This window comes from Protomyctophum parallelum, assembly GCF_964188405.1.
Source record: "Protomyctophum parallelum genome assembly, chromosome: 3".
Taxonomy (NCBI): Eukaryota; Metazoa; Chordata; class Actinopteri; order Myctophiformes; family Myctophidae; genus Protomyctophum; species Protomyctophum parallelum.
Window position 1 is genome coordinate 34,373,804 of NC_139698.1, and position 576,716 is coordinate 34,950,519.

A 576,716-nucleotide genomic window follows, 5' to 3' on the forward strand; every position below is an offset into this window, starting at 1 on the left:
AGGTGCAGGTTTAAACCGCCGATATGTCGTCTCCGCCTACAGGAAATACGTTGTCTGCGACCATGAGACCCGCTTCTGAATCGGTCTATGTTATAATCTGATCGCCCATGGCTGTGTACTTGTATGTGAGTACACAGTGTACTTGATATGTATTATGTACTGCCTGAACTGTAGCATACTTTTAGTTAGGCTACGAGAGACATCTCAGACAGCAAGGTCAGCCTTGCTGCAGTTAGCGGTTATTATGTCTCAAGTGTTGTTGTCACGTCATTGGGATCCAGCTCTATATATGTTCCTGTATGTACACTATGTGTAATAAACTTTGTGAACCTTTAGCGTGATACTACGGATTGTCACACACCACCCAGCCGGCACACACTACCTGTCTGTCAAACCAGACGAGGGTCCAGTACTTAGAGTTTACAACAGTCTATAGGAAGTGAAGCACACACAAGGAGTCCCAGTACATTCCCGCCGAAACACGTGAATAGAGGTCAAGGTATAGACCGATTCACAGAGGGTTTCCTGGGTGCGGCCATTACTGAGGTGTACCATTAAGTGCAGCAGCACTGATTAGCTACACCTGGTCTACAGAGCACCTGCTCCATGTATTACACCTCAGTAATGGCCGCGCCCAGGGCACCCCTCTGTGAATCGGTCTATATATATATTCGGCTTGTCATTATGTGAAGCATTCACTCCATGTTTATATAGAACATTATTTGCTTTTGCCACTGTTTTATAATACAATTTTGCAAATATCCCAATAGGTTTCAGTTACATTCTGTTATTGCAACTCTAGGTGAGTGCATGCCTTTAAACTTAAAAAACATATGAAATAAATAATAATTTAAACTCCCTCTGTAAAGCACCGTCAAGGTCATACAGTACCACAAGCAAAATGAAACATACTTTGTTGATTTCTTCACTTTTCCCAGGTCTCTTAGGGTCTGCCTGCTGACAAATACAAAGGATTAATTTATGATTCAAGGGTTTATTTTGCTGCAGGCGTTTCTTTATTTTTCTCCTATCCAACCAGCCTTGGACCACTATATCTCCTCTTCATTGTTTATCTCCCTCTGTCGCATGCTGTATAATCAGTGCCGGATTTATAGGAGTTGAGGCCCATAGGCTAAAATAATTTTAAGCTCCCTCGGGCCCTTACGACCAGGACCATGCAGCTGTAATAGGCATTGCTGTGCAGCAATGGTATTCAAATGGCGGCCCGGCCTGCGGAGCGCCCTCTTGTGGCCCCTGGAAGAAGAATAGTGTGTGTGTGTGTGTGTGTGTGTGTGTGTGTGTGTGTGTGTGTGTGTGTGTGTGTGTGTGTGTGTGTGTGTGTGTGTGTGTGTGTGTGTGTGTGTGTGTGTGTGTGTGTGTGTGTGCGCGTGTGTGTGCATGCGTGCGTGCGTGCGTGCGTGCGCGTGCGTGTGTCCAGCTGGTGCTCGTTGACAGTCATTATTGTCAAGGCAATTATGTTCATGCACTGTCAAATAGGTCTACATCTATTAAGGTGTCAAATAGGTCTACATCTATTAAGGTGTCAAATAGGTCTACAATTAAGGTGTCAAATAGGTCTACATCTAAGGTAGCATATACATGTATAGACATAATATGTCTATACATATCATTACTGTGCATAAATATTCATAAATCTTCGTGTTTGAGCACAAAATGCATTTTGAGAACCCACAAATTTGGCCCCCCACACACAATCATTCTACAGTTGTGGGCCCCGGCCTAATCTAGTTGAATACCCCTGCAGTACAGTATTTAGGGACATGTCCTTCCTTTTTTTCATAAACATACTTTAGGTAAACATAAAGAACAAATGTAAGTTTGCACCTAATCTAAAATCTTTTCCACAAAGCTACAGGGGTTCAATAGCCACACGATAGTCTCTACTTAAATTGAATATGGTTATCACATGACCAGGGCTCTCTCGTCATTGGCTTGTGGTGGACATTTTTGTCAACATTCCATTTTTGCCACAGACCTACAAAATGAGAGGACAATAATATTACCAGAAACACATAAATAGATAGCCCTGAATGACCACAATAGGTCTGTAACTCTCAGTGTTCAAATGGAACCATTTGGTTCTATTTGAACACTCAAGAGTTAAGGGGGTCTATTCAAAAGAAATATTTGAGACCACTACACTAGTATTAGTGGACTGCTAATGTGCCATAGTGTCATAATAGTGTCATACATATTCTGAAGAAAACCTGGAGACTTGACATTCAGTAGTGGGTGTTATGATCAAACTGACAACATTATAATGGTGTGTAAAACAGAAAATCTACAATTTGCCACAGACAAGACCAAGTCTTTGCCACGGACACATTTTGTCTGTGTACGGACCCCTGCACATGACTCAAAGTCTGATAATGTGTACCAATTTGTGTGAGCTTTGGATTAAATCTGTATACAGTACTAAAAGTACTAGCAAAATGTGTTTTTTGAAGAAAATGCTAAATGGATTAGAATGTCAGGATTAGAGTTAAAGCATGGGCAGTGGGTCCAGGGAATTAATTGATTGTACGACTTATGGTTCAAGAGTTATAGGCCAAAATGTGAAGTCGCATGAGACTGAAAACATTGGGGCGGATGTCCTTCCTTGGCCTACTGGTAGTGTGCATGCATGTTTCATGCTGTTCGGTAATGGTGTCCAAGATTACCTGAGCGACATTCCTTTTTAGTAACCATTGTCTTATACAATCTGAAATAGCGTATATTGTCCACCCATGGTCAAAACATCTGATATTCCTGCAGTAAGTGATATTATTTTGTTGTTAAAAATATGTGTTTGCTCAATATTCTGATAGTATAATCTTTGCTATAGTGTTTTTGTTTAGTAACAGGGTTACAGGGGTCTTTCTGTCTCTCCAAAATGCATTTCCGGGTTTGGTTAAAAAAAATTATCCAATCAGGAAGTCTGGAAGAACACAATGTGCAGACAAAATTGGAACTTGAACACTATAAAACGGAAGCTGATAAATGAGTACTCTTAACTATGAAATTGGCAACCCACGAAAATGTATTTTCTATTCATTAAAGAGCTGGAGAGACAGGGAGACCCCTAGCAATGATTACTTATAGAGTTTTAACTCTATAAGTAAATTTTAACTTTACTTAAAAAGAAAAAGATACAGTACCTTAAATTGTATACATAATAAGTGTTTCAATTTAATCTAGACATCACCAGGCTGCTTTTCTATTTTATGTGTGCTGTGTGCTAAACATTACAGCAGTCAAGTAAAAGTGTAAAACCCTTGTACCAATTAAATGCTGATGCCATAATGCTGCCCTGCAGTCTCCTGCAGATGCAGATTTAATTTAATTTATATTTAATGTTAGCAGTAGTCATGCAATGCAATAAAATAAAATGTATGCAGAACAGCAGGGGTCATTCAAAGATATTTTGTGTCCACTGAGCACAATTGAACACAACCCCAGATGTCTGGGCTAAGCCCCAGCCCTTAACTCATAGAATACCCCTGGTAGTAAACAACACAATCTTTGACTAGACTAGAAATACGGTAAGCACAGACATTTTTGGCCCGGACAAATTTCATGAATGTGCCTTTTTACTGGATGGCTGACACATGAAACATGGAACATTAACTTTACAAATAGTAGCACAAGATGTGAATTCTTCCAGTAGACTAACGAGTACAGACACTATAGCAATCAGCCCATAGAGAGGCAGCTCTCAATGAACATATAGTCAAGTTTTTTGGTTTGCATTTTTCTGTTGTAAAAAGAAAATCACTTGCTAGAAGAACCAGCTAGTGTCTGGCATGACAATGGATCAGATGCAACACACGACTATACAAACATTACTCAAAACTGCCTTTTAAAAATACAATATTTTTGAAAAAGCTGTGACAACAACAGTTGTTCTATTGTAATTGGCTAAGTTGGCTATGATTTGTTGCACATAAATATCTGTGTGTGTGTGTGTGTGTGTGTGTGTATGTGTGTGTGTGTGTGTGTGTGTGTGTGTGTGTGTGTGTGCGTGTACGGATGTAATGCACGTAACTCGAGAACCGTTTGACCCACCGACTTCAAATTCGGCACACAGGGAGTGCAGTACCCAGTATCGAGTCGGTCGGACCCACGCTTCTCCAGAACCACCACAAAAGGCTCTGCTCAGGCTCTGCCAGTGGGCCTAATGAGGCCAACTCCTTTCACCTGGGCCAGTCTCTGCCAGTGGGCCTAATGAGGCCAACTCCTTTCACCTGGGCCAGTCTCTGCCAGTGGGCCTAATGAGGCCAACTCCTTTCACCTGTGCAATTTCCAGCCTCTGCCTCAGCCAATTGAGGCTCAACCAATGAGGCTCTGCCAGTGGGCCCAATTGATTGCCAAGTACACTTTTCAGTTTGTAGTCTTCAGACACATGGGCACACAGGCACATACACAGATCTCCATGTGGGACACCGTCTGACAGTTAAAACGGGTGCTATGTCAATGTATATCTTTAGGTTCCCAAGTTGCATCGTTCCCAAGTAGGCCGGTGGCCGACTGCGACGAGTAAGTACAGGTCTAGTCTACTATATAATGCGGCACGTCTCTGTGTGCGTACGTGTGTGCGTGCGTACATGTGTGTACGGTTGTACCTCCCCTCCCCAACACACACACACACACACACACACACACACACACACACACACACACACACACACACACACACACACACACGCACACAAACGCACACACAGAGAGACCTCACAAGTGCAAATTTCATCTGAACCCCCCCCCCTCCCACGTCAATATATTTTTATAGTGTACAGACAGTAGTCTAAGTAGGCCTAGAGTTTTTATTTCAATGTATTGTTATATTTTATGACTTTTCTTTTTGTACAAAATTAATTCAAATTACTTTTATTATTATTATTTATTTATTTCCTGCTCCTATCATGTATCATATATCATGCTTTTTAATCATGATACCGTGTAGAGCTTTGATCACTACCAGACACCAGCAGCATCAGGCCTGATTTGCTCACTCAACCACAGCAACTCATTAGCATATTTTTGCTTTAAAGAGCTGCCACCTGCAATCAAACGGCTCTGGGTTAACAACTCCTTTAGATTTTTTTGATTTGGTTTTGCAAATATATTCAAGATTTGTAAGGTGGTGTTGTAAACTCAGTAGCAGCTTACTGCCATCAGAGTGCTGGCGTAGCACTACCAAACTTGGTGACTTAACGTCATTTGACTTTTTGTAATTTGCCACTTGCCACAAAATGCATGCCAATTCACCACGTTGTACAACAAATAGCAAAAATACTGGTTTACAAGCTCACAAAGCATTGCATCGCAATGATATTTCTTTATTATTTTTATTTACTTTACCTTTTTTTTTTACCATTTCTGCCTGCAATAACATGTCCCAAATAGGGCGCCAGGTTGAAAGACGTTCTTTGTTTAAGGGTATAGTGGTGCATACAGTGGCTTACTGTAACTCCTACTACTATAAGAGTTTGCTTACATTGGAAGTGGCCTGGTAATGATACTCTGTAATAAGTATATCAACAATTTCTGAAAAATGTATAGAGCGAGCTCATTGCTAGGTCATCCAACACTCCCCCCAGTTGATTTCTTGTTTTTTGGGGAATGCACATTACATAACTTATAGCTTTATAGCTTATTTTTATGGCTGTGGGTGTTCTGGTCTTCATTGTATACTGGATATATTTCCCCCACTTGTTTTTCTTAACACCATAAAGTTGTGCATAGTTCTAGGAAAGCTATTTTCTTTTTTTTCCTTTTTTCTTTTTTTTAGCAGGCAAGGTTCCAGGAGCCACTGAACCATATACATTGGTAAGACCACCATAATGCTGATTTCTGTCACAAAAGTGAATTTGTGTAAACACTTGAAATAGATCATCAGATGGCCTTCTTATTCAAGCGTTTGAATAAGCAGGCTAGGTCTAGGGTGATGCCAAGCGAGTCTTTAGAAGTGACCCATTTGTGTGACAGTCAAATATTAACTATTATCATGCTTGTGTCCACCAGTCTGTCAAAGTCAATTGACACTTTGATGGCCTGATGCTATAATATTCAACGTGCTTTAGGAAATAACTAAATCGATGCTGGCTTGAGTTTAGTTACATGATTTACTTCAGCTATGACACTGCTGTTGGACCATCATGTTCTCTCTGAGAAGAATACAAAATATTTATGTTTACAGTTGAGGACAGTGCTGAATCATGCAATTATAGTTTGGATGGGATGGGAAAAGTCAATATCTCTTCAGTACTCATTCCCTGCTGAGATGTGCAGAGATGTCTAAGGTCATACCTGTAATCATGTGTGAGAAGTGCAGTCTATTGACACAATGATGAGTTTTCACAGTTGGTCGCTTGAGATCAAGATAGTGGTTGACTGTTCTTTATTGGAAGATGGGCTTGGAATGTCATGACTGGTCCTGTCACACACAGATTGAGATGCTCTGCTGGTCACACATGTGTTCAGATCAAGATGCCTCCTCCTGGTTGGGGTTGCCCCTCCCACATTGATATCTGTAGGGCATAATGCACAGTGAGTCAAGATTGTATAGTGGGTAAGCTATAGCCTATTGCCTTTCGCAATGACAAGTAATGCTACATTGGATATCAATGTGCAACAACATGGTGGGTTAACAGAAAACATGTTGCCAAATCCTTTGTTGTTTAATCCTTTCTTTTATGCATTTCAACTGTTTTCAACAACTTTTCTGATGCACTACACAGGAAAGACAACATGAATGAATAATATAAGTTTTAAAGTAATGTGGGATAAGAGCTTTTTTTGTTTGCCTGCCTGAGTTAAAATGACATTTTTAAAGGTTGTCTTGGTGCACTGGTGAATTCTTTGATAAACAATTGCACATACAATGTGTGCAGCTATGTGAGAGTTGAGACTGAGAGCATTTCTGATTATATATTATTCTTCATTACAGTATAAGTTGGTTCTCTTTTCCTATTTAATTGCGGTTAAGTTGAGGCTGCTTGCTCTGCCTCAAACACAAACACAGCACTTTTAAAGTATGTATTTTATTTTATCCACAAGCAGGGAATGTTCCCTTTTTTAATCAATCAAGGGTGCTGCACTGCCGATGTTGCGTTGCATTGCGCTGCGTCCAACATCACAATTTAGAATTTAAAATGACAGTGTGATGCGCTTCGGTAGGCTGAATTCTTGTTGTTCAGTAGAAGAATGCTTATTCAATGCGTAATGGCTACTCAGTGCACTGTATATGGGTGTCCAGACTGTGCTCACCGAAAATAGACAAACTAAAAGCTCACACAAGCAATAACTTGTTATTTTTTATAAACAGTCAGAAAGTCTGTCTGTCTGTCTGTCTGTCTGTCCGGCGCAGGACTGATAGGGAGAAGACCGCAAAATAATGCCTCTGACACGGACCATTGGGTGTCCAGGAGAGAGACCTCTCCTTCAGCCATGAGCGGCGCCGCACCTCTGCCCCTCGTTGCCTGGAGGCCTTGAACCTTGATTTGAAATTTAGAAAACGGACCGTTTTCGTAATTTCAGTTATCAAAATGAAATTCAAATTTAAATGGATGAAAACTACACGGACCCAGATGACTTCTTGCAGAGAGAAAGATAATAATTTGCCCAAATATATGTCTTTACATGAATAAATTATCTAGAACTAGAATGCAACTTTAACAAGCTGACATTTGTACACAGACAACATGCCAGTGCAGCACGTAGTCAGAATAATTATTAGCCCTCCAAGCAGAACCCAATGGTACTGAAGTTTCTGAATTTTTTTAGACCCAGACCATGGGGTCCTGTTCCAGCAGTACCCTGCCACCTGGTATGCGGACATAAATAAAACATAAACACTGTGGATAACGCCTGTCTGCGCTCTTTGACGACTTTTTTTCCTTTGAGGGCTTCTGAATCTGTGAACTATAAGTACCTATACATGCCGCTGCGAATATCTCCTGTAGCGCAGAAGCCGTTAAGTATTTTTAATCTTTGTTCCACCGATTTGGTCGCTTTGATTCTTCTCTTCCTTCCTTGTTTATTGACACCTCATTGTACCACCTATCTGGCTAGCTAGTGGCGCTATAGCTATGACAGAGCAGATCAGAGGCAGGGACATAGCCGCACAAGCCAACCGCACACTGGGAGGTGGTACAATAAACGGTAAACAAACAAGAAGAAATAAAGCGACCAAAACGGTCAAACAAAGATTAAAAATACTTAACGGCTTCCGCGCCACAGGAGATATTCGCAGCGGTATGTATAGGTACTTATAGTTCACAAATTCAGAATAACTCAAACATAAAAAGGCCGTCAAACGCCGCAGATACGATGTTACGGAGCATATTTATGTCCGCGTTCCAAATTCCCATACGAAAATATAAATATGGACAGGGACCCTACACAAAGCGACATCCACATTTCAGAAAAGCTTTATGGAGGGTTCCGAGAGGGGCTAAATAATTATGTGATATGCACACTCCCTGACAGTTGACATTTTCCAAGTGGGAAATAATACATAAATGTTGTCCACCCCGACGGCATCGCAGGAAGGATTTCTGTTTGTCGTCAGGACAGAGTCTCAAGCCTTGGGGCACTGTGATAACATAGTATAGATCCCATAAGCTGATGGGGCCTGATAGTAGCTAGCTAGTAGCTAGTTCTGGTCCATATGACACTTAAAACATTTTAAAGAGTGAATGGGCCCAGGCGGTGGCGTAACCGTCTGGGCACCCGACTGGTAATCCAGTCGCAGTGTGCGCGGGTTCGACTCCCGAGCCCGACACGGCCTTTACTGAATGTCTTCCCCCATCTCTCTCCCGTTTCCTGTCAGCCTACTGTCTGTCCCTTCAAAAAACCAATAAAAGGCGTAAGCCGCAAAAAATATCTTAAAAAATAAAAATAAAAGGAAATGGAAAATGAGCAGTAAACTATGGCTTGTTTAATATTGTTTTGATACCTGTATCAAAACAAAATGAATTGAAGTCAAAATGAATCAGTATCAGCATCAGTAATGCTGATATGACCATTTTCATTTGGCTTCTTTTCCTTCTGCGAGAGTTATACAGAAATCATATCTACTAGATTGATGCATGTCTGCAGTGCACCAGCTGCACCTTGGAGCCACGCTTCACACATGAGTGATGTGGCAGGTCTGACCAGTTAACATTGAAAAAGCGAGACACTGATCCACAACGCACGTGTCGTGTGCTACAGGCATGTACAGTACAGTGTCTTCCGGCCCTAGGCAGGACAACAAAATGCCATGGGTTTGGGTGAGTTGCCTTTAGTTGTTTATTTTTAGAGCTTGGCAGCTGTCAATAAACAGACCCTGCAACCAGTCATTATACTTTCTCTCCTTTCTCCCTAATTGAGCCAAATCAGCCAATGGGGGATCACCAATGGGCAATGGCTTCACATAATATACTGTATGAAGCCATTGGTGATTATACTCTGGACCAAGCCCCCTGAACCGCAGTAGAACAGTGAAGCTGGCGGCAACTGTTGGTCAAATCTGGCATTGCAAGACTTTGGTAGCCAAGCTGTAAATTACATTTCATATCAGTCTTGTTTATTCATTACTTGAAAAAGTGTTGTGAGATTGAAAGAAAATAAATTGGTTGGCTATTAGTTGTTTTACAAAAACCCTTAAAACAACAATCGTAGATGATTAAGTAAATCTAAACTAGAACATGGCCTACCATTATTCAGTACCTTATACTTGCAAATCTTCTAATTCAGGCTATGTTGCAAACAAGCAATAATGGAAGAGGTTGAGAAATCTGTACACTAAAAATGTTTTCAACAAAGGGCAGGCATTAGCTTAAAAAGATCTTCTGTGGACACCCACTACTTTGATGATTTTGCACCTGCAGTGCCCCGGGGGCCGGGTATTCCTTGACCTAATCTCTCCTCATCCGTTGTTGTACACACAACTGCAAGAAATGAGGAGAGGAAGCTGCCCCCCCCCCCCCTCCCCCATGTCTATTTGCTAGGGGGTTGTTTTAGCCCCCCATGTCTATTTGCTAGGGGGTTGTTTTAGCCCCCCTATGCCCCCCTCCCCACAAGCTAAAGTGACTGACTTCTATGTAAACCAAAATGAATTAGCCCCCACCCCCATATAGTCCCCCCGGTCACATTTTTCTGGATGTTGTCATCTCGGACAAGACGTATCTTTTATCTGTGCATCATGTGCATCTGATTGACCAGTGGCAATGGTCATGACTCACGTCCATTGAAATTAGTTCTGGAGGGGTCTGGTGATAGAACATAAGCTTGATGGGCAAAAGCGGTTTTCTGGTATACCGTGACGACAAAAAAAAGCTGAAAGCCAATGAAATACAATGTGTAAGGCCACCACATCAATCCCGCTTCTCCCACCCCAGTCTTGTATACATAGTTTGAAGCAGAATATTCTCATGAGTGATGTTGTGGAGCTGTTCAGAAAAGTCTTAGAATTGATTTAATCATTTATATGTGTGTATTTGGGAAGAAAACCATCAGTGATAGGTAGTTGGAGACTTGGAGAGAGTATCACTTCCCCGCTGTGTTCAAGTTGAGTGAGTAGGAGTTTTATGTGTGCATTGCCACAATTAAAAGAGTGTTTCTATCGACATCGTAAGCAGTTGTCCTTCCTTATTGAATCCACGGTTCATTACACAGTATTACTTTGCTAGTACCAAGCACAAATGGGATATAAACCTATTGTTCAACCAATTATGTTGTGCTGAAATAATTAACCAGACAGTCGATGTTGCTAAAGTGAAAGAACTCACACTGCCTGTCAATAATGATCGGAGGCAAGACATTTCGATGACAATGTGAAAAAAGTGTACTTTCAGTACCGTTGAAGAAACTTTTTGGACAGTAACATTTCAGCAGTACTAGATTGAATTTGACTGGGAAAAGACAGGTATAAGATGACTCGATCATCCTTGAAGCAGGACGTATGTGTGATGTGAATGAGTGACAGTGATGCAAGGTGAATGAGGAGGAATGTGCATACTGTATGTGTGCATTGTAGCCTGGCCTAGCGCTAACTAGATACTGTATTGCTTGGAGAATTTGGCTCATGTCTGTTTGATGACCCAGTATTAACCTTTACTCTAAAGAAGGTTAGGAGTTCTGGTCAGATAAAGGTGACTTCAGACCAAACAAACTTGTTCAGACTAGTCAAAGACTACTTAAAACTGTCAGATTGCAACAGACTAGCATTTTTTAATCAGCACAAACGATGTCGGCCGACGCCACATTATTTCTCCCCATGCAAATTGCAAAAAGCAGCCTGCAGCGCTGGTTTGCAGTGTTGCCAGTTCTGCTTATTATAAGCGACTTTGGGCTAGTTTTCCTGTAACATAGCTTAATATAAATAATGATAGCCTGAAGGGGGAGGTGACAGGCAGGTGGGAGTGGACAGAGGCAGAGAGACAGATGAAACAGGATAGACAGGAAAAAGAGACAGCTATACAGATTGTAATTAATGGTAGGCGAAACACTAAGTCATTACTTGATTTGAATGTAAAACAGATAAACTCTAAAAGACTCGGTATACAAAATGTGTGAAAAATACTGGCTGTGGGATAGTACTGCATTTATTACCCAGTTCAGTTTTTCGGAAAGCAGAAGGAGGAAATTGGACAGAAGACAGACATTGCTAGCTGTTTGCACGTCGGCCACGTTATCTCAATGGGCTGCAGCCCAGGGGGGCCCTGGATAAGTAGGAATGTAATCAAGAAAAAACAAATTGCATTTCATATGTGTTGACCTTTGTACTTGCCACACATTGATGCAATTCCCTTGTGATATCATAATCCAACCAAGAACGACTGTAACATTTTCTTTACATCCTGTGTTTTGTGATATGAAGCCAAAGATGTTACAAGTTTACTCGTAAATACGAGTGCTGCTCGTAGTACTGAAAGAGCGACAGCTTCAGAGTGTTTCCTATAATGTTGACATTGCACTCAGAATATAGCTCTTTACCCATTTCAAATACCATCCAGGATGCCTTTTTTCAACCTGGCAATATACAAATGTGATTGAGGACTTTGATGCTGAAAACAAACCATCCAAAGCTTCATGTAAACTCTGTTATATAAGGGTGATGCATGCTGAAAATAACTGATCTACAACTGATTGTAGATTAGTTATTTTCGGCAAGCAACACTGTTGTACAAGAGAGTATAAATTAGGCATAACTTTGATGTCCATTAATATGACCTGTCGAAGCATGAGTTCAAGTCCATTGCTCTCCCTAGGTTGGCGGAGGGTGTGTAGAGCCCAGGATCACATTAGATAATTGACACAGGGGTGAAAAGTGGGTTACAAAATTGTGGGATAAAAATGATAAGGATTAATAAATATGACCTGTTGGGTCACTTCAAATTTTGCGACCTTATTAACTTTGCCTTCAAAAAGCAGGAGAACGCCCTCCTGATTTCAACAATGGTATATCAAATATATAACCGTCATAATTCACATTATGCATGTACTTCGGCCTGCATGTATGCAAATGCATGCATGCAAATTCAGGGGGTGCGCCATTTTCATTGTGATGAGTCCCTACTGTTGTAAACTCTAAGTACTGGACCCTCGTCTGGTTTGACAGACAGGTAGTGTGTGCAGGCTGGTTGGTGTGTGATAAACTGGTTGAAGTATTCCTTCGGTACGGCGACTGCGGCGGTGGGCGGTGGGCCCGGGAGAACAATAACGCGACACGAGACAGTATCACGCTAAAGGTTCACAAAGTTTATTACACAAACAGGAACATAATGACATAATAACGTGCCTACTGCAGCAAGGCTGACCTTGCTGTCGCTGATGGATTTAACATACAATGACCACTGCAACACACACACACACACACACACACACACACACACACACACACACACACACACACACACACACACACACACACACACACACACACACACACACACACACACACACACACACACACACACAGGTCTGATTTTTACAGCTTAAAGTGATGGTTGAAAGTACCTCCAGTGTAATAATGGGGCTCAACTGTAACATATTTGTTGGTTTGTGAGGTTGAGCTTAGCAGCTGGCAGTAAACTGGATGACTTTTTTGCACTTTTCAAATTTCTAAGTAAGTAAGCAAGCAAGCAACTACTAAAAACAAAAAAAAATTGCATTCAGTAAAATTACAGCAGGCTTGTTTGTGTCCCTGTGTCCCAAAACAGCTGTGTCTGTCTTCATTCAACCTTGTCTCTCTATCCTGCTAAACTAATTTGAGCAAATAGTGTACTGAGCTTAACAGCCTCAGACTAACGAGCATGCTTTAGGTTCGGTTCTTCATAGAGGACAGTCCTCCTTTGATCTGAGCCATAATCTTTCTCTCAGAGTCGCGGAGCTATTTCCAGATGAGATTTATCTCACAGATTCTCTGCAATTTCTCTTGCCAGAAAGCTCAGGTAGAGCAGGCCAGACAACAGTTCACTGCATATATGGTGCAAGAAAGTCCCTCACACATGTAGAGGCTATGTTGAAAATATCTATAAATAGTCTGCTGATGTTTTCAGCTGCGAGAGTGTGGTCTAGCCAACATCAACTCGGGATTCTTGGATCGCTGCCCTCCACACTTTCCTATCTAACATCAGGTTCTTCTCTCTGCAGTGTTGTTAGCTAAGCTGTTGCGCCGGAGTACGTCTTTGTAGGTGGTTCTTTCCCCTTCTGGCTTTGCCCTGAGTTGGCTCCCATAATATAATATAATATAATATAATATAATATAATATAATATAATATAATATAATATAATATAATATAATATAATATAATATATAGAGTCAATTTACTTGCCTCAAGTTCTGAGTGCCTGACGCAGTGCCCTGCCAGCCTCATCCTTCTCTCTCTGATTTTGTTTGTGACCCGTGGTATAGGTCCCCATAGAGGTCCACATTTCTGATGCGGTCCATCCATGTGACACCTATGCCATTCGTAGAATTATAGACTCCATCCAGGGCTCTTTCCTGTTGAACTGTGAGGGTCCATGTCGCAGCCCCATATAGTAGTACTGACTCCACAGTAGCTATGAACAGCCGCCTCTTAAGGTCTTCTCACATGTCTGATTTCCACACACTCCTCATTCCAGGCAAGTGCTCTCCGAACCTTCAGGTCCTGTTCAGTTGAGGCTGTCCAGCACCCGAGGTACCGGTATTTGAAGACCTGGACTGGCTCACACACCGCCCCGTCTGCAGTGGCAATGGTTTTGTCCTCTGTGTTGGCAGTCATTACCTTAATTCTCTTGGCATTGAGCTTGAGGCCGATCTTCCTGCACTCCTTTTTTAAGAGGGAGGAACTTAGTCCATTTATGAACTGTCAGTTCAGCTGTGTTAAAAATACCATGGGAGAACATTTTAGTGCATTATCTAATGTTCACATGACTGTATATTTCTTCTCCGTAGCCCTACTGAGATAGTAAAGTGTAATTAAACACCATAGAAAGTGAGTGAACGAATAGAATTCTTGTCATCACTTTTTTATCTCTGAGCTCTGAAGTGAATTACAGCAGCCCATAGGGCACTGTGTAGAAGGCCTTGAGAGATTTCCATCATGAGGGGCAGTTGAGGTCAAGGTGTTAGCCTACTGTACTGCAGCACTGCAAGGTGTTATCCTACTGTACCGCAGCACTGCAAGAAAGACCTGAGATTCTCCCACAAGCTCACTGCCCCATTTTCTCTCGCTCTGTCTAATTTTCCTCATGCAGGCACACACGCACTTACACACTAATGCAAATATGCATGCACGCACGCACGCACGCACAAACACATTTAAACACATGCACGCACATTTATATTACTATAAATGTGAGGACATCAATGTTTTATAAAGGCCATTTTAACCCTAAATCTAAAGCCTGAATTGTACATTGTTGCATGCCGGTGCTGTACAAAAGAAATAGCTGATCTACAAGCTCACAATTTGTAAAGTTGCATAATTCCAACCTCTAAATACCTAATAGGAACCCTAACCTCGACCCGAATCTTTTCCTAATTGTATTATTGTCTCCACCAGGCCGAAGGCATGGGGAGAGAGTATATGTTTTGCACTCCGTCCATGTGTGTGTGTGTGTGTGTGTGTGTGTGTGTGTGTGTGTGTGTGTGTGTGTGTGTGTGTGTGTGTGTGTGTGTGCGCGTGTCCATCCGTCTGTCCGTCCGTCCGTCCGTCCGTCCGTCCGTCCGTCCGTCCGTCCGTCCGTCCGTCCGTCCGTCCGTCCGTCCGTCCGTCCTTCCTTCCTTCCTTCCATCCGTTACCAGCTAATCTCCGGCACCGTTGGCCCGATCCATGCCAAACTTTGTACACACACTCCCTGGATGCCAACGACGAACCTCTGGCCCAAATATTCCTCAACGACCTGTTATAGCGCCACCATCATTTTGCCCATTTTGTACAACATTCTGAAAAGTCCTTCTCATCCAGAATTCTATCCTCAGAGATGCTATGAGTGATCTGGATCTGCATTTCCTCAACAAAATGAAGACAATTGTTGCAAAAAAGAAAAACGTGTTTATATTACTCCTAAACATTTGCCAAACATCACACACACTCCTATCCTCCTGGTGGAGACCTGTGCCCAGGCCAGAAGGGCACTTTTTCTAGTTTGTATTGCAATTGTAATATTTTTTAACCATAAACCAATTTCTCTTGTGAGAAGCAGGCAAATCGGCTATAATTGTGGGGACAGTCACATAATAGTAATACAACAGTAAGGCTACACACACACACGCACTGTCGCATTTGCAGGCATGAGCCGCACGCACACACACACACACACACACACACACACACACACACACACACACACACACACACACACACACACACACACACACACACACACACACACACACACACACACACACACACACACACACACACACATACACTGCACATACACGCACACACAATTCAGGCCACACAGGCATCCAGGATTCCTCTATGCCTGCGCTGCTCCTGTTCCTGCTTTCTCTGATCTTACTGAGACAATGGGTATCCATATACAAATGTATTATGTATGCAGATCATGACTTGACTAATTCATCCATCACATTAAAGGACCACTTCACCACTTTTCAACCTATCTTCATATAATAGGTCCTCACTAATAATCATGGTGCAATCTTTTTCTACTCGGTCTGTGTCTCATATAGGAGGGCTGTGGGCAGTTCAGAAACCGTCTTCCAGTGACATCATCGATGGGGAATACAAGATAATAGAAACTGCAGGCTTTCTAGTCCTGAAAAGTTGCAATGCGAAAATGGAAGCCATCGTTCTCACGATAATGAAAACATTTTTGTAATTTTTTGTTTAAAAAATGCCTAATGATGATGTCACTGGAAGACTGTTTCTAAACTGCCCACAGCCCTCCTATGAGACACAGACTGAGTAGAAAAAATTCGTGCCATTTTATCATGATTATTAGTGAGGACCTATTATACGAAGATAGGTTGAAAAGTGGTGAAGTGGTCCTTTAAGCTTTCTGTTATTTTTTGTATTTATTTCGTTATTCATTTTGCAGAGTTTATTCTTTCCTCATGACACAAGTTACAAAAAATACAGTATACAGTATAACGAAAGGTGAAATAATGTTAAGACTGCAGGTATTTAATTAGTGTCTTTCCGATTTATAGGCCGCTTTGACAAAGATTAACCGAAAAAGGCTGTAAAAGGTACCACAAGTAATGAGCCTGTAATAGTCTGTACAGGCTTGGAAATATGTATAGTATGTATATTATTCTCTATTCAAGAGCATTTGCACAAAGAATAGTTTATTTCTTGTATATGCTATTGCTTTACACTGAAAGATGTTTTGTGTTAATCATTGCTGAAAAGTTGATAAAGTTATATCCTTGCTTTTACAGCTAATTTGTGTTGCAATGTATTAGCTTGTTACAGTATGTGAAGGAATTTTAATTAGTTTTGCTATGAGAATAGTGCATAATAAAACCTCAATGTTAAAGGACCACTTCACCACTTTTCAACCTTCATATAATTGCTCCTCGCTAATGTTCATGATAAAATGCCACAATTGTTTTCTACTCAGTCTCGCCATAATAAAAATCTAAACATTTTTTTTAAACAATCTCGTTTACAAAAATGTGCCTAACGTTGATGTCACTGGTGGACGGCTTTCTGAACTGCCCACAGCCCTCCTATGAGACACAGAAGATATAGGTTGAAAAGTGAAGTGGTCCTTTAATTTACCCATTTGTATCTCAGCGATAAAAATTGATTTGTAACTGTCACTGGGCAGCCCGTGCCCTACACATACACTGATGGAGAACATGCTCATATCCTAAATTACACAGTTGCATCCCTAACTTTGCCGGCCGGCTTGGAAGACGGTGTTAATGGACATGAGTGCACATTTTTATTATTGTAGCTCACAGTGAATTGTAAAAGAGAACAAGTACTTTGCAAATATTGTCACAGCATATGTTTAATTATGATTGTGTGGCACCTGGCTCTCCTGCAGTACTGGTGATCCTCTTGACTGAGTGGAGGAAGGTACCAAGTGCTATAGAGCAGGAGGGGTGTCTGTCTGTGTTACAAGAGCTCTTGTGTTATGTTTTCTATTTATCTTGATGTTGGGTAATGTATCTAAAAGGTATTTGAATTGGTTTAGTTAAACTAAGTAATTGTCTAAGTTAACTCATGGGCCATAGTTTGCCTTATTTGAGATAAGTGGTTACCAATTAGTTATGTGTCTTGGTATGGTCTCACCCAGTATAAAAGGGAGGCTGCAGGATGCTGACGTTCAGTAGTGGCTTGGGCAACAAGGTAACATCCAGGGAGAGCTGCTAGGGGTCCCTTTTTGGAAGGGTTTATAGCCTGATAGAGTTTCTCAATTTCGGCCACTATGTCCATTTCGCCTCAGGGTTTCCTCCGGGTGCCATCTCTATTAATATATACTCTAAGCTTATATGCCTTGGCTTAGAATGTGTTCTGAGGGCAGCATTCAATTTCATTGGCCCTCGCGTGCGTCCAATCAGCAAGAGTGGGAGCCGGGGCTAATAGTGGGAGGGGGCGGGGCTAAATGTGGGAGTTCAATGGAATTTTGAATTTTGGAGCGGCAGCCATATTGCATCACTCTGCTCCAGCTTCCAAACCTGCTCTCTGCTCCTGCTGAATTTCCACCAATTCCTGAAACTACTGCTCTCATAAGGTACAACTTTTAAACATTGTCACATCTGCGTCTCGTGTTCTCTGTTGAAACTGCTGCCCCTTGACCCGACTCTGGATAAGCCGCTGTTGAAGATTGATAGACGGATGATTTTACTGGTATAGTGCAAGAACAGCATGCTGTTATATGAACAAATGCCTTTAAATCGCCATTGAAGTCCCTTTATCAGCCTTTTAGACTATGCAAAGGAGGGATGGAAGTAAGGAAAGAAAGAAAGCTTGGTTGAAGTGCCATAAGATTGTTTTGATGACTTCATCAGGTTATTTTATTGCGTCTTTAAATATTTATGGTGTCATTTGCATACAGGTTAGAGCAGTTGAAATTAATATATGTATTATTGATAATACAAATAAAATAATCCATAATGATAAAAAGTATTAATAATTTAAAACGGATGCCACTTCTTTCATTACTCAATTAATAATCTGCATTGTGGGACTGCATGCATTTTAGTATGGTTTATTATGGTGAGAAATGTTTAATGCCGACCAGAGTCTATTTAGCCATCTTCAAATGAATGAATACTATGTGAGTGCCATTGACATGACATACTAAAGGAGGGCCTGGGAGTTCTTTTAGTGGAGCAAAAGCTCAGTGGTTTGAGTATGCAATTACCCCTCCCAGGTTTAGAGATTCAAGCACCACTATAGTCAACCATTTTAAAGATGTACAGTGCTCATGACATATTAGATAAAAGCATCTACTGAGTGGAAGTGGTACGAAAAAGATGCCATTATTTTGTTCATTCTTTCAAATTGTCAAACCTTGTATGTAAGCCCATATTTCCAGGTTAGATCCCTCACGAGGGATTGAACTATACTAGGATATTCATCATGGAAGTCCTACTTTGTTACTTTGTTTGTCCTAATACAGTACGGTATGTTTGCTCACTGCTGCTGAACTATAGCTTCTACTGATAGACGGTCACGGTACTGTATATGGCAGTGTATAGGCATTGAAGACAGGAATGGATTTGTCACAGGCATGCAGGTGTCTGTCAATCAACAGGCCTATCTCTACCTCTCACAACTCTCCACTTTGAACTAAAGACAAACATTAAACCTGTGTATAGGAGGGGCTAGCGCCCCTCAAAAATACTAATATGGCTGGCCATAACAGAAGCCCTTAGGAAAAAATGGCCCAAGGATATACTTACATAGTTAAAATGCCTTACTGTCCAGTAGGGATGTACTGTAATGTAACAAAATTAAAACTTTTAAAAAGCCATAGGACACCGACCAGTTTTGACCTGCGTGGGTCTTCAACAGACTCAGAGCGTGGCTAAAACCCAGTGTGCTTCGTGCTTGGTTGCATATCTATAATGCAGAATTTGTTCAGTTTTAGTGAGGACTGTACTTTTTAAGTGGCTTATCATCTTCCCTCACTTTTTCCTGGTAGGATGCATTACATTTTGTAGTATGGGGATGTTGTGTGCCTTGCATCTTCCCTCAAATGATTTGCTTCACACAGGCAGATAGTGTTGGGACAAATTCAAATCACAGGTTATTAATAACTGCCAATTGCTGGAATAAGATCTGGTAATCATTCCCCCATTTGCCCCCACTACTTAATTCAAAGTGAACCCCACAGAACTATGAGAAAGTAGATCTGTTTAATTGGCTTTTGCACCCTGTTCATGCTGTGCATCAACACAACGCTATTACATTCAATTGCCATCACAATAATTGTTACACAGTAGATAGTAATATAATAATGGAAGAAGAATAGGAGGATGTTTAGGTAATTATCAGACAGTGGGTCACCTCATTTGCCCAGAGGAGGAGACAAGGGGAATTACCAGAGAGAGAGAGAGAGAGAGAGAGAGAGAGAGAAATCAGCAGTGAGGAATAAAATGAGGATAAGGGACGGCACTGAGGAAATGTAAGACTGCATTCAGAGAGGGAAAAGAGAATAAATTAATAATTGTGTGTGTGTGTTGTTATGGAAATCAATATACTGCCATCCGGGTGAATGTATATCTTAGAAGTTTATTCAGAAGAACAGCAACAAACAAACAACATCTCTCAGTCTAGCAGGCATAGCCTGTATCCCTCAACCTTCTCTCTCAGTTCCATCTCTCTCTTCTGGTCTCCCTCCCACCAGTCCCTTGAGCTTCCTCCTAGGTCCTCTCTTATACCCTAATAGCAGGTCCACAGATTTACATGACCATTACAAAGGTACAATACAATGGCTGTCTTGGCTGTCGCCCCCCCTCCTGAGACAAGAACTACCTAGTGATACCTATTCAGGCCCAGCAGGGTCTCATAACAAACAATAGGTGTGACATTGCCTTTTACATACAACTTGATTCGATTGAGACAGGCTTTCAGGCCAAGGTGTCGTTGCTCACAGACACGACCAGACAGACTAGCATGGAACCATATACTATAAAGATTTGAGTCTTCATATTTCCCACAACATTCCCCCATTTCGACAATCTTGTCGATATAGAAATATATTTTGACAATTTTGTCGACATTACAGAAATATGAAATAAAACGAGTTGCATACAGGCATTAAGATTACATACAAACAAATACATGCCTAAAATCAGAATTCAAAATTAATTTCACGAGAATACATAATTGAATATGGACAAAATAAAACATAAATTAACATTCATTTTCTAAAGGGAACATATCAAATACTGGCCACATATTTGACTGTCGAAAACCCTGAAATCAATGCAGGTCATAATAATAATAATAATACAACAGTCCAACAATTTGGACTATGATAAGAAGCACAAAAATAAAACATTAATTCATTCATTCTTATTCTCATAATACAGTTATGGAAAGATTCACCTGAAAAACATAATTACTCTATTAAATGTACCTTTACATTTTATCACCTATGTGAATACATACAACATTAGCGTCTGACCATGCAAGTAGAACATGTAACATATATGACAGGCATCCCCGCAGGTTTATTTTTGTATTGGTATATGCCATATATACCTAATCACAAAGATAACAGACACTGATTCCAAATCTTAAAACGGCTTGAAAGTCCACAATTCCATACACCTCTATTAGATGTCTAATATTTTAACCAAGCCAGGCTGCAAAAGTCCACAATTCCATACACCTCTATAGGTTATATTTTTAAAGCAGCCATTTCCCATGTCTATGCATGTCTATGCATTGCATCTATACACTGTCCTTTTACTGCGACTCCAAGTTACCTCTTATGTTCCCATTTCTAAATAGACAATGGCCATATACTGTATATTCACAAAACATGGATCCTTTGACATAAATCAACCCATAAGTTCATATAATATATGTCAACCAAAAGGATCAAATCAACACCACGTAATAGAATACATGTCAAGTCAAATCAGTATCACTTAACATAACAATCATCCAATAGGCTACTCTATTAAATATTCAAAATGCTAAATAGAATCAATTCCCTTCAAAAAGTCAAAAGCCTACAGTATGTGCACAAGAAAGGGTTCTAGACATGATAAATGAACATCTGCAGTTTGTTCATTCAACATGGTCCAGAAAATCCACTCATGTGAAACACAAATTATTTATTATCAACTTTACTATTTTTATTCTCTTTTCCCCCCACTCTCACTTACATACACAAGTGTCTGTGAGTGAGAGTATATTTCCAACATAGCAAAAATAGCAGATCATATATTGAAATTGTAATTTAGCTTACTATTAACTAGTACCTACATTTGAAAACTGGGACTGGTGTCACATGGATTGGTGGAGTGACAATGGTCTTACCCTACACTACAGGCCCAGTCCTTTGAAATACAGCCTGGTCAAAAGACCATGGCTGCCGGTTGATTAGACATAGGCCTAAGCCACAGGTGAGACCCCCCTCAAGGTGCAGTATTTACTTTTGTTTTTGTTTCTTTCATAAACTTGACTTGCCTATATTTAAACATAAAATTTTTTTTTTTTTTTTTTTTACTTTGTAAGCTATTTCCTCCTAATGTGACATAATCAATTATAGCCTGAAAATACAGATTAACATGAATCCAACATATTATGCTAGTGCTGTGAAACATATATGAAGCTAGCAGTACTGCGTCGTCACTTGGAAACAAGTTACTTAAAACAAAACACTTGTAGAATACTTCCACGCTAGTCTCAAATGTCTTAATGATCAATAACATTAATCAGCTTAATTATGGTGAGCTAGTTTTGAAAGGCTCTTGTCAAGTTGCATGCACCGTTTAAAACACAGAAGATCCCTGCAATAAGTCATAAAGACAAAACAATTAAAAAAATAAAATAAACCAAAAGGATCCATTTGATTGCCTTTGTACTATTTAACACTAACATTAACAGTTTTTTCATTTTTAAGGAACGCTCGATAAACTATATGCCTACAAAAAATATTTTGAATGCTTTAGCTTCACAAGAAAGATTTTGACAATGCTTAATAAAGGCTTGAATCCGTGGCACACACATCCTTTTGTCAAAATGTCATCTCAGGATGTTTTAAATGTGATTGAGTCAATGTGTTCTTGCATATTGGCACTAAATAAATGTATACAAACAATTTGTGTTATTCGTCTCAGAGTCCAGCTAAATAACTTTAGAAACAGAGGTTGACTCAGCAGGATCTCATTGTCCCCTGACCCTTACTAAACAAATGCAGCAGGGCTATCATTTCTGGACATTTTGAATAAAGTCACTTGTCATCAAACTTGCTAGAAGTGAGGGCGCTAGACAGGTTCACATGTACTGGTCTGGTATTGTTGTTGCATTAGAATGGAAAACAACAAAGCTGTTGGCATTTACCTCCCTTGGGTTTATTTCCTGACTGCTCGTGTGGGCAGTTGTGACGGATATGATCCCCACTACCACAATTGTAGCAAAGGTTCCACCGTCTTCTCTCTTGGTCTCGCTTCTGCCTTTGATGAAATCGCCATCCATTTTGCGTTCCGTGATTCCTGCACTGTTGTTGTTGCTGGAAATGCATCTGTCGTGCTGGAACCTGCTTTTGTGGAACCAGCTCCTTGTAGACTAGCATCTGTGGTGTTGTCATAGCGTGCCCCTCATAATACATCAGTTGTGCTGTTTCCAGCTTCTTCTTCCGCGTGTCTTCCTGTGTGATTTCACACCTTTCTGCATGTTCCGCATGTGACCAGACAGGGTCGAACTCCATACTCTCCCAGCCTATGCATGATGTCATGACTCTATCATGAATTGATGGCAACAATCCATGTACCAAAACACTTTTTAATAGGTGGTTGTATGCTGCAGTACCATGGGTCAGGCCAGCATGCCTGTTGAAACATTGCTCCATCCTTGTTCTGTAGATGTCACAGCTTTCATTATGTTTCTGCTTAATGGAAAGGATCTTTTTCCAATCTGTACGGACTGGGTAGGCCTCCCTTACTCTGGAAAAGAGGCCATGTGCATTCTGTAACTGTCCTGTGACAATTTCCTTCCTTGGTCCATTTACATCAAAATCGCCTTTCAGGTGTGGCCATTTCAGTTTGAAAACTTTGCGAAACACTGTTTCCAACTCTGTTGCGGATGGCTGATACATCAATATTAAATCCAACACGGATGTACACCAGTGTTCTACATTTTCAGTCGGACATGGGAGATCTTTCACAATTCCACTTAATTCTTCTGGGGTCCATGAGTTGTGTCGGACCTGGACTGTTTCAGAGTAAGCATCACAGATTTCCTCTGCAGCTTCAGCAGGAGGTTGTGGATTTGTAGGATATGACATTAATGGAAATGTCTGATGTGGCCCAGCTTGGCTGTGTGTGTTGATCGTGTGTGGGGGGTTGGTTGTCTTACTCTCCTTCTCCTCCTCCATTGGCGTGGTGCTGGTCACATCAGTCCCTGCCTCCTCCATTGGCGTGGTGCTGGTCGCCTCCGTCACTGCGTCCTCCATCGGCGTGGTGCTGGTCACCTCGGTCACTGCCTTCTCACTGCTTTCATCTTTTGCTCCCTCTTCCATTGGTTCCTCTGCCTGGGGGTTGGTTTGATGAGAAAACTCTTCCAGCTCTATTTCCCTCCAGCTCATAAGCCACTCATGTGCACAAGGATTGGCAGTGTGTACATCTCCGTCTTCCAGTCTGGAGCCATCACAACTGACGGTTCTTGCAATTGTGTGGTTGTCTAACTTTTGTAGGGCTGTGACAAGCTTCCCCAGGGTTCTACTCAACTTATCCTGTAGATAAAGTACTGTGGCTTCAATCTGTTTCCTTGTCCTTTGTTCCTCTTCAAACTGTCCCTTTCTCTTATAACTCAACTTGCCTCCCATTGTCCTCTTAAGTATAGTTGCAAAAACATCTACTTCACCTTCATGTCTTTATTTCAGTCCTTGTGGTTGTGTCGCCGCAGTATGGTTAGTTTCCCTTTTGCTTGATTTGTCTTCCATCTTCTCGAACTGTTCCTCCAAAAATCGTCGGAAAGATTTGTTAGGCCTGAGGTTCACTTGAATGGAGTTATCCGCTTCAGCAGAGTAATCCAGTCCCATCTGGGGTGCCAAATTGTTATGGAAATCAATATACTGCCATCCGGGTGAATGTATATCTTAGAAGTTTATTCAGAAGAACAGCAACAAACAAACAACATCTCTCAGTCTAGCAGGCATAGCCTGTATCCCTCAACCTTCTCTCTCAGTTCCATCTCTCTCTTCTGGTCTCCCTCCCACCAGTCCCTTGAGCTTCCTCCTAGGTCCTCTCTTATACCCTAATAGCAGGTCCACAGATTTACATGACCATTACAAAGGTACAATACAATGGCTGTCTTGGCTGTCGCCCCCCCTCCTGAGACAAGAACTACCTAGTGATACCTATTCAGGCCCAGCAGGGTCTCATAACAAACAATAGGTGTGACATTGCCTTTTACATACAACTTGATTCGATTGAGACAGGCTTTCAGGCCAAGGTGTCGTTGCTCACAGACACGACCAGACAGACTAGCATGGAACCATATACTATAAAGATTTGAGTCTTCATATTTCCCACAACAGTGTGTGTGTGTGTGTGTGTGTGTGTGTGTGTGTGTGTGTGTGTGTGTGTGTGTGTGTGTGTGTGTGTGTGTGTGTGTGTGTGTGTGTGTGTGTGTGTGTGTGTGTGTGTGTGTGTGTGTGTGTGTGTGTGTGTGTGTGTGTGTGTGTGTGTGTGTGTGTGTGTCGCAGTCATGCCTGAGTGAAAGTGTATGTTTTCAAGCCTTTAAAGAGCCCCATGCTATTATAAGTCTTAAAACCTGCTGTCAACTAGACTTGTCAAAGTAACTGCTAACTCCTGCTCTCCAACATCAACTAAGTGGAGTTCAGGGCAGGCCCTTGTCAATACAAGACTACCACAGCTGCTTGTCTTTGTCCAAAACAAACATTGAAGTTAAGGGAGTTGATATTACGGCTATATCGGCCCATTTCACTGCCACGCTTGCTTTTAGCGTAATCTAAAAAAGATTATGCTATCTTGGACAGGGTTCTTCAAAAAAGAGATCTTGTTATCTCAAAAGGATTTCATAGATAAATAAAGGTCTAATCCAAAATAAAAAAGCCTGTAGTAAACAATTGATGCTTCACCAAGGCTGTGCACCCTATCGGATCAAACGATCCACCTCTCCTTAGATCCTGTTCCGCTAACTTGTCTCAGTTAAATAATCTTTCCAGACAAGATTGGTGTCTGTTGTCTTTAAACAACAGCTGTGATCCCATTCCTGGAGGAAATAATACACCAAGAGATAGCTTTGCAAACTACAAATCCATCTTCATCCTACCGTTCTTGTTTAAACACTTTGAACACATCACTCCTTGCTTCACCACACCACTTGCTTGAAACCTTTAAGCCAGGATTCATTTCCGCTTACCACAACTGGCAAAAGTAGATTTGTGTTGCTTTCTCTTGAAGAATAAATAACTCCTACAGCAAGACTGACCTGGAGTGAATCCATGTCTTGAGACGAAGAAGAGTTGATTAAACATAGAGTGACAATGCTAGACTATTTCGTAGATTAAAAGAAACATGTGTGAAGCTGACACAAACGCATAAATACATGCATGGTAGAAAGATCATAGTAAGCAGAAGACAAGTTTAATTAGCACACAGAAGGCCCCAGTTACGACATTGTGTGGTCAGAAATCAGATACAGGTGTCATGGAGGTTGTTTTTTTTGCTCATTCCAGTAATTGGATGAAACTAATTGGAATGAATGGCTGTAGTTCCTCCGTCTGTCCGTGTGTGTGTGTCCATCTTGTACACACTATCTCTATAGTCATGTGATCAACACAGATCTGTCCGATTTACCATTATTTCTTCCTGATTAGATTGCCTTTCAAAGTTTGCAGGATTGGTCTGTTTTCAACAAAATGCCTCAAATCATGAATGCAGCGTTCCCACAAGGCAGAGGGTGAAATGCCACTTGAACATTTTCATATAAGCCTCATGGTGGCGCTTTTTGCATTTTGACCTATAACTGCACCGATCTGTGTGAAACTTTGCATGCACACTCCCTAGAGGCCAAGTAAAACCTTTGACCTTTGCATTTTTCACACCTGCCTTTTATAGCACCACCAGGAGGCCAACTTTTGTAAAACACATCGTCACGTAGATCATTTCATATTAGGATTGGCCTGTTTTTTAAACAAAATGCCTCAAATCATGAACGCAGTGTGCAATTTTAGGCAAGCACCAGCAGGTGGACTTTTGCTAAATACATTTTTGAAACAAAATTCCTCAAATCTTGACTTGAGAATGTCAAATTGTTATCAAAGGCGTAAGAAGAAATGACATTGGCCTATTAGCGCCACCAGGAGGCCACAATAACCCACATGGTCTTTGCTCCGAGGAGCACTTTTTTTAGTTTTCTGTGTTACTGACAACAGTTAATGCTTTTAATATACCGCATATGAACCAAGAAAGCGCCTCAGGTCCACTAGGGAGAACACAATAAAATCTGTAGTGTTAATTTAACTCTGAGAGTGTACACATGGAATCAAATGGATCTGAAGGTTTTACTGTACGTGTAGCCCCTTAATGGTTCCAATTAAAGTGCAAGCAGGATACAAACTTTGGGTAATCAGTGTGAATCTTTGATTTTACTACTCGGGAACAATGTATAAGTTGGGAATGCATCCCATGTCCAGTTATGGGTAAGGGCGGGCATGCAACAATACTTGTTGTCGGAGTACACTGTGTACAGTATCAGACCGATGTCATCAGTATATTGGCTGGATTGGTGGTTCTTGGCAGCTCTCCATAATAATACTAGGGGCATATTGGTTGGCCCTGCCTCAAATCCTCGCTGATGCCTTCCTGGGTTTTTAAGTCGGTCTGTCCCAGCTAGAGGTGGAGCTCTCGAAAGGTTACTTTCCTCAACAACAGTTTCATTGAAACCTGACAGTTTCAGTGAGGAATTTGATATACAGTACCCTTTCCTATAGGTTACTTAGTTTACTCGTATTCCCTCAGGGACATAGATTTACTCTGGATTAGCCCTCTGTGGTTAGCCTCTGTGGTCTTGTAGTTGGTCTACCTGTTTACCCCATGCAGAAGATTTCTGGTTTCAATGTGATTAACCAAAGATCCTTTCATATGGATGGATCTATATGTTGTGTATGATATTTTATCTTCTATGACATCTTCTATGACTTTTAAATGCCCAGCTTTGTGTGTCTGTGTGTACCCCATAGCGATGATTTGATTGGCTGAGCAACCCATACCGATGGTTTTATTGGCTGAGCACCCCGTATCGATGATTTGATTGCCTGAGCAATGTACGTATTGAGGACAGAAAAGTGAGGACGCCAATTGTGATTGGCCGGAATGTGATGATGTAGGATGATGTATAATATAAGACCACCCCTCACTTCACACAAGTGTGATTTTTGAGCGGGCGTCCAGCTTTGAGGGTTTGTGTAAACACAAACATTGTGTTAACACAAACATGACATTTCTCCTTTATTGGTTAAACATGGACATTTGATGTAGCCATTATTTTCTCTTGTGGAGTGAATCAGTGCTTTGGAATCATGACGTTTTCATCATGACATCAGATACCTCATTCCATTTCAAGTGTCTTTGACCACATACCACAACCACAATCCGTTTAGTTCTTCATTCATGTTTTTCTATGACTTTACAAAATATAGATTTTGAGTTTAAATTGTTCATTGTAGTGTGTTCACTCTTTTTAATTGACTTACCTACACTGGCAATGTGTGTACTGTGTACGCACGCACATGCAGACAGACAGACAGACAGACAGACAGACAGGCATAATGTATTCAATGTGTGCAAAACAGCGCCACTGAAAGCTATAGCACTATTATGTCAAACGGCTGGCTACTTATAGTAAAAAACTATAATTTATTGTGCACAGTGAGCTTGTCACCGAATGTGCCAAACACATCTCTCACAAATACTAGGGCTACTTAGGTTCTCAGACTCATCTTTTACTTTAAGGAATTGTGTACATTATAACCCATCTCAAAAGTACTCTCCCCAAGATGATATACAATTGCCCCAACCTTCCTGCCACTTGCAAAAGATTTTATTGCTGAAATAGTTCAGCTGTAAAGTGATTCAGTTACTTTTATATTATAATGGGTGGCTTGAATGTCATCATATCTTCTCACTTTCAGCTTCATTTGATTTTTGCGAACAGAAATTGGTTGAGATCAGGTGAATATTATGGAAGCCCCCCCCTCTCTCTCTCTCTCTCTCTCTCTCTCTCTCTCTCTCTCTCTTTTTTCTGTCCAGGATCTATTACCTCAGAGGCTAAAGAATTTGGGAATGTTTAATGTCAGTATTGTGTGAACACAGTGAACTTTTAGCCCCACTAACTAGGGACCTGGTGAACTTATGTAAATATGAATCCTTTTAATAGTTGTGTTGGAGGGGCTAGGGAAGAGAAGACAGCTTTCTCTGTCTCTGTCTGAGACAGAGAAAGCATTGCAAGTAAATGAGGTAAGTGAGGACAGGGACAGAGAGAGTAGACTAGAGAGAGAAAGATAATTCATCCGTGGTCGATCATGTGGTATTTCTCATGGGTGGGGAATGGAAAGGCAAACACTGTGATTGTTGGTCTTTGAAGCTTGTATGCTTTTATTTGAGCAAAACTAACAAATTACTTTGATGTTTCTGATGCTATTTTCTATCCATGAATAGGAGAAGATAAGCATTTGCCATGGCTGATATAGCTTGCACTAATACTCTGGATGAAGAGCTGGTACTGTCAAGCATATCTGTAAAATTGAAAATGCATATTTTATTGTCACACCACTCTAAGGTGCCATTGGATAACATACTGTAGACATCATGTCACATGTAAACATGATATGACATACTGTAATTTACACAGCATGAGTCATGTTATGTGCTAGCTATTTCGTCTTTCTCTCTACCCCCTATTGTCATGTTGTCTCTCTATTTCAGTGTGCCTTGCACAGCAGACTGTCACCCACAAACAGTAGACTGGACTCCGAGTCCACATTATCCAGAGAGTTTTATTGCGACAATAGTAAAATAGATTGCATCCAGCAATTGATTAAAGAAAGAGGCAAGGCCAAAAATGTAGACAATAAAACACAAAAGGGAAGGCAAACCAGGATAACAAAAGTGAAACACGACAACACTGATGTCTAGGAACTGACAGTGAGTGAGAAAAATCCAGTCCAGTCCAGTTTTATTGACAGCAAGTTGATTAGTGAAGTGGCCACAGGTGAGTAATGGTCAGGGGCTGATGAGGGAGTTGGAGACAGGTGTGCAACTGCGACTGAGTTGAGATTGACACATGCAGGTAAATTATATCTGTTACCGCATACATGTACACACAGAAGCCCCCCCCTCATAGCGTGCGTGCGCGAGCACACACACACACACACACACACACACACACACACACACACACACACACACACACACACACACACACACACACACACACACACACACACACACACATCTTTACACATCTTTAAAATCACAGCAACCCCCTTACAGGCAGACAGGAGACCTTGGGCTCCATTTTCGCCTAAACCCCTTATCCCTAAACTTCTTTGCCTTTTTTTTTTTTACTATTTTGCAAAAACAAATTGAATAGTTAAAATGGCCAGTCTTACAAGCTCACAACGTGTCAATGTAGAGTTGAACTAGCCAATGTTTTTCAAAATAGTTAAAAAAAAAGGCAAAGAAGTTTAGGGATAAGGGGTTTAGCGGTGACAAAAATGGAGCCCCTTGTGTCCCAGGAACATTTGCAGGCATCGGTCCTTACACATGTCTACTGATAATCAAAACATGCTGTTGAGATTCACATGTCCAATAGTCTGTGCCCTAAGGCGAGAAAATAGTCAATGTGCTCATTGATGCTGGCTGACTGGTTGTTCGGCTGGCTGACTGGTTAATCAGTCGGCAGGATAGCTGGTTAGCCGTCTCTCTGGCTGACCTGCTGCTGACTGTCACGTATCCCATCTGTTTTGCTGGAGGCAGTGAATAATCTCACACACACACACCGGTATACTCAACAAATGTTTCATAATGTACATACATTCAACACATCACCTCTCGCACAGGGTGAAGCACATGTAGATGAAGTGTTTCTATGACACCCCCCCCCCCCCCCCCACACACACACACTCAAGCCAGCGAGGGGTGTAGAAAAGCATCAATAAAACTGAAGCCCACTCTCCTGGGGCCACCTGTCGATTACAGTGGTAAAGACAAGCTGCCTAGTGCCTCCACCTCCATCCATTCCCAGCATGCAGCGTCCACTGGGCCTGTACACACACGCGTCACGCAGCCCCAGGCGAACGCACATGCGTGCACACGCACGCACGCACTCGCACACACACCTTTTCTGATGCTAGGGAATAAGGGATCTTCCTGTTTACACTATGGGGCATTGTAGGTTAATGCAGCTGCATGAACAGTTGAGATAAAGAATTCTATAGAGAAATGGTTATTATGATACAAATACGGTAGTTATTAATCCTGCCTCGACAGTAGGCCTATTATGTTGCTCACGCAGGAACATAATGGATTTCACGCATATTTGGATATTCATCCTGTAAGGCAGTGATTCTCAGATATTTCCCGGTCAAGGACCCCAATTGATATGTATTGCCCTTTTTGAAAATATTTTGTTCCAGCCAGGGACAAAATTAAGCTTCAAGCTCACACCCACTGCATTGCAGCACATTGTGAGCTTGCTGATAGATTTCGAAATAGCCACATTATATAATAAGGTTAAAGTGGTTGATTTTAATCCCCCTGGAACCCCTAAAGTACCCCTGGGGGTCCTCTGACCCCACTTTGAGAACAACTGCTGTAAGGGCAAATAAAAGTAGTTCACTATAGGCATACATGTAAACGTTGTATATAGGCTAAACCTGCAGAACCATACCCTGGCCTACAATAATAAAGAAATATATAGGCTTATAAATAAACATGTAACATTTAACATCACATAAATAGGCCTATAGATTTGGAATGGATTATAGCTGATTCATTTTATGCCACACTACAACATCCCTATTGTATTGCCATCTACTGGTCTGTAATTAGATGAAATTATGGATATACCTGTAGATCCCACTGTTTATCTCTCGTTTATTTATTTTTAAAAGCGAATGTACCAGCTGTGGGAACGTCGCACATAAATTCACAGTAATTAGGAGGGAGAATTGACTCAACTGAAGATGTGTAGAGGGTTGCACGGGAAAAAGCTAAACAATATTTGAATGACCCATGATAAACACTTGTTTGATAACGTTGTAACGATAAATAAGCATTTTTCATGGTAGCGAAAACGAAGCATAAGAATTGAATCCGCTGCACTGACGACAAAGACTGTATAACTTCAGCACCACGGACAGCTCTTGTATGCCACTACTGCATGACAAAGACTGTATAACTTCAGCACCGTGGACAGCTCTTGTATGCCACTACTGCATGACAAAGACTGTATAACTTCAGCACCGTGGACAGCTCTTGTATGCCACTACTGCATGACAGACTATAACTTCAGCACCACGGACAGCTCTTGTATGCCACTACTGCATGACAAAGACTGTATAATTTCAGCACCACGGACAGCTCTTGTATGCCACATGTACTGCATGAGAGGCACATTCAGCTCCATTCCATCCGCAAGTTAGCACTTTTACCGTTTTATCGACTTCATGCAATACATGATCAACACTGAGTAACATTAACAAAACACACATTTTTCACTATTAATCCCGGTTGAAGCACACATTAATGTGATCACCGGACACTGACAGTGTTTATTCTATATGACTGTGCAATATCGGCCGCATTCTCTCCCTTCTCTGCTCCCTCTTTCAGTTTCAGGGTTTCTCCTGTAGCTAGGTGGCAGAAGAGGCCCACTGCAGTTGAGCTTTAGCCTACTTTATACCACCGTCACCATCCCATCTTTGCATTGCAAATGCCGAACCCTATCACTCCCAATAAAGTCTCCGTTCGATCTCCAAAATGAAAATCAGAGTTATGGTGAGATTGCCTACCAGGCGAATTTCTTTCATCAGCTTTCCGGAAAAGATGCTGCCTGGCCAAGTCTGACGACCCCCTTCAATATTCTATCATTAACATACCTAGTTCATTTATTGCTTTGATTTACATTGCTGCCATAAATCATGTATAGGTCCTGGGGTGAAGGCATGCTCACTATATTTGACCCCCCCCCGCACGCACGCGCGCACACACACACACACACACACACACACACACACACACACACACACACACACACACACACACACACACACACACACACACACACACACACACACACACACTTCATGATTTGTTGCCCACACAAATCAGTCACATATGAGCAGGAGGATGACCTCTCCCTCCCTCTCTCTTAACACACACACACACGCATGCACTCACACACTCCGTCTCTCTCTCTCTCTCTCTCTCTCTCTCTCTCTCATTCAACGGCCAATCGATAAATGAATGCAGTATTCAAATGCATGTCTCTTTCTCCCCCTTTCTCCTAGCAGAAACAGAGGGATTTATAAGGCGGGGTGCAGTCAGTAATGTGGCGCCGGACAGGAGCACACACCGCTAGCTCTTCTTTTATACTTGATGTCCCTCTCAGTAGAGATGGTTGAGTCCTCGTCAAGGTTGCTGTGGTCCTATCCTAAAATTCACTACTGCTCACTTCTCTCCAGCGACGCACTCAAATCGCGCTACCAGCTGACATAGCGCGGCGGGCGGCTTTGCTGTCTCTGTGACAAGAGAAGGAATATACTTCAAAACCACAGAGACATATATAGGGTACATGTATTTAGTTTGAGAACATGAAGGGGATCTACAGAGACGGATACTACGACGGATCTATTGAACTATCAGGCGTCTTCAACAGGAGATGTGTTAAATGTGGCCGCGGGGACTTTGTTCAATCTAAAACGATGAGGATTAGAACGGGAATTGTTTTTTGGAATCTCATGTTTTCAATGATGTTCACTTGTGTTAAAGGTACGTCGCTGCAGTAAATGTATTTTTATATGTGCGAAGTCAGTCATCAATAGCATTACAGACCAGGCATAGACGATGTCGGCGGCCAGGCTTTGGAGTTTGGGGGATGCATTTCTTCGGCTTAGCAGTCTCAATGCAGGCTTTGAGTGGCTCGCTCAATAGATATTCTTGCAGTAGCCTACGCTTCTTCAAATAGCCTACGTGAGCTGTTTTGCTTAGTAGACTAACTACAGAATTATTGGGCTTTCAAGTGCACGCACTGCAGATTTCCTATGAAATATATTATATCCTACTGCTGTATTTCACATCCCAGTGTCATGTTTTCAATAGCCATTAATTATTCGGGATCGAATCCGATCAGTTTTCACAAGAAACGATAGGCTATAATATAGCCTACAATTTAAAGGCCCCTCACAATTAGCGCGTTGACACCAATAAATTGTCGAGCGCGGTGTTCATCGGACTTGTCAATCCACGCAGGTGTAAGGTGGGCTTGTTAGTATTCTAGCGGGTCTTTCGGAGGGTCTGCTGATTTGATATACGCTCTATAGCCGGTTTGCCCGGTTAGGTAACATGTATAGTTGCATTTCCCCTCTCATCATTGCATAGCTGCATTATTTTTGAACGAAATGAAAAATCCAACACCATCCAGAATGATCTTGTCCTGCATGCTGCAATATCATTTTTTGTTGGCTCTTTTATTTATTAAGTGCATCGACGAAATTGAGGCTTTTACTACCAGACACTGTTTTATTAAGATCTAGTTTCTAGTAATTCTTTATAGTATAAAATAAGTAAAACTAATTGTTGCACATTTCCCATCCAGCGACGATTTGACTGCATGTGTAGTGCAACAGCTTAAAGAGATCATGTCATGTCTGTCAACGAGCCTCCACTCTGGATCACATTTTCACATTAATACATCTTCAGAATGTTGTTCCAGTTACCAATTATATTTAATCTCTCTCTCTCTCTCTCTCTCTCTCTCTCTCTCTCTCTCTCTCTCCCCCCGTGTGTGTGTGTGCGTGCGTGTGTGTGTGAGACAGAGAGACAGAGAAAGAGTCACTAGTGTTTGACACTTATTTAAACCTACAGTCACCTTCAATCTCATTCCCTGACACCTTTTAGGCCATTGACATTTTTCCGAAGTGTATACATTTAACTTTTATATCTACCTTGTATCTGTGTAAGATAACCTGATCAAGGACCTTTCTTGATCACCAGAGGGAAGTGTGTGTGTGTGTGTGTGTGTGTGTGTGTGTGTGTGAATTTACACAGCGTTGAAGACATGCATTCCAAAGTACACTACAACACAGATTGCCAAACCCATTTACAATAAAACAGAGTTATATCAAATGGAGTTAAAAGCTCTAATCCACACCCAAATTACACTGTGATCCCATTTCGAGTGCATGCATGACACAGTAAAAGCCTCAGTGTTTTTTCCATTTGTAACTCTGTACAAATGGAACCAAATCCATTTCTACACTCTTAGAGCTTTTACAGTGCATACTTTTGAATGTAAGCTTGTGCCTCTGTGCGCCTTGTGTACAGCCACTTCCCATGCAGATATCAATTTGCATGCAGATTGTTCACCCTGTGAGTAATTCTCATGTCTGTCTAATGGGGGTGGATGAAATGTGCATCATGCAGAGCAGTAGCGCCCACCAAGAATGAGCCAAGACGATTTGAGCGCAGAGTCTCAGGCACAGCGCTGTTTCATCACCACCCACATTGTGGCAATGTCAAACCACAGGGCCACCGCCAATCCCCCTAGTTCTGCTCCTTATTAGAGAGGGGGGGGGGGTTGTTCTCTTAGAAAGGAGCTTGGAAAAACTGGGGAGAGAAAGCGGAGGGAGGGAGAGAGAAAGAGAAAGGAGCAAAGGGCGAGAGGGATGGTCTGGGTGTTCTCTTGGAAAGGAGAGAGAGAGAGAGAGAGAGAGAGACACTCCTCTACTGTGACAGTTGACAATGTTGGCAGAATTAGAAATGGCCCCTACTAGACCTTGCCTAATGGCTCAACTCTCCTGCCATGATAATGACATTTCTAAAGCCTGTTCTGCAAAGCACAAGTATGCATATCAGTCGTTTGCTAAAGGTGCTATGTGACTTACTGTGAATTACTGCATTTGGAGCTGTGACCCAAGGCCAACCCCGTGGTACACAGCTCTGGTTCTCAGTTCACAAAGTTTCCCCAGTCGCCTGTCTGGAATTTGGCACTCTGTGGTTTGGCATGAAATGAAATTAGTGACATTTTTATGACAGATCACCAGGCACACGGAAGGTCAAACCCCCAAATCCCACAATGCTTCATATGTCTTTGGGGGATATGTGAACAGGTATTATGGTGTTTGACAAAAAGACAGAAGAACGGGGGCTGTGTTTTATGACAGAACCCCACTCCCAAACAACTGAAACATCCAACTGTGTCATGTAATCCTCTGAGACCTTATAAAACTGCAGGGCCTGTCACTTATGAAACTATAGAGATAACATTTCTTTTTATCTGAAAATGGGTCAGTTGCATGTATGAATTTAATTCCTTGACATTATAAGCATGACTTGTTTTGTTCATTGCCCAGAATGCAAGGTGGCCATGAGGGGTGTGCCCCCCCCCCCTCATTTTTTGTCTCACTGTCTCTATCATCCCAACCAATATAATTAAAATCCAGAATTGTCATTGAATTACACATGTGTACAATTACTCGATGTGTACAATATTTGTGTAAATGCGGATTACAATGATGTAGCCTAATGATTGTAAATGCCATGATCAAGTGAGTTAGACTTTCTTCAGATTTCAGTTAGTGAATATCTGTACAGCACATATATTGCGAGTCTCAGCTTGGAGTAGCTGGCTAGCGAGCTTCCCAAATCTGTTCTTCATGTTACCAGTTACTGTACTTTCTGTTATGTAGATAAAAAGCTAGACACTAGATTTGTATTTTTTATTGAATACATTTGCGATAATAATTTATTTGGCTCAAGTATGCAGAGCATCTACTGGGACCGCCTATTCAATTTCTCATCGTCTCTCAGCTGGTCCTGTGGGGGACTTCTTCCTTGAAGAAAAAGGCAGGATGTTATTGTCATGGGAAGTCAGCGTACTGTACTTCACATGATTAGTTGGGAACTGGAGGATATGTAGAGATGTGTTTCCATAGTTCTTTTTTTTTTTACGCTGAATCAAAGAGATTGAACAGACTGTTAAAAATGAATATCATTGTACATCTGCTGTCCCGCAAGATCACTCTCTCGGGAGAATAATGCGTTCCTCGTGGCATGCTCATTTCAACACACAAAATGGAGGCTTCCGTGACTGAGTACCAGGCACTCACTAATTGCTGTTAATCAGGTGGGCTGTGCACAGACAGTAATCTGACCACAGAGTCCTTGATGAAGACTTTCTCTCAATGTGATTATGTAGGCCTACTGTATACAGACTGGGAAGGCTACTGGGGCTAATCAGGATTACAATTTGTCTGTGTAATTATACACTATCTGGAGGGAATATGCAGGGTGTTATCCCCTGCCCCCCATACTGTATAGGTTCTCCAAGTCACTAGCCCAATAACATAGCTCTATATAGTGGTGGCTAGTTTCTTGGAGGACTCAGTGGGGTCCAACCGAAACCCAAATTAATAATGTGTGCTGTGCTGGAATCCAATCGCCATGAGAGAGAAAAAACATTGCCATTGTACATTTCTGCAAATGGAGCATATACTCAACATTTCAACCGCTTAAACCTATGCAAGCATTTGGTTCCCTCCTTTTTTTCCCATTACACCAAAATTCTCTTTGACAATAATAGCTGAATAGATTAATTTTGTATTATTGATGTAGATTTTAGTTTGGGGGGGTAAGTCATTATAGAATGCTTATTATTATATAATTGTTATAATTGTTGTAAAAGCTGACTTGTTGCAGCTGACTTGCAGCCAACAGCACAATAAATACATTACATTTAACAATTAGCACGCATAAACACAATTAACTGCAAACGCACATTAACTATGGCTTAATTTATGCTCAATTATACGAAGGTGTCATGCCAAAAATAGCTGGTCACAATGCCTGGTGCATATGACTGTGATGATTGTGAGGTTGTAGCTCAGCAGTTTTCCATGTATTGTCAGTTTTGACAATATATTAACGAGGCTTAAAACACGAAACACTCACTTAAAATTAATGATTTGGTCCTTGTGAAATATTCAAAGTGAATGTTTAAGCCATTCCATCACTTCACTATTCAGTAGGACATTTGGGGCTCTGGTTGTTGTCCAGATCCGCCGATCCGACTGATATCTATAAATGCCCCAGTCTCATGTGTGTACGTACGTATGTAATCCACGTAACTCGAGAACCGTTCGCCCCACTTACAACAATACACCGTTCAGCATAAAGGCCTCTTCCCGGGCCCTGGACCTGATCACACCTATATCTCCATATATGGAGCTGGCCTGTTCTGACATCAATCTGACATCTGTATAGACTCCATATTTGGGCATTCCTGACAAAGAAGTCCATATAGGGGCATAAAAGGGACACAGACATAATAACTGGGTGGGGCATACATTTCCAACTTGCATCGTTCCAAGTAGGCCAGTGAACAACTGGCACCGCTCTAGTTAATGCACATATATGGTAATGCGCATAAATGAGACTGACGACTTCAAACATGGTGCGCACACCAGTGAGGACTTGAGGGAGTGTGCCCTGTGTCGAGTCGTGTCTGGGTATTGCATAACCAGGTGGGGCATGCATTCCCAATCTGCATTGTTCCAGAGTAGACTGCAGGTGCCAGTCTAGTTGACATGAATGACTGGCTTAGTCATTAACAAGTCCATTAACAAGAAATGCCAATTTAATAACCACAGCAGTTCATGCAAAGGCTCTGGCCCTGAACTCTTGGGCCCCTGCTGCTGAGGCTCAATCCAGTTCATTAATCCACCCCACCCCTGCATGTTGTGTGGAGAAATGTTCAACGCCAATGCAGGCTGTTATGTGGGATACAGCAACGTATGCTTCAGGAGCAATAAGTTGTCCTGTGTCCCTTGATGTTCCTTTTTAGTAGTGATGTCTAATTGGATTATCCAAAGTGCTTCTCAAGTGACCGAGTGGCCTCCGGCTCATGGGTTTAGGCCTGGGCTGGGCTGTTAAATGCAGCTGATAGTTCCCTTGGATGATAGCTAGTTTGCTGAATATGATTTGGTCAGTTCTTCTCATACAGTATACTAGGTGTTAATATAAGCAAGCAGAGGAGGTTTGACGATATTCTTGCTGTCAGGCACAAGAAATATCATAGCTTACCGTTCCTTGACATAAAATGAAATAGGCTGATGAAGGGTTGCTTTAGAGTCAAAGCTGGAGATTCAAGGTGGGCCACTGACTGTTTGCTGCACCTCAGGTGCAGTTTTCAGAAGGGATTAAATTCTGTCAGCTGTGTGGAGGCATATATCCTGATACAATCTATATAGCTAGATATATCTAGCTGCTGTGGTTAAACCTCCGGCTAGCTTGATGACTTTCTAGAGTTTTGAGATAAGCCCACCCAATGGTAATGGGATAGAGAAGATAATATGAACTTCGAGTAATTTGCAATCTTATTGTAATAGGGTTATTTATGCAGTTACCATATTCGCTAACCAGGGTTTTGAAGGAAATCAAAGAAAGAAAGGCAATTATCTTAAGTGAGATGCAGCAAACAAAACAGCCACTACAGTACCATACCATACTCCAGTATGCATTTCCTGATTGCCAATTTAATGTAACACACAAGTTATATGTTTTAATGGTTATGGTTTCTTTATTCTTGTTTCTAATGATGATTACGGTATTCGTCATTTCTCATTTCTCATCGTCATTATTTCTCATGAACTCTATGTGCAGACTAGTATACATCTTTCCAAGGGTAATTAGGTTGTGCCTACTGCCTATAATTAGTGATTCATACTGTATAGAAATCTGTGTAAAATGTATTCACTCACTTCCTTAATCCACTCACTTCAACTACTGTGACTGTGTCTGCCATGTAGGAGTCGGACCCCCAAAATGATTAGGCATGAATGTACTAGGCATTTGTCCTGGGGATTAGGCATTTTGTCCCGGGGACCCCCATAAGATAAGATGTTTTGTTCTAAATTAGATTTAGTGTTTAGTACAACTGTTTGCTGGTTGGGAAGATAACAGCGGAGAGAGTGAAACCTGTCTAGTCATTCTTAATTGGGCTGTCTTCTATATCCCATGATTGCGGTGAAATAATTTTAAAATTCAACACTTTGCTGGGGACCCTCTGGTGCCATGGGGGTCCACAGACCCCACTTTGAGAACCACTGCATGGCCTAGGTGTCTACTTGCCTATGATTCAATTCATAAATAGAGACCAGGCAATCCACAGGGGCAAAGTGGTATCTGTGAAACAAATGAGATCCCATGATAAAAAGGTAATTGAGGAGATGGTACACTGCTGAGTAGAGGTAGTATCCCTCCCATCCTATTTCAGTAGTAATTAAACTGATAGGTGAGAGTGCTCTGAATACCCAGTGGGACAGTTGAATACACTCTGTGTACCTGTGTATAGATTGATAGATACTTTATTTGTCCCTGTGGGGAGATTGGTTTCCAGCACAATCCTTGTGGCCTCAGTACACCACACACAGGTGGGATCACATCACAAACAAAACTGTGGCTGGGAAATACATTGCCTCTACTTTTTGGAAACATTATCTGGAAATTTGAGTAGTGCCTTATTATCTCAAATGACACCGTTTACACAAAATACTGTGATTGCTTTAGGAAGTTATTAACTTTCTAACACAGCACGTCTCTGAGATGAGAATACCAAAAATGGATCAATCCTACGGTGATACTAGTTTTTATTGTTCTTTCTTTTTCTTAGCTGACAAAACACATTTTCAGAATGTTTTATGTATACTGCACACACACACACACACACACACACACACACACACACACACACACACACACACACACACACACACACACACACACACACACGTGTTTGTGTGTGCATGTGTTTGTGCATATGAACGTATAAAGCTATTACTTGTTCAGTGTGGCAGTCTATTTGATTTGTGCATTTTTCACCTCACTGGTTGTCAATTTAAAACCACCAGAGCCCTTTTCCAAATTGCAGTACCACTCTCATGAGGTAATTGTCATCCACTAGAAAGCCTCTCTTCTGTTTCTGTTGTGTGCACCACCACAATTCCCCTTTAACATGCATGCATGCAGGCAAGCATAGAGTCACAGACTATGTGCCTCTGTCCCTCTTTATGCTTCACATAGGGGAGTTTGTACACTTTGGGAGGAATACTACTTAAGCTTAATGTACATTCTATGTGTTAGTATAGTATAGGCTAAGGCTATATAGTGTGACCTCATAATACTATGTGCTTCTATGCCTACAGAACAGTCTCTTGTACATTCAATATAGGCCTACACTTCTCGTGAAGACAGAATACATGGATAGGAACTAAAGAACCAGGCAGAAAAACGCAATAAGGGGAAAATACAAAGAAGAAGACGCAACAGATAGATTTGTAGAGGAAAGACAAAATAGTACTTACATTAAATAAATAGGTAAATGGGTCTCCCTTCAGATATGTACTATTTACGCTTTAAGGCCAACCTTGCTATGAGTAGAGCCTGTAACCATCAGTTATGCTAAGTGTGCGACGTCACCATATTACTGTGGCTGCCAACTGTCCCTTTAAATTAGGAATCGTCCTTTACTAGAATCTCGTGCCTAACGCCACGTGGTCTGTGCTGTTGTTGTGTGTCGCTGTCGCAGTGCGATCCGGGTGATTATCTTTGGCCGTGTGTTTTCCATGCTGGACAGCTTGTGTTGTTGTTGTTCCATGTTGTTGTGGTCCGTGTTACCGTGTATATTCTCGGGCCATCACATCACGGAGCTGGGGGAAAGACCCTCTGTGAATGGCCAGTAGTCAAACAGCCACAGTGGATGGATGTCATTGATACTCCATGACAAATTTCAGACTACCATGTCTATTTATGTATTTTAGTGAATTAATATTTTCCTTTACACAATTTCACCAGAGCCATATACCAAAAAGGGGGTTTTGAGGTAGATGGGACACTTTGACAACTTTTTATCATAGCTCATCATTTTCAGCACATTTTGTCCAATAAGAAAACTCTGATTAGAAGTATATTTCCGGGGGGTGCATGATACCCCCCTCTTCCCACTCTACTACAGAGCTTGGTTGAAAGACAGTGATGTATCACGGCGACAAAGGCGTGAATGGCACTTCCACCTACTCCGGATACGTCACGGTGTATGACCTGGCCATCTGAACTGGCGCACAAAGTTGTGTGCTCCATGGGCACAAAATTGTGAGCGTGGAATTCTCCCAAATGCAATAATAGATTTGTAAAGACACACTTTGTTCTAACAGCTCATATACTACCGTATAATACAGGTTGTTAACCACTTTAACCTTCTAGACTTAGTAAAGTGGAAGTTGTCTCTGTACTTGGACCACTTTTTTGCACCAAATCTCTTTGAATTTGGAGAATGGTTCAAGTGGTTAATATAATCTACAAAACTGTAACTGGGGGAAGCTTTTAACCTCACATCATCAGGATTTTCAACTGACTAGTGTGATCCGGTCTACTGTAGAAATGGCGTCCGGTTAGGTATCCGGTTGGCGCTGCTTTGTTTGAATTCCCCTAATCTCGCAAGAACAGAAAATGCAAATGCAGAAAATGCAAAGGAAACAAACATCAGAGGGCACTGTTTTCCTTTTTTTGGCGATTGGGTTCCCAGATTGGTTTTCCCCCACGAGTCAGTCAAAGTAAGTCAAATCGAGTAGTCTAGTCTCGCTGAAGAGCGACTTGCAAGAAGCTTGAGAGAGGGAGAGAGGGCATGATGGATGCTTTCTGATATGAACGGTCCATCTATATAGCGCCAGGCTGTCGTCCTCCCATAGTCCGAAATTCACACCATGTGAACGGCACTGTCCTAAAACGAAGTATAAATTAAAGGACCACTACACAACTTTTCAACCTATCTTCATATTATTCGTCCTTGGGAATCGAAGCTAATAGAATCGTCAGGCTTTCTATTCCTGAAAAGTTGCAATGAGAAAATGGAAGCCATGGTTCTCACGATAATAAAAATCTAAATATATATATTTTAAAATCTTGTTTAAAACAATCTGCCTAACGATGATGTCACTGGTGGACAGGTTTCTGAACTGCCCACAGCAAGTAGAAATAAATGGTGGTATTTTATCATGAACATTATTGAGGACCAATTATATGGTTGAAAAGTGGTGAAGTGGTTCCTTAAAAGCATTACTAGAAAAGATTACAGACTTTACACTGTCACTCCATGCCGTTGAAGTGGTGGGGAATAAAACAAGGGGTTTCCAAACAATATGTTTATACAAGTTATTCAAAAGTCTGGACTGTGTGCGAGCAACTCAACAAAGTGAACTGCTATTAGCTCCTGGGAACAAACAATAGCCCAGAGCTCTACTCGTACTGCCACCATTTTGTGAAAACGCCATAAAACCACAATTGCACTTATAGTGGAATCAGACTTAACTGCCTACTTTAAAAGGAATGAGATGGTTCTTTGGCAAATGAATTACTGTAGAACTGTTCAAACTTGAACAATGGACCATTTTCACAGAAGATGGTTCGACAGGTAAATGCTTTGAAGGAAATAATGGCTGCGCTTCGTTTAGATGTGTCTGTTTGCCACATGGCATTATGAAGTTAACTTTTCAGAAACTGTCCCTGCATGCTTGCACAGTAACACCTAAAGGAAAAACACCCACAATGAATGTGTAAAACAGTATATCAAATTAAAATGTGAGTACAATGTCACTGTGCTCAAAATCTCTCTGTGGCTGTTCATGTGAGGATATGCAGCAACTCTTCTGTTAAAAGTTCTATTAAGAATTGGGATATTTGAACCAATTGCTAACAGGGGAGAAGACCATTAAACAAGGAACGACAGAGTTGGTCCTCGGGGCTGCATCACACTGAGAACATAAAACACTGCATGTTTTTACTTTTTATAATATAATGATACTCAGCCTTAACAGCTGTCAGCACTGTATTCCTGGTGGTGCTGATGTGAAATTATCTTCTCTTTGTTGAGCCATAGTAAAGCCTGGCATAGATCCGAGTGAAAATAGTTTGAAACTCTATACAAACAAAATGACTGATAAGTGCAGCAGTGCCAGTGATTGATTAAAAACTGAGGCAATTGAGATTCACAGTTTGCTTGCAACAAAACTTATTTTTTCATCTCGTTAGTTGATACAGTTTTTAAGTAACACACACACACACACACACACACACACACACACACACACACACACACACACACACACACACACACACACACACACACACACACACACACACAAACTGTATATATGATGACTTCGGGTGGTACAGTTCAGTACAGTACAGTACAGGGACCCCGGACCCCCACATGGTAACTCTGTCATTTCTCAACCGTTTCGGACGCGGGGCGGCTCGCCGGAACCGCCCCGGCCCCCTGGGCACGTTCCTGGGGGTCTGGATGTTCCGGGGACCCCTCTGCGACCCCCACTCGGTAACTCTGTCCTTTCTCGACCGTTTCGGACGCGGGGCGGCTCGCCGGAACCGGGCCTGCACCCTGGGCAGTGGGTGTGTTCCTGTGGGTCTGGAAGTTTCGGGGACCCCCCAGGGACGCCCACACAGAGTTGCACCACTTACTTCACACAGGTGTGATTTTAGTTTTTGTTACGCATAAAACTGCATATGAAACCAATTTCACATTGTCACACTTATGTCTCCTCTTAAAACTTGACTTCCACAAATCAATACTTTGCAACACAAGGGAGCAGCTATATAAAACTTGTTTCTTTTTCTGTTGTTCTGTAAGAGAACGCTAGTGAAATAGAGCACAGTAACGCAGAAATACTGCAGCAAATAAAGCCCATCGCTGTGTTCGTTGACCTTTGTTTTGCTTGGTAAGGACTCTGTCTGTTCGCTCTGAGCTTGGTAACCAGGCTTCACTGATGGATATCTCTTTGTCGGCTGACTCACCTTTAAGGTCGGGTGCAAATCAATACAAGTTTTTCTTTTGACACACTCTCACTTTGATTGTTGTAAGCAGTGGAATCATGTCTCCCTCTACTACGTGATTGGCCATCATCATGAACATGATGAAATATCCAAAGGGACAGTTGTCCTCGACTAAACACTACTGCAGTTAATCTTTGGGAAAACGGCATATTAAGCTGGAAGACCACTGTAAATATTACCTGCCAAAAAGAGTTAGTGAAGAAGAGCTTAGCAGTGAACAAAAGTTGGCTTTTGGATATTGGGCTTTGCGTATGTTTGTATGTTCAGAAACAAAAAAACTATGTATAATTAGCTTCAATTGGTGTTCCAAGTGCTTTGCTCTATTTTCCTGCAACAGAATAAAAGAGAAAACATACGGTAGTTTCTGCAACAGAACAAAAGACACTACATGTACAAGCTCACAACGTGTTGTGATGTTACACACTGTGATCTTGTAGCTGTGTTATTTTTTGCTGTTTATGAACATTTGTGGTGGGAAAACAAACGAACAAACAAATAAAACATATACCCTATAATGACCTGGGTATAAAATATATAAAAATAAATATAAAATAGGGATATCAAGTTGAAAGGTGTTACAATATTTAGAGTATAGCACTGAATCTGTATTGGGAAATTGAGTGTGCAAAAAGTTCAGATAATATGTGGTAGTCTCAAAATCCTAAGGCTCAACTTCATGTCTCACGACACGCCTTGGTACACTGTTTGGGGACTACTGATGTAGAGAGAGAGAGGAGAGGCATGCCTGAGAAGACAGGAGTCTGAATCACAAGGAGGAGCATGCAGTCCAGTTATCTTATACCTCTTCTCGCTCTTTCTCACCTAGACCATAATAGGTTTGTGGCCCACTGTGACCGTTATTTATGCTTTAAGCTAACTGTACAGTATGTGTACAGTATGTCTTGTGTATTTGTACTGTATGTTATGCTGCACTAATGTGTTTTTGTACTGTGTGTACTTGCACTGTATGTATATGTTTGTAACTTTGTAATGTGTGTGTGTGTATAGGACCCCCTCTAAAACGATATCTCAAGGGGCTATCCTCCCAATAAAATTTGGACTAATTCCGACGGTAATGTGCTTATGTTATAGAGGATGTTCCTACTGTAGGCTTGTAAGTGTTTTTCAGTGGTTTTCATTTTAACTGCAGTGATTCAACAGCAGTTATGAGCGGTGTTACAAATTTAAAAAGATCTAGTATACATTTATTTAAAAATCACACTCGTGTGAAAGTGAAGGGTGCTCTTATCACCATGCATCATCATACATCACATTCCGTTCTCAGCCAATCAAAATCACAAAAGTAATTCCGGACACTTTTGGCGTCTTCAATTTTCTGCCCTCACTTTTATCGTCAATATGTACTTTGCTCAGCCAATCAAGTCAATGGGGTGATCAGCCATCACAAGCCAATGTTTGGTTTCACACAGACCCACAAAGCTGGAGGGGCCACAAAAATAAATAAAAGCTTACATAGCTGAGCAGTATTATCCAATCCTTTTTCATAAAATACAGATGAGAGAGAGAGAGAGAGAGAGACACAAAGAGCCTTGGGTCGAATTCAAACCTGTGCCAACTCTCTATCATACACACAAGCTAAACTGCTGTTAATGGTCTTGTCTGTTACTAATTCATTTAGGCATTGAAAATAATAGCATGAACTATGGTGCATAATGCATTTTGTAGTTGAAAAAAATCAATCTCTGTGCCAACAAGAGAGGGGCCACTAAATAATGCTTAATTAACAGGATTATTCTGCCCAAAGTCTCTATGTAAGACAGAGAATTCTGTCAGACACAGCCTGTGGGTTGCAGCACACATATTGACACACGCATGTGTGCACACGCACACACACACACACACACACACACACACACACACACACACACACACACACACACACACACACACACACAGATTGACAGACGGTGACAGCCATGCACCCAGAGCTCATCAGTATGGGAGATGACCGCCATTTTGCTCGCTTTGTTTGCAGCGCAAATCTAATAATCAGTTATGAGCATGAAAGGTGCGGTGCGTGGTTTGTGTATGTGTGTCTGTCTAAAGGCCAGGGGTAAATCTAACGATTTGAGTAACAGCTGGGACCAATCTCGGTCTGTCTGTCAGCCTGCCTGCTGAGGCCCCTGTTTCTGCCAGATTTATGTGTTATGATACTGACTCATATTTCTAAACCCCATTTTCCCTACTGTGCAATCACAGCGTGTTGTTAATGTGGTTCCTCATCACAATTTATGGTTGTGTTGTGGCATAGAGCTAGTATTGTCTCTTTGGTAAGTTGTAACCCTGGGGGAATGTAAGATACAATGGAGGTAGCAGGCAACTTGGTGACGTCAGATAAATACAAGCGACCGTGTTCGCCCTGTGCGTTAAATGGATTTAATGCATGTCCTTTCTCCTGTGTGAAGAAGCCAATGTTGATGCTTTTTTCCCTTTGAAGTCTTAGCAACATGATGAATGTTTACAGTTTTCTTTTTATAGATACAGCTTTTATGGAGATGTTGGTGCTTAACATATTACAAGCTTGTTTAATTCACTGGGTAGAAAAGAGAGGGACCCTGAATCAGATTCGAAACCATAAAGGATACACCGTAAAATCCTCAATGTTCATTTATTTATTTTAAATTGACACTCAGGATTTTGCTGCGTAGTTTACAGACAGGAAAAATGGGGGATAGAAATAGGGATGTGAGATTAGATTTAGATGGGACATGGAGGATGAGAAAGACTGCTATTAACCGTTGAGAGATGCAGAAACAAGAAATGGACAGTGAGATGAGCTTAATGAAAGGTGCACAAGGAAGGGTTGGTTGATGGTAGGGTGATGAAGGGAGAAAGGCGGAAATACTTGCAAAGTAAGGGAGGGAAAGGAAGTTCATAGAATCATAGATGACGAATGCAGGAGATGATGATATTGGGGAGGGGAAAGGTTGAGAGCGAGAGCTTAGAGCGAGAGTTAGTTAGAGAGACAAACATCTGTCCCATGGTCCTCCCGGACATAAGGAAAATCAACACTGAGTACGGTTCAGTTCAGAGCAGCATTATTCATCTAATTCTTGACAAGCTCTGTGCTATAATTCAGAGACTAATAAAGCTCTAAAGTTGCTAGACCAAAATTACCAAAATTCTAAAATCAGGGTGGTGGAAGAGAGCATGTATACAATTTGTGTAGCAAAGCCTAATTGGGGCTAAATCTGATCAGTAATGCCAATTGGCTTTTGAGCTCAGCCTGTATGTTCATTGCTGTCCAACTGCATTCTGCTTATATTCTCAGAAAAGAGTGGATTAAACCGAAACTACTAGCCAATCACAGCTATTAAAAGGATTTGATTAAATCATGTCGATGTACTGTTATTTTCTTTTTAATTTGTGCAAGGACCGACCAACTAACCAAACTTTTTCAGGGGAACCAAGCAGAGGATATTCAGGTCATATAATTCACACCACTCGTACGCTTCGTTTTGCAGGTGTGGGCTCAATCGAATCCTAGAGCCTTCACACCTGCGCACCGAAGAACCGCATTTTACACCGCCAAAAAACGAGGGTTTCACTTCGCTTCAAAAAGCAGCAGAGTGCGGATCACTGCAGGTGTGAATGCAATCCATTAAAGGTATATTCAGTGATTTCACTTAATTCAAATATCACTTATTTTTTTGTTTTGTTGTGATAATCCTCCCTACTATAGAGTGTGCTGGCCATATAAGGAGTTCCTCCCTGTCCCTAGTTAACCCCTGGGGGTCAAAAAACCTTAGGTTTCGTTTTTGACTCTCTATCCTGATTGGACGAAAGGCTGGGTCCCACAGCCAAAAACGAAACCTAAGGTTTTTTGAGTGAAATCACTGAATATACCTTTAAACATAGGGAGTGAATGTACAATTGTGGGATGAAGAAGTGGGATTATTATTTGGCACACGAGAAGGAAGGAGAAGGCATTATTACTCGACGCATAAGGATGTCACAGTCACACCGTCACACGTGGTCTAATGAAGAGATAGAAGGCAAGCCCTTATTGCAATATGGCCAGACCACCATAGGCTTATGCTGAAGGTTAAACACACGAACAATGCAGTGTACAGGATATATAGCAAGCGAATGGAGGCGATTGGAAGTGTTTGCGCTTGTAGTACAGACCTGGACCGGGAATCCTGATGGGCGGCCCAGCTGATCTGGAGTCAGATAAAAGTGGTATTTGTGTTTGTGTAGACAGTAGCTTAATTAGGCTACCACTATTAACCTACCAGGTTTATTTAATGTACGGCTTTAGTAGGCTATCCGCTACTTTATAATAAAACAAGTTGGTAAAGTTGTAGACATCTGTACACGCGCGCACACACACATACGCACGTCCAGTCCCGATACGATACAACACTCACTGCAACCACGTTACCATCACTTTACGTCCTAAAGTCCTAACTATTATTCAAAGACAAAGTGTATATATATATTTTTAACATAACTGTGTAGCCTACCTCAGGTCTGACTCACACGTAGAACTGGGCTGGCACAATCAGTACGTGCAGCTGCAGGGGATATTGGTATCAGCACATGTGCATTATGCTGTTCCTAATCAGTATCTGTTCTTTCACATGAGACTAGTACTATAGGCCTACTTATTCAGAACCAGGCCGGGACTGTCTGGCCACTTGACACACCGGGCTGACCAATTAATTTGGTGGTCAACATTTTTTAATTTGCAATGCAAACTAATATTTTCGCAACCCAATTAGCCCTTTGCTACATCCCACCCCAAAAAGCAACTGTCCAATGCCAATCCAAATAGTTTAGCAACTGTTGCTATGCAGTCAAGCGTTTGCCACCTTTGCATAGCTGTGTTGTTGAACATACTAGACCAGTACGTGCCCGTCGGCCACCGGCCTACTTGAGAACAATGCAATTTGGGAACCTAATAATACCTGTTGTCAACTTGTCAGAGCACCCGTTTTAACTGTATGTCTGTGTCCCACATGGAGATCTCTATCTGCCTGTGTCTGAAGAGTTCAAACTTACTGACTGTGAAAAGTGGACTGGTTAAGTAATCAATTGTCAGGTGTGGGGTTACCATGGCAATCAATTGGCTGAGGCAGAGGCTGGAAATTGCACAGGGGATTTAGGCTGATTAGGCCCACTGGCAGAGCCTGACCAGAGCTTTTTGTGGTGGTTCTGGAGAACCGTGGGTCCGACCGACTCGATACCGGGCACTGCACTCCCTGTGGAGGTGTAGAACGCGTGTGGCGAATTTGAAGTCGGTGGGGCAAACTGTACTCGAGTTACGTGCATTTCAACCGCACACACACACACACACACAGAGACGTGGCGCATTTATAGTTAGATACACAGCTTAACATCGGGAAAGTTACACGACTGACCCACCCAGTTGATGGCAATAATACAAGTAATGACCGTAGTCTTAGGCAACAGGAAAATTCCTGTCGGGTGGTCGTTAAAAGTTTATTTCTCCCTGTTATTTCCTCGTATTTCTTAATATTAAATATTGTCATGCAGATTTGTCCAGTGCATAGCCTACTGCAGGCCTGGTTGACTAGATTTAGAAGACATTTTGATGCTCTTTCCACTGAAATGATCGATTATTTAAATGGAGAAATCCCGTCATTTAACATGCAGAAGGACAGCTTGCCCTGTCTCCTCACTGCTAACGTGCCTATTGGACAAGGACGGGTTGGGGAGGTACTTAGCGAAGGGCTATAATTGAAACCTCCCGTGATCCACCTGTGGGTCGTGACCATAGAGACTGATCTGGCGCGATTTGTGTTTTTGGGCACCAAATTTTGGTGCCCAAATGCGGAAGTGCAACCGAGCGCTCAATGTTAAAGCCCAGCTGCACGGGGTTTCCTCGTCATGAATCCACGGGTCCGCCTGCAGTCCTTCCTCTTACCACTAGGGCCCAGTGCTTCAACGTTGGAGCGCCTCACTGGCCCCTTGGTCGCGACCCAGTCTTTGGGAAATAGTGGTGTCCCTTCCATCAGAGTGCCTCTCCTAAAACAGGATAAGATTGTTCTTTCTCACCACCTTCAATATACACACACTTTCACATGATTACCACTTTAACAGATATATTCTTTTACAGCCTAGGTTAAGAATTTTGTGATTTGTTTGTGTAGGCTCTACACAAACAAATCACAAAATTCTTAACCTAGTAATTTACCTCCCCCATACTTCGTCTTCTCCATTGACATTATATCACTGATGTTTTACAGTGCTCCAAATTGAAGAAAGTATTAATAAAGATGTGTGCACGTTCTAGACCAGGGGTTCTCAACGTTTTTGGCTGGGGACCCCCGAAAATGCTTTGGCCATGTCTCTCAGGGAAGCCGATGCTTACAATTTCCCAAACACATTGAGAATTTCTGCTTCTTTCTCATTCCCGAGGGCCGACAAAAAACGTTCAGGTACATCCGAATCGCCATTCGGCTCTGCTAAACTCTGGTTTATATGAGAGACATATGAACGGTCAAATGGATGCTGTCTGCGTTAAGCCAGGGATACAGTGCATTGCAGTGCAGACAGACCGACAGACACTGATTCCGTAAATTAGATAGTCATGTGTTTGTTTTTACCAGGTTGGCATGTGGCAACTAATCAAACATTTACATTTTACAATATTTTGATATCCTACAGATTTTCCACAGTATATCTACAGGTATAGTCATGTGATAAAGATATATTCCATCCTGATTGGCGACTTGCGAACATTGCTGGCCCGCAATAACCTACCTTACCTAGGGACTGGGAGAGACCTGTGCTCAGAGGATAACTTTTGTGATTTGCCTCTTCTCTATACTGCAAAGGATGTGTTGAACCAAAACCATGCAACAACTTAATGTATTGTGTGAAAAGCTACTACACTATGACAGGAGTGTGGGGATGAGCCATATGCATCTTAATTAAGCTTGTGTTTTCATTAGACACTGTACTGCGTGTGTCTATGTGTGCAATGCTCCTGTGTGCTACAGTAGTTGAACCCATTATGTTTAAGTTTAAGGGTATTGATTTTCATCAAGACTGCAGACTGGGTACAACTTACAAGCTGTATCTTGACTGGGCTAGCAAACAGTGTGCCATAAGCATTGTGCCACCAATTTACAGGGCCTTGCTTGGTGTTTTGTCTCCTGGGCATTATAATGCTGCAGAGACTGTACAACATCACCTGTATGACTGATTGAGTGTGTCATTGATCACCCATTGTACAACATTGCCAGTTCTCAGATATGAAATCAGAGAAGGCATGTAAAACAAATTTATTTTAGCAATCTACTGTCCATGTAAATCCTTGCATCTGCCAACTCAGAATATTGTCATTTTCCAATTTATTTTCCAAACAGGCTGTTTTTACGGTGTAATTTCCATTCATTCAAATGTGCCATGCTAGATTTATAAAGCTAAATTCATTATTTCCACCTTTTAGGCAGATTTCTGCACTTCTCCATTTATACAGGTTGATAACAACAAAAAACAGTTTGTACACATTTGTCTTTGATGTAAAAATTAATGATTATTCTCTTTCTTTTCAGGTTTCATCCATACTTGCGGAGGCACTTTAAAAGGGAGGAATGGGACAATAGAGAGTCCAGGGTTTCCATATGGATATCCAAATGGAGCGAACTGTACCTGGGTGATTGTAGCTGAAGAGAGGAACAGGATTCATATAGTTTTTCAATCTTTTGCTGTGGAGGAGGAATATGACTTTTTATCTTTGTATGATGGGCACCCACATCCAGCCAACTTCAGGACAAGGTAAGGAAGAGCACTGCTTCTATGCACTTTGAAGGCTTTCATTGAATGCTGGAAGGCAGTGAGAGAGGGATCTGAAAGTTCATATCTTTTATGTACATGCACAACAATGAATGCTTATTCCTGTCAGTGAATTGTCAGGCAGTCAGCAGTAGTATGGATGTGATGTAGTATACGTATATATGAGATTTTTCTGCATGAAATCATGAATAATGAAAGGAGAGAGGTGTGTGTGTGTGTGTGTGTGTGTGTGTGTGTGTGTGTGTGTGTGTGTGTGTGTGTGTGTGTGTGTGTGTGTGTGTGTGTGTGTGTGTGTGTGTGTGTGTGTGTGTGTGTGTGTGTGTGTGTGTGTGTGTGTGTGTGTGTGTGTGTGTGTGTGTGTGTGTGTGTGTGTGTGTGTGTGTGTGTGTGTGTGTGTGTGTGTGTGTGTGTGTGTGTGTGTGTGTGTGTGTGTGTGTGTGTGGACGTCCACCACCATGTCTTATTCTAGCTTTAGGTTTCACATCAAAGAAATGCACCTGGACTATTATTAGCAAAAAGAGTAGGAATGATATATCTAAGATGACACACTTTCAAAAAATGTTTTCCAGCAATGTATGCAACAGCAATGCTATTTTACACACTGAGACTGTACTGTAACTTCAGGTTACTTTAGTAACCTCAGTTAATTGAGTGATTTGAGAAGGAGTCACTAAGGGGTCCAGCCACCAGGTGACTGCAGTCACACAGAACATTACATACACTCACAAACATTTTTTTTGGTGAGTCATTCAAGTACACATTCCACTTTTATCTGACTCCAGATCAGCGGAGCCGCCCACCAGGTTTCCCGGTCCAGGTCATTCAACGTGAGGTCACTGACCCTTCCCACCAGGTATATAACAGGGTCCCACCTTGTGACGTTATTCCTATCAACCAGCTTTCTGCGTCTTGTTAAGCAAAACGGTAGTGGGAGTGACTCTCCTTCTCGAGTCACTCAATTAACTGAGGTTACTAAAGTAACCCAAAGTTAATGAGGAGCATACAGCATACAACTCCCCTATAACTACTGCCAGCTGATAGGACCCGATCCGAGGTCTCCCTCTGTAGGGGACACACACACACACGCACGTAGCATGTACACAGTACGCACGTCACCCTGGAAAGGCGACAAGCATGAGGGCTAACCAGGCCATCGCCTTGATAGCTAAGAAACCCGAACTAGCTGGCATCCTTACCTTCAAAATGGATTTCCCTTTCCACTGGGAACCCCATGCGCCAAACAGCTGATCTCCTTGTCTGAAGGGAGCAGTCCTGTCCTTGTACAGTCTCAAAGCCCTGACTGGGCAGAGACAGTTTAAACTCCTGTCCCCCACCGAGGAGAACGGAGGTGGGTGGAACGCTGCCAAATCCACAGAGTGCAACCCGGAAGGAAAGGTCTTAGGCAGGAACGAGAGGTTATGTCTAAGCGTTACTCTAGTTAGCGGTAAGCTAAGCGGTATAAGCAAGCAACTGCTGGGGCTAAGCTAGTGGAGAGTGAAGGACAAACTCAAGAGGCCTGACAGCTTCATATAGTTTTATCGTCCTGTTTAAGAAAGATTTACAATCAATTGTTCGTGAGCAAGAACCAAGTTGAAAACCCGTCCGTTCCAACAGCCGCGGTGATTTTTAACAAGGTAGTATGTGTATCTACAGCAGAAAGATGGAGGAATAACGTCACAAGGTGGGACCACCTGTTACATACCTGGGGGGCAGGGTCAGTGACCTCACATTGAATGACAAAGTCATGATCGAATAAGATTGTTCGTGTATGTAATGTTCTGTGTGTCTGCACCACCTGGTGGCTGGACCCCATAGTGACTCTCCTTGGAGAGGAGCTCTGATTTACTGTTCACTGCATGGGCGTGTTTTTTCCCACTTGCTATATCTTTTCTAAGCTGTTGGAAACAGCAATGTGTATAAGTGATATCCTAATTACTCTACAATTTGATTCTACACTAAGATCACCACCAGTTTGCACATAATTGGATGCTCAACAGTTTGTGAAACACACTGCAGCCCTGAGCTAGAGACTAAAGCATTGTTTTAATAATTATAATATATAATTTATTATAAATAAATAATTTACATTATTATCTTGGTTAGAGTCCATGATTCTGCAACAGAAGCTGTTAGGTCAAAATTGTATACCGGCATTAGTATGATGTTCAGTCTAATATCATCCAAATTACATTAATGATCCTGGTTTGTTCAGTTATATTATTATATATGGGTTCATCGAGTGTTCATTCATTATTTATTCAAGATCATTGGCACATTGGTTTGTTTTTAAATTATAAAGCCAATGTTAGATGTGTTTTATCACGGGCACAATTTTGCCCCCTTTTTTGTCATTAAGCGTCTCTCTGTAATGCGCAAGTAGAGCATAACCTCTGAGAGTGGGGCTTTTAGTGTCGTACTCTTGTTATAAGGGGTCCCTTGCCAGAGCTGACAGGACATGAGGACACACACATTGCTTTTTAAACCTGTAAAAGGCATTGTAAAATTGCATTTAAGTGTTGGATTACCCACTTGCATTCAAAAGTATTCTCCTGGAGATTTAGCACACATTTCTTTGTGACACACTCCATAAGACATGGCCAAAGTGAGTTCTTCTGGTTTATGTGAACAATTCCGCCTCTGTGAGACGGGTTTGAGGTCATATGATGATACAATGGAGGCTTTACTTTGCAGACTTAGAGGGAGTCATTTAAGAGCTGACACATTGTTGATTTCAACAGCTGAATCCCTGTAGATAACTTCCAGTAATGTTGTTTTCAAGGCTGTACTGTACAAAGCGTTTCACACTCCACATCACTTCCTGGTAACCATTGATACGCTTCAAATTATTATTTTTTTAAAGCGAAATTCTCACAGTCTGTGATAAGCTCCATGCAGAGTCCAGGCTCTTTTTTTTTTATGTTAGAAAACAATAGTATTGCAATCACACTTGAAAAGTCTGTTTGAATATCTGTGATTTGGGGCCTTTGCTTCAGTTAGCATGCCAGTCCAATACATCTTGAACAAGAAACCCTAAAGGCTGACACTCAAGGTGCAGCCCATGCATGTACACTAAGAGCTGTGAGCATGTAAATAACATTAACTTGACTTTAAAGGGGTATGAAACCCTTGGCTGAATTTGAAGTTTGTTTTCCAGTTCAGGTTAAAACCTACAGTAAGGTTAACACCTGGCAGGCTGCAAAATAGCCGGACTGCCAATGCATCTGAAACTCAATTTGATGCGTCAGACGTTTCCATTTCACATGTCCAGCGGGTGGTGGGCAGTGCTGGCACGAGAGTCGATTTTCTGGTGTGTAGTTGGTTTGTGTGTATTGTTTGAGTTACATCCGTCTGTCGTGCAGTCATTCCTTCAGATTCAGATTGGAGCTACTTTGGCTTAATTGTTTTCCTTGACCACAATGTTAAGAATGTAATTTAGATATTTAAACAGATATGTTCAATGTTTACCTGTATCCTCCGATACTGTCAATGTACAGATAATTTATTTGATAGTAGGCTATATTGTTAGACTGCTGCTAGGTTATTGTTTTACCTGTGATCCTCTGCTCTTTTTACCCTCTACACCAAAAATAGCAGATCTACTATTCAAGTTCGCTTCTCTGCCTTGTGATTTTGATTTGCTATTTTTGTTCCCCCTGAATAGGCATGCTAGGTTAATGCTAGTGGTTAATATAAAATATATTTAAAGAAAGTTCCTATCACACACATATTTGGCAGCTCCCTTGCAGTACGTCTGTGCGGACCCCATGTTGAAGGCCTGTGTCTTAGCCATGTATACTTGTTAAGAAGTATTTTTTTCATTCCAAAACCACACATCTGTCAGGGAAAGCTACAGTAGCTCCCAGGAACTAACAATTATTTTGTTAGTTCCTGTAATTATTTTGAATACAGGCCTTTTACTTCTATATTGTGGTATATTATAGCTACTTTTACTTGAGTAAAACAAAATCACAATTGTGTGAAGTGAGGGGCACTCTTATCATCATACATTCATCATTCATCACATTCCGTGCTAGGCCAATCAAATCATCACAAATGTCATTCCGGCCAATCACTTTTGGTGTCTTCACTTTTCTGCCCTCACTTTTTATCCTCAATATTTACTTTGCTCAGTCAATCAAATCATGGGGTGATCAGCCAATCAAATCATCGTGTTTGTGTTCACACAAACAGACAAAGCTGGGCATAGGAGGGGCTAACGCCCCTCAAAATCCTAGTATCTTCTGAGTACTTCTTCCACCACTGGATATAATCTAGTGATGTGCAGGTTATTTGTTAACTGCGGGTACGAGCGGTTGGCATGAGGTAAAATGTATACATCTCCGCTGGGGAGGGTTAAAGGCTATGAAGTAATAATACTATAATTTTCGTTGAAGACAACTGAGAGAATAAAAAGAAGTTCAGAGAGTGGGAGGATGAAGGGTTAAAGGCTAAAGACGATCGGAACTACATCAAAACCCTGTTTGTATGGTAGGGGGCTGACCATAGATACTAGTTCAAGAGCTCAGTTTTGCTGGTGAAATGGAGAATAGAGAGAAAGAGAGAGCAAATGAAATGACATTCTCAGTGAGAGTGAAAAACAGAATGGTTTTGAAAATTGATGTGCAGAAGTGAGTAAGGTTGGTGTAGGCCTAGTTAAAATGATGATTACTATTATTACTTGCGCAAGCAGACCGCACAAGTACTGTAATCAGCTGCGTATGTCCGTGTGGTACGTCGGCCAATCAGGGATTGGCTGATGACGTACCTAAGGTACGTTTGGTGATCGGCTGGGTATTATATGTCGGGGTAAGAATGGTGGCCCCTTATTGGCTGTTGATGGTGACGTAACTATGGTATGTTTCAAGGTTGATATAAGGTCAATAATTTATACTTATTATAAATTATTACCCTTATTATTATTAATATTATGTCAGGCTGAAGGCAAGATGGGAAGATCATGTTTTTGCCCCTGTCTTTGTGTTTGTCTGTGTTTCCATTGGATCGTTCAGTGCCAGTTTTTTGTGCAAGCTGCCAGGAGGCAGCATTTACAAAGGAAGTAAATGCTATACTATATATCAGAGGTGCACCGATGTATCGGCCGACAATCGTTAGGGGCCGATGTTTGCCTTGTTAACTGCCATCGGCGCATATCGGTAAAAAACTTGACTTTTGCCGATGGTTTGCTCAGGCAAATCCGGTAATACACCCTTGTACGGAGATGTATAGAGCGGCTGCGTGTCGCTCAAGTGCAGTAATATCCCCCCCCCTCACAGGCTCACACACAGGCAACGGGCACCGTTTCAACTCAAGACAGGAGTCATTAGTCAAGTTTAGTTGTCCTGTCACAGGACAACCACAGGTGTGATGCAGGGTCTATAGCTGTCCTTCCACTGTTCTACGCTAGGTTTTCTTTGGTTTGCCTCTTTTACCGTTACCATCTCGTGTCCAGTGAAGGGCAGTTTGTGTGATGTACCTGCTCTCTACAGATTACATGCCCAATCCAATCCAAATGCCCAGGCCTTCTCATAAGGATGGTAGCCATGTTGTCCTGTTTACACAGGTTTAGTAGATTAGCTTGGATTTGGTTTGGGGCCAGAATATTCTCTGTATTTTCCATAGGCTTGTTTTTGTGTGAAAGGCTGGCAATGTGTGTAGGCCATTCTCCAACATTCTGAACCTTATGGGTAGACAGGACGTATCAGCTCTTGTATAGTCTCAGCTTGGTGTTGGTGCCGACTTCCAGGCGTTGTTAAGTCTCTGTAAGGTGTTTCTTGGTTTGTGATGTCAGTGCTGTCTGCACCACCATTGTGGCTAACAACGTTGCCTAGGTAAGTGAAATGATCAGTTGTGGATAGGTTTATCCTGTCTATTTTGTTTGGTGAGTGGGTTGGGATGTTGATTGATTGAAATATGTTTGCAGAATTACAGTACATTTCAAGCACAACTCAATACAAAGACTGTTAACGACCCCATAAAGCATTACACTTGTTTACAAGAGGGTCCACCTTGTTCAATACATCAAAACATTTAGAGACGTACAAATAGACACTTCTATATAGCCAGAGAACAGAACATGAATTCATCATGATGGAGGTAAAAAGGGAAAAGAAACATACAGTGAGGGGAAAAATGGTGGGGGGGGGAGAATTAAGATTTTACGGGGGCCAATTTCGAATTGCAGCCGTCCGTAGGTGCCCTTTGAGAGCGGTTTTGAAGGAGTCAAGGGATTCGCATGTCTTAATGACTGTTGGTAGGGCGTTCCACATTTTGGTGGCATAGGAGCGAAAATTATTTAGTCCCTTGTTTGTGCCGAATCTGTGTTGTACATGGTTTGTTGCACTCCCTCTGGTGTTGTGGGTGTGGACTTCGTTAACATTAAGGAAGTATATATATATTTTTTTAAGATATTTCTTTGCGGCTTACGCCTTTTATTTGTTTTTTGAAGGGACAGACAGTAGGCTGACAGGAAACGGGAGAGAGATGGGGGGATGACATGCAGTAAAGGCCGTGTCGGGCTCGGGAGTCGAACCCGCGGCACACTGCGACTGGATTACCAGTCTGGTGCCCAGACGGTTACGCCACCGCCTGGGCCATTAAGGAAGTATTTAGACAGGTACATGGGTATCTTGGTGGTGTATCGAATCTTGTGGACCAGACCCATTGCAAGATGTTGTACTCTGTCGTCGACCCTAAGCCATTCCAGCCTGTCAAAGTGGGAAGGGGTGAGGTGGGTTCGGGGGTGAGGCCAAGTAGGATCCTGACCAGTTTGTTTTGGGAGGTCTGGAGCATTGTTTTAAGGACCTTTTGAGGTGCTGTGGTACCAAGAGGTGCATGCATATTCGAATAAAACCTTGTACGAGGGCTCCTGTTAGGGTCTTCAAGGTGTTTTTGTTGACCAGTGAGGAGATCCTGTAAAGGAATCTTGTTCTTTGATTGACTTTTTTTATTACGTTAGTGGCCATTTTATCACCGGAAAGATTGGCCTCCAGGATGGAACCTAGGTAGGTAATTCCATCTTTACGTGTGATAATATTGTCACCCACTCTAACCAAGAAGCCATCTGCCTTGCTGAGATTACAGTTCAGCATATTTATCTTCAGACCTACTTGCTTGCTTTTTCAGACAGGTTTTCTCTTGTATACGGTATGTTGGTGTGAGAGACCAAAGCAAGTCGTCTGCAAACTCGCAATCTTACAATGTGCCCCTTTTTTGTCTTCGGTGGTTCTTCTCATCACACAGTCTATAACTAAGTAAAGACAAAGAGTAGTGCAGACATATATAACACAACCTTCCTTCTCCCCTGTTTTAACTGCAAAACTGTGTTGACTGCTTACAATTTGGCATTTGAAGGTGGTATAGAAACTCTTGATGATATGGACAATTTGTTTGGAATGAGCGTAGTGTTGTCCACAAGCTGTCTCTGTGAATACTGTCGAAAGCCTTCTTAAAATCCACAAAGTCTGCCACTCTGTACACTGCTCTATGATGTTACGTAGGGTAACTAACTGAATATGGTCAACACTCCTCTCAACTTTTTGGAACCGTGCTTATTCTTCTCTGAGTTGTTTGTCTATCGCATCTGATATTCTTCACTGTAGATAGTGGTGGCATAGTACTGGATGATGGTGGTATTGATGTGTTTTCCTCTCATATCCTAACTTTCATAAGCCTGCTATTGACAGGTTTCCACTCCATTGGGCATTTCTCTGTTCCTTTTTTCAATATATTGAAATAGCTTCTCCTTCGTGGTGTTGGTGGTTGGTTGTCCCTTCTCGAATAGAGTATTGTCTCCCACATTTACGGCTACATCTTTTCCTTTGTTGCCCAGAATAGCCACAATAGAGTTAAAGTGGTTCATTCATTCAAATCCGTACATATTACACTACTATTGTTTGACCGACGGAGGCATGGCTTTCACCCCATTATCTCAGTTGGGGCAAATGCGCTCACCACAACCGTTGCGGTCTATGATGAGGATTTCAGTGTAATATGTACGGATTTGGGGATTTTCTAGTAGTCTATGTATGGAATTTCCAATTTCCGTGTCATTTCACAGTGTTTGGGTGAGATCAGGTTTCATGATTATATATATTCTTTCTTTTGGCTGGGCTTTGAGTAGGAACACACCACCTTTCAAATTCCGAAAGTTACAATTTTAATTTATAGAAAACTAAAACATTTCAAATAATTATATATATATATATATATATATATATATATATATATATATATATATATAAAATACGATAAGGGTATCGCAACAGGCCCACCTTTGCAGGTACTCGCTCCTGCGCCATCTGTGGGTCAGTAGCATCGCTCTCTCCGTCTCTCCTTCCCTCAAGGCACCGACGGGACTCTGCATGGCAGGGGCGTCCTCCTCCCTGAGCCAAGGCTAGGCTTGACCGCATACCTCAAATAGACAGGAGTTGGGTGGCTTCAGCAGGTTATCAAATGGGCACCCCCCTTCACTGGTGTTTCGTTGATTTAAGCCAGGGTTCCCCAATTAATTTTCCTCAAGGGCCATATTTTGACTAGCGTACCAGGCTGGGGGCCGAGTCTGCACACGCGAGGTCGAGGTCTTGCCCTGAAAATTCATTTTCAGGGCAAGACCCCATTTGAAAAGGATGCCCAGTTTGACATGCATAGGCTACTGACCCCCATTTAATGCCATTTATATCTGGGACCCTTAAAAAAAAATATATATATATAACATTTTTTTTTTTTTTTTTTTTTTGAAATTCTTTCATGGGCCACAAGGGGGCGCTCTGTGGGCCGCAAATGGCCCGCGGGCCGCCTATTGGGGTACCCTGATTTAAGCCCATGACACCTCGGAGCGGCTCAACGGCAGATCCAGCGTCCTGGCTCTACCTATATATATTACAGGTGTATGCAAAGGCTAAACAGATTATTGTAAATCTAAGAGTGTCTTCTAAATGCGTAAATTGTAAATGTACTGTACTAGACCTGTGCCTGTCAGCCACCAGCCTACTTGGGAACAGTGCAAGTTGGGAACCTAGTATGTAATATCTGATGCTTTAGCACCTGTTTTAACTGTGGCTGTGAAAACTGGACTGGTTAAGTAATCAAATGGCAGGTGTGTGTGTGTGTGTGTATATATTTTTTCCCCGTTCAATCCACTAATTGCTCCCTGCTCAAACCAAGAGGTTTATGACAGGGTGTTATTAAAAGGCCATTGACAAGGTTTTCAGGCATAAAAAAAGATTGCCTATGCAACAATGCAGAATGGTGTGACAATGCCTGAAAACATCGGTGGTGCTTGCAACTCAAGTTAAAAAGCAGTCAAAACGCAATTAGTGAGACCCTATATTAAGCAATTTACCTGCAGATCCAGCCATTAATGCTCACTGTGTGATTCACCTGGCAGAAACACAAGCACATAGCAATCTCAATGTGACAGACTATGAAACGAATTGTGACATGAGTCACAATGAATACTGATTTGAGATTGAATACTGCAACACACCGAGAAACACTGAACACAGACAACAGAGATATGTCAAAGCTAAACAATCCATCATTTCAAATTAAATGCTGTCCAGCATTTACACAATCCAGCCATACAGTATACTAGTTTTTGAAATAATAATTAATTATGGTACTTGTGGTTTAAACTGTATTCTTGCGTTCATTTAGTATTCCAGTATGTATGTATGCTTTTTAGAGTTATAAAGGATAGAGAGGGAGGACCGGAGCGACAGCCCCGACCCCACGCTATTCATTTCAATAGAAGTTGCTCAGTGGCGTTTTGAAGCGCCGGAAAGACTGCCGGAAGTTTATAAATTATAACTCAATGGCTCGAGCAAGCGGAAGTTAAGCCCAGAACTCAAATTTGAGGTCCGGGATGACGCACGTTACGCACAGTTACGTCAGTCTTACCCAATACCCAATCTTTCTGTTTTAGGAAGACAAGGCTGCTGTACTTTATACTCATACTAAGCATTAAAGTATGAGGTATAAAGTACAGCAGCCATGTGTTCTTATAACAGAAAGATTGGGTAAGACTGACCTTATGTATCTTTCAGGAACTTTCACTGCTGTCTCAACCATTACTCAATGGCTCTGGTCTCAGCCACTGCAGTAGGTATTTTGACATTCCGTTTTTTTTTTTTTTTTAATGTTGCCACTACTGTTGGAGCAGCCATAAACTACACAGGTTCATCCCGATGTTCTTGGCATCTTTGTAATGTTAGTGTTAGTAAAAAGCAGGTAAAAGAGTAACGTTTGAAGCAGACTAACATCAGTCACTTTTCCATTCACTGTAGTAGAAGCTTTGTGCGGGGAAACCGCAGATGTGTCGTCTCCACTCTCCACCTACAGGAAATTCGTAGGCTGCGACCATGAGACCCGCTACGGAATCGGTCTATATCCCCACCTCTATGGTATATCCACAGAGAACATACTGAACAAACAAAAACACCAAACAAGCCTGTCACGGACAGAGGTTGCTGTAGCACTTTGAGATTCCCACGAATATAAAGTGCGTTTTAAATAAAATCCATTATTATTATTATTAGAGGAGTGCTTATTTCATATCACTCAATGTCCCTGTATACCTCCTCGTTGACCAATGCATACAAATGCATTGCATGCATTTAGTGAGGCTCTGGTTTTCGTTCAGCATGCGATGCCATGCAACTGGATTCAGTGACTGCTGGTCTGAATTGTAATGCAATTAAAGACTGAAACCGCCTGCTGGTAGTTGCAATATTTATCTCTAGTCTGGGCATGTGTGACGTTTTTTTTGATAGACAGATTTCTGTCAGAAAGTCAAAATGTCAGAATTAGACTAAACAAAAGCAAAAGTCTCACAATGCGTCGCATTTAATCAAAACCAGCTGTGTTGGAGGACAATGAAGCAATGGGAATCAAACTGGTGAGCTTCATTCTTATTGGCTTTTATTGATGTGGGCCTCGACACGTCATCACGCAGCACGTTTTCGTTTTCAGGAAGTAATTAAAAATATATTTTTATGGATTTTGATATAAAAATAGTTATACACAAAAATGAGAATTTTTTTGTATGCCCATATGATGACCACAGATATGGTCTAAAAGTGTGAAAAACATATTTTTTCATTTCACTACACCTTTAATGAATACAAATAGATACATAACATGATTACATTTACTGATCTTTGTTGTCTATCGGTATTGCCTACTTTATTTATACTTTTATATTATTGATCTAAGCATAATGCAGCAAAGATGGATTCTGAGCCTGAGTGATGCTATCTATACTATAGGAGACATTGTTATCTCACTTGATATTCTAAGGGGGCCTGGCTGTTTTAAGCAGTGTCAAGGATAGGATTAAGGTTAAACATTTGCATAGGCCTACAGTACGAATCAGCCAGAGATGGCATTTTGCTGCTACTTTCACATTTTGAATGGAACTAATCTAGCTATTCCAAGACAATTCTTGCTGAGAGACAATAGAAAACAGCTCAACTTTTGATGGATTTTTCCTGATCCAGACACAGTCTCTAAATAGCAACATTGTTCTTTATATTTTAGTCACACTTTATTTTTAGTGGAGGATTTCATAATGCTGGAGTACAGGACTAGTGTTGCATAGCGCCAGGAAATGATAATTCCATGACAGAATCCTTGCTATGCCTCTAGGGCCGGAAACATAAGCTAGCCTATATGAGCTGTAGCCTAATTATGAAAAAATAGAACGCCAAGTTCACCATTCTTTCCGTGCACCTATTTGTGAAATACCGTATATGCCTACCATATGATCTGTCTTCAGTTCAGTTGCAGTTATCCTATGTTAATGGTTACCGAGTGACCATACTGTAATACATAAATGCAACTATAGCTGCAAGTAACGATAAGGCGGGACCAAGCAGAAAGGCAATAAGAACAATATGCACAATAAGCCATAGAGACATGGAAGACAGAACTTGAACCCATGGTATTGTGGTCCAAAGGCAAGAGCTCTACCGACTGAGCTACGTATACTGACACAATCTGTTGTTTTATTGTAAACGCAAAATCATTCAGTCAATTATGTGTCCTGATTTTGGAGATGTCCTATCCATTACTACAGTCTGTTCGCTGTTAATTATTTCACGTACAGACTTCTCTTCAACTGGGATTTCAGATAATGGTCCAGAGATTGTGTGTAGAACATTTCACGCAAATTGCTAAAAAGAAGTCCTGGCAGAAAATCCGGTATAAGCGTTTTTAAAACTTCTCAAAATGGTGAAGGCTCTGAAGTGACAGATGTGTTCCCCATGAGTCAAGGAACAACAAGTGCCATGACTTTTGGCCAAACGAGGCATGAGTTATGCCTGTTCAAACGTTTCATTTTCAAAAAATTGCTATAGCACCTCCCTTTGGCCAATTGGAATACGACTGGTTTTAGTGCTATTTGGCATGACCCTCTACCATACTGTAAAGTTTCATAGTTGCGAGAGTGAGGTCTAGCCAACACCAACTTGGGATTCCTGGATCGCTGCCCTCCACAATTTACTATCCAACATCAGGTTCTTGAGCTCTGCAGTGTTGTCAGCCAAGCTGTCACGCCACAGCACGTTTACATAGGTGGTACGCTTCTTTCCCCTCCTGGCTTTGCCCTGGGTTGGCTCCCATAGTGCCCTGCCAGCCTCATCCTCTCTCTGACTTTGTCCGTGACCCGTGGTAGGTCCCCATAGAGGTCCACATTTCTGATGCGGTCCGTCCATGTGACACCTAGTGCCATTCGTAGCATTCGTGTGTAGACTCCATTCAGGGCAGCATGTGATGCTGCATGCAAGAATTTCCACAAAACAGCAATTTTCATTGGCTCATAAAAACTTATTTTTTTCACTATTTATTTTGTCCGTATAGGTCCAAAGTTCACATGTAAAAATGTTTGTGCATTTTGATCAAATATCCTGTGAGGAGATAGATTTGAACTGTTTTTTATATAATTCAAAATGGCGTGCTATAGCGCCACCCTTTCGCCAATGGTCGTGGGCTTCACATCCTCATCGTTTGGCATGGCCCTCTTACCATATTGCCAAGTTCCACGAAAACCGATTAGGTTCAGCCAGAACTGCAATTTTTGGCGGAAGGAGAAGAAACTAGAAAAAGTGCCCTTCTGGGCACAGGTCTCCACCAGGAGGATAGGAGTGTGTGCGTGATGTTTGGCAAAATGTTTAGGAGTAATGGAAACATTTTGTTTAGTTTTTTGCAACAATTTTCTTCATTTTGTTGAGGAAATGCAGAGCCAGATCACTCATAGCATCTCATGCCCAAAATCTATATAGCCACCATTAACAGCCTATATATATATATAAGGTAAAAACAAATCTATAATAAGTTATAAGTTCCTAAGTTAATTCCTAAGAGAATTCTGAATGAAAACCAGAGCCTCACTAAATGCATGCAATGCATTTGTATGCATTGGTCAACTAGGAGGTATACATTGAGTGATATAAAATAAGCACTCCTTTGTCCGTGACAGGCTTGTTTGGTGTTCAGTATGTTCTCTGTGGATATACCATAGAGGTGGGGATATACCAAGCCCCCAGTAAGGCTATCCAACGTTGAAGCTGCCACTACCTACTGGCGAAAAGTGGAACTGCAGCACGTTCATGGAGGTGGACGGACGTTCAGTGACGTCATGTGCGTTACGTGCGTCATCCCGGACAGTTCAGATTCATGAAACTTTCTGATGTAGGCAGAATTGTTCGTAAGCATGTTCTTATGATGATGAATCCAAATCCGTAACTTGAAGGGGTGTGCCAGTTCATTCAAATTATCATAGCTAGACACCCCACCTATCCTAATTAGCAACCTAATTACCATAGGGAACCCCCTCACCAATCCCATATAAGGCATTGAGAATTCACTTTCATACCTGTGTTTTACCCATGTGGGTGTAGTTTTGCATGACTCCATGGCCTTGCCTGCAGTCACACGTGTGTGATTGCAGCACACATAAATCACAGGGCCTCACACACAGAAATAAAGTTGAATGAATGAAATCAAGAATACCTAAACTAAAGTCTAATGGTGGAACACCAGACTCCAAACTAGTAGTACTGTGTGGAGGTACTTCTGAAGTGAACAGCACGTTTAATCCATGAATGTATTTTATTATTTATCTCACATTAGTCAACGTATCACCACTAGACATCAATGATGATGATGATGGCGGGTGGGGTAGGGGTTATGGGGTGTGCATGGTGCTTGGCTTCAACACAACTGGTCTGTTTGGGTTGGATTGTAATTTCCAGGCCAGTTGAAAACTCTAAAGCAGTGGTTCTCAAACATTTTCATGTCAAGGACCCCCAAATTGACCTTCTGCAGACCCCCATATGAAAGAATAATCTGCTAGGGAAATGGGCAGTAATGGGACGCGTTGTGAACTTGTGAGCTTGTAGATTGGCTATTTTATAAAATGGGATTAAAGTAGTAAAAAATGTCCATATTTTGCTGTGGACTGCATGGAACTTCCTCAAGGACCCCTTGAGGTCCCCAGACCAAACTTTGAGCATCATGCAGAGGGCGCTGTTTTTCCATTTTGTTTTCAGATTGCATTTAAGAACAAAAAAGGCACCCTGAGGCCTCATTCACACGTACCAAACACCAATCAAGCATGTTTGGTGGTTTTTTTGGGCCACCACAATGCTTTTCCAATGGGAGTCACATGGTTTGATCAAACATTTGTGTTTGATTGCTGATTGCTGGTGGTGTTCTGCCCCTCCCCCCTCATCAAACACAAATGTTTGATCAAACCATGTGACTCCCATTGGAAAAGCATTGTGGTGGCCCAAAAAAACAAAAAAACTACCAAACATTTGCTTGATTGGTTGTTTTGTACGTGTGAACTAGGCCTAAGAGTGCCCCACAGTGTGATGTAGATTCTGTTCTTACCTATGAACAAATCACAGCTAAGAAAACATTGAGGGATCCCAAAACCTTCTTAAAAACGTCCTAAGTGAGTCTAAGAAGCGGTTGGCGCATCAGGCCCAATCTTCTCTGTGAACTGTTCCTATAAGATTATTCACAGCTATACATTATCAGATGTATGTGGTTGTGGAATTTCAGCAGTGAAAGGGTACAACATAAATGTCTGACCACCATTGTTAACCAGTGTTTACCACAAGGGGGAGACCTCCGTGTTTAATTCTGTGCCCAGGCAGACAGCAGAGGGATGTTCCAATGCCTACATCTTCTATATTGGAGATAAGGTATTCCAATGTCCCCCCCCCCCCCCCCTCCTTCTCATTTTTCATTTCCCAACAGCTGTGTTTAATTTGCAAGTCAACCATATAGCATAATGCTTCTGATCGAGTTGTACTTTTATAGGGGAAAATAATACATTTTCATAGGTCAAAACTGGAATAAAACTTTACCGCAAATCATCACCCCCAATTTATGCTAATATATTCCAGGTTATCAGGATATTATGAAACATTTATTTTAAATACAGCCTTCATACACGTGGGCCTCATGCGTCAACCGTTCTTAAGAAGTTCTTAAGAAGTTCTTCAGAAGTTCTTAAGAGGAAATTCCCTAGCAGAGTGCATTGAGAACCACTGCTTTAGAGTTTTCAACAGGTCTGAAAATTACAATCAAACCCAAACAGACCAGTTGAGTAGAAGCCAAGAACCATACGCACTTCATAACCCCCACGCCACCCACCATCAACGCATGACATATGAATAATATGCTAATTTACATTGATGTCTAGTGGTGATAAGTTGACTAATGTGAGATAAATAATAAAATACATTCATGGGGGATTGGTGGGGTAATTAGGATGCTAATTAGGATAGCTGGGGCGTCTACCTATGATAATTTGGATGAAATGGCACACCCTTCAAGTTAGGATTTGGATTCATCATCATAAGAACTTGCTATAAAGAACGTTTCATGAATCTGACTCGACTTTTTTCTCGTAGGAATTCACTTAGGAAGAAATGAGGAAAAGTTAGGAACTTATTGGCACATGAGGCCCACTGTCTGCAACTTGTTTTCAGTTTAGGTAGGCTACTGTAGGAGAGCTGAGATTGTGTAGCAGTTGAAGATGCAGCAGTCATACAAGTTGTATACGATATTCGGTCCGGGACCACTAGGGGGTCCTCAGAGTTACTACAGGGAGGCCACCAAATCTTTGTTTTATCATTTTTTGATACCCCAGCATCCCAATTTTGAGGAGAATTTTAGCCAAAAATATTTGATCTACACGCTCACAAGCTTGTAGATTGGCTATTTTTAGGGTTTAAGTGGTTAAAGGTCTGAAAATACACATTGACATCAAGATCAATCCATCCATTAGTCAGTGACTGATATCAATTAACCTGTTTGACAGTGCTGTCGAACAGGTCTATGAACTTAAGCTATCTATGAAAAAGTTGAATCTATAACACAATTTTGTACAATATGTTGTGGGGTCCTGCTTCATCTCTTTGGCCTGACAAACATTGAAGACTCCTGCCATACAGTAAAACCACACAGTCAGTTTGTGAGCAGTCAACCAACCTTAATCAAACTGAAAAGTGAGGGTTAACCGTTTTGTTGGTGCACCTCTTCTATTACAGTCTTGAGAATTACTTACAGATGTAAGTTATGAAAGGAATATTTAATAGATTCTCACAGCGAGAGGATATTAAGTTGTTTGACCAGCCGCCAGACTTTGTACATATTGTATTCCTCTCTCACAAATTGAGAAATGACTTTTTTCACTCTCAACTCATGTCTTGGACAGAGAATGAATAAGGAAGAATGAATGAATTGATAGGACAGTTTGACCTTTAATACTGCAGTTATTAAAATGAAATGTCAGTGTCTGGGGCTTTAGTAATGAGTCAGGACACGTCAGCGTAAAATAAGTCTATTAATCATTCCCTGGTGTTTTTTTCTTTGTTTAGAAGAGCCAGCTATAGCAGGAAGGCTATTCATCACCTTACTGGATAATGAGCTTTGTTTCAGCCTGTTTCTAACAACAAGTAAGAGGCAAGTGGTTCACTTAAAGTTCTCAACCCACCAAGCAGAAATAGTTACTTACCATTTAAAAATCAGTCAGAACATTTGGGCTCTCTTAACCTCCCTGCCTATTCAATTTCCTACCCCACTCCCTCCTCAACGAGAAACAAGACGTTGAGAGAGAGAGGAGGCACTCAGACAAAGAAAGAAGATGGATAGATACAAAGAGGTAAATCCACAGAAACAGTGAGTGAGAGAGACAGGCAAAGCAGTAGTGACTATGAGGGAGAGAGGGTGTGAATTAACGGAGAAAAAGGGGAGACATTTTGTGACAGAGAGAGGCTTGTGTGTCAGACAAAAAGAGTGCAACACGAAGAGAGAAAGACAGATTTGAGTCAGACAGATATAGGAACATCATCCCCATCTCTCTCTTTCTTTCTCTGTGGCTCGACACCACCGTGACTCACTAATCAGATGGGGGGTGGATATGTGACAGCTACCTTCAGGGTTGATGCAGTGTGTTCAGGTGCGAGGAGAGGCTGCATCCGTCTAGACAATCAGGAGTGTGCCCTGCCCAGGCCCGATAGTGATCCAGCTACAGCTGTTATTCTGCTGGCCCATAAACAGCAGATGCCATAACGGCTTAGGCCATGTGGTTCTCAAAGACTTTCATGGCAAGGACCCCTTATTGATAGGTATTAGGCGGCAGACCCCAAGATGTTCCAGTGACCCCCATAAGAGAATATTCTTGGTGTTAGGTTAGATTTAGTATAGAATTCTACAACTGCCTATACTGTAAGTGGAGAGATAACAGTGGAGAGGGTGAAACCTATGATCTGAATAATCTTTGTTCAATATTCTTCTAAATTCCCCACTTTCTCGAATAAAGATAGTGGAGAAATGGCTATGCATGCCTCAAGCGAGGAATGATTGCTGTACGCCCTGCGAATGAGCTTTGATCGAATCCACCAAATACCCTGTCTTGGTCGTGCCTGAAGCAGCACATAATTGCTGCAAACTTGGGCATGGCATGCTGAAGTATTTTTAAGTGAGGATTGCTTTCATCACATTCACAATAGTTGCACTCAAATTATTTTATTCAGGTGATTGTTGGCCTAAGCTGTGCCCAGTTGTATTTTCTTTGAAATTACTCTTGGCAAGTTTGCATGCATTTCAATCCAAACAGGACTATTGTGTTCCATTAACAGTATATGGTCGAACTGGCATAACTTAATTGGGAGAAAATAGAAAACTAAAAGGAAATAGATAAAGTGCCCCTCGGGGCACAGGTCTCCAACAGGGCAGGTCAGGTTGGGGCCTCCTGGTGGCGCTATAATAGGCCAATGTGAAAAGGGTGGGATATATTCCTCAGCCTAGTAGGAAAGTCTGTGAAAGATTTCACATAAATTGCACGCTGCGAGGCTTTTTGTTCAAAACGGGCCAATCCTGCAAACTTTAAAAGCCAATGTTAGCCAATTAGGATGTAATTTGAAATATCGGACAGATCCGTCTTGAACACATGACTATAGAGATAGTGTGTAATGATTTGCATGATTTTTGGACAGAATCTGGAGGAGTAATTTAAATAATATATTGTGTTTTTCAAAAGCCGGCCTCCTCCTTTCGTTCAGAAAAAAATAGGGCAGAGGTTCATCGTTGGCATCCAGGTAGTGTGCTTGCAAAATTTGGCACAGACCGGGTTAACGGTGCCGGAGATTAGCTGGTAACAGACGGACGGATGGACACACACACACACACACACACACCCTCACACCCTCACACACACACACACACACACACACACACACACACACAGTACACCCTCACACTGTTTGCACACTGACGGAGTGCAAACATAGGTCACATTCTGGGCGGAGAAGTTGGAATTCTTCCATAATTTAATTTGCTGCTGTTTGCCTTCACATTGGCTGTGTCAAGCGCAGCAAGGAAACGCACCAGGGAATTTTATCAATGTGTTCAATTAATAAAATACACAGTGAAAGCAAAGTGTAAAGTGTAAAGTCAAGGTAACTGATGCAGTGTCTCGTTGGGGACTGTGTGTGTGTGTGTGTGTGTGTGTGTGTGTGTGTGTGTGTGTGTGTGTGTGTGTGTGTGTGTGTGTGTGTGTGTGTGTGTGTGTGTGTGTGTGTGTGTGTGTGTGTGTGTGTGTGTGTGTGTGTGTGTGTGTGTGTGTGTGTGTGTGTGTGTGTGTGTGTGTGCGCGCCAGCCACTGTTCTTTTGGGCACATGAACGAGGCACAGCGGAGATGGGAGCGCAAAATTATCCGAAGTTTACAATAGTATAGCCTACTCCCAGAGTCCGATTGATGATCCGATCACCATATAGCCTACAATGATTATGCATATGCCTTGTTAGCTATACAGTTTATAGATCATGCTGAGCTAAACAGCATGATCTATAAATACTTAATTTTTAAGTATATATATTTAAACAAGATGAAGAAAGTCCCCACACACAGTGACAGCCCTCCATGTTTACGCACGACAGACAGAATATTCTGTAGACTGCAGTGTTTTTTATGTGTTTCCTTAAGCAATAGATTAATGTGCTCGTCCTCATTTCGAAGAGGGCTTAATTCGGTCTCCTTATTTGACCACGTCACATGGTAACCTAACGGGACATATGCATATCTTTGCACTGCGTAAAATGAATATCCCTTTTCCGTCTCCAACTGTGTTTATAGCTCCTTATCCGCCACATGATAGTTTGCTTAATTTCCTTTATTTGCTACGGATTGCATTCCCACCTGCACCGAATCGTAATGTTTATTTTTCTTTTCTTGTGTCACTGTGGAAGCAGTTTTTGAGTGGTGCAACCACTCCCTTACGGAGCTAGCTGTGTGGGTGGGTGGGTGGCTGGCTGGGTGTCTGGGTATGAGCACGAAAACAGCATGGTTGTTTTTCACCACCTGTGCACAACCTAACACACACACAAACACACATGCACATATTAACTATGATGATTTTGGGTGTGCCAGTATAGTACAGTGACCGTACAGTAGTAGAGGGTACAGTAGAGGGACCCCCACATAGTTTAAAAAAAACAACGAAAACAAAACCGTTTCGGATGTGGGGTGGCTCGCAGGAATCTGCCCGGCCCCCTGGGCACGTTCCTGGGGGTCTGGATGTTCCGGGGACCCCCCCAGGGACTCCTATATGGTAACTCTAATTTCTCTACCGTTTCGGACGTGGGGCGGCTCCGGCTCGCCGGAACCCTGGCTGTGGCCCCCACACGGAGTTGCACCACTCACTTCACACGGGTGTGATTTATTTTGTGTGTAAAGGCACATTCCTAGTTGTTGTTTTTCGAATCCACTGAATTGTTAGCCATCAAAATGGCTAATGGCTGATGCAAAAAAAAGTTCCGAATTTAGATATTTGATATTAATTTGATCAGACATGCCCCCCTTCCTACAGTATACAAACCCATTGTAACTTAATTTTACTCACTTCATTTTCAACATGATAGATTCATCAAAAACACTCGTCCTTGGTTCTCGTGACTCACACTGCACTGAGTCATAATACGTGACATGAGGGGGCTGTTTTCTCATTCTTTTAAGATATTCATTGGGGGCCTTTATTTATAGAGTTCAGTGTAGATCGAAAGGAAACAGGGGGAGAGAGACAGAGACAGGGACTCAGGGAGCGACACCATAGAGTATATATGAATAGAGAAGGCACCCAGAGGAAACCCTGAGGCGAAATGGACATAATGGCCGAATTTGGTATTGCAGCTTGAGCCAGCGCTGGTCCGTTGACTATCATTGCACACGTTCATGTGATTGGGGCCATGACACGTGAACGAATGTTTCATACGTGAGCGCGCACAAACGGCACAATGATAGTCAACGGCAGCGCGTTCATGTGTTTGGGGCAAATCCATCCCAGAATGCACTCTGTTCCTACCAGGAAGGAGGAGTGAAATCGCCTCATGCGCTTTTGAGCAACTTAATGCAAGTGGATGGGAGGAGAACTCGGGTGTCTTCTCTATTCATATATACTCTAAGAGCGACACGCAGCAAAGTTCGTCGGGAATGGAACTCGATCCCGCAATGCACTGCCAGCTAGACTGCTTATGTGCCTTGGTGCCTGGACCGCTGGGCCACGGCCAGTGTTGTTTTCGTCAGGACTGACGATAACGTAAATGACGACGTCAACGCCCCTTTTTCCAGGACTAAGACGGACTAAAACGAACGACCCTAAAATATTTCGGGACAAGACTGACGCTGACGAGCTAAATACCGTAGCTCTGTTTGATGACGATGACGAGACGTGTGTGTGTTATTGTTGACAAGACGAGGCTACACGAAAATGTTAGTGGATTTTGACGAACAAAGTTTTAAATGCATGAAAATGTTCCGCCAATAATGTCACTGAACTCGCCGCTATCCTCCTCTCCAGTCTCCTTTCCTAGTTGGTCACGCCCATCTGCATGCATGCACACACACACACACACACACACACACACACACACACACACACACACACACCGTCCCATTTCGACTCCCTGTGTGTGTGCGACTGTGCGTGTCCTCTTCAGACCACCACCAGACTCGGGGAAGCCGGCACCGCTATGATCACTTTGCTTGTCCCCGTGGATTGGAAATAGGATTTAAAAGGCTATCCGATGATAGCGTGGATTACAGCACAGTTGTGTGCAATTATTCAATAAAGAATTCACATATCACCGCACCTCGTCAAGCCTCCAGTGTCGGCTCAATGCGAAACATGTTGCACCGAGCCTAGCCTGGAAGCTAACGTCAATCAACAACAACTCTGGTCCATAGTGTAGTTAGGACTCATGAGTTCTATGGTACTTAATTTGATCCTTTCCCCTCACTCACACCCGCGGAAGCTGTGCAGGCAGCCCCTCGTTTTTAACATAAAAAAGATGTGAAAGCCTACTTTCCTCCTAACACTATGGATCAGAGCTAACGTTATTCCAACTCCCAGTAGCAGTTCAAGTACCCGACCAGATGACATGGTTTCTAACTAAACGGTTATGGCCAAATAAAATGTAAAATCTACTATGGCTGTTACTGTATGCCCACGGAAGAAACACAGAGGTGTTTTCTTATGGTCATGTCACATATTTGCTGCACCAATTGAAGCCCCCCCCCCAAACCCTGTAGGATGCATTCCCCAAAACTCAGAGACATGCCCCCACCATCCAAAGCTTCAATATTACTTTCCCCAGCTATTTATTTTTATTTACTTAGTGTTTTTCCTTTAATAAAGTTGTTTTTGATTCATGTCCCCCTTGTAAAGCATTTTTGGGTACTCAGAAAAGCTGTATATAAATTATTAATTTTGAGATATTATTACTACAAAAACAATGTTTATTGCTTAAACTTCACTATTCATTGATTCACTAGTATACCCAAATCCATTAAAAAAATGGCTCTCTCACAGTTCTTGGGTCAAATAATGATATGCGATTAAAATGTGATTAATCGAAATTAACTACAAAGCCTCTGATTCATTAGATTTTTTTTTTAATCGAGTCCCAGCTCTAATTAATAATATTAATTAATTTTAATAATATAGACATTTTATTTAAAGATTTTTTTTATTTTTTGACAAACTGGACTAAAACCTTTTACTAAAATGACTAAAACTGACTAAAACCCTTAGGAGTTTCCGTCGACTAAAACTATCAAGGATAGAAATGACTAAGACTGACTAAGACTAATTAAGCATTTTTCCAAATGACTAAGACTGACTAAGACTAATTAAGCATTTTTCCAAAAGACTAAGACTGACTAAATCTAAAAAATGCCTGCCAAAAACAACACTGGCCACGGCCCAGGCAAGTGCAGACTGTGTGCATTTTTCTAAATACTTTATTTGGAAAATGAAAAAAAGACAAACAATGAAAAACTATAAATATTTTTTTTTATAAACAAAGTAAAACTAAAAAACATTACAATTTTAAAACATGGCCCTCACGTATTATGAGCCACCAGAACCAAGGACGGGTGTTTTCGATGAATCTATCATGGTTAAAATGGAGTTTGAAGTTTCAATAGGTTTGTATAAGAAGGGGGTGTGATTAAATGAATATCAATTCTGAATCAAGCCATTTAAAAACTGTCTGGGTTCTCACAAAAGCCTGAGTAGACGATGAAATTACCCAATTTTCTTGTAAGTAAAATATCCATTTAGTTTATCAGGTTTCATAAAATGCTTGAATCATTTGATTGTGGAAATGCATTTTCAGATAGCAGTCTGCCCTCTTTCTCGGCTTTCTATTCTCTGACTTTCCTGTGTCCTGCTGCTGCATGCCCTACAATTAACTTAGCCTTTACAGTTTAGTGGACAAAATTCATTCTATGGTGTCCAATCGAAGCCCTATGCGGCCCACTTTGTATACTGCAGCCATCGCATCACAGTGCTATTTGGCATCATAGTGTGCGATCTTGGTGGGTCACATCGACCTCCTCTCTCTGCGTGGCTGCCACTGACTCTTCTGTTCTTTTCGGTTCTGCTTGGCCAATAATTAGTTCCCCGTGGATCCCCCGCACCCTCCAACTTGAGGTATGGAGGGCAGTTCTAAAGACAACACAGCGTGACATCAAACTATAATTCATTGAAAATGTATAAGTCCCACGTGGAGACAGCTCTTTGTAGCCCCCTATCCCTTTGCCTGTTAGAACAGTGCTGGGAGATAGGCTGCATTGTTAAAGAAAACGAGATGGTCTTGCTGTTCGCTGTTGCAAGCAACCACAAAAGAGAGAGACAAGAGATGGAGGGCTAAAGGTGAAAACGCATGGGAACAAAATTATATATAGGGAAATGAGTAGCAGTGCTTGGATTCACTAGATGTGCTCCTCATCTAAAGACTGCTCCAAGATTCTGATGATAAATCTAGACTTCCTGAATGAGTAAGTCTACAACAGTTGACTCTCGGGAATTTATCAATACCAACATCTTTGTGTGCATGCACTGCCGGTGTGAAATACCCCAAACACTGTCAAAGTCCTTTTTCCAAAAATACATCTAGGAATTGACTTCTGGTTGTATCTTGGCATACTGTGCAATACCTGCAACAGAGAATAATTATTTACTGCTTGGGGCAGCACAGTTGACTGTGCTGTAATTGGAAACTCTATTGAAGTTGTAAATACAGCACCCTCTTGCTTTGCTGTCACAGAGGGAGTTTATTTATTTTACATGAGGCGTGCTATAGACATCATTCACGTGGCTTATTGTCAAGCAGAGATGTAGTCGCAACAAGACAAACGAGGACAAAACGGGCAATAGAAAACAAGAAGGCAATTGAGAACAAGACATTTTATCCCATGTGCAAGTTTTGCTATCCCTAACTGTTACAGTTCCCGGTTTGTGGGTCTCGAAAGGTCGATAGAACATCGGCAACCGCAGCTGAAGAATGGTCCGCAACACATCTTGTTTACGACGTCGTGAAAGCAAATGGATTTGTTTGGATCCGCACCTAATTTGAAAGGGAGCAATGAAGCAGTCTGTTACAATGCAGCTGCCAAACATCAACAACCCTCCAACAATAGGAAAGGTGCTGACGTGGATGTTGATTGTAGAGTATTGAGTATGTTATTGGTGGACAAATTGCATCACAATTCTTAGAGCAATTCTTGGATTTAATGCAGTGCTGCCTGCGGTGTACCAATTAAACACTTTCCAAAAACGATTCCATTTCACTGTAGGCCTAGGTTACATTACATTATTGTCTTTTTCGTATATATTTCTGCAGCCGTTTAACAATGCTCAACTACAGAAAATGGCTGCTCTTATGATCAGTAGTCTGCATTAAGTTTGAAAATGTAGTATGAATTACTATGGCTATGACTAACAAATTTAAACCAGGCTATACTGTATGACATACAGTATAGCGTATAGACATGTACAGTATAGTGTTCCCAAACACTGGGTCCGGACGCATTTGTGGGTGGCGGACACATTTTTATGGGTTATTTTTTGTTTTTAATTATTATCATTTCAAAACATTTTCAAAGGACGTTCCCAAAAAAGCAATATTTGAAAGAAGAAATATTTAGCAGTGAAATTACCCGGTCTACAAACTCACAACGCGGCGCGAAGCAACGTGTTTTGAGCTTCTAGATCTGCTATTTTAACTAGTTTGGGTCCCGGGGAGACATCAAATTTCTCGTAAAATGTTTAGGAACCACTGCTGTATATTGTATGCTGTATATTTTTTGTCTCCACTGTGCATAATGTTTTTTTTTTGCAAAAAGGGCGCTGTTTTTCCTTTTTTGCCAAAGGGTTCCCAGATTGATAGCATCTATAAACATTTGAACACATCGCCTTGATTGTAACAGTAAATATTGATTGCTTGGGGTGCGAGGAGCGAGGACAACCCAAGAGATGTACTCTTACTGTGTTGAAAAGTGCAAGTGTTTTATGAAATTTAATTTGTCTTTGCAATACAGTAATTCACTGTATTGCAGCTAAGTGTTTGTCCAGCCTGTGAGATTATGATGGGAAAAGAGGGGTGTGGGTGAGGGGCTGTTAAAACACATACCGGTATTCATGACCTTCATTTTTTTCCTTGACAGGTTAACTGGATTTACAATTCCACCGCCTGTTACCAGTTCTGGCCCGATCTTTTCACTGAGGCTTACCAGTGACTTTGCAGTAAGCGCTCATGGATTTAAGATAGCATATGAAGGTAAGGAAAACATACTCATCTTTTCTGTGTTACCCTATGTGTTCTTTTGTCCTTTTAATCACACAGTGAATGGAATGTGCAATTCAATCTGGTGATTAACATGAGAGCAGTACATGAACTCTCTTGATTCAGTAGACAGATCCACCAGCTGTGAAAATATGTACAATCCGTCTATTCTTCAGAGAGGAAGGTGTTAATCACACCTACCCCTTATGATTTCCTGCAAGACTTCCACAGTTGAGTTATGAAAACATTAGGTGCCTCAATTAAGCAAATTAATCTCATATTTTCCAAATCAACATTACCTTTTCTGCAACTCCAGGGGTGCATTTGACATCTCGGCAGATGGAGAAGGGAATTACTTGAACTAATGGATGAGTGGAGGTATCTGTGTTGAAGCAGAGCTGAGTGCAGCAGGGAGTTATCTAAATTATCTATACTTATGTGATGTCTCTCTCTCTCTCTCTCTCTCTCTCTCTCTGGCTGCCAATCTGTCCTTCCTTTTTACTTTTTGAGTGGCGCATGACCATGTTTGTCTATATCAGCACGAGTGTGTCTGTATATCCACAGACATCCATCACAACCCATTGACCTGCAGCTGAGTTGCGGTCGCATTCGGGTCAAACGCACGCACGCACGCACGCACGCACGCACGCACGCACGCACGCACGCATGCACGCACGCACGCACGCACGCACGCAAACACACACACACACACACAGACACACAGACACACACACACAGACACACACACACACACACACAGACAGGCCAGGAAGGTGGGGTCATTACCCCTGTGCTTAAGTCAACAACTGTGCTTGACTCCAAGCCGCTGCTCACTTCACATTTGGGTGTGATTGATTTAATCTACTGGCTTGTCTGCTGTATTACAGTAGCTCTCTTCTCCAATCCACTCATCTCATCATCATCATCTCTGTTTATATCTCCCTCTCCTCGCCCTCAGTGGTCCTTTCTGTCACTCTACTTTCTTACTCCATCCTCTAAGACCCTAAACCAACTCCTCCTCCTCCTCCAACACCTCCTCCTCTTCTTCATTCTCTCACTCTATCTCACATCCACTTCATTCACCTCTACCCCCTCCTTTGACACCATACCCTATCTCTAAGGTCTTATGAGTCTCCCCTATCCATCTGCCCATCTGCTCTCTCTCTCTCTTGATCTCTCTCGCTCACACGAACGCACGCAGTACAGTACTCCCTCCCTCCCTCTGTCTCTGCAGGGTGTCTACTATTGGTATCTTGTTCCTCTGGCTCTCATCTTTCGCCGGCGTAATGTTCAGTGGAATTTCATGCTGATTTGGATGTTAATCACATTCTTACTCACACGAGGTCTATACATATCTCTAGTTACACACTACTGAAGGCTAGTAATGAGGAGGATATAAGAGGAGACTTATGGGAATATATACATGTTTTCCAGGGTTTAATGTACAGTATATCAGCTAAATCCATGCAGGTGTGAGTCTCTGGGAAAGCTTTATTGTACACAAGGAAGGGGAGAGTATGAATTGTTAAACAGGTGCCTAGTACTACTAGGGTGTATGCTTATAGTATAGAAATAAAATAATGCTCCATTATTTTGTTAGCTATGCCTTATTCAATGTAGCATACCATTCTGTAGATGGCATCATTCTAAAACCATTATTAAGATGACCATTTCAGTGGTTGACCCATAAAATTGACACATATAGTACACCAGAACTAGTGTACCTGTATGCCATGTAGAAGACCATATTAACACATTTAAATCATCCCACATCTGACTTGCTTGTTATGTTTGCATACCTTGCTATAGCATCCTCATGAATATGTAGTTAGTGCTCACGCTTGTGACTCTAGATGTGTGACGCTTGTAGCGGCTTGGAGATGATTGAATCACGACTGCAGCTAAGTGGATTTGAATCTGCATGCATATGAAGGAGACAGAGAAGGACACGGCCGGATGGAATCTCATTTCCAGCTGGCCTGTCAATCTTTCATCAAGCACGAGGGATTGCAAACCACTTTGGACTTGCTTTAGGTTTTGCCTCCCAACTATTACCTCTCTTCCTGTCCATAGTAGTCCATCTTTCTCCTGTCAGTATGATGCTATAAAACCTTGACCTGTTCTCTGCGTGAACGGGTCAAACTGCATTGTCTTCTTAGTAGACTAGTAGGAATAGTGATTTTGTGTGTTTCTAAGAGATAATAGGGGAAAATAGCCTTGAAACTTTACAGGGGACACTGCCTGAGATATGATAATTATGCTTTCAGCTAAAGGGAATTCTATCTGGTTGCCCTTCATTGAAGAATGTGTACCTTGCAATAGAAACATTGTAAACCCTGTCTAAACCTGCTTGCATCCATTATCTTATCATTGAACAATTACAATGATCCATAAACCCTGTTCTTCCCTCACTTGTCTTCCTGAATACTTTGCCATGTTCTCCCCTGCAGTTTAGCCACTCGGTTGAAAGATTTGTGTCTGCATCTTGCCGATATATGTGTGATTGTATTTTTTTTACTTTTTTGCCTTGTGATCCAATATAAGTCGATGGTCTTTTCCCCGCGTATGATGAGCCAGCCAGTCGGCTGAGCAGCCAAACAGCCTCTAAGCTAAAACGTCTGGGTTTCCGAGGCTACCTCTAAGCCAGCTAGGCAGGCATTTTAACCAGTTATGCCACATGGATCCAGTGGGACAGCATGCAGCTTACTGTATGTGTGCACAAACACTAGTGACACTCTCTCAAACTTCCATCTTCTTCAAAGAGCTACAGTCATTAGGGAGCACTGTAGCTCAGCCTCACAGACATCTCCCACCCGATTAGCCTGCCCTGGGATCCCTCTGCTTTGTAGTTTGCAGTCTACAGAGAATCAGTGAATATGGAAACGGTATTATGCTGGTTACGCCGTTGATTCTGTCCATTCGTTTGCATTTCACATGTGCCAGACGCACACACAAACGGGCAAAAACACAATCTCCGCCTCACAGCCTTCAGTTCTGGCTAAGATAATTAGGAAATTAATGTATTTCTCGTGTGAAATCCAAATGGGGAAAAAAAATAAGTAATTCAACGTCACTAGGTGGAAGTGCATCATTGAATTCTAATGACCATTACATACTGGTGTTTTTTAGGGAAGGTACTTTATTTTCCCCTAAAGTTATGCTTGGATATACAGCCACTGTTACAAAATACTGCATAAATGCTTTATTTAGAGAAATAAAGAACCTTAAGCACTTCTGGAAGTAGGAGGATTAGCGACTGCTGTGTTTTCGCAAATGTTTTTAAATAAAATCTACATCGACACGTTGTGAGCATGTACATAGATCGGCTATTTGAACTACTTTAAAGGTTTTTCAAAATAGTAAAAAATGGCAAATAAGTTTTGGGATAAGGGGTAAGGGGTGGCGCAAGATATATCTGTAAAGCTACATGGATTGTAGCTTTATCTCTCTCCTCCCTGGAATCATGTGAATTGTTTGCTGCTGTGTGGTTTAGTATGAACTGTTGGTTCAACATTAGTTTATTGAGGGTTAAAGATGTTACAAAAGGTTAAGAGCCACCACCCAGCATGAATTAACATTGTTTGCTTCTCCCTGCTATTAAGTTTGTTTTGCTAGTGTCGTGAAGTTTAGCATCAGCCCCCTTGGTACTAGGCAGCAGTTTTCTCAAGGTTGAGTTATATCAACAATTTACTCAAGGTCCAGCAGACAGGCATACAGCTCTGGGCTAATGCTGTATATAAAATCCTTGATTTCTTTAGAGGATTCTTTAGACTCATAAAAGTTGAAAACCCAATTCATTGTTCGTTCAGAGGCTCTTATTCAAAGGCCCCCACTCCCCTATATAGAAGAGTAACTAGCTGTAGTGAGCTCAGGTTTATGAGTATACAGATGGCTGTATCTGAAGGAACGGCTTCAGATTATTTGCAATATGTACTTTTAATTAATTCAAAGGTCTTCCTCTGACTCATTAGGTATGGCTTTCCATACGCCAAAGGGCATTGAATCAGTGCTGGTATAATTACAGCTGGGATGCATCCATTACTTTTTAATTAGTGACCTGGGGTGAGTTTCTCAAAACGTTGGGTTGTCAAAGCTGCTCTTTGTTTCCTTGCAGCTCCCTCATGCATAGCCAGAAGTCATTGATGATTATAACATGAATGTCTGATAATTCCTCTTTCTATGTGATGAAATGACATTGCTGAAAGGCAACGCTGAAATTCTAGGTTGGGATTTTTAAAGGAAAAGAAAAACATAAAAGAACTGTGAACAACCATCAAAATTCAGACATACAGTAGATGGTTCAATCATTTTTGTATGTAGGCCTACATGGGTAAATCTTAGTAGTTGTCAATCCTGAAAGACTAATCTCAGTTATTGAGTATCTATATAACGAGTTCTCATTATATAGATAAATGTATTGGCATGTATTGGGCAAAATAGTGAAAATACAGTGCCCATAATTGCACGTTAACTTATTTTTAACCTCTTTTCACGCAGCAGGTCTACGAGCTCACAATGTATTGCGATCCCGGTCAATTAACCATATAGGGTTTATGTGGTTAAATAGATCCAGCATGCTTTCCCTTTATTATTCTCCAATCACCATCAACATCTTTTCAAGGTAGACAAATATAAATCTGATTTTAATGGCTTGTGGTGAAAGGTTTTTTTCTTTTCAAAAGGTTTTTTTCAGTCACAGAGACTTGTCTATGGCCTCTGATTAAATGTGACGTTCGACCATGACCATTTGATGATCTGTCTGGTGAAGATTTTCTTGATGCGAATGTTTTCATCTCGGCAGTGCAGTGTGCTGCTGAATACTAAGTAAGGGTTCTCCTCAACATTGTAAAGGGGCCACGGTGTCTGGGTTTGTAGATATTTAGATAGTCTTTGATATGTTAAATGAAGTCACATCTCGCTGAACTCCACCAATTCGGTTTCTCAAACAAATGTATGTGAATTACAGAGGCCCCCCGATAATTCCCAACTGCGAGATGTTTGTTTTATGTTGCCAGAGAGCATGCTGTGCCAACGCTTCCTGGGGGTGCATGGACAGGGAATCTGACTACACAAGTCAGTTAATATATTAAAATAAAAACATCATGAATATATAGGATTGCATATATACGGTGATCTGAGGTACTGTTGCACTGCCTGTTCTTCTTGTCCTCCTTTGTTCCTCCCTCCATCGTCTGTCACTATTTAATATTGCCTGTAAATACTGTATAAACAGTCACCGGTTGATGACAGGGGATTAATATTGCATTTGCCTGGAATAAGGCATATGGATCGGATCCGTATAAGCATTATGGAGGATCTGCATATGAGCATCTGCACTGTAAAGTGGATTAGTAATTGAATTAGTAAATGATTCCTGGAAATGAACATTTGAAAAAAATGACCTCACAGCTGTGTCGGTCAACAAAATCAACTTTGATCAGATTCAACTCTTAAATGTGTTAGTCTATGTGCACACACAGGCTAGCCGCCAGTCTCTCGCACGCACGCACACACACGCACACACACAGTCATGGATTTGTCCAAGAACATTTTGTACTTTTTGTCCTTATGGTCCATTTAATTTAGCTGATGCCCAGATGGCAAAATAATAATTACACTTGACTGAATGATCAGTATCAAGCTGGTGGACAGAAGTTTTATATTCCTGTTAAAAGAACATCAACATCGTTTGAGACTAATTAGATTGTATTGATAGTCAGCTGCCAAATTCAACTCTCCAGGCCTCATTATCTTGATGAAAAAATCTAGAATTTCTTTAAAACATTACACAACATAAAGAACATAATATTGAGAACATTTAAGAAATTAGCTGTTGTGTTGACAAGACACTTGCACCAATCTGACTACACATGCATGGTATTTTAGTGCTGAAATTCAAATTCACAAAACAGGTCCTTAATCCTTAAGGACCTTAATCATCTCAGGCAGATACACTTAAGCCCCATTTACACTGGTAGCCAAATCCAGTCTGAATCAGATCCGTGCCACATCCAGATTGGAATCTGATTTGTTTAAAGGTTTCATGAAATTAATTTTCATAATTTTTTATGTTTTATGACCTCAATTACACCCATACAACATGAACTTTGAACATTCAGTGGATTTTCTGTGGTCTGGGGTTTTCTCTGTGACCCTTTTTCCACCGGTTGGTTCCCAATGGGAACCGGTTCAGTTATTTTTGGTTCTTCTTAGTCCATGAGCCAGAGCTCCAAAATTGTAATGTTAATTGTGAATTGATTGGGAAAAACTATACAGTACCTACAGTACATTAAATTGTTTATAGGATCTAATATAAGTAAATAAATATATAACCCTGCCACAGTAGTAGCTTTTTTCATATATATATATATATATATATATATATATATATATATATATATATATATATATATATATATATGCATTCATTCACAACAGTGATGAGATACTGTACCTCAAAAACATGAAAACTATTTACAGGTGTAAGTACCACAAAATCTAAATCCAAATAAATCAGGGGGGTATAGGGAGGTTGGGCAGTCATCTTCTCTCCTTTTGATCCACTGACATTGATAGGTGATTTTTCAGACCGGTTTTAAAGGAAGCCAGTGATTGGTTTGTTTTGAGGGAAGGGGGCAGGGCATTCCACACCTGAGTGGCAGTGCTATGGAAAGTGAATTTACCCATATTTGTTCTATATGTGGGTGGCACCAGATCATTATTTATACTCCCTCTAGTGTTGTGGCTGTGAGAGTTGCTCACCTTTGTGAGGTAATCGGTTAAAAAGTAAATGGGGACTGAGGGCACAGAGGGCAGGGCTGAATTTACAATTTTGAAAGTCAGCCCCATTTTCAACTGCTTGACTCTGACTTCTACCCGGAGCCATCCTATGCCATCAAAATGTGTTGCATAAAGGTGGGTCATGGGCTCTAGGCCTAGGAGGAGTCGGATTAGTTTGTTCTGGGAGGTTTGAAGTTAAATTCTTTGTGACCTTGAGATGTTCGAGAACCAGGAGGTACAGGCGTAGTCAAATATTGGCTGAATAAGAGCTCCAGCTAATGTCCTGAGAGCCCTCTTATTTACAAAGGACGAGATTCTCCCCAAGAATCTTGTCCTTTGATTTACTTTTTTGATCGCCCTTGTTGCCATGCCTTCACCTGTCAGCTTGTTGTACAGGATACAGCCCAGATATGTAATCTCTACTTTACTAGCAATTATAATGTCGTCAATTCTGACAATGAAATCATTTACTCTACTAAGGGAGTGGTTAGACCCAAAGAGAATAGATTCTGTTTTACCAAGATGTAATGAGAGTTTGTTATCAGTAAGCCAAAGTAGCTCTAACGGTTTCTGAGAGAAAAATACTTGAATGTGAGTTTTCGCATTTTCCCATATAAGTCGATAGGACATTTTAATTCACTAATAAATTAATTAACAGCGTTCAATTTGTTAAATTGTAAAAAGGTTAAAACCTCCATAATATAATGGTCAATGCATGTGTGAAAATTCAGAGCGATTGGTGCAGCCAGTGAGGAGCAGCGGCATTGTTTCAGACATTCATTCATTCAGACAGACAAACATTCCGTAATTATATGTTATATACTTGACTGACCCAGTGGCCAATTTGAGTCTCCTCCCACCGAATGGTTAAGAAACTATTGGACGACCAAAAACACTAGCGGGGGTTCCGGTGTTGCGTTACATTGAAAATCGGTGAATACGGTTTTGACGGAAGCAACAGCTGTACCCATTTTAAATAGTCTTGCACAGGGCACTGCAGGCTGAGGGCCGTGGCGCTTAAGTGCCACTAAGTTCCATTGTTAATCCGGGCCTGGTCTTGGGCAGTTGGCGCAATAGACCAATTATTTGTTTACAAACATTGGGGCGCATGCGGGTGACTGTTTCATGTAATCAATTCCCAACAGATCTCCAAACCTGTGGGGAGCGCTGGTTTCAGTTCATTCAACCTCCTCTTGTGAGTTGGCTAGTGAGATGCACCCTATAGGAGACATTTATACTTCAAAGCCCAACAGTATTGCACACAGAGAACAGCTGACATACAAGCTCACATCGCATCGCAGATGCGACTGTTGTGAGCGTAGAGGTCTGCGTGCGCGACACCATCGTGGGACGAAGACATAAATTATACTTGTTGGGCTGCAGGTGCGCGTGCAGCCGTGCACAAATAGGCTCTGTTACCGTGAGCGCACCTCCCGTTCTTATGACAGCGACTGGCAGCGTCTATACATTATGGGTAATATGATACTGACAGTTCAGGAGCCAATTTCTGTTAAAAACCTTGCTTGTAAATTTTTTGGCAAAATATGGAAATAGGCCTATTAGCTGACCTTTGACAGTAAAAGTCAAGTTTATTTAAGCAAAAATAAATTGTGTACTCTACATAGCCAATGTGTACAAACACAATTGAGGGGAAATGTGAGCGTTAACAAGCATGTTAAAAACGTTATCAAAACGTATTTTACATTCTTAGTTGTTGATTATTAAAATATATTTTAGCTGCTTAATTTGTTATTCTGATTAATGTGATGCCAGGAAGGCCAAGAGTTATGGGTTCAGTTCCCCAGGCAAATCTGATCTCTCACTGATTTAAATATACATGAGTGCTTAAAGGCATTTCGAGATAATATGCTATAGTTTATAGGGGTCTAGGCAGTGAAGCTCTAGGAAGCCTATTGTTTTTGTTCAATGTTCACATAATTATTTTTCTCAGCTTAAAGGGATAGTTCACCCCAAAATGACTTCATTTCTTTCTATCAATTACCCCATGGAGACTTGAATTATCGAGGATTCTCAATATTTCCAATAGATACAGTATGAGGCAAAAACAGTTAGGTCTAATCAAAAAGGTGTAATTGAAGATAATACAAAAATGAGAATAAGTCAAAGAGATAAAGTAGATAAAGTACAAAGTAAAGTACAGCGATGAATCCAAATAGAAAAGTACAAGTGTCGAAAAAGGATAGCTGTGCAAGCAGCCGATGAACCGTACAGAAGTAGAGTCGCACTTGTTCCTCTGGGTTTAGTCTGGCATATTAGCTGACTTCTCCCAACTTTCATCTAGGTTATATAGTAGGAATTTCTGTGGTTCAGAGTGAGACAACGTGTCCCACAAAGAGCAATAACACACAGTACAGGGTCAACGTGAATACACTCGGTCAGAGGGTCAATTAAAGCATACATGGATCAAAAGGTTAATAGAGTATACACCCCTGTATATAGAATAATCCCCCCCTACAGTATAAGTATGATTCTTGAACAGAATTCATGGATACGTTTGTGTATGGAGACACGAAGAGTCTCCTTTTAGTGTCATAAAATTCAAGTCTCCATGGGGTGAGTAATTCATAGAAAAAGTCATTTTGGGGGTGAACTATCCCTTTAAAGTCTTCATGCAGCAAAAAACGTCCCAAATTGGCAGGTGGCTTAACACACTTATTGACTTCACGTGGTGCTGAAATGATGATGATCTCAAACAGCTTGTTCAAGTCCGAATAATTCCATGAATTCAGTTTCTCAAGTCTTGTGCATTTTTGCTACACTGGTCTTATGCTAACAACAGTAACGTTTTTCAACTTTCTATTATAGGCAAAAGCTTTAAAGGAGAGTTCCTCACGGGCTGTTTTTTTTTACCATAAGTTGTAGACCCGTATCCATTCTTCACTGAGCTTGTGGCCCGGCGAATGCGCTGGGCAGGGTGGACAATAAATTGTCCAGGGCGCCAACCACTGGGGGGCGCCAACTATACAGACGGATGGATGGTTTGTCCGTCTGTCATGTTTACGTTTACGGTGACAGTTGACGCGGCCTCTCTCTCATGCTGTTAAGTTACAACTTACACCTATTTCCTTTTAATAACCTGGGTAAAATGTGCAGCATTGGGACTTGGGAGGCAAAGGTAAGGCACTTATTATTGTGAAGGGGCAGCTGCAGGTGCTGTTGCGCAAGATACCCATGTACCTGTCTAAATACTTCCTTAATGTAAACGAAGTCCACACCCACAACACCAGAGGGAGTGCAACAAACCATGTACAACCCAGATTCGGCACAAACAAGGGACTAAATTCTTTTCGCTCCTATGCCACCAAAATGTGGAACGCCCTACCAACAGTCATTAAGACATGTGAATCCCTTGACTCCTTCAAAACCGCTCTCAAAGGGCACCTACGGATGGCTGCAATTCGAAACTGGCCTCTGTAAAATCTGAATCCCCCCCACCCCCCCACCCCATTTTCCCTCACTGTATATAGTATCTTTTCCCTTTTTTGCTTCCCATATGATGAATTCCTGTTCTGTTCTTTACCTACAGAGAAATGTCTATTTGTATGTCTCTAAATGTTTGTATGTCTTTAAATGTTTTGATGAATTGAACAATGTGGACCCTGTTGTAAACAAGTGTAATGCTTAATTGGGTCGTCCACTCACAGTTGACAGTCTTTGTATTGAGTTTGTGCTTAAAATGTACTGTAAATTCTACAAACTGTTAATAAAGATTTCAATCAATCAATCAAACGTGTCGAGACTTGGAGTAATGCCTGCCGCATGGATTTAAGCTGTCAAAACTATTTTGTTAAAGTTAAATATGCCACAGACACTTTCCTGAACTGTGCAGCTGATACACAGATACAGCATTGTCATATTTAAAAGCGCTGTGTAGCTTCTCTCAGCTCAAAGCTTGTATAAACAGAATATGAATAAGAAGATAAATGAACAGCTGACGTCGGTGGGAGAGGAGGAGATATCCTCTCCCACCGACGTCAGGTGGTCATTTATCTTCGGCCGTACTCCATTTGACACTTTTCACCTCCTTTATGATACATTACACCACCAAGCTGTCTGTTCCTACTGTAATATAGAATGTGTAAAGGCACAACAAGTTTTTGTGTGTTCACATCTTTCAGCCAGTCTGAAAGTGCTGGCTTTGAAGTCTAATAATACACACTGACACACTGCACATAATTCTTGCAGGCCAGGTAATAAATAAATACATAATTGCCCAGGGCGCCAGTTGGCCCAGCCCCAGCCTGGCTTGTAGATCAGCTATTTTACAGGTGTGCTTTGAAATTTTGGACTAGAGGTCCAAGGTGTGTGTGAGTCCTCCTATTTCTGCCCATCGTTTGTGAACTCTTGTGGTTAACAATGTCACATTGCCACATCCTATTACTACTACTACTACTACTACTACTACTACTACTACTACTACTACTACCAGTAAGACGCCTTAAAGGCGAGAAGCGACCACAGGTGGCGGGGAAACAACAGACTTAAAAAAATGGTCAGTGTAAATCTGGCAATGTACACATACACAGAGACTAGGGCTGTCTTTGACTCAGGATGTATGTAGCAAGTGGAAGTGGGGTGGGGGGTTGTCAACATAAATAAATTACATACAGTGGAGGAAATAAGTATTTGATCCCCTGCTTTTTTTTGTACATTTTGTAAATTTGCCCTAATACAAAGAAATGAGCGGTCTATAATTGTTATGGTACTTTTCTGTTAGCAGATAGAGACAAGATATCAACAAAAAAGTCCAGAAAAAAACATTATATAAAGGTTATAAATTAAACTCAATTTGATCAGGTGAAATAAGTATTTGATCCCCAAGCACATCATGACTTAATACTTGTTGGCTAGCACAGAAGTCAGACGTTTCTTGTAGTTGGTCACCAGGTTTGCACACACCTCAGGAGGAATTTTGGTCCACTCCTTTTTACAGATCCTCTCCAAATCCTGAAGGTTTCGAGGCTGTCGCTTGGCAACTCGAAGCTTCAGCTCCCTCCACAGATTTTCTATGGGATTAAGGTCTGGAGACTGGCTAGGCTACTCCATGACCTTAATGTGCTTCTTCTTGAGCCACTCCTTTGTTGACTTGGCCGTATGTTTTGGGTCGTTGTCATGCTGGAAGACCCATCCACGACCCATCTTCAGTGCCCTGGTTGAGGGAAAGAGTTTCTTGTCCAAAATCTTACCGTACATGGCCCCGTCCATCAACCCCACAACGCGGTGAAGTTGTCCTGTACCCTTAGCAGAGAAACACTCCCAAAGCATAATATTCTCACCTCCATGCTTGACGGTAGGGATGGTGTTCTGGGGTTTGTATTCAGCATTCCTCTCCCTCCAAACACGACGAGTCAAGTTGATGCCAAAGAGTTCAATTTTGGTCTCATCTGACCACATCACCTTCTCCCAAGCCTTCTCAGAATCATTTAGGTGTTCATTGGCAAACTTCAGACGGGCCTGTACATGTGTCTTCTTGAGCACGGGACCTTGCGGTCACTTCAGGATTTCAATTCATTACGGCGCAATGTGTTTCCAATGGTTTTCATCCCCACCGTCAAGCATGGAGGTGGGAATATTATGCTTTGGGGGTGTTTCTCTGCTAAGGGTACAGGACAACTTCACCGCGTTGTGGGGTTGATGGACGGGGCCATGTACGGTAAGATTTTGGACAAGAACCTCCTTCCCTCAACCAGAGCACTGAAGATGGGTCGTGGATGGGTCTTCCAGCATGACAACGACCCAAAACATACGGCCAAGGCAACAAAGGAGTGGCTCAAGAAGAAGCACATTAAGGTCATGGAGTAGCCTAGCCAGTCTCCAGACCTTAATCCCATAGAACATCTGTGGGGGGAGCTGAAGCTTCGAGTTGCCAAGCGACAGCCTCGAAAGGATTTGGAGAGGATCTGTAAAAAGGAGTGGACCAAAATTCCTCCTGAGGTGTGTGCAAACCTGGTGACCAACTACAAGAAACGTCTGACTTCTGTGCTTGCCAACAAGGGTTTCTCACCAAGTATTAAGTCATGATGTGCTTGGGGATCAAATACTTATTTCACCTGATCAAATGGTGTTTAATTTATAACCTTTATATAATGTTTTTTTCTGGACTTTTTTGTTGATATTCTGTCTCTATCTGTTAACATAAAAGTACCATAAAGAATATAGACCGCTCATTTCTTTGTATTAGGGCAAAAATTTACAAAAAAAAAAATTACAAAAAAAAGCAGGGGATCAAATACTTATTTCCTCCACTGTAAATGACGATAAAGTTTGCGCGCAGTTGAGCATAATTGAGAATCATGGAGCAGAAAGAACAGAGACGAGAATAATGAGACACTCTACCAAACTGATCAGAGGTTCAGGTGTGTGGGTGTGTGTGTGTGGAGGGGGATCAATTGAGTTGGTGTGTGTGTGTCTGTGTAAGCAAGAGAGTAACAGAAAGCGTTAACAGAAAGTGCGAGACAGCTTCCTGCTGGTTTTCACAGTAACTGCGACTTGCAGTCGCAACTACTAGCCTACTACTACTACTACTACTACTCACAATTTCCAAATTCAAATTTGTCTTCTCCCATGACAAATCTCAACTATTCGTATGTTTAAAACACTACAAAAAAGTAAACAACTTTATTCATTGTAATTCATCCTGTCAAAACATCCAGTGCATATCCCTGGGTGTTTTTCTGATTTGCTCAGTATTTGAGAGGTACTGTAAGGTGTTTGAACGAAATAAATATGCAATACACATCTTCTCATGTGAAGCATGTCTTCACTGAAGGTCATAAGCTACATTAAAATGATGTATGAGGTGTATATAAGATTTATATACCTCAACAGCACATACAGTAGGGATAATCATGATGAATTATTTTAAAGAAACAAACTAAATCATTACAGCTTTTCCATCTGCCTTTCCTCATCTTTTCCTGTGAAAATATAAATAAAGAACATTGTCAGCCCTCATCCATTGTTCCTCGGTGTGTTGACTAATCAATCTGTTGTTGGCTGACCACTGGCATAGAGGAAACATGTTTTTGTCTCCACCAGGCCGAAGGCATGTGGGGAGAGTATGTTTTGCACTCCGTCCGTCCGCGTGTCCGTCCGTCCGTCCGTCCGTGTGTCCGTGAACAGCTAATCTCGGCCACCGTTAACCCGGTCGATGCCATATTTTGCACACACACTCCCTGGATGCCAACCATGAACCTCTGCCCCAAACTTTCCAGAACGGCCTGTTATAGCGCCACCAGGAGGCCGCTTTGTGCAAAACAAGTTTTTGCACAGTACACCTACAGATTTTGTCCAAACATCACGCAAATTGGTACACAGTCTCTCTAGAGCCATTCAACGAAACGGGTCTTTCAGATTTATCAGACTCCATCCTGATTGGTTAAGATTGGCTTCCAAAGTTCACAGGAGTGCTCAGTTTCAAACAAAATGCTGCAAATCATGAACACATCGCGTGATTTCCGTGAAATTGTGCACCCACATTCCCACTAGGCCGAGGACGAAATGCCACATGAACAATTTCAACTCAGCCTCAAGGTGGCGCTATAACTGGCCGAAAAGTGTTTTTACCTCTAACTGCACGGATCTGTGGATAACCTGGTGGAGACCTGTGCCCGGAAGGGCACTTTTTCTAGTTTCTTCTCACTTTTACCAAAGTTATGCTGTTTATTTTCATTTTTGGGGATCTGTAGTCCCATAGCCTGGACGGACATCCATGCTTTATAGGTTGCTGGTTGTTTTGGTTGTCAGGGTTACTGTGATAATAGGTAGGGATGTTTGATTTGGTCTAGAACTCTAGAATTGTTGATCGACGGGTGTTTACAATAGTAAATTGTGCTCACCTCTCTTTTTTGTAGCATTCTGGGTCTGGGCATGCACACGCGCACACACATACCTTTACACATGTGTGGATGTTTGTCTTTCTTAGTCAAGTGTACCAGAAATAGTGTATACTCAAAACGTTTTATAGACAAATGTTCCCATGGACAGGTCAGTGTAGACAAAGGTGGACATATGGACAGTCGATGCATATTCTACTGTACCTCTGTTCCAGAGGTACAGTAACATAAGAGTATACTAATGGTGGGCTTGCATTATAACAAGAATCGGTAATTCTAACTACTATACTCTTCTCCTTTTCAGAGTTGCGAAGCAGCTCGTGTGGAAATCCTGGTATTCCACCCAAAGGTATTCTGAATGGAACACAGTTCAACGTAGGGGACAAGATCCGCTACCGATGTGTCACCGGGTATGTCCTGGACGGACACTCCCTTCTTACTTGCGTCACCAACTCAGCCGGCGTGTCCGTGTGGGACTTCCCTGTCCCCATTTGCAGAGGTGAGCACGTTTTTTCTCTCTCACGGGCTCTCCTTTAATATATAACAGTATGAGATAATGTTTTATAAATGTAGGGCCGGAAATAGCAATTATTTTCCAACTGATTATTCTATCGATGACTTTCGATTAAAGGATCCAGCTACTTTCCTGCCCCTCCCCAGATCTGCAGAGGTCAGGATGTTTTTTCCAGTTATAATTCTTGATACCATCGACCTGTACAAGACCAGTTGATTTTCTGCACTCTTCCCGCACAGAACCAAGCAGGAGGTTCAATACTTTTACACGTGTCAGCATTTATAATGCTTAAGGAATGATGTAAAACTTGGCACCTCAGCTACAGTGGTATGCCGACCAATGATGCATCACGCCTGAACCCTTCTGACGAAAAGGGCTTAGAAAGCTGTAGAGTCTGCAGTTTTGAAAAATCCTGGACATAGTATACTACATCGGACCATATTGACCACTTTCCGGGGTTACAGTCCACATTATTGGAAAACATCAGATAGTGTCAAACGAAGGTAGAACATCCAGGCGTCAACATATTTTCTACATTTTCCAAATATCAGTTATTATTGAACCTCAAAATGTGCTGCACATTGTGTTCAAACCTAATCTGGTATGAAATATACGAGTCATGAGCCCTTGTAGTGAGTAGGTGATGTTTCCTGGCAAGCATTTAGGTACAACCCTCCAGAGCCCACAAAATAATTAGATTTTATATTGTTGCTGTCAGGCAGAAACCTTTTCATAAATGAACGCTCTATTGTATACTGTGCTGAATGAGTGTAAAGAAAAAGTAGACAAACTACAAGCTCACAGTACGTCACGATGTGATGTGTTGTGAGCTTATATAGGCCTATAGATCAACTATTTAAACATTTTCATCTATAATGACATGCCCAAATTAGGGACGCCAGGTTGAAAGGGATGAAGTCTGTCCATGGGTTTTAGAAATATTTTACCAATCAAACGGATAAACCTGTTATTAAGAGCTCATGATTACATTGGATCCATTGAAACACAGGTTATTTTTCCCCCCTATTTCCTGAAAAGTAACCGTTTTGGACATACAAGGTTTCCACCCGACAGCAACCGCATGATGAATGGCTGATTGGCTGACTGGCTCTCCTTCTGTGACCTGATGTTTTTTCTTTTCCTCCTGCACTCTGTGTTGATAGGATCTGACATGGCAGTCATGTGAATAATCCACTCTTAACGTTTACATTTATAGCAATAGATATTTCCCATGTGAGATTTCCATCAGTGAGCTTTTGTGACAAAAGCCGCCAAGCATTATATCCTTGATGTGTGTGGAGGACATTGCACGTCTTTGACTCAAACTAACCTGAACATGCTGTGTGATTGCCATTTGTTCGTTTGACTGGTGTTGCTTTATCGGGGTTAGTAGATTTAGGTTGGATGGATGGAGAGTGAGGTGTTTTAAAAGACAGTTTCTAATCTCTTACTACATATTGGAGAAATGGGCTGAGGTTAGTCAGAAGTTTTTATAGACGAATCCGCCAAGCGGCAAATCATAACTGTGGCGTCAATAAGCGGCACCGCTTGAATACAACGACACCGTAGCTACAGGGCATTCGTCTATCGAGAAGAGCTAAAAGACATTCCTATATCTAGGCTACTCCTTTTTCCTCCACTGGAGATTTTTCTTAGTGTCTTGAGCATTACTTTGAGGTTGTGCCCTCAGTCTCGCAATGTTGATGTTACAATAGGCACGCCCCAAAAAATCATTGCTATACGACATTGAACGTTTCATTGATCATACATTGTCAGTCTTTGATTTTGTTATGGCTGTACTTTATACTGCTGAATTCGCTGTATAGCAAACTGCTTTTGGGTTGCTGCTTTATGCAGGTTAGCATAACACATGCAAAATATAGTTATGTAGGCTACTGTAAGTATTATTTAGTTTTGTTTATTGTCTCCACCAGGCCGAAGGCATGTGGGGAGAGTATGTTTTGCACTCCGTCCGTCCGCGTGTCCGTCCGTCCGTCCGTCCGTGTGTGTGTCCGTCCGTGTGTCCGTGAACAGCTAATCTCGGCCACCGTTAACCCGGTCGATGCCATATTTTGCACACACACTCCCTGGATGCCAACGATGAACCTCTGCCCCAAACTTTCCAGAACGGCCTGTTATAGCGCCACCAGGAGGCCGCTTTGTGCAAAACAAGTTTTTGCACAGTACACCTACAGATTTTGTCCAAACATCACGCAAATTGGTACACAGTCTCTCTAGAGCCATTCAACGAAACGGGTCTTTCAGATTTATCAGACTCCATCCTGATTGGTTAAGATTGGCTTCCAAAGTTCACAGGAGTGCTCAGTTTCAAACAAAATGCTGCAAATCATGAACACATCGCGTGATTTCTGTGAAATTGTGCACCCACATTCCCACTAGGCCGAGGACGAAATGCCACATGAACAATTTCAACTCAGCCTCAAGGTGGCGCTATAACTGGCCCAAAAGTGTTTTTACCTCTAACTGCACGGATCTGTGGATAACCTGGTGGAGACCTGTGCCCGGAAGGGCACTTTTTCTAGTTTAGTTTTGTACAGCATTAGTACGGATGTTTATTTTTTATGTTGTGGACTCCAGTAAGAGTAAGTGGTGCCATGTTTCATTTTTATGTTGAGGACTCCAGTAAGAGTAAGTGCTCGCATGTGTGGCAGCTAATGGGGATCTTGATAAGCAATAAACAATAAATAATGTCCAAGTGCTTTGCTCAGCATGTCGACAGTGACTGAGACTTAATGAGCAGCCCTCCTGCACACTGTAACATCAGGCACCGTTGAATCATACAGTATGTTATTTCTCAAGTGAAGTTAAGCAGGTTAATCTGTATTTTGATCTTGATCTTTCAGCCTCTTTGCAGAGGCAAACGCAACCAAATAGAGTAATACTGTAATCATGCACGCACGCACACGCACACACCCTTTCAGTAGTAAAAGTCAGACTGTTAGTGTTCATGCCAACGCCACAGAATATTGTGGGGTAACATTTTTCAGAAATCGTTTTCAGCATTTGATGAATGGTCTGCGACAGAAAGCTGCCGATGGAAGATTCTGTTCCGTCTCAGTGTGAGCCTCTGTTGCCGCAAGCTAGAAGACAGCCCTCCTTTTCAGTTCCAGGCCCTACTTGAGCCACACTCTCCCCTCTGGATGATCGGGCCAGACTCCTCTATGTGGGCAGATGGTCCTTTGATCTCTTTTCCTCAGAGAACCTGCCCATTCTCTTGGTGGCTGAATGTTTCCAGCACCATACACAATACCAAACCTTTCTCAAATCTCCCATCACCCCCTACCTTCTCCCTACACTTCTGCCCCTCATCTATCCCTCCCCCGCTCCTGGTTTCCTATCTCACCTCCTTTCACCACTTCTCCGTTGCATGTAGCCCCAGTACAGTACAGTACAGACTGTACTACTTGACTAGTTTCATTTTCCACTGCAGATAGGACCACCTCATATAGCTGGTCATCAAAGTGACATCCATCTGCATAGGACAGTGCTAAACAATGCTAATGCTGGCATTATTGTCTTCAAAATTTCACAACAAAATGTATCAGCCAAAATAGTGCTGCAACATTTTCGTGATTTCCTGGTAGGGGGGGGGGGTCCAATTAGGTACTGACCGTACCTAATTAGACCGTACCTAATTAGTGCAACCACATTGGCTGACCTGCAGTGAATCCTGGTGGGAAATTGGAATGGCAATGAGCATGAGGAGGTGCTGTGACTGTGAGGCTGAGTCTTATCAGTACTGTGGCTGTGTATGGTTCTTATACCCACTGCTGTGGCTGTGCATGGTTCTTATGCCAACTACTGTGGCTGTGCATGGTTCTTATACCCACTGCTGTGGCTGTGCATGGTTCTTATACCCACTGCTGTGGCTGTCCATGGTTTTTATACCAACTTCTGTGGCTGAGACAGTGTGTATGGTTCTTATACCCACTGCTGTGGCTGAGACAGTGTGTATGGTTCTTATACCCACTGCTGTGGCTGAGACAGTGTGTATGGTTCTTATACCCACTGCTGTGGCTGAGACAGTGTGTATGGTTCTTATACCCACTGCTGTGGCTGAGACAGTGTGTATGGTTCTTATACCCACTGCTGTGGCTGTGCATGGTTCTTATACCAACTACTGTGGCTGAGACAGTGTGTATCGTTCCACTACCAGTGCTTTGGCTGTGTATGGTTCTTACAACCACTCCTGGCCCTTCTTACCGTTTTGTATAATGAATAAAGAATCACATTTGTCCTGTTTATTCCTGGGGAGGCTTGCCTATTCCACAGAGAAAATGGGAGGGAGAGATGGATGACAATGGATGACAATAAAGAATGAAAGATTGACAGAGTGAAATAAACAGAGCAGAGGGGAGGTAGACTGAGAATGAATGGGTATTCTAATCATGAACAGTTACTGTCCGTCCCCGGAGCCTATTTAAATTCCAGATTGTCGGTGGACATTCATTAAGCCAGGCAGCCAGCAGTGGTAACATGAGAATATGGCATATTGATACACTGTCATTCCTGCTTCTGGTCTTATCCAGCAGCACCATACAATTAGCTCTGTTCTTCCTTTACACCAGCACTTCCATGTCTGCTAACATGACTGGACTATAAACAGTGTTATTTCTGACTGCTCTGCCTTTCTGTCTAGTGAGAACGAGAAGTCCCTGTCAACATGAGCAGTGGGGGAAATGTTATTATGCTACTACTTGCTTTGTGGCTGACAAGCTTGTGCAAATATATCCTCCCAATTAAAATGAGAGTTAATTGGAAACGTGTGCCCATCCTTGAGCTAGGCAGCATTTCTGTGCATAATACAGTAATGGGGAGTCATTCTTTTGTTAAAACATTTGATAAAAACTAAAACGGAACTAAAAACATGATGAACATGAAGCACTTATAGTGTTAAATATTGTCTATTATGATGTGATTAACACAGGTTTGTCATAATTGTCTCCATCAGGACGGGAGAGAGTATGTTTTGCACCCGGTTAGTCCGTCCCTGTGTCCGTCCGTCCGCCCCCATTTTCACATGGACCTGTTATAGAGCCACCAGGAGGCCGGTTTTTATGAAACAAATTTTTCGACCCCTGCAAAGCTTTCGCTGAGGACTCACGGTGGTTTCCTGGCGAACTCCCCGTCTCTATAAATAAGTTGCATTATTATTAGGATTCATACAAAGGAAAAACCTGAGGTAGCATAGAAAATGTTACATGGGTTCCTTCCTGTCTATCCTGGGGGGTGAATATTTCCTCAGCTGAGAGACAAGTGTGGTATATCTGATCAAAGTCAAGGGAAGAGCGGCTTAATCCCTCCTCAAGTAGCATTATATTGCTGATGCTGAGGATGTAAATGAGCTCCACTAAAGCAGTTCTAATCCTCACCACTGTCTTCTCTTTTTTTTCTCCTGTGCCATCATTTTATGAAGAAAATGATCCTTCCTCTTTAAATCCATAGGCCATAGCGTGCTCTAATGATTCGCTAAGAAATGCATTCCCTGGCATTCAGTGCCTCCTTTATGCCGCTAAACCTTGTTGGCAGGTCATACCTCAAATATTGTAATGTGTCCCAATAGAGCGCAAGATAGCAGTTTACCGCAGGCATACAGTATGAAAGCTATCATGCATTATACAGTTGCAGCCATTTAAGCCATTGCATGCCCAAGCTGTGATGTATTTTCCTGTACCTGAGACTGTGCTGATTGATAATTCATCCTTCATGGATGCAGCTCTCAACAAAGTGTGTCCAAAGACTGTATCTACTTCATTGTCTTCCATATTTTAAATTGGCTGCTGCTTTTGAGAAATGAATGAGTTATAAGTGGTTTATTATCGGCAACCATGGTTCAGGAGATCTCCCTGTGCCCAAATGATGATGGTTTATAAATGAGAGAATAGAAGCTTTTCTCATTTGTTCTTCATTTTGGTCAAAACCAGCCACTCCTGCACACTTTAGATGTCAATCTTGGCCAATCAGGATGGAATATACAAAATCTAACAGATCTGCCTGATCACATAATAGTCTATAGACTATAGAGAACAGCTGAAAGGTTTGGGAACCTCTGTGTTTTTGTGTAATCCGTGAAGAATTCTGCAACACAACAATGCTTTGTGTTTAATGTAAAATTTACTTTTAGACACTGGAATCTTTCTCAGAAAACCAACCAAATGTTTTCCTTGTTTGTGTAAGCCTATGCACTTAATACATTTCATATCAAAGGGACCTATTATGCTTTTCCTTATGGACTGTCATAAATTGCAAGCAGAAAATTTTGCCCGGCATTGCCAAGGTTATTGCGCCGCTGCTGCTGCTGATGATGACATGTCACTTTGTGACTCGTCAATCAGTGTGTTCTCAATCAATCAGTGTGGTTTTGGTGCCCAGCTGGCTGGGTTATTGCGTTGGTGAAATAGGCTCTCCCCCTCCCTCCTCCCTACTTATTCTTCCCTCCCTCCATTCCTCCCTATCCCGCAATCCCTCCGTCTCTTTCAGGACTTTGGGGGATTTGATTTTTCTTTTTTGCATTGTACAGTATGCCTGCCAGAAAGTCCTATTTTTGTTGAGAAACAAAAGTTACATTTGTTTGCTTTTCACCAGACATCATCGGATATAGATTCTGTTTTCACGCTACAACAGACACATACCCCACCGTATTTGTTATTGTTTGTTCTCGTCGCTCGGCTAGGCTGCTGCTAAAAGACAGGACTGTGAGGACTCAGGAGTGCAAGCTGAAAGTATCATTCTATCACTCACACTTTAACAATCACGCTAGAAGCAATCCAGCTAACTGTACATTTTCTGACAGGGAACAATGGGGGGTACTTCTGGCTTCTGGAAAACAAGCCAAGTCAGAAAAAGGTGCAGTTTAGAGAGGAGGGCCTTAAAGAAACGGGAGTTAATGGCTTGTTTCAGAAAGAAGCTGAAAGGGGTGTCCAAAAACAGCCTGTATAAGTAAATATCCAGGTTTTTGTTTGGTTTTATAACTGTGAATCATGAAATCTACTATAGTGGAGAACAGAAATACAAATAGCTGGAAATGAGCATAATAGGCCCACTTTAAATTATATGTTATAAATAACACAGTTCTCCACCAATGTTGTAGTTTGTGTAGGTGTTGCAGTGTTGTTGCTGTGCTTCTGGCACCATCTTCCTTGTATAACAGCAGTTTGGCCCAGGACCAACCTTTCTACCATGTTTTGTGCAAACAAATCCATGCTGAACTGCTAAAGATATTCTGATAACAGATGCACAAAGAGATCAGGCAAAATAATGTTCTTCGTGGTGGTAATAGACGGATAACTATTTAATAGCTCTATTGCAACATGTTGATACTTTATTGATTCTGTTATGATGCCATATTCCCCTGGGGGCAGAGTCATTTGCAGGTACTGGGTAACTGACTGTGTTGTAAAAAAAAATCCTCTCACATTTAAGCAATATGGAGGATTTTCTTTGAATATCCACTTCAGTAGTACTGTAGTACTCATCAGGACATAATATCCGATCCAATTTACGAACAAGGACATCTTTTAACACCCAGAGTACTAGTGAAGGGATTCTCTGGACTCTGTTCATTTCCAATTATAAACTTGAATATCATTTCATATGTTTTGCTTCTAACAATTAAGATTTCTGCTAAAAAAATGTCCCTGGCATCAGTGTGAAGGTTTTACTACTGTATCTTTGTTGCATGGCTATGGCAGTGGCATACACTGCAAATTACTTAATCTCTGAGAGTATAATTAATTCAGGATTTCCTGAAGACACTAATTACTGCTCTGCTAGCCATGTGTTTGGTGGCTGTATCAACCAAATGTCAAATTGAACAGGCATATATATTACAAATACTGTACTGTGCGTGTTGTGTGCGAGCAAAAATAACTTTGTATGGAGCTCTCTGGTGGAGCTGGTATTAATCCCACGACCTGACTACAGATAAGCACGGTTCCAGATATGGGCATAAAAGTGGCACAGGCAGACAGATGCAGAAATCCCCATATATGGGCATGAATGGGGCACAACCAGTCAGGCGCGTACATCAGGTACTCTGTATATAGGTATAACGGGTACAACCCTAAACCCGGCAGCGCATCTCATTGCCGTTGCCGGATAATGCACTCGCTGCTTCTGCTTTCCGTCTGGTGCTGTAGTCTGGTGCTGTGCCCAATGGGTACTAGTGCTGCCGGAATTGTCCAAAAATTACATTCGGATATTCGTTTTAAAAACCCACGTGGATTCGAGCAATTCGACCCATTCGGATTTCGGATTTCAATTCGAGCCATTCGAATTTATTAATAATTATATTTACACCAATACAACCTGAGACATAACATTTAAGATTGCATTGCTGGCGCAACTCTCTCTCTCCGCGCATTGGTGCTGCTGAAAACCGAGTTGGAACACAACGCATGCATTCTCCCTTCTCCAGTAAAACTTTCTTTTCCTTAAATGAGCAATCCTACCACACAGCCTTATCAAAACGAGGCACGGAGGCAGTATTAATTCACAGAACAGAACACTGCATTGCTGCTGCTGCCTTTTTATAATTTCCTGAAGGATAAAGTCGCTTCATGATTGAAGATTGATGAGTGATAGATCTGTGTGTTGTCTAAAACACGGAAGATTTCACCCTTCTGAGCAGCGTACACCCACTGCGCAAAGAACGTAAAAGGCTCCCACGGCCCCGCCCGCCCTGTGCTCACTACGCAGGCTGCGCTGCGTACGGTAGTCTGCGTTTAGGAAGAGTATGAGGCAGCTGATTTATTCTTTAATGTATGCCGGTGTCGGCGTGTCGTGTGGCAAATATAACTAATCTACAAGCTCACAAGTCATAACGCGTCGCTTACCCATGGCACCGTCTCGCGAAAACTAATAATAATAATAAATAAATAAATACTTTTTATTATTATTTTCGGTTATTCATTATTTTTTTTGATTCGAAAATATATTCGGATATAGAATATTCGTTGGCAGCACTAATGGGTACAATGATAATATTATTAATAGTGAATAAAACCTTTTTATTTTAACCAACCAAGATGGCTGTCAAGATTTATATTTAGTGGTCATTTGAAATTCCAGTTGCCAAATGCCAATAGCTGGTAAATGCTGGCCAACGGAAACCCTGATTTCTAATCTGCCGCTCTCTCTCTCTCTCTCTCTCTCTCTCTCTCTCTCTCTCTCTCTCTCTCTCTTGATTATTTTGTAACATTTCTCCTTCACTCCGTCAGTCTCTCTAATTGTCTCCACCAGGCCGAAGGCATGTGGGGAGAGTATGTTTTGCACTCCGTCCGTCCGCGTGTGTGTCCGCGTGTGTGTCCGTGTGTGTGTCCGTGAACAGCTAATCTCGGCCACCGTTAACCCGGTCGATGCCATATTTTGCACACACACTCCCTGGATGCCAACCATGAACCTCTGCCCCAAACTTTCCAGAACGGCCTGTTATAGCGCCACCAGGAGGCCGCTTTGTGCAAAACAAGTTTTTCGATGCCATATTTTGCACACACACTCCCTGGATGCCAACCATGAACCTCTGCCCCAAACTTTCCAGAACGGCCTGTTATAGCGCCACCAGGAGGCCGCTTTGTGCAAAACAAGTTTTTGCACAGTACACCTACAGATTTTGTCCAAACATCACGCAAATTGGTACACAGTCTCTCTAGAGCCATTCAACGAAACGGGTCTTTCAGATTTATCAGACTCCATCCTGATTGGTTAAGATTGGCTTCCAAAGTTCACAGGAGTGCTCAGTTTCAAACAAAATGCTGCAAATCATGAACACATCGCGTGATTTCCGTGAAATTGTGCACCCACATTCCCACTAGGCAGAGGACGAAATGCCACATGAACAATTTCAACTCAGCCTCAAGGTGGCGCTATAACTGGCCGAAAAGTGTTTTTACCTCTAACTGCACGGATCTGTGGATAACCTGGTGGAGACCTGTGCCCGGAAGGGCACTTTTTCTAGTTCCTCCTGTTCTCTTCTGTTAGTCTTTGTCTTTGTCTTTTTGTTCTGTCTTTTTGAGGGACCCTAGACCCTCCTATATTCAGCTATAGTGTAGATTTTTGTCCTAACACAAACATTAAAGGCCATTGACAATGAATGGAGAATTTACGTCATATGTGTCTGAGAAAATCTGTATTTTTGTTAAATTCCCATTGACAATGATTGAATAATTTACATCATATGTTTCTGAGCAAATCGACATGATGATGTACAATGGTAAGAGCGCCCCTCACTTCACATGGGTGTGATCTTTCTATTCACACAGTGTTGCTAAAATAAATGATATTAAGCTGTCAGGTGCTCTAAGCGCTCTCCCAAGATCCTTTGCCTATACTTTAAGACTGACATTACCTGGACTTAACTCAATGATCCTGCCAGCATAATGTCCATTGCATGTCCAATCCTACTGAGCCTTGCAGTATTGCATTCATACAGTACATACAGCCCATGTTTAAAGTCAGGAAAACCATAATATAGTGAATGTCTGAAAGTGACTCATGTCTGTGTGACTGTACTCTGTTGCTGTTTTTACATTTATGTCAAATAAACTATTCAATCAATCAATGTGTACCTTTATTTGTCTTTCTCCCTGGGCATTTTGTGACTCTGACTTCTTCTTGACTTAAGCTTTTTTCTCGTACCAGTTTTTCTTCCTTATTTTGTTTCTCTCACTCTTTCTCCTCTCCATTGCTGTCTTTCTGACATTAGCCTATTGTCTACTTATCTCCAATCCTTCTACATCCTTTTATTTATTCTCACAGATTCATACATGCTTTTTGACCTTGCTCTTTTCTCATGGCTTTATGAAATAAAATTCTCAATTCCCTTTTCACTGTTATACTTTCTGTTGCTTCCACCCCCCCCCCCCCGCCCCCACCCTTCTCCATGTGTCCTCCGCGTTGGCCATGAAGCTTGAACCTTCCAAGACTTTGAAGTGCTGTGATTTCCAGGCAGATTCTTCAGTGCTCCTTTTAATTAGAGAATATAGCCACAATTCTCCACTCAGCCTTCGTTGGCATGTCATGTGAAAAGTAAACAATGGAATACTAATTCATAGTGCCGTATACTGCCAGTGTTTGTTTGACGGTCTTTTGGTTTTGTCAGGATCTAGACTTTCATAGGGGATTCACACTATGGTCCCGGGTGCGCACTCGGGACCACTTGGCAGATGTTGTGGTAGTGTGAATGATGCGTACCGTTCCCGGGAGCGGATTGCCCAACCGTCCCCGGGACCGCATGGGGGGCGGTTCTCTGGACCGTTGAAGTGTATTCAGATACGGATCGTTCCAATGTGAATGCATGCGTACCTAAAGAAGGAAGTGGACTGTTTTTTTTAAGAACGTGACATAATCTCTAGTCGACAAGCCAAGCGTCAACAAAAACAAAACACACAGCCGCTGCAGTGCTGCACAACGCGTAACACCAGCTCATTTCTCAACGCCGCCCGTCTCCTGTTGAATCTGCGTATACGCGCAGCACCGCAGTACGCGCTGATCTTATTACACATGGCTCTTGGGCTTTGCTTGGCATAGTTTCCAAAGTAAAACAAAATAATAATAATAATAATGCTAAAGTAGAAATGGAATCCATAGCAAACTAATATCAAACACGACACTGGAGCACAGAACTGACTGACACAGTGAATAGCAGGCAGGCTGACAGACAGTAGTATAACGGCAATGAAACGGATTCAGTCCGTCTCAGTGTGAATCCCCTATCAAATCAGTTTGTGAAGTCTCACTAAAAGATCCTTATCCGATAACATGATTGTCAGCAGCTGTTCTTGCACTGTACCTTGCATATAGAAATTCCCACAAGCCACAATTGGTTGGCAGAGATGTCCGATGATTTGGCAAAGCAAGAATAGACAGAACTAGATAAAGTGCCCCTCAGGCACAGGTCTCCACCAGGGCTGTTCAGGTTGTGGTCTCCTGGTGGCGCTCTAATAGGCCAATGTGAAAAGGGTGCCATTTCTTCTCACGCCTTGGAATGCAATTGGATGATTTGAGGCATTTTGTTCCAAAAATGTGTTTTGCAAAAATCCACCTGTTGGTGGGCGCTATAACAGGCCAATGTGAAAAGGGTGGGATATATTCCTCAGCCTAGTAGGAAAGTGCGTGAAAGATTTCACGTAAATTGCATGCTGCGTTCATGATTTGAGGCTTTTTGTTAAAAACGGGCCAATCCTGCAAACTAAACAAGCTAATGTTAGCCAATTAGGATGGAATATGAAATATCGGACAGATCCGTCTTGAACACATAGATAGTGTGTAATGATTTGCGGGATTATTGGACAGAATCTCGAGGAGTAATATTTAAAAAAATCTGGAAAATTTGGGGCAGAGGTTCATCGTTGGCATCCAGGGAGTGTGAGTGCAAAATTTGGCATCGACCGGGTTAACGGTGCCGGAGATTAGCTGTACACAGACGGACGGACGGACACAAGGACAGTCGGACACACACGGACGGAGTGCAAAACATACACTCTCCCCATGCCTTCGGTCTGGTGGAGACAATTATTAAAGATGCAGTTTGTGCAACCAGTGAAAAATCAAATATAATGAGGCTTTTCATTCATTTGTACAACCTATGTTCATGCATTTCCAATTAGCCCCACTTGCAGGCGATAAAACGTCTGCCCTTGGCATATACAAAGACTACAAAGGAAAACGCTTGTTATGACGCAAGTATGTGCACTTTGTGCACTTTGTGCAGACATCATAGCTGTCTCAATTGAGTTGGCAACCCCACGACTCCCTTCAATAGCAATCTTCCTGTTAATGTATATGTGACTCAAAGGACATGGATCAAGCCAACTAACGGCCCCTGCAGTGGCTTCTTCTTCTTCTTCTTCTTTTGAAATTTGCACATCCATTTACTTGTCCCTTGACCAATCGTGTAATGCAGCATAGGAGAATGTTCCAAGGCTTTCCATGGCTGTGCCTGGCAGCTCTGACAGCCCCTGAGCGGAAATCCAAGGCATCAAAGGTTTCAGCTGGCACAGCTGAGAGTCACATATTACTCTTAAATGATGTGAAAACTGTGAAAGCCCTGCCATCATTAGAATTCTTTAAAAAAATAGTGTGGAAAAAAATAAAGAAAACTTGGGAAAGGGGAAAGAGGGGGAGGGTGAAGATGAGTAATTGTGGAAAGATATGAGAGGGATCTGGACAGAGAGGAAAGATGAGAGATGAAGGGAGGGCGAGAGCCGCGAGAGAGGTGGATGGGGAGGGGACGTGGCTGGGGAGAGAGGGTGAGTGGAGAAGGGAAGAGAGATGGAGTGAGAGAGAGTGAGCCACTATTATGGGAGAGTGCATTAACATTCAGCTGACATGCCATGCTCCCCACATTGAAAAAAGGAAAAAAATAAAATACAATTTCACAGCATTATAAGTCCTGTTTATCACCATTTGTTTGTTTCCCGAAACATGAGGCAGCTTGGAGGACACAATGATGAATTACAGGCTCTCAGAGAGAGAGAGAGAGAGAGAGAGAGCGAGAGAGAGCTTCTAGCACAAAATAAAAACAAAAATGTAAATGTCGGCAGAATTAATTATTAATTGGTTATGAACAGATCTTCTCATTTGTCATTTGATATGAATATTTCATGCGTCCAGCCAGTGTGTTGAAAACACAAGCAACCATTTAATAAATTGTATGTTTCATATACTGTACAGTGTTATTACTAGAATTAGTCTCACTGAATGAAATAGTTACTTCCATATCTATAGCTTGAGAATACACAAAAGCATAACTACCATTTTGCTCTAACACCAGCCCCCTACAGTGTACCTTCAACAATGGCCTTTTTTTTATAAGTGGCTTTATCTGAGAGGACAGGGACATGTGTTATGTGGGCTACCACATCCTCTCCTGTGTTGACCTTGAGGAAGTGCTCAGAAAACAGTCTTGTGTGTCTGTTCTCACGCTGTTCTCCCCCTGGTCTTTGGTGATTGACAGCGGAGGACACGTGCGGCGGCACCCTGAGGGGTTCTAGTGGGCTCATCTCCAGCCCTGATTTCCCCAACGGAGACTCTCCTGGAGCTGGCGGTGGAAGCCCTGGCAGCGGGGAGTGCAAGTGGACCGTCCTGGCCGATCCAGGAGACACCATCTCCCTGGTGTTCACCGACTTCCAGATGGACGACAAGTCTGATTACCTGGAAGTGGAGGGGTCCGAACCTCCCACCATCTGGTGAGTTGAGTTGTTGATGCTTGTTTGTTTGCTATGTGTGTTTGAGGTTGATGAAGCTTATACAATGTCAAACCCGGTGTGTTATTTTAATCTGAGTGAATATGGAAAATTAACACAGATAATTCTAACCTCCATCTAGGTACATTTGTACACTCTCAGAGATACAAATGGATCAAATTAACAGAATTAATAGATGAAAATGGATTAAATTGACCCTTACAGGTCCACTTTTTAATGAAGACTGATTTTACTGTGTGACAGATCCACTTCAAGTGGTGTTGTCAACGTGTAATATGTTTAAAATACATTATTTTAAATGTAATCATTTAAAATAAATGGAAATTAATGTCATGAAACCTTTAATAACTGACACAAATGTAAGCCTACAGTAGATGTAGATTTAATTCAATAAGATACCATTGCTTTGAGATTCTGATGGCAGCTATTTAATCCATGAGGTGCGCTACTTCTCAATGTCACAAATTTCAGTTTATTGCTTTTCATTGATGGAGAAGTCGCTCCACCTGAAACGGGGGATTTAAGTGCTTTTGACCCTGCAACCTTGAGACATGAGGGTTATCCATCTCTTCTTTGCCGAGTGTGAATGGCATCATCTAGCAAGTTTATGTGATCCTACCAGGCATTAAATATAATTGGCTGAAGAAGCTCTCATCAATTACTGAGAGAGAGAGAGAGGTTGGTCGGTCGTTCGTTTACAGTTTACAGAAATTACATCATGAGTATGCACAATTTGTCAAGATCCACAAATATGTCCAGGAGTACAACATGAGTGAGAACTAGAAAAAGTGCCCCTCGGGGCACAGGTCTCCACCAGGGCAAGTCAGGTTGTGGCCTCCGGGATTTTTGGACAAAATCTGGATGAGTAATATAAAAAAGGGTTTTTCAAAAGTTTGCCTCCTGGTGGCGCTTTAACAGGCCGTTCTGGAAAATGTGGGGCAGAGGTTCATCGTTGGCATCCAGGGAGTGTGTGTGCAAATTGTGGCATCGACCGGGTTAGCGGTGCCGGAGATTAGCTGGTAACAGACGGATGGATGGACAGACGGACGGACGGACGGACGTGCAAAATATACTCTTCCCCCCCATGCCTTCGGCGTGGTGGAGACAATTAATATCTCCTGATTTTGTTGATGGATACTATCCACAAAATTATGTGTAATTGAACGTTCCCTAACAAAGTGAAATGGCCCATTTCAAGACATTAATACAAATTAAAAGACTTTGTACAAAATAATGTGGTGTTTAATGTGAGTATACTGTGCCGTCATTCAGTATTCTCCAATCTTCCCGTAAACACCCACGTATTAAATGTTATCAATCAATACCTCCAATGTTTTTTAACCAATCAAGCTGTTAACAGCTGGCCACAATTTGTCAATCCAACGCTCTACTGCAGTATATAGCCAGCTTATTTAACACGATTAGCCAATAACGGTAGTACATTTATCAATGTGTTTACAGCAGCACAGGTTAACATTTGGCAAAATGTCAATGTTGACTGTGGAAAAAACTGAAACCAGACAGAAAAACATCAAAGCGGAGTGGACAGATAAATCCATGTTTCTGGAAATAAAGGTTAATTAAGAGGCTGATGTGTTGCTTTAGTAGGGCTACGTTATTTGACCATTGAGTGACATCTCCATGTACTTAATAGGCTTTATTTGGGAGTACATGGAAATTATAAAACCGCTATTGAATCTGTTTGCTTTTCACTGCTGATTTGAGTATTAGCTTATTTTCCAAACACTGCACAACTAATTTATATTCCGTCATCATCCATACAAATCAATGCCATGATGTCATAATTTTAGATAAACTAAAAGCACATTTTGCAGCAAGATTTGATTACTCGAATCTCTCACAAAAGTCTTCTTTCTGAGGGACCTGCTTTCTGCTCTACTGATGTGCGGTCAGATTTCAGACTTGGTTTATACTTACCGGTAGTTGCGCACCAGTGTGGCAAAATCAAGTATGAATCAGGCTTAAAAGTAAACAGGTGCAGGCCTGTTAAAAGTAGGCCGGTGGCCGACTGTGACGGGCACATACAGTACAGGTCTAGTCCTACTATAAATGTGCCACGTCTCTGCGTGTGTGCGTGTGTGTGTGTGTGTGTGTGTGTGCGGTTGTAATGCACGTAACTCGAGAACCGTTTGCCCCACTTCATATTCAACACACACGTTCCACACCCCCGCAGGGAGTGCAGTGCCCGGACTCGAGTCGGTCGGACCCACGGTTCTCCAGAACCACCACAAAAGGCTCTGCTCAGGCTCTGCCAGTGGGCCTACTCAGCCTAAATCCACTCACCTGTGCAATTTCCAGCCTCTGCCTCAGCCATTTGATTGCCATGGCAACCCCACACCTGGCAATTGATTAGCCTACTTAACCACTCCACTTTTCACAGTCAGTCAGTTTGCCCTCCTCACAGGCAGATACAGAGATCTCCATGTGGGACACAGACAGACAGTTAAAACGGGTGCTATGACAAGTTGACAACGGGTATTATTAGGTTCCCTAGTTGCATTGTTCTCAAGTAGGCCAGTAGCCAACGGGCACGTACAGGTCTAGTAAATCTCAAATGACGCAATGATGAACTCATACATGTAACTACACTGATGGATATCAAACGAACAGATTACACATGCTTAACGGTGTGCAATAAAACATCCAAGCCTTAAACATCCAAGCCTTACATCCAAGCCTTAAGCAGTCCAGGAACTACTGTTCCTGGACTGCTCATTAAATTAATTTCAACCATACTGTGGAAGTGTCTTATACTTATGACACTTTCACAGTATGGTTAAAATGTAAGTATGTTGATATTTTTCACACTACAGTGTGCTGAACAGTGGCCACTCAACATTGTGCTGTATGCATATACAATGCAGTGCTCTGAGGAGTAAACCGTACAAATATTCATTCACAGTCGGTGGCCACAGACTGTGAAAGCGGGAGATTCAGAGAGAGAGAAAAATGGCAGCTTGTCATGGGGATTGTGAAAAAGACACAGAGTCAAAAGAGGAGAAACATGGGGGAGGATGGCGATGACTGCTAAGTACTGTATATTGACACTGTTAGGGAAAGACTGACAGGAAGCTGATGCTGGATGACGTTGAGGTGTTTTGACAGGTCCGTAAGGTAACGCTCCTCTTCCACTCTTAGTTATGAAAACTCCAGAATTAACTCTTTCTCTCAGTGTGAATGTTTCTCAGCCAGATGGCAGATAACTCTGTTGGTGTGTGGGAGAGGTGAAACATTTAGTACAGTACCTGCGCATCCTGTTGAGTAATGTGTTCGTTTACTGCATTAAATTAAATATTTCAAAAATTATTCAGAAGAGAATGTGTTCTTTACTTTTATCTTGTCAAAGAGCCATGCCATGCAGCTTACCTTGACTCAGAGTTGAGCACATTTTAGTTAAGAATCTTTAGCATTGCATTAGCCGAGCCTTAGTTGTGGACACCTTGTATCTTTGAGAAAACAGCTTTTCGGGACTTGAGATATACTTGAGGGATTTCCAGTACTCATCCATTGAACACAAGGAAATCAATATCAATATCAAATCAATCAATATCATTCAGGAGATAGTAGATACAGTACTACTAGACCTGAGGTAGGAAGCACACAATGACGGCAGCAACTAGATCTAGCAGGGTCAAGTAAGTTATTGTACCAACTATCATTCATTTGTGATTGGTTCCCATGGGAGTATTGGACTAAACTGATTGGCGGATTGCATAATATGCAATAACATGGAGCATCAAAAGCATGAATTTGTGTATGAAATCCTACACACTCCGCCCTGGCGCCCTCCTACTACACTGCTGAATATGTATTTGTTATCCATTTCCCAGAGAGAGTTTCAAAAGACAATATTTATTTATAGAGGTGAAAGAGGTATGACGAGCACTGGGGATGTAGTATGTTTTGATTGTGTTGAAGGGTCATCATGGATCAGCTTCATTGAATGCCTCAAAACACCAGGATGATGCTACTGTGCGTCCCCAAACACCATATGCTGTCAGATAGAGGTCTTTTCAGATTCTGGTGGGCCATGTGGGAACCAGTGAGCTGTGTTGGTTACAGCCAGAATTCCAGAGAAAGGGCTTAGGTTAGGCCAGGCACACGAACAGATACAGATAAACAAAAGCTGCTGCTCTACTTGAAGATGCCATGTACCGTACTGACACTGTACATTTTTATTTATTTATTTGACAGGGACAAAGCTCATTAACAGTTTCCGTGCCGCGAATGGATTACTCCAGGTTAATGTCGCTGCCGTATCGGACATACCCGCCTTTTGTTTTATGTGTTTAATCCGCCGTAATGTAATGAATCAAAAGAAAATCCGTCTTCGTCGCGGAGTATGAGACTGGATGGCTTCGCTGTGATGACGAAACCGGAAATCGTCACATGCTGTGGGCTGCTAGGGCTTCTGGGAAATTGAGGCCAATGGAAATGCATTGGTTGCAACGCCTCATTGAAACCAATCTTGTGTGCGTCTTCCGGGTGCACCAAGATGGTGGATGCTACACACAGATCATAACAAACCACGGGAGCTTTTTTTGATGGATTTTCGCGGATTAAAAGCCCAAATAATTCAGCGTATGCTCTAAAGGTAATACAACAATCTCGGCAGTGAAGGGGGGTTGATTAAAATGCGGGTTAATCGTAAAAAACAGTCAAACTGTTAATCAACATGTCAGTTTTCACATCAATGTAAATGGGCCAGAGTTAGCCGAAGCTAAATTTCATCTGTAGTCCCTGGGCAGGCTCTTAAAAAATGAATGATAAAAGAAAGGCAAAGTGTAGTGTGCCTGCACACAACACCATGCGTTGATGCCATGTGTGCATACTGTATGTGCAAGCACCCAACACTATGTCCATACAAAAACACAATACAATACAGTACAATACAGGAACAGATCAACATGGTACAGGGGACAGAACAATGGCAAGTGAAGTGAGAAATGACACCGGTGATAAATACTAAATAGTGCTGAGAGTTACTCATGATTACAGATTTTAGTTGTTTTTAGTCACCTTTTCAGGTTGAATTTGAAGGTCAGATAGTTGGAGGTCTCTCTTAATTCTGTAGTGTAGTGTAGTGTTTCTCCTTCTTTAGCAGTGTTTCAGTGTATTTGTTGTAAACCCAATGCACAGCTACTTTTGCTATTGCATATCTTTGCATTTATATTAAAGCAAGATTATCAATTTGCCCTTGAGTTTTAGAGAAGCATAATTATAACTGACAGTGAACATTAAAATGTATTATACCCAGTTATTGAGATCCGGGTAGCTTAGTCAGTAGAGCACTCACCTTTGGACCGCAAGGTCATGGGTTTGATCCCCAACTCAGTGGCACAACTTGGGTGTGGCAAGTCGAAAAATAGGACGACTTTTTAGGAAAAATAGGACGACTTTTTAGGAAAAATAGAACGACTTTTAGGAAAAAATAGGACGACTTTTAAAACTGATATTCTTTTAAAACTGATACTCTTTCCCTGCCTTCAGCAGGTGGAGATAATCATTCAGCGTATGTAAAAGCAAGGCCTAAGATGCCCACCAGACGAATTCCGTGCTTTAGCTGAATTGCCATGAGAGATACATTGAATTACTTTTTTCTGGTATTGATTAATCCTACCTGGCTGAAAAGAACCAATCAAAATGTCCCAATCTACCACTCCAGGCAGTTTAAAGTAAATGCAAAATACCCTTGCAGATATGTTGATAATTGACCTTGGTTTGCCACCAGACTAGTTAAGCCAAGACATGTTGTATGCTGTGAGCAGCACATTGTGTTGAAGTTAATCCCCTGATTTTGTACAGAAGGCAGGCAATAAAGGCATGTTGCCTAGTTAAGAGGGCTGCTGGGCAGTGGCTTCTCCCTTGTTACACATACCGTACACTATATTCTTAAAGCCACATGTCTTGTTATAGGTTTTGTGGGGGAACAAGACAGAAAGAAAAAAATAAAGAAATATGGTGAAGGGGGAAAGAATACGCACATCACTTCATGGAGGTGCTGGGCTCAAAAAGTAACGTTTCGAGCCAAGGCTCTTCATCTGGTCAAACTAAGTCTTTGATATGACATTTCTGAGAAGCAGTTCACAGACCAGGCCATCCAAGAGTGTAAGGTTTAGGTGTCTTGCACAAGGGCATTATAAAGATGGATAGCCTACCTTGCTTGTATACTGAGAATTGAATGTCAGGCCCAAGCTAACCCTGCTACCTGACAGTTATACTCTAGACCCTTATTTAAACGCTTTCTATGAAGCCTTTATCTATAATGCAATATAGACATTAGACACCAAGAGTGAGAGTTCTTAATTGGCTGATACTTACAATATTATTCACTTATAGACACCTTCATAACACCTTATAAAGCAGCTGTAATGATGGTGTGAGAGTTTCTGTAAGCCATAATGCTAGAGATGCTCCGATCAGGTTTTTTGGGGCCGATCACCGATCACCGATCACTGGAAACAGTATAGGCCGATACCGATATTGCCGATACCGATCACAGCGTCGTGAAATCCATATTTTTTTCCATTGTGTAGCATATATACTTACTGTATTTTCTACTGTACTCTTCTTACACATCATTGACATTGTAAGTATAAAAATTAGGAGATGAGAAAGTTTTTTTGCAAGCTGAGGCAACGTGCAATATTTCACTCTAGACCAGGGGTCCCCAAACTTTTTCCTGTGAGGGCCACATAACTTTTCCCTTCTCTGATGGGGGCCGGGGTCAGTTTGTAAACGAAAAAGTGTGACGATCGCAGGGGGTGCCTAAACGTAAACATTTTTTTTTCCAGAAAGCCACACATAACCAAATATTAATAACCAGTGCACGTACTGTACATGCAGCACTACAGGGCTGCATAGTGCATGTACTGTACATGCAGCAGTGCCAGGGTTTCCTGCACAATGTTGTTGGCATGGCGCTGCGCCATGCTTGAAATAAATCGCGCCATGCCAAGCTGTTTTTTCTTTTTTGAGGGGCCTAGTGAATCATGGTGTGTGTGATATGAAATGTCCAGTACCTCCCCAGTGCCTCCCCAGTGCCTCCCCAAGTGCCACCCCAGTGTCTGCCCTGCAGTGTCTGCCAAGTGTCTGCAAAGTGCCTCCCCAGTGTCCCCCTGAGTGCCTCCCCAATGTCTCCCAGTGCCTCCCCAGTGTCTCCCCAGTGTCCCCCCAGTGTCTCCCCAGTGCCTCCCCAGTGTCTCCCCAGTGCCTCCCAGTGTCCCCCTGAGTGCCTCCCCAGTGCCTCCCCAGTGTCCCCCCAGTGCCTCCCCAGTGTCCCCCCAGTGCCTCCCCAGTGTCTCCCCAGTGTCTCCCCAGTGCCTCCCCAGTGTCTCCCTGAGTGCCTCCCCAGTGCCTCCCTGAGTGCCTCCCCAGTGTCTCCCTGAGTGCCTCCCCAGTGTCTCCCCAGTGCCTCCCCAGTGCCTCCCTGAGTGCCTCCCCAGTGCCTCCCTGAGTGCCTCCCCAGTGCCTCCCTGAGTGCCTCCCCAGTGTCTCCCTGAGTGCCTCCCCAGTGTCTCCCCAGTGCCTCCCCAGTGTCCACCTGAGTGTCTCCCCAGTGCCTCCCCAGTGCCTCCCCAGTGTCCCCCTGAATGCCTCCCCAGTGCCTCCCCAGTGCCTCCCAGTGTCCCCCTGAGTGTCTCCCCAGTGTCTCCCCAGTCCCCAGTGCCTCCCCAGTGTCCCCTCAGTGCCTCCCCAGTGTCCCCCTGAGTGCCTCCCCAGTGTCTCCCCAGTGCCTCCCCAGTGTCCCCCAGTGCCTCCCCAGTGTCTCCAATAGCAATACAAGAGCAATAATACAAATTAAACTTAATTTATTAATCTAATTATTTGCTCTCATCCAGCTCTCATCCAGTGCTAATGAAAAAATAAAATAAAATCCTATATTTTGGCTATTAAAAAAAAAAAAAAAAAAAAAAAAAAGTTTTTTTTTTTTTTTTTTTTTTTTTTTTTTGGAGGGCCACATAAAATGACATGGCGGGCCGTATACGGCCCGCGGGCCGTAGTTTGGGGACCCCTGCTCTAGACTCTCTTAGAGACAACTTGGAGGTTACAGAGTAAACTGTAGAGACTAAAAATGCAGTGGTTCCCAAAGTGGGGTCCGTGGACCCCCAGGGGTCCTTGAGGGAGTTCCAGGGGGTCCCCAGCTAAAAGGATAGTTTGGAACCAAATGGACCCGTTTGGGTTAACACTTAACATTGATTTTACAATATAAATTGGGGTCTCAGAGATAGGAGTGGCATTAAATGGGGGTTCGTAGTCAAACTGGGGGTCCTTGAAATTAAACTGGTGGAGAAATTTGAGAATCACTGCTACAATCTTCTTATGGGGGTCCCTGGCATATCTTTTCAAATGGGGGTCCGTGGGCTGCAGTGTCAATTTGGGGGTCCTTGACGTGAAAAGGTTTGGGAACCACTGTCTTAGAGACAACTTGGAGAGTAAACTGTAGCTTTCTTCTTTCATCAAATACAAAAATATAATAATAATAGCATACCGTACATGTTCAGTGCACGGACACAGACAACTGAACATTTCACTGTACAGACTAAAATAAAAAGCAGGCTGTGAACGAACCCCGACACCAGCGCTGCAAAAATAGACAGGCAGGACGCGATGCCTTGAGAGCCTGTGTGGATCAGCAGCAGCATGGAGCCGGCACTCCCAGCCTCCAACGGCGCGGGGAGGCAAGACTTCTCCGGGGAGGAGGAGACTTGGCCACTGGGCAGGCTGCATGTTGCTGTGGCTAAAAACATCACCAGCCAGTGGTTGTGATGTTAGCTTCAAGCTAACAAGCCAAGCTAATAGCTTGGCTTGCATCTGCTTGTCCGTTCCAACTTCACTTCATCTCCACCTGTAACTTATGAGTGCAGTACTTTCATCCGACGGAGCATTGGTCCGAACGACAACCTACCTCCTCCCTCACCCTAACCCTAACCTCCCCCGGGGCAGACACCTAAACCTAACCGCAACCCTCTCCCGACCCGCAGCGCACCTCGGAGCATTGCTCCGTCGGATGATAGTATGCCTCCCGTAACTTATTTCTTATTTTTTCCCTGGCTGCGGAGCTGCGCTGCAAACAGACAGATCTACAAGCTCTCAACAGCGACCGGAGCTGCAAAAACAGGCGCCCCCTTAAAGGAGACTTGCCACTGTCCCACTGTCTGTTTTGATCGGGCATTTTGATCGGCAATTTTGATTTATTTTGAGAATCCGATCCGATCCGATACAGGCATGATCGGCCGATCATGATCGGTGGCCGATCGATCGGCGCATCTCTACATAATGCCTTGTCCCATATGACATAGGCCCTATTTAGACTATCTATAGTGCAAGGTGGCGCATGGTCTACTCTAGTGCATGGCTGCAAATGCCTTGGGGCAAGTTGGGGGTGTGTCCAACTTCAATTTTTCTTTGATTGATGATTTCTTCCTAGGAAAATGTATGAAAGTATAATCAGTAGCTGTGTTAAAATTCACTGTTAGTCCTTGAAAAGTCCAAATCGATACTGTGTGGGAAGCATAATGTGCAGCATAAAAACACTACACGCTTGCCAAGAAGTAATCTCAGAGAAGCCATATTGCATATCTACTGTATGAAGGAAAGAATAGACAGCCAAAGTGACTGCAGAGATAGAATAGCTTTGAATTATGCGAGTAGTCAATTTTTCCAATTGGACTTCCTCATTCTTTGTCACTCAGTATGCACTGGGAGAGATACAAAAAGTAAGCAGTAGACAGCATTACAGCACCAAATACATACATATATACATACATACATATACATACATATACATACGGTCTAGCTTAACTTGGACTCAGGGGGGTGGACGCCTCTGCCTTGCATAGTCCCCAGTGAATAGGCAGTTTGCCCTTCACTGGTAACCCTATTTTGGACTTATTTTTAAATATATGAAGGTTTTGCGGGCAGGGATTTTTACAAAAAAGCCCCCCTTTTAAAATACATACACACATATACAGTACTTACATACGTTTTAGAAGTTGAAGCAGTTTTAAGGACCCACTTTCAGGCCAGTGCAAGCTTTTGCCTTTTTAAAACCCTACCCATTTTTTTTTTTAATACTGTTTTTATTAGGCATTTTTTGTATATGACAACTTATATGACAATCTTTGACAATAATAATGAGTTATTCAGTTACACATACAATACATAATAAAAAAGATATATAAATGTGATAAAAACGAAAAAACAAAAGAAACAGTTAAACAACGACAAATGTGAACAGACAAACAAAACAAAGACCACAGGACAGACACTCTTGCTCTCAAAACTTTCCCAACACGTTGTAAATTAACTGAATTACAGACATTTCTTTTTAAATGAGAATAAATAAAATAAAATAAAATACTCAGTTCCTTTTTTTTTCTTTACTTTTCTTTCCAATTTTATAATATGTTATCTATTGTGTAGGAGGGGTTAGCGTGCACCTATTGAAATGGTCAATGAAGGGTTGCCATGTCTGGTAAAATCTATCTTCACTCCCTCTCAATTCAAACTTAATCTTTTCCAATTGCAAGTAGTGCATAACATCTTTCATAAGTGTAGTGTGAGTGGGAACCTGTGCTTGTTTCCAATTCAACAGTATCAGTCTGCGAGCCAGTAGAGTCACATATTTTACCATGTTATATTGGAAAGTAGACAGTTTGACCCCGGGCCCCCCGACCCCCAGAACTGCTGTCAGTGGATCCGGGTCAAAAGGTCTTCCAACAATGTCTGACAATGATTTAAATATACTTTGCCAAAATGATGTTAGTTTAGTGCAGTGCCAGAACATATGAGCTAGGGTGGCCGGCGACTGGCCACATCTGTCGCAGGCTGGATTCACATTTGGAAACATTCTGTTGAGTTTTTCCTTTGACAAATGTAACCTGTGTAATATTTTAAACTGTATAAGACCGTGCCTGGCACATACTGAAGAAGAGTGCACAAACTTTTGAGATGTAGACCATTGCTCGTCAGTGATAGATATTCCTAAGTCGTTTTCCCAAGCAGTTTTTAAATACTCCAATGAGGCATTATTATCTAAACATGAGAGAGAATTATAAATAATAGAAACACCTCCTTTGAGCAATGGGTCAGGTAGAAATATAGATTCCATTGATGAGTTGGGAGGTATGTTTGGAAATGAATCAGTGTGTTGTGTTAAAAAATGTCGTATCTGTAGAAATCTAAAGAAATGTGATTGGGGTAACTTGAATTTGCGTCGTATTTGTTCAAAGGTCGGAAATAACCCATCAATATAAAGATCTTTGAAGGAGTGAATACCATTTCTATGCCACACTTTAAACAATGCGTCAGAAAGGGACGGTAAAAAAGCATGGTTAGCGACCAGAGGTGCGCGCACAGAACCCGGGTGCCAACCGAAATGCCTTCGTATTGAGAGCCAAATTTTGAGAGAATGCCAGACTATGGAATTCTTTGGCAACTTAGTATATCTTGAGGCCACTGGGGAAAAGATTAAAGCTGACAACGATGTTGGGGGACAACATTGACCTTCAATAAATGCCCATGTAGGCAATTGATCTTGGAGCCAAAATGAGAGCGCACGTAAATTACACGCCCAGTAATAGAGTTTGAAGTTAGGTAATCCCATTCCGCCATCTGATTTAGGCCTCTGCAAAAAATCCTTCCTTATTCGGGGGTGTTTCTTATCCCAAATGAACTTGGAGATAATTTTATCCAGATTCTTAAAAAAAGTGTTGTTAACAAAAATTGGAATACATTGGAATAGAAACAGATATTTAGGGAGGACATTCATTTTAATTATATTAATTCGGCCGGCAAGTGAGATAGGAAGGTTCGACCATTTCGTTAAGTCTTGTTCAGTACGTTCAAAAAGTTTTGTATGGTTTTGCTTGAACAAGTCATTAAGTGCTTTGGTTACTATGATTCCTAAATATCGAAAGCTGGTTATAACATTAAATGGGTGAGAGCCAAAAGTTTGATTGCCTTGTGTATTGATAGGAAATAAAACGCTTTTGGAAACATTGACTTTATACCCCGAAACCCTGCCAAAACTTTCTAAGGTGGACATGATACTAGGAATAGATGTGGAAGGTTTGGATATGTATAATAATAAATCGTCAGCGTAAAGTGAAACTTTATGCTCTCTATCTCCTCTGAAGATACCAGTGTAGGTGTCTGAAGCACGCAACGCAATTGCAAGCGGCTCAATAGATAAGGCAAAGAGCAGTGGTGAGAGAGGGCAGCCTTGTCTGGTCGAGCGATTCAAAGGGGAGTTTTCAGACCTGTATCCGTTTGTATGTACAGAAGCTAATGGAGAAGCATAAAGTAGTTTAACCCATGAAGTGAAGGTTGGACCAAACCCAAATTTTGACAGGGTCGAGAGGAGGAAGTCCCACTCGACCCTATCAAAGGCTTTCTCCGCGTCAAGAGATAACAGTATTTCCGTATCTTGGGGGGTACTACTGGGAGAATATATAATGTCGAATAGGCGTCTAAGATTAAAAAATAGATGTCTATCTTTTATAAACCCCGTTTGATCAGTATGTATCACAGTTGGGAGCACTTTTTCCAAGCGTGTAGCCACAATTTTTGCTAAAATTTTAGTATCAACATTCAAAAGACTCAGAGGCCTGTATGAACCTGGATTAAGTGGGTCTTTATCTTTTTTAAGTAGAACAGAGATGCTAGCTTGGTAGAAAGTTGGTGGGAGGTGGCCAGCGTTGAGAGATTCATTAAACACTTTAAGTAAAAGGGGAGATATGAGTTCAGTAAATGACTTGTAAAATTCAGAGGTATAGCCATCGGGTCCTGGGGCTTTTGAGCACTGCATTTGTGAGATTGCCTGATGTATTTCATCTAAGGTAATAGCTCTTTCAAGTTGAACCTTATGTTCTTGACTAATGGAAGGTATGTTTAAATTTTCTGAAAAAGTATCAATCAAATTAGAATCTCCTAGTGATTCCGAAGTATACAAATCTGAATAAAAGCGCTTAAATACATCATTAATTTCCTGCTGATTAATAGTAGTTTGACCAGTGTTTGTATTGATCTCCGTAATTAATCTAGAAGCAGCTGATTCCCTAATTTGAAGTGCAAGTATTTTGCCCGCCTTATCCCCGTGTTCATAAAACCTATGGCGTGACCGAGTCATCAAATTAGTTGTTTCATTTGTGGATAGGAGATTGAATTCAGCTTGAGTCGAAACCCTTTCTCTGTATAATTCAGGAGAAGGAGATTCTGCATACTGTAGGTCTACTTCAAGTAATCGATCAGTCAGAGCTTTGCCTTGTACATTACGTAGACGGGAGATTAAAGCCTGTCGCGAAATAATCTGCCCCCGTATATATGCTTTAAGTGCTTCCCATAGTGTACTTCTTGATACATCGGGTGTGTCATTTGTAGAGAGATAGAACTGTATTTGGGATTTAATATCATCCACACACGCTTGCCTAGTTATTAGAGTGTTATCGAATCTCCAAGTCCTGGCCATATGTCTGTTCTGAAATGCTAATTTGAGGACTAGGGGACTATGATCGGATATTACAATTGCTTCATACTCACAGTGTCTTATTGAGGGAAGAAGTTTTGAATCTATCAGGAAGTAATCTAATCTTGTGAAAGTGTGATGTACAGAAGAAAAAAACGAATATTTACGTTGAGCTGGATTTAAGAATCTCCATAGATCTGATAATTTAAATGTGTCCATGAATGTATTCACCATTTTAGCTGATTTAGTCAGAGTATAGGGTCTATGTGAAGATCTATCAAGCGTAGGATGAAGAATAAAATTCAGATCTCCACCTAAGATCAACTGGTGAGTGTCAAGGTCAGGCAAAGTAGCCAAAAAAGAAGATATGAATCGTTCATCGTCATGGTTAGGGGCGTAGATATTAGCCAGAACAATAGGACAATTATAAAGCTTTCCAGTAACTATAATATATCTGCCGTGTAGGTCTTGGATAGTTTTATTTAGTATAAAAGGAATGTTCTTGTTTATAAGTATTGCTGTGCCCCTGGATTTGAAATTGAAATGGGAGTGAAATATTTGGCCTACCCAATTTCTTCGTAGGCGGTTATGATCCTGATTCCGTAAGTGAGTCTCCTGTAAAAAAGCAATATCTGTCCCCAGCTTCTTCAAATGAGCCAATACATTGCCACGTTTCACCGCTCCATTCAGACCTCTACAGTTCCAAGTAGTGTATTGAACCAAGCTTTCCCCTCTTACAATATTAGAATTTGGAATAGAATTAGCCATTGTATAAATCAGGAATTAATATAAAAAAAGGACTGAGTGTAAATGCTGACATCAATCTGAATTCGGAATAGGAGTGCAAGAGAACAAAAACAAAAACAGAGAAACACAAAAACACATTAAAACAACAAACGGGAGAAACCCCAAAACGCTCCATGCCTGCCCTCAAATAGCAGTCACAGAAGAAAAAGCCTAAGCTAACCAGCTTCTATGTCTAAGACACAAGCAGCTATAGAGAAAATAGAGAAACAAAGAAAAAACTACAATGGGAAGACCTTAGCTAACCGTCCATTGTTATGTATTAAATAAAATAAAAAGATACAATCTTATTTTGAACCAAAACAACCAGATGATCTATACATAAAGAGACATACAAACACACACACACACACACACACACACACACACACACACACACACACACACACACACACACACACACACACACACACACACACACACACACACACACTAATATATGTATTAATATATAAATATAATTAAACGTTCAAATAAAGAGGGGTATTCAAACAAAGACAGACAGTCCCAATCTCACAAAAAACACACATTCAAATAGACAGACACAAACCACAGTCGGTGCAACTTAGTTCTCAAAAACCAAGGAAAAAACAAACCAATTTGTATATATGCATACACACATCCGCATGAACACATACTTTCATAAGAAAATAATAAAAAATGAAAAATCCCTCACCCTAATTATAAAGTAACAACTTTTCCCACTTTTGTTTGCTCAAAAGTATTTTTTTGTAAATTATTCAATCTTTTAAAACCATAATGTTGGCAATAAAACTGATCTAAAGAGGAATTTAAAGAACTTAAGGCAACCTCCTCATATCCAAAACAGCAGAAGTGGAGGCGAATCTCAGTCATATAACCATGGTTACGTTCGTAAACTAACGTCTCTCCCCCCTCCCTCACTACATTACAAGCGACGACCTTTTTGTCCCTCGAGGCGCACCGTAGGTTGCTAGCGTCATAGTACCCAAAATGGATGCCTCCATGGAGGCTACATGACAACAATAGCAATAGCAAGAATGCTACTGCAATAGCACTTGTACTAAACACGATTACAAATGCACCGCAGGTCGCGAACGCGGTGCTACAGTGGACAAAAATAAATAAAAATAGAAATGGCGGCCTCCATGGTGATTCCATAATAGCATCATTAGCAAAGCTGCTATACACACACTAGTAATGTAAACTATAACCCCGTCTTTTAGACTGATATCAACGATCAAATACAATAACCATAATAAAAATAAAAATAAATAAATTCAATAGATAAACAAAGTAGAATTATTACGGTGTTTCCGTGCATTCCAAGCATTAAAGGGAGAAAGTTCGTCTTAGTAGTAGCTTTCGCCAGATATTTTTCACACAAATATTACCTCTTTTTTTTTAAGTGAGCGTGGATTTGTCATCGTATCCATGTAGTAATGATAGTGGAGGGTGCGCAGACAGAGAAATGTCCACGGGGAGAAAGCAAGTCTGTGATCATTGTTCAAGGTGTATGTCCCGGGCCAGCTAGTCTTCTACATGTTCCTCATCGGGTGTAACAGCCGGTGTTGCCGCGGATGCTATTTTCTTTTTATAGAATTCTTCGGCCGCTTCAGGAGAGTTGAGAGAGTACCGGATCCCATCCAATGTTATTGTGAATCTGGCCGGGTGATATAGACTGTAATCTAGGCTCGGGAGACGGCGTTTCGCTTCGCGCAACTTGGTTTTAATCGGGCCATACGTTGCGCGAAGCTTTGCAATCTCTTGGGGCACGTCTGGGTGAATAAACACTGGAGAGCCATTGTAGCGTAGGCTGCCTTGTTTTCTGGACAGCTCGAGGATCTTCTCCTTGTCAGAGAAATAGTGCAGACGTAGTATCATGATGCGAGGTCTATCCTTCTTATCATTTGACTTTGCCCCTATTCTGTGACAGCGGTCAACAACGATGGGGTTCTGGAAGTTCTCAGCACCGAGCACCGTAGGGAAGAAGGTGGCTGCGAACCCAACCGGGTCACCAGCTTCAGAATTTTCTGCTAGATTGAATAATTTTAAATTCTGTCTACGGCTTCTGCATTCTAAATCTAAACATTTCTCCTGTAAGACTTTGTTCTCCTTTGCGATCGAGCCCAGTGAATGTTCCAGTACAGCAACACGGTCCATAGTATCACTCAGAGATCTCCCCATGTCTGATTGCTCCGAAGCTAACTCTGTGTGTTTGGAAGACAGCGAGGTGAGGTCTTGTGCTATTTCCGAGCGAATGGAGGCATATTCAGCTTTTGCCTCTTCACGGAGTGCTGCGATATCCTTTTTGATTTCTTGCCGTATGGTTGCTATTTCAGCTTTTATCTCACAGAGCCCTGCCTCCCGCGACGACTGCAGCTCCGCTCTCAGCATGGCGAGGGAGAGAGGTTGTTTGTCGGGGTCCATTGCGCCGGGAGGGTTGGTATCGGGTGTAGTTTTAGGAAGCTGTGATTTAGTTGACCTCAGTTCCATAAACTTATTTGTACTTTAACTAGTTGCACGTGTAGTTTGAAATAAAAGTGGCAGTTTTGGCCAAAACAAACTTGAATAAATGATAAAACTTAGACGGAGCACTTAACCATGCGGCTACTCCATCTGGGCGGAAGCGGAAGTCCTCAACCCTACCCATTTTAACCAAATACATACTGTACATACATACTGTGGGAGGTCGGGTGGGAAACAGGACTCAGAGTACAGTATCAGGGGTTAGACGCACAGTGGCGCCCCTGGTTTTATTTCAGTTCAGGTCAAACAATAGTCAGTTTTACATCAGAAATCATCAGACAACATTCTTTCTTGAAGTCCGGTCTCCTAGGAGGGTTACGACACTGCAGAGGATGAGAGGGGTGGTTAGCAATGGTCAGAGCACAAGGTAAGTACAGGGTTGGGGCCTGAGACTCCGGTCTAGGCAATCTACCAACTAGACTTTTCTATAGCTTTCCTCTTCTTCTTTTCCAGGGTCCAGAGGGTGCCAGGAGGCTCCCCCGGAGGTACGTAGGTACGGGGTTAGGTAGCTTTCTCTATCCACAGGGTACAGAAGAGTACTTTTGAGTAGCAGTACTCGGATACATCTGGGCGAGTAATCAGAGTAAAAGTACTTGGTTCGGGACCGGGTGAGTATGTAACCTAGGGCCCCTTAGGCTCGGCCAACAGGTAGGTACACAAGCATTTATACTCTGATTTCTCTCTATATACTGGGGTTGCCGTAGCTGTATGTTACAAGCAGCCAGTGTGTTAACAGAAAACAGCACTATACTTCTAATCACACTCTCGGTCTTCTTTCACCGGAGGAAGGCAGGGTTCTCGCCACTTAAAGTCTTTTAAGGGTCAAACTAAACACAAACGGCCTGTCTTCGTTCACAGGGTTAAGGTGACACTTTAACTAGGATATGTACTTTGTGATAAACATCATCAATTTCCTCTTTGTTCACATTCTTCAGGTTTAGCGTGACACAGGTAACTATACGTCTTCTCTTCAGTTAACGTCAACAAGGTACTCTTCATTCACAATTCTTCTTATTATCCTTAGCTTCTCAAGCGTCTGTAAGTGCCTCTTCTTAGCCAACATGTGATAGTGAAAGGACGTTTGTCTTACTGCGACCTTAACGTGCGGTGGTCTGCCGGCGGATACGAGGGTCCCGTCTTCTGCTACTCGTCGCCGAACCGAGTCAGGAGGGTCTCCAGGTATGCGCGGTTTTCCAAGTGACACTTGTCTATGGGGGGCACACACTCCCGTGTGCGCTTTCAGCCCCACTCCTACAAGCCTGATGAAGTGGAATACAAGACAGAGTTGAGTTGCGGAACAAACAATCAAACAGAGCATTTAGATATCGTCGAGGGATCTGGTACCGAGAGGAGTGTGAACTTACCATCCAGCGCCAAGCTGCCGACATACACTGTCCGAGCGTTCTTGGGTGAACCAGCCAGTGTCAGGGCTAAGTTCCACTGGCGTTTATAAAGGGCGCGGCTGACAGGTTGCGGCTGTCGCTGATTGCCAATCGGGCGGCGGCCGCATCAGCCGCAGCTGATGTAGGATCGCACTGGGATAGTAGATGGCGTCTATGACGCGTCCGTGGGCGGAGCGCGTCGGCGAGGCCGGCGTTTGTCTGGTTGTCATAGTAACGCGCCCATTATTCTGGTGGTATTGTAGCGAGACCCCCCCCCGCAGCTGATGTAGGATCGCACTGGGATAGTAGATGGCGTCTATGACGCGTCCGTGGGCGGAGCGCGTCGGCGAGGCCGGCGTTTGTCTGGGTGTCATAGTAACGCGCCCATTATTCTGGTGGTATTGTAGCGAGACCCCCCCCCCCCCTATTCCCCCACTGCTGAGTAGCTCGGCCGGCAGGGCCCCCCCCCTTGGCACGGCCGGGGGGGTCCCGGAATACAGAGATATTCATGTTTAAATAATGACTGGTTATTATTCAACAGTGGTGGAAAGTAGCTGTATATATAGTATTGTACTAAAATACATTTCGGCCTTTATTGTACTTTTTTAAACCAATAATATGAACATATTTTTATATGCCACATACAGCTGCCACACACAGCTGTCACATATATTTCCTATACATAATACATATACTGTATATGCACATACTGTAGTTTATATGAACATGGATATATGCAGCATACATTATATATACGTAGGCTATATTTGCCGTTATGGATTTCCTTTCCATGTGGGGAGTGGGACAACAGTAAAACACCCGTTTTAAATGCATTAGACCAGTTGTTCTCCAACCTTTACCTGTCTACAATATTTTGCTTAAACTGCAAGAGAAAAATATATCTCATATAGGCTATAGCTCATATGATGATAAATGATAACCCACCTTTTGAATATAGCATTTAACATTGTGTGGGTTGCAATTATAGTGCCTCTTGAGCAGATTGAGCAAATTGTGCCATAACATCCAGTCCAGTTGTAATGTCAATATCAAGAAATGTGCAAATACAAATCATTTAACCGTTGTGCTAGTTGAATTTAATTCTTCCAATGTGTAGTATTGTGTACAGCACATTTCTAGTAATGATATGCCTAATGCCTTGCCCTGAAAAAGAAAGAAAATTCTGTTCTGGCAATTTAGAATAGATCATATGGCGCTCTCGCGTGCGAGCACACGCACACGCACGCAAACACATACACACACACACGCACGCAAACACACACACACACACACACACACACACACACACACACACACACACACACACACACACACACGCACACGCACACGCACACACACCCCTATCTGCAGTTAGCCTAGCTGTTAGCTGTAGTGTAGAACAACAACTGCAAGCAAACAACTCGTCGCGACAGCTTTATGGCTCTCTCTCTCCCTCCCTCACGCACACACAAGCTCTGTCTCTCCCTCTCTCGTGGCCATAGTGTTTCTGTGTGCTTTTCCAGGTTATTTTTCTGTGTGTCCGCTGTCGCTGTGTGCGCTTCTCCTCGCTCCGGTCTCCTCAGTGCTCAGAGTTCTGTCACCTCAGCTCGACCAATCGAGAGCAGCAGCGCTGCTGGCCCCGCCCATAGGTTCCCAGAACTCAGTGTTAGTACTACCTCAAAAGCAGGGCCGAAAAAAGGTTCTGAGAACCTGGTCTGAAACCGTGCTGTACCGTGCTGTGCGCTGTGGAAACAAACCCAGAACTAAAAAAATAGGTTCAGGTTCTGTAAAGTTCTGGTTCCACCTTGCTAGTGCAAAAGGGGCCTTAGTTTCACACACACACACACACACACACACACACACACACACACACACACACACACACACACACACACACACACACACACACTGTACAGTGTCTATTTTTTGTTATTGTCCCCATCCATCTTGTAATAGCTGTCCTGTTTGAATTATATTCAGTTGCAGGTGTTCATTCTACATTGAAGACATAAGAAACATTATGGTGGCACGCAAGCATGCACGCACGCACGCACGCATGCACAAGCAGCTGGCACTGCTTAAAAATTACTTTCTTTCCTCCTACCTGTAATTCCAATGCTGTCAAAATATTAAATTTTAAAAACTTTTTATTTTTTCCAGAAATCATGATGTGGTCACTCAAGATATTCCACAGACTTGGTTATGAAAGGATTTAGTGAGAACTATTTTCTACCGAAGTATACCCGCCAACTGTCTATCTCGTAGAATGTGTGCCAGTCATGGATGTAGCTGCCAGCACTTATGTGTGACGTAATAGACAGTAACGTGATAGACAGTAACTGTGTTATGAGTTCTGAGACATTGCTGTTGAGTTTTCCAAATATAACCTCTTGACGCTTTGAGCAGCACAAACCAAATGCAGTGAGCATTGACTTATTGACATATCCAAACCTCTGCAAATAATACCAAAACTATCTAGATGGATAGATAGCACTATAGAAATAAAATGTCATGTATTTCGGGTCACCTGCCTCTTTAACAACAGTTCTGTTAACCTCTAGTATTGTTTTAGCCCCGCTAGCAGCTTAGTTCGGTTGGTTAGTTGCATAGCCTGTCACTGTCTATGCAACGCTTTGGACAGGCATTCTGGCTTGTTTGCACTTTGCAATGGAATTTACTTAATTGATTGATCAGACTTTATTGCTATATCACAGTTATACGGTAAAAGTGGGTGGAATTCTTGTTGTGTGTGTGTGTGTGTGTGTGTGTGTGTGTGTGTGTGTGTGTGTGTGTGTGTGTGTGTGTGTGTGTGTGTGTGTGTGTGTGTGTGTGTGTGTCAGCCCAATTGAGGTTCTCGGAGATGTGTATTCCAAGGAATTTGAAATCACTGACCCATTCCACTGTGGCGCCATCTATGTGAATAGGAGCGTGTTCTCTAACAACTCGCCTCCTGACATCCATGTTCAGCTCCTTGGTCTTGTTGACAATGTGAGTGAGGTTGTTCTCCTGGCAGTGCCTGGCACCATAGGGCCAGTGTTCTGACATCATTATCGATCAGGCCCAGCACCATCGTGCCGTCAGCATTCTTGATGCTGAGCTCTGCGTGGCCACACAGTCGTGTATGTGCAGGGAGTAGAGTAGAGGAGAGGACTTGCCACGGCCGTGCAGCCCTGATGGGTTCCTGCGTTGAGGGGTGAGGGTCTGACGTGATGTTAACCATTCAGCCCTGATGGGTTCCTGCATTGAGGGGTGAGGGTCTGACGTGATGTTAACCATTCTCAGCCCTGATGGGTTCCTGCGTTGAGGGGTGAGGGTCTGACGTGATGTTAACCATTCTCGGCGGCCCGATAGGAAGTGCAGTATCCAGCTGTGTAGGCGCATATCCTCAGGTCCAGTCTTGGGAACAAAATTATAATGTTGAATGCTGTGCTGTAGTCCACATGTCAAACAGCATTCACATGCATTTGTTCAAAGTCAAAGTCATACGATTTGTCACACACATTACCGCAGTGGAATTTGTTCTCCGCATTTGACCCATCTCTTGGAGCGGTGAGCCACAGCCAAGGAGCGGTGAGCTGCAGCCGTGCCGCGCTCGGGAATTATTTATTGTTCTTCCTCTTAGAGTGAGGGCAGTGTTTAGATCTGGAGACATATATTTTTTTGTCAAATATGTTTTTATTGAACAGATTATAAATGATTACAAACATTATGATATGAAATATATTTTTTTTTATGAAACAAAATGAAAGAAAAAATAAACAAGACAAAAAAGAGAAAGAAAACCCTTAACCCTCCCACCCATACTGCTCAGTGACACTGCATACTATATAATAAGATGATAGAAAGCTCATGGAAAACATCTGAAAAGAAAATGGCGTACAGTCAACCATATCAATGGTATCCTGTCTATTAATTGTTTCTACTCAGGTAATGGACAAGGGGCAGCCAAACCTTATCAAACTGTCTCGCCCTGTTTCTCAGGAAATACCTTATTCTCTCAAGATGAAGTGTACTAGTCATTTCATTTAACCAGTGCTTAAATGCAGGAGCCTCCTCCTTCTTCCAGTGTGTCAGAATTAGTTTATTCGCTGTAATCAGACCATATGAGAAGAGTTGTTTCTGTGCTCTCGTCAACATAGGCATGGAGTCTGACAAACCCAGAATTATTAGTACAGGATCGGGGTCAATATGAATACTCAAAATATCAGAGAGCGTCTCAAATATCTTAATCCAATATCTTTGTATCCGAGGGCAAAGGGCAAGGCTATGAAGAAGATTTGCATCTATTGTATTACATTTGTCACATTGCGAAGAAATATCTGGGTATATGTTATGTAATTTTAATTTGGAATAATGGAGTCTATGTATGACTCGAAACTGGATAAGGCAATGTCTGGAATTGATAGAGCACGCATTCATTTCTTCAAGGCTGTCTTCCCAGAGCTCGTCTGAAATTGAAGTCCCCAGCTCATTTTCCCATGCCAGCTTAATAGCTGATGTAGTAGGTAGGTTTGCCACTTGAGATATTTTGACAAAATGCCATCAATCAAGCTTTATACATGAATGGCCATCAATTGCCATTGATGTATAATAAAACAAATCTGCTATCCCTAGCCTAGGCTATTCTCCCTTGAAGCTCATGCACGCACACATGCACACACACATTTGTATTTTTCAGAAATGTTAACCATTTAATTGCTATTTACTTATTGTACGGTGAATAGTGAAAATTGCTTATCTACTGTACAAGCTCACAACGTGTCGTGACGTTGGGAAACCTTTTGAAAACACTCATGTGCACGCACGCACGCACACACACACACACACACACACACACACACACACACACACACACACACACACACACACACACACACACACCTATTATTGTCCCCATCCATCTTGTAATAGCTGTACAGTATGCCACCGGATATGTGGACATTATTTGATGGAACATATGAATATCCCAGTTAAATAAAAGGCTGCTATTAGATTTTCACTGCTGTATATCATTCTGTCATTAGCATTCTTTTCAATGTGCCATGTGAGAGAAAGGTCAGCTTTTGTGTGAAATCAATTAGCTTTAACTCCCCTCAGGGGCAGCTGTCATCTCCTTCTCATAGATATTTTGGGATTTTAATTTGTATTCAAAAATCACATTCGGGTCGTTGATTGAGGAGACGTGTAGGGCAAGACCTTGTAATCCCCACCTGACAGATATCTTTCTTTTGAATTTTCTCAGGTCATAAATTGTTCACTTGTGAAATCGAAATTCCAGGCACCAGTGGTGTTATTGAAATGACAAGTCTAGTGTCAAATAGGGTAAAGGATTTTTTTCTCTCTACTTAATGACAGTATTTGCATCATAGAACCAACTATTCCTGAACTCAAGTTACTCCACCAGACATCTTAAAGGACCATACCGGTGAGCAAGAGAGAAAGCAAGCGAGTGTGTTGTTAATTTGGTATACACTATAATAGACTATGTGTAATCTACTGTAGGCCTACAGGTTGTGTTAAAGGACCATACTGGTGTTCATTACAATTTCATTTACAGACACTCTTACCCAGAGCAACTTAAAAGTGTAAGATTGGAATAAGCAGAATAAGCATGAACTCTAAGCACAAATACCTGTAGGCACTACATGGCCGAGTGCAGAGAGAACAATGTAGTGCCTCAAAGAACAATTAGCAGGTAAACGATGAACGTAGCATCTGTCAATGAAACTGTCTGCTGTTGTCTACGATTCATGGTATACAGTACTTGGCTTTTCTACTGTGGAGCATTTTCCAAAGCATGCATAGTTTGCTTTTCACCGATGCCGTCAAAGGAATAATATTGTGTCCAATATATATTATCAACCAAAACGATGGTTCTCACTATGGTTGTTTCTTGGACTGTCTGATAGGCATTTTGTACTATTGGCTGCAGTAAGTCCAGTTGGGTACATGGATTTTGAGGCATTAGATAAAAGCCTTGGCTGGTTAAACAGATAAATGAGGAGGGCCCTGGCCCTGCATGGTACCAGCCTTGAATCCCCATGATTATAGACCGTTGCAAATGTGATGGTCATGCACTGGATAATACTTGAAGTGATATTGAACTCTAAATTGCACAGGCAGATGGGTAGCCACATACTGAGAGAGACGGATGGACAAACGCAAGGACAGACAAAAATATCTTTGCTGTCGAGAAGGAATCACCAACTCCTACATGTTAAGCAATACTGCTTCATCAAAAATAAAAAGAGAGGATCCGGGCAAACTGCTTCATCAAAGTTGGTGTTGTGACTTTATATATTGTCATTTACTTCCATGAGATGGGGAGAGGTGGTGTAGTTAGTTTACTTTAATAGCAGACAGTTTGAGGGTGGAGTTAAGAGGTTATGTTCAAAGCACTTTTTATTACTTTTCTTTGGATCAATTATGTTCGAAACAACACCCAGACAATAGCACTGGTTTATGAAGACAAAAAAAAAAAAGAAACCTAAATAATTGAGTTATGTGGTTTCCTCCCGACAGCAACGATGTGCAAACACGCACACGCACACGCACGCAATGAGAGTAAGGAGGAGTTGTTTCTGGGTTTCAGGGACAAGCTGCAATTTTTTCATCTATAAATCACAACCTAGAGATTAATTTGTGTCAACTTCTTGATTTAATTCAGTCATGTTTTATTTAAAAAAAAATTACCCCTGGATCTTTGAGACACATTCCGTTTTATCGTTATAAATTCTGGAGCGACAATGGCTAGGGAGCTAGTTGCAGTACGATTAAAGAGGATGTCATATCTCTGCTTTCTCCTCTGCTTCTTCACACCCAGGCTATCTGGATTGAATATCCCTGCACCCATCATCAGCAACAAAAATTGGCTACGGCTGCATTATGTGATGGAGAGCAACCACCGCCACAAAGGCTTCAGGTCTCAGTATCAAGGTAAGAGATGATTACTTCATTTGCAAATCATAATAGAGGTCCTGCTATTCGAGCAAAAAAGCAACTGGGAAAAAAACATTGTAATTGTGAATTGTGTTTTTGATCTTTGTCAACTGAATATCATGAATGTGATGAAGGGTACATGATGGTTCTTTCTGCTGCAAACCCCTGACATCAAAAGTCCTTAATAAAATATTTAAGAGATACTGTACACAGTTTTCCTGCTTATAAAAACATATAGCTTGGGTGGCTCGATAACCCATTACCCTGGCGGTGTCTTCTGGTAGGACTTTCAACATGGTACTCACTGTATATAATGTACTTAAGATAGTCCAGTAGGACAGCCCCAAATCAAACATGAAAGTGTGCCCTGTCACCATAAAAGGCTTTATAAAGAGTTTTCTTTCCGGTAGCATGCATGTGTAGCAGCCCATTGTAGACGTAAAATCAATTGCATGAAAACTCTCCTTCAGGAGTGTTGTGCTATACTCAAACAATTTTCCCCTGTGTGTTAGTCATTCATGGTATCAATAGGACACACTTTTTGTAACATGCTGTAGGGATGCTGTAAGCAACTAGAGTTAATCACTTATTTCAAAGTGACAGTCCAGAGGAAGGGGGATCGTCCCAATGCTTGCAAATCCAAATCACCTTGTTTTTGCTTCACTCATCCCTCATTGCTTTTGGCTATTTCTTTGTCCACCTATGGTTATGACAGTCGCTTGCATCACCTGGCTTTTGTGTGAAGTCTGTTCCATGTTGTGTTGAATTATACATTCGTAGACATTCAGTGTTGTAGTCGGCTGCTCTTTGATTCTTTCTGTATATCATGTATTACCCCGTACAGTATATATAACAAAAAATTGCTTAAATCAATTTTGATTCGTTGTTTAACATACAGTATCTACTTTTGGAAACGAACAAGCTAGTTTGGAAATTGCATGGCTGCATTTCCTATGAAAAAGGAGGCACACCAATAGCAATTATTCTATTAATTCTAATAATGACCAAGTTTTATTCAAAGAAAGAAACACTTGTACTGTATCTTCTCACATCTAATACTGTAACTTCTTTTATCTAATGGATTCTTTTTATTGCTCTCAACCAGTGAAAAGCTCTGGAGAGCTTAAATCCAGAGGGGTAAAATTATTACCGGGAAAGGACAACACTAACAAACTCTCTTTGAGTAAGTCTTTTATTTTTCTTATGCAAATGTCATTGTTTGGACTTTTTTTGTTTATTCAGGGCTTGTGTTCTGGGTCTTTCTTTCGTTCTCGTCTCTTTCGTTGCTGCATCATTTGGTGAAGGCATTACGCTACAGTACTAGATTTTGCAGAAGTGCAGTCTTTTGTCTTTCTGACAACCTATTTCCCCCCAAATCTCTGGACTCCATGTCCTTACAGAAATATGTTCAGCTAGATGAGACCCAGGACTAGACTGTATGTTGCAGCAAAAATCATAATTTAAATATCTTGTGACCTCTAAAAGTCCCCTCTTTCTGTCTCAGTCATTCATTCACTGTGTTTCACTCTGTCCAGCCTAAGCAATACATCACATTATGGCATACTCCGTAAGATCCTCTGTGTTAATTTTACTCTGAGAGTTAAACTAACACTCAGGATTTCACAGTATGAGCAGTATGATCTGCATTCACATATCTGTACACACACGCACACACACTGCAGTAGTGACCACTTATTTGGAAGATGAATTGTGTACACTTCAGAACCGAGGTGAATGCATTCTAATAGTTGCTGAGCTTTTCCATTAACATAAGCTTTTCAGGAAACTCAAAACCTTATGAGAAACGACTTCCACAATGTGCTAAACACTTTAGTGACAACAAGTTGTAATCTTTATTACCTTGTGTGTCACAGACGTGACTTCAGAGACATGAATAATGCAAAGGTTTATCATCTGTTCTCCTTCTCTGTTCTTCTCCTGTGTATGTCTAAAAAGGGACTAGGAGGTGGCACATATGCCATGTGTGACATATGCCATTTTCACGCTGTATAATTGAACCCATAACACTATTATTACTAGCTCGCCCTCAATTAACCACAAATCTAATGAACTTCCTAAATGAAAAAAGAATGAATGCCTCCGGATCTGCTTGGTTGCTGCATGTGTGTGATGTCTTACTGCAAAGTTATGATAGCACATTTTTCATGAATTTCATTTGCAGCGCATGATTTATTTGATTCTCAGAATATACTGTATGAGAAAGATAGGGCTCTTTAATGTCCATACACGCATACACGCACGCACGCACACGTGCACAGTTGCACACACACACGCACACGCGCACGCGCGCGCACACACACACACACACACACACACACACACACACACACACACACACACACACACACACACACACACACAGCACTCATACTTATGCAGCCAACTTTTATTCCACTTCCAAGTCTTGGCTTATGCAGTGTAGTGAAGGCTGTATATTTCACCCTATACCCAAAGCTTAATCGAGGGTACTTAAACCATTAGTATGTATGGGGAGTCACTGAGTGATTATTGTGGCTCCTGTAATGTAGTTGAAGGTTATTTAATCCTCTTAGTCCCTGTTGGACTCAGATAGATTCTTTCCATTTTGTCTAGCTCAGGGAAGAGAGAAGTCGAGTGTTGCATTCAGTTTGATAACACTCAACGAGAGTGTGCATTCACAACACCACAACTGGCAATACAAGACCTCTGACTTTGATACATGGGGTCAATTTGTCTATCTACATAATTACTGCAACCATATGTTTCTTACCAGGCATTAGCGTTTTGAATGGTCTTCCAGGAAGTATTTAAGCACCCATTCAACAGTTTTAATTTGCTGGCTGTGTCGGTCTTTGGCGATGAAGGTTATTCTCACTTACAACATTTTCAATTATTGTCTTTCACAGTGAATGAGGGAGGTATCAAACAGGTGTCCAATTACTGCCCAGACCCAGGGGAGCCTGAGAATGGAAAACGGACCGGTTCAGACTTCAGGTGAGTTGGCACACATCACAGAACTGAGTAAAGGGCTTCAGACAGAGTTGATGGTCCGTACAAATATTTTCACAAATGGAACATTCAGTTTTATAAACAAAACAAAAGTCCAGCATACAGTTAAAACTGTATGCTGGACTTAGACCTTTTCATTTTAGCACCAATGAATCTCGCTACACTGTAAAGGTCCTTACACACTGGCGAATTGGCGACGCGATTTATTCGTGCGAATAATTCGCATTTTATTAAAACCAATTGAAGTCAATGCAAGCTTCCACATCAGTGGCGAATTTGCGAATGTGCGAAAATGCGACAGTTTTCGCTCTTTATTTGTTCGCTCTGGTGTCGAATTTTGCAGACATTCGCAGGCGAACTGCAGCACCTCTGACCAATCAGAATGCAGCCCAAACTTGTTGCTGTGTATAAACAGCGGCGTTCCGTACAGTAGCTGTCAACAGAGCAGCCGTCGGTCCGGCTACGCAGGTCGGGATAGCACAGCGGCACACACTGTTGCACACCTCCCCTCCTACAACTCGTTGGGTGTGTGTGCGCTCGCGTGTGCGTGCGTGCGTGCGTGCCGTGGACATGGCACATGGGACGGGTGTGCATTTGTGCAACGTCAACAGAGCAGCAGTCGGTCCGGCTACGCAGGTCGGGATAGCGCAGCAGCACACACTGTTGCACACGGTCACACCTCCCCTCCTACAACTAGTTGGGTGTGTGTGCGCTCGCGTGTGCATGCGCGCGTGCGTGCGTGGTGCGTGGACATGGCACATGTGTGTGCATGTGCTAACAGCACGCAACGGCAACAGCGAGTAACGGGCTCCGCCAGACTTTGGTCTGTAGTATGTAGGGTGGTCTCAGGTAAAGTGGGCCATCACTAAGGTAAAATGAGCCAAGGTCTCTGCCTCCTAGACCTTTGAGTTTTAACAGCCAATGCTGCACATCATGTGCACACAGCACATATGTCTTGACACAGCTGTGCTTGACAAAACAATTGATTTGATTGGTCTATTTTTTATTTATTTTTATCATGGCAGCATTTTTCAAAATGGCCACCAGCAACAACTGTTTTCTTATGAATGATGGATATAATATGATATTTCAGACTCATTTACCATATAGTACTTGGTAAGTGTCTTTTGCATGATTGAAAATTGTCATTGAATATTCAAGATGGCCACCATCACTTGTATGATTGTCTGATATGGGTGATCTCGGTGTCAAATCAGTATTTCTTTATGATCCAGAATTCAATCTTTGGAATTGGCCAGAAGCTTCCTTCTACCTCACAAATGAATATCAACAGGGCATGTGTATAAGCTCAGAAGCCCATACAGCCCACGCAGTCTTTTTCCCGTGGCCAACATGCTTGTCACAGTGTCACAACCCGTCAATGCATGGAACACTGGTATAGTTTGTGTGCTTTCTCCTGCCATATCCCTGCTGCAATTTAATGGGCTGCTATAAGTATCGGAAATTTCTTATGGTGCCGACTATGTTCATGACTTTTATTGACACACCCAATAATAAAAATAGGTATTCCATTGAGTATCTCATGGTCAGAAACCATGAAATAGATACCAAGTTTGCGTTTCTAGCTCATCTGGTTCAGAAGTTCAAGCCAAACATATTTTCTGCGTGCTAATATTGTGGCGGCCATATTGGATTTCATGGAAACTTTCAATGCAAAAAATGTTCGTATTCATATTATTGATCAACCTGTGAAGTTTCGTGGAAATATCTCTGTTAAAAAAATTGCCCTATTCACCCCCCAGTATAACTAATAGGGGCTAATATTGGGGCGGCCATATTGGACTTTCGCCCAACAATTGACCAGGTTGTCCATATAGGTTGTGATCCTACTGGGTCATAGATATTATTTCTGGTGGACAACTTTGTATGTTATGACAAATGCAGGTCAACCCCCTTTGCCCCCTGGGTAAGTTATTAGTGCAGCCACACCCGGCAGCCAGCAAAAACTAAAGTCCTCAATGGGCCCAAAAGGTAAGGGCCGGCCCTACCTGGGCCCTCATCACACCATGTACACTCAAGACACTGCCCCCGCTGCCACCCATAGATCTCCATATATGGAGCTGACCTGTTCTGACATTCCATATGTTGATCTGACCTCATCTGTACACTCAAGAAAGACACGCTCCATTTATGGCCAGTACAGAATTCATTCCATATGTTGATCTGATCCCCCCATGCCAAAGTGCCAGCGCTCACCCAACAGTCTGCTGTCACCCAGGCGGATACATGCATGCTCGCTTCTTGCCCTCAGGGTGTCTTACTGGTTTTATTAATACAATGTAGGGCTAATGACATTATTGTGGGAATGTGGGTATAGCCCCTCCTATATTCAGCTATAGTGTCGATTTTTGTCCTAACAAAAACATGAAATGCCATTCACAATGAATGGAGAATTTACGTCATGTGTCTGAGCAAATCGCCGATTTTTGTCCTACACAGACTAAATTCCCATTGACAATGAATGGATAATGTACGATGAAAAGAGCACCCCTCACTTCACACGGATGTGATTTCTTTTAAATCAGAAATGACTGTTTTTCTTTGCAGCTTGAGTGGCCCATTTTAGCTGAAAATAAAAAAAATAAGTCGGCTAAGCAGTATACGTGATCACCTTATCATTGACAACTGAGATTGCTTTCACCCATGGCATTTACCCTGAGTAGTCATATATGACTGATATTATTTCATCTGTTGCATTGCATCTCCCGCCATAACAACCATAGACTGTTTTATGTCAAGTACACTTGTAGCGAGAATCATGTGCATCCATTGGCTGTTCAACTTTAAAAAGCAAGGCTAAAGAAAACGGTGGCCCATCTTAGCTGATCAGGTGGCTTATTTTACATGAAAATGCTACATCTTAAAAATATGTGACAGCTTGTTTCAGTCAGAGGCTGTAGGGACTAAACTATTATTTGTTATTAAATACATTTAACTTAAACATGATATTAAACAGTCAATAATAATCATATAACCCCAATTTAGTGTCATGCATTGCTTTATCTCAGTTTAATTACCAAATTGCCAAAAAGTGGCCCAAATTAGCTGACATCCCCCTATTCATAATTTTATTTTATCGACGGCACGGGTGAGCAGCCGACCGGCCGTCGATCCCAAATGACTCTGGACTCCACTTCACGGTAGTGAAGAAGACAAGAAGTGGTGGAAAGGATAGTAGGATATACCAATACAAACAAAAGAGGTATTAGCGCACGCTGCACACCAATTTATTGAGGATCGAGGTGCATGCTGACCACGGGACGGGAGACAAACTTGTAAAGGATCGGTTGCACAGCTCGTAGTCACGAATCACGATACAGAACACTTCTATTAAAGACCAACGTTTCGGCACATGAGTGCCTTCTCTTTAGGGTATGAAAGAAATTAAGGATACCAATAATGACATAACGCAGGAGAAGAGTAGTGGAGTGGAGGAGGAGGAGTTGTTCAAGTTAAATTGATGCGTTGACGTTATTATGGTATTTACCATAGGCAATATGCCAATATTGAAAAAAGTTAAAATAACCAGTGAACAGGCTCATCAAAAAGGTAAGATTTGCACTAGGCTATTTCTGCTGTGCAGACCCGTTTTTGACCCGAAAATAAAGACTTTATAACCGGAATATATGCCCACATGCACGGGCGCGGCCGGTACCAGTTGTACCATATGTGGGCCGGTACCAATTGGACCCCTCCATCTGTGAAGTACTGGATACGGGGGTATTAAAGAAAGGATACCAAAGCGGGAGGGGGAGGAGAGGAGAGGAGGAGGGAGAGGAGAGGAGCTATAATCGCACAATACGCGTCGCATATAGATGTGTACACTGCATAGGCAAACGCGAATAAATTCGCCGGGCAAATATTTCACATTTTCAGATCGCTTATTCGCATCGCGTCGCTAATTCGCCAGTGTGTAATGACCTTAACTCTTGAGTCTTGAGCATTCAATCCAAATTGACCTGTACAGTACGTGTCCATTTGGGTACATTTGTACACTCTCAGAGTTATAAATGGATAAAGGCCAGTGGCCCCTTTTGGATAGAGACCCTTGGTTTAAGAAACACTGCCTTAAGCACTAACCACACCAAAGGGTCAAGGCGGTTTTAGCGTTGTCCCTGCGGTGTGATATGTCTTGTTGCACGTTGACCCACGTTGACCCTAGTGATTGAACGCATGGAATTCAATGGCCCAAACCACACAAAAGGGTCAAGACGGTTTTGCATGGTGACCCTTTGGTGTGGTTAGGGCTTAAGAAATACATAGAAATATAAAACATTCTCCAAAGTAGCCTTCAAAGTGGCAAGTACTTAATAGCACTTGTGTCCTCACTGATCAGTATTCAGAGCAAGAGGAGCCTGAGGGTTGGTTATATCTTACCAGCTTCCACATGAGTGCTGGAATGGAGCAGGCAGGCAGGCAGGGGCCTGAGATTTAGTTAGCTGCTGCAATTAAGTCCAATCTCCTGTCCCTACCGTACTGGAAACCTGGCGTTTGCGTTCCCTTCCCCTTTTCATGCACAGATACCGCATTCGCTCTCATGAGCATCCCTATTGTGCTGCACGCAAAAGGGCTCCGGTACTGTTGTAATCTACACTGTGCACTTGGCACTCAAGTATGGACACATTTAATCCTTGCTAGGTTTTCTCAGTTGCCATTACGAGGAGTATAGGTTGCTCTGTCTGAACCAGCAGTAGTAGTGCATAATATACGCACTACATTCATGGGATGGATTCAGTTAGTATATTGAGATGTAATCCCAGATAAATGTAACGGAGAAATAAATGGGATTTGCCTCAGGGCTTTTCTTTGGAACCGATTGCTTCTCTGACTGTAATATTTGGTATCTCTCCAGCATCGGAGCAACTGCTCAGTTCACCTGTGACGAAGACCATGTGCTGCAGGGCTCCAAAACGATTACCTGCCAACGCGTGGCAGAGGTCTTTGCTGCTTGGAGCGACCACAGGCCTGTCTGCAAGGGTGAGGGGAGGTTCCTGGAGAGCTAATAAAGCTGTTTGATTAACTGCCACTGGATGTAGGCTCTATGCAGATAGAGGAAAGTTCACTTCTGTTAATTATGTATGAAAGGCTCTGCAGCAGCACTCCACTTTTTCATGACAACGAAGGCTTTGGTTGTGCTTTGAAACATTCCATAATAGAGCATCGCAGTCCCGCCCCCTACCAGGGCCCAGGAAATGATTCTCCGTTCATTTTCTTCATAGACATTTTAAAAAGTATTTATTTAAAGACGTTTACGCCGCGGACAAAGCTAACTCTTATTGTGACAAATCATGACAACAAACACAATTGTTTTGGGCCGAACAAATAATTAGAAAGAAGAAAAAAACTGCAGGTTACAACACATTCTTTCTTTTTCTTTTTTTTGTCATCAAAGTTTTTTTAATGATTTTAAATAAAGCAGGGATGTCAAACTCAAATACACAGTGGGCCAAAATAAAGAAATTGGTACAAGTCGAGGGCCGGACTCAACACACGGGCCATTTTTGGGGAGAGGGGTAGCTGAAAGTTGACCACAAAGTGATATACTTTCACTGCTGATCAATAGTGAAGAGAAGACGCATGCTTGCGCTTGCGGGCCCTCGATACGTGACAATGCACTCGCAGTGCATTGTAGGACTTGTAGTATTATGGTGGTCCGTGCAATATACCAGAGGGCCAGTTCTAATACTAATTAAATATCATCCCGCGGGCCAAAGATAATTCATTCACGGGCCTGATTTGGCCCCCGGGCCTTGAGTTTGACATATATGAAATAAAGCATACACAACACTTTTTTGTTGTTTTTCTTCTTTGTAATTATTTGTTTGGTCCAAAATATTGTGTTTGTTGTCATGAGTTGTCACGACTCGAGTTGGCTTTGTCCGCGGCGTAACCGTCTTTAAATAAATACGTTTTGAAATGTCTATGGGAAAAATGCATTGGGAAACATTTACTGGGCCTGGCGTCGTCATGAAAGACTGTGACGCTCTATACCCAGAGCACCTTTCTGGATGTGATTCATAGAAACACTGCTAATAGACCATGCCCTAGATCTTGCCACCCCTTACCCCTTACCCCTAAACTTATATGCCATTTTTTACTATTTTAAAACATTTTAAAATGGTACAAATAGCCGATCTACAAGCTAACAACGTGTCGATAGATTGGCTAGTTGAAATATTTTTAAATGTTTTAAAAATGGTAAAAAATGGCAAATAAGTTTAGGGATAAGGGGTAAGGGGTGGTACAAGATAAGATAAGGGGTGGTACTCTCTGCACACATTCTTGCTGACAACACATAGGCTGCCTATCGCAACTCAGTCAGTACCTGTGTAATTACGTGGCACCTTTTTGATCAAGGTGTATTACGAGTTTGAGGAGTTAACACTCCCCACCTACAGAGATAAAAACACGTTTCAACGCATTGTGAGCTGTATGCTGTTTTCGCTATTTTTTTTAAACATTGGAAAGTGCAAGTGGTTAAGCCTGGTCTGTGGGTTTTTGAAATATTGAACCATTATTTGACTTCAGATCGATTTGAACCATCTTTTCAAGAGATTAAACATTTTGTCTGTCTCTGAGGTAAATTCTTTACAGATATTTATGACTATCAAAATCTTCCAAATGGTCTTTTCTTTTAATTCAAATATTCATTCATATGCCACACGTCAATCCAAGGATTGCACATACCTTATTGTCGTACTTCCCTTTTTGTTTGTATATATATATAATATAATTTAATGTGTAAGTAAGTAGCCTTGCCGAGCCATGAGGCCCATAGGGCAGGAGCCCATCTCCTGTTTCTGTAGCGTGAGGCAGCTTGATGTACAAGTACACCCAATTTAATGTGTGTACTATATATAAACTATACATGTATATATATATTATTTTTTTCTTCAAATTAGGGGAAGTTCTCAATAAGACTTTTGGCTTTTAACTTCTCCTGCACAATATTAATATGTACAGTATGATCCCCCCCCCCCCCCCCCCCTTTTTTTAACCTTTTTTTTCTTTTCATTGGAACACAGGTTATTTTTTCCATTTCCCGAAAAGTAACGGTTTTGGACATATGGACACACTCGACTTCTCTCTTCCCCGAGCTAGACAAAATGGAAAGAATCTATCTGAGTCCAACAGGGACTAAGAGGATTAAATAACCTTCAACTACATTACAGGAGCCACAATAATCACTCAGTGACTCCCCATACATACTTTCCTCCAAACAGCAATGATATGTTCTGTCTTCCAAAGTGTAATATTTGTCTTTTAATTGTTGCAGTGAAAACATGCGGGTCAAATCTCCATGGGCCCTCAGGGACGTTCACGTCCCCTAATTTCCCCATCCAATATGAGAGCAACTCCCAGTGTGTGTGGATCATCTCTGCCAGTGATCCAAACAAGGTAATGCTGTAGAACAGTGATCCCTAACCTTTTTCTTTTGAAGGACGGTAAGGACCCCAGTTTGATATGCATTTGGTCCCTGCCTGAGCCCCAATTTAGTACTATTTTAGTTTTACCTCTGGAGCCCTAATCAACGCTTTAACATTATCTACATGTAAATCTGCAAGGTCTACAAACCCCACGTTGAGGACCAGTGCTGCAGAGAACAGAGTACTGCAGTGCCTTCTGGGGACCCCCAGAAACGAGATCTGTGAATTGCATTATATCCTGGCCCAAAATAGAGAGAATAGAAATAGATTGTGGCTCGCATGGCACCATGTTTTCCAGCTCTACTTTAGTTACTGGATTTTTTTATAAACGATGTGGTTGTACGCTGGAGGCAGTATACAGTAGGCCTAAATTAATCTACAGTTATCTCAACAACTGACAACTAAACTCAGTGGTTAATGAAATAGTTTGGATATTGGATCCATGTGGATACAGATTCAATCATTGGACCGATTTTGAAACTCATTCAAGATTTATTCTTTTTTATATTTTTATTATCGTGAGAATGATAGCTTCCATTATTGCATTGGAACTTTTCAAGAATAGAAAGCCTGCAGTTTCTATTAGCTTGGATTCCCCGTCGATGATGTCACTGGTGGACGGGTTTCTGAACTGCCCACAGCCCTCCTATGAGACACAGACTGAGTAGGGGGAAAATGGCGGGATTGTATCATGAACATTAGGGAGGACCAATTATATGAAGATAGGTTGAAAAGTGGTGAAGTGATGGTCCTTAACATAATTCTACCTATAAACTAAAGTGATGTCCTTGGAGGAGCTTAAATAAGAAAGGTCAAGTGAGCTATGCATGCTCGTACAAACAAGGGTAGTATAGTCCCTCATTAGTTAGCATGGATGTACCGTACAGTAATTGTACTGTTTCCCTCGTCTCTAAACACTTGAACCCTAACCTTTGAACATTAGAGTAGAGTGTAGACTCCCTCTGTGGAGCAAATTTATCCAAGCTTCTTGTGTATTTATTAATACATATATCTACAGTATTTCATGAGGTTTTCCCAGGATGAATAATGGTTAACTCTAATATACAGTATGTGTGGATGGCTTAGTTTCACACGTCATTCGTTATTTACATACATCGGTGCTAGGGTTGTCCTCACGTGATCGGAAATCGGGGCAGGTCACGTCATTTTCAAATGATCGGATCGGGAGCAAAATAAACGTGATTGGGACATCCCTAGTATCAATATTATATTCATATCACGATAGACTGGATATTGTACTATTTTAATATGGCATAAGTGTTCTATAAAAATATAAATATCGGATTGGGAAAAAACGGTATCAGCAGATACTCAAAATCAAATGATCGGGACCGGATCGGGAGAAAAAGATACTTGATCGGGACATCACTCAGTACATAAAAGTGATGTACTTAACCTGACTGCAGTTATTGGCAGTTCTACAATATTCTCTGTTTGACTGTTTCTAAGGTTACAGAAACGGAGAGAAATAACCACTGCATGTTATTAGCTCATCCGCAAAGCAGAGAGATCAAAGTTGAGCTTGTAATAGCCTTTGATTATGCACTCCATTACTCTTGTACTCTGACTGAGTCCGTACCATATAGACACTATAGTCACTGTGACATCAATAAAGAGCAGTCATGCTAATAAAGAGTACACATCCGACGAATGTTCATTCTGAAATCACAAGACCAGGCAAGTGCCGTAGTCGACCACTGATGGGCCTCCTAGACAAACAAGTCATTGACTTGGCAGTGAATCTGTCCATTAGTGTTATGATGGTAATTATGCTTAGGTGTAGATTGTAATGAGGTTGTTATACATGCATATTCTGTGGGTATTGTCCTCCCCATGGCCGGGGATTGTGGGATGCCAAAGATTAGGAGCAGGCGATCATCGTTCGCCTTTGCTGGCAACAACACATGCAGATCAACAGATGTCTTTACAGCACCTCTGTTTATGTTCATAGCACTTCCATATCACCAAAGAATAGTGTGAGTTTCATTCTTCTTAGCACAATTTAGCACTGCATTTGTTTTATTTGATGTACATTTGACTCTTAATAAAGCTATTATATTTCATCAGTAGTAATGCTGAAATTGTATCCCACCCTGACTGCATCTCCATCTTTGATTTGTGCAAGTGAATGTGAAGTCATGCCAGTGGTGGTTATTCCTCTCTGGGGGTTGCTTGTGTCCTTTGTATGCGGGTGTAGTAGAGGATTGATGTAGAGTACAGTGCTGAATTAGAAAAACGGATGCAGTATGGGTGGATTTGTGCTCAATGTTTGGCTCCCATTCCTCTATCTATTCCACTCACGATTTGAGATACATGGATAGGTTTCATGTAAAATGCAGCCATTTGGATTATGAGATGAAGGAAATAAAGGTGGAATGGGTTTTGTGTTATTGTCGGTGTTCCCGATGCTGCCTGCTTGAAATATGTATAAGGCATTACACATTCTATCTACACAGACTTACTTCCCTCACAGTTAAGCCGTCGCCAAAAAACCCTGTCTCTAAGGGCAGTTTATGAACATAAGCAGCTGTTTGTGTGGAAGGAATTTAATGTGTGTATTGACTATTGACTAACTTGACTATTGAGTTTTTACCCTATAATTTAGTAAAGGGGAGTAAAAGAACCCCCGACATATGATGCATAGACTGTATTTCAATATAATTAAAATATTCTATTGACATCTATGAGATAATTGTACACTCAGACACATATCGTAGACATATTATGTAACACATTAGGTCAACATCCTGCCGTGTACTTTCATAGTCAAGTGTTTTTTAATAGTGGCCTATATATTTCATGACAGGTTATCCAGATTAACTTTGAGGAGTTTGACTTGGAGATTGGCTATGACTCCCTAACGATCGGAGATGGAGCGGAAGTAGGTGACTCAAGAACGATAATTCAAGTGTAAGTATTTTGTCTACTGAGATGTACAATAATTAACTGAGTAAACCATACAATGAAAAACAAAACACTTTATATAACACTACAGTATGTTGTAGCCCTTTCTGATTAAATTAAATGACAGAAATTCAGTTTCATTTAATCTGGCCATTTGGTATTTATATGGCGTCTTTAGATTTCCGTTTATTTCCAGTCAATGTAATTTAACGTGTAATCTTCATTAAAAGATGACTGCAGTCTATTGAGTTGATGTTTGATTAGTGACTTCTGCTGTGTATAGGCTTGAAGTTTGATGGGGGCCTTTTGACACCTGTATGTCTTTGCTTTGGCCCTTATCTGCAGACTGACAGGGAGTTTTGTCCCCGACCTGATTGTCAGCATGTCCCATCAGATGTGGCTTCATCTTCAGTCTGATGAGAGCGTGGGCTCAATCGGCTTCAAGATCAATTATAAAGGTACATTGACTTAGGCTGCAGCACTGTCTCGCTTTGTGTCTGCGTCAAAGTCTGAGGACTGTATGTCACAGCCACAGCAATAAGATGTGTCTGTATGTCTGTCTGTCTGTCTGTCTGTCTGTCTGTCTGTCTGTCTGTCTGTCTGTCTGTCTGTCTGTCTGTCTGTCTGTCTGTCTGTCTGTCTGTCTGTCTGTCTGTCTGTCTGTCTGTCTGTCTGTCTGTCTGTCTGTCTGTCTCTGTCTCTGTCTCTGTCTCTGTCTCTGTCTCTGTCTCTGTCTCTCTCTGTCTCTCTCTCTCTGCATCCACAGACATACTCTTTGCCTGTAGTTTTATAGATAATGATAATTTAATTTACTCAATCCTTAACTTACCCCTATTTCCCCTCCTTTCCTTCTCCTTATACCTCCATCACCCATGCTCTCTTCCACCCATCTCTTACTCACAGAAATTGACAAAGAGAGTTGTGGTGACCCCGGAACACCTCTGTATGGCTACCAAGACGGCAGTGGCTTTTTAAACGGTGATGTACTGCGCTTTGAATGCCAGTTTGGATTTGAGCTGATCGGGGAGAGAATGATAACGTGCCAGAACAACAATCAGTGGTCTGCTAATATCCCCATGTGCATATGTGAGTTGAAAGCATTGTTCCCTGAGCCAAGAAATGAAACGATTACTAAAGTTCACTATAACACTAGAACACTAGAGATTATTGTGTTGGTGAAAGGGCTTTAAAATACATTGTGTTTAAACAAACATCAATCCGATAAACAGGAATATGATAACATACTGTATGGTTGTTGCATTATGTTTGGGTTCATTTGAGAGAGAGAGAGAGAGAGAGAGAGAGAGAGAAAGAGAGAGAGAGAGAGGGGGAGAGGGAGAGAGAGAGAGAGGGGGAGGGTTCCATCTTGTACACTTAAAATTCCATCTGTGAAATATACCTGTAGAATAAAAATAAAAAAAATCTTATTTCCATTTTCATAACAGATATCTACAGTTGTATTTCTGTAACATAGCAGTGCCCTTGGGGGACGGTGTATGGCTTTGCTGTGTGGACATATTTCTGTATTTCATTTACACCACCTACCGATCCACTCATTGCCATCTCATGAATCTCCAACAACTCAGCAGCACCACCCAGGAGAACACTGTTGTCTCGTAATTACAGAGCTAGTTACTAAATGCTGAGTTTGTGCTCCACTGATTTTGTTAATGTATAATCTACAATATAGATTGTAATGTGACAAGGTGAGAGTTGTTGCAAAATGAATTCCCTGATTGCACTATTAAATATTAAATATTGAATCTAATCTACTTCTGCCTCTCTCGGTCAGTCCCATGTTTCTCCAACTTTACGGCACCCATGGGGACGGTGTTGTCTCCCGACTACCCAGAAGGCTACGGCAACAATCTCAACTGTGTGTGGCTGATCATCTCCGAGCCCGGCTCCAGAATCCACCTGGCCTTCAATGACTTTGACCTCGAGCCACCGTATGACTTTCTTACCATCAAAGACGGTGACCAGTCAGGAGCCATGATGCTAGGCCGCTTCTCAGGGGCCGAGGTTCCTTCTCACATGACGTCCAATAGCAACGTTCTGCAGTTGGAATTCCAGGCTGATCATTCCATGTCTGGGCGAGGGTTCAACATCACCTACAGCAGTGAGTAGTTTGGAAAACAAAAACAAAACAAAAGGTTAATTCAATGCTTATTAGTGTGGTTGGCCACACGGCAACTAGACTATTGTTGTTGTCAGTTTATTTTATGCATGCCGATGCCATAATAATCTATGGGGTTTATCATTATTCCATTATTATGACATGACATAGTGATACAGAGTCAGCTACAATGACATGCACAGGTAGGAAGTGGGAAGCCCCTGTAGGTCCAACCAGCGTGATGAGAGTGACGACACTAGCGTTGACTCCCATTGTAACAATGGATTGCGGAAGTGCTCATTCTATCTCAATGAGATATAACAATAGCACCCCGCTTTGCGGCGAGATCAAAGCGTGTCGCGACTCTTCTTCTACGACTCTGGGTCCAACATGGTCTACATGTATGTGGACTAACTGGCAGAACATGGAAGAGTATCACATCACTCCTCTCTATATAACATTACTTGTTATAGTCTTACTTGTTACTTGTTAGTCCTGCCGTCATTGTAGTTACCATTGTATCGAGTAGTATAGTAATCAAGTAGTATTTAGCTACTAATTAGAAGACAGGCATTGCGTATAGCTTTTTTCTTTATTACTTTATTACTTTTACGGCTTGACCCCGTCTTATCGCTGCTTGCAGCTATATTTATTATTATTATTAGGGATCAAGCCTGGGGGCCGAAGACCCCTTATTGTTTTTGTACCTGTGTTTTCTGATTATGCCATTGTTCGCCATTTTGGCAGTTCTGTGCTGTCATTTCCACGAAATTCGGCAATATGGTAAACGGTCAAGAAAGAACTGTCATTCGTCAGTCATTCGTCAAAGGACCTCTGAGCTTCAGATCTCCCAATGAATGAATTACTGTATATGATCCGCTCTGCCTCTATCTACTCCTGACGTTCAAAATAGCGCCTTAGCCTGGAGCCGTCGTTTGGAGATAAATGGATGGATGGATTTAAAATGTTGGACTCATGCCCCCCTTTGGTCTTTGGTGACCCCTGGACCCCAGGTTGGGAAACACTGTTATAGACTAGATGATCATGTGCTTCCAAGTTTGTGGCATCAGTTTGCGGGTGCCAGAAAGGCTGTTTACCCCCCACACATTACCACACAGAAATGGTTTATTGAGATGACTGAGGAAAAACTTTACTAGCGTTCACAAAGCTCCGACCTTAACCCTATCAAACACCTTTGGGATTAATTTGAGCACCAAATGATTAATTTGAGCACCAAATGCGAGCCAGGCCTAATCTCCCAACATCAGTGTCTGACCTCATTAATGGCTGTCTTGGCTGAATGAAAAACAAATTGCAGCAGCAATGTTTTAAGTATAGTGAAAAGCCATCTCAGATTTGTGGAGAATATTATAGTAGCAAAGGGGGGACTAACTGATATCAGTGCCCGTAATTAGCTTCCCTTTATCCACAAGAGCTAATGAGCTCAGACACTGATGATGGGTGATTAGGCCTGGCTCACATTTGGCGTTCCGATTCATTCCGGATTCATTGTTTGATAGAGTTAAGGTCATAGCTCTGTTTCGGCCATCTCAACAAACCATTTCTGTATGGGGGAGCAGATTGGCGGCATGAGGGGATTGCCTTGTGCAAACTCTTGCCACACATTTGATTGATGGGATTGATTTTGGGATTCACTCTTTTGCAAAAATGGGTCTTTGAAGATTTAAGTTAACATTCATTAGCAGCTTGAGCAATGCAATACATTTATGTTTGGAGGTATGGTTCTGTGCAGAAGCCCCCCTTTTTATCATCTGTCAGCTGATGTGTTTACTTGTCATACAGAGATATGAGCTTGAATAAGTGGCCTGCCTGAACTAATGGCGTGATCAATTTGATCTAAATGGGGACATGGCGAGGTAATTTATCCTACTATCCTATCATACTTTTAAAAAAATTAAGAAAGCTCTGTTTGCATGTCGGTCCGTCATTCTGTCCTCATCCATTCAATCTGAAATTTCACATGGGAATTGGCTATTGGCAAATTGGCATACTCAGGGACTGTGATATTTTCCTATATTGTTTGCCTATACTGTACTGTATATGGAGATCCCTGATGTCATCAGTATATGCTCATGCATGCGGGCACTGGGCATATCGGCCGTCCTGGACAACCAGATTTCCATTATATATGGGCATATCGGTTTGATCGGACTCAACTCCCTCCGGTCGTCGGTGATGTGCGTGTCGAGTTTTATGTTGATCAGTCGGACAGTTCTCGAGATTCGTGAACTACAGAGACACACGCAAAGACGGTGGCACATTTATAGTAGGATATGTACACAGTTTTGTACCTTTGTGCCTTTTCTTGCGTTTTCCAATTATATTTTCATGAACAGAAGGTTTATCAGGACACTGTTTGGCTTGATTCTATAGGCTTAAAGGGTCACTTCACCCCTTTTGCCCCTTTTTTAATGATGTTAAATAAATAATAAATAATGTTGGGAAGTGTCCATGGACTCCATGATGTCATGGACATTGGGCGCACTTCCTTCCTGGACTACAATTCTCATAATGCTTTGGTCCACTGCTCCTCCTTGTGGATAGGGGGTGGGCTGTCTTACTGAGACAACATGTTGTAGTCCAGGAAGTAAGTGAGCCCAGTGTCCATGACATCATGGAGTCCATGGACACTTTGAAATACTGAAATATCTAAAAACACATATTACCCACATAAAAACCCCCAGGAAAGTGTTTCTTGTCTCCCAAACAACATTAAAATAAGATCTGGTTACAAAAGGGGTGAAGTGTCCCTTTAAAGAGATATTTCACTTTCAAACATGTTTGGGGTCATTTTAACATCTACTCTGGCTTTTGTGAGCACCGCAGACATTCTTTAAGTTGCATTTTATCTGACACTTCCACCACCTTCCTATACAAACCCATTGTAACTTCAAACTCAATTTTAGCCATGACATATTCAGTGAAAACCCCTGTCCTTGCTTCTGGTAGTGCATTCAATTACTTTTTTCATTTATTTAAAAAAATAATCTATACACTATATATACAAACACAATGCTAGAGAGAATGCCAGCAGAGATGGCTCAACAGTGCAAAGTTATATAGGACTTTGATTTAAACACAAGCAGCAGACCCAGCCAGGCTGGATATAGTCAATGAAGCGCACACGCGTATTACACAACGGTCTCACCAATCGTGCCGGCAAGAACACCCACAGTATAGCACTCGGTGTGCTACAGTGACCTAATAACTAATTGGCAGATAGGAACTTTTATAGTTCCAGGATGTGGTCATTCTCAAAACATATGCTCAGAAAAGTCATCAGATAAGTATGTTATGTATGTTACATAAGTATATGTTTAATCATATTCTCCACAAATTAGTGAAATATGGAAGGTAAAATGGAAGAGCAGAGAAATAAAGGTTTTTGCTCAGCCTCCAGATCTTACGGTGGTGCATGTATGACTTATCGAGTCATATAATTTCAACCACCGTTTGTGGTCGCCAGAGCTATAGTAGTTGGAGATGGAGACATAACGTGTTTCTCAATAATAAACACAAGACAGATTATCTGTGGGCATGAAGTATTCCTACGTATGTGGAAATTAGTGTATTCTCGGGGGAGGAGAATGGTGGAGATGGCTCTAATGAATGTACAAAATGAGAGCAGTGAGAGGTCTTATACGGCTGCTCCCATGCATATGTATAGTAATCTAACATAATTGCTCCTGTATGTGATATGAAACGGTTTCATTTATTCTGCAACAAAGAGCAGTTCTGGATGGCAGACATAATATATTTCGCATTTAACAATGTTTCTTAATGTTCTTCTATACAGCATGATAAAGTACCAGGAGGAAGATCCAAATAATGATACAGTACACTGTATGTTAGTTAGTTTCATTTATTGTCCACGTGTGGAAATCTCAACAGTAAAAAACAAACAGTTACAACAACAGCAACAACACTTAACACAATTATTTTCTCATGGCAAAAAAGTGCAGGACAACAGTGGCAAATACATTGGAAAAACAAACAAATCTAGTGAGACATGGTATCATTTAGTGCCTTAATGGCATTTGGTATGAAGGAATTAAAAAAAATGTTACGGTTAACTTTTGGTACTTTGTACCATCTACCAGAGGGAAGTATTGGATGTGGATGAGTGGATGAGAGGGGTCGTTTGCTATCTTGATAGCTTTTTTACGAAGTACCTCCTTGTAGATACAGCCTAATTGTTGCTGTCTCTTCCCAATGATGTTTGAGGCTAGGTTTACTATTCGCTGCAGCTAATAATTAATATAATCTGTGTAATCTGTATAATCTGTGTCTCTAGCTCATTGTCACTTGATTCCAGATGATGTACTGTACCTAATTTGGTGAAACCTTGCACACAAAACCTTGTCACTCTATGGATTGAAGTGAAATGACCTCAAATTCAGTTGGCCAATTTCTTGGGCACGGCCTACAGCAAATTATGGGGAAACTGCATCATGAACCAATGGGAATCGAGGGCATTTACTTCCTTGGCCTACTGGCAGCGTACACAATGATTTTGATGATTTTTATTTCCTTCTTGTTGAATGCTAGATTAGCTCTGGATACCCAGACGGGGTGAAAACATCATACCTGGCTCAGATACCAAGTCTGACAAATTCAGTCAAAACATAGAAAGCAATAACAGTAAATCAGTAAGCAGCACTAGACACAGGTTAGTGGCTGGAACTCTCATTTGCTTACATTGCAGAAGAGTTGACCCTTTCTACAGATGACACCAGCATCTTACCTGAACTTCTGAAGTATTTTTTGTTTCATTCTTCATTTTTATTAAAAGTCTGATGATGGCTCTATAGATTGTTTATTTAGTCTGTCAACAGGTGTGTGCAGAATGAAAGAAGTGGCATCAGTTGTTAACTGGCAGCAGCCTTTGGGGGAAAGTGTCTTAGAGTAGCTGGTGGAGGTTTATTTTTTCCTTTTCTAAGTAGGCTATATCCATTTTCCCTGCATGCTAATCTAAGACCCCATTTAGTTATTCACAAAAAGTTACTCATTTATTCACTAGATCTTGTTCTCTTTCTTCTCATTACAAGCATTCGGGCACAACGAGTGCCCTGACCCTGGTGTCCCATTGAATGGACAGCGCTTTGGGGACAGCTTTCAGCTGGGAAGCTCCATCTCTGTGGTATGCGAGGAAGGCTTCATTAAGACGCAGGGGGCTGACACCATCACGTGCCAGTTGGAAGAGGGCAAGGTGATGTGGAGCGGACTTATACCCAAGTGTGAAGGTACTGGTCTTGAATAATTAATGCATTGTCTGATGGGCCAATGAATGAACAGATTGCTAAGTGGGGAAGGGAGGGATGGACGGAACTACTCTACCCTCCTCTCCTTTTTTCTAATCCTCCCCCAACCTTCCACCCATCTGTTATTCACCAAATCCTGTCATACTATATCCATTCTTGTTCCTCTCTGTCTTATCATCCTAACCTCACTTTCACTCACCTCCTGCTTCCTCTTTTTGCCTCACTCATTCTTTTATTCTTTAACTTCTTAAACTTCCTTCAACCCAACCTATTTCATTCCTTTTGCCTTCTTCCTCTTTTCTCCTTGCATCTATTTTCACACCCTTCCATCACTCCACCATCTATACTCTCCCTCCCCATCTAACTTTGCCTTCAACTCCGCCCCACGCTTTCAACCTTTATCCTCCTTTATCCTCTTCATTCCTCCATTTTCTGCTCCTACACCTTTGCCCCATGCAGCTCCCTGTGGGGGCCACTACTCTGGGCCCTCCGGTGTCATCCTGTCCCCTGGGTGGCCTGGTTACTACAAAGACTCCCTGAGCTGTGAGTGGGTCATTGAGGCCGAGGCGGGACGTTCCGTCAAGATCAGCTTTGACAGGTCTGTATGACACTGCTACAGTGACACATCCATGGAGGGGAAATATGTGCATGCGTGCACCCACTCACACACACGCACGCACGCACGCACGCACGCACGCACGCACGCACGCACGCACGCACGCACGCACGCACGCACGCACGCACGCACACACACACACACACACAGTATACGCAACAACATCTTTTCTGTAAAAAAATGGTGGCTGTTCAACTGGAAATACAGCATTAAAGGAGATGGAATGGAGCTTAGTGTCTGCTTTATACAAATAAATGCTGAAAGTAATTTTGAGAGTAATTCAATTCTGTCCCTTATGCAATAACTAATAACGGGAAGGGGGGAAATGGTCATGTTTCAAAGCATTTATATCTTCATATAAAATCAGATGTTCATTTTTATTATCCTTGCAACCTCACTGCTGTGATCTGCAGTCTTGTAAAAAGAGTCAAGACAAAACTGCTTTTGTTGTGAATGTATTTTCCCTCAAGCTACGTATAGTCTGGATGTGTCGAGGTTCTCTGTCATTGTGCAGAGCCTACAGGTGATTTCTTTGCATTGATAACAGAGAAAGATAGTTTTTGTATTTTTTTAACAATGTCTCAAGGTTCTTGGTTACTCATCATTATTGACGGGCACTTCCGAGCTCTGAGTGCTTAGTCTTCTCTGTGCTCAACATCATCACTCACCCACAAGACTGAAACGTTTTCTAAAAGATATTGAATTTGGACACAGATAATATCTGCTCTACAGTTCTCTCCCTCTCTGGCTCTCCCTCACTCTTTCTATCTCTCTGTCCCTCCCTCTTTCATCGCCTCTCCTTTTCTTCATTATACGTCAGGTTTCAGACAGAGCTCAGTTATGACTTCCTGGAGGTGCATGATGGCCCCAACCTGCTCTCTCCTCTGATTGGCTCATTCAACGGAACCCAGGTGCCACAGTTCCTGTTTAGCAGCAGTAACTTCCTGTACCTGCTCTTCACCACTGACAACAGCCGATCCAACAGTGGCTTCAAAATTTACTATGAAGGTCAGAGCAGAGTGTTGATAATACTAGCCTACTTACAGGTGTATTAAACATTAATGTCTTGTTAATGTAAAACTGTGTAACCGTTAATGTAAATTGTGTCCGGGTAGCTCAGTCGGTAGAGGTCTCGCCTTTGGGTTCGATCCCGGGCCCCACCAAATCAGCGAATGAGTAGCACAGCTTGGTGCAGAAAGTCATGCGGGAAGTACTTGGAGCTGATGGTAGGTGTGGCGCTCCACCTCAGCAATCCATCTCCCAGGGGCTAGTCTAGCGCATTGTAACGGGGACAGACTCCTGCGTGTTACCGGCTGATACCGACAATAAGCCACTCCTGACCTACTTCTAATGTAAAACGTGTTCTTGTTATAATAATCTATCATGATATTTAGGTTTCGTAACTTTTCATGTAAAGCCAGTCTTTCTCACTTGTCTCTCACATTGTCCAAGCTCTTCTATTTACACAGCAGATACTGTATCCTATACAAATATCTTTATAGAACAGTGTCTCAAAGGGTAAAGACTATTGTGAGAACATACACAGAACTAAACTAGGTCCAGTCTGAACAGATGATTTTAGCAGCCTTTTAGGTGTCATCATTGTCCAAGGGGAGAGAGTTCAACATTTTAGGAGCCCCTCTTTCAAGGACTCAATCATCTTTAGTAGTTAGTCTTGACGGTGGCGTGTGATAGCCAGTAAATCTGGTGAAAATACCCTGTAAGGGTTCTGGGTTCTGCTAAGGAAACACAAATGGTATTTTTTCTATCATGTATATAGAGAAGGAAATGGGGGTCTTGTTTCTGGTGGGTGACATGTCACGAGAACTAATCTAATGATTTTAAGTGCCTGGGTTCCCAGGGTTAGACAAAATTAATTTAAGCTCACAGCTGAACATTATATTATTTTTCTTATTTTTAACAACTCTAGATTTTCACCACAGACATATGTATTTTTTCAAAGTCAAGCCAATGTAAGTAGTTCTGGCATGAAGCTTGGCTGACCACAGGGTTAATTTATAATATGAATTAATGACTTACTGTGCGCATGGAGTTGGCTTCAATATATACTGTTAAAAGAGAGTAAAATTCTGCCCTAACTGTACCCTCATTTAGAATTCTTTAGGATCTATTACAGTAATATGCTCTAACTATAACTATGCCATGCCTGTTTGCACGCATGCATGCACCAGTGTTTCCTGCAGGAAAAATCTTTGGCATGGTGCTGGGCTAAGTAAGATTAATTTGTATTATTGCTCTTGTATTGCTATTGGAGACACTGGGGGGACACTGGGCAGGCACTGGGGAGGCACTGGGAAGACACTGAGGAGGCACTGGGGAGGCACTGGGGAGGCACTCAGGGGCAAACTGGGGAGGCACTCAGGGGGACACTGTGGGTAGGCACTGGGGAGGTACTGAGGGGACACTGGGGAGGCACTGAGGGGACACTGGGGAGGCACTGTGGAGGCACTGAGGGGACACTGGGGGGACACTGTGGGGAGGCACTGGGTAGGCACTGAGGGGACACTGGGGAGGCACTGAGGGGACACTGGGGAGGCACTGGGGAGGCACTGAGGGGACACTGGGGGGACACTGTGGGGAGGCACTGGGTAGGCACTGAGGGGACACTGCAGGCACTGGGGAGACACTGGGGAGGCACTGAGGAGACACTGCAGGCACTGGGGAGACACTGGGGAGACACTGGGGAGACACTGGGGAGGCACTGGGGAGACACTGGGGAGGCACTGGGGAGGCACTGTGGAGACACTGGGGAGGCACTGGGGAGACACTGCAGGCACTGGGGAGACACTGGGGAGGCACACAGAGAGGCACTGGGGAGGCACTCAGGGAGGCACTGGGGAGACACTGGGGAGGCACTCAGGGAGGCACTGGGGAGACACTGGGGAGGCACTGGGGAGACACTGGGGAGGCACTGGGGAGACACTGGGGAGGCACTGGGGAGGCACTGGGGAGACACTGGGGAGGCACTGGGGAGGCACTGGGGAGACACTGGGGAGGCACTCAGGGAGACACTGGGGAGACACTGGGGAGGCACTCAGGGGGACACTGGGAGGCACTGGGCAGACACTAGACAGACACTGCAGGGCAGACACTGGGGTGGCACTTGGGGAGGTACTGGACATTTCATATGACACACACAACCTTAATTCACTAGCCCCCCCTTTTTTTTGGAAGCTTGGCATGGCGCAATTTATTTCAAGCATGGCGCAGCGCCATGCCAACAACATTGTGCAGGAAACCCTGATGCAGACAGCGAGCTGGCGTTATATTGTTATACAACTAGATAGCTTGGCAGACTCTAGTTATATTCAATTATACGCAGTGATCTGCCAACTACATTCTTTCACATGCTTTTGTTTACTTCATGGGTTACTTCCTAGTATAGTAGATTTGAAAACAGCTGAATGGAGAAGAATCTGACTCAAAATGAACCGATTCAGTACTTTCCAGAGGAAGACCTTATAGAATAAAATAACACTATGAATAGTGGATTTTGTCAACAAAGGGTTGATCTGGTCAAGTTTTTAGGGAAAGGTATGCATTTACGGAATCGATAACAAATTCCCTGTAGGTCCTTTTCTGAAACATGGACCTGCTCAAAATGTCTTGTCAGTATTCTCAGTGCCCAGGCCATATGTTCTATGCACCTTGAATCACTTCTTACTGCAGTCGGTAGCAGTAACCTGAAGGTTAGAGAAACAAGAGGCAGAAGGGTGGTTTCAAATGTGCAGACTGGCAGGGAAAATCTGAGAATATCTCTCGCAGTGGTTCTCAAACATATTAATTTCAAGGACCCCAAGTTTGGCATGTATTAGGCCACGGACCTCCATAACTCCTGAGAGTGTACAAATGGAACCAAATGGAACCGCAAGGTTTGATTTTTGTGCACACTCAGAGTTACAGACCTGTAAGGGTCTTATTATGTTTCCTAACTATCAATCATTTAGCTGGGGAAACCCTGTCACCCCCTTAAGGACCCCATGGGCCATCTACAGTACCTGACCCAGTTAGAGGTTTTGTATAAGCTTCTCTTTTTATGGAAAGGCAGGGGACAAGCTGTCCAGAACAGTTTTCCTTACAGTGTTTATGCATTTTTCTGTGCACGGTATATGTTCCCTCAAAAGTACACCAATCGATATACAGTACATCCATATAGGCACAGTTTGAGTGCGTTCAGGGAGTTCACTGAACCATTTAGTGCTAACAGATTTAGAGATTATATTGATTATTTTGAAGTATTTCACACTGTGGAAAGGCTATTGTATTGTTGCACTGATTCTTGTCCCATGTGACTCTACTTGGTATTATGTAGACATTCAGCTGTCAATGACATTGGTAAAACATTGCAACAAGAGAATGCGTGAGATGGTCATGCAAGTACCACTGTCCTTGGTTTTGAATGCTTTTCTCTACTAATTGTGCTGGTGAGTTTGGATAATGATGAATGGTAGATGGACTCTATATAGTCTACATTATGTGCGTGTTCGTTCGACTGAGGGACAGAGAAAGGTGGATGGGGGGAGAGAGAGAGAGAGAGAGGGAGGGAAAGGGAGTGAGAGGGAGATTGTTGCATTCAATTGTCATTAAACATCATACTCCACATGAGCCTTTCACTCCTGATTATGTATTCACATTAATATTCCGATAATGTTCAGGATACCATAATCAGCATTTCCATTCTGGTTACATACAGTATGCACCATGATATTCCGATAGTGTTCACGTTTCCATAGTTTCGGCCAGCCCTATTTCATTCCATTTCATTCCATTACATCTACTAGAGATCTAGAGATCGGCCATAATATGCTGACTGATTTGTTAGGGCCTGATGCCATGACACATTGAAGTGGGACAACAGCTCATTTCATTAGCTTGTTTAGTCCGTGACATTGTGCGTAATGCAATGGGGTTGAACCACAGACAGGGTAAATATATATCAACATTTTTGTTATGTCTACAATGTCTGCGACAGTTACTGTACACAACACGCACGCACATACATACTGTACACATACACACACATGCACCATGTATTTGTACAGTTGTACCCCCCCAACTGTCATTTTTGAGTTGTAGTATGACTATGAGCAGAGATGAGGAGACTATTAAGGTAACATAAGGCAAGGGGGATGTGCGAGATGGGCACACGCATGTACAGTACACATACTGTACACATACAGTGCCCGCACGCACGCACGCGCACGCACGTAACGTGTGTGCACGCACGCGCGCACGCACACACACACACACACACACACACACACACACACACACACACACACACACACACACACACACACACACAAACACACAGAAACCATCAGTGATAAATTATACATTTGTATGTGTTATTGGCCAGAGCCCAGATCCTACCTTGTGCCAGACTGCCAGTCACAGTAGTGTAGTTATATCACCAGGCGATCAAAGGATACGATTTGAAACACAAGTGAGTGGTTTTTAGCTGAATGAACCACACTCGCTGCGAGTCCCCCTCTGGGACTCTTCACACCCGTGTGACCTTAAGTGACGGGCGCTAATATATTAAAGTATAACTCATGATATGCTATGATTGTTATGATTAGGTGATATAAAACAAACACGGACAAAACAAACATTAAACTCTCTTTATTGTTAAGGCATTTAATGTTTGTGTTAGGGACAAGATGACGTACATTTCCCTTCATTTCCCTTCATTGTCAATCGGCAATTCTGCATTCTTCTTTTGAATATCCAACTCATTCTAAATTAATTAGAAACTAGAAAAAGTGCCCCTCTGGGCACAGGTCTCCACCAGGGCAGGTCAGGTTGTGGCCTATAATAGGCCAATGTGAAAATGTTCTTCTCACGCCTTGGATGGCAATAGGATGATTTGAGGCATTTTGTTAAAAAAATAGTTTTGCACAAATCCACCTGTTGGTGGCACTATAACAGGCCAATGTGAAAAGGGTGGGATATATTTCTCGGCTTAGTAGGAAAGTCTGTGAAAGATTTCACGTAAATTGCACGCTCCGTTCTGGCATTTTGTTCCAAAAATGTGTTTTGCTAAAATCCACCTGTTGGTGGCGCTATAACAGGCCAATGTGAAAAGGGTGGGATATATTCCTCAGCCTAGTAGGAAAGTCTGTGAAAGATTTCACATAAATTGCACGCTCTGTTCATGATTTGAGGCTTTTTGTTCAAAACGGGCCAATCCTGCAAAGTGTGTAACGATTTGCGCTTGGACAGAATCTGGAGGAGTAATATAAAAACTTTTTTTCCCTCCAAAAGTCGGCCTCCTGGTGGCGTTATAACAGGCCGTTCTGGAAAATATGGGGCAGAGGTTCATCGTTGGCATCCAGGGAGTGTGTGTGCAAAATTTGGCATCTACCGGGTTAACGGTGCCGGAGATTAGCTGTACACAGACAGACAGACAGACGGACGGACGGACGGACGGACACAAGCACACACACACACACACACACACACACACACACACACACACACACACACACACACACACACACACACACACACACACACACACACACACACTCTCACTCTCACTCTCACTCTCACTCTCACTCTCACTCTCTCTCTCTCTCTCTCTCTCTCTCTCTCTCTCTCTCTCTCTCTCTCTCTCTCTCTCTCTCTCTCTCTCTCTCTCTCTCTCTCACACACACACACACACACACACACACACACACGGACGGAGTGCAAAGCGTACTCTCCCCATGCCTTCGGCCTGGTGGAGACAATAAATAACAGCAAAGCTCTTTGCTGAGAGATTATACTTGCAGTGCTCAGCTCAGCACTTGATAAATACAGTAAGTAATTTCTTGGGAGCCAATCTCATCATCCACACATGAACGTGTAATGGTGTAAAAGCAGGAAATGTCAGCATGAAGTTATTGTAGTTGAGCAGGGTGTAAAAACAAACTGCAAAACCAGAAGTTCATTTTCTCTTGGACAGTGGTACTAACTAGACCCTCCAAATATGGAGGTTTTTATGTGATTTTATGTGGTGAAATTGCAGGAAGTTGTGAAATATGCGGTGAAATATGTGGGAGTTGCTAAATAAGTTGCGCGATTATGCACCCTTTTGGAAATAAATGTACCCCTGCATAATCTGCGGCGTTTGGCTTATTATGCAAATACAGTAAATACATTTTTCTGGAGGGTCTAATATCAACTAGACAATTTCAGCAGAGTCTACTGCTAAAGTGGTTGCCTCCGTGCAAAGTCGCTTGCATTTTGTTTGTAGGATGAGGTGAGACAGAATTATGTGCGTGACCCACTTGCTCATAGAATTTCTCTGACCTTTAAGAAGCTAAGGTATCTTTGCCTTTGGGAACTATAATGTGTCTGCATGTTTAACATTAACAAGCAAACTTCCATATCTTGTGGAGTATTCGGTCACTGCCTTTCATTTCCAGTGCTTCACAACACAAATAGGACAGGCACTTCCGTCAATGCCTAGTTGAAACGGGCAGCAAGCAATTGACTGATGCAACGCTGAAAAGGAAAATATTTTATATCCTGATGTCAAGCATGCTGTTTGAATATACTGTATGACAGATGCTGTAGAATCTAGAATCCAGATCATTATACCCCATCCATCTACAGTGTAGATGGATGGGGTATAATGATCTGGATGATCTGAATGTAATCAGGCCTAAAATAGCCATCCCTACAAAAAAAAGTATAGCAGTAATCTTCAAAGAAAGTGAGGCTGCCAGCCTGCCACTCAGTTGTTATTCATAACCATTATTAAATCTGTATTATTGACTTAAAGCAGACCACTAGGCTAGTGCCTGGTTTTCATTTTGTTTTACTCTCAAGTGCATTCATCTTTTGTTGATGAGTATACCGAAAAGCAATAACGGTAAGATCTTATTATTCTCTTCCATTAGGTTTAGCACATATGAGATCATATTATGATATTATTGTTGAAAGACTTCAGGACGAATCCAGCCCAGTTAATTTGTAAAACTGGTGTTACAAAGCAGTGCTATTGTGAATTATATGAACTGCAGTAGAGAAGCACTTTGTTGCTTAATTTCGTATGTATAATAATGTAAAAGTTACACGAGTCATATGTCTTGGAGTTGATGTACTCCAATAATCCAATAATATGTGCCAAAACAATTTAACTACTGCAGTTTGGCTGCATATCTCAGATTTTATTTAATTTCTTTGTAGGGGCACTAGCTGCTCCTATGCCCAGCTTTGTCTGTTTGTGTGAACACAAACGCGATGATTTGATTTGATTGGCTGATCATCCCATAGCGATGATTTGATTGGCTGAGCAAAGTACATGATTTAAATATTTTGCTTTTGTTGACTAGTTTTTAAATTTTGGCATGGTGTTACTGTTACATAATGGTATAAGGTTTTCAAAAAGCTCTGTAAACGCGTTGGGCGCGCCCCCTAGTGGTCTGTTTGCACAGACTCAAATATTCGATCCTATAGGTAAAATGCCTATAAACTGGGATTTTATGTTAAAAATCATATTAATTATGCACTTGGTAAGTACTTTTTGAATTTTGCCATGGTGTTAGGTATGGACATAAGGTTTTCAAAAATCATCACAAACTAATTTGGCTCATTATTCAATTCAATTCAATTTTATTTAAGTGTCAAATCACAACAAGTTGTCTCAAGACACTTTACAAACCAACAAAAATCCACCCAGAGCAAGCAATATTGCGACAGTGTAAAAGGAACTGGATGTTGATTTTGAGGAAGTTATCATTGAAGTGAAATCAGAGAGCTCGATTGGGGAGAAACGGTCCATATATTTATGGTGTGCGGCCATCTCTGAGACAACCATATTTGAGGGCAGTCCAGTGGGGTCCGAGAGTAGTAGGTTATCAATTTGATCTCTGATAGTTTCTATTTTGCCATTAAAGAAACTCATGAAATCACTACTATTGAGAGTTGTGGGGATACGTGGATCTGTGGAGTGTCAAAAAGGAACTTTGTTTTTCTCTATTAGGGATGAATAATAGGTGGCTCTGGCATTGTCGAGGGCCTTTTTGTATATTTTAAGGCTATCCTGCCAGACTATACAGGATTCTTTCTGTTTGGTTGAGCGCCATATTTTTTCAAGTTTGCGTGACGTTCGCTTGAGATTTCTAGTTTCCGAGTTATACCAAGGGGCTAGCCTTTGTTGCTTTATTACCTTCCTTTTCAGGGGAGCGACAGAGTCAAGTGTCATTTGAAATGAGCATGTGACACTATCAACAAGGTGATCAATTTGAGAAAGAAAGAACATATACGAAATTCCTATGAAAAACTATGGCATCGTTTTCAAGATGGCGTCCATGATGACTGCCGGGAGCTTAAAATCATAGATAGAAAGCTAGATGGCTCACCCGCGCTCTGGCCAATGGAGAGCGACGTTGCTACGTGGTGGCCATCTTACCTCGGGGCAGCATAACATTGTGTCTATGGAGCATGTACTTTTAAATAACCATAACTTGCAAAAATTTCAACCGATTTTCAAACGGTTTGGTTTGTTATGAACGTCAGAGATGTCTGCATACGTACTTATATGCTTTTATACGACGTTCATATCAAAAACTAAATGAAGCAAACCTTATGCTGAAACTGTACCTAACACCATACCAAAATTCAAAAAGTAGTTACCAAGTGCATGAAACAATCTCTTTTATAAATTATTTAGATTTTCAACCATACCTATAGTTATTTATTTAAGTCTGTGCAAATGGACCACTAGGGGGCGTGCCCAACTCGTTTGCACAGCTTTTTGAAAACCATAGTAGTACATTTGCAAATATCCATCCCAACTACAGTATTAAGAGCAGTGGCTGTCATTAATGAAACACCCGGGGAGCAGTTGTTAAGTGACTTGCTCAAGGACACCTCAACACATAGATTGGGCTGGAGGGAGGAGGAAGGAGGCAACCCGGCGACCTCCCATGAAATGCGTTTGAAAGTGTGAAATGAGTTTGAAAACCAAAGCCAATATACTGCCAAGGCTTGGCAGTAAAACAGCACAGGTGAACAACCATCCATGCTAGGCTCACAGTCACTGATGCCAGACTGACAACCCACAATGGACTGTTTGCTGACAAGTCCGAAAGCCTTTGCCTTTGCCTAAAACTACTCCCCCAACGCTTCCTAGTTACTGGACTGGAGACGGAGTTACAATATGTTTTTTGGACTTTAGCACCACATGAAGGAAACCTCAACTGATGGCCAACTGCCTCATATACTTTGAAATACAATTTAATTGGGTTATAAAAAATGCTTTGTGTGACTGAGACCATGCTAATATCAGCCCCTGGACTGATCACAGTTTCACCCTTCTATCTTTTTCTTATTCCAATTGCTACTTTTCTTCTACAATTTTTAATGACGTTTAAACGTGGAAGTATTGCAATCTCAGATTTTACCACCAGGTGACGGCAACTTCACTGTTCTGGGGGCTTGGTTCAGAGCATGGAAAGCCATTGGCGAGTGACGACCCATTGGCTGGCCTTTAGCCAATAGGGAGAAAGTAACGAGAAAGTGACGACTAGTTGCAGGCTTGCAGCATCTGTTTATTGACAGCTTTGCCAAACAGTTTTAGGTACGTCTCTAGAGGGTTTATGTAAACGTCATAATCATAAGACTTATTTGCTTTGTCTTATACAGTAGTATGTTATCTTGGCCTAAAGGCTTCCCAACAGCTCTGTTTCCTTTTCATTACGCCAGCCAGGGATGGCCAATCCAGATGACCTGATAACTGCTTACACCACTGTTGTCAGTGCATGCCTCGCACGAGTGCATCAGAAAAAGAACAAGCAGTCCTGGTTGGATGACGTCCAAAGATCAGTCATGGAAATCACCGGGAGAAATGGGGGCATCTCCCGGTGATGACATAGCTTGCATCACTGAGGTGGAAGCAGGCCAGAGGCGGGCTTGCTGCCTGGCTGTTGCTGATTTATGGAAAGAAAGGAACATTGGTACAGGGAGACATCATTGGGGGTATACATGTGCAGAAAGTGACAGTGCATTTATTTAAGTCAAGCAGAGGTTACACCCACATGTCTGGGTCCCTGTGACAATATCCCTCTTCTGCATGCATCTAGTCCTGTTTCGGTTTTAATTCATTATTCACTTCTCGGAGCTTCCCGCTGCAAGGGTTTATACTTAAACCTTGTGAAGCTTTTGTGTTTTTATTATTCACCAACATTGTTGTGTTTTAAAAACTACACAGCCATAACAGTTTGTATAACCGTTGGCAAAGAGAGTCTACTTCATCCCAAATTACAAATAGTCTGCATGTATGATTAATATGTTATGTCTCTACTAGATCAATTTGTTTTATACATTGTAGTTGATTTCCGTTCATATTCAAAAGGAAATCAGGCAATAATGCCTATGAAACTGGTGGAGGATCATAAAAATCATTTTGTTCTGAGGGCATTGGATGTCGGTTATCTGGTAATTTATTGGCTTCACACTTGGTTCAACATGAACATAATACTTATAGTGCAAAATAAAGTCAGCCCGGCCAGCCATGCTGGGAACATTGCCTGCCCTGCAGATTTCGGTTCAGATGGTGGTTGCACTTTTGTGTGGCCACTCAGTCCCAGCACTCTACAAAATAGAGACAAACCTTGTCAGTCACAAACACAAACACCTGCCATTCAATAAACCCTCGCACGCCCAGGCCGTAGCGTAACGGTCTGGGCACCGGACTGGTAATCCAGTCGCAGTGTGCCGCGGGTTCGACTCCCGGACCCGACACGGCCTTTACTGCATGTCATCCCCCCATCTCTCTCCCGTTTCCTGTCAGCCTACTGTCTGTCCCTTCAAAAATCAATAAAAGGCGTAAGCCGCAAAAAAAAATATCTTAAAAAAAAAATAAACCCTCGCACTCCAATCCACTCCACAACAGAGCCCAAATCACACAAAACTACATTTTGGCCTAATTTGGCGGCCCTATAGGAGAAAGTTTTAACATTTCATAATCCATATTCAACACATACAATTTGTTTTATCTCTTTCCAGTTGTCACGTTGGACACCTACTCCTGTATGGATCCGGGTATCCCAGTCAACGGGGTGCGATTCGGCCATGACCTTTCTATTGGCTCTACAGTGTCCTTCCAGTGTGACCCAGGGTACCGACTGAGCCACGATGAAGCACTTGTCTGTGAGAAAAACCATTTCTGGAGCCATCCACTGCCAACCTGCGATGGTATGTATGCTCTATGTTAACTTAGTTGAATTTTCTCCTGCCCACCTTTTATGAATATGTACTTAAAGATGGAGTGCCACAATTTTTCCAGTTTTTCATGTGTCTGAGGTGACAGTACTTCATTAGACACCCTGGAGTCGTTTTTATGTGCAATGGTATTAACTTTGTATTTAGGGTTTCTTCCTAGAGGCTGAACCCTTGACAGTCAAACGGGCCAATGAAATAAACAGTAATATAGTGACACCACACTATCAGCCCCTCCCCTAACCCCTCCCCCTTTATCCTACAACTACAGCTGTGGGTGCGGCTTCAGTTCAGGTGGATCACCATTCACCACCCACCAGGCAAACCAGGCATACTTAATGAACTGGTGGGCGTGCCCACATGAAAACAACAATTTAACAAATACTGTTTATAATACATGTTTTAGGGTGGAAAGAAATCATGGCACTCCATCTTTAATAAATCATATTATGCTCTGTATTATAAGTAGCGGTTTGCTATTAAAACCGCCAAACTTAGAACATCGTCTATAGCTGCCATTTTCACTAACCTTTGAAAAATCATAGAATATTATTCTTCACAATAATCCAACCACCGATCGCCTTGAAAGACGCAGTAGTCTTGTAGAATCGGGGGGGAAACTGCCCTTGCGATGCTTCGTTCCACAGCTATCGGCAGTTGAATGGGGCTCATTTTCAAGGAAAAAAAACATTTTTATAAAATCCTTTAGCATTATGCTAAAACAGCTGAAAAATGCCGTGATCACATGATATCTGGGTGTAGTACTCTTCTTCGTTGATCCTAGGATCATTCACAGGCTGTGGAAAAGTGTGAGCCTTGGATGATTGCACTTATGCTTACAAATTATTGGTCATTGATTGAAGTACAGTACATCCAACATTTACTTAGTCCTCTGCCTACAAAAGTCTGTAATATTCTATTGTGATTTAATGTGCACAGTAGTAGCCTACTGCAGTACGTGTGAAGTCTTCCTTAATTATAACGTAATGTAAAAAACCCAAAAAACTAATGTAACTGGTAAGGATTAATCAATCAAAAGTGCTGGGAACACTTTTTAATTACATTTTTTAATTCATTTACATGAATAAAAACATTGCAAGTTGAGGTGATAATCAACATACACTTTGATTGGGTTATCTACCGCTTTAATTTTCAATTTAAACCTTTTTAATTGATATTTGGTTTAATGTGTTCATAGTGATTTTTGTCATTATCTCGAATTGTTTAATTAATGCAGAAAATTGCCATGCTAACCATTAATCCTATTAAATAGCTTGACGAGGCATATGGGCACTTCAGCCCAGAAATGGGTCCAATAAAATGAATTGAAATAGGTCATCACTCATGTACAGTATAACCCATGCTGGCAGCCATCTCATTTTAAAATGACCATAAATGCTGGCAATATTTCCATTCTTTTTCATGTTGGTTTCTGTGTTCTTTGGAACATTTTCAATAGGGTGAACATTTTAAAAGAATCTGATCGATTTCCAGATATTAAACATTTTCAGAAATGTCGATCTACAAGCTCACAACGTGTTGCATTGCAACTTGTTGTGAGCTTGTAGATTATCTATTTATGCTAAACTGATGATACTGCATATTAAAGACACACAAATTGGTGCCACATTATGAACATATCTGATGATACTGTACTACTTGTTTAATTATTACGTTTTATATACTGTATAGTAGCACTGTACTTTTGGTTATCATGATTTCAAGATCACTAAGGAATTCATTTTCTTGCTATATCCTTTTCATGTGAAGGTGGTAAATGACAGTACTTTAGGCCCAAACACTTTTGGAAAGCAGCCAGTAATCATTGACAAGAAGTTTCTAAAGATGTATGACTTTGGCAAGATGTAGAAGCCCTGCAGCAGCTGTTGGCATGGCACAGATAGTAGGCTACCTACTGAAAGCCTTACTTATTTTGAAAAGGAAAGTGGAAACAATATTGTTGAGCTCAGCACACAACAGGTCTAAAATAGCACGGCAGGCTGTGTTTTAATTAACAATTTTGACCGAATCGGCTCTGCATGATTCATTTAGAGATAACATTATAATGACCTTCGTAGCATGTCGATCCATGTCCCAGATCGAAGCGACATCTCTTATAATGCCTGCACATGCCACATGCACATACTGGGCAGGTACCAAGAGTGGTTGTGGTAATTACAGTACTTCAGTGCTGTAAACACAGAACATGTCCTCTGGTCACACACCACTCAATAACACCACTCGATAACGAGAACATAACAGACAGGCGCGCAAAGGCTGGCGGAGAGTGTAAGGACTTAATTTGTGCTTTTTAAGTGGTGAAACCACTTCTACATCCAGCATGCAATGTCCGTGTACCTGTTTGTGATGTGTGTACCTGTGTGAGCACGAGTGGTGTGCGCATGCGTGAAATTGGAACGAGAGAAGTATGTGACATGGCTGCCACCTGCTGGACGCAAACGATACAGAGAAGAAATTGGAACGATACAGAGAAGAAATTGGAATGATACAAATTGGAACGATACAGATAACCAATAGACGGGAGTTGCACCACTTGGTTCACACTGGTGTGATTTTTATATAACATTGGTATCATACAGCATGGCTTCTTCTCAGAGATTGCCCTGTAAATTTCAGGTCAGATCTTAATGCATCTTCAGCCCAGGTTTGTGGCAGTTAGACGGGCAAGTGCCTTGGCCCTCTGCCTGTTCAGTCTCCAAAGTACAGTATGTCCTTTGCCAAGAGTGCTCATCCACTTTTAATGACTTTAAATTTTGGCTCATTAATAAAATATCTTGCTACAGTATAATGTTGTTGCTGGATAAGGATCCATCCATGCAGGCTTGAATTGTTGTGTGCAATCATGGGCAGGTCCCGGAGCTCAAGACAAGATAAAGGGGAGGAGGTCAACAGCTGTGTAGCCTCGGGCATCACAGTGATCCTCTGAAACATTGCCTGGTATTCATTACTTTGAAAGTATAGCATACTCATAGTTTAATTTCTTTATATTTTCTTTCTTCTTGTGAGACGTTTCCAGGAAGGCTTCCAGCATTTGGATTATTGTAATGCCACCCTGGCCTTAGGCCAGCCACAGCCAAGACAATGCACAAGAACACGCTCACAAAATAACAAAAGCATGGTGACACATTTTATCAATGCTGTATTTACAAAGTGGTGCCCTTTATGTGAGATGACCTTTCAGAGGAAACACAGTGGGGGAAACATGGCAATGGTAAATGTTGACAGTTTTGAACAATACCCAATTACACCAGTTAACCCTCTGAAGGATTTGGCATTAACCTCTGGCCCCCAGCAGCCAATGAGAGAAGAGCTTTACCTCATTACAACTTCTTGTGTTGAGATAAGACGCTTCCTCTGAGTAATTTATGTCAACATGTGGATAATCTTATTGATGTAATGTAATTAAAGTAAAAATGGGCTGGGGTGCACCAGCTGATCATAACTTTAGTCCTAAATTAGGTATAAAGTCATCTTACAGTAGTTTGTAACTAGTGCGCTACTATTATGTTGGACCACGAGTCCACAGCTATTTTTTGCATAACTTAGCTAGTAGTGCGTAGACTGCTGGTAAAGTAATGTACTGTATAGACACATAAAATGACAGGACTATACCAGTGACTTTTGTTAGTTGAACTGAGAAGAATAGCGTGTTCCTCCACATGTGCTCTATCCTCCTGGTGAAACTCCTTATTGTCAGGTAAAACGTAGTGGATTGACGGCATCATGTGTAAGTGTCAGATGACACGTTTGCCTACTTAACAACTCAGCAGCGACAAGGCACTACATTACAAGGGACTATCAGCAATTGCTATAAAAAGGGGGGAAATAGAAACATATTGCTAAAGGAAAATTACATAAATTACAAAATGATATGTTCATCCGAGAGGAGTAAACCGAGATACAGACTTTAACTCGCAACAACCGTACTGTTCCCGTTGTCTTCAAAAGCAGTGGTATGCACCATTAACTGCTATGTTGTATGATAAAACGATTACACTAACGTTGTATCCCACAGAATTGACTATGTTGAATTATTTCCTTGAATATTTAGCTGTAAATGTCAACATTATAACTATCCAATAGATGTAATCTATCTAGCAGTGTGTTAACAAGGATGGGGTCGTTTATTATATTGAATTATTTCATTGATTATTTCAAGGTAGTCTTCCGTTGTAAGTAGATGTTAGTGCTGCCTAATAGCTTGCATAACTATTTATTTGTAACTTAAAACTACGTTATAACATTTTTTTGCGGCGCAACAGATTTAAATGTGGTGTAGGTGATATTGTTTTAAAACAATGTTTTAAGGTTAAAGCAGATATAGATATTCGTATAGTAATCATTGCTAGTATAGAGTGTTTCTACAGTAACTAAGCTTTCCCCGTCTCTGCAGCGCTTTAGTAAACATATTTATTTAGTAAACAACAATATATTTTCAGTATGGAAATATACATTTTGTACAATCTGGAGAAAGAACTCCATACATACAATATCAGCTTCAATTGTAGTGTTCCTGTTCCAAATTTTGTTTTCTTTCATAACTTCAAATTTCACTTGTTTGTTATGTATCGAGGAGGAGTTCTCTCCTAATTGGATACATTGATATACCAACCTGAATATGAATTTTAGTAAGAACTGGAGAGATGAAAAGACCCCTGTTTCTGATAGCTATCAGAGAGTGAGAGCTATTTAAAATGTAATTTTACATAACTATTTCACTTACACCACCTTTAGAGTTGGTGGTCATTGACCTACCTATACCTGTCACATAGTCACTGTCTCTTTGAAGTTTCAGTAAAATTTCGGCCTCATGCCTTAATCATCTTGGTGTATTGGGATAAAAGTAAATCATTAATCATGAATTTATAGATTATATATTCATAGCACAGAGGTGTGGGTTAATGCATATAAAACATTTATGAATGCATAAATGTATGTATGAATGACTGGTTGACTGATTACAACATTTTCTAGATTTGTTTCCATACACTATGGCTCGGTTTCAGATACGGTTCTCAGCTCTGGTCCATAGCTCCAAGGCCTTCATTAGAGCTATGGAACTGTTCTCTTCCAACGATCGTATAAATGCAGACCAGCCTCTAGTCTGTAGCGTAAATATAAATAAAATAAAACATTTTACCTACTCACCAAAACAAAGGCGGCTTGTGTAATTAGAAAGCCTACTAAAAAATGCACTTTTTGGCCAGAAAGGGATTTTAGTAACTAAAAGTATTTATTTTCCGGTGGAAAAACAATCCCTTTCTGGCCAAAAGAAAGAATCTTAATTGAATACATACAGTAGGACCATAATGGAAACGAGCTATAAGGGCTTTTTGTGTTTTTAGCATTATTGTATACCGGTAATTGTACCTCTGTATATTTACTGTCAATAAAGTATTCAATCAGTCAATCAATCAATTGTTTATATTTTACTTTCTCTTCAAATTAATAAGTTATCCATGTTTTAGCTGCAGTTAACATTTTTGCCATGTTCCCTTTGGGCTCAGCGTCATGTGGTGGGGACATCAGAGGACCTGGAGGAATTATCCTTTCACCAGGCTACCCAGAGCTGTACCCCAGCTCCCTGAACTGTACCTGGACTGTAGAAGTCAGCCACGGCAAAGGTAGGAGTCAATGCATTAACCACATGAAGTGTGACCTTTTAGATCCGCTATTTTCGACAACAAGATTTAGTGTAGAGGGGAAAAAAGGTGGTGACCCGTTATAGACTACTGGGGGACCCCCATCAACAAAGTATATAGCTTGAGGAAGAATCGAGGCCAATGTGAATCATGGCCAGCGGGGACCAGGCAACTATTCAGGAACAGTTCGAATCAATCAGACTCAGTGTGAATCTCCCCTAAGACTTTTCAGCAATGCTATTGCATTTAGTATGGCGATGTGGCTCTGCTCATGTGATATCCCAGATTATCTGTGCACCGAGCAGGGTGCTGATGATTTGCTGACGATTTGGTTAACCTACTCGCATATTATTTGTGCTGCACCGAGACACAGCTGATATCATATCACATTTGATATCTCAGATTATCTGTACAGCTCTGATATCAACAACAAACCCCAGAGCAGAGCATAACATAAAGACATTACATGAACAACAAAACTTTCAATGCATTCCATATACCACATAGATGCATATCACATGATCATAATACAATCCATAAAAGTGAGAACACATTATAATCACAGATACCCATAACGGAACTAGATACCACATATAGTAGTGTACTATATGTGGTATCTAGTTCTGTTATGGGTATCTGTGATTATAATGTAATTTATGGATTGTAATACAATCCATAAATCACATTATAATCACAGAATCACCCATTACAGAACTAAATGCCACAGGGAGGAGGCCGGGGATGTGGAGGGAATTTGTAAACTGACGTACAATTTACAATTTCGGCATTTAGCAGACGCTCTTAATCCAGAGCGATTTACATTCAGAAAAGAATATGTAAATATGGCAATACATCATATGCATATGTGATTTTCTTGTATATGATGTATATACATTTAAAAAAATCACACCCATGTGAACTGAGTGGTGCAACTCCCCCCCCCATCCTCTCTCTCTCTCTCTCTCTCTCTCTCATTAGCAGGCAACAGTACAGCACTATCTCTCTCTCTGTTTCTGGCACAACAGCGCGCCTACTGGTACTAATAGTCATACTCGTGCTCATTAACGTCACATACATAGGTGAACAACACGGACATTGCTGTTCCTTGGAGTGGTTGCACCACTCAAAAACATCTGAACAACCACTGAGTCAGCTTGGCATGTAGAGTGAACACAGAGTAGGGACTACTTAAAAGGACAACCTGATTGAATTGTGGGCGTGAGTGAGTTAGCTGGCAGCGAATGAGTGAAGGGAGTTGACGTGGAGAGAGACATCTGATTTGATGGAGCAGAATTAATTACTGTTAGAGAATGAATGAATGAAGGCGGTCCAGGGCATTACATTATAAACCTTCTGACTTCCATGTCTAAATTAACTATCGCTGCACTGGATTGGTGGGGCGTCTTGTAGTCGTTCTCTTTCTATATACAATAGGATTCAGAACCAGTTTTTGTTGTTTTGTTTTTGTCTCATGAAATGTAGACGACCTAGTCATAGTCACCACCTAGTCATACTGAATGCCTAGTCCTGATTGGCTGTCACACACGCTGTCTAAGCCAATGGGAGTGTAGATTGCCTGCCTCCTAAGCAATGCCACACGCACCACACAGGGGCTGATTTGATTTCCGCGTCACAGCGAGCAAGCTTTACCACCGCAGCCTCGAAGCGAAAACAGCTGCTAATGTTATGAGCTGGACAGCAGCTGGAAAGCCACAACAAAACAGTCATTGAACCACGCACAGAACGTCGGAAACGAACGCAAACAACGGCCGTGAAGTGTTGTTTGCGTAGTTTCCTCAAACATACGTTACTAAATAATAAGTAAGACACGCGAACGCAGCTCGTAAATTGCAACAATTACTTTTTTTTCTTTTTTTCGTATTATTATTAAAAAATAAATAAATATATATATTGTTAAGTCTACCAGCCAGGTAGCCTGTGTGCCTGTGTGTGTGTGTGTGTGTGTGTGTGTGTGTGTGTGTGTGTGTATGGCGCTCCATCCGTGCCAGCCTAAACGCAAGACGCGTCACGTGACCGCGTTAGATTTGCGCTGCGCTGCACTGCTCCGTCTGAACGTGTTAATTATCTCCCCATTCATTTTCAATGGGAACGCGCAACGCGCAACGCGGGCATGCGTAACGCATCAATCAACGCACGCATCAAGCAACACGTGCCTTTATGCGTTTATGCGTTTTTCTCAAATATCGCGTCAATATTTTTTCAGTCAGTCGCACGCGATGCGGTCATGGGTGTGCAGAGCTGCAGTGCTTAGTATGCGTGCACACGTGGCGCGTGACGATTGGTGTTTGTTTTTTTTGTCATGCGTCATGCGATGCGGTCATGGGTGTGCAGAGCTGCAGTGCTTAGTATGTGTAGCGTCACGCGCCACACGTGGCGCGTGACGATTGGTGTTTCACAGCACACACGCATGTGTGACCGTGTGCCCGTTATGTTGCTCAGCACGTACGTGTGCGTGAGCGTGTGTGCGTGCGTAATAAATAAATAATAATAATAATAATAATAATGCCATATATACATATAATATAGATATCTGTATATTTTTTCTAATATTCCGAAGCATGGAATGCAGATTTAATAGTTTGTTAAATGAATTTAATTAATAGTTTTTAAATTAAATTAATTTCAGTCCCATTCAGTACCATTCACTCCCATTCAGTGTCAAATGTCTTTGTGCTCTGATATTATTTTAAAGACTCTGTGGCTGACCCTAAACCATGGTCTATTAAAAATAATAGGAATAAAACATTTTGCCTAAGTCACTTATTGCAGAAGTCATTTGGCCTAAATAACGTTTATAATTGCCTAAGTTAAAATGACATGTTCAGATATTGGCCTAAGTCATTTGATTCAGATATTGGCATAAGTCATTTGATCCTTACATGTTACATGATTGACATACATCTTTATTTGTATGTCAATAGTCATATTTTTACACATTTTTTGGAATTTAAATAATTAAGAAATATAATATATTCTACATTTGGCACAGTTTTTTTTCCGCTGTTCCAACACCGCAATGCCGTGCGCGCGTGCACAGACAGACAGACAGACAGACAATGTAACATTTTCATTTTACAATATGGACTGAGGTGGAATCAAACCGCAAACTTTTATTCGCCGGGGCCAACAGTGGTGTCTGCAATGAAATTAAAACGAAGGTGTGGACTCGCATCACCAGCCAGGTGAACAGCGTCTCCCAAGTCGAGAGAACAAGAGCAGAGGTTTGTTTGACATGCTTCAATATACGGTACTTGAATATAGATTTGAATAATAAATATATATGTGATAACCTAGCTTTGGAAAAGCGCTAGTTTATACCGTTCATTAGGTCAAGAAGAAGTGGTCGGATATCAAAATGTGTACGGAAAAAAAGCGTCCCAGCTCCGCCAGGCTCAGCTGCTGACTGGTGGTGGCCAGGTATGTTTTAAACTAAACTAGGTAGCCTGCATGCCTATATCATATACCAGTAACCAAAACCTATTATTGGACCATATAATTAGTACAATATTCACACATTCAAATACGGGTTGAAATATTTATTTATTATAGGCCAATCCAATGTCATTTCAGAGAAGGCTATAGCAGCGGTGAGCCGCGCCAGCTCACAGCAGCGGTGCGGGATCCTGCATGCAGCGCCCCTCTGCTCCTGCAGGACGGTCCCCCACGCCAGGCTCAGGAACGAGCCCGGTGCTCAACGACGCGGTCCTGGCCGGGCAGCGTGACATTGTCCAGGCCCTGAGGGACATAAATACAACATCCATAGTCAATCTCACGGCGAGTGTGGATAGAGTCGGCAGGCAACTGCAGAATAAATACAACATTTTTTGGGAGTAAACATTGTGCAAAGAGTATTTATTAAACGAGGGTCTTTTTTTGCTATATGCCTTGATTTTACATCGAGCTTTATAGGTGCATGCCCATATTTCAATTCGTTGCCTTTGCTGTTATATGCCAATGTTTTTAAACCATCTTTGAATGAAGTGAGAAAAAAGTGCATTTTAACATGTGTAACGTATCTGGGCCAATTCCAAACTGTAGTAGGCTATACTTTACTTACTTTTTTAGAACCGCCTTATGAGGTCCTCTCTCCTCTGTCTATAACCCTCGGGTAGGGGTTTTCCGGTGGGTGGTCAATGGGCATCGGCTCATCTGGTGGGAGCTGAAGGTCTGAAGGTCCAGGGGCACGCCATTGACCGGCAATATTGTGCAACACCGCACAGGACAATATGATGTTGCATGCCTTCACTGGCTTGTACAATATAGCGTGCCCCCATTGCTGCTCAAGCAAATCCACCTGCCTTTGATACAAATTAATGCATGAAACGTAAATATACAAATAATAAATGATGTCAGAAAATAAAGAGCTAGGCTACTACACATGTGACCAAAAGCATCTCACCCTTTAACAGGCCAATGCAGCGCTCTACTGTACCACGGGTTTTAATATGCGCAGCTTGGAACTGCATGCGCTCCTGGGCAGTCGCTGGATCCTGCAATGGCGTTACTAAATAGTCAGCCATTGCTATAGCCTTTGTCACCTACTTTTCCCACCGAAAATTTGGTAAATATAATACATTACAATACATTCGATTTAACACAGCCTATATACTCACCCACAAGGTCGCTCCTGCCGCCCAATGCACCTAACCTGACGCTGCCAGATGAGGGCGGTATCGGCCTGGCAGCGTCAGGTTACAATGCACCAGCCTCGAGTTGGATTCCTATATTCCGTTGCGGAATATATAGAAGTCATGAGACTCTCATGACTCCTTTCATGCCTCTCATGAGTTCTATATATTCCACAACGGAAATATAGGACTAGTTATATATTAAGGACTAACTAGTCCTTAATATCTACGGAAAACCCACCAATAAGCCCTTATCCGTTTTTCTCAAGCAATGACAATTTCACTGGAGCGCAGCGCTATATGCACGCAGACAGCACATGATACAGGCCTACATCCCGTCCCAAACACTGAGGACAGTGAGGAGGTAAAGTAAACTTGATTATAATGTGGCAAGAAAAATATATTCCAATTACTTTTCGGTGCGCACTCACCATGAATCCAAGCAGAGGTCCTCACAAGTATAGGTAAAACACCGCCGCCACAGTCCCAATGGCCCGTCGCGCAAAAAGTTGATATTTAACATTGGCTATAATCTGCCAAATCTCAACCGATTGGTATAATTCCAAATGGTATACACTCAATGAATTTTATATTTTCCATTTTTCATGGGCGTATAAGTCATAGAGCCAGAGAAAGGAGAGATATGGTATAGGGAAGCACTAAGCCCTGTTAGCCATGCAGCCTATTATGTTTCATGAGCTGTGGTGGCTTCACTGATATACAACCTTTATTCAAATAGTTGCAAATGTATTAATAAAAAAATTGAGCATGTATGTTTGATATAAGGCCAAACCTCATTTGAAAGAATATATTCAGAGTATACTCTTCATTAGCAAACTGTAAATAAAGTACCAAACGAAGGAAAAAACCCCGCGGGAATAACTGACGTTATAAGAAGATAACGCCCCTGCATGACACCCCCCTGGCCACCGTATAGCGCATTGACAGGTCTGTCTGTCTGTCTGTCGTAGCATGCAGATAGACAGATAGGGGGGGGGGGGGGCAGTTTGACAACAGCGGCTGACACATGTTCATTGATGATGATTAATAGGCCTTATATGCTACTGTGCTGCTGGATCGTCGATAAATGGACTATAGGCCTACTGGACTTTGATGTTATACTGCACGGATATAAGCGAACCAGTTTATCAATGTTGGATAGTTGGATACCTGCATGCGCTCTTTGCATGTGCACGGCAGATGGAGAGAGAGAGAGAGAGAGAGAGAAAGAGAGAGAGAGAGAGAAATGAGCTCCGTTCATTGGCTTTATAGGCAAGTGCAGAAGGTTTATAACGACAGGTGCCCACCTTAGAGTAGCCTATATATATTAACTTATTATTATTGGCTTATTATTTTGCCAGCGGGTGCTTTGGCTCTTGCGCGGAGTTGACGCCGTTGTCTATAGGCCTACGTGCCAGGATGATTTTAAATACATATGTCTCTGTCTCTGCGTCTCTAGAGCTATAAAATATATAGCACACATCATGTGTGACACATGTGTGCACATACACACACACACACACACACGAGATTCTGACAGAATGCAGCGGCGCATTCTTAAAATAAACAGATATACAAGCTTATAGTGTACCATAGCGTACATACCAGCATACTTACCGTTCAATAATAATTAGCATGTATTATTATTAACGAAAAACAAACAGTTTTTTCAAACAGTTGTTTGAAACAAAATGGTTGCTGCTTCTGATTAGTTACTAACTTTACTAGACCAATTTAAAATAGTATTAGATGTTTTTCGTTAATAATAACTTATGCTAATTATTACTGAACCATTTTAGATGTTTATATTTCACCAACAGGCATGATATGAATTTATAGGAATAATAGGCCATCAGTGGCCACCGGTCGACTCCATTTTGCGCATTACGGCGCCTAGATTGAAATGACCACATTAATCAACAATAGACCATACTGTTCATTGAAAATAGCTGCAAAATCACTATAGTTGTGATGGGATAAAGTAGACCTTTTAAGTATAGTTACCAAGTAGGCCTACCATTAACCCCGCGATGCTGAGCGTGTGTTCCAGCTAAACCTAAGGGTAGGTCTATAGATTTTTAGGGTTAATTATTAGGACCCGATTTTTAATTTCATTCAGAGGGAGAGTCAAGGTATATATTTTATATATAGTGAAACATACATTTCATCGATATCCTTCATCGTCTTCATTTCTTTCATAGTTAAAGCAATTGCTAAGTGGTCTATTGTCTAAAAAAAACACACACAAGCATGAACAGTAGACATCTATTCATCATTATTTATTTCAAATCAAAATACAAACCACTGTCACCAACTCGTCTCGAAGTTCGCGCACACACACACACACACACACACACACACACACACACACACACACACGTTATTACAATAAAAATAGCAATTCTGTTATTTGTGTAATGTGTAGGCTATATAGCCTACAAGTATGTATTTATTATGAAGAGGGCTGCGCTATGGCGATTCACTTGTGTGAGTGGAGGCGGGGGGCTTGGAATGGATTATGACTGTGCAGGCAGAGAGAAGTGAACGGTGTGGTCACGGTACCGCTGGCTGGCCTCTGTTTTGCGGCGCACCAAATGAGCTTCTGCTTCAGTTCATAATGCTAAATGTTTTATAAATCAATCGGATTATCAAACGATAGACTGCAACATGACAAAAACAGTTGCACTGAGACTGAGCCATCTCGTTAAACCCAGCATGGCTGCGATGAATAACCTAATCATTAGACCTAATCAACGTCATATAGTCACCAACCGATCCATATAATTCTGTAGTGTATGATCTGACCACGCAATGTTACAGTCCACTGCAGGCTATTTGATTTACAAAATGATTAGTATTATAACCGCCGTCCCTCAGTGCGGCAGCGGCGCTCCTCGTTATATGTGTCAGATTTAAAATAACAGAGCTGTCTCTAAGCTCTAAGCTCGAGACACGCCATGAGCGGGTGCATGGATATATATGTAGGCTATGTTTGTTCTTTTGGACACCGAACGGGGACGATACTTGGGGTCTTGGACATAGCTTCACTTCAGAGGAAACGGGGAGCTACTCACCAGTCACCACCACTGGAAATGGAATCCATTAGAATGATATGGAAATGGTAGGCTACATTAACAGTCTAAAGTGAGCTACAAAAAACCTTTATTTCGGCGATAAGTCCATTGAACTCCGTTCTCACTCTCACACAGACACACACTGAAAGAAAAAAAAAGAGATACAGGGGTAGAGAGAGAGGGGGGGGGGAGAAGTGAGACGGGTTGCTGTTCGGTGTGGAGTGAGTGATTGATTGATTGATTGATTGCGCGGTTATTATTATTATTATTTTTATTAATTTAAATAATATTATTATTAGTTATTAATATTTATTATTATTATTTATTAGAATTTTTATTATTATATAATTTTTATTATTATTATATATGTATATATATATTTATTTATTCATTTTTTAAATATTTTTTATTATAATAATAATTAATAATTCATATTAATATTTTTTAAATATTTTTAAATATTTTTTAAATATTTGTTAGGCTACACGACGCGACAACACGACGCGATGCAGTACAGTACACAGAACGCGAACGCGAACGCGTTCTGCAACGCGGTGCAGAGCTGCAAGCCACAAAGCATGCGTCAAAGCATGCGTCAAAGCAGCGGTGCCATACTGCGCGAAACGGACATATGCACGCACGCACGCGTGATTAAAAAAACTCAACGCGGCCATGCGCAGTGCAAATGCTATATGGTTTTTGTGGCACTTGCGCAGAACGCACGCACGCACGCATTAAAAAAATCTAACGCGGTCACGTGACGCGTCTTGCGTTTAGGCTGGCACGGATGGAGCGCCATAGTGTGTGTGTGTGTGTGTGTGTGTGTGTGTGTGTGTGTGTGTCTCACAAGTCAAACTCTATTTCCACTCCAAAGACATTAAGGAAACAACTCCAAGATTTCCAACTCATTCAACTTTTATTTTCCAACTTTTTCATGCTGTGCACAGTTGGCTTCATTTGTTGATTTGGTTGGTTTATCGGTTAAGTTGAAAACCTTTGAAAACAGAGAGACAAAGATTAACAACAACGCCAAACAACAAATGATAATTCTTTTTAAACACTTTTCCAATCAATAAGTTATTTTTAACCAGTCTTGTTTTTAAGCAATAAAGTATCTTAAACAATTAAATGTACTTTAAGCAATCCAATGCCTTATTTAAAGGACTTGTAAACTAATTTAGCAAAGTCATTTTAAGAACAATTTTAATTAAATATTTCAAATTAACCATTTAAACACTTGGAATAAAGAAATTAGATAATTAGCTGATCCTTGAGCTTGTAGCTCAGCTCTTTTCCAACTAAGCATTTTAAACCTTTAACACGGTGAAACATGAACTGTTCACATTTGTTCGTATTTTAAATTCTTAAAGTAAATCATTTCTAACTTAGTCTTATTTTGTAAAGTTATACTTTTGAAATCAAATAAAAGCTTCCAATCATAACATGAAATACAGCAATGTGGTCCTTCTCCAATCCAAACTGTAGCAGTTACTAAATACATTAGCCCATTAAAGCCAGATTCTAAACACATTAAGCAGTATTTACAAACATCACTGATTAAGACAAAATATTATCACCAACCATTGGCGTCTTTGGACTAGGAACATGCCGAGTAGATCTTGCTTCTTGTTTCTGGTGTATAGTTTGTTTGAATGCTCCCTCCAGCCTTTTCAGGTGTTCCAGCTCAGCCAAACGAGCAGCCATCTTGCTGGTGCACTCTGGGATATGTAGTTACCAGAGTGTGATGTTGGAAGATGCCTAGCAAACTCTCCACATCTGAGTTTCGACAAAACACCTCCCACTTGAGCTCCTGGTTTTCCAAACCAGCGAGGTCACACAAGTCCTTCCCTCCTGGTTGCTCTTCAAATTCTTTAATGATTGATGCCAATTAGGCCAATTCGGGGTTTTGACAGCACACCTCCCACTTGAGCTCCTGGTTGCTGAACCCAAGGAGGTCACCTCATTCTGAGACAGTTTCCTTTCCTCCAAGTTGCTCCTCTTGAGTCCGCTTCTTCTCCTGAGTCTTTCCCTTTTCATCAGCCTGGCTCTCTTCTTCAGCCTGGCTCTCTTCTTCAGCCTCGCTCTCTTTAGTCTTGCTCTTTTCTTTAGCCTGCGAGGAAGAGGTGCACCAGTATGTTCTACGCCAGTCAACTCAGGTCCCTTGGGTAATGGGGCCTCCCACAATGACTGGTCTGAGGCCGTCCACTTCTTTGGGGCCTCCCACTTTGAGGCCTCCCACTTTTTTAGGGCCTCCCACTTTGACTGGTTTGAGGCCTCCCACTTTGGGGCCTCCAACTTCTTTTTCTTTGGGGCCTCCCACTTTGACTGGTTTGGGGTCTCCCGCTTTGACCGTTTTGGGGCCTCCAACTTATTTTTCTTTGGGGCCTCCCACTTTGACCGGTTTGGGGCCTCCAACTTATTTTTCTTTGGGGCCTCCCACTTTGACCGGTTTGGGGCCAGGCACTTCCTCCTCAGCCTCTGCTTGGAAGCTCGACCCCAGGCAGTGCCTCTCACCGGTGTGAACAGGCTTCTCATTTCCACCAGCTCCTCGACCCAGCCAGTGGGATTCCTTCTTGGGAATCTTCCCTTTTGTGGTTCTTGGGCCTCCAACTTCTCTGGGGCCTCCCACTTTGACTCTGTAGGCACCTCCCACTTTGTCTGGTCTGAGGCCTCCAACTTATTTGGGGGCTCCCACTTTGACTGTGTAGGCACCTCCCACTTCGTCTGTTCCAGTGTGGCCAGTCCCTGACTCTCCCTGGGATGGGCTTCAACCTCTTCAGGCGATTTAGTAGGCCACTCCTCCATTGGTGACTCCAGGACCACTGGTTCATCTTGCCATGTGGAATGGTCCTTCAGATCTTCAGGAGTGTCTCCTCTTATGATGTCAGTCGTTTTATTTGTTTGGGCCACCTCCTCTTTCTGAGGCCATGCTTCCTCGGACGTTGGACTTCTCATTTCAATTTGATCGCTTTCCATCCTCCGTGCAGTGACAAATTCTGATTTTCTTGCTTTAAGACTGTTGTTGGATGTTCTTAGGTCCTCAATTCTTGCAACCAAGTTGTCCTTCGATTCCCCAGGGATCCATGTCTCCCACGTGGACATAGCTTCGATGGCCTCTTTTATGAACTTGTCCAAGATGGTGAGGTGCACTTTGTAGCCTTCTAACCAAACACTTTTCACGGGCACATTTACTGCCGCCTCATCTGCTGCCTCTGCTCCAATGATGGCCATTTCGAGTTCATCTCTTCCATACCTCGACCATAGGTTTGTCTGGACGATGCATTTTATTTCCGCCAGCTTAGTTCCAGCTTCTTTTACAATGTTCTTGATGTTGGCCTCTTGCTGCTCATCAATATCTGCTTCTCTATCAGTCTCCAGTCCAATTCTGTAGTCCTCATTTGACTCGAGCACTGTTCTGAAGCAGTCTGTAAGTTTCATGAACTCCTCCTTTAACTCCAATTTAAGCATGCCATCTGCTCTTCTTGAAATATAATTTCCTTGCCTGGTGAAGCGGCTCTTCGCCATGGTCCTCTCACTTTTGAGTCGTTTGACCTTCTTCTCCAGCACATCTGCCATCTTGAGCTTTTCTCTGGGACCGAAGCCGTTTATCCTCGGTCCAGGCTGCTCGCAGTTGTTCTTTAACTGCTAAGTTGTCCTCTGCGTCAACAGCTTGTATCTGGTCAGAAGCCGTTCATCTTCTTCCTGGCTGCTCGCAGTTGGTTTTCAACTGTCAAGTCAAACTCTATTTCCACTCCAAAGGACATTAAGGAAACAACTCCAAGATTTCCAACTCATTCAACTTTTATTTTCCAACTTTTTCATGCTGTGCACAGTTGGCTTCATTTGTTGATTTGGTTGGTTTATCGGTTAGGTTGAAAACCTTTGAAAACAGAGAGACAAAGATTAACAACAACGCCAAACAACAAATGATAATTCTTTTTAAACACTTTTCCAATCAATAAGTAATTTTTAACCAGTCTTGTTTTTAAGCAATAAAGTATTGAGGTATATTGAAATCACAATTAATGTTAAACTAGACAGACTACATTGTTTCACCAGGTTTAAACTAAAGTGGATTTTTGTTCTCTCATGAGTGAGTTAACAAACATGCCTGGACAGCAACAGGGGGTCCTGTATGCTAAGTGGATCTATAGCTGGCTGTTAGCAGCTGGCTGCAGGCAAACATCTATTTTGGACATGCACGGACCACTTTAGACTACAGTGGGGGTTAGGGGACCACCTTTTGGTCATGTCTCTTTGATCTCTTTGTCTTGACTTGTATTTAAACCTATTGAAATATATCTACGGTGTGTTAGGCCAGAAGCCGTCAGGCTGGCTGGGTCCATGGGGCTGGGGCTCCAGCCTCATGGTTGTGATCTGCTGTACTCTACTCAATCTGAAATAAAATGGACTTGGAAACTTTCATTTGCCTGTCGGTCGTCGGACTCATTCTCCGTATCTCTGTCTGAGTATTTAGTCAAGTCTACGTATGTTCATGGGCTATATAGTAGTAATACTTTTAGCTCATTTACTTCAAAGTGGTGCCGATACCGGTCGCTTTTTTGGTGTTTTTTTTTGCGCCAGGCAAGAGAACCAGCAAGGGAATTTTTCAGTCTAACAGTATTTCGGTCGGCAATTTTTGGATGGAGGATGACGGCGCGGTGCTGCGTGCTGCAGTCGACCCAGCGGTGTTTCAACATGGTGGCGACGGCGCGGCCCGGCGCGGCCCGGCGACGGCGCGGCCCGGCGCGGCGGGGAGGAGCGGCGATGAACGGCGGCGGCTCTCATCGATCGGGACCAGAGGATGCACGGCGACTGGGCGGCGGGGTAAGGGTGCGCAGCGTGGCATGTGCCCCGGCCGGCCCGTGGGCGTTCTTCGGCGGTCAGCGATCCAAGGGAGGCGGTGGCGCGCTTCTTCACTCTTCTCGGCGGGCGCCTCTGCGTAGTTCGACGGCGACCGTGGGCGACGGCATGCAAGGCGGCTGATCTACAAGCTCGCGACGTGGCGCGCAACACGCTGATTTCACTTTCTGTTTGTTCAGTCATGTCGTGACTGAAAAGGGAGGAGGTGGAAAGTGAATTCAGATCAGAATTCAGAATGAACGTTTTCGGACAATGGGCAGCTCTTCATAACAGAGCGGCCTACGCCATGCGGTGCGTATTTGTACTGCAACACAACTTCGTTTGGCCTGTGTGCCCTGGCTGATGAATGGACACTCGAGAAGGTGGGACAAAGAAGGAAGAGAAACGTTACAGAAGCAATGATTTTGTTTTGAGTTATGTAAAGGTTAAAAGTGAAATTGATTACAGTACAGAGGAGTTATCGAGGTGTAAAGGAGATTTTTCTGTGGTTTTTAAGCTAAAATGTAGTTCTTTATATGTTGTTTCCGTGGCGGTGAATCACAGAGATGTGGTCAGGTGCGCATGATGGTCTTCATATGTTGTTTCCGTGGCGGTGAATCACAGAGATGTGGTCAGGTGCGCATGATGGTCGGGGCCATGCCTGAGTGACATGTAGTTAATGTTGTTAGTGTTTATTTTTTACGTTTTAGCCTAAGATTAGAGTAACACAGGGGGTCTTATGAGCACACCGATGATAATACTGTAATGTAATGAAGAACACTGGTAACGAGTTATGTGATTTGAATGCCAATTTTGTATTCTGCTGTAATGTTTGATTTGATTATTTGTGTCATGTTCTGATGTTCAAGCCAGTCAGGGCAAAAGGGAGGACCATGGTAAATTGTGTTCAATATTCGTTTTATGAGGCAAGGTTGCCTCAAAGGGAGGCTATGAGGTATATTGAAATCACAATTAATGTTAAACTAGACAGACTACATTGTTTCACCAGGTTTAAACTAAAGTGGATTTTTGTTCTCTCATGAGTGAGTTAACAAACATGCCTGGACAGCAACAGGGGGTCCTGTATGCTAAGTGGATCTATAGCTGGCTGTTAGCAGCTGGCTGCAGGCAAACATCTATTTTGGACATGCACGGACCACTTTAGACTACAGTGGGGGTTAGGGGACCACCTTTTGGTCATGTCTCTTTGATCTCTTTGTCTTGACTTGTATTTAAACCTATTGAAATATATCTACGGTGTGTTAGGCCAGAAGCCGTCAGGCTGGCTGGGTCCATGGGGCTGGGGCTCCAGCCTCATGGTTGTGATCTGCTGTACTCTACTCAATCTGAAATAAAATGGACTTGGAAACTTTCATTTGCCTGTCGGTCGTCGGACTCATTCTCCGTATCTCTGTCTGAGTATTTAGTCAAGTCTACGTATGTTCATGGGCTATATAGTAGTAATACTTTTAGCTCATTTACTTCAGTATCTTAAACAATTAAATGTACTTTAAGCAATCCAATGCCTTATTTAAAGGACTTGTAAACTAATTTAGCAAAGTCATTTTAAGAACAATTTTAATTAAATATTTCAAATTAACCATTTAAACACTTGGAATAAAGAAATTAGATAATTAGCTGATCCTTGAGCTTGTAGCTCAGCTCTTTTCCAACTAAGCATTTTAAACCTTTAACACGGTGAAACATGAACTGTTCACATTTGTTCGTATTTTAAATTCTTAAAGTAAATCATTTCTAACTTAGTCTTATTTTGTAAAGTTATACTTTTGAAACACAAATAAAAGCTTCCAATCATAACATGAAATACAGCAATGTGGTCCTTCTCCAATCCAAACTGTAGCAGTTACTAAATACATTAGCCCATTAAAGCCAGATTCTAAACACATTAAGCAGTATTTACAAATATCACTGATTAAGACAAAATATTATCACCAACCATTGGCGTCTTTGGACTAGGAACATGCCGAGTAGATCTTGTTTCTGGTGTATAGTTTGTTTGAATGCTCCCTCCAGCCTTTTCAGGTGTTCCAGCTCAGCCAAACGAGCAGCCATCTTGCTGGTGCACTCTGGGATATGTAGTTACCAGAGTGTGATGTTGGAAGATGCCTAGCAAACTCTCCACTTCTGAGTTTCGACAAAACAGTGTGTGTGTGTGTGTGTGTGTGTGTGTGTGTGTGTGTGTGTGTGTGTGTGTGTGTGTGTGTGTGTGCGTTTATTTTTTGTGTGTGATACAGCTGCGCCCTCTGGTGGCGGGTGGGTGGTGTCACAGTGTGACAGACAGACAGACAGACAGACTTAGTTAGTTTTGCCTAGCTTCCATAAGCTGCTCAATGAATTCGCAATAATCATACTAATATGGGGGGAGAACACAACGGAGACAAGAACACAATGGAGACACTGCTTTTTTCACCTGACAAATATCACAATGTGATCATTTCTTGTTTTCAAAGATTAGCCAATTATGTTTACCCCTTTAATTAAGTTGTTTAAGACATTTACTTTTTCATTTGGACCTATTCCAATTTTGCAATTATCCATGTGTCAAATAATAAAGACTGATAAATCATAGGGTGAAACAGGAGTGTGCCATCTCAGCTATTGATTAGGCTTTAGAGCATGTCTCTAGATTATTGGCTTTGCTTGACATGAAACAATCCATTTGGCTTCCTGTTGACTCGTTTTAAAATGACAAATCTGCACTCTGAGCACTGATTCATGTGGAACTCTTGTCTGATGCAGTGTGCTCACTGTGGTTCATCTGGTTCAGAGATAGGTGTGGGTTTGTTTTGCGTGGGTTTGTTTTGACAAAATTCGAATGTAAGAGTTTTCATCAGCTACATTTAAGGAACATCCGTGACATTGTCTATTGCTCACTCATTAAGCATCCCACAGTATCAGAGTTTTATTAGTAGGCCTATAATATTATTTTATTTCCTTATCACAGTCTCCTACAGCAATTTAAAATGATCTGTTCTCTGAGAAGGACCACCAGGTCCACTTTCCAATCTCCTCGTTACCATCTGAAAAGCAAATTGCAGTGCCCCAACGTGCCCTTGTCTTATCTTCCCTCTCTACAAGCCCTGTTTCTCCCCTTATTTTACTTCTCCAAAGTGCCAACTAAAACACTGCCATCTAATCATCACAGTAAATTTCCTAACACCTCTGTTTCCTCACCCACGGCGACCTACAGTGAGATTGAAGATAAGATGGTTTTTACAGCTCTTGATGTCCAATACAGTTGTATTCTCTCCTACAGATCTATCAGTGAATAGAATATATCAGTATCACTCTCACTCTGAAATGCGGCATCTGATGCCTGAAGAAGGTCTATGTGACCAAAACGTTGCTTCCTATTGTGCAGATGCTGTGAGGGTCAATTTATTTTATTTCTTAATTGAAAAAAAGTAGCAAGTAGTGTTAGTTGACAAAACCCTTTTTGGAATATAGAACAACCACACAATTTTCTTGTAGGTTTGAAATGATCACATTTTAAATTAAATTCAGTTAATCCTTTTTTTAATTACCCTCGTTATCTTTATATAACAGATCACAAACCTGTAATTTATTTATCACAGAAAAGCCAGCATTGACATTTTCATGTGGCTCCTGCATCCCCTTGTGCTATTTAATTATTTTTCTCCTGTTAAAGGCGTCCAGTTCACATTCCACTCCTTCCACCTGGAGGATCACCATGACTACCTTCTGATCACAGAGAATGGAAGCTTCGCCCAGCCCCTTGCACGGCTCACCGGTCTGGAGCGCCCGGCACCGGTTAATGCAGGCCTATATGGGAATTTCAAGGCCCAGCTGCGCTTCATTTCTGACTTCTCCATATCGCTACAAGGATTCAACATTTCCTTCTCAGGTGGAAAAAAACCTACACAACAAAACGCTGAGAGAGTGGCGGCATGGTGGGGATGTAGATTTATGGGAGGAGAGAGGGCTGGGCAGGGGGGCATGCAGGAAAAGGGAGAGAGAGAGCGAGAGCGCATTGGATTATAAGTGTTCTAAGCCCTAGTAAAGTGCACATAAAGCAACATGCAAGTCTGAATGGTACTGGGTCAAGGTACTGTAACAACTGGGCCTCAAGCTGTGCCAATCAGAGAAAGGATATTGATGAGACAAAGAGGCCAGCGAGGTGGTGGAAGCTGCCTGCCTTTGATGCAAATGGACATCAAAGGACAACCACAACTCAACACCATAGACGGGGAAAGATCTGGGGAAGGAAGGAAGTTGGAGGAGAGAGAGGGAGGGAGCTACAGAAGTAAATGGTGGAATATATACAAAGAGAGGAAAAGAAAGGTGGAGATGAGAGACAGAAGGAGGGAGGTACTGAAAGATGAGACAGATGGCAATGGGGGGTGATGATGGTTAATGGTGGGGGGGATACTGACAGAACGAGGGAGTGTGTGAAAGGAGGTTTCCTTTATGACCAGTCTGCCTAAATGTTTTCCTGCTGTTCGCTGAAGTGAAGCATAACTTGTGCATTCATGAATATTAATTAAATAATCTTGTGTGTGTGTGTGTGTGTGTGTGTGTGTGTGTGTGTGTGTGTGTGTGTGTGTGTGTGCGCGTGCGCGGAGTGTGTGCATGGGCACGTGCCCCTGTGTGTTTTGCTATTGGCATCTATAGATTGCCTCATTAGAATGCAGGTCCTAACCTTCTATGACCTTTAGTTGACCATGTTTATAATATGCTCATATTAAATGGGCAAAAGTCAATAATTGCTACTTGCTGCAACTGTATATTATTACTGTTGGTTTCTGTATTCATAGAGTATGACCTTGAACCTTGCGATGACCCTGGAAGTCCCCAGTTTGGTGGGCATACGGGTTCAAAGTTTGGAATTGGCGATTCACTGGCCTTCGACTGCAACACAGGCTATCGCCTGCAGGGGACTCGGGAGATTGTGTGCTTGGGTGGTGGCCGCCGTATGTGGAGTGCACCTCTGCCAAGGTGTGTGGGTACGTGGTCAGCTGCTTTCATTCTGTTTCCTTTGGTCCTTGTGTACTGTATGTATAGCAGGGCTAGCAGGATTTACATTGGCAGGTAATCTGCTGCAAATCTGAATTTGTTTTTAATGACTGTCTAGACATTGAGGAACGTGATGTAATCAGACTTCTCACTGGTATACTGCAATTCAAGGTTAGGATGGTGTTAGATGATTATTAGGGCTAAATTTGGCTCAGCTGCTCTCATTTCTATATGAAAGAGCCGTATACCAGGGGTGGCCAGGGAGTGTTCATGTCGTATGCCCTCCCCATCAGAAACTAAATTTGATCACTTACACATTTATGACTTGAGTACAGAGATAATTTGATAGTCTATAGGCATCCTGTGATATAAACTAATAATATTATTACCAGAGCCCCAGATGTACTGTAGCGTTTGTATATAACCCTTGGCTTTGCCATATCCATTTTGATCCCATAGCAGAAAAGTACTACTGTGATCATGGCATGAATATTACAAGACAATAGAGCTTGGAAAGAAAACAATAAAACCTATTTATGTTGGGCATTCACTTGCATGGTCAATGAGTTTTACATAAAGCATGCAAGGAATCTAAGAGTGCAGTACTGTTATAGTCTCTTTTTTTTTAAGCCCAACATTTTCTTTTGGCTTGTTGCTTCAGTGCAGTTCATCTTAGAAAGTCATCCTCTCCGGTTTTGCCCTATCATTGTGCAAGATAACCCGCAGGGTAGTATAGCCTTGCCGAGCTATGAGGCACATTGGGCCTGAGCAGTAATGTGTTCAAAATGTTGGGGTGCAGCAATGCGAGATTATTATGATAATAAAGAGAGCAACAGGTGCATTAGTCATTCTGATTCTCTGTGTAATGAATTTAATTCGTCATTATCTCTGATGAAACTTTTCTCTCAAGACTTTAGCAACATACGTAAAGTCTATTCGTGGTTCTGAACCCAGTCAAGGCTGTTTTTACAGTATTTTGCTAGCAACAGTGTTGATGTGTAACTAATACTGCCGTCTCTCTGTGTATTCATTATTTTTGTTTGTTTGTTTTTTTGCAGCTGAGTGCGGGTCAACCGTTTCCAACAATGAGGGAGTTCTTTTGTCGCCTAATTATCCGATGAACTATGACAACAGCCATGAATGTGTCTACAGTATCAAGGTCCAGACAGGCAAAGGCATCAACATCACTGCTGCTACCTTCCAACTTGCACAAGGAGATATTCTCAAGGTAATTCTTTGTGAATTGGTAATTTGTTTCATCTTGTATTTCATCAGGAAAGTCAAGACGTTATTCTACTGATATTACTTCCAAGGGTGAAAAAGTAGACTTTCCTTATACTGTTCGTGTTGCACTGTTAAGTTTTAGGAATTAAATAAGCTTTCATAAACCATTTAGACCTGAACCTGTTCGTGTTAAGGCAGAGAGGTATTTCATTATGTAATACACATAATAACAAGTTTAACTTGGAACACAGTGAACTCACAGTAACAGAGATACATGGCAGTGTTTAATTCCTACCAGTTTCTCTGTCGTATAAAATAAATGACATTCAAACTGTAACCATAATTATGTCCATATGCACATAATATCCTATTATGAGCCTCACAATTTGACAAGGAATATTCACGCAGTGCTGCCAACAACTTGTCCTAAATGGATTTTGCAGTTGAATACACTATTGCATTCTGATGATCCACAGGAGAGGGGAATAGAGTAAAAACAAACAGACCTCCATAGTCAGTGTTTGGCAATATATGTTTGTGTGCCCCACCATTTGTCTTGTTGATCCAGCTGTACTTATACAAGATACCAAATCAATAAGAAGTATTATTTACAATCAAATCTCATTTTGCTTTGCAGTGGAGAAGCTATATATAAAACACATGCAATACAAGACACAGCATACTGCTCATGCTATTCATCATATTGTTGTTATATAAATTGTCAGTGGGATTGCGTTGCCACGGAACAACTTGGGTTAAAGTGTATTGTCAGTTACTGATATTACTGTTCTGCAACAAGAAATAAACTTGGACCCATTCAGAATTAAATGTTGGGACACCTCGAACATAGTGCTGTATATTATTATATTATTTAGCATTGTTTTAAAATAGTGTAACATTCACCAAAAGCATTCTTTCTTTGTTATTTGTTCAGGCTGAACAATGTGGAAAACATTGGTTTAGAAAAAGAGCTTAGCATTGGAATGAAAACCATGCAGGTGCATGACTCCCTTGACAACATACTGTACTTCAAAAGGCTTCTTGTCCATCCCTCACCAGGTGTATGACGGCAAGGATAGTGTGGCCAGTGTCCTAGGCACGTACACGGGGACATCCATGCAGGGCCTCTGCCTTACCAGCACTTCCAACCATCTGTGGCTTGAGTTCCAATCTGACCAGGAGGCAACTGGAGAGGGGTTCAGGCTCATCTACTATAGTAAGTTAGACTTTTTTTCCAGAAGCCCAAAGGACAGAATCTGGAGGAGTAATAACACAAAATGTGTTTTACAAAAGTCGACCTCCTGGTGGCGCTATAACAGGCTGTTCTGGAAAATTTGGGCCAGAGGTTTATTGTTGGCATCCAGGGAGATTAGCTGTACATAGACGGACGGACGCACGCACACAACGGACGGACGGAGTGCAAAACATATTCTCTCCCCATGCCTTCGGCCTGGTGGAAACAATTACTCTGAATATAATCTGTCTTGATTTTGGCAGATGGTCATCACTGCCCAACTCTCTCCAAGCTCGAGTATCAATCATAAAGATGAAGGGTTAATTTTGTATGTTCTATGCTCCCATTGCCATCACCATCACAGTATTAGACTAAGTATTCTGTCTCCTCCGTGTGTGGCTCCACGGAGTAACAGATAGCTAAACAGAACTTGTATTAGGCATTGAAAGACTTGACGAGACGTGGATGTAGAATTGTTGGTTGTTTACTTCACCCTTCTTCATAATCTTTACAATGCTTTACCAGCAATTTGTGAAACTAAAAACAAATGACAAACAAGTAATATCAAAAGGCATGGTAGACAATTGACCATAAATCTCACAAATGTAAGATAGAACAGCAAAATATGCATCATTACTTCATCTCAAAGATGAAACATATAACATAAACTCACAGACAAAGCTTCTCCAAGGCTCAAAACAGGTGGATGGCAAGAGATGCAATAATTCTGTCACATCTGTAGAACATACTGCTGACCAGGAAGTAAAGGCTTGTGACATGTGATCACAGCTACCAATAACAACACAGGGAAACTAGAACACATTAGCTGACAGCAGTCTTCAAAGCAACCACTAGATGATGCTAAATACTCTTTTCCGTCGAGAGGCATGACACTCCCCGTCTGGTATTAAAGAGAATACCACTATCAATGTCTAACAGACTGTAAAGATAAGGCAAGGAATTGTCCAGGGTAGATGCTAGTGAGAGTGGCGGCCATTTTCCAGAACATTGGTCCGGTATGTGCTGACGCCATTTGGCTTGTGAGCAGCGCCCACACAGACGTCTCCAATGACAACCCAGCCAAGGTCTAGTCGTTGGGCATAAGGAGCGTTGTCTGGCCCATTCCGGTGGTCTCTTACTTTGTGGACTTGTAAGATGTCCCGGCCAAGGAGGAGGAGAATCTGTGCATTAGGGTCGAGTTTGGGTATGAGATGAGCTATAGGCCTAATGTTACGAAGGAACGTAGTGCCTCTCTGACATCACAACCAGGACGTCAGGAGTGACATCACTATCGACGTCCCGAAACTATAAATATATGCCTACCGCAGGACCTAACTGGAAGATATCATTATAGCATCAGCAGTAGACTTAGACACCACACCTAACTCTGCCAATCCTGCGGCTCAAGAAGATAAGCAAACCAGCCTTATCTCCTCGGCATCTCTCCCCGAGAATCTAGATCATACCAGATACTAGATCTCGGCCACACCTAAGGTGAGAGTGGCGTTTGGCGGCCTCAGGTGTAGGTATTTGTGACCTATCATCTGGGATATGGTCGCACTCTACGAGTGTGGGAAGCAGCACGTCGGATCTTCCATCTAATGTCTGAGCTACAAAGCCAGCTCCTCTTCTGCCAGACATCTGTGTCACTCCAGCACATGTGCGCAGTGTGTAGGGAGAATCTGCTCCATGAGAGTCAAACAGATCGAAGAACTCAGGGCGAGCGAGAGACCTGTTACTCTGGTCATCAAGTACAGCATAGACTTTTACAGATCTGTGTGGTTGTCCTGCTGGACACACCTTTATGAGACAGATTTTAGAGGTATTGGTTCCGCCATGTACTTCTGTACATTTGGAGACTATTTCGGCAGGAGCATCTTCTCTCTGCTCCCCGCCATGCTCTGTGTCAGAGTCTATGGCGGTCCATGGGGCTGGTCCTGGATGAAGAGCTGTGACATGTTCGTTGCTGTCACACTCGTTGCACTGAATGGTCGTTCTGCAGTTTTTAGCCACATGATGAGTTGAGGAGCAGCATCTGAAACAAACCCCACTTTCAGAAATGTTTTGCGTTCCTCCAGTGTCTTAGCTCTGAAGCCTCTGCATCGCATTAGTGGATGGGGTTTATTGTGAATTGGACACTGCCTGTTAATGTCCAAGTTACTGCTGGCAGTCTTTGTAAACTTGTTTAATGGCTCTGGCATGATTTCTGTTTTGTGGGATGACACTTGATCTCTAGAGTGTGTGTAACTTTTGACATAGCTGTCTGGTTTTACTGCCATGCCAGATGAACTGAGTGTGAAACTCGGATCATTACGAATATGGGCCTCTCTGCAAACAAAATCAGTGAAGAATGAAAACGGTGGAAATTGAACTTCATTCTTCAGCTTGTACAAACTACCTTGTGTCATCCATTTCTCTTGGAGCCCGTATGGCAGTTTCTCCACTATAGGGTTGACACCCCGAGGTGTATCCAAGTAAGCGAGTCCAGTCAAATAGCCCTCTAATTTAGCTGACTCCAACTCCCTTAACAGGTCGCTAAGATCTCTCAATTTTAGGGGCTCTTTGTTGTTAATCTTGGGGAACCTCTCAAGCTTGTCTAAAAGAGCCTTCTCAACAATCTCGGGACACCCATATGTCCCATCAAGGCGCGTCCACGCCATCCTGAGCCCAGCAGCAGGGTCACTAACATGAACGGCTCTGATTCTCCTGACCTGCTCTGATGACTGGGAGCCCAACCACCTTGTTAGAAGGTCAAGCTCTTCCCTGCAGGTGATTTTCAGTCCTTTTATGAAATTCACAAAGGTTGACTTCCAGCTCCAATAATTGTCTGGACGATCGTCGAAGATGGTCATCCCAGAGGTCACAATCTCGCGACGAGCCATGTAGATAGCAAAGTCATTTATGCCTGTGTTGTCAGGAACAGATGACTGTGATGTCATATTGTGTACTCTGGAGGAGTGTTTGGCATAAGCCGAAGCGGAACCCATTCTATCATTAGTTACATGACTATGAATTTGCTTAATGTCTTGTGGTGGAGGGGTGTGAGGGATATTATGTGGCCGATCGGGTGCAGTGTGACACTCAGATTGGGGCGGTGACAACTCAATAGACTCAAGTCTGGAATGGCATTCAACATAGTCACTTGTTCTTTTCTCTCTAGACTCGTGGTGGATTGATGCAATGTTCAGTGAGTTGGGTTTTGCTTGAGATCCCAGTTCTAGAGCGGCTGATTCAAGAAACTCAGCCTCAGCCACGGCAGCTGCACACTCTTGCTCTTGCTTCAGTGTGAGTAGAGCAGCCTCGAACTGGGCTTTTTGGACCATGAGCTCAGTTTCTTTTTTAACAAAGGTGGTGCGAGCACATACTGCTTCGGCTCTGACACGTGCTTTAACTGCTGCTAGGCTTGCTGATGATTTACCTGAGCTAGAGTTGGTAGAACAACTAGCGTGAGATCTTGTTTCGTACGATGTTTCAGATGAACTTGGAGGTCGAACTTTCTGTTCATTGCCTGTGTTTGCCTCGTTGTCCATCTTGCATATGCTGTACTCCAGTTATTGCATGAAGGGGGGTCTGAAGTAGGGTCAGGGCAGTTGATGAAGAGCAGCTGTCCTGTTGTCCAGAATGACTGTAATGGCCTCGCTGTGATGCTGTCTTTTCACTATTCTGTCTCCTCCGTGTGTGGCTCCACGGAGTAACAGATAGCTAAACAGAACTTGTATTAGGCATTGAAAGACTTGACGAGACGTGGATGTAGAATTGTTGGTTGTTTACTTCACCCTTCTTCATAATCTTTACAATGCTTTACCAGCAATTTGTGAAACTAAAAACAAATGACAAACAAGTAATATCAAAAGGCATGGTAGACAATTGACCATAAATCTCACAAATGTAAGATAGAACAGCAAAATATGCATCATTACTTCATCTCAAAGATGAAACATATAACATAAACTCACAGACAAAGCTTCTCCAAGGCTCAAAACAGGTGGATGGCAAGAGATGCAATAATTCTGTCACATCTGTAGAACATACTACTGACCAGGAAGTAAAGGCTTGTGACATGTGATCACAGCTACCAATAACAACACAGGGAAACTAGAACACATTAGCTGACAGCAGTCTTCAAAGCAACCACTAGATGATGCTAAATACTCTTTTCCGTCGAGAGGCATGACACTAAGCTTAACTCTGCTTTATCTAAATTTGTGTGGAACGGGAAACATTCACGCCTCAAACTTTCCCTGAGCTAGAGCTGATGGCGGCCTTTCGTTGCCCAACTTCTAATTTTACTATTGGGCCTTCACCCTCTTTTAAGATGGTTTGACTCAACGAAGGTTTCTTGGCGAGAGCTTGAGGAGAGTTTGGTACATCCTATCGAATTGAGTGATCTTATTTATTCAAACTATTCATAATAATCAATGCAAAATTCGTTTTGGGCCAGTAGTGGTAGTGTGGAGAGCAGCTGAAAAAATGTGCAAGATTGATTTGAAATGGAATCTGTTTTCCCCAATATTCAATAATCAAGAAGGTCTGTTGTTGGAGGAACGTCCTATTCATTTTTCTAGATGGAGTTCCAAGGGGATTCATACATGGGGTGATTTATTTGAAAATGGCCCCAGGTGGAGGCACTGTCCTTGGTGCTGAACTCTGTACGGCACTGGCTTGCCTCGCTGTAGTGCTTACCTGTTTGGCGGCCCAGCGAGACTCCACGGCACACATTGTAGATTGGATCAGGCAAATGGCTCTGTGATTATATATAATTTGTATTAAAAAAAAAAAAAAATCCAGTCAAACATTATTTTATTTTTAATATTCAGAATTTAAATGCAACCTCATTCAGTGCAAATTATGGATTAATTACTTGCGCGAGCAGAGCGCGCAAGCACTGTAATCGGCTGTGTATGTCGGTGGCATCGCTCAGCCAAGCAGGGATTGTGTATTTTTGGTGGTGTCGCTTGGCCAATTAGGGATTGTGTATTTTTGGTGGCGTCGCTTGGCTGATGACGTAACTATTAAAATTGTTGTAAGAAAATACATTTGTTTTCTATTGGTGTAAGTTTTATTTTAAATGTTTGTTTATGGCTTAAGTCGTTATTTCTTATATTTTAAATTGGGGCGGACAGTAAGTTGACAGGAGTCAGCAGTAGGTTGCCCCATTCATGGCCTACTTGTGTGCAAAGCGCAATTTGGCAGCTTGACAGAGTGCATTTCTAGTTACAAATTGCATTCACAATTATTAGAACCCAATTGCTCCTAATTATGTATTACATAATTACATTTCATCTTCAGTTTGACCTTTCCAACAACTGCACAAGGTAAATAGCTCCTTCTCTCTGCTTCAGTATTACTGGGTCTTTCAAACCAGAATAAATTGCCATTTTTTTGCCCGAGAGGTTTGACTGAAAAGCAAGTAGGGCAGGCGGGGAGCACTATGGGCAACTTAAATCTTGTCTGAACATGAAATCTGATCATGTTTTCATGACTCTTCTACCAAATGTGCTGAGGTAATTTTCTAAATGTGAGCAGTAACCATCAGAGATTTATACTGGGCATGACACTTGTAATACTGCCATAACATCTGGCATGGGCAAGGGACTCGCCGCGAGAGGGGAGCATAAATCACAGCTGCCGGGTTTTTATGCGGTGGGTGTTGCCGCATAGCAGAACTCTCTTACATTTACTGCCTGAACGATACAAAGGCCACCACGGTCAAGATCAACCACGCCGAGTTAAAGAGTTATAGGAACATTTTCTCGTTTCTGTGTGTATATTTTATTTTATTTTGTTCTGCCTCGCACGAAACCACTATGAATGGCTGCACTATTTCTCACCCCTGGTAAATGTCTACACTCAATTGAACACTTAATTGTGGAGGCCTAATTGTTCTCTCTATCCAGAAAGAGTATTTTATTACCAAGTAATATAATGGGACTTTACGTCCAGTCCTCATCTGTGTTCAACCGGAAATTAATTGTCATTACTCAATCAATAAGTCTTCACAATACAGATAAAAAAGGGGATTATGGAGGCTCCCCAGTGTAAATTCCGGTTTTAAATGCTGGCAAATGGTTCGATGTGTGTATTATGTGTCTGTACTCTCTTGGAATGTAAAAAGATATGGGGCTCTATTTTCATCCATGCTAAAGCCCCTTCCTTAAACTACTTTTCTACAAGCTCACAACGTGTCAATGTACTGTAGAGTGGTTAATTTTTCAAAATAATAAATAAGGCAAAGTAGTATAGAGATAAGGGGTTTAGCATGTACGAAAATACAGCCTATGGACTGTTCTTTGACACCACCGCCCACCACCATTCCCATCGCTGCATTCTTCTTCTTCTTTCCCATTTCTTTATTTATCCAGGTTTTGAGCTTTCCCACTGTGACGAACCTGGCGTTCCACAGTTTGGCTTCAAAGTCAGTGACCAGGGTCACTTTGCAGGCAGTGCCATCACGTACGCTTGTGACCAAGGTTACACCCTGCACGGCAGTGGCATACTCAAGTGCATGACAGGAGACAGAAGAGCATGGGACAACCATCTCCCCTCATGCATAGGTAATCCTGTCTCTTTATCTCTTCGTCTGTCTGTCTGTCTGTCTGTCTGTCTGTCTGTCTGTCTGTCTGTCTGTCTGTCTGTCTGTCTGTCTGTCTGTCTGTCTGTCTGTCTGTCTGTCCTTCCTCTCTGCCTATGTCACCCTCTCTGTCACTGTCTCCCAGTCTCTTTGGCAGCTGATATTATTATTCAGTCCAGGTACCCCGTCAACATTGCTATGCTCAGTGTTATCCTAAGGATTTGGTCCTACATGATTTCCTCTTAATTGGGCTGTGTTGAGAGAAACTGCATGCCTTGTCATTTTTGTCAGAGAATACAAATGCCTCTGATGTTTTATTGTGAATAATTGATCTCTGTTAATATTCTGGAATTCTGCATCCAAAGCTAGATAATTAGATTAAATAAGAACGCTGTGTTGGAATGATTTGGAAGCACTCTTTATATGACCTTTATTTTGACCTTTTAATTGAGTTTTCAGTAATTTAAACATAACATGGCATTGATCAATCATGATCCAGAAGCATAACAAAGTGCACAGGTAGTAATTTATTTAAAGTTGGTAGCACAAGGAGGAGTGGCCATACTGTATCATATGTACAGTGCAGTAGCGCTTTTATATTCAGAGGCTGCTGTGAGAAAGAGGGGGAAAAAAAAGATGAAGCTATTACCTGCATGTTGCTCGATTCTGGAAGGTGTTGTGAGGCAGTGACTGTATACCGATGTCTAGCAGTGATGGATTAGGGTAAAAATGATTTACAAATTCCGGACATGTGCAGAATTGCACTTTAAATGCCACTGTGTCCTTCTGCCTTTTCCAATGATGAGACACTGGTTTCCTCCTCAAAGGGAAAGAATTAGCTTTGGTTTGGCACCGCAGTAGTGTATGTTCGATATGATCACAAATGCTGATCACAAAAAAGGTGCTCTGTCACTCTATTGATTAACTGTTCAACAGAGCTGGATTATTGATTGGTCAATATTAATAGTCAGCCTGGTCTCTGTGAGTTGAATGAGAAGTGGAGCGTCCATATCTTTCGCCAAGGCCACATCTCTAGGCTCCTGTCTAACATTTGGCTGCTTCTCTAAAGCTGATTAGCGCCATCTAATGCAATTTTCCCATTAATTAAGTGCTGTTTGTTCTGTAATATAGATAGTCAAATGATAACCAGGGGAAATACACCATAGATTAGAGGATATGATATTACTTCCATCATTGACATTTTAGCGGCGCCCACAGTTGAAGGCCCGGACGGTATAGTTTGTTTACACTGACTGTATAGTTAATTAATGGCATCATTAGCAGGGCATACTTGGAGGCAAAACATGTTTTGCATTCCTAAGTGTCTCCGGTCAGGCAAGAAGTCTTTGTCGCAGTTCCTGCAATTACCTGGTTGTAGAAAAGAAAGAGAGAACTATGGTCAGATGCAGCAGCCATGGACGTGTGTCATTGTCTTCCTCCCTCCCACTTTCTCATGCATTCATTGTCAACCTCTCTCCGTCTTTCTCTCTGTCAGCACTGGGCATAAATAATATTACATTTTTTAAAGTGTGTGTGTGTGTGTGTGTGTGTGTGTGTGTGTGTGTGTGTGTGTGTGTGTGTGTGTGTGTGTGTGTGTGTGTGTGTGTGTGTGTGTGTGTGTGTGTGTGTGTGTGTGTGTGTGTGTGTGTGTGTGTGTGTGTGTGTGTGTTGTGAGTACAGCAGAGTGTGGTGGAGGTTTCAAGGGTGAGTCTACAGGTCGTATCCTGTCCCCTGGGTATCCATTCCCTTATGATAACAACCTGAGGTGCACCTGGACCATTGAGGTCAACTCTGGCAACATCGTCAGGTATGACCGTATACCTACACAGCATGTACATGCTACATACACAGCTAAATATGTTCATTCAGCAATGAGAGTGTAAATATTGAACTACAATTTGGTTAAATATTTACTACCTCGTTTACACTCTCGTATGGGAACATTCATAAAGGTTAAAGTTAAATTAACCCATTTAGATCTGAGGCCGATTCTAAAAACGCCTCCTAAAACCTAACCTAAGCTTTTCTGAAAACCTTAGGTTACGTATCGGTCATGAATGGAGTCCCAGTGGGCGTATTTTTTATTTATTCATTTTCTTTCAATAAAAGCCTTTCATAACGCATGCCTGTGATCTAAAAGATTTCTGTTAAGTATCCTCAAAATGTCTGTCATCAAGAGAAACCGCCTGCAGCTATTATCAGTGAATGGGGACAGTGACTTTGTAGACACTGACAGCACCCAAGGGGATGTTCCAGTTATGTGAGAGCATTTTGTGGTGCAGAACTGTTAGCACGACAGTGAATTAAAACCCATTTGGTCATAAATGTTGAAGCAAACAAGTATGATTGTATAAATTCAATCTTACATCTTACAAGAAGCTCTAGCTATCTCTTGATGGCTTGTTTCACTTTCACAGACATTGATTGATGTTCCCTAATCTACACTGAACTTCAACTGGACTGAACTCTTATGTTGACTTTGCATCAGGCATTTCACTTTTGTTGAGGAGTTGGTTTGAATCAATAAGGAGCTGCAGAACTGTGAAAGAGAGCAGCATAATAAAAATAAATGAAACAACCAGCCAAAGCCAGATTGATTGACTGATTTGACCCTGGGCCACGGCTCACTCTGACCAACCAATACCAAACTAATCAATACCAAATCAAAGATAATCTATTTTCTTCACTTCATCCAGTCTCCAGTTCCTGGCCTTTGACACAGAGGCATCCCATGACATCTTAAAGGTGTGGGATGGCCCTCCTGATAATGAGATGTCTCTGAAGGAGGTGAGTGGTTCATTGCTGCCGGAGGGGATCCACTCCACCCTCAACTTGGTCACCATTCAGTTTGAGACTGACTTCTACATCACCAAATCCGGCTTTGCCATCGACTTCTCCAGTGAGTATTACTGTACTACCACCATTGACTATTATTATTATTATTATTATTATTATTATTATTATTATTATTATTATTATTATTATTATTATTATAGGACAACATGGAGAGTAAAATGAGTCTAAATATAATGCATGCATGTAGTCAATAGAACACATACTGTACAGCCTGCGTCTGTGCACTAGTAATTATATTTTCCCCTAATCTTATGATCTGTCATTATTTATCTCCATGTTATATCAAGTTATCAAGTTGAAGTATAGTGGTTTTTAATTCCAATCTCGTTATCTCACTCTGATCTGTCAGTATTTGCCTTAATCTTTGTTATGGTTGAACGGTTGTGAAGCTATCACAAATCCCTGGCATTTCACAGTCCACTGCTGTGGATGGTCTCCAGTGTGCTGTGTCCACATGTTTTGCTGATGGGTAACTTCTAACCCATGCACCCACGCACAGCCAGTTCTATTATACCTCATTGATCATTCAGCCGTGAAGTTTGTGTAGAGATCATTTATTTTTGAATGGATACGAGATGTATTGCACCTGCAATTGTGTTGTGATTGGAGATCTTAGTGCTAGGTCTCAATGCTGCATTTGACACGGTCGACCACAATACAGACTGAACAATTGGGTGGGACTTTCTGGCACAGTACTAAACTGGTTTGAATCATATCTGATAAATTACAAAAGATACATGCAAGGATCCATTCGACGGCCTCTATTGTCTACAATATCTACATGCTCCGACTAGGCGACTACCTCAGATTATGGAAAACAACAAAATAAGATACACAAATCTACATAACCGTATGACCAGAGGACTATATGGTCCAATACAAACACTGACTAAATGCATTAAACAAATCAAGAATTGGATGTGGCATTATACTTTCTTCAATTAAACAAATAAAAACTGAAGTAATCGTTTTTGGAGCCAAGAAAGACAGATTAAAAGTCGAGCACCCAGATCCAATCGGTAATGTTAAGATTAGAAGTTAGAACCTCTAGTCAAGTCAAAGACCTTGGTGTAGTCATGGACCTGAATTTAGACACCCACCTTAAACAATCACAAAGTCAGCCTCACCTAAAACATATAGCACAGGTTAAAAGACTTATGTCTCAGCAGGACCTAGACAAACTTTTCCATGCTGCTGCTTATGTTCTTCTAATTCCAAGACATTGGATGATATCACTCAAGTTATTAAATCCTTACACTGGCCCCCTGTGTATTAAATAATTGATTTCAAAATACTAATGTTGGTCTAAAGCTTTAGGGCTACATTATCGCAGAGATATCTGGGAAAGGTTATTTTCTTCATTTTCATTGCACCACCCATCTGGAACCAATTTCCAGAAAACGACAGGGCTGCTGTCACTCTGTATTTATTTTAAAACACAGCTAAAGACCTTTCTGTTTGATTTTACTTTGATTAAGTTATATTTATTTTTTATTATGTCCTGTTTCATGTAAAAAAACAAAATACTTTTGTTTTATCCATCCACATGACATTTTATAATTTTGTTTCTTTTGCTTGATGTTCTGTGTAAAACACATTGTATTGCCTTGTTGTTTTTTTCTTGTGACCACCTCTCTGACTTGTGCATTACCCTTTCAAATCAACATTGTAAGAAAGGTGATGGGTCGCACACACCAAGACTGCATTTTAGTTTTTATTCTTTATAAGTTTATAACATCGAATGACAGACGTTTCGGCAATCCAGCCTTCATCAGTGTGGAGAGTTTGTGAACGTCAGTCTCTTTTAAGGGAGTGGTGACAATGGTGATTATGTGCACCTGCACACTTTCACCACTCCCTTAAAAGAGACTGACATACATACAGGTACTTTCATACTATCAATAAAGGCAGAAAAAAAGAGACTGACATTCACAAACTCTCCACACTGATGAAGGCTGGATAGCCGAAACGTCTGTCATTCGATGCACTAAAATGCAGTCTTGGTGTGTGCGACCCATTGCCTTGTTGTCGAAATGTGCAATGCAAATAAAATGACCTTGCCTTGGATTAGTTTTCAGTGGCTACAGTAAATAGAGCCAGGTCTTCACATGCTAAAATGTGATTTTCATAAAAGAATGAGGGTTTCTTTCTGTGTTATTTCTTTCAACTACAGTTGAAAGAAATAATATGAAAATATATTTTTGAGTTCAAATAATACAGTATACCATTCAACTAGTCTAAACCTGCACCCACAGGGATGACCTAGGAATTGATATGATTTGTACTACTCATTTGGATTTGTTGCTTTGAGAGCATCACAGGCATTCACTTGCAGAGATCAGTCAATACTATGCTGTTTTCTCTAACTGTGTTTGAGCAAGAGTTAGAGCTTGACAGCTGTCTGCTGCATGGTATGTAATAATCCCTTTTGTACGTTTGTGTGTGCATCATGTGTGTTTTAGTGTGTAGGCTCTTGCGTCTGTGGGTGTTGTGTATATTATATGTGTGTGTGTGTGTGTGTGTGTGTGTGTGTGTGTGTGTGTGTGTGTGTGTGTGTGTGTGTGTGTGTGTGTGTGTGTGTGCGTGTGCGTGTGTGTGCGCGCGTGCGTGCGTGCGTGCATGTCCGTCCTTCAGGCTCGCTCGCGACAGCCTGCAGGGACCCAGGTATGCCAATGAATGGCAGTCGCAATGGAGAAGGGCGGGAGCCTGGCGATTCAGTGACCTTCTCCTGTGATCCAGGATACGAATTACAGGGGGAGAGCAGAATCACCTGCATCCAAGTGGAAAATAGATACTACTGGCAACCCAGTCCACCAAGCTGCATCGGTGAGAGGGAGAAAGAAAAATAATGACGAGAGAGGGGGGGAGGAGATGGAAAGAGAGAGGGAGCGGTGGAGAGGGAGATGTGGGAAAGTACATGGGGGCAGAAGTGAAGGAGCAGTGTATAGGGATTAGGAGTAAAAAATGATACATGTGAGAGATGGAGAGCACTTTCTATAACTTATTATATCAGAGAATGTATTTCTTATCAAACCCGTAAAAGATATACAGGTATTATGTAGGATAACAGAAAGCACTCGAGACACATCTTGAGCTGTTGCCAAGTGTTATCCTCGCTGTGGCTAATCAAGGGCTGAGGTCAGCCAATATGTTGTTTCATCACAGCTTAACTGTTAGTTAATTAATTTAACAATTATCAATGTAATTAATTCTGGCCAGGGAAGAACTGAGCACTGGGCATGGGACATTATTTTATGTACATGTTTATCTTATATTAGCTTACTTATTGATGGGATCATTGGTGTTGAGTTCCAGTCTGTTTAATGGATGTGGATAAAAATAATAAAAACAATAGTTTGGGAGATTGGCAAGCTTTTTATTAATTATTATTAATGTGTAATGAATATTAACTTTCTATTAGGGAAGATAGTTTAAAATCCCTAATCTTGTCAGTGCTTTTGAATTGCATTGAGGATTTTCTTTTCATCTTAAAATATTGACTGTATATTTCCATTTCCCCAACACCAGGCAGTGGGAAAAAATGTATTCAAGCTGTAGAAAACTACATTAAGTAGTCAAATATGTATTTATAACTAGCTACTTATCTTTTCATTGCTCTTACCCTATCATTACATTAGAAGACACATTAGCGTAACCACATGGGCTGGAAACTGCAGTTTTTCCCCTCAATAATTACTACTGGAAATTATGTATAATTATGTCATTTTGTTAAAATCTACTTCATTTTCCTTTCAAGCTCCTTGTGGAGGGAATGTGACAGGATCTTCTGGGTTCATTCTTTCTCCAAACTACCCCCATCCCTACCCGCACAGCAAAGATTGTGACTGGCTCATTGCTGTCCACTCTGACTATGTCATCTCATTAGCTTTCATCAGGTAAGCGGTGGTGCTATGATACGGTAGTTCTTTTCTTTAGTCCAATTCACTAATTAGATGTTCTTGGTGTAATCATTGATGTTCGAACAGTTAATCGTAATAAATGTATTATTAGGATGTTACTGGTGTACAGGCATTTAGAGTCATGAAAAATGTCACACACGTCGATGATTAAAACAAGGACTTTGTGGAGGACACTGAGCCATGGCATCAGATTAAATGCACTGGAGCAGTAGGTCAGCATTATGGTCCAGTAGTTTTGTGTTTCCAGATAATATGAGATCTGCCTTCTGAACAATTTGTCTGAGGACTCTATAAAATACAATGTAGTAACAAAACTACACTGACTACTTTCAAAACCAATCATGCCTCCACCTCAATATCAAGTGCCGCACTAAAGACTTGGATTGCTTCTGTAAAGTTTTTTTTTCTTCCGCCTGGTTTTAGCAACGAAAGCTGGAAGATTTCGTTGCTAGAATCTCCTGTTGAGCTTTTAGAGACTGAATTATGAGTTTAATGGTCCAATAGTTCCAGGGGGACCAAGTAAATAAATAATTGTATAGCGATATACCAATAGTATACCAATAGGAAGCAAATGGACAAATAAGGATCCATTTAGTTTTATACACTGTGGGCTTCGATTTCGTCGCCGCCGTTACCCGCGACACGGCCCGCAAGTCAGCCGCTGCCTGAAGATTACGAGTATAGGAGCTTGCTCTGTCCCTAAATGGTATTTTGGTCCAGCGTCACCCGCTATCTATTATGCCGACACCGGTATTTGCGCCTAGAGGTGTGGTCATAGGCGTGTTGGCACGCTATTTTGGTCACACACATTTGGGAAGGCGCATAGTGGAGTTTAAAAGCACCAGTAAGCTGTATGGTGCGCACCTCGCGCCTGCAATGGAGATGTCCAGAGTCGGGCTGCTTCATCTGATCATCTCTCCTTATTCTCCTATATGCATCTCTTTGTAATTTTCCTATAATCAGCAGAAGTGAGTGCCTATCACTTCCTTGTGCTGTCCATTGTATTTATGTCTAGTCAAAGAAGTTATTTGACTTAAGTTGTGCCAGCCATTGTGCGCGATTCCATTTGCTCATTCAGTTTCATCACCACATAGCGCAGCAAATGGCGTTTAGATGGCGTAGAGACATATCAAATGAAATCTTGAATTTTGATGATCACACAGCACTTTGAAATGTAAAAAATGAGCGAGATTTGAGAGAGTTCTGACTCAATGAAAAGGGGGGATTACAGCAGTGAGACTTCAAGGCAAGCAACACATCACTCTTCCATACATTGACACGATCGTAGACAGGAACACCCACAAACGTCACATCCGGTTTTAGCCCGGGGTAAACAAAATGGTCTTCCCCATAGAGTTATAATAGCATACGATCCTTTGGATCACTTTCACGTTATGTAGACAGCACTATAATTGCATTGTATGTAGTCATACAGTAGCACGTCATAGTACATGTATAGCATAGTAGTATATATGTATAGTTTATATGTATAGTTTCATTATATAGATATTCCACTGTTACTTTCTTAGCATGTTTCATGATAAATGTTTTTATGTGATGTATTCCCATGCTGTTTTGTTCGTGCTTAATGTAAATCGCTCTGGGTTAAGAGCGTCTGCTAAATGCCTAAATTGTAAAGCGATTTGTTGGATGATAGAAATATTGACAGCCAAGAAAAATCCACCAGAAGGACATCTGGAACACTCGCCCTCGGAAAGTTGACTTATTATTACGTATACGAGACAATTTAGCCATGGTTCACATGGCACTCGTCTGTCATGGCGGAACTTCAACCTGTTTTATGCACTTTTCCAATTTAGAACGTTAACGTGGTTAAAGGAGAATTCCATGCTAGAATGCTTTCTTATCTTTCTTACCTTTCTTTGTAGTCGTTACGTCCCCACCAAAGAGGTCCAGGTGTTTTTTTGTGCAAAAACGTATTGGCTATTTTCCCTACCATAAGCCCTCAATGAATTGCATTGGATTGAATGGGAATTGAATGGGGCTATGGGGTGTTATGCTAGTTCACTTATTTCCATCGAAAGCAGTAGTAAAGTGTGCCGCTTGGGATATTATTTACATTATGAAGAGAGGATGTATACAAAGAAATTATAATTTTGAGCGATGGAAATAAGCGAATTAGCACAACACCCCATAGCCCCATTCAATTCCCATTCAATTCAATGCAATTCATTGAGGGCTTATGGTAGGGGAAATAGCCAATCAGGAGCTTTTGCACAAAAAAACACCTGGACCTCTTTGGTGGGGACATAACAACTACAAAGAAAGGTAAGAAAGCCTTTTAGTATGGAATTCTACTTTAAAAGTACCCGTATCGGTGGACATTTTATCAGAGTTATAATGCACCAACCGATAGGGGCGCATAGTTGAAAGCGCATGGCCAGAAACTGATTAAACATTGCTTTCTATTGAACAATAATATTGTTCAAGTACAGGTATCTTCCATAATATTATTATGGAAGATACCTGTACTTATTCCCACCCTAGCAGAATTGTAACATTCATGGCCCTGGGGTGAGCACTTTATATTTGTAATCTGAACATTAAGGCGTAAGCCGCTGTAAGGACTGTAAATGGAGAATGTGCGTAAAACACTTCAGTCCAGGCCAGGGCTATGACCTCACAGTGCGTCTATATATATGTGCTTTCTGTGTTGTTCTGTGTTGGTAATGGCTTAACTACAAACCTACTGCCTCTGGAGACTGAGAGTCAGGTGGCAGCTCTGCATGCTGCTTTGCTCTCTTGGGTGTTTTATTTCCACATATAAAAGAGAATGGTGCTGGGTCACAGCACACATGGCCTGTCGCTGTCCATCGGCGGTTGTTCTGAACCATTCACCAATCGATACTGTCCTTGGTTTGTCCATGGCATGACAGACAACCTATTTTCTTTTTTATGTCCTTCAGAACGAGCTTGTCTTGTGGCTTGCTTGGCTCAATAAGTGACAATTTCTGTTCATGATAGGATATAGGAACGGTACCACCCCCACCCCCGTGTTGCTGCGTGGTCCTTGAATAAAAAATGTAATTCAAGTTTGAGAATCATGACTATGACACTGGCAACATGACCTCAGATGACATGCTCTGAGTATGTTGTTGTATACTTAAAAGTAATGTATGATTCAGTAGTGTTCCTCAAACCAAGCTTAAGTACACCTCTCAGTACATGTGCACAACTTTTGCTTGGGTCACAGAATCGTCCGACTTCTGTGGTGGAACCGGCTATAAACTCTTAAGTATTTAGTAGAGCTGGCCAAATGCAGAGGGCCAGAATTACAGTAGTGTCCAGGTGTGTGCTGTGATAGAGGAAAAGGCAGCATTGCTCATGACCATTGGGTCAAGAGATAGCCTTCCTTCAACTTCCACTGAGATGTGGAGGGAAAAAAATAATTGTGTAAGAGCCCACACGATGTCCTATGCTGAATGATACTAATTTGCTTTACATTATTAAATCTGAATGCTCAGCACCATGGCTGCCACTCTGCCAGTGCTGGCACACAGACAGGCCTGAGTGCACCTTTTATAGGCTGCCCTCCCTATGAGTGACTTTTGAAGAACATAAAATTCATGGTCAACTCTTTTTGGGTTGTGTGGAAAGGGCGCAGTTGTGTTAACTGCACACCCTTCTCTTGCTCCTTCTTCTTGATGTGATGAAGAGAAATGCAGCATGTATCTTTTCAGACGTTGTCCTTCAAATCGCTGAGGCTCTGGTCACACATAAGAGAGTGTCTTCTCTGTGTCTCCTGTCTCCTCTGTGTGTCGGACTCGGACAGCTCGCAATTAATTTTCAATGGGAGTCACGTGGTTTTGACGAGACAACCCTGTCCCTGTCCCCCCCCCCATCCAACAATGTTGTCTCGTAAATACTGTACCACGGAACTCCCATTGCAAATGAATTGTGAGCTGTCTGACACAGAGGAGACAGGAGACACAGAGAAGACACCCCTGTCTCTTATGTGTGAGCGCAGCCTAGCCTAATAGAGTTAGCACAACACTGCTTTCTCTCATGGGAGTGCAAAATGAAAGGATATAGTTATGATAGTAAATTGGAGTTGCCTTGATTCAACTCAAATGCAATTATCTCCAAGCTATTTACATTTCTGTCATAAACCAAGCTCATTATTTTGAAAACAAATGCTCTCTCTCTCTCTCTCTCTCTCTCTCTCTCTCTCTCTCTCTCTCTCTCTGTCACTGCAGTATGTGATTTGATATACAGCACTACAATATGAAACGATCTTTTCACACTGCATAGCCATTGCCTTCTGGGAAGATTTTGTGCTACTGCGGTGTCACAACAATTTAATCTCTTTATACCTCTTGGGAGAGATACTTTTTTTGTTATGTTCTTTATCTTTGTCTGGAGGGGAAAAGCAAATCGCCTGGCATGACTCACTGCTATAGCACTGTGGTGCATGCTATGCAAAAAAGAAAATCCTATTATAATAATAATATCCTATTAGTGGTATTGGTTACTCACCAAAATTATTAGGTTTTTAGATTACACTTTATTACTTGAGTAATATTATATTTTTGCCTTTTACTCCCTGTTCTCCCCAATTTTAGTAGTAAAGTAATACATAGTAGTAAAGTAATAGTTTTTTTTTTTTTTTTTTTAGATATTTTTTTTGCGGCTTACGCCTTTATTGATTTTTTAAGGGATAGAAAGTAGGCTGACAGGAAACGGGAGAGAGATGGGGGGATGACATGCGGTAAAGGCCGTGTCGGGTCCGGGAGTCGAACCCGCGGCACACCGCGACTGGATCACCAGTCCGGTGCCCAGACCGTTACGCTACGGCCTGGGCCTAAAGTAATAGTTTTAGTGAATACATTTCTCCCCACACACATTGTCACTGCTATATCCTACTCGCTCACCTCCCACCCAACACTCCCTGCTCACAGGTACAGCCCCAGTACGGAGTACGGTGACAAATATCATCCTCCCAGCCTGGCTTCCCTCAAAGCCGGATGCACTGCAGTGGATTCAAACCCCCAGACTCTGCGGTGGTGGGCAGGCACTTTACCACTGCGCCACCCGAGCGTCCCTTTATTACTTTATAATATACAATCTTGGAATCCATCTGCAAAAAAGTAAATTTTAAAATGCCTCTGCCTCATTATTATTATTATTCAAACCAGCACCATTCACCACCTAATCAAAACAAAGAATTCAGCTGCTCTGTTTTCCCAGAGCGCTAGCAAACTCGGTTAGCTAGTTTCTAACTAGCTAGCTAGTTTCCTGGGACATTTGTGGTCTGTCATAAAAAATTAAAAAAGCGATTTTCTTAGTTTTAAGGGTAACTTCAGTGATGCTTGCGGAACTCGACTTTGTCTCGTTCCTTACCGCATCACTGTCGTGGCAATAATCACGTTAAACCACACCCTCGAGTGTAATATTGCTTACGTAATGCATGGGTTGCACATTCTGGAGTCTGCCTCACCAACATTTCACTGCTCAGGCATACGTGACAAATACTGTAGTCTCAGGCATACTGTACATGACAAATACTGTAGTCTTTGAATCTTACAATCTAAACATCTTGCACAATCTGAGAAGACTGAGCACAATAACTTGTTTGTTCATTTTGTTTTGTTTACCACAGCTTTAGCATTGAGCCCAACTATGACTTCCTGTACATCTACGATGGGTCAGACAGCAACAGTCATCTAATTGGTAGCTTTCAAGACAGCAAACTTCCAGAGAAGATTGAGAGCACTTCCAACTTTATGCACTTGGCGTTCCGTAGTGATGGCTCAGTGAGCTACACTGGCTTTCACTTGGAATACAAAGGTAGTTGTGGGGTCTGTCTCTCAAGTGGGATTCTGCCATGCATTATAATGCAAAAGATTATGTGTATGGATGACTGAAATCGGTTCTGATGTTGCAGTGGGATTTAGTTGGATGTGTGTTGTATATGTATGCGAGAATTTGCAATTGGAAGGATGTTATGCAACTAATGTCTCCTCCTGCCTGCATCTGGGATCTCTCAAGCAGAAACGATGAACCAGAAGCAGCGGGACAACAATCTGATATCTCCATAATAATTTGTAGTCTTGTTAGGTTGTGTTTACATTTATGCTGTGGTACAGCTTCAATATGTCATCAGTCTCACGTTGATCCCGCCTCTAGCGGCCGCATACGGCTGCATATCGCTCCAGGTCTGATTTGGTCCGGAGTACATCGTCTCTGCTCGAGAGACACCAGACTCCCTTCTGGCAGAATGCAAATGTTGTCCAGCAGGGGGAGTGGTTTTACCAGGCTAGCTCAATTTTGTTACACTTTTCTTTTTCATCCTTGAAATTAGAAGGCCACTCTTCTTGGATCATTGGAGGTCCTAAACTCTTTGTTCTTTCCTTTGGCAGCGAAACTGCGGGAAGCATGTTTTGATCCAGGGAACGTGATGAATGGCACTAGAATCGGGGCAGACTACAAACTGGGGTCCATGGTGACATTCCACTGTGAGCCTGGCTACCTGCTGGAGGGGCACTCCACTCTGACATGCATCATGGGCAACAGCAAGAGACCTGAGTGGGACAGGACCAAACCCAGCTGTCAAGGTGAGGGACAACACTGTCACTTTGCTAACACTTTTCTCTTAAAGCTTGAGTTGTACTTGGTTGCGTCGCACACCGAAAACAGCCAATCTTGCTTGTAGATCTGCTATTTTTGGTGCAATGCACTGCCAGCTATTAAGTATAAATCAGGTTTCAATAGCTAATTTAAACCAACAGCAATACATCATGAATTGGTACATTCTGACCTGCATTAGTATAGTAGCTAGTTGGGGGGGGGGGGGGGGGGAGAGATACTGTAATGTTCCATGTTTCAAGATACAAGATTTCACACAATGCAACACAAAAAGAGATTTCAAGGTGGTTATTTCTTACAAAAATGTTGTAATTATAATTAGCAAAATCGGAGTAAATTGCAAAAAGGGGAATTTGTGTGGCAGATAGAATGTATGCTCTCATTTAATCTGTGGTTGTAAGCAGGTGAACACAACGTATCTAAATGCGCAATCCGTCTTCCATGCATAACCCAATTTCCTGCCTTAAAGACGTCATAATTAGTTTTTGTTTTCCTCTGGAATGGGAGGCGTGTTGTGCCTTAACCAATTGCAGTCTTTTTCTGACCTGTTTGCTCATGTCTGCGTTGAACTCGACATGCAGCCCTGCTAGACCAAGAAAGTTTACATTATTTGGTTCATGTAGGGTGGAATTATGGCCATTGGCCAATGAACGCAAGGTTTCATTCCACAGGAGGACAAACGCATTTTATTCAGTTTCTATGAAGATTTGCACTGCGCTGTCAATGGCATTGACGAGCACGTTATCCATGGTGTGCATTTGACTCAAGTCTGTGGGTACATGAGCCATTTACTTCACATGATAGACTGTTTCTTATTAGAATATGATAATACGTCTGCACTTCTGTCTGTTATATATACTGTACAGTATATGGGCAAAGATGAATCTACGTTGAACACATCAAAACACGTCTATCTATGACTGATATATTCTGTTGATAAGTAATGAGTTATGTGAATGAATACGATTTAAGTCTGGCAGCTTTTCACTGTCTATTTGGCAGCTTTCTGTGAGTGACAACATGCACTGTGAGGGCGGGGCCCGGTTCAATTGAAACGGGTGAAACTTAGCTGAGGTCGCCTATGCCCTAGGGTTTTATGCCCTAGGGTTTTATGCCCTAGGGTTTTATGCCCTAGGGTTTTATGCCCTAGGGTTTTTGGACCGGTGGGATCTACACACACAGCCTGTAGCACAGCTGTTTGTGTCTCGTCATGCAGAGCGAGGCAGTGAGAGAGAGGCAGTGATGAGACACTTTTGTTACTGCATTGCTTATTTCTCGCCTCAATGTTTTCAGATACATATTTAAATGTACCATTTAAGTTTAAATGTACCGTCTGCAAGTGTGTGTGCGTGCGTGCGTGCGTGTGATTGCGTATGCATAGGTATAACTACAGTTACTGAGTTATGCTGGGAGATAATTGGTTAATCCAAACTAAAAGACATACTGTGTAGTGAACAAATAATGCAAGTTATACTGTACATGTCTGGATCATGCATTCTAACTTTACGTGTGAGATTCTTCTGTGTGGACTGGCTGCATTGATATATGAATTTTTTTCCATATAATTTAGCCATAATGTATCCAATTGATAATCACCTTTATAGAATTGGTTTATTTTAATTCACAGTGGAAAATGAATGTGTACATTAAACAAATGTTAAGAACTGTAGTAGAACGCATCATACTGTAGGAGAACGCATCATACTGTAGGAGAACGCATCATACTGTAGGAGAACACATCATACTGTAGGAGAACGCATCATACTGTAGGAGAACACATCATACTGTAGGAGAACGCATCATACTGTAGGAGAACGCATCATACTGTAGGAGAACACATCATACTGTAGGAGAACGCATCATACTGTAGGAGAACGCATCATACTGTAGGAGAAGACATCATACTGTAGGAGAACGCATCATACTGTAGGAGAACACATCATACTGTAGGAGAACACATCATACTGTAGGAGAACACATCATACTGTAGGAGAACGCATCATACTGTAGGAGAACACATCATACTGTAGTAGAACGCATCATACTGTAGGAGAACACATCATACTGTAGTAGAACGCATCATACTGTAGGAGAACGCATCATACTGTAGTAGAACGCATCATACTGTAGGAGAACGCATCATACTGTAGGAGAACGCATCATACTGTAGGAGAACGCATCATACTGTAGGAGAACGCATCATACTGTAGGAGAACACATCATACTGTAGGAGAACGCATCATACTGTAGGAGAACGCATCATACTGTAGTAGAACGCATCATACTGTAGGAGAACGCATCATACTGTAGGAGAACGCATCATACTGTAGTAGAACGCATCATACTGTAGGAGAACGCATCATACTGTAGGAGAACGCATCATACTGTAGGAGAACGCATCATACTGTAGGAGAACGCATCATACTGTAGGAGAACGCATCATACTGTAGGAGAACGCATCATACTGTAGGAGAACACATCATACTGTAGGAGAACGCATCATACTGTAGGAGAACGCATCATACTGTAGTAGAACGCATCATACTGTAGGAGAACGCATCATACTGTAGGAGAACGCATCATACTGTAGTAGAACGCATCATACTGTAGGAGAACACATCATACTGTAGGAGAACGCATCATACTGTAGGAGAACGCATCATACTGTAGTAGAACGCATCATACTGTAGGAGAACACATCATACTGTAGTAGAACGCATCATACTGTAGGAGAACACATCATACTGTAGTAGAACGCATCATACTGTAGGAGAACGCATCATACTGTAGGAGAACACATCATACTGTAGGAGAACGCATCATACTGTAGGAGAACGCATCATACTGTAGGAGAACACATCATACTGTAGGAGAACGCATCATACTGTAGGAGAACACATCATACTGTAGTAGAACGCATCATACTGTAGTAGAACGCATCATACTGTAGGAGAACACATCATACTGTAGTAGAACGCATCATACTGTAGGAGAACGCATCATACTGTAGGAGAACGCATCATACTGTAGGAGAACGCATCATACTGTAGGAGAACGCATCATACTGTAGGAGAACGCATCATACTGTAGTAGAACGCATCATACTGTAGTAGAACGCATCATACTGTAGTAGAACGCATCATACTGTAGGAGAACACATCATACTGTAGTAGAACACATCATACTGTAGTAGAACACATCATACTGTAGTAGAACACATCATACTGTAGGAGAACGCATCATACTGTAGGAGAACACATCATACTGTAGGAGAACACATCATACTGTAGGAGAACGCATCATACTGTAGTAGAACGCATCATACTGTAGGAGAACGCATCATACTGTAGGAGAACGCATCATACTGTAGGAGAACGCATCATACTGTAGGAGAACGCATCATACTGTAGTAGAACGCATCATACTGTAGGAGAACGCATCATACTGTAGGAGAACGCATTATACTGTAGGAGAACGCATCATACTGTAGGAGAACGCATCATACTGTAGGAGAACGCATCATACTGTAGTAGAACGCATCATACTGTAGTAGAACGCATCATACTGTAGGAGAACGCATCATACTGTAGGAGAACGCATCATACTGTAGGAGAACGCATCATACTGTAGGAGAACGCATCATACTGTAGTAGAACGCATCATACTGTAGGAGAACGCATCATACTGTAGGAGAACGCATCATACTGTAGTAGAACGCATCATACTGTAGGAGAACGCATCATACTGTAGGAGAACGCATCATACTGTAGGAGAACGCATCATACTGTAGGAGAACGCATCATACTGTAGGAGAACGCATCATACTGTAGTAGAACGCATCATACTGTAGTAGAACGCATCATACTGTAGGAGAACGCATCATACTGTAGGAGAACGCATCATACTGTAGGAGAACGCATCATACTGTAGGAGAACGCATCATACTGTAGGAGAACGCATCATACTGTAGGAGAACGCATCATACTGTAGGAGAACACATCATACTGTAGTAGAACGCATCATACTGTAGGAGAACGCATCATACTGTAGTAGAACGCATCATACTGTAGGAGAACGCATCATACTGTAGGAGAACGCATCATACTGTAGGAGAACGCATCATACTGTAGGAGAACGCATCATACTGTAGTAGAACGCATCATACTGTAGGAGAACGCATCATACTGTAGTAGAACGCATCATACTGTAGGAGAACGCATCATACTGTAGTAGAACGCATCATACTGTAGGAGAACGCATCATACTGTAGTAGAACACATCATACTGTAGGAGAACGCATCATACTGTAGGAGAACGCATCATACTGTAGGAGAACACATCATACTGTAGGAGAACACATCATACTGTAGGAGAACGCATCATACTGTAGGAGAACGCATCATACTGTAGGAGAACGCATCATACTGTAGGAGAACGCATCATACTGTAGGAGAACACATCATACTGTAGGAGAACGCATCATACTGTAGGAGAACACATCATACTGTAGGAGAACGCATCATACTGTAGGAGAACACATCATACTGTAGGAGAACGCATCATACTGTAGGAGAACGCATCATACTGTAGGAGAACGCATCATACTGTAGGAGAACGCATCATACTGTAGGAGAACGCATCATACTGTAGGAGAACGCATCATACTGTAGGAGAACACATCATACTGTAGTAGAACGCATCATACTGTAGGAGAACGCATCATACTGTAGGAGAACGCATCATACTATAGGAGAACGCATCATACTGTAGGAGAACGCATCATACTGTAGGAGAACGCATCATACTGTAGGAGAACGCATCATACTGTAGGAGAACGCATCATACTGTAGGAGAACGCATCATACTGTAGTAGAACGCATCATACTGTAGGAGAACGCATCATACTGTAGTAGAACGCATCATACTGTAGGAGAACACATCATACTGTAGGAGAACGCATCATACTGTAGGAGAACACATCATACTGTAGGAGAACACATCATACTGTAGGAGAACGCATCATACTGTAGTAGAACGCATCATACTGTAGTAGAACGCATCATACTGTAGTAGAACGCATCATACTGTAGGAGAACGCATCATACTGTAGTAGAACGCATCATACTGTAGGAGAACGCATCATACTGTAGTAGAACACATCATACTGTAGTAGAACGCATCATACTGTAGGAGAACGCATCATACTGTAGTAGAACGCATCATACTGTAGTAGAACGCATCATACTGTAGGAGAACGCATCATACTGTAGGAGAACGCATCATACTGTAGGAGAACACATCATACTGTAGGAGAACGCATCATACTGTAGGAGAACACATCATACTGTAGTAGAACGCATCATACTGTAGGAGAACACATCATACTGTAGTAGAACGCATCATACTGTAGGAGAACGCATCATACTGTAGTAGAACACATCATACTGTAGGAGAACGCATCATACTGTAGTAGAACACATCATACTGTAGTAGAACGCATCATACTGTAGGAGAACGCATCATACTGTAGTAGAACGCATCATACTGTAGGAGAACACATCATACTGTAGTAGAACACATCATACTGTAGGAGAACACATCATACTGTAGTAGAACACATCATACTGTAGTAGAACACATCATACTGTAGTAGAACGCATCATACTGTAGTAGAACGCATCATACTGTAGTAGAACGCATCATACTGTAGTAGAACGCATCATACTGTAGTAGAACGCATCATACTGTAGGAGAACGCATCATACTGTAGGAGAACGCATCATACTGTAGTAGAACGCATCATACTGTAGGAGAACGCATCATACTGTAGTAGAACGCATCATACTGTAGGAGAACGCATCATACTGTAGGAGAACGCATCATACTGTAGTAGAACGCATCATACTGTAGGAGAACGCATCATACTGTAGGAGAACACATCATACTGTAGTAGAACGCATCATACTGTAGGAGAACGCATCATACTGTAGGAGAACGCATCATACTGTAGGAGAACGCATCATACTGTAGGAGAACGCATCATACTGTAGTAGAACGCATCATACTGTAGTAGAACGCATCATACTGTAGGAGAACGCATCATACTGTAGGAGAACACATCATACTGTAGTAGAACACATCATACTGTAGGAGAACGCATCATACTGTAGGAGAACGCATCATACTGTAGGAGAACGCATCATACTGTAGGAGAACGCATCATACTGTAGGAGAACGCATCATACTGTAGTAGAACGCATCATACTGTAGGAGAACACATCATACTGTAGGAGAACGCATCATACTGTAGGAGAACGCATCATACTGTAGGAGAACGCATCATACTGTAGGAGAACGCATCATACTGTAGGAGAACACATCATACTGTAGTAGAACGCATCATACTGTAGGAGAACGCATCATACTGTAGGAGAACACATCATACTGTAGGAGAACGCATCATACTGTAGGAGAACGCATCATACTGTAGGAGAACGCATCATACTGTAGGAGAACACATCATACTGTAGGAGAACGCATCATACTGTAGTAGAACACATCATACTGTAGTAGAACACATCATACTGTAGGAGAACACATCATACTGTAGTAGAACACATCATACTGTAGGAGAACGCATCATACTGTAGGAGAACGCATCATACTGTAGTAGAACGCATCATACTGTAGGAGAACACATCATACTGTAGGAGAACGCATCATACTGTAGTAGAACACATCATACTGTAGGAGAACACATCATACTGTAGTAGAACGCATCATACTGTAGTAGAACACATCATACTGTAGGAGAACACATCATACTGTAGGAGAACGCATCATACTGTAGGAGAACGCATCATACTGTAGGAGAACGCATCATACTGTAGGAGAACACATCATACTGTAGGAGAACGCATCATACTGTAGGAGAACACATCATACTGTAGGAGAACGCATCATACTGTAGGAGAACACATCATACTGTAGGAGAACGCATCATACTGTAGGAGAACACATCATACTGTAGGAGAACGCATCATACTGTAGTAGAACGCATCATACTGTAGGAGAACACATCATACTGTAGTAGAACACATCATACTGTAGGAGAACGCATCATACTGTAGGAGAACACATCATACTGTAGGAGAACGCATCATACTGTAGGAGAACACATCATACTGTAGGAGAACGCATCATACTGTAGTAGAACACATCATACTGTAGTAGAACGCATCATACTGTAGTAGAACACATCATACTGTAGTAGAACGCATCATACTGTAGGAGAACACATCATACTGTAGTAGAACGCATCATACTGTAGTAGAACGCATCATACTGTAGTAGAACGCATCATACTGTAGTAGAACGCATCATACTGTAGGAGAACACATCATACTGTAGGAGAACGCATCATACTGTAGGAGAACGCATCATACTGTAGGAGAACGTATCATACTGTAGGAGAACACATCATACTGTAGGAGAACGCATCATACTGTAGTAGAACACATCATACTGTAGGAGAACGCATCATACTGTAGGAGAACGCATCATACTGTAGGAGAACGCATCATACTGTAGTAGAACACATCATACTGTAGTAGAACACATCATACTGTAGTAGAACGCATCATACTGTAGTAGAACGTATCATACTGTAGTAGAACACATCATACTGTAGTAGAACGCATCATACTGTAGTAGAACACATCATACTGTAGGAGAACACATCATACTGTAGGAGAACACATCATACTGTAGGAGAACACATCATACTGTAGGAGAACACATCATACTGTAGTAGAACACATCATACTGTAGGAGAACACATCATACTGTAGGAGAACACATCATACTGTAGGAGAACACATCATACTGTAGGAGAACGCATCATACTGTAGGAGAACACATCATACTGTAGGAGAACACATCATACTGTAGGAGAACGCATCATACTGTAGGAGAACGCATCATACTGTAGGAGAACACATCATACTGTAGGAGAACGCATCATACTGTAGGAGAACACATCATACTGTAGGAGAACACATCATACTGTAGGAGAACACATCATACTGTAGGAGAACGCATCATACTGTAGGAGAACACATCATACTGTAGGAGAACACATCATACTGTAGGAGAACGCATCATACTGTAGGAGAACGCATCATACTGTAGGAGAACGCATCATACTGTAGGAGAACGCATCATACTGTAGGAGAACGCATCATACTGTAGTAGAACACATCATACTGTAGGAGAACGCATCATACTGTAGGAGAACGCATCATACTGTAGGAGAACGCATCATACTGTAGGAGAACGCATCATACTGTAGTAGAACACATCATACTGTAGTAGAACGCATCATACTGTAGTAGAACGTATCATACTGTTTTAGAACACATCATACTGTAGTAGAACGCATCATACTGTAGTAGAACACATCATACTGTAGTAGAACGCATCATACTGTAGTAGAACGCATCATACTGTAGTAGAACACATCATACTGTAGTAGAACACATCATACTGTAGTAGAACACATCATACTGTAGTAGAACACATCATACTGTAGTAGAACGTATCATACTGTAGTAGAACACATCATACTGTAGGAGAACGCATCATACTGTAGTAGAACGCATCATACTGTAGTAGAACACATCATACTGTAGTAGAACGCATCATACTGTAGTAGAACACATCATACTGTAGGAGAACGCATCATACTGTAGTAGAACACATCATACTGTAGGAGAACGCATCATACTGTAGGAGAACGCATCATACTGTAGTAGAACGCATCATACTGTAGTAGAACGCATCATACTGTAGTAGAACGCATCATACTGTAGGAGAACGCATCATACTGTAGGAGAACGCATCATACTGTAGGAGAACGCATCATACTGTAGTAGAACGCATCATACTGTAGGAGAACGCATCATACTGTAGTAGAACGCATCATACTGTAGGAGAACGCATCATACTGTAGTAGAACGCATCATACTGTAGGAGAACGCATCATACTGTAGGAGAACGCATCATACTGTAGTAGAACGCATCATACTGTAGGAGAACGCATCATACTGTAGTAGAACGCATCATACTGTAGTAGAACACATCATACTGTAGGAGAACACATCATACTGTAGGAGAACACATCATACTGTAGTAGAACGCATCATACTGTAGGAGAACACATCATACTGTAGGAGAACGCATCATACTGTAGGAGAACGCATCATACTGTAGGAGAACACATCATACTGTAGGAGAACGCATCATACTGTAGGAGAACGCATCATACTGTAGTAGAACACATCATACTGTAGGAGAACGCATCATACTGTAGTAGAACGCATCATACTGTAGGAGAACACATCATACTGTAGGAGAACGCATCATACTGTAGGAGAACGCATCATACTGTAGGAGAACACATCATACTGTAGGAGAACGCATCATACTGTAGGAGAACGCATCATACTGTAGTAGAACGCATCATACTGTAGGAGAACGCATCATACTGTAGTAGAACGCATCATACTGTAGGAGAACGCATCATACTGTAGTAGAACGCATCATACTGTAGGAGAACGCATCATACTGTAGTAGAACGCATCATACTGTAGGAGAACGCATCATACTGTAGGAGAACGCATCATACTGTAGGAGAACACATCATACTGTAGGAGAACGCATCATACTGTAGGAGAACGCATCATACTGTAGGAGAACGCATCATACTGTAGGAGAACACATCATACTGTAGGAGAACGCATCATACTGTAGGAGAACACATCATACTGTAGGAGAACGCATCATACTGTAGGAGAACACATCATACTGTAGGAGAACACATCATACTGTAGGAGAACACATCATACTGTAGTAGAACACATCATACTGTAGGAGAACACATCATACTGTAGGAGAACGCATCATACTGTAGGAGAACACATCATACTGTAGGAGAACACATCATACTGTAGGAGAACACATCATACTGTAGGAGAACACATCATACTGTAGGAGAACGCATCATACTGTAGGAGAACACATCATACTGTAGGAGAACACATCATACTGTAGGAGAACACATCATACTGTAGGAGAACGCATCATACTGTAGTAGAACGCATCATACTGTAGGAGAACGCATCATACTGTAGGAGAACACATCATACTGTAGGAGAACGCATCATACTGTAGGAGAACGCATCATACTGTAGGAGAACGCATCATACTGTAGGAGAACGCATCATACTGTAGGAGAACGCATCATACTGTAGTAGAACGCATCATACTGTAGGAGAACGCATCATACTGTAGTAGAACGCATCATACTGTAGGAGAACGCATCATACTGTAGGAGAACGCATCATACTGTAGTAGAACACATCATACTGTAGTAGAACACATCATACTGTAGGAGAACGCATCATACTGTAGGAGAACGCATCATACTGTAGTAGAACACATCACACTGTAGTAGAACGCATCATACTGTAGGAGAACACATCATACTGTAGTAGAACGCATCATACTGTAGGAGAACGCATCATACTGTAGGAGAACGCATCATACTGTAGTAGAACGCATCATACTGTAGGAGAACGCATCATACTGTAGTAGAACACATCATACTGTAGGAGAACGCATCATACTGTAGTAGAACACATCATACTGTAGGAGAACGCATCATACTGTAGTAGAACGCATCATACTGTAGGAGAACACATCATACTGTAGGAGAACGCATCATACTGTAGTAGAACGCATCATACTGTAGGAGAACGCATCATACTGTAGTAGAACGCATCATACTGTAGGAGAACGCATCATACTGTAGTAGAACGCATCATACTGTAGTAGAACGCATCATACTGTAGGAGAACGCATCATACTGTAGGAGAACGCATCATACTGTAGTAGAACACATCATACTGTAGTAGAACACATCATACTGTAGTAGAACGCATCATACTGTAGTAGAACGCATCATACTGTAGTAGAACGCATCATACTGTAGTAGAACGCATCATACTGTAGGAGAACGCATCATACTGTAGGAGAACGCATCATACTGTAGGAGAACGCATCATACTGTAGTAGAACGCATCATACTGTAGTAGAACGCATCATACTGTAGTAGAACGCATCATACTGTAGTAGAACGCATCATACTGTAGGAGAACACATCATACTGTAGTAGAACACATCATACTGTAGTAGAACACATCATACTGTAGTAGAACGCATCATACTGTAGTAGAACGCATCATACTGTAGTAGAACGCATCATACTGTAGTAGAACGCATCATACTGTAGTAGAACGCATCATACTGTAGGAGAACGCATCATACTGTAGTAGAACACATCATACTGTAGTAGAACACATCATACTGTAGTAGAACACATCATACTGTAGTAGAACGCATCATACTGTAGTAGAACGCATCATACTGTAGTAGAACACATCATACTGTAGGAGAACACATCATACTGTAGGAGAACACATCATACTGTAGGAGAACGCATCATACTGTAGGAGAACGCATCATACTGTAGGAGAACGCATCATACTGTAGGAGAACGCATCATACTGTAGGAGAACGCATCATACTGTAGTAGAACGCATCATACTGTAGGAGAACGCATCATACTGTAGGAGAACGCATCATACTGTAGTAGAACGCATCATACTGTAGTAGAACGCATCATACTGTAGTAGAACACATCATACTGTAGTAGAACGCATCATACTGTAGTAGAACGCATCATACTGTAGTAGAACGCATCATACTGTAGGAGAACGCATCATACTGTAGTAGAACGCATCATAATGTAGGAGAACGCATCATACTGTAGGAGAACGCATCATACTGTAGTAGAACGCATCATACTGTAGTAGAACGCATCATACTGTAGTAGAACGCATCATACTGTAGGAGAACACATCATACTGTAGTAGAACACATCATACTGTAGGAGAACGCATCATACTGTAGGAGAACGCATCATACTGTAGGAGAACGCATCATACTGTAGGAGAACGCATCATACTGTAGGAGAACGCATCATACTGTAGGAGAACGCATCATACTGTAGTAGAACGCATCATACTGTAGTAGAACGCATCATACTGTAGTAGAACGCATCATACTGTAGGAGAACGCATCATACTGTAGGAGAACGCATCATACTGTAGTAGAACACATCATACTGTAGTAGAACACATCATACTGTAGTAGAACGCATCATACTGTAGGAGAACGCATCATACTGTAGTAGAACGCATCATACTGTAGGAGAACGCATCATACTGTAGTAGAACGCATCATACTGTAGTAGAACGCATCATACTGTAGTAGAACGCATCATACTGTAGGAGAACGCATCATACTGTAGTAGAACGCATCATACTGTAGGAGAACGCATCATACTGTAGTAGAACGCATCATACTGTAGTAGAACGCATCATACTGTAGGAGAACGCATCATACTGTAGTAGAACGCATCATACTGTAGTAGAACGCATCATACTGTAGTAGAACGCATCATACTGTAGTAGAACGCATCATACTGTAGTAGAACGCATCATACTGTAGGAGAACGCATCATACTGTAGTAGAACGCATCATACTGTAGTAGAACGCATCATACTGTAGGAGAACACATCATACTGTAGGAGAACGCATCATACTGTAGTAGAACGCATCATACTGTAGGAGAACGCATCATACTGTAGTAGAACGCATCATACTGTAGGAGAACGCATCATACTGTAGGAGAACACATCATACTGTAGTAGAACGCATCATACTGTAGGAGAACGCATCATACTGTAGGAGAACGCATCATACTGTAGTAGAACACATCATACTGTAGGAGAACGCATCATACTGTAGGAGAACGCATCATACTGTAGTAGAACGCATCATACTGTAGTAGAACGCATCATACTGTAGTAGAACGCATCATACTGTAGTAGAACACATCATACTGTAGGAGAACGCATCATACTGTAGGAGAACGCATCATACTGTAGTAGAACGCATCATACTGTAGGAGAACGCATCATACTGTAGGAGAACGCATCATACTGTAGGAGAACGCATCATACTGTAGGAGAACGCATCATACTGTAGGAGAACGCATCATACTGTAGTAGAACGCATCATACTGTAGGAGAACGCATCATACTGTAGTAGAACGCATCATACTGTAGTAGAACACATCATACTGTAGGAGAACACATCATACTGTAGTAGAACGCATCATACTGTAGGAGAACGCATCATACTGTAGGAGAACGCATCATACTGTAGGAGAACGCATCATACTGTAGTAGAACGCATCATACTGTAGTAGAACGCATCATACTGTAGGAGAACACATCATACTGTAGGAGAACGCATCATACTGTAGGAGAACGCATCATACTGTAGTAGAACACATCATACTGTAGTAGAACGCATCATACTGTAGGAGAACGCATCATACTGTAGTAGAACACATCATACTGTAGGAGAACACATCATACTGTAGGAGAACACATCATACTGTAGGAGAACGCATCATACTGTAGGAGAACGCATCATACTGTAGTAGAACGCATCATACTGTAGGAGAACGCATCATACTGTAGGAGAACGCATCATACTGTAGGAGAACGCATCATACTGTAGGAGAACACATCATACTGTAGGAGAACACATCATACTGTAGGAGAACGCATCATACTGTAGGAGAACGCATCATACTGTAGTAGAACGCATCATACTGTAGGAGAACGCATCATACTGTAGGAGAACACATCATACTGTAGGAGAACACATCATACTGTAGGAGAACGCATCATACTGTAGGAGAACGCATCATACTGTAGGAGAACGCATCATACTGTAGGAGAACGCATCATACTGTAGGAGAACACATCATACTGTAGGAGAACGCATCATACTGTAGGAGAACGCATCATACTGTAGGAGAACGCATCATACTGTAGGAGAACGCATCATACTGTAGTAGAACGCATCATACTGTAGGAGAACGCATCATACTGTAGGAGAACACATCATACTGTAGGAGAACGCATCATACTGTAGGAGAACGCATCATACTGTAGTAGAACGCATCATACTGTAGTAGAACGCATCATACTGTAGTAGAACGCATCATACTGTAGGAGAACGCATCATACTGTAGGAGAACGCATCATACTGTAGGAGAACGCATCATACTGTAGGAGAACACATCATACTGTAGGAGAACGCATCATACTGTAGGAGAACACATCATACTGTAGGAGAACACATCATACTGTAGGAGAACGCATCATACTGTAGGAGAACGCATCATACGCAATATCGTCCCTGAATTGTATCGTAGCCCATCTATCTAGATACGTATGGGATTGCCTTGTAATAGAAAGATGCACACCACTTATTATCATCGCATGTACACCATGATTAATAGTATTCTGGAGCCGTAGTCTGAGAGGGATATTTGACTGCTGTACACTTACCATCTCCAATAACCCATATTCAATTATTGGCTGATTAAAACTTTGTTTGGTATGAAAGCAATTAGTCAATAGCATAATTAATAGCACATTTTTGACAACTCATTCACGACACCACTTGCACCAGTTAGTCATTTAAATCCGTTTTGGTATGATAATCATCAGTCATACTACAAGTTGCACAAATTAACACTCTGATTAATACAAGCTGAGAAAGTGAGATCACACTGTGACACTGCTGCCAATATTATAAATGTGTTAATAATAATTACATTAACACCTACAAACTCAAAACATACAGGTTGAATGAATGATGTAGAAGAAGAGGAAGTCCAGCTCCAGTGTTTTATTTAGTTTTCACTAGTAAGAGACCACACCTCTACTTAAGTTTAACAGTTTATTGAAACATAATGAGATGAATGTGGAACGGAGTGAGGAACCCATGGTAGGGCGAGACTCAGGGTGGGGGCGTAGTCTCTGGATTGGACAGCCATCTTTGCTCTACTCGGAATGAGCGGTTGGTCATCCCCGCTCCGTCACTGCCCCCTGGATTCTTAGAGAATCGAGGCGGAAGGAGGAGGTTGGGGTGGAGGAGGATAGCAAAAATGGCCGATCTACAAGCGCAGTACTCACAGTCACAACCCAAACGGGTTGTGACTGTGAGTGGTTGTGGTGATTGCACCAGGATTGGCTGTGGTGAGAGGAGGCAGGTGTAGTGGATACGGGTGATTGTGAATGGGGAGTGGCCAGTTGAGTGAAGGCGGGAGGTGATGGAGAACAGAGTGGCAGTGTTAAGCAGAGGGTGGTCTCCACTGAAACTACGTTGTATAAATACAACTACCATAAAACACTGACATACAATAATGACGACAATAATGAACGTTTCGGCCTACATGAATGAATGAAACAGATAAACAGAGACAGATCTGTTGTTTCAGACAGACTGAAACAACATCAGTCAAACAGTACATGTCCATGACAAATCTATAATCTGCATAACAACACAGCACCCACACCACAGCAAGCCCGTCAAATAAACGCTCCACCAGACCTGACGTATAGGCTACTCTATCAGGGATGGATTTCAATTCTGGACAAATTGAAATAATGGACTCCATACCTTCCTAAACTTATTGGAGGAGCCACTTGAGAACCTAATCTTTTCTAGATTTAGACAGTACAAGATATCTCTTATCCAGTGAGTGTGATAGGTAAGTAGGGGATTTCCAATTCATCAAAATTAATCTCCTAGCAGTGACCAAAGCTAAAACATCCTTTTTCCAATTTAGAGAGCGAGGGCAGTGAGGAGAAAACCCCAAACAGAGCACCCAGGCTCCACTCTTTGCCCCACTATCTCCGATATGGAATGAAACTAAGAAAGATCTCAGTCCAATAGTTGTGTATAGAGGGGCAAAGCCAGAACATATGAATGCTGCCGGAGATTGTTGACATCTTATAACAATCAGGAGATATATTATCATGTGTGGAATTATAAGGTATAGGCCTACCATGTTTTTCCACACATGTTATGGCCTCCTGGTGAAACCTAGTTTCAGGTGAAAAGGAGCGGCTGGCGACTGCATGTGTAGTGGAGGAGACGTGGTTGTCTATACACCAGACAACAGATATTGACTGTTTGTATTGAAAGGGACTATATAAATGGGAGTATTAGCAATGACTAAATTGGGGGTAATATGGAAAAATATCAAAAGAGAGCATGCATTGCATTTACTTGAGCACAAATTTATCATGACCTACAGTGTGATATGGACAGTGCATTGTAATGGCATACAAATCAAACAAAGTTAAGCTAGGCCAGATAACATGAAAGGCTAGTTCAGATTTTATATGGATTTAAAGGAGCTTGGAAGGATTCATGATCACACTGTTGAGGAGAAAAGATATTGAACAGGTGAACTACAGTCTTTACATGACAATGGTGGTTCTACAGTACATCATGTTTGTGCTCTGAAGAATTTAATCTAAGCCATGTTGATTAAGAACCCAGTGCTCATTTGCAACTGCATGGGGACTTGCAGGAGCCCACACACATCTGGGAGTATGTGTGCTATTGTTATTGCAACCTCATTGCATTCTGGTCCCAAACACTATACCTGAAAAACCTCTCTGGATTGCCACGGATGTTGTTGATCACATTCGTGTTCCCCAAAGGATGAATCCTACTGATATACAGTACAGTAGGTACATATTTACTATGTTTGCACTACAGGAGTGCTGCTGTGGCTATAAATGATCATGTCTCTTCCTCTGCACAGTTAAAACATGGCGTGCCCCAAGGTTAAATTCTTGGTCCCATTTTATTTTCTTTATACATGCTTCCACTTGGTGTTTTAATCAGTCATTTTAATCATGTGTCTTACCACTGTTATGCTGATGACACCCAGCTGTATTTTTCTTTTAAACCCTCTGATCATAGCAAATTGTCTATTTAAAAAAAATGTCTGTCTTCCATTAAAGACTGGATGGCAGAAAGCTTTCTCCAATTAAACCCGGACAAAACTGAAGTCCTTATCATAGGCCCAGATACTATAGGCCTATGCAATGACATAAAGCAGTCCCTGGGTCCTTCATCAGCACACTTCACAAAAGTTAAAAAAAACCTAGGAGTGTTATTTGACCAGCAAATGAATTTCGAGCCACATATTAAAAAAATGGTTCAAACCTGTTTCTTTCAGCTAAGAAACATTTCCAAAATCAAGTCGCTTTTAACCCCTCGAGATCTGGAACAACTCATTCATGCTTTTATTTCTTCCCGGCTGGACTTTGTAACTCATTATTCACTACCCTCAGTCGCTCTTCAATACATCGCCTCCAGTTGGTGCAGAATACAGCTGCCAGACTTTTAACGAACACTTTTAGAAGGTCTCATATCACCCCTGTGCTTGCTGCTTTACACTGGCTTCCAATTGACTGCAGAATTGTTTTTAATTTTTTATTAATCACTTTTAAAGCTCTCCATGGGCTGTCTCCCATGTACATAAGTGAACTATTGTTCCCCATATCAAATGTGAGAACACTGAGATCTTCAGGTAAAGACCTGCTCAAAGTTCCTAATACAAGACTAAGAACAAAAGGCTATAGAGCTTTTGAAGTTGTAGCCCCTTCCCTATGGAATGAATTACCCCTTTCCCTAAGGAGGGCAGAATCTGTCGAGACGTTTAAAAAGCTGCTAAAAACCCATTTGTTTCAAAAGCACTTTGGTCTGTAATATTGTCTATATGGTACTGCATGTTTATATATATATTTCTTTTTTTGTATTATTACTCTGTCATTGTGTTTTTTTGAGTGGTGCAACCACTCCTACATCCAGCTTGCAATGTCCGTGTACCTGTGTACCTGTGTACCCCTGTGTAACCATGAGCATGAGTGGTGGAAATTGGAACGATACAGAGAAGAAATTGGAACGATACAGAGAAGAAATTGGAACGATACAAATTGGAACGATACAGAGAACCAATAGACGGGAGTTGCACCACTCGGTTCACACTGGTGTGATTTTTATTTTATTGTTGATCTATGTGTTGCTCTTCATTTCATTTTATTTATTGTACAGCACCTTGTGACATTTGTTTTGAAATGCGCTTTATAAATAAAAAAATACCTTACCTTACCTAATAATCTTGGGGCTCTAAAGATGTTCTTTTAAACATTTGGGTTATACTCTCAGCCTTGATTTGGTGACGTGGCAAGCTAAAGGTTTAAGACAGGCTTGTGCTGCTGCCCCATTGAAAGGGCATGCTGTGTTGGGGGGTTTAACAGTTCCATTCACCCAAATGTCAGTTGAAAACACAGTAATGTAAATATCACGCCAAAGTCACCATTGTACATCTCAGGTTCTGAGAAATTGAATCCAGTGTTTGTTTGCAGTACCAAAAATGAAGAGAATTCCATCATGTACTGTACCAGTACCTCTGATAAGTTGGATATGTCCAACGTATTCCATTAACTTATTAGTATAGACCAGTGGTTCCCAAACTGTGGTGCGTGCACCCCTTGTGGTGCGCCAGCGTCTTCTAGGAGGTGTGGCTAATGGTGGTGCTATAGTTTTATTATAAATATAATATAGCCTATGCTGCATACAGTATATATGCCATATTCAGGTTCATATATGTACATATGTGTTATATAGGAAATATATAGCTTATGCCAATTTTATTTCCATGTAGGGGGGTGCGTCAGCTAGGTCAGGAGGTAACAGGGGGAACACGGCCAAAAAGGTTTGGTAATTAATATGAAAACCCGTGATTTTGTCGATCCGTCAGTCACGCCACCATATATGGCCATCAGTCCCTCACGCCTCATGACACGTCACGCCAATATACTGTATATGGCCGTCATGGAGAAGACTGGATCATCACCTAGATCTGCATATATGGAGCCGGCAACTCAACATCTGACCTCAAACCCTTAGATCTCCATATATGGAGCTGACCTGTTCTGACATTCCATATGTTGACAATGGCACAACAATGGCAAACAAAGGGTCCATCTACAAGCTCATAGCACATTACAACGTGTTGTGAGCTTGTAGACTGACTTTTTTTAGATGAGACACCATTGTACAACAAAGTATAAAATAAGGCTTTGAAGTTTTTATAGCTGGCAGGTTGATGATCTCATGGTGTGCAGTGTGCACCTTTCTCACACAGCACTACGTCACGGAAGGTTTGACAGATCAGTCTGGATTGAATTCCTGCTTGCCTGTCACCACAGATGTTTGATTACATGCCTTGTGCGGCTCCAACAACCAAACTTAGATTAATTGTTTATCAATCTCAACATTACAGCCTCTGCTCGCCTCTGTGCCTCCTCCCCCGCCACTCGGTGGAATGGTGTGACATGTGCATTGTGTTAGCCACATGGGGTTCGGAGCAGCTGGTGACAGCTTCACTCCAACAAATGAGAGTGTGTTTGTTTACAGTCGAGACTCCCCCACCTGCTGGCTCGGTCCGTGAGGTCTGAGGCGACTGCATTAAGAGGCTCTGCAAATTAGCGACATCATTAGCGGCTTAAGATACTGTAATGCGCCTGGATATGATGCAGCTGTAGGATGGACCACGGATGACTGAATGAATCAGTGCTGATGCAAGCGTGCGTGAGGGCACAGAGGAAGGTTTTTGAGATGCATGACAGAGGAACAGAAGATATCCCCACGCACGAACAGACCACACACACACACACACACACACACACACAGTCCCCATTGAACACTGAGACTTAATCAACACATACTTCTGCAGTGCACACAACATTGCAAGACGTTGTGCATATTTTGCCACGAATGCACAGCCTTCACTATTATTATTTTAAACATCAATTCCTTAGTTTGAGCAATTCAGATGATAATGGGGTCCCCTGCTGATTGTAAGACCTTTTCATTTGAAGTTGTCAACAGTTGGAAAGCACACTGCTGCTTGTTATTATTGTTATTTCATTGGCAGGCCTGTGGAATGTTCAAGATTGCTTCCTTTTGTATGTTTTGTTGATTAATAGTGTTTTTTACTTTGTCTGAAGGCCAAAATAACCTTTCAGTTTCTGTAGTATCACTAATAGCGTATTAGGTGACATTCATTTCACACCAGAAAGCTTTATTCATTAAAATGAATCCTGCTGCGTATTGTCGGAAAGTGCGCTTCGTTTGGCAGGTGTGAAGCCTCATTCGAATCCTAATGCGCATTCTACTTCGACCAAAAACGGGGGTTTTGCTTCGCTTCCAATCGCACTTGATTATGATTCGGTGCAGGTGGGAATGCAATCCGCAGCAAATAAAGGAAATTAAGCAAACAATGTGGCGGGTGAGGAGCTTAACACAGTTGGAGACGGAGAAGGCATATTTTACGCAGCGCAAAGATGTCCCGTTACCGTGGATAGATAGATGTGGTCGAATGAGGAGATCGAAGCCCTGGTCGAAATGAGGTACATTAATACCTTAATAATACATTAATCAATTGCTTAAGGAAACGCATAAAAACACTGCAGTGTAGCCTACAGAATATTCTGTCTGTCTGTTTGTGCGTGCCGTAAACATGGAGTGCTGTCACTGTGTGGGGACTTTTTCTGTCTGTGCTCAGTGCGCTGAGCGCGCTGTGCCAAAGGAACAGTGCGTGTGGAGAGTGAGAGAGAGACGTCCAGTCCCAGACGGCACGAAACATGCACGTTATGAGTATAATTTTAATACCATAGATTTCACTGTGTATAGGCTATAGTTTATGAATTGAACACATTGATAAAATTCCCTGCTGCGTTAACTTGCTGCGCTTGACACAGCCAATGTGAAGGCAAACCGCAGCAAATTAAATATGCAAGAATCCCAACTTCTCCGCCCATTCGCATCGAGTCTACTGAAGAATTAGGTGAGAATGTGACCTTAGTCAGGGTGCCTAGAGCCTCTGGATCGAATCTGACCCCCGTGTTATACTGTGTTTCAGGTATCTTCTCCGCTTGGTTTCCTGTCTCTCTACTACACTGACCTATCTGAAATAAAGCATACACATGCCAAAAGTGAATCTTATGAAATCATATTAGTCAGCAGTTATGTTCAAGAATGACAGATTTCCGTTTCACCTTTATTTATTTATTTTCTTCCTTTCCTAGTATTGCTTACCTGTGCAGTTGTGCCACTTAGAATGGAGTTGTCTACTTTATTGCATTCTTTCCCCATGTATTTTAATAATGTGTGTCTGTTTCTCTCCCACTCCCTCAGCTCCTTGCGGAGGTCACTCCACAGGATCAGAGGGCACAGTGTTGTCCCCAAACTACCCACATAATTACACCAGTGGCCAGAGCTGCGTCTATGACATTTTTGTCCCCGGAGACTTTGGTAAGCATTTCATTTTCAATCACTGTCTTCACTATGTTGCAGAAAATGTACCTGGATATGGATTTGCTCAGCTGTGCTATAACTTACAGCTTTACAATGTTTGGCCATTGCTGGGAGATAGTATGACTACAACAACCAAGCATTGAGAGTGTGAAGAAGGTTATTGTTTGTGTCTGTTTTGAGTTGAGTCTTACCACATGAACACATACAGTAGTATCACTATTCTAGTCATATCATAATAGGAAAAAAAGTGGCGGCCCCTGGGGACTCCGGTCAGAAAAGTATGTAGAGTTTAAGTGATTTTAATGAGGAGAAAAGCCTAGGTTTCTACAGTAAAAATTGAAGCTTACCAGTATACAAAGCACATCATGACTTGACTGACAGTATATTGCAAAACAGAAAACATTCTAACATGCATAATACATTTCCCTGTCGAACTTAATTTCCATTGCATGGAAGTCTAAGACTTGTTCTTTTTTGTCCTACATATTGGATTTAGTATCTGTCAAGGTTACAGTCACAGTGGCTCAGGTTAAAATGTTTATCTTCTGCTGCATTAGTATTCAGCCCTTGTATGCTGCCTCTGACAATTGAACAGGCCAAGAATCGTGCCAGCAGCAATACAATAAGTTCCTTGGCCATGGTCAATGAAGGTCATTTCCGTTGCTTGCGGGGCAGTTTTTTCAATAAAACTGCGTTTCAACTATGCATAATATGCTAGGGGAATGCTGTGGGGAATAGACAGCGCAGGAAAACTCATGTGTGCAGAGTTTATCCATACACCTATTTATGTTCATAATTCAGTAGTTCTTCAGAACATGATGCATTTCTGCTCAATATTCCATGTTAGTCGTAAAGAGATTTTCAAATTGCAGGCAGGGATTTTTATCCCGTGAAGCCCCATACATCCAAAAACAATGTTTGATGATCCAGCACGGCAATTTAGATCCCCATCTGCCATTTGCCACTTCTCTACGAGTCCAGGGACACGCACATTTTTTCTTATTTTTTTTATTTTATAAATCTGCATGTGAATATGGCCTTAATGCTTAAACTGCCTGCAAAAATGCTTAATGGAGTGTGGAAGTCACTGAGCAAAACCTGCACCTGGCTACATTTTATTCCATTGAGACTCATGAAGTACATTTACAGCGCATATTGAGAACTTGAAGTCACGCTGATGACATACAAGATTTCTACCATGGCTTGAGGGAGTATTCTTTAGTCTAATATTTATGCATAATATTAAGGCAACTGGAATCCACAACATGGATACAGTAAATCTGTGTTTATCTTCAAGAATGGTACAAGGACCTGGAGATAACACCAGTAAGACGCCCTGAGGGCGAGAAGTGACCTCGCATCCTGGGTGATGGCAGACTGCTGGCCAAGCGCTGGCGCTTTGGCATGAGGGGTCAAATCAACATATGGAATGAATTCTGTATGGCCATATATGGAGTGTGTCTGAGTGTACAGGGTTTGATGAGGTCAGATCAACATATGGAATGTCAGAACAGGTCAGCTCCATATGGAGATCTAAGGGTGGCAGCGGGGGCAGTGTCTTGAGTGTACAGGGTTTGATGAGGTCTGGCCATATACAGTATGAAGTGTGTCTTGAGTGTAAAGGGTTTGATGAGGTCAGATCAACATATGGAATGTCAGAACAGGTCAGCTCCATGGAGATCTAAGGGTGGCAGCGGGGGCAGTGTCTTGAGTGTACAGGGTTTGATGAGGGCCCAGGTAGGGCCGGGCCTTAATTGTCTGGCCTGTTTTCACCGATTACAGGGCGCAGCTGCACTAATGACTTTGGGGCGGGCCCGTCTATAGAGTTTGAATAGACAGGTTATCAGTCAAAAGGGAGACATCGAAGAGGAAGGACGGGTAACGTCTGTCCCAACAGCCAGGAACCTTGGTGTTGTCCTGGACAGTCAGCTCTTGTTCAAAACACACATCACAGCTGTCACTCGATCCTGTAGGTTTACACTAGTCTATACAAGTAAGACGCGCAAACGCGGGAAGCGAACGCAGCTCGTGTGTGTGTGGTTGTGTGTGTGTGTGTGTGTGTGTGTGTGTGTGTGCTACAGCTGCGCCCTGTGTGTGTGTGTGTGCTACAGCTGCGCCCTCTGGTGGCGGGCGGGTGGTGTAACAGCGTGACACACACACACACACACAGACATTCAGCCCTTGCTGTCATAGTAAGTGGCTCACTGCGTTCGCAAACATACGACGAATCAGACCGTTCCTCACCTAGGAGTGGAGCTCCTAATCCAGACAACAGTCTTGTCAAAACTTGACTATTGTAACTCCCTCCTTACTGGTCTACCGGCATGTGCACTTAAGCCTCTCCAAAATGCTGCAGCTCGCTTGGTATTCAACCAGCCAAAATTCTCACACGTCTCCCCCCTTCTCCGCTCCCTCCATTGGCTCCCAGTCGCTGCCCGCACAGAATACAAAACTCTGAGGCTGGCATTCAAAGCAACCAAAGGTATGGCTCCCCCATATCTTGCAAGTATGATCGAACCCTACAAACCCTCCCGCGCACTCAGATCAGCCAACGCAGGGAAGCTCGAAGTACCTTCACAAAAAAGGCCGGGACAACGCTCCACACGTCCCAAACTCTTCTCCCTTCTGGCTCCAAAACTATGGAATGCACTTCCCATTACAATCAGAACTGCAGCCTCACTCCCAATCTTCCGCCGTAGTCTGAAAACCCACCCTTTCAGGCTCCACCATGGCCCGTAGCACTTGCCCTAGCACCTTAGATAGCACTTTATGTAGACTTAGATAGCATTTTATACAGACTTATAGCATGTTACGTAGACAGCACTAGAATTGCATTTCATGTCATAGCACTTTATAGTACTCTTTCTCCAACTTTCTACTTTTTCGTGTTTTCGTTCTCTCTGTCTCTCTATCGCTCTCTCTTTTGTAATTTGAAGTGAACCAACCGACTATGCGCAAATTTCTTGTTGCTAAAGCTAAAGCTAGCACTAGCAGCGAAGCTAGACTCCTGGAGTGCCCCTTCCCCCCTAATATTCTACCTGCCCACCCTAGTGGTGCTGGCTAAATCCGGCCCTGCTTGGATTCCTCATGCATTGAATCAGGCAAATAGATCCTCTGAGTTATACTCTTGTAAGAACTTTCCAATAATATTGCAGTAAGATAAAAACAAAACAGTATCAATAATAGTTGAGACATTCTAGTGTCAAAATAAATTCGTTAATAGAACTTGAAATCCAGAGCTGGCACACAATACATGACATGAGATTGTATGTGTTCAGCAAGGATGAGCTCTATTGATTTTGGTGATCCCATGACCTCTAGATCGCCTCATGTGCCAAAATGCGCCTCATTATGCCAAAATGTACACTTGCACACACGATATCTCAAAATATAATGTTCAGATTGCCATGAAACTTTCTCAACACTTTCATGCTCCGTGGAAGATGATCCCCATGTGTGACCCCATGACCTTTCCTCTAATGCCAGCCAAAATATGAACTTTTAATGCAAAGATACCTCTTCCAGGATAAACTCTATTGATTGTGGTTACCCTGTGGCTTTTCCTCTTGCACTACCCTCTGGCCAAGAGTGTAAGGAGCAGCACATACTGTAGTATATGCTGCGTTCACACGGGCAGATGCAAAGATACAGTCTAACATTCATTTTAAATGGAAGCCAGCGACGTGAAGCAGATATCAGATATTTGTAGCTGCAACGAAAGATACAAAGATTCAAAGCTACAAATAATTCCTAGGTCCAAAAGGGCGTGCAGTTGAGTCGCCATGCTGGATTGTTGTTGTTTTTTTCTCCCCCGCCGGCCGTCACGCCGACACGTCACTACGGACGCACGATTGATGACATCAATGACCCTGTTGAGCAACACAGATACAAACGACAAAGCGACAAATTTGAACTGTGAATCTTTATATTTTTGCATCTGCCCATCTGAACGCAGTACGAGGCCCCATTTTTGGCAACGCAAGGCGCAGACCGCAAGTTGCAACTTGCATTGTGGATGCAATTTTACTAGTTAGGTGACACATTATTTGAGCGCGGAAATTACAGCAGTCTTTGGTGTGTTACATTAAACCAATCCGAGTGACAGTGTCTAAAACTTTATTCCCATTCTCTTTAAGAGAAGCTGTGCTTCAGCTATGTACGATTGGTATTTACATTACGAATTGGAGGAGAAGACAACTAATTTCTGCTGTGGAAAAGTCAAATAATAATGGACGATATACGTTGACATTGGACAATATACGGTGATCTGTGGTACACTCAGTATGTGATGCTCAGCCACAATTTGCGTCCTCACGTTTCTGTCTTCACTTTTCTGTCTTCAGTTTTTATACCCACTACTACACACAATTATTAGACAGATTTAGGTATTAGTTTAGATAGATTGTAGATAGAACTGTCCATTGAGCAGAGACAGATAAAGAAAGCCAGGACACAATGGCTCACGCCATAGGATGAGTGATATCATGTAGTCTAGTGTAGAACAAATGCATTCTACACTTTGTATAGATGTGCAGTAATGTATCTATTCTACCGGCATCTTAATCCAAATGTGCGCCTTGCTTAAATACTACGGGCATATTTGCGTTCTGCATCAAAACCAGCTTTTAGCTGATCTGATTGCAGAGTGCAAATTGCATGTAGCTCTGGGCATAAAATAGCAGCAGTGGTTGCGCCAGACTACACCTCTTTTTAGGTCCAACACACCCCTCTGCATTAAATAGGCGCCATGCATGGCGCCATGCAAGGCGCCATGCATATTTAGACAATTGGGGAACAAAGCGTATACCATTCAGAAGATAGGATTAACACGTGTGCTTTTGCTAGTGCCACATTACCCCAGGCGGAAGTTAGGGCCCTTAGGCTTGTTACACTCACAGACATCCTAAATACATATGCATATTATGAATAGATTAACTGCATAATACCCAAGCTCTTACTGTTTTCTGAATAATTATCTAATACAGGCACACAGCAATGCAGGTATACTAACAATAACGGTATATGCATTGTGGAAGCTCAACTGCAGTAGCCTGGTTAATAAACCAGACCGAATCTGCCGTTGGCAAAAAAACAATTGCCTGCCGGCGGATTACGGTCTGGAGAGGCTCAATTGTACGCCCATTTCCTACACCAGAGAAATGGGGCGGCCAATCGGGACACGGTATGCAATATGGACGGGCTTTGGTACAGTGACTTTCAATGCTTGAGACCTTTGACTGACAGTAGCTCTGACCAATTGCGTCAAAGAGAAAATGTTTCAACCCGCCCCCCTGGAAATGAAATCCAAGCTGAGCCTCCCCTGACTAATATCCCGCGGTCCGTGTGATATTAGTCTGGTTTATTAACCAGGCTACAACTGCAGGCCAGTTTATCTCTGCCTGAATCCCTACATCTAGCATACAAAAATTGATTTCTGTCTTTCTGCACAATATTTATGTGATCATATATTCACATTGCAGCTGCTTGGCTGTTTTGTTACCCATTTGGACAGTAAGTGCATACAGTATGTGCAGTGCAGTATGATGTGCATTTGTTTTCATAAATCACAAATTGTTAATCATAGCAAAGACAAAATGGAATAATAAGCTCAGTGAATAAATAGCTCCACATTCATTTATGACCCATCATTTTATGACCATGCTCATATGTATGCTCTTTGCGTTGCTAATTTTACTCTGCAGGCCAAAGAGTAGACCTTCCCTATGTCACTGATCACGTAGCCTGACCTAAGCAGAGACATTTCTGGCCTAGATGGGAGGGCCGCGCCTCAGAAAAACGCGCACCCTGATTGGATCTCATCGATCTGTCTGTCACCCCCGGCCCCTCCTCTCCCCCCTAGTGCAGCGCTACGTCACATCATTTAGAGCGACGCCTACGCGGAAGGGTTGACTCCCACTTTTAGACTGGTTCAGCCCACGGCTTTTTCCAGGCTTTCATCTTTCGCGCAGACGAAATGAAAGCCTGGGTATCGAGGCTACTGATCACGTGACCCCAAGTTCTAGACCTCCAGTTCTAGGCTAAACAGATTTAAGAACTCTAAGGTATATTAGGTAGGCTATATATTAGGTATATTAATGACTGATGATTATGATTAAATGTTGAAAATGAGTGGTATTCCCCTTTAAGATACAGTGTGTATCTTGCTTGTTTTTTAATGTTTTGTTATTCTATCACATACAGTATAATGGTTGTAGTCATATTTCAAAGAATAGCTCCACTTTTTGTATATATTTTTTGTTTTTAGATTAAATATCTGTTACAGTCAACCTTTGCCTTGGGCACTGTTTGTAAACACAGGAATGCACTGCTCCAGATGATTGCACTAAGTATTGGGATATTACTTTTTATTTGTTCTGTTGTTCCTAAAAGGTAAAAGGGTTTGGCAAAGCAAACTCTCTCTCTCGCTATCGCTCTCACTCTCGCTCTCGCTCTCTCTCTCTCTCTCTCTCTCTCTCTCTCTCTCTCTCCCCCCCCCCCCATTGGAGGAACCAGCCATGATATTTCCCATGCAAGATTAGATTTGGACGTATAACAACAATGTTTACAAAGGCCTTTACATAAATAAAATGGGGAGTTCCAGGGAAGTGCTGTAAAGGATGGCAGCATATCGCTCCTTCTAGTCGAGGGCAAAAGTTCCCCCCAAACCAAATTCAATAAGAAGACAACTCTGAATGAGAGGAAAATGGCAGTGCGGCCATGGAATGATTTTATTTTAAAGGGCAATTTGCTTTAGGATGTAATTCCATCATCCTCTCTCTCTCCCTCTGCCTTACATAGAGAAGTAATAGATAGAAGAGAACTGAAGCTCTGACCTTATTTTCTCCAAACTCATGGCGTTCTAGTCTAATTTAGCAAAGTCAATGCGTTGAAATAGGTATGCGTTGTGCTGATGGCTTGTCACCAAAGTATCTCAAGTGGCATTCCGTAAAAATAATTATTCACCAAGCTCATGAACAACCTCACTTTCTCTGCATTGGGCTGGCCAAGACATCCTACCGCCAGTGGTGCAATGCAATTAAGTACATTTACTTAATGACATTTTCTTAATGAAATTGTACTTAGTATTTGTTTACTGGAGTATTTCCAATTTCTATATTTTTACTTTGACTTTATTTAGGCCTATTTGAAAACTTTAGTTGCTAGTTACTTTGTAGATTTTGATTATTATTTCAAAACATACATTCATTAACCACTTCAGCCCTATATACTGTACATTTCTTCCATTTGCAGATCTACTATTTTCAAAAGATATACATTTGAAAACTTTAAATATATATATATTTTATTTATATATACTATATTGCAGTATTGATACGTTTTCTTAAGTAAAACATTTTTGTAGTTTTTCCACCACTGCTGCGAGAAACTTTGAAATTGAACATCCCCATCGCACACCCCAACACTCGGCACAGGACAGCAATCCATCCCCATCGCACACCCCAACACTCTGCACAGGACAGCAATCCATCCCCATCGCACACCCCAATACTCGGCACAGGACAGCAATCCATCCCCATCGCACACCCCAAAACTCGGCACAGGACAGCAATCCATCCCCATCGCACACCCCAATACTCGGCACAGGACAGCAATCCATCCCCATCGCACACCCCAATACTCGGCACAGGACAGCAATCCATCCCCATCGCACACCCCAATACTCGGCACAGGACAGCAATCCATCCCCATCGCACACCCCAAAACTCTGCACAGGAACTCCGGGCACAAACACAAACAGAGCCACGAGATAGAAAACCCATTGGACTAAACCAAATTATAAAACAGCAAAAGGAAAACTATCTGACACACTGGAAAGTGGCAACACAAAAGCAGAGTAAACTAGAATGCTATCTGGCCCTAAACAGAGAATACACAGTGGCAGAATACCTGAGCACTGTGACCGACCCAAAACAAAGAAAAATCTTAACTAGGTACAGACTCAGTGAGCACAGTCTCGCGATCGAGAAAGGCCGTCATAGGCAGACCTGTATCCCGAGAGAAGACAGACTATGCACCCACTGCACACTAAATGAAGTAGAAACCGAGCTACACTTCCTAAACATCTGTCCATTGTACCAAGACATCAGAGACACATACTTCCCACAGATTACAACCACACACGGAGATTTTGAAAACATGACCAATGACAAAAAACTCCCATATCTGCTGGGCGAAGTACAACAATGTGCAAACACAGCAGCAAGATTTGTGAGTTGCTGTGATAGGAGAAGGATATCAAATGGAACACAACCACCGTAAAGACTAATCATTGTGTATATGCCTGCACTATACCTGCATCGAGTGATCTTGGTACATAGAAGTTGATCTATTGAAGAATCTGACAAAGTACATAATTTTTGTTTTTGTTTTGATTGTATTTCTGTATTGTTGTACTGTTCTTTCTGCTTTGGCAATGTAAACGTATGTTTTCTCATGCCAATAAAGCCCTTTGAATTGAATTGAATTGAATTGACAGCAATCCATCCCCATCGCACACCCCAACACAGGGCAGAAATCCCCATGCCATTGTAATTCATCAAACCATGGAATACGTATATGGTGTACATGGTGTGTACAGTATATGACAGGGAACTCCAGATAAACGTAACTCCTCTTTTCACTCAGTGTCAACTCTGTTTCTTCAACATCGTAAAGCTTATTGATGGAAGGGGACTTTTTTTACCTTTTAAATACCTCAAAAAAGTTCTTCGAAATGTCGAAATGACATTGGATGAGTGCTCCAGCTAGTGTCCTCAGTGTGTTCCTGCTTGTTTCACTAGAGGTTGTCCTCTAAGGTCCAACCCAGGTAGGTAATTTCATTGAGGAGTTTCCTTGAGATTATACACCTGGTGCACGTGTCAGGCTCTCTGCAAAAGCTTATTACTGACAGAAACTTATAATGAATAACTGTATATCGGAGAGGAATTTGGAGGGCAATGGCATTGGTAACAATGGTATGGTTGGGGTTGGTAGAGCATGATATTAATCACATATTACGATTCATCATTGGGTGGGAAAAAAACAATATCTAAAACAATGACATCAGAGATTTGTAATCTTGAAAGGGAAGGATTGGATATTCTATTCTAACCACCAGTGTGGTTTTAAATGCCATGAGAAGTGTCATGATCCGTGACCTGTTCTGTCACCCTGATGTGTTTCCCTATGTTCCTTGTTTTGGGTTTTACTTTTGTGTACTTTTACCTTTTATTTTGTAGTATCTAGTGTCTCTTGGTTTCCTGTGTTGCCCATGTTTACCTGCCTTGTCTAACCCTGTGATTAGTGTAGTGTTCCCCACCTGTGTCCTGTTACTCTCCCAGCCAATCCCCGTGTTGATTTGTCTGTTGTATTTCACCTGTGTCTAGTTAGTCCATGTCTATTTATATGCCCTTGTGTTTTCAGTTCTCTGTTGGTTTGTTGCCTGTGAGTATTTTTGTAGCCTTGATGCCTTGCTTGTTTGATCCCCTAGTTTTCCCAGTATAGTTTTCCCCTTGCCATCCTTGTGTTCCTAGTTTTGTTCCAACTACCTCTAGTGTTTTTGACTTGCTGTACCTGGACTCCTGTTTGGACTTTCCCTGCCTCTGCCTCACATTCTGCGTTTGGGTCCTATCCTCAACTTGACTCACACCGTGACAACAAGAAGTTATTTTATTGTGAGCAATTGATATGATAAGAGTCAGAGTGGCAAATTGTTGGCCTGGCAGATCGAGATCAGAATGGAATATAGCTCAAGATGTCAGTGATAGTGAAGCTTAAAGAGGGTGTTACTGCTCTTCTTAACATAATAATGATCGAGGCAGCCACTTTGTGACTTTTTGTCAGACTGAAAACCTGTTGGGGCAATAACAGACATGGGAGACGTGACAGTCTGGGAGCTGAGTTCACTGAACAGGAAGTTGTATATGCAATAGTGAAACTCAGTTTATAACACATATTGTATGCAACATTAGTGTGTATGCAAGTGGGGCCAATACTTAGTCTTATAATGAAGTCTGCATGCAGTTATATGGAATATAGTTACCTGAGCTTTTTATAGCTTCACAGCATTATGTAATCATTTCCCTTAAAAGGAGACGGTACCCGTTATATAATTTTAGTTACTAGTCCATACCCATTCGGGATGACAATCCCAATCCTACCTCTCTCTCGGCTCCCTCTCTCATCGATGCGATGCTCAGCCAATCACAGCGCAGAATGACACACCTTCCAGCCAATCACAGCATGCAATATCGGCGGGCGCATTCCGCCCTCAAATTTCGTCCTCATATTTTGAGTGCGTGCGTGCGGATAGTTCTCAGTTTGAAGCTCAGAGAAAGAATAACTTGGAGTTAGATAATGAGTCAGAGTGCAGCGGTATACGGAGTGCAAGAACAGGAGCAAGGACGAGACAGGGTGCCGCTGAGAGTGATTATGAAAAAGCTGACCCCGGGGGCTGATTGTTGGCTCGTCAGTGATGATGTTCAGTGGAGAGTAAGATTGTGCCTCAGGCCACACTGGTGCATGACTTCCTGCATCCCACGCAATAGCCATTCTCCTGCCTGTCTGCCTGAGTGCTTCACGGCGCTACAGCCAATGCTGGCAACCTAATAAGATCCATGAACTCTGCTCTGGACCCTTACTGGCACGGAATGAGTTTTCATCACAGGGATGCAGAGGTATTTCCAAAGTTGTGTCTTTATAAACATTGGTCTGATTTGAGTGAATGGTAAACATAAATTCACCCAGTCCATCAGACATATCCCTGTCTATGTCTAGAGAGAGAGAGAGAGAGAGAGAGAGAGAGAAAGAAAGAGATTTGACTGAAGTATGAATTGAGTTGGTGGATATTTATATATTGTATTGCTGCTAAAATATTAATTCAGGTAAATGTTTTTAATATTAACTATTAGCAATCAGATTTCTTGTATCCTCTCCTCTATCTTTCAGCTTTCTCCTCTAGTCTTCTCAGTCTTTACAATACCCACTTCCCTTCCTTCTTCCCTCTTATATCCTGGGGAGTGTTTCTCCCCAGCAATATAGTGAACTGTATGTGCCTTTTGCCAAGGTACTGTACAGCCATGCTCCCTGCCAAAGGGCTGATGCAATTTCACCGTGATAACGGATCATTAAAAATATATGTGACTTTGCTGTCGTCACACGATCCCCCTGGTCTGTAAATGAGTGTTGTGTACGCTGAAGGTCTGTGCTGCCACAAAGCAGGGTTGACAGGTCGCTCTTACATAATTCATAGCCAGAAGGACAAACATGTGTTGCAATTTATTCATACCTTTAGCCACTGCTTTTGTTATGAGAGGCTTAGTTTAACACCTTTCTAGATGGACCTTTGTGTGCATATTTTGCCTTAAGTCACAGCTACATTACCTATAATACTTAGGCTCATGGTAGAAATGGGAATTCATTGTCCAACACTCAAACCTCTGTAAATCTCAAATATTTGTCTGTGTGGTTTTTGCCTACAATCTACAATAGAATAACCACCTGTGTAATTTCTTCAACCATGGATTTGAAATACATTAGATCAGTATTATTTTAGTATACACATCAAGGTCGCTGAGTAAGCAATGACATGTATTAGAAATGATTAATCTGCACCCTCGGGTGGCGGAGTTGTAAAGTACCTGCCCACCACCCACTTTGAATGTTATCAACCAATAATCACCAGTAGGTTTCTTATTAAGACGATCTTATCGACCTAGGAAGTTCGATAAGATCAGAGGGTGGAATAATAATATGTATTACTACTCCTACAGGCTTTTTTAAATGAAAGAAAAAGCTTATTCCAAAGTTAAAAAATAATCAAGTATATTGATGTTCTTTTTCCTTTTCTTTGTTAGCTTATTTGGAACTTTGCTCTTCTAAAACAATTCACAGATGATCATATTTAGTAAATATGTCAATATTATTCTGGATTACACCCAAACACACATGTACTGTACATCATCCTAATATTATGTCTCTGCTGTGGAGAGAGTCAATATACAAGAGAAGTCAAGGATCAGTGATTAGCCTCCACTGTACATCATTTGACCCCCCAGTATTAGGATGTTGATATTCATTCATCAGCCAACAGTCCCCACTCACAGGTAGTACCCCCCCCCCCTTCCCCAGAGAGGACGTATAGGGCCTTAGTCCTACTCCTCATCCCAGCCAACACTCCCCACTGACAGGTAGTTACCCCCCCCTTTTGATTTACATCAAAAGGGCATGTGTTTATTTCAAACAAAGTGTTTTTTTGACTGGGGGGTCATATTTTGACAGCAGGAATTGCCTGTCATGTGTCCACAGATTTATCTATATTCTTTTTCCATGTATGGTTGAATGGATTGAATAAAAAAGAAACGTGCAGAGCTTTTTCAAAGCACACAGAGGCTTGCTGTCTATTACTTAGTCATTCTTTGGTTGTAAAATTAAATCAATGAGCGGTATACCACTTGGATGAGCTCTCAAAGATTTGAACTATTTACTACTCGAGGTGCCCAGGGCACTCTGCCAAAAGAAGAAAATGCTAGCCTTCAAGAACGCTGAAATGTCAGACACCACGCTGGGAAGAGGAGCATTCCTAGCATCTATTTACCGCATAAAAGTATGACAGGAAAGACACTGACACCTCACAAAACACTTGCTGTAGACACAGCCACTTAAAGAGCCATTTGGTGTGGTGATGCCAGCATTATTGGGTCTTGTTATCATCACAACGCGTGTTTGGCAGCATATGTCCTTGTTTATGTCAGGAAGAGGGACACTGTCAGTAAAGCCATGGCGATGATGAAGAAGCCAGACCAAAAATATTTAAAATGTATTATTATACATATCTATCTAAAATAATAATAATCATGGCTGAAAACATACACTAATTAGAAAAAGTGCCCCTCGGGGCACAGGTCTCCACCAGGCCATCAGGTCAGGTTATTGTGGCCTATAATAGGCCAATGTGAAAAGGGTGCCATTGCTTATTTGATGGCAATTGGATGATTTGAGGGATTTTGATCCAAAAATATGTCTTGCAAATATCCACCTGTTGGTGATGCTATAAGGCCAATGTGAAAAGGGTGGGATATATTCGTCGGCCTGCATTCATAATTTGTGGCATTTTGTGCAACAAAAAGCCAATCAGAAAGAAATTTGTAAAAGCTTTTTACGATTTCTTTCCAAAATAGCAGACCTACAAGTGAGCTTGTAGATCTGCTATTTTTCAATAGCTAAAGTATAACATAATGCTTAGTTAATCGATCATTATGACTATATGTACATTTGTCGAACGAGTACTTTTGTGGGCTATGGAATCTTATATGATTGCATTAAAACAGTTCCCTGAATCCATTCAATATCAGAAACCACCGGAGACCACAGAAGCCACCACAAGTCTCATTGCATTCTTCAAAACATATCTATGGTTTCAGATGAAAAGAAAATGAGATTGCCATCATATGTGATTATGATCAACCAGTAATTGTTTGCCTTCGCATTTTCAATTCCCATTGAGCTATGGGATAAGCAATAATATCATGATCACATGCACAAAGCAAACATGGAAATTAGATTGGTGAGGCCAGATCCCTCTGGCAGAATTCAAGGTGAAGCATACAGTATAAAGTACATGTATATAGTATGCATAAATACAGACACAACATGTGACACCCTCTGTCATTCGAAAGTATGTAGCATTATTCTACCACTTCTACTGCCAGAGGACAAAGGATTCATCATAGTCTTGCATAAATTAGGTTACAAGTTTACGATGATTTATTGACTTAATAGCTGGACGTGATTACAACAGAGGAGCAGATTGGAGTCATGCTCGGATAGTTTTGGATTAGAGAGAGAAATGAGCCACTCTCGTGTGTGTGTGTGTGTGTGTGTGTGTGTGTGTGCGCGCTATGAAGTACAACCTATTCTACATAACAGAGTCCCTGCTTAGTTGGTATACTAAGCAGTGAGCCCTCCCTTGGGGGAGAAGCATCTCATATTCAGGCATTGAATTTTCCATATGCAGCTACCATATTATCAACAGAAACAGAGAAAAGCTGTGAATAGATCAACCTGCTTGCCTTTGTGTGCATGAGTTGTCCGCGCGCGCGCACACACACACACACACTGTTGGTTTTGTTTTGTCAAAGTTTCCTGGCTGTCATTTCCCTTTGACTTCTGTTGGTGTTCGATCTATTTCATGTCACACTGAACAAGTAGTGAGTCACCTTTATTATGAAACTTGTTACATTCCCATTCCACACTCTCCATTTCTCCTTTTTTTCCTCTGTGCCTTTCATATTCTACCTACCTCACATCTCTTTGAAAGTTCCATAGCTGGTCTATTGGGAATATATTAACCAGGGAGATTCTAAACTGCCACAGAGTGAGGATGACAGGTAGCTCTTACATAATTCATAGCCAGCAGGACAAACATATGTTGCCATTTTGTGTTTGTGTTACCAATGTCTTAAACACCTCTTCAAATGGGCCTCCTGTGTATTTTGCCTCAAGGTGCCTGTAGCGAATGCAGTGGCTGCAGGCAAAACCTGTTTTCAGGTCCATTAGGAGTGTGCTGACTGCCGAATGGTGTCCACTCTTCACAGCATGCCCTATTACGAGTTCCCCTAAGTTGCTGTTCACCAGTTGGAGTTGAATATTTATTTATTTTTTAGCTTTTCTTTTTTAAAGGTTCTTTCATCGTGCTCCTGATACTGAACCCAACCAGGATGTGTTTTCCATGTTCTAGCTTGAAAGAAAACTGTGAATTATTTGTATAAATCTGACGGTGACAATGGTAAACCACAAAATCCTCTGTGTTAATTCAACTTTGAGAATGCATGTAGGCCTAATGTATGGACCCGTAATAGAACACAAACCACTCCATGTTATTATGTGTGACATGTAATAACATAATAAGATACAACTTCAAGATTCCTTTACCATCATCTATTCTAGACGAATTTGGTCACGTTTGCTACTATATAGATAGTGGTTAAAGAACACTTCATGAAACATTACTCTGTAATGTTTCATGAAGAAGTGCCTACTGTAGAGTTCCGCTGTTAAGCAAGGATATTTTTCACAGATTAAACCCACTTGTCAGCATGGGGAGTAGTGGTACTATCTCATACTAATATCCTCTCTGTGCCATGCATACATCTTCATCAGGTGAGAGTGGAGAGAATACTGAGATGAAGGGACATACAGCAAAGAGCAAAGAGGAATGTTTAGCTCCTATACCTATACAATGCCTGTGCACTCAGAGGGTGAGATCGAGGCTGGAATCTGCTTCAAAAGAGCGCACACACACACGCACGCACGCACGCACGCATGCGCACACACACACACACACACACGCGCGCACACACACCACAGACCCGGTGATGCAATCGGTCATGTCCGTTCATTTGGTAGCATAAAGATCAGATTACATTCAAGGGCATGTATACCCCGATATAATCAGGAGAAGTTAATTGGAAATATTCATGTGGGACCTTTTTTTTATTTTTATAATTTACGTTCATTGTCATAGTTTCTTAATCTTGTAGATTTAATTATTATTCTCGTGATAAACAAAACCGTTCATTTTACATGAATGGTCTTAATAATTGAATTAAAAGTTGGAGCCTTTAAGAGATATGGAGAGATGTATGGAGCTGAGTGGCTCAGGGGCCACTCGGCAAAATACCAAAAGTCCAAGGGCCGCAAGCCCAAATAATGGTGGTCCTATATTGGATTATTTTCGTCCGTGATTTTCGAACACATTATGAGTAGACTAAAAATGTAGGAAACACACAGAAAACGGACTACATTTGCATCTAGGAAAGGTCAAACCTCATTTTACTAAATTATTGTCACTAGCCATTACCCGTTGTGACCCGGTGCGTTTTTAATTCACTAATAAATTCATTTTTTTTTTTTTTTTTTTTAGATATTTTTTTGCGGCTTACGCCTTTTATTGATTTTTGAAGGGACAGACAGTAGGCTGACAGGAAACGGGAGAGAGATGGGGGGATGACATGCAGTAAAGGCCGTGTCGGGTCCGGGAGTCGAACCCGCGGCACACTGCGACTGGATTACCAGTCCGGTGCCCAGACCGTTACGCTACGGCCTGGGCCATAAATTCATTATTAATAATTAATGTGTCAAATCGAAAAAAGGGCTCCGTTAAGACCTCCATATTCATATGGTCAATGCCTGTGTGAAAAGAGGGAGCGATTGGTGCAGGCAATGAGGAGATACAGTAAGTGTTTGTTTCTGACAGACAGACAGACAGACAGAATTATAGTATGATGACATGGAATGATTAATGATGAAAGTTAGAAAATTTTTCACAAAATTTGATGAACATGAACATTGTAAATAAATCAAATATCAGAGATAACCAAGAGGCCAATACTACTGAAATGAATAAGCCATATCACAGTCTCATGGACTGGTACAAATAATAACTTAACAGGGGCATTCATAACATGTGTACATTGGGGATTAGTGGAATGAAAACATAAGTGCCCCGCCGGAAGAGGAGTGCTGATGCCGGACCAAACGGGCCACCATCCTGTTATCCACATTCTATTAGGCGGCGCCCCCAGAGGCAAATTCAATTCCCAGACTGTAGTGCTCCTAACAAGGCTGACAATAGCCATGGTCAGAATGAACACATTTTAGTAGTTGAACCACCTGAAGGATGATGTTTATGACTGTGTAACACGGTTTAGGATGCTTCTGAAATGGAGGAAGATTATAGCTACAGTATATGTATAGGCCTGATACAAGCTTTATCAGTCTGTGTACTACTGCCCAAAGGTCAAAGGCACGTACAGCAGATTTATTCTGTTTTGACTATTTAAGTGCCAAAATTCTGAAAGATCTTACAGATGTTTTGATTCTCCCCCGTACAGAAAGCCAATTATATTACTCTTCATTGGCAACATATCAAATTAGATAGTGCACCTAATTTGATCTTTTGACCATTTCTCTGTTTCTATATTTCCCCAGTGCTGTTTGGTCAGTTTGTGGTGTTCCAAACGCTGACCAGTGATGTGGTTGACATCTTCGATGGGCCCTCCACAGAGTCCCCTCTCCTTTCTTCCATATATGGATCCCACTCAGGTAAGACCAAAATGCTACACTTGAAACACTTGAATCCCTATGTCTTTCGCTCTGACCTTTCACTTAAATGAATACCAGCTCATCGGGAAGACCGGCGTTTTTATTTTTCAGCTCAGATGAATCTGAGCTGATCACAGCTGTTTGCAGCTGCAGTGTTTCATTCCCCGTTTGGATATAATGCATAAATAGATTTTCCCTGGGGAAACTAAAATCCAAACAATGCTTTATGCTGTCAAGACATGTTTTTCCCCTGTCCTCTAATCATGATTTAATGGAGTATAATAACGATACCTAATGGGTTATGATTGCAAATTAATAAATTCCTCGAAGATGCCAATTAAAACAACTGAAGCAAAACAAGTGTAATTTTTTTGTCACACCCTACGTATAACATAGGTCTTGGCAGTTTCTAATCTAAATTATTTGCATTCCAGCTATAGCAGTACAGTATTAAAGATTACAAAGATAATTGAGTAGATCAAATGTATTGCTAAAACAAGCTTTATCTCCTGTGATATTATCACTTGTTTTGCTTGAATGATGCTGTACAGTATTACTTGTTCCAGAAACAGTGCATTCTGTACTGTATATACACACCATGATTTTTAACCTAAATCTTTTCTTCTGAAGTACGCCCATGATGTCAAACTCATTGCTTTGCGTCATCAGGTGTAGGTCGTATGACAAGAAACAACTTGATGCTCAGGGGTACACATACATTTTGCAGGAGAAGACACTCCCCACATCACGTGTGATTTAGGTTCAGAATCAGCAACATGTCTCTTAATCAGCAGTTGCAAGCTTGGTAACATGTTAAGTGTTAAGTATTTTATGCATCATTCAATGACATTTGAGAACTAGAAAGATTCAATCATGTAGAATTGCAAGTGTGGTTGCCTATCTGTAAAGGAATATTGTTCAGTTAGAATAGTTGAGTTGGGTATGTCACCGTATGCATATACTGTCCAATCAGATGAGGTCAAAGCACACAAATGCCTTGGGAAGAGTTCCGAAATCGCTGGCCAATCCGAAGGAAGAATAGAAAGTTATTGCACGATATACAAGTTTTTAAACGATTGAAGTGCTGGAGTGCAATATCAATAGTTTATTTGCTTATAGGCAAATACACTAATAATGATATCCAAAACTACAGTAATTGTAATTCTCTTGTGTGTTCTCCAATTAGGCGAGACTCTCCCGTTGAGTTCTGGAAACAAGATCACACTTAACTTTACCACCATAGGACCAGAAACAGCCAAAGGATATCACTTTGTTTATCAAGGTAACTTATTTTTTATTTTCTTGAATATATGTATATATATATATATATATATATATATATATATATATATATATATATATATATATATATCAAAAAGAGAAAAAACCTTCCAAGGAAGGGACTGCACACTCCAGGGAACAGAGACGGACAACTTACTGCATCAACTTATTTATTAGCATGACACGTTTCGCCGTGAGCTTCGCCAGGTAGCACCTGACGAAGCTCACGGCAAAACGCGAAACGTCTCTGTTCCCTGGAGTGTGCAGTCCCTGCACACTCCAGGTTTTTCTCTTTTTGATGTCTATGCCTGCACCTCCCACGGGTCTTTTTGGATGTGCAGGAGTCCCTTTTTTGTCTCATCTATATATACTGTATATATATTGCACTGGGGACAGTCCATCCCAGTTGACAGTGCGTTGGGGGCGGGGGGCCCCGTGCCCGGCCGCAGCCGGGCAAGGCGCAGAGATACACGATTCCACGGCCTATATATATATATATATATATTTACACACATACATGCATGCATGCATACATATCATGTACACACATACAGCACACACACACACACACACACACACACACACACACAGTATATTTTAAAAATCACACCCGTGTGAAGTGAGGGGCGGTAATATATTAAAGTCTAACTCATGTTGATTAGGTGATGTAATGGTGACCAACGGTGCCAACATAAACATTAAACGCCATTAACAATAAAGAGACAATATGACGTAATGAGGCACATTATGACGTACATTTTCCCCTTCATTGTCAATGGCGTTTACAAAACAAACATTGAACTAAAGACAAACATTAAAGCTGTATACAGTATACTGTAGGAGGGACTAGCGCCCCTTGGAAAAAGCCTTGGCTCATAAAAGGCTGTTCAGTGGTGTGCTATACTGCTATTGACTGTGGTTGAGGATGGCTGAGCAGAACAGGGCAGAGCAGAGGGAAGGAGACTATCCTGCCACAGCTGACCGGATTGACTGATAACCTGCAAGGAGATTCAGAGGGGCTTAACCATTTCTCTCTGCCTCCTTCCTCTCCCTATATCTATGCCTTTCTCTCTGCCTGCCTGCCTGCCTGTTAATTTCTCTCTCTCTGTCTCCCTCCCCCTGACTTCGTCCATCTTCAGCCGTGCCCAGGACTAGTGCCTCTCAGTGCAACTCAGTACCTGAGCCTCGGTTTGGCAAACGGCTAGGGAACGACTTTAGCATTGGCACGGTGGTGGTGTTTGAATGCAATCCAGGCTACACGCTGCATGGTTCCAGTGCCATCAGGTGCGAGGCCGTGCCCAACACCTTGGCCCAGTGGAACGGCACTGTGCCTACATGTGTCGGTGAGTGACCTGATTGGTATCCTGAGCCGCACGCACGCACGCACGCACGCACGCACGCACGCACACACACACACACACACACACACGCACGCACGCACGCACGCACGCACGCACGCACGCACGCACGCACGCACACAGATAACATGCATTAAACCTGATATTTATTCAATGAGCTGTCAAGATCAGTCATCTTGTCTTTTGGCAAGCATTCATTTCAACTGACAGGAGTGCACATGCATAAATGTACTTGTATATTGTACATGCAAGCAGATTCACAAGAGGATTCACCCAGTCATGCACCTGCACCTGCACACAATACACATACATTATTAAACATGAGGACCAGCATATACTTGTACGCACGCACGCACACATGCATGGAGTTGACTTTTCGCCTGGTTCTTTTGTTCTGTTGAGTATCAACACACAGTATGAATGTGATTGTGAATATAAACAACATGCATTAAAATTGCAATAATTATTCAAAAAGCTGGTCTCTTGCCATCTCTTGCTGGTCTATGTAGTCTTTTGGCAAACATTCATATAAAGTGACAGGAATGCAAATACTGTAAATATGCTCATGTACATGCAAACAGTTTCACATGAGGATTCACTCGGGCCACGCAACTAGTGTATATCATGCTCACATCATTAAACGTGAGGACCAGAAGGCACGCACACACACGCGCGCACACACACACACACACACACACACACACACACACACACACACACACACACACACACACACACACACACACACACACACACACACACACACACACACACACACACACACACACACACACACACACACACACACACACACACACACACACACACACACACACACACACGTGGAAGGGGAATAGCAGTGGCACGTGTGGTTTAATTTCCAAACAGTGATTTTTATCAGGAGATACTGTCTGAAACATCTCTCATAGCGGCAGTACTCACCCAGAATAATGGATATAGTTTCATGGCAACTTCAACGGAAAAAACCCACTATGCTCAATTACTCAGAGCTTCTTTATTGGAGATGATGTCAGCAGACGGCTGTGTTCCAGTACCTGTGTTTAGAACTTACTTTCCTCGGCTCCTTGCCCAGGTATGATTGACCTGGCTTGCTCTTGTTCTGTTTTCTATGCTTAAATCAGGAGCTGTTGGATCACAACGCGTCATGATTTAATTAGCCTCATCTGAATGAACACATCATATTTGGTTGGTGCCCATCAAGTTTATGCGGAGGAAAAGATGCTAATAAGTAGTGGTCTGTTTTGGTTGTGTTGCCAGATGACTATATGAAAGTGTTCAGTTCACATGAATATGGTCAAAATCAATTGGCATTGAATGGTATTTTCATGTAATTTCATGTAATTACTTTTACAAAATAGGTATTTGTATTAATATAACGAACACAATGTCCCTGCAAATCGGACAACATGGAAATATTCATGAATTTGTCCTTGGGTGAGCCTGTAGTATATTTATTGATTATTTTCCTGTCCAACTGAGACTCAGCTGAATGCTTTCAGATTCCTGTACTACCATGATTCATTATGATACAGCACAGACAACCCACACAAAATACTTGTGTTGTAGTACCCGGAGGTATAACAATGTGCTTTGGTTTGCTGTTCTGAGAACTCAAAGTCTCTTTACAAAACAGAACACAAATAAAAACAACTTTATTTGAAAAAAAGTTCCAGTAGAAATAAAAGACAAGTCATGTTTTATTTGGTTCTGCTCGGGTGTTGCGTTCTGAAAATAGCAGATCTACAAACTCACAACATGTTGCTCTGCAACACGTGAGCTTGTAGGTCTGCTATTTTCAGCGTGCAACCAAGTGTAAAATCTGCCATTATGTCATGATGCTATCAAGGCCTACAAAAAATATTTTTGTTGACAAACTGTATATTTAGTCGACTAAAATTCAACTAAAACTCTCTAATCGGGCTGATGCCTTACCCACATTTGGAGTTATATACTGTACGCCATGGATATGTCATATTGACGACTGACGTCACTCACAGGCTGGTCACATAAATTCTGAGATCCATGTTGGAGCCACGTGATAAATGATCCACATTGAATGTTTGTAAAGGTCAATAACTGCAAGGTCAATAAGTCAATGAGTAATCATCTTTATAAATGGCGATCTCAATATTGACCATAATAGCCGTGATTATGGGTTTTGCCATAATCGAGCAGCCGGAGCGGACAACACACCACAAGTTAAAACAAAGTAAACCACACACACTCACTATAATTATCTTCCTCCATATGAACAGTTTAGAAATGACTTAGCACCCGTTTTAACCGTCTGTTTTTGTCCCATAAGGAGATCTCTATTATGTCTTGTCTGCCTGTGTCTGAAGAGTGCAAACTAACTGCGAAAAGTGGACTGGCTAAGTAATCAAATGACAGGTGTGGTGTTACCATGGCAATCAATTGGCTGAGGCAGAGACTGGGAATTCTACAGGTGAGGGGACTTAGGCTCATTAGGTCCACTGGCAGAGCCTGACCAGAGCCTTTTGTGGTGTTTCTGGACAACGGTGTATTCTGTATTTAAGTCCGACGTTATTTTGTAGTGCTACGTTACGTCCGGGTCCAAGTGGCACCAGCTCCCGTCCGCATCTCATTGTAAATAGATTTTTTTACAATGACGTTATTTTTCAGAAAGGAAGCAATTGAGGGTTAAAATGGGTCTTAATGCTTCCAAATCGAGTAGAATTATTACTGTTTTGTACAAGTGTCCATGACAAAGAAAATATATGATGTGGAGATAATAAAGACCATTATTATCATTATTATTGAAGGTGGTAACAGTCCATTTGCTCAGTACAATATTTCGGGGGCATATTTAGAATGTGTGCAGGCTTGAGTATGTTGAATCTAGTTTCCATTAATGAGGATTTAGTTGACACAATGGAATAAAATGGCGATAGTATCCAGTGTGGGGCAGACGGCCTGTCACAGCCAGACTTGGGAGAGCAGCAGCTTTGTTGAGGTTGCGTGCACGCGACCTCACCCTCAGGCGTCTTGCTGGTAGTAGGATATACAGTAGCCTATAATTATTGCAAAAATGTTGCCATATTTGCAACTAGTATGTGAGTTTACATTATTGAAACAAATCAGAAGTCACTCAGAGTACAATTTCCGATGGATCCATTTGTACATCTGTTAAACGATGACTCTATGTTACCTCTTACGGTAAAGACCCGGTGATGTAGTGTGTGTGTGTGTGTGTGTGTGTGTGTGTGTGTGTGTGTGTGTGTGTGTGTGTGTGTGTGTGTGTGTGTGTGTGTGTGTGTGTGTGTGTGTGTGTGTGTGTGTGTGTGTGTGTGTGTGTGTGTGTGTGTGTGTGTGTGTGTGTGTGTGTGTGTGTTCAATTTTGTATGCTTTGAAATTATTATATTTTGTGTTTTAAAGTTTATTTTAAAGTATCAATGCTTTTACTTTACCGCTTGTTTGGAAATTGTTATGGTCGACATGAAGGGTTAGGCAACATTCACAATATTTTATACCATTTTATACTTGATGGGTGATGGGTTGGAATTACATTCTGCCTATGTTATAAATTTGAACATGTTGCTTTTAAATTGATTCACATTAAGATATGCCCACTCTGTCCAATTAGACCCTCCTACACAGTTATTATGCAGTAGTGTTTGAGTCTCTTGCTGTAGCAATTTTCTCACTTTTCTCTTTGCGACCTTGAAAAGTTGGAAAATGCAAAGCTTTGTTGTTTAATTGGTGACAAATGGGAGATAATGGAGCCCATGTGTTCTTTAATTATTACAGTTTATTACAGTGATTCTCATGTTATCAACAGAACAGACTTTGTTATTTTCACATTATTGACTGAAAAATCTCAGTTATATCCTCTTCTCGATGTAGCCAGGGGAAAACAAGATGTGGAAAAGAGTAAACAGTGCTTCCTAGTGCGTTTTCAGTTTTGCTGTGAAAACATATTGAATGCACATTGTGTATTTTATTTAAAAAGTTGACATCTCGATCAAATGGTCTTTGATGCTTTGACTGGCCTGTATAGTGTCAGTCACTTCCCTTTGGAGTGTTCCGGTGCATGCACTCGCCATGCCTGGCTACTTGCCGTAAATATGATATATGAGCCTGGCAAAGATTGAGATGACTGGGTAGCATCCATCCTTTTATGACTGTCATGGTCTCTAATCATGCTCAACCAACTTAACTTTTAGCTCATGGGTATCAAAGGAGCTGTTAGCAGAGCAATTTCCCTCAGAATATTTTTGATCCTTGCAGTAAAGTAAAGCCAGTGGTATTCATTCAGAAGAGTCTACACAGGGAACTTGCATCTAGTTTCTTAAGAATGTGTTAAAGACTAAAGCCTGATTTATAATTGTGCACCTGAGTCGCATGCAGAAATGTACGGAGCCCCTTAGGGGACATTGCTAGGTAGATTATTTAAGAGCTGGTGGTTTATGTTTTCTGGTATGGAAAAACATTTTAGATGTTGGCAGAAAAAAAACAAGGCTATAACATTTTTCTTTTAGGAGATGAAAATGTTTTGAAAGTGGAAAGATATTTTTTTTTGGAGGGGATGACATTCTTTTTTTAGGAGATGAAAATGTTTTTTAATGGGGAAAGATATTTTTTTTGGAGGGGATGACAAATTTTTTTTTAGGAGATGAAAATGTTTTTAAAGGGGAAAGATATTTTTTTTTGAGGGGATGACAATTTTTTTCTAGGAGATGAAAATGTTTTTAACACATCGATTGCGCAAAACGCTCTAAAGCGCTTTATTAATATCGAACGCCGTCTGCGCATAACGCTCTAAAGCGTTTTATTGGGTTTTTTTATGATTAATGTGCTTCATATTTATACGCGCCCGGACAACATAGAAAGTAACACCGATGTCTCTAGGAAGGTCCGTTATGTGATCCGGGAGTTAAAAGCCCCCCCCTCCTGAAAAGAGGTCTGGTCTATGCGGCATGCCGTATCCATTACGACGTACTGGAGGCGGCCTCGCCGGCATGCACGGCATAGACCAACGCAGATGTCAAGGGGATCTAAAATGGAGGTACCCATGCTAGTGTGTGTGTGAATACACTTGATTCCCCTCCCCTCCTGTTTCTACATGGTTTTTCCCGAGGCAGCAATGTAGGCCCCCCCCTCTTCGTTTCGGATCGTCGCATTTCAGTTTCAGTCCCCCCCCCACTCACTTACCCACTGTGGCTGTGCCTCGAACTGCCTTTCACCGCTGCTTCGTCCTCTCATTCTCGGAAAGAAATAGCCCTCTGCCCGACGTTACTAGGAGAGATCACCGCCGTGGAACCCCCCCCAGGCCCGCGTTGTGATCGCTTTGCATCTCTCTCATTCTCGGAAAAAGGATATAACGCCTCCAACTGCAACCGCCGCTTCGTCCTCTCATTCACTCGGAAAAATAGCCCTCTGCCCGACGTTACTAGGAGAGATCACCGCCGTGGAACCCCCCCAGGCCCGCGTTGCGATCGCTTTCCACCTCGTCCTCTCATTCTCGAAAAAAGAGAGCCCTCTGCCCGTATATAAGAATAATCTGCAACGGTCGCCATGTCATAATGATACGCGAAACGAATGACGTATTATGAGAGAGATGATCAACTGGCCGCTTTATATGTCTTGACCACCCATGTTTGGGCAAATAAGCCCGTATAGCGATTCTCGACTCGACACCGTGGATCACCATTAGCCATAGAGCCTTCGCCAGGCAACACTATCCGTACTCCGTAGTGTGGTTGTAACCGACTTTTTATTCATTATAATTGCAGTGATAAGACCGCAATGAAGGCGTCTGCGACGTAATCGACCCGTTTGTAATGTACAGTATAACGAATACACATTGATTAGAGTCTCTCTCTCTCCTCCTTTCCACTGCTTATCTCTCCTGAGGTTCTTTGCCCCAGAACATGTCCAGACATGTCTGTCAACAACGACTAACGTGTCTCACCGTTACACAATACACTATCGTTCTGAAACGATCGGAAGGTAGACTGCCTGGTACACTGATCAAGACATGTGTTGCCCCCCCTGTTACTGAGACAATTTCAGATATGTCTATAGTATGTACATGTCGCTATATGCCTTGTCTAAAATACTATTTTTCAGAGAGGATTTCAGAGAATGAAGGACCTGAAGAACTATTATTCACAAAATAAGGCCTATAGCGACATGTACATAATATATACCGTATGAAACAGAAGACTCTCTGCTTTCATAAGAAAAAAACTAATACTGTAATAATAATAAAAATCACACCCCTGTGAAGTGAGCAGTGCAATGTTGCACAACATTGCACTGCTCACTTCACAGGGGTGTGATTTTCATTATCAATACTAATACTGTAATAATAATAAAAATCACACCCATGTGAAGTGAGCAGTGCAATGTTGTGCAACATTGCACTGCTCACTTCACAGGGGTGTGATTTGTATTATTATTACAGTAGAAGTATTTTTCTTATGAAAGCAGAGAGTCTTCTGTTTCATACGGTATATCATATGTACATGTCGCTATAGGCCTTATTTTGTGAATAATGGTTCTTCAGGTCCATGCATTTTCTGAAATCCTCTCTGGTGGGCGCAAGCTGCATTCAACAGCCAATTACTGACAAACTATACATGGGACCATGTGTATTTGTTTTCCTCCTAAAAGTAGACATTCAGGGCTTTCATTCAGTGTGTAGTATGTATATGATATTATTTGTGTTCATTTTTATATCTGTCTGTCAATGTCTGTCAACTTCAACCTTCCATATCTCTGCTGTTTTTTCAAAAGAGCAGCGTGCAGCGAAAAGCAGGTTTTAGAAAAAGGTCAATATCTCCAGAATGGAAGATGGTAGAATCATATTTTTTTTTTTAAATTGAAGTGGACTAGTTTGGCGTTCTTTTGATTTATGCGATGTGCGATGTGCTATAAGAGGCCCCTCGCTGTGGGCCCCTAAAAAGTTAAAAAGTCCAATGTTAATCGTGTAGCACAAGCAATCCTGAGTAGAATTTCAAGCGTTAGCAATCAATGTGTTAAAGTGGAAAGATTTTTTTTTTTGAGGGGATGACAATTCTTTTTTTTCACTTCCAAGTTTTCTTGAGACCCCCAAAGACGCCCCCAGGGGGGCGACACAATTCAAATGAGCCCACCCCCGTCCAAAACGGTAGAGAAATGACAGAGTTAGCATTTGGGGGTCCCTGGGGGTCCCCGAACCTTGAGACCCCCAAAGACGCCCCCAGGGGGGCGACACGATTCAAATGAGCCCACCCCCGTCCAAAACGGTAGAGGAATGACAGTTACCATTTGGGGGTCCCTGGGGGTCCCCTAAACCTTGAGACCCCCAAAGACGCCCCCAGAGGGGCGACACGATTCAAATGAGCCCACCCCCGTCCAAAACGGTAGAGGAATGACAGAGTTACCATTTGGGGTTCCCTGGGGGTCCCCGAACCTTGAGACCCCCAAAGACGCCCCCAGGGGGGCGACACGATTCAAATGAGCCCACCCCCGTCCAAAACGGTAGAGAAATGACAGAGTTACCATTTGGGGGTCCCTGGGGGTCCCCGAACCTTGAGACCCCCAAAGACGCCCCCAGGGGGGCGACACGATTCAAATGAGCCCACCCCCGTCCAAAACGGTAGAGAAATGACAGAGTTAGCATTTGGGGGTCCCTGGGGGTCCCCGAACCTTGAGACCCCCAAAGACGCCCCCAGGGGGGCGACACGATTCAAATGAGCCCACCCCCGTCCAAAACGGTAGAGGAATGACAGTTACCATTTGGGGGTCCCTGGGGGTCCCTGAACCTTGAGACCCCCAAAGACGCCCCCAGAGGGGCGACACGATTCAAATGAGCCCACACCCGTCCAAAACGGTAGAGGAATGACAGAGTTACCATTTGGGGGTCCCTGGTCCCTAAGTAGCCATGTGCTTGTTTGGTTACGCATGACAAGTAGCCATGTGCTTTGGAGTTGTGCACAAAAGAGGTGGGTTTTTTTAGGAGATGAAATTTTATTTTGAGATGATTATTTTTTTTGTTTCTGCACAAAGTTTTTTTTTCCTTCAAAGTTTGAAAAGAAAACTTGGAAGTGAAAAAAAAAAAAAAAAAAAAATTGTCATCCCCTCAAAAGAAAATATATTTCCCCTTTAAAAACATTTTCATCTCCTAAAAGAATTTGTCATCCCCTCCAAAAAAAATATCTTTCCCCTTTAAAAACATTTTCATCTCCTGAAAAAAATTGTCATCCCCTCCAAAAAAAATATCTTTCCACTTTAAAAACATTTTCATCTCCTAAAAAAAAGTCACAGCCTTGATTTATTTTTGTCACCCCCTCCAAAAAAAATTCCCCTTTCAAAACATTTTCATCTCCTAAAAGAAAAATGTTATAGCCTTGTTTTTTTTCTGCCAACATCTAAAATGTTTTTCCATACCAGAAAACATAAACCACCAGCTCTTAAATAATCTACCTAGCAATGTCCCCTAAGGGGCTCCGTAGAAATGTGTAGATCTACAAGCTAACAACGCATTGTGAGTTTGTAGATTGTCTATTTTGGGTGCGCAACACAATGTGCAACCATGAATATAAGTATAAATCAGGTGTAATGGTCAAGCAGCATTCATTAGGGAATGTGATCACATTTGCCGCCTTGCTATTATCGCAATCATCGTATCCCATTTCTCACAATAATAACATTGTTGTGATAACATTAACAACATTAATAACATGGTTCGTTCTTGTCCGTCCTCGTGCAGGGGCTAATCGATTTCGTATTGAACACACTACATGCGAAATGAGTCGGTTGAAGATGACTTCACCGTGGAAGTGATTATACGAGAGCGTGATTACTCCATTATGTGATTGCTGCGAGGTATATAGGGCTCATTTTCTCTAATGCTTCGCTTGGAAGGAGGGGAATGAACAAGTCATTTTGGCGTGACTCTCAGCATGCGTGGGGGGGTGGATATCACCTGTAAAATATTGATGAGTTTGAAATTGCGTTGAACTAGATGACGTGAAGGAATTATATATTTCTTCTTCTCTTTGGAAAGTGAAATCTTTTGTAGTCGCTCTCACTCTCTTTCTCTCTAGGCTCCTCTCTCTCTCTCAATTTCATTGCTTTGAGATGCTGGGGTGCTTCTCTGCATCCTCCAGCGGTTGGTGGTTGTTGGAAAATGCAGTTATTGTATTGACCAGTACGTGCTAACATCCTTGAGAGATACAATATGTCCAACATCTCAAGGATGACCTCTTTTTTGATCGACAGCCTTTTCATGCTCCTGCTGTACAGATGATATTTTTGTATACAGCTAAGCTAAGTAACCTTGAACATCAGATATCAGTTTTACCAATTAAGCACTCGTTGATGTCTCTCGGAACAGACAGCAGTTGCTTTTAAAAGTATTCAAAAGTACATTATTTTTTTTAAGTAGCCTATTCAAAGGTAAAACATTTTGTTGTGCATTGCCATTGCTGTAAAAAAAACACGATGCAACACATGTATTAGTTTTTTGTTTTCAATAGGGCTCAAGTGGTTATTTCATAATGTACTTTTTCCCCTCCTAGAAATGTATAGTGGAGTCAAAAGTACAATATTTGTCTTTGAAATGTGGTGGACTGAAAGTCAAGTAACCAAAAATGCAAATACTCGAGTAAATTACAAATACAAAAAAAAAAAGCAGAGTAAATGTATAGTATGTCAGTACTTAGTTACTGTCCACCACTGACTGGCAGTTACATCCCTAAAACATTGAGGGGACAGTTGTTCCTGTATCTGGAGTCTAAGGAGAGGGAGTGAAGAGTCCTGTAAGTGGGTTTCAAAGTCAGTGGGCTCTATTGTAGAACTTTCCATCACTGCACTTCTTAGCATATCTGTCATGTAACGAATGTTAAAATACGCTTGCTGGCTTAACAGATGTTCAACAAAACACACACCATATGGTGACAGAATAACAATGGACCTCAACAGAGCAGAGAGAGCATGAAGGAAGAAAATACATTTCAACACTGCACTTTTCTCCGCCAAAAGTGTTGGAAACGGCTTGATGCCCACAATAGCAGTCCACAAATCTCTGCTCAATCGAATAATCTGGTGAAAAATGTGAAAATAGCCAATTTCCAAGCTGGTTTACAAGTGGAAATCTTTGGAAATGTTGGAAAAAGGACAAGTGAAGTGTAATGTTATTCAAATACAAATTTTAAATGCTGATATTATCACACCTATATCTGACAGATACAGGTCCAGGTGCCATTACAACCTTGTGTGAAACTCAACGTTAAATTGGCATCCTTTTTCTAAAATGTAAAGAAATTAAGAATAAATGTATGCTTTGGAAAATGTTCAGAAATCATGTAAAGTAATGATTTTAACATGCCCAGTACATCACATAAATTAATTAAAATAATGGTGCCCAGTGTTCTCAGGGGCCCCACTGTTACTCTCTGCCGGTCTACATTTCCCAAAAGGAAATGCATGTAATTAATTCAGCCTGCCCAGATGGAAGGATAAAACATATCCCCCCATAAAAATGAACGACCAGCATAGCGAACCCGGTTAGGTTAATACTTAATCTACATTTCCTTGCTAAGAGAAGGCTTTCAACTGTGATTTGTATTTATTTAAATATCTAAGCCTAAAGGTCTATACTACGAGTTCACTGTATATTATATCGGAACACATGACAATGTGAATATTACACAGCAATTTTTGTAATATATATATATTTGAAACAAGCTAGATTTGTGATTAAAATACACCTTCATGAATTAGGCATCACCAAATTACTGTAGTACCATTAATGTGTGGCTGTCTGATTGGTGCTCAGGTGAATGGATAAAAGGAAGTGTTTATATTGTTTTGAACTTTTTCTTCATTAGACCCATATATTACTGTATCACTGTGTTCTATGTTGGTTGAAATGAAAGACAGTATGAGGCAGGAAAATAAAGAACATAAGGCATAGGATGAGAGGAGCTTCAGCCACAAGGACTGTTCAGCTGACTTGTGTTTCAATAATTGGAATTCTGGCTAAATGTGACATCTACATATTGACATATGTGAAAGTCATCAGTATGTAAGGGAAAACATTGTTAGGTGATTGAGAATTCCAATGCAGGACACAATCAGACTGTAAGAGAGAACACTCCATTGACAACTCTGTATGCAGATACGATATATGTTATAGTAGCGTTGAAGTGCATAAATGAACACACACCCAAAAACCTAGGTCTACAGAGATGTGGAAAAAGTGATATGGTCGGATCTCATATGTCGTCTATCACCATATTCTCAACCAGTGTGCCGTACACCAAGTGCATGCTTGACCTCTTCAGCAAAGAGGTGCTGCGGCTTTGTTATGCTGTGATAGCCATTTTCCTGGTGGTTTTCATTATTTTTGCAATTGCCCTCTTAGAGCAGGGGTCCGCAAGTAAGTTTGGCCTCCGGCCATTTATTTTCTAAACCATGAGATGGTGTGCCAGAACATAATCAATGGTTAAGAACTGGAACTTGGACCAGATTGCCTCAACTGCATTTATATAGCACTTTTTCTAGTGTTTTCAGTCCCTCAAATGTTCTCTACAGGATATTCCCAATTCATACACGACGCAATGTTGTTGGCACACAGTTACGTGTTATGTGATACACATTCACACAACTGTGGAGGCTACCATGCAAAGCACCAACCTGCTTATCGGGAGCAGTTAGGGTTCAATGTCTCAAGGATATCTTTCTTCTCCCAGACAGCCGCTCTACTGTACCTCCTGAGCCACTGCCGCCCTCTGTATGTAATTTTCTACAGACTGTTCTTGCTGACACAGTGTGATCACGTTCTGCATGAACTTCTCAGTCACACGAGGAAGAGATGCTATTTTGTTTTTCCTTACATAAGACACAGGGGGAAAGGGACTGGGAGATGTGGAGAATGGATAAAAATAACTCAAGATATAAAAGAGGACAGGGGAAGGCCCATTAATGGCCCACTTGAGTTATGAAGGCTGGGTTTTATTTCCCCATATCCCAAAAGTATAATAAGATTCTTGGGTCGGGGTTGATTCTCTATTTGGACATTATAGATTATGTGCATGGGACTGTCTGATTTATAAAATACATTTTCAGACCAGATACTATGGCTGATATGCCACTTCTGGCCCACATGCCACCTGTTGCCTGCCACTGCCTAGGGTCACTGCAAATCGATACAAGGTTATCCTCCTGATATCATCTTTATCCTTTACTGTCTGGCTCAATTCCAATGTCCACCCTAAGCCCTCAAGACCTGTACCTTCACTGACTTAAGTGACGTCAGTTGGTAAGTGCTTGAGGGTGAGAGGCTGCAAGGGCTCCAAATGGCATAAAAGGAATGGGACAGAACTTTGAAGATGAGTCCTTCATTCATGACACTTTACATCACTTTAAAAATTCTTCCTGTCCTTCTTTACAATAGTTTCTTTAAAGCCTCTTATTGTTAAATAATAATATAATAATATACTTTTACTAAATATATTATTTTCCATTCCGTCTCCCTTTGAGAATGGTGAGAAAGCACACTGTTTGTTGACATTCTAATTATTGTAATTCTATTCTATTCTATTATTCATTCTATTATTGCAATTCATATAGTAATTTGCATACTTAACTGATTGATGTTTGGAGGATTCCCCTGAACTGTGGGCAATTCCCTTAGACAAAGTCTGCATCGATGCTGACTTATTGAAACGGTGCATAGAGGGCTCTGCTGAGCCCTCATTGACGTACCCATTTCAAATGGGACAGCCCTCGAGCCTCGAGCAGAGATGTACATGATTTCCTAGTTTTTCTGCCCGAGATTAGTAGAAATCAAGTTTTGGTGTGGAAACTATTTTTGAATTCATAGCATCTGTATTGCTCCCCTCTCATCCCAGCTACTGTAGGTTCTGTCTATGCCTGCATGGAAAACTCTCACTTCAAATCCCCACTGGTGAACTTTGATGTTAGTATTCAGCTGCGGAATGACGCATCAACATGATAGAACTCTCTGCTGCATAACTTTACCGTCTTAGACAGGCATGCATGATTGATGAAACCATTTCTCTCTTTTGCGCTGTATAGTAGGAATAACACACACACACACACACACACACACACACACACACACACACACACACACACACACACACACACACATACACATACACACACGCGCACACACCTTTTAAACACTAAGGAAAACAAATGTTCATGCCTATACATTGGAAATGTGCTTTTTGTTATTGGTACATTGTAAGGAGGGCTTATTTATATTGGGATGTTTACAATGTTCTGATTACTGCAGACATCCACTGAGTATGGACTCATCTCTCTCTCGCTCTCTCTCTCTGTTTCTCTCGTATGTATTTGTGTGTAGTCCCATGTGGTGGAGTTCTGACGGCACGCAAGGGGACCATCCTCTCTCCTGGATACCCTGACCCGTACGCCAACTATCTGAACTGTGCCTGGAAGATCTCTGTTCCCGAGGGAGCTGGCATACAAGTGAGAGGCCATAATCAGAGGCCTATATATTGTTTGATATGTTTTAGGGGGTGGCGTGTCAGATCTGGATGTGTGTATAATCATGATATTTGTGTAAATAATCAAATTATATAATATGGTAGTCATTTTGTTCCACTCCAAAGTGTTTATATATATTTTTTAGTTTGAAGTTTTCATCCACAAAGTGTTCTTTTAGGACTATCTCTCTCCATCTTCATTTGTATATCTAAGTGTCTTTTGTTTTACAGATTCAAGTTGTGACCTTTGCCACCGAACACAACTGGGATTCATTGGATTTTTTCGATGGAATTGATGGCAATGCTCCCAGACTTGGCAGCTACTCAGGTAAAACTGACACAACTGAATTTTCTTGTCAGCTCCCGCCTGAATTTCAATCAAACGTCACCAGACCCCAGGCTCCACAGTGATGGATGTGGTGGCATTTAGCATAGCCTTTCATAGTGCTTTTTATGAAACCTAGGAAGCTTTTAGTGAAAGGAATGAAATACGCCAGTTACTGTACATTAGTTTGTAGGAGGTCTTTACTCTCCACGACCTGAGACTGTGTAGATATCTGTAAGTCTTATACATTACTGATGATATATCTTATAACGATTGTTATGCCGGGGATTGCCAGTATTTTTTTTATACTGGAACAATACTACTATACTACTAGGAGCAAGCATGGTTATATAGCTGCTTTATTGAGAGCATAACGCCGATGTGATCATTTGACAAGTGAGTGAGTGAGTGAGTGAATAAATAATGACAAAGTAAAATGATAAAAAGGAAACTAAAACTTTTAAATAAGTAAATGTTGCGACTTCTATACAGCAGTGCAGCACCCGTGGAAAGAAAAGCACCTGTGGATAGTCTGCTGAAATATCACACTGATGATCTTTGTAATCTTAATAAATAAGCATAAAACAAACTGCTTCACAAAAACAATGTTGGTGTAACTAAGATATTCACTGACTGTCATGTACAGAAATTAACAACTAAACAAAAGAAAACATGGTTGAGCATTTCCTGGTTTTAATGTGGAGCAGGGAAAAGATGACAGACAGGGAGAATATATTGTTTTCTGTGCCCCTCGGGGCACAGGTCTCCACCAGGCCAGGTCAGGTTGTGGCCTCCTGGTGGCGCTATTACAGGCTAATGTGAAAAGGGTGCAATTTCTTCTTACGCCTTTGATGGCAATTGGATGAATTGAAGCATTTTGTTCCAAAATTCCAAAAGTTGGTGGTGGTTTGGTGGAAACTATCCGAAAAAAAAAACAGAAATATTTTGCTAGCTTACCTTGCTCTCGATTCTATTAGATCGCTAAAAGCTCCAAAGCGTTCATATTTTGAATGAGAGGCAGACGAGGAGCAGAAATTAAGCGCGTAGTATATCCATCAGATCAAAACCATGGAGAGCGCCCAGAGATGAGCAGAGGCATTCTTTCTGCTGCGCTAGTGAATGGGAAGCTAATATGACTGAAGAGCGAAGCGTACGGTGGCCTTAGAGGCTCACTCAAAAATAAAAAAATGAAAGAAATCTGAATATTATTCTCTGGCCTGATATCATTGAGGATGCGCTAGGAGGATGTGTACACACGTCCTATGCATCCGTCGATTGGATTTCCTATGATGTGTTTCCTTTAGCCTACACTCTTTGAACAACGGAAACTCAGATACATAGATTCCCTTTTACCTTTGTACTGGTAAATCTTGAACTGACTATTTTATTGCTGGCGAACACATTAGGCCTACTACTGTAGGTGTTCTGGTAGTGCCATGGTTTTCTCGTTTCCAGACTCAAAATGAACATCAAGAACCATTTAAACCCTATATACTTTCTTGACTGGGGCCCCAGGTCTATATGGTCCCCTCCTTATTTCCCTGTGCACCAAATCTCTTCTCTAAAATCTCTGATCTACAAGCTCATATGTGTTTATGGGGTTATACTGTACTATAGAGATGCGTGTGGAGAGACATTTCAGGCCACCTACGTGCATGGCTAGAGTTGTTACTCAACATCTTTTGCACATGCATGTGTAGCAGGGCTGATCGTCATCATCAGCCCTGCAGGCAACGTATGCTCACACGTCACTGTGTGCACCTGTTCGGTCTGCAAGTTGCAGGCGTTGTCATCATGACAATATGCTGCATGCACTCTAATTGTCAACCTAGAAGTTTCTCTGTAGCCATTGGCCCAGCTGGCTCAGCATTGCATGCATAATTATAGCTGCTTAATATCGCCAACTTGACATTGGGTAGGCAGATTTCTAGACATATACAAGTTACTAAATATATACATTGTGCAATGCATTTGGGACAAGAAATTAAAATGTGGAAAAATCCTATGAAGACTTTTCATAACGGTTATAGTAGAACCGGCCCCTTGATTTATACTCTGTCCGTACAGTATATAGTCGGTATATCTACTGTACAATGCCTTGCATCTGTGGACAGGTTTTAGTTCAGCTCTTTTGGCACACGTCACGGTTGTACGACAGAGCATATATTAATTAGCCATTATGCACGTTACAGTAGTGAAAAAGTACTGATACTTCAGTATATTGTGCAACACTATTGTGAAGTAGAACATGTTTTATAAATGTTTTCTTCTTTTTTTTTTTTTTTTTTTTTAAGATATTTTTTTGCGGCTTACGCCTTTTATTGATTTTTGAAGGGACAGACAGTAGGCTGACAGGAAACGGGAGAGAGATGGGGGGATGACATGCAGTAAAGGCCGTGTCGGGTCCGGGAGTCGAACCCGCGGCACACTGCGACTGGATTACCAGTCCGGTGCCCAGACCGTTACGCTACGGCCTGGGCCGTTTTCTTCTTTTTACAGTAAAGCAGACATTACATGCCTGCAAATATTAACTGTACATATATATATATATAAAATAAAAACTGTGTCTAGGTCACGGGTGTCAAACAGGCAGCCCATTCCATATGTTGATCCTTCCACACCCGTCCTTCCTGTTCTGACGTTCCATAATTATGTTGATCTGACTTCATCAAACCCTGTACACTCAAAACACGCTCCATATATGGCCAGTACATAATTCATTCCATATGTTGATCTGACCCCCCATGCCAAAGCACCAGCGCTCGCCCAGCACTGGCCAGCAGCCCAGCACTGGCCACTGGCCCAGAACTGGCCACTGGCCCAGCCGACCTTGCGACCTTGAGGTCGCTTCTCGCCCCCCAGGGCGTCTTACTGGTACTGTACATGAAGAAACAAGACCATAGTTTGATGTGGCGTCCTATCCTATGCAGGTCCCATGTTACTCTATAGATTTATTTTCATTTCAGTACAAGCGCCCAAGCCCTCAGCAATCTCTTTTAATACTTGTGTAGTATATGGGCAAAGGCCACTCATCTACATAAGGACCTGACGTGAGTGTGAAAGCCAATGTGCAATAGAAGCACTTTGGGACCATAATATAGCATTAGTTTTGAATATGCAATATCTCTTGTATATGTTGCATACTGTAAACCAATCAACCTTGCTTATAACCCTTCTCATGAATGTAGAAAATAATAGTAGGGAGTTGAAAATATCTCTGAAACTGAACATTATTAATTTGTTGTATAGCTGTCATTACTGTCATTGCTCATCAAGAGTTGTGGTGCAAACAAATAGTATTTTTCTTCTTAAGGAGGTTCCTACCCAAAGTATCTACAGTAAGTGACAGCCATGCTAAGAGCTGGTTGAATGAATTCTAAGGAAAGGTGCTTCATTGCTTCCTTTGAGTTTGAGTTTATTTAGGATCCCTATATTAGCTGTTACACATGCCAACAGCAATTTTTTCCTGGGGCCCTGGAGTTTTCTACCTTACTTTATTACATAGCTTACTGAATGCTTAATTCTGATTGGTCAATCGCTGAATTCAGCGGTGTGTTATTTCTTGATAACAGACCGCTCTGCTCTATAACAGACTGCAGCCTAATCAAACCCTCTGAGCACCTGCTGGGCCCTGCTGATTTACTGCTGTTTCTAACATATTTCCAACGGGATATAATTCACCTTCAGGGTGATTAACCACCTCGGCTTCGCCTCAGTGGTTAAACTCCCTGTCTATGAATTATCTCTCGACAATGACCACCTACTGTAGCCATATATTATCCCGCTTAGCCTATTACATGGCTACCTAACATAAATTAATAAATTGACCACCCGATATTATTATTATCCCTTACATAGGGTACACTGCAGAGTAATCCTTTATAGTTAAAATGTGTGGGAAATCTCCAAGGAAAATGCTTACCTTTCTTTGCAAAATAATGTGTTCATAAAGGTGTCTACTATCACCTCTCAATTTGAAAAACAGCCATAGCCGTCATCACAAATGCAGGTCAGCACATGTGTGCTATGGCTGAATTTAGCTCAAGGAGGGTTTTTCATGCAAAACTAATGCTTGCAATGGATTCAGAATGATGAAACACCCTAGTTTGACATGTCACAAGTCTCTGTCTGTCTGTACGTCTGTCTGTGTGTAATCCACGTAACTCAAGAACCGTTCACCCCACCGACTTCAAATTCGACACACGCGTGCCACACCCCCGCAGGGGGGGCAGTGCCCCGGTCGGACCCATGGTTGTCCAGAACTGCCCAAAAAAGGCCTCTGCCAGGCCTCTGGACTGTGTGGGGCATGCATTTCCAGCTTGCATCGTTCCAAGTAGGCAAGGCCCAACGGACAACGCTGTAGAGGCCCCATGGGCACCGCTCTAGTGCTACTTAAAGCATAATGAAAATGTTATATTTTTTGCCATATATCGAATCTGTGCCAGAACGAGATAATCTCGTGAATAGCTTTTTTTTGTACTCGCATGGTAGAAACACTTGCATCTCGATGCGACGCACACGCGTCCGTGCGCACGCTTAATAGTCCTTTTTTCCCTCAAAATGAGACAAACTACAATCTTTAGGCCCTTATAAAACCCTAATCTTTGATCACGCTAAGAAAGTGAATCCAACGCGCACCTAGAATGAGGATGTGGCTCAAATATGGAGGGATATCACTTCTGGGTCAGGTGGAAGTGGTCTCTTCTTCTGCGTTTTTTACGCTGGCACTGGCACTGGCCTCACAATCCCGCCTATAGTAACGGGAGGGAATGTGTTAAAGAAATTGGAACAAATTGATAGGTGATATTAGACACCTTTTATGAACACATTTGTGAAGAAAGCCAGTGGTATAGATCTATTTGTTTTTTGCAGATTTTACACACATTTTGCTAAATTTTTAGAAAGATTTGCTACACCATAATTTCTTGCACTAACAATATGAAAAATAAATGTCCTAAATCAAACCCCAAGGTACGTTTTGATTGTATGGACAATCATCCTGGCAGTAGAGTAGTAGGTCTGGTGTATTGCAAATATGTATATATCAAACTATGCATGTAATTTATGAATAATACATCTCAGGATTCACATCAATAGGAAATAATAACCTCATGCTCATTTTCCTCTTCTCATTTTCTTCTCTGCATGTCTGTATTTCCCGAACTAATCTCACAAACTGCTGGACCGATCAGCATCACATTTCTTGTTTATACTGCAAATAGGAAGGTTTTTCCCACATATGTTGCACACCTTTTTCAATTATTTAACTTTACTTTTATAATAACAGTCAATGTGAGAACACTGTGTGATTTTTTTTTTCTCCCATTAGAAAAGGCAAACACCTTGTGTTGCATCGATAATCTTTTATTATATCACGATGACCAGCACCTCTGGGCATGCACATGCATAATATTATCCTTTTTAAATTCCTGGAAGGAATGCCAAAAGCCTATATTGTGTCAAAGTGTCAAATTAGGCCTAATGGTGGTGCTGCTAGAGAACAATCCATGGGATCGCCATTCTCCACATCAACCAGGGAGCATTTCATAGCAATCTAGTCAGTAGTCATTGCCAGTAAAGTGTCGTACGGAAGGACAAACAGATTGAACAACATACTTTAGCCATCCTTGGAGCCCCAGTGCCTGTAGTCTAGCCAAAGGGCTCGTCGTGATGAAAGCACACTTATCTTGCCACATGGTACTGTACCAGATTATAAACTGGTCTGCAATGCATTCTATATTCCATATCCTAGTTTAAGAACCACATGTACAGTATAATGATGGTTAATTTCACTTCTATCAGAATTAGCTGAAGCTATCTCTAATGGTGGATATATTATTTTGGAACTAGAAAAAGTGCCCTTCCGGGCACAGGTCTCCACCAGGTTATCCACAGATCCGTGCAGTTAGAGGTAAAAACACTTTTCGGCCAGTTATAGCGCCACCTTGAGGCTGAGTTGAAATTGTTCATGTGGCATTTCGTCCTCGGCCTAGTGGGAATGTGGGTGCACAATTTCACGGAAATCACGCGATGTGTTCATGATTTGCAGCATTTTGTTTGAAACTGAGCACTCCTGTGAACTTTGGAAGCCAATCTTAACCAATCAGGATGGAGTCTGATAAATCTGAAAGACCCGTTTCGTTGAATGGCTCTAGAGAGACTGTGTACCAATTTGCGTGATGTTTGGACAAAATCTGTAGGTGTACTGTGCAAAAACTTGTTTTGCACAAAGCGGCCTCCTGGTGGCGCTATAACAGGCCGTTCTGGAAAGTTTGGGGCAGAGGTTCATGGTTGGCATCCAGGGAGTGTGTGTGCAAAATATGGCATCGACCGGGTTAACGGTGGCCGAGATTAGCTGTTCACGGACACACGGACACACGGACGGACGGACGGAGTGCAAAACATACTCTCCCCACATGCCTTCGGCCTGGTGGAGACAATGAAAGTAGTTATCTTGTGCTGGTTTGAATGTGTAGCTCTCTCACAGGGCTGCACTGTGGTATGAAAGGCTTGAAATGGATGGCAATCAATTTTATCCTCAGGGAAACTTTGACCATATTTAACAGTCTGCATGCAAAATATGTCAAGGCGTATAATGGAATACAATACACCTTAATGCTTGAAGACAAATGGAATATTCTTAACAGTGAATGTCCCTGGATTCTAATTTAAATTCTGTGGTGCATGCTCCTACTTGTGGGCTTTTCTCTTATTACCCTCCAATGAATGGTGAGACAGAACCCAAAGAAGGCATCATGGTCTGTAGAGATTCTGAACTTCTGTGACAGACAGAGGTCGTTAGAGATTTTAGTTTAGAGATATAAAGTTCATGCCAATAACGTCTGGGACGTGAGAGCTTTCCAAAGGTGCTTCCGGCACTGCAGATGCTAGTCAGGTGTGACTTATCAGTGTACCCATAATCACAGTGAAGAATGCCCTCAAGATGTTCATGATGTCGATACAGTTTTAAAAATTGGCTAATACAATAGTGAATGTGTGTGGACTGACAGCAAGACTATACGGTTTCTTCAAAGGATAGTTAAAGGAGTCATATTTTATAATATTTGATGATGATGATGATGATGATAATAACAATAATACATCAGACTTACATAGTGCTTTTCTTGATACTCGGATAGATGAGCTGCTCTTTTCCAAAATATGTCCAAATGGAAGATGGGGTTACACTTGTTCTTTGAGCGTAGCAACAGTTTGGTGTGTGTGTGTGTGGGGCCTGGGCTGCAGTTTAGCTAGACATGTAAAGCTTTATTTGCTTCCTGACACCCAAGAACAGCACAATTTCCATGGAAATGCTCCCAACAGACGCCTCTGTCTGTTGGGGGTGTATAACAACAATGTTGCCAACACACACCTGCATAGTTGAGCTTTAATAATGTTTTTATTTTACTCTACTGTACTATATGTCATATTTGTGGATGTACCATTATGTCTGGATGCAGAACGACATTCTGTTGTTTTCAGGTACAACTATACCCCAGCTGCTGAACAGCACCTCCAACAACCTGTACCTGACGTTTCAGTCCGACATCAGTGTGTCAGCCATCGGCTTCCACCTGGAGTACACAGGTATGAGAGAGAGAGTCTTGTATATGTGGGGGACTTCTCTCTGTGCAAAGTATGGGAGGTGAAAGACATCTTGTCTAGCTGGCACAAGTTGATGGAGAGAGAGAGAGAGATAGATAACGAGAGAACGAGAGAAAGGGAGAGATAGAACGAGAAAATGAGAGAACGAGAGAAAGGGAGGGAGAGCGAGAGTGTGAATGCGGTGAGTAAATGTCTGTCAGCCTCTCTGCACGCCTGTCTGTATGTCACCTAACCTCTATTCATTCCTAATTTGATGCCTTCATTGCTGCATTCAGCACATCTCTGCCTAGCTGCCTGTCTCAGCTTGCTGGCCTCTCTATGATGAACCTCCTACTGTTTCCTCCACGACACTTCCTGCTTCTAGATACTGGTTTCTCAGGCCTCATCCTGGACTCCACTCATTCGTCTTTTGTCTCTCATATTCCCTAAGTGACCAAACTCCCACCTCCCCTCTGGATTTTATATATTATTCCTTGTTCAAGCAGAACAAATTATCTCTAGGCTATTCTACTATGCACCTGTCTGTCAGTGTTCCTCCCTCTCCCAGGGATGAACCTCACGGATGTCTCTCTTTATGCGAGTTTGACTCTCCTACACCCTACAGCTACAGTACTTTAACGTCTCACTCACGCTACAAGAAATAATATTTGGACCGCTGAAGCAAGGATGGTGGAGAAAGCGCCCGCCACAGGAACGGAGACAAGTTGACGTGGATCTAATTTGGGTCCACTATTGCGAGTGTCGCTGCAACGGAACGTCAGTCAATAATAATAGCTCAACTACCACAAGCATGCAGGTGTGGGATTACTTAACCTGCATGGCCAAGCAGAGTGGCCCCTTTTCAGTTAAATCAATTCTGGCTTAAATGAATGATCAATGGTGCAGATAAAATGAGTAGTGAGTCAGCAAGTCAATCTCTGTCACCTGTGAAGCCATTTTCCTGAAAATTACTACGCTGTGTCTCACAATCAGCTCACCCTGATGAGCCCCTTTCCTTTTTTTTTTCCTTTTTTTTTATTTTATAAAATTTCCACAAAATTACAAGTCATCACATTACATATATCAAAACCCTCGGCTTGGAACTGCTCCAATAGTCCAGTCCGTCTCAATAGGCTTGTCTCCCTCTGACAACTGACCCTTACTGCTGAGAATGTCTTCAGACTTGTCTCACAGTAGGAGCGTTACTCCAGGCTCTGTGTCACAGTTGGCCATTGATATCTATTGACTTCCCCTGCTACTGCCTGTGAAGCAGCATCTGCCTTTCTGCTCATGAGCACACGCATAGTTTAGTATGTGTGTGCACTGTGTGCATGCTACCCAAAGGTTTGTGTTTGTGGGTGATATATTATATAAGTGATATATTAAGCTCCTCCGTAGAATCTTTTAATTCTTAAAAAATCTCTGGGGTAATCCTAACCCAGTCATTTTTCAATGCTTCAGAGTGGATTTCACTCTGGCGAAATCTTATTTGAAAGGACCATCATCAATATTGGGATTTGTAAGGACTGGAGGTATTTCTTCCTCAGCTTCCTCCGCTGTCAGGTGTGTGCCTTCATGCCTTGGAGATTCCGCCAGTGAGTGAACCAGCTGCAGGAGGTCGCTCTGACTCCCAGTATGACCTTTGTCTTAAACTCCCTTTAATTTTAGGATTGCTTTTAAAGTTTTTTCACTGTGGCTGAAACCGTGGCCGAATTTGGAGACATACATCGATTGATGAATTGAATACATAGGACGATGATGGAAACAATGTTATCCTAGCTGTAATGCCTTACTGTACCATGTGCTGTTTACATTTCTGACTAATACAGTATTCAATCAATCAATCAATCAATCACTCATAGACGACTGATGTCACAAACTCGCCACATGAAGATCCACATGATGGGAGCAGCTTTTATTACACCCTATCTTGATTTGATTCACCATCATATTTGATATTGTTTGAAAAGCACTTATACATAATGTTATATTATTATAAGTGCAGTTGTTGTAATTGACTGCCTCCTTCCCAGTATGCTAGACATTTTGTTTTGTGTGATTGACATGCCTTACTTCATTTTCAAAGATTTTGTGATGGAAAATCACATTTGGTAGGCCTACTGTAATTCCTTTGAGTACCCCCTTGCCTCATACTTGCTTGGTCAATCACATACTGTAGATGCCAGGTTGTTAAGAGCCTAGTTGTTAAGAGCCACCAAATGGCCTATTGAATGAGACTGCATTGCTTCAGGGAACATTTTTTGCTGGTGTCACAGCCTGCTGACTCAGCTAAAGCTCTTTGTTTCTTGGGCCACATGATTACTCCAGTCTATTTTTTTTGGCATGTATTTATTTATTTATTTAGATAAATAAAAGCCTGGGTACCGAGGCTAGATAACTTATGGTTTGCTACATTACAAAACTTGATATGTAAACTTGTATGGCTTGTATGGCAGACAATGCTTCACACAAACTATAGTGTACTGCAGGGGTTCTCAACGTTTTTGGCTGGGGACGTTTTTGGCCATGTCTTGCGACTGCAACGAGTCTCTTCTGCTGCTCTCAACTTTCAACTTAGGTGGTTAATATGGCCAAAGCCCTCAACATCTATTTCCTTTACCCCTTCGGCTGTTCTTTATTTTATGTACAACATCCCACTACTCAAATCTCTTACAACCACTCAGCTATTTTTATGGCATGGCATGGAGACAAATTAGTCTTTCTGTCTAATCTTGCAAAACATTGGACCGATCATCGCCCAAGTTCCTGTGCTTCCAGTAGGCCAAAGAAATACCTCCATGTATTTATTTCACATATCAGAATCAGTTTTCGACTCTTTTTTATGTGTCACATCACAGGTTTACAGGTGTAAAGAAGTGGGTGAGTGAGGACAGAGGTAGATTGAGAGCAAAGGGAAACAGATACAGATAGGTAGCAAACAGGTTGAATAGAACAAATACTGTATACCGTACATACTATATATGTAGATATCTTGAAAGCATTTAGGTCAACAGGTACACATCCACAAATTGCAACGGGTGCAGGATCCAACAAAAGACTGAGAAAGGAGAGAGGATTTATTGACAACAGAGTGAACAAAAAAATACAAAGTTTCAGCCTCATAGGCCTTCGTCAGGTATAACCTTCGTCAGGTATAACCTTCGTCAGGTATAACCTTCGTCAGGTGTAACCTGACATTGACCACATGAAGTCCAGAAGATTCAGAAGGTTACCTGGTCTGTGTGTTGAAGTTAACCTGACTCCGCCAGATGGGGCAGCAGAGAGTACACTGGGTTCCCCCCCTCCTGTTCCCATCTGGGAACTCTCAGGCAGACTTGATGCTCCGGCCACCAAACGGCCTGGCCAATCAGCGGCAGCTAGAGGTGGGATCAAGGCAGGACTGTTTATGCCTCTAGCTGCCGCTGATTGGCCAGGACAACTTAAATCATCATGACCGTCTGAGCAGCCATCAGCTGGCTGCAGCTGAAACTGTATTTTTAACAGCGCCCTTCCCTTCCCTTCCCTTCCCTTCCCTTCCCTTCCCTTCCCTTCCCTTCCCTTCCCTTCCCTTCCCTTCCCTTCCCTTCCCTTCCCTTCCCTTCCCTTCCCTTCCCTTCCCTTCCCTTCCCTTCCCTTCCCTTCCCTTCCCTTCCCTTCCCTTCCCTTCCCTTCCCTTCCCTTCCCTTAAGCTCTGGCTCATGCGAGACATTGTGAGCTTGTACATCTTTGGAGAATGTTAGCCTATTTTTGTTCAAATATTTACCTATGATTTGCCCAGAATAGGGTTGCTAGAGTGTATATGGTTAATACGGAACCTGGGGGGGACAGTAAGGAGTTAAGTATCTTGCCCAGAGACAATTTAACACATAGACTGGGTGAGCTTGATCAGATTCCCAGACGGCCGCTGTATATCCACTCAGCTAAATCCGCCATTGTTCAACCATCCTCCTATATATTGTATTTCTACCTGCTTTCTCTCTCTCTCTCTCTACTGGTCTCTCTGAGCGTGTTTCTTTATGTGTTGTGAGTATGTGTGCGCGTGTGTGCTCGCATATATGAGAGCGAGAGAGAGGGGGGGAGAGAGGATAGAGGATAGAGTGTGCATGCATTTTTATGTTTCCACCTTCTCAATATTTTCCTCTGCATGGTTATAAATACATGGTGTATGATTCGAGAATACTTCCTGAGTCTGCTCACTAGTCACTAATTATGTGTACTGCGGTAGCAGAGGCACATGGAAATGTCTTTTTGTATTTTACAGATGCACCAATCATCTGGCACAGCAGTCTTTTTTGTGTCTGTCTCTCTCTCAATTTCATAGAACAAAGTAGTCATAAGATATTTAATTGATGCATTGCCTATATTTTCTGCACCTTCTGGCAGAAGAAAAGAGTACAAAATTAGAATGCACCAAACGGTGGTTTTCAGTGAGTTTAATGTGGGACACCAGTAATGACCCAGACTGAATTGTAAATGAGGACTTTTATCTGACTGTCACTCTCCCATGCATACAAAGTTCTTGCAATTGAAACTTTTACAGCGAGTGGTAGCTCCAAAATGAACAATGATGTATTTGTGTTTCTCAACTACTAGATATTGGAGTGATCTTACGACGGATTTATGCCGGTGTTGCATGCAAGAACACATAAATCAAGCCTTATGGTGTAACCATTACTGCCTTAAGATGTTAAAATATATTCTGCAATAATTTTTGTTCCAACAGAACTAAGGGCCTCTGTCAAGTAATACGTAAGGGATTGCTTTGCAATTTCACAGCGATTGCTTCAAATCATAATCTACAACCACTATTAGAATAGCCTAGTAACTTGTCCCAGTTTCCCAGTGTTATGATACGAACAGGAAGCCTCCCCCAACTCAATCAGTATGCAATTACAAGCACATTAAAATGAAGTAGTGTGTAATTAAACGTTAACATATGTGTCCTTCATTTAATTATCCGCCTTTCTCTATAGGAACAGGGTAATTAAACACCTTTTGAATGCCAATGTTAATTTCAATACTGTTGAGTATACCGTGAGCTACTGCTCTATATGATATCAGTGGTTATTGTTCTGTACTGTGGCCATTCTGTGAGCTACTGTTCTATATGATATCAGTGGTTATTATTCTGTACTGTGGCCATTCTGTGTTCTATATGATATCAGTGGTTATTGTTCTGTACTGTGGCCATTCTGTGCAGAAGAATGATTGCTGTCTACACTTGTGTGTTGTGACTCTGCCCTAAGCAATAGGTTTGGATTCGTGCCCGGAGCCTCAGGCCCCCAGTAACGGGCAGAAAGTGGGTGATCGCTACACCGTGGGCGACATGGTTTCCTTCGTCTGTGACCAGGGCTTCTCATTGCAGGTAAGGGAAGTACTGTGTTGAGGCATACGATCTAGCCCCGCTATTGTAAAAAAAAAAAAAGCAGGTAATTGAATCATATCTCCTTTTGCCTGCCCTGGAGTGACAGCGTGAAGGGAATACCCCAAAGGATGAGCTAGTCAGTATAAGAATAGAATATGATTTGTATGTTACTGGAAGTGTGCGTGCGTACAGTGTGCGTGTGCACGTGCGCGTGTGTGTGCGTGCGTGCGTTAGGGCATTAACGAGTTGAGATTTTTCCAAGTCGACACACGCACACATAGAGCAAAACATATGATATGGGGAAAACAATTGAAAATATATTTATTTATTTCTTTCTTTTTTTTCCGACTTTCGACTTATCCTAATTTGAATCGACTTGTGTTAATGAAATCGATGCATTGATTTTTTTAATGAATGTCCTATCGTGTGTGCGTGCGTGCACGTGTGCGTGTCTGCGTTTGTGTGCGTGTGCATGTGGTCATGTGGTGTTTGTGTGTAGGAAAACGACTTTAACTTCTCAATCCATTCCTCCCGGAGTAGATAGCTGTGACGCTGTTGAACTGTAGAACCTTCTAGGGCTGTGGGCGATGGATGGATGGATGGTGTTAACAGTCGCCTCTCTAATCCCAACATTGACTTTTTCACTGGCTAGAGCATTCACTCTACTACAGAGCCTCCATGGACAAACCACCGACTTCTGCACATCCTCAGGCTCACAAACATTGAACACCAGTAATTCACCACCATAAAACAACAACAACAACGGCAGCGGTGCGTGCGTGCGTGCGTGTACACGATACATCTTTTTTTTAGATGTATCGTGTACAATTACAAGCTCGGTTGGATGAAAACAAAATAATGCTTTTTCTTCTTTTTTTACACCCCTTTTGGTGTATAAGCCTTTTCTTGTAAACCTGAACGGACAAGAATAAGAATATTAACACCATCTCCAAGTTTAAACTTGTATCCTCTATAAAAATAGTTTCAAGTCTGCTATACAGTACATATCATATACAGTAGCATGGGGAGCAGGGAGCCTGGAATGGGTTTTGTTGTTTTGCTTTCTTCTTACATTCTCCCAGGCTAATGTTACTCTGTAGACTCTGTCAGACCTTGAGTAATGTTCTGCCTCTACAGGACCCTCCTACCCCACCCCATCCGGGCTTAACACCATCAACTATTTTCACACACCAAACCTTCAGAATGGATTTGGAAAAATCCCCCAAAATATGAGTGAACACTAATTTTCACAAATCCGTTGGTTAGATCCATCGCTCTTGCGATGTGAATTTACATAGAAGCCACTTTTTTCTCTCTCTCTCTCTCTCTCAAATTCTTTGGCATTAGGGCTTATAAGCTTAAAGTTGAGCCCAGCGATTCTCATTTGATCTCCGGAGTCTCCGGGTTTGAAATGTTTATTTCTATTTGTATTTATTTTGTAGTTGTTGCTTGTTTTCTTTTCGGGTATAAGATGTTGGAGCCGTGGAGTGCTGGCTGAGATTGTCGTTGCTGTTTGTTCCCCTACAGGGTAACACATACATTACCTGCATGCCTGGTCCAGTCCGGAGGTGGAACTACCCTGTACCACTGTGTTTAGGTAACGTGTTCAGCCTGCCGACACACATGCATGCACTCTCTCACTCTTTCCATCTCTTTCTCATTCTGTCTCCTATCATCTGCCTTTCTCCACTCATGTACTATGGATACACACACACACACACGCACGCACGCACGCCATCTTATTATTCTATGCAGGAAAGCAGCAAAGCATGAAACTTACATTATTGTAAACGTATGGGAGTAGGGGGTCATATGATTATTTTCTCCCCTTCAAGTTAAAAATCGATACGTGTTTGTTCATTCTCTGTGTGTTGTTTGATTTCTGATACCACTGATTGGAGTCTCCAGCCTCCCACGACAGCTCTGATGTTGACACTGATAGATTTCAGACATTACAAAGGATGCACCCCACTTTCTCTATGACCAGGTTCTTCACTGTTACGCTACCCTCAATTACACACACACATTTGAAATGTTTATTTATGTCCACATAATGAGAAGTACAGGAATACCTTGTACAAAGGACATAAACACTGCCAGTGCAGTTTGACAGTGGGAGAGTGATGAGTATAGACAGGCATGTGCATGCAAAAATACAAACACGTCACATACGCACACATACAAGCATGGCCACTTTCACAAAAGCACAGTACACACACAGAGACACGCATGAACAAAGACACCAGTGAACGCGCACACACGCTGCGCTCATCATGTAAATGCTCTCTCCCTGCGGCTTTCACTGTTCATCACCGACATAAATCCCAGCTTTGCCAGTGACAACCCAGCTCCTGGACATAGTATGTGTTTCACATTCTCACTCGTTAGCCCAACTCCTCAGAGTTTAGCACCCCCCCTTTGCTTTCCTTCTTCCCTGGCCGCATTCTCTTTGTTACACAAGGACTGACGTCAAAGCTGTTTTCTGCCCTCGCAAAACAGCGAGGGCTTCATCCACACCCCCGTATCTCCTCTCTGCTCCTCTCTTCTCATATTGCATACTGACAGGTCAAAAGCCCACCCCTCCCACCCATGAGCGCCAATTAAATCCCAAGACGGTGTTTCACTTATTTCCGGGAAGCAGGCTGGTGGTCCCTTAAGATGCGTTGGCAATACCCCATTCGCGTTTCCAACCACTTAGCACATAAATAGGCCTGTCAAGGGTGGAGAGAGAGAGGGATGATTCAGAGAGGAGTTTACATTCATGCCTCTGGTGGCAATAATTGCATTACACACGGGAGTTTACGTAAGAGAAAGGTTTGTATATATGACGGGAGAAAGGGACAAGTTTAACATTCACTACAGTGAGGCCAGGTATTGTGAGGAGGTGTGTGTGTGTGTGTGTGTGTGTGTGTGAGGAGGTGTGTGTGGTGTGGGGGGTAAATTGATAAGCATCATGTTCGTGCAAAATGGCAAGATGGCGTATTGCATATCGATGGCCTCATTTATTTAAATTCTAGCATTGCGAAAACAGCAAATGTTCCCGAGTCTGTCGTCTATTCACAAACACCCACTTAGTTGGTATTCAGCACGCACGCACGCACGCACGCACGCACGCACGCACGCACGCACAATGCAAATATGTACACGGACAAATAAGCTCCAATATGCAGACACGTGTGCACTGTGCACACTACACACATGCAGAAATGTGCACGTCTCCAAAAAGCAGACATACAAATAAGCTCAAGTGGAACACAGAATGGAGGAAAACAAACCGATTCGAATTCAGCCCACACACATCAGCCACAGACACACACGTACACCCACGTACACATACGCGTGCACGCGCACACACACACACACACACACACGCACGCACGCACAAACGCACACACACACACACACACACACACACACACACACACACACACACACACACACACACACACACACACACTACTCATTTCTGACACTCATCATAACCTCTCTTTCACCTCTGCAGTTATTTTTTCTCTCTCCTTTCCTCTCTCTTCGTGTGACATGTTCTCTCTCCTTGGCTGGTCTCTCACAGCTCAGTGTGGCGGCTCCATGACAGACTTCAGCGGCGTCATCCTCAGCCCTGGGTTCCCAGGGAACTACCAGAGCAGCCTGGACTGCAGCTGGAGGGTTCAACTCCCTGTTGGCTTTGGTCTGTCCTTCTCTTCTCTTCTCTTCTCTTCTCTTCTCTTCTCTTCTCTTCTCTTCTCTTCTCTTCTCTTCTCTTCTCTCTCTCTCTATATATATATATATATATATATATATATATATTAGAGAGAGAGAGAGAGAGAGAGAGAGCATGATATTATTAAACATACATTCCTTAAGCAAGTCCCAAAATATAATAAAAACTGTTGAAAATAAGGGAAAGTATACAGTTGGAGGGGGTACAGCATTGTACACAGAGCTATGTCACATTGGATATATACGTGCATAGTATAAAACTTTTTTGAAACAAATAGGAGCAATCTTTTGCATTCACTTTGGGACAAATAGCAGCACACACGCACATACAGTGTCTCATGCTCTCTTTTATGTCATGCTTACCAGGGATCCACCTGCAGTTTCTAAACTTCTCCACGGAGGCTGTGCACGATTACCTGGAAGTTCGCAGCGGGAACCTGGAGACAGGGACAGTGATTGATCGGTTCAGTGGTTCCTCAGTGCCTGACTCTCTCTTTAGCACCACCCATGAGACCACCCTCTTCTTCCACAGTGACTACTCTCAGAACAAACATGGCTTCCACACCGTTTACGAGGGTGAGGCAAAGAATAGTCCTTGTGGAGTTAGAACTGGTTGTTATCAGGCATAGTGACTGATGGACAACGAAAGTTGTTAATGGGAAACCTACAGTGCCATCAGTCAAGTTAGATACAGGAAAGAGCAGCAGTTGCCATTGAAAGGCAGAGTTTGTATAATGTCTTCACTGTCATGTCCGATATCTTAGCTGCAATACAGGAACGTAAAAAACAATGTTTGTCTTGTGTCGTGGCAACTGCAGGCACAGTATGTCTGCAGGTTACATGCAGGCACTTGTTCCCCTTCGGGAAGGAAGCTGCAACTGGGACATAGACATAATAAGGTAGATCTAGAGAGGATGATAAGATAAGATGATAAGAAGTTTTTCCATCTGATTACTTCCTAGTTCCCTGGTACAACTGAAAAGGTTAAAAGCTGTTTGGGGTTACGTTAGCAGGGGCTATGCTATGTTTCAAATATGCAAAAAGTGAATTATCTGTGACTCTCTGCAGTGGCATTTTGTCCTGTGTAAATGCAGAATCATGGTGCAGACATGAATGCCACATCAAAAAAAGGCATTATAATATTTTTAATCTGTTTTACGTATGCTTTATAAGCATACAAGAGCATACAACATTCATCTCAAACAAGCGAGATGGTGACAAAGGTGAATCCTTGAAACACTTCGAGAAGCTGTTTAAAGAGGCCACTTACCAATTCTGAATTTAATGGATCTTGTTGAAAGGTCCTCATATAAAAGCTTCCTTAAAGTCAGAATTAAATTGAAGTACATTTTCTGAGATCCAACCTAGTGGCAACCTTGTGGACCCAGACCTTAGTTAGACTTTTGTTTTCTGAACCATCTAACAAATTGTATTTAAACATTTCAAATGCTTTGTTCTGTCACAATACAATTTGATGTTTGATTGTAATATGTTATCCATTTATGTACAATATCACTTGTATAACTTGTTCTGTTGATGTTGTTCCAGCATATGAACTACAGAGATGTCCAGACCCTCGGCCATTCCGGAATGGCATCGTGATTGGTCAAGATTCCAGTGTGGGAATGACTATCTCATTTGAGTGCTTGCCAGGCTACACCCTGCTGGGAGAGGCGTCTCTGACATGTCTTCATGGAATCAGCAGAAACTGGAACCACCCAGTACCTCGCTGTGACGGTAACAGACCTTTCACTAATGCCTTGCTTGTGAGCTTGTAGATTGACTTTTTTTGTGTGTGACACCGGCAAACATTTAAGTACGTATAAGTTGTATAACTCAGACTTAACAGAGAACATCTGTCTCCTGCCCCTCGTGCCTCAGGCACATGGGAGCTGTTCATGAATGGCACTGCAATGAGAAAGACGTACCATTTTGTTTCTCAAAGAAAATCTCTACGAATATTGCAACAGACAAGGTGAAAGTCAATGCCATGGACCTTTGTCAACAAGCAGAGTTAAGAAAGTGCTAAGAAATAAGCACATTATGTGACACAAAATAACCTCGTAGTAGTATAGGCTTTCAGTGTCCCCTCCCCCAACAACACTATTCAGTCAGGCACTGCTCATCAACAGCTATTCTCTGCTTTTTAATCAATTGATTTTATTTCAATTGATTTTATTTCCATTCACAGTATGATCAAGCAGTTGCTTTCAGAATAAAAGCAAAGCCTGGAAAATAGAGAGAGCAGAACAGAGAATTTATACCTGCCTCAGTTTTGAAATGAAACACACAAGCCATGTCTGCCAACACAAGAGCCTGCAGGGCTGCAGCATTGCCATCGCCCTGCGTTCCCAGGAAGGAGATGAGTAGAAGACATACAGGACATAGGATTGCTCCCTGTGCAATGTGTTTGTGTGTGGGATGTGTAAACTAAAAGTTCAGAAGGTCTGTGTTGACTGTGTAAATGAATGATGAAGGCCTGCATGTATGGCTTTCCTTACATTCCGTGAAGGAAGACCTGCACTGCAGTGAGAAAAAAGGGGTTTATTTACTTTATATAAACCCCTATTATTAAACAATGTGAATGGAATAGCACTCGCATGCCCTGTTGATTTATGTCACAAAAGCCCAGAAGGACCTATACAGACATGGGCTTTTTCACAAAACACAATTCACAGTTAACAAATTTCTGCATTCATTCTCGTTTTTGAAACTATGCATACAATCATATGGATTTTTAGGTCTTACGGTAGTCCAAGCCCCCTCCCAATCCACTCCATAAACTCCAGATTCATTGTTTTATTGATGGCATTGTATGGCAACTGTAAAAATTGTACAGCCCATTATAGTGATATATGAAGCATTCTAGAGTCTTTATTGCAGTGCCGATTATACCACTGCATGTTGTAAATGTTTGAGGGAATTCACTTCAGATGTGAACTTCAAGTTTTTTAATTCATCACATACATAGTAATGCAATGCAATTGCCCTCAGAGAACATTTTGGAAAGCCATGACATAACAGTTATTTAAGTCCAGGGGCAAACTTTATATTGGCTCAGAAAGTGGTAAATATTTTTGTTTTGCTCCCTAGATTCCTTCTCCCTCACAGCGATGTGCCCAGTTTTTATTTAAGAGCTGTGCTTCGGCTTTAACTCGCAGTTCAAACTGAGTTTTTAACACTTTTCCTTTGAAGGGTTACGACAGGGAAGTTTTAGTACAGTGGTTTTAGTACAGAATCAAAGCCTCAATGTCACCATGTTCATGATGTCCAGGAACAACCCCCTGGGGTTGTCTGTTACAGTAATATATAGTGATAACCCATAGCATGTTGTTATGGTTGTTTTACCTACAGTTAGTGGTGGTACACCCATGAGACCAAATGTTATGATTTGTGGTAAATCAAGTGCACACTCTGGCATTTTTATACAACTTCTCTGACAGCCTTTCTGCCCTCCTTTCTAGCTCTCTGTGGTGGGAATATAACATCCATGAATGGCACAATTTACTCTCCTGGACACCCAGCCGAGTATCCAAACTTCCAGGATTGCATGTGGACTGTCCAGGTGCCTCCAGGCTATGGGATCTACATCAATTTTTCTGTTATCAACACAGAGCCCATCTATGACTACATCAATGTGTGGTGAGTGTTCGCACCATTACCGCTTTACTCATAGGCCAATTATTTGGGAAATCGGGGACACTACTCACTTTACACAGATGTACTGTAAGCACCAATTATGGTATAAGGAAAATGTTTGTGTGTATGATCTTGACTTGGACAGGTCAAATAGTCTGAACTGTTTCTATCTATCTATCTATCTATCTATCTATCTATCTATCTATCTATCTATCTATCTATCTATCTATCTATCTATCTATCTATCTATCTATCTATCTATCTATCTATCTATCTATCTATCTATCTATATATCTATCTATCTATCTATCTATGTATCATCCTGTATGTAGGGCAGGCTACTGTATCTATCTACCTACCTACCTACCTACCTACCTACCTACCTACCTACCTACCTACCTAGTACCTACAGCATACATGGCACCCACAGGCCACATGCGCCACCTTCACTTAACGCCCATGGGTCAATTCCCAATATTGATTATTGTTGTTTTCAGCGGTTCCATGCAAGTTTACATGATTGCTGTCATTACTACAATCCACCGAAACAGCAAGCTCTCTTGTCATTGGCAAGTGCTACTGTAACTTTAGTCTGACATTGTCTGCCCTCAACCACCAATACTATACTTTGGCAGCAGCAATGGAGGAAAAGATGTGTGCTCAAAAAATAAAACTTGACCAGAAGAACTGTTCCTTTCAGCCAAGATGCGAGTTGTGTTGCAAACTAAAGTTACTAAACTGTGTGTTTAGTGTGCCTAGAGATGTAAGCAGCCATGAAGGATATCAATTTAAATGTAACTCAAGATTATACCACACCACCCACCTAGTAAGATACGACTTGTACAAAAATGAACCCAGAGCCCTTTGCACCAATACCACAACAGCACAGGGATCGGTCTTAAGGCATCTTATGCTTTTTCACTTTCGCTTGTTAAAGCTAAGAAATGCTGGTTGGAGGGCGTAACAGTGAAGCGATGCGCAGTCAGGATGGCTAAAACTTTTGAAGATGATAACATGGCCAAGGACTGAATCTGTCTGTCTTTTCCGTTGAACAGTGAGGCATAGAATTTTTGACAGTCAGAATCATGTTGAGGGAAACCTAAAACAAGTCATGAATGACTACAAGTACTCTTTAGCGCCGGATGAGTGTACAGATTTGATGGATGTTATCCAGCTTCTCATTTACACAAGAGCCTTGACAGTTAATTTCAAGTACACGAGGTATTGAAATTGGCCTCTTTGCATGGCAGTACCAAGGGGCGTGGATGTTTTCAACACAATTAATGATGTTGTACATGAATATGGGGACAAAATGATATGCGGTACAAGCACATACTGCACAAAACAGTTTCCCTGTGACATGCCCTTCCTCACATATATCACCACAACCTCAATACTGTATGCATTTGCGAGGAAGAGCACAAACTGTATCGCTATGCACACATTATTGCATTTAATCATAAACTTGGCCTTCTCAAATATGGCTTTTCATCCTACCACCCTATTTTGACTAACCTATCCCACCTGCAAAGAGATGCGCAAATATGCCCCCCAATGTGAGTTAATATTCTGCAGCAGCAATTCAAAGATCGCTTTCAAGATGTCCACCTCATGTACAGTAGCTGATAGCGCTGTTTGCTGTGCACCGCACCTCTGAGGTCTGTATGCTGTGTGCAGTTATGTACAGCAAATTGGCTGGTGACTGGTTTTTGATCTGCTGTATCCAACATGGTGGCCAAGAAATTTACGATCTCATTTTACAGCTAAACGGTTGATGAAAATATGTTTCTGAAAACATTTGAGGCAAGAAGGCAATGCAGTAACAAAACCTTGATTCCTATTTGTGGAGCATAGCCTGTTTAGTGTCAAACGCATCAAATACACCAGCTCTGGCCAGTGGATGGTGCTATGCTTTTTGCAGTTACTGTACAGTATGTACTGCAAATTGTTCCCTGCTGTGTGTGGTTATGTATGTACTGCAAATTGGCTGGTGACTAGTTTTTGATCTGCCGTATCAAACCTGGCAGCCAAGTAATAAAAAAAATCTAATTTTACTGTTCACACTAAAGTATGATATGAAAACATTTGAGGAAACTTTGCATGCACACCCTCAGTAGGTATAGGCATTGGGTACAATTTTGATAGTGTGTGTGTGTGTGTGCGCGCGCGTGCGTGCGTGCGTGCGTGCGTGCGTGCGTGCGTGCGTGCGTGCGTGCGTGCGTGCGTGCGTGCGTGCGTGCGTGCGTGCGTGCGTGCGTGCGTGCGTGCGTGCGTGCGTGCGTGCGTGCGTGCGTGCGTGCGTGCGTGCGTGCGTGCGTGCGTGCGTGCGTGCGTGCGTGCGTGCGTGCGAGCGAGCGAGCGAGCGAGCGATATATGCTGGATGTTTTCCACCTGCATGACAAGCATTTCTGCCACCTCATTTGCCACCATTTTGTTTTATCATGCACTTATGTATATATTGGACTTTGTATATTTGATTTGTCTGTGCCTTCACCTGTTCTGGGTTATGTTTTATTCTCCTCACTATTCTCTCTTTCCATATTCTAACTCTTCCTGTAACAGCAATGTTGAGAAACTGCACAAAGAATATTCCACCCATTAGTTTACACCTATAATTGTGTCATGTAACAAACTGACAATAACGTTGCTCCCTGGTTGAGGTGAACAATATGAGTATCCTCCACCACATGCAGTAACTGTAACGTAGGAGGCAATTCTCATTCAGAATGCAGCCACTAGAAGTTCTAACAACAAAGTTGAACACATCACCAGTTTTCACACTGACTTCCAGTGAGACATAGAATTGAATATCGCTGCTCATCTTTAAATCACTCAGTGGTACAGAGCCAAAACATTCTGACTTTGCTTTTAAATTATTATACAGAAGTTGTCCAGGAACGGTCTCTTCCTAGAGTTCAAATAATAAATAAATATGGTAGGGTTTAGTTATTATATTCCACACACAGTTGGAACAACCTTCCAAATGATCTGAATACTTTTAAATACTATTACTGTTATGTTCTCCACAGTGTATTTTTTTTTCAGCCCAGATAAATACTGACTAATGAGTTAATCAACAATATAACACCTTCCCAGAGCTTGCAGTCTCCCATTAATTTAACAAAGGCTTGTGTGGTGTCTTTTGAGTCTTCACTGGCATTCAGGGTTGGTGCGTATATGCACTCACTGATAAAAGATGCATGTTGACCTCTGGTAAGGAGAACGTGCATCAGCCTTGTATTGATTGAATCTCAGTGACTTGGTTCAATAATCGATATATGAAAAACATGGCATTGTGTATAAACAACATGGTGACAGTGCTCAGCACTTGTTCAGCAGGTGCACACCCAGGCCAGGTGTGTACATGCAAGTGGCAGTTAAACCATTGCTTCACAAAATAAGGTATAAAAGGCATGTTCCATATCCCATATGCGATGACAACAGATCAAAAGTGGAAGAGACACTATTGTTTGTTTTAGTAAAATAAGTCATATACAGAAATCTTTTTTATGTATTGACCACATACCGGTAGTCTTACATTGTGTAATGTAATGTAATGTAATACATGTGTAATGGCCATTTTGTACAAAATGGACCACTCCTGCAAACATTGGAAGATTTCTCTCGATCACATGACTATAGAGATAATGTGTACCAATTTGCGTGATGTCTGTAAGTAATGTGAAAAAAATGTTGCTAAAAAAAATGTGAAAAAATCGGCCTCCTGGTGGCACTATAACAGACCGGTGTGAAAAATGTGGGCCAGAGGTTCTTCCCTGATTTCCATATTTTCGGATTGGGTTCTGCGGCCATAAATACATATCAATTAGGGGGTCCTTGACATTAAAGTTTGAGAACTCCTGCTCTAACCCGCTCTTCCTCTGTCTTTAGGGATGGACCTGACCAGGGCTCCCCACAGGTCGCCCAGTTCTATGGCAGCTCGGTCCAGGAGGGCGTGTCCACCACTGCCAATCAAATCCTTATCAAGTTCCACAGCGATTTCAGCACGAGCGGCTTCTTTGTGCTGCATTACCATGGTAACCTCCCTTTGGCTATAGCGGCTCAGCGTTAGCGAGAGGATGATCTAATGGCCCTTATTAGTTTGATGTCCGAGTCCTCTGATCACAGGAAGCAAGGTGTACTAATGAAGTCCAGAGATCGAGAGGAGGCGTAGACCAGCTTGCCATTGTTTTTTTCCATATGGGAGTGTCTTTATTATCAGCTTTTTATTGGAGTTTCTTAACCTTTCTTCCGTAATTCGCTCCAAGGTATCGCTTCTGGTTTGGTCTAATGGAGCATTAGACCAAACACCAATGTACCAAACATACAAAGAAAGTTTGTAATACATGAATAATAAAATACTCCTAAGCTGTGGCAAAACAAAGCAATGGCTTTTTGATGTTCAGGAACTGTGATAGGTCACAGTTTTCCGCTTAAATTGGGGACAATATGATTAGATACACACACAAAACCGCATTCACAGAATGAAGTGTACAGTATCAGACAGCTCATACATGCATACATGTATGAGCCTATTGATTTGGTTTGGTTTCATTGTTTCTGCTCTCGTCCACAGCATACCAGCTGAGAATCTGTCAGCCACCATCTTCTGTTGCCAACGCTGAGATCCTAACTGATGACGATGTGTTTGAAATAGGTCTGTTTGTAATCTTGTTCCTTTTACTCCACAAACTTTGTCTTAAACTAACATTAAATTCCCATTGACAATGAATGGAGAATTCTACGTCATGTCTGAGCAAATAGGCATAATGTCTATATTACGTCATGATGATGTACAGTACGATGATAAGAGTGCCCCACACTTCACACAGGTGTGATTTTTCTTCCTATATGATTTTCTTTGTTTTCATTTAGCCGTTCATGCGTGTGATCTCCAAATTGTAAACTATAGTTTGGATAATGAATTTCACTCTGTTCACCTGTTAAAGTTTCCTTTATCTGTGTAAAACATTTTAGTTATTCCTTTTTACTTCCTTCCTTCCTTCCTTCCTTCCTTCCTTCCTTCCTTCCTTCCTTCCTTCCTTCCTTCCTTCCTTCCTTCCTTCCTACTTTCCTACTTCCTACATTCCTTACTTCCTCAATACATCCTCCCTCCTTTCCTTGCTTCCTTCTTAATTTGATTTTAATGTAGTAATGTATTGAGCACTTAATAGTAATAAATGTATTGTGAATGCTCAGAAGTGATTACCACAGAGTACGAGCAGTCACTTTTCACTGTCTGTCTTGTGAGTGTGCGTGCGTGCGTGTGTGCTTTAGTACCATAGCTTGCTAAGGGGATGTCAATCTTCATTAGAAAATGTGCTGTTGATTACTGTCAAGTGGTGCTGCTGCTGATGAAGCTATTACTAACAAAAGGTTCTGTGCGTGCTTGTGTGTACAGTATGTGTGTGCATATTTTAACATTGTGTGCGTGCATGTATGGGTGGATGGATGATTGTGTGTACATATGTATATATTTTCAGTTTTCATGCTAATCTCGATATGGGTGTGTGTGTGTGTGTGTGTGTGTGTGTGTGTGTGTGTGTGTGTGTGTGTGTGTGTGTGTGTGTAATTGCCTGCTTGTGGGTGTAAATGATCCTACAGGGGACATCATTCGGTACTCATGTCTGCCAGGGTTCACATTGGTGGGCAGTGAGATTCTGACCTGTCGGCTTGGGGAAAGACTGCAGATGGATGGAAGCCCACCAGTCTGTCAAGGTTGGTCTCCCCGAGTGATTGTGTGTGTGTGTGTGTGTGTGTGTGTGTGTGTGTGTGTGTGTACTGAGCATGTGTGTGTGTGTGTGTGTGCGTGCCTGCCCGATGCCAGTCTTCCAAGGTTTGTTGCATACAGCAGCGCCCACTCGTTCTGCATCATTAACAGACCACCAGAAGAGCTCCCTCTCTATCAGCCTCTGAGCAGCACAAAGGGTCCCTATTCCAGTTTGCCATGTCCCTCAGAGTAGGAGCTGTCTCAGACCTTCAGACCTGGGGCTCCCCTCCAGCCAGTGCCTCACTTTGGTCAATCAGTGTAAAAGAGATTAGGCTACAGAAGGTCAGGTCCGGTCATAGACTCTTCTCCTGCTTGGCTCCCAAGCTGTGAAATGACCCCCCCTCAGTCAGAACTGCAGAATCACTTCCCACTTCTCCCGTCGCCTGAAAACTCACCTCTTCAGACTCTATCTCAGTACTGTAGGACTCCTCCTTTATAATTTAGATCATTGTTTAGTGGTTTATGTTGTAAATCAGAATAGAGAGAATCAGTCTGGATTCCAGGCTACTTAACTCATTGCTCTGTTGACTTTGCCTTGTACTGTCGTTTGTTGACGATAGGCTTCATGCCACTTACACAGATCTTGCACGTTGTATAAGTACTGTGGGATATGCTAAATACCTAAATTGAATGTGAAGAAATAAAATTGCTAGCTTCCATCAGTGCCTCAGTATGGCTGCTCATAAGGGAGGGGTAGAAGCAGTCAGACAGGGTTATCTGCACAAGAGGTTTTGTAGGGCCAACACAAAGTTTCCATCACCTTGGAATGTGGTGCAAATAAATCTTGTATGCTATGCACAGAGCAGAGCACACTCTTTGTTTTGGATAGGTGGCTTTTGAAGTGCCCAGTGTATGAAGTCTATACACACCTACTGTAGACTAGATCAGGGGTTCTCAACCTGGGGTTCGCGACCCCTCAGTGGGTCGCCAAATTATTTGGGGGGGGGGGTCCCCAAATTATTATTATTATGATTATTAATGATTATTATTATTTTAATCTAACTCCCGATCTTTGGTCGATATTGGTCCAACGTTTGTGCGTAGACATTTTTGTGAATTTAGATTAAAGACCCCAGGAGGAGATGCATACTGTATTGTGTATTGAAGTTGTATTGCTGGCGCTCAAACGGTTCATGAGCTATGCCTGTTCAAAGTGATCATCATTTTCAATTTACCGATGTAGCGCCACCCCGCCACCTGGGCTTCGTGTCTAAGCAGGGTGACATAGCCCTCTAGGATATTGCCGATTTTATTGTCATAAAAAACGACTCCACGGTTTGGCCTTGAGCACCGACAGAAGAAATTATTTATAATTCAAAATAGTGGGTGAGAGGTCAGAGGTCAAAAGTCAGAACACAAAAGTTGTTCGGCATGAGGGGACGGATATGAGTATCGCAGTTTTATTTTTTTATGATTCAAATTTCTATTGCTTTTTCAATTTAGTTTCACAAACAATTAAGACAACAAACAAAACAAAACTAGACAAGAAAATAATAAATACATTACACAACGAAATCTTTACAGAAAAGATAAAACAATACAGACAATACAATACAATACAATCAAATAATAATAAAACAAATTTTGAAGGTCAAACGGTTCATAAGCAATGCTTGTTCAAAGTTTATATTTTCAATTGAGTGCTATAGCGCCACCCTTTGACCAATGGTTGTGGGCTTACCGTTTGGCATTGCCCTCTACCATTTACCAAAAAACGACTACACGGTTAAGCCAGAACTGCAACTGGAGAAGAAGATGAAAAAAACAACAGACAAATACAATAAGGGACCAAAGTCCCTTCGGGCTTGGCCCCTTAAAAACACACTGCCCATAGTAATGGCAAAGCTCATAAAGTCAAGTGATCTTAGATTGATTGATTGATTGATTGAAATATTTATTAACAGTTTGTAGAATTTACAGTACATTTTAAGCACAAACTCAATACAAAGACTGTTAACTGTGAGTGGACGACCCAATTAAGCATTACACTTGTTTACAACAGGGTCCACATTGTTCAATTCATCAAAACATTTAGAGACATACAAATAGACACTTCTATGTAGCTAAAGAACAGAACAGGAATTCATCATATAGGAAGCAAAAAGGGAAAAGATATATATACAGTGAGGGGAAATGGGGTGGGGGGGGGGATTCAGATTTTACAGAGGCCAGTTTCGAATTGCAGCCATCCGTAGGTGCCCTTTGAGAGCGGTTTTGAAGGAGTCAAGGGATTCACATGTCTTAATGACTGTTGGTAGGGCGTTCCACATTTTGGTGGCATAGGAGCGAAAAGAATTTAGTCCCTTGTTTGTGCCGAATCTGGGTTGTACATGGTTTGTTGTACTCCCTCTGGTGTTGTGGGTGTGGACTTCGTTTACATTAAGGAAGTATTTAGACAGGTACATGGGTATCTTGGTGGTGTATCGAATCTTGTGGACCAGACCCATTGCAAGATGCTGTACTCTGTCGTCGACCCTAAGCCATCCCAGCCAGTCAAAGTGGGCAGGGGTGAGGTGGGTTCGGGGGGTGAGGCCAAGTAGGAGCCTGACCAGTTTGTTTTGGGAGGTCTGGAGCCTTGTTTTAAGGGCCTTTGAGGTGCTGTGGTACCAAGAGGTGGATGCATAGTCAAAGAAACCTTGTACGAGGGCTCCTGTTAAGGTCTTCAAGGTGTTTTTGCTGACCAGTGAGGAGATCCTGTAAAGGAATCTTGTTCTTTGATTGACTTTTTTGATTACGTTGGTGGCCATCTTATCACCGGAAAGATTGGCCTCCAGGATGGAACCTAGGTAGGTAATTTGATCTTTTCGTGTGATAATATTGTCACCCACTCTAACCAAGAAGCCATCTGCCTTGCTGAGATTACTATTTGATCCGAAGAGGATGGATTCAGTTTTTCCCAGGTGTAAGGATAGTTTGTTATCAGCGAGCCAGGTGCAGATTCTACCGAGTTCAGAGCTGAGGGTCTTTTCAACCTGCAGTTTGTTCCTGTCCGAGACCAGCAGTGCTGAGTCATCTGCGAACAGGAACAAGCTGCAGTCACAAGCTGAAGTCATGTCGTTAACATATATTAGGAACAGTAAAGGCCCTAGTATGCTTCCTTGTGGGACGCCACAGCTCACTGGGAGGGGAGGGGACAGTGTTCCGTTCACCTCCACCATCTGTTCTCTCCCCTCCAGGTAGGATTGCATCCAGCTCACTGATGTGCTATCAAAACCAATAGCTTTAAGCTTGTTAACCAGTATGGAGTGGTTCACGGTGTCAAAAGCCTTTTGGAGGTCCAGCATGACCATGCCGCAGTATTTTCCAGCGTCCACCTCGTGTTTGATGTGGTCGCTCAAATAGAGGAGGCATGTGTCAGTGGAGTGGGATGTTCTGAAACCAGATTGGAACTCGTACAGCAATTTATTAGTGGCAAGATACTTTTCAACCTGTTTTCATAGACTATTTTTTCCATCACTTTCGAGATGGAGCTTAGAATAGAAATAGGGCGGTAGTTGCCGGGTTCTAATTTACTCCCTTTTTTGTACAAGGGGGTTACTTTGGCCAGTTTAAAATCTTGGGGGACCTGTCCCTGTTTGATGGAGAGGTTAACTATGTGGGTGATGACTGGAGCTATGGAAAAGGCTGAGTCTCTGAGAAATTTGGAGGGGATATTGTCATGGCCAGTGGCCTTGTGGGGTTGGAGGGCACTCAGTTTTTTAAGTACCTCCTCGGTTGTTACCATTGCCATTTTGAAATCATCTTTACAAACACCAAGGTTTTTGTAGAAGGCTTTGATGTACACCAAAACGCCCAGAGTGGGAGGGCAGTTTGCTAACCAGCTTTGTTGCAATGTTTGTAAAGAAGATGTTCAGGTGGTTGGCTACATCAAGCTTGTCAGTGATGAGGGTGTTATTCGATTTGATGTTTATGTTAGTAAACCTGGTTTTTAGTTTCTGACCACAGCCTAGTTGGTTGTTTAGTAACTTCCAGAGTTCCCGAGGATTGTTTTTGATTTCCTCGGCTTTATCATTGATAAAGTTACATTTGGCAGATTTGGTCATGGCAATTACACCGTTTCTTAGCTTGTTACACTGGGTTTTTAGGTTGCACAGTTTGGTCTGGAGATTACTGTCGAAGCGCTTGGCTAGCATGGACTTGCATTTAAGAAGTTCAGAGCATCTGTTGTCTCTGGCTTTCATTGCAGTCAGTATGTCCGAATTCATCCATGGCTCCGAGCGGGTTTTGACCCTGATGGTTCTCAAAGGAGCCATGATGTTTAGTACTGATGTAAATTTGGTTTTAAAGCCAAGCCATGCTTCTTCGACTAGTGAGCTCCTGAGCACATCGGACCAATCCAGACTCTCCAGTTCTAGGTTAAAGGCCTCACTAGAGTAGGTTTTGAGGTCCCTAGATATGACTGTTTTGTGACAGTCAAACTTTAGTTTTTGTATTTTGCGGGTACAGAAAATCATAAAATGATCACTGAGCCCACATACAATAACCCCTTTCTTGGAGATTCTGGATTTGTCCGAGGTCAGAATGAGATCAATGACAGTTTGAGTAGAATCACACACTCTTGTGGGTTGGGTAATTAGCTGACTGACACCATGCAGATCACAAAACCGACTAAATGACTTAAACACAGGTGCTTCCTTATGAAGCATATCCGTATTGTAGTCGCCAATCAGGATTTTCTCTACACATTCCTCCCCAGCTAAGCACCCCTCAAGTATATCATAGAACCCATTCTGATCGGGCAGTCTATAGACGGTGCCAACTAATACTGATTTAGCATTTTTGAAAATTAATTCAACCCACACAGTTTCAATTTCATCATGCTGTAAGTCAGTACGAGTAACATATTCAGTGTCTTTGTGAATATACATGCACACGCCACCGCCATGCCTGTTTCTGTCGTTCCTAATGATAGTATAGTTCTCTATTTCTATCTCTGGGTCCCTGGTGGACTCGTCCAGCTTTGTTTCAGAGAAACTTAGGATGTTTACCTTACCGCTTTGGAACACTTGTCTGACCTCAGCCAGTTTGGGTCCAAGGCTGTTGATGTTCAGGTGAAACAAATGGATTCAGATCAGTAGGTTGCTCTTGCTTTTAGTATCTTAATATGCACTCACAAATGATAGCACTGTTATTCCAAAGGTCAATATGATTTAAAGCTTAGCAATTAAATTAAATCAAGTGTGTGACAGCCTCTTTACGGCAAGGCAGCCTTTTTTATGCGGTGACACCAAAGGGACCAGCCGTCTAGAAGAACGCTGGTCTGACTGTGTGTACAGTGTGTGTGTAAACATGTACAGTAGACTATGTGTGTAAACATGTACAGTAGACAATGTCCCCTACGTAGACCAGTATGTAATTTGTAAAATAAAATAGCAAATTGTGCCTGATTTGCTGGGACCAGAGTACATGGTGGTTTTATTTGCATACGCATCAAAAGTGGCGGGTTGGCTGGGACGGTTTTTGGCGCAAAGTAACCACAGTATACCGCTAATCAACTTACAAATTACATATATATAGTATATGTATGACTATCTCTCAATGATGACGTAAGAAATATGGTCATGTATGTAATCTGGTCCCAGCAAATCAGGCACAATTTGCTGTTTTATTTGCATACGCATCAAAAGTGTATGACTCTCAATGATGACGTAAGAAATATTGTCATGTATGTAATCTGGTCCCAGCAAATCAGGCACAATTTGCTGTTTTATTTGCATACGCATCAAAAGTGGCGGGTTGGCTGGGACGGTTTTTGGCGCAAAGTAACCACAGTATACCGCTAATCAACTTACAAATTACATATATATAGTATATGTATGACTAGCTTTCAATGATGACGTAAGAAATATGGTCATGTATGTAATCTGGTCCCAGCAAATCAGGCACAATTTGCTGTTTTATTTGCATATACATTATAGTATATGTATGACTAGCTCTCAATGATGACGTAAGAAATATGGTCATGTATGTAGGCCTAATCTGGTCCCAGCAAATCAGGCACAATTTGCTGTTTTATTTGCATACGCAATACGCATCAAAAGTGGCGGGTTGGCTGGGACGGTTTTTGGCGCAAAGTAACCACAGTATACTGCTAATCAACTTACAAATTACATATATATAGTATATGTATGACTAGCTCTCAATGATGACGTAAGAAATATGGTCATGTATGTAATGTGGTCCCAGCAAATCAGGCACAATTTGCTGTTTTATTTGCATACGCATCAAAAGTGTATGACTAGCTCTCAATGATGACGTAAGAAATATGGTCATGTATGTAATCTGGTCCAAGCAAATCAGGCACAATTTGCTGTTTTATTTGCATACGCATCAAAAGTGGCGGGTTGGCTGGGGCGGTTTTTGGCGCAAAGTAATCACAGTATACCGCTAATCAACTTACAAATTACATATATATATATAGTATATGTATAACTAGCTCTCAATGATGACGTAAGAAATATGTGGATTAAAGGACCCAATGCCAGAGTGTAATTTCTATAAAAGAAGATATTTCCATTAAAATAATTCAAAAATGAAATCAGGATATTAGAAAGAGTAGAACACGTATGCATACATGTAAAATATAAAGATCTATATATCATTCTTATGTACAGATCACCTAAAACAGACCTTTCGAAATTAAACACATTTCTCGAAAACATGGTAAAGTATCTATCATCTCCGACTTCTGCAATTATGATAATAGGAGATTTCAATGAAGACCAATATAGTGAGAAAGGTAGAAGTATAAAGACCTTCATGTCAAGATTAGGCTTTAAACAATTAAATACAAAACTACAGATTACGGAAGTATTTTAGATCATGTATATTTTAACAAATGTGAAAGTATTATTACAGAAATTGAAGTTAGAGACACATATTACTATGATCATGATTTAGTATTAATATCACTATAGTCCAAGATTAAATACATTTAAAACAATTGACAATTTACAATAAATAATAAAATAATTATACTGTATACGTGATAACATATTTTAATTCAGTTTATATACCTTTTTTTCATCACATATCAATGATTTATTTTTCTTTGAAAAACTAAAAAGGGATCCAGAATATTTCTAAATTGATAAAACTGTATTTCTTATATAGATAGAAACTTGAACCATACTTAATAATACTAGGTGTTTACATGCATAAAGTAGGTAGGTAGCAAATAGTTACACCTAATTATTAGACATTTCAAACTTTCCTTCACAGAGATACTGAGATTTCACAGTTTACAGCGGTCGAAAGTACTTGCGCGCTCTGCTTGCGCACTAGTTGGCCATTTATGGCCTACTAGTGTGCAACAAGCAAGTATGCACTCGACAGAGTGCAGTTCTAGTTCTAGTTCTAGTTCATTATGTCTTTCCCATCATTTGCTTGTATTTGCATTAACTTTGCAAGTATTCGCAATGCATGCTGGTTCTGAAGAACCACTGATCTGCTCAATTCACTGACCATAATGAAGATTTGTGTAATTTTTTGGACAACCGCTTCTGACCATATACTGTACTGTACATGGGGATTTGCATATTTATAGATAATTTTTGAAGAACCGCAAATCGAACTAACTTCGCACTGGGCACTGCATTCGGGTCCTCTTATGCACACGCAGAGCTTGAAGATTAATCTGCCAAATCTTGAGATATGCGGAAGACATGTCAGATGATACACGGACTCAGAGATTTCATGCATTTATAGTAGGATGGATGGATGGATGGATGGATGGATACCATGATGAAAATGATGAAGGAAAGCTATTCTCCCACTCGAGTGGGAGAATAGCTCCCACTTGAATGGAAATGAAGAAAACCATATATTTTTAAGTGGTGCTAAAGCCAGCTATGCGTGCGTGTGTGCGTGCATGTGCGTGTGCGTGTGTGTGTGTGTAAGCACGGAAGTACCGGGGAATGGCATTGTTGAGCAGCGTCTCTCTCACACAAACGCGCTCACACACACACAAACGGCTTTCTTGTACTGTACAGTACAGTACTCAAGTGGAGTTAGGTTTTATGCATCATTGATAAGAACAGCTGAATGGATCTCCAGGCTGCTCTAACCTGCAGAGGGCAAAGCCAGCTAACCAACTAGAGTTAGCTGCTTTCTGCCCGACAGTGACAATATACTGTATGCATATGAGTCGGCTCCACAGAAAAGGACCTTAAAGTGTGGAAATCCAACCTACCCGACATATCAAGATCAGTTTCTTCTCCGCGACCGCGGAGTCATGTTCTCCTCCTATGGCTGTGAATGCTGGACACCAACACAAGCCCTACAGAAATCCCTGGATGGGTGCTACACCAGAATGTGTGGTACTGAACATCAACCGGGACGAGCACATCACCAACAAGCGTCTGTATGGGGCATTACCAAGTGTATCAGAGAAGATAGCAGTAAGGAGGATGAAACTAGCTGACCACTGCCACTGACACCAAGAACTCCCGGCCAAAAAGCTTGTACTGTGGGAACAAACACACGGGCATCGATCGAGAGGACGTCCCACACCTACCGATGTGGACGTACTAAAGAAAGATGCTGGTGCAGAAAGCATAAATGAGCTGGAAAGATGTATGGAGAACCGAGATGACTGGAAACACCGACGGAGGGCTCGTCTGAGGACGACGTAGAGAGAGATATGACCACTCAGCTGACACTGCTACACCAATCACAGATCAATCAATTGCTAATCTCCTGTTATTACATTAGCACATCATTGGTGCTTCGTTCACAAACTGCACACCTAGTTAAATTGCTAAGCGCCTGTTAGCACATTAGCACATCATTGGTGCTTTGTTCACAATTACTATCCATACTGTTGCTATAGATTGCACAGGGAAGTCACACATCACTAGAAGCTGTCTTGTTTTTAATTGATTGCAACAGCACTAACCTCCAGTATTTTAATTAGTATTTCAGAGAGTATACACGAGGACAGACCCGAAAAAGGGACTTATAATGCACATTATATACTGTAATACAGAAGTACTTCAGTTAGTTTAGTCCAGCTGTGCAGAGTCACCCATGAAGACTAACATGAATGGAATATTGAAATGCTGTACTGTAGTGTATAATGTGTTTCTTTGAAAGTTTGCTTGAACCAGGATTCCAGGAATCATATGAATGGTTTGGAATAATTTTATGGTTTCCTTTTGTGCCAATGCAGGACAGTCAATAACTGAAAAGTTTTGGAAGCAACTTAAACATGTATTTCACTGCAGGTACAGTCAAATAACCTGCTCATAAATTAGTGACTGAATGTACTTCTGCCAGAAGAGCCCACCACTATAGCTAAAACTCACCTATTTCACATCATTTCCTATGCTTTTCTTTGAATGATTGTAATTGCCTGCCAGTTCCAGATGGGTGAGGTATTTTAGGACTCTTTTTGGACGACAGGACAGGCCTCCTTCATTATTTAATTGGTTTCATTCTGCCAGGAAATCAATCATGAAGTTTGAACCATTTTACAACTTTGATCTTTCTTCAGGCAGAAAGCCAAGTTCTCATGCATCATTCATACTGTAGCTTTACAAGAGTATTCTGGCTAAGCAAATCAAAGTTCAAGCGGGTGCTCGTACAGTACATAACAATGACAGAGGCACCACCACATTAAAATAATAATGTGAAAAGCTATTTCGTCTTACGCCTTGGATGGCAATTGGATCATGATTTGAGGCATTTTGTTCCAGAAATGTGTTTTGCAAAAATCCACCTGTTTGTGGCGCTATAACAGGCCAATGTGAAAAGGGTGGGAAATATTCCGCAGCCTAGTAGGAAAGTCTGTGAAAGATTTCACGTAAATTGCACGCTGTGTTCATGATTTGAGGCTTTTTGTTCCAAACGGGCCAATCTTGCAAACTTTGCAAGCCAATGTTAGCCAATTAGGATGGAATATGATATATCGGGCAGATCCGTTTTAGCTTCGGGCCTGTCACCCCGTTAGGGGCCCAAGGCTCCCTGGGTCCAAGTGGATGGAGAGTGGATGGAGAGCAAAACATACTCTCTCCCCATGCCTTCGGCCTGGTGAAGACAATTAAGTTCATAGTGAGGTACAGTGGAATAGGTAATTTGCCTGGCACAGTTAAAAATACAACAAACAGTGTGGGAAGTCCAGGATATTGTTTATCTGGATGAAATTACATTTTTGAATGATGTCTTCACGGTGAGCAAAGGTGGGCAAAGTTTGGAGTATTTTCGGACACCAGCTTCTCATTTCACAGATTATTCAAGGATGTTTCACAAGAAACCATGGGTTGAATGTGAGATGTCATTGTACAGTACCACCTCTAGCGGAAACTAATTGCTCTCCATGGGACATGTAAAGTTGAACTTGGCTTGACATGGTCTGACATGATTTCCTTTGGGTTCTCTTTTGATGTGGCAAGATGGGAAATAGTCTCCTCCCGCTTCTGTTTGCCGTTAGCTCATTGTTGCCCTGTTAATTGTATCTCCTTGTGCTAATATGAGATAATGCTGAAAATTCCTGTCATGGATTCACCCCACCTATTTGCTGAGATGTTTCACCAGCTTTATCTTCAGTTTGTAAAAGCCTGTGAGCAAGGTTAGACTGTATTGTAGCTTCCCCCCCCCAGACTTGTGTACATCTGCAATCCATGTAACTCAAGAACTGTTCCCCCCACCGAATACACTGTTGTCCAGAACCACCACAAAAGGCTCTGGTCAGGCTCTGCCTGTGGACCTCACATATAGATTCCATAACATCACATTGAGATTAGGCAACAGTGCAACACACTTCATATTTGGGCATTCCTGACACAGAACTCTATATATAGGAATAAAGTGACAGAAATCTCCATATCTGGGTATAACAGGGACACAGACAGATGGGTGGAACGGGTACAACGGGTATTGCATAGCTGGGTGGGGCATGGATCTCCAACGGGTACAACGGGTATTGCATAGCTGGGTGGGGCATGGATCTCCAAATTCCATCATTACCGACTCTGTGCTCTACAGCCGGGCACCGGTCCAGTTGTAAGAAAAGCAACAATGTGTTGTGAACTTGTGAGCTTGAAGATAACCTAATAACCTTTTATGGCATGGACAAATGTGGAATCCCTGATCTACAGTAGCTGACTGGAATGGTTGTCTCGGAAAATATCCAGTCTATGACACCAATACAACTCTTTTGTATTATAATAAAAGACAGCAACAGTTGTCATTGCGTTAATATGTATTGTAGTACTACTACAGCATTTATTCTGTTGTTGTGGTTAAAAAGTAGTGGAATTAGTGCTCGGGGACTACAGAATTTTGCAAAGACTGCTTGCAATAAATACATTTGATGCTTACCCGTGGTGCAGTGGACAGTGGTGAGTGCAGAGTTGCAGACAATGCTATGCTCAGGGCTACAGCAAGTCTTTGCATCATCGTTTGGTAAAGCTTTACATAACAATGGCATTTAATCATATTTGGAGATCAAACACAATTTTTGGGAGGCTAAGATATGGAATTCACATATTTCTTGTATGCTCATACGCATCACTAATGAATACTTCTGTGGTGACTGTACTTATATCATGGTGCAGTAAAGATATAGAACACTTTAAGCCTCTGATTTATGCTGTCTTCAAATGGACTACACAATTTGCTTGGCGTTCAAGTGGTTAAGATATGAGATTGCTAGGCAACAGGATATGTATGGTACTGTAGCCACGAGTCCTTGCTCTTGTAAGACCTTATTAGCAATATTTTAGAGATAAGATATACTGTAATGAAATTACTAAGAAACACTCCATCCAATTAAAATGAGGAACTATTTATTTATCTTTTAAATGTCAGCATCACATCACAACTTGTGAACTTCGGGAGTGATGAATACCACATATGTGGGTTGTTCATATGGATTTTTCTAGGCAAACATAACATTTACTTTTTTTTGTTATCAAATGTTTTTTATTTAAGACAAAATAGCACAATCAAACATGTTACACTATGAATGAATAAAGAAAACAAAACAAGTAATAACACATACAACAGTGAAAGAAAAGGAACACAAAAACAAACAACAAACTCCACCCACCCCTCCCCCCGGGACCAAAGATGCCACAAAATGCACACCTGTGCCAAGATTCCTACCACTGTGCAATAGGAAAATAAAGACTAAATCATGTCCTTGATGTCCATGTGAGGACCCAAAATGTGAGAACACTTGGACACTCCCAAACCATATGGAAGAACATAACCTTTACTTGAAGGCACTGCACGTTTGCACATCCTGGAGCAAAAATGTGAGGCTAAGCAGTAACCAATAACCATAACTCTGTAGCAGCAAGAAATGTATCTTGAGGCCAAAACAATAGAGAGAGGTAGTTACACTTTGACTTTGTTTCGTGATCATTGAGTCATAACAAAAAAAAGGTAAATTTGGTAAATGGTAAATTCCTTTAATAACTCAACTCAGTCTTCTTCAGGGCATGAAGTGCCAGCTCACACACATATACAGACAACAAGGGTTGTGTCAGCTTCCAGGCAATCAGAGTAGCACTAGATAATTTAAACGGGTGCAGTTGAGAAAGTGATTGTGAACATAAATATGTAGATTAGACACATGAACACGCGCACATGCACACGCATGCATTTCACAATGTGCTCGACCCCTGGGAGATGGATTGCTGTGGTGGAGCTCAACACCTACAGTATACCATCCTTCATTCATGAAGTAGCACTCCTCAGCCAATCTATTGGTGTTTGCTCTCTGTAAAAATAAATATATCTGTTGCCTGGCAACAGCTAAGTAGCTAATTAAACAATCAGGCAACAATGGGGACCACTATAGGAACAAGGGGGATCCTGTGAACAAAGCTCTTATTAAATTATTCATACTACTATTCATACGTATGTCTTAATATGTAACCCCTTTAACCCTGTGTGACTGTCAAAGGATAGGGCCCCTATAGATTCTTTTAACTATAATGTACTTTATTTTTGAGTGGTGCAACCACTCCAAGGAACAGCAATGTCTGTGTTCACCTATGTGTTGTTCACCTATGTGACGTTAATGAGCACCAGTATAATGAGTACCAGTAGGGGCGCTGTTGTGCCAGAAACAGAGAGAGGGATAGTGCAGCACTGTTGCCTGCTAATGAGAGAGAGAGAGAGGGGGGGGGGGGGGGGGGGGTAACTTATTTCTTACTTTTAATTATTGTAACTTTTTTACTGTGTTTTCTTTTATTTTTTAAATGTATACCTTATAAATAAGTTATAACTATAACTAAACAATATGAACTAGAAAAGGTGCCCTTTTGGGTATAGGACTATGTGAGGCAAAATGTTTAGGAGTAATATAAACATTTTGTTTGTTAGTTTTTTTGCAACAATTTTCTTCATTTTTTTGAGCAAATGCAGAGGCAGATCACTCATAGCATGAGGATAGAATTCTGGATGAGCAGGACATGTGCAGCATGTTGTACAAAACAGGCCACTCCTGAAAACTTTGGAAGGCAATGTTAGCCAATCAGTGTAGAATCTGAGAAATCCAACAGACTCGTCTTGATCACATGACTACAGAGATCATGTGTACCGCTTTGCGTGACATTTGGATGAAATCTGTGCGACTAACATAAGCAATATGCTTTGCAGAAATCGGCCTCATGGTGGCGCATAACCGGCAGATGTGGAGGGATGCAGGGACAATGTTTTTCCATGGCCTCTAGGGAGTGCGCATACATAAGTTGTATACAGACCGATGCAGTTATAGCTAAAAACAGGAATTGGCCTGTTATAGCGCCACCGTGAGGCTAATTTTGGAAAATAATTAGTGGCATGTTGTCCTCGGCCTAGTGGAAATGTGTGTGTATATTGTGTTTAGTTTCCAAGATGGCCGCAGCACCAGGAGGGGGTGGGGCGGAGGTGAGCGGATGGGGTCGACATATTATGCCCTTACTGGGCTGCATTCACAAATTCAAGACACCTGTCTTGCGTTTGTCTTGTGTCTGTGTTTAATGGCCGCTCCAATGCATTTCCAATGGAAGCCCATATAGTTTAACCAAACATTTTGTTTGATGGGGGGAGGGGGGGGGGGGGGCAGAACACATCCATCAAAGCTGTGTTCAGACACAAGTCAGGTATCAGACAGGCAAGTGTCTTGACTGCAGCCCAGTAAGGGCATATGTCGACCCCCTCCTGGTGCTGTGGCCATCTTGGAAACTAAACACAAAATAAACAATGGGAGAAGGGTGGGGCTGAGAAAGGCCCTTATAGGACACACCTACCGGTATGTCAGAGATCTAAAGTGGATCAACATCCGAAATATGGAGGAAGACTGTAAACATATTTGGTTTGGAATCCACTAAGATGAACATGAACCAGTCCTCCAGCAGCAAGCCATAGCATAATTCACCATGAAGTTAATGAAGATTGAAGCTACCACAGTCCAGAGGATTTCACATTTTCACTATGTGATCTTATCTAGCTGGCCATGAAAGATGCAACAAAGCAAAAACCTTTGGAGAGAGCCTGACAGAGGCAGGGGAAATCAACAGATCTGTTAATTCCGGGAACAACTGACAGGATGATGGGCAGCTACACATTCCTTTCAGAGAGAACAAACTGACGGAACAACATCATTCATTGTTTACATCCAACCGTGTCCAGTGCCCAGCTGGGCAGAAGGTCCCAGATTAAATTCCTGTTTTGAGGTGTGCCTGAGCAAGATGCTAACCCTTAAATTCTGTTTTGGTATATAGCCCAAAAACATACCTGAATTTCAAAACAAACAGTGAAATAAACAGCGAGAGCAGAGTTTGTTTCTGTAGGTAAACACAACTACACCACACGCTGATGGGAAATGATTGGTATTTTCTTGTTTTAAACCCATTTCAATAGTAGTAAAATACAGATAAATGTGCCAAAATGAATAACTCAATAATATAACAAAATTATATTTATTTATAAAACCAACTAAATAAGTAATAACATTGAAACATTTGAAACCTAAATTGAGATATACCCAACTGGGTTACATAGCTACATAATACATATGTGACCAGTGCCAACAAAACATGCCTCATGTCGCCTTTTCCATTTTTCAGATTTTTACAGATTATTAAAGTACAGAATGTAAGCTTTCATATGATGTATCATTCAATGAAATTGGACAATAATTGAAGGAGATATAACCATTTTAAAATGACTGGGGCCTTTCACCCAAAGCTGAGAAAAGCCCTTTTCAATATTCACAACATGTTATCACCTTAGAGCTGGACAGAAGTGGGTGTGACAATGGGAGGGACAAGAGACAATAGGACGTTTTAGCTGTCAACAGTGCAACACTAGAAACACTGACATGTTTAAGCCAGTAGAACAAACAATGCAATTTGTAAGGTGCCCCAATAAACCCTTTTGAAAGTACTAAGTATTAAATACTAAGTATAAGTATTCAAGTATTAAATATTAAGTTAAGTGTTCAATTTAACTTATACACTACCTGGTTGTAAATAGCTGCAGTACACCATTTTATGCAGGTCTACTTTAAGCAATCAAAGTCAGACAATTGACCCAGTATTTTAAATAAATAAAATCGACGCATCAGGTTGTGCGCTTGTAGATTTGCTATTTTAATAAACAGATCTGTCCACATGCAGTCACAATGCCTGGTTTCATTTATAGTAATTCCTGTGCATTCGATGGGTGGATTCATACTACATCGGGTGTCTATTTAGTGTGCAAGGCTTACATCCGGTCTAAAGCCCACCCACTGTATGCCCTGATTTATATACACAATACATACACGATCCGTATCCTCCCCTCACCGGATGTTGAATTAACAGTACTAACGGCCGTATTTGAAAAGACGTAGCTCTTTGCTGGGTGCGCGAGGAAAAAAATTAAGCATTTTTTTAAATGAGCAAGAAATGAGCGAGTTGTGATTAAAAGAAAAGACGTGTGATCTCTTTGCTCTTTAACACACGACACAAACGGCTAACTAGGCTAGCTAGCTTCTAGCCTGTTGTTTGTTGGTGAAAGACTCCAAGCTGGGAAGTGTATTTCAGCGAGTAGCTATACGTGGTTTTGTTTATTTTCTGTAAAGTCTAACCCAAATGCCCAGAATACTTCTGTGTTTACAAACACAAGCACGCTAATGGGCGGTGATCAGAGCGTGAAACCTGAGGACAAAGAGATTACAGGACCAATCGTAACCAACATGCAAATCTCGGAACTGCGCTCTTCTGCCTCCAGAAACTTGTTAAAAAACAAGCCCACTTTGACGTATAAATGTATACATTTCATTTGCCCAAATGAACAATCTGTTTGAATGAAAACCTTCTTCAACATTCAAACTGTATTAATATGAAAAAAAAAGAAAATCACATAAAAAAAAAAAACGAGTTTATTTATTGATTTAAGGCATGTTCATTCTGGCGACATGAGGCATATTCTGCTGGCACTGGTCACATATAGGAACATACAACTAGTAGTTATTGCACATACTGTACTGTAACACTGCACCTCATTAACAACACACTGACAGATTTGAATGGAATTGACTTCTTATTGACCTCCCATGATGACTCATGCAATGTGCTGCATATATTTGCATTGTTTCGTTAAACAAATCTCATATCTCTTTTGTTATTTTCTTTTTTAATTGAAAGTGGTAATTTATAGTAATGTACTGAGAATAAAATGAGCTTGGGGTCACTCCAAATCAAACCTTTCAAAACATAATATAGTATGTAAATTTTCATATGTCAATCAGACAATTAAATGCAAGACAGAAAAGTAGACTTTTTGGACACACAGCATGTCATTAGCAACGCAGCTCTATAGTTTATCCACTTCATAGCATTACAACATTTTGCCATTGGCTTTGTTCTTACTGCTTAGTGGTCCATTTGTTACATTTACCTGGGCTATGACTGAAGTGACCTTTTTATCTGGTACATTTGTTTGTGTCAACCTCTTACACGTCATGTTTCTAAGTAGAGGCCCTGTAGTTTTCCCCATGCCATAAAGGGCAGAATATCACGGGCAACCTTTGCATGGCCATTATTTCAAATATACAAACCTGCAGGAAATGAGCATAACAAGCATGCACGCACGCTCACACACACACACACACACACACACACACACACACACACACACACACACACACACACACACACACACGCAAACATGGACCAAGATACACTGTACATGCAGCTAGGCACAGACAGTACAGTACAGACATACAGATTTCCCCATACAAAGCTGTCACGCTTAGCTAAGATGTATTATTTGATAGATTGATATCAAGGGATCTTGGTGACAACAGCAGGCTCACCAGCTCATCCCTGAGGTGCAATATCAGTCTGTCTGAAATGTAATTGTTTCAGGACAAGTTATTATTTCAATGTACCGGTAGTTTCTCCTCTCCTCTCCTCTCCTCTCCTCTCCTCTCCTCTCCTCTCCTCTCCTCTCCTCTCCTCTCCTCTCCTCTCCTCTCCTCTCCTCTCCCTTTCCTTCCAAGCCCTCTCTTCCCCCTCGCTTCTCTTGTTCCCCTCTCTGTCTTTAATATGGGGTCATATTAATGCCATATTATTTGTATTCGTAAAAAAAACATGCGAGCATCTGTAAAATAATTTGTGCACTTGTAAAACAGATTTTGTATTCGTAAAAAAGAATTTATGCACACTGTGCACTCATAATTAATATTTTGTATTCATAAAAAAAAAATTGCACTTGTAAAACATAACTTGTGTTTGTAACTTTGGTTTGTGTTTGAACTTGCGAACAGAAAGAAATTCCTTGCTCAAGTACAAATTGCTTTTACAGATGCTCAGACTTTTTTGCTCAAGTGCAAATTGGTTCTATAAATGCTAAGATTCTCCGCAGTGATTTTACTGCCGATTTTACAAGTGCACAAATGATTTTACAGATGCTCACATTTTCTTTACGAATACAAAATCTGTGCACAAATTATTTTACAAGTGCTGAAATGTTCTTGCTCAAACGAATACAAATAATAATGGCATTAATATTACACACTTTCACCTCAGCTGTCCATTCTCCCTTTCTCCACATTGACCCTGTTACCTGGCTCTGTAATTCTCCCCTTTTATTTATCTTATTATCTTAAAATATTATCTTATTTTAAATTCATGCTCTTTTCACATCTCATTCTCTCTGATCTCAGTCCAATGCCCAGCCAACGAGGTACGCTTTGACTCCACGGGGGTGATCCTGAGTCCAGGCTATCCTGACAGCTACCCCAACCTGCAGATGTGCTCCTGGCTCATTAATGTGGAAAAGGGATACAACATCACTCTGCACTTTGAACTCTTCCAGACAGAGAAAGAGTTTGACATCCTGGAAATATTTGATGGTGGGTTCAAAGGGGGATCTTATCTCATAAGCAAGATGTAAAACGTTACCTGTTATTTATAACTACTAGCTACTCAACAAACCCGCGTAATTTAACTTGTGAGTTACAAATTCATAAATTGAGGATTTCACTCTGTACAAGGAGTCTTTCAGGTAATGCTTGAAACATACTTGTTTTGATGTGAGAATTATGTGAGAATGGCCTTTTTTTTTAAATAGATGGCATTATTACAAAATGTCACTGATATTTATGGTGCCTTTGTTCTCATCATCTCTTCAATTTCTATACTGATAATTGTACCATGCATATCTCTCTGCATAATATGCTATATTTGTGCGTACCGGTATTTACATTCTCTGTTCATCTGTGTATGCAGTCATTATTCACGCATTATTTCTGTGCATTTCTGTGTGTGTGTGTGTGTGTGTGTCTGTGTGCGTGTGCGCGTGTGCGCGCGTGCGCACATGCAGGTCCCACCATCTACAGCCAGAACCTGGCCTCACTGAGTGGTGACCTTGAGACTCCCTTCAGCCTGACAACCACTGGCCACCAGCTCCTCTTACGCTGGTCCTCCGATCATGGCACCAATCAGCCTGGCTTCCACATCAGATACGTGGGTGAGTATCAAAGTATGTATCCTGCTCGTAATTATACTATCTTCATTATTGATAATGGATAACTGATCAATTGTGTCTTTATAAACTCTTAAAAAAATGAAGAGTTACGGGTTCAATATGAAATCACATGTCTTTACATGGCATATACATTTAACTACTTTACTACCCTAGCGTCCCTATTCTCTGGAGAGAACGTTCGGTGAAAATAGCAGATCTTCAAGCTCACAACGCGTCACATTGCAATACAATTTTTTTGGAAAACAGAAGGGGGACTCCGGTCAACTAAGTATATGGGGTTACGTTAAAAGCATTTTAAACCAATGTACTTTTATTTATGGTGAATTGTAATGAACAACTGAATACTGCTGCACTTTTATTTAAAGTCAAATTAGAATTGAACCTTTAGTGCTGTAACCTTTTTTAATTTAGCTGAATTACTTTGATGCAGTAAAATGTTTTTATTTTTTTATTTTTTTACAATTCACAAAACTCAACCAGCCATCGCAGAACTTACAACAAAGGATCTCCACTTCAGTCTGTCCTGGGCCAGCGTCTCTATAGATCCCCAGGTGTGATGCAGGGTCTTCAACTCTCCCTCCACTGTCCTACGCCATGTGTTCTTGGGTCGGCCTCTTTTGCGTTTGCCCTCTGTTGTCCAGTGAAGTGCAGTTTTGGTGATCTTGTCTTGTTCTCTACGTATTACATGCCCAATCCATTTCCACCGCCTTCTCATAAGGATGGTATCCATGTTTGTTTACACAGATCAAGAAGGTGTTGGTTGGAGATGGTTTTGTGTCAGGTGGGTGGTTGAGGTCCACAACATTTCTACTGTTATTTCAAATAGAGTGTCCAACACAAGGAGTGGTCTGGAGAGAGAATGCTGTTTGGTTACTGTACCTCACAGGCATCACAGCCCCCAAAAATGTGATAACAAGCTTAACCTTGCCTTGTTTAACATCAGGTCACTAACAAATAAGTCCTCCTCTGTAAATGATATAATCTGTAAAGTGAAGCTAGATATAATCTTTCTAACAGAGACATGGCTTGGCTCAGATGGAGCTGTTCTCCTAGCGCCAGCCTGTCCCGCAAACTACCGTTTCATTCACTCTGTTGAAAGGAGGTGGACTGGCAATTATTTTTTCAGACACGTTAAAATTCAAGGCTCTGACCCTTGGCAGCTTTACATCCTTTGAATACCAGGCCACTATACTACATGGTCAAGCCTCTATGCCAATGATTAGCATTTATCGCCCGCCAAAATGCAGTAAAGCATTATTTCTAACAGAAATATCAGAACTTTTATCTATCTGCTCCACTAACTATAACAGAACTCTTATCTCAGGTGATCTTAATCTTCACCTGGATGATGCTACAGATGCTATGGCCATGGGTTTCTTAGAGTTATTGCACTCCTTTGAATTTATCCAACATGTTGTTGGGCCTACACATAAACATGGGCACACTCTGGACCTGGTGATTTCTAGAGGGCTGAACATCACTGTGGAAAGGACTATTGAAAGGACTGAGCTATGAGACCACTATCTGCTGTGTTTTAATATGACTGTCTCTGATCTAGAGAAAAACATCACTGAATATACCATAAAAAAGCATTTTTTTAGCTCTTCTGCAGCCGACGAGTTCTCTCGTCACCTGCCCCCCCCCCTGCCCGATACTCCCCCAGTGAATGATATGTTTCAAATTTTTAATCTTAAACTAGAGTCAGCTCTTGATATAGTGGCTCCTTTGAAAACAAAAAAGAAACATAACACCAGAGTAACACCCTGGATAAATGAGCATTCACGCTCACTGAAGCAAGAATGTCGTAGAGCTGAGCGAGCTTGGAGAAAAAACAAACTCACCATCCACCTAGAGATTCTTAAAAAGTCAACAGTCGCCTATAACAAAGCCTTGCGTCTAGCAAGGCAGGCATATTTGTCCTATTCTCTACCATTGAACGACTTTTAACCCCCCCCCCCCCCCCCAGTCCTACAAGCAGTCATTCCCGGCCTCTAAAGCTAAGTGTAATGAGTTTGCATGCTTTTTTGACAACACAATTTTTAACATTAGAGCTGATATTATGAATGGTGCTGCTGCTAGCGCAAACCTTCAAACAGCAGCTAATGGTCCCAGGGTAGATCTCTCCAGGGGGACCCTATTATCGTTCTGCGCAATTGATGAAGACGAACTCCGCAAAACCATATCACAGATGACATCATCCTCCTGTTCATTGGATACAATTCCCACCACCTTTCTCAAAGAGGTCTTAGACAGTGTGATTGGAGATATCCTAAAAACAAAACAGCTCGCTACAATCAGGCGTCTTCCCAGACTCACTGAAGACTGCTGTAGTTAAGCCCCTTCTCAAGAAACACAATCTTGATCCCTCTGTTTGGGGTAACTATCGACCCATTTCAAATCTACCCTTTCTGGGCAAGGTTTTAGAAAAATGCATCTTTCATCAATTGGATGTGTTTCTACAGAACAATAATGTGCACAACAAATTCCAATCTGGCTTTAGGAAAGGTCACAGTACAGAAACAGCACTTGTAAAAGTAATGAATGATCTTAGGGTGTCTGCTGACAAGAAACATGTATCCGTTCTCTTACTTCTAGATCTAACGGCTGCATTTGACACGATTGATCATTCAATTTTAATACAGCGTCTGGAGCACTGGATAGGCCTGTCTGGTACGGCCCTGTCCTGGTTTTCCTCCTACCTATCAAATAGAAGTTACTTTGTCAATCTAGCCGAGTTTGACTCAGACAAACACGACATCAGTTCTGGTATTCCACAGGGCTCGATTCTTGGCCCTCTGCTTTTCTCCTTGTACATACTGCCATTGGGCGAACTCATTGCCAATCACGGAGTTTTTCATTTCTATGCTGATGATACCCAACTATATCTTTCTGTGGCTCCAGATGATCCCTGTGCTTTAGACCCGCTGGTTACCTGTCTGTCTAGCATCAAATGTTGGATGAGTGAAAACCTTCTCAAGCTAAATGAGGATAAGACAGAAGTTCTCATAATCGGTTCTAGTGAACAGAAAGAATCAATATTAAGCAGACTTGGCAACCTGACTGTAGAAAGTAACAGTACAGTAAAGAACCTGGGGGTTATTATTGATTCTGAATTGAATTTTAACTCACACATTAATCATGTTACCAAGATTGCCTTTTTTCACCTTAGAAATATTGCACGAATCAGAGCCTATGTGTCCTTGGACGATGCAAAAACGCTAATCCACGCCTTTGTTTTTTCTCGGCTTGATTACTGCAATGCACTTTTTTCAGGACTGCCTAAGAAAACAACTGACAGATTACAACTTGTCCAAAATGCAGCAGCCAGAGTTTTAACTAGAACTAAGATGAGAGAACATATTACTCCAGTTTTGGCATCACTGCACTGGCTTCCGGTTGTTTTTAGGATTGATTTTAAAATTATTTTACTTGTCTATAAAGCTCTCAATGGTCTCGCACCTTCCTACCTACATGACTGCCTGCCTAAATATGTCCCAAACCGCCCCCTAAGGTCTTCCACTGCTGGCCTGCTCGCTTTGCCTAAAAAAACTAACTAAAAAATACGGGGAAGCAGCTTTTTGCTTCTACGGGCCGTCGGCATGGAACAAACTCCCACTGTACCTTCGTCAGCTCAAGATCCACTTCTACAACATTGCTTTTAAATTAATTTATCTTTTTTTTTTTTTTTTTTTTTAATCAAATGTTTTTTTTTTTAAGACAAAAATCACAAGACACGTTAACAACATGAAAGACTTAAAGCAAACAAAACACACATAAAACAACACATAACAGCAAAAGCAAGGAACACAAAAACAAAAACAAACAATCCCACCCACCCCTCCCCCCCCCCCGAGACCAAAGATGCCACAAAATGTCATCACTTCAACCACTGTGCAATGAAAACAAAAAACAAATAATGATAATAACAATAATAATGATCAAACCATGCCCCCAACCAAATCTGCAATACCAGACCAAATCTCAACGTTTTCCTCTTTTGCACCATGCAATCTTGCTGTAGACATCTCTAGATAAATGATATCCAGAAAGGTCAAAGCCCATTGGCGAAATGACAATGTATGAGGCGGTTTCCAGTGCGAAGCAACCATCTTCTTTGCGGCCGTTACGCCAGCAAAGAAGACACGAATACGGGTGTTATTTAATGGCAACTGGGATACATCATTTAATTATCTTTTATTTTTTGTTATTTATTTTTTGTTATTCATGTCCTCACTGTATTGCATTACTGCTTGTTTTTAAGTGGTGCAACCACTTCTACATCCAGCAATGTCCGTATCCTGTCCGTATCCGTCATGAGCACGAGTGGTGTGCGCATGCGTGAAATTGGAACGAGAGAAGTATGTGACATGGCTGGCACCTGCTGGACGCAAACGATACAGAGAAGAAATTGGAACGATACAGAGAAGAAATTGGAACAATACAAATTGGAACGATACAGAGAACCAATAGACGGGAGTTGCACCACTTGGTTCACACTGGTGTGATTTTTTGTCGTTGCCTTGCTTTTCTTTTATTCTCCATTGTTCTGTAAAGCACTTTGAGCTGCATTTCATGTCATGAAAGGTGCTATACAAATAAAGTTTTATTATTATTATTAATATTCGCTGGATTTTACCTTAAGCTTTTGGTGTGGAAGGTTGACAGTTTGTGTAGATCATTTTCTGTCGTTCTCCAACATTCAGAACCATATAGCAGGGTAGACAGGACACAGCTCTGGTACAGTCTAAGTTTGGTGTTGGTGCTGTACTGGGCCGACATCCAGACATGGTTAAGCCCATTTAGGCTGTCCTGCCCGGGAGCTTTCCCATTCTTGAGGGATTTGATGGAGGACATGATTTCTTCTATCTCTGGTGATTCAATCTCAACATCAAGGTCGGCCTCTGCTTCCTGTATATCAGCCTCTAAAGTTGGAGGTGGTCTGTTGAGGATTTCGCTGAAGTGTTCTGCCCATCTAGTTTCGATATCTGCTTCAGATGTGAGGAGTCTTCCATTTTTGTCTGTGATTGGCACGTCGGTGTTTCGGCGGTACTTTCCACATATAGTATTGGTGATCCTGTATGTCCCCTGTTCCCCTCTTTTGGCTGCATCTTCTGCCTGCTTCACGAGGTCCTCCATGTAGGCCCTCTTGTCTACTCTAATCATCTTTTTTACTTTTCACTCAGCTTCTCTGTACTGGTCTTTGTATTTTTCCTGTAGCCTTTCGGATTTTGTAGGTGGTACACAGTTCCAGCAGCCGTTTTCTGTTGTCGTTCAATGTTCCACACCCTTCATTCCCCATTGCTCTTTCGTAGTTGGTGTTCTTGTTCCCAACTTTAGCATTCAGGTCACCCATTACAATTTTTTGTTCGTGCCGTGGTGACCCTTCCAACTCAGCTTGCAGTTGTTCGTAGAAGGCATCTTTTGCCTCTTCATCACTGTCGTTAGTGGGGGCGTAGCACTGGATAATGGTGGTGCTTTCCTCTCATCCTAACCTTCATAAGTCTGCTGTTGATGGGTTTCCACTCCATCAGACATTTTTTCTGTTCCTTTCTTCAGTATAATAGCTACCCCTTCATGGTGTAGGTTGTCATCCCTACCTGAGTATAGTATTGTCTCCCCTGTGCTGGTCTTTTGTCTGCCGGATCCTCCTATCCATCTGCTCTCACTGATACCAAGGACGTGCAGGTTGTAACGTCTCATTTCGGATGTTACTTGGGCCAGTTTTGCTGATTCGTACATGGTTAGTACGTTCCAGAACCATCGCAGAACACACTGAATAAATTCTTGTGTAATAACCATTTAATTTTATGACCTAAATTCTTTGTTGGATCTTAAAAAAAAGAAAGAGCAGAGCTTCATTGAAATACATCAACCAAAAGCAAACAAGAATAGCATAATATTTTGTTTTGTCTTTTTTCCCTAATATGCCTATGGTGCTTTAATCCTTCTGGCCTTAGGTCGCATTCACACCAGGATGTTTTACTGCGATTAAAATGAATCCTGCTGCCTATTGTTGGAAAGTGTGCTTCCTTTGGAAATTGTGAAGGCTCATTTGAATTGTGGTGTGGATCAAACAAACGCATTCTAGATTTCCAAAAAACTGGGTTCTCATGTCACTTCAAAGCGCACCAGAGGGCGTATCACCGCAGGTGTGAATGCACATGAAATATAGGGGATGAACGAAATGAAGGTTACACACAATTTAAAACACTACCGTGTAGGATATTTAGTGAGAGAATTGCGACCATTGCATATTTGCACAATGACACATATTGCATTAAAGTAAAGAGTTTGTGCTTGCAGTACAGGCCTGGACCAGGAATCCTGGCGGCTCCACTGATCTGAATAAAAGTGGTAGGCTACTCCTATTAACCTACCAGGTTTATGCTATGTATGTAGGTAAAGTTGTAGCGATCTCCGATCTGCTATTGCGTGCACACACGCATGCATGCATGAAAGCAAGCAACGCACGCAAAGCAGCGCACGCACGCACACACACGCACACACGCATGCATGCACGCACTCACATACACACTAGTCCAGTCCCCACCACGTTCTGCACTATTATTGAATTGAACACATTGCTAAAGTTCCCTGCTGCGGTTGACAAAGCAAATAAAAAATCCAAGAACTACAGGTGTGAATGCGACCGTAGGGAATCAGTCTTGACTTGCAACTGTACTGTCTACCAAATCTTTGTCAAAAATGTAGCCAAGCTCACGACGTGGTGTGAGCTTGTACGTAGATCTGCTATGTTTGGCGAAGGTTCCCTCCAGAATACGGATGCTGGGGTTCAAGTGGTTACTCGTTTTGTGAGGAAAACGATTGACTGGAATTTAATCATTGCTGTGTCCCAGTGATGTTGATTTGAAGGAAATTACAGCAGTGATCGCCGAGCAACACTGCCGTCCATCCGTCTGTCCCATCCGCTATGTAGTGCCTGTGTGTTCTGAAATCAAATTAGCTTTTTTTGATAGGCTGTACGATGAGGGAAAGTAAGGGCTGTGGAACAAATAACTGCAGGATGCACGCGTGTTCGCATGTGTTAAAGCAAATTGAATATGTGTATGTGCCCATAGGCCAGAGTGGAATGATGATAATGTGATTTTGAGGAGTACCTGGACTTTGTGTGTTGCACACCGGCTGCTAAATAGATGTGACATTCCTGAGGCCTTCCTCCTCACTAGTGCTTAAATATGTGTGTATTAAAGCCCATGGCTTGGCTGTAAATAACTAAATAACTCCATCTGTACTTTCTTTAATGCCTTATTATCATTTTCTCATCTTTCTTTCATTTTATTCTTCTCCTTCTTACTCCTCGCCTTATTTTTTTTATTATTGATCCCCTACCCCCCCCCCCCCTTCTACAGTACATATCTTATCTTATATCTTCCTCATCCATTCAGCCCCCAGCATTCCCACCTATTCTTTTCATCTCTCTTCTCTTCTTCCCTATATTATACATCATTCAATGGCCATGTATACACCATTATAATATCTGTATAAATAGCTTTAATTTGACTATGTGTTATCACACACACCCATTGATATTTTTTATCTAAGAATGACAATTATTTTGTCCTATGCTTGGATTATGAGCATCTCAATGTTTTGTCACATTTGTTATTGTGATTGTCTTGATGTATATTATATATATATTTTATCATTGTTTTGTAAACTTCTAATTGTGTTATGTTATGTTTTATGTTATGTTTTATTATTATTAAAATATTGCCATTGAGCACGAGATGGTACGTCTAGTTTAGTATCCCTCTCTCCTCTTCCTCCCTCCATCTTTCAATAGCCATGTACTGCAGTACCCCGGATTCTCCGCAGCACGGCTTTGTAGTGAGTCAGACCGGGGGTCATCTTAACAGCGTTGTGCGCTGGGCCTGCGACCGGGGCTACAAGCTGATTGGAAAGGGCACGGCTGTCTGCAAGAAGACCACCTATGGCTACTACACCTGGGACACGTCTGTTCCTGCATGTCAGGGTGAGCTGAACGGCACTGATGAACATTTACTGTCGGTATTTCCATCTCCTGTCCACCTGGTCTCAGTGTTTATTTCGTCGGCAAAAAATGACGAAAAAAATCTGTCGACTACCTTTTTTCACTGCCCGAAAACTACGCTATGATGAAATATTCTGACAATTACCTCAACATAAAAACTAGACTAAAATGTTAGGGAGGGACCAGTGGAGAAGAGATTCAGTAGAGTGAGAGTGAGAGTGAGAGAGAACTAAGACTGTACGCAACCAAGTATAACATTTGCCATTAGATAAAGGCACCGCCAAAATACATTTTAGTGGACTAAATGAACTGTAAATGGTAAATGGTGCATAGCATCTTTATCCAAGGCTCTTAAAATAGATTTTGCATTACTGTACATTCACCCATTCATACACCAATGGCAGAGGAAACCATGCAAGGCACCAACCTGCACATCAGGAGCAATTTAATAGGGGTTCAGCATCTAGCTCAAGGACACTTCGACACTTATTCTGGGGGAGCCCGGGATCGAACTGGGAACCTCAAGGTTCCCATCCAGCTGCTCTACCGGCCACTCTACCTCTACATTTCAGATGACTAAAACTTAACAGAATTTTATTCAAAAGACTATGAATAAAACTAAATCTAAATGTGCTGTCAAAGTCAACACTGCTTGGTCTTCTGGTCACTGCCTCAGAGGCCCAGTGCTCTGCAGACAGTCAGATGTCTCTGCCCAGGACCTTTTCTCTGTGTTGTTAGTACTTGTTAGTTAGCTGCTCTGAATGCAAGCTGATGGAGAGACGATGCCATGTCAGACGGAAGGGAAACACAAATCAATCCCCGCCACTTCTTCTGTCAATTTCCACTTCCTCTAATTATTTTGCAGCTAACTCACCGTTGGCATTCGGTGTCTTTGCAGCTGTTCTATTTCACTCAACTAATTGGGTTCTTTGTTGCATGAACATGTGTTCACACACGTGTGTGTGTGTGTGTGTGTGTGTGTGTGTGTGTGTGTGTGTGTGTGTGTGTGTGTGTGTGTGTGTGTGTGTGTGTGTGTGTGTGTGTGTGTGTGTGTGTGCGTGTGCGTGCGTGAGAGCATGCACATTACACACAATTCCTACAGTAGCAATGTCACTTGTTGAACACACCACTACTACGTATTTTTCATTATGTTTCCAGGCTTGAGCCGAAACATAATTTAAATCATTTAAAATACATGTTGTGATTCATTTCAAATTGAATGCTCCTGAAGTACCCCCAAGAGGGCAAGGCCCCAGACAGAATGTCAAAAGCCTATAAGCTTTAAGTTAAATGGGCGATATCCAAGATGTAATATCACAATGTAGTCCTGCTGATAACATTGTGATACAAGCATGCAATAATTGCAATATTATCTTCATGAACAGTTCAAATGTGTTTTTCTTCTACAGATGTACATTATGATTGTTATTGATTCATTATCTAAATCACCTAATTTGCTCTATTCAAGTGTTATGGTTATGGGTACAGCCTGTATACATCTGCATTCTACACAAAGAATAATGTAAAACGTGTACTGTACGTGTACTTGGCCCAAACGTTTAAATTACTGTATTTCTCATTTAGATACTGTAAACATATGCAATCCAGTTTTCTCTGCATTCATTAAGCCTGATTCATTATTTGCCGTATGACAGGTTAGCACACCATAAATAGCTGATCTATCTCACAACTCTCACAACGCATTGCAAGCTTATTATGGACCAACTCTTTAGGCATCACAGTATACATCACACTTTGCACGGAACAACCGTCCAACATTGCATGTACTGTAGAGGTCTTAATTGGACTGATTTGTTATAAAAATTGTTAATGAACAGGGGTATAACTACAAATTGAAGTCATTCAGAACTTCAGATGGGTGGTCTCAGAACTTTCTGGGGATGTTATTGCACCCCTAGATGTTCTGACCTGACTAGTTCGTACAGTGTGATTGGTCTCACCCAACGGTGGGTGTGATGTATTTATTTGTGTTTCTGCATTCAGCCCGGCTTTATTCTGCCAAAAGTGAAAGCAGCCGATAGTTTGAAAGAGACAGGATTGAAGGAGACTACTCTCTATACTAGTGACCATGCATAAACAACCTCTTGCAATAAATGGCAAGACAAGACATCCGCTTACCTCTGTGACAAATTGCCCACATCAAGTCGGAACTATATCCAGGTATCAAATCCACTGTGCACCATTTCGGCACTCAAGACAAAAGAGCAAGCTGCCATTCATTGACAACATTACTTAGCTGTCAAATGTCACACATTAGGAAAACGATACATAATTACTGTGTCCATTACTTAAAATTAATAATATTTTATTTACATCATGTGCTCCCAGTCACATCTGTCATGATCTCTATGCTTGCCCAGGAATTAATTGCTTTGACTCGGGTGAGCTCTTGTCATGTACAGTAGTGTAGGCTATACAGTGCTGTGTTGCTGCTTGCAAGCCTATCGGCTGGTGCACCGTGCATGTGCTTCCAGGTGGGGGGGACACGACTGAAGGTGACGGTGCTGCGTTGCTTATTGCCTATCTTGAGCTGACTTGTAACATACGTGCAATAGGATTTATAGATCCCGGGTTCAGCCTCCGGGCCGAGGCTACAGTATAGTATGAAAACACTTTGAAAGTGTAAAATAGGACTTTTCCACAAGATTCATATGCACTACATTGTCTTTAGGTGACGGGATAGTCATATTAAATCTGTCAGAATCATGATGGTGCAGGATGTTGTTATAAGAATGATTTACATTAAGCTTAAACGTTGGATCTTTGGGAAATATTATGATCACGATTATGGATTCGAGGCAGCTCGTAATTCAGGAGTCGGGCCTGTCCAGAATTTGGCATCGTCAACTATCGTCTCACTTGGGCAAAGTTTTGAATTTCCCTGATGAGAAAGGCTTTAATTTGTTGATTGTGGTTACTAGTGATTACTATGAAAACCTGTCAGTCCGTTGTTCCATCCGTCACGCCACCATATGGCCATAATAATAATAATAACGCCGTCGGCGTGTGTGAACACATGTTCATGCAACAAAGAAAACAAGTAAAATAATTTTTAAATCAATCCTAAATGACCGGAAACCAATGCAGTGAAGCTAAAACGAGTATACAGTGTATGTTCTCCCATCTTAGTTTTAGTTAAAACTCTGGCTGCCGCTTTTTGGACAAGTTGTAATCTGTCAGTTGTTTTCTTTGGCAGTCCAGAAAAATGTTCATTGCCGTAATCAAGCCGAGAAAAGACAAAGGCGTGGATCAGCATTTTTGCATCGTCCAATGACAATTAGGCTCTGATCCGTGCAATATGTCTAAGGTGAAAAAAGGCAATATTGGTAACATGATTAATGTGTGAAATGTGAATTAAATTTCAATTCAGAATCAATAATGACCCCCAATTAAGTTATTTACTGTACTGTTACTTTCTACAGTCAGGTTGCTTTTGACCTTTCCTAAAGCCAGATTGGAATTTGTTATGCACCTTATTGTTCTGTAGAAACACATCCAATTGATGAAAGATACAGTACATTTTTCTAAAACCTTGCCCAGAAAGGGCAGATTAGAAATAGGTCGATAGTTACCCAACACAGAAGGATCAAGATTGTGAGTAAGGGCCTAACTACAGCCGTCTTCAGTGAGTCTGGACAGGTGGGGCAGGGGGGGGGGGGGGGTAGAGAATAGGACTGGCATTTTTCTCGTTCTCATTAATAATGCCAGAGAAATATGCCTGCCTTTGTTATAGACGACTGTTGACTTTTTAAGAATCTCTAGGTGGATAGTGAGTTTGTTTTTTCTCCAAACTCGCTCAGCTCTAAGACATTCTTTCTTCAGTGAACGTGTATGCTCATTTAACCAGGGTTACTCTGGTGTTCTGTTTCTTTTCACCTCAGCTACCCGGTACATTATGCATAGATGTAGGTTTGGGTGTTACAATAATGAAACCAATCACCGTGCCACATGATAGGAGCCAACCAATCATATCAACGCTCGAGGGGTAATACCCGGAAGACTTTGTCGTTCTTCTATGGCTTCAAAATGTCACTGAGCAACTTCCATTGAAGTGAATAGCGCACTCCTCAATCCGTTCTCTAGATATATTATAGCTTTATGATTCTATCAAACGGAATTCACCTTGCGGCTGGTGTGTGTGTGTGTGTGTGTGTGTGTGTGTGTGTGTGTGTGTTTGTGTGTGTGTGTGTGTGTGTGTGTGTGTGTGTGTGTGTGTGTGTGTGTGTGTGTGTGTGTGTGTGTGTGTGTGTGTGTGTGTGTGTGTGTGTGTGTGTGATTCATGACTTTTTAATCCCAAACTACACCTGGATTTTTCTCATATGGCACCGTTTGGGAATCACTGGATTAACATATTTAGCCTGGGATGCTGAGATTGTGTATGTTGTACAACCTCAATGAGTTGAGAGGAAAACACTACTCTTTCAAAGATTTCAAAGACACCATTTATAACCCAGCGTACGTATGTATTAACATTTTATATGCCATAAAACAGCTTAACTTAAAACTAACTAAAACTTTTTTTAATCTTCCACTATTCTTCACCGTCAAAATATTTTCCTCTTGAGTATTAAGCCCCACTTCTCTCTTCTTTCCAGAGTGCTTTTTGTGACTGACAGTTATGAGTTTTGCGCCACTGTGCTATTCACGAACGAATGAGGTCTGATTGACCAAAACAACAAGCAAGTGTATGAGAAAGCAGTGATTTAAAAGTGTGTATATACTGTAGCGGCCAGCTATGGCGTCAGCCAATGGGACTGTCTCGGGGGTGGGACTTGGGGGAGTGAGTGACGCGTTGCTCGCTGTGTGTAGTTTGGTTGAGAGTGCATGCTGTTCTAACTTGGATGTGCACAAACTGGCTGCTGTTATATGAGCTAATTTGGAAGTAATAAAGAGAGATCTTTATCATTGTGACTACTGTACGTCTCTGCCTCCGGTTCCTGAGATCGTTACAATACTATATATACCTTTATTGAAAGGATAAGCCCCTTGAGATGTCACATCTCATTTTAGAGGGGGTCCTCAACACAGATACATTGTACAATACAGTTCACAAAACAATACAACAGTACAACCATACATACATACAGACAGGACAAAACAAAACAAAACAGAACAAAAGCTCTCCCAAAGATAGCTCCCACCCCACTGTTTCAACCCTAAATAGCAGAGTTCATATGGGGAAAAATATACCCATTGCACAATAAAAACATGTTACTAAGCAAAAAACAAACAAGCAATACCAGCATGAATATGTGATAATGAACAGCAGCACCGTGTGTGTGTGTGTGTCTGTGGGAAGTGAGAAGCAACTGCTGCCGCTGTGTTTTTTGCGTGTTTGCATAGCTATTCCCATAAAGTGGGCCAACAGATGTTGATTTGGCTCCAACAACAACTGTCTCCAATCAGTTTGACTACTCTGTCTGATAGGACAGAGTAGGCTAGCCGTATTTCACACATACACGCGTGAGAGAATATAATGTATGTCAATATATTCATGTGTATTTCAACGTGTAATGTTTGAGTGAGAATAGTATTGCTGTCAATATTGACATTTTAAGAATATGTGACTATATTATACAGATGTGCTACTGTATAAGATGCATCTATGCACATTTATTTCTTTGCGTGTGTGCGTGTCTGTCTGTCTGTGTGCGTGTGATCGTCTTTGTGCTCCCAGCTGTGTCATGCGGCGTCCCCATTGCGCCCGTGCATGGAGGTGTGCTGGCTGCTGATTACTCCGTTGGCACACGCCTGACCTACTTCTGCGACAGCGGCTACCGGCTCTCCTCCAAGGAGCTGACGACAACAGTCTGCCAACCGGATGGCACCTGGAGCAACCACAACAAGATCCCCCGCTGTACCGGTGAGCTGAGGTGGGAGTGGGAGGGAGGGGAGGCTGAAAGAGGATATGAATGACAGAGGAGAGCGGTCACATGAGGCTGTATTCCAGTGAAATTCTCTGTTGTGTCAAGCCATTTAATCCCATTATGGGTTCAATTGATTCACTCTCAAATTTACAAATAATTGTTTGAGTTGTTGTTTTTTGTCACTCACTCATAAAGGTACAAGCAGCAAAATGTTGGTGGGACATGTTTCTGCAGGCTGTGCTACAACAATAACAAAAGGATAATAATAAAAAACGAGAAAATACTGTTCCTGAAACACTGTGGGCTCGTTGATAATGTATTGACCCACATGACGTCACAGTCCAGGTCCGGGAATAAAGATGTAACAATAGTGGGCTCGCTACTTGAGCCCACAATAATACTGAATACAAGTGAGAATCAAAAATGAGAAAATTATACAGAAAAGTTAAAAGCACAGGTAGTACAGCAAGTGTGATGATGGCAGAAGGCATATTATAAATACTATATTTATTATATTTCACTGGAACATTCTGAGCAGATGCTCAGGATTCTGACAGATTGATTTACTTTGTCTTCATTCAGGGCTCTGACAGCCGCAGGGAAAGAAAATATGTATTAATTAATTTGTTCTCAACCTGTGAGTTGGCATCATTGTCTGTGTGTGTGTGTGTGTGTGTGTGTGTGTGTGTGTGGGGGTGTGGGGGGGGGGGGGGAGGTCCCAGATGACAGAGAAGTGACATGGACTTTTAAGACCTTTTTAATACCTCAAAAAGAAAGAAAAGAAAAAGAGCATTTCTGCATCAAAAGTAATTAACAAACTAAACTATAAAGACTGGTCATTGGTCAAACATTGGCCAAATTGTTAAATAATATAAGAAAGACACCCCACACAATGTATCTGCTATTTTCACAATATTTATCTGTGGTACCGAAAGTGTAATGCCTCACTCCTACATTCCATGTACTTGTCAGGGCCCCATTTCAATTATGATTATTTTGGTGGCTCACGGCCTGAAAAGGTTGAGAACCACTGTATTATTTAGCATTTTTCCATTGTGGTCCTGTATTCAATTCATCAAGAGGTAATTACAAGGAGTTACAGTTAAACAAGCCACAGCTGAGAACATGTGTCCTCTTCTTGTCCCGTAGTGATGGTGTGTCCCAGTCTGGGCTCCTTCTCTCTGGACCATGGGAAATGGAGGATAGTCAATGGCTCACATTATGAGTATGGAACCAAGATCATCTTTACCTGCAATCCTGGATACTACCGTGTTGGCCCTGCCCACATCCAGTGCCTGGCCAATGGGGTGTGGAGTTGGAGAAATGAGAGGCCTCGGTGCAGAAGTGAGTGACTGGCTTCTTCTAATGGCTAATTTCAATATGTCATTGTCTAGTGTCTAGCCTATAGGCAAAAATTGCCAAACTGCCATTGTGTTACCAACATGTAACTAGACATGCCCATAAAGAAATACAGTCTATAGCCTAACTTATAAAATGAATGCTGTATTAAATGAAACAATTACATAATCTGTATATTTAGTATTTAATCAATACATTTTGACCAGAATGGCGCTTGGAGAAAAATAAATACACATAGTGGCATGCATTTCCATTTCAAAACTGCTGCCAAGCCAATCAAACAAATCTATGTAATTTGTACCTGTGGTTGGCAGTGTACAATAAAAGATAACCATAAGTGCAGTGAATGCAGACATTCAAAGACATTCAAAATGCAGCTGTGTATAAAGTATGGAGGATATCGCCAAACATAGAGTGAACAGGCTCCTTGGACTGTGTGTGAAATACCACTCACCGGTGTCACGCTAAATATCACTGTGAGAAATGGATCAGCTGCAACATGCGACCTACTGTATCTTAAGAGGAGGAGTTTCCACCCCCCACCAGCCCAATGCATACACACACTCAATACACACACTTTGCTATCATTAGCATTAGCGCACACTGTTTACCTCTTGCCAGAAACGTTTACATGTCGGGAGCGACGCGGTACAAAGTCACAAATTAGAGCCGAACTTTGGATGGCTGAATATCCACCAAGGACAGCTCTCCTGGATTCCTTTCCGACTTATGGAGGTTTGAAAATCCTCCTTTGAACTGCTTTAAACAGAGATCAGATTTAACGACCCATAGTGACGGAGGCGTTGCATAGCAACCGGATCAATGTTAAAAGCTGCCGTGGGGCTCAACCATATACACTGAGTATACATTGGGGTCTGTATATACAGACCTAGCAAATAACGTCCCCTAGCTGGGGGGTACGTATATATACGGACATGCAGAGAAAGAATTAACAAGACACCTAATGTTCCAGGCAATTGAGTATGTAATGGGGCCCCCCTCCAAATCAGCCTATAGAGGCCTCCCCAGAAATGTGCACGAAGTTTGTCTCCCACTTTGTGGACAAAATAACAGCCATCAGGCAGAAGATCTCTTCGGCTCCCACAAACCCCCCTGGCTGCCCCCTAGTAACAACAAAACTCCCCCAGTTCGAACAGATTTCATTGACAACCCTGGAAGACTTTGTGTCTCATATGAACTCCACCTCCCGCAAAACAACGGTTAGGGGTTCATGTAAAGTGTAGTCCGAATAGGAGGAATACAGTTCCTCCATCAGATTGCTTAAACAGACAAATCCCTAGACAAAATACCAAGGTGTTCTTCAGTGTCTTCCTCAGTGCCATGGTACATAAAGTATATATCACCCATTCTTGAGATAAGGGACAAAACTTTTTTCAAATCAGATTTTTTTTTTAAGATACATTCAAATCAAATCAAAAGTCATTTGTAGACACAGGTCTCAACTACCAATAATAATAATAATAATAATAATAATAAAACTTTATTTGTATAGCACCTTTCATGACATCAAATGCAGCTCAAAGTGCTTTACAGAACAATGGAGAATAAAATAAAAGCAAAGCATAAAAGAGAAGCAAGGCAGCGACATTAAAAAACAAGCAGTAACAAAAAATATAAGATCACTTAAAGGCAATGTTGTAGAAGTGGACATGTTGTATTGTAGACAAATCTTGAGAAGGAACAGGTTTTTCACATAACATTTCTTTCTAAAATGGGACATTTGGGACACTTCATAACTGATTCATGTCAACTCCGTCAGACACACTAAAATCCCTTTTAATTTGATAATTTCAACAATAATATAAAGTCCTCAGTTATCTAATGGCTTTCAGTAATCAAGTTAAGTAATACAATTATTTTAATATTGTTTTGTTTCAATATCACACTATTATGAAATATCCAATTTCTCAAATCCGTCATTTCGACCTTTATTTTCAATATTATAACATGAAAACCATGTAAAAAAAAAAAAAAAACATCATTACGTATCATTTCAGTTGGTGTTTCAATACATAAGCACAAAGGATTTGACATCGAACCATCTATTTCTTTGGAAATTAACAAAAACATCACGGGACCAACGTCTGACGGAGTTGACGAACATCTGACGGAGTTGACAAGTTGAACTGATTTAGGTTCTAGACCACCTACGATCTTGATTCTGGTGACTAATCCCACATTTTCAAGGATGAGGAATACAGTGGTACTATTTATATTGGCCTTGTGACCATGGCAGCCATTTTCAAAATGGCCGCCACCTGCTGTTATTTTACAATAACTCAAGTTCTACACCACCTAGGATCTTGATTCTGGTGACTAATCATACATTTTCAAGGATGTAGGATACATTGGTACTATTTAGATTTGTCCTGTGACCATGGTAGACATTTTTCTAAATGGCCGCCAACTTTCTGTTATTTCCCAATAACTCAAGTTCTACACCACCAAGGATCTTGATTCTGGTGACTAATCCTACATTTTCAAGGAGGAGGAATACAGTTGTACTATTTAGATTTATCCTGTGACAATGGCAGCCATTTTCAAAAATGGTGGACCTGCTATTATTTTACCAATTTAGTCAGGGAATATTATCAGAATAATGTCAAATCTGTGAATACATTTCTTACCAAGAATTTTCTTCACCAATGTGTTTGTAAAGGTGTCTACTAACATATCCCACATTGGTTTCTATTGAACCACCCTAGGGGCATGTTTGACAGCTGCTGAAAGTTGGGTACCATACCAAGTGGCTATGGCCAAACTAGGGAGTCTATGGCCAAACTAGGGGTCAAACCCCTTGGGCTAAATTCGGCCATATATCCACTTGCCCAAATGTGCCCAAATGTGCTGACCTCATTTTGTGACGACGGCTATGGCCGTTTTCAGCCCAAGGAGTGTTCTTCGTGCATAGCTAATGCTTGGAATGCATTCAGAATCATGAAACCTCCCTAGTTTGACATGTCACATGCTACTTAAAGCATAATGAACATTTTGCCTTATATAGGTTGTTGATGGTACCCCAACTTTCAGCAGCTGTCAAAAGTTCCCCTAGTTGAATATAAAGCAATGTGGGATATGTTAGTAGACACCCTTCCAAACACATTGGTGAAGAAAATTCTTGATAAGGAATTTATTACCAGATTGTATTAATATCCCCTGACTAAATAACTCATCTTCTAGACCACCTAGACCCGACTTCACCAACAGAGACCCGATTGACACCTAAACAACAAGTTTGGACAGCCCCACCAATTAGTGTTACGGAAAATAGAAAGTGTCTACCCTAGGCCCAGAGGGAGACACAGAACTTAGATGCGGCTCACATGTTGCACGACTCCTCAACAAGCTGCCACCAGAGATGAGAGCTGAATTCCGCCGCACAATGCTCTGCGGCCCAGGAGCAACCAACACATGTTGGAGTTCTCTGAGTGGTTGAAGCACGAGTCCTAGCCATATAGCCTGTGCAAAGGCAAACACCTTGAAGACCTGCTTGAGGTGAACAGTGAGCAGTGAACAGTGAGCGAAAGACTGAAGACAGAAGATCTGCCTTCAGGACTATCAGGCAGGATGTGCAGACACTGAAGGCATCAGTGTCGTTCTGTGTCCCCAGCATGTCAACCAAAGCAAATGTTACCAAATCAAAGGAGCCTCACCTCAACATTATTTTGGAATTCTTAACAAAGATCATAATAATGTCCTGACGGAGTTGACATGTAAAAGCTGTGACCACATTGATATCAACATTGTTTGTTTAAAATATCAAACAATTGAATGCTTGTCAGACCACTGTTGCAACAAATATAAACAGGACTTGGAAAAGGAGTCTTAAGGCTATAATCTGTCGACAATATTTTCTGATTAATTTAAGACTTTTAAAAAACCTGACGGAGTTGACGGAGACGTGGGACACACATTTGATATGAGATATTTAATGGAAAATATAAATTAAAATTAACTGTGTATATTGTTTGCTATGTTGTTGACAATCTAATTTAATTTAGTATGTATATTTATGTGATTGTGACAGTATTAGACACTTTTTTGGCAGTTTGAAATTGTGACCATTTGCTGGGGACAGGCTAAATACAGGCCTTTTTGGGTACAGTGCCTGCTTTTAACTAATTCAGATGGCATATGAAAACAATTATAATGAAATTAATGGCATAATAATACACAACTGTATTACATTTAACTTTGCAAGTGCTTTTATTTTTATGAATTAATTTATTTTTAACATAAATAAGGTGGGACATGTTTTTTCCACTTTTGTCCCTCATCTCAAGAATGAGTGATATACTATATAGCATGCCGCACGCGAACACCCCATTGTTGAGTCCGTACATACGTACATAAACACATGCAAAGTACAGTATTAGTGCATAAACATACTGTATATTGGATTACTGGGATTGTCTCATAGAATAAAATCCAAAAGACAGTAAATAATGAGAACAAATGCAATATGCAATATTGAAATAGACTGCTAGCATAGATGTACTCCAAATCCACTTGATTTTCAGCTACAAACAAACATTTAATTTCACATACACAGATGTGAAAAAGCCTCATACAGTATTTTATGCTGCCATGGGAACTGTTCTTTGAAAGGCATACGAGTGGAATAGTGTCTGTATTGGTGAAAGGAAAAGCCAGCCGGTGCGATGAAAGATGTCGGGACAAAGGCAAACACCATCATTATCCTCCAGTGAAATAGTACAGGTCACTCTTATATCTCATTATGGTCAGTGAGATGGGGGTACATGACTCTATTTTCCCACTCCCATTGACTCAGAGGATGACAGCTAACTTGTCTTTCCTCCTTCCTCTCTGTTCTCTATTTATTCTTTCACTCATTCTCTTTTATTCCCTCTTTCTCCATGCTCCTTTCCCTCTTTTGCATCATCCTGTATCAGTAATTTCATGTGGAGACCTGCCTACTCCTCCAAATGGGAAGAAGATTGGTACCCAGACCACCTTTGGAGCCTCTGCCATTTTTAGCTGCAGTCTTGGCTATGTTTTGACCGGCTCCACTGTCAGGGAGTGTCTTCTGTCCGGCCTATGGAGTGGGATGGAGACACAGTGCCTGGGTAAAGCAGGGTCTAAACATTTCCTTTAACTGTTAAAGACAGCTATGGCCTGGATCAAGTGACACTATACATCTGTTCAGAAATCGTTCTGAGTGTTCTTTTAAAATCCTATAAGCCCTTAGTAAACCCAGGTAACAAGAGAGTCTAATTGCTTCCCTTGCTAGTCATGCATGGCCAGACTAGAAGAATAGAGACAATGCATTATATCTATTGTGTTCTAGCACTGGCAGTAGATGATTTCATTTCACATTTCCCTTAAGACAAGCACATGTTGTAGTACTTTAGCCGATGCGAAGTTGAACAATGTAGTACAAATGTAAGCACTTCTTGTACAACTGTCTTAGCTCACTTGCAGCAGGGTACTCTACTGTATGGCCGCTTTGTGAGATTTAGTTTTTCCAAAATGTTAAATATGAGAGCGCAGCCATTGTGTCGCGACTGGCCTGAAACCGTCAAATGTCTGCCAAGCTTTACCAGCATGATTCCCTCTGCTGTGACAGATCGGATCCATAAACAAGCAAAAGCAGTATGGCTAAGCACAGCTGAGCTCAGCTCAGTACAGTGAAAGATAGGCGAAAAAGTAAGAAGGATGGAGAAATGTGACAGGATTGTTGGAACCGGATGCAATCTCAAAACATGATGGCCTCCTTGGCAGGTACATTAGTCCATTTCTCAACCCCTTTGACGCCTGCACTCTCAGCTCAGCACAAGATTGGTTCGGTTCATTAAAAGAAAGACACCACTCTCTTGTCTGGTGATATGACAGCCAGGGTTAACATAGCTGGGGACCTCTCGGCATAGTAGCCTACTTCAGCACAATCTTCACTGGATCTGGCTGCCCTCAAGTGTGGGAGTACTGTGTGATAACAAAATCCCCAGCTGAATTTCAAGTTGCAGGAGTGAATTAGGGAAATAAGATTTGCCGTCAGTGGACATTTTCTATGGTTTAAGTGGCGGTGGAAATCTCAGCAAGATTCCTCCTCTCTTAAGGGGATTTATTGTAGCTGAAAGTAATACGATTATGTGCATGAGTGTATTGTACAGATTTTGAGGAATTTTGCTGCGTCTTCTCCAGATGAGAGAAGCTCATCTAGTTATCACTACAAGTTGGGTTGGGCAAATAATAGGTTAATAATTCATATGAACTGAACTGCCAGCGTATTTAATTATTATTATTTTGTTAGGGTTATGTATATTATGTACAGTAATCTCTGAAATGGATGTAGTAATATGCATTGTGGAAGCTATTTATGAACTTGGTAGGAGTAACCTAGAAATATAAAGATTAAACAATTTTAAATTAAAATAATGTTTGCTCTCTCTCCTTTTTCTCTCTCTCCTGCAGCTGGTCACTGTGGTGTGCCAGAGCAGATAGTTAATGGGCAGGTGATTGGGGAGAACTTTGGCTACAGAGATACGGTTGTTTACCAGTGTAACCCTGGCTTCAGGCTCATTGGCTCCTCAGTACGCATCTGCCAGCAGGACCACAACTGGTCCGGACAACTCCCAGTATGTATCGGTAAGTGCTTCAATACTGCTTCTCTTCCATGGCTGATTGAGTGCAAGAGAGGGTTGATAAGAGAGAAGGAAAGATTGTTGGAGACCGAGAGAAATAACGTCCGAGTTACACCAGAGAATGTATGCGTGACGCATGCACAGTCTGTGCACGCACTAAACGCTCCTGGCTACACCAGATCTGTGGGCGCATGCAGATTTGCTCCACTGTCTCCATTTGGGACATATATGCATACATGCGAGTGGTGCTATACGCATGTAAAGCATTTTGAACCGATTCTATTTTTAGAGCACGCTATCCGTGCGTCTGGTGTAGTCGGTATCATTGACATACATTGGATCTTTCCAAACGCACTGCACGCTCACAGTAAATTACACTCACAGAGTGACTGAGAGAGGGAGAGATAGTGCACATGTGTCTGTGTGTGATTGCTTTGCAGCCATAGAATAGAATGAGCGACAGTGAGTGGTTGTGGATGTATTGAAAACTGACAGGGGAAATCTGTGTGTGAGAGAGGCGGGGGGGCCAGAGAGATCAAGAGCCAACTTTACAATACCTACAAGTGCCAACCCTGTCTGCACTCTAAATTTAGCCTGTTGCAATAAAACAGTGGTACCCAACCAGTGTGAATCCACATGATTACATTTCATTAAGCTCATGAATTTCAAGGGGACCCTAAGTTTTAGATATTATAATTTTTTCAGTGTGGTAAAAAGGTAACAGTATTATGTCATTATTAAAAGGGTGTACTGTATTTTCTACTTATCTTGTGACACTCCAAAGTCACTTGGAATTCCTCTGGAGTGTTATGCTAACCATTAGTGCTTATACAGGGCATGCTCGTATGGCGTATGCTTGCAATGTTCAATCTTATGTTCACCTATTGACATAATTTAGATGTGTCATTTAGCCTTTCCCTTCAACCCAGTCATTATGTGCAATTCCCATGGTGCTCTATAAGGTTAATGATATGATAATGACATTCATATGATAAGTGTCACTTTACGTCACCTATTGATTAATTATATTGAATTCTCCGTCTCTTGCATGCTCTCATACACATGCTATCTCTCCCTCTCTATTCCACTCTGCCCCACTCTCTCTTCCATCCCCTACCTCTCTTCTTTACCTCTCTCCCGCCTCCTCATGTCTTTCCTTCCACCTCTTCCCTTGGTGCACTCATGTCACCCTCAGCTGTTACATGTGGCCACCCAGGTAGCCCCATCTACGGTCGCACAACAGGAGATGGCTTCAACTACAATGATGTGGTGCATTTTGCGTGTAACAAAGGCTACACCCTGGAGGGCCCCTCCACAGCCCAGTGTCAGGCCAGTCGCCAGTGGAGCCAGCAGCCACCAACATGTAGAGGTATCATCCACTCTGTTATGGCCATCTTTTCTGTCCATTACATGCCAGGCAATGTGACTGAGGTAAAATATTGCAGTCCTGTCAGACTGTGGGACTTGACGTGTCATATTGTGCAGTAGGCCTGTCCCTGATGAAGAATTTATAGTCGAATATGATTTGCCAAATGTTGCCTATAGTCGAATGGTAGTCGACTATAGGGAACTACGGGGATATATTGGTTGTTGTTGTTTTGCATGATTTGAATGCAGTCTGATGAGGATCATACCATTTGGGCTTCGGGGGGTGCTTAACGTCTGATTTAACATGATTTCTCCCAATACATCATGTTATATATCCTATTTCTTTCAAACTATTTGTTAATTAATATATAACAAATTAGGACAATCTCTCAGTCAAATCATGTTTTTTTTTTTGCATGATTCGACTAAGAGACTGGTAGTCGAATGAGACTCCCTCAATTGATTAGTCGACTATTCGACTAATCGAGATCAGGCCTATTGAACAGGTTGAACAACCTACTGCGGCAGCTGACACTGGTACACTGACCGTTTTGACAATGTCAGTATGCATGTCATTACCATGCATACTGACATTATCACTCACCGTGATAATGTTGTGGCCCTAAAATAAATTGACATTGTCACAAAGTCGTCATACTTAGCCTTGAACTCCATGGACCGACCTGTAGTCAGCCCTGCTTGACGTTCACAATGAGAAACTTTTCATCTGACATGGCCTTAATCATAAAGTCTGTAGACATCTTTAGAGATGGATTGGATTGATGGAGCACTTCCTGCAGTGTTATTATTACTCAAGCACCACCAGCAAGGATGAGCACATGAATCAGGAGCCAGCACCATGTGCAATATAATGATCACTCATCAATCAATGACCAATACTCAATGTTCAGCAACACCATTAAAAGGTGCAAGGTTTCTTTAGTGTTACATCCTGTGTATGGGTACAAGAGTAGGCCTATATTATGTAAATTTGTTTAACCCTGGTTGACACAAATTTGTATTATTCCAGTACTGGATCCATGTGATGGAAATTGCACATACGTCATGAACAAGAGCAAAAATAGAACATTCTCCTATACTTGTAGGCGGTCCCATTCATCCAATAGACAGTATAGATCAGTGGTCCTCAACAGGCGGACCGCGGTCCACGACCAGACCGCGGCACACCTCTCTGCGGACCCTGGAGAAATGATAGAATAAAGAGAAAAGCCCTGGGCCGTGGCTTAGCGGGAGTGACCCCCCATCTCTCTCCCCATTTCCTGTCAGCCTACTGTCTGTCCCTCCATAAAACATATCAAATAAAGGCGAAAGCCACAAAAAAACATTAAGAAAAAAGAATAAAGAGAAGAAAAAAAGTCAAGGCAGATTTGAATTCTCTGTTGTATTCGATCAATGCCGAGGAACGCAATTAACACTCTGAATGTGTATATTATGGGCCGGCATGTCATGATGACAATGTTGCGCTGACTGGCTCACTAGCAGTGACACATTCACACATTCAGTTGAATGAACAAGATTTGATTTTTGGAGGTGTGAATAATGAATATTTGTCAAAGTGAAAAAATATATTTTCATACTCTGCCACCCCAGTGTTGGTTGGGATGGGACCCGGTTTGTATAGCTTGGTTTGACTGTACTAAACAGGCATAGTTGTTTCTAGGGGAGGGGGGCGAGGGGGGCAGCCCCACCCCATCGGGCCCACGTGGCCCGCGACCCGCAATTTTATTTGCGTGCGCATGAGACTGGACCATGGTTTTATTAAAAAATGATTTGTGGACCTTCAGCATTTCTAGTTGAGGACCCCTGGTATAGATAATACTTGACATCAGTTTTGAAAATGATAAATGGTGCATTTATATAGGATTATGTAATTTAACCAGTCATCAGATTAGCCATGGGTAGTCAAATAAATCTTGTAATGCACATGTGAGCTGAACATTTGATTCATAATAATTCTTATGTAATTCTTCTTACATAAGTCAAACCAAGTCGGAAAACCCAACAGGCTGTCAAGGTCGGCACTATAGACGGCACTATAATTGCATTGTATATAGTCATAGCACGCCATAGTACATATGTATAGCATAGTAGTATATATATATAGTTTATATGTATAGTCTCATAATATAGATATTCCACTGTTACTTTCTTAGCTTACGCATGTTTTATGATAAATGCTTTTGTGATGTATTCCCATGCTTTTGTTCTTGATTATTGTAAGTCGCTCTGGATTAAGAGCGTCTGCTAAATGCCTAAATTGTAAATTGTAAATTGTAAGGTCCTGGCATTTTTTGTTATTAATTTGACTCTGACCATCGGAATGACTCTGGTCATTCAGCACAGAAATTGGAAATTGCAAGTGTGGTTGCAATTTCCCTCAAGCGGCTCGTTAAGTATAGTATGATTATGATGTATTGATCCACATGACGTCACGTCACAGCTAACCAGATAAAGTTTATAAGGATTAAATAATAAATAATAGTCAGGCATTACTATGAATGAATGGTTTATTTCTTAAAACATGATTATTACAGCAACAAAACGTTTTACAGGACATGTTTGGACAAGGTGTATAGGCTGAAGCCGTAGCTTATATAGTGCCTACCCTTTTTGACTTACTTTATATTACATTAGACTAGTGCAAATAATAATAAAAACCAACAATTAAAAAGGTCAAAATAAGTAGGCAAGCAGACTTGCCAACTGAAACCACACTAATAATAATGGTAAACATAAATACACAATGGGAATAGCAAAAGAAAAAGTGTACACTATGTTACAGTATGTATCACAGCCTCCCGAGAATATTTAAATTGCAATGAGAAGCTTTCTGTGTTGGTCCTGTTTCCATGGCCATGGTATACTGTAGGTTGCTGCCAACAACAGTTACAGCCAGAGCTAGAACAAATATAAATGGCTTTTTCCTTGAAATGTATGAGTACTCGAGACCACACTGCTTCAAGGAAAAACCAGTCAGATCCCCAGTGGTGATATTTAGAGAGAAGTTAATTATGCAGATGATTGCCACACTGTTACTTATTGTCAATTGTTTTGTGGCCCCATATAACTCACATTGGGGTAGAGGTCCTCTGTAAATGGCTGTAGATAGTCATAATTAAACTTGTACTGTATACACATGAGCAAATTGCATTGCACAAATTAATTAAAAAACACCATATTATCTTGCATCATGTGCTGCTGTAGGCCTACACGTACAGTAGCCTACATATCAGATGCAATCCAACCGCATTCAGTACGCTATTATCTGACACATTACCAGCTAAATCAGCACTGATTTATACTAAGCTAATGGATGAGGAGCATCTTAGTTCTAAAAACATTCACTGGCCATTTTATGCGATAACAAATTACTCTTATGTGTAATGCAGGGCAACTCGTGATTTTGGTTGCTGTTGTTATGATGCTCTCCATGACAATGGAGAGCATAAAAATAAACGATATGCTAAATTCACTTAAAATTATCATTGATAAATAAACAGCAGAGGACTGCATTCTCTTTTAAATTGTTATTGCTGCACTGATGTTTTAGGGAAGAGTGCCTCTTCATTATACATTTCATGAAATGATGGCGTCAATATGCAACCCAGGCAACAATTTCTCAGAGTTACATATTGAGAAATGGTGTCTTGACTGAAACATCCTTACAGCAAAATATGCCATTATGATGAAGCTAAATAATTCATGAAGGCATAAATAATTTGTGCTGTTGTTTTTTCCTTTCTTGCCCAGTGGTGAACTGCACTGATCCAGGTATCCCTGCCAACTCCATCCGGGAGAGTAAGATTGAGCATGGAAACTTTACCTTTGGCAGTGTGGTGTTCTATGACTGTAACCCTGGATATTATCTATTTGGCTCGTCAGTGCTCACCTGCCAGCCGGCTGGACACTGGGACAAACCACTGCCTGAATGCATTGGTAGGATGGATGGTTCTATAACTATTTTCATGTCATATATTCATGTCTGCTTATGTACAGTACCTGTCCATGTATCCATCTATTTATATAAATGCATCAATTGAGCGATCTACTATATCTTATCTGTCTGTCTGCCTACCTGTCTTTCTCTCCATCTATTGTACAGTGGTTCAAAAGGCTGATTCATTGTACAGCTGAGCCATCTCTAGGTATTTAGATAGTAAAGAACCACTGTAAATACTACAGAAGTCTCACTACCATGACCACTGACCATGTCAGAATCACTACCATAACCACTGACCATGTCAGAATCACTACCATGACCGCTGACCATGTCAGAATCACTACCATGACCACTGACCATGTCAGAATCACTACCATGACCACTGACCATGTCAGAATCACTACCATGACCACTGACCATGTCAGAATCACTACCATGACCACTGACCATGTCAGAATCACTACCATGACCACTGACCATGTCAGAATCACTACCATGACCACTGACCATGTCAGAATCACTACCATGACCGCTGACCATGTCAGAATCACTACCATGACCGCTGACCATGTCAGAATCAGAATCACTACCATGACCACTGACCATGTCAGAATCACTACCATGACCACTGACCATGTCAGAATCACTACCATGACCACTGACCATGTCAGAATCAGAATCACTCAACACTGACCATGTCAGTGTTGAATGATTGAAAACTTTTAAAACTTTGAGTTTTAATGATACAGTAAGTTATTATCCGTCCTGAGAAGCAGCAGCTGTGTGATGCTTGATATCCCGGTGGCTTATGTTGTTGTGAGCCTAATGGGCCAGGAATGGGCCAAGTAAGTATAACAGGACCACATGGAGACCAGTTGTTTCAGTTGTAGCTAATGATCTCGCAGAAACAAACAGCCGCCACCACTACTCTACTGGAGTTAACTGAGGAAGCGATCGTTGAGTGTTGAATGATGGTGCCAAAATTCATGTTAGAGCATGTTAGAGCCTGTAAAATTAGTTAAAGTAAACCTCTGCATTTTGTACACAGGCGTGGGAAGTTTCATGATATTATGATACACTACAATTAGTTTGTCACACTGAATGATGCACAGTAGTATCAGCTATCTCAAATGTTTATATTCTATTCCAGGCTTCGGTGACTCTGAACAGAAATGAGTTTTGTCAACAATTGCTAAAACTCATTAAAACTGTCAAAAACTTCCCTTTTCTTCCCTACAAAACCTACAAGGACTTCAGGCATTCTGTATCTTTATATAGCGCTATCATATTTGATTTATTTGTATGTCTGGGTAAAGAGGATTTTATATATTAAATGTTCCCACTCAGACCTATATACTATAGCCAAATAAGAGTTGCAGCATAACAGTAGATTCTAAAATAGATTCTGATTTGCCTAATGTCTTTTGATCCTGACATGGCAGCATGCAGTGATGGGAAAAGTATTTTAATTGTTTACTTGAGTAAAAGTATCAATACTGCAATGTAGAAATACTCCAGACTTTTACATGTAGTACAAGTCCAGAATTAAACATTTACTTACAAAAGTATTAGTATCAAGATGTACTTAAAGTAACAAAAGTACTGTGAGCTTTTAGATTGGCTTGTAGACTGGCAGCATGGAATCCTCACCCCTTCTCTTTATCTCTTCCAGAGGTGGACTGTGGAAACCCTGGTTCTCCTCCCGGTGGTGTCATGGTGGGGGAGAAGTTTACCTTCGGCTCCACGGTGCAATACTCTTGTTCTGGAGAGCGGCAGCTCATTGGAGACCCACCACTATCCTGTCAGCTCAATGGACATTGGAGTGCCACACAGCCCCACTGCTCAGGTACTGTTTATGCACGCACGAGCGTCCACAAAAGTGAAGCTTCAAAATCGTTACCGTTTCCGCCAAGACGAAGGCATGGCCGAGAATAGGTTTAAACTTTTCACCCCTGTCCATCCGTGCGTGTATGTGTGCCCGTCCGTGCATCTGTGAGCAGCTAATCTCCGGCACCGATTGCTGTGAAATTTTGCACGCACATTCCCGCTAGGCCAAGGAAGAAATGCCACTACTGTATATAGGCAGATTTATGGGAGCAGCTAATATCTGGCACCGTTGTACCGCTCAACGTGAAACCTTGCATGCATACTCCTTGGAGACCAAGTAAAAAAAAAATATGTCCCACATTTCTCACATCGGCCTGTTACAGCGCCACCAGGAGGCAGATTTTAGCTAAACCATTTGTGCAAACATCAAGCACATTGGTACAGATTATCTCTATGGTGATTAAGATGTATCTCCCATTATTTTAATATGCCATCCTGATTGGTTAAGATGGTCTTCCAAAGTTTCCAGGAGTGGCCTGTTTTGAACAAATTGCCTCAAATCATGAATGCAGTGCCCGATTACCATGAAACAGAGAAAGGTATTACAGGTTTATCCAAACTTTTATTTCAGCAGATCACTTAATTTGTTAGCAGATCTTTTTTTAGTGAATGCAGCCTCAGTAACGATATATTATTCCCCAGCATTTCCAGCAATGTTAAAGGTATAGGCAACAAATGATTTAAATCTGGAAAGGTTCTCTATATTCACTGAGAAAGCGCAAACTTAATTGTGTCCTATATATAAACAGCAACAGCTGTAGATTGCTTAACGTTCATAAACACACACCACATTGATACAATCAAGTCCTTTAAAGTGAAAAATGCAAATACCTAATATGTCAGAAATGTGCAACTTTCCCCTGCCTTACAGTACAGTTACAGTAGGTCTGTGACTATGTTATGCACCCTCTTCAGTACCATGGACAGCGAAGGACATTCAGAGTTGAGGAAGAAGGAAAAAAAGAAATGCCAGTGAAACACAGCAAACACAGCATGATTATGTAATAAAGTCATTTAAAAATAACATGTACAGTAATGTAATGTGCAGATAACATCATCAAAAGCAGTTGCTTAATGTCAGCCTAGCTTGATTCAGTAAAGCTGCAAAGATTGTTGAACTTGTTGAACTGAATCGCCTAAACATTCATTAATTATACAAAATGTTGGATGGAAGCTCTTTGCTTTGGTTTTCTGTGGATGCAAAAAGTTCTCACTTGTTGCCCCAGAGGTCCCAAATGTGAGTCCAATCAACACTATTGGCATAACTACAGCGTGTAGGCTGAATCATTGCACTAATTAGAGTGAGTGAAGTTCCTTCGCACGCACGCACGCACGCACGCACGCACGCACGCACGCACGCACGCACGCACGCACGCACGCACACACACACACACACACACACACACACACACACACACACACACACACACACACGTTTATTCACACTTTAAATCAAATCCAGAAAAACTAAATGCAGGACAGATATAGGGAGACTAACGGTTAGTAGTGGGTCGTAATGACCTCATAGCTCCAGTGCTGTGCAATAAAAAGTATTTGCCAGATCCACTCTGTTTTAGCTTCGGAAAATAAACCACCACTCAGTTTCTGTGTGTGTGTGTGTGTGTGTGTGTGTGTGTGTGTGTGTGTGTGTGTGTGTGTGTGTGTGTGTGTGTGTGTGTGTGTGTGTGTGTGTGTGTGTGTGTGTGTGTGTGTGTGTGTGTGTGTGTGTGTGTGTGTGTGTGTGTGTGTGTGAACTGAAAACTGATGCCACTGGCATTCGCAAAGGGCTTCAATCCAACATTTTGTAATTAATGAATTCAGTTCAACAAGTTCAACAATCTTTGCAGCTTTACTGAATCAAGCTAGGCTGACATTAGCAACTGCCCGCAGTATTGATGATGTTATCTGCACATTACATTACTGTACATGTTATTTTTATTACATAATCATGCTGTGTTTGCTGTGTTTCACTGGCATTTATCTTTGTCCTTCTTCCTCAACTCTGAATGTCCTTCGCTGTCCATGGTGCTGAAGAGGGTGCATAACATAGTCACAGACTGTAACTGTACTGTACAGCAGGGCGAAGTTGCAACATTTCTGACATTGTGTTAACTGGCTGTGTATTATTGTATTTGCATTTTTTCACCTTAAAGGACATTATTGTATCAATGTGGTGTGTGTTTATGAACGTTAAGCTGTCTGAGCGATTTTGTCAATGGTGGCATTTTAAGGCAGTCTTCAGCTGTTGTTGCTGTATAGGACATAATTATGTTTGTGCATTTTCAGCAGATATGGAGAACTTTGCATTTTAAATCATTTCCATACACTTGTATTTAAAGAGAAACTGATAATGTTGTCTCTGGATATGTACTAGTATGTATTTGTAAATATTCTGAAGTTGGCCCTTATTTGTTGCCCTAATAGATTCAGTGCACACAACATTAATTAGTTCAATTATTTATTTGTTTATCTTTACACAATTTTGGCTTCCAGCTCATAAAACCCACTAAAACTGAATTAAAAAAAAAATTGAATACTGTGAAGAAATCACCATTTACTCCTCAGTTTTTGCAGAGCATGAAGGTTTTAATCTGAATGCCACATTAAGAAATTAGGATCACATCAAATCAATCAAAATATGGTACTTTCAAAACAGAAATGTCAATCTCCAATACTTGGTTGGGAGTCCCTTTGCCTTCATCACTGCCTCGATACGCTGTGGCATTGAGGCAATCAGCCTGTGGCATTGCCCGGGAGTTATGGAAGCCCAGGTTTCCTTGGTGCTTGTTATCAGCTCTTCTTGTTTTTGGATCTTGTGCCCCTCATTTTCCTTTTGATAATACCCCATAGATTCTCAATTGGGTTTAGGTCCGGCGGTATATAGGTTTAGGTCCGGTGCTGTATATATCCAGCATGATTATGCATGCATGCAAAATAACCCTGACACTCCTAACCCTGGCAGTCCTATTCATGAATAGGATATCTAGTGCCTTTTTTGTTTCGCTGATGAGTGCTAATTACAAGAATAGAATACTGATTATGCATCAGTGCCAAATTCCACTCATCAGAACCCTTATCCTGATTCCAAATAGAGCATTATTTTGAGGAGGAGGTATGATTGATGAAATTACATTGAGCATTACAATTAAACCACAGTATGCGAAGGCGCTAATGGCATTGCCTGCATGAAATAACTATCAATTGAGTGGAATATATTACTGGCGACATTACCGAAATGAAGATTTATACTCTTACTAACCAATGCTTTTCCTCAACCCATCTTATGTCCTCATAATAATATTGTGGATTGTAATGGAATTATGAAGATGAGAATACTAAACTGTCCTGAAAACATTCAGATGAGTCATCAAAGTTAGTGTCCTATTTTGCGGTCCGGACCACTCCTTGTAATCAAAGTGACATTGTGTCAGTCCACTCTCTACCTTGATTATTTCTAATGTGAGTTCTAAATAATCCTCTACAGGATTGTGATACTTCTTGAAAAATAATTGCGATATTATATTTTTCCATATCGCCCACCCCTAATTATAGCACTTATAACTGACTAAGTTATGGTAGTTATAATGTGCTGTTCCACTGAGGATAATAATGCATTATGACCAGCACTTGTAATACATTATAAATGTTGTTATAAGTTGTTATATGTTTTATAAATATTTATTTGTTTTATAATGCCTTATAAGCGCATTATAATACATTGTAAATGATACCATTATAGATGCGACCTTAATATAAAGTCTTACCAGAAAGTGTTCCTTATATGTTCAGGAAGATCTAGTCTTTACCTGCTCAGCCATTTCCTTACATCACCCTTAACTGCTCCTGACCACTTAAGTACAATATCTGTATTGCCTGTTTGCCCAGTCTGTATACTCCTGTGAATTCACTGTCCCAGAAGTCATTTTGTAAGCAGAACTGCAGAACTGCAGAAGTGAATGAGAGAGGGAGATTTTAAATTATCTAATGGTGCATGTAGTTTTTGTTTCCATGCATACTAAGCAGTCCTGTAGAACTACCATCTCCAGGCCCAAAATGCTTGCTAAATGAGAGAAAAACAACTAGCTACTTGATTGGTGCTTTGATTTGCATTTCACTGTCAAAGCAGAAGCTTTATTGAATGCATTTATTTCTATGTTCATGGTTTTCATTGCTCGCCTCTTAACCTTTATTTGTGCAGGGTTTGCTGATCATGAGTACTCTTTTTCAGCAAGAGTCTTGCTGAAAAAGAGTACTCACACTCACAGTTAGACTTAGAACACATTAATCTGGGACCGGCCCAGTACAGTCCCAAATTTATAGTGTTGGCCACTGAACAGCTCCACTGGAGCGTTTGGGGGTTCAATGCCTTGCTCAAGGCACTTGAACGGTGGATGTTGATCATTAATTTCCCCACCCAGGCTTTTCCTAAATGTTCCTGGGGGATTTAGCTGGGAACCTTTAGGCCACAAGCATGCTCCTCTAGTCTTCACCACTGCTGCCCCATTTTATGATGTCTTACTGTCAAGTCTCTTCCTCTGTCACCATACTTGGAGGAAAAATTATACAGCACTTAATTTAACTCGCACAATCCCTAATTGACCTCAAGCATTTACCACATCATTTGCAATTTAAGATGATTCAAAGCTCAAACGGTATTTAAAAATGAGCTGAGTTTTGAGTTCTGGCTCAATGATTGGTTTGACTTTAAGGTCAAGTCTTAATGAATTGTGTTGTGTGGTAGTGATTTTGTAAAGTAAGTGGAGATGTTGAGTGGAAACTAAAGTATAAAGTAATTTTTTTTACCCACTATTTTGCAACCCATGTTTTTCATCCAGTGTCAATTATATAATATAATCCTGGGCGTCAAATGTGTCTGAGCAAATTGGTATTTTTGTCCTACACAAAGAACCATTGACAATGAATGGAGAATTTACGTCATCATCCGCATAAGTCGGGTCCAACTAGAAAGGCGCAATTCTGGGGAATTCTGGGTAGTACAGTTAGTATGATGCTGATGTATGATGATTGCCCTCTGGACAACGACACTAACTATGTGTGTTTTTAAGGGGGCAGCATAGCTAAATGGGTAGAGCCCGCCTGGGAAGGAAGTAGACGGTCCTATTCCCAACCCCGGGAATCAATATGTTGTAGTGTCCCTGAGCAAGACACACCCTAACTGCAACAGCAACATACAGTATACAACTGTTTAAATTTTAGTTTTGAAAATCTAATTGCCATCAATCAACCTGTCATGTCATTCCATCTGTGCTGAGAAGCTGTCACTCTGACAGTCAGCCTCTCGAAGGACAAAACACGATCTTAGTACCAGTTTATAGCCAAGTTATACTGGTGTTCTCGACAGAATCATCATGGGGTGATCATGGCAGAAATGAGTGACAGTATGAGACCACAGATATTACAATAACACATTGCAGTTCCAGGAGAATGTAGGTGTACCAGATGGCTATTATCCTTCCACCATACATTCACATGTCCATCACTTATCAGTAAAGGTCCTTACAAACTGGGAGGATTTCTTTCCCTCCTCGATTAATTCACCCAAAAAACATAAATGTATTTGAAACTGTTGTTTGTGTAGCCTACATACAGTATACAATATATAATAGTGATAAGGCGATGCAATTAAAGCAATGAGCACTCATCAATAAATGCTCAAGGCAATAATTATAACACTTTATGAAGCATTTCATAATGACTTATGAAGACAAGCATTATAACATTGCTAAACTGCTTGGCACTGAGTTGCATTGTAATAATGTAGCTTCATAATCACTATTATACTGTGTTATAAATAATCAAAGTTAAAATGCAAGTCACTATAAGTGTCCGTTTGTTGCTTTCAGAAAATATAAAATCTATGCAAGAACAAACCACAACATAACTTTAATTGTTTAATGGATCATAACAGAACAAATAGCCTATGTAGTGTTGGTAAGGAGGTCAAACATAGTTTTTTATCGCAGATCAGAACAGTGAGCTGAACTCTGACTCATTAATGATCCTCCTTAGCGGAACACACCAAGCTGGGAATGTTGTTAAAGTAAAACGCTTCGACCACTCAATTTTAAATGTACCCCTAAAAAAAGATAAAATCTAATCTGAATGTGCGTATATCCATCACTCGGATTTCTTATTTTGTAATATCTTGTTTGTAGCAATGAATTATTGCCACTTGGGGAAAACTGGAAGTGTTTAACTACTTGAATAGTGTTTACCCCTATTCTGAAGAAATAGCAGAACTACAAGGTAACAACATGTAGCAACGCTGAGCTTGTAGATATATTTCTGGCGAAGACTTGCTTGGGAAACAAGAGCAGACCAAGTACAGTTGCAACTCCGGTCTGTTTCACTAAGAATAGATTGAGGGTTTAAGTGTTTAAAATCTCCCAGCTGCAAGGGACAGAACAAACTTTGGCAGACGCACGAATGAGGGCACAAAGCGGGTCAGCCAGGAGGGAGATGAAACTTGTTTCAGGAGAAATTTTAAGGACAAATAATCAACCACTTTCCGACCATTAATGTCTCGTATCCCATAGCGCCTTGCAATGTCACAGTTCATCAGTACTTTCCCCGTCATTGACATGAGCTTTTTGTCTTTCGCCAGGGCTACAATGCACTTCCCACTCAGCTCTGTGGATTCTCCATTGGCAAACATTTGCTTTATCTGAGGATCCACACTCATGGAGGTGTCCTCCAGTACAAATTTAGTAATCAGTTCTGTCTGCACTGGCCCGGGCCACAGGCTGACCGAGGCCACCCCTCTACTTTTCAGTTCAACGGCAGTGTCTGCTGCTAGCCTGTCACAAGCAGCTTTACCAACGCCATAGGGCACATTGAAGAGATACCGCAGCCCTCCCATGGACGAGATGACAACAATCAAGCCTCGGCCCTGTGCCACCATTAACCGTGAGGCATACACAGTGCAGAAGTAGTGGCCTCGAAGACCTGTGTTATTTATGATATCCCACATGGATGGTTCAGCCTCCCAGAACGTCTTTCCCATATTCTGAAATACAACCGGCACACCAGCATAGGCGTTGTTAACAAGGATGTCTAGTCTCCCGTTTTGTTCCCGTTTGATCTGTTCGAACAGTTTGTCAATGTCTTCATCCTTCGAGGAATCACAGATCACCGGAACACATGTCCCACCCCGTTCCTTGACCTCTGCTGCGGTGAGTTTGAGCGTCATCTCCTGGCGACCTGTAATGTAGACCGTAGCCCCGGCTTCTGACAATTGTAGAGCTATTCCCCTGCCAATGCCCCGGGAGGCCCCTGTCACCAAACACACCCAGCCTGAAAGGGACATTTTTACCTGGTGGTCACGTTCCTTGGTGCATGTAATGTCAACAGAACTCCTCCTATGAATCGTCTAGCGGCCTATACCTCAAAGATTTTTGTGGTCTACTAAGTTTATTAATACTTGTTTACCTTGAGTCAAATAAAAGTTGGAGTGCAAACATTTTTGTAACATTATAGCTTTTATATTGGAGTATTGCTACTTTCGCTTAAATAAAAGCATCTGATCATTTATTCCCACACTGTGTAATACTGATGACATCAGGGATCTCCATACATGGACATGATAAAAGGGACACATACAGACAGATAGAGATGTTTGGTTACGGTTCTGACAGAGTACTGAGTGGCAAAACACTATTTTCTGGCCTTGACAGCCCATACATCCAAACTGAAAAGTCTTATTGTATTAAACAATGTTAAACTCACTTTGCCACTCAATTTCCCAATCGATTTGCCATTCACTTTATGCATGGGCATGCCGTATAGTGACAAAGCCCTGGACCGGAAGTTCACAGAATGCACTGAAACTCTAGCGGAGACGAGTACAGGCATGAACAAACATACTTTTTTAATGACTGTGAACTTGGTAAAAATCACACCCATATAAATTGAGGGGCGCTCTTGTCGGCGTACATCATCCAATAAAAAACTAATATACTTCTTCATCAATTCATTTGTCAATTTATGTTATTATCTTTTAACCATGATACAATGTTTAAAACAACTCATATTGTGATCATGTAAGATGACAACTGAATTTGTGTGATTGATATATATATAAGCCCCGAGCTGTTGTGCTCAGAAAAGCCAATTTGCTCAGACACATATTGTATGACGTAAATTCAAATGTGACACGTGTAAGGACAAAAAGTTGTATATACTGTAGGAGAAAAAAAATCACACACGTGTGAAGTGAGGGGCTCTAATATATGAAAGTCTAACTCATGTTGCTATGATTGGGTGATGTTGTAAAACAAACGGTGTCAAAACAAATAAATTATCTTTATTGTATTGGCATTTAATGTTTGTGTTAGGAACAAGATGACGTAAATTGTCTCTTTGTTGTTAATGGCGTTTAATTTTTGTGTTTGCACCGTTTGTTTTACATCACCATTACATCACCATATCACCATGAGTTAGACTTTAATACATTAGCGCCCCTCACTTCACACGGGTGTGATTTTTAAAACAAAATTTTACTAAAAACAAAATTAAACCTGTATACTCAATAATCAATTTGGACAAATGAAAGAAAACATCACAGATATTCTGATACCTTGTGTTCTGATTTGCAAACAATATAATTATATTGACGTCTCGAAAGAGCATAATAATAGTTTCTGCAATGCTGGTTTCTGCAATGCTGGCTCTCAGTTTTTGAGCAGGCAGTATTAAGTATCACGAGAATTTTGCGAGTGAATTAAATCACTTTATTTTATATCGTTTTTGAGGGGAGCTTGCCCCTCCTATGCATAGCTTTGTGTGTGTGTGTGTGTGTGTGTGTGTGTGTGTGTGTGTGTGTGTGTGATTCTTTGCCCCTTTGGTTTTACAATGCCTATTGTGGGGCGGCAGTGGCTCAGAGGTAAGAACCGCAAGGTTCCCAGTTGGAACCCGGGCTTCCCCAGAGTTAGTGTCGAAGTGTCCTTGAGCAAGACTTGGTGCCTTGCATGGTTTCCTCCGGCAACGGTGTGTGTGAATGGGTGAATGCCACACGCCTTGGATAAAGGCGCTATATAAATGCACCATTCACCATTTTATGTTTATTTTATGTTGTAATGCATTATACATTTACATTTATAAGTCACTACAATGTAAGTGGTCATTGGGTGTAAGTAAGGTTTTAACATTCCTGGAGCTGTAGCTGTTGTTCTTGTTTAAATGTAATTGTATGCTTTTTCACTTTACTTAAAGCGCCTAATGATATTGGTTGTGCTGAAGAATCGATAGTCTTTCTTCAGCAGTTCTTTGGGATGGTTGAGGTGGCACTACACTACAGTATCACACCACTGCCATATAAAGCAGCCGTTAAGCTGCTGTATAGTTCTATAGAGGTTTTCTAACTTAATTCAGTTCTGATGGTTCTATATCACACCATTTGACAAAGGTGCTATATATACTGTAGCACTAAAACAGATTTTTGTTGCTGTGGTGTAGACGTTTTTGTTTTGTGTGTGCTTCTTTTCTGTCTGCATTCCTTATTCTGGAATCTTACTATTTCCCCCCTTAACGGGTGCCTGGAGAACAGGTTTTTGAGAGACATAATTTGGAGATTCATTCCTAATCCACCAGCATCCACGTTAGTGACATCATAGCTGTCAGACTGCAGGACAGGACAGCTGGGTAGGCTGCCTCCACTCATCAGTAAAGAAGACTCACACATATGTACAAAAAAGTGCACACATGTATTGTACTAGTAAACACAACCACATGCACACACATGGACAGGTAGACGCCCGTATGCACGCAGTTGCTTTGTGTCAACATCCGGGTGATATTACTGCAGGTGTACAGAGTGTGGTATAGCGAACATGCAGGCTGCCATGCACATACTGTATTCCCTGCTCAAGGAGCACCGTCTCATAACTATAAAAATCCAAATCACAAGGTGAGAGTGATACTGTACAGATGAGCAGAGAATAGACGCACGCACGCGCACGCACACGCACACGCACGCACTCATTACCCATGCATGTACTCTACATTCACTTCACCCCCCCCCCTGTGTCTCGCTTTGCTTTATCCTATGAAGCCAGATCCTGTTTTTCATTTCAGAGGCTTTTGTACTCAGCTGGTCTCATTTCTGTGAGAGAGTGGTGCAGTAGCTCTGGCAGCAGCAGCATAGAGACATGTCAGTGGAGGGCTGTTAATGTGCAGTACGTGCTTCCACTATGCTCAAGGGATGCATCCCTGGTCAGTCGCCTTAACTCTGATGTAAATTTGCCTAATTTATACTTAGTTACGCACACAAATGCTATTCTCTCTCTCTCTCTGTCCCGCCCTCCCACTCTCTCTCTCTCTCTCTGTCTCTCTCTCTCTCTCTCTCTCTCTGTCTCTCTCCCATTTCTTTCATCTGCAGAGAACTTCCTTCCAAGAGTTATGCTTCTTTTCTTTTTTCTATTTTGCCTCCTGCACCCGCTGGAGAGACATTCATTTCTAACAGGACGCGTCGTGTATCTTTTTACGGGTGTTAGCTCGTAGATTTTGTAGATGTGCAAGACAAGTGGTTGGACACAGTGCAAAGCGTGTTATACATTCCTCTGCAGGAGAGATCATTCAGGATAATGATAAAGGATCTGGCTCCGGAGGTCAAACTGTATTCATCATTCCTCATAACCACAGCTGGTTGCGTTTTAGTGCTTCCGCTGCAGCTTTTATGGGAGGGATGGTCTCTGTGTCAAAGCAGTGAAAACTATCGGTCCTCCAGGTTGTTGGCCTTGTGACAAATGCTCATTGGTGCATTTTGTGTTTTATAGCGGCTTCTACGGTAGGAAGCCTCAAGTGCAGGCCTTCTTCATTCATTGTTCCCCTTCTGCATGACAGAGTGGAGCCGTTTGTGGAGCTGCCTCGGCTTCATAACTGTGAACACACATGGGGGAACAGAGAGAAATATTATGCTATTTCCATACTTGCCCGTCCTGACTGTTCCTTGGCTGTTGCTCTCTCGTTGCAGGCGACTCGGCGGGCACCTGTGGGGACCCCGGCACGCCCGCCCATGCCAGCAGAGAGGCGGGCAACTTCAAGCTGCGCAGCAAAGTGCGCTTCACCTGTGCAGTGGGCCACACACTGTACGGCTCGGCAGAGAGGATCTGCTTCCCCAACGGGACCTGGTCCGGTCGACAGCCCTTCTGCAAACGTGAGGGGACTTTTGAAATGCCTGTGTAAAAATTACATGTGTGTCAGACAGCTGTGATACAAAGGAGGATAGGAGCTGCAGGCAGGTTGGATTGTAAATTCTTTGTATATATTTTTTCAACAAATGAAACAAGCACACTCGAGGTGGTGAAATTGTGGGTGTTTTGCACATGATCGATCTCTCAAGCACACACACACACACACACACACACACACACACACACGCATGCATGCACGCACGGTCAAATGTTCACAAACACAGTTCTGCACCAGATGGATAAGTACCTCTTTGCTGCAGTCTGGTATTTTCCGCCAGCACATGGTGCTGTTCATAGCCTCCAGATCTCCAACCAAAGAGGGGAAAGAAATTCCATTAATTACAAAGACCTAAAGCCAAGTTCCTTTTTGTAATGTGATAAATGAATCATTTCGGGTTTTGAAGATATTGCTTCGCGGTGAGCCAGCGCTACTTGGTGCATAAATTAGCCCCAGGGGTCAACAGGATATTGAGGGGAGAACAGTTTGGTGAAATTGTCTATACTGTCCAGCTTGGCACAAAACCAATGCCATTTTTAATATGACAGGACAATGTACAACTAGACCCTCAGTGCTCCTATGTCTGCCTCTCCCTCACCCTGTCTCTCTTTCTTTCTGCCTCTCCCTCTCTCTGTCTCTCTTTCTTTCTGCCTCTCCCTCTCTCTGTCTCTCTTTCTTTCTGCCTCTCCCTCACCCTGTCTCTCTTTCTTTCTGCCTCTCCCTCACCCTGTCTCTCTTTCTTTCTGCCTCTCCCTCTCTCTGTCTCTCTTTCTTTCTGCCTCTCCCTCACCCTGTCTCTCTTTCTTTCTGCCTCTCCCTCTCTCTGTCTCTCTTTCTTTCTGCCTCTCCCTCTCTCTGTCTCTCTTTCTTTCTGCCTCTCCCTCTCTCTGTCTCTCTTTCTTTCTGCCTCTCCCTCTCTCTGTCTCTCTTTCTTTCTGCCTCTCCCTCTCTCTCTTTCTTTCTGCCTCTCTCTCTCTGTCTCTCTTTCTTTCTGCCTCTCCCTCTCTCTCCCTCTCTTTCTTTCTCATTCAACTCATATCATTTCTCCCGATCCATCTTGTCATCATTGTCATTCCGCATCTTGCTATTGGTCTCTGACCTATAGGTATTTTTGAGTGGTGCAACCACTCCAAAGAACAGCAATGTCCGTGTTCACCTATATGTGTTCACCTATGTGTTCGTGTGACGTTAATGAGCACCAGTATATGACTATGAGTACCAGTAGGGGCGCTGACACACCAGTGATTTTTTTAACAGACAGCTGAACTTCTTGTTGTCGGTCCAGGATCTAAAGACGTGTCCGCTGTTAAAGTCCAGCCATCTGTTATGTATGGACTGCTGTAATCTCTAGAAAACAGTAAATATGATTGTTCAGCTGAATATCTCGGCCATGATGCCATCCAGGCCTTCTGCGATACTTTGTGTATGTCTGTCGTCTTGTTTGATATGAATTATGCAACGATTGAGTCATACAATCGACATGGCTTACATTAGCTTATCTCTGATCCGTACATGTCTGAGGTCGGGCATGAATATTCAAATCTGTGTGAGTGTGTGTGCGTGTGTGCGTGCGTGTGCGTGCGCGTGCGTGTGCCCGCCTGTGAGTGTTCCGATGTGTGTCTGACATCTGGGTGCAGGAAATTGCGCCTGTGCCTACATTTCCGTCTCCTGCTGAAATCACTATTTCAAATTTTCCAGACAATTAGGTGATTGAGAGGGTAAATCAATTTAGTAATGAAACATTATTTCGAGCAGAGAGAAAACACTTGAAACAAACCCTGTACTTTTCTCCCTCGGGATTCAGCATGAAATGATCCAGTCAGGCGGAATGTCCCATAAATGGTGAAAAGAGTTGATTTAGATTGGCTCTGGTCATTGTTTAAGGCTTTTTATTGAAATCAAATGAATGCTGTTCATTCAGTTGTTCTTGTGGTTACACGCATGCACGTGCGCACAAATGCACACACACACACCCCCACACACACACACACACACACACACACACACACACACACACACACACACACACACACACACACACACACACACACACACACACACACACACACACACACACACACACTCACTCACTCACACAAGCTGCAAATGTCATCATATTTTCATATTAAGATATGTACAATTACATAGTTACAAAGTTTACAAAGTTTTCCCTTATTTTTGCACATCACAAACATACAATGACAGGACAAACACATCCCCTCCCATTTGGTTAGGCATAGTGACCAAGAGTGAGTGATCTACTTGACCACTAGTGGATCAGTTGTCCAGCCCACCCTCCCATGGGTCCTGGGGGAGGCAAAAAAGAAAAAGGGAAATAAAATAAGAAATTTAAACAAGAAAAAAAAAAGTAGGCTAATAGATAAAAATGCATAATATAGCCTACCCATAGCCCTCCTTTGACATTGTGAGATGTAAGGTAGTTATGGCTGATCGCTCGGGAGTGTTTCCAAGTTGATGTAAAGGGTTGTCATCCAGCATGGAATTTTCTCGACTGAGCCTCTAATTGTGAATTTAAAAATTTCAAGCTTAAGAAAAAACATCGTCTAGGTGGATATAGACGGAGGGGAGGATGATTTCCACATGAGCAGAATCCTCCTTCGTTCCATGAGAGAAGAAAATGCTGTAACAATCGCCCTATGTGTCTTGTGTGTGTGTGTGTGTGTGTGTGTGTGTGTGTGTGTGTGTGTGTCGCATGCGTGCGTGCGAACTTCGTGACAGTGGTGCATTACATTGTATTTTGATTTGAAATAAATAATAAATTATTATTAACGAAAAACATCTAATACTATTTTAAATTGGTCTAGTAAAGTTAGTATCAGAAGCAGCAACCATGCAGAGCTATACCAATCAGATTAAATAGGCTATAAGCCTTAAACGTTTGACAAGCAATATAAAAAATCGCAAACGGGTAGATATAGCCGCGACGAGTCACGTTCTGCCGCGACGAGTCCAGCTCACGCCACAACGGATTCTTTACACCGAGCCGAGTCCCGTTCTGTCGCGACGGAAAATAATAGTCAACATATTACGTCGCAAACGGGTAGATATAGCCGCGATGAGTCCGTTCTGCCGAGACGAATTGATATTTACGCCAGGACGTACTCGAATATACGTTGCGACGGAAGAATATAGGTCGCAACGTACGTCGTCCGTCGTGAATGGATTTCGCTCCACCTGCAGGATCGTAGGAATAGGGTTTGTATTATTTATATAGAGATGCAGCAAGTGTGTATTGTCAAACAACCGGTGTACACTTAAATCAATGCACTTGACAAAGTGTGTCTGTCCCTGTCACTCTCCCTATACCATAAAGAAATGAACAGGTAAACAAACTGAAATCAACAAACACTTCTCATTCAAAACCCCTCCCTCCCCAAACAAGTCCCGACGCTCTCTGCGTCCTGCGCCACAACGTTTACAACAAACAAACAAAACAATCAACAACACGCCCAAAGTCAAGTGTACAAAACCGCGCTTTGTATAATTAAATAAATAATAAAGTCCGTGTCCTCTTCCTTAAATGGACGCGGCGCTCCCGCGATAGTCTTTAGCAGTTCCTTAGCCAAAACAAAGAGCTCCTCCGTTCTGATTGACTAAACAAACAAATGGGGTATTCCAACAGAAAGCTTTTGGTTCGATCTCACCGGTATAGGTAGTTCTAACTCCGTTGGTAGAAAACCATCGACCATGCAGATTCCAATCCAAACGCCGATCACCCGACGGCAGCGGCAATTAAGCGGTTGCTCAATTCCCCGACGGTCCCGACAGTTCTGTTGTTAAAGGCTGCAGATAGCGCGATCAAACTTCGTTCGTTAATCCGACTGCTACCTGGCGCTCCTCTTCCCCCGTTTAGGCCTACACACTCATTCCTATGTTTCCCCCTGTTCCCCGTGTGTCACTTCCTCCCTATGTAACCTTGTGTGGGTGGCGACATCAGTCTCTGTCACCTGTCACTCATCACTGTCCGAGCCCATTACCATTCTTTAAAGATATTTTTTTTTGCGGCTTACGCCTTTATTGATTTTTTAAGGGATAGAAAGTAGGCTGACAGGAAACGGGAGAGAGATGGGGGGATGACATGCGGTAAAGGCCGTGTCGGGTCCGGGAGTCGAACCCGCGGCACACCGCGACTGGATCACCAGTCCGGTGCCCAGACCGTTACGCTACGGCCTGGGCCTACCATTCTTGTGAATAGGAGAGAATACTATATCACACACAGTCAGCATCACACGTTATATTTCTTTTCATAAATGATAACATGCATAAGAAGGAAACCAAAGTAGAAAAACATTACAATGTGCTTCGTCACAGTCCCCCCCCCCCAAGCTGGAAGCTGTTCTTCAAGTCCTACCAACGTAGGGTTTGAGGTTGACCACATTACGAGTTTGTGTCTACTTTATTGTTGTCCCTCCATTTCACACGGTAATTATTAGGGGCCTTTCTGACTCGTCGCTACGGCTGAACCTAACCATCTAGGGGGCACTAGCCTCGACGAGCATACCTCAGATGCTGTTGAAGGAGGGTATACTCTCGCCCAGCCCAAACCGTCTGTCCGGAACAGGCCTATTCCGCCAGGCACTACACCATTTGGCTTTTCCAGACTGAGAGTTTCCCGCCCTTCGTGGAATTTCTTTTACCATAGCCCACTTGGAGTTGTAGTCAAGTGTAACCACCAGTACGGTGTTCCCTTTCGTACTCCTCGAGACCGGCCCGGTCGGGTCGTTCCCGAGGGCCTCTCCTGCTTGGTCTACTTGAGCGGGCGGTAACCTGTGGGGCGGCTTACAATCCACCGGCTTGCGTTGCTGACAACCATGGCATCCCTCCACGTAGTCCCACACATCCTTGCGGACGGTTGACCACCAGGATGCTTCAAGGACTCGAAGGAGCGTCTTGAGTCTACCAGGATGACCACAGTCGTGGAAATGTCTCAGGACACAGTGGACCAAGCTGATGGGCACCACCACCTGAAATTTCCACCCAGAGGACTTGGTCGGCTGCCTTCGATACAGGATCCCCCTAACTTCCTCGAAGCCTGGGCGGCCCGGTCGCTGGTCGGTCTGGTCCAGATGTTCGAGTAGACCTCTGACCTTGGGATCTGCATGCTGAGCCCTGCCTAGACCAGCCGGAGTTAACTCCGGTGGCCACCTCTTGGACGGGCACTTCACCTCAGGTGGGGCCCTTAGGCTTCGGGGTCCTGGAGTGACACCGTCACCGCCTCTCGGTGCTGGTAACTCCCCCTTCACCTGCTGCACAACGTTGACATTTGCGCGTGTCCCCTGAGCTCCACTCCGTGTCGCCTTCTTGGGTCCTCCGTCACCGCATGGTCGTTGAGCCTTCTTCGTGCCGGCGGGCAGGCCACGGGAGGCCGGATGGTGGGGAGTACTAGTGGGACACCCTTGAGGGTTATGGGGAGTATGGGAGCTTGGGCGAGATGTTTTGGCTCGTTTTGGTTTCGACACCTCACTGGCCCCTTTTTCATCAATCCTCCTAAAACACTCAACCAGTCCTTTCTGCAATTGTTCAACTGAGGTTTTGATTAGCGTTCCCATCTCGACCATCTCGCGATCGATGTAATCCCTCAGAGACATTTCCCTACATATAGTACTGTCCATAGCTTCCTTAAACTGGCGCTGCACACACTGAACTCGGTCACCAAAGGCTTGCAACCTGTTCTCAATGCAGGCCTGATCTTGCTGTACTATAAAAGTAGTGCCCCCACTTTGCTCCATTGTGTTTCTCCTTTTTTTTCTCTGTTTCTCTTTTTTTTTAAAGTAAAAGTTCAAAGTTAATTTTGACAGTGTACTTTTGTTTTACGTTGTATAACAAACACCAGACCAAGCTCTCTCTATTAAATGTATATCCCTAGATCCCCGTATGGGCCACCACCTGTAACAATCGCCCTATGTGTCTTAAGGCAAATTATTAACTAAGGAAAAATAAACAACAGGATCGTAGGAATAGGGTTTGTATTATTTATATAGAGATGCAGCAAGTGTGTATTGTCAAACAACCGGTGTACACTTAAATCAATGCACTTGACAAAGTGCGTCTGTCCCTGTCACTCTCCCTATACCATAAAGAAATGAACAGGTAAACAAACTGAAATCAAACAAACAAACAAGTCCCGACGCTCTCTGCGTCCTGCGCCACAACGTTTACAACAAACAAACAAAACAATCAACAACCCGCCCAAAGTCAAGTGTGCAAAACCGCGCTTTGTATAATTAAATAAATAATAAAGTCCGTGTCCTCTTCCTTAAATGGACGCGGCGCTCCCGCGATAGTCTTTAGCAGTTCCTTAGCCAAAACAAAGAGCTCCTCCGTTCTGATTGACTAAACAAACAAATGGGGTATTCCAACAGAAAGCTTTTGGTTCGATCTCACCGGTATAGGTAGTTCTAACTCCGTTGGTAGAAAACCATCGACCATGCAGATTCCAATCCAAACGCCGATCACCCGACGGCAGCGGCAATTAAGCGGTTGCTCAATTCCCCGACGGTCCCGACAGTTCTGTTGTTAAAGGCTGCAGATAGCGCGATCAAACTTCGTTCGTTAATCCGACTGCTACCTGGCGCTCCTCTTCCCCCGTGTAGGCCTACACACTCATTCCTATGTTTCCCCCTGTTCCCCGTGTGTCACTTCCTCCCTATGTAACCTTGTGTGGGTGGTGACATCAGTCTCTGTCACCTGTCACTCATCACTGTCCGAGCCCATTACCATTCTTGTGAATAGGAGAGAATACTATATCACACACAGTCAGCATCACACGTTATATTTCTTTTCATAAATGATAACATGCATAAGAAGGAAACCAAAGTAGAAAAACATTACAATGTGCTTCGTCACAATGCGATAGCATAAGCCTGGTTGGATTGTAAAATGAATGTGTCCGTCTAGGGACCCCGAAGATGGCAATAAGAGGGCATTTATTTTTCAAAGTGACCCAAAATGTGTATAACGTGTTTGGAGCAGGAAAATAACCTATATGACTATGGTCTACAGGGACGTAGTTACATCGGTCACGTCTATGGTTCACGTTATCTCAGCTAGTTTGGCTTTGGAGTTTGGAGATGTATGGAATGTAATGAAATGTATGGAGATGTAATGAAAGACGTTAAAGATACAATATTTGATGGATCCTTAACCACTTAACCTTAGCAACCCTATTTTTTGAATATTGGCAATAATGTAATCAGATCACAACACAACACGTCACAATGCATTGCGAGTTTGTAGATGTATTTTCAAAATAATTTAGAAACATTTTGTGGTTAAGTGGTTAAAGCATTTTGCAAACTGCACCAGTCATCTCTCAGCGGCTTGGGGAATCCCAAGGAAATCGATTACTCTTTCGCAAATTCGCACCTCTGACCTTTACCTCCTCTCTTCTCTCCATTGCAGCGGTGCATTGTGGGAACCCGGGTACGCCAACTCATGGCCGTGTTTCCCGCCTTGACGGTACCACCTTCTCCCACTCCATTGTCTATTCGTGTATGGAAGGCTATGTCCTCACAGGCATGCCCACGCGCCAGTGTCTGGCCAACGGCACGTGGTCCGGCACAGCTCCCAACTGCACATGTACGTATATCATACAGAAATAGAAACAGAAAGTGATGTTATTTCCTTCTGAGTTATGATACACCTACCTTGGCTTGCTTTATCATTTCTGCATTGTGAAAAATGAATGAGGCGCTCTCACCAGTCTCCCCACGCTGTCAAAAATAGACCATATCTGGCCTGGATGGGACGTGGTCTGGCACAGTACCACACAACAATATGAGAGTCTGAGAGAAGAGAATGAGATGCTACTGCACAGTGAAATCCTCAGTGTTAATTTAACTCCAGGTTAAATTAATACTGATAATGTTACTGTGTGCCTCAATACATTTAGCTCAGACTGTGACATTATCTGGAAGAAATTGGATTCTTCCATTTGGAAGAAATGGAAGAAATGGGATTTGTCATCGTTGCCAGAAATAGAACAACAATTAGAGAAGAAAAGAAAGTGGTGCATTTGGCACCACACCTCTGACGGCTGTCGTATAAGCTCTCTCCGCCTCCGGAGAGAGCAGTATAGTATGTGGCCCAGTGTATGTCACTGAGCATGACTTTACACTGTGCCAATAAGCAGCACCATGCTGTTTCTTCAATCAGACTTTGCTCTTGCAAGATGCTCTTTCAGTGAAGTAAATACATTCTTTATCAATGGCAATAAACCCCCCTCTCTGAATAAATTAAGCCAAACGGAACAGGCCTAGAGGAAAGGGGAGGCTCTAACTGATCAACAGCAGTGGTAAAATACCGCCTCAGATTTCAAATGGCATATAAATCTTGCAGTCTCCCTCTAGCTCGCTCTCAGCAAGGCGTGAGGACTGTCAAGACAGTTTTTATCACCCGCATCCCAGCAAATGAGCCCTGTGGTAATTAAGGAGCATGTCGATCTATATTCAATTTACACCAGAATACCTATTAAACAAAATTACATATTTTCTTCTCTTTGAGCATAATCATATTCCCTCTCCTGCCCTGTCTTGGTTTTGTTGGTTGAATCTCAAAAAGAAGATGAAATGGTGTGTGCCGATTTTCAAGGGTGGAATGAGCGAGCCTATGGATGTGATGCAATGTGACGCATGCGCACATAGACACGCAGAGAGAGACAAAGATAGATGGTGGAGGGAGATGGCTCTATTAAAAGGAATTACTCCGATTAGACATGCAGAGAGAAGCAGGATTTCTACTTACAGTAGTTGTACACGACACAATGAACAACCAAGTATATCTCAGGCTGGATCACATATCTCTCCTCCCTATATGTTGTGACCTGGCCGTCACAGTCCCATGGCCTGTACCACCCTGTAGTGTTGATTTTGATGACTAAAACTATGACGAAAAATGTTCGTCGACTACCTTTTCACTGAGGAAAACAAAATAAAAACAACAGGCTATGATGACAAAAACTAAGAATATAAAATAAAATATATACTGACAATTTTGTCAACAAATACAAACTAAAAACTGGAGCTCTGCTCTCCTTGCAGTCCTTTGATTGTGTAAAGTTAACACTGCATAATATTTTAGTGCCTGTTCAGGGACATCTAAAAACCTGAGAAACCAGGATTGGCTCAATATGCCTGCATTATGGGTGACGATCATTTTCACAGTTCAATGATTATCGATCGTCTAGGTTACTGGATCAAAGTCACACAGCGTTCTGCTGTGTGTGTGTGTGTGGGGGGGGGGGGGGGGGGGCGTAAAGATGCCTGGTACTTTAAGTTTATTGTTTCAGCATTATTATGCTTTATTCTTCAGATAGGAGAGTGGGGATAGACAGAAATCCAAGGGCACAGAGATGAGAGATATGCGGTGACAGTCAGATTCAAATTCAGGTCCACGCGGCCCAAAGGAGCATGGTCTGTGCACTAACTGGATCTTTATGGAGTGGAGCATGGAAGCTGTCAAACCACCGTCGGGTATAAAATTAGAATATTATATGGAGAGACTATTTGACCGACCACTTTAATTGCTTCTGTTGACTTTATTGTTTTCTCTCCCCCTCAAGTATTTGCTTCTCTACTAAAATAGTCTGTCTGCCTGTCTCTTTGTCTTACCTAGCTACCGGTACTCTGCTTGTTCAGAATCTCTTGAGACACTTTTTAATTGATACCAATTGAACATTTCATCACCATATTCATGCCAGCTGCTTCCATCTGCATTTGGAGATACTCACCATGCTTAATTGAAGCGAATGTGTGTGGTTGTAATGTATTAACCTGTGTCTTCCAAAGCTACAAGCACGCACGCACGCACGCACGTACGCATGCGCGCACACACACGTGCACACACACACACGCACACACACACACACACACACACACACACACACACACACACACACACACACACACACACACACACACACACATGGACTCAGGGCTAAAGAGACAGCAGGCTTTGTCAGTTTCTATTTCCCATCATTGTGATAATCCAAGATCCCCAACTGAGTGAACAAAATCGTGATTGCATTCAAACCTCTCTGGACAGTTCTGGGTCTTGTCATGAAATAACCCTTCAGTGGAAATGCAAAAGTGCAATTTTCTTAGAAAATGTGGCTCTCAGGCATCTTGCATAAGTAGGCACTCCATGGACTGAAAACTACTGTATACAGTCTTTTGCTAGATGTCAAAAGAACTATCACTCAAAATGGAGCCTGGAGAATTTCACAAAATTGGATGAACTCCCTAGAATACCCCAAAATTCCTTTTCGACACATGGTATTTCAATAAGCAGAATTATATATGTATAGAATATAGAATATGCAGGATTGAGCATTTAGAGAACACAGAATGCAATTATTTCTTCTGACACCTATAGCAAAATAACACGACCCTATATAGCCCACTACACACAGGCCATAGTTAGTTGGATATCCTCCCCTCCAGCCTTCTCTTGTGACCTCACCGTTTTGAAAATCTGAATGACAGCCAACTCGCCGATTGCACATCACTCATTAAGTATTTCTCATTTCTGCCTGGCCCTGATAGTGATTACCTGCGGTGACCCGGGCGTTCCGGCCAGTGGGCTTAGGTTTGGCGATGACCTCACTGTGGGCCAGAATGTGACATTCGCATGCCAACCAGGATACCTGATGGTAGGAGGCGACAGCACCGTTGTGAGAACCTGTACCAACAACGGCACCTGGAGTGGCACTATGCCAGCATGCCAAGGTAAGGCTGACTACACACACACACACACACACACACACACACACACACACACACACACAGGTACAAACACCCACAACACCCACATCCACACACACACACACACACACACACACAGGTACAAACACCCACAACACCCACACCCACACACGCACGCACACACACACACACACACACAAACTGTGCGCACAGCAGAAGACAGTCGACCTTGATAACCATCCGACCATGCTGTACCATCCTTGGCATGCCTAGCACCAGTGTCATGTACTGTACAAAGCGCACACTTATACATCCTGAGATCTAATTAGATTAGCAGGCAAGGTGACACAGGGGAGTTCTTCTGTGTTCAGATAATGTCAGTTGGTTTAGTTTGCAGATAAAAGCACTCCATATGAGATATACGATTTGTATTGGAACTCACTCTGGTTCTATAAAGCATATCTCTGCTGTCAGGCAGAAACCTGCTATGTCCAAAATATTAACTGCCATGTCCAAAATATTAACTATGTCCAAAATATTAACTTATTTAAATATTAATTATGAACTTGTTCTAAAAACATGTTTGCTGGTTTGTCTGGCATTAAGCGCTTTTTTAATGCTTTTCATTGGTTCAATATTAGTAAAACCCACACACAGACGTAAAGGGTGTTCAATAGCACTGATTTATAAAAGAAAATGGAGATGGCTGGTTTCTGACCGCTGACAGCGACAATATAATGCTTTCTTATGAGCAGAGATATGTGACGTGTTTCCAAGCGATAAGACTTGTGCTATGAAATGATGAGCCCAGATATAACATCAAACCCATTTGAGAGCCCTTGATCTGGGACATTCACATTTCACAAGCATTTCGCCCTCGCCTGCAACCAGCATGCTACAGTACCTGGCTGAGGTTGCCTGGAGCTGTGGCTGAACAAGTTCCTCTGACATGGGATGATGGATGTACCATCTCCTCTTCATCATGCAATGAGGACCGCAGTAATTATATTTCAATGGTTAATCGTGGCCTCTCTACAGCAGTTTGCATACTCCATGAGCTTGATTACCGTCAGAGTTAGCGAGTCTACAAAGAGGAGGGAGCTGCTGCTCGCCTGTTAAAGCGCCGCACATTGCTGTGATTTATGGTGCCTGGGTGGAGGCATAGATTAGCATAGCTGGCGTCGGTGCCCAAAAGTGAGCATCTCAGGGAGGATTAACTTGTGCAGTCAGTGAACGGTTCTAAAGTAAGGCTGTGTCAGGAAAAGCCCACGAGGCAAATGGCGCCACATTGTTGCTAAGGAACAGTTTCGTAGGCTGCTGTTACTGCAACAGAAAGGGGAGAGCTGGCTTTCGGTTCGCACACAGAGGCAGAAACAGAGAGGGAGAGGAGAGAGAGAGAGAGAGAGAGAGAGAGAGAGAGAGAGAGAGAGACCACCTCATTTTTAACATTAGAGCTGATATTATGAATGGTGCTGCTGCTAGCGCAAACCTTCAAACAGCAGCTAATGGTCCCAGGGTAGATCTCTCCAGGGGGAGCCTTTCTCAAAGAGGTCTTAGACAGTGTGATTGGAGATATCCTAAAAATTGTAAACAGCTCGCTACAATCAGGCGTCTTCCCAGACTCACTGAAGACTGCTTGTAGTTAAGCCCCTTCTCAAGAAACACAATCTTGATCCCTCTGTTTTGGGTAACTATCGACCCATTTCAAATCTACCCTTTCTGGGCAAGGTTTTAGAAAAATGCATCTTTCATCAATTGGATGTGTTTCTACAGAACAATCATGTGCACAACAAATTCCAATCTGGCTTTAGGAAAGGTCACAGTACAGAAACAGCACTTGTAAAAGTAATGAATGATCTTAGGGTGTCTGCTGACAAGAAACATGTATCCGTTCTCTTACTTCTAGATCTAACGGCTGCATTTGACACGATTGATCATTCAATTTTAATACAGCGTCTGGAGCACTGGATAGGCCTGTCTGGTACGGCCCTGTCCTGGTTTTCCTCCTACCTATCAAATAGAAGTTAATTTGTCAATCTAGCCGAGTTTGACTCAGACAAACACAACATCAGTTCTGGTATTCCACAGGGCTCGATTCTTGGCCCTCTGCTTTTCTCCTTGTACTGTACTGCCATTGGGCGAACTCATTGCCAATCACGGAGTCAATTTTCATTTCTATGCTGATGATACCCAACTATATCTTTCTGTGGCTCCAGATGATCCCTGTGCTTTAGACCCGCTGGTTACCTGTCTGTCTAGCATCAAATGTTGGATGAGTGAGAACTTTCTCAAGCTAAATGAGGATAAGACAGAAGTTCTCATAATCGGTTCTAGTGAACAGAAATAATCAATATTAAGCAGACTTGGCAACCTGACTGTAGAAAGTAACAGTACAGTAAAGAACCTGGGGGTTATTATTGATTCTGAATTGAATTTTAATTCACACATTAATCATGTTACCAAGATTGCCTTTTTTCACCTTAGAAATATTGCACGAATCAGAGCCGATGTGTCCTTGGACGATGCAAAAACGCTAATCCACGCCTTTGTTTTTTCTCGGCTTGATTACTGCAATGCACTTTTTTCAGGACTGCCTAAGAAAACAACTGACAGATTACAACTTGTCCAAAATGCAGCAGCCAGAGTTTTAACTAGAACTAAGATGAGAGAACATATTACTCCAGTTTTGGCATCACTGCACTGGCTTCCGGTTGTTTTTAGGATTGATTTTAAAATTATTGTACTTGTCTATAAAGCTCTCAATGGTCTCACACCTTCCTACCTACATGACTGCCTGCCTAAATATGTCCCAAACCGCCCCCTAAGGTCTTCCACTGCTGGCCTGCTCGCTTTGCCTAAAAAAATGGCAACTAAAAAATACGGGGAAGCAGCTTTTTGCTTCTATGGGCCGTCGGCATGGAACAAGCTCCCACTGTACCTTCGTCAGGCAGCCTCTCTAGACATTTTTAAAGCTCAGCTCAAGACCCGCTTCTACAACATTGCTTTTAATTGATCTTTTATTTTATTTTTATTTTTTGTTATTCATGTCCTCACTGTATTGCATTACTGCTTGTTTTTTGTCGTTGCCTTGCTTTTCTTTTATTCTCCATTGTTCTGTAAAGCACTTTGAGCTGCATTTCATGTCATGAAAGGTGCTATACAAATAAAGTTTTATTATTATTATTATTATTGACCATTTGTACAGTAACTATCTATTTCTGGACATACACCGCCATTAACTCTCAGCATTAAATAAACTTGAACTTGAATTAATGGGTTTTACTGTGTCATGACTAAGTGCAGTATAGAGTAGCGGGCCCTGACGTCACTCCTACTACCCCTGGGTCACGAAGTATTTTTCCGGGAGTGTGTCGAACTGTCGTTAAATTTGTACTTTTTCACCGTCAGTTGATGCTTCATATCCATATGAGTAAAATAGCGGGCTAATTTATTTCTTTTTGGAACAGAGTTCGTATGACAATATCTGAGATGACCCTATGGTATTTTCAACCGAAAATATGACTCTGTGACTGAGGTGGATAGTGGCCTCTAAGCGGCAGTGAAGTCAGACTTCATTTTTTATGATATACTGTACTTCTAGTGTGATCCTAGCATGACCTCCATTGAGGTTCCCAGGAAAATCCAGGCTGACACTGATTTGTAGTATCTCATGGCTGTGTTTCATTATTAAGGCATTCTGTTCAGCGGGATGTTGAAACTTTTTGAAGGAGCCTGTGGTCGCATGAGAGAGAGGTGTGTGTGTGTGTGTGTGTGTGTGTGTGTGTGTGTGTGTGTGTGTGTGTGTGTGTGTGTGTGTGTGTGTGTACGACTGCTCGCACGTGTGTGTGTGTGTGTGTGTGTGTGTGTGTGTGTGTGTGTGTGTGTGTGTGTGTGTGTGTGTGTGTGTGTGTGTGTGTGTGTGTGTGTGTGTGTGTGTGTGTGTGTGTGTGTGTGTGTGTGTGTGTGTGTGTGTGTGCGTGCGTGCGTGCGTGCGTGCGTGCGTGTACGACTGCTCGCACGGGTGTGCGTGCGTGCGTGTATGTGTGTGTAATTGTTTGAAGCTCCTCAACCTCTGAGCTCTAATCCTTGACAGCCTCCTTGACAGTTTTGACACCTGGCCCTGATGGCGCTGATGGGGGATGGCAGAGGCAAGCAAATCCCTGGGGCTCAGTCTTCCGAACCATGCTAACACGTGCACACAACCCACACTCACTTGCACACACTGCACAGTGCACACACACACACACACACACACACACACACGAACAAACGTACACATGCCTCTCTCTTTAAACTTGCACAGCAGGTTTTCTATCACACAGACTTTGTAGGTATCTACAAATATACCTTCATGTCGTGTTTTCCTCAAACATGCACACATACATTACATGCGGTATAATTGTATCGTGGCTGTTGGGCAGAGATCTTGTATAAACCTTGTAAACCTTTCATGCTTTCTGTCAATTAATGCACTACTTTGTCATTCAGTGTGCAAAAAGTAGATCTATCTATCCAATCTACGAGCTCACAATGCGTTGTGATGTGTCGCATTGAACCAATGAAAGTATTAAAGGCTTGTGACTAAATATCAACCACATTGGATCCATTGGAACACAGGTTATTGTTTCCATTTTCAGAAAAGTTAAATTTTTGGACACGGTTTCCACCCGACAGCAACAATATATTACTGTATACTGTATGCATGCATGCAGGCACTCTCTCTCTCTCTCTCTCTCTCTCTCTCTCTCTTTCACACACACACACACACACACCGCGCGCGCTCACAGCCGTACACATTCACCTTGGCTATACCACCACAGTACTGTCGGTTCCCACTGACCTGTATGCATAAGTCAGAGAGCCAGAGGGCTCATCTTTGGCCCTTGTCTCCATGACTCTGTCTCCCCACCAGCACTTATTTCTCCCGTGGGTAAATGAATAAAAGAAAGGCACAAGAGAGTGAAGTTTGACTGCTCATTAATATTGCCATTCCTCAACTCTGAGAGATTTTCTCTTTCTCCCTCTTACTCCTCTCTCTGCGTGCGTGAGTGATCCAGAACCGTAAAAAGAATACATATCAGAAGAAACACGTTATTGTGCAAATAAAAGGAAGAAGCTACAGTATATCCGTGCCGACTGATGGCGACGGAGGGCCGTGGGAGATAGAATGCAGCCACTTTTAGAATCTTTGATGTATGCAGCAAGGTTGCAATTGTCATGAGTGTATACTACCTGTATTATTGTGTGTATGCATACATGTGGTACGTGTGTGACAGTGGCAGATGGGTGTCATGCATCGCCGATGGGCGACGCCTGCACTCACACACTGATGATAACCAGGGGTCGCCAACATGTCCGTACAGATACAAACGTGTCAATGGCAAGAATTGTTCATGTCTGTGGCAATTATTTGATTTTGAGAAAGAAATTATGAAAAATATATACATTAATTTCATTATAGGCTAAATAAAAATATGTAAATATTCGCATATTTCCTGAATGTGTATGAATTAACAAGTGATGGGATGACATTCTAGTCAATAATTACCTGCAACAACGTCAAAGCACCTGTTTTGTTTGTTTACCAATTACCACATACCATGTGCTCACTGGAGGAATGAATGTAGTCTCAAAGTCCCAAAGTCCCAATGACGCCCCTCCATAGGAGAACATGGACGTGTCCATTGCCTGATTTGGTTTTGCTGTAATTAAATGTAGCCTAACTGCCACTGGCACATATAATATGTATTCTGATTATTGTCGCTGCTGCTGAATTGTCGACTATGGAAATCAGTGCTATTTGAGTGAGAGAGAGTGAGAGAGAGAGAGATAGAGAGAGAGAGAGAGAGAGAGAGAGAGAGCTCTCCAGGGGTTTGGGAATCCCTGGTGCCGTAGACCTACCCCATCCTACTCAGATATGGACAGTTAAATGTATTCCTTGAATTCATAGAAGCCAATAAATAATTTGATGACAAATTATAGAAAATAAATAATTCTTTAACTTCTTCACTTGCCCACTTACCACGGGCAACGAGACAGACACAGTGAGACAGACAGACAGAAAGTAATGCAGTAATGCAGAATGATTTTGATAATATATTACAGATTTTTTTTAAAGTAATGTATTATATTACGCGTTACCGCATTTTGGTAATATATAAATAATAATAATTATTATTATTGCGCATTACCCAACAGTGGCGGAATGACAATCCCGCACGCACGCACGCACACAAAAAATCCACCTGTTGGTGGCGCTATAACAGGCAGATGTGAAAAGGGTGGGATATATTCCTCAGCCTAGTAGGAAAATCCGTGAAAGATTTCACGTAAATTGCACGCTGCGTTCATGATTTGAGGCTTTTTGTTTAAAACAGGCAAATCCTTGAAAGCCAATGTTAGCCAATTAGGATGGAATATTAAATATCGGACAGATCCGTCTTGAACACATGACTATAGAGTGTAGATGTGTTTTTCAAATGTGTATGTCAAAGATCAAAAGGCATGAATGCAGTAATAAGTTACCATAATGGACATAATAATATGTCCATTGTTGTCTTCTACAGTATAACGGTTAACACAAACACGGTCATGTGAGCGGCCCCCGACTTTGAAGTCATTTTACATTTATGGCCCCCTGCCTAATCTAGTTGAATACCCCCTACGGCTAATAGTTAATATCCTATTAGCTGCCTTCCCCATTCTCTGATTTCTGGTAATATTATTGACCACTTATATTGTATGTCTATGGAAAACATCAAATTTTGATATAATGTCTACGGTGGTGACCCCTGATGATGACACATCCTAAGCTTTTGCCTTCAAGGATTGTCTCTGAAACTGAATGCCAGGTTTTCCATGTTCAGCTAAGAGGCACTAATGCTGCTTAGGACTTACAGTCAGAAAATGGGGACACTTTACGACAGCTATGGCTGCCATGGCAAAAGTTTTTGGGTGGTAAATTCAGATGCAGAGAATCTGCGATTATTACTCCTCTAATCAGCATAGTGTAACTTGCCTACTGCATAGACCCTCTTTCAAGCTCACTCTCTTTCCCTCTTTCCTCTCTCTCTCCCTCTCTCACACTTCTCAGTTCTCACTGACACACACACACACACACACACACACACACACACACACACACACACATACCTTTTTTTATCCAATTTTACCTGAGGGAGTGCAGTGCCCGGTGTCAAGTCTGAGTCGTTGTTGTATAATCGCAATATTACACAAGTAGGTGTGCTTTATCATCATTAATGGTACATCTTGCGCAGCCTACCGAATTCTCCTTTCAGCTCCTTCCTGCATGGATATGGAGGGGGGAGACCAGGTTAGTAGTAAACAGAACATAGAGTCACAGTCATGACAGCAATGGTACAACAAATTGGCATAAAAAAGAAAACATATTCCAATTTTGGTTTCAGCCAAGAATTGTCATTTTCAGTGGCGGTGCATCACTAATTATAAAAGAATGTATAAATAAAAAGTGCTGGGTGCCTGTGTGTGGGAAGTGTTTAAATAAATAATAGGCTGACAGGCAACAGGCCTATTACAACAACAGTGTCTGTTGTTCATAAGTCTGGTTGCCTGGTTGCCTGGTGGAAAAAGTCCAGGCTTTGAGGCGTCTGTGGTCTGGTTCCGCTTGCCAGGTCGTTGGACCTCACACAGTCCATGGTTGGGGTGGCTAGGGTAGTTGATAATCATATATGGGCTTTACTGACATAACATTCGGTTTATCCCAGGAGGAGGGAAGCTTTCATCCACTGGGCTGTCCAGAGCTCTATGGTAGCACCCTCTGCAGCGCTTTGCGGTTGAGGGCACAGCATTTCACATGCCAGACGCTGCTGTCAGTCAGAATGCGCTTGTGCTGCTTCTGTAAAAGGCCATGCAGCAGGATCCTGGGGCCCATGCCGAACTTGTTCAGCTGCCTGAGGCATTTCTGTGCCTTTTTCACCACAACAGACGTCCAGGATGATCCAGCTGCACAGGCTGCATGTGGTTGGTGGAGTACTAGGTCCCTGAGCTGTGTCAAGTCTGGAGGGGACTAAGGTGTTGAATCCTCTTTCAGGATTTACAGTCAGAAAATGGGGACACATTACGACAGCTCTGGCTGCCACACCAAAAGTTTTTGGGTGGTAAATTCAGATGCAGAGAATCTGCGATTATTACTCCTCTAATCAGCATAGCGTAACTTGCCTACTGCACATAGACCGTCTTTCGCGCTCACTCTCTTTCCCTCTTTCAGTGTTCTCCACTCCTCTCTCTCTCTCTCTCTCTCTCTCTCTCTCTCTCTCTCTCTCTCTCTCTCACACTTCTCAGTTCTCACTGACACACACACACACACACACACACACACACACACACACACACACACACACACACACACACACACACACACACACACACACACAGACTCACACACACACACACACACACACACACACACACACACACACACACACACACACACACACACACACACATACCCTCACACACACACACACACACAGACTCACACACACACACACACACACACACACACACACACACACACACACACACACACACACACACACACACACACACACTTTTTTAATCCAATTTTACCTGAGGGAGTGCAGTGCCCGGTGTCAAGTCTGAGTCGGATAAGCCCAGCTTCACAGCGGTGTGATTTTTATCGAACATCTTAGTTATAATGAAATTGAGTTGACGTGTTCTTTTAAGGGGAACTGTTGTATAATCGCAATATTACACAAGTAGGTGTGCTTTATCATCATTAATGGTACTTCTGCGCAGCCTACCGAATTCGCCTTTCAGCTCCTTCCTACATGGATACGGAGGGGGAGACCAGGTTAGTAGTAAACAGAACATAGAGTCACGACAGCAATGGTACAACAAATTGGCATAAAAAATAAAACATATTACAATTTTGGTTTCAGCCAAGAATTGTCATTTTCAGTGGCGGTGCATCACTAATTATAAAAAACATTATAAATAAAAAGTGCTGGGTGCCTGTGTGTGGGATGTGTTTAAATAAATAATAGGCTGACAGGCAACAGGCCTATTACAACAACAGTGTCTGTTGTTCATAAGCCTGGTTGCCTGGTGGAAAAAGCTGTACCGGTCCAGGCTTTGAGGCGTCTGTGGTCTGGTTCCGCTTGCCAGGTCGTTGGACCTCACACAGTCCATGGTTGGGGTGGCTAGGGTAGTTGATAATCCTATATGGGCTTTACTGACATAACATTTGGTTTATCCCAGGTGGAGGGAAGCTTTCATCCACTGGGCTGTCCAGAGCTCTATGGTAGCACCCTCTGCAGCGCTTTGCGGTTGAGGGCACAGCATTTCACATGCCAGACGCTGCTGTCAGTCAGAATGCGCTTGTGCTGCTTCTGTAAAAGGCCATGCAGCAGGATCCTGGGCCCCATGCCGAACTTGTTCAGCTGCCCGAGGTGCAAGAGGCATTTCTCTGCCTTTTTCACCACAACAGACGTCCAGGATGTTCCACCTGCACAGGCTGCATGTGGTTGGAGTACTAGGTCCCTGAGCTGTGTCAAGTCTGGAGGGGACTATGGTGTTGAATGCTGAGCTGTATAGTCTACACACTCTCTTCCATTGAAGTGCCCCTTTTAATAGCTAAATAAAATGTTATATACAAAGTTGAAGACATCTACGAATTCATTATCAGACTTTGGCTTAAACAAAACTTTCAGAAAGAGATTGTCACAGCCATTATGTTTAGTCTTTGAAGTTTATTCAAAGCACGTCAGTGGCCTGAATTTCCAAGCGAATATTTTATATATTTTTCACTCTATACTGGATAGAGCTGTGCGGGGGAATCCTTTTGGATTCACCACCAACAACAAAGGAACAAAAGATTGTTCCACCTCAGAGAGAACGTTGTATTGACACCCACGTGGCACACTCCACTTTCACAGCAGTCCAGTGAGTGGAACATCAAAGGCAACACATGAATACATACAAGACTATAAATATGATAGAAGACCCGTTCAAAATGCATCAGTCCTATATGTACTGTATACTGTATGAACTCTTTTTGCGGGCGAGTGAGAAAATCGGTGAGACACAGGTCAGATCCTCACCTTACAGTGGCAACAACAGATTTAAATCAGCTAGGCTACCTTAAAGTAATTAGTCCTATAGTTTAAATACATTTTGTGAAATAAATGCGTAGGCTATCATTGTAAATGTATAAAGTGTGTGTGCGTGCATGCGTGCTTATACAATACCAGCAATACCAGCAATTACACACTTAAGCCCTACAATATGTTGTAGTTTATGGAGTCATGCAGCCAAATATTGCTGATTTAATAAACTCAAAATATATATATTTTTTACATTTTCAACGTTTCTTCTTCACACCATTATCTTTGCTGGATCTTTGCATAAAAGTGTCTGATATTACAAAGTTAATTAGAATAGTCTACGATTTGCATGTACAGTATCAGCGGAAAGTTTCTCTCAAAAACAGATTCTGAGATGCGCTGCTGACTTCAGAACATCTACATTGGGGATTAGTGGAATGAAAACATAAGTGCCCCACCGGAAGAGGAGGGCTGAGGGCGGACCGAACGGGCCAACATCCTGTTGTTCTCCCCAGAGAGTCCAGACAGCAGACGGTGCTGTTCTTTAGGGTTTTTTTTTGCAGTTTAATTTACATTTAAATTAATTTTACCACTCAGCTGTAAGAAGGTTCTGTGGTGTTTTTGCCTTTGTGTCAGGTCAAGATGAGGATGACTGGGATTTTGTTCTGTTAAAAGGCTGAATTGTTCTAATATTAGGTTAGATTGGTTTCAGTTCTTTATTGTGTGCGTGCATGTGTGTCTGCATGTGTGTGACCGTGTGTGCGAGCATGCCTCTCTGCCTGCATGAGTGTAGGTAGAGAGACTGACAGAAACATAAAGATGTACTGTAGAGAGACGTGGGGAAATGATGATGGGTGTTGAAAACAAACACTTTTAATTTATTCAGATGCTTAAACCCCATACCCCATCTGCCTCCCCACGGGTTCATCCCCAACAAACCCCAAGCTTTATTATAAATTCATTTATTACATTTGTTGAGGGGAAAGTTTATGGTTTACATTACAGAGAGACAAGGGCTTCTATTTCCATCAGACATTATTCGGCCTGCTGTGTTCAGAGACTCTGTTCAAACAAAATGCATCAGAAGTCTTGAGGGAAATTCCAGACATACTTCATCAAAACCCATAACGTTGTCTAGTAACCCAGCCTTTCTGTTTATTATACTGTATATTATGAGGAATTTAGTAATGTCTGAAAAGCAGGGCAGGGGATTTTGGGAATACCCCACCTCATGCTTTAATGATTGTGTCGGTCATAATAATTGTATATAGTGTCTTTATATGGTAATCAAAATGTATGCTTGCTGCACAATATATGCGATCTGTGTCCATCTGTGTCCATTCAATAACAACTTTGTTAAATAGACCATTTAACAGGTCTGGGTGAATGTTCCTGTGAGTCATTTGACTCTCTCTCTCTCTCTCTCTCTCTCACTCACTCACTCACACACTCACACTCACACTCACACTCACACTCACACTCACACTCACACTCACACACACACACACACACGTGTACACAAACAACCTGTCCCGGCGGCCCTGGAGGTACCTTATCCCTTTGTTATGTGTTATATCTCTTTTTTGTCTGTATGATTACAGTCACTCTTCTTTGAAGCAATTTGACCTGTACACATCAATTTAACACTGAAAGTGGCATTTCATGATAATGGTGTGAATATGGTATAATCAATGCACGTTTTGTTGGTTAACTATACAATTTCTACAGTTCAAACAAGCATCTTGAACTGTAACAAAAAGCTGAACATTAAGCATGTGGAACATTCCTCTGCAGTCTACATCACCACTTTTACCACCACTACAACAACACACTGCTTACACTTGTTGTTCTTCTGCTATGCTTTGTCAGTAAACGCTCAAGGCAATGGTCTGATGATAGACATGTAGACCATTTACATCTCTGCAATACACTGTAATCATAGTAATTAGATCCAAAGCTTAATGTTCTCTATAATTACCTTATGTCTTCTGTTTGATTTAGAGGACAGCAGCTATCTAAGATCCAAACACACTAACAAGTGTGTGTGTGTGTGTGTGTGTGTGTGTGTGTGTGTGTGTGTGTGTGTGTGTGTGTGTGTGTGTGTGTGTGTGTGTGTGTGTGTGTGTGTGTGTGTGTGTGTGTGTGTGTGTGTGTGTGTGTGTGTGTGTGTGTGTGTGTGTGCGATGCGTGGATGGCTGTGTTTGTGTTTATTCCCCCATAGTGGTGACATGCCCCACACCCCAGGCGCTCCCCAACGGCCTCCTGGAGGGCTCCATGCTAGAGTGGGGAACCAGCGTGAGCTACCGCTGCCTGCCTGGCTATGAGCTCTCCTTCCCTGCTGTGCTCACCTGCACAGGGAATGGAACTTGGAGTGGAGATCTGCCTCAGTGCCTGCGTAAGTTACCAGTACTCTTATTGATGATGCTTCTTCTGCTGCTGATGATGAATAATGATGATGATGATGATGATGATGATGATGATGATGATGATGATGATGATGATGATAATGATGATGATGTTGGGGACCTTCAGGGAGGTATCATTCTGTGTCATAGCTTCGCCCTCATTTTGGAAAAGGTTTCCAGCAGGAGCAATCTGTTTGTCATCTACCGCACTGCGGTGCCGTCAAAATCATCTTTGTTACACTCTCGAGACTTGGCACAATGTGCCAGATTGGGTGTTATTAGCTCGTTGTTTTGGTCATTGGCCAATTATGTTGGCCAGGAAATCTGTTGAAGGTTACTGTTTGTGTTTGCGTATTTCACTGTTGTAAAGCAGGTTTAGTGCAAAGGTGCAGTGCAATAATTCGGTTATGTGCATTGAACCAAAGGGAGTGAGAGAGAGACAGAGAGAACCTACAGTATATTACCCACTCTATAACCCGGCCAGTGGGTACTGAAACTTGAACACGGTGATTAAAGCACCACATGTTCTGCTTGTAATAATATATAACTATGAATGATTTATCTTCTAGGAAAAAGAAGGAATTGCATCTTCCATTTACATCACAATCTTGCATACTACTGCGTACTAGCCCGGTTAAAGACGTTAGTTCTCAGTTAGTTCACGTTAGTTCTGTTTTTCAATGCAATAAGCCAGAAGCAAACAAACTTATTGGCTTATTGAAAGTGGCTCCTCGCCAGCTCTGTTTACACATACATGACGTGCCTGCAGCCTGTGCATTGTGTGAAATGGTTTATACAAAATGTAGAATCTAAATACTGAAATTATGTTTGAATAAGCAACCTGTTGAATGAAAATGTGAAAACGTGTATACATACATGCCATGCTACTTTTTCAAATGCATTGTTATTATTACTAGCGCATGCCCCTGGCTGGGATTTATGCTCTTCTGAGCACACCTTTATACTTTTAAATAGATTCAGTGAAGGGTGAATTGAACCCTAGCTCGAATCAATATTACAGTAGTGAGTCCATAGGGTGAGCCTGTCACTCTTGACTTGCTTTTGGGGCTTGTTACTGCAGGTCTCCTCTCATCTTTCCTAAAACCTTCAATAGCAGTGAGGTATGCGCGGTTTCTTGATGGCACCCTAGTGTCATCGAGAGTCCCTTTGCTGCAGTTAGACAGAAATGAAATTCCAATGATGGGTATTGCTTAAACATATTTGTGTTCATGTGGGTTGAAATTACTGAAGTGTGGCATGCTGAAATATGTTTGGTTCATTAAGACTCTTCAGCTCAGAGTGACCATTAACCATTTATTGCAAAGCTATTGCATTTAGTATGGCGGGATGCTCTGCTCATGTGATATCCCAGATTTACCTGTGCACCGAGACACAGTTCTGATATCATATGACATTTTATATCTCAGATTATCCGTGTACCGAGACACAGCTCTGATATCAACAACCAGGGATGTGCACAGTAATACATGAAAGGGGGCCCTAGCCCCTGCCGTTTTGACTGTCGGAGAAAAGTGCCCTTTCCGTCCTGAATTTTATGTTGAAATAATTCCCCTCTCGCTCGCTGCCCCGCTACGCAAACTACACAGCAGTTGATTTTTCCTCCCAATAGTAAAAGTAGGAGGCCCAATAGTTTTGAAGGGGCCCACGAAGGGCGGGCGTCGCTTCCTCCTCCCATCAGTGACGGGAGGAGGAAGCGACGGTCGTCCGTCGGGGGCCCCCTCAAACCCCTATGCACGTCCCTGTCAACAACAAACCCCAAAGCAGAGCATAACATAAAGACATTACGACAACATAACGTTCAATGCTCCACCCACGCGGCACATTGCTGCGTCGGCCAGATTCCCGGTAAAGCTTTCCCCAGCCGCATTCTGCCGCGTGGGTGGAGCTTCATTTCCATTCACCAGCTGTCTAAAAACCCGGAAGAGACTCCGGCAGACGGAAAACGGCTGCGCCTGTCTGCCCAGGTCTGGCAACAGCTAATGAGAGTGAAGGGAGTTGACATGGAGAGACACAGCTGATTTAAAGGAGCAGAATTAATTACTGATAGAGAATGAATTCAGGGGATTATATAATAAACCGTCTGACTTCTGTGTCTCAATGAACTATCGCTGCATGGATTTTGTCTGAAAGCTGTTCTGCAAATATAGCCTACTTAGTCGCATGGGTGACTGTGTAGACAATGGATTTTGATCTTGTATTTTAATTAAAATTGAATGGTTAGACAAAGTCAGAATCAAAGATTTCTCTGTTTGACTGTTTATCTTGAGTACATACTGTACAGTATAATGCGTTTAATGTTGACTCAAGAGTTCATAAAATAAGCATACAAATAGGTCAGGGAAATAGAGAGAGAGAGAGAGAGAGAGAGAGAGAGAGATCAAAAGCAGATGCATGTATTTCCCCCCAACAAACCAGACACTTCCAAATAGGATTCCAGTTATGTATTCCAATTACTTTGGCTATTCATTCAGTGTAACAGGCTCCTATTGCTCATTTTTGTCCAGCCAACAGACTGTGAGTAGTGGCTAGAATTAAGCGATACTTCCTCACGTGCCAATGTACTCTCTGAAATGTCCACATTCCTGCTAATTTATGTTGTGACTGCATCTGATTGATGCCAAGCTTATAGCTGTTATGTTTGTAATGGTGACAAGACATGATGCATGTTCGCATTGGCAACACTGCCTGTTTTTAGAGGCTGTGTTGCTTTTTTCTGGTGGGTTTAATTAGCATGAGTATGATTATCAATGGGTGTGTTGCAGGTGGTTAAGCATAATTAAATATTATTTATTAGCACATGCATTTTACATTCCATAGGGCTTGACCACACATGGACAAATCAACTTGCAACGGGAGTTGTAACTATTGAGTGAAAGATGATCTTGTTTTTATATGAGGCATATACAGCTTATTAGCCAGGGATCCTTTTTAAAGGTAATGAAAAGTGAGTCATTTGATTGGTCATGATTTAATACTTAGGAAGTATAGTAGCACATGCATTCCATACATGTTGAGTTAAGTTATTGAAACTGACCATGGGGCGCGGGTTGCCAGTTTCGTTTTCCAAGCAAATGGGTCTAGGAAAACATTGTGTTTTCTGAAACTGAAAAACATGTATAGCTTGGACTAGTTATCAATCACATGATATATGGAATGTCCCAATTCATTTATTTTTTATAGCCTACTATATTGTTTGTTCTGTAAATAAATTGGTATCGGCCGATTATTTAAAAAAACAAGAAAACAGTGCTGAAAAAAAATCGGTATCGGGATCACCTCCAAAAAACGTGATCGGAGCACCCATACATGTGCCTCCTATTCCCTCATCAACACATCTGATCACCCTCGCAATGTCTCGGTCGCTTTACTAAGTAGTTGTTGCGAACGCAGTGATTGCGAATGCAGTGAGCACTAACTATGAGACCCTGCAGATCATGTCTGTCTGTGTGTGTGTGTCTGTCTGTGTGTCTGTCCCGCTGTGACACCACCCGCCCGCCACCAGAGGGCGCAGCTGTAGCACACACACACACACACACACACACACACACACACACACACACACACACACAGTAGAAAACGTAAAAAAATTACTAACTAAAAATAAAATTAAAAGTACGTAATTTATTCTAATTGTTGTTATTGCAATTTACGAGCTGCGTTCGCTTCCCGCGTTTGCGCGTCTTACTTGTGCTAGTGGTTTTCATATATTGTTCACAGATATATTAGCTAAATCTGGATTAAAAAAAATATGAATTTCTAGCGAATATGTTACCTTAAGATTTATCTAACACTGTTGTTTCTCTATGTATTTGTTTGACAAATGTTTACGTAAACACAGCCTGTGCCTGGACTGCCTGAGTAAACACGGAATGGTCTCTTCCTGTTGAGAACGAAGTGTAACTTTCTCTAGTGAATTATTTTTACTGTTCTTACTGTTCAAGAACTATGATTTTTATGTTGCCACATTTGTAAGCAATAAGCCACACAAGGTCCCATGTTACCTGTGTTTTATAATGTCTGAGATGGTTGGAGGCATTTCACTTTGCGTCGTGCCTCACTACACCTCTCAGCCATTATAAAAGGTAACCTGACACCTATTGCTTTAGTAGTGTTTTAGTGTTTATGTGTTAGAATTACAAAAAAACTCTCTGCACGTTACGAGAAGAGAGGATGAAGGGAATAAACATCAGGCTGTCAAAATATGTATAGTGGAAGGTGTGTACAGTATGTTGTATACCCACTTATAATGTGTTACTTGTACATCAGTTAGGTTTAGCATTGACATCAAGAGCAGGGCTTGGCATTAAGGCTTGTCTGCTTGTCCGGGAAGTTATGATATGTTCAGTCCTGCACTCATTCCGGGCCCCTCGCCGGAGAGATTTGTATTTTACTAAATATACGTTTTCTGCCAGAACTTTCAAATGAATATGAAACTAGTCGCCAAAACGACTCCAAGCCTTAGGAATTAATTATTGGGTGAGTACACATGCAGTGATACAAGTTTAAATGCCGATGAGGTCAGTCTATGGCTGTGTATTTGGAATACATGAAATGTATATTAGATCACAGACATTCTAGGGCTATTAACTTGTAAACTGAGAATATTCAACTAATATTCAAATCCCCAAAACCAACATACAGTTAGTTAATTTGAAATGTATTTGTGTGTGCTCGTGCTCTGGACAAGTGACGTTTGTGTCCAGACAAGTGAATGGGAAATTGCCTCAAAAAGTTAATGTCAAGACCTGAAGAGGCTACATATTCTGAACATTTGAAACGGTTTCAATACTCATTTATCGACAACACTGTGTGTTCTCAATCTCATATAACTCTTGCATTTTTCTTGCTTCAATAGCAATACACCGGCCACACACATATTAGACATAGACACAGACATACTACTGTACGCACGCACGCACGCACGCACGCACGCACGCACGCACGCACGCACGCACGCACGCACGCACGCACGCACACACACACACACACACACACACACACACACACACACACACACACACACACACACACACACACACACACACACACACACACACACACACACACACACACACACACACATTTTTATTATTTACTATAGTCCTACTAGACCCCAATAAATTACATCTGGCCACAAAATATCATGGGATCTTCTGAATGTGTCAAACTGACATATTGAGCCTATTACAGTGTGGCTTCCCCCCTGTATATAGGCTACCTTCATATTCAGTAGACATATGTAATTTCTTGGGGTCTAGAAGAATAAAAAAAAGAAATTGCTATAAAATTATGTAAAATAATACATATTTAGCCCCATGCTCGAATGCCCCCGCCCCCTTATCAAAAACAGCTAAAATCCCTAAAACGAAAGAAAGCAGCAAATGGAAAAGATTTAACACTCATTTTTTACTTTCTCTAATAACAACCTAAAACATGAACCTTGTTTGAAAAAAAACTAAAGTTGTCCTTTAAACACCCACATTCATCTTCACACAGTAAAATCCTCTGTGTTCATTTATCCATTTCCTAACTCAGAGTGTACAAAATGGTAATTTAACCACTTAAACCCTATACTTATAGTTTTCTGGTTTCCCATGGCGCACTCTTGTTTTTGCTCAATATATATGTAATAGTTGATCAAACGATCGTGACAAATCATGAGAACAAACACAACCTTTTGGGCCAACCAAATAATTAGAAAGAAGAAAGGGCTGGGTACAACACTTTTTTCTTCTTTGTAATTATTTGTTCGGCCCAAAATATTGTGTTTGTTGTCATGATTTGTCACGATCCGAGTTAGCTTTGTTCGAGGCTTACAGATCTTTAAATACATTATTTTTTAAATGTCTATGGGAAAATGCATAGGGAATTATTTCCTGGGCCTGACTGCGACGCTCTATATCGATGCTAGAGGCTGTCTGGGAATTCGGAAGGTCCCTGAGCAAGACCCTTCACCTCGAACAGCTCCCCCATGTGCGCCCATCTGAGCCATCTGAGCAGCCATCTGCTGCATAAAGTCCTTTCCCCTCCCCTGCTGCCCCTGCTGGGGACCAGAAAATAATCCCCACTTCACTGTCTGTGAAGGCTATAGTTCACATTCACGCAGGGATGAAACAGTGATCCCAACTTTGAGTCTCTAGCCTCTGCATACTGATGATTTCAAAGCATAGATAATTCATCAAGGAATGAGACGATGTGAGAGCAATAGAGCAAAAGCAAGTTTGATAGGAGTATGAGGAGTCTCTCTCTCTCTCTCTCTCTCTCTCTCTCTCTCCCGGCACATTACATATGCTGAGCTTGGTTTGGCCTCGGGCCAATTCTCTTATATTTCCACAAAAAAAGACAACATTTCCTCAAAGCTAGAAGCTTGTGAATGATGTGCATATGTCACCTGGTATTGTCACGACCCCTGAAAAATGACATCCAAATACGACATCATACATCCCAGGTTAAGTGTTTCATAATAATAGTTTATAGGTTTTCTGCTGGATATATTTGGATCTTCAGTTGTAAACACAGCGGAGGGTGGTTGGACGCACAATGCATCTGTTAAAGGGGGAACTGCGATATAGGCAAATATATTTCCTATGCAGAGATACTGTACGCCTCTGAATACATGGATTTGGTACCAAGATAACACTATTTGCAGAAATGGCTTTATTTGAACATTCCTGCATGGGCTGGATTGTAATCTCAACTTCAAGCAGACATCTATTATCTCAGTGAATATAGTGTGTAATGTGTATAAGAAGACCCTGCTGCTTCGCAAGAACCATGCAAGCAAGAACTTATCTTCGCCTCCAGACCTCCACACTGCAGCACATGTCTAGGTCTGCCTTATTATTGGCTTGATCCCCGCAGATCTGTGCTACAACTCAAAGCTGTGTGACTGAGTGGTGTGACTCTTTGTCCTGGCCTCTGCTCACTCCGAGAGAAAGAGCATTCCAAACTCCCCACAGCTAACAAGTAACCCTGGCTGGCAAGTATTCCATAGATTTCTTTTTTTTTTGATAGATGGATGGATGGCTAGACGGATGAATGGAATGCTAGCTCCAACTACTCCTGCACGCGCACACGCACACACTGCCCCAAAAACCTTTATTTCTGAGTTGCTGCTATCCAATGATTAGATGTAGCCTGTAGCCAGCTACACCATAAAAGAGGAGAACGAAGGAATAATAATCCAATGGGCTTCATCTCCCGGCCTATGCAGACGTTGGAACCCCAACAGAACAGGTCACGTGATGTCAGAGGCTTTCAGAGCAACTGAAATTGCAGATGGCTGTGTTAATCCCAACTAAGGCTCTGTCAAACAAAGTGATATTTAATTGGTTAATGATTGTTTTATATAAATTGCAGTGGCGATAACTTGCCACCAAGGTTGATCATTGGGAATTGGAAAAAAAAATAACACAGTAACTCTCAGAAATGTTGTTTTCAATGCATTACTGTCTCAATGCATCAGAAAACATAAAATAAAAAACAACCTAAAATTTCCCAAGGAAAGGAATATAAATTAATGTTTATCTGCCACATTATAAAGGAAAAGAAACAACAATGGCAGCAGCAGGGCTGCCACCACTCACGGTGAGCAGCGAGTGTCTGCCACGTTGTTGTAGGGACAACCTTTATTCTCTGAAGGGTAGTGGGCCTTCAGCAAATACAGGTTGTCCCTATGACAACCTGGCAAACTCTTTTCCCTCCTGGCTTCCAAGCTGTGGAATGACCTACCTCCGTCAGTCAGGAATCAGGATTGTAGATTCACTCCCCAGTTTACGCCGCAAAAGTTTGAAAACACTCCTCTTTATACATCATCTCATCCAATATAGCACTCATCCAATATAGCACAAGGAGTCCTGCTACTGACTGAGATGGGGAGGATGTAATTCCATAGTTTTGGAGCTTTGGCTAGGGTGTCGTACTGACGCAATATTACACGAGAGGGTGTGCGTTAGCATGATTATTGGCACACCAGTGACACACAGGAACGAGACGGAGCCGAGTTCCGAAAGCATCACGGAACAGTTATACAACAGTTACCTGTTTTCTCTCTCAAAATAACAACCTTTCTGTGAGTCTGCTCTGCGAGACTCTGATCTGCCAGGTAGATAGTTCTTTCAACCAATCCCATTGCTTCGTTGGAACTACCTGTTGTATAATAAAGGTTGGGTCAGTTGTTCTCTTCTGGGTTTGCTGTTCAAAGTGTGCTGAAATGGGCTATATCATATACTGCAGGGGTGCCATCATGCCTTGTAGTCTAGGTCATCAACAGCTTTTGTTTTTACTTCAAGAACTGGAGAAGCATTAAATGTTGGGATGTTGAAGACGTGTTGTACTGTAGCTGTAGAGTGGTCACTGCAATATGTGTCTGCTGACTGTCCAGGACCACTATAGTTTACGGTTCTTGGCAGTTTGAGCGGGTGTCACCAGGACTTCCCCCGAAGGAAGAAGAGAAGTTGTGATTTGTCTGTGTTGAGCTTGAGATGGTGGGAAGACACCACTGTGAGGTGTCAGCCAAACATGGAGAGATGCACACTTTAACCTGCAAGGAAGAGGGATGGAAGGAGAGAAAACTGTGTTTTCATGTTATTCAGATTCATGCTGTTTACATGTTCACAGATGCTACAAAATGTATGTTATTATAGATTTTCAGTTTTCTTATACACAGATGTGAATTATGTTATTTCCTAGGTTTGATGTTTGCACATGTCAGTTGATGCAATCACCCTGTTGGCACAGTAAAATCCTAAGGGTTAATTTATCTAAAAAAATGTAGTAACACTTTTTTTTTACTCTGTACACAAGCAGATTTAAGTAACATATTATGCTGTCAGTTGCTTTCAGCTATTGCTATTTCAGTTGTGTGGAGACTCAAAACGTGCAATCTTTCCTATTTTATTACAAATTTCTTTCTCAGCCAAGTTCTGTGGAGATCCGGGTACGCCGGCCAAAGGAAGGAAGGAAGGGCGCAGTTTCATCTTCAAGTCTGAGGTGACATTTATCTGCAGCAGCCCATATGTCCTGGTGGGCTCCACAGCACGTCTGTGTCAGGAGGACAGCACCTGGAGTGGAACACAGCCTCGTTGTATAGGTACCACTGATTCATCTGGTCAAATTGTTCATGTTCAATGTGTCAGTGTATTATAATATTGCAAAGAATAGAACAACAACAATACTTCATTAAATTAACACTCTGGATTTAACTATGGTGTTGGTTTGTTTCAAGGGCCATGAGGCATTGATATGTGGAAGTAAATTCGGGGGCACTTGTATAATTTGAGGAAAAAACTAGTTTCCAAATGTGATTATGTTAGATTTGCTGGTGTCATAAATTATACAAACAAAGGCGGACATAATTAGAGCTGGTATACTGATATGCACTTGCATGACTGGAATTAAATAAATTATGCTGCTGACCAAAATTATTAAATTAGAGATGTACACAATGGGAAAATTGTCTCTCACTCTTCAAATAGTCCTCTCAGCACAAACACACTGTGGGAAAGGATGGGTAAAGAGGGTTAAAATGTCATCAGCTAAAATTAGGTTGTCACTGTCATTGTGCTTTTGAATTACTTCCAAACGGTCTGCACATTGTGGCAATGAGCCACAATGAAAACAAGAAATGATGGAGCTTGCAGGAAAACAAATTTCACCCACTGATTTACACCTGTAAGCCATAATGTGCGTGACAATACAAACTGATTGTGATTCCTGTTTCAGAGCCCTCCAAGACCACCTGTGAAAACCCAGGAACACCAGAACACGGCTTCATGAACTACACAACAGGCTTTAAGGTAAACTAGAAAAGTAATTACAGTACAGTACAGTACAGTACAGTACAGTACAGTACAGTACAGTACAGTACAGTACAGTACAGTACAGTACAGTACAGTACAGAACAGAAAAGATATTCTGTCAATAAGGCCATTCAAACAACAACTTGGACAGACCAACCTCTGGTTTCTTCTGCATTCATGTTCCTGATGGTTTTTGATTCTTGATCACTTGACTGAAGTCCAATCTACTACTTTTTTAGGTAGGAGCATCTTGGTCTTCACTGGTGACTGTAGTCCATTTGTTTGGAAACCACTGCTGTAATTTAACGTTAAAAAAAGAAAAGAAAAAAGAAAATAATTGTAAACAGACTTTTTTCAAATGTTATGAGCTTGTAGATTGCCTATTTTCACTTTATAATTATTCCACTCTACTGGAACCATGACTATTATATTTATTCCTAAAGCCTGCTACTGTGCTTTCCTTAATCCTGTGCCTGCCCACTCTGGATTTCTCATCATTAGTCCGTTCCCCGCCGGCAGTTTATTTCTATATTTGTTTATATTTTTTACCTCCCACCTCCAGCAAAGTACAGCCTGCTCCCGCAGTATGTTAATTGAAATCCAAATATGAACAGAAACACAGCATGAGAGAGATGGACAGGTTTTTACCATTTCAGCACCACGGACAGACACAGTAGGCTGGACAAACTTCTGATCAGTATACACTGTACAGTAACAATTGGATGTTTATCTGTTTGTCGTAATAATATTTCAAAATTATGGTCTCGTCCTCCGCGAGACAATCAATGTCAATTAGTCACTAATTTAATTAACAAAATGTTCCTTAGGGGTCCACTTGGTTACATTTGGACACTAGGGCTGACTCACACTGCCCAGTCAGAAATGTACTTTGTGCTCTTTAGATACCACAATAAAATTATGAGAAGAAGGTGTTTTTTTTTTTTATGTTCTGTTTATTCATTTTTTGTTTTTTACAAATAGAAGTAAATTCAGAAATAAAAACAGAGTGACAAATACAAAAATAAACTAAAACACACACAATAACAAAACACAAACTCCAAATCAAGACAACCAAAGAACATTCAAAGCACAACAAAACAATAAAAACAATATATAAAAAATAAAATAAAAACTCCAATATAGTCAATATACATAGATCATGGTCACAAACATCATCCAGACAAGACAGGTTGGGCTGTCAGGCGACAGTTATACAGGTTCAATCGGGGGCACAAGTGTAAGGCGGTCAACATGAGATAGAAAAGGCACTCCAATTTAGTCAATATACAAAGCAGATCTCGGTCACAAACATCATCCAGACAAGACAGGTTGGCAAGTCAGGCGACAGTTAATCAGGTTCAATCAGGTTCAATCGGGGGCACAAGTATAAGGCGGTCAACATGAGACAGAAAAGGATGCCATGTTTTACTGAATTTGGAGATTGAGCCACGCAATGTATATTTAATTCTTTCCAATTTAAAAAATGCAGTATGTCAGATATCCAACGGGAATGTGAAGGGGGGTATGTTTTTTTCCAATACATGAGAATAAGACGTCTTGCCAGAAGCGTCACAAAAGCGACAAGGTCAGATTGATATTTAGGCAGGGGGATAGTATCAGGAAGGACGCCAAATAGGGAAATAATAGGGGATGGGTCTATGGGAAACTGTAACACATCTGAAATAGTATCAAATATAGCTGACCAAAAAGACTGTAAGGCTGGACAGGTCCAAAACATATGAAGAAGATTAGCTGGAGCCTGGTGGCATCTATCGCACGTTGGATCAACACTATCATAAATCCTGGCTAACCGAACCTTGGTCCAGTACACCCGGTGGAGAAATTTACATTGCAACACCCCATGTTTAGCACATATTGATGAAGAATGAACACGACCCATAATGGCCTCCCAGGTTTCATCAGAAATTTCTTCCTCCAGGTCCTGGGCCCAAATATTCTTATAGGCAGTGGTTGAAGGTTGAAGGTCAAATAATGAGGTATAGAGTGACGATATCTTTCCCTTAAGACTAAGAGGAGCTGCCGCTATAATTATGTCTATAGGTGAATTAGGTGGAATAGTCGGGAAACTAGTACATTTTTGGCGAACAAAATCACGGACTTGCAAGTAACGGAAAAAGTGGGTTCTGGGTAGCTTATACTTTTGAACAATCTGGTCAAACGAAACAAACGTGCCACCATCAAACAAATCTTTGACTGACTTAATGCCATGATCATACCAAATTTTAAATGCCCGATCTTGTAAGGAAGAAGGAAATAATGGATTTGCACACAGAGGGGTTAGTAATGGGAATAGTTGAATATCAAAATGGCGTCTAAACTGAGTCCAGATATTAAGAGTCGACTTAACTAAAACATTGGAAGAGAATTTAGATAATGGCGCAATTGAGGGAGCACATACTAAGGCAGTCAGAGAAGCCGGGGCACAGGAAGTGGATTCCATGAGCCACCATGCAGGGGATGATTGTAGGTTGTAGTCATGCAGCCAATACAATATAACTTGAAAATTAGCAGCCCAGTAGTAGAACAAAAAATTAGGTAGTGCCATTCCACCAAGTTGTTTTGGTTTCTCTAAGATGGTCTTGCGCAGCCTCGCCATATTTTTGTTCCAAATAAACCCCGAAATAATAGTATCCAAATTTTTGAAAAATGATTTGGTAATAAAGGTTGGTATACATTGAAAGAGATACAGAAATTTAGGAAGAATGTTCATTTTAACCGAATTAATACGGCCTGCAAGTGTTAACGGCAGAAGAGACCAGCGCTCAAGATCTTGTTTGGTACGGGTTAAAAGTGGAGAGAAATTGTGTTCAAAAAGTTTTTCAAATTTATCTTTAACGATTACCCCAAGATAAGAAAAACCGTGGCGGGAGACTTTGAAAGGCAATATTTCTAATGGGTAGTCACGGGCAGCATCATTTATCGGGAAGAGCTCGCTCTTATCAAAGTTTAATTTATAACCTGAGATTTCACCAAAAGACTCGAGAATAGAGAGGACATAAGATAGAGAGGTGGCTGGATCAGAGATATATAAAAGCAGATCATCAGCATATAATGAGACCTTGTGCTCGGCACCGCCTCTAATTATACCACTCAAGTGCGGGCTCTGTCGTAATGTCATGGCAAGCGGTTCAATAGCGAGTGCGAAAAGTAGGGGAGAGAGAGGACAACCTTGTCTTGTCCCTCTGAAAAGGGGGAAGTACTCAGAGTAGTTGTTATTAGTATGAACCGAAGACATTGGAGATGAGTACAGTAAACTAACCCATTTAAGAAAATGTTCGCCAAATCCAAATCGGTTTAAGGTTACCAATAAAAAGGCCCATTCTACTCGATCAAATGCCTTCTCGGCGTCTAACGAGATAAGTACTTCCGGGTATTGAGAAGATGAGGAATTATAAATAATATTGAAAAGTCGCCTAATATTAAAAAATTAGTGTCTATTCTTAATAAAGCCCGTCTGATCTGAGGAAATAATACAAGGGAGAATGGACTCAAGTCGCAGAGCTAATACCTTAGCGAGTAGCTTTACATCAACATTCAATAGGGAAATGGGCCGATAAGAGCCACAACTGAGAGGGTCTTTGTTTGTTTTTTTAAATGAGTGAGATGGAGGCTTGGCGCAAAGTTTGGGGGAGTTGACCACACTCTAGAGATTCAAGAAACATTTTTGTCAGAATAGGAACTAATTTGTCAGCAATTTCTTTTATAAAATTCAACCGGGAAGCCATCAGGTCCAGGACATTTTCCACTCTGCATAGCGGTTATAGCATCAGACATTTCTTGGTGGGAAATAGATGTATCTAAATAACCTTTCTGAGCAGGGTTAATGGTGGGGATATCCAATGATTCAAAAAATGAATTATATTTCTCCTCGTCAACTGATGAATCCGATGAGTATAGAGTAGAGTAAAACATTTTAAATTCAGCATTAATTTCTATTGGGTCAGTCGATGTGCCCTTAATTTCAGTGATCATCCGGGAAGCTGCTGACTGTCTAATTTGGTGGGCCAATAATTTGCTAGGCTTCTCTCCAAACTCATAATAGGCGTGTCTCGATTTTAACAACATCTCCTCAGCTCGTTGTGTGGATAAAACATCAAATTCAGATTTGAGGGTGATAATCTGTTTATATAAATCTGCAGAAGGTGTGGATGCGTATTTATTATCCAGCTCTGCAATGAGTGCAGTCAATTTAGTGAGCCGTTCCGTATTCTGTCTCCTTTGGTGGCCCATATAGGTCTGCTGAGATGCTGAGATCTCTGGGGTGGTATTAGTACTGATAAAGAAGTCAATTTGATCATTCAAGAACTGCACAAAACCCTCGTCCGAAAGCAAGAGGGAGTTAAAACGCCAGGGAGCGCGGGAGTCAGTTTTCCCCACAAGGGAGATATCCATCGTCACAGGGCTATGGTCTGAAATAACAATGGCATGATATGAACAGCCTCGAACCGAAGACAGAAGTTTATTATCTACTAAAAAGAAATCAATACGTGAAAATGTATGATGGACTGGACTGAAAAAGGAGTATGCTTTTTCTGTAGGGTTAAGAAAACGCCAAGGATCTGAAACAGCATATTGATGGAGAAATTACTTAATTACTTTAGTGGATTTAGATGTTGTGGCACCCTTCAACGAGGAGCGGTCTAAGGCAGGATATAAGCAGCAATTAAAATCCCCACCCAAAATGAGCTGATGAGTGTCGAGGTTTGGTAGTGAAAACAAAAACTTTTGAAAGAAATTATCATTATCTCAGTTTGGTGCATAAACATTTGCTAAGACCAATGGAGTATTTTGGAGCTTTCCTGTGACGATAACATAGCGGCCCTGTGGATCTGCAATAAATTTACAGACAGTGAAGGGTACCGACTTGTGAATTAAAATGGCTGCTCCTCTAGATGACTCACAGGATCCCAATCCCAATACTGTACTATAGTGTACATGTTGCCCTACTGTATTGTATATTCCCATGTCAACAGGGAAGCTAAATGGATACAGCACCAAAGTCTGATGTCAATATCGGTAGAGGGCGCAAATCCACGGGTTCATGTACTTTTTATTTGCATTGTAATCCCCATAGGGGGATCTTAGATCGCCTCATATAAGAAAAATAAACATGTCATCCCGGCTGTTTCACTTATATGGATATGAAGAATCAACTGACTAAGAGAAAACGCTATTGTTACTGCTACTGACTTCGCTCTATTATGAATCATTTTGCATTCCATTGGATGATGCTCTTCTTCTTCTCTTCCTTCAGTACTCAAACATACATCATTCCAACCCGTGCAACATCTGAGAATAAATCCCAAATGAAGGCAGATTATTGGGTCTCCTGACCGTGATGGTTTTGATTTTAGAATATAATGAAATTCCCCACGGATTTGACAGCAATGGATGAGAAAATTCTATTATGTATTACTTGATGTGCAGTTATCGAAAAATAATACATAAATGATGTGGAGGCGTCGGGTTATCCTGCACAGAGTGCATCGTTTTTGATAACATGTACGTACTGTATATCGACACATTCTGTATGCTATATGTTCCCATCAAAGATTGAAAGGTTAATATAAAATCCATGTTGTGTTCTAGGACAGCTTGTAGCTAATGTTGGCTTACATTAATACACCGTCAATACAGTAGGCCTAAAGTCTGCAACTGTATTACTGTATTCATTTAGAACAATTTGGGAAAGGGTGTGTGTGTGTGTGTGTGTGTGTGTGTGTGTGTGTGTGTGTGTGTGTGTGTGTGTGTGTGTGTGTGTGTGTGTGTGTGTGTGTGTGTGTGTGTGTGTGTGTGTGTGTGTGTGTGTGTGTGTGTGTGTGTGTGTGTGTGTGTGAGTGCGTGCGTGCTTGCGTGCGTGGTTTTGGAACAGGGACCATCGCCTATGCAAAGAAAATAGAACAAACACAATTGAGCAGGCCAGGCAGTATTTCTTTTTCTGATGAGCTTTTCAGACGTGATGCTGGGGGGGTATATTGACATTTTCATCAGTGTATGTATTGACCCTCTTCTCTTCTCTCCTGTCCTGTGCTTGTGGTGTTTGTGTTTGGCCAGGTGGGCAGCAGAGTGGAATTCCATTGCCAACAAGGCCACCTACTGCAGGGCTCCACCACCAGGCTCTGTCTGCCAGAACTCACCTGGACAGGAACCCAGCCCACCTGTGTCCGTGAGTAATGGCTCATCTCTGCTTCTTAGCTGCTCTCTTTCTGTCTCCCACTGTCTTTCTTGTCTCCCACTGTCTCTGTCTCCCACTGTCTCTCCTGTCTCCCACTGTCTCTCTCTGTCTCCCACTATCTCTCTCTGTTTCTCTCTCTGTCTCTGTTTCTCTGTTTCTCTCTGTCTCCCACTATGTCTCTCTGTTTCTCTCTCTCTGTCTCTGTTTCTCTGTTTCTCTCTGTCTCCCACTATCTCTCTCTGTGTTTCTCTCTCTCTCTGTGTTTCTCTCTCTGTGTTTCTCTCTCTGTGTTTCTCTCTCTCTCTCTCTCTCTCTCTCTCTCTCTCTCTCTCTCTCTCTCTGTGTCTCTCTCTCTGTTTCTTTCCCACCGTCCCCCCACTCAATCCCCCATCCGTCCGTCTGTCTTTCCGTACATCCCCCTGTCCACCCGTCTCCCCATATCTCCACAATGTGACATGTGACATGGCTGTCCACTACGTGGTTGTACCATGACAGTGTCCTTGTTTTCCCTCCATCCTTCATCATTCCTCTGCCATTTCTCAGTCGCTTCCATCCGTCTCTGCCATCGCCTCTGTCCCACATTGCACCCATATAGTTTCAATCAACCTGCCATTTTCAGTCACTCCGAGAGACTTCAGGTGTTGACAATGATTACATTCTGTCTCAACTGCCGGAACTGTTGACCTGTCCTATACACCAATCCAAGCCCACAGTGCAGATTGATTTGTTTATTGTTCTTTCCCAACCTCATGCTGCACTTGAGAAATCATAGTTGTATTCCCCTGAAATGTTCTTTCCTCTGTCATTTCACATGATAGAACAGATTATATTTTCTTGTACTTTCACACACTCAAGAAATTGTGGTTCTTGGCTTTGAATACAAAGTGTGGTCCTTTGAATGAATATACAGTTTTACATTTTGACCCCTACCTGCCATTACAATGTAGTTCCAGTCAGATTTTTGTTTAGTTATTCCTCACCATGTAAACACTTGATCTTTGGTCTGTATCATGGCAAGGGAATGTAAAAGATTTGATGTATTTTGTTATCTTCAATCCAGATACCCAGAGGAATGTCCTGGGGCGATTTGAGCTGAGGCAGCATAAACGCTGTAGCCTTCACAGACTGCCCAATGTTTTTGCTGCACTGCTGTGTGTGTGTGTGTGTGTGTGTGTGTGTGTGTGTGTGTGTGTGTGTGTGTGTGTGTGTGTGTGTGTGTGTGTGTGTGTGTGTGTGTGTGTGTGTGTGTGTGTGTGTGTGTGTGTGTGTGTGTGTGTGTGTGTGTGTGTGTGTGTGTGTGTGTGTGTGCGCGTGTGCGTGCGTGTGCGCGCACCTATACCATAGTATGCAGAGTGTTTCTGAGTGTGTTGGGCCTGGGTCAAACTGGGATCATAAATCTTCTCAAATACCTTTTTGTATGATTGAAAGATCTTGTTGTCTCCGACTGTGAAGCCACTTAACTTGATTCAAAACCACAAAATCCAGCCATCTGGCACTGATCATACAATTTTAAAAAGGTTTGGAGGATTGAACATATTGTGGATATGATGAGGACCAGTCAAAATTAACCACATAAACCCTTATTCCCTATTCTTGGCATATGACATAGGTGAATATTCAGTGATGAAAAGAGCTACAAGCCCATGTGGCAATGTGACACGTTGTTGATGTTAAGCACAGCTAGACTCAAATCAGGTAATACATTATAATTTGCCAAGAGACAATACAACAGCAAGAAAGGTCATGGCTACTTTAAAAGCAGTAGCCACTATAACCAGATATAAAAATAGCTTTTAGTTTAGTTTTTCTTTTAGATGAACACACCAAAGTTGAGGAAGGCATGAAAAGTTCAAGTTGTCTTTTTGGTTTCTGGCGTATTCAAATTAAACATTTACAGTACTTTGCGTTTCTGTCAGTTTGGTTTGTTTGGAATATGGAAATCAGCCTGCTGACTGACTGTGTAACTGCAGAATATGAACAATTAGCCACTTAACTTTGGAAACAATGCAATACTTGCAGTCTTTCTAAACAGTTGTCAGCCATAGAAAATGAGTAAGTATTCATATTTTGCAGATGGTATTCAGCAGAGACTGTCAACTAGGCTGCTAGGCATATGCCTTTATGGGAAGTCTAAAGACACCTGGCAGGCCAGGAAACACTATAGTAAACATTAAATCAATATTTAGTTTACATGGGCCAGTGAGCTAAAATATCATCCTAATTATCTGCTAGTCAGGTACAAGACATTATGTGTTGCTGCCCTGCGGAAAACCATGCAGCTAGTAAGGAAGAACTAATAATTTACTCTAGAGAAATGGAGCTGTGAGGTTGTTCCTATGGTCATGTAGTGCTGCATGTAGAGCTTTGTCCACTTAACCATTGCTTGGTATACAGTAGCTGTCCATGTCTGGCTAACCTTGAGGACGAGCACAGGGATCCATCATTCGCTGTGCTTCCATCACCACCTGTCCCTGTCGATCTCCATCTACCTGAAGCACTATCAGACTTTCAGAGGCATCGCATTGCATTTGAACTCTGAGTGAACACTGTTCAGAACGAAGTACAAGACTCTTTTGAGTCCTCTTGTAATCTCATGAGTAAAAACTGGAGTGCTAATTCAAATTTTAATAAACATGGCACTTTATAACTTAAGTGAATGGGAGATGTGTTATGACGTAGTTGCGACATGTTCTTTAGGGACTTGCGCTTCATCTGTATTCATGTTATGACTGTACAGCCTGCTTGGACATAATGCTGACAGAATGTCATTTTAAATGGGTTACGTGGAGAGGGTGCTATTTTTGTTGCCAAACACTACTGTATGTATACAGTATCCAATGGTGCATCACACCATGCAATGTAAACAGATAACATGAAATATCCTCATGAATCATGTATTCATCTCATTTCAAAAGTTCCTTGTAGCTACGTACCAAAGTCGGCAAATACTGTTTCATTTTCTCTGTTTGTCAATCTTTCAGTATGTTTACTGAATAAACATCTCAGATAGGAGGTGGTACATGCAAAACAACATGCAGCCTATTTTGTTGTTTTTGCTTACTTTTGATGCAGATATTATGTTCAAATGTTTCAGCCCTCTGGCCTTCCTTGAGCGAGAATGTTGTTAGCTGAATGTATGCATTAAAAAAACATTTGAATAATATTCAAGATTGTGTCGTTATATCTTACTAGAGGTCAGAACCGACCGATATGTCTGAGTCATAGTGTAGGGGACTATGTCAGAGTACCCTTTGTACTTGGTGATTGATTAGCATATGCCCATAACTAGTATGCCCTGCCCATATATGGCCATATCGGCAGTTCTGGACAACTGGATATCCATAGATGCCCATATGGACATAATGGGTCGGGTCGGCGTTCTGAACGATCACATTATCCTAACAACTCGGCGGTGGGCATTATAGTCACATGCCTATTATATGGGTGTATCGTTTATGTTTATGTCTGAGTCTCTGCATGTGAAAAATGCTCAAGTTAATTTCCTACAAATGGATGTCACCCGGTTTTCACTGAGAAGTGTTACTGAGTCGACATGGTTGCTACATAAGTTTGGTATGAAATGTGTCAGGAGTTGAAGGCCATTTTATAATGTTTTCTGCTTCTCTTCATAGTATATGTCAGATAGAACAGAAAAGATTGGAATCTCAATGACATCACAGATGTAGTTGAACCCCTGGCATTGCAAGTGCTTAATGCTCCTTAGAGGGAGGACACTCAGGCTATTAAGCCCTCTATCTGGTGTGCAGTGTCTTAGTCTCATCTGCAGTATAATGTTTAAGCACATGCATGCCCATACATTCTGTACGTACAAGGGCATGCTCACATGCACTCAAATACATATTGACATTGACAGGAGGTGTCTTTGCGGGAGGCAAGAGCGATTTACAGTTAGCTCAGCCAGCCTTATGTATTCCACCAATGACAACCTCCCCCCCCACCCCCCCACACACCTCCCTGAGTCACACAGTCTCCTCCTCTTTGAAGGCCAGAAAGTGTCTTTCATCCTAGCTGTTTGCATCCACCGCTGCTAATGTCATTAAAGAAGCCATGAAGGGCCAATTTAGTGTCATGACAGCTGTCTCTCCCATTTGACAGCTGGCAACTTGTTTGTTCTCCCACAGGTGGCAACATTATTCAGGATAGCTATTTTCTTATCTATACCTCCATGCTTGAATGTTTTGGTGTTCAATCAGGACCATTCAGGATCCTCTCAAAGCCAATATATTTGCGTTTTTATTTTTCCATGCAGTGTTTTGATGTGGATTTTTTTGACTGAACACACACTCTGTAGAAAATGAAGGCATTTAGTATTGTCAATAAAGCTGGTACAGTAGCTCGCAAACGCTGCAGTAAAACGTCTGTGTATATCCTAAAGATGCGGAAGATGATGTAAGCTAATGTAAGCTAGCCCTCTCTGAGCTTTCAATGTGGAAAAACATTGAAAGCCATCAGATTTAGCAGGGCATCTACAGGAGCTCCTCCATGTTTCCCAAAAGAATGTTAATTTAACTAATCTTAAATTTCAGTCAGTTGTAACACTAGTAGTCGTGGTACTGTAGTAGTTGTGGCTGTAATGTACAGTGAGTACGGTAGTTGTTATGGTACCAAGATATAAACACAGAAATAAAATAGATTCTGCCATTGCAGGCTTGTATACTGTAGGATCAATGCCATAGTTGTTTTAGCTGTAAACACCGGCACACCCCCACCTCCATTCTATGCATTACAGTTCACCAGGTACTGTAACTGTACTAATAAGATTCATTTCATTAGGTAACCCAAACCCAGGCAGAATAATGTCATAAACCTGCTTCTCAAATAACACCTGGGACGAGAGCACAGTTAACAAGCGTGCTGTACGTTTCCTCCATCCTTCTCACTGCCTCATCCCCTCTCGTTTTCTCTCTTTCTCTGTCCCCCATTGACATATCTGCTTGTGATTGCCTAATTCTGTGCCTGTCTCATGTGCTCATTTGTCTCTCTTTCCGTGTGTGTGTGTGCGTGCGTGTGCATGTGCATGACTGCGTGTGCGTTTGTGTGATTGTGTCTAGCCCACTCCTGCAAGCAGCCGCGGAGCCCTGCCAACGCTGATGTGGTGGGTCTGGACCTTCCCTCCTACGGCTACACCCTGGTGTATACTTGTCAGCACGGCTATTTCCTCTCTGGGGGTTCAGAGCACCGTGTCTGCCGCTCCGACAGCAGTTGGACCGGCAAAGTGCCTGTCTGCAGAGGTAGGTGGTGGTGAGAGGTCTCATAGAGGAGATGGGACGAGCAGGGGAGATACAAGGAGTGCGTGCGTGCGTGCGTGCGTGCGTGCGTGCGTGCGTGCGTGCGTGCGTGCGTGCGTGCGTGCGTGCGTGCGTGCAGTAATATGACGTATAAAGGGATGTCTGTGAGGTTGGAAGGACCCTCTTACATTAAGTGCATGAGGCAACAAATTGAATATCATAATATAGAGCAAAGAAAAAGCTGAAAATGGGGGTGACTGAACCAAGCTGAATATTTAATCTATTCCATATCACTCCCTGTCTGCCTGTGCGAGCTACTTACGCAACCATACAGATATGAAATACTACTGTATCATCAAATATTTATACCAAGTGATATTAGCTGTACCCAGTGTTGTGCAAGTTCACACTTTACAAGAGCTTAGCTCAAAGTCACACAATTTAAAATGGACTTCTACATTCATTTCTACTGGATTATTTTTAATGAGCTGCTCCGAGCTATTCTTTTCAATATAACCTCCTCCTATTCCATCTCAGCCCACAATCATTGCCATTGCCCCCACTTCCAGTAAATTAATTACTGTAGTGTATAGGTTATTACTATAGAATCACAGAGAGATTGCTTTTAAAAGCCAAGGAAAACCAGTCGGAGGAACCTATATGTTTTACCACTACCCTATACTGTAGCCTACTTCATTGACTTTGTATTCATGTTGTATTCCCTCTACACCAATATCCATGCAGAAAATAGCCGACCTTACAATGCATCACAGATTGTGAACTTCTGAATGTTTGCATATTATGACATGCCCAGAATAGGGACAGTAGGGTTCATGTGGTTAAACAATGTGTCATATTATGCAGAAAGTTAGAAAAAGAGGTGCAGTAAAAAATATAGCCTGCTGTAGATGCAACAGAACTTTTATTTAGGAAGAGTCACTGCAATGTGATTTTTCACTGTCATGAATTCAGTGATTTTGAGAACAAAATTACTGTTTTCATCAGAAGAGCAGTAAGCTGCTGTGCATGATAGCATAAACTCAAGTACAAGTACAGTACGTCTCTAACTAAATCTGCAGTCTCTCGTCTCATGATGAGCAAGTTTTTGTGATTTGTGCCAAAACACAAAATCAAGTCTGCTTTGTCTCTCAATGTGCATTTGCAAATGGACACATTAAGTTCACTGTTTGCCAAAGTTGAGCACGTTCAATGAATTTGAGCTAATATGTCATTGAATCTCATTTCACCATGCCTGATGTGTCTGACTATTTGGCGAGTTTTCCCTCTGCGTCAATTTGAAAATATGCGTGGTTAGAACTAACCTTCCCCAGTGGGTTATGAAATACCAAATTGGGGGAAAGCAATGTGTCGGCAGCATTTTAAGAGTTGAGCAGCATTTACTTTTTTTTACTGCATCCTTAGGGTGTTTGTGTATTGGTGCGTATTTGTGACATACATATTTATGTCTTCCCACAGCCGGTTCCAAATCACATGAGAAAGCAATCAAGCCAATACTAGTCACACCAAGCCCAAAAATAAATGGTAAGTAGAACAAAAGTTGTTACTCTGTTGGCCATTTCAAAAATCCATGGCATCTGCTTTGGACAATCGTTCCTTGCTTTATTTACAGAATATGTCAAATGAGTGTATAAGACATCATTACTTTCTGGTCAGCATATCCATTACTTACACTTTTTGGCAGCTGAAAAATATAAGGTTTCAAATAAATGTTTCACTCACAGGTGGAAGACGGTTTTCTCTCTTCTTTGTAATGTAACTAAAACATAATATTGATTTTAGGTTTTATAACAAATATACATTAGCAAAGCTTCTGCCAAATGTAACTCACTCACTTGTTTAAATAATAATAATAATAATAATAATTATTATTTTCTAAAACATTTCTCAATCACATCCTTTGCGTTTTCAGTTTATTTTTTGCATCCTCTTTTTGACTGTGCTTACTTTCACACAGTTCCTGATGACGTCTTTGCCACTGATTTCATCTGGAAGGGGTCTTATGACTTCAAAGGCCAGAAGCAGCCCATGACATTGACAATTACCAGCTTTAACACCACCACAGGAAAAGTCAATGTAACGTTAACCGACAGTAGCATGGAGTTTCTGCTCTCGGGTGAGTCATCTATACATCATCTGTTAGGACTCTTCCTCCCACTACCCCTGCGTGTCACTTTCATTTATTTTGCGGGTGCCTCACGTCAATCAGTCAATCAGTGAATTTTCTCATGCATTGAGAGTGAGAATTAATTATTGGCTCTAAAGACGGATACTATTACTCTGCAGTGACTGCCTGGCTGGTTGACTGCTCACTGAAGAAGCACTCGTCTTCTCTTCTTATGTCTTATATTGCTGCTCTGTGATGTTCTCGTCCTCCTCTCCTGTCCTTGCTCATCCTCCTCTCTGTAGGAGTGTATAAGAGCCAGGAAGCTAGGCTAATGCTGCTGCTGCACCAGATGAGAGCACTGGTCCACAGCTCCTTCAACAGGATTACAGATGACACCTGGGCAATGGATGGATTTGTGAGTAAAGCCAGGAATTTGGAGATCCATCTTTTGAAAATAACCAAGCCCAGGGACTGTTTTGTAACAAACAAAACAACTGTTTTTATATTCACTCAGAAATAAATCACTGAGAAAGGTCCGTTATTGGGGGCTGGGCAATTGTACCTATTTTTGTTCCAATTACCAGGCATGCCTACAGTATGTGTCAGAAAATACACATACATTTTGACTCATGTACTGTAGTTATATATGCTCCATTTACTGTGGATATTTTCTATAATGGTCATTGGTTTTATATATTTGTACCACAGCTACAATTATCTGTCTGTGAATCATTTAATGTGAGTTGCTTACACAATGATATATCTACAGAAGTACCTAGGTTTGCTGGGAGAACTGTAGAGTATTTTCATTGGTTGAAAATATGCATCTGAAGTAATCTCTCTCAAAGAAAATACATGAATTTAAAAAATAAATTAAATAATATACAGTGTATATGTGCATGCTTGCGTGCGTAGTAAGTAGCCTTGCCGAGCCATGAGGCCCATAGGGCAGGAGCCTATCTCCTGTTTCTGTAGCCATGAGGCCCATAGGGCAGGAGCCTATCTCCTGTTTCTGTAGCGTGAGGCAGCTTGATGTACAAGTACACCCCCTGAACATGACGCTAGTATGTCGCAGGGAAAGCGGTGTGACAGATATTGGTGGAATATTTCACAGCAGCTACTGCAGAATAAGTTCAAATAAGGAAAGTGTCATTTCTGAATGTGGCATGAGGGGATATGTTGTCTTTTAAAGATGGAGTGCCGTGATTTTTTTCCACACTTAAACATGATCATCAGGTGTATTTAGGTGTATATGAGGTATAATTTTTTCAAAAAAGTGTACAGTATTTGTTAAAATGATGGTTTTATGTGGACACACCCACCAGTTCATTAGGTATGCATGAGTTTAACCATAGCACCACCCACCTAATCCAGTCCCTCCGCCTCCTCCTTTAAGACCACCCACTTGTCCTAGTCCCTCCCCCTCCTTATAAAAGGACAACCCATGGCTCTGCCCTTTTGTTTACAAAATGGCAAATTGGTGTCTAATGTAACAAAAACTCATGTTTTTGTGAATGTTAGAAGTGAACACTTCCCATATTTCTGAGATATCGTATAGGTATAGGCACCATTATGCACTTATACTGCCACCATCCATGTATAGGCATATAATCCATGCATCCATACCATATCAGATCTGATTTTTCTGATTTTTTATAATCATTTATTTATTTCCTCCAATTATATTGACCCTATTGTCGCAATCAGCTCAGCTCATCATCCAATTCGATCATAGTTTAACAGCAGAAACAGTTTGATAGTTTGATAGATCATTTAGCCTACAATATATTGTAGGCTATTGATTTCCTCCAGCTAAGCACCCTGGCATTAAAACTGTCCTTTATCTGACTGCATTGAGTTTCAGCAAAAGTCGCCAGATTTAAAGAAACAAGCGGCCAGGTCCACAAAAATAAGTCACAGAAATTGCCGTGAATATTTATGAAAACGTTTCAACAACACCAATCCTTTTAACAACATATTAATCTGAGGGTCCTTCACATGAACCATTGGTCAAGTCAACCACATCTCCCCTGAAAGTTACTTATATGAAAACAAGCCCAAGTCGCTTGTAATAGCCAGACATGGCAACATGACTTCCAGCGCGACACAACATACTTCTAATTCTTGACTTTACAGCCTCGTATAAGTATTAGGACCTACATACATATTGACTACAACAGCCAACAAGAATGCACACTGTGACACTACACTCTGTATCAAAGCCCGACCACTGTGATTATAAAAGAAACAACCTACTCCTTGAGAACAACAAGAGCAACTATACAGCAGAGCAGGTAGGCTATAAGACTGGTTTGTTGTGGTTTCCTCGATTAATCCTGAGGACCCGACGTGAACATTTACTTGCTTCCAATCTAACGAAAAACAGTCTGCTCTGCTGTGAACTGGTAATGTGTGAAATGACTGTGTGATCTGTGAATCTGCCACACAGTTAGACACACACAGAGCAGCAAAAGCAAACTGGCTGCGCTGTTCAGTTCACACGTGTGTAATTGTGTATGTGGCAGGCAGCTCCGCCCACAGAGGTTGTCGTATTAAAAAAATATGTATAGAGGGGGAGGTGCGTGTGTGCGTGCAATATTTTTACGTCACACTATCCGTGTTTACTTCATTGGCCCGTTTGACCGTCAAGGGTTCAGCCTCCAGGAAGAAACCCTAAATACAAAGTTATTACACCATTGGACATAAAAACGACTCCAGGGTGTCTAATGAAGTATTGTCACCCCATAGACACATGAAAAGCTGGAAAAATAAAAAAAATGTGGCACTCCATCTTAATATATGTATGTATGTACTTTTTGATATTGTAAGAGATTTGACGAAGAAAAAATAAATTTAAAGTTTCCTCAAGTTTCCACATGAAGCAACATGTAATTTTACTCTTTCAACAGGTTTCAGCGGAGCCAGAGGGAGGCAGCTATGTGTTCCAAGGTTTTATACAGGGTAAAGACTATGGACAGTTTGGACTGCAGAGACTTGGTAAGTGCCTTCTAAAAAAATTATAATAATAATCTTTGCCTCCTTCATCATCAACTAATTTACATATTGTTGTAACCTGTTTATAGCAAATGTAATGGCTGTTTAATGAGTCGTAGAGAAAATATCAGATTGCAAATTATTTCTTCCTGTTGTTTCACATTTAACGCATTTCACTTTCCGTGGTTGAAAATGTGATTGTTTATGTGTAAATGTGGCGTTCTGTAAAGCATTGGGTTGTGTTACCCTCCTCACAGTTAATATTCTGAAACCATACTGTGGTCCATTCTGCTGTATGTCTATATTTATTTTGAATTTGTTGATAACACTGTGAAAAAAGGGTCTCAGGCTTCTTTCTGGAAATGTTGCACCTGTCCTGCACCATTCACCATTCATGACAAAAGTACAATGATGTTTTTAATACTGATCCTATTGTCAGGCAACACTGAATTCATTCAATCTAAAAAACCCAGATTGATTTTAAAACAATCAAGCTGAGCCGTGCAGCTGCCCTGACAACCTGTCATCAAATACATATTGTGGCCATCATAGAGCATACAGCAGATTATACCCATCCTCGTTATCCCCTTCATTTCCTCCTGCTTCCGCCTGCATTGTTATTTTTTATTGACTCTTTCATTGTCATCAACGTTCATCACGATCATTACGCCGATCGTGATGATCATTATCATCATCATATATCATCCTTTCTACGGCTGTCATCATGGTTGTTGTCATCATCCAGACATCTGCCGTCGCTCCTCTTCACCCTTAATATCAGCTGCTTATTTCTCCTCATCCGCATTAGGATCATTATTTCCATCAACAATGTCAACACCAGTAAGTATGCCAGGGGCCTGTTTCACGAAACTTGGATTAACTAATCCAGGATTTAGGCCAAAACCTGGCTTTTTCAATCCTGGTCTTTACCGCCTGGTTTATTCCGTTCCACTAAAGCCAAGCGAGGCTCAGAATTGGCGGATTTGGCGAGCCGGGATCAGCAAGCCTGGCTGAATAGACAGCCTGGCTTTTTGTCTCTAGACCCATTCTGTAGAACACAGATTTACTGATCCTTCTTCTTCATGGGGTATTATGGCAGTTTGCATTCCTTACTAGTTGCATTACTGCCCCCTTCTGTATATCTCAGTATCTTTACTAATCTATTCAAGACTTACTGATACAAGGACTTAAGCTTCTAAAATAAATACTGCTGCTGTAATTAAAGAGAGAACATACTCTCAATAGTGGATAGACTGAATGATTAACTACCCCAAAAATATAGTTTACATTTTACCACTACTATTAACTTAAAACAGAATTCTTAATATTGTAAGCATAATGATATTGTCGCATTGTGATATTTGGCCATAACTCCCTCCTCTGAGGGAGCTACCTTTGGGGAAGGGGGTTGTTGTCCAGACAGGGGCCATATACTGGTGAACTGTGGGTCATGGGTTCAATAGTGGGTGAAACGTTACAATGGTAATATGTTGTAAAACAATGAGTAATGGTAATATTTTGTGGTTTTCACTTTTTCAAAAAAGAAAAATATTAATATAATATAATATAATATAATATAATAATTCTTCTTAACCGTGCACTTGCACGACAGCAAACCTATTCTGGGGAACATTCACCAAAAGCAGCTGATCTACAAGCTCACAAGCTTTCATGATGTTGTGCAGCCTATTTATTTTGGTTATTTGATTTGATATAGTGCTTAGATTTGTCCTTTAATGCAGACCGATACAAATAAGGCAACATAAACCCATACTAATTGAATAAGTCTGGAAAACATAAATGGTTTGTGATCAGTTTGACTGCTTGATGAACAGTAAAGACATCAGGATTACGTTAAACCTGGCTGTTAGCCTGGTCCGGAGCAGGCTAAGTCCAAAGCATTAGTTTCCATGGTAACTAATGTAGCATCACTTTCATGAAACCGAATCAAGCCAACATATCCAGGTTAACTGGTTAAATTAATCTGGCAAGATTAACCAGATTTCATGAAACCGGTTAATCGTAGATCCAGGATATATTAAGCCAGGATATGTGTTAAATCCCGGCTTAATCTCTAATCCAAGTTTCGTGAAACAGGCCCTGTCCTCTTACACGTATTTATTGGTTCTCTGTCATGTCTACTACTTCCCGTTCCATAGGTCAATCTTGATCTGAATATATTGAGTCTGAGTGGTTAACCACATTAACATTGGCATCGCTATTTTGGCAATATTATTATATGGATTAAGGCGAAGATTTATAAGCTCATGACACGTTGTGACGTACAGTATGTATGCATTTTGGCGGATATTTTCGCTATTCATCCTACAATGAAGTGTAGCCACATATATATGTGGCTCAAATGGTTGCCATCTTCACTGCTTCCAGGTATGAGCGTGAGAGAGAATGCCACGCTACCTGACCCTGAGCCTAACGGTTCCAGCAACAGCAGTTCTGTGGCCATCGCAATCCTTGTGCCTTTCTTCGCCCTCATCTTCGCTGGCCTGGGTTTCTATCTCTACAAACAGAGGTATGTACTGTACTGTAGTAACAACATGCTTTGTTCGACATAAGCTGTTAAATGCCTATCTATGATGGAAAAGCAATATATTTTCACGAGTTTGGATTCTTTGGTAAGGGCCAGGATACCTAGGTTGCATGCGAAGTTGAAGAATACCCTTACTCACATGCAATTATGTCTGCATAGATTTACGAGAGACAGCGAAATTCCTTCACGACGGACGACGTACGTCGCGACGTATATTTTTCCGTTGCAACGTATATTCGAGTACGTCCTGGCGTAAATATCAATTCGTCCCGGCAGAACGGACTCGTCGCGGCTATATCTACCCGTTTGGGACGTAATAGGTTGACTATTATTTTCCGTCGCGCCAGAACGGGACTCGTCGCAGCTATATCTACCCGTTGTGGCGTGAGCTGGACTCGACGCGGCAGAACGTGACTCGTCGCGACTATATCTACCCGTTTGCGACGTGCGCCTCGCCGGTCCGGTCTCCAGGCGAGCCTGCGTCCTTCATATATTTTTTTTTCTGCTCTCGTTGGACTTAACTTTAAAAGTCCAATGGAACACCTCTTTGTAACGGGCCGCTGTAGTATAGTGGTATAATCCCTCGCCTCTCTATTCTTTTTTGCTGAGGACGCTGGTTCAATTCCCGCTCGCGGCAGACCAAAATTATTATATTTTAGACAGACACACAGACAGACAGACAGACTGCCTGTCTGCCTGCCTAATGTATTGTAAATAATGTATTCATTCCATACGGCTATTTTTTTTTAATATAAAAACTTTTGTCTTTCGCGCGATTCGAACCAGCGTCGTCAGCACCAAAACATTGAGAGGCGAGTGATTAAACCGCTAGACTACAGCGGCCATACGTTACAAAGAAGTGTTTCATTGGACTTATAAAGACAATAGCACCAGCTGCAGTCTCGCAAGGGGAGGGACCGGAAGTGCTTTTATTTCCGGCTTCCACGTGCACAAGCGCACATACACGCACGCGAAATATAATGCGCGTGCACGACACGCACTTGCTGGTGCGCGCTTAAATGCCGGGTGTATATAGTACCATCTGTGCTTAAACATAATTACGTGGTCGGTTTGGAAAAGTTTGAAGTAGTTTGTTGTAGGTAATATTTTAATTGAAAGCTTATTAGTTGGTGGTATAAGTGTGCATATTTGAAGAAATGCAAATCTAACAATAATAAAATGATATGCAATAATAGGCTAGGCCTATATGGTCGATTATAACATAATGATATCAAGGCATTTAAGTAATGTAATAAGTTGCTATAACCCCGTACCCCTGTCCCACACACACCATGTCCAGACCATAGACCACAGACACACGACCATATGCATTTAATTTACTATGAAAACCTGCATTTCCCGTCAGTCAGTCAGTAAGTGTGTCATGTCACGCCTCGTGTCATGCCTCCATATATGGTCACGCCTCATGACACGTCACACCACCATATATGGCCGTTTCCATATGATATAAGATCCCGACACTGACCTCATCAAACCCTGGATAGCCATACATTGAAAAGACTGGATCATCACCTAGATCTCCATATATGGAGCTGAGGCGGCCAGCAACTCTACATCTGACCTCATAATGTAATAATCAGCTCATAATGTAATTAAAAGACGAGCACATAACTTAATAGATTTTTCTATAATGTAATAATGTGTTACATTAAGAACCTCCACATAGGCGACTCATACTGTAATAAAACTTCATAATGCAATAATGTCTTTATAATGTATGAGCTGATTATTACATATTGCATTATATTTCGCATGCGTGTATGTGCGCTTGTGCACGTGGAAGCCGGAAATAAAAGCACTTCCGGTCCCTCCCCTTGCGAGACTGCAGCTGGGTGCTATTGTCTTTATAAGTCCAATGAAACACTTCTTTGTAACGTATGGCCGCTGTAGTCTAGCGGTTTAATCACTCGCCTCTCAATGTTTTGGTGCTGACGACGCTGGTTCGAATCGCGCGAAAGACAAAAGTTTTTATATTAAAAAAAAATAGCCGTATGGAATGAATACATTATTTACAATACATTAGGCAGGCAGACAGGCAGTCTGTCTGTCTGTCTGTGTGTCTGTCTAAAATATAATAATTGTGGTCTGCCGCGAGCGGGAATTGAACCAGCGTCCTCAGCAAAAAAGAATAGAGAGGCGAGGGATTATACCACTATACTACAGCGGCCCGTTACAAAGAGGTGTTCCATTGGACTTTTAAAGTTAAGTCCAACGAGAGCAGAAAAAAAAATATATGAAGGACGCAGGCTCGCCTGGAGACCGGACCGGCGAGGCGCACGTCGCAAACGGGTAGATATAGTCGCGACGAGTCACGTTCTGCCGCGTCGAGTCCAGCTCACGCCACAACGGGTAGATATAGCTGCGACGAGTCCCGTTCTGGCGCGACGGAGAATAATAGTCAACCTATTACGTCCCAAACGGGTAGATATAGCCGCGACGAGTCCGTTCTGCCGGGACGAATTGATATTTACGCCAGGACGTACTCGAATATACGTTGCGACGGAAAAATATACGTCGCGACGTACGTCGTCCGTCGTGAAGGAATTTCGCTCCACCTGGAGATTTACAGACAATTAAAATGTGCACTAAGGTGACATGGATGGTCATGGCCGAGCTCATGAAGACAGTTTCCTTATCTGTTTGGGATAAGATAAAACAATTATGTATCTTTATTTATCCCCAGAGGGAGATTCAGGTGTCATTGCAGCAACAGTAGTGAGAATAAAACACAGAGAGGTACGGGTAAAGAGTCAAGAACCAAATCAAGATAAATACAGAATAAAAAATGAAGATGAAATGAAATAATGAGCTTCTGGCTCTAGTTATCGGTACTGGATCTCTTGATGCGTCAATGCATGATGTAGTATCAGCAATCTGATTACTGTCTCAGCGACAGGGTATTGCACCATACTTTGAACATTTTAAATTTGTTCATTATTTTCCTGTGTGTGTGTTTATGAATGTTGTACATGAAAGGTACATGAATGGTTTATCACAAAATATATACATGTGGGACCTACTGTATGACATTTGCATTAAGACTATTCAGACTTAATTTCAGTATTGATTATAATACCTAATTTACCTATAGTGCCGCAGCTATACACATCCAACATCACTGAAGCGTGCACCTTTATTGAATTTGAATTAGGGCAGTGTATTTGGTATACTGTCTTTATGCTGATATTACAATTATTTATTTATTTTCCAGGAAAACGGATAAAGCGCAGTACACAGGCTGTTCTGTCCATGAGAACAACAATGGACAAGCCACCTTTGAAAACCCCATGTACAACACAAACACTAAAGCTGCTGAGGGGAAAGTAGTCCGCTTCGACCCAAATCTCAACACTGTCTGCACCATGGTTTGATGTACTGATGGGCAACACAGACAAGCAGAGTGATACAGAGAAAGAAAAGGTGATGACGCTAAATGAAGAACAAAGAAATAGCAAGCTTTTCTTTGCTTCTACACCATCAACATATAAACATCTATTTATATTTTCCCTGTTTCTGATGACGCACACAGACACAAGGAAATAGGGAGAATCGCTCAGAAATGTAAAGCACACTTTCGGCAACAGATGCTACAGTTGCAGTCAATCATATACAGAAAGGGGAAAGAAGAAGGAGAAAGAGAGGAAGGCGACGTTCCACACCTTTTGAGATCTTCCACCGGTTTGGTGAAGAGAAGTGTTCTTTCTTTACACTCTGTGAGTGTTGGCTTTACAGTTAAAAAGAGCCTCTGGCATAGATAAATTGAGTATTTTTTACTCTTTATAATTAAATGGTGGGAGGGGTTACTTCACAATGCCAAACCAAATGTTCATTTCTTTCCTGTAGTACAGCCTGGTTCCCCATTCACTATTTTTTTTTAATTAGTCACATATTGTTAGAATTTTGAGAGATAAGTGTTCAGGTTTAGTGTGTTGTCTCAACGAGTTGCTGAGCCCCTCAACTGTGAGTTGATCAGAGTGATGCGTGGAGTTTATTGTATGTGTCGTGAGATGGCAATGAGGGAAAAAAGACTGCATGAGACGCGTCCGCACTCTACTCAAGAGTTCTTCGGTCAATTATACCTCTTAATTGGATGTAGCCTCCCACTGATGACATGTATAGCCAGGTATTTGATTACTGAAGTGCAGTAGATTTATTTTTTAGCAGTATGGTAAATTATGGGGTTTTATTAAAGTACAAGTTATCTGAGAATAGTTTCTTCATAAGAGTTCTAGCCAGCGTTACAGTCGGTATATTATCAAGGATATGCAGTGCTCTTTCCTTCCATTACTATGGTGAGCTGATGTTATCTGGTTGAGAGTTTAAGTTTAGTGATTGTAGTAAAAATAGTAAAAGTATCGGCCACAATATGATGCTCTCTGCAGAGCTGTGGTCAAATCACTTTAAATTAAATTTACGGTAATGATGTGGTTTTTAAGAGAAAACATCCCTCCCCCCTCCAGCTTTGAAATGGCAAAGTACACCCACTTGATGAAGTGGACATGATGGGAGTGAAATAATCCTAGCCCCGACGATGTATACATCAAGCATCTCAAAGTAGGAATTCTGCCCTAGGATGAATGACACCTTTGATAGTAAATGAGATTATCCAGACATGAGTCTACAAGTACTTAGGCCTGGAGTTTCCCTGGAGTTTCTTAATGCTTTGGTGTCAGTAAGGTAGCGGAAATATGGAAATATGGACAGGGCAGATTAAGGGGGGAAGAAAGGGCATGTCATAATTTAGATTTTGTTCTTCTAATACAACATTTGAACATGACCCTTCTTTATTATGAATAAATATTAACTAATGCTAAACTACCACCCCCTTGTTAAATTCAAATCAAAATTCTAATATCAGATGTCAGTGAAATTGACAAAACTGCTTTAGTCACTAACTCTTAGATTACAAATCCTAGACTCTTGGTAAATTCAGGGTTTTGGACTATCATGGATTTCAACTGAAATTATCGTTTAATTGTCTTACTGAACCTTCAGCTTCTACCAACACACATGTACAGTACAGTATATATATATACAGATTTTGCACACTTAAAAATGAGCCGCCATCAGTATCTTACTATCACCTGGGTCCAAACATGTATTCCACAATGTCATTATATTATTAAATATATCATTGCAGTGCCTTGAAAACAGTATGGGCATAAGTCTTTAAGGAAGACACAGCGTTTATTTCATTAGTTATACTGTACATTAGTGGAATTTATGATAAGTTAACTGAGTGATGTCAGCCTTCATGATTTATCAAAGAAGAGATGTGTTTAAAAAGCAGCTCATACTTTCATAACTGTGCATGTCTGCCAAAAGTGATCCAGTATAGCAATTGCTGCTATCGCTCTTTGTACCACTATGTTTATTCCTGTCATTGCTGTTACATTTTGTACATTTATACAGTTTTGATACTTGATGGCATTCTCTTTGGCAAAATGTCTTGTGTTACCAATATGTAATATATTTTGCAGTTTCATATTTCTTATTGAGGAGGGGAAAAATGCACCTGGAAGAAAACATATTATGTCAGTATCACATCAGACTGGAGTAGATTAGAATGCTTTTAAGTGTACCACTCAATGGTCATCCATTCAGAAGCAAGTGTATGTATATGTACATATTACAATACTTTTGTAAAGAGATATATTTTTATGCAAATAAAGCATTTGTAAGTTATTGAATATGTTATGTAAATTTCCACATGTAAATGTCATGTAAGATCCCCCAAAAATGTGTTTTGTATTTTTTCTTTATAGGCAATGTATAAATCCGTAATTTATATATAAAATATAAATTCGAATGAACTCACATTCTGATTCTGTTTCATTAAACGGCAGGTGAATGTAGCCCAGCACTCATACCTCTGTCCAGAAGCCACTGAATTTAAAGGAATGGCTTGACCAGCTGGTGAATAAGCCTTTTCATCAAGTAAAAATATCTGGAGGCACATTTTGCCTCGGTTTGAACTTGGTTGCATATGCCACTCTATGCTATGTACTATTGCTGTATGTTTACATAAAGTATACAGCTCGTGCAATTCTTGAGAAAGTGAGATAATCTAATTTGTGAAGTGTCACAATAAATGGATGTGTGCATGATCTTCATTTAAAGTAAAAAAGGCCTTAAAACCTGAATGTGGTATATTGAACAGACAGAACCCAAAGAAATCAAAGTTGAAACGACTGAGCTTGAAACTACACAGAGAAACTTAAAATTATAACATCTTTGTACTGTGTAGAGTTATGGTGACATGAAATATTGATGGGATGCTGAAATTACTGAAAGGAGAAAAATAACAGTCTGGCTCCATTTGATAGACTTGCTGTTAAAAAGTGTGTGTTTTTTCTTCAGGCTTGGCAACGAGGGGCAATGACAGACTGTAATAATGACATTATGTAACAGGATGAAAGGAGGCAAATGGCAAGAGCCAAAGGAAAATAAATGATCTGCTAGTGTAGGAGATGACAGAATGTTCGATCTAGAACGCACATTCTACAGAATTCTAATATGTGGATGTTAAATGGCTGGTACTTATTCCATTTAGACCCACATTAAGCTTACTATACAACTTAAAGCCTAAGCCTGCCCTACAGTATTTATGTATGGATTGGAAATACTATTTGTAGTGACTTACCAAGCAGAATTTCAACCAATGGAGATAAGGCTGTTTGTGCTGATGGTGCATTATGGGAATTGAGAAATAGCTATAGGGTTTCTGCATTTATGGACATACTTTCAGTGCAAAACACACCACTAGAGTAGCCTAACATTTTACCCAATAGAAGTTGACCCATATTGGCTTCACATTTGTTTCTTGGTAGTAAATATGTAATCTGAATAGAATCTCATCTGGAGGTTGCTCTAGAGATATGGTTAGTAATCAGGATACGTAACAGTGAGCTGAATACAGTTGAATACAGTTCATGTTAATAGAGCCTCCTCGATATTCACAGCTTTGCAGCACAGGCATGAAAAACATCAATTTTCACAGGGATACACAATGAAGAGATTTACATGATTAGCAGTGCTATTCTATTCCCATATCCTGGCCTGCAGCATTCAAACAGGGAGCCTCTGAAATTGTACCAATCATACCCGTGTGAAGTGAGTGATATTTTTCAAGACAAAGAAGGTATTGTGGAAGAGCCAGAGGTGCGGTGGCAATCTACACTTTGGGAAGTCTACAAGAAAACAACGCTTGTCAACTACCACGGCTTGTGAGGAAGTATTATGAGGGGTCGAATAAACAACAAAGGGCTACATTTCTAAGAATGATCAAGATTGAAATATTGATTAACAGTTTGCAGAATTACAGTACATTTCAAGCACAACTCATTCAAAGACTGTTAACTGTGAGTGTATGACCCAATAAAGCATTGCACTTGTTTACAAGAGGGTCCACCTTGTTCAAATCATCAAAACATTTAGAGACGTACAAATAGACATTTCTATATAGCCCAAAAGAAAGAGAGAAGAGAGAGCTATACAGTAGAGTCATTTGTCATTGAATGACTACATGCTATTTTATCACATGAGTTGGCAAAGCTATTGTGTGTGGCATTTTTTGATTAAGATATTGACTATGGCACTTGTATGAGGCCAATTGGGCTTTGATGCGTTTTGGATTTGGTAGCCTGGCCACGTTTAACTGTCTCCACTATAATCTATAAGGAGCCACTCCTGCTACACAGAGCCAGGGAATGCTTTGTCGTTTGTCTCAGTCCACACACACACACACACACACACACACACACACACACACACACACACACACACACACACACACACACACACACACACGTGTTATGAATTTGCAGATTTGAAGCATTTTATCTTTGCCTCCCAGTCTCTTTATGAAAATGTAGTCTTCGACTCTTCTAATGAAATATTCATCATCGTGTTTCTACTGAATTAAACTGAGAAAACCAAAAAAAACACATTTTGAAAGTTATTCCACAGCTAAAGCACGATCCCCAGCCTCAGGGAGAGGTTGAGAGGTCCCTGAACGGGACAGCAAGTTCCTCAGCACAGACCCTCAGCACCCGATAGTTGATGCTGTCTGGCCCTGCTGCTTTTCTGAACTAATCTAGATAATAACAAATCTCGCAACCGTTGCATGAATCTAGAAGCCTTGCCTTTGAGCTGTCATTGACTTGATGTGATTGCTGGGGAGTGGGGGACTACATCTCACTTCTTCAACTTATTTTGTTCATGTTCCCAAAGAAGAAAATGTGTCATTTTCACATAAAAAAAGATTGCATTTAGTGATTCATGTTTATGTTTTATTTGGACTTGACATGACAGAGAAAAATGGTGCTGTCACAGTTTTGATACGCTGTCAAGCTAATGGGAGTGAGTGACAGACCAAGACAAGCACATGATACTACCGTTGTTAGCCAACTCATACTAGTAGGCACATGGCACATAGGGCCCTATCTTGCCTTAGCAATTCTGGATCAATTGGAGAGGCTAAGGATAAGGCGTAAGTCGGCACGCAAGATAGGGCCCTATATAGTACCCTAACCATACCCAGTTGAAAGACAACTAAACCTTTAACCGATTTGTGTTTAACCAAGTGTGCTTTTCTTTCTTTTTTTGTGTGTTGCATAATGGCCTTATTATTTACCTGTTGAGTAATATTGTTTTCCCTTGTGTCATTTATATTACTGTCCTAATTTACTGTTGTGTTAATGCAATGTTCTCCTTTTGTCTTACTGTCTGAGTGTGTTTAGTAATGTTGTGTTCTTGAACGTCTCCCTTGATTGCCTGATGAGTGCCAGCCACGCTGATGACTTTGGGCCGCCTTGGGGTTCAAATAGGGACACACTCAGTTGGGAAGAGAGAGCCAAGGAAGCGGGTCTGGAAGGTAGCAGCTCTGTCTGTGTGGCGACAGGGCTGAGGAGGAGGTGGGGTACTGGACAGAGGAGAGGACCTCTGGCCAGAATATAGCTTGTGTGGCCGTCCGTGTGAGGCAACTATACAAGGGATGAAGGAGAACCAGCAGATGAGATGATCACACAGGTTGACCGGGGAACCTGTGTTTGAGACGCTGAAAGAGGGGAAGCCAGACTGACTCAACAGAGGGGCCAAGTTGCGACTAGCCCCTCTTTTCAGATAAGTACCTCCTCTGTGGCCTTGATGTTGACGTTCTGACGACGTGTGCCTTTTGGCTGCTATCATTTGTTGGAGTTAGATAGTGAGCGGATGTACTGTCGGCCTGTCCTTGTGTGTTCGCAGTATCAACAAGAAGAATAGGAGGTTCTGAAGACTTCTCTCCTCTGACACTGTCTGCACTTTCCCATATGGACTGACCCCTCCTTTGCCAATTTGCACATTTTGATAGTAACGGATTTTAAGAGTTTATTGTTTTGGTTAATTGTTTGGTTAGGATTTAGTATTCATTTTCTATTGTATTGTAAGCAGGTGTCTTAGGAACCCATGTTATTAGGAATAAATTATAATAAATGTGTATACTTACCTTTGAGGGCTGGTTTCCGTGTCAGACTTCTTCCTGGTTTCTTTATGATGTATTGCTCTTTTACCTGGTTAAAACATGAACCTGAGTGTCCTTTGAAATTGAAGAGTATAATTGAGGACTTGCACCTCCCCAAAGCAAGTGGCGTAGTGGGCTATACAAGACATTATTGGGTCTCACAGTATACATGCACACGCACTTTAAACAGTGCACTTTAAATATATATTACTGTGTTGCTCATGATGTTTTTATATTTGTTATTTGTGACTTAATCGGCCACCGGTCACACAAGCACCAATCATAACTTAGTTACTCATTATAATAACCCTTAACATAGTGGAGATGTGCATGCAAAGTTTCACATGGGAGGCCGACTTAACCCTTTTCTTTACCCTTTGGCAAGTGCAGCGCTCTCTCTCTCTCGCTCCTTTCTCGCTCCTCTGAAGTAGTAAATCCCTGATCCAGTGAGTCTTCTTTTCAGGATATCAAACTGAAACTCTTGTGAGCTTCATGGAGAGCATGACTAGTGATTTAAATTGCAGCATGCATTGTTCTAAATTCATCATCACTCACAGCCTCCATCATGGCCGTCACAAAACTCCCACGCTCCCCAAAATTCCCTACAGGAACATCCCAAGAGCCGCAGCAAAGTAGAGAGGGGCTTGCTTTTGATCACTTCCAGCTTGTGAGTGAGTAATTGGGCTCCCTAATTTAAACGGCACATGTAATATTTTATTCTGGGGCAGAGAACAAGGGAACAGTATGTATCTCTCTCTTGCTGGCTGTCAGTCGGTTCTATCTTTATCTTGTCTCTGACTTCCTCTTCTGTCTGAAACATAGACTGTAAAAAAATATGGACAAAGCGTTCTCCGGGTCTAACATGAACGTAAAATGAAGCCTGTCAGTCCTTGTATTGTAAGTCGCCATCTTTCTAGATCCGTTTTAGCCCAGCTGGCCATTGGCTGGCCCAGACAACGAGGTGGGACTTCCCCCCCTTCTTCTCTGTTGGTTTTTATTTTGACTCGAGTGGGAGGGGAATCCCGATCATAGACTGTAACGGTAGCCACGCCCTTCAGAACATGTGCAACTTTATGGTCATTCTTTAAATAAATGGGACCATAATTTTCCAAAAAGAATATTATGACATTAGAAATGAGACTTTAAACTAGTGACTGGAAGCCGAAAGTATTCATGACCATGTTTATTAAGGTAATACAGTCTAGGTGAAGTTGGGCCCAAATACATGGACTTCAATGGGGCTATGGGTTTTTCTGGGTCCAATGACAGCGCCACAACAGGCCATTATATGAACTTTCAGGAAATCCCGATTTCCTCATTGGCTTCACAAAATATCTGTCTGACTGTCCCCCTGGTCTGAAAACTATTAAGACTCCACCTCATGCCCCGCTACTTACTTCTACTTCTACTTATTTTGTTACCGTATCTATCTCTTTCTGAGCATTGAGCCCAAGGCTTTGAGACACCTCAAGCGCTTACCAGTCCACATACTCACAGTTTTGGTCTGTTATTATGGTGGTGTTTGTCTTTCATAATCGTTGTCTTACTAACGCACCTGCTGTTGTGGTGCACTCGGCCGACCGCACCAACTTCCATAGGACCCCCAGATCCTGTGGAAGTCCCACACCATGCTAGCTCATATCCATTTAAAATAAACATGTTTACATTATTGAAATACGGCCACATAAGTTTTGTTTCCCCGCGTATGCATTGTGAGTTTTGGGAAACATCTCCCACAAAGCATAGAGTTTAGATCAGTGATATTCAACTAGACCTCACTGGCCAGATTTGGCCCCTGGGGGCCACGATGGGAGCAGAACGTGTTCCTCTGACAGTCAGTGGACAGATATGCTGTGGACATGGTTTTATTGGTTGTCGTGGTGACATCACAACCAATCGACTGATGGGTTCTGGCCAAATCACGGTGTCAATATACAGAATAAAAACAAACTCATTTAAATTGACCACAATCAAAATCGTATTTTTTGAAGTGAAGAACTTTTCTTCATTGCACTCCCCCTGCACTACACCCCTGGGTTAAACCCTAACGTTATACTCATGACCTCTGCCAAAGCATATTTGGCTAAAATGTTACATTTAATTCTATAGCTAGGCAGTGAAAGCTATTAAACTAGGCATATGATGTAGACCAGGACAAAAACAATGCAATTTCTTCTGCAAGTTTGTATATTATATTTACTAACAAAGCAGCAGAATGTAGCATGAGACTGATGCAAGTAATAAAACAACGTATCACATTTGCACTTTTTATCTAATGGTACCACCCATGGTTAACCTGATATACTGCAACACTGATTGATTCTCTCTTCTGTTTTGTTTTGCAGTCTATCTTACAAAAGAGTAAAACAAATGGTTTAGCACCTTTGAAAATAAGATAAAAGGTCATTTAGATTCAACCGGCACAAAGCAGCTGGCAGGGAAGGGAAGGTGCTGGCTGCACTGTGATCAGAATACTTACAATGCAATATTACAATTTAGAGATGGAGAGCTGCCACTATAAGTCATGCATCGATCCTCCTTTGTCATTTCTTCCCGTCAAAAAATGTTTTGCGTATGTATACAGTATATGCTGTGTGATACAGCTTGAAAACTTGACATTTTACAGTGTGTCGCATAAGACGTTATCTTAAGCACATGATTGACAACGTTGTACAAGGACGAATATTCAAATGTAGGCTATTGCTGCTGGTGCTGATCATATGATATGCGGTGTCAGCTTGTGAAACAAGCCTACAAAATGTATAGCGCTAGATGTGTATCACCATTATAATGTCACACAGACTAAAATATATCGTTTCTGTCACACAGAAACAAAGGCTTGTATCTCCATATTTCATCGTATGCCCCCCATGAATGACTGCTCTATTTTATACTTTGGCCTATGAAATGGCCACACAAAAGTAGTGAAAATCTGCAAGCTCCCAGTCGCGTTAATGCTATGTTATGTTTAAAAAAATATATGTATGTACTGTACATGCTTACACCTAGAAACCCCATTCAAACCTATTTAGGTTACGGTGGACATGTGTGCCTGAAAAGGAATCTTTGAAATGTTTCATAGTTTTTAGAAATGTAGTGCTTTTAAATTTGAGAAATTCAGAATGGGGGTCAATGGCAGATTTTGGCAAGTAAAGATTTGAGTGGGGTTTGAACCCACAACCTCCAGATCATGCTGCCAGCATGCTAAGTCACTGATCTACTTGCCACCTGCCACAATGCAGTCTGCTGTTCCCTTTGAGTAACAACATTGATACAAAAATAAAATACAAAAAATAAAATAACAGGAGATTTGTCTATTGTTTCTTTTGCTGTTGTTTATCTCTAGACATTCTAATGTTTATGAACCACAATGGAAACATGTCTCTGGCTCTTCTGTCATCTATTCAGCCTTTTGAGAACAGCTAGTATGCACAGTAGATCACTGGGTACAAAGCCTGCCAGGGAATCAGGAGGCCGCAGGTTCAAGTCCTGGCTCTGACATAGTGTTCCAAAATCATGAAAATATGACATACGTACTATAGTATGCCGTCCGAAACCATGATTTCATGATTTTCATATTTATTTTCAAATCCTCCAAAATCACGGAAAACGACATGCTATATGTACAAAACAGTGCTCAAAGCATTTGATGAATGTGATTGTGTTCAGGACTCAATTCTTTCAACTTTACTGAAGGCTAACAAACAAAAGATCACTTCAAAATTACCAGGGGCCTGTTTCACGAAACTTGGATTAACTAATCCAGGATTTAGGCCAAAGCCAGGCTTTTTAAATCCTGATCTTTACAGCCTGGTTTATTCCGTTCCACTAAAGCCAAGCGAGGCTCAGAATTGGTGGATTTGGCGAGCCGGGATCAGCAAGCCTGGCTTAATAGACAGTCTGGCTTTTTGTCTCTAGACCCATTCTGTAGAACACAGATTTACTGATCCTTCTTCTTCATGGGGTATTAAGGCAGTTTGCATCCTTAATAGTTGCATTACAGCCCCCTTCTGTATATCTCATTATCTTTACTAATCTATGCAAGACTTACTGATACAACTAAGGACTTAAGCTTCTAAAATAAATACTGCTGCTGTAATTAAAGAGAACATACTCTCAATAGTGGATAGACTGAATGATTAACTACCCCAAAAATATAGTTTACATTTTACCACTACTATTAACTTAAAACAGAATTCTTAATATTGTAAGCATAATGATATTGTCGCATTGTGATATTTGGCCATAACTCCCTCCTCTGAGGGAGCTACCTTTGGGGAAGGGGGTTGTTGTCCAGACAGGGGCCAGACTGGTGAGGGTCATGGGAGCATGCCAAAGTTTGTGCTATTGCCATTGAGAATGCATTGGGCGCTTAAGTTAAATAACTCAGAAACTACAAAACATTTCAAAGTAAAAAGTTCCAGCATGTGTCTCCACAGTAAGCTGAATTTTACAAAGTGTGAATGGAGTTTCTAGGTGAAAGTGATTTTTTGAAGTGCCACTATCTGCCTATAAATGTCTCAAATTTGAAAGCACTATATTTCTAAAACTATGAAACATTTCAAAGATTCATTTTCAGGCACACATGTCCACCGTAGGATGAACCTAAATGGGTTTGAATGGGGTTTCTAGGTGTAAGTATGTAGGACTAGTAGTGGGTGAAACGTTACAATGGTAATATGTTGTAAAACAATGAGTAATGGTAATATTTAGTGGTTTTCACTTTTACAAAAAATAATAATATAATATAATAATTCTTCTTAACCGTGCACTGCACTTGCACGACAGCAAACTTATTCATGGGGAACATTCACCAAAAGCAGCTGATCTACAAGCTCACAAGCTGTCATGATGTTGTGCAGCCTATATTTTGGTTATTTGATTTTATATAGTGCTTAAATTAGTCCTTTAATGCAGACCGATACAAATAAGGCAACATAAACCCATAATAATTGAATAAATCTGGAAAACATCATTGGTTTGTGATCAGTTTGACTGCTTAATGAACAGTAAAGACATCAGGATTAGGTTAAACCTGGCTGTTAGCCTGGTCCGGAGCAGGCTAAGTCCAAAGCATTCGTTTCCATGGTAACTAATGTAGCATCACTTTCATGAAACCGAATCAAGCCTCAACATATCCAGGTTAACTGGTTAAGTTAATCTGGCAAGATCAACCAGCTTTCATGAAACCGGTTAATCACTGATCCAGGATATATTAAGCCAGGATATGTGTGAAAGCCCGGCTTAATCTCTAATCCAAGTTTCGTGGAACGGGCCCCTGGAGACTTTGGCTGAGAGTGTCTGACTCATGGAGCAGTGGTCTAATCTCATCGTCATTCAGTACAGACTTTCTGTGTTCAAGTCTCATTCAATGCCGCAGTAATTTGAACTTTTCAAGGCTTGAATAAAAAAATAAAAACTCAAAAGCACCAGGACCCAGCTAACATGTCCATCTGGGCCCAATTGGGTTTTGACATGGGCTATAGGCATGGGTTCCAAGTGGGCCGTTGTTACATTCCCCTTTGTATGTCTAGGGGTATATCAAGGAGAGGATGCAACACGGCTGACATAAGAGTTGTTATTTATTCAACGTTAAAGTGAAAAGGTATAATAATAATAAACAAAGAATACAACTGGAATACAACACAAAAGTCAGGCTATATGGGGCAACTTAAATAAATCATCAAAACTATCTGTCCCTATTCTAGTATCACACAACACTCTTACCTAACTATCCAATAAATGAAATGAAATGTTACATGAATTCAATCTACCTAAACTGTCTACACTAACTACTGCCCTAACAAAGATTTACAAAAAGTACGCACCCATACGCCGTATTTATCTATATATCTCTATAATATATAACTATAATATCAGTTGTATCTTTAGCTCAGGGTACAGATCAAAATATATATTATATACTATATATCTCTATATATATATAATTATAATATCAGTTGTATCTTCATTAGCTCAGAATCACAGAATCAGCTCAGGGGCTCCACACAGATATAGCCCCTGACCTACGCTTTTAAACAGTTCTGAAACTTTGAGCATTCCCTAGCTCCTCTGGACAGTGTGCTCTCAGTATGGGGAAACTGAGAGACACTGCCAATGATTGCATGTCACAGGTGCTGCTAAGTAGTCTTCCCAGGCTGGTCCTCCGAGCGGATTGGCTCCTGGTGACGAGGGGGTGGGCAGACAGGTTGACTGGTCTCCGCCTCCACGCACAACAGCAGACCAGACCTGTGACTGAAAGAACTGATCAGCACTCTGTATAATGTAACCCATTCATGATATATTATAAGTATATATATATATATATATATATATATATATATATATAAGCATAACCACGTTATCATATAATATATATATAAATACAATTATCACGTTATCATCTCATAAATATATATAATCCCCGATTATGTAACACCCTATACACCCAAAATCAAACACAGTTTGAACAACATTTTCGTTCTGGGAGTACACCAGAATTACCTTGGTTTACATTTCTTTCTTGAGGTAGCCTCAGCCACACTCTAGTGAGGAGCACGCCTATCAAGACACCCCCTGCACTCTGTACAACACTCAGAGTTAGCCGCAACTATACTCTAGTGAGGAGCACGCCTAACAAGACGCCCCCTGCACTCTATAGTGAAGTTCTACATAATAGTCAACCCTGAACAGAAAGCGTGGCCATCACCTGTGCTTTCCCCAGCAGCTTACACTGGAACAAAATCAGCCTTGTTCAGACCTAGCAATACTACCGACTACTATGTTTCAAGCCACACAACCTCTTTCCATGCGCAACAGAAAGGATAATCTATGAATTGATTGCACACACAATCACTGAATTGTGTACTTGGTGTCCCACCCAGGGGCAACAAATACACAAATATACAAATCGAGTGGGTCAAAAAGGAACATTTGTCACATGTCTGTCATGAAAGGAAAGGAAAAAAAAACACCACATGTCATTTGCCTGTAAGCTTGTTAAACCCTGCCACCTTCCCTCAACCCCTCAGCAACTAGTTCAAGGGAAGCGAATTAAGAGGAGCGAGATACAGAACCAGGGCAGTACATAGCCCAAGACAAAATCACTGATTATTAACCCTTTCACACCTTAAAGTACCCAGAAACCAGAGCCGACTGTACATACAGCGTACACGTGCAAAGGCGCAGAAATACCTCCCATTTCCACCCCCCGTATCATTGCACTAGACCCGCAGGCCGTCTCACCATCCAAAGGCAGTACACCCGTTAGTATAACACTTTGCTGAGCCCCAGTGTCCCCCAGCATACGTACCGCAGTACGCTCAACAGAACACTGTGACACTGAAATCTCACCATGAAGCATAAAACACATTCTTATGCGTCAAAACAAACTCATCCACGAAGATAGCTGCTTCCCCCAATATCAGTTGTATCTTTAGCTCAGGAATACAGATCAAAATATATTATATTATATACTATATATCTCTATATATATATATAATTATAATATCAGTTGTATCTTCATTAGCTCAGAATCACAGAATCAGCTCAGGGGCTCCACACAGATATAGCCCCTGGCCTATGCTTTTAAACAGTTCTGAAACTTTGAGCATAATGCTAAAGAGGAGCCTCCTCTGGACAGTGTGCTCTCAGTATGGGGAAACTGAGAGACACTGCCAATGATTGCATGTCACAGGTGCTGCTAAGTAGTCTTCCCAGGCTGGTCCTCCGAGCGGATCACTCATTCTTGAGATGAGGGACAAAAGTGGAAAAAACATGTCCCACAGCCTTATTTATGTTAAAAATTCAATAATTCATAAAAATAAAAGCACTTGCAAAGTTACATGTAATACAGTTGTGTATTATTATGCCATTAATTTCATTATCATTGTTTTCATATGCCATCTGAATTAGTTAAAAGCAGGCACTGTACCCAAAAACGCCTGTATTTAGCCTGTCCCCAGCAAGTGGTCACAATTTCAAACTGCAAAAAAAGTGTTTAATACTGTCACAATCACATAAATATACATACTAAATTAAAGTAGATTGTCAACAACATAGCAAACAATATACACAGTTAATTTTAATTTATATTTTCCATTAGATATCTCATATCAAATGTGTGTCCCACGTCTCCCGTCAACTCCGTAAGGTTTTTTAAAAGTCTTAAATTAATCAGAAAATATTGTCGACAGATTTAGCCTGAAGACTCCTTTTCCAAGTCCCGTTTATATTTGTTGCAACAGTGGAGCACCTGGTCTGACAAGCATTCAATTGTTTGATATTTTAAACAAACAATGTTGATATCAATGAGGTCACAGCTTTTACATGTCAACTCCGTCAGGACATTATTATGATCTTTGTTAAGAATTCCAAAATAATGTTTATTATTTTAGTTTAGGGTTAGGTTTAGCTAACAAATGAAGCAAAAACAAAATGGCTACATTGTACTACAGAGGGTTAAGATGAAAACAAATGACATTTTGTCAACTCCGTCAGACGTCAACTCCGTCAGGTTTTGTTATAGCACGCCGTTTTTCATCATTTTTGAGGATTTGAAAAAAGAAAAAAAAAGAAAAAAAACATGGGTTATAGCCCATCGTTTTTTGATTTGTTTGATTTTTATAATAACCTCGTTTTTCATCATTTTTGACCATGGGCTATGGCCCATACCGTACGGCATACTATAGCACGCCGTTTTTCATCATTTTTGAGGATTTGAAAAAAAAACAAAAAAAAACATGGGTTATAGCCCATCGTTTTTTGAATTTTAGATATTTTTTTTAACCTTGGTTTTCATCATTTTTGACCATGGGCTATGGCCCATACCGTACGGCATACTATAGCACGCCGTTTTCATCATTTTTGAGGATAAAAAAAAACAAAAAAAACATGGGTTATAGCCCATCGTTTTTTGACTTTTTTATTTATTTATTTTTAACCTCGTTTTTCATCATTTTTGACCATGGGCTATGGCCCATACCGTACGGCATACTATAGCACGCCGTTTTCATCATTTTTGAGGATTTGAAAAAAATGAAAAAAAAACAACATGGGTTATAGCCCATCGTTTTTTTATTATTATTAAAAAAAAATAACCTCATTTTTCATCATTTTTGACCATGGGCTATAGCCCATACCGTACAGCATACTACAGCACGCCGTTTTTCATAATTTTTGAGGATTTGAAAAAAATGGGAAAAAAAACAAAAAAAACATGGGTTATAGCCCATCGTTTTTTGATTTTTTTTTTTTTTTTTAACCTTGGTTTTCATCATTTTTGACCATGGGCTATGGCCCATACCGTACGGCATACTATAGCACGCCGTTTTTCATAATTTTTGAGGATTAAAAAAAACAAAAAAAAACATGGGTTATAGCCCATCGTTTTTTGAATTTTTGATTTTTTTTTTTTAAACCTTGGTTTTCATCATCTTTGACCATGGGCTATGGCCCATACCGTACGGCATACTATAGCACGCCGTTTTTCATCATTTTTGAGGATTTGAAAAAAATGAAAAAAACAAACAAAAACATGGGTTATAGCCCATCGTTTTTTTTATTTTTGAAAAAGAAAATTAACCTCATTTTTCATCATTGTGGACCATGGGCTATAGCCCATACCGCACAGCATACTATAGCACGCCGTTTTTCATCATTTTTGAAGATTTGAAAAAAACAAACAAAAAAAAACATGGGTTATAGCCCATCGTTTTTTGAATTTTAGATTTTTTTTTTTAACCTTGGTTTTCCTCATTTTTGGCCATGGGCTATGTCCCATACCGTACGGCATACTATAGCACGCCGTTTTTCATAATTTTTGAGGATTAAAAAAAAAAACAAAAAAAACAAAACATGGGTTATAGCCCATCGTTTTTTGTTTTTTTTTTGTTTTTTTTTTAAAACCTTGGTTTTCATCATTTTTGACCATGGGCTATGGCCCATACCGTACGGCATACTATAGCACGCCGTTTTTCATCATTTTTGAGGATTTGAAAAAAATTGAAAAAAAAACAAAACATGGGTTATAGCCCATCGTTTTTTTAATTTTTGAAAAAAAAAGATTAACCTCATTTTTCATCATTGTGGACCATGGGCTATAGCCCATACCGTACGGCATACTATAGCACGCCGTTTTTCATCATTTTTGAAGATTTGAAAAAAAAAACATGGGTTATAGCCCATCGTTTTTTGAATTTTTGAATTTCTTTTAACCTCGTTTTTCATCATTTTTTACCATGGGCTACAGCCCATACCATACGGCATACTATAGCACGCCGTTTTTCATCATTTTTGAGGATTTGAAAAAAATGAAAAAAAAAAAAAAAACATGGGTTATAGCCCATCGTTTTTTGAATTTTAGATATTTTTCTTTAACGTTGGTTTTCCTCATTTTTGACCATGGGCTATGGCCCATACCGTACGGCATACTATAGCACGCCGTTTTTCATCATTTTTGAGGATTTGAAAAAAATGGAAAAAAAAATTATAACCCATCGTTTTTTTTATTTTTGAAAAAAAATATTAACCTAATTTTTCATCATTTTTGACCATGGGCTATGGCCCATACCGTACGCGTACGGCATACTATAGCACGCCGATTTTCATAATTTTTGAGGATTTGTTATAGCCCATCGTTTTTCTTTATTAAAAAAAAAATTACCTCGTTTTTCATCATTTTTGACCATGGGCTATGGCCGATACCGTACGGCATACTATAGCACGCCGTTTTTCATCATTTTTGAGGATTTGAAAAAAATGAAAAAAAAACGAAAAAACATGGGTTATAGCCCATCGTTTTTTGAATTTTAGATTTTTTTTTTAACCTCGTTTTTCATCATTTTTGACCATGGGCTATGGCCCATACCGTACGGCATACTATTCACACTTTTCATACAGCTCATAATGCATTGCGATTGTGTGTGCGGCAGTTCCGGTTGCACACGGGGAGGGGTCCCGGGAGGGAAGCCTCGCCCCCACGGGGGAGAGGCTTCCCTCCCGTCCCATCCCATGCACATTCCCGGCTGCACATCTGGGTTAATTATTCCTATTGCACTGCATGCTGTCACCTTTATGCCTCAAAATAATTTGTTTCTACTGAAAAACACCAGTAAAATAACGTTTATTATATTTTATTTCATTCATTCAAGTCATGATGAAGGAATGAGTTGAATGTGTAATGCTGTGGCCCGATAGTATAGTCTTCGCTCGTAGCATTTTATTGAAGAAGACTTGAATCGGGTGTGATACAGCATATGAAAGCAAACTTCCCAAGGATTATGGAGATGTTTTTATTTATTTTAAAGGTTGAGAAATGAAAGAATTATGGCCGTTTCTAATCTCAACATTTTATTAAGAAAGCCGCAATGAAAAAGGCTGTTGCCATGTCTCATAGAAACAAGTAAATAGGTCTATAAAATAATCCCAAAAGAAGCGCATATATCAGGGGTCTGTAACCTATTTTAAATAAAGTGCCATGTTTTTATTTTCTAGATAGTGAGTCTGCCATATCAAGATTAATTTTAATGACACCACAATAAAATAAAATCAAATATTTTGATTGTCCACAAATATAAAGTTCTTCCTTCTTTTTAAATATTTTCTTGCACATTGTTATAATGATCATTATATATCCCCCTGCAGTCAGAGTTCATAGTTTTAATGAATGAATGTGATGCATTGTGAGTTGGTAGATCTGCTATTTTTTGGATTAGCCGTCCTTAGTTGGGCAAATGCATTAATCTGGGGATCCTTGACATGGGAATGTGCTGTGTGAGGATCACTGGTTTAAACAACATTAGGAGAAAAGCCCAAATAACCACTTTAGAAACAAGAAAAGCAACCACAACTAGTACAACTAGCAATATTTACAAGCAACTTTACAGAAAAAGAAGCCGCTTATAATAAACAGACATGGCAACGCTCCAGCAGCCTCCCAGAAACGATCAAGTGTAAAATCAAACAGTGTTTTCTGCATTTAAGAGGTGGTCAGAGACCCGTACGTCTTATCGTTATGAGTGTCTGGCCACCCTGTGAAATGTACCCATTCTGCAAACTGTTAAATACTGAAATGAATCAATCAATGAATGTCAGTGTTGTTTACTATTCGTTATTGTGAATGTGGGTGGGACAGTGGGAGGCGACAGTCTGGCCATGCAAGCGTGTAAAGTGTAAACAGTGTGACGCTACATCCGTGGTAGCATCCCAACGGATGGGCCGCACACACGACTCTGTCCCCAGTGCGTTGGCGGGGAAAAGTGTGAATAGCACGCAGTTTTTCATCATTTTTGAGGATTTGAAAACAAAAAACAAAAACAAAAACATGGGTTATAGCCCATCGTTTTTAGATTTTTAGATTTTTTTTTTAACCTTGGTTTTCATCAATTTTGACCATGGGCTATGGCCCATTAACCTGACGCTGCCAGATCCAAGAAGCTTGCTACACAAATTTGTTTCACAGCTTATTGGGATCTGGGATCGCGGAAGCAAATTCGATGACGGGGCTGTTCCTTTTTTTCAAGATACTTGGTAGATGATTGGATGGGACCGTCTGTCTATCACCGTGTGGGCGTGCAAACACAACCAATCATATTGACGTGTCTATATAGCTTCACATCCGGTTTCGCACATATCCCGCCCTTAGCTCACGCTGATTGGTTTGGTACGGAACGGATTTTTGTCAGCTCAACTCCCTGAGAGATCCCAGATGAGTGCTGTGTTGGGGAACATGGTTACCCAATACCGCCCTCATCTGGCAGCGTCAGGTTAATGGCCCATACCGTACGGCATACTATAGCACGCCGTTTTTCATCATTTTTGAGGATTTGAAAAAAATGAAAAAATAAAACAACATGGGTTATAGCCCATAGTTTTTTGAATTTTTGAATATTTATTTTTTAACCTCGTTTTTCATCATTTTTGACCATGGGCTATAGCCCATACCGTACGCGTACGGCATACTATAGCACACCGATTTTCATCATTTTTGAGGATTTGAAAAAAAAAAAAAACATGGGTTATAGCCCATCGTTTTATTTTAATAAAAAAAATAATAACCTCGTTTTTCATCATTTTTGACCATGGGCTATGGCCCATACCGTACGGCATACTATAGCACGCAGTTTTTCATAATTTTTGAGGATTTGAAAAAAAAAAAAAAAAAAAAAACATGGGTTATAGCCCATCGTTTTTAGATTTTTAGATTTTTTTTTAATCCTCGTTTTTCATCCTTTTCCACTGAGCAATAGCCGGCGGCTATTAGACATGCGTCTAAAAATAGGATAAAAAACGTCTAAAAATAGACGTCTAACACACGTCTATTTTTAGACGTCTATTTTAAGACATTTTTTATCCCATTTTTAGATGCTCGTCTAATAGCCCATATCGTAAGGTATACTGTAGCACGCCGTTTTTCATCATTTTTGAGGATTAAAAAAAAAAAAAAAGATGGGTTATAGCCCATCGTTTTTTGAAAATTTGAAAAATAAAATTAACCTCGTTTTTCATCATTTTTGAACATGGGCTATGGCCCATACCGTACGGCATACTATAGCACGCCGTTTTTCATCATTTTTGAGGATTTGAAAAAAATGGAAAAAAAAACAAAAACATGTGTTATAGCCCATGGTTTTTTAATTAAAAAAAATAATAATTAACCTCATTTTTCATCATTGTGGACCATGGGCTATATAGCCCATACCGTACGGCATACTATAGCACGCCGTTTTTCATCATTTTTGAGGATTTGATAAAAATGAAAAAAAACAAAAAAAACATGGGTTATAGCACATCGTTTTTTTAATTTTTGATTTTTTTTTAACCTTGGTTTTCCTCATTTTTGACCATGGGCTATGGCCCATACCGTACGGCATACTATAGCACGCCGTTTTAATCATTTTTGAGGATTTTAAAAAAATGAAAAAATGAAAAAAAAACATGGGTTATAGCCCATCGTTTTTTGAATTTTTGATTTATTTATTTTTAACCTCGTTTTTCATCATTTTTGACCATGGGCTATAGCCCATGCCGTACGGCATACTACAGCACGCCGTTTTTCATCATTTTTGAGGATTTGAAAAAAATGAAAAAAAACAAACAACATGGGTTATAGCCCATCGTTTTTTGAATTTTAGAAAAAAAAATTTACCTCGTTTTTCATCATTTTTGACCATGGGCTATGGCCCATACCGTACGGCATACTATAGCACGCAGTTTTTCATAATTTTTGAGGATTTGAAAAAAAAAAAAAACATGGGTTATAGCCCATCATTTTTAGATTTTTTTTTAATCCTCGTTTTTCATCCTTTTCCACTGAGCAATAGCCGGCGGCTATTAGACATGCGTCTAAAAATAGGATAAAAAACACGTCTACATTTTTTTTGATGCTCGTCTAATAGCCCATATCGTAAGGTATATTGTAGCACGCCGTTTTTCATCATTTTTGAGGATAAAAAAAAAAAAAAAAAAAAAGATGGGTTATAGCCTATCGTTTTTTGAAATTTTGAAAAAGAAAATTAACCTCGTTTTTCATCATTTTTGACCATGGGCTATAGCCCATACCGTACGGCATACTATAGCACGCCGTTTTTCATCATTTTTGAGGATTTGAAAAAAATGAAAAAAAAAACATGGGTTATACCCCATCGTTTTTTGAAAAAATAAAAAATAAAAAATCCTCGTTTTTTATCATTTTGGACCATGGGCTATAGCCCATACCGTACGGCATACTATAGCACGCCAATTTTCATCATTTTTGAGGATTTGAAAAGAATAAAAAAGAAAAAACATGGGTTATAGCCCATCGTTTTTAGATTTTTAAATCCTCGTTTATCATCATTTTTGACCATCCCACTGAGCAATAGCCGGCTAATTTTTCATCATTTTTGAGGATTTGAAAATAATTTAGAATAAAAAAAAACAAAACATGGGTTCTAGCCCATCGTTTTTAGATTTTATTTTAATCCTCGTTTTTAGATTTTTTGACCATCACACTGAGCAATAGCCGGCTATTAGACGTGCGTCTAAAAATAGGATAAAAAACGACTAAAAATAGACGTCTAAAACACGTCTATTTTTAGATATGTTTTAGACGTCTATTTTAAGACATTTTTTATCCCATTTTTAGATGCTCGTCTAATAGCCCATATCGTAAGGCATACTGTAGCACGCCGTTTTTCATCATTTTTGAGGATTTGAAAAAAAAAGAAAAAATATGGGTTATAGCCCATCGTTTTTTTTTTCTTTTTAACCTCGTTTTTCATCATTTTTGAGGATTAAAAAAAAGAAGAAAAAGAAAACAAAACATTGGTTATAGCCCATCGGAAAAAAAATGTAACCTCGTTTTTCATCATTTTTGACGATGGGCTATGGCCCATACCGTACGGCATACTATAGCACGCCGTTTTTCATCATTTTTGAGGATTTGAAAAAAATGAAAAAAAAAAAAAACATGGGTTATAGCCCATCGTTTTTAGATTTTTAGATTTCTTTTTTAACCTCGTTTTTCATCATTTTTGACCATGGGCTATAGCCCATACCGTACGGCATACTATAGCACGCCGTTTTTCATCATTTTTGAGGATTAAAAAAAACAAAAAAAAACATCGTTTTTAGATTTTTTGAATTTTTTTTAATCCTCGTTTTTCATCATTTTTGACCATCCCACTGAGCAATAGCCGGCTATTAGACGTGCGTCTAAAAATGGGATAAAAAACGTCTAAAAATAGACGTCTAAAAAACGTCTAAAAATAGACGTCTAAAACATGTCTATTTTTAGACGTGTTTTAGACGTCTATTTTTAGATGTTTTTTATCCCATTTTTAGACGCTCGTCTAATAGCCCATAATATCGTACGGCATACTGTAGCACGCCGTTTTACATCATTTTTGAGGATTAAATTTTTTTTTTAAATAAACAAAACGATGGGTTATAGCCCATCGTTTTTTTTGATATTTTGATTTTTTTTTAATCCTCGTTTTTCATCATTTTTGACCATCCCACTGAGCAATAGCCGGCTATTAGATGTGCGTCTAAAAATGGGATAAAAATGTCTAAAAATAGACGTCTAGAAATAGACGTCTAAAACACGTCTATTTTTAGACGTGTTTTAGACGTCTATTTTTAGACGTTTTTTATCCCATTTTTAGAAACTACATTCACACTTTTTATTATTCAGCTTACTGTGGAGACACATGCTGGAACTTTTTTTTATTTTTATGTTTTGTAGTTTATGAGTTATTTAACTTAAACGCCCAATGCATTCTCTATGGCAATAGCACAAAATTTGGCATGCTACTAGTCCTACATACTTACACCTAGCAACCCCATTCTAGCCTACTTAGGTTCATCTTACGGTGGACATGTTTGCCTGAAAAGGAATCTTTGAAATGTTTCATAGTTTTAGAAATATAGTGCTTTCAAATTTGAGACATTTAACACGGGGCTCAATGGCAGCTCTATAGGCACGTCAAAAGTCACTTTCACCTAGAAACTCCATTCACACTTTTTATTATTCAGCTTACTGTGGAGACACATGCTGGAACTTTTTTTTATTTTTATGTTTTGTAGTTTATGAGTTATTTAACTTAAACGCCCAATGCATTCTCTATGGCAATAGCACAAAATTTGGCATGCTACTAGTTCTACATACTTACACCTAGCAACCCCATTCTAGCCTACTTAGGTTCATCTTACGGTGGACATGTTTGCCTGAAAAGGAATCTTTTAAATGTTTCATAGTTTTAGAAATATAGTGCTTTCAAATTTGAGACATTTAACATGGGGCTCAATGGCAGCTCTATAGGCACGTCAAAAGTCACTTTCACCTAGAAACTCCATTCACACTTTTTATTATTCAGCTTACTGTGGAGACACATGCTGGAACTTTTTTTTATTTTTATGTTTTGTAGTTTATGAGTTATTTAACTTAAACGCCCAATGCATTCTCTATGGCAATAGCACAAAATTTGGCATGCTACTAGTCCTACATACTTACACCTAGCAACCCCATTCTAGCCTACTTAGGTTCATCTTACGGTGGACATGTTTACCTGAAAAGGAATCTTTGAAATGTTTCATAGTTTTAGAAATATAGTGCTTTCAAATTTGAGACATTTAACATGGGGCTCAATGACAGCTCTATAGGCACGTCAAAAGTCACTTTCACCTAGAAAATCCATTCACACTTTTTATTATTCAGCTTACTGTGGAGACACATGCTGGAACTTTTTTTTATTTTTATGTTTTGTAGTTTATGAGTTATTTAACTTAAACGCCCAATGCATTCTCTATGGCAATAGCACAAAATTTGGCATTCTACTAGTCCTACATACTTACACCTAGCAACCCCATTCTAGCCTACTTAGGTTCATCTTACGGTGGACATGTTTGCCTGAAAAGGAATCTTTGAAATGTTTCATAGTTTTAGAAATATAGTGCTTTCAAATTTGAGACATTTAACATGGGGCTCAATGACAGCTCTATAGGCACGTCAAAAGTCACTTTCACCTAGAAACTCCATTCACACTTTTTATTATTCAGCTTACTGTGGAGACACATGCTGGAACTTTTTTTTATTTTTATGTTTTGTAGTTTATGAGTTATTTAACTTAAACGCCCAATGCATTCTCTATGGCAATAGCACAAAATTTGGCATGCTACTAGTCCTACATACTTACACCTAGCAACCCCATTCTAGCCTACTTAGGTTCATCTTACGGTGGACATGTTTGCCTGAAAAGGAATCTTTGAAATGTTTCATAGTTTTAGAAATATAGTGCTTTCAAATTTGAGACATTTAACATGGGGCTCAATGGCAGCTCTATAGGCACGTCAAAAGTCACTTTCACCTAGAAACTCCATTCACACTTTTTATTATTCAGCTTACTGTGGAGACACATGCTGGAACTTTTTTTTATTTTTATGTTTTGTAGTTTATGAGTTATTTAACTTAAACGCCCAATGCATTCTCTATGGCAATAGCACAAAATTTGGCATGCTACTAGTCCTACATACTTACACCTAGCAACCCCATTCTAGCCTACTTAGGTTCATCTTACGGTGGACATGTTTGCCTGAAAAGGAATCTTTGAAATGTTTCATAGTTTTAGAAATATAGTGCTTTCAAATTTGAGACATTTAACATGGGGCTCAATGGCAGCTCTATAGGCACGTCAAAAGTCACTTTCACCTAGAAACTCCATTCACACTTTTTATTATTCAGCTTACTGTGGAGACACATGCTGGAACTTTTTTTTATTTTTATGTTTTGTAGTTTATGAGTTATTTAACTTAAACGCCCAATGCATTCTCTATGGCAATAGCACAAAATTTGGCATGCTACTAGTCCTACATACTTACACCTACCAACCCCATTCTAGCCTACTTAGGTTCATCTTACGGTGGACATGTTTGCCTGAAAAGGAATCTTTGAAATGTTTCATAGTTTTAGAAATATAGTGCTTTCAAATTTGAGACATTTAACATGGGGCTCAATGGCAGCTCTATAGGCACGTCAAAAGTCACTTTCACCTAGAAACTCCATTCACACTTTTTATTATTCAGCTTACTGTGGAGACACATGCTGGAACTTTTTTTTATTTTTATGTTTTGTAGTTTATGAGTTATTTAACTTAAACGCCCAATGCATTCTCTATGGCAATAGCACAAAATTTGTCATGCTACTAGTCCTACATACTTACACCTAGCAACCCCATTCTAGCCTACTTAGGTTCATCTTACGGTGGACATGTTTGCCTGAAAAGGAATCTTTGAAATGTTTCATAGTTTTAGAAATATAGTGCTTTCAAATTTGAGACATTTAACATGGGGCTCAATGGCAGCTCTATAGGCACGTCAAAAGTCACTTTCACCTAGAAACTCCATTCACACTTTCTATTATTCAGCTTACTGTGGAGACACATGCTGGAACTTTTTTTTATTTTTATGTTTTGTAGTTTATGAGTTATTTAACTTAAACGCCCAATGCATTCTCTATGGCAATAGCACAAAATGTGGCATGCTACTAGTCCTACATACTTACACCTAGCAACCCCATTCTAGCCTACTTAGGTTCATCTTACGGTGGACATGTTTGCCTGAAAAGGAATCTTTGAAATGTTTCATAGTTTTAGAAATATAGTGCTTTCAAATTTGAGACATTTAACATGGGGCTCAATGGCAGCTCTATAGGCACGTCAAAAGTCACTTTCACCTAGAAACTCCATTCACACTTTTTATTATTCAGCTTACTGTGGAGACACATGCTGGAACTTTTTTTTATTTTTATGTTTTGTAGTTTATGAGTTATTTAACTTAAACGCCCAATGCATTCTCTATGGCAATAGCACAAAATTTGGCATGCTACTAGTCCTACATACTTACACCTAGCAACCCCATTCTAGCCTACTTAGGTTCATCTTACGGTGGACATGTTTGCCTGAAAAGGAATCTTTGAAATGTTTCATAGTTTTAGAAATATAGTGCTTTCAAATTTGAGACATTTAACATGGGGCTCAATGACAGCTCTATAGGCACGTCAAAAGTCACTTTCACCTAGAAACTCCATTCACACTTTTTATTATTCAGCTTACTGTGGAGACACATGCTGGAACTTTTTTTTATTTTTATGTTTTGTAGTTTATGAGTTATTTAACTTAAACGCCCAATGCATTCTCTATGGCAATAGCACAAAATTTGGCATGCTACTAGTCCTACATACTTACACCTAGCAACCCCATTCTAGCCTACTTAGGTTCATCTTACGGTGGACATGTTTGCCTGAAAAGGAATCTTTGAAATGTTTCATAGTTTTAGAAATATAGTGCTTTCAAATTTGAGACATTTAACATGGGGCTCAATGGCAGCTCTATAGGCACGTCAAAAGTCACTTTCACCTAGAAACTCCATTCACACTTTCTATTATTCAGCTTACTGTGGAGACACATGCTGGAACTTTTTTTTATTTTTATGTTTTGTAGTTTATGAGTTATTTAACTTAAACGCCCAATGCATTCTCTATGGCAATAGCACAAAATTTGGCATGCTACTAGTCCTACATACTTACACCTAGCAACCCCATTCTAGCCTACTTAGGTTCATCTTACGGTGGACATGTTTGCCTGAAAAGGAATCTTTGAAATGTTTCATAGTTTTAGAAATATAGTGCTTTCAAATTTGAGACATTTAACATGGGGCTCAATGGCAGCTCTATAGGCACGTCAAAAGTCACTTTCACCTAGAAACTCCATTCACACTTTTTATTATTCAGCTTACTGTGGAGACACATGCTGGAACTTTTTTTTATTTTTATGTTTTGTAGTTTATGAGTTATTTAACTTAAACGCCCAATGCATTCTCTATGGCAATAGCACAAAATTTGGCATGCTACTAGTCCTACATACTTACACCTAGCAACCCCATTCTAGCCTACTTAGGTTCATCTTACGGTGGACATGTTTGCCTGAAAAGGAATCTTTGAAATGTTTCATAGTTTTAGAAATATAGTGCTTTCAAATTTGAGACATTTAACATGGGGCTCAATGGCAGATTTTGGCACGTCAAAAAATCACGTTCTCCTAGAAACTCCATTCACACTTTTTATTATTCAGCTTACTGTGGAGACACATGCTGGAACGTTTTACTTTGAAATGTTTTGTCGTTTCTGAGTTATTTAACTTAAACGCCCAATGCATTCTCTATGTTAATAGCACAAACTTTGGCATGCTACTAGTCCTACATACTTAAACCTACCAACCCCATTCTAGTCTACTTAGGTTCATCTTACGGTGGACACGTTTGCCTGAAAAGGAATCTTTGAAAGGTGTCATAGTTTTAGGGGGCCCCCTCGCCTACTCTCCTCGTGCCTGACCCCCCCTCGCCTACTCTCCTCCTGCCTGCGGCCCCCTCGCCTACTATCCTCCTGCATGGGGCTCCCTCGCCTACTCTCCTCCTGCCTGCGGCCCCCTCGCCTACTCTCCTCCTGCCTGGGGCCACCTCGCCTACTCTCCTCCTGCCTGACCCCCCCTCACCTACTCTCCTCCTGCCTGGGGCCAACTCGCCTACTCTCCTCCTGCCTGGGTCCCCTCAACTACTCTCCTCCTGCCTGACCCCCCCTCGCCTTCTCTCCTCCTGTCATCCCACTAAGTATTCTATGGATATTATCTGATTTATCCACCGGGCCACTTATGACACAACACAGTCATACCTACACTAGGTGATGGTGATTTGAACCAGCACCATCCTATTTTGGGTTTGAACCGGCAGACTTCTACTAGGTATTCTATGGATATTATCTGATATATCCACCAGGGCTCTTAACTGCACACACTCCTACCTACTCAGCATCCTACTAGGAGTATGTGGCCGGCATACTTCTACTAGGATATGGATATGGACAGTGTCGGTGATCTATGGATATCAATTATCCACTGTCTGTGATTTGAACCGGGTTTGAACGGGCACACTTCTACTAGGTATACTACGGATAACATTTTACTTACCCGTTGGATCACTGAGGCACACAATCATGGGGAATTTCTGTGCTGCTTTAAAGTTGTCCTCCTGAAAGTCAGTGTGCAAAGCAAAGTGTCACAGAGCCACATGAATAATGTGGGATTTGAAACCTGGACCTGTGGATCACAAGCACAGCCACTCATCACACTGAGCTAACTGCTGGTTACTACAACACAGCTTTTCTGTGCTACTTGATGTTAGTGTGGAATGCAAAGTGTCACAGTAAAGACTGGGGTGGGATTGGCCCCTTTATTTTTTTGTTTGAACTTGAGTGGGGTTTGAACCCACCATCTCCCGATCATGTGGCAGCGTTCTAACACACTGAGCCACTGGTTCCAGACAATTGACACTGCTTTTTTGTTTGTTTTGTTCTTCTGTAAATCGGTCTTGAAAGTAAAGACTTGAGTGTGGTTTGAACTCACCATCTCCGAATCATGTGGCAGCGTTCTAACACACTGAGCCACTGGCTCCAGACAATTCACACTGCTTTTTTGTTTATTTTATTCTTCTGAAATTGGACTTGAAAGTAAATACTTGAGTGGGGTTTGAACTCACCATCTCCCAAACATGTGGCCAGTGTTCTAACACACTGACCCACTGGTTCCAGACAATTCACACTGCTTTTCTGTTTGTTTTATTCTTCTGAAATTGGTCGTGAAAGTAAAGACTTGAGTGGGGTTTGAACTCACCATCTCCCGATCATGTGGCCAATGTTCTAAAACACTGAGCCACTGGTTCCAGACAATTCACACTGCTTTTTTGTTTGTTTTGTTCTCCTGAAATTGGTCTTGTTCATCTAGTTTTTCACCCAGTGAGATCAGCCTAAGAGTCATAGGATTTTCTGTACCTCATTTCAACTGCCGAAAGCCTGGATTGAACCTGGGACCTTTAGATATTCAGTCTAATGCTCTACCAACTGCGCACTTTCGGCTTGTAAGTGTCACATCCAGAATATATTTTTCAATGTATTGTTAGTTCTTAAACAAATAAACTCATACAGTTTTCCCCCAGTGAGATCAGCCTGGGAGTCATACGGTTTTCTGTACCTCATTTGACCTGCTGAAAACCGGTTCCATTTGTACACTGTCAAAGTCACTAACTTAATACTATCAACATCTATCTATTCTATAGACCCTCTACAACAGTGGTTCCCAAACCTTTTCTTGTCAAGGACCCCCGAATTTACACTTTATTAGCCCGTGGAACCTAACCCTAACCCGGCTATAATCCATGGTCAAAAACGAGGATTTGAAAAAAAGACAAAATCACTTCCAGACCATGGGCTATAGTCCATGGTGTCGGAGTGACTTTCGTCCTAAAAAATGATGAAAAACGGCATGCTACAGTACCCTAACCCTAACCCTTGATCGTAGGAGATAGTAATGTAGGACTCTACAGGACTCTATCCAGTCTTAAAATTTGAACACTTGAAGAAACTACTACATAAAACTGGAAACACTGCCAATGTGGCGCACTGCATCCTATCCGTAGGAATAAACAATCGACAGCAGGTGACAACAGAAACAGGACGGAAGACAATGAGGACGGACACAATTAAGTGTGGCCTACATGGGTCACATATAATTCGCCCAGCTGGTACCCACTTAAGGTCCAATCAGATCCCAGTTCAAACCCATATAGGCAAACACAGGTGGCGCACACATGGTTCTGAAATAAAATGGCCCATTTGGATACCACCTAAGATCCAGTTAGAAACTCACGTAAGCCCATATGGGCTAACACGGGTGGGCCCTTTGTGAAAACTGGGTGCACGGCCCACTTGGAACCCATGCCCATAGCCCATGTCAAAACCCAAGTCAAAACCCAATTGGGCCCAGATGGACATGTTAGCTGGGGAGACATCTGCTGAATGCCCAAAGGTGCCTTGGCTCAATGGTGTGGTGCGCTTGATCGGTTGCCTCCGCTACAGACAGTTGGCAGGTTCAAGTCCCATGTCATCAAGGTGCTGGAGGACCATCGGGAGACGGTGCTCTCTCCCCCTGTTTCCTGAGAAGTAACGGTTGGGGATTGTCTGAAAGAACTGTCCCATGATGACGCAGCTAGGTCTCCTCCTTTATAATGGCAGATAGTGGCACATCAAAAAAAAAACTCCATTCACACTTTGTAAAATTCAGCTTACTGTGGAGACACATGCTGGAACTTTTTACTTTGAAATGTTTTGTAGTTTCTGAGTTATTTAACTTAAACGCCCAATGTATTCTCAATGGCAACAACACAAACTTTGGCATGCTACTAGTCCTACACACTTACACCTAGAAACCCCATTCAAACCTATTTAGGTTCATCTTACGGTGGACATGTGTGCCTGAAAAGGAATCTTTGAAATGTTTCATAGTTTTAGAAATAGTGCTTTCAAATTTGAGACATTTACAATGGGGCTCAATGGCAGACACTGGCACGTCAAAAAAGCACTTTCACCTATGTTATGTACCTGGCCTAGGGGGTGCCAAGATACACAACAAAAAACAGGGGAGACGCAGTTGACCAAAGAAATAGAATTTATTATCTAAACAAAAATAGAAAATTAAGGAACAAATCATGATTGAACAGATGAAGTGTGGAGATCAGTAGTCAGTGGTGTAGTGCGTGGATGCATGAGTGAGATGTATGTGTGTGCGTGTTGTATGGATTAACATAAATGTTGAGAAGTGTGCATGGTGGAGTGCAGGAGGCAAATGAAAGGAACAGATCTGGGGAAGGACTGGGGAAGCAGGCATTTATAGGGCGTCGACACCCGGGCCCAGGTGCGAGCCACTTAGGCTGATCATCATGTCTAGCTCTGCTCCCCAATCCTATTGGATACAAAGAACAGAGGTTACTATAGGGCAAACAGTAAACACAACATACCTAAACCAGACAACCAAAGAGTAATATACATATAACACACAATATAGGGAACCGTCACCCATAAAGACGGGGTCCCAAAGGGAACACCGGCACCCACTACTTGAATTAGCTTTAAATATATCCAATACTAACATTAGCATTAAGAGTGCTCCTACCATGGCCAACCCCCCTTGTTAACAGTCTCCACCCCAGCAACTGATATCATGAAGCATTTAAGGGATGAAATGCCAAAAACAAAGATTAACCACAGAGAAGACCCATAATAACATTAGTCCTCAAAGACCGGAATGGCCTCAATGTAAAACTCAAGAATGGCCTGTCTACCTGTGGGGCTGCCAGAATAAAACAGTTTGTTTCTTACGTTTCTTTCGCTTCCTACCACGTTTAGGTGTAGAAATCCTGTCATTTTGATCAGAGATCTGCTTTACCACAGTGTGTGGACCAGATACATGTGCCTGAAAGGTGGCCGCTTCCCTCGTTACCAGGGGAACGGACTTCACCATTGCTGGTGGCTGAAGCCCCGCCCACACCTGAGCACCAACCAGGTCGTTACCCAGGATTAGAGTCACTCCCGGAATCGGCAGTGCTGAGCGCACGGCAAGCTTTGCTTCTCCCTGAAAAAGTTCACATTTAAGCACCACTTTATGCAAGGGAACCATCAAAACATTCATGTCCATGCCCCGACCAGGCACCTTGTCACCCTTGTCAGAAACATGGTTTAACGGAAGAATACCAGTTTGAATAAATGAATTAAAAGCCCCCGTATCCCTTAGAATAGTTACAGGTACTTATTTTCCCCCTTGCACCAAAGACACAGACCCCCTGCCTGATAAATGGATGGTAAGATCTCAGTGCTGCAAACTCTGTATCCTTATTTGGACCGAAATTAGGTGAAACACAAATGGACACCGGATTAACTGGAGCGGCAACGCCAGCCCCTTTTGGTTGCGAATGACCTGCGCTCAAAGATTCAGTCCTGGGGTTTAACCTGAAACACTCAGATTTCCAGTGGCCACGCCTATGACAGTAATTGCAAACCTTTTCTTCCTCATGCATATTACCGTTAGTGTCATTTTCCACAGGACGAGGTTTATGAGACTCCCCACCGCCAGGCATAAACTCTCCACGGTCACGGTGTGTCAGGACATAATCATCAGCCAGTGCTGCCGCAGCCAATGCGTTGCGCACCTTCTGCTCACCGATATACGTCGCCACTCGAGCAGGAACAGAATTCTTAAACTGCTCCAAAATCATCAAATCACATAGCTCATCAAAATCAGTTACCTCCGCGGAGTTGCACCAGCGTGTAAAACTAGTCGTCAAATCATGTGCAAATTCCAAATGACTCTGCTTGTCATGTTTTTTCCAAAATCTAAAGCGCTGCCGATATGCCTCGGGGACACACTCGTACGACTTTAGCACCGCGGCCTTAACAAGACCATAATTCTGGCTGTCAGCGACAGTCATAGGTGAAAAAACCTCTTGCGCCCTACGGGTAAGGACTAGTACATATAACACACAATATAGGGAACCGTCACAACCTAGAAACTCCATTCACACTTTTTATAATTCAGCTTACTGTGGAGACACATGCTGGAACTTTTTACTTTGAAATGTTTTGTAGTTTCTGAGTTATTTAACTTAAACGCCCAATGCATTCTCAATGGCAATAGCACAAACTTTGGCATGCTACTAGTCCTACATACAGTACTTACACCTAGAAACCCCATTCAAACCTATTTAGGTTCATCTTACGGTGGACATGTTTGCCTGAAAGGGAATCTTTGAAATTTGCTGCTTTCTTTCGTTTTGGGGATTTTAGCAGTTTTTGACAGGGGGGCGCCCTGTCAAAAACTGCTAAAATCCCCAAAACGAAAGAAAGCAGCAAATGAAAGAAAATTAACACTCACCTTTTAGTTTCTCTAATGACAACCTAAAACATGAACCTTGGTTGAAAAAAACTAAAGTTGTCCTTTAAACTGACCGCTGGCTGGTGGCAGCAAAGGTTTGTCACGTCAAAGCCGGGGCGAGAGTGAAATGCCAGCATCAGTTATTGTTCCACGGTTGTCATAGCTTATCCATTTTTTACTATATGTTCTGTCAAGGAAGAAGAGTCTGAAGAAGAAGGTCAGTAGGCTAGACCGAAAGCTTGCCAAATAAATTGATTGTGCGCATATCTGAGTGTGCGGAGCTTCCCTTTATTTTTTTCTCATAAGGAAGAAGAGTCCAAAATTCGAATCTTCTGCCTTTTCTGACAGGGAGAATGTGACATGAAATAGTTGGCTAGCATCCTCTGTCTAACGCCTGATTTGTGCTTGGTTACACATAGTGTCGCACTCCAAAAATAGCCGATCTACAGCCTCACAACGCATCACAGTAGCACGAGCTTGTGAGCTTAGTTTTACTAAAGTACTTAAGTAAAATTTGTAGGTATTTACTTGAGTATTTCCTATTGCCAACACTTTTACTTCTACTCCACTACATTTCAGAGGTAAATATTGTACTTATACTCCACTATATTTATTTGAAAACTGTAGTTACTAATTACTGTAGATTATGATCATTATTACAAAACACTAATTTTTTAATAATTTATATTTTTTGTCCCACGATTTTGTAACCCATTTTTCACCCCTGTGTCAATCATCCTGTGATGTGATCCTGGGCTCTACACACCCTCCGCCAACCTAGGGAGAGCAACGGACTTAACTCATGCTTCCTTCATGCTTGAATGTCCAAGTTGCTCCTTTACACCTGACAGGGGGAGTTTCCCTGGTTGGACGTAGCGCGTGGAAGGAGCACGTTATTCCAACCAGTTCCTTTCCCCTCCATCAGGCGTCCTCAAAACACTCATTAACCACTTCAGCCCTATACATTTTGTCCATTTGAAAATAGATGATCTACATACAAGCTCACAATGCAACGATGCAACGCATTGTGATCTTGTAGACCTGCTATTTTCAGTGTATAATGAGTACTTCTACTTTTGCTACTTCAAGAACATTTTGATTCCAGACTTTTACTTGTAATAGAGTATTTCTACATTGCAGTATTGATACTTTTACTTAAGTAAAACATGCAAGTACTTTTTCCACCACTGCTATTTTCAGTGAGCATCACGGGCATGCAACTATAATAAATCAGGATTAATGTTCCCCATCTTTCTTTGAACTGTGGGTTCATTTATAGTGCACAGGTTAGGCTTTAAGCAGTATGGTATAAACATCATCAAGTTGACACAATCTTAACAGGCCAAATGGCACGTTTCATTTGCACACTACCATTATAGAGCATTATAACCCCTTTTGGACGACTGGGTCAAATTTGGCACATACCAGTTAATGGCCAAATATAGGCTGTCAATGCCTAGTGGGTCAGTTTTGGCACATGCCAAGGTTGGACTGGAAGTACTTTGGCGCCATCAAGTGGTTTGGCGAATAAATTACATTCATCTGAAAAAGCAGGAAGTGGAGATGACAGCACATGGCTCTAGGCTGCTGCCCAAATCTGAGATTAGGTGTGCTCAAATAAAAATACACACCAGCTAACTTGATGACTCAACTATAGAAATATTGAAGTAGATTACATTTGACCTTACTTTTGTCTGAGATATTTGGCAATGTCTGTTTGGGACAAATTTGACCCATCAGGCACTAGGACTACTGTCTGTTTGGGACAAATTTGACCCATCAGGCACTAGGACATGGCATCTCACAATAGAGATAGTAGTAACTGTAATAGTGTAATAGTGAAATAGTGTAATAAGTCTAATTTTGTAATAGTGTAATAAGTGTAATAGTGTAATAAATGCAATAGTGTAATAGTGTAATACATGTAATAGTACATGTAAAAGTGTAATAGTGTAATAGTGTAATAGTATAATAAGCATAATACGTGTAATAAGTGTAATAAGTGTACTAGTGTACTAATGTAATAGTGTAATACGTGTAATCATACTATAATTAACCGAATGTCTGAGTGTGTGTCTGTGTGTCTGTGTGTCAGAAACAGTGCCGTAACTCCTTACTGCCTGCACCAATCACTCCCACTTTTCACACAGGCATTGGCCATATGAATATGGAGGGCGTAACGAAGCCCTTTTTTCGATTTGACACATTAATGTAACGGAAACATTAATTAATGTATTAGTCAATTACAAACGCACCCGGGCGCAGTACCCTTCACGGCCACAAGGGGAGGCAAATATCTCACAACGGGTAAGGACTAGTAAGTGTAATAGTGCAATTGTGTAATTAGTATAATAGTGTAATAGTGTAAATAGTGTAATAGAGGGTATGCGCGTGACATCATCATCATACCCGGAAGTTATGCGGGAACACCTACTGAGTGGCAAAAAACTACTTTCTGGCCTTGACAGCCCATACATCCACACAGAAAAGTCATAATTGATTGCATGAAATGACTTTAAACAACATAAAATTCACTTTGTCACTCACTTTGCCACTCGATTGCCACTCGATCTGCCATTCACTTTGTGCATGCGCATACCCTCTATAGTGTAATAACCCCAATAGCCTAATCTGCCAAATTTGGCACATACCTACATTTATATCTATTGTTTGTGCTAAATGCAAATTGATGGCAGAAACACAAAGAAACATTTGAAATTAATTCCGTCCATAAGGGGATAACATGATTAGGCTATGTTTGTTGTGTATTTTGAGCTTGTTTAAATCGATTTGCAAGTGCATATTCCTGTACTAAAAAAAATATTCTGTCCTCTGTATAATGAGAGAAAGATAGTTCCTTTTGGATTTCAGTCCATGATACAGAATTACAGATATATTTTTGTTCCATTTTGATCAAAAGTAGATTCTGTAAATTTAAGTATTGTATAATACTGGCAAATGGCGAGCTCTGGCGACTCTTTCTGTATCTTCTTCACCTGGGGAGGGTACACAGGGCTATATGCACCTTGAGGAGTGAGGTTTGAAGATATACTGTAAATGAGAACTTGTACTTGGTTTCGTACGTCTCTAGGTCCCTTGGACGCTAACTTGGTCAGCTCTGGCCCTCACACTATAGTCTTTTCTATCTGACATCACTACTGTGACGTCACTATCCACGCTATACGTTGTCGTGGCAACAGTAATTATGGATTATTGGATTATTTACAATGATTCTAAGTAGATACAAACAGGACCAGAGTGGTGCCAAAACAAAAGACAAAACCAAATACAACACACAAAAACAAACAAAACCAAAAATAGTGGAAAGAATATTATCAAAGAAACCCTACACTGGCTATTCTACTACTCTATCCTAAGTGAAAACATAATACAAATACTGGCAACTACACTCTTACCCAGAGTGCTGTACAACAGGCTATCTATATAAAAGTGAAAATCAATAACCTATGCACTTACAGTACTTATCTTGGTTACAGTTTTCCTACTAATGCAAGTATGCTTGTTACCACTCAACCTATATTGGCTAATCTGAGTTCACGCAGAACAGCACTCTGTCTCAATGACAGTCAAAATAGCCACCTGAAATATAATTAAGCACTTTTCTACTGGCAAGGAAAGTGAGCTTTGATTGAGTAGGTCAGTCTTGGGAGGTAGGAACCATAAACCACCCAGCACTTTAGTAGTGCTGGGTGGGTACTCAATTTGACTGCTCCAATCATATGGATTGAATTGCACCTTTAGGACAAAATACACAAGGCAAGGCGGAGCCTACTACAATGTCAGTAACACCCCACCCATAAGAAACAAACCTTTTGATTTGCTTAATAAAACTTGATAAATAATTAACCTTACTCCCTGGACTAGGCAGCAGCCAATAGCTTCTCTGTTCCGTTCTTATGTTGAATTTCAAGGTTATACTGCTGAACTATTAAGGCCCATCGCATCAATCTTTGATTGAAAAATCATAGCTGCCTTGACAGGCAGTGATAAATATCTGTTATAGCCAAGATGACTGTGTTGAGACCCCACAAGCCTTAGTCAGTCGATTGCTCACCCCTTGTCTGTCAGTACAGCTGATATGGAAGGATTCTTGTGTCCTTTTTCCAAACTTCCTCTCCCTCTACTGCTGCGATCAGACGTCATCACATGTCACACTAATCAGATATTTTTTATTGCTGTCCAACCACAAAACAAAAGACAAAAAACTAAACAATATGTATGTGAGATTTTCATCTTGAGACAGCAGTGGAAAGATTAAATCGGTGTCACAAGATAGATGAAAATATACTGTAAAGTCTGAGCTAGCCAAGGGTATATGCCATTATCTTTTCTCACCTTTATGCCCTCAATATGAACAAGAACAACATAGTAATCCATACTGCAAGGAAGGGCCTTGTAAAAACCCAGCATGATGTGATTGTGGTATATACTGTACCTGCATCCGAGCTACAAACTCTGACGGAGACTTTCCATGAAAGTGCTTGCTCTGGGCCCCGAGGGAACTAAACGCTCTCCAGCCGGCCTTTGAGATGGCAGTGTGCCTGTGTACCCAGCCTGTCAGACATTCCCACTGCTTTGGAAAAGCTTCCCTTCACCCCTTCAGCGGCATATTGACACTCCCTCTTGAGTCAGCCCCAAAAGCTCCAACTCAGCATCTTAAGGTCACATTCACACCAGAGAGCTTTGCTGCGATTAAAACGAATCCTGCTGCGCATTTTCAGAAAGTGCGCTTCGTTTGGCAGGTGTGAAGGCTCATTCGAATCCTAATGCGTATCAAAGAACCGCATTCTACTCTTTCGCTTCACTTCCAATCGCACTTGATTACGATTCGGTGCAGGTGTGAATGCAATCCGCAGTAAATAAAGGAAATGAAGCAAACAATGTGGCGGGTGAGGAGCTGAACACAATTGGAGACGGAGAAGGCATATTTTACGCAGCGCAAAGATGTCCCGTTACCGTGGATAGACATTGTCGAATGAGGAGACTGAAGCCCTGATCGAAATGAGGACGAGTACATTAATCAATTGCTTAAGAAAACACATAAACACTGCAGTGTTGTAAACATTTTGCGCTGCTGTCTGTTATATCAGTGCGCTCAGCGCGTGGCTGCGTGCGTATAGTGAGAGAGCGAGAGAGGGGGGGGGGGCAGTCCCAGACGGCACGACACATGCACGTTATGAGTATAATTTTATCACCATAGATTTCACTGTGTAGGCTAGTTTATGAATGGAACACCCCCCTGCTGCGTTTGCAATTGCTGCGGATGACAGTGTGAAGGCAAACCGCAGCAAATTAAATATGCAAGAATCCCAATTTCTCCGCCCATACGCATCAAGTCTACCGAAGTATTAGGTGGGAATGTGACCTAGACACCTTTACAAAGCCGAGCAGGTAAGAGTAAGTTAAGTTTAAAGGACAACTTTAGTTTTTTTCAAGCAAGGTTCGTGTTTTAGGTTGTTGTTAGAGAAAGTAAAAGTTTAGTGTTAATTTCTTTTCATTTTCTGCTTTCTTTCGTTTTAGGGATTTTAGCTGTTTTTGACAGGGCATTCAAGCAAGGGGCTAAATATGTTTTTCTTTTTTACAAAATATTATGTTGATTTTTTTATTTTATTATTTATTATAGTCTTAATATACCCCAGGAAATTACATCTGGCCACAGAATCTATACTGAATGTGAAGGAGGCCTACTGGGGGGCTGCCATACTGTGTGTATAGGCTCAAGCCTCAATATGTCAGTTTGACACATTCAGTAGATCTCGTGATTTTTTGTGGCCAGATGTAATTTATTGGGGTCTAGTAGGACTATAGTAAATAATATAATTTTTTGTAAAAAAAATACATATTTAGCCCCATGCTCGAATGCCCCCGCCATCTGACAAAAATAGCTAAAATCCTTAAAACGAAAGAAAGCAGCAAATGATAATTAATAACAACCTAAAACATGAACCTTGGTTCATGTTTTAGACAGGGTGTCATTTTGTGGGACATGAATTCATACACCTGGCTTCAGAGAATTTATTATACCATGAGACCGTACGTTTTTTTAATTGAAAAAAATCTTGTGTTTTTCGCTCCATTGATCAAAAGAACAACTTGGAGTTTAGTAAACGTAAAGGTTTTGAAATCTATATACTAATACTAAATTCATATTAACCAGTAAGACATGAAAACCTATGAAAACTATGAAAACCTGCATTTCCGTGTGTCATGTCACACCTCTATACCATCTCCATATATGGAGCTGACCTCTTCTGACATACCATTTTCATATGTTGATCCTCCCCATCCATCCTTCCTCTTCGATGTCTCCCTTTTGACTGATACCTGTCCATTCAAACTCTAGACGGGTCTTCCCCAAAGTTATTAGTGCAGCCATGCCCGGCAGCCGGCGAAAACTAGAGTTCTCAACAGGCCCGAAAATGAAGGCCCAGCCCTAGCTGGCCCAAACCCTGTACACTCAATACACTGCCCCCGCTGCCACCCATAGATCTCCATTCTCCATATATGGAGCTGACCTATTCTGACGTTCCATATGTTGATCTGACCTCATCAAACCCAGTATACTCTAGTCTAGACACGCTCCATATATGGCCAGTACAGAATCCATACAGTATGTTCATCTGACCTAACCTGACGCTGCCAGATCCAAGAAGCTTGCTACACAAATTTGTTTCACAGCTTATTGGGATCTGGGATCGCGGAAGCAAATTCGATGACGGGGCTGTCCTTTTTTTCAAGATACTTGGTAGATGATTGGATGGGACCGTCTGTCTATCACCGTGTGGGCGTGCAAACACAACCAATCATATTGACGTGTCTATATAGCTTCACGTCCGGTTTCGCACATATCCCGCCCTTAGCTCACGCTGATTGGTCCGGTACGGAACGGATTTTTGTCAGCTCAACTGCCTGAGAGATCCCAGATGATTGCTGTGTTGGGAACATGGTTACTCAATACCGCCCTCATCTTGCAGCGTCAGGTTACATCTGACCCCCCATGCCAAAGCGCCAGTGCTGGCCCAGCAGTCTGCCGGCACCCAGGCGGATGCATGAAGTACGAGGTCTTTTCTCGCCCTCAGGGCGTCTTACTGATAATAATAATAATAATAATAATAATAATGTGAAATCAAATAGTAGTTATGTTTTTAGATTAAAAAGTAGTTTCGGAATATATATTCATATTGTTTGCAGAGGTGTGTCATTGATCAGATGTGGCGCAATGTATCCAGAATGGAAAGACATAATAGGTTAATAATGCATCCATATTTGGGGGAAATGGGGAAATAGGGATAAAACAATTGGAGGTGTCAGTGAATTTGGCCACAAACTCAGCAGTAAAACTGTGAGATTGTATAAATTGAGATTTCTTAAATTAAAAATTAATAACTTACTAAGGAGCTTTAAAATAACAGTATAGCAGTAAATTGGTACAACAGTAGCAGATGTTCTTTTATTCTTTCCCAGGGGGGAATGGTGCTGCTGCATGGTTTTCTGTCTAATCTTTTCTAATCAGGAAATAATTTACACTTGGGAGTTGGGACAGAATGTGAATGCAATTAACCTGAATGGTAAAAAAGAAACCCATCAATACTCTGGGTCCCCAGGACTGGAGTGAAGAACCACAGTCATAAAGCATTCAACTAGCCAAGTTTAAAGGTAGAGTAAGTGATATTTCTTTTTTTAAACAAAAACATTTTTGTTAAAAGATTGTTGTTTTTGCTTTGACGTCCGGAGACGTACCTTCTACTGAGTACCTAAAAAGCAGATCCAATACATCGCCAAACCATAATAAATATATTGTATTGCTTATCTTATATTCAATAAATATATATATTACATCCTTCTTGAGTTGTCTGACTGAACTGAAAGTTATCATTGCTATAGAGTGTTTGCTCTGTAACAGGGGTCTACCTGCGTCTCTCCAGGAGAGAGTAGCTTCATTTTGATACTGTTCCAGTTCCAATTTTGTCTGCTCATTTCTTTGTGTCATCACTTCCAATAAACCAATTCCACTTGTTAAATCTGTATCCTGAGTTCTCTATCCTCATTGGATAAAACCACACCCATGAAGTGAGGGGTGCTCAATTCATCGTACATATACTTATCATGTATACTTCGCATACGTCGCAGTTCCGCCCCCTTTCATGATGACGACAGGCCCAGAAAACAATTCCCATGCATTTTTCCCATAGACGTTTAAAAAAGTATATATTAGATCTGTAAGCCTCGGACAAAGCCAACTCGGATCGTGACCAATCATGACAATAAACACAATATTCTGTCTGTGCACGTCACTGAGCCAGATGAGATTCACACATTTTTCATGGGTGACATGTAACCCACATACTCAGCTGGGTGACATGTAACCCACATACTCAGCTGGGTGACATGTAACCCACATACTCAGCTGGGTGAGTATGTCTCCCCCCTGCTCCGCTCCCTCCACTGGCTCCCGGTCGCTGCCCGCACAGAATACAAAACTCTGATGCTGGCATTCAAAGCAACCAAAGGTATGGCTCCCCCATATCTTACAAGTATGATTAAACCCTACAAACCCTCCCGCGCACTCAGATCAGCCAACGCAGGGAAACTGGAAGTACCCTCACTAAAAACGCCGGGACAACGCTCCACACGTCCCAAACTCTTCTCCCTTCTGGCTCCAAAACTGTGGAATGCACTTCCCATTGCAGTCAGAACTGCAGCATCACTCCCAATCTTCCGCCGTAGCCTGAAAACCCACCTTTTCAGACTCCATCATGGCCCATAGCACTTACCCTAACCCCTTAGATAGAATTTCTGTTGGCTTAGATAGCATTTGACTTAGACTTATAGCATGTTATGTAGACAGCACTATAATTGTATTGTATATAGTCATAGCACGCCATAGTACATATGTATAGCATAGTAGTGAATATGTATAGTTTATTATGTATAGTGTATGTATAGTTTCATCATATAGATATTCCACTGTTACCTTCTTAGCTTACGCATGTTTCATGATAAATGCTTTTATGTGATGTATTCCCATGCTTTTGTTCTTGCCTAAATGTAAGTCGCTCTGGATTAAGAGCGTCTGCTAAATGCCTAAATTGTAAATTGTAAATTGTGACATGTAACCCACATACTCAGCTGGGTGACATGTAACCCACATACTCAGCTGGGTGACATGTAACCCACATACTCAGCTGGGTGACATGTAACCCACATACTCAGCTGGGTGACATGTAACCCACATACTCAGCTGGGTGACATGTAACCCACATACTCAGCTGGGTGACATGTAACCCACATACTCAGCTGGGTGACATGTAACCCACATACTCAGCTGGGTGACATGTAACCCACATACTCAGCTGGGTGACATGTAACCCACATACTCAGCTGGGTGACATGTAACCCACATGCTCAGCTGGGTGACATGTAACCCACATACTCAGCTGGGTGACATGTAACCCACATACTCAGCTGGGTGACATGTAACCCACATACTCAGCTGGGTGACATGTAACCCACATACTCAGCTGGGTGACATGTAACCCACATACTCAGCTGGGTGACATGTAACCCACATACTCAGCTGGGTGACATGTAACCCACATACTCAGCTGCGCTGCTCATCCATAGACTGTAAATAATATGGACAAAGCGTTCCCCGGGTCTAACATGGACGTAAAATGAAGCCTGTAAGTCGCCATATTTCTAGATCCATTTGGGCCCAGCTGGCCATTGGCTGGCTCCGTTTGGGCCCAGCTGGCCATTGGCTGGCCCAGACAACGAGGCGTGACTTCCCCCCTTACTCTTTGTTGGTTTTTATTTTGACTGAACGGGGGGTGGCTCCCGTTCATAGACTGTAACGGTAGCCACGCCCCTCAGAACATACGCGACTTTATGGTAATTATTTTAATAAATGGGACCATAATTCTCCAAAAAGAATATTATGACATGAGAAATGAGACTTTAAACTAGTGACTGGAAGCAGAAAGTATTCATGACAATGTTTAAGGTAATACAGTCAGCAGCGCCACAACAGGCCATTATATGAAGTTTCAGGAAGTCCCGATTTCCTTAGTGGCTTCACGAAATATCTGTCTGACTGCCCCCCTGTGCTCATCCCACAAATGGGGCACCATTTAAAAGGTAAATAATCAGGCTTAGGTATACTAGTTATTGTCAAGAAGCATTGTTACAACTGTGAAATTATCCTCATGTATTTTGCAACAGACTTAATATTTAAACAATATGTGTGTTAATGACGTACAAATAATGGTCTGTTTACCTCACAGAAACAGTAAACATCACTTGGTACAGTTAAACATTATGGCTAAATGGAGTGTGTGTGTGTGTGTGTGTGTGTGTGTGTGTGTGTGTGTGTGTGTGTGTGTGTGTGTGTGTGTGTGTGTGTGTGTGTGTGTGTGTGTGTGTGTGTGTGTGTGATCTGTGCATAAACAAAATACATAGAAAATAATAATCAGTACAATATCTGTGGTTACAGAACATCCAAAGCACTTTCATAGGCAAAATAAACATCCATAACAAATCTCTACATTGCAAACAATAAATCATAGTTGACCATAAACTGAAACATGTGCTGTGATAACATGGAAAAAATGCACTTACATATTGTCATTGACAGTCAAAGGGATGTTCTGGTGTTGTTCTGTCAAACAAAACTACTTGAACTCATAGATCTGCACTGCAGAGCAAGCTGACCATAGGCTACTAAAATATAATTAACAGCACAGGTGTCTGTAATGCACTCTCATTAGGCGAATCAAAGGCACTTCCTGGAAATTTATTTTAACTCCCCTTGTGGTCCTCCTGAAATTTCCAGACATTTTTGATAGAAACCAGTGATTTACATCTCTTTTTAATGTGTCAGGACATTCCACATTCTGGTGGCAGAGCAGTAGAATGAGAATTTACCCATGTTTGTTCTATATTTCAGTACCAGATCGTTTTCACTCCCTCTGGCTGTGGTTGTCACTCACTTTGGAGAAGCAGTTAGTCAGGTATGAGGGTATTGAGGGCGCTGCCACTTTGACTATCTTAAAAACCAATCTAATCCCATTTGTATTTGCTTAACCCTGCTTCTAGCCATCACTGACTAGCAAAGTGTGTTGGAATTAGGTGGGTCATGGGTATTGGGTTGAGAAGTAGTCGAAATTTGTTTTGGGAAGCTTAGATTTGAGTGACATTGAGATGTTGGAGAACCGAGGTGCAAACATAGTCAAAATGGCATTGAATGAGGGCTCTCTAGAGCCTTGAGACCACTTTGGTTGACAAATCTTGTTCTTTGATTCACTTTCTTGATCACATTTGAAACATTAATATGATTTAATTATTTCACACACCTTTTGGAGTGAGGTTTATTTTAGAAAATCACATTGTTGGTAGTGTTATCATATGATAGCACATTTTCGTTACATTTCAGTTCAGGAAAAGAACAAAATAATAGCTCTGTTACAGTAACTCCTTGACGACGCTCAATCAATAAAACATCCCATTGAATATGATAAACATAGGATCTTCCAGGAGCTTATTTGCAATTCATCTGATGGAGAACTCAATGTGGATAGTGCTAATGTGAACTATGACTGTGTAACGGTGGACGCCGTTACTATACCTAATGCAGATGCTAACACAATTCTACATGTATGGTATAATGTAAATAAGGACACAAATTGTAACAAATGCATTTATTGAAGTTAAGGGGGGACACTGAGTTGTCGGTGATTCTCTGAAGTGGCGGATCTCCTCATACACCTACAAATGAACAGATATAATTCACATTAGTTTAGGAATAAAGAGGACAGCATACTTTCTAATTGACCAGTATAATGAGAAGACTTGTGAAGAAGGAATGTAAATCTCTGATGTCTAAACTTACCTCTGTTTACTCTCATCCTCCTCTCAGGGTGGTGTTCGGGCAAATGAGTTCCCTTCGGGTATAGGCACCCCTCTTATAGTTCCGGGAGGGACCAAGTGGGAAATGGATAGCAGGGGGGATTGGGATGGACTATAATGAATGTAATCCTGTATGTGTTGTGTATATATTCTATGCTAACTACTAACTGTGAATAGGTATTGAGGGTGCATATACAGGGAGTAAGTTTATATAAAATGGCATTGTGTGCTTCTAAGAATGGGGAATATGGTTATTGTTACCCATGGGGAATGGTATGGGCTAACCAGGTAATGGACTGCCCTATAAAAAGCAGTCAGGTGTCTTTAACCCGAGATATGACAGGTTGTATTGCCTATGACTGTCAAAGTGATTGAGAAACAATGGAGAAATAAAGCCTTATTGAAGGTGCCCTGGACTGGTCTCTATTAATTTGTTGCCTTGGCCGCTCGACACTCTCACAGACCGTAATCAGAGTAGAGTTTTATCAAATGTTATGATCACTCTGTTTGAATAAATGTTAATATGACGTACTGGCATTCACTAAGTGATGTAAGTCTTTTTGAATAAAGCACTCATCTCATGTCCAATTATATACGTTTTACGTTTTTTCCCCCTGAAATAACAGGGTATAACACAGATAAATTGAGCATTCAATTTTGACTATAGATTTAAACACTGTTCGTCTCATGCTTCATATCTCATGCCAGACAATTCCGCTGTACTGGGAAATCTTAGATACAGTACAAGTCCTTCCCATCATGCATCTATCTTCTATCTATCATCTCTTGTAGTCCATTTTGTTTCTGACCTGTAAATCTGATCTAAAGGTCATCATATTATTTCTGGTACCTTCTGATGACTGGAAACAAGAGCACTGGGTAGATATTGCAGCAGTAATTCATTCAGTAAAGCCAGGATTTATGTGATGGCTATATCTGTTCTGTAGAGGCCTGTAGCCCCACCCCCCATGCCTCAGCTGGAGAATACAAGGGAAGCATCTTCAATATTTCCCCCAAAAAACTACTCAGTTGGTCAACATCTATAGCTAGCATCCTGTGCAAACCCTGTATCACAGAATGTAGACAGACAGCCAGTGCATAGAGGCATACAATTCAAATTAAAAAAAATCAAAGGAGCTTTATTGGCATGAGAAAACAAACGTTTACATTGCCAAAGCAAGTGTTACAATACAATACAAACAGTTTAAAATGGGGAAAGGAGGGGGGAGTTGGAGGGGGTACAGCATTTTGTAAATAGAGCTAACGTTCCATCGTTATGAAAATGTTATAAACAGTTATAAAGCTTTTTGTGAAACAAATAGCAGCACTTTTTTGCAGTCAGTTTTGGGATTTTGTCAGGACTATTTAAATAGTATACAGAAAAACTCAGATTTAAGATCTGTTTAAAGGTAGCAGCTCTGTTTACATGTGTAAGGTCCAGCGGTCTACTTGGTACAGATAGTAGTCCTTAGGGTGGTTGTATTCTGTTGGCTAACCTTCATTCACAAATCTTGCTGCTGTGTTTGTGCATTGTTGTATTGTTGTATTGTTGTATTGTTGCATATACAACACCCACGCCTGTCTAGTTTAGCTAACTAGCTATTTTTCCACCGTGTCTTGGGATGCTGTATAACAGCTATAACTGCCATCAAATAGGGAACATTAGTCGACATGGTTTGATGTGATGGGGATTTTGTGGTTGGACAACACTGTGACAATCAAATCTGTGTTAAATGCAGCATCACACTCAGCACCATGTTTAAAGGTATATTCAGTGATTTCACTCAAAAAACCTTAGGTTTCGTTTTTGGCTGTGGGACCCAGCCTTTCGTCCAATCAGGATAGAGAGTCAAAAACGAAACCTAAGGTTTTTTGACCCCCAGGGGTTAACTGGGGACAGGGAGGAACTTATATGGCCAGCACACTCTATAGTAGGGAGGATTATCACAACAAAACAAAAAAATAAGTGATATTTGAATTAAGTGAAATCACTGAATATACCTTTAAATGCTGTGTCAACAATACTGGCCTAATTCAAACTGCCTTCCCAAATCTGACTTTGTTTTGTCACCTTTCCAAGCAAACCTCATGAATAGCACATATCACATCTGAGCAGACTGGTCAAAGCCTGTGTTGACTGACACAGCAATCACCACAGAGAAGAGTGAGTTTGTCAGTTCTCCACCTCCATATTATAACTTCAGTGACAGAAATGAAAAGAGCAGTGTGATGAAAGAAAAATAGATTTGATCCAACACAGTGCAGAGAGCTCTGTGGGTATACTTCAAGACTAATTTATACTAATTTATACTGCAGTGCAGACAGATTGTGTCTCGCACCGACAATAGCCGGTCTACAAGCTCACAACGTGTTGCAGGGTGACGCATTGTGTGCTCGTAGATCTGCTATTTTCGGTGCATGACACAGACGCAAGTAAATATAAATCAGGCTTTAGTGGTAGCAGAGGAGGATATGGGGATAAATGATGCACAATCCAATCAGAGAAATTAATGGGAGATGCACTGGAGACTAGTGCCCTCCAGTGTTTGTTGACTGTAAGTATATATGCTGTTTTCATATGAGACCACTTTATAACTACACACACATTTGAAATGCTGTGAAATAGTCCAATTATTGATGGGAAATGATGCATGAAGCAATTGCTTGTGCAGCATTTAAAATGCATTGGAATGATTTTGTGGAGACAAAAAAATAAACTGTTCCGTGAACTCTGTTACTTCTGAGTGAAAACTCAATGGCAGGATCTGGCTGTTGGTTCCATGCCAGGAGATCTATATTATTTATATCGATCACTTGTCAAGATGTTGGAATGGAATGGAAGGACTCAGTGGGTGCTTGAGTGTCCTGCTGTTATCTGCATTATGACTATACCATCAGTATATACACAGACATGTATAGAATTTCTCCAACAATAATTATTAATAGTTGATTACTATTTTATCTGAAAATGTATTAACCAAGGGTCATTTTCATTGATTGAACACATTGTTTGAGTTGTTAATTGATTCCCATGAATGAACTGATGTGATAGTAGACCTCTACAAATGAGTCATGTTCTGTATTATCTTAATGTAGTACTAAAAAGTGCAAGTGGTCATCATGGGGATGCCAGCGTTGCTCAGTCGATTTGTCCAACCAACACTTTTGGTCTATCTAAAACGACGTGACGTGACGTGACGTGACGTGGTATATCTAATTAATATTTCCCATTCTCTGCTCTTTCATTGCTGACAAGTAGAGAGACTTGCAGAAGGCCCCGCCACTGAGTAGACCGGCTCACTTCCGTGTTTACATGGTTCTCTTTGTCTCAAAACAGACATTTCTCTTCCAAAAGCATGTGAGCATGTGTGTATGTGTGTACTAGTGCAGGGGTTCCCAAACTTTTTTGGACCAGGTACCCCTTTTGGGGTAGATATTTTTCCAGGTACCCCCTCATCCTCGCAACACAGATAACAATATATTTACAACCACAAGCAGTGTTTCCTGCAGGAAAAAGCTTTGGCATGGTGCTGGGTGCAGGCCGCAGGGGGGCCTTCTTGGGTCGAACATTTTGATTAATTAATTAATTTGATTAAATAATTAATTAATACATTTAATAAATTAAGATTAATTTGTATTATTGCTCTTGAATTGCTATTGGAGACACTGGGGGGACAATGGGGGACACTGGGCAGGCACTCGGGAGGCACTGGGGAGACACTGGGGAGGCACTGAGGGGACACTGGGGAGGCACTGGGAAGGCACTGAGGGGACACTGGGGAGGCACTGGGGAGGCACTGGGAAGGCACTGAGGGGACACTGGGGAGGCACTGGGGAGACACTGGGGAGGCACTGGGGAGACACTGGGGAGCATGGGGAGGCACTCAGGGGGACACTGGGGAGGCACTGGGGAGGCACTCAGGGGGACACTGGGGAGGCACTGGGGAGGCACTCGCCTGGGCACTGGGGAGGCACTCAGGGGGACACTGGGGAGGCACTAGGAAGGCACTGAGGGGACACTGGGGAGGCAATGGGAAGGCACTGAGGGGACACTGGGGAGGCACTGGGAAGGCACTGAGGGGACACTGGGGAGACACTGGGAAGGCACTGGGGAGACACTGGGGAGGCACTCAGGGGGACACTGGGGAGGCACTGGGGAGGCACTCGGGAGGCACTCAGGGGGACACTGGGGAGGCACTGGGGAGGCACTGGGGGGACACTGGGGAGGCACTAGGGAGGCACTCAGGGGGACACTGGGGAGGCACTGGGGAAGCACTGAGGGGACACTGGGGAGGCACTGGGAAGGCACTGGGGAGGCACTGGGGAGAAACTGCAGCCACTGGGGAGACATTGGGGAGGCACTGGGGAGACACTGGGGAGGCACTCAGGGGGACACTGGGGAGGCACTCAGGGGACACTGGGGAGGTACTGGGGAGCCACAGGGCAGACACTGGGGAGGCACCATGGCGGACACTGGGGAGGCACTGGGCAGACACTGCAGGGCAGACACTGGGGTGGCACTCGGGAGGCACTCAGGGGGACACTGGGGAGGCACTGGTGAGGCACTGGGGGGACACTGGGGAGGCACTAGGGAGGCAATCAGGGGGACACTGGGGAGGCACTGGGGAAGCACTGAGGGGACACTGGGGAGGCACTGGGAAGGCACTGGGGAGGCACTGGGGAGAAACTGCAGCCACTGGGGAGACATTGGGGAGGCACTGGGGAGACACTGGGGAGGCACTCAGGGGGACACTGGGGAGGCACTCAGGGGACACTGGGGAGGTACTGGGGAGCCACAGGGCAGACACTGGGGAGGCACCATGGCGGACACTGGGGAGGCACTGGGCAGACACTGCAGGGCAGACACTGGGGTGGCACTTGGGGAGGCACTGGGGAGGTACTGGACATTTCATATCACACACACACACACACCATGATTCACTAGCCCCCTTTTTTTTTTAGGGGGCTTGGGTACCCCCTGGCTATGCGTCGCGTACCCCTAGCCCCTAGGCCTAGGGGTCCGCGGACCCCACTTTGGGAACCGCTGTACTAGTGCACACAATTATTATTATTATTATTTCAATTATTCAATTCAAAGGAGCTTTATTGGCATGAGAAAACATACAGTACGTTACTACGTTGACATACGTCATACCCCCCCCCCCCCCCCCCCCCAATTAGTCCCTGGCTACTAATCTCGGGGGGCTTCGGAATCTGTATTCTTAGTTCTTACACCTGTTAGTTTGTTTCTGGCTAGTTAATTAGTAAGCTAGTTTTCATTTTTGTTTTCAGAATTTGCATTTCCTCCGAGTCCGCACAGCAGACAGCTTTTCTGTGGCGTCGAGACAAAATATAATGATATGCACGCTCCACTCCGCTCCATCTCCCCCACAACGGATAACCACGCCTACTTTAGATACCTACTTTCTTCTCATATCTGAATTCTGATCAAATAAATTCCGAGGGGGGGTGTCCTGACCCTTTAATGTGATTTCACTTGAAAGAAGGACTTGCACTATAGTGGGATATGGGCAGAGAGGAAATTATAATGGGGGTTTGCCCCTTACGAGCATTCCTTTCAATGATGATTCTCCATTAAGAAAGATGTGTTCATTCATGTTCATATTGGGTCTGGGGACAACCAAGGCGGTCCAAATGGACCTGTTTGCGTCTGTAACTCTGAGAGTGTACAATGGACTTTTGGTCCATTTGGTTCCATTTGTAGACTCTCAGAGTTACAGTCTTATTGGGTCCCAGAGATAAAAGAGAAAAATAGAAAAGGAAAAAGGTATTAAATGGGGATCCATGGCATAATGCTATCAACTGAGGGTCCTTGAATGAAAAGGGTTGATCATATATTGTGATGATGATTATTTTCATCACATAAAGTAAGTATTTTGCTATTATCAGCCATCGCTCTTTAACTGTGGAATATTCCTCCATCCCTGGATGATTTACTGGGCAAGTTCCCATCAATGATTAACAAAGGTGAGCCATGAAGGTCATGTGACACTGACACAGTTTGAAAGGTGCCATTGGAATATAATTGCCCCTTATCACGTAGAGAACACAGAGAAGAAGAATGATTCATAAGGATGTATAATCACAGGATATAAAAAGTAAAACTCGTTATTGAGGCGTATGCACATTCCCATATTAAATATTAAGGCTTATGGATCAATGGTAGAAGGAAGAATAAAAAAAGATAATGAATTTATAAAAGGCGGGGGAGTGGGGGGGGGGGGGGTGTCCTGAACTTCATTTGAACGTCCCACTGAGCCTAATGAGGGATAGGCCTACATCCTTTTTCCCCTGGAGCCAAAGTCCTGTCTCCGTGGGAACAGGCTGATAGCAGGTAGACTTTGCCCCGAAGGGGAACCAACACTACAGGAAGCGCAGCCCGGCAGATTCCTGGACATCACGCATGCACCAGAGGTAAGTGAATTACAATTGTTATTAATTGAAACACAGGGACAAAACCTGGATCGACTACTAGCTGAACTCATTTTGAAGACTTGTGAAATGTTATCTCTCATGTGATGAGTCCATCTGCAGTGCTGTTCAAGGAAAAGGTGCCTTCAAGTATACAATATGTCAAGCTCTCCTGGTGTTAACATTTTAATACATTTGAATAATATGTTTTACCCAGTTCTGAACATCATACGTTTTTATTGTATACGTATGTGGTACAGTGTAAACATCACTGATCGCTCGGTATAGCTATGTTTTCCTCTGCTAATGTGCATAGTGAGTGACAAATGAAAGGCATTCACAAGCTCTTCCTTGCTAATGCTATAATTTCTGTCATACAGTTTACATGGCAATGCAATGACACTATTATGCTTTAGGCTTCCCTGTCAGTGTAGTCACGGGCAGTTACTGTTTATGTGACATTTACTGGCATTTTATCTTCCTCAAATCGACTTTTTAATTGCCAAAAGCAATTTTGTTAGTCAAATAGCCTACTGTACCTGACCATAGATTATCATTCCTCACCTCTCCTTCTTGATGATAATTAAATTTCCTCACAGACTAATAAAGTGTATTTTTATCTGACCATAAAACAGCAATGTAGCTTCCAATGGGCGTCAAGGCTATGTCAAGGCCATAAATGGAAGGAAAAAACCTGCACTCTCTGTTAAATATCTGAAATAACGTATTTAATGCAGCATACAAACTGACACGTTTCATCTGTCATCCATGTAGGAATTTGTAGGCCTTAACATTTTAACAATGAATATTTTTGTATTAATCACACTTTTTTTTCTACCTTGTTCTGGTTGCAAATCGATGACCATAATGCAGGGTTATTATCTTTCTCCTTATTAAGATGTATCTTATCACTAAACATACTGTACTCACATCTGTACTGTGTCAGCTCTTCTATATATACTTCTAATTTATGAAACATTCCACTTGAACTCCAGGTAGAATGGACAAAACTAATAGCAGCAGTGACCATGGGCCTCGTCCCCCACCTTATAATGCCCAGGATTATGGTCCCCAGGGCCCTTATCCAGTGCCAAGTTACCAGGTTAGTAGTTCTGGTTCAACATATTAATCAAGCTTCTGATGTAGTTTAAACTAATCTTTCAGCGAAAAACAATGTACAACTATTTCAAACTGAATGCAGTCAAGAGTCAGTACTGGATGGGTGCTCAGGTGGGGCAGTGGTAATCCCTAAAGTGCCCACCACCACGGAGGCTGTGGGTTCGAATCCACCGTGGTGCAACCGCCTTTGTCGGGCGTCACAATTGGCCCTTGTTCGGGGGAGGGTGATATTGGTCATTGCATGTATGCTACTCCTAGGGAGTGTTAGCTGTGCGTTAGCATAAGGAAGTTTCCACATCCTCCCAGTGGTACCTCCTCACTATAGCAGGTGAGTCAGTAGGATACAACAGCAGTGACAAGACAGTGTGTGGGGAGGAATTAATTAGCATAACGACTAAATTGGCTCTTATCATCATGACGTAACATGTCGATTTGCTCGGCCACATTTGACGTACTTTCTCCATTCATTGTCAATGGGAATTTAATGTTTGTGTAGGACAAAAATCACAAAAAAAGGTCAGTGATGGAGACCGAGTTAAAGGTGGTATTTTCGTGCTGTAACCTAATTTTAGTTTTCGAATCCAACTCTGAAAATCAACCTTGTTTATCTTTGACGAGGTTGGGAAGGGGAACATCTCTGTCATCTCTCCCGTTGGTCCCTATGATAACATGGTTCATCCAGGGGGCCGTACAGCAGGAGACGGTCTCCACTTTACTGAAGCCCCACCAGTCGACTATGAAGACTTTGGAATATCCGAGGATGAAAACTGCTTCAGTGATGGTGGTGTAAGGAGAGGTGAGAAAGGAGAGATCCCCGCTCTGGGAATAGAGAGAGAAAGAGGAAGGGAGATGGATGGATACAGCGGCAATCCACGCATGCATGTCTTTTTGTCTGTGAGTTTGCATATGTGCTCACGTCTGTTCGTTCGGCTACAGCTTGACATGAATAATTTCTATTTACTCCCTCATTTGCTTTTGAAATTGTTTTCTTGAAATTGATTTGAAATTGAAGTTGGTTGCTCTGTGCTGCATCCTGCCCTCCTCTTCACCTCCCACACAGCACACTTCATTTACAAGAGGACCAGTGAATTCAATGAAAATAGAAACTCTCAAATGCTGTGTGGCATAAACAACGGAGTCTGTTGCCTCCATAATGCTGTGTCTCTGTCTGGCTTCTTGTATGTGTTCTTTCTTTTTCTGTTTCAATCTGCTTTCATCTGCCCGAGTCACCCCCCCCCCCCCTTATCTGTCTATCTATCTAACAGCTTTCATAAGGAAGGTCTATCTAACCTTGATGATGCAGCTTCTGGTGACTGTTGGGATTATCTGTGCCTTTCTCTATTGGTGAGTCATCATTGCACAGGGGATGAAAATAAACCACATTACATGATTCCAGTCAGTATGAACTTCATCTTGCCTAGCCTCAGTCTAGCCTGTTCCCAATGTATACAGCACCAATTCAACATCACATTACCACAAGGCAGGACGTTCTGTATAAAATGCTCTCTCAGTCAGATCACCCCAATACAAGTAACGGGCATGGTTCCCTACCTCGGCTGTAGAGGATGAATGACCATAAGCTGCCCTAATATGCTTTCACTCTGCAGTACTTTGAAAGCTTTATGGGTTCAGTATAATGTATGTGGTCGAAAGCAAGTCCTGTACTTCTTTATCGTAAATTGTACATGGCTCCCAGGTGCACAATGCACTGTCCTCTGTTAATATTTAATAATAATAAATAAATAAAACATTGCAACGGTTCTATTTCTATACTATAAATGCTGCTTCTATAAAACCGTATCCCTCTCACAATCTCTTCCCTTCACTGATTTGCAGGGAACCCCTCAGGGAATTTGCATGGTCCAGCTCCTGGTTCACCTCTGTCATGATGTAAGCAATCACAACAAATCAACACATCTAGTTATACTGTTCAGTATGATCTCTCTCTCTCTCTCTCTCTCTCTCTCGCACTCGCACTCGCACTCGCACGCACGCACGCACGCACGCACGCACGCACGCACGCACGCACGCACGCACGCACGCACGCACGCACGCGCACACACACACACACACACACACACACACACACACACACACACACACACATGAAAACATCATCCTTTGAAACCCACGGGGAACACCTTGGACTGCCTCTGTGTTCTTATTTCTGTCTGCAGTAGCCGCTAGTATACAGTATACATAAATAATGCACTCTAGAAATAAAAGATTTGAGCAGTGTTTCTTCACTTTACACCCTCTTTATTTCCTATTTACGAGGCACTCTATATTCTCTGTGAAACAGGGTGTGTGTGTTGGTACTCATCTTGGCCATGTCCTGCTGTGACAACCTCCGACGTCGAGTCCCCCTCAATTTCATTGCCCTGGGCTTGTTTGTGAGTACCAGCCAGCACCAGCCAGGCATCAAATTAAACCCCACCACACCTGCTCTACTTCACTGCGTTCCTAGGTTCTTTTGAAATGCATTTGTTTTCTGTGGTATTGTCCCTTTTCTCTGTCCAATCTATCTCTATCTGTTGGTCTTCCAGACTGTCGTGGAGGGCCTGATGCTTGGATCTGTGGCAGTGTGAGTATGTAGAATGCCTCCTTGGACAAACCCATTACTTTGATACAGATGAACAAACACAGAAAACAACAAAGCCCAGATGGCCCGTATATGGCTGTGATAGTTTTCCCATGAAACACATGGAACTATTAAATATGATTAAAGCTATATCGCTTTTACAACGCTCTTTCCTGGTGTATAGAGATATTACGTCTTTGTGTTGCGTTCGCACTTAAAAGCTAAGCTTGTACGGGTTCTCAATACTAATAAAGACAAAATATATTTCATTGTAAACCTCAAATGAATATTCACTGAGAACAGAAGTAGGAGCACTGTCAGAAAACCACAGTAAAACACATTTGCAACTTCATAAACACCAAAGATTGCAGTGTAATTATTTATAGAGAGAGTCTGATTTGTGCCTAGGGAACAGAATCAGAATATAGCCTAATAACTCATCCCAATTAGCATATTTCTGGCATATTGAAGTAACAGAACCTTTCAGTGAACCTTTCAAGAACACAACGCATTACACAATTCAGCAAGTCTCTGGCACACTATCACTATCACTATCATCATGAGCAGAATTGTGCTTTTCCTTTTGGGGTAACATTAGAGCAGTACTCTATTATACATGTGCCATTCTACATGGTGAGTGACTATAGGTACTGTAAGCATGCCACTTTTGGATTCCATTGGCAGTATTTGTGTTTATCTATCTGTGCAGATTCTTTGAAGCTGAGGCTGTTATGTGGGCTGTGGGGGCCACTGCACTGGTGTCCTTCAGTCTAACAGTGTTTGCTATGCAGTCAAAAGTAAGTTATCTCACATAATATATTAGTTAGTTTAAATGCAAGACAATCCAGGGTTGCTTTTATATGTACACTAAATAAATAAATAATTGGTTAATTTGCTATGCATTATGTCATACAAGTGTTACATACAAGTGTTTTGGGGTGTTTATTTTGACTACTGTACCTACTCTCTGAAGTTTTGTCATTCATTCATTGCTCACAGTTTATTCTATTAAATTCAATACAACAAGGCAACTGAATTCAAACGCTTAAGCACCGAATATGTGTTCTCCCTTGAACTGTCGTCTGGAAGGATACTGAACTGCAGTGCGAGTATGCCCTCCATGATAGAGCACTCTGCAGAGCTGCACAGTATACTGTAGCTGCAATGCAGAGGACCTTGTGTGCCCTCGCCTTTACAATGACGAGTTCTAATGAGAGACATTCGGTTTACATTTTCTGTTTTAGCTGCTCGTCCTATTCAATCACTTTTTGTCCCTCCCCCCAGGTGGACTTCACTGCAGCCTACGGATGTCTTTGGGTGTTTTTCTGGACCCTCATGGCCTTTGCATTGCTTTGTGGAATCATGCGATCCCAGGTAAATCTATCCACTTTTGATGGGGTTTCTTTCTGGGAGAATGCCCCATGTTGAGGTTGTAGCAATACACTACAGTATATCGTCGTCGTCAGGTGGATACCTTAGCTTAGACACACAAAAAAGTAATTTGGCATAATAGTATACAGTAGTAAGTGATTTGAACAGAGCCCAGTCTTCTTGCACAATATACAAAATTACTCCATGATAATTCAGTTAGTTGACTTGACTGACATTATTCCCCAAATGTATTATTATATTCAGAGCTTTGGCGATCCATTTCTTTCAATGAATACGGTATTAAATAGTTCTAATGTAAGATCATGCCTAGCTTGTTGATCAAAATCCACATATTGTTTTTATACTATACTGATATAAACCTAGAGGTATGCACAGTTGATCAAACAAATTATAATAATAACTTCAATGGTAGCATACAGCATCTAGGAAACAATGCCCAGAACCAAAGGTCTTGAGACAAGCTTTCAATCAGTCTTGTCCTTCTACTCTGATTAGTTATGTACAACAATGTGGTAATTAATCCTTTACTCATTTACCTTTGAACGTGTCATTAAACCATAAGTCTGATACTGAGTTAGATATCTAATTTATCATTGGTTCTCAACGTCGGGCCCGGTCAATCTTCCCTGCGATTTTTTATTCACACTAACAAACCAAAATGCAGCAGAATTCAAAAGTTTGCTCCTCGGAGCACAGGTCTCTGCCAGGCCGGGTGACCTGCAGGGCCCGCAAACTTTGGAAATCTGATCACTTGACCCCAGAAATAAAGTGTACCGATTTGTGTGAATGTTGGACAATATCTGTAGGAGTAGTTGCAAAAAGTGGGTTTTGAAGAAAATGCAAAATGGCAGAATGTAATGTGGTGCATGCATCATGATCAAAGGAATCCAGGGGGAAAAGAATATGTTGATTGTAAGACCTACGGTTCAAGAGTTATCACAGTTGATCACATGACATGACGAGATAAGGTGTACCAATTTGAGTGAAGTTTGGACAAAATCGGTAGAAGTAGTAGAAAGATCTGAGTAACAGACAACATTAATATTGTTAGGTGCAAACGGGTTTGGCCTATTTTGGGAGTTCTGTAATAAATATTTTGATTGTATCAAAATATCCACCATGAGGCTAATTTGAAAAAATTTAGGGTGGTATTTCTTCCTTGGCCTAGTGGGCCCCCCCAATCAGAACAGTATTTTCGCCTAGTGGGCCCCCCCAATCAGAACAGTATTTTGTTGCAGATACTTACAATAATGAAGTTTCTCTTTTTGGCCATGGTGGTTGGGGCTCCCCCCTCTCCCTGGAGACCTGTGCTCCACGGAGCACACTTTTCTAGTTTTTATGTTAATCTTCTTTCCATTTTCCTTAGTTAAATTACCAACAGAAAAAACCCTAACTAACCCTTTGTTTTGTGTCTCCATCTCTTTCAACAGTATCTTTACATTACATATGCCTGCCTTGGAACCTTATTATTCTCCCTGGTAAGTAAACTATAAAATCTACACAGAATCCTTTTCCACTCTGTCAGGTGAAAAGAAGCAGCTTGGACTCCTCATGCATAGAAGGAGGCATGAGGTCAGTCCGCTGCCCCCCCCAGGTTGGCAGAGGAAGTGTAGCGCCCAGGATTACATTAGATAATTGGCACTGGGTGAAAAGAAAACTGGGTTACAAAATCGTGGGATAAAGATTAAAATTAAAAAAGAATCCCTTTCCACACGATCAAGATAAAACATTACTATTTCAATAGAACAATATCATACAGAGAGGTATACTGCCAGAGTGCCAGTTGAGCTGTGGTGCCCTTTAATTTCAATTATGCACTGAACAGCAGCGGTCTACATTTTCATAGCCACAGTAGCTCTCTGCGGGCCTGTGGCATTAACAGAAAATGTGGTGACCCGTTCATTCAGCTGGTGGAACAAACTAGGACTACAAAGTACACACACACACACACACACAGCTGAACAGGCTGTCAACAAGCAATTCACAGCCGGCATGTTTCTTTGAACTGATTGTCAGCATACCATCTCTTCTCTCTCTTTATCTCTTACACACAAACATACTGTACATACTGTACCCCACCCGCTGTTCTTATGAATTGCCCATGTTTGGGTCATACACTTGACCTTGACCTTATAGATGGGTTTTTTGTTTACAAACATTGAGACTGCACAAGCAGGTGCCGGTTTCATCTAATCAATATTAATAATAATAAATGAATAATAATAATGGATTGCAATTTTATAGCACTTTTTATGTGCTTACTCAAAGCGCTTTAGTGCTTACAATGATCCATTCATTCATACATTGGGAGGTGAAGTGGCGAACAGTCAACACCAGCGTCCACACTTCCCACATTCACCCACTAATGATGGGCATTGGTGGCAACCACTGGAGGCAATGCGGGGTTCAGTGTCTTGCCTAAGGACACTTCGACATGTAGACAGGAGGAGACACACCCTAGTAGTAGTGAGACAGATATATACTTCAGCCTGCCAACAGTATTGCACACCGAAAACAGCTTTGAGAATCGCTATTGTTGTTTACACACAAGTTGACACAACACAAACCAAGCGAGAGATCACAGTAAACTAAAGAGATAACAGCATCTGAAAGTTTGATGGGGTGCATTTTTACACGTCAGTGCTGTCTATTACAGTGCATCTAATGAACGATCTGTTTCTTTTGCCCCCAACCTGCGGGCGCATACAGGTGACGTTGTCTGGAAGCGTCTATAGTAAATCTTATCCCTTGGACAAGTGTTCTTTGTGTAATTTGTTACGATGTCACACGTGCACGCTGTGGAAATATCCGTTATATCTATATCTGTTTTCTAACTCAGTGGTGCCCAAGCTTTTTTGTCCCATGTACCTCTTGAGTCGTTTTGCCATGCCAATTGTACCCTCACTCATGTGTTGATGATTCTCCTGAATTTGTTATCCGATAATATTAATGGACATATCATCAACAGGACAGGGCAGTGTTGTTTGATAATGGAATTGTCTTTGGTGTATTGGATGCTTTCTTATCAATCAAGTGTCATCCAAACCATGACTGCAGTGAGAATGAAAGCAACAGCAACTGCCATTTATCCATGTTTGTGCACTTGGGTGCAGATTTGACCATGGATGTATTGGTTTTGAAATGCATGATCATGACCTCTTCCCATCATGTAATAGGTGAAACCTGCTGAAAACTAGACACACGCACACTCTAGCATCTTGAGATTACATATATTAGATTACGATATTTTCTTATAATTTGGGAAATACATTTTAATAAATCTCCAACCATGTACGGTTGTACAAGCTGCTAAAGTACCCCCAGGGCCTGGGGTACTTGTAGACCTATCCCTACCCCACTGTGTGAAGTATAACTCTCTCTCTCTCTCTCTACTCTAGTACTTGGTGATGGATACTCAGCTTATTCTAGGAGGGAAACACAAAAAGTACTCAATCTCTGCTGAGGAGTACATATTTGCTGCTCTCAACCTGTATCTGGACGTCGTCACACTGTTTCTTCTCCTGCTGCAGCTCATTGGCCTCTGTCGCTGAAAGGATACGTCTTGTTTTGCACATGCTGCTTATCACTTTCTACTTGAATCACGTTGCTTCCCAATTTAGGGCAAATTCATTTTCACTTTGTCGCCTTACTATTATTAATTATTATTATCAGTTACTTAAAAGGACATGATCGCTCAACTGAAAAGAAATAGCAGCGCCTCAGACTATCACAGCAATATTGGGGACAGGGTTGGAATGTATCAAGCTTTCCAACCTATGTCCCCGTTTACAACCGTCACACACACGTCTTTTATCTGGCAATAAGCACTGATTCCGGACATTGCCAAGTACCATCGCTCCATAAAGAAAAAACATATCAAACGCAAAGGCAATGCTGTTACAAAGTGTTACTGCATATTTGTGTGTACTGTTAAACTTTAAAAAGAGATTGCACATCTGTTTGTTGATATTCAACAGAGGAGCTCTATAGACTACAGAAGCTTCAGCAAATAGTATCATTATCAAATCATTTGATTATTTCTGTGCATATTATTAAAATGTGGAATTTTAACTGGACATCTGAATGGGTAAATAATAAATGGTTATTTTGTTTGTTTTTTTAATCACAGCACCAATAGACCACTTAAAAGTCAAATTCAACTCGTAGTTTATTGGCATCGTCACAAACATCTTTCTTTCATATAAAGAGGGAATGTATCAAGTATAGGCTATGAAAGTGCAAATAGCATTTCAAGGATTAGTTGCTTTACAATAGAAAATCTCCATGTGTTATAAAATGTGTTTTCCATTTAAAAATAAATCACCTGAACATCGGAAGTGAAATGCAAAGGAAAATATGAATGTAGATTTGTACCCATTTCATGCACAGCATACTGTTGGGGGGCTGTGTCCACAAAACGTTTTTTTTTGTTAACAATGGGAGTGCCATGTTTTTGGCGGCAGCTTGACGAGGCACTGAGCTATTATTTTGCACTCAAGCGTTCACGTGTGCCGTTTCTGTCTGCTTGCCAAGCTCAAATATTTTCAACTTGGGTACGTTTTGAGGCGAGCGCTTTGTGATTTCAGCCAGGAAAAAACGCCCCGGTGGACACGGCCCCTTAGAGAAAAACGACAAAATATTTTTGTTAGCCGACTCCACCACTTAACAAACCAGTTTACATAACTTAACTCCAACAAACCTAGATCCACTAAAGCCTGATTTATACTTTGTTGTATGACGGTGCTGTACGCCGAATATAGCTGATCTACAAGTTTGCCATGCATTTTGAGGTTGTAGATCTGCTACTGTCATATAACAAAGTATTAAATAAGCATAACCGTATGGCACTCACAGCTTCACAATTCCAAAGATACATTTCAACAGTCAACACTGTACATTAGAATTACTAGTGTTCATGATGAGAAATGAAAACAGTGCAGTACAGTCAGGTATCAGCCCAGGGAGGAAATTAAATCAATTGAAACTTACAAACACTGATCTTACTTACGTATGCCACATACTTTGTAGACAATGAATCAGTACAATGAATCAATAGTTTTCTATATCCTTATTCTGAACATTAAGGAAATAACTAATTTATATGGCGTCTTTCTTCAGTTTTAACGCCTTCAGCTAAGATAAGCTTGTACACATAAATACCCACAAGTTTTAGTTTCTAAAGTACAGACGAACCAATTGTACTGTATACAAATTACCAATGTGAAGAAGCCCTACTCCACAATGAGAAAGAAATACAACTATTTTATATCTTTCAGAATGTGGTGGATTAACCAACTGCTACCCACAATACAGGTACAATTTGCGTTCTATATTAATACCTTTTGAAGACGGAACAAAATCTCAAAGACACTCCGGCTACGAATATTGTTGGGAAACTAAAAAATTTAAATGTCACATTTGGACATTGGTTAGCTTGATGTTAGAGAAATAATCTTAGGTTAAGGTGTTTTTTTTTTGTATACACCAAATAATTACATTTTAAATAAGCACAAGATAAAAGTAGCAATAATTTAAAAAAGTGATCGACATAAAGGCACTGTGATTAATTGTGTAGAAAACCATCTACGCAAGGGTTCTCAATGTTTTTTGAGGAACAGTACACGCATACAGTACATATTTTCTACAAGTATGATACTGCACTGCAGTCCCATTGATTTGCGGGGTCCTACAGTGGCTTAATCATAAGGAGTTTACAGGGACTGAACAAAGTAGGCTTCATTAATTAGTTTGCAGGGTTCAATGTGATCACCTGATTAGATTTTACTGGCCTTTCCTGTTTTATGCCAACAGCAGCACTGCTTGCAGTCCATTTAATCCATTTCATCATTTGGAAATTCCCAGGTGCGGTCATAACTAAATGAATCCTTCAAAATCAGCTACAATGTAATCCAGAGTATGCCGTTACATGGCGATTAAACTGTTCATCTACGACCCTGATGTGACTACAGCCACTTGGCTGTATTTATTGTTTCTGAAGCTCATAGACAGTACAGCATTCTGGAAATTGATAAAGTCTATTTCAGCAGATTTCAGTTCCATAGAAGAATCCCCGCTCATTCTTGATTGTGTGTGTACACTACAGTATACATTACTGTTAAGCACACGGCACCTACTGTGTCTACCGGTATACATTTTATTAAACTGTGGTGAGATTTGACAAAAATCTCTCACCTTTAATCTAAAAATGGCATTTTTCAGTTTGAGGCAATTACATTTTAGTTGGGTCAACTATTGGGATTGTAGCAAGCAGGCACAATTTGCTTTAGAGAATCCTTGGTAATAGCAAACTACGCTTTTGCTATTCAGTGTTTGGCACCTATAATGTAGACAGAGATGGACAGGAGTGAAAGAATGTCTCAGACTGCACAGTACATATCTTACATTAGAATAAAAGTCCACTGGGTACAGCTGAAACGAAAAGAAAAGAAAAACACCCTCAAACCTGACCTCACACACTCACACAGTAGGCTTTTAACTCCAGTGGAAGAAAAAAAGAAATATAAAACACAAACCTGCATATGCAATGCATGAGGCTAAATCTTCTACATATCTTATCTTACTTTCTAATCTATTACAGATTTAGAAAAAGCAACTTGCACATTTTAATCAGCACACTATTTGTATCAATTTGAATGTCTCAATCTCTTTCAGTGCCCCATTTTCCAGGAATGCAATCTCTAAGCCATCAGTCCCCCAGCAGGGTGGTGGATAAGATAGTAAATGCAGGAAACTGATCTGATTACAACTGTACTGGCTAGATCTCTGCACTACTGCTACACCACTAGCCACGTTTATCTACCGTTCCCTAACCTCACGTCACCAGGCTTTCTGCAGTAGCTATGGAAAGCCTGGGTTCTATTTACTGTTCAGTGCTCTTATATGCTCTAGAGTCCACCTACTGTATCCAATCGTTTCCATCCATCCACCCACCCACACACACATTATGCAGAGACACAGGCCATTTCCCTGTCCGCTCTAGACTGGATATGCAAACTGCAACAGGAATTGATCCTAGTCCAACCATTAACCAGCCTTACTACCTACCTTTTAGCCTGTGAGAAAACTCCTCATTTCCAAATACATTCCAGCAGAGTGCTCAAGGAATATGTTAAATCTATACATAATCCTTAACTTTTTCGCTGCCGCTAGGGTAATGCCACCCGTCCACTCTAACTCTACGATCCTAGTTTCCTTTCCGGGTTATTCAAGGAGGTGGGGGCTTTTGTTATGAGCACAGTGATCAGTCGCGTTAGCGCAGACCCCTTAGCTATCATTACAACCAGTTACATGTGCTCAGTGAAGTGATACAAACTCACAAATGATTTACAATCGTCGGATGCCACACGGCTCACCATGGACAGCGCTCGAACCTTTGCAGCGCTTTGAAAATCCTGTTATAACGGAGGCTCAATGGAGCCGGATTTAAAAATCCCATAGCTGGTGGGGACGGAGGATCTCCATACTAACCGGAGCAATGCTAAAAGGTAAACTGACGGTCGCTGCTTTCATATATGATCTATACGGTTGCCTACGAACGTACGCGTAGTTAGCCCCAGTAGGTACCGATAGCCTATCTACGTTTATAAACGTAGATGGCAGCGAAAAAGTTAAGTCTGAGTGGTTTTGCCCTTCACAAAGTGTTCCCCCCTGTCCCCAGTCAACCAATCACATCACACCAAGTGCACTTGGTCCTCCCACTCAGAGGAGCTGCTGCTGGGCAGCTGGTCAGACATTGTGTCACATGTAGGGGTGTCGACACGGTTGCAGACCTTCGCACTGCCCCGCTCAGTATCCTTGCCACCTGCATCCATGGTGGCCATGTACGATAGTGACACGGTGTCCAAACCTACCAGATCTAACTGTGTGGGCCTCGTAGCAACAGCAGCAAGCTCCTTCTCCTCCAGATCAGTCAGTCTCTGAGGACAGAAAGAAATGTCCACCATGGCTTCCTGAGGATTCGGGATTTCCAAAAGCACATCGACCCCTTTCTCCTCCTCCTCCTCCTCCTCCTCTGGGTAGCCTCCTTCAACACCTGCCCTGGCTGGGTGGTGTGTGCCCGGGTCTGCGTCTGTGTCGGTTTCAGAGGAGATGGCAGGGACCAGCGTGATGCCTTGGGGGTTCATGTCGTGGAACCACGCCATGATGTTACCCAGCAGATTGGCGTTTGTTGCTGACACAGAGGATGAGGAAGGGTCCTGGCTGCCACATGTGGTGGAATCCAACGTATCACTGGAGGAGGAGAAGAGACCCGTTGATGAGCCGCCGCCACCCGGAGCCGACGGCATTGCCACAGAACCGCCGAAGGGCCGGTGGCGATTGTCGCAGTACTGAGAGAGGACAGAGGTGGGAAAACCTGCAGAAGCAGAGTATGGGCTGGGAATGTTGATGTTGCCCAGTCTTGCCAGGTTATCTCCCAGCTCCAACAGCTCGCTGCTGCTCAGAGATGCTCTGTGAAGGACCTCCACACTCGGGTTGCTCTGTTCTAACCTAGAGGGCAGAGATGTGCCGATAGCGCCGAGTGATACTTCATTGGCTAGGAAGTCGTGGTTGGTCCCATCCCCCGTCATCCTAGACTCCTGGAGTGACAGCTGAATGGCCAATAGAATGTTGGGATCGTCGTCCTCCAAAGAACCGAGACCCTAGTAACACACAAATGTACAACAAATAAATAGTTATTTTATTTGACAATAAGAAATCTTATATTTGCAAACTAACTATAGTGCGTTCAGCTATTATGTTAGAACATAAACTACTTGAAGGTTAAAATAAAAATAAATAAAGACATGGGCCCCGGTCTCTGCAAAGGACTTGTCTTGTATTTAACCTGCCTATCCATTAGTGTTGTCTGAGTTTTAATGGTCTTCATTTAATTTAGCAGTTTCAGTTCACAACAGTCCCTCAATAGCACCTCATCTCCATCAACATCCGAGAATAGACTGGGGTTACAGTGACTTATTATTTTCACCCTTTCACTCTTAACTTTAGTACACATAGCTAAATGTAACTGCAAACCAGATCAGCAGTCTGCTACTTCACAGCCGGACACGGAAACATATTGTTGCTGTCGGGTGGAAACCTTGTATGTCCTATAATCTTTCCGTTTCTCTTTTGTAAAGCAGGGTGGTGCACAACCGATGCCCACATTCAGAATACTGTTCAGAATTCAATAGGAAACTCACAGCCAAAATCTTTTGCAGCAACTTTTGCAGCAAATGAAATTAGCTGAATTCCCATTTCCACTTATATTGGGGACTGTGGTGTCAGTGTATCCTCTATAATAGTACATGCTTGGCATATTGCCAGACCAACAACCCTAACCCAACAAATCATTAATGCAAAATAGCAGACCCAAATCATTTGGGAATCGATCATTTTCACTTGGGTGTTTGTGTGGCTCTGTTCCAACTCAGTGTACAAATTCCATTTGTGCGCGGGACTGTACAGTTATGAACAGAGCCCTTCAACCGTGGCGTTTTCCCAACATACAGTACCTACACCTGCCCATACACATTATTGCTTCTCTATTGGGATTACTACTAGCTAGTTAATGTTAGCTATATACTACTGTATACAGATTGAGCAGCAGGATGCCACAGTCTTGACCATCTATACTCTTTACTTAGTTATCCAAAACAAGGCTGCATGGTTGTCATGGAAGTTTTGTTCGGAAGGATGACATGTTACAATTTAAGTTAGAACAAAATGCCACTAATCTCTATATAAAGTCCAGGCAACCTGATAATGAACTGGGGAAAATGAACCACTTGAAAGGGGAATACCTACAAGCCTGCAACGCATTGTGAGCTTGTAGATATGCTATTTTGACCAAATCCTTGTCTATTATATAACATGCCCAGAACAGGGCCCATAATAGATACTACTGTTTGTGTGGTTAGGCAGCATGTAGGCTACCAGAAGCCTCGTTTTGGAGACATGAAACTGATGACAATCCACGTACCGTCAGAGGACCGTGTCTGTGTCGACTTCCAATGTCCTGCATATCTGTATAAAAGAACAAAAGTGAGGAATTGCCAATAAACAGTACAGAAGTATATCAGTGTCGTGAAGTAACTCGAAACTATTGGCTAATCTCTGAAAATCATCATCCTTTCAGTAAACAATGCATTAGCAAGTAATGGCTAACTGACAAGGCATTTTCCAATGTGCCATTCAGCATTTGCCTGGAGAACTGCATCTAAAATTGACTGAGTAATTGATATATGGATTGAAAACAGAAACTAATAGTTTATTCTCAAGTGCAAACCTATCCATCTTCAACTCCATGGGCAATAGCAAGTAGCCTAATCAGATTAATGAGCATGAGTTAAATAAACAACTGATTTATGTATATTGCTCATAAGTGCACTGTATAATATTATTGTATAAGATTACCCCAAAAGTTCCCAAATGCTTCTGCCTTCAGTAAAAAAAAAAAAACACTCCCTGTAAGGAGAACATCAACATAAAATAATATGTACCCCAATTCCTAAATAATATAATTTTCTTGAAAGAGCATACACCAGTGGTTCTCAACCTGTGGAACAGGGCTTACTAGTGGGCCATGGGGATATATTGCAAGTGGGTCCACAAATAACTGGCAAAGAAAGAAAATATTTTAATAATAAAACATTAATATTTAAAAACCACTACCACCACTGATCCAAGCCAAAATGTAATTGATTGAGTGAACACTTTTGAGATTTTCAAGTGGGCCCTGATCCAGAAAAGGTTGCAAACCACTGACAAACACAATCCTACAGCAGTACCTAGAGTCTCGTCATCGGGGTCAGGAGTATTGCTACGCAGACTAGACATGTCGCCTCGTCTCCTCTGCCTGTGTCTCCGGCGGTACTGGAACTCTGCATACTCCTACAAAAGAAATTGGTCAAATGATCAAAAATCACCAATAAAATGGAAAACATAAACTAGCACTTTTTTGTAATCGTTTTCATCCCATAGTTCCAACCAAGTAATTTGATTGGATACATGACATTCCTAATAGCACAGAGACTTTTGCCTTTCTGTATCACTCCACTCCAGGTGTTCTAATTACTTAACATTCGGTCGTTATCGATCTTACACATCATGCAACAAATTGTTTAGTCCAGCAAAGATGGACATTTGTCCACAAAAAGCTTTTGAGTTAGATTATGAAAGGTCACCAGAAGAGGACAAAGGGAAGGTAAGAAGCCTGAATCCATGGAGAGCAGGAAACTATATACTTGATCAAGCAGTTAACTCATCTGAATCACACTTGCCACAAAAGTTATTGTTAACAGTAACTAACTTGTTTCACTGGTTGCACAAAAAAGTTAACATACAAATCAAGGTGCATGTGAATGTTACAAAGACCACCATCAGGGACAATCTCAAACTGTATTTTTTTCCTCGCTGCATTATTCATGTTGGACTCACACAAAATACATATTTAATGCAAGGGGTAGTACTTCTAGAGCTGTAATTTAGGCTAAACTCCGGTGCAAGTCATATGTTCTTTCAAAATATCAATTGCTTTAGACAAGAGCTCCTTTCATCTTCAGACCAGGCCAAAACACACACACACACACACACACACACAGCGAGGCGGTGTGTGTTAAAGTAAATCATTGGACAAGGTGAAGATTGGGGTTCAAATGTGTACAACAAAAGTCAAACCACCATAAAAGGGGAAGTAAATCAAATAAGTTTACTTTGCAAGTTATTTTCTCAAAATTTCAGAACAGCTGGCTAACCCATGTGACTTTTTAGTGACGAATTGAACACTCTACCATAGAGGCTTGATTGGTGGAGTGCTGCACTGACGGTTCTCTTGCAAAGTTCACATTTCCACAAAAGAACACCATTTATAGACCAGCGGGTTCTTAGTTACCCGTCTGACAGGTAACCGTCATCTCTGGTTACTCAGTTTGTCTGGGAGTTTGGAACTAGGAAGACGATTGTCAGTAGTTCCGAATTTCTTCCATTTCAGAAGGATCGAGGCTATCATGCTCTGAAAGCATTTTCAATGCTGCAGAAATGGTATTGTGCTCTCTCTCTCACAGGTTTCACAACAATCTCTGGAGACTTGAAAATAGCTGTTCACTGACACTCCCCATCCAACCTGGCTGAGCTGCCAAGAAGAACGGTCCTTAACAATTATTAAATCCCATTAACAATAAAGAGAATTTAATGTTTGTTTAGACACCATTTGTTTTAAAAACCTTCTATATGCATAGTCCCAAATCTTTTAAAGGCATCCTCTGCTTTGTCTTTTGCATTTTAAGTGGTAGACGCCATATTCATTACCTTTACCTCTAATTTGTATATTTGTCACACAATCAATAGCTAGGGTACATTCGTAAGCACATAGAGCAGGTCAATGAGAGAGACAGGTCGTGCAACATTGTGTAGTCTGGTTGACACTGACTGTACAGTGTACACATCATACTGTATGTGCTGTCGAATAGACCAGTGTTGTACAAAATCACAACCCATTTAAACCGCAACCTATCTGTGCATAATATAATGCTAATTTATAAAGCATTCATGAAAACCTTGCATTTTAATAAACAATGTGGAAAATACAACTATTTGCTGCCAAGCTGTGAAAATAATTTCATATCATAGTACAGGGCATACATAAATGGTATTAACTTATTAAGGCAGTGAAGTAGTTTGTAATAGTGGACCCTTTCATAGTTTCATGCTAATGTACTTGTTGGCAACTTCTGCTCAACTACTACTATTGAAGATGTTACAGTGGGATATGGATGATCATCAGAAAGATGAGATGGTTAAGTACCCATAGTTGAACCTTGAATAATCGTCGAATTTTGGGAGAAAATGCGCAGGTGTAAAAATACTGTATATATAATGTGGTATGACTACCAATAATTTATAATGACAATTCAACCAAGGCAGTTTAATGCTGACCGTCGTTGATACACAGCTGTGTATCCTACATTGAGTGCATGGGCAGAAGCCAAAACACATTCTATTCCACATTCATAACAAGATCGAAACCCACCCAAAATCCCCACGAATCGAGCAACGTGATTATGTCCGGGGTGAATGTACATTAAATAGGACTTAACGCCAGACAAACAAAACAGCATGAAGGATTTTGGTGGACAAATAAACTACTGCAGAGTTTAGCTGACTTTGGACAGGTGGGCAACTATAAACAATAGCAGTGAGCCATTATATGTAGTCAAAACTAAGCGCTATAACCATATCAATATCGTTCATCACTGCCGTTGTGTCGGTGATGGTGTGGACTCTGCCATCCACTTGAGTTAGAATGATTAAACAATATATTTATAGTTATGCTTGGTGTGGACAGCCCTTTACACAATCTGGGGTGGTTCTACTTGTTATTTCATGTGGGGTGGTTCTACTTGTTATTTCATGTCAAGACATGATACATTTTTGTAAGCTTGTTCTTGACAATTGTATGCGAGTGCCCCCTTGTGGATATAATGGTAGTTCTGACATAAATGCAAACTAGACCTGTGCCTGTCAGGCACCGGTCTACTTGGGAACGATGCAAGTTGGGAACAATGACAATCGGGAATGCATACCCCACCCTAGTATGAAATACCCGTTATATGCGTTGTCATAGCACCCGTTTTAACTGGCTTTACAATGTACTTCACATTCACCCATTCTCACACCAATGGTGGAGGAAACCATGCAAGGCACCAAGCTAGAGGGCAGCACGGGTCCATCCGGAACCAAATACCCGAGAACCGAACCGAGAACCGAGCCGGTTCGGGCCCAAAATATTGACTTGTCCCTCGGACAGGGTCGGATCCATTCCAAATTGCCGCGGGTCTGGGTCAGATCGTCTGAAATGCAGTTACCCGAAATTACCCGTGACGATCCGAGCTTTATATATTAAACCCTTCAACTTCAAAAAAAAAAAAGGTGTGACAGTTTTGTTGTGATTGTCAACAGCTCTGGTAAGAATGTTGGTGCGCTAAAATGCACTAATATTAGCCTATTGAAGTTTGCAACCCTGGGGACAGTGCAGCGTGTCACTCATAGAGAGCAGTCTCAGGTCATGTTGAAGCATATAATATTGCAGAGAACACACTATGGGTCCGGATATATATCGGATCGGCTGCGTTTTGGTCGGACCGGTTCCAAACAGTCAAATCCTTCTCGGCTCCGGTTCGGACCGGATCCAAAACCTTCTGGGCTGTTTCCGGGCGGGTGTGGCCAATTAGAATGTTTCTCGGATCCGTGGTCCAATTTTATGGACCCGTGCTGCCCTCTACACCAAGCTGCTCATCGGGAGCAGTTACAGGTTCAGTGTCTTGCTCAAGGACACTTAGCCAGGAATCAAAAATAGAACGTTCGGATTCCAAGACAGCCACTCTACCTCCTGAGCCACTGCCGCCCCATGCAATAGAATTATTAAGTTATCATACAATGTAATCGAATGTTGGCCAGTTCCAAAGTAATTTATGAGTTCAGTTGACAGGATATACTTACCAACGTGTATGGAAACACACATTCCCATTCCAATTCTAAACATAGCCATTGAGATCTGATGAAGTGATCCACAGGCATTGTAGGACCCATGGAGAGGGCCATCTGTAGAGTGTCTCTGAGCCAGAGTCATCAAGCTTTGATTATCATTAGTCTGGTGTTCGTTTTAACCACTTTAGCGAGACAGAAACTCTATGAGAGTTATTGTTAGGACAGTTTAATGTTGGGATGATGGTACCATTTTCCATGAACCTCCCCACAGACGGAAGCATTTTCAGATTAAGTTGTTTACTGAAATGGAATAATGACAGGCTTTCTTATTTAAATCATGTGAGGAAAAGAGGGGGAGTGGGCTAACGCTACCCACACTAATCTGATATATTGGTCTTTTGAAGATAAGCCCCCTCTTTGTAGTGTGTGCCTTCAGAGATATATATATATTCTTTCCTTTCTCCCCCCCAGTGAAGCAATTTGCTTGGCTGAAAAATAAGCAGTCAGAAAAGCACAACACAGCAGTGACAGCACAGGACAGTATATACAGTATAAAGATGCATATTAAGATCAGTACCTCAGGTGACGCAAAGCCTAAATATTCCCAGTCCCATGTTCCGCCAGCGAAACTGAAAGTTAAGAGAATAGAGACAACATTATGAATGTGCAAACAAATTGAAACAATGTGACACGATTACTTTCCACTCCCAAATGTCTATCCACACTTTTCCTGGGCTGTGTGTGCTCCAGTTCCTGTCGATTTGATCCAATGAAAGCCAATGAAACTGGTCAGATGACCAATGATATCCAATGAAATCAACAGGAACTGGAGCACACACAGCCCAGGAAAAGTGTGGATAGGCTCTATGCAGGAACCTGTACAGAACCAACAGCAGTGTCACGAACCTGCGTCTGGGGGCTTCTGGAGAGTCATTGGGTGCAACCCCTCTGGCAACTGAAGCCAGGAACTCCTGTCTCTTCTGCTGAACTAAACATGCTGCACGGATTATCTTATGGCGCGGTGTGCGTAGGTATGGCCGATTTACCTTCTGTGCAAGGTCCTCAGTCACCATCTCCAAGTCCGTCTATTGACAAAAAACAGTCAAATTAAATGTCTGGATAACTGGTTTGCTGATGAATTAATTAAGTGATGAGTGGTTGATGTTAACTATGGAATCGTGTGTGTGTTGGTTGGGGTCAGAGAGCATGTGACATCATCAGGGATGGACAACGTGACATCAGGGATGGAGCACATGACATCAAGTGACATCATCAGGGATGGAGCACATGACATCACGAGATCCCTGATGTCATCAATATTAAGCCCATATATGGAGAGCCCTGATGTCATCAATATTGGCCAGCAACTCTACATCTGACCTCAAACCCTTAGATCTCCATATTGATCCTTCCCCATCCATTCTTCCTCTTGGATGTCTCCCTTTTGACCGATACCTGTCCATTCAAACTCTAGATGGGCTTGCCCCAAAGTTAATAGTGCAGCCTTGCTCGGCAGCCGGCGCAACAGGCCCGAAAATTAAGATCTTACCCCCCATGCAAAAGCACCAGCGCTCGCCCAGCAGTCTGCTGTCACCCAGGCGGATATGTTGATCTGACCCCCCATTCCAAAGCGCCAGCGCTCGCCCAGCAGTCTGCTGTCACCCAGGCGGATGAAGGGCGAGGTCGCGTCTTACTGGTAGTTAATATTGAAATTATCTTGTCCAAAAAGGTAATTCAGAGTTTCTCAGTTAGGCAGTAAATTCTATAATTACAAACCCTTGACTTTATTAATTTCTAAACCAAACGCATCTACATAACACATAAGACAGCAGCAGCATAAATTAAGTGTTAATGCTGGCTGCTATAAAAATCCAATATATTTCATTAAAAGCTGGCATTTCTTTAGCTGGCATATATTTGGGTCACAATGGGAAAATTGGCAAGGACAATACTTTGGTCCCTTATCTAAAGATTCATACAGGACTGCCTGCTGTGAATTCTTTACATCTTTGTATCTGGGAGCAGGTCCAGCACCTGCATAAGCTCGTAGATCTCTTTCTTTGTGCTTTTAGGTTCCAGAAAGAACCCATAAGGATAAGAGCACTTGAGGATGCGACGAGTCTTCAGCAACTCTAGGACAGCATCTTCGATGAATGTAGTGTCAGGTGGGCCTCCTTCCCCTGACAAAGAAAAGAGAGGAAATGCAGAGGAATGAGGAGGTTAACAGAAAGAAACAGATCTGTTGAATTACACACATTAAAGCCTATTCCACTGTCCTCCACCCCCACATACGTGATTAAAATAAAGCCCTGTGCCAACCTCCAGAGGTTTCACATCTTAATAGATCAGTGTAAAGGGATGAGCAGGCAGCTGCATGGTGAAACATCACTTAGTATATCAAAGAAAGGGTCTACAGTGTTAAATTCATCATGCATCCTGTTCTTTTAGATTATATCACAAAAGTCTAGCCTAAGGGAAGATCATCTAGTGACTGATCTGGCCAGTGCTATACTATGAGTTTCATAGTAAATACCCAGGTATTTATATATATATATATATATATATATATATATATATATATATATATATATATATATATACACACACACACACACACGTTGACTCTTTGATTGGATCATCAGGTCATGCAAATATCTTCTCTATACATTTTCAATATGGGAATGCAAATACATATAGTTACATCTTAAAATAATTATGCAAATAATCTCTGTATGTCCATCTGTTCATGGATCTCGAGAAACACCGACTTCAAATTTGGTGAGCGAGTCACCGACGACCTGAGGGAGTTGAAAATCCTGCCAGATTTAAAGTAAAGATTTCAAAAATAAATGTGTTGCTATATAAGCAACAGCTAATGTTTCAAAAAGGAGTATCCGGATTGAAAGGTATAACAACGAATAGGGGTTCCCGGTCTAAATGGGTTAAGATATTTACCACTAGTGTTAGCTAGTGTGATTTTCCAGTTTTAAGGAGATATAATCAGAAATATCAGAATGTCTTTAAAGATGGAGTGCCACAATTTTTGTATTTTTCCAGTTTTTTCATGTGTCTATGAGGTGACAGTACTTAATTAGACAGACTGGAGTTGTTTTTATGTGCAATTGTGTATTGACTTTGTATTTAGGGTTTCTTCCTGGAGGCTGAACCCTTGACAGTCAAACGGGCCAATGAAGTAAACAGTAATATAGTGACACCACACTATCAGCCCCTCCCCTACCCCCTCCCCCTTTATCATACAACTACAGCTGTGGGTGTGGCTTCAGTTCAGGTGGATCACCACCCATCACCACCCACCAGGCAAACTTAATGAACTGGTGGGCATGTCCACATAAAAGCATGATTTTAACAAATACTGTACACTTTTTGGAAAAAGTTCTTCCCCCTTATATTGTAATAATACCTGTTGATCATGTTTTAGGGTGGAAAAAAATGGTGGCACTCCATCTTTAATGTATTATTGAACTCCATCAGTGCAAAGCCTGGTAACAAACATGTTACAATATGGACAGTTTTAAGGGGTTGTTGGGTGGCTGGCTCTGTTATGAACACAAAGATTGACACTCACTTCGACTCAGGGCCCGGCTCAGCTGTTCCATCTTCTCTTTGGCTGTTCTCAATAGGCGCTGTTCCAGCTGGTACGAGGATGACAATTGATGTTTTATTTGTATTGTTCATGAAAGAAAGAGATTATATCCTAGAGTGCATTGCCATCTTATGTCTAAAATAATTCTTAAACTATCTTCAGTGGAACCATCAATATCAGTGATTGTGATGTATAATCTTTTTTTAAATATCAAGCAAACTTTCCAGGATTACTATTTAAGCCATAATCACACGGCACCAACATGAAGGCACAAGCTGAAGCAGGAACACAATGTCCAGGTTGTAATGTGTTCCCGTAATAAGCAGCAGAGCCTCCTTGTTAGTAGACTATTTAAAGCAGTCATCGTGGTCCCCGTTTACCTGATAGCTGTGCTCATGGTTCTTGAAGCGGGTGTAGTAGTGCATAAATCGGTCGAGCTCCTGAAAGCTCTTGTGCTTCTTATCCGCCTGCGACAGAAACAGGACAACCAGGCGAGTCCATAAGTGTACATACAGTATCTATGACATGTTTACTAATGGATCTAACCTACATATCTTTGATTTGTCTTTTGACCTGTTTCTTTTCTGTGCTTTTCTCCCTCTGTCCAACCGCCTTTCCTGAAAACTATGAATGATGGAGCTTGCACGAAAAATAATAACACCCCACAGAGAAAAGGGCAGGTAGGTACTTTTGGTTGAGAGCGGACAAAGAAATACACTGGGCTGCCACAGGTAAAATCGCCACTTATAATTCAGAGGCATGCTGAACTTCTGTTCACATTCAACACACAGTATGTGGAACGAACGGATTATGGATGGCTCGGTGGCTCTGTGGTGAACAGTGATTACACCACACCACCCTGTGTACGTTAGGTGAATGAAATCATAGTATAGGCTGACTGGGGTGCATACTTAGTTTAGACTAGTCTTGGTTAGACATAAGGTTGATGAGAGGTGCGTTAAGATGACCGGATTAAGGTTGGTGAGGGGTGCGTTAAAACGACCGGATTAAGGTTGGCGAGGGGTGCGTTAAGGGTTGGGAGAGGGTTAAGGTTAGGTTTAGGTTTAGGTGTGCTGCCTGTAAACGTTGAAAACTACAAGATGGGTCAAATCATGGCCAGCTAACATTTAGTGCACCGAGATGTAAGCATCATTTAATCATGTAAGCAGCAGTTAATAAAATGAATGTGTGTTAGATTTAGGTGTGCCAATGTGCAAACAGGCAATATTGTCGATGCTTGCATGTTGGCACACCAATATCTAACACACCCATTATTGAATGTATGCATTAGCTGTAGCTGTGTTGCTTACATCAGTGTACTAAATGTCAGCCTGCCATGTTTTACTCTTCTGTAGTTTTTAACCTCTACAGCAAAATAAATTATAAAACTGGCCAAGGGTTTCATTCCCTTTAAGTAACATTATATTAAAAGAAAATACTTCAACGTGGTAAAAACATGCTTCTTAATTATTCAAATAATCTAAAAAGTGATCAACAGAACAATCAACAAAGAAGAGAATCGATAGTTGCAGCAATCCTAGTATACATTATTATATAAAATATATAACATTCAGTCTCATTATACTGTTCTACTCTTAACTTAATAACGTTGTACCACAAAAACTATCATTTCTATAGAATGTGTGTGTGTGTGTGTGTGTGTGTGTGTGTGTGTGTGTGCGTGTGCGCTTACCTCCACAGTCATCTCTTTGGACTGCTCTTCCACTTGCTGGATGACTTCATAGCGGGTGCAGCGGTAGTAGCCTCCTGTCGAGGAACTGTGCTTCTTCCACTCCTCCAGACAAATCCAGCAGAAGTCATACTTGCACTACGAGGAACAGGGATATTACACAGCACGTCTGAATGAGATGGCATTGGTCAGCAGTGGAACTGAAAACACCCCATATATCCAACTTAGTAGAGATGGCCAGGCAGCCTAATGAAAACTCAACATGGGTGCAGCCATAAGATTTGAATATCCAATAAGGAACAAAGTTAACATGTATTATTACTGTCACAGAGACAACAGGGGAGCACATTGTAATACATATATACATACAGGGCTGCACATAAGCGGTGCGCCAGTGCGCATGCGTCGTCAAAATTCAAAATGCGCTGTCAATCAAGCGCCGGGAAGCGCTTCTGCGAACCAACAGCTGGGGCCGCCTAGAATGATAATTATAGCCAGAATACCCACTAGTAAATTCTGTGGCGAGAGCATTTCCCACCGACTGCCACTCAAAGTGGCTACTGGCCAATCACAGCACGTCTTGCGAGAGCGCACTGGCCATTGTGGCCAATCACAGCGCGTCCTTACTCAAACGAGGGAGGATTCCAAATCCATGCATTGCATGCTGCTTGCTACTGGGATGAGGAGGACAGGAGTTTAATACGGAGACACATTATTCTTACAGTATTACAGCCAAACTCTCGTCAAAATGTCCAAGAAGCAAGCGCCATTAAGTAACTATTTTGGTGTTCCAGCACCACCACCTCCAAAGAGACGCCAAACGGAACCACCACCTGAATCGCACAGAAAACGTGTGTTTGCGGAAAAGTAGCCTCGATACCCAGGCTTTCATTTCGTCTGCGCGAAAGATGAAAGCCTGGAAAAAGCCGTGGGCTGAACCAGTCTAAAAGTGGGAGTCAACCCTTCCGGGTGGGCGTCGCTCTAAATGATGTGACGTAGCGCTGCACTAGGGGGGAGAGGAGGGGCCGGGGGTGACGGACAGATCGATGAGATCCAATCAGGGTGCGCGCATTTCTGAGGCGCGACCCGCCCCTCTAGACCAGAAATGTCTCTGCTTAGGTCAGGCTAGCGGAAAAGTGGTTGGATGATGTCGGCTGGCTCCAAACTAATGCTGAGCGCAGCGAGATGTGGTGCAAAATATGTCGTGAGCATCCCAATCTGGCCGATAAAAACTGCACCTTTTATACAGGGACAAAGAATTTCAGTCATCCAGCTTTTATCGTAAAGTAGGGTAGTGTACATTATTTATTTTGCACCGAGGAGCCATGTGTGTCTGACTGTTGACTCTGTGTTGACTGTGTACATCGCCTCAGCTAAAAACAAAAGGGAAGGCTGACGTATGCTTCGCCGTACGACGTGTCGTATGTTAATTAATAGCTGATCTGCAAGCTCACAACGTGTCGCCTCCGCAACACGTTGTGAGCTAGTAGATCGGCTATTTAAATAACAAAAAATAAAAAGTATCTAAATATTGCTCATATTATCCTTAGGAAGTATTAATACGTTTGTATTAGAATATGCATTTAGGGATAATGGGATGAATCTAGAGTTGCAATACTCTCCATTGACTTCCCAGTCCCCACTTATCCAACCACCGGTACGCAGACCGGGACATGTACCACCAGACTGTGAGAAGGCGGCCAGGAATTCCAAGTTCATGGATTTGTACAAATGAGCACAGGCAACGTTGAGTCTATAACCTTGCACCACCACGAGGATTTAAAGCAGAGAAACGTAAAATCTGTCACAATCCAAGAATTCGTCAGTCACATCACAGCCAAATCCTTGGTATCTTTATAACCAGCTTTGAGCATAATGTGGCGTTCTACGTCGGTGCTACATCTGTGTTGCATAGCAGAGCAGTGTCATATCACTGTCGAATCCTTGATATCTTTATCGTAGCCTTGTAGGTGTGTTTATCAGCAGCGTCAGTCAAAATGAGCTGTATTTTGTCACGCTTGCGCTGACACTAAACATGATTATTTTTTCATGTCATCTGTTTTGGTGCGATTGATGCGCGACGCACTGCACCGGTAACTTCTTATTTATACTGATGATAGGCACACAAAGTTTCATGGTGTTACATGAATGTATTCATAAGTTATTTGTTTTTGTGAGAAGCCATGCCTACCACCAAACCTCCCTTTGGCCAATTTGTGCAAACTGCAAAGACATCAATACTTCCATGTAGTATTGGACATATTGGATATCCTGCTGACAGACAGAAGACATAAATGCAGTCCAACTCCATTGGCAAAGTAACAAAGGCTAAGACATGAAGGACAATTCATAGTCCAGATGTAGAATACACGGACCGGACTACATTGGGATCTGTGTGGACTAAAACAATGCAATAGCGGACGTCAGCATACTTTCACCTAGGTATGTATGTGCAAATCTCAATTGTTGTGACAGCACATACAGTACATGCTGTAGCATTCTCGTACCATCAGCGTCATGGACCATGAAACTGTTCCACATAATGCACTATCGCAGTGTCAAGCTGTTTCAGCTGTTCCGTCTTTAGATTATAAACGACAGTTTCTCAAAAAAACAAACATAATAATACATTTCTAAAATGTTCAATGTAAATGTTCACCTATTATGCCCTAATCTCCCTATACTCACTTTGGTTAGGTTTATTCGTCTAAAGTTTAGGAAATGTATTACACCCATTATGATTGAAGAAAGGTGTGTGACAAGTAAGAACAGTGGTTTAGAACAGTGATTCTCACAAATAGCAGATATTGTACATCTGCTATTTTTGAAAATTCTTGAATAATTTAGATTCTTTTTTAGCAAAAATGTTTCTCTTCTGGGGGTCCGCAGCCATGGGATCGTTGGCACAAAAAACATTTGAGAACTATACTGATGTAGAAGGCATTTATAGAGTCAGCCTCAGGTTAAATTTAAGAGGTCACAGCCACAGGCTAATGTCTACTCACTACACATTGCCACAAGAAGGCTCCTCAGACTCAGCTAAAATCACCAAATCCCATTCCCACAGGCCATTGTAGAAAAACAAAACACTACAACCAACCACTCCAATCCGTGAGTGATATGAACTCTCCCTGAGACACAAAACACATCTCTGTGGATGACAAGGTAGACAGAGTACATAAACACAAAAGCCCTAACGGCCAAGACCGCCACTGTCCTGGAGACGCTGTGCTTACATGACACTTCAGAAAATCAATATGGTACAGCTGGAGGGCGGGAGGGACAGAACGGGAGTACGGGGGGGGGGGGGGGGGGAAGAGAGAGAGAGAGAGAGAGAGAGAGAGAGAGACAGAGAGAGAGAGACAGAGAGAGAGAGATATTGAGAGAGAGATATTGAGAGAGAGAGAGAGAGAGAGAGAGAGAGAGAGATACTGTATAGTGGGCCACACCAGAGGGAGGGTAATGGCAGCAAAGAGAAAGAGAGACATCCCATGGCAACAGCAAGGCGAGTGTTTCTAAGCAACTAGGGGAAAGCCATTTCTTACCAGGTAATAACAGGTCAAGAGGCTGGGCCCTGTATGGCCTCTCAACTTGTGAAACGTTGCTCTATTCCTCCCAAGCTAATCTCTGGTCAGTCTCTTTAGCTTGAACTAGGACAGCAGTGAGGCCGTCATAGGGACATAGATGAGCAGCCCAGCAGCTCAACTACACTGTGCTGTATTACACGCCTGCCCTCCAGCGATGGAGGAGCACAGACATCAATACGCTGGCAGTCTCTCCCTCTCTTTGCCATTGCCCTTCTGAATGTCGTTCTTCCTCATATCTTTCTATCTTTCCATCATCCTATATTTCTGACAGACTCCCTCCTTCTCATCAATCTCAGTCAATCTGACAGAGTCTGCTGACCGACTGGCAGACACTGTCTGAAATATTGAATGATTTATTGTTTCCCAACATACAATGTTATAGCCAGTTTGTTAAAGATTTTAAATGGTTTAAACTTCTAATGCTGTGTTTATAATAATAATAGTCTTTATTGTCTCACCTTCATACTCTGTTCCACAGAAAACACACAACAATATAACACAAGTAGTGCTAACAATGTTTTAGTAAAGCCTTTATGTTGGGTGAATCATCATTTCTGCCAGGAGTCAGGCATTCACTTCACCTGTGTAACTCCACAGCTAATTTGGGATATTACTGTTGTTTATCGTTACATTTCTTGTGACAGCAGGCCAATGATCTCCATTCTTGAGTATTTTTCAAACCCAGCATCAACAACAATGACATTGTTATTAATTTATAATCACAAGGTCCATTCCAGGCTATGGGATAAGTATCCAGCCAGGCTAGCCAATTACAATCACAGACATGAAAATTCATCAACATTTGATCAATACCAAACATTTAAAACCTTAACATACCCCAAAACCCCCAAAGTTACGAGAACCCTGTAACACCCGGATTCATTTCTACGTGCAAAAAAGAGATTTCAACCTTACTACTACTAGGACTTATCAGAGGAAATGTAAAAAGAAAAAAACAGTTGTGTAAATTTGTGCCTCTGTGGGGGGGTATTTATATGCAAATATCATGACCAATGGCATTGCAAGACTAAACAATTGAACATCAATGATGAGGTTTAGGTGAAAAAAGAACAGAAAAAAAATATATTAATTAAGTAATAAAAAGCATAGTTGGGGCAGGGTAATGTCCATTCATTTCAGTCCTAGGTGTCAGCTTTCAACCGTCAACTGTCTGATAGGCTAACTGAATACTAAGAGTTTACCAAATCAGAATCGACGACTCCCGAGTTGACTTGAATATAGAGCCTTTGGGAATCTAGTCAACTAAGTATAGGGTTTAAGACAAGTGTGGTTGTCCCATCAAAGTCAAAGGAGAAAAACCCGGAGTTTAGTTTTGAACAAAGCTCAGATGTGCAAACACATGAGGGTGAAAAAGGTGACAAGTTCCAATATCAAAGCCCTGTTAGGTACTATTATAGCTTTCTAATCTACCCTGGCAAATGTAACAGCCTATCAGAGTAAAGGGCTGTCCACACAAAGAATCATAACTAATTATGTAAGCACCCCCAGCGATGCACTATGATGTTCTGTAAACATGTGGAACGTGAGTGATGTGTTTAACGTGATGTGTTGAGCATTGCGCCCTATAAATTCGAATGGATTTATGTGTTGTCAGTCTATCATTCATCAAATCTCCCTGAAAGAGAAACTATATCAATCCAAACTACAATTGATTGAATCTACACACACTTTTGTACCATGAACCGATAAAACCACCCCAATTATACAGACATCTATATGTAAGCTACTGTATTCTGATGATAGATAAATCATCTGATTCTAAGATCTGAAAGTGTATTTCTAACAGTTCCAGAAATCCATAACAAGACTAGGAGACATCTGTCAATTTGTAAGATCGGTGATCGGTGAGTGTGTGTGTGTGTGTGTGTGTGTGTGTGTGTGTGTGTGTGTGTGTATAATAACATCCCAGCCTCCTTTACCTTAGCACACTGCATGTGGTTACAGCCTTCATTCTTCTGTATTGGGGACTTGCAGTTGGCACAAGGCTTGGCGTTGGAGAGCAACCACAGGCTGTTGGCTGCGTCCTCATAAGCTTCACTCACTCCAGCCACTTTAAGAGAAGCAGGGGGAGGGAAATGGAACAAATAAAAGCATGATGAGAATGGCTGTACCATAAACAGACTATTGCACAGAGTGGGAAGTTGTCCTGGCTGACTAATGTGTATTTGCTTTTAAGATTTTATAACGCTTCCCAAGGGCAAACTGGCAATTTGGGGGCCATCTTCATCACCCATGCGATTGCCTACAGTCCTAAGGCTTCTAAACATTGCATAATGTCATTGTGTGAGCTGTTCAGCTAAATTAATAATGTATCATCCACAAATTGTAATCAGCTTAACTTTAATATGTTTGTAATTACTGGCCAAATTAGGGTGAATGCCAAACAATTTAGCTCAGCATCAGTCATTGCACTTGATACACAGCCCACAAATCCAGGCATGTCGACGAAGATGCATCTCAATCTTTCATTACGACTTATGACTGACTGGCTGGCTAACTGAATGAATTGGGTCAGATAAGATTGAAGAAAGCTTTCCTAAAAACAATAGCACTGACAGATCAAGGGTACAGACAGTCCTAGGGCCAGATTCACAAGGCCGTTTACGCTCGTATTTGGATCAAACAGACATTTACGACCATTCCCACGTTCGGTGTGGAATTCACTATTTGAACTTGGCGGTGACTTTGGTTGTGCAGTCCGCTCATTTCCACGTCAGCTCGGTGGGTGATCAAGGCATGCGTATATGCATTTATAATGCTTTAGTCTTCATTTAATATTCAAATTAATAGTCCCCAAACCTCAAAAAGATGTCAACATATGCATACATACAAAATATGTGTCAACTATTTATTGCTTAGCTTATGTTATGCATAATGTAGACATGATGCAAATTCCACTGGTTTGTATTTGTATTCATTGTGTAGGCCGTCAGTTGCAGAGCTGAATAATTAGGTTGCTCAGCATGTTGACAGACTAGCCAAAGTTTCACGTAATAGACTATCATGCTTTATAATGTCGCTGCATGGCCACATATCCGCCTCCATTTGTGTCATGGTATTAATTTATAATAATGTAGGCTACATGTATATTGATCACATGAACGCCACACACAGAATAGTCTAATAAATCTTACCATTTGATGAGGAAACAGCTAGCTGGATGAAATCTAGCTTTTCCGATTTATAGAGCAATCCAAAAACGGATTAGCCCTCAGTAAATAAAGGCTAAACTCTGGTCCCATGAAATCTGTGTCCATGTCCATATTCCATTTGATTTCCAAATCCGATGTAGTGGGACAGTGGAGATTTCATTTCCAAATCTGAGGCGATGTAGTGGGACGCACTGTCCCACAGGACAGGGAATCAATCACCCCAGTAATACCTCTGCAAAGGTGCAGTGCGCAATTCATCAATAGAAATGTCTTTTATAATATCCTTGCTGAGTTTTAATAGCATTTGGTCATGAGTTTGAACTGTACAAATGAACTTCTTTCTCATTATACGTGAAAGTAACTTTATTAACATCAGTTATTAACGTTCAGCAAGGAGTGAAGGAATCGCATGCCAAAATCCTCAATGGAGGATCGCCGATAGTAGGGGTTGTTTGTTATGGTATCGAGGCAGGTGCACGAGCAGGTGGGGCTTACCGCCTATTCTGCTGGGTGAAGTTATCCTTTATAAACATTGTAGGGCCATATGGGTAGGTATCCTAATAAATGCTGCACAGTAAACACAGTAAACACTCACATAACATTTAAAAATGTATCATATGATACTTGGCAGTGTCGTTTCTCAAGACGGTACAGTTCCCCGCAGGCAATAACAAAATATCCCATCAGTGCAGAGGATTAAGAACCCTGAGTATTGTTACACTAAGCCGTTGCCATGGGTGTGGCGTTCTTGATATGTCAACGTCAGCAATATTTCACTGACATTTTGCAAGTTTGACTAATGTATTACCCACGACTGCCATAATGGGCAAAGAATTATTATGTCCTTATTCCCTTTTTATTTGAAGAACAGCGTAGACTGGATAGGGCACACAGCCAGAGAATAAAATAAAATCAATGCCAGTGTTCTTGTGGCGGGTTGTCCCTTTTAATTAGACTCTTAGTGCCACTGCTGGGTCAAACTTGCAAACACGAATTGATTCTGCTGCTGATAAACATTTAAGTTTACCACCCTCAATGTAGAGGCCAACATCTTAAAATGCACCGTAATAAACATTGGCCAAGTCTAGACTGGTCAAGTAGCTACTCACATTCTTCAGGTTCCATCTCAGACACCTTCTGTAGCCACATCTTCCATGTATCACATTCACAGGGCTCATGAGCCTCACCATGACACTCCCTGAAATACAGAAACACAAATACAGAGAAATATACTTATACATGGATGAGAATGTAGAGAGACAGATGAACTCAATGCAGATGGGACAGTTAAACAAAGACGCAGATAGAAAGACACTAGTACGCACAGTTGGAAAAAAGATGGGGAGACAGGTAAGCAGTAAGGGAGACAAAAGACAGACGGAAAAGGTAAGAGACACTACCATAACATAAACATAGTCATCATACATTGTTTTGTTTATTCCTAATGGACTGTTCCCAACTTCACACCCTGTTCCTGTGACTAGACACAGAGATTGAGTCACTGGTGAGCATTAATTTCACAGCACTCAAGATGCTGTAAGCGAATATACTCAACCCCCCAACACACACACAATTTCAGGACATCATGTCAACACAACCCTTGAGTGAGAGTGACAAGTGAACCAAATGGCTGCTTGCCAGAACCAGATAGCAGGTTGCAGTGCAGTGAAGCATATGTCGATGATACTAAAGGTGGTGAGGTGGGGTGATGGAATGAAAGTACGAAGCTAGGGAGAGATAGTTAGAGAAGTGGTTCTCAATCTTTTCGGTATTCAGTAGCCCTTTCCCTGGTTTCTGAATCCAAGTACCACTACCACCTTTACTAAACTACAACATTTAGCTTAGAAAAGACCAAGAGCAAACGACAGCTAGCATATGATGCTATGAATGAAATAAATGATAACCCACCTTTTGAAGAACATAAGATTAAGAAAATGAATGAAAGTTGCCTCTGAGTATTTAATTTTAATTGTAGCCATAACATTTCAGTAACTCCAATTTAGATTTTCGTTAAAATACTTGTTTTATTCCTTTGATTTTTGTGGTGTTGCATGTATCAAATTGGAATGCATGTACCTTTTGGTAACAGGCCACACCAATCCCCTTTTGGCCAATAGGTGTGAAAGACTAATTAATTCTTCATGGCCCATGACCAATCTTTCTACAAAGGGATGTGCCAAACAGAGCCTATTAACAGACAGACATGGTGAAAAACATTCATTTCATGTTTGCAAGATGTTTATGTGCATTTGTATGTTTATTTCGTGTGACTTTTCTTTTATGCAACAGATGGTTGCATGAGGTGATTGTGATGTGACGGTGCTGGTTCGAAAAAGTATGAACTCAAGATGTAGGCTAGTAGCAGGCAGCATTTTAAGTCAAAAAAGAAAAAGTAAATGTCTGCAGGGACTTTTAGTAAACATTCAGAGAATTAGTATGGCTTTTTGTGGAGTTGCTTTAAGCAATAACATAAGATATTCAGTTGGTCTGGCAATATTTAAAAAGTTGAGGAGAACATTAGGCTAGTTTGGGTTTACTAATGTTTCGTTCTGGTTTATTAAATCAAAATTAAGCTGCCAGTCTCTGGTATTGCATGTCAAAGATTAGAGGAGAAATAGCTTCCAATTTCTGCCAGCTTTTCTGCAATTACAGTTTGCAAACCTTTAATGATACCAACTCCCTAGTGAATTATAATGGAAACTGACCAGCAGAAGAGGTGGCCCTTGCCACAGTCCACAGCAGGAGCCCTGAGCAGGGGAAAGCTGAGAGGGTCAGAGGTGGAGGCCCCAGGACCGTAGGTGCTCAGACGCACAGCTCGTTCACATCCTGCCCGGGGACACCACCTTATGGCTGGGTTGTTTTCCACAAATGCCTGTCAACAAAATCGGCTCTCAATTAGAGGTTTTCTATCATTTTTCACTCCCCTGCTATGGCAGATTATGCAACATTCAGAGACAACTTGCTAATAATTTTGGAGAGAGAAAGACAATTGTCTATATATCAGTTTTTCTGCTATGGTACAAGTTACAATATTACATTTTCCACAAATGGGTGGAAAACATTGTAACACTGTAGAACAAAGTCTTCACACTGCATTTCATTAGTAAGGTCATTTTATCAGGTATTTGACCAATCTGGGAACTAAATCGTTACCACGAGTGACATATGAAACTAGGGGGTTTTCATGTTTCTGAATCCATTCCAAGCATTAGTTTTGCACAAAAAACACTCCTTGGGCTAAATTCGGCCAAATGTGCTGACCTCATCACATTCTTGATGCCACACATCTTTAAAAAGAAAAAAGGGGAAAAAAAAGCTTGTTGCCATTTGGCTTATTTGCACACAACCCATAGGTCTGCATTCCATTCGTGGTATCGACAGGTGTCTAGTGTCTACCTATGCAAATCAACGTGATCAGGCATGTGCATCCAATCGAAAACACATTTTATTCATGTGGTACACCTGGGGCATGCAGAACATCGATGGATTCCTCATGTTTCATGAATCCCATGGTTTGGTTTTTCATAGGCTCTTTTCTCATGAACAGATCTAAGAATATAAGAAAAGTTTTGTGCATAAGACACGGTTCAATGAACAAAAATAAATGGATATTGTAATATTTTAGGCTATGTTATATGTAAGCCACTTAAGATCGGTTTGCATCAATCTGGAATACAAATTAGATTTAGTTGACTGAGACATCCATCCATCTTTATCCGTAGTCGGATCGCGGGGGCAACAGCTTCAACCCGAGATGTTCCAAGGCCAGTGAGTTCGCCTGGCTTGGTCTGCCCCGGGGTCTCCTCCCAGTGGGACGTGCCTCGAGGACCTCCCTAGGGAGACGCCCGAGAGACATCCTAACCAGGGCATCTAAGCTGGCTCCTTTCTAGGCGAAGAAGCAGCGACTCTACTCTACTACTAGCGTCTCTCTCACGTGACTGAACTTTTCACCCATCGAAGAAAACTCATTTCGGCCGCTTGTATTAGCGACCTTATTCTTTCAGTCATGACCACACTTCATGACCATAGGTGAGAGTAGGAACGAAGATTGCTCGGTAGACAGAGAGCTTTGCCTTCTGGCTCAACTCTTTTTTCGTGTGCAGTACAGCGATACAGCGACTGCAATACCGCCCCTGCTGCTCCGATTCTCTGGCTGATCTCCTCCTCCGTCCTCCCCTCACTCATGAACTAGACCCTGAGATACTTAAACTCCTTCACCTGGGCTAATGCCTCATTCCCTATCTGAACTGCACAACCTGCTGAGAACCATGGCCTCAGACGCCGATCCTCATCCCTTGCTCACAGAGCCATATACCCTCTCCGCCACGACTTCGCCTCGAGATCCTGTCCATGGAAATCACAAACAGGATAAGTGACAATGCGCAGCTCTCGCTTTGGGTCTACAGAGATCGGATGGTCCTCAACAAGGTCCCCCTCACCCCATACTCCCACAGCACCTCCCGGGGGACACGGTCATATGCCTTCTCCAAATCCACAAAACACATGTAGACCGGATATGCATACTGCCAGGTACTCCTGTAAGGCAGTAACTTTTCATAGATCAATTCCTTCATTAAAGTGTCTGGTGGTGCATGGCAATGTTTGTGTTCATTCAACGTTGAAATTAATATTTTACCAATTGTATGTTGTTTGAGAGTAAGATACATCTTGAAAAGGCTCATGAGGCTAGTCCAATTAACATACACTACTATTAAGTTCAAGTTGTGGTGGGCGGGCAGGCAGATATGCCCATATAGACTCCTCAAAAAGTCAACACAATAAGCCTAGCAACACAGACCGGCTGATAACTGGGTGCTTCAAGCCACATCATCAGGCATATATCTGACAGCCCCTTACCAGCTTAAGCGCAGTTATGCCCAAAGACAGAGAGAAAGGAGGGAGAGAGGAAGACCTCAATCAGCACGAGAAAGAGAGGGAGAGTACTAGAAGGTAGCATGGGTCCAAGGAAAATTATAAATGAAACATACCCGAGGAGAATTCAAATGTATTAGACCTGGTCTGACCGGCTCTATAGACCTGTACTGGAGCCGATGTCAAAACACACGAAATTAGGCGGGAAGAAAATACCAATCCCAGTGGAAAAGGGGCCTGAGTTTACAAATTTAACCAAATGCACCATTTGGTTCTATTTGCACACTCTCAAAATGAACACTGAGGATTTAACATTGTGGACTGTGAGCATCCGCTTGGTTCCATTTGCTGGGTACCAAAGCCTAAACACGATGATCAACATGTGACTTTGCGCTGTGTTGTCAGCGCAATAACCCCGACAATGCAGGGCAGGCTGATTGTCATCATTAAAAACAACCTACCATTTTCAGCCAGGATGAAATGCTGCCCCAGCCAAGCGCTTGTCAGCAAGAGAAGAAAAATTACATGCTACAGTACATGATGATAATGCCTGCGTCAGCCTGGAAAGGTAAATGTTTCTATGACAACCCAGAGGTGAAGTCCATGTCTTTGAAAGCTGTCAGTCACAGACATGGTCAGTTAAGAACCGCTGCTGTTCAAACTGTCAACCCCAAAGAAAAACGAGGGCACCATGTATTAAGTGTGTGTCACTCAAGACAATGACCTATTGTGAGTTGTAGGGCTGGGTGCAATAACCGTAATATTGCCATACCACCGGTATGTAACGCATACCGTGGTATCGGGTTCATTACCGCGGTAAAATTTAAAAATATTTTTTTATTTTTGAGTTCTAGGCCTACGAGTGCATATGGTGTGATATGAAATGAAAGGTTTATCATAATAAACACAGAATCAGTGAGGCTCAGTCTAATCATGTGAGCAATAATGTATCAATAACGAGCACAAACCAAATGGTTGCTGCTGCCGTGGTGGAGTGGCAGCAACTGGAGCCTTTTAATTTATCATATAGGTTTGGCTCAGCATCAGCTATCTATCTATCGTCAGTTAACTTGGAATATGTTTAATACGTTGATAAGATAATAGGAATAGGAATAAAAGGATTATTATCCACGATGAGGGCCGAGGGACGTTATTGTATTTCCTTTCCTTGGAGCGAGAATGCGTGCCGATGAGTTTTCCAAAAAAATAAAATCATTTCAAGCCGTTAGACCTACCTAACCTCTAAATGTTTTCTCAGTCAAAAGATAACAGTTCTGTCTGTCGTCCTCTGTCTGCAAACTTTTCCACGAGCGACCAGTGGAACTGATGTCTCTGCCTGTAAGTCACATGACTTAACCCATCCTATGGTATAAAACATAACAGCGGGAGATGTCCGAGACAGTCCGACTCACTCAAGCAGTTTATTTGATTGACACCCGAACAGTACCATGTTGACATCTCAATCTTTCCTTAAAACTGTAGAGTCTAGTTTTATTCATTCATTACCAAACTGTGTTGGCCGTGCACCCCCCGTTACCTCCTGACCTAGCTGATGCCCCAACGCCCAGTCTTGTTATTTGGCCCAAAATTATATCTTTACTAGCTTTGTGTGTGTGTGGCTGGCTGGCTGTGTCCCTGGCTGTTTCCGAGCACGAAAAAAGCTTTTGGTTGGTTTCCATCACAGTGTCACTGTTGTGCAGCCTAATACACGCATTAACTGTATATATGATTTTGGGTGCAACAATACAGTACAGTGACACTACAGTACAGTAGAGGGACAACTGGGGACGCCCACACGGTAATTCTGTCATTGCTCAAACGTTTCGGACGCGGGGCGGCTCGCCGGAACCGACCCGGCCCCCTGGGTGCGTTCCTGGGGGTCTGGATGTTCCAGGGACCCCTGTGGACCCCCACATGGTAACTGTCATTTCTCGGAGGAGGAATATCACTGCACTGAGAGACGCGCAGCCGCTCTATACATCTCCGTACAACGGTGTATTACCGAACGTTGCAGTTTGTGTTAAATAACCATAAATCACCGAACAAACTCATTATATAGCAACAAGAACAAAGCTTTGCAATGAGGCAATTAGCAGTGCCAATCAGTTAATACACAGGTAATTGCATAGATATGCATATAGGCACTCAATCAACCACTCCGATGCTACATGTGTGTGTGACAGCCCAGAGGAGGAGAATGAAATAGCAAAAGCTATACTCTAAACAGCAAATATTAAGCAAAAGGAAAAAGCACACTTTATTACAAATCATGAAAAAGCACATAATGGACCTTGATATGAAAAGTGTTGAAAGCCACTGGTATAGACGAACTGTAGGCCAGGTGTAGCTAATCAGTGCTGCAGTATAAAGCTGTGCTTAATAGTACACAGCAGCTATGGCTGCGCCCAGGGTACCGCTCCGTGGATTCGTCTATAGCACTTCTATTAAACACTGCAGCGTACTCTCTGTTAAAAGAGAGCTTCTCTATGTAATTTTCCTGATGAGTAAAGGTGTCAAATCCTATTTTAAGAAATCTACTCTATGTGGCAAGATAATCATCTTTATTTAAGCATAAAATGTTCTTTGAAATCTGAGACAATTATCTTGCCGCTTTGTCATTGCCCAACACCGTACTTTCATGTGTATTACCTTGATATCAAACTGGAGGTATGTGTGTATGTACATGTGTGTATTACCTTGATATCAAACTGGAGGTATGTGTGTATGTACATGTGTGTATTACCTTGATATCAAACTGGAGGTATGTGTGTATGTACATGTGTGTATTACCTTGATATCAAACTGGAGGTATGTGTGTATGTACATGTGTGTATTACCTTGATATCAAACTGGAGGTGTGTGTGTATGTACATGTGTGTATTACCTTGATATCAAACTGGAGGTAGCGTTTGTCCATCTCCCTGGACACCACGCTCTCTATAACCTCCACAGGAACCAGCTGGAAGCAGTCCAAGGCTGGACAAAAGATGTTATGTGCCTCACCCTCCTGGATCTTTATATTGAGAAACCTGGGAGGTAATGCATGAATGCTTTAGAAATGGCATTTAGCTGGGAAATGTTTACATCCGATGGGTGTTTATTAGACAAGATGATATTGTTTCACCCTTTGAGACAATCGTTGGATCTGGAGTCGTATGTCGCAGATGTGTCATAGACCAGACCACTGGTTCTCAGCCATGAGGATATTGCAGGAGGGTTAGGGTTATCTCAAATAATTGAGATTAGATTAATATTTTAATGAAAAAATAACATTAATATTTAGGGAAATAGTTGGTAATTAAATGTCATGGAATTTTTTCTTATAAAGTGATCTTTCATTGTGATACCAATAAATACGCAAAAACTGCTAAAACTACAAATTCAGGACGCCGTGACGCTGCTGTTGAACCGGAAGTATTAGCCGATGCTAAACAGCGGGTCGATCTAGCATGGAACTAGCATGGAGGACACTAATCTGCTAACCGGAGCAATGTGCAAGGTTTTTTATTGATATCCTAAGATCATGCTTCCTCTCATATCCAAGCTTTAATTCCGAGATAAACGCTGCTAAAGGTCGTGGTCATTACGGGACTCTAAGGAACGCGGATGATTCTTATTCAAGGTTTTTTTTCATCCGTTCCAAGATGGATGCGGTGAGAGGCGATAAACGAGGCTTACCGTAAACGCACGCCGTAAAACGTACATTTACGACAGAATCACGATTAAGGCTCAAAATGTGTACTACATACGTTAGTTTCATTGATCCAAGTCGGAACACACTCGATTGATCAATGAAATAAACATGCTCTGAAGTGTAGTCAGATGACCAAGAAACAGTTTGAAATTTTCAAGTGGGCCCAGATCCAGAAAAAACACATAATGAAGTCCAAGATCCACACCTTTCCCATGTGGATCCTAAGATCTGCACGATTAGATCCCCCCCATTGAACAGGAATAGGTTATATAGATATAGAGCATATACAGTATATAGAGTTCACGCCCAAAAACCAATTTTAAGGATGATGGCAGGTCACAAGGTGCTTCTCGGACATAGACCAAAGCAGCATCAAAAACGAAAAAGAAGTGTGTGAAGTGAGGGACGCTCTTATCATACATCATCACATTCCGGCGAATCATAATTGGTGTCCTAACTTTTGTCCTTGTATGCTCAAATATAGGTGCAGAAAAACCTCAAAAAATAGGTGCAGAAAGAATAAGGTGAGGTTATATTAATACAGTCTCTGAATGCCTGAAGCACACAGGACCACAAGGTGTGTCAAAGCAATTAATTTCAGACATTACATCCGTTTCCAACTATTCTAAAGTCTAAAGATTTAATGCTCAACTCTTTGGGTGCCAAGTATTAGATTTTCTGTACTTTTCTTCCAAGGTTCAGAGCGCCAAATACAGAAAGACAAGTTTGTGCTTTCAGTGGTTTGCGATAGATGGCGCCCTTGCGCAACATGTGAGTCACCGTTTGACAGTTCTTGTTTGTCCAGCACCTGAATGAGAGATTGGATATGCATCTTATTTGCTAAAAAGTCATGTTTCCCTTTTAGATTGCAGGTCATATTTAATATGATTACATAATGATTGATATGATTGAGTATTCTTATAACTAAAAGTGAGCAAAGACTGACATGAGTGGTTTAGCTTTAGCTGGGCTTGTGTGAATAAGTAAAACCTGAATGTCGTTCTAACTGAAATTAGATGTAGATGTGAGAATATAACTCACCCTTCCCAGCATGCTCGGCAGAACTCGTGACCACAAGACATGTCAACAGGTTCCTCAAACATGGAGATGGAACACATGCAGATACCACACTATCAGAGAAGCACAGAAGAGAAACATTCAGCAAGTTGTTTTTCAATTTGTATAGTTCAGATTTTCTTTTTAAGGGATTTAACGTTTACTCTCAAAACATATGTTTCATGCACTTTTACTTTTAACTTAACAAAACCCCATCTGCCATGAAACTGAACGCTCAAGTTCACAGATTGATTGTGAATTCACACTAAAAGCCAAGAGCAAGTCTATGAAGTTTACTTTGATCATCAAAAGTTGTGAGGCATAGATGAAAGGGCACAACATCTGCTCAAAATCATGTAATATTATCATTACATAAAGTGTGAAATAATGTGTGCCCACTGATAAAAAAACAAAGATAAAGGGCTTTGCCATATGCAAGACCTTGACAATACAAGGTCTTTCATGTGGTTCCCTGTATTGTATTGTTCCCTGTACTGTGATTACTACTTGAGCCAAGGATATATTTTTCCCACACCCACTGATACTCAAAATACAGACACGAACCGATACAAAGAGAGACACACATTTGGCTTTGATATATTTAGAGACGGGGGACAACAATGGACACAGAGGAAGCCATTGTACCTCAACAATGTATCTATTGATTCATAAAAGGGCTCATTCATGTGATAGAATCAACTGTAACCTTTAATCGGGCCCTCGAGAAGAACTGGTCGATTGGCACCACAACTTCAAGGCTTTGCATTGTCAGCCTCACAATAAACTGGCACTACTGGCAGATACACTCAAACCATAGTACAACCTCATAAACTAACTGTTTAAAATAATAAAAATGAAGTCTGTGACAGCCTATACCATTATTCATCAACAGTGTTGTTTGGTAGATTGTAAAGAAGGCTTTTTATTAGAATAATTAAATAAAGACTACAACGCTTGTACTGTATGGTATTGATTTGTATTGTTGTACTGGTAGTATGCATATTATTTTTGGCTCTGATCCATGAATATGCTACCGCTTTTTATATGTTTGAGGGGAACCGCATGACTGCCATTATCATAAATCAAATATCTCATAAACACAGACAGTTCCACAAGCGCTAGCTGCCCCAAATAGATCTCTAGGCTACTTTTTATTGCCTTTTTATTTTTTGTGAGATCCTTCAGCTTTGTGATCACCCTATAACTACTCGTTAAAACAGCTGTGTAAGGAACTTTGCATTCAATTGTGTCTAGCATTCTTGTGCAGAGCATTTGTCACGAAAACGAAATCTTACAGTAACTGGTTTTATGTGTATATGCAGTTGTCAGACAGCTACAATTCGAAGTTCAAATTGTTATATGCTTCGTACCCTCATGTGAGTTTATATGTAACAATGCAGTGAAGTCCGAATCAAGTCGTCACTGGTCCCTATAAGAGTAATTTAGGAGTGCCAATTAGTCCAGATTCAATATTTAATGTCTTAGATAATGCAGCTGCATGGTGCAAACTTCAATTACCCTGCATTAACTACTCCTACTTAGGTTAGATACACTTGTAACACTTAGATTGCAAATATCACACGTAGAAGACAGACTGCTTTTCTCTAACTAAAAACGTGTATTTCAAGACATCATGTCTTATCTCACTTTAGCTCTACCAAAACAAAGGAAGATCGTCTGTACTGTAAAAGGAAGAATTGTATTAAGTCTAGAGGTTCATGGGCCCTCACTAGTTTAAAACAAAACGCCTTGCAGTGCGTCGACACACTTGTCACGTGATCGACCTTAGCCAATCGGAAGAAGGTAAGGCAGGAGCAGACCTCCTGTTTCTGGGCTGTGTTTTGTCAGAATGTTAGCGGCATGTGCAGTGATTGAACAACGCGGACGTTCTGGGATCATGTCTGAGGTCATGCTGTATCGAGGTTGTATAGTAATGCTTCTGAAGAGAAATTACTTTGTAGACGAACGGAGGGACGGACAGTAATGGCGCCTTTCACAAACGGAAGCAGGCGCGATGCTATAGGTGGAGGGGATACTATTGGCGAAAGCACATTGAAGAAGGTGTTAAGTTGGAGCCAGAGGACAGATACATTTTGCGTAAGGGGCATGGAGGCAAGCAATGCGAGTGAGAGAGAGAGTGTGAGTGAGTGAGTGTGTGCATCTCACCATAGTGGAGTCCTCATCTGCTGGGGTAAGGCTGATTTGTTCCGGAGAAGTTATGGACGATCGGGTGGTACGGGGTGTCCGAGGTGAGGGCAACGTGTCCCAGGCATTGTAGCCACTAGGGGGTGGGTTGTGCATCTGTACACCTGAACGCTGGCAGCAGTCCTCTGCATTTGTCATCCAGGCTTCTAGAAGCTTCTCTCTGTCCCAGTCTGAGAGAAGAGAGGGATAAATAGAAAACAAGACTGAATTAGCAGTACAGGAAGATGAAACGTGGACAAATGTTTTCAACGCTGATCTGGAAATTGAGAAGATAATGAAAGGAGGAGACCAAAATAAATATCTATATTCCATCATAAACCAAGGGGTCTGTTGTTTTTCTGTGGCTTCTGAATGCATACTTCTGAACAGTATGATAGTTGTGTACTCATCAAGTCTTCAAACTTTTGCTATAAGCTTTTAAAAGGCCTTTGAAAATGTTGACTAATTTACCCACCAGTCAAATGCAGCTAAATGACTTCTATTAGATAACAAAGCAACAATTTTCCTCACCCACCTCCAACTACAATCTGTGAATCTGACCGTATGCTTTGGGCCAATAAAAGGGCTTTGAAAATACACGTCTTCACATTTAGACCTCAATAAGCCATAAACCATGCATGAGCAATTCAATTTCAGCCCAAAGATGTGGCATCCCAAGAATGAGAAAGAAAGACAGCAAGGAAGAAAGATAGAAAGCAACAATGGATGTAATCAGAACACTGGGAAAAAAGGAAAGACTTTAGCAAATGTGAAATAAATTACTCTCCATTAAAGACAAATGAGATGACATTGTAAAAAACCCAATTCCCAGAGTAAGAAATAAAAGTTGCATCACTATTTGCAAGCACATTGACTACATTAATATAGGTGAATAAATATAGCAACATCCTGGGGTCAACCTCCCTGGAGTCTTATATGTAGCACACAAGTTTGCCAGCCAGCAACTCAGTGCACAGAACTGTAAATCAAATCAAAACTGTGACACTTTTTTTTTAAACTCCCACACATAATTTTAGCTAGACTGAGTTATGCAATGTTTTAGAACTGGCTATGAAGGCCAAAACAAATCAAAACCGTGACATTATCGCTGAAACACGCACTCGAAATATAAATTCAGCTATTTGCCCACGGCCAAGTTGGAGGAACATCACTGGGGTAATTCAAGGCTAATGGTTGATGTCTGGGGGCATGGAGAATGTGTCAGCCAATTGGGCACCTACTTGTTGACGTGTAGCCATGCCTCAAATTCATACACCCAATATCTCCCCTGATCAAGAAAGGATTCCCAATTGACTGAGCGGTAGATATTTGGTTTCTACTGGGTGAGACCCAGGGTCGAACTCGAATCCCAGGTGTTAGTTGAAATTCCCTCTCTCCATTGGGAGGAATTATGGACGAAAGGGTTAGGCCCTAATGTATCATAACCCAAAAGAGGCAGTGTTCAAATGTCAGACGTGAAAGCAGCTACTGATACAAACCAATGTCAACAACAATGAGCTAAGCTGACCTAAAATAAATATGTATATGTACCACCTGTATATAAATAATAAATAAATTAGCCTGCACAATATATAGGCTAGTGTCACGATACTGGATTTTCAACTTCGATACGATATTTGGAAAAGTATTGATATTTCGATACCATTTTCGATACCACGGCGATTTCTGAGGGTTTAACATATATTACAAATAAAAGCTGTGCAGTCTTATGCACTTTCATATTTTTTTACATTTTTATTCTTTTTATTATTATTAGGCCTATTATTATAATTATTATTATAAATAACTATGGATTATAAGCACAACAGCATTTAATTTCTTTCTGACCAGTCAACCACATCATCTTGGTTTCTATTCCTTATTTATAACTATACTTATTTGTAATCTTTATCATTTATAATTATAAAAAATAAATCAAAATAAATAAAGTTTGATAATCTATTCAGATATTATTCAATGCATCTTGTCTAAGGCCAGCCTACTCAAACTATTCTTTTTATTAGTAGTATTATTAATATCCAGAATCACGCACGCACACACGCACATACACACACAGCAACCGATTGCAACGTTAGCTTGCTAGCCTAGCTATATGTGTTTACTGTTGATAGCTTTAGCTAGTTAGCTTATCGCTATGACAGCAACAAGTAGGATGTAATTGTATGCGGGCTTTGGCAACTGTCAACTTTAGCTTTCCGTGTACATCGGATTCTTTATCTTACATAAAGAAATATGAGCGACCAGATACGTTAAAGAAGTTAACACAGCGTGGAGACAGAACTTGTCACAGAGAGAACGACACAGTGTACTGTCTGTGAGTGCTGCGCTGTGCGCTGCTCTGTCTGAGGACTGACGGTGACGGGCTGACGGCCCCTCCCCTCCCTCAAGGCTCAGTTTGGAGGGGGCTGTACTCCCTTCTGAGCCTGTGTGTGGCTGGGGAGCATGTCTCAACCAACGGGACGACGGAGCGGGACAGTATCGATAGTATCGATACTATGGAAAAGACATATCGAACCGTTTTAATTTTTCAGAATCGATATATCGAACACTAATATAGGCTACTTATTGGTTTGTGTGATTGTGAGATGTGTGTGCATGTCATGAGTGAATGCCATGTGTATGTTGCATGCAGGTGTTTTCACCCCTCAACTGCTTCTGACAGACATCCAGCAAGCCCAACCTAGTAGTCAGTAGTCACTAGGGGTGGGTCCCGAAACTCGGGACCAAGTATGTACCGAACCGAACGTGCCTGGGTACCGGGTACCCATTACAATAATTCAATTTCGGTTCTCTCTATCGGTTCTCACAGACACGCGGTCACACGCTATTTATTTATTTTCTACCCTTTTAATAGAAGCGCAGGGAACAGAGCTGATCTACAAGCCTACACCGCGTTGCATCAGCGACGCGTTGTGGGCTTGTGGCTTGCAGAGGCGGGGCTATTTCTCTGCATGGAGTTGTCGAGGAGTGTAGAGACGTTTATTTATTTATTTTTACTCCGTCTCAACACTGAGGCACGGGCGCCGGGCGGCTATTAGTAGTGCGATAATAAAGTATTACTTTCTTTTGGCTCAATCGAATCCCCTCTCTTTCTCTCTCTCTGCCTGCCTGCAAAGTCAACGCAAAGACGATAATTGCGCAAACAGGCGCAGCGCGACCTGCCGCAGTACAAACGAGACGAACCGAGGAGAATATATATTCAGGTCTGAACGCAGTTTATCCGACACAAATTAACTAATCTTTCTCAGCTGTACAATTTCACTGGAGCGCAGCGCCCATATCTAACTGCATGATGATAAGTCATGATCTACACCAGGGTTCCCCAATTAACTTTCCTCAAGGGCCATATTTTGACTAGCGTACCAGGCTGGGGGCCGAGTCTGCACGCGCGAGGTCGAGCCCTGAAAATTCATTTTCAGGGCAAGACCCCATTTGAAAAGGATGCCCAGTTTGACATGCATAGGCTACTGACCCCCATTTAATGCCATTTATATCTGGGACCCTTAAAAAAAAAAAAAAACATTGGTTTTTTTTTTGGAAATTCTTTCATGGGCCACAAGGGGGCGCTCTGTGGGCCGCAAATGGCCCGCGGGCCGCCTATTGGGGAACCCTGATCTACACAGACAGCCGACTCCCGACCATAGACTGTAAGCTCCCGACCCAAACAATGAGTAAGGAGGTAAACTTGTTGTTTGATTAAACATATAATGTGCCACGAAAAATAGCCGTTCTCACCTATCGGCTGGAGATGCCCCCCCCCCTCCATTAGCGATGCTAATTTGTGTGTGTGTGTGTGTGTGTGTGTGTGTGCGTGTTGCTCTCAGATCTCAGACATGCTTTTATTTGTCATTGTCAGTAGTTAGTAGTAAGAGAAGTAGCCTACAACACTATTGCCCTGGGTAAATACAGAATAGATATATTATATTTAAAATAATCACTATATTATCCACAAATGGCTCAATAAAGGAGAGGATGTTACACTATTCATTGTACATTATATATATACTCAAATTGACATTGAGCTTTTTTGTTAAATAAACATTTGACCTTATTTAAGTTATTTTATACCATTTTGGAACCGAAATAGGGAACCGTTAAGAACCGGAATCGATAAGCAGAACCGGAATCGGTACCGGTCTCGAAAAAATCCTAACGATACCCATCCCTAGTAGTCACACAAAGCCACGTTTAGCAGGAACAAACCATTGCTCCTCCCAGCTTCGGTACCCACTTGTGGTGGACGAAGCACTGGTAAATAACAGTAAACTCTGTGTGTGTGTGTGTGTGTGTGTGTGTGTGTGTGTGTGTGTGTGTGTGTGTGTTGTGTGGTGTGGTGTGTGGTGTGTGGTGTGTGGTGTGTGGTGTGTGTGTGTGTGTGTGTGTGTACCATGGGCCCGCAGAAGCGCTTCTGCAGTGAAGAGTGGGGCTTGGAGCATGTCAGCTGTTTCCACTATCAGCATGTCCTTCAATCTCCTCAGTTCTTGTGGCCTTAGGCCCTCATACAACTAGAAGGGAGAGGAGAGGATAGAAGGGGAGGGAAGAAGACGGACGAGGAAAACAAAGAAAAACAGGGAGAGGGTGGAAGGCAGAAGGGGAGGGAGACAGAGTTGAGAGAATGTAAGATCATAAAAATAAGGCAGAGAGAGTAGCAGGAGCATAGGTATCAAAATACAAAGCAAAGACTTTGTTCCAGTGCATGACTCAACCAGCATTGGTGTAAACACAAACCCACTTAGATAACAAAATGGAGATAGACATCTCATGCCTCATAGCAAACATTAACACTGATAATCAGTGCACGTGTAAAAAGGTCTACCAAGCACACACCTGCGCTACAAAGCGGTCAGCTGATTTCAAGAACCAAGTAGGCCGCTGGAATGCTATCCAAGAATAGATAACTAGCCCTCGTCAATTCTAACAAGACACAGAAGGACTGCAGACTTCATGACACAGAAAAGATTTTGCCGGCAGACTTTTATATCCATTACGCAAGGCAGCAAGCAGACTGTCGATAACACAATCAATAGCGGAAGCATCGTGATCGTGTACTAAAGTTCACCTCCTTTGTTGATGACCAATTTGTTCCAAAATATGGATTGATCCTTTATTGATGAATGTGAGGTAAAAGAGCAGCCCCGGCCTAAGCCTTTGATAATGGGTCTTTATCAGCAGTCATATTGAACTCCTTTAAATTAATGAGTCTAAAAGACCAACTTTACCTTCCTACATTTTATGCCATTAATTTAACAGTAGCCCAAGGCTAGTAACTGTTGAACGGCTAATTGCATGTAGCCTATGACAAATTCCATGTATGGGGCCGATATACCCCAACAACAGCAACTACGTTATGACATGCTATGTGTCTTACGTACTCAAGAGAATAACTACAGCAATGGACTGTGATATGTAATAGGGTAGTTACTAGTTATAACTCTCAGGGACAAAAACATCAAATACAGCTAAGGAGTGTTTCACAATCCTTTTATCCTAACACCCACATACAATTCACAGTAGATTTTCTCATAAATTATTAAACCCAATTATTGTGTAGACAAAGCATGATTTTAGAAACCCTTTTTAATACGACTACAGCTCAACTTTATAGTGTGTTATGGGTCATATATTATCAGTCGACAGTAATGTGCCCGTCATCTTTACCATCCGAGTTATGCACTTTCGACTTTTTTTTTATGTGATTTTTAATACTTGCTGTCCCAGACAAAACAAATTATGTAATTGTGAAAGAGTTATGTTGTGGAGAGCCAGAATGTCTTGGAATGCTTAGTTTGAGATGCTCACTGGTAGCTGACCTTTCTGTCCAAAGACGGCCTCTGACAAAGTTCTGGGAGATTTGTTTCATAGACTTTGTTGGGGTCATATGACACATCATATTAATTAACTAGTAGTTAGACTAGTTACTAGAGCCATTATTAAATTGCTGCTGATTGAATTATGTTATTGTGCCCTTCCCTCATTGCGAAAACACATTTTTTGTTTCAGTGCAGGCCATAGGGCTCATAAAAAGGGTCAGCCGAATGGATGATTTGGGTAAGAAATTATGTATCTGTAAGACAGCCACTCTCAGGCTGATTTCTCACTGCTATCTCTCCAGGCAGTTTGCTGTTGGTACTGTAGAAAACAAAGGGTAGCTAACGAACCAGTGTGTGTGACTTGTCATGGCCGCAACAACCTTGTTACAGAATACAACAGCATCTGTGCCTTCCAAATTACATTAGACATGTCGCAGGTGCAATTCTCCCAAAGCAACCCAGCACATCTCCTGTACAAGGACCAAATATCACAGTTGAAAAGTGAGTTGCAGGTCTCTTTCCAAGACTTCACTCAAAGCGATGAATTAACGGTATGGGAGCTATGAATATTCACAGCCATGCTTAATGGTCATGCCACCTCATCCACAATGACAGCTGTTCGCATGCCGTCTGAGAAGTCTGCCTATACAACAAAATCTGTGAAATTGCAAGTATTTGCCCTTCTCCTCCTTGACAGGTCTAGTAAGTGGTGGAGTGGGCACAAGTCCTATAGATACACCAGATGTTTCATTTCAAGGTGTTTCTCCATTTGTAGCGAACCGTGCACAAAATCTGCCGAATGTGCAGCTTTATAAATCCGACATACAATGTGTTCACATATAAGGATTTTTATGATCCACTTCCCAAGGAAATGGCTTAAGGGACATTCAGCTGATTTTATACCCAAATCCAAGTTGTTGTTGTGTTGTGAGGAGATCATATATAATGTGGGTCATCTGCAAATTTGTCCTGTGAAATGCTTCAAGTGTATGTCTGTGGTGTCAAACGCAGACTTCCAGCTGCAGTTTTCCATGAACTGATTTTTAAGCTCAGGTCCACACAGACCAAAGGGAGAGTGTTATTTACTCATGTTTAAAAGAACAAAATAATGATTTCAGTGTTCAGTGGATATTTTCACTACAGACTTTTAGACTTGGCGAGAGGAGAGCAGATACTTTTGCCCACGAGTATGTAGGGTTTAAGTGGTTAATCAGGTTTAGTTATTAATCAACAGGTTTCTAAGACCAGTGACCAACATTTTTTGTCTGACTTCGGTACACTTCGGAAAACCAAGTGCAGCTCCTACACAGCAGAATACACATGTTAATATTTTCCATCTCAAAAGTACGTACAGATCATTTGGTTATATTTGTACACTCAGATCTGAATTAGCACTCTGGATTTTACTACGCAGTACATGGGTATAATTTGTTCATTTGCTATTGGTATGTTGTACCTCTCGGCGGTCGAGAGCTGCATACTCTGCCTCAATGCCCTCTGCTTCGGGGGCCAGGGAGAAGACCATCTGGGACTCCAGGCTGAGGGCCAGATTCTTGTTGTGTTGCTTCTCAGCACAGTCGCATGGTGTCTCACGGTTCTCGTTCTCCGCAAACAGGTCTGCATCTCTCTGCACCAGGAACTGCATGACGGGTGGAGAATATTGGAACGTCATTAAAAGGAGTTCACTTAACTAATTTATGATTACATTTATTCCTGAATACACCACTAGAAAATATTAAATTGCATATCAGTCTGTTAGTCCACCTCATACATCAAATTAGGGCAATTGTTCAAACCCACACATTTATAGGAAACTGTATTCAAGATCTTAAGACCGGTAGGTACTGTGACAGGCTGAGGCACACATCCACCGGTACCCCAGACAAGAAGTATTTAGGACCAGGATTTAGTATGCAAGTATTTTGTTGTATTGCATCTTCACTGACACCCTTCTCACCAAGGGCTGATCAAACTCTTTGCCTTGGTTGAACTAAGGGGCCGGCCATTGTTTCTCTCTGTAACTCTCCCCTAAAATGCATAGTTGACAACAGTGGGTGATTAAATAATCTGTGCTAACAACATACCAGCCTCCCTCGTCGCCACTAAATTACCCTCTGTATTTGACTACTATCACTGTCCCCAGTCCACACTCATCCACCTTTTAATCCTTACTAATTAAGACAGATTTTTCAGAAGGATGGACTGAACGGTAGCTACAGGGTAGAAAGATCGTGTTATTTCCATACGGTACCCTTCATGGAAGCCCTCACCTCTACAAGGATTTTCATGCCCGAGGCAGCAGCATAGTGCAGACAAGTGTTCTTCTTGTTGTCTGTGGCATTGATGTCAGCACTCTCATACTCTCCCTGGTCCAGCTTTGCGCCTGTCCATGTCAAGATGATCTGGAGGCACTCAGCCCGACGATGCTCATCCTCATATGGCCGTATGATCCGAGTATGCAGGACCCCCTCTGAAGTTAGAATCAGGGGGCTCATGCACAGAAGGTGCAGGGAGGTCTCATTGTGCACATTGCGCTTGTTGGGGTTCCCATCTTTGCTGAAAAGAAAAGACCTGAAGGGAAAATGTAATTGGTCCATTAAGCAAGTCAGTTTAACTTTTATTGTACAAAACCCACATGTTCCCTTATTTATGTTCCCTTTTTAATTAACTTGTAGGTAAATATTTGAAAGCATGTGCATCTTCTTGCTTTAACACTTTGCATTCCCCCAATCAAGTAGTCAGTTTAACTCAAATGGGAATGCAAAATTCTTTCCCATTTGCAAGAAGCTCATTAGAGATGGGGGAATAGGGGCTAAACGGAGTGAACAATGAGACACGCCAAAGAAGATAATCTTCACTGCAGAATAGATGGCTCTAGGAGTTCCATCCTATCCCAGCACAGCATGCAGAACTCCCATGTGCCACTACCATATGGCTATGTGGAGGGGCATGTGTTCATACAGACACGAAAACATGAGAGCATTTTCTGACACGGCAGTATACAGTACTGGATGCAACCAGGAGTACACAAATAGAGACATACCATATAAAAGACAGGATAAACGAGCAATGTCATTAACAAAATTGATGAAACATTCAATTATGGAATGGTAAATATCAATTCAATTTCTCTCATTTCAAAATGATCAACAAATTACCAAATATTTATAAAATCACTCCCCTAAATAATATACTATTAGGAGTATATGTTTGTGGTTTGCATACAACATAAAATCTAAATCAGTAATATAGTTAGCTTAGCTTAAGTTCTAGCAGCTTCTGACCTGAGTAGGCGCGCCATGGCATGCCGGGCAGCGTAGTGCAGGGGCGTGTTGTGCTGGTACTGCTCTCCATACGTAGTGTTGGGATCCAAAGCCTCCTTGAACTGTGGGTTGCTCTCATACAGCTGACAGGCCAACATCTCATCCCCGTTGATGAGAGCTTTGCGAAATTTTGTGGCTGTATTCCCCATCTCTTCCTCTTCACAGTTCCGAGCTCTGACTTCGGGAGCAGCCTCTCAATTGTCTTCAGCCTGTCCAAGTGAAAATGGCCAGCATGCTGAACATCCTTAGGAAAGCGCACAGCGAGAAAGAGAGAACTCAAATTAGATGATTCAGATCCCATCAAATTTCGGTCCAACTTTGATCTTGGTTAAAAGGGCTGATATCCAAGACCTTTATCTCAACCTCTCATCCACTCTGTATTTATTTTTACCATGAATTCGGTCTACTCCTTTGAAACATCAACAGCATCTCCTAGGATGAACAAGCTGCTCTGAATCAACAAATTGCTGTGGCGCTGCAACCAGTGCATCACCTACTAGTTTTTGTTTTCAGTGAATCAACATTGTGCCATCTGAGCTCATGTGGAGTACGGGACAAGACTTCCTCTGGCATCACCAGGGCCTTCCGTCTCTCCCTGCCAACCCTGGTCATCCCACTGAGACCAGTGCTCAATGTGGAGCATGATGCCCCGAACACAAAAATAACATGCAGAGAGTCAGCATAATATCATGTCAACCTCCACCATATGCCATGAATGTGTAGGCGTTGGGATGCAATTGTGTACCTTGCTTGGCAATAAAGCAATTTTGCAGTCTTCCTCAGGAAAATCCACAAATAGAAATAACATTGTAATGTAGAGACAGAGACATGCGACGTTTCTAACTTTAGACAAAAAAATACAGCATTGGTTGACTAAGAAAGAAAGAAAGAAAGACAATTGTTGTGAATGTGAATACACTCTGATTGATTGAAAAATAAAATGTTATTAAGAATGGGTAGGGTACAGTGACAGGCGAAAAAATGCTGCTAAGAATCTCAAAATGCAGCAGTGTGCAGGGACCTTAAGACTTGTTTACATCAGGGTCCTCCATTTTTAATTCATCAAAACATTTAAAGACATACAAATGCTTTGAGAGCGGTTTTGGGGGAGGCTAGGGGATTCACATTTCTTAACGGCTGTTGGTAGGGTAGTCCACATTTTAGTGGCATAGGAGCTAAATTAATTTGACACCTTATTTGAGCCGAATCTGTTTTTTTTTTTTATGTGGATTGTTGACGTCTCATGGGTATCTTAATGGTGTAGCGAATCTTGTAGACCAGGCCCATTGCAAGTTGCATGTGTGCATAAGGCATAGTAAACACAGTGCACACTTTGTCGCATATATATCCAAATATTGTGTGGCCTTGTTAAATAGCCCCATTTTGACCTACTTGTTAAATATCTAACTGAAAGGCAGGCAATGAGTCTGACTTTGCCAAAATTTGCAACTCTAGATTTGTTTTATAATGGGATGAATCTAGAGTTGCAATACCCTCCATTGACACCCCACTCATCCACTTTGCTTTTGCGATCTGCTTGTATTAACAACGTTAAACTCACCAACATTGCAGCTGTAGGGCAAACTTGAATTATCCTCTTTCAATCTGCCAAGCGCTTGTTTCATAAAATGATTCTTTTTCTAAGTGTTGGAGTTTTTATTAACGGGTCTTGCTGCTGCCTCCTGCATTATGTACAAATTTAGCCCTAGAACGGCTCTTGTTGTTACATACAGTATGTACAGTATTTCACATACAAGAGCATTCACATACACCCTCCTTGATTTGTGGTAGAACTTTAACATGTTCCAATTTGGAACCCGACCAGAAAGTAAGTGGGACCGTTCTTAGCCCTAGAACGGCTCTTGTTGTTACATACAGTATGTACAGTATTTCACATACAGAGCCATAGAACAGAGCCATGATTTGTGGTAGACCGTTACCATATGCGGCATGAATGTGATAAATGCTCCGTTTGTACTCGCCCATTAAATTATTCCAAAGACGTGGAGTGAAAAATGGTCCTCTAGTTTTATATCCATGTGAAAGTTCTGGCACAAAACGCGTATTTAGTGAATTATCTCCACTTTTTCAAGAGATGCACACGGACGCCTTTCTCTCCGGCGAGGGGACGATTTTAGATACTTCCTGTTGTCATCACAAATTGACCGGAGAAACACAAAAGTTTGCGGTCACACAATTGGCAGGTGGTGTGATTAATTACCCAGCACCTATCGCAAAGCACCTGCCAATTGTGTGACCCAAACTTTTGTGTTTCTCCGGTCAATTTGTGATGACAACAGGAAGTATCTAAAATCGGTTCATCGATATTCCAGTGCCCCCCCCTCGCGCGGAGAGAAAGATGTCCGTGTGCATCTCTTGAAAAAGTGGAGATAATTCACTAAATACGCGTTTTGTGCCAGAACTTTCACATGGATATAAAACTAGAGGACCATTTTTCACTCCACGTCTTTGGAATAATTTAATGGGTGAGTACAAACGGAGCATTTATCACATTCATGCCACATATGGTAACGGTCTACCACAAATCATGGCTCTGTTCTATGGCTCTGTATGTGAAATACTGTACATACTGTATGTAACAACAAGAGCCGTTCTAGGGCTAGACCGTTCTATGCCTCTGATACATGAAAATTTATGAAAAAGTATAATTAAATGATCACAGGCATTCTAGGTCTAGTACAAATTATAAGAAAGTAGCTCATAACAACAAGTGAATAACATAACACCGTATGACAACATGAATCATACGGTGGATTATTATGAAACAAACGCTTGGCAGATTGAAAGACGATAATTCAAGCTTGCCCTACAAACAGCTGCAATGTTGGTGAGTTTAACGTCGTTTAATACAAGCAGAACGCAAAAGCAAATTGGATGAGTGGGGAGTCAATGCTGGACTACAGTATTGCAACTCTAGATTCATCCCATTATAGAAAATAATCTAGAGTTGCAAATTGCGGCTAGCAATGACTAAACCACATTAACACGACACTAGCCTAAGATTTAGACTCTCGTAGAGTAGAGGTATTTTTCTACGAGAGTCTAAATCCTAGGCTAACACGGCACCACAGGTTATGACAAGAAAACAATGCCTGTCCCGCATAGCTGCCACTGGCCGCCTGGAACGTAGCTGATGGTGAATGTATATGGGCGTCATCATCGCCAGGCCCTTTCTGACGTACCTTCTGTGTACACTGTTTATCATTGTTGTGATCATGATACGTAATAATCCATCCATGCTAACGCACAGTTAGGTAGTATGGCTATAGCCATGGTTCACATGACAGTCATGTTTCAGGGCTAGTATGGCGATATCACTGGCGAACGTTCAACTTGAAAACAACCATTACACACAAAGTCTCCGGGTGTCTAAAAGTGTATTAAAAAACAACAACAAAGACAGCTTCCATATGCTTAGGCTACTAACGTCATTGAAGGCTAGCGTTTCGTGCTGCTAACGGCTAGGTAGCCAAGTTCGCTAGCACAGTTGCTGAAGTCAGAAATAAACAAAGAATTGAGACTTACCGGAGGCACCGGCGGCAGGGCCGTGGACTTCAGACTGCCACGCGGACAGGGAAATACATGTATGCCTCTTCTGTAAAGCGAGGCTCAGCTTGCACTTCAGCAATGTGGTGTTGTTGTGTTCAAAATTTCAATGGTGTGGTGTTTTTGTTCATGTCTCTCTCAACTGAACTCGCCCGTTGTCTCTCTGCCTGCCTGAACTGACTGAAGTTGTACTTGGTCGCGCGTCGGTGTCGCGCACCGGAAAGTAGACGATCTACAAGCTCACAACGCGTCGCGCTGCGACGCGTTGTGAGCTTTTAGTTCGGCTATTGTCGGTGCGCGACACAGGCCCCCTGCCCAATGGGTTGCCAGGTTTCAGTAAAACCCCCATGCGCGCGTCCCAGCAGAGGAACGGTTGATTGGACTTTAAATAAATAAATATATATAATCTTTTTATGGGCAGCCGCAGACTGATACGACTCGCTGTTTAAAAGTTTTGTGTGATGTCCGAATCAGTCCGATAACGTATGTTTTCCACCCTTTTACCCCCTTTATGATGATTTCCTGTTTTTGGCTATATGGAAGTGTATATTTGTACGTCTCTAAAGTCTAAATGTTATGATGAATTGAAAAGGTGGACCCTCTTGTCTTATAAACAAGTGCAATGCTTTATGCTGTTGTCCACTCACAGTTAACAGTTTTTGTATTGAGTTGTGCTTGAAATGTACTGTAATTCTGCAAACTGTTAATAAATGCTTCAATCAATCAATCAATCAATCAATCAATTTACTTAATCAAAGTTACTTAATTGACGAGCAGGTTCGAGAGAGAGAGAGATTTATGTTCCTATTTATATTAATTATGTATTTCAGGGCTTGTCATTAATTTTTTGAGAAATAATAATAAAATAGTCCCCCCCATTCTGTGTTTCCAAGAACTGGACAGCTCTAAGATATATTAATGACATAGTAAAATGTTGAAAATGAGTGGTATTCCCCTTTAACTTTCAAATTCACCTAATATTCAAACATGCTTCACCAAGTAAAACCAACTTACAGTTATAGTTCATTTAAAATGTATAGGCCTATTTGTGTGCTCGTGCTCCGGACAAGTGCCTTTTGTGCACAGAAAAAGAGAAACAAAGTGTACAAAGTGTACAATTTTAATGCACTTGTCCGAGAAGATTTAATACTTGTCCCGGACAAGTGGACAAGCCTTAATGTCAAGCCCTGTATTTGTATATACTGTACATTGTTTATATTGATAGTTTTTTGTTCCACTTTTGCTTTGGCAATGTAAACGTATGTTTCTCAATAAAGCTCTTTTGAATTGAAGAGAGAGAGAGAGAGAAACACAAACCTTACTTCAAAATTAAGTTTTGATTTCTAACTGTTTTTTTAGGGCCTCAAAGGCCCTAAAAACTAGGCTCCAGACTTCCCAAAACAAACTGGTCAGGCTCCTACTTGGCCTCACCCCCCGATCCCACCTCACCCCTGCCCACTTTGACAGGCTGGAATGTTAGGGTCGACGACAGATTACAGCATCTTGCAATGGGTCTGGTCCACAAGATTCGTTACACCACCAAGATACCCATGTACCTGCCTTAATGTTAACGAAGTCCACACCCACAACACCAGAGGGAGTCCATGGACCATGCTACACAGATTCGGCACAAACAAGGGACAAAATTATTTTCGCTCCTATGCCACCAAAATGTGGAACGCCCTATACCAACAGTCATTAAGACATGCAAATCCCTAGATTCCTTCAAAACTGCTCTCAAAGGGCACCTATGGACGGCTGCAATTCAAAACTGGCCCCCGTAAAGTCTGAATCCCCCCCACTGCCCACCCCTTTTTCCCCTCACTGTATATGTTACTTTTCCCTTTTTACCTCCTTTATGATGAATTCTTGTTCTGTTCTTTGACTATATAGAAGTGTCTATTTGTACATCTCTAAATGTTTTGATGAATTGAACAAGGTGGACCCTCTTGTAAACAAGTGTAATGCTTAATTGGGTCGTCCACTCACAGTTATCAGTCTTTGTATTGAGTTTGCATGTGCTTGAAATTTGCTGTAATTCTGTGTGTGTGTGTGTGTGTGTGTGTGTGTGTGTGTGTGTGTGTGTGTGTGTGTGTGTGTGTGTGTGTGTGTGTGTGTGTGTGTGTGTGTGTGTGTGTGTGTGTGTGTGTGTGTGTGTGTGTGTGTGTGTGTGTGTGTGCGTGTATGCGTGCGTGCGTGCGTGTGTGTGTGTGTGTGTGTGTGTGCGCGCGTGTGTCTATCCACGGCTATCCACGGCTTGGGGCGAGCTGTCTTCACTTTTCGAAATTCCGGGGCGAGCCGACTTCACTTTTCGCGGGGGCGAGTTGGCAAAGGGGCGAGATGACCTGTTACCGTATACCTAGTAGCTTTTAGAAGAGACGTGCAAGACGATACTAGTCTGTTGTGCGTTTCCACTGATTGATTTGCCAGAAAGTACTACAAAGCTACTGTTTTCTTGTGAATGTGAGCATTGCATTGAGGTCGGAAAATGTGCAGATGAAATTTGTAATTCATGTAATAACTAAATATGTCCACTAGAGTGTGACAGAGTACATACAATAGATATGCAATAATCAGAATGCAGGTTAAATGCAGGATATCCTTTTTGTTACTGTTGTGATCACTGCATGAGCACTTGACTTAAACTTGACTTTAATTGTAATTAAAGATTCAAATCAATGAGCATGTGCCTTGTAAATATTGACCCAAAATTGTAGTAGAGCTATTTAGCTCATATTCTCATATATTCAAAGCAAGGGCCCTATTTATATGAAAATGTTCCCCAAAAATGATTGTGCATGTGCTTTATTTTAGTTTTTGTATGTTAACACATTATAACAGGCTGCAGTGGTTAAAGGTGGTCTCCCTACTCCCTAATTACACTGACACATCTCCATCTGTATTGCATTGAAACACAGGGTTCAGAACCCGGGTAGGACATGAAAGTTATGGATTGGAGCTTTAAAACATTTTATATTTGATTATAGGAGTAGCCTATAACAAGCATTTCCTTATTTAGAAAATTAAACACACCCGGATGTCCTGTTAAACCAATAAGCATTTTATGATAAAATCTGTGAACATTGCAATGTAACATCTTAAAACACAGCATGTATACCTCACATCATACAGTCCACAAATGAATCATTGACAAGCCTTTGATAAATAACATCTCAAGTTTTGTAAACAGGAAACTTCAATGTGAAGGCAAATGCAATTATTTAATAATACTGTACATGACATTAAATAAAATATAACAATGAATAAAAAATATAATTACGTTGACAAAAAAGACAAATGCGCTTCTGCCCTTTCAAAAGTGAAATTATATAGAAGCTGATTGTTCAAAAGCTGAACGCAAAATGTAGGCTACTTTTCATGAAACGAAGGTAGAATTTCAGGAAAGTAATGCTTACTTTTATTGTAGCCTACCCCACGTAACCTGTGTCATAAAGAAAACAAAAGTCTGATCAAGTTTCTGGTTTTGATGACACTGGAAAGAAGATCTCCGACAGATGAACCAAGGCCAAATTTTCAGAGGCAAACTATTCAGTGGTTTGAGTAGAAGGTGTAATAATTTGCTAAACTTTTAGATGAGACCGTTTCCTTGTTGTATGAGCTACTATTGTGTGCAGCAGAGGCCAAGTCTTCACACTTGATGTTGCTGGGTGATCTCTGTGTGCTCGACTCACTCAGAGACAAACGTCTCCTCTTGCAAGCGGTGGAGTAGGCCCCAGAGTCTGCCTTGTCTAATAATGGCGATGCCTGTGTGTCTGTCCACGGTGAGGCCAGACCTCCATTGCCACTGATCTCATCCTCTATCCGTGGCTCATGCTTCTCCGAGTCTTCTCTGTAACCAGTCATGGGGACGGGCTTGGGAGACCAGGGCAGGTTAGGAGGGGTGACCTTTCTCTGGTATGTCCCCCGGGCCCCCCAGCCTGTAGACATGGTGAAGGGAGATTCTGGATAGTAGCTGAGGGCATGGGATGTTGGGACGGACAGGGATTTGATACCGTATGTAAGCAGGGAGCTTGAATAGTCGCCCTCATATGGGGTGAGTTCTATCTTACTGGTAGAGCTGCCACTTCCCCCTTTCTGCATGGAGGCGACGAACCACCTCTGTGAGGCTGCATCCTCCATCTGAGAGGAAAGCAGGCTACTGGTCTGTGGCACCGTCCTCTCGCTGTTGTAAAATCGGTTCTGGGGCAGGTTGTTGACGAACTGGTCCTGGAAGAAGGGCTGCATGCCGTAGCGGGCCCCGGGGACGATCTGATGGGATCGAGGCGAGTCAGTTGGGGACGGGGTGAGGCGATCGCTCTCAGTGACAGTATACATCCTGAAAAACATGCAGTAATAAATTTGATATATTGGGCACAGTCGAGGTAGCAAATATCATGATGTGTTAAATATGTCCCTGCCAAAGGCAGAAAATGTTCATTATAAAATTGGGGCATGAAATATGAAAGACCTTAGGAAATGTACATGCCAAAACAAAGCATTGCATTATTAAAATAAATTGTCATATACATTGACTATACTATACTGATTATACTATGTATGACAATTTACAATTTAGGCATTTAGCAGACTCTTAATCCAGAGTGATTTAAAGATACAAGGAAAACCAATGAACCATCATAACACCATCATAAATCATCAGTCTAAAATATATAATCTGTGTGCATTCATATTGAAACTATGCCAGGTCTACAACTAAATGACAAGATTATGAAGATTATGGAGCATGGTAGGCTACTCACGAATCATAGTTGTCCCTGAATCCTTTTGCAAAGGGGTTGTGGTCTATTTTAAGCTGTGTGATCTAGAAAAACCAAAAAAATGAGAAAAATAAATCACACCTGCAACACTATCGGAACTGCAACTATACATTTATTGTTATAGTAACTGTACTCTACAGTGGTTTGTAGTTGTACTGTATTGTAGTGTACTGTGCAGGTGTCCCCGGAACATCCAGACCCTCGGGAACGCGGCCAGCGTGCCGGCCCGGTTCCAGGGAGCCGCCCGCGTCCAAAACAGTTGAGAAATGACAGTTACCATGTGGGGGTCCCCGGGGGTCCCCGGAACATCCAGAGCCCCATGAACGGCCCAGGGCTCATACTGTAGTGTACTCTGTGCCAATTTACTCTGTGCTAACTCTACAGGCCACTTTAGGTGTTGCAGCTTTCCGTGCTTGGACATACATACATACAGACACAGAGACAGACATATATGGACACACATAGCTCCGTAATGGAGCGGAGGCACCACCAAAAATAATAGGCCAATGTGAAAAGGGTGCCATTTCTTCTTACGCTTTTGATGGCAATTAGATGATTTGAGGCATTTTGTTCCAAAAAATGTGTTTTGCAAAAATCCACCTGTTGGTGGTGCTATAACAGGCCAATGTGAAGAGGGTGGGATATATTCCTCAGCTATGAAAGTGCGTGAAAGATTTCACGTAAATTGCACACTGCATTGATTTGAGGCTTTTTGTTCAAAACAGGCCAATCCTGCAAACTTTGAAAGCCAATGTTAGCCAAATAGGATGGAATATGAAATATCGGACAGATCCAAATTTGGAGCAGAGATTCATCATTGGCAGGGAGAGAGAGAGAGAGAGAGAGAGAGAGAGAGAGAGAGAGAGAGTGTGTGTGTGTGTGTGTGTGTGTGTGTGTGTGTGTGTGTGTGTGTGTGTGTGTGTGTGTGTGTGTGTGTGTGTGTGTGTGTGTGTGTGTGTGTGTGTGTGTGTGTGTGTGTGTGTGTGCTTGTGTGAAGTTTGGCATCGACAGGGTTAAGTATAGGCCTATATGATATTACAAACAATTCACAAACAATAATGTGGGCTTGATATTAAGGCTTGTCCTGTTGTCCGGTAATAAATCTTTCCGGATAAGTGCATTCAAATTAGACTGTCGGCATTTAAACTTGTAGCACTGTGTGATGTGTATACTCACCCAATAATTACTTCCTAAGACTTGGAGTCAGATACTGTCCTTATACTAGGCCTGTCAAAAAATTCGAGTTAGAATCGCGATTCTAATGCCGTCCGATTTTTTTTCCTTGCACAAATGTACCTGTGCATGCAATGCATTATGGCCTGGGTTTCTGCATAGTGCATTTAATACCAGCTAAGCTAAGCCTGCCAATTGTATTTATTGTACTGGTTCAAATTTGTGCAGGCTAAATAAATGAGACATGTTCTTACTCTTGGATTTAACCTTTGTGTGTTTAAATCATTCAGTTGATAAAACCTTTACAATTATACAAGCTTTTTACTAAATGTACTCTGCTTTCATGCCAGAAGACTGGAGTAGATCATGCTAAAATTCTATTTAATTGTTTTTAATAAATAAAATAAAACTGCTTTAGAATCGAAAAAAAATCTTTTTTGAATCGAGAATCGGAAAAATCGAAAAGATCGTTTTTGAATCGAATCGTCACCCCAATAATCGGAATCGAATCGAATCGTGGGACACCTAAAGATTCGCAGCCCTACCTTATACATATCCATTTGAAAGTTCTGGCAGAAAACGTGGGTGTAATATTGTCACTTTTCCAAGAGGAAAACTGGACTGAAAATATGAATACGTGTTGCGATTGGTGTGGGGTAATTGATCACACCACCTATTCTGTGTACCCCAGACGTTTATGCTTACATAAAGGAAGTTTTGATATGTTCAGTCCTGCACTCATTCCGCAGGCCCCTCGCCGGAAAGAATGTCTTCCTTGTCCAGCTCCTTGTGGAAAAGTGGAGATATTTCATTTTTTCTGCAGCCAGAAGTCTTCGGAATGAATTATTGGGTGCACACGTAGTGCTACAAGTTTAAATGCAGCGGATGTCACACTGCTAACCGCGAGTGGGTGGGACCGATCTATGGCTGTGTATTTGGAATACATGAAATGTAAGACATTCTAGGGATATTAAACTGAGAATATGTAAGTAAATGGGAAATTGACTTGTCCAAAGGACAAAAACTTAATTTCAAGCCCTAATAAAAATTATATGTAAAAACGTGGGTATTTCATTTCCCCACAGTTATGCTTACATCAGTGTTCTGGTAGGCAGTGACAGCTATAAATTGGGTCTCTGGAAAGGTATAGGTGTGCGTTTTGACCTCATTGTTAATGCTGCCATCCGCATCTTCAGTCACCTCCACTATGTGCAGCCTGGGCTGGTACTTATGTAAAGACTGTAGAACAATCATCTGTGTGCATGAAAGAAAGAAAGAAAGAAAGAAAGTAATGAGACAAATTCATTAGGCCTAAATGGGCACCATTTTCAAAAATCCATCCATTTTACACTTACACTGCGGCTCTTTTATTATTCTATTATTGTTTGATTATGATTATTATACGGTTTGGATAGGCTATATATTTGTTATACAGTTGTCTGCCAAATGTGTTTCTTATGTGATAAAACATGGAGAGATTTCTGTAAAATGGATAAATAAACAAAACAGTATTCAGATGAAAATAAATTAGATCTCGTTTATTTGTTTGATTTTCCTAACCTGCGAACTGTTACTGCCACCCTTGTTGTTAGTGAGTTTCAGCTTGCCAAAGGAAATCTCCTGTCTCATCCAATGGGACCCATTGTTCGGAGATTCTGGATGGATGTACACTTTGTTCCCTTAAAAAAGGGGGGAAAAAGGTTTTACTGACTTCAAACTTTCTGTCATACACTGCGCATAATCATCGATTCATTTGTAAGAGTATAATTTAGACCTATCCCAGACGCAATTAGTAGACTATAGTCCAACGACGTAGAGTCTGTGGGGGCCACGGGGCCACAGCCCCCATGAAGATTCCCAGGGCCCCTTTAGGCCCCCATGAAGATTTTCGTGGACATTTTACATTTACATTACATATTTTCTGGGAATTCCGAACATTTTGGACCTCTCCGCCGGCAATCTGAGAATCCCATCGTCAAATATTCGGGGAAACAGCGCCTCCCCTGTTGTTCCTCAATAAGCGAGGCAACAGTCTGTCTTGAGAGACACCGGCCGTCCAAGAGGTGTTAAAAAGTGCTAATCGGGTTTCTTTTGTAGTTGTTCTTGAGGCGTGACATAATAACACTGATCAAGAATTCACCAAAGAGACCTAACCCTACACAGACTAGTGAGACTACACACTGACTCGAGAAAAGACCCATATCGTCCAAAATAGGCTGATCAGTCGCTGTCTGTGTATAGGCTAATTCATTGGTAAAAGTATGCTAAATAACTCATTTTTAGACCATTTGGGAAATAAATAAATAAATCCGCTTCGCTCGGCCGCGACAGTCCCCTCCCAACGCAATTCTGTAGCCTACTCAAAGGTAAAACGCACCCGCCGCCTATGATCTCTCTCTCTCTCTCTCCCTCTCCCTCCCTCTCCCTCTCCCTCTCCTCTCTCTCTCTCTCTCTCTCTCTCTCTCTCTCTCTCTCTCTCTCTCTCTCTCTCTCATAATAATAATAATATAGTCCTGAAAGTCCTCACCTTGGCTTGGACATTGGCCTATAGAAGCTGCTTTAAAAGTAGCAGCGAAAACAACTTATTTTTTTCCGCGCTGCGGCGGGGGGGGGGGGGGGGGGTGCGGGGAGGCGGGGCTGCGGGCCTTGAGGATTGATCAAATTACCAATACCTTGCATATTGTTGTCTGCTTTCCCGCAGGTGACCCATTTGCCCCCTTGAAACCGCCAGTGGTTAGGATCCGCCAGCACGATTTCCACAAACACATTGTAATGTGCTGTCAGGTTGAGACCGGTGATGTTAAAACTGAGAAACGGAAACATCCGTCTGCACAAAATAAGAAACAGCGAGAGATGGATGGATGGAGACAGGAATCACATAGGAGCGGATACGGCTATATTATATACTTTAGTATAGCTGAATTAATCCATTCAGAGTCAGCCTAATAGGCGCCTAATGAGACCATCCCTCACCTGCCCTGCTTGGTGATAATCATCTCTGTCTGGTGACGGTGGAACTTGAGCCACAGGGGCCGGTTACAGAGGTAGACTTGGGCCCTCAGTCCTGGTCCGGTGGTGTGTAAGGACAGTGTGCTGGGGTAGGGCGGGTAGATGCAACCAGAACTCTGGCCGAATTGATAAGGCGAGCTGAACTGATTGCGCCCGTTGGTACACATGGCTCTCATGGGAGGCAAGCCGAGGTGAAGCGCAGAGGGATACCTCCCGCTGTGTGGAGGATAAACTGTTCCGGACTGGCCCGCATAGGGGACAAAGGAGCATGGATTCGTCGCGTCTGGACTTTGTTTGGTGGACGGCGTCGGGATATAGTAGCGGTCTGCTGCTGTGTATCGGCTGCCACTCGTTAGATCGTCACCCTCGGTGGTGGGAGATTTTCGTCTCTCATCCGTTACATCCTTGGGTGAGGGGAAGGTGTTGCTCTCTGCTTCAGTGCCGAGCATGTCGCTTTTCTTCTCGAATCTTTATTTTTTACAGAATTACGGATTTCTTACTTTTCTCCTAAATTAGACTATGTCTCAGGTCACTGGTCAAAAGTCACTGCATGGATGTCTCTGTTGCCGGCCGGGTTAATTGCTTCAAGTGCTTTTTAAGTGCTTTTCTGCTGTAAATAAATGTAAAATGTCCATGTTAGTTTGCCCAATAATATTTTCATAATTTCTGAAAGAGACTTATTTCGAAGCACAACACAATTACAGGTTTTTTTCCTCCAACTTCATGCATGCTTACACTTTGGAGGCATATTTTGTTACAACAAAACCAATAGCAAATAATGGTTGATATGTTATTGATGCTTTTATTGTTCCACAGAATAGAATAGTCTCTGAAGACTGTCTTTTAGTTTTCTGGACGTTTTTGGCAATACTGTAAGTCACAATCGGATGTTATTATTATTATTATTATTATTATTAACTATATAATAATCATTATTGTTATTTTAAGCCAAGACATTTGGTGCTGCCTATAGTGAAACTGTCGGTTTAGATTTAATTCAGATAATAGATTTTTATTTGTTTGTTTTGTTGTTGTTGAGTGATTACTTTTTCCCACAGGCCTATACAACATATCATGCAATAATGCCCAAATGATTTGCACATGATGTATACAACAACAACATAAATGTTCCGATGAATTGAAAATGCTAAACAAGTGTAATGCTTTATGGTGTCGTCCACAGTAACAGTTTTGTATTTGAGTTGTGCTTTCGTTTGAAATGAACCTATTTTGCATAATAAATAGGCCTACTAATAAATCAATCAATTGCACTCAGCGTATCAGTGTCTATAACGATGCAAAAAACACTATGACTATAGCATGCGGTCGGTCGGTAAAAAAGGCGCAGTTGGGAAATATTATTATTATTACTTTTTAAGTATAGTCTACTACAGATATATTTATTTAGCAGTGCCGTGATTTCAATTTATGTAGGCCTACATTCGGAAGGCCCGAAGTGAATTAAGGGAGGTTATATATTTTTCATGTTTCTCAAAACAAAACACTCAGATGTCAGAAAGATAATGATGAGCAAATGGCATATAGCTTAATTAGTCCTATAAGAAAAAGTTGGATGTCAACTTGAACATTTTTTAAATAAATGTTAATTGATGATCCCTTTATTGCAGATAGTCCCGTTTTAAAATGCATTGCATTTAGGACTATAGATGAAGCAATAAATTAAACTTACCAATTAGGCTACGGTCCTGTCCACGTCGTTATCAAATTATTCATGTCCATATACCGTTATATAGGAAAAGGGGGAAAAGAAGAGAAAAGAAAATACAAATATCGGCTAAATTTGTTGTAAAGAGCTTCGGCACATGAAAACAACAGGCTTAATTAGAACGCTAGAAGTAAAATAGCTCAACTAGAATAACGCCTGAGGCGCGTGTTGCAGGCAGAGGTGCAGTCAGGGTCTGTCTGTCTTGAAGCGCTCTCTCTGCGCTTCACAAGTGTGATGATGACGCATAGATATAGCAGCCTATTATCAAAGCGCTACTGATCTCCTGCAGGAAGGTGGGGGGATATGGGACGTCCTTCTTCCATTATTGATAATATGACTATAGTATTATATACTTCTATATTTCTGAACCTATATAGCACTTAATATCATTAGTGTGGTTGCAAAACTATAGTTTTACGTTATTAGTGTGGTTGCCCTATATAGGGAATTAGTACCAGCTTTATAATAGTAACCCCAAAAAGTGAACTACTCGAGCCCACACGGGGTTTCTTCATGTGGTCGGTGCAACCACACTTGCAATTTCCCCTTGCAAAAACCATAAAACATTTTGTTGGGGTCAAAGGCTAACTTTAAATGTTCAATGTTTGTGATAATTGATCCCCACCCTCACTTCATAAGGCCATGGCATAGGCAGTGTTTATTGGAGGAACAGCATGTCAAAGAGGCACCAGTGGTGAGACATTAGTGTATGTTGACACCTCTCAAATAAACACTCCACACATCAAATAATTGACCATTGCTTAATTACACAACAAACAAACTATTGTATTGGTAAAAAGCCCAAGGTAAATCACCTCTTCTCATTGCATTGATCGATATTTGATTTGATGGCAACAGAAGTTCAGGAATAGTAGCCTATATGCCTACTGCCTGGATGCTGAAATTCTGTGGCCACATGATTTTACTGATTAACCCGTTGGCAGCTAGCCTAAATCTTAAGTGAAACAACAAATTAAGCAACAAGTGCTCAGAAAGTATAGAAATAATGTATGATCATTTTAAATTTGTCCTCATACTATGATAGAGTGCGTTCTCCGAAGACTGAAATCCATATCTCCAACACACACACGCACACGCACATGCACACGCACGCACGCATGCGCGAGCACACACACACACACACACACACACACACACACACACACACACACACACACACACACACACACACACACACACACACACACACACACACACACACACACACACACACTGTGTGCCAAGTACCATGATGTCACACACTCACATACAGACTCATGCTGTGCTTATGGCAAAAGCAGTGAGTCAGAAGTGAGAATGTGGTGTTTTGACACTCTTCGTTTTTCCATATATGGGGTGGCTTGACATCCCCTCACTGACTCACTGAGCATACCCCTTTAATGGAATCAGAGAATTAAGTCAACATTATTTTCCCTTAATTTTAAACTTTTATCCAGCCATCCTATTATTGATGTTTTTTTTATTCAAATTAATTCAGATTCATCCGCTCAGCCACCAAATTATAGCCTCCATAATTTATTTTTGATATTCCCAATGTAATACCACCAATAATGACCCATGACTGATGCTACAGAGGGGATAAACTTGACAGATACTTCTGTCATTAATGTACTTACCAAATATTTACTTTGTTCTTAGATTACTTTAATATATCATAATGTGTTCCACAGTTGTGTGTTACATATTGGCTATATAATTTGTATACATTTTAAAGGTAATTCCAAGTGCTTTACATAAAACATTAAAGAGAAACATTGATATACAATAAGAACAAGACCTGCAGTTTTCTGGGAGTTTGCTACACATAATGTGGTGCATAGAAACTGAATGTTCTCCATGATGTTCAGTTAGGGATCGGGATCGAGAAGGCATGCCCAGACGACCTGAGAGGTCTATATATGGTTCATAATGCACACGATCAGAAATATATTTTGGCCCTGAAACATTCAATGCTTTATAATCCAACAGTAGTATTTTTTAAATAAATTATTTGACAAACAGTAAGCCAGTGCAAAGATCTCATAACTGTCTGGAGTGAATGATGTTCCCTTTTCTTGGCATTAGTAAGAACTTGATCAATAGCGTTCCGATACATTTTGTAGGAGGACCTGTAAAAACACTGTTACAGTCTACTGAAGATGAATGCAAAGACAGATTCTTCCAAGTCCTGCTGAGACATCAGTCTTTTAATCATTGCTTTTAATCTGACTTTGTAATTGTTTTGAGCCAGACTAATGGTCTGACTCTTGGTCACAGTCGAGGTTCCCCTAGCTGTGCTTGGTTTTTGACACATCTAAAGGGTTATTTCTGACATATTGCCATCAGGCCTGCCATCCTACTGTGGTGCCCATGCCAGGCAGGAGGAAAGAGCTGGTGACCTGGCTGCCACCACCCTGCCCTAGGCCACTGCCACCCCAGAGGGAGCAGAAGGTCTGTTGGCCCCGAAGCCATGCCAGGAACTCTGCACTGTGAGGAACTCTGCCGGCTATAGTTTGTGATTTCACAATGGGTATACTCTCAGGGGATTTTTACCTCCTAGAACACAGTCTTTTATAGGAAGGATGTACATGCATTTATAGTTAAAAGTCAGTTGGTTGTTTGTTGACACTGCAATTACATCCGAGGGAATTTTCTTTTAGGTGAAATGACAACTGCCCTAACCATTGCCAATTGCAGACAACAGGAGTGAAATAGTTTTCATGGGCTTCAAACACCAGAAGGTGAAGCCCTCCAGAGATCCCCTTCCTTGACTTCCCCCCTACACTTATACTTATGGTTGAGTCCTATGTCCTGTAAAGAGTAGCAGCAGGAGCGGACCATCACATTTGGTGCCCAGCGTGGGGGCAGTTGGTGAGCTGATAATGTTCCAGCTATCCCACAGAGATACACTTCTGCCTCTCCGTCAAGATTTGGTGTTTTCTCATTTGCATTTGCTAATGAGATCCTGTTTGCATGACTTTATGATGGAAGACATTCTGTCTGAAGGAAATTACTCTCTTATTTCTGAGCAAACACAGTGTGCTGATTTAGACAAAGAAATTACTAATGTTTTTTTTTAACCAGGTTGAGAGATTAGGCACCACAACAAAAAATGTTGCAGACAAGCACATACTACAACCACAGTAAAAGCTACACTGATATTAAAATGTTATACACTATGTGAGGCCTGATTAAGTATGTAAACCATACTGGTATTCACCACAAGTTGAAGGCTCACCTACGGTTATAGCCAGTGTAGAACACTGCAGTGCATCAACCCTACAGAATGATTAAAAATGACTTATTTGTGGAGCCATGCACCATCAATGTAGTGTGAGTTTAAAAAGTAGGCCATCCACTCAAGTTGCATTTACTGTATGTGTGAACATTTGGAATTCAAAAAAGGTTGACATATTGTGAAACTGATGGAGAACAGCTAAATGGTCGTTTGGGATTTAGTTTGTGTGGCTCTGCAGGAGTCTAGCTAGCCGTTAAGATGGTCTGTGTCTGTTTTTTTTAATGATGCACTCGCGCGCGCGCAACACAGACACACACACACACACACACACACACACACACACACACACACACACACACACACACACACACACACACAGAGAGATACCTGTCCTTATATTCCGTAATGTATAGCCTAAAAAAGAGACCACCCTCTGCTTATCACGGCCACTCCCCGTTCTCAATCGCTTCCCTATCTACCACCATAGACATATAAAGGTTAAAGGACCGCTCCTCGAGTAGAGCAACAATGGTGGTCAGCTCCCGAGACTTCGCCCCCACCCAGCGTCTCGCTCTAACCTTGGGTTCCTCATCTAATTTTGTTTCAATTGACCTTATGCACACTGTTGCCACACTGTGTGGCCTTGGTCTTTCCCCAATGGGACTGATCGAGGGTAGCTACTGGGACGTAGGTCGGGACTTGATCACCCTGGCTGGGTCGCCTGAGTGAGGGGTATGATGTTCTAGAGACCCGAAACCCCCACGACGATACATCACTGAGGATACGTCCCAGGTGCATCCATGCAATGATTTTTGTTATATACTAATACTTCATACCAGTGGTATGAAACAAAAAAAAAGGGTTTGCGGACCTCCAGGGGTCATTCAGAAAGAAAGAATATATATAATCATCATCATCCTCATCGTCATTGTAACCACCACTCATTTTATATCCATAATATTCATATTACTGCTGCCAATAAAGACACATTCAAAAGCATCCGTTTGATACCTTGCCCAAATTTCCAAATCAGCAAATGTCAGCTAATATCAGCATGCAGCACCCCTAAAAGACTAACAAGCTACTGCGGGTGCACTGCAGTGTGTAAGACCACAACACAATCGTGGTGTCATTATCAACATGCTTTGTGTCGGCCATGCCTTTACTTTTACAAACGAGATACTGTATATAGCTTACAAATTTACAATGCATCGTTTTTTGATAAATAACACAGCAATATAAAAAGAACAAATGCATGATCTGTATTGTTTAATGAAATATTACTTTATCCAGTGGGGTGGAAGGAATATTTTCTGCATTATGTGGCCTCTCTGTGCAAGCCAGCAGAGCCCGAGTATGTTTTTTCTGATATGGGAATCTGCTGACTGCAGTATCACTTTATGATTAACAATTTAACTATGATCCCCTTCCTTCCCATTGTTATTCCACAGATGACTGCAAGTAAGAACGAAATACGAGCAATGGCATGCAGGCTTCATTAGATTCATTGATTGATTTACTGTTTTCCATGGCTGTATAATCACTTCCCCACCAAGGTAATTTGTAAGCTCTTTATGGTTCAGAGGTATAAGCCTGAGAGTTAATTAATCAGCTTTGTTTAGAAGTTTTGAACTGTGATAGTGGGTGATGACTGAAGAAGACCAAAAAGCCTTTGTGGGATAGAATGTCTTGTTTACCATGAGAAAAGTTTAAAACAAAACAGGTAAAGATGGTTGAAACTGAAAGTTATATTTGATTCCTTGGCTTTATTTATTTGCACGTTTCCTCTCTTGAGTTTTCATAGTGTTCAGTCCAGATGTGACTCAAGAACATGGGTGCTTGGTCGCTTCTTTGTTCTAAACAAAATAAGTCAATAGAAGATTGTTTACTACAAACAATTATTTCATTTATTTAAGATGAACAAGTCATCACTATTATTATAATAATGTATCATGCTCTAGCCAACTATAGTTTAGTTTTCCATGTCAATATTGTCATTAGCGTATCTGCACTGTAGTAAATTATATCAGCTACTTATGACGTTCAATCTTTCTACGTTTCACAGTGAATGATACTACCAGTCCTCTGTTACTTCCCTTGTAGTTCAAAGCATTGGTACACTCTGGCCTTTGTCAGTCTTAATTGAAGGCCCTCCTTGCTTTAATTGGTTTTTTCTTGTATGTGAATGGAAGCATGTCTGAGGGTTAAATGCATCTTAATAAGAGCTTTAATCCGTTCATTAACAGAGAAACATGAGGGGTTGAGAGCAGTGAAGAGAGGTTGATAATTGAGAGGTTGGCTTCTTTCTCCCTGTGCTGTGCTGTGTGTGTGTGTGTGTGTGTGTGTGTGTGTGTGTGTGTGTGTGTGTGTGTGTGTGTGTGTGTGTGTGTGTGTGTGTGGTGTGTATGTGTGTGTGTGTGTGTGTGTGTGTGTGTGTGTGTGTGTGTGTGTGTGTGTGTGTGTGTGTGTGTGTGTGTGTGTGTGTGTGTGTGTGTGTGATTGATTGATTGATTGAAATATTTATTAACAGTTTGTAGAATTTACAGTACATTTTAAGCACAAACTCAATACAAAGACTGTCAACTGTGAGTGGACGACCCAATTAAGCATTACACTTGTTTACAACAGGGTCCACATTGTTCAATTCATCAAAACATTTAAAGACATACAGACATTTAGAGACATACAAATAGACATTTCTATGTAGCTAAAGTACAGAACAGGAATTCATCATATGGGAAGCAAAAACCTACCAACTGCAGCTACCAACTGCTCACTGTACTCTTACACCCATGATTATCAGCTTTATTAATTGTTAAAACATTCCAGAGAAAGATATAGTTGAAAATATACTATAAAAAGTTAAAACAGACTAGTATTGTCTTACACGTCTCTTCTAAAAGCTACCTCCTGCTTCTCTACTACTCTGCTGTCACATTCTCACCAAGTTGTTCTCGCTGTATATTTTAGCACCTATCCCCGTGTGAGGCTTGTGTTCGTCCATACCCCCCACCCCCACACGCACGCACGCACGCACGCATGCACGCACACACACACACACACACACACACACACACACACACACACACACTGTGGATCAGACTAAAGAAACTGAACAAACGTGCTGCTTTACAATTCTGTTAAATATTCTGATTTGCATTATCCTTTCAAGTTGTTTTTCACCTTTTTTCAATGTAATTTATTAGACACACACACACACACACACACTCACACTCACACACAGTCACACACACACACACACACACACACACACACACACACACACACACACACACACACACACACACACATACACACACGCAGACACACACACACAAACACACACACACACACACACACACACACACACACACACACACACACACACACACACACACACACACACACACACACACACACACACACACACACACACACACACACACACACGCACCTTCTGATCCTTTAAAAGCAGTGTCAAATGGTCACAAGCATCCAATATTATACACCTTCAGTGCTGATATTTATCAAATAAAACACTGGAGAAAGAAACAGCAGTAGCCTACCAACAAACAGCTTGCTCATACATGGTTGTGTCTGTGTGTGACTGAATTTGTGTATTGCTGTGAAGCGAAAAAGGTCTGATGATGGCAAGGAAACATCCATCATACAATCATAGTATGGGCATGTCTATTTGATTATGGAGTGTCTGCATGTGGGCTTGACAGGCAACCATATTTTCGAAGAAGGTCGGGCTGGAAACCTTGCATAAAGGCCAGAGCCAGCACTTGCTAGCAGGTCCTGAGAATGCAGGATCGTGGCTTAATTGATCTCCACACTGGCACACTGAAGGTCTAAGGACATATGACAGAAGAAGAATGCACTTGCAGGATAACTTCATGGAGTCAAATGCAGCAGCACAAGCTCTCTTTCCCACTCCTCATCCTGGCCAAGAGTTGTTCCCTAGAATGAACATAGGCCAGATGAATCGTTGCTGCAAATCAGCCATGAGAGCATGGGAGTGATGGTTGACTGGTTGGTTGATTGATTGATCGATTTAAAAATGTATTTCATAGTATGTAGAATGAGTACATTTCAAACGAAAGCACAAGTCAATACAAAGACTGGTACTTTGTGAACGAAACCACGATAAAGCACTAAGACTTGTTTACAACAGGGTCCACCATTTTCAATTCATCAGAACATTTAAAGACTTACAAATATACTCTTCTATGACAACACAGGAAATCATCATATAAAGAAAGTAAAAATGGTAAAACAAAACATGTACAGTATGGGGGGGAAAGTATAAGGTGGGGGGGAACTCACATTTTTTTTATACGGGGGCCAGTTTGGAATTGCAGCCCTCCGTAGGTGCTCTTTGAGAGCGGTTTTGAAGGAGTCAAGTCAATTCGTATGTCTTAATGGCTGTTGGTAGGGCATTCCACATTTTAGTGGCATAGGAGCGAAATTAATTTAATCCTTTGTTTGAGCCAATGCTGGGAGGTCTTTCCCTTGTCCATTGTGATGCTACATTAGCAGTAGATAAGATAGAACTACATAGGACTTCTAACCAAAGGAAATACACAGTATTCTATTCACGCTTTGTTCATGAAGTAGTGCATGTCTTTTAGTGCCCCCCTCCCCCCCCCACACACACACACACACACACACACACACACACACACACACACACACACACACACACGCACGCACACACACACACACACACACACACACACACACACACACACACACACACACACACACACACACACACACACACACACACACACACACAAACAAGCGGCACACATCATTACTTCTGAAAGCTTTGAAAAAGTTTTTTACACATCCCAAAAAAAGAAAGAAAACGCTATCGATCTTGAGCTTTGCCTTCTCTGTGATGAGTTCTTTCTGTCATAATGGAATGGCTCCCTGGCCATTTCTCCAGCCCATTCTTCATTTGGAGTAATTATAGATGGAGAGGTAAAAGATGTTCCCCCCCCCCCCCTTTTCATTGTATGTCCTACCCTGTGTGCATTCAGTGGAGCTCTTACCACTGCATTCTTATTAGGGATGCGTCTGAAAGCCCATCCACAGTAGTGTCCTCGGAAAATCCATGATGGTTGCTCATTGTTGGCATTAATGAGACAAGCAAACGAGGATGCCTTTTCAATAGGAACAAGTTTTACTTTTAGATAATTAACTGCATTCAGAGTCAGACACCCATGGTGCGTTGCAGGCAGCAGAGGTTATTTGCAGAGACCAGGCACTAGAGAGAAAACAGGTATAAAGGAAAAAAAACTTTATCAAAAGACAAGATGTTCTCTTATTGGAACTGTGTTCGAAAGTACCGGTATCTATTCAAATGGCATCTTCTTCATATGTTTTCTTTTCTTCTCTTCCTCGTCTCTCTCTCTCTCTCTCTCTCTCTCTCTCTCTCTTTTTGATGTTGCACAGTGTAATGAGGAAATACTCTAGTCTTTGTGGAACAGTCAAAGGTCTGCTGTCTTAATGAATGGCGAAGACACAGAGAGATTGAGTCATCTTCCTTGTTCCATAGTTCCCAAGCAAAGGCCCCAGTATGTCTCCTGAAGAAGGCCTCATCCATCTATCATCCATCTGATGTCGACTTGTTTCTTGTTAACAGGGGCATAAAGCGAAGGTAGAGGGGGAAAGTAATTTTCTTTCCCTGGCTATCTATTCTTTTGGTGGGGTTCTTCCATGTGGGTTTCTTCTAATGCGCTTTCACAGTGCTCATAATTATCTTGGCTATGAATCCTTCTTTCTTCAAGTCTCATATAGAAAAAGAGAAGTCATATTAACATTTCATTTCCTGGCTTTACCAATACAGACTTGTCTGCAAGCCTTATTTCTGTCTCGCATTACTTGGAAGGATAAAACAGTGTCACAGTAATTGAAGGGAATTAAAATGTGTTATTGCCATACAGTACAAAAGTCAAAAACCCATAGATATTCACCCTGAAGAGGAAGAGATAATGACTTCATTTTGGGAGTCGAGTTGAGAACCACTTATTTAGAAGGCATAGGTAGAATTGGACTCAGGTCTTAATGGGTTAAATACAAAGCAAGTCTATGCTGGCTCTTGTTTCTTGTTTGGCTTCTGCTGAAATAGCTGATCTACAAGCTCACTGTAAATTTGCTTGTAAATTTGATATTTTGCTGAATGTCCGCCACAATAGTGTTCATGTGGTTAATACAGGTGAGAGTTTGGCAGTGTGCCGCGGGTTCGACTCCCGATCCCGACAGCCTTTACTGAATGTCACCCCCCCCCATGCCCCCCAAAAAATGGTTAGAAAAAAAAGAAAAAATAACTTCCTGCGGCCCACTTTTGTAAATACCATATCGGATTCAATAAAATTGTCTTGTCCAGTTTGTGCTGCAATTTAAAGTCAAGTGAGAAAGTCTTTAGTCCCGGACTGTGTTAGTGTCAGAGGGCATTTCCAAAAGACCACAAACGGTCCAGGTATGGCAATAGAACCACAGCAGATTCATTGGAGTGGTAAAGCATACATATAAAAAATTCCCCTATCTCCCATCATCCATGCAACCTCACTAACAAACCTCCACCCCACCCCCACTCTTCTGACCTCCATCCCCAACTCTTCCGGCTGATTACTCGTAATGTAATTTTAATTAAAAACGGTGGTGTCAAAGGGTTTAGCCTGCCTGAGAAGCGGGTGCAGATTGTGGCGCAGTGGCAGACCCCTTCATTTGGTTGAAGGGAAATGCATCCTGACACCACTCGGGTGGCACCAACAAGAGCAGAGCCAAGATAAACAAAAAGACAAAATCACTTATGGAGAGGGGGGTTTAGCCAATGGCAATGTGATTTCAAATATAATTTAGTTTATCTAATTAATATGTTTTTTTACCTTAGATTTTCTACATTTGTCTACTGCTGTCAGTATCCGAAGACCTAAGAGAATCTGGCATGAAAGAATGATGTATAAAATTAAACATAAATTGTGACCAATTGTTAGATGCAATTACAGAGGACATGGGGTAATGCCTCAATAGAGAAAATGTGTGGTAATGTGAAAAGGATGGAAATGGAAGAGATTCTTGTATTTGGCCACCACTAAAGACAGCAGCAGGAGCAGTATGTTTTCTTATGTTGATCTTAAATCAGTCCGAAATCTGCGTCACCATAACACACTCACACACACACACATGCACGCAGTACATGAGTAAAAAGCTACACAATTACTCTTCATTCTCCTGTCAAAATGCTTGTCATGCTCCTGTCATCATCATGCATTTTGATAGAAGAATTGCTGCTGCCAAATTTGATGGCGGTGACCTGTGGAAGGCGCCCCACAGCATGGCTCAACAGTTGAGGTCCGCCGGTAGGTTTGTAATCCCATCACTCGAGCCGTTGGATTATTTGCTTTCCATCGACCCTGAAATGGCTCCCCACCACTCCGGCTTTACCACTCTCTAAGATCTCATCTCCACAACCCATCTGCTAGTCACCGCAGCACGACGTCTTGGAAATCACAGACTGTAAGAATGGAGTCGTGGGGATTGAGGCAAACTAAACTAAACTAAAGCTGCAAGCTTTGGCATCCTCTTCAACAAAACCACTGTCAGCATCTATTTCTGAAATTAGCGTAATAATAAATGTATGTGATTAACTAAATTATGCTTTTGTAAACATATGCATGTAATTGTAAATTAAGATGGCACAATGATTCGACGGTCAAATCGGAAATCATTTCGTCGTTTCATTTTGCCAATAATTATAACATAATTATTATCTGGTCAGCTTTTGCTCCTTTCCCTCATTTCACCATTACACAAGGGTTAATAAACCAGAACATTGTACAACCTATATCCCTATTCATCAGGCTCAGAGGGCCAATAAAATATCAGAGGCCATTACATATCATTTGATCAAAGCACACAAAACCATAGATAATAATAATCTTGTGTTATCCTTTTATCATACCCTTTGACAACAACAACCCATCAATGGCTGGCTTTCCAGAGGCGTCTAGTGTCAGTGACCCTTTAACACTCTCTGACAGCGGCCTTGTTGTGTTCTCGTCAGTGGACAGTTGGAGTGACCATGGGTTGGCCCCAGGCACTGAGGCATGGTGTAAGAGGGTTTAACTTTGCTAACCTCCCTTCTGCCAGGTTCATGAAGCCCTGCTGCTCGGGTAATATTGGATCGGTGGGTGAGAACCCATGCCGCTGCCATATCAGTCAGCATGCCAACCTGGTCTTGTAATAAAGAAGCATCCACAAGAGGTACACAGTAAAATCTGGAGTGTTAATTGAGTCTCAAAATAGACCCATAAGCGCAATTCATTTTTACACTGTATTAGGGTGCATGTTAGTCTGGTTTACAGAACCTACATGTTACATAAATGATCTGGAAATCTGATTTCTTTAAACTAAAGTCTCCCTCACATGCCTGCTGTCAAAAAGGATACAAGAGGAGTGTGCTGTTTGGAAGCCGTGTACATGATCAAGTCTCTGTCCTGGGGTGACAGTGTATATTCAAGACAGGTTTCTAGAAACACACACACACACACACACACACACACACACACACACACACACACACACACACACACACACACACACACACACACACACAGGTGATATAACAGATGCGAGCACAACAATTTGTGTGGAATTTACATTCATGTGCATTCGTGTGCAGGTGATAAACTGTGGACTCATCAGTTGTGAGAACCTTTTCCTGCTTGTGGTAAGCACCAATTGTTTTTCTTACTGCCTTTTGCGATGAAAAGGACTTGCTAAACCTTGAAACTGTGGTGCTCCACAGTGGAGACTCGGAGTGCCGTCATGTTGAGCGCCAGAGAGCTGTGAGAGTTGAGAGCTTAGCAGACAGATGTTGCATTTATTTTCTTCGTTGCCTGCTGGTAGCGGTGTGTGTGTGTGTGTGTGTGTGTGTGTGTGTGTGTGTGTGTGTGTGTGTGTGTGTGTGTGTGTGTGTGTGTGTGTGTGTGCGTGTGTGCGTGCGTGTGTTGCGTGCGTGTTTGTGTTTGCATTGACAGGGCAAGTGGCATTGGGGAGTGTACATGAATCTCATGCTTGTATCTGCCGGTGTTACTGAGCAGGTGTGTATGTAACTACTTCACATGGGATCCAGACAGCATGCTATACCTCATAGCTGATTGTGGTCACTGGCCAAAGTTGCAGGCTGCGAGTACACGCTTAAAGTACAGTGTGGTTAGATCTTATTTGAACGCAGACAAGACTGAGCTTCTCTTCTTCCCAGCTACAGTAAGTCCTGCCCTATGTGGGAGCTAATGCCCTGGTAACGTCTGTCCCAACAGCCAGGAACCTTGGTGTTGTCCTGGTCAGTCAGCTCTCATTCAAAACACACATCACAGACCTGGGCCATTGCTCAATGGTCCAGGCACCGTGGCTGGTAATCCAGTCTGGCAATGTGCCGCGGGTTCGACTCCTGATCCCGACGGCCTTCACTGCATGTCTTCCCTTCATCTCTCTCCCCATTTCCTGTCAGCCTACTGTCTGTCCCTCCATAAAATATATATATAAAATAAAGGCGAAAGCCACAAAAAAACAATAAAAAAACTAAAACCACACATCACAGCTGTCACTCGATCCTGTAGGTTTACACTCTATAACATACGACGAATTAGACCGTTCCTCACCCAGGAGTCAGCCCAGCTCCTAATCCAGACAACAGTCTTGTCAAAACTTGACTATTGTAACTCCCTCCTTACTGGCCTGGCATGTGCACTTAAGCCTCTTCAACTGATCCACAATGCCGCAGCTCGCTTGGTCTTCAACCAACCAACTTCTCACACGTCTTCCCCCTTCTCCGCTCCCTCCATTGGCTCCCGGTTGCTGCCCGCACAGAATACAAAACTCTGATACTGGCATTCAAAGCAACCAAAGGTATCGCTCCCCCATATATTGCAAGTATGATCGAACCCTACAAACCCTCCCGCGCACTCAGATCAGCCAACGCAAGGAAGCTGGAAGTACCTTCACCAAAAACGCCGGGACAACGCTCCACACGTCCCAAACTCTTCTCCCTTCTGGCTCCAAAGCTATGGAATGCACTTCCCATTACAATCAGAACAGCAGCCTCACTCCCAATCTTCCGCCGTAGTCTGAAAACCCAGCTTTTCAGACTCCATCATGGCCCGTAGCACTTGCCCTAGCCCCTTAGATAGCACTTTATGTAGACTTAGAGAGCATTTTATATGTTACGTATAGACAGTCCTACAATTGCATTTTATGTAGTCATAGCACTTTGTAGTATGCCTATAGTACTTATGTATAGTTCGGAAACATACCTTTTATGTTATCACTATCATATTTCCACTGGTGACCGTATGTGTATCTTTAAAGTGCACCAGACACCAGTTGTGGTTATGTGCAAATGCAATGATGTCTTCCCTTTGTATTTAGGGTTTCTTCTTGGAGGCTGAAACTTGACATCAAAAACGTGCCAATGAAAAATGATCATCCCCTCCCCTAACCCTCCCCCTTTATCTTACAACACAGCTGTGGGTGCGGCTTCAGTTCAGGTGGATCACCACTAGTGGTGGATATTGCTTGCAATCTCACGATGGATAGGCCTATATGTATCACGATACAGAGGCCACGACCAATTCACCTATCGCCCAGATGTTCGATCGATATATTGCCATAGCCAAGCAGCTCAAAACTAATGCCCCTATATGTCAAAGATGCCAAAATGCCAGAAATGGACATGTAGGTAGGCTACTGTATTTGGCTGTGGACCCCCATATGATGAAGAGGGAATCCCCAAAAATCGTGTGATGATCTTATGGTTATAAGCAAAAAAAGAGTAGGCCTAAATGTTTTTTAATGTTGAAACCATTAAAACCTAGGCTATGACCGAGGTCCCCCAGGCACTCATTTTTTCCCTCTCTACAATAAATCTCTTTGGTCTTTGCTGAAGAGGGAATCCCCAAAAATCGTGTGATGATCTTAAATCGGTTATAAGAAAAAAAGAGTAGCCTAAATGTTGTTTAATGTTGAAACCATTAAAACCTATGACCGAGGTCCCCCAGGCACTCATTTCTCCCCCTCTCTACAATAAATCTCTTTGCTGAAAATAGCAGAATTTCAAGCTAAACGATCGATGAGTCACCTCACACAATGTCATCATGTAGACTCAGAATATGGCTAGTTCGGAAATAGCGCACTGAACGCACCTCGAGTGCACTGTGCAATGCAAACTAATGGGCGAGTGCACTCCAGGGGGGGTGCGCTCCGGTGCGGTATTTCCCGTGTGTTTTGCCTGGGATATGTAGTTTTCTATGAGTCCTCATTTACGTCAGCGGAAGTGTTTTGAATGCAGCTCCAAGGATTCACGGTCACATTGGTTTTGGTTCCGTTTGTTTTTTAATGTTTTGCTTGTTACAATGGAGGCAGCTAAAGCAGGTAATGATATCTATTCACTCTATATTAAATGCTTGGTATGTATTACACTATTGACTGAACGCTTCCTTGACAACGTCATTAAAGCAACAGCGTCACTGAAAATAGCCCTGGTCCATACACACTTGCACGGAGCAAGTGTGTATCCCAGCTAGGCTAAGCTAACTACGGTTGCGTTATCTATTTAGCTGATAACGGACGAGTTTGACTTGCGCCCGTTAGGTTCCGTCGTGTCAATAATATTGGTAGTTGAATGTTCTGTCAGGTCGGTCATGACTCTATGGGTCATCCAAGCTGATGATGATGTAGCCCCAGTATGTTCCCTCAGCAGAGGGCACATATGGAGCTAATGATGATGATGATGATGGCGGTCTGTTTTCTTGTTTTCAGAAGAGATGCACCTAAGACATGTGGAGACAGATGTCCTGATTCCCAAAATGATGAGGGAGAAAGCCAAGGAACTATGTGTTAAAAACGTTGAAGGTGTGTGTGAGCCTGAGAGACTGTATGTTGTCAGTATAATAATTTCGCCATGGCAGCACAGTGAAGTATTGCGGATAGAGCTGGGTTATATGAACTATATAATACATATGCATACAGCTCATGAAAATCAAAAATTCCTATCAACAAATTAGAACATTTTATGAGACCACTAAAAAAAAGTATTTTTGAACGAGAAATGTCGACCATCTGAAAAGTATATTTGTATGCAGTCAATACTTGATCTGGGCTACTTTTGAACAAATTATTTCATCAATGGGGCGTGGCATGGAGGTGATCAGCCTGTGGCACTGTTGAGGTGTTATGGAAGCCCAGGTTTGTTTGATAACAGCCGTAAATTAATTTGTATTTTTTAGTCTCATGTCATTCTCTGTGGGGTTCAGTTCAGGCCAGTTGGCTGGTCAGTTAAGCAATACCATGGTCGGTGCACCAATTACTAGTAGTTTTGGCTCTGTGGGCAGGTGCCAAGTGCTGCCTGAAAAGGAAGATCAGCATCAACATAAAGCTTGTCAATGTACGGAGGCACACGGTACTGTAAAATATCATTATAGATGGTTGTGTTGATCCAATGACAGTGAAAACTTAACAATGGTTTCAACACAGCCATCTTTTTAGAGTACATTGTGCTTGTATGTTGACAAGGTTCATGGAGATGCTAATTTTCCTTTCCAGCTCGATTCGAACTACTAGTAACTGGTGTACTGACCATGGTATTAATGTGCTTAACTGACCAGCGAACTGGCCTGACCTGAACCCCACAGAGAATCTAGGTTGTATTGTCAAGAGGAAGGTGTGAGACATGAGACTCAACAATACAGATGCATTTACGTCACGTTATCAAAGCAAACCTGGGCTTCCATAACACCTGACAGTGACAAAGGCTGATCACCAAGTATCGACTGCATATATTAATATCGATATTCCTCGTTGAAAAAAATATATTTTTAGTGGTCTCGTAAAATATTCGAATTTGTTGAGATAGGATTTTTAGATTTTTATAAGCTGCATAATCATCAAGATTAAAACAAAAAAAGCTTTACTTTATGCACAGTTAATTGAGAATATATGAAAGTTTCACGTTTTGAATTATATTAGAGAAGAAAATGAACTTTTACACAATATTGTAATTAATTGAGATGGAGCTGTATTATAAATAATGCTGCCCCATGTCCCTCCTTCTCCTAATTAACTTTACACTGATTGACCTGACTTGACCAACTACAGGAGACGGCCACACAGCAGGGTCTGACATTATCATTTGCCCTACTGGGCAAATACTTCTCCAATCTGGGCAAATACCAAATACTATTCCAATCGGTTTGCCCCAGATTTCTACTTAACCTGCCCAGGGGCTACCGTTGTCAGGCAGCGGTGCATATCTGTCTGTGTCCATTTTATGCCCACTAGAACAGTGCTCGTAGGGGGGTGATCAGGTGTGATCAATTGGCTAATAAAGGGCGAGGTTGTGCATCATTGTGGTGGTGTGTCAAATGCATGCCCCTTTTACACAATATTCATTGAGATGGAGCTGTATATATGGAACATGTATCTGGTTGTGGAAATGAGGCGATCCTATGTAACTATGACATACATGTTGGCATTGATCAGCAGATGTGACGATCACAAAATACATGACTACATGAAAGAGAGACTGTTAACCTCTTAATTTGATGCCACTGAAGAGCAGACTGATGTGAGCATGCGTGTGAGAGTTACAGCGGTAAGCTGCAGGCATGCAAAGCGCCATCTGCTGCAACTATGATACACGGGGCTTATGACACATTGAAGTTGTAGCAGTAATTAACGAGACAATTTCACAAATATCATTGACAAAACACCAGTATCACAGGAAAATATATAATTGACAAATTATGATATGTTGTGCTTTTTTTTCCTGCTGTTCTCAGTTCTTTGTTTAATTAAATAAGTAATTGATAGAATAATGTTACCTTACCAATGTTACAATTGTATTTAGGCCAGCATGCCATTTATGAAATACAACTTTCCAAAAATTACATTAAGCAAAAATGTATGGTGGAAGGCCTATGGTCCGACGTGCAACAGTGAGACACATGCTTGAGTCCGACCCATGCGTGGCCGGTTAAAACTTAAAACTCACCCATGGCTCCCTACATGCGTTGCCAGTGAAAACAAACCCGTGGGTCCCTGTGAGGTTAAGGTTTTGGGGTAGGGTGTCAGACTAATGCCTGTCGGACTCTTAGTACGTTGGAACAAACGCATGCACCCCCTAATGATATGTGCCCAGAAAGACCATGCTTTGCAGCCTCTATTACCGGTAGTACCCAGGGACAGAGTTGTGGGAATTGGTGATTAGATTAGTCACACTGCTTTGCTTCAACAAATTGCTTTTGCTGAGGTTTTTGACATCTGCATCCTGATGAAAGTGTCTGTGTGATAACCATACAGATGATGATGATAAAGGTAATTATGATGGTTGGTTGGTTGTTTACAGAGGATTTGTGAGGGCGTTGCGGTGTTTGGATGGAGAAGGCTGAGGGGGACCTGGTGGATAATTAAGGCCTTGAGAAAAAGCTTGCTAACTGGGTGAAGACCCCAAAGCCTTCAACACCTCTTTTACACTCGGAACCTAGCACCTTTCATCTTCAGTGCACCGCTAACCAGGACAGTGCTTAGTGATACATGCTTTCAGTGAAGCTGTTAGCCTTTCCTTATATTAAACATAATGGAGAATTACCACATTTAGCCCACTCTTTTTTTGCCTTGGTTGACACAGGATAACATGCCATGGTCTGAGCCATCTCAGCAATGTTGCAAATACTGCATCTTAGCAATTGCATAAAAAATCTCTGACTAGAACCAATTAACCAGATGAGAGGATTTGGGAAACTTTATGGATCTCCGCAGTGGCACATAGTTGTGAGATGTTTTTTGGAAAACAAACAATTCATGTAAAAATCATCAATTCATGTTCAATAGATTCACAATTTCACAAATAATTAATGCTGGTGAAAGTTAGGAGTTCTTACTGTATGTGTGATATGAAATGTAAGCTTACCATAATTACATTCATTTTCAAGGGGTTTAGTGGAAACTCCATTCACTTTCAGTTGAGCACCACAGAGGGGAGGTGTGTATGCAGCTGACGCTCGTTAATGTTAATTGGCAAATTGGCAAGGCAATTACGTTTTCTGCATCAAATAGAACTTCACCTAATCTAAAGATGCCACCAAAGACAATTGTTTTTACAATTTGGTATTATATATAATACCCTGTTATTATATATAATACCCTCTTTGGTATTATATATATTTTTTATTTGAGCTGTTGGAAATAACTAGGTTACACTTGGTAGATAAAGTCCAGATGAAAACGATAATATATTTATCTGTAGACTTGAAGGATATATAGATCATTTAAGGGTTGAGGTGAGCTTGCTTGTGGTAATTACTTTGTTTCTACTTATTCTATTCTCTGTGTCCCTCTCCTCTTCCCTCATGAAGCCTTCAACGTTTGCTGTAAGGACAACGGTTTCTTCATGGTGTTTAAGTGTCGGGAAGAGAATGCTGCTTTGAAGGAGTGCCTCACATTACAGTGGGTGTTTTACAGTTTTCCCTGCAACACTTAGACACGTATCATTGCTGTCCGGCAGAAACTAGAGTTCAGGCCCGAAAATTAAGTCCCGGCCCTACCTGGGCCCTCATCAAACCCTGTACACTCAAGACACTGCCCCCGCTGCCACACACACACACACACACAGTAAAGGCCATCGGGATCGGGAATCAAACCCGCGGCACACTCCCAGACTTGATTATCAGCCAAGGTGCCCAGACAGCTATGCCAGCTACCCAGGCTGTGATTTAACCTTTTAAACAAAACTTTTTGTTTAAACCAAAAAATATCGCTTACCCAGCCCTACCTTTTTAACAAGAGCTAAAATAAGAATTATATTGGATACATTTGGAACACATTTCCTGAAAAGTCACAGTTTTGGACATAAGGCTTCTACTCAACAGCAACAAATCATTAGCATGACTTGCTTTAGTCATACTTCCTGCAGATATATGAATGTATAATTGAGAAGGTGGTTTAGATAGCTTTTTCTTACAGTATTAATGTCTTTGAATCTGACTCGTTTTATTTGTTACACTGTGGTCTGTGTCTGCCTTTTGTGTTGATTATTTTACAATCTTTCTCACTACCTCTACTAGTGGTGCTATTACTACTACTGCTAATAAAAGCAATGTTAATAATTTAGTTGATTTACTCTTTCAATAGCTACAGAGACCCTGTCTTCTTCGAGGAGTGCAAGCAAGAATACATCCGAGAGAAGTTGGAGTTTCAAAGGACGGGAGTTCCAACCAAGAACAGGCAACAGAAAATCCCAACGAGCATGTAAACAAACAAAACGGAAATAAAAGCTATAAAGGAACAACATCCCTTCTTTTAAATTGAAGGCCTGGTGGTAGGCTGTATCAGAACCAACGCCAAAACTAGTCCTGTTTGCCATGGATATGGCTGATGATCTGTTAGTTTGGTGCGTTTAAAAACACCATGGTATCTGCTTTGGACTGGATTGTGTGGACTGACAGTGAATTATTTCCCAATTTTGGTGGTCTAGGTCTATGACGCTGGCATTAGATCAATTCAGTAATAGTAGCGATATACCCAGTCAACTACCACCAGATTCAATCTTGTAAGATCTACCCAAGCATTAAGGGTCAATGGACCAGATAGGAGCTTTTGTGTCATTGGCTATTTGCTGACCTTATAATAGTGTGTATATTGTACATACATTTTGGCTGATTGGATTGTTTAAACAATGTGGTACAGCAAGAACAGGAGGAATAATGTTGAGAATTGTGCTTTGCTTTCTTTATAGGGGCTTAATAATACCGTATGTCATCTGTTGAATGTGTGTGTGTAATATGTGTATACACACACACACACACACACACACACACACACACACACACACTAGTGTACTTTATTATGTCCAAACTCCAAGATCCATGGTAAAGATTTGTACTGTGGGTAACCAACCAGGCTCCTACAATAATAAAATGCAATGAGTGTTTTAAACTGGGTTTGATGGAATTTTCTTGTTTATAAAATGCATTTACCTGGGAAATCAAACATAACTGTTTTAAGTAACCTTTGGCCACAATTTATGTCAGCCAGTCACTGAAAATTGTGAATAACACACTTTATAGTATAAGGTTTTAGGTGGAAGATGACAGCCTAGTACACATACTGTACCAAATTCAATTATTTTGTATATGATTTTGAGGGGAATTGAATAAACATTTGACCTGAAAAGTGCATTCATCAAAGATGTAAAAAGTCTGAAATTGCTGTAACTGAATTTCCATTAAACATAATATGATGATTCTGTTTTTGTTACATGTGAACAGGTAGTATATATTAACCAATGAATATACAGGGATTGAAAAAACTATTATGGGGGACGACGACAAAGATTTTGTAAAAAATTCGAATGCCCATATATTATGTGGTCTGTTACTTTATAATGAAATACATAACGGTGTGGTATGGGACCGGGTCTCCTGTTTAACCTATGCAAAATGAATAATTAACAGCACTACGTTATTCTATATTCACATTAATCGTCTTTGCAAATCAAAATTCTATGCTTGCCATACTCTTCTTGCACTATTATACTTGAACTGCACCTTCATAAATCTGTTTGTATCATTGCTGTCCGGGAAGAAACCACGTAACTCTTGATTTTATTTCTTGCATAAATCCGTTTACAACTGTGTTGGTTAAAATAATTATTGAACCATTGAAAAGTGCTCTAAGTGCTTTGACAAAAACCTTCTAACTCCACTTTAATGTTATTTTAATTTCATGAAAAATTAACATTTTGTAGTTAGGTGGTTTCTTCTAGACAGCAGAGATATATGGAACATAGGCTACTGTGAAGTTGTTCACACAAAGTCCACCTAATTTTGCTACTACAGGGAAGCACTGAGAAAAATGTTTCTTCATCCTTTTTTTCAAACTTGACTACGGTAGCGGTGGTCTCAAAAACATAAGGGAAACTTTGACAGGAAAAGACTCGCTCACCGTAATACTCGCTACCGCTACTACAGGGAAAACATGATGATGCTCTTATTTGTTTGCTCTTTAAACAATCTGTTTTGCCGTTATGTATGCTGCTGCATTGTCTGAAGGAAAATTGATTTTACTCTTATATACCTGTCCTGTACACAAGATGTAGCAATAAAGTCAACCTTGAACTACATATTTTTGTAAGTGAGATTGCCATTTGCAACCTCCACAGAATAGCAAAGACCCAAGAATTGACTAGGTGGATATAAAAAGATGAGTGATTTGATAATTTCACCAAATTGAATTGCAAGTATATTAGGCATATTATGAGCCATGGAACAATACCATACAGTCACATTCATTCTTTCATTTAATTTAAGTCATATTTACAAACAGTCTGAAGTGCAGTAATTCTAAAATATAATCCATATCTACTGTACATTGCATTTTGGTTTGCAAATCGTTCACAGAATTATGAAACTGCTGCTGTAAAATAAAATTTCTTAGAAATTAAGAAATAATAGATGACAATTGCTATGTAACAGACTGAAAGAAAAATGGAAGAAAGAGAAAGAAATCTAATGACTATGGATGGCCCTTTGTGCACCAATTTGACAAGTCATAAATCACATTACACTGCAGGTTATAATTCACTTATCGTATGTAATTTCCCCGCCACGGCAAATAATTCTTTAACACATAAAACAATCTTAAGAGGGTAGAGGGAAGGCCAAAACCAATGGTTTGGAGTGCAAAACTCAGCCTGACAATACTTAAAGCCCGCCATATACATGCACAGTCTTGTACTGTATACTTCATTCTGTGTGCCCCTGATTCACACCTTATGAAAGTTTCACAAGGTTTCCACACGCTGTTCTGATTACGAAGACTGAATGATAATCCCATTGTCATGAGCACCTTATTTTTAACCTGTTTCAACTGCCCTCATCACACAGCTGAACTCCTACTCACAGATAAACATTTCAGCACAGTACAGATAGTTGCTATTATTCAGAACCTGCACCCACAATAAAGGTGTCAATGCAGGGGAGTGTATGTAACCTAGTCAGTAAATCCTCAAAATAAATGTACAAACATACCCCTAAATACTCTGACTCCTGGCACAAGGCAGAGATTGCTGCTGCACATTATAGGGAACAATTGACTCAGAGACTACTTTGAAATCACTCTTACAAGTCAACACTTCCAACAGACTGCAGATACCAAGGTTGACAATCTCAGTGCAAACAAAGATTGGTTCAGCCGTTGACCACACTCAGTCGCAGAGGTACCCACATCATAGAAACTCCAACCAAGAGCCCTAGGTTCCCCTGGTTTAGGGCCAGGTTAGGGTTAGATTTGAGGGAACATGGGTACTCTCCCAGCCTGCCATCTCTGTGTCCCTTTGTGGTTAAAGAAAAGATGCTACACATATTCATTTGACAAAAGGGCTGAGTATGTGTTAATAGGCAGGTTTAAAGAGAGGCTTGCTTGAGTTGTAGAATTGTATCATGATTGAAATAGTAAACAGTTGAGCCTTTCCTTTTTTTATATATTTGGTGCTAGTGAGGCTAGAGTTTCATTCCAAAAGCTGTACATCTATTTTTGAAAAAAAAAAGAAGAAAAAAAAATAACTGCTATTTAGAACTGTTCTCAAACATATAAATGCATTGCAATGCATTTTAACATGTATCAAAGCAATGGTATTCCAAGATAGATAATGACTTAATATTTCATACTTTCACTGCAATGCCAGCAATCGACTCAGCAGATAAATTGAAACAAATGTACCATTCCAATTGCTGGACGTACTTTATTGGAATGAAACTCTTCAGTTTATTCTACTGGTTTAACTGTACTGTTGTCTGTAGCCATCATAGTACAAAAAACAAACACATTGAGTCTGCATACCTAGACATAGCCTTCACACTATCATGAAACAACCATAGCACTATATATACCTTTTATACGTTACAACAATCACATGTAAAGAGACTTTACATTGCAGGGGGTACAGCTTTATAAAATCTAGTACTATACATCCAGCTGTGGAATTGGATCAGTGTGGCCACAGTGAATGTAAAAGTAGGCCCTCAAAGCCCTATAGGATTATGAGCTGATGATGCAGGCAAGCAGACGATGCTTTTTCTTCCGCACACGTTAATTGGCACACACAGACACACTCTGCTTGCATACATGCTTTTGCACACTCATGCATTTATGTACTTGCATACATCTCTCACACTCTCACACACACACACACACACACACACACACACACACACACACACACACACACACACACACACACACACACACACACACACACACACACACACACACACACACACACACACACACACACACACACACACACACACACACACACACACACACACACACACACACACACGGTAGAGTGGCCGGATGGTAAGCGCAACAAACACACACGGCTCAGGGGTAGAGTGGCCGGATGGTAACCGCAAGGTTGCCAGTTTGAACCCAGGCTCCCTCAGAGTTCGTGTCGAAGTGTCCTTGAGCATTACTCTGAACCCCTAATTGCTCCTGATGTGCTGGTTGGTGCCTTGCATGGTTTCCACCGCCATCGGTGTGTGAATGGGTGAATGTAATGCACAATCTAAAGTGCCTTGGATAAAGGTGCTATATAAATGCACCATTTACCCCCCCCCCCCCCCCCCACACACACACACACACACACACACACACACACACACCATCTGCTAAAGGCCTCTAAACAACTTTCCCTCCATTAAGTTCAGATATGTTCTCCAACAAGGTGTCAGATATGTTCTACAGAGGGGCCACATTAATAGTGAGTGTCCAAGGGCTATACTTAGAAAAGTCTCCCATCTGGCCCTGTGGTTAGTTCCCATGGTCAGTAGGTCCAGTTCAGTCCAGAAGAGTGGTCTTATCAACTTAAGGCAGGTTGGGTGGTAGCTATGTGGCAGGGTTGGAGACTCCATTCATCCATTTGTTTACCCAGACATTCACATATTTGTTAATCAAAGTCTTCTTCAGTAGGGCTTGGCCCACTTGGTATTGGGGGGGCTCTTGGGGCTACAGTTCCCGACTGGTGAGGAGGAGGAGTTGGAGGTGGCAGAGGCAGCTAAGATAGGGGGGCTACTGGGATGTCCCTCCCAGAACATGGCATCGCTGGGCTTGGGGGGGCTGGGGAAGGACCAAGAGCTATCATCCAGGGAGGCCTGGTTGACAGGAGGGGGAGGTAGGAGGTTCCCACCCATGGCCCCAGCGGGGCAGTGTTGGGTGGACCAGGGCCCGTTGTTCCAACAGTCTTCCCTCAGTCCATCTAGCAGTGGGGGTCCTGATGGGGCCCCGACAGGGGGGCAAGGGCGACCAGAGCTGGAGGGGACTGGGGGGGCACTAGGGGGGCGAGACATGCGGAGTGCTGGATGGTTGTTGTTCTTCTCCACATCGTCCAGGCATTGGACAGGAACTGTGGCAGCAGCTAGAGAGAGAGGAAGTTGGAAATAAGGACAGATAAAAAGGGGGACGGAGGGAGAGATCAGGGAACAGAGAAAAAGACCAAGGGCTGTAATGTAACTATCAATTATTTTGTTATGATTCTAACATATAATTCACAGAATGTCTGAAACATTGTCGCTGTTCCTCACTGACTGCACCAATCGCTCAGAATTTTCACACAGGCATTGATAATTATATTATAGGTCTTAACAAAGCCCTTTTTTCAATTTAAGAAATGTAATGCTGTTAATTACATTTATTAGTGAATTAATGAATGAGAAAACTCACACAACTCACTCACAACACTTGAAGGGGACAGGGAGGTTCATAATAATTATTTAAGAATTTTAATAAATAATTACATCAGTATTCAGTCTGCCTCATGGTGGCGCTATAACAGCCCCCTTTACATTTTACCTTATAACTCTTGAACCGTAGGCTGTAAAATCCGATTTTCTTCAAAACACACTTTTTGCTCTTCCACCTACAGATTTTGTCCAAATATCACAAAAATTGGTACACATTATCTCTGGACCTATCCGATTAAGCCTGGTAGAACCACTCTCCCTGCTGGACAACATTTGCATTCTGCCAGCTATGGGTGAGTCTGGGATCTCTCAGGCAGAGACGATGACCAATTCCGGCCGGGGCCGCTAAATGCGGGATCAACACGAGACTTATGACATATTGAAGCTGTGCCACAGCGCAATGTAAACACAACCTAACAAGACTACAACTCGAAATTATTATGGACACATCAGATTTTTGTCCCGCTGCTTCCATTTTCATCCATAGGGAGTGCCACAAATGTGAAAAATGTAAACGTTTGTTGCAAAAACATGATTTGGGGGAGATAAATGCATCACTTACACATGACCACAGGGGTGACTTGACATTGTAAGTGGCTAGCTAAATCAGTGGGAGGGGCCTATATTTCTGAAAGCATCCGTGTCTGCCAACCACACCTTTCCTGTACTACTTGCCTGACGGGCTGTACATAATTTGGTGTTCATATATTCGAACGGGTAAGGACTAGTTAGAAATTATACTATTTTTTGGATAATTTTGAATAATGGATTTCTTTTTTTTAATCAAGAAACACAAATACTTTAATATATAGTTTACTAAATTGATTATTGTGATTAAACACTTAAAGCAGCACTATGTAGTTTGGGATGGTTGTGTGGTCAATTTGGACACAAATTACATGGCAGTGAATGTCTTGACTTTTACCCAAGATTCTCTGCAAGCATGTCTGGTAAGGAAGTGCTGTAATTGATTATTTATGACTGGCATTTATGGAGGGATGATTGTAATTGTTTAAGTTGATACTTAAACATGCAACTTCATAATTTTGTGGGCCATACTATGCTATTATAGTTGATAAAGTTCCATAGTGCTGCTTTAAGCCCTGTTGTATTATCTGTCATACAGTGTTACAAAGACATAGGAAAAATAGTCAATATAGTATAAGCTAATTTGTAGATCTGCTATTTTCACTATTTTTGTAAATCAATGATTTTATTCAAATTGATTAAACCTATTAGTTTTATTAATGATTGCACCCCTACATCAATCAATATTTGTCAGATGTTAGAAAGTTTGTAACATTCTTTGAAAATGAAAGGCAATGTTGTATAACTGCCACTAATATAAAATACCTTTATGGATATGTGGCTGGAATGGTTTCTGCAAAGAGAGGATATGTGATATAATTGTTAAATGTTAATTTGACCGTGAGTGTGAAAATGGATCTATGCAGAAAAGACAGAAAGAAAAAAGATTTAATAGTCTTGATATTAAATAATTCAAATACTTTTCACAGAAGTTCATTTGATAAAGGAATCTGATTTCTCCTGATCGTATCCTACAGATATGGAAATTATGTATCCGCATTCCACAAGGTGCAATAGTGCAAAGTATGTGAGCAATGTTGATTGCAATATGAAGGTTTACTCTTATTAGGGTCATTGCGACCAACTCACACTCAATCAACATTTTACAAAATGGTTACATTTTCTAAATGTTTCATTACAATTTTTTTAAATGTTCACATTAAACTCCTTACAAAACAAGCAGTGTGGTAGAAGAAACTATAATACAGTAGTTTGAGACCACCAAATATAAAGGATACCAAGCAACAATTGTGAAATTGATGGTCCACGCAGTTAACTTATCAAGCTGTATACAAGTCAAAGTCGCTATCGTAATCATGAACACACCACGGCTTTGCCATCAAATCATCATCTTTAGCGGATAATAAAGTTTAAATGAGAGTTCCTCCTTCGCCTTTCTTCCCTCCAGTCATCCATCCATTCAAACCTCCCTCCCTCTGTTCTTCTCATCCCTGAGAGGGTCTCATGAGGCCCAGATTTGAATAAAAGTGATTCCAAAGGAGGGACCTTAGAAGAATACAGATGCACAATATCTTTGAATAAATACATAAGCATCCCTCTTCCCCTCTCTCCCCCCCCCCCCCTACGTTTCAGGATTACCTCTTTATTTGGTGGAATAAATAAGCCTATATTTATTTTCTTGACATATTTCCTTTTAATTTGCCCATCCCCATCTCTTCTTCTGTCGCACAAAAGGAGCAGTCAGACAACAAAGGGAATGTCTTCTCAGAGGGACAGACCTGGAGGGAGCAAACCAGTTCATAATACCCTTAGCACGTCTATAGTCTTCTGCTGGTAGAGTATAATACAGAGAATCACACAGACAACTAATTTCAGGGGAAAACTGTTTGTTAGATGTCAAATTCCAGTGATTACACATCATTTTACAAGCACATTCTGAGGGACGCTAGCCCCTCCTATGCCCAGCTTTGTGTTTGTGTGTACCCCATTAGCGATGATTTGATTGTCTGAGGGCTTAAAAAGTGAGGATAAATAGAAAAGTCAGAATGGGATGATATGTAGCTACCATTATAATTTGGAACCAATCCTATTGGATTTTCTTATAGGACAATAAACCTATAAGAAAAAAATCATTACAAAGAAAATCTGAATCAGGACTTTTTTGACTAGGGATTTGTATAACTGCAAACAGCTTTTAGGCCCTTATTAAACGATCTATGACACATGGTCACCGTCTACTCTAAATTGCATGGCACAAGTGCATTTGGGTGTGTCAGTCCAATTCCGATTTTCTCTAGTTAAACTGTGCATAACCTGGGCACAATGCACAGTGCTAGACGCAACGGGTTGTATTTAGTATCTTAATTAATTACAGGAGGCTTTTGGGCATAACATGAATAAACCAATCACGATGTCATCTCCCATTGTCTTTAAGAGACAGGTGGGTCTGCACCACATTTCTATGCAAATTGCAGACTTGGCAGGTTGGAGGAGAAGCAAGCGTTTTTCTGCTGAGGCAACAGATCTGCTCGTGCACTTGTCCACATCTTCTGGCATCACCAGAATTCCCGCAGCAATGCTGAAAGCCATATCATGATGCCAGAGAAAGAAAACTTTGGTGTGCGCATCGCACACACCAAAAACATGCAAACCAGAGATGGACCACAATTAATGGCTAGTGGCATTTTTCGGCATGAGTTCAGAATCATGCCTTCCTACGTCCTGTAATGTGTCTTCATTTGTACGTCCAAGAGACATCTTGACACAATCCACATTTCATAATCGACAAAAATCGATTAGTCTGATCAACCGCTTAACACCTGTTGTTTTGAACAACTAAACCCTGTATGTATTATACGTTGTTGTACAATGGTGGAATACAAAATTTGTGAAATAGACGATCTACAATCTATATACTGCATTTTTTAGGTTTTATATTTTGTAGCATAAATCAGTGCTATTGAACACCCTTTATGTCTATGTGTTGGTTAAAAAATATTGAATCAATGAAAAGTAGTAAAAAGCACGTCAGACAAAACCTTTTAACTCCATTGGACCCTCAAACTGTCTGCTAAAGCAACTAACTCCACTCCATTTGTTTGGCCCCAAAAATGTGTTTATTGTCATGATTTGTCAGGAGCCGAGTTGGCTTTGTACGAGGCTTAAAGGTCTTTAAATACTTTCAGAAACGTCTATAGAAAAAATAATGGGAACGGTGCCCTCCTCGTTCTGAAAGGGGGCGGGACTGTGACGCTTTATTTGGAGCCCCAAAGTGGATATTGATGACCCGTTTCTGCTATACGTTGTTCAGAGAAAGAAAAAGTGTCAGGGTTCACAAAATTCATCAACGAGGAGAGGTCCTTGAAGATTTTCTATCAGAAATTAAGTGTACTGAAATAAACAGTAGGCCTATCTCTTTCTGGTATCGCCGATCTCCTCACCTCCATGGTGCTGAAAGAGGTTTAATAATGCATTAATTATTTCTGAACCTCAGTGATGAATATCTCAGTAATGTCATCTGCCGTGTTGAACCAGTGATGTGTTGAACCTGACGCCCTGTAAATGTGGATGGTACAGACTGTACCCTACCCGGCGCCTATAGTATGTATACGAAACCTCTGTTGGTCGGAAACTAGTAATAACACTTGGGCGCAATGACAAGGCTTGTGCTATGTGTGAGATGTAAGTATGCCAACACATTTAAACAGAGGAGAGAAAGTGTGTGTGTGTGTCCAGGAGGCCTCACCTTGTCTGTTGTCATTGAGCAGTGGTTTTAGTTTCCTGATCACGCCTGTTTGGTACTTCAGCTCAGAGTGGAGACGTGTAATCTCAGAGCACAGAGCTTCATACATATGCTGCATGTTGCTCTCCCTGCAAATTAAGTCCATTGGCATAATTCATGATTCATTTTAACAGATGCTGTAGTAAAATGTTTGGCATAAACTTTAAGAATGAGAATAAATGTGGAGAATTCCAAATGTTACAAATCAAATGATGAAACCTGATTTATTGAGTGATCATTATTTTTTTGAAAAGTTGTATTTACCACTATAATAAAAGTGAACAATATGCAGTATTTAAGGGCAATTCACAAAATGCTGGTATCATAGTGGCCTTTCCACTCCTTTGTTACATGTGAAATCTCAGCCACACTTTACCTTAATGTCAGAGAGTGGCTTAAAAACAAAAAGAAAGGATGAAGGAGAGATGTCTTTCACATTTGGCTGTGTACTGAGTTGGTATATAACCCCCTCTAGTGTCCAAAGGAGCCAACTACACTATGTGATGTCACAACGTGATTCGACATGTTGTGAGCTTGTAGATCAGCTATTTCCACTATTCGTTTCTTTTAAAGTAGGTCTACTAAGTTATTAAATAAGTCAGTAATTTCTTTAAGTTACAAGTTGTTTGTCATATCTGCCCTGTGTAACGTTTAGTTAGTCATTAGTCATTACATGGAATGTAAATTAATTTAGAAAGAACACCTAGTATTGGCAGCAACCCAAATTCTGTAATATTATAGTACTGTACCTGGTGTCGTGGTTCCGATCCAAATCTTCTCCGTTGAGACCTTGGGGTTCCTAAAACAAAACAAAGTGTCAAAAAGAAGTACAGTCTAGTGAGGTTTAACACAATCAGCACCGGGATTTCTTTCAAAATAGAAGCTCGGAGGGGGCAGCTTTTACTCTGAAAGCCGGGGGCTTCCGTTCCATAGAAAAAACGGAAGCCATAATGTTGCTTGCTTACCTCGCTATGATTACGATCGAGTCTCTCTAGAAGCGTTAATATTCTGGGACGAGAGGCATGTTGAATTGAAGTCAGAAATGAAGACAGAAATATAGCCATCTGGCCCAGGCCGTGGCATAACGGTCTGGGCACCTGACTGGTAATCCAGTCGCAGTGTGCCGCGGGTTCGACTCCCGAGCTCGACACAGCCTTTACTGCATGTCATCCCCCCATCTCTCTCCCGTTTCCTGTCAGCCTACTGTCTGTCCCTTAAAAAATCAATAAAAGGCGTAAGCCGCAAAAAATATCTTAAAAAAAATAAAATAAAAAAAGAAATATAGCCATCTGGTCAAAACCACGGAGAGCTCCCTAGATTGGCGAGCCTTTCTTTCTGAGTGCTAAACAGGGGAGTGAACGGGAGTGCTCATGCGCGAAAATCAAGGAGTACATTGCAGAAGGACAGGCCAACCCTATTTTATGGGACACGTCTTTTAGTTTCCAGATACGGGACGATTCCATATTTTACGGGACGGGTGGCAACCCTGCTGCTTGGAAAATGCTGGTGTGCAAAGTTATAGATTCACGGCTGACTTCTCGTGTACCGGTGGTGGCAGAACGGCAAACTGATCTATAGAAATGATTACCATCTCAATATACTATAGAACTAAACAATTTTTTTTAGTTTTAATCCATTCAGGACGGGAACGAGTGCTGCGTTACGAGCTTGTAGAACTGCTATTTTGAAAAAACGTGAAAATGTGGCACAGATCTTTGAATATATATTCTTTCAGAGTGAATGTTTTTAAATCAAAACTTTGCTTCTGGGGGTCCCTGGAACAACATATTTTCAGATGGGGTTCGGCGGCCAAATAGAGATAATTCTCGGGTCCTCCACATGAGAAAGGTTGAGAACCACTGACATAGAAACATGTACAGGTGCTGTTTTGTTCTCTTACCCCAAGTCTTTCCATCAGTCTGCCATTTTGCAGTGTTAACCTATCCAGTTCCTCCTGCAACGTGCGGATCTTTAGTTCAGAGTTGACCCTGTCTACCTCCAAGTAGTCTGGGGGGGTATTGAGACTCTTCATCACTAGACATACATAGACAAAAGTAAAAAGATGAGATGAAAAGACAATGTATAAACCTTTTCTGAATTGTATATTCTAAGTAATAATAAAAGGCTTTCACTTCAGAGCATTAACACTTAAATCCATCCAGCTTTACCTTGTCTATGTGTTCGTGGAGCAATGAGTTAGCAGTTGATTATTGGTCAATATTTCTAAAATACACATTATCCTATGACTAAAGGAATTGCAATATAATGCTAGATGCTCTTTCATTTACAACATGGTGTGTAGATTCAGGTGCCTGGTAGCACAGCCACCTGAACCACAGCCAGTTATAGTGCCCACACCATGCTTCTACTGAGCACAAGAACCTGGGTTCGGACTTCAAATCCGACCCTTTCCTGTTTCCCATGACGCTCCTCTCTTTCTGTGGTTAGTTTCCTGTCTCTCTACACTGACCTATCTGAAATAAAGCATAAAATGCCCCAAATACATCTTAAGATTTAAGTGCAGTGCAACCATCAGAGGTGATGGCTCATTATGCCTGCACCTTGGCTGCTGTGGTTATCCTATCTGATCACCAAGAACGATCAGATATTTCAGTATGGTTTTCCATTTCTGCAGTCTTAATGAACCACATTTTTGGTCATCGTCTTCATAACTGGTCCTCACTAATACTCATAAGATGGTGGGCTATAGACAGTTTAGAAACCTGCCTACCAATAACTAAATTGATGAGGATTCCAAGCTAATTAGAAACAAGTATAGCAATTCACATTTTTCTTTAATTTAAAAAGTATGACATTTTGTTTGAAATTACCAAACCTGCCTCTGAGTAGCATCATCGTTAAGCAGGTTTCTGAATTACTGTCCACAGCCCTTCTCTGAGACACAGAGAGAATGTTGCCATCTTATAATGAGCATTAGTGAGGGCCAATTATATGAAGACAGGTTGACAATGAGTGAAGTGGTCCTTTAAATGCACATTTTAATAAAATAAAAATAAAAGCAGTAATGCTTGTTAGAGCAAACAATAATTACACATGAGCAAATAAATGCGATGGAATCCTGTGTGCTGTACCTCTACCTTGACTGGTCTCCATCTCTGTCCTCAGCTGAAGCACCTCCAACTCTTTGGCCTGTAGCTGCTCTGTCAGCACCCTCTCACTCTCATTCTTCTCTTTTTTCTGACAAAGACAGAAGGAAGACAGAGAAGGAGAAAGTTAGACATTAATATCCAGTATTAATATACATGTTAATAAATACTATTCACAAGTGAGCATTTGAGATGTACCAGTGGTAGACTATCTTCAGACCGACTTATATTTATACAAACACTATATAAACACTTATATAAGTTATACCTAGGGGTGAAAGTAGGCCAGTACTAAAAGATTCAGGGCCCTATTTTCGTCAGTGCTAAACCCCTTATCCCTAAACCTCTTTGCCTGTTTTACTATTTTGAAAAAACATTTTCGAATAGTTCAAATAGCCGATCTGCAAGCTCACAACATGTTGATGTAGTTCGGCTAGTTGAACAATTTTAATACATTTTTCAAAATAGTAAAAAAGAAAAGGGAAAAAAAAGAGAGGCAAAGACGTTTAGGGATACTGATGAAAATAGGGCCCTCAGTGCATAACACGAAGAGGGGACAGCATCTGCCTTCCAAACTCACAAAAAACAACCAATCATGATGACATTTCCAACAAGAAAACACATCTGCTAATGTTAGGTCAATATTAGGTCATGATGTTTAGTATTTCAACATAAGCAGCAGGATCAAACAAGCTACAGTATGCAACTGCACAGTGTTCCTGTACTTCATGATCAAATCACAGAGTTTACTGGTTTACTTTTTTTCCTTGTATTTACTTACGGTATTTACACTGGACAAGTGATAATTGGTATTACACCAAAGTTCCAAACATTTTGTTAGTGACTGACACATTACAAGAATAGTTCAAATAGTTTTTCATAACTTGTTTTAGGAACAAAAGCTAAATAATTTGCTATACATGATGTCAAGTGTTTCTAAATTCTACACCGTACAGACGCAAATATGTATCATGAATGATTCATGAAGCTGGTGGCAGGAGGAGAACAATATGAAACCTTGAAGGTTATTTGTGTTAGGACCGGCAAGAATTTCAAACCACTTTCACCCCTGTTCATCCATTATTAGTATATTTTATACTTTTCTTTCTCTCATCTGCTGTATATTTTCTTCTTTGTATGGGAGCAATACAATGTTAAATTCCATATATGAAAACATCAACGGCCCATAAACAAACTATAAAGTAGGATAGAGAGATATGACAAATGTCATTTATCTAAATGTAACATTTAAGTGGACACCATTAGTTCAGAATGTACGAAACTGAAGAAAGTGGACAAATTAAATTTAGTATTGTAATTTTTTTGTTTTTAGGTTTGGACTCTCTGAATGCGACTGACCTTGGTTTTGGATTTATAAGTAATGTCTTCAAGTTTGGTTCATAATAAAATCAAACTAAAATCAAACACCAGACTGAGAAATGACAGGATAACTATATCAATAAACGTACCAGTTTGTTGAGTTCAATCTGTAGGTCCTCCTTTTCTATATAGATACCTCTGTAAGCACTGAAGGCCTTGTTTACATACTGGGGACCCTCTGATGGAGGAGCCTCTGGCCTAAAGAGCTAGAACAGATCATAGGGGAAAAAGGGGAAATGAAGGCGGCGAGAGAACACTTAAATCCATCCATCTTTACCTTTATTCATATTTCACTCATCTATTTGACCTTACTAATCTCCTACGATCTCTTTCTAAGTACATGCCTTGCTCTGTGGCTGTTATATCATACTATAATTCTAACAATGTGTGTGTGTGTGTGTGTGTGTGTGTGTCCGACCGCATTATCTCCTCATTGCCTGCACCAATCGCTCCCACGCTTTTCACACAGGCATTGACCATATGAATATGGAGGGCGTAACAGAGCCCTTTTTTCGATTTGACACATTAATGATTAATAATGAATTTATTAGTGAATTAAAATGCGACCAGGGCGCAGTACCCCCGCGGCCACCAGGGGGGCAAATATCTCACAACGGGTAAGGACTAGTCTATATAAACAGTTTTATGACACTTCAGATTTCTCAATCTTGTCTCTTTCTCCGGTTAATTATGAATTGCATGGGCAAAACTCCCTATATTAAATTCTTTATAGGATCAATATAAGTCAATTAATATATATAAGAACCCTTCCACCAGAGGCGTCAGGTTCCTATAACGGCGGTGGGTGCAGCCCCCCCCCCAGCCACGCCCCCCCCCCCCCCCCCCCCCCCCCCCCACCAAAATATATAAAACAAATATTCATGGTGATAACAATCTAATATAGGTATGGTTTTGCACACCAAATTCATAATTAACGTACCAATTTTGGAGCTCTGGCTCATGGACTAAGAACCAAAAAGAACTGAACCAGTTCCCATTGGAAACCAACCAGTGGAAAAGGGGTCTCAGTGTTTACCTTATCCTCCAACTGTTTGACTCTCTTCCTCAGTAGAGCATTCTCCCGTTCTGTGTCTCTAAGCCTCTTCTTAATGTCCTCGTAGGCCGTGACCAGGGCAAAGTGTGATGCCACAGACTCGTCGCCGGCGCATACCGATACAGGGCTCTCACCACTTGCGCCATAAGCTGTCTCGTGTTTCAGGATGCAGATGTCATCATCCACCGCCAGGGGCTCCATGCCTAGTGCACAGACTAAAATCAGCTTACATAGCATCACCCCACTGGACAGTTCAAATAAGGCCTTAATTTACTAAATCTGGTTTCTATGATTGAGAAATGTACTCTAAATGAAATGGCAAAAAAGTTAAGTAAATTGTACCACTGCAAAAGATAACCAACCTTATCTGTCAATGTTTTTGGCAGATAAGATAAATGCAGAGTAGAAGACCAGCCTCTCCTCTGTTGCGGAAATATAAATAATGTTTTACCTACTCTCCAATACAAAGGCAGCTTGTTTTATTAGAAAGACTACTTTCCTTAGTGGACGCACTCTGAGCCCCCCTCCACGTGTATAAAATGCACTTTTTGTCCAGAAAGGGATTTCTTTCCCCACAGGATAAAATACTTTTGTTACTACAACACAAGCCGCCTTTGTATTGGTGAGTAGATAAAACGTTCATCATATTTCCGCAACAAAGGAGAGGCTGGTCTGCATTTCATGCGAGTCCACTCCATAGCCCCACAAGTCAGAACCCAATGGTAGTGAAGTTTCTGACATTTTTTAGACTCCATACCATGGGGTCCTATTCCATCGCTAACCTGCTACCTGGTACACAAACATAAATAAACATAAATACCGTCGGAAACGTCGTTTCTGCGGCGTTTGAGTGATTCTGATCGTTTGAGTGATTCTGATTCTGAGAGCTATAAGATACAACGGAAACCGCTGCAAATTTTCCTGTGACGCAGAAGCCGTTAAGTATTTTTAATACTTGTTTGACCGATTTGGAAGCTTTGATTCCTCTCTTCCTAACTTGTTTATTGACATCCCATTGTACCGCCTAGCTGGCTAGCTAGTGGCTGGCTACGACAGAGCAGATCAGAGGCAGGAACGTAGGGACGGCAGCTAGCCACTAGCTAGCCAGCTAGGCGGTACAATGGGACGTCAATAAACAAGGAAGGAAGTCATCAGTGCCCATACCCGAAGGCGGGGTTGGCGAAAGGGTCTTTCTGTGTGGAGTTTGCATGTTCTCCCCGTGTCCCCTAGGGTAGGTACCCTCACAAAAAACATGCAGTAATCCTGGTCACTAAACTGCCTGCCCCTGGCCAGCCGGGGCGCCTGATGGAGGGGAAAGGAACTGGTTGGAATAACGTGTTCCTTCCACGCGCTACGTCCAACCAGGGAAACTCCCCCCTGTCAGGTGTAAAGGAACTTGGACACTCAGGCATGAAGGAAGCATGAGTTCAAGTCCGTTGCTCTCCCCATGTCCCCGGTCCCCCCATATATGGGGACTAGGTCGGTGGAGGGTGTGTAGAGCCCAGGATCACATTAGATGATTGACACAGGGGTGAAAAATGGGTTACAAAATCGTGGGATAAAAAATATATATATATAAAAAAAAAAACAAGGAAGGAAGAGAGGAATCAAAGCTTCCAAATCAAACACAGATAAAAAATACTTAACGGCTTCCGCGGCAAAGGAAAATTCGCAGCGGTTTAGTTCTCAGAATCAGAATCACTCAAACTATCATAATCACTCAAACGCCGCAGAAACGACGTTTCCGAAGGTATTTATGTCTGCGTTCTATCATTTGCATACGAAAACACATTTCCGAACAGGGACCCCATGGGTTCGGCACGATAGATCGAGCTGACCCAGGGGGTTCCGACTTCCTAAGAGTTTTAACATCAAACTAAAGCACCAAAACTAGCCGCAATTTGCAACTCTAGATTTTTTGAATCTAGAGTTGCAATACCCTCCATCCACTTCCTATTCATGATTTTCGGTTTCTGATCTGCTGGTCTTAAATGACGTTAAACTCACCAACATTGCAGCTGTAGTCCAAGCTTGAATTATCCTCTTTCAATCTGCCGAGCTTGTTTTTCATAAAAATCCCCCGTAGACATGTTATGAGTTACTTTCTGTCCAAAATATTCCAAGAGTTCACAATCCGAGCCGCCATATTGTATTTTTGCAACGTGCCGTAAAACAAGATGTGAGGGGGAGCGCTTGTTTAATAAAAGGCTGTGCGTGATGGGGCGTCACACTGCGTCTGCCTCTTCTTTGGGTGTCTTACCTGCGCAGGTAAGATTCTATTAAACAAGCGCTCCCCCTCACATCTTGTTTTACGGCACGTTGCAAAAATACAATATGGCGGCTCGGATTGTGAACTCTTGGAATATTTTGGACAGAAAGTAACTCATAACATGTCTACGGGGGATTTTTATGAAAAACAAGCTCGGCAGATTGAAAGAGGATAATTCAAGCTTGGACTACAGCTGCAATGTTGGTGAGTTTAACGTCATTTAAGACCAGCAGATCAGAAACCGAAAATCATGAATAGGAAGTGGATGGAGGGTATTGCAACTCTAGATTCAACAGATTGTAAAAAAATCTAGAGTTGCAAATTGCGGCTACACCAAAACATGTATAAAGGCATCATTGTTAGGTTCTCTCAGGGGGCTACAAGAACAGGATGAGCAATTGATTGGTGGACTCATACAGATAGCGACCACCCAGCTAACATTTCCCCGCTAGGTACCGCCTCCCGCTGTCTATTTCTTCGCGTAGCACGCCCAAACTGCCGTGGCCCTCGCCGCGCTGTCGGGGCGAGGGACGATCGCGCTCATTTACATTTTAATGCCTCGTGAATTTACAGCGATGTACAGCCCCTCCTCACGCTGACGTAAGGCTTGCCTCCCCCGCCCGACTCTCTCTCTCTCTCTCTCTCTCTCTCTCTCTCTCTCTCTCTCTCTCTCTCTCTCTCTCTCTCTCTCAGGCATGGATGTGCATCGTATGTATAAATACATGTTGGCCTTGTTTTAGTTTTTATTCTTATGCCGTTATTGTATAAACTCATTAATAGTGACCTATTATTATTATTATTTGATTATTATTATTATTAATAATAATAATAATAATGATAATATTTAGTACAGCAGGGACTATACTTGTATATAGTATATACAAGTATATACAAATAGCCTATACTATATTTTAGCCTGTAACCAATCTGGCACCAGTGTTGCCATGTCCGCTTTTTATAAGTATACTTTGGGCTTCTTTGTCTGTTAAGTTGCTTGTAAATATTTATAATTTTAGTTGTGGGTTGCGGTTTTTTGGGCTTGTTTCCTAACCCCCAAATTAATATATATTTGTCGTTATGAGCTTGTACATCTACTATTTTCAAAAGGCCTACTGGCCTAGTAGGTTATTTTGGGATTGTTTTCATAGAACTTGTTGCTTATTTCTATCACGCAATCTGGCAACCAGCTGGTAGCCTCCGTCTCATCTCCACAGAGTCTGTGAGTGTGAGGGAGCCCACCAGGATTAGGTCCGTCTACTTTCCAGTTTCCACACTCGAATCGACTCGATATAAAGTAAACAAAACAAACATTTGGAAAATAAATCCTGATGGATACCTTCTCCTCTCGTTACATTTTGTCTATAGGTGAGTGCACTTTGGTGTCTGTCTGGGGATATCTACCGTGTGTGGTTCACAATTACTGTATTTGTTCAACATGTGTTGTTTTTAGCCTGATGCTAGCCAGTTAGCTAACCCCATTGTTCTCTTGAAGTAGTTTTCGGTTTTAAGTTTGAACAGTATTTAACCAATGCCAACTGTGAAATTAGGTTATAATGTAACATGTTGATGTTGCGGTGTAATTGTTTTGCAAAGGTTTTAGTACTTTTAGCAAAAATGGGGTACTGTAGCCTAATTCAAGTCAAACTGTGGGGGTCCTTGAAAGAGAAAAGTGTTTTATATTATTTCATTTTACAGACAAACAAGATGACGTTCCAGAAAGACCCAGACGGTGGAGGCTGGGGGAAACAAAACAACCTCATATCAGAAGTAAGTAAAATGGTTTAGTAGCGAACAATAATAATGTATCATGATGTTCTTTTCTAACGTCTTCTTATGTTGATAAAAGTCCACAATTATTCGAATTAGATAAGATTTGATACGTTGCTTGTGTAGGCTACATAAACATTTTTGCTGTAAATCTTTTTTTTGTCATTCTTTGTTCCAGAACCATGAAAGGCATTTCTAAAGTAAGTATAGGCCTACTGTGATGGACTTAAATATCAATGCTAATTGATATTTATTTTGCAAATGTAAAAATTATCACATAGTAGGCTGATGTTTAAAACAGACTTTTTTTGTTATTCTATTACAGGTGCAGATGCAGTCACCAACATGAGCATTGCCATGCAGGTACGTTCTGAGCCATTTCTTTTACTCTTCTCTGTTCTTGTCTCCTCTAAAGGAACTCACAAAAACTGCCCTGTCTCTGCTCTGCCTGAACAGTTATTTGGTGGGAACCACTGAATTAAGTAATTACTTTTTGAAACAACTGAACGTTTTTTACTGAAAACAAATTTCAATTTTGTATCTTTGTCTTTTCCTGTCTCTAAACTTCTCAGGACTGGAACCCTGCGTTCTCTACCGCCCTGACCTGGTTTCTACTCCAGTTATTAAGGTAATTGTTCATTTTCATTTTTACCAAGGACAGAAAATTGGCACCCAACAATGTGTACCATTTTTACCATCATAACATTTTGTAAATAAAGATTTGTCTATAATTTGTTTGTCTGAAAGCATTGAGTTATGTCAATTTGTTTTATTTGTTTTTACATTATAGGATGTTGGATTAGGAGAGGCAGGCAAACTTGTTGAAGCAGACGGCACAGAAAAGCCGGTTGAGGACGAGGACAATACAGAGGTGAGCTGTCAAGTGAAATGATTATGATGAGTACAGTGGCACTCTGTGCCACACTATGAGCTTGTAGATCTGCTATTTTTCAACAGCTAACAGCATTTAAAATAATGTTTAAAACCTATGAGGCGACACAGATGCGTCCTCAGGTCTAAATGGGTTAAGGCAGTGGTTCTCACAGCCATCAAAACGTTATCCCACATTTCACAGCAGTGATGGTAGGTAGGCCTATTTCAGAATGCCTGAATTTACACTTGGTTGCATGGTGAAAAAAATCTACAAGCTCACGTGTTGTGCGCCCTATACAAATGCAATCCATATCAATTTTGTATTTGATTTTGTTCAAATTACAGATGAGGTCACGTGGAGGAAGTGGATGATGGTGATGGATAAAGAGGAATCCAGTCTATACCCAGCCTGCATTGTACCGTGTGGGTGTCCCCGCAACATCCAGACCTCAAGGAACGCACCCAGCTTTCCGTGCTCGGAAATACAGACACAGGGACATACACACATTGCTACGCTCAGAAACTCCTGACTCCACTCAGAAGATAATTGGTGTTTTAAAGACTTAAGCACTTAAACTTGAGAACTGATATGTCTTCTAAATCCTCACAGATTTGAGTTAAAATGTTTGCTGCCTATACCCAGCCTGCATTGTACCGTGTGGGGGTCCCCGCAACATCCAGACCTCAAGGAACGCACCCAGCTTTCCGTGCTCGGAAATACAGACACGGGGACATACACACATTGCTACGCTCAGAAACTCCTGACTCCACTCAGAAGATAATTGGTGTTTTAAAGACTTAAGCACTTAAACTTGAGAACTGATATGTCTTCTAAATCCTCACAGATTTGAGTTAAAATGTTTGCTGCAAAAGAATATATAGTTACATAATTTGTGCCACATTTTCACAATGTTTCAAAATTAGCAAATCTACAAGCTCGTTTTCAACAGCTTACAGCTTTTAAAATAATGGTTAAAGTGGCTAAAACCAGGGGATCTTGGACTTCAGTGACGGAAACCTGGGGTCTGAGAGCTGGAGACGTTGGATAGGGTGCATCCTGGAACTTCTGCTGGGGGCCACCACCATCAGGCTTCATAAAGGAAGGAAACGGCCAGGCGCAGCCAGGCAGCTCATGAAATGGTGGTCCGTGGCTCAAATGCTGAATAACTTTGGCATGAAAAGGGTTCAAATGTATGCTGCACGATTTCTTGCTCAAAAGGTGAATCTCGATTGTGTGTTCTGTTTATTGCTGTGTAACTGTTATTGCAACATTACTGGGCCTACATAACTAACCACACAGAATAGACTTGGTGTTTTATAGACATAAGAAATTAAACTTGAGAACTGATTCCACAAAATCCTTGCAGATTTGAGGTAAAACGTTCACTGGGTTTGGGCCACATTTTCACGATTTAAAAAAAATAGCAAATCCTTGTAGATCTGCCAACAATCTAACGGCTTTTAAAATGATGGTTAAAGTGTTTAAATGATATGACTGTTTTCTGAAAACCCTAGATGTTTCTGTATCTCCAATCTGAAAATGTTGTTCCAGGGACCGCGCTACGAGCTTGTAGGTCTGCTATTATCCTGAAAATGTGCAAATCTTTGAATATATTATTTCAGAGCAAACGTTTTTAACTCCTCTTTGCTTCTGGGTAGTCCCTGGAACAACATATTTTCAGATAGGTGTCTGTAGCCAATTTCATAATATTTCTGAGGTCCTTGACATGACATAATTTGAGAACCACTGATATAGAAACATAGGTTTTTCAGAAAACTGTGGAATTGTGGACAGTCTTATCCAACAATGTTCTGGTGGTTTCAGGAAAGTTGGTGTTTTACTGTTTTATAGATTTTAGGAGCCAGTGGTTCTCAAAGTGTGGTCCTAAAGTGCATTCTCAGCAAAATGGCATAAAAATCAACCACTTGTATTCTAAACTTGTCTGTTTTAAAATATTTCCATGTTTTTTTTATGTTTATGTGCCTTTATTTATGTTTAACATGGCTGTATAAATGTTTTCATTGTAACTTTTTTTTTTCCTAATAAAGAAACAAAATTAAGTATACATTTGCTGCTTTATTATGTTTCTATAAATATGTGGGAGGGAGGTGAGCATGGGGGAGGATCGAGGGGTCGCAATATATATGGGGGGGGGGGTGTCATAAGACAGCTTCACGCTGTCCTGCTGCTGCCGTCCGTAGCTGACGTTCGAGTCGCGGCAGAGAAGCGGGGCGCCGGCTACACGCGCGTCGGGGCGCGCGGCCCCCGCTGATCATGAACGACTCACCCACGTCGCGTCACGCGCCCGGCGGAGGACACGATCCGCGGCGCGCGGGGACCGCCTCACGTCGGCGGCGCGCCATGACTTGCTAGCTGGGCACTATCACTATTCACTTTCCTTTCCTTCTCTCATGATAAATATTTTTTTAATTGTTAAATACACTGACCTACACTTACTATGGCAGGCCCAATTGCCTTGTAGGGCATTGGCATTAGATTAAATGAAATGTGTGTGTCAACAAACGGATGTCAGCCGTGTATGCAGCATAAACTGTTTTAAGTCCGCAGACTCTCTAAATGCAGAATCATTCTGAGTGGGTGTGTGAACTTTGAACCTCGACAGAAGTACTGTCTTTCACGAAATCGAAAGTGAAACATGTTGCATGGAACGAGTCGCTTTCGTTCTGTCTTGATCGCAAATGAAGGAGCGAGCAATTCTATAGATATTAATATCCAGTGAAGTGGTCACGTGAAGCATGACAACATTAAGCTCGTACAATTCAAAGGACGAACCGTGGAAAAAATAAACAAGTTATCTGTAGAACCAACGATGTAAACAAACAAACAACGAACACTGCTCTGTTTGAAAGCTAATATTATGGCATTCACGGCACCTTGGACAGTCAAAAGTAAAACGTATCTATACGTCCAAGGCTGCAGAACATTGAACGTATTGCAATATGAATAACCAACAAGGAAGGTATACGTATTACGAACATCCGTATCTGCCTGGTGACAAGGGTCGATGTGATATGATAACATTTAGCTAATGCTAACGGCTGCTATTGGCCATTTAACGCTAGGTCTAAGATACTGCGACCTATCATTGTACATCGACAGCCACAAACCTTGTTAGATGCTGCCTTTAATTATATCACGTCCTGTCTGCGTCGGACATGTGGGTAATCTTGATTCAGAGAGTCTAGAAACAAAATAGTTGTGTTGGTCAAAGGAAAACAAAGAAACGTACCAGCCAGCCAGTGTCTCTGAGCTGACAGGTGAGACTAGAGAAAACAAAAACTTCCGGGAGTCACTTGACTTTCAAACACGTTTCAAAATAAAAGCATAGGAGCCTTCTCAGCTACAGTACATGGCTCTGTGGTGGTCGTAGGAAAAACATAATTACAACAATCAAAGTTTAATAAAATTAATGTACGGTATTATTTTTAGTGGATGAAGGCTACAGACAACATGAAGTGAAATGCATTATGTTGATTTTGTGATTTTGGTTAAATTTGATTAGGTTAATTTCCAGAGAGACTGTGTTTGGTTTCTATTTGTGTAGCATTATTCTGTGCCTGTCTGTCTGTCTGTCTGTCTGTCTGTCTGTCTGTCTGTCTGGCTATTATAGTGAATGAGATCTACATGTGTATAATAATAGAAAATAACAATTGACAAGAGAAACAATCAAACTGACGTACTGTAGCCTATGCATGAAATGCATACTACCTGGCCTCACTCCCAGAACCCACCTCACCCCTGCCCACTTTGACAGGCTGGAATGGCTTAGGGTTGACGACAGAGTACAGCATCTTGCAATGGGTCTGGTCCACAAGATTCGATATACCACCAAGATACCCATGTGACATGTCCAAATATTTCCTTAATGTCAACGAAGTCCACACCCACAACACCAGAGGGAGTTCAACAAACCATGGGCTACCCAGATTCGGCACAGACAAGGGACTAACTTAATTTCGCCCCTATGCCACCAAAATGTGGAACGCCCTAACAGTAACTATAAACTTTCATGACAGCAGACAGCCTAAGTACAAATATAATTTATGAAAAGCTACTACAGTGAAGTCTGTTCACAGAAGTTGTTGTAGGATATGTGGGGATTATCTGACGAGGTACCATTTGAGGGGGCAAAACCTTACCTAATCTAAATAATACTAAATTGTTTATAGGGTCAATATAAGTAATATAATATAGCCTTTCCACAGGAGTATATTTTTATATTTTTCCAAAAAGAATACAAACAGCCAATAGCATATTACAAAGTTATCCCCCTCACTGGGGAAAATTCCGGGAGGAAAACGAGCACGCACCAGGGTGAGTCTTCCAGTATTCATTCATAAAATCCGAATCCCCCCACCCCTTTCCCCCCTCACTGTATATGTTTTTTGGCCTTTTTACCTCCTCTATGATGATTTCCTGTTTTGGCTATATAGAAGTGTATATTTGTACGTCTCTAATGTTATGATGAATTGAACATGGTGGACCCTATATTGTAAACAATTAAGTGTAATGCTTTATGGTTTATGCTATGGTGTCATCCACAGTTAACAGTCTTGTATTGAGTTGTGCTTGAAATGTACTGTAATTCTCCAAAGTCCAAACTGTTAATAAATTCCTCAATCAATCAAAAGAGGGGAAAAGAGCCAAAGGTCAAGTTTATAATGTATTGACGATTTAAGTGGTTAAATGTCTGGAGAAGAAAAACACATTTAACATGAGTCCAATTATGTAGTATGGGTCCCTGCTTAATCTTCTCTCTCTCAGCTAAGGGGTCCTTGGCCTGAAAAACGTTGAAGACCCCTGTTTTAGAGACTCGATCACTCAGATGATTTGAGTGATGATCCAAATCCAATGTAAACAATATTAGTGTTAATGGAGGTGAAGGTTGTATGTTCCTTTTATTTTCACTAGATGGCAACACTACACAACTGGAGCAATATACATTGAAACTGATGATCTTTGTGGGGTTTTCTGACTGATGGGGAGACCCCAGTAGAGCTGGACAGTTGGACTCTGTTTTAAGTTTAAAGGTATATTCAGTGATTTCACTCAAAAAACCTTAGGTTTCGTTTTTGGCTGTGGGACCCAGCCTTTCGTCCAATCAGGATAGAGAGTCAAAAACGAAACCTAAGGTTTTTTGACCCCCAGGGGTTAACTGGGGACATGGAGGAACTCCTTATATGGCCAGCATTCTATAGTAGGGAGGATTATCACAACAAAACAAAAAAATAAGTGATATTTGAATTAAGTGAAATCACTGAATATACCTTTAACCAGTTATAACCATTTCATATTTAGACAGACAGACAGATAATAGATAAATACTATCTGCTACTTCTCTACTGAGTCAACACTGACGTCATCATTGATGAGCAGCAGTATCTAGGCATATCTCTTGTTGTTGATGATGTTGTTGTTGTTTTAAAAACATTAGGCCTACTTAGAGTGTAAGGGGATTGATTTTCTACTACAGTCAGTCATACAGTAGAAAGTAGAAACATTAGGCCTACTGTCAAAAAACAGTCATACAGAATTCGTCACAACACCTGCTGACAGCATGCATCATTGACACGAATGAGTTATATTAAAGGACCATACACTTGTGGTAAGGACGCGCTGTGATTGAAATTGAATTGAATTGATTGGCGAGTAGTTGCTGTGGGCGTGGAAGAGCTAAGCATGGTCGTCATTGACTGCTAGCATGTCATTGATTGCTAGCATGAGCATCTCGTTTCCTCTAATCTTGTTATAATTTGCCTACAATCAAACAAAAAACGTTATAATTTCCCAAGCAACCGTGCACCAGCCAGGTTAGTGGTGTCTAATGTGTGTGTGTGTGTGTGTGTGTGTGTGTGTGTGTGAGAGAGAGAGAGAGAGAGAGAGAGAGAGAGAGTGTGTGTGTGTGTGTGTGTGGTGTGTACGTACGTGTGCGTGTGTGCGTCAATTTAACAAAGGTGCAGAGGATCAGAAATCAGCAGAGAGAGAGCGACTGTATGCCAAATTTAAATGAGCTCAATTGAGCCCAGACCTTTTTTTTCTTCCTGGAAATAAAAACGTCTGGGTTTCCGAGGCTAGATAATAGCGGCTGTGAATGATGAAAAGCGCATATCCCCTCAGGTCAAAAGGCAAGTTGCACGTGGGGATCCTGGCGACAGACAGGCCTGGGCCACATCCACGTGTCACAGCCGCCACCACCTCCAACACCATGAACGGATCGAACCTTTTTCAGGCGAAAACAACGTGGGTTCAGTGTGAGTTAACGACCTGCTTGAAATGGAGGCTGGTAAGTTATTGATCACAATGATAGTTAGGTTTTTTTTGCAGGCCCCTTTTCCACCGGTTGGTTCCCAGTGGGAACCGGTTCAGTTCTTTTTGGTTTTTAGTCCATGAGCCAGAGCTCCAAAATTGAAACGTTAATTATGAATTCAGTGGGCAAAACCATACCTATATTAGATTGTTATCACCATTAAACCCCAATTGAGTACTTACACGAAGACAATGATTTATTGTATTACAAATTTTACATTTTTTAATATGCAAATGAGGCATTATGTAGGAAAATATGCAAAATAATCAAAAATATGAAAAAGCTACTACTGTGGAAGGGTTATCATGTATTAATTTACTTGTATTGATCCTATAAACAATTTAATATAGGGTATAGTTTGCCCACCAATTTTGGAGCTCTGGATCATGGACTAAAAACCAAAAAGAACTGAACCGGTTCCAATTGGGAACCAACCGGTGGAAAAGGGGTCACAATGGATCAAGCACGCCGGGCTAGTCGGGCTACTATGATCTGGAGTGCGATGTACCACATGTGTGATGTGAGTGAGATCTGGTATTTTCTGCATAACATAAAGCAAAGTAGCCTACACAGTTTATAACAACGTCCACCATAATTGTGACCTCACATTGGCATCAGGGATCTCCCTGATGTATTGATCCCTGATGTCATCAATATTAAGCCGGGCCCATAGATCCCTGATGTCATCAATATTAAGCCGGGCCCATAGATCCCTGATGTCATCAATATTGGCCAGCAACTCTACATCTGACCTCAAATCTCAAACCCTTAGATCTCCATATATGGATCTGATTCTGACATTCCATGTTGATTGTTCCCCATCCAGTCTTCCTCTTCGATGTCTCCCTAGTGATAACTCTCCATTTAAATTAGACAGGTCACCAGTCACAGGCCTGCCCCAAAGTTATTAGTTCAGCCGCGCCCGGCAAAAAGTTCTCAACAGGCCGAAAATTAAGGCCCAACCCGGTCGGTTCTCGCCCTCAGGCGTCTTAGTGGTTCATTTTAAGTGTTTCTCTGTGTGTGCGTGTGCGTGCGTGCGTGCGTGCGTCTCTCTCTCTCTCTCTCTCTCTCTCTCTCTCTCTCTCTCTCTCTCTCTCTATCTCTCTCTCTCTCTCTCACACACACACACACACACACACACACACACACACACTTGCAGGTATAGGCAATATAAACTCAAAAAGTTCGGAAATGTAACTTTGGTCCATTATTTCTCCGCTTTAATAATACCAATTGGTATTGTATTTTACAGTCATGCAATCATATATGAATAGCAGCAAAATGGGTCAAAAATAATGTATGCCTTGCATCTAAATATGAAACTGTGCCTCACAAATTACAGTTCATAACCAAATGACGTTTTCTTTTAATTGTCACATTAACATTCGTGTTTTCTTTACCACTTCATGTAAGGTGGATTGTTCTCGTGTGAAGCTGGACTTAAAACAGCCCTGGTTTTGCCACATGAACCCAGATCCAGCCTATCGATCCTGCACCGTAGCCCAGGACCAAATCACTGAGGATGTGGAGTTTGTCTACTCCCCAATGCCTGTTGGAACCCTGGTGCTGGCTGAATCAAGCAGCTGGCCAAAGTATGTATGGGATTGAGAGTTATTTAACTTATATATGTCCCAATTGTTCAGACCAGCTTAATTTTGATGCAAGTTGCTGCTGGCAAGCATAAGCCATTACAATAAAATGTTACAGTATATCTCTGTATATCGCTGTTGGGCAGAATTAGCAGAAACCAGCTATCATAATCTCAATTGTTCATTTTCCATTTTTTTTAGCACACAGAGGGTCCAATGGAGTTAGCTGGTTTTGTTTTAATACTTTTCATTGGTTCAATATTTGTTTAACTAACACAGACGTAAAGGGTGTTCAATACAGTAGAATAGAAATAGAAAAATGGAGTGAGCTGGTTTCTGCCAGACAGCGACAATATGTTGATTGGGTATAGGGAGACCTGCTCGTTGTTGAACATGCATACAATTACATCCAGTACGTTTTTTCTAATGGCTATTATAACCTATGATGATTGGTGCCCAATGCTCAATTGCAGAAAGTGAATAAAGATTGAGAAATGTCAGTCGTTCGACTGTCAGAGTCAATACTAGCCCATTTAGACCTGACGCTGATTCTATAAATGCTTTCTGAATCAGTACGGTAGTTCTCACACTTTCACATAAAAAAAAAAATAGCAGAGCTTGTATATCAGCTAACTTTGAATAGCCAACGCTGCATGCTTTCCCGGTTTTATTGGGGAATGAGGAGAGCAATATTGATGCCACTGCCAGTTGTAACCAGGTACTCATTAATCAACATTATTATCTCACTACCATCTATTATAAGTCAAATACATAAGTAGAAATACAGTCGCTAGAAAAATGCCACCTACAGAAAATACTATATATTTGTCAATCTGGATCTGTGTATCAGTACATGACCATTTCTGTTCCTGGCAGGGTGATGTCGCTCTCGGTGGAAACCTAAAAAATGTTACTCATGACACAAAGTAGTTTAATCACACAAAATAAATGTGTAAGGAACTTATGAGCTTTCCATAAGTAGTACTCGGTACTATATACCATGCCAATTGTCCAGGATTAAGTATAACCATGATATAGATATATTTGAAAACATGATCAATGACAAAAAACTCCCATATCTGCTGGGCGAAGTACAACAATGTGCAAACACAGCAGCAAGATTTGTGAGTTGCTGTGATAGGAGAAGGATATCAAATGGAACACAACCACCGTAAAGACTAATCATTGTGTATATGCCTGCACTATACCTGCATCGAGTGATCTTGAACATAGAAGTTGATCTATTGCAGAATCTGACAAAGTACATAATTTTTGTTTTTGTTTTGATTGTATTGCTGTATTGTTGTACTGTTCTTTCTGCTTTGGCAATGTAAACGTATGTTTTCTCATGCCAATAAAGCCCTTTGAATTGAATTGAATTGAATTGATATAAATATGTTCCTGCATACAGGTGGCCTGCCATTGTGTGCCCAGACCCAGACTCAGGACGATGTGTGACTTTGCGCAATGACGGCAGAGTGAAGACATACCATGTTGAGTTCCTAGGAAAACCTCACACCAGATGCTGGTCCTCATCTAGACAAGTGGAGCCTTACCATCCCGTCAACTTTAAGGTATTGTTAAAACTGCTGTTTTGACTGCTCTGTTATTGGTTTGTTTATACCTCAGATTCCGTTCAGTTTTTCCATTGTTTGGTATTAACTGAAGTGAGATTTCCAGAAGATCTGGCATCATCATCGGCTATGTATGAAAGTTTGTGCAGCATTCACACAAAGTGGATGTGTACACTTGTGTTTCTCAACACGCATCTCAAGGTCAATGCTCTGGGTATCCTTTTAGGATCACCTTTCAAAGTTCAGGGTAGTCTGGGTCACGTGAAGACGGAATGAGACGTGATTGAGAACAAGCTGATGTTCCCATTAAAAACATTGAAAACATGGTAAAAACAAGTTAAAACATTAAATATAAGGCTATAAGCCATGCTGTCAGAAGCAGGCTTTAGTTCAATGAGGTGTACCTGAGAAAGGCACTAGTCAAGTGAGTGCCCACACAGAGTGATGCAAAGCCCGCTTTGGTGTGGGCATCCAATTTGCATACCGATAGGATTGGAATCGGTTATGATCCGTCCTCATTATTTATGTGAAAGTCTGTGTTAGCATTGAACGCAAGAGGTGTGCCTGACATATTGTGAGTTGGGAGTGAGAATGCTTTTCTCTGTACTTTTCTTTTTCCAGATCTAGGAAAAGATCATCTTTTTTCTGTTTTTCAGCATCAATTATTATGTTGTGGTAGAGAAATCAGTGTGGAATTATGTGCATGTGAACATGCATAATGTATGTCACGCTAGTCTAGTCTGTTGTGTTGTGTTTTCATCATAGGTGTCTTTCACGCCTCTGAGCAGAGGCGGACTTACCGTTAGGGTGGGCTGCAGCCCCCAAATCTGTATGTTTAGTTATTGTCCCCACCAGGCCGAAGGCATGGGGAGAGAGTATGTTTTGCACTCCGTCTGTCCGTCCGTGTGTCCGTCCGTCCGTCTGTGAACAGATAATCTACGGCAGGGCCGGATTAACACCTCTGAGGGCCCTGAAGCTAGAAGGCCCCCCCCCTTCACGCGCAGGCAAATTGGTACACAGTCTCTCTAGAGCCATTCAACGAAACAGGTCTTTCAGATTTCTCAGACTCCATCCTGATTGGCTTCCAAAGTTCGCAGGAGTGCTCAGTTTCAAACAAAATGCTGCAAATCATGAACACATCGTGTGATTTTCGTGAAATTGTGCACACACATTCCCACTAGGCCGAGGAAGAAATGCCACGTGAACATTTTCAACTCAGCCTCATGGTGGTGCTATAACTGGCCGAAAAGTGTTTTTACCTCTAAACTGCACGGATCTGTGGATAATTTTGTATGCCAACTCCTTAGAGGCCAAGGAAAAACCTTTGCCTGGAATTTTTCACATCTGCTCTTTATAGCGCCACCAGGAGGCCGACATATGTAAAACACATTTTCTATTATTACTCCTTCAGATTTTATCCAAATTTCACGCAAATCGGTACACATGCTCTCCATAGTCATGTGATATGATTGGCTTCTAAACTTTTCAGGAGTAGCCCGCTTTGTACCCGTTTTGTACAAATCGCCACAACTACTCAACGCAGCGTCCGATTGTGGTGAAACTGTGCATGCATATTCCCACTAGGCTTTGGAAGAAATGCCACTTGACACACATGTTTATATTGCTCCTAAACATTTTTCTAAACATCACACACACTTCTATCCTCCTGGAGGAGACCTGTGCCCAGAAGGGCATTTTTTCTAGTTGTATATTTATTATTATGGTTAAAATATTGAGAGCTTCTGCTCTGCTGTCTGCACTGCAGACATGAGTGACGCTGTGTTGTGGGGTAGCTGTGGAAAGCCCTAAAGCCTGCCATGCATGCACAGCGGTCTGTCTGTCTTTCTGTCTGTCTGTGTCTCTCTCTCTTTTTGGGGGGCTGTGTACCTCAAAATTACACCTAAAATAAAATACACCAAATATTT

The 576,716-nt window shown here is 41.5% G+C and overlaps 7 protein-coding genes across 14 annotated transcripts; 3 read left to right on the forward strand and 4 right to left on the reverse strand.

The window, feature by feature from the left end:
- Positions 1–33,484: 33,484 nt before the first annotated feature.
- LOC310855938 (CUB and sushi domain-containing protein 3-like) lies at positions 33,485–408,149 on the forward strand (the record flags this gene model as incomplete). The annotated part of the gene is made up of 70 exons (XM_083761135.1): positions 33,485–33,662; positions 52,340–52,562; positions 78,100–78,212; positions 93,159–93,353; positions 107,344–107,575; positions 132,600–132,712; positions 133,821–133,898; positions 135,622–135,709; positions 140,598–140,722; positions 143,022–143,143; positions 146,000–146,103; positions 146,443–146,555; positions 147,001–147,183; positions 147,890–148,216; positions 153,283–153,477; positions 153,955–154,093; positions 154,932–155,119; positions 166,133–166,321; positions 171,874–171,990; positions 188,244–188,459; positions 189,370–189,558; positions 190,627–190,796; positions 191,852–192,008; positions 198,389–198,580; positions 200,278–200,404; positions 201,294–201,496; positions 204,088–204,279; positions 205,211–205,349; positions 210,994–211,181; positions 211,754–211,948; positions 233,250–233,366; positions 250,359–250,472; positions 251,659–251,754; positions 252,893–253,096; positions 266,478–266,602; positions 266,851–266,947; positions 274,427–274,531; positions 279,775–279,893; positions 281,421–281,490; positions 283,465–283,581; positions 283,980–284,189; positions 285,162–285,350; positions 287,078–287,255; positions 291,144–291,289; positions 291,829–291,909; positions 292,857–292,970; positions 311,168–311,356; positions 311,827–311,985; positions 319,796–319,984; positions 325,701–325,886; positions 327,040–327,234; positions 332,184–332,357; positions 333,703–333,876; positions 335,068–335,241; positions 339,012–339,197; positions 340,874–341,047; positions 352,079–352,261; positions 359,719–359,895; positions 362,859–363,041; positions 375,345–375,518; positions 384,467–384,640; positions 385,273–385,346; positions 391,425–391,536; positions 396,618–396,797; positions 398,271–398,336; positions 398,770–398,928; positions 399,222–399,334; positions 401,829–401,916; positions 404,302–404,443; positions 407,694–408,149. The coding sequence occupies 70 exons, from the start codon at positions 33,485–33,487 to the stop codon at positions 407,851–407,853; spliced, it is 10,857 nt and encodes a 3,618-aa protein (XP_083617261.1). The 3' UTR covers positions 407,854–408,149.
- LOC310855939 (dehydrogenase/reductase SDR family member 1-like) lies at positions 347,486–348,415 on the reverse strand (the record flags this gene model as incomplete). The annotated part of the gene is made up of 1 exon (XM_083761136.1): positions 347,486–348,415. The coding sequence occupies one exon, from the start codon at positions 348,413–348,415 to the stop codon at positions 347,486–347,488; it is 930 nt and encodes a 309-aa protein (XP_083617262.1).
- A 51,480-nt stretch (positions 408,150–459,629) lies between the features above and the next one.
- LOC310856666 (protein lifeguard 1) lies at positions 459,630–467,272 on the forward strand (the record flags this gene model as incomplete). Its single annotated transcript, XM_083762137.1, has 10 exons — positions 459,630–459,731; positions 460,367–460,544; positions 461,014–461,092; positions 461,585–461,638; positions 462,051–462,141; positions 462,295–462,332; positions 463,039–463,126; positions 463,614–463,703; positions 465,152–465,199; positions 467,120–467,272. 10 exons carry the CDS (start codon positions 459,630–459,632, stop codon positions 467,270–467,272), a joined length of 921 nt encoding a protein of 306 aa, XP_083618263.1.
- Positions 467,273–467,877: 605 nt separating this feature from the next.
- Positions 467,878–515,056, reverse strand: LOC310856255 (ankyrin repeat and IBR domain-containing protein 1-like). 5 transcript variants are annotated; one of them, XM_083761555.1, is made up of 20 exons: positions 514,775–515,056; positions 511,181–511,454; positions 510,167–510,467; positions 509,353–509,535; positions 506,474–506,591; positions 502,048–502,256; positions 499,867–499,955; positions 498,016–498,160; positions 492,965–493,131; positions 491,369–491,457; positions 489,027–489,157; positions 483,503–483,637; positions 482,190–482,276; positions 481,792–481,858; positions 480,240–480,385; positions 479,112–479,290; positions 478,783–478,834; positions 474,509–474,611; positions 473,701–473,744; positions 467,878–472,381 (listed from the first exon to the last, which is right to left on the reverse strand). In XM_083761555.1, exons 2-20 carry the CDS (start codon positions 511,366–511,368, stop codon positions 471,413–471,415), a joined length of 3,402 nt encoding a protein of 1,133 aa, XP_083617681.1. In that variant the 5' UTR covers positions 511,369–511,454; positions 514,775–515,056; the 3' UTR covers positions 467,878–471,412. The 5 variants fall into 5 exon arrangements, with proteins under 5 accessions (XP_083617681.1, XP_083617678.1, XP_083617679.1 ...); XM_083761552.1 differs by having other exon boundaries at positions 511,181–511,463; XM_083761553.1 differs by having other exon boundaries at positions 511,181–511,463; positions 514,766–515,056.
- Positions 515,057–518,335: 3,279 nt separating this feature from the next.
- LOC310855507 (eomesodermin-like) lies at positions 518,336–524,195 on the reverse strand (the record flags this gene model as incomplete). The annotated part of the gene is made up of 6 exons (XM_083760532.1): positions 518,336–519,122; positions 519,547–519,608; positions 521,833–521,991; positions 522,298–522,416; positions 523,410–523,564; positions 523,711–524,195. The coding sequence occupies 6 exons, from the start codon at positions 524,193–524,195 to the stop codon at positions 518,336–518,338; spliced, it is 1,767 nt and encodes a 588-aa protein (XP_083616658.1).
- A 15,868-nt stretch (positions 524,196–540,063) lies between these two features.
- On the forward strand, positions 540,064–546,019 carry cmc1 (C-x(9)-C motif containing 1). 2 transcript variants are annotated; one of them, XM_083760601.1, is made up of 4 exons: positions 540,064–540,155; positions 540,543–540,635; positions 544,136–544,226; positions 544,911–546,019. In XM_083760601.1, exons 1-4 carry the CDS (start codon positions 540,137–540,139, stop codon positions 545,029–545,031), a joined length of 324 nt encoding a protein of 107 aa, XP_083616727.1. In that variant the 5' UTR covers positions 540,064–540,136; the 3' UTR covers positions 545,032–546,019. The 2 variants fall into 2 exon arrangements, with proteins under 2 accessions (XP_083616727.1, XP_083616728.1); XM_083760602.1 differs by having other exon boundaries at positions 540,067–540,155; positions 540,546–540,635.
- Positions 546,020–549,447: 3,428 nt separating this feature from the next.
- Positions 549,448–568,570, reverse strand: azi2 (5-azacytidine induced 2). 3 transcript variants are annotated; one of them, XM_083760738.1, is made up of 8 exons: positions 568,429–568,570; positions 560,373–560,593; positions 559,426–559,542; positions 557,948–558,047; positions 556,750–556,883; positions 555,599–555,648; positions 554,814–554,938; positions 549,448–550,194 (listed from the first exon to the last, which is right to left on the reverse strand). In XM_083760738.1, exons 2-8 carry the CDS (start codon positions 560,589–560,591, stop codon positions 549,743–549,745), a joined length of 1,197 nt encoding a protein of 398 aa, XP_083616864.1. In that variant the 5' UTR covers positions 560,592–560,593; positions 568,429–568,570; the 3' UTR covers positions 549,448–549,742. The 3 variants fall into 3 exon arrangements, with proteins under 3 accessions (XP_083616864.1, XP_083616862.1, XP_083616863.1); XM_083760736.1 differs by having other exon boundaries at positions 557,942–558,047; XM_083760737.1 differs by having other exon boundaries at positions 557,942–558,047; positions 560,373–560,605.
- Positions 568,571–576,716: the final 8,146 nt, after the last annotated feature.

Excerpts from the sequence above, each read along its gene's own strand:
- LOC310856255 (XM_083761555.1), bottom strand. The coding sequence starts at position 511,368 with ATGGGGAATACAGCCACAAAATTTCGCAAAGCTCTCATCAACGGGGAT. Across the intron at positions 506,592-509,352 it reads CAGCTCTCGACCGCCGAGAG|TTGTATGAGGGCCTAAGGCC; the intron begins GTACAACATACC and ends TCTCCCTTCTAG. Across the intron at positions 479,291-480,239 it reads AGATCTACGAGCTTATGCAG|ACGGACTTGGAGATGGTGAC; the intron begins GTGCTGGACCTG and ends TTTTGTCAATAG.
- cmc1 (XM_083760601.1), top strand. Across the intron at positions 540,636-544,135 it reads ATGTGTTAAAAACGTTGAAG|CCTTCAACGTTTGCTGTAAG; the intron begins GTGTGTGTGAGC and ends TCCCTCATGAAG. Across the intron at positions 544,227-544,910 it reads AAGGAGTGCCTCACATTACA|CTACAGAGACCCTGTCTTCT; the intron begins GTGGGTGTTTTA and ends CTCTTTCAATAG.
- azi2 (XM_083760736.1), bottom strand. The coding sequence starts at position 560,591 with ATGGAGCCCCTGGCGGTGGATGATGACATCTGCATCCTGAAACACGAG. Across the intron at positions 556,884-557,941 it reads GGAGACCAGTCAAGGTAGAG|TGATGAAGAGTCTCAATACC; the intron begins GTACAGCACACA and ends ATGTATGTCTAG. Across the intron at positions 554,939-555,598 it reads GATCGGAACCACGACACCAG|GGAGAGCAACATGCAGCATA; the intron begins GTACAGTACTAT and ends CTTAATTTGCAG.